The sequence below is a fragment of the Miniopterus natalensis genome, chromosome 14, assembly GCF_054644295.1.
Source record: "Miniopterus natalensis isolate mMinNat1 chromosome 14, mMinNat1.hap1, whole genome shotgun sequence".
In the NCBI taxonomy this organism is placed as follows: Eukaryota; Metazoa; Chordata; class Mammalia; order Chiroptera; family Miniopteridae; genus Miniopterus; species Miniopterus natalensis.
The window spans coordinates 21,037,660-21,574,684 of record NC_142094.1 but is presented as its reverse complement, the minus strand read 5'-3'; the positions used below and the strand labels follow the sequence as shown (position 1 = coordinate 21,574,684).

The 537,025-nt window shown below is 51.4% G+C and overlaps 5 protein-coding genes, 1 long non-coding RNA gene, 1 other non-coding gene and 1 pseudogene across 11 annotated transcripts; 3 read left to right on the top strand and 5 right to left on the bottom strand.

Annotated features, from left to right (window-relative positions):
• Positions 1–60,080: 60,080 nt before the first annotated feature.
• On the top strand, positions 60,081–398,546 carry CDH23 (cadherin related 23). Of its 4 annotated transcripts, none has more exons than XM_087824363.1 (69): positions 60,081–60,147; positions 65,444–65,521; positions 121,944–122,086; positions 122,796–122,843; positions 122,956–123,048; positions 176,619–176,813; positions 180,393–180,521; positions 187,744–187,822; positions 223,238–223,350; positions 224,849–225,037; positions 235,098–235,103; positions 249,339–249,488; positions 249,967–250,125; positions 275,355–275,419; positions 278,920–279,157; positions 280,509–280,614; positions 282,809–282,936; positions 286,180–286,252; positions 287,928–288,044; positions 291,643–291,755; positions 293,036–293,143; positions 299,443–299,632; positions 299,933–300,078; positions 302,506–302,725; positions 304,401–304,553; positions 306,623–306,736; positions 309,628–309,776; positions 317,795–317,855; positions 318,686–318,834; positions 323,320–323,455; positions 324,905–325,293; positions 326,205–326,306; positions 326,620–326,622; positions 330,644–330,793; positions 331,416–331,544; positions 332,522–332,650; positions 333,384–333,611; positions 367,617–367,838; positions 368,142–368,261; positions 368,934–369,114; positions 372,624–372,757; positions 373,372–373,581; positions 374,136–374,243; positions 375,600–375,702; positions 377,029–377,154; positions 377,885–378,088; positions 379,468–379,926; positions 382,906–383,022; positions 384,133–384,357; positions 385,056–385,225; positions 385,451–385,588; positions 386,527–386,646; positions 387,974–388,151; positions 388,266–388,477; positions 390,442–390,633; positions 390,812–390,925; positions 391,618–391,747; positions 391,843–392,094; positions 392,172–392,333; positions 394,096–394,352; positions 394,714–394,811; positions 395,232–395,352; positions 395,433–395,512; positions 395,648–395,688; positions 395,830–395,890; positions 396,384–396,513; positions 396,689–396,811; positions 397,199–397,303; positions 398,093–398,546. In XM_087824363.1, the coding sequence occupies exons 1-69, from the start codon at positions 60,081–60,083 to the stop codon at positions 398,411–398,413; spliced, it is 10,059 nt and encodes a 3,352-aa protein (XP_087680489.1). In that variant the 3' UTR covers positions 398,414–398,546. The 4 variants fall into 4 exon arrangements, with proteins under 4 accessions (XP_087680489.1, XP_087680490.1, XP_087680487.1 ...); XM_087824364.1 differs by lacking the exon at positions 235,098–235,103 and adding an exon at positions 227,447–227,452; XM_087824361.1 differs by lacking the exon at positions 235,098–235,103.
• LOC148091514 (U2 spliceosomal RNA) lies at positions 174,565–174,744 on the bottom strand (annotated as a pseudogene).
• C14H10orf105 (chromosome 14 C10orf105 homolog) lies at positions 312,840–315,438 on the bottom strand. Its single transcript, XM_016224098.2, has 2 exons — positions 315,357–315,438; positions 312,840–313,230 (listed from the first exon to the last, which is right to left on the bottom strand). Exon 2 carries the CDS (start codon positions 313,223–313,225, stop codon positions 312,866–312,868), a length of 360 nt encoding a protein of 119 aa, XP_016079584.1. The 5' UTR covers positions 313,226–313,230; positions 315,357–315,438; the 3' UTR covers positions 312,840–312,865.
• VSIR (V-set immunoregulatory receptor) lies at positions 340,334–363,422 on the bottom strand. Its single transcript, XM_016224101.2, has 7 exons — positions 363,249–363,422; positions 353,254–353,688; positions 352,475–352,531; positions 346,559–346,666; positions 343,314–343,341; positions 341,821–342,014; positions 340,334–341,656 (listed from the first exon to the last, which is right to left on the bottom strand). Exons 1-7 carry the CDS (start codon positions 363,328–363,330, stop codon positions 341,619–341,621), a joined length of 942 nt encoding a protein of 313 aa, XP_016079587.1. The 5' UTR covers positions 363,331–363,422; the 3' UTR covers positions 340,334–341,618.
• An 802-nt stretch (positions 398,547–399,348) lies between the features above and the next one.
• On the bottom strand, positions 399,349–430,264 carry PSAP (prosaposin). 2 transcript variants are annotated; one of them, XM_016224087.2, is made up of 14 exons: positions 430,157–430,264; positions 413,852–413,985; positions 411,829–411,903; positions 411,139–411,264; positions 409,896–410,096; positions 409,332–409,475; positions 407,761–407,817; positions 403,904–404,035; positions 403,125–403,220; positions 402,751–402,937; positions 402,509–402,666; positions 402,082–402,162; positions 401,672–401,779; positions 399,349–400,490 (listed from the first exon to the last, which is right to left on the bottom strand). In XM_016224087.2, the coding sequence occupies exons 1-14, from the start codon at positions 430,194–430,196 to the stop codon at positions 400,455–400,457; spliced, it is 1,575 nt and encodes a 524-aa protein (XP_016079573.2). In that variant the 5' UTR covers positions 430,197–430,264; the 3' UTR covers positions 399,349–400,454. The 2 variants fall into 2 exon arrangements, with proteins under 2 accessions (XP_016079573.2, XP_087680486.1); XM_087824360.1 differs by having other exon boundaries at positions 430,163–430,259.
• A 31,410-nt stretch (positions 430,265–461,674) lies between these two features.
• On the top strand, positions 461,675–461,778 carry LOC148091513 (small nucleolar RNA U13). Its single transcript, XR_015715676.1, has one exon. It is a non-coding gene; the product is annotated as a small nucleolar RNA U13 (small nucleolar RNA).
• A 4,775-nt stretch (positions 461,779–466,553) lies between these two features.
• LOC107545851 (uncharacterized) lies at positions 466,554–475,605 on the bottom strand. Its single transcript, XR_001604071.2, has 3 exons — positions 475,366–475,605; positions 472,341–472,435; positions 466,554–466,695 (listed from the first exon to the last, which is right to left on the bottom strand). It is a non-coding gene; the product is annotated as an uncharacterized LOC107545851 (long non-coding RNA).
• A 1,377-nt stretch (positions 475,606–476,982) lies between these two features.
• On the top strand, positions 476,983–514,416 carry CHST3 (carbohydrate sulfotransferase 3). The gene is made up of 3 exons (XM_087824359.1): positions 476,983–477,071; positions 506,937–507,161; positions 508,348–514,416. Exons 2-3 carry the CDS (start codon positions 507,022–507,024, stop codon positions 509,663–509,665), a joined length of 1,458 nt encoding a protein of 485 aa, XP_087680485.1. The 5' UTR covers positions 476,983–477,071; positions 506,937–507,021; the 3' UTR covers positions 509,666–514,416.
• Positions 514,417–537,025: the final 22,609 nt, after the last annotated feature.

The following is a 537,025-nucleotide window of genomic DNA, read 5'->3' as shown; positions in this document are numbered from 1 at the left end:
TTCTGTGCCCCTCCCCCCCCGCACATTTGCCATCACCTGACATGAGTAGTGATTTATATTTTCTTTAGGTTCCTTGAAGGCTTCTGCAAGTCTGTTCCTTGGGGAAGGAGGCTGGCTTGGGAATCAGAGAAAGGAACTAGATCAGACCAGGAGTTCTTTCTCAAGAGTCCTACAGAAAGAACAGAGAGCTTGCCCCCAAGAAGCGGCAACCCTAGAGCCATGAATCAGCCCGCTGCTCTGGAGTGCACTGGCTCTGTGATGTCCTGCAGACGGCTGATTACACTGGGATGCAGGCAGTAATCCACCCAGTGGCAGCAGTTTACGTTCCCTGCCGTCTCAAGCTGCTACACACTCCCTCTTCTTGGGCCAGAGAATTAAAGAGAACACCCTTGAAAGGTTTCTTGAAACTTGATACCTAAAAAAATACATTAAAAAACATTTTAAAATAAATTCTTCCCTCTCCCCCTTGCAGGAGCCTAAACCGCCCCCCCCCCTTGGTTTTTTCACCAACTTGAGTGCTGTTGATTATTTAGGGCATCCATCTGGCCCGTGACTCATTTCAACTTCAGGTGTTTTACAAATGGGTAGTATGTCTGCTTCCAAATAAAACAGCAGTCTCTGAACTCAGACATGGGGACCACCCTGGTGCTAAGGAGTAGTGGGGGCCTCCCATGCTCCGTTAAGGGAACAGCTTTCAGAAGTAGAGGAGCTGTCCTTGTTAAGGAAGCGATTTGAAATTAGCATGGAGGGCAGGGGCAGAGGATGGCCAGCATGATAATGCGGTGGTGGGGGGAGGTGAGATGACCCGACAATGGCAGCACCAGCTTTCCGGGGGGGGGGGGGGGGGGGGGGCGGTGGGCTGTTCTGAGTTGGGAGGGGCCAGCTGCTTGGCTGGTGGGGGATTCTCCAGGTTTCTTTGCCCACTGTTCTTTGTTGCTCACTTAAGGAGGCTTTCACAAAGGATCCTTCCTTCCCAGGGAGGGGGGAAAGAAAATAAAAATAGATCTTCAGGCAGAGGGCAGGTAGAGTTCAGGCGTTCTTGTTCCCCAGTCACTGTCATAATAGCTCATGGGGCTTGGCTGCTGTGTGTCTCAAGTCTCGTGACCCAGGCAAGCTTGTGGAACTGGCTCACGTTTTGGGGAGTGAACAAAATTTGCTAAAGAGGAGGGAGGGGATTTTCCATCGAGAGAGGTGGGCGGGGCGGGGGGCGTCCCTGCAAAGTTCCCTTTGTCTGTTAGTTTTGGGCTTTAACCCCAGTGGCAGTTTTTAGTGCCCACCCTTGTCTATTTCCAGGCCATCCACATTTTCATTTTCCTCCATTTACTCAACAGAGAAAGTCAGAGGCAGCCAAATTAGCTGGCTTTTCAACTAGTGGGTGACAGGCACTTCTGAAAAAAACGCTTGTTCCTATGTGCACGGGCATATGCGGGGACTTGGCCCCAGGGTGGGGGTGGTAGTAAACACCATTCTGCTGCCTTCAACCCAGTGCTCCCCAGAGAAGGTTCGGGGCCTCCTAATCAGCTTGGATGTGATGCAGGAGGAGTTCACCACGGGACCCCGGTTTCTGAGGCCGTGTGATGCTTTTATAGAGAACTCCAAGTAGAAGAGAGATTTTATGACTGGCACATTAATTGAAAGCTCAGTGCTTATCGCAACTTTGTGGGCTTTCTGAGTGAAAGCGTCTAGTATCCATTTTACCATCACCAGTTCCTTGGTGGCAGTTTTGCCCATGGCACTGGCTGAGGTCAGTCCTCCACCAACTGACTGAGGTTGGTCCAGTTCCCAGTCCAGCTCTGACCCTGGCAGGATCCCAGAAGGAATTTCAGCCCTACCAGCAGGTAGAGGCAGGGACAAGTCATGTGGCCACAGACCCAGTGTCCAGGGCAGCCTCTCCACCAGTTGTCCGGACTCCTGCCCAGTGTTACCCTATGACGAGTGCTTTATCTGCATGATTTCCCCATGAAGATGAGCACAGTGAGGCTCATCTTTATCTTACATCTTGTCTGTAAGTTAACTTACAGGCAAGAATAAAACCTGATCTTAAACTTAAAACTTCTCACCCCTCTGCTCTCTTGCTCCCCTGGTTGAGCACCGACTCTCTTCCTGGTTCTTGACATCTTTCTAACTCCATGGCCTGCCTGGAGTCTTGTGCTTAGTATATGTCTTGCCCAGAACCCTGGCACTGGCTCTGGTCTGAGCTGAGCTGATTAGTGCAACTGGCCAGACCCCCTGCTGGACTGAGCCCCTGTGGGTCCTGATCCTGGGCCCACATCAGACCCACTTTCACCACTTCTCGGGCGTAGGATCTTGGGCTGCTTCCAGGCGCTGCCTTCCTGGTCCCACATCCCCCGCTCCCCCACACCAGTCCCTCCTGCTGAGGTTGCCCCAGCATGGCTGCTGCTGCTGGACTTATCTTAGGGCCTGGGGTTGTAGGACACAGAACAGTTTGGGGTTTGGGGGTAAGGAAGCCTCGCTCCCAGCCCCACCAGGCACTGGCTGTGTGAGTCACATCACCTTCCTGAGCTTATTCCCTCATCCGTGAAGGGGATGACAGTAAGTTCTGAAGTTGTGACTACTGTGCCAGTGAGCCATCCTGCCACACCGTCAGGCCCACTCCGCAGCCCACATAGGCAGAGCTGCACCAGGGCTCACAGCCTTTGTGGCAGGGTGACTCAAGGGCACAGTGCACACCCTCTCCTCCCATCCACTTGGGAGGTGTGAAGGCAGCATCAGCCTGACAGGATGACCTCGACTTCAGGCTGTAGTGGACTTGACTCCAAAGAGCAGCAATGAAGACGGCCATGCTTTACGCCCCCCTAAGACTCCAGCCAGCTGACCCACTGGCCCAGTGTACTCCACTGAAACGTGCCCCTGATGGGAAATGAAAGCGAACTCTAGACGTACAGCATGGGGTTGAGAAGTAGACAGTCATAGGCTTCAGGTGCCCGGACCAAGGTTGGAATTCTGGTTCTACCACCTCTTAGCTGGGTCACTTTGGCCCAGTCTTGCTAATGCTTTCTCATTTCTAAAATGAGGAACCTCTTAGGCCTGTTGTAAGGATTAAATGAGCCCCGATATTGTGTACACAGTACCTGGCATGAAGCAGATCCTCAACAAATGTGTTTTCCTCCCACTTTTTGCTGCTGCCTGGACAGTCTATTGCAATGCCCAAGTCCTTCCCTATGGCAGGTTGTACCCTGCACCCAGCATTTAGTACTCACCTCTTTCCTGATCCCCAGCCCAATGCCTGGGCTGGCACCTCCAAGTCTGATGCCTGATCTTGGATGCCCAGGCCCTTGCCTGGGTCCTGCCCAGATACACCTGATCTAGGACAGAGTGCATGGGGCAGAAAGCTGGAAATCCGAGACCCCAGACCAAGCTCTGCCCCTAACCTTGACCTCTGGGCAAGCCACTTCACTTTTTCCCTAAGCCTCAGCTGGAAACATGGACACCCAACACCTACCCTACCTTCATCATGAACATGTGGCCAGGTACACAGATACCCTCATGTCCCGTAATGGTTCCTAGAGTCTGCCCTCTGGAGCCACACTGCCTAGGTTTGAATCCTCACCACTTCTGGCTGCATGACCATGGGCAAGTTCAACCTGCCTCTGTTTTCTCATCTGACAATGGGGGCAATTGTAGAACTGGTCTCGGATCTGGTTGCGTACTTTAAATGGTATAGTGGGGATGCATATAAAACATTTAGAATTGAGCCTGGTGTGTAATGAGTGCTTATCACCAGCTCTTAGGAGGCTATAAGCTCAGACCCCACTTGGAAAACCACTGTGCTAGACCACCAAAGACCAATGAGGGCTTGTCAGCTCACATATGGCCCAGGCTGAGAAACAAGGGCTCCGGCTGCTCTGTTCCAGTTGAGGGCTCAGGACTGTGAAATCTTCAAAGTAGTTAATGCATTGTGGACACTCACTCATCATTCTTAAAAATGTTCGCAGATTCAGCCCTGCCGGCGTGGCTCAGCAGTTGAGCATCAACCTAGGATCCAGGAGATCGCGGTTCGAGCCCTGGTCTGGGCACATGTCTGGGCTGCGGGCTCGATCCCCGGTAGGGGGCGTGCAGGAGGCAGCTGATCAATGAATCTCTCATCATTGATGTTTCTATCTCTCTCTCCCTCTCCCTCTCTCTGAAGTCATTAAAGATATATTTAAAAGAAAAAAAATGTTCACAGGTTCAGGGTAGAACCTTTGCATTTTAAGTGCCGAACTCATCATCTCCACCAGCCCCCAAGGTTGGCACCCAGTGGCTTTATTCCTCAGTTGCATTTTTCCCACCTGCTCCTTTCACCATAAATATTCAGAGAGAGATGGGAGGCGGGGCAGGTGGGGGTGGTGCATTGAGTGAGAAAGGGTAAGGCTTGAGGGGCAAGTTAGCCCCAGCGCACAGCTTGGAATTGACAAGTTGGAAATTGTGGTCTCACTACTCCCAGGCATTCCTGTTACTGGGGAGCAGCAGGGTGGGGGTGCAGGGTCGCCTTCTGCTAGGGGCCGGGTCTCACCTTCTACCTATTCTCTGGAGCTAATGAGCTGCTGAGGTGATAATAACTGTTTTCCATGTTGCTGAGTCTTTGCTGAGATTCAAAAAGGGAAACGAGCCATTACCAAACAGCAACTGAAACCGCCTGCATTTTCTAAGCACATTTTGAGAGCTAAGGAGGAGGAAGTCTGGCCTTACTCTGTCAAGGTTGCCCTTCAGAAGACGGGTGTCTGTGCCCTGCTTCTGCTCACAAAGCTATGTGGGAAGGGACCAGGAGGAGTCAAATGTCAAAATGTGCCAGGCCTGTTAGTGCCACCCCAGCTGGTATTTATGGCAAGCTTGTGGTCTCTTGTGAGGATGTCAGGAAATTTCCCTTTCCTTGTTTTTTTTGCTGCTCAGAACCCTTAGGCTCTGCCTGTTGGGTAAGGACTAGTCACCTCAACTCTTGAAATAGGATGTGAGTCATAGTATAGGGCTTACAATTAGGGGACTTTGGGCAAATCACTAACCTCTCTAAGCCTCAGTTTCCTCACCTGTAAACTGCAAGAGGCATACAAGGTATTAGCTCTTATTATTATTATTATTGTCATTATTATTATTAATGTAAAGAATAGTTTATTGATTTTTAAAGAGAGAGGGAGAAGACAGAAACATCGATGTGGGAGCGCAACATCGATCGGCTGCCTCCTGCACACCCCCTACCAGGGATCAAGCCCACAACCCGCGCATGTGCCCTGGCCTGGCATTGAACCAGCAACCTTTTGGTGCATGGTGCAACCCCCATCTAACTGAGCACACCAGCCAGGGCAACTCATGTTATTATTAAGCCACCCATAGATCCACCTGTACCCCCATCCCATGGGGCAAGGAGTCTATAGGACAAAGGGGACATGACAGCCTGGAGCTCACACCCCCTGCCCCTTCTGGACCATGCTCTGGGTACTTGGGACCCCTGAATCTCCTGCCTAAATGGGCTCAAACCTGCACCCAGGACCTGGGCAGGCTCTTTCCTAGGTCCATCCTCCAAGGGCAGACTGCTCAGGGCACTTCCAGACTCATGTTTGCAAGTGGTGCTGAGTTGGGACATACGAGATGGGGTACCCATATTTGTACATAGGGACCCTCTCCAGATGTGGACCTGAGCCATCACGTTCCAGAGCAGGACTCTTAAGTCAGAAGATTCCAGATTCAAACCCGACCTGCCAGGTTGTTATAAAGGTATTATGTGTCCAGTTAGAAGGAAGAATATATTTTATTTAAGTTTGTTTTATAATTTATATATGGAAACGTGGTATATGGGCCTCCATTTATACTCTTTCCCCGGGCCTGCAAATGCTCCTTATATTACTAGAAGTTTGAATTCCACTTCCTCTGAGTTGCAGATCTCTTATTTTCCTCTTTATCTGTGCCTCTTCCATCTCTATTCAAAGCTGTGCCTTATTTGGGAATGTAGCTAGGATTGGCAGATCAGGGGCTCTCTTTCTTCCAACCCTTAAGCCATTTCTCATCCACTAGAGACACACAGGGCAGACCACGGGCAGGGACTCTGGTCAATAGCTGGCTTTCTTTTTGCCTCCTAAGCTGTTTCCAGACAAAGGGTGCCTGTGCCACTTTAGGGTAAGAAGATAAGAGCTCCATGCTGCTGCCACCATGGAAACCTCTAAGCATGTGGACTAGATGATACTAAGAAAAGCCATGGGCTTCATTCTGGGGAGTAGGGAAAGCCCTAGAAGCCTCGGGTTTTGTGCAGGGAGCAACTATAGGAAGAGTGGTGCTTCCTGGTCCTCCATCCTGGAAGGAACCAAGGTCCTTAACTGGCAGAGGGGAAAGTGGGTTGGTGAGAGGTAGCAGCCAACTTCAAGCATGAGTCGAGGCCCTTTTGGGTTCTGCTAACTCTCCCTGGGCTTGCTGTTGATGGGTGTTGTCATCCGCGTTTTGCTCCATATAAAACTGTTTCCCGATGTCCCCTTCCTATTCAGATGCCCTTTGGCAGTGCAGAGACTCTGAACGGGAAGTGGGGGTGCTTGCCTCCGTGAGTTAAGTCTCCCCTGCCCCAGAAGTAAGACAGGAATAGTTGCCCTCTCCCGCTTGCCTCTTGTGGTCCTGGGATGATGCGACGGCAGAGGCCGAGTAGCCTTTGGGCACAGTTGTTCATCTCACCCGTGCCTGGGGTAGCTATATACAGAGAAGGAAGGGGTGGGGGGAAAGGTGGGCCCACTAGGAGGGATCTCCTGCTCCCCACCTGCCCCATAGCCCCTAAGAGAATCAGAGCAGATACTGGATATGAGACAACAACCCTGACTGTCTTGGCCACTGTTTCTCTAAGTGTTGAAAGTGAACTACTGGTACTGTGCTGGGTGATTAGGTCCATCCTCCAAGGTCAGATTGCTCAAGGCACTTCCAGGCCCATGTGCTACTGGCCTGGGCACTAAAGAACACAGAATCTCAGCATGCAGAAGTTCTCCCCTTTCAGCTCTTTCAATCCTGAGTACCCACAGGAGAAATTTTCAATTTAGTGCTTGAATGTCTTCAATGCTTTGTTAAAAGGTGCTACTCTCCCTTTTTAACAAAATGAGAACAGGCCTCGGTTCAAGGTCTTGCCTGCTAGAATTGAGAATAATGTTTTATTTTTATTTCTTTTTATGTTTTTTTGCCTTCTACTTATGACAGGTGATATTGGTTTTCCATTAATGATATACAGTTCGCCTTTTAAAGTAAATGTAAGTAAAGCAACCAAGTTAAAGAAAATTAAATTTAAAAGATACAGCTGGCACTTGACTATGGCAAATATCATTCAGGTTTATCATTTTAAAGACAGGGAAACAGGCCCAGGCAGGGGACCCCAGGTCCCAGAATGAGTAAGTGTCTCTGACACTTAGGAAGAACACAGATATCTATTTGCGCTGAAAACCATAAGCTGCTCCGCTTGAGGGTTGTGTGCTATGTAAAGCTCCCTTTTAACTTTAGGTCCCACTAACACTCCTTTCATGGCTGGAGTTTACACTATTTTTATTTTAGCCAATAAAAGTGAGAACTTCTGAAGTTACTGATTGTCCCCCTTAGACTTGGGGCACAAACCAGGCCATTATCAGAGGCAAAGGGCTTCAGCCGTGGAACTAGCAGAGAGAAGAGGAAGGGGTAAAATAGAAGTAAAGAGAAGTAGGAAGTAGAAGACACACACAGCAGCTTCAACATTTTTAAGGACCTGAAACTCTGGAGTGGGCAGTTAGGTCCCTGATTGTCCCTGTGCAAAGTGGACAAAGCAATCTGTCTCTGGCGAAGTCCCTCTTTAACATGGATATTATTCTTACTTGCTACCACGACTCTGATGATCTGTTCACTAATCTTGCCTGAGCACTGAGTAGGTGTTGGCCCTTGACTAAAGCTTGACATTGTCTCATCAATCCTCACAAGTCTTTAAGATAAAATATTGGGCTCTGGAGTTGTACAGCCTGGGGTTGGAAATCTGGACCTGTGGAGCCGTGTGACTTAAGGTCAATTAAATCCCTCCCTGAGCCTCAGTTTACCCATCTTTCCAAAATGGGTAGAATCTCTTAGGATCAGAAAGCTTCTATAATAGAATGCTTATCAAGGGTGAAAGTAAACAGTCAATAATAATAATGTCACTTAGTATTGATCACTATTGATATTATCAGGAAGAAGAGAAGCTTCTGGAGGTCATTCTACCCAAAGTTACAGAGCTGAACCATGTTGGCTAGACTGGTGGCAAAGATGCAGAAGTATTTGGACCTCTGGGCCTTGGAGGCCCAGAGCTCGGGAGCTGTGGCAGGGGCTCCTGGAGAGAGGCCCAGGCCTCCCGGCTGCTCCAGGCTCCCTCTGGGACTCAGCCACGTCTTCCTGTGGCTCCGAATGGCCGGAGACTCACACCGCTGTGCCCAGCCTGGCGGGATGAGGCGGATCCTCAGCCCTGCGAGGCCGGCCCGCTGACACGCGGCGATGCGGGACTCGCGGCGCTCAACTCGGTCAACCCCTCCAGGCACCGCGCCCTGGTTGCCCGCAGGGCGTCTCCGGAGCTGCAGCGCCCACCCACCGAGAAACAGGTGGCCAAGCGGCGCTTCCGGCAGCCCCGGGCATGCTGAGAGACGGGCCTCACAGCCAATCCCCGCGCGGAGGCGGGCAGTGGTTGCCCAGCAACGGGGCGGCGGCTGGGCGAGGGGTGAGCAGGTGAGGGAGCAGAGCAGGAGGTGACCCTCCAGTCCCCGAGAAAGCTGCCTTCCTCGCCTCCAGTCCCTCACGCCTGCCTGGACTTGGGGGAAGGAGAGGATCTAAGGCACATGCTAGGAAACAAGAGTAAGCCGTGGGAACTAATACTAAACAAGATACACGTATTATTAGCGCCTCCTGCGGGCCTGGCCCTTCACAGGGATTATGTCGTTTGACCCTCTTCTGTCCCGATTTTGTAAAATAGTAAACAGAGGTTTAGGTAGATGAGACACCTTGCCCAAAGTAACGCGGCTAGGGAGCCGCAGAGCCGGAATGTGAAGCCAGGTGGTCTTAAACCCAGGCGGTCTGCGTTCTTAAGGAGTCAGGCAGTGGACACTCATTCCGGGTCAGCAGAGTGCGGCTGTCCTCCTAGACCTCCCCGCGCGGCCCACCCAGCCTTCTAGAAAAAAGAAAAATAACGAATTGCAAATATAAAATTAGGCACAAAAAGAATACTTGTGTAGAATATAAAAAGAAATAACAAAATACTTTTGCTAATTTTACAAAATATATGACTATCTGAACACATTGCTAGGGCCCAGTACAAAGGTATCCTTGAATCTTAGTTCCCACTAAAGTACTTCAATCAGACACCAAACTACCCTGCAGGCTTCTCTGCTGTTCCCCTCCCCACCCTGCATTCCAACCACAGGCCCTCCCCTAGGAGGGCTCTCCAATGGGTTTAGTGGTGGTTTATGGTGCAAAGTTGGGCTGTCAAGTAAGCGAACTGAAGTGCCAGAGAGTTAATGTCCTGGGAAGCAGTCCTCAACATTAATGGGCAAAGAGCTTGTGGCCGTACACCTGGTCCCCCTCTGATCCAGGAATGATAGCTGTGCCAACAGGTGGGGGGAGGGGCACTGACAAGAGCACAAGCCTCAGTCTTTGGTTCTGCTGCTGACTTTGGGGTCCGTCTTTCTGTTTGTTGCTGTTTTTTAATTGCTCAGAGCCTTGTTTTTCTCATGTGTAAAGTACGGAGGCCTACTCCACTTCTCTGGGGTTGTTCTAATGATGTAGTGCTCATGGCAGACAAGCAATATGTACACATGACACAGGCATGAGCAGTGATGGGTGCAAGTGTGCAAATGGGACCTCCCTCTCTTCCATCCATCCATCACAATGATGAGGGAACATGGGGCTGGCCTTGGTTCTCCAGGACCCTGGTCTGCCAGAAGACTGCTGGTGATGCCCAAGAGGTAGTGCCCTCTCTCTAGGACACTGCCAGCCTACCCTGCAAGGTGGGAAAAGGTAGAATTACTTTGGAGATCACTAGATTTATGAACGCCCCAGTGCCTTGCCCTGCCAAAAACTGACCCCCTGACACCCCAGTTGAAATCTAGGTGGTTTTGAACCCTGATTGGTGGTCTGTGTGTTCTCAACGAGCAGTGGAAACTCACTTTAATAATTTCTTACCACATTATTTGCTTTTCCTTCCTGGCACTCATTATGAGTTGTAATTATTTATCTGTGTGCTTTTAAAACACTTCTAAATAGAAAATTGTAAACATTTACAAACGAAAACAGTACATGGCCCTCATGTACCTATCACCCAGCTTCAACTATTACCAACTCAGGGCCAATCTTTTTCACCTCTACCCGCCTATCACCCCCTCCCCTCCCTGTATTAGTTTCAGGCATTATTATATTAGTTTCAGATATTATTTAATCTATAAATAATTTTTGGCATGTATCTCTAAATAATTAGGGCTCTTTAATAAGATATAACCACATTACCATTATTACACTTAAAGAGATGAACAACAATTCCTTGATATGTGATTATTGTTAAATGTTGGGCTCCCTCTACTAGGCTGAGAGCTTCACGAGAGCTTTCTCTTGTTCTTTGCTTTATCCACGGTGCCCGAGACCTAGCAGATGGTTAGCAAGGATTTGTTGATGGATGAATGCATGGGAGAAAGGCAAAGGATGCTGGGACCCACCCTGCTTTCTGTGGATGCTGCCCACGCCTGTCCCTTGGACCCTGGGGTGTGATCGTTGCCTTGCAGGGGGGAGCAGCACCGTGGAGCCATAAACTTCTCAGTCGCTTCCTCTCCCAGCCTGCCTTGGGCTTAATCGGGCAGTAAGTCACTAATCCTTTCCTGATGACTGCAGCCTGCTCCCCCGTGCAGCTAATTCCCCCTTCCGACTTAATCATCATACTTAGCACTTTCAATAAGGGCTTTTCATCTTCAGAGCCCTGCTCAGGCATTAGCTGATTACTGTAATCCGTCCGACTCCCAAGGCATCAATCAGGATAGTGGGAGAAGAACCGGGGCTGCCCTCATTCTCTTGGAGCCTCAGTTTCCTCATCTGTAAAATTAGGCGAATATACCTACATGTTAAGGTTGGTGTAGGGATTAAGTAAAATGAAGTACAAAGTGCTTGTCCCGTGACAATAAGAGTCACTCAGTATAAATTATCTTTTCCCAGTGTAATCCAAAGGCTAATTATCATCAGAGAGCCAAACAGATCTCAATTTGAATCCAGCTTTCTCCACTTAAAGTGAAAAGTTCTGAGCCTCAATTTCCTCATCTCTAAAATGGAGATAATGGTGGCTCCCTCTCAGTTTGCCGAAAGGATTAAACCACCTGATATATGTATTGGTCGCGCTGAGCAGAATGCAGGGCACCTAGTAAGTGCTAAATAAGCACCTGTGGTTATTGCTGTTCCCAGGAGGAGATGGAGGTGGGGAAAGGAGGCGGCTCCGGTGCCTTCTGGAAGGTGCCAGTTACATCTTGACTCCTCAAGGTGTACAAGTCGTGGAGGATACCTATTGTGCCACCATTGAACTCCCCAGACCTTTGCCTAGCTGTGTGCTCAATAAATGAGCGAATGAATCTGGCGAGATGGGGACGAGAACAAGGCACAGGAACACCTCACTTTATTGTGCTTTGCTTTATTGCACTTCACAGAGATTGCGGTGTTGTTGTTTTTTTACAAATGGAAGGTAAGACACCCCCCCAAGCAATAAGATTACCACTCACTTTATTGCAGTACTCACTTGATTGTCTGGAACAGAGTCCGCCCGCAATATCTCCAAAGTATCCCTGTATCTGAACAGGACTAGACAGTTTATAGAGGACTTTCAAGATCTTTATCTCACAAGCAGAGAAAGTAAACAAGCCAAGGATTATACCCCACGTGTTACAGATAAGCAAACTGAGGCTGGGGATAGAAACCTTAGGCCCGTGTTCCCAGCTGGAGCCACTCCCACCCCAATTTGGATGTGTCAGGAGGAGTGTGTTTGGCATTCAAAAGAGTTGGGCCTCTGTCTCAGCCAGAGTTACAGGTCTTCCTGAGACCTTCGAAAGCGGCATGAATTCTGCCTGCTACTCCTGCCTCCCACTGTGCCTGGTATGGGGCTGCATCCTGGTGCTTGTTTTTAATTACTGAGATTTCAACATGGGGCCATGAACAGTGTTATGCAAAGTGCTAAGGTCCCAGAAAACCTCAGTGTATTGTTCTTGGGTTCTCAAAGAAATAACCCGGAGGACCGGCTGTGAAAGACGTAGGTTTATTAGGACTTACATGCACACCGGTGGCGGCAGCCGGTGAAGTTGAATGGCCAAGTCCCATCCGGCCAGTGGACTGGCCGCACCAGGGGCAGCTGCTGGTGCTATTGTTTCACTGCCACCCAGACTTTCCCAGCACCAGGTTTTTCAGAGTACAGAAAACAGAAAAACAGGGCACGCAGAGGGTGGGGGATGAGTCTGTGTAAGATCAAATCTGTTAGCTGTTTTCTTGACTGAGGAGCTGGCCAGGGTCCCAAGGTCTCACAGTCCGCTTACTGATGGCCTTCATTGTCTTCCCACAGTGTGGGAAGGGGAGCTGGAGCATGGGAAGGGGCCCATGTTTCCATTTACCATACAAACAGCCACTGAGGTTGTACACTGTGCAACTCCGGGGGACAGACACCATTCACCAGGACAGCAATGAATCACCAAAAGGTAAGTCACACTGTACCTTGGAGGTGGCTGTGGGAGAGGTGGGGCCCTCCCCATGCTCCAGCTGGACATGGGGCAGGAGCACTGATCCAGGGACCAGGGCTCCTGTGCACTCCTTGGTCTGGTGCGAGTGGGCAGCCTCCATGTTCAGGGTGAGGACATCGGAAGCTGATCACCTTTCTTAGGGAGAAGGGTAGGGAAACTTTGGGAACTGAACTCTAGTTTTAAAACTTGAGAACGTTGAGGAGAGGAGCAAGACTCTGAGACAGGTACTTTATATAACATATGACATATCTAAGTGATAATTTAATCTTGATAGTAAAGCTCTTTGGAGAGGCATAATTACCCCACTTTACAGATGAATTAACTGGGGCTCACAGAAGTTAATGAACTTGCCCAAAGGGTCACACAGCAAGGAAGTGGCACAGTTGGGATTCATACTCAGGCCTGTACAACTCCAGGCCCTACTATGTTATCTCTAGTTGTAACCTGCATTTTATGAGGGAAGTAGCTAAGGCTCAGAGAGGGGCAGTACCTTGCCCAGGGTCACACAGCCAGTTAGTGGCAGAGCATATCATGAACCATAAATCTAATTTCCCAGTCCCAAAGCGAACCCATAAGGGTACCTGGCCCATCAATTAATATTTGTTATAGAAATAAGTCTAGGAAGGGAGACCTAGGGTGGCTGGGAATAGGGGACCTAGGGGAGGTGGAGCAGGTGGTGAAGGGCAGGCACCAATCTTCCACATTTTGGCCCCCGGATCTCTGTAAGAGGAGCCCGGTTACCTTCATAGAGAGCTTGAGGGGAAGAGGGGTCAGTCCAGGAAGGGTGAAAGGTGCCGCACAGCTCTCGGCCTCTAGGTGGCACCCGCACTGCAGATCTGGACTCCCTCAGGAAGCCAAGCCAGAGGGAACTGATCTGTCCCCAGGTGCTGGTCTGTCCCTAGAGTTTTTGGGATGCTTCAGGACAACAGCTCCCCCCCCCCCCCCGACACTGCCTCGCTTTATGGCAGTAAAGGGTTGGCAGGGCCCATACTGGGAGCTCACGGCACAAACCCCAGCCTCCCTTGCAAGCCCTCTGCAGGCCCCTGGGTAAGACCCTACTGAGGTATTTGGGGGGTCATCCAGCTGCTTCCCATCTGCTTGACCTTGAGCAGTTTGCTCAGCCTCTTTGAGCCTCACTCACTCAATCTGCAGAGTGGAAGTGGGTTTTATTTCCAGAATACTGAGAGGATCAGATGGACCATTTTATGGCCTGTTGCAGGTGCTCAGCAGATGGGAGCACTCACTTAACATCCTCCATAAGTTCCGAAACTTTAAGTGAAACAACAAATAACAAAACCAACTTAACATAACTGATAACAACAAGAGTTAAGTGCCTACAGAATCTCATCAATGAAACATTATTGGAGGACCTGCTGTTATTAATTAGGATTGTTCCCGTGGGCAGTGCCTATTTTTGCTTAGTCTTTCGCGCTGCACTATGCTAGCCCATCGCAACACGCCTTCCCCACACCACCGGCCTCTATTGCCCACCCCCTTGGCCTGGTACAATATGGGATAGTGGTTAAGCAGAAGGCTCTGAAGTCTCACTATCTGGGCTCAGATCCTCACCTCTACCACTCCCTGTGTGGCCTCGGTCAAGTTCCTTAGCTTCTGCACTGCAGATTCTTAGTGCTCACCACTATATTCCCATCCCCTGCTCCCATAGTTAGGCGGGAGCCATGTGACTAACTAGTTCTGGCCAGGGAAATGGGAGCAGAGTGATGTGTGTGTGTCATTCCAGACCAAGGCAGTTAAGAGCCTAGGGACCTCATCCATCCCTTGCTTGCCCTCCCTTGTGGCCATAGGGACGTGTGTTTCAGAAGTACATCTCTAAGATGGAAGCACCCTGAGTCCCCAAGTCACCGTTCGGAGGAAAGCCAAGCCACCAGCATTGCACTGTGTATGAGCAAGAGACAACTTCACCGATACAGCTTCCTGTGCCTCAATTTTGTCATCAGTGAACTAGGGTCAATAATGGTACCACTCTCACAGAATTGTTGTGAAGATTAAATGAGATCATAAATGCCACCATCTTAAGATGTAAAATCTTAGTTTTTATTACTTTTATAGGAAGATATGGAAAGGCATGACATAACCTTAGACTCACAGAGCAGGAGGGATCCTGAGAGGACCTTCAACTCACTCTTCGTGGTTAGATGAGAAGACAGAGGCTCAGAGGGAGAAATGCCTTGCTCAAGGTCATTCAGGCAGAGAAGGGCAGCCTCAGGGCTGACCTCCATCTGAAGCTTATCCTATAGGAGCTTATGATTTGATTGGAAATAAGACAGACAGAAGTAATATAAAAGATCACTAGAAATTGCACGCTATGTACACTTGTGGGGAGTTGTCCAGATAGTGAGTATTCTGAGGGTCAGAGGAGGACCTGGGGCTCTGGGAGGTAGGCAGGAAAGGCTTCCTGGAGGCGGTGGGACTTGAAGCACGGGTTTCAGCAGAGAGCAGGAAAGGGCAGCAGGCAGTGACAGGAAACAGGGCAGAATAAGCCTAGGCCAGGGGATAGGGAGATCCAAAGAGCAGAGTGGCTCATAGAACAGATGAGTCAAGGCATGGTCTCTTTAGCTAGTCCCCTACTGAATGACATGGAGGCCTCCCCACACCCATTATAAAGAGCACTGCCCTGAACCTCCTTGTACTGACCTGGTATCTGGGTATTTTGCCAGCTGAGACAGAGGCTTTATAGGGAAGAGAGTTTGGGGTGAGTCTTGAAAGGTGTGCTGGGCCTGATTTGTTAGGGGAAGAGGGCTGGGAACTTGAAATGCTCTGCTAATGCTTCCGCTTGACTCTTTAGGTCAGGGCCTTCAGTTTCAGCCATTTGCTCAACACAGTTAGCAGTTGGGTCCATCCATGTGCCAACTTTACTGTTATTGACTCAATTTAAAATTTAAACCCTCACTTTTCAACTCTTATTTGTTTTTTAAAAAACGTATCACCACTATAAAGGAAAATACTCTACTAATTGCAATACATGCAAGAAAACTATAAAATTAAATATGATAATAACACCATGCTATTAAATATAGCCAAAGTTGCCTGCAAGAGGCTGAGAGAAGGCCTGGTCCCTTCTGGTTTAAGAAAGAGGGATTGCCACATGTTAAAGACATAATCACACAAACTGAGATGTTCCTCTTTGCACGGTTGTATAGACTACAACGGAATTGAAAATGGAATAGCTTTCTCACCACTGTATGTGATTCAAAGGGATGAGCTGAAGAAGCTTTGTGTCTAGCAGGAGGTAACTTGTAGACTAAATTAAATGGGAGGCCCCACCCTCTGAAGACTGTTACCAAAACGGGAACGGCTCTTTTCTGTGGTGGTTTGATTGCAGTAGGGTCCAGAGATGGGAGAGCGGATCAGCTGATCACAAGCCTGCTTCTCTCTTTACTGGACATTAGGTTTTCTGGTGTTTGGCTAATGGGATCAGGGTGGGGCTCGGAGCCTGAAGAGAGAAGGTCTTGCATCCTGCCTCCTGGTCCAGGCTTCAGACACACCCAGTGGGCATCAGCTTCCGTCTGCACTGTCCTGAGCAGTCAGGGCTATCTCTGTAGGCGTGTGGCCTGTCCAGTCACACAGGGCCCTGTGTTTGGAAGGGTCCAATGCTCAGTTTCTGCTCTGTTGTCACCATCATTCTGTGAAATGCATGCTGGTAAATTAAAAAGAGGAGGCAGGCCCTCTGTGTACCAATGTGGAAAGAGCTCCAAGGACTTATTTTAAGAGAAAAAGTCAAGTTATAAAACAATATGAGAAGTATGATTCTATTTATAAACGACGAATAATTTTTTAAATACATACACACAACTCCATTATGCCATTTTCCCCTCTATTGGCTGGTTAGTCATACATCCATTTACCATTCTTCTAGGGTTAGCCTAGAGATAAAGCAGGCATCCTTGATTTATGAATGTTTACCATAATTCACATTTTTACCCACCTCCAGGACGATACAAGGACTTTAGAATATTCTAACTCCATTTACCCCCTTCCTGACTTGTGCTATTGTGTCGTGAATTTTAATTCTCTCTATATTTTAAACATTAGTTTCATTGTTTTATGCAACCAAGATTCATTTGTATTTACCCGTATTTCCCTTTCTATTTCTCTTCTTTCCTTCCTGAAATCCAAGCCTCCATCTGGGACCACTTTCCTTCTGCCTGAAGCGTACCCTTTATATTTATTTTTATATTTGGGCCATTCATATGGTTCAAAATGCGAAAGTGCAGAAGTGTGCCATAAGAGATGTCTCTCCCACCCCTGCCCCCAGCCAAAGCCGATATATTTCCATATGTACATAGAACATTACTTGGAAGGATACACACCAAATTGAGAACAGTGGTTTGTCTATTTGGTCTAAAGTGTTTGAGATGGTAATGTATTCCTGCCTCCTGTGTGTAAAGAAAAGGAGTCAGGGCCCAGGACAGGCAGCCAGGAGGCCCAGTCTTTTCTGAATGACCGTCTCTCACTGTGTCCCACGTGCACACAGCTTCTCTATTATCCTGTCCTCATCTGATCCTGGCCACAGCCCTGTAGGCCATCAACTCATTCAATACTTACAACAAATGTACTAGTACTGTCACCATTTTACAGATGAGCAAACTGAGGCAAAGAGAAGTTAAAGAACCTGGCCAAGAGGCAGAGCCAAGATTTAAACCAAATTCAACAGCCCAACTTCAAAGCCCAAGGTTTTACTAACCTCATTTTACAGATAAGGTAACTGAGGCCCAAAAAGGTTAGCCGTACATTCAAACTCATACAGTCGGTCGTGGCACAGCAAGAACTCACATCTGTGACTTTTGGAGTCCAAATCTGCTCCTATCCCTGTCCCTAGACCAGTGGTTTTGCTCTGCACATTAGAATCATACAGGGAGCTTTTAAAAATGTTGTGTAGAGGTATCAGCCCTGCCAAATCAAATCGGAATCTCTGATCCTATTTTCACACCCCACCCCCACCTTCCAGGAGCTTGAGAACCACTGAACACAGGTGGCAGGGCTCGGAGTCTGACTGCCTGCTTCAGTTTAATTCAGGCTTTGCCCCAGTGACCTTGGGCAAACTGCCTTTACATTTCTGTGCTGCCTCAGTTTCCTCATCTGTCAGCTTGGATCATTGCAGTGTCTTCCTCAGATGGGGACTGAGTGAGATAACCCATGCAAAGCCCTTGGAAGAGTGTCTGGCACAAAATCAGTTTTAAATAAATGCCAGACGTATTACTATTATTATTCTTTGCTGTGTAGCTCTGTAGAGAGTCCGTCCCTCTGTGGGCCCAGCTTCTCCATCTGTGAAGACACGGTGCGGAGTGGGCTGCATGGTCCTGAAAGGTGTCGCCCAGCTCTGCCGTGCTCATGGCAGTGACAGGCTGGCTGCATCTCAGGCCTTCTCTGCCCGCGCCCTTCCAGAGGCCCAGCTCTGCCCATTGTGTGCAGAGGCCGCGGCAGGCACGAGCTTGGAGGAGGAGAGACGGGCTTCTGTGGGATGAGTCCAGCCTCTGATTACGATGTCGCCGCCTCTCCCAGCTGCATGTGCCGAGCTGTGCAGAGAGAAATTTCTCATTGTAAGGTGGTGGCTGACGAGGCTCCAGTTGCCCCCAGAGAAAGACAGAAGGCCCTGGGTAGAGGGCCTCTTGGAGAGGCAGGGTGGGGGGAGGCCCTGGCAGAGCTGGGGGCCTCATGCCGGCTTCCTACCAGTGCGCAGGGCACTTAGTGCCAGTCCTTGCCACCAAGCGCCATTCTGCACCGATGCATAATTCATGCCCCCGTGTGCCAATCTGTGCCAGCTTTAATTAGCTTCTAACTTTTTGTCATTCATTTTGCTATGAACACCTTATAAATAAATAATGCGAGGGGAGCAGGGAGCGGGGCAGGAACGTGAGGGAAGGAGCCTGGCTCCCCTGGCCGTGTGGGGGAGGGGTAAACTTCCAAGGCTGGGGTCCAGGGAAGCCATGCCCCTCAGGGTTCCTGGGGGCCCTTCACTCTGCGGCCAGGTGGCCCCCGCCCACTTCGTCTCCTTCCAGCTTTGTTCCATCACGAGCAGCGTCGAGCCGCCACAGCTGTGCCAGGCTCCAAGGGCCCACAAACCAAACTCAGGAGCACACACGTTTGGTTTATGGTGGCAGGCTCTGCCCCGGGAGAGGGCCAGCGGGCTGGGGACACCGGCAGGAAGCAGCAAACAGCTTTCACCAGCTCAGGGATGGGAATAAGCGGGGAGCAGGAAACTGCTTCACTGTGGGGCGGGAAAGGGAAGCTGTCAGGAGGACACCCAGAGGAGAGGCGTGTATGTGCTTTGAAAATAATAATCGACCCTCGTGGGGAGGAGAGACCTGTATGGGAGTGTTGTTTTGTTTTCACAGTTTATAAAGCACTGAATTTGTGTGTTTTCTCCTTCACCCTGAACACAACCTTGGGAGGTGTTCAGGGAAGCTGGGCTCTGTCATGCCCGCACACAGCTCAGGAAAAAGGCTCGGGCAAGTCAGCTAAGGCCAGGCCCGTGGCGCTCGGGGCTCGGGAGCTCTGCATTCCACGCACTGCCTCGCCACGCTCGCCTCTGTTCCCGGGGAGAAAGCAGGGGCAGGAAGCTCCCCGTGGGGGCTGGGGTGGGATCCAGCCCAATTCTGGGTGTTTAATAGGCTGGACCAGTTTAAAATAGTTTTGGGTTGCCTCCCTATTTTCTTCCTTCCCTCCCTCCCTCCTTTTTCCCCTCCCTCCCTCCCTCCCTCCCTCCCTCCCTCCCTCCCTCCCTCCCTCCCTTCCTTCCTCAATCAGTCACTGAGAGTGCCAGTGAGCCAGCTGGTCACTTGCTGCTGGGGGGCGGGGGGGGGGCGGACACAAAGATAGTGAACAGGAGATGTCCCTTCCTCCAAGATGCCAGCCTCAGGGCCACCCTGGGACCATGCACCGTCTCTCCTCTCCATCCTTTAGCTCATCTTGCTTTCCCACTATTGTGCATCTTTACCTCCAAGCCACTCAACCCCCTCCACCCTCAGTGTCGCTTGCTGAGTGGCCCCAAGGCCCCAGGCCCCAGCATGGCATACAAGGTCCTTAATGGCCCAGCCTCACTCATCTGCTGAGAGGCAGTCCTCACCTGTGCCCAGTGTGCCTTGGTGCATCCCAACCACCGCACTACCTGGTCGAGGCCCCTGTGACTTTGCACACACCCAGCCCCCTGGACCTCAGATACTCTTGCTGGCCTTATCTTGCCAGGTGCACTCATCTTTCAAGGCTCTGCTTAAGCGGTTCCTCCTGCTGGAAGTTGTCCCCAGACTCCTTGGTTGGGGTAGACTGTACCCTTCTTGGGGTCCCTCTGTCACTGCTGAATCTGGTCCTGGCCTCAAGAATGGGATCATCTTGCTTCTGGACTATTTGTTTCTGTCTCTCTAACTGGACTGTAGCTTCTCTGAGGACCAGCATGACATCATATGCTTCTCTGTGTCTTTAGCACCCAGCCCAGAGTCTGGCACATGGTGGGCCCTCCAGGGATAATTGTTAGATGAATGAACAAAGACACAATCCCTGCCTTTGAGGCTCCTAAAGTGGAATGTGTCTGAGCTGAAGATGAGCTTGAACCACCGCACAGATATGGCTGGTTCTAGAGATACCTGGACAACATGTTTTGATATGGAAAGAGCCACTGTATCAATTTTCCTTCCTTCCCTGCCTCCCTCCCTGCCTCCCTCCCTGCCTCCCTCCCTGCCTCCCTCCCTGCCTCCCTCCCTTCCCTCTCTCTTGTTTTAGATTTTGGAAAAGGGGAGAGGGGAGGTGGAGGTACTCTCTTTAGTGCTAACCCCATGTCATATTGTGACCCCCTACAATCACTAGCAGATTCAGCATATGGTCCATACTAGGCAGTATTCTCATGGCTGCAGCTTCCCCAAGCAGGAGAGGGGTTTGCATGAAGCTGAGCCCCGGGCAGTTAACATCTTTATGGTTCTTTGAGGTTGTCGAAGTGTTTTCACACTCCACCCTAGGTTCATGATCTCAATTAGAGAGTGAAGACCAAAGTTCAGAGAGGTTAGCAATTTGTCCAAAACCCATACAAGGTGGTAAGAGGCACCTCTTTATCACACTGGTCCACCTTCCTCCATGCCCCAGGTGCTTGGGGTGGGGGTAAATGTTTTCTAAGGAAAGGGAGCTGGGGAGAACTCTGAGAGCTGTTGGTGGACAGCCCTGAAATGCTTGGAGGGATGGAAACCCCAACCAGGGAGAAAGGCTAAAATTCCAGGGATTAATCACCTGGGAATGAGAAAGGCGCTGGTTCAGAGGATAGAAGCTAAGTTCTTTCCCCAGCTCGGAGTCTCCTGCAAATGCCATCTTACTGCCTTTCGCTGCTTCATGGGTGGGACAGCAGGACTGCCATTCACTTCCAGGAGCGACAAACTGCCTTGGCTCCCACAGGAAGAGCCTGCATGCATGCTTCCAGCCCTGCTCATGCTGTTCCCTCCACCTGGGATGCCTTCTGCTTCTGCTGCCTGTGGAACCCCTGATCATCTCAGCAAAACCCAGCTCCGAGGTCCCCACATCCAGGCAGCCTTTCCGGGTTCAACTTTCTTGAGAATCCATCACCTACTCTCCTTTGGGCTACCTCTTGCTTTGCCACACTTACCTTAGATTATAACTGATTTGTACGTCTGCCTCCCTCTTGGACTGGGCCTCAAGGACAGAGGCTGGGAGTTACTCACACCTGCGTGCTCAGTGTGCGCTGCAGACTCCTCCCTCTCAGACCCAGGCCTCACTCCCCTCTGCAGTGCTCTGTACGCATCACAGCAGGGCCCTGCAGGCTGTAATCCCCAGGCTCCGCGGCTGCTGGCTTCTGGCTGGAGTCAGCCAAAGGGAGGCCCTAGTGGGAGACCAGAGGGCTGGGGACAGGGGGACCCAGGGTTCTCTCTTCTGCAGGCTCGTCCTTAAGCAGTGTCTCTGACCATAGCATCTCTGGTGTTTCCAGTTCCCATCAGAAGGTTCACTCTGGTTCCATCACCCAGTGCATGACCCAGCCTGGTAACTCTGCTTCCCCTTTTTCCCTCCAGCCTGGGGGAAGTACAGAAGCTTCTTGCTGTTGCTGAACTCTGGGTTACCTCGCCATCCTCTGTTTGAATTCTCGGCTTTTTCATCACTGTGACCAAATTCACCTTGAACTCCATGTCTGTTCCACACTCAGAGTGGTCCTGTGGGCTGGTTGCATCCTGAGAGACACGCCACTTCCTATCATGGTGCTCAGCACAGAGTAGGCACTTGACAAATGCTTGTGGAATAAAAGTGGCTGCTAAAGAGGTCCTGTGAACAGAAGCATGGTGCCCACATCAGAGGAGGTGATGGGCTCTCTGAACTCAGTGCTGTTTTGTTCACATGGAAAATGATTGCAGACAGTTTGGGGCATCATGGTTTAAGAGAGATAGATGGTGGCAAACCAGAAAGAAAAAAGATTTTAGGATTTGGGAAACTTTAAAGAACCCTTCATCTAGCACTTTCATTTTGTGAATGAAGAACATGGGGCCAAGAGAGGTCCTGTGTCCAGCCCAAAGCCACCCAGCTAGAGAGTGTCTTTTATTCAGAACCCAGAACCCCCACCCCTGGCTCCACTGCCCTGTCTAAAAACATGACTACCTGAGACCTGTCCCATCATATCTCTACCCTGCCCTTTCCCCTTAAGCTCAACTCACGTGTCCAATGGGCTACTTAGCATCTGTGTTCAGTCACTGCACAGGCCTCTCACACTCAACATGTCCCACGGGAACTCTTGCTCATCTTGCCATGGTGGCCCTCCTCCAGAGATCCCATCTCAGGTGACAGCACCCTGTCCATCTACTTCCACAAGCCAGAAACCTGGGGGGTCTCCTCGATTCTTATCTCTGTCTCACCCCAGAATCACCCCCTCTCCTAGTTTTGTAGATTTTTGTCTCCTGAATGTCACTTCTCTCCACTCTGTCTCTACTGCCCCAGCCCAGGCCTCTGTCACCTGGAAAGTTCAACAACCTACAAAATGTGAGCACCCAGAGGGCAGGGGTTTGTGTGCCTTCACATGTGTGTGTGTGTGTGTATGAGTTTTGTTCACTGATATATCCTAAGTGTCCAGATTCGCAGGTGTCAGTCACCTTTTTCTCTAAAGAGCCAGACAGGAAATATTTTGGGTTTTGTAGGCCATACTGTCTCTGCTGCAACTTTTTAACTCTGCAGTTGTAGCATGAAAAGAGCCATCATTGGATGGAATGTTGGTGTTCTACCAAAACTTTATTTACAAAAATGGGTGGCAGGATGGATTTGACGAGAAGGCTGCAATTTGCTGACCCCTGATCTAGAAAAGTTGCTGGCACATAGATGAAAAGTAAATATTTGTAATTGAATTGGTCTCCTCTTATCATCTATTACCTCTAAATTAATTCCTTCTTTTTCCAGCCATAAATTAGATCATGACATTCCCACTTCTCAATCTCCACCCCAACTACCTGCTTCAAGGCCTCAACTCTTAAGATAAAGAGCAAACCCACATTAAAGTCAACATACCCTAAACAGTCTTGCCCCTGTTCCCATTCCAGCTCTACACTCACTCTTCCCCACCCTCTCAGCATTCCAGCTGTTCTGTCTTCCCTTATACATGCCAGCTCCTTCCCACCACAGGGCCTTTGCACATGCTGTTTCTCCTCCCTAAAACTCCACTCTCTCTTACCATTGCTCATCTTTCAGGTCTCAGATCTTACCTCCTCCAAGAAGTCTTCCCTGATCCCCTTGGCCAAATACCATTAAAACACTCTTCTTCCTAGCACTGATCTGGCTGTAATTTTACCTGTTTATATGTTTCATTGACTAACATCTGGTTCCATTAGAGGAGGTCCATGAAGCACAAGGACCAAGCCTGTTTTGTCCCCATGTTCTCAGAACCTATTTTAGTTAGCACACAGTAGCAACTAAGAATGAATGCATGAGTGAATGAATGAATGGCAGAGAACTGGAGCTTTAAAGTTGGACAGTTTCTTGGTTCAGTACCTGACTCCACCATGCAGCCAAGTCACTCACCTCCCTAGAGCCTGTTTTCTTACTATGAAACCAGGATGACAGAACCTACCAGAGAAACTGGTGAGGACAGGTGAGTTGAGGTGGGAGAAGTCTCAGCCCAGAGCCTGGCTCCAGGCAGCTTGTCAATATGCTGATTGCAATAGCAACAGGTCCAGAAATCCTGTCATATGAGAAATATTTAAAATAACTCAGAATGTTTAGCCTGGGGAAGCAAGGATCAAGGTGGGGAAACGACCCTCTTCAACTCCCTGAATACATTCCTTCTGAATCCAGAGGTCTGGAAAAGTCATGAAGTTTCCATCACTATAGGGGTGCAAAGAGAAGCTGAGAGACTATTATTCCAGGTGCTGCAGAAGGGTTTCCTGTATGGGTGAGAGTGCTCAGTTGACCTCAAGGATCTCTTTGAATCCGGGATCCTTCACTGAAAGCACCTGGGGGCATTTTGAGCTCCACTGAGGGAGCGGGCGCAGATGGGAGCGCACGGTTGGGGCGGGCGAAGGCAGCTGTGCGAGGGGAGCGCGGCCAAGCTGCCCCAGGGACTAGAGGGACCTAGCCCGGCTCCAAGCTCAGCGGCTCTGAGAGCAGAGAGGGGGCGCTTAAAGCCAACAGATGGCGCAGGCTCACCTAGACCCTGCTTCGGCTCGCGGGCCCCTTTCCCGGGAGCGTTTCCCCGATCCGCCCGAGGCGCGGAGCGGGCGGGGGGTCGCCGGGCCTCCACCCCTCTGCGCGCTCCTCTCCGCGACCGCGGGCGGCCCTGCGGGGCACGGCTCCCGCACGCACCTGGAGCCACTTCCGCGGGCTCCCTCCTAGTCCCTTTGGGGGATTCGTCGAGTTACCACAGCAGCCGGTGCCATGACATCGGCAGAGGGCAGCTTCGCCAGCACTGAAATATTCATGCCCTGAGCGCCCGGCCAGGCCCCGCGCCGCTCCCGGGGGTCCGCACGGGTCCCCGGCCGGGGGCTCAGGGATCCTGGCGGCCAGTCGTGTAGGGTGGGGGGCGGCCGGCTAAGGCGCGGCCGGGCGGGCGGCGGCTGGAGAGACGCGAGGTGAGGGAAGGAGCGTCAGGAGGCGGGGTCTGGGCGGCGGGGGCCGCGCGGGGCGGAGGAAGCGAGGGAAAGTTGATCGCGCACTTGAGCGGCGGCGGCGGCTCAGGAGAACCGGGCGCGGGCTGCGGGCGCGATGCGCTGCGAGGAAACGCGTCCGACGGCGGCCGGGCGCTGAGCCGGGCGGGGCGGGGCGAGCCGGCCCCGGGCATGGAGCGCGGGGGTGCCGAGCCTCGGGACTTTTGGAGCGCGCCTCGCGTGCCTGAAGTTGCAGCCAGCGAGCGGTCAGCGGCGAGTGGACGGCCCGAGGGGACCCCGGAGCGGCTGGCGCGCCGCTGATGAGCCTTCGCACCGGTAGCGAGACGCGGCGGTGGCCAGCACCCGAGCAGTCGGCCCGTGGGGGCCGATCCGGCGCAGAGCAGAGCCCGAGGCACGGCGCGGCGCCTCTCCGCACACGCACACGGTACCCACAGCCGCGCACTGCCCTTCCCCTCCCCGCTTCCCTCGCCTTCAACGCGCCGTTCGCCCGCCACGCGGCGGGAAAGTTGGAGCCGTGGGGTCGCGACCGCAGCCGCCGAACCACTTGTTCCCGGCGCGGCCATCGCCTGAGGCAAGCGCCCGAGGCCTCTCCTTCCCCCGCGGGCCCCTGGTCCGGGTCCCGAGCGCGGCTCAGAGCCCGCGGCTAGACGCGCGGCAACTTTGATTCCTGGGAACTCGAATTCCCTCCGCGCTGGCCTTGGGAGGACGGGCACGCACTCCATTCCCCACCCTGGGTCCTGGACCCGCTAACACGCGCTCTCCCCGCCTCGCAGAGGATTTGGGTGTAGGAAGGGGAGAATTTCGGGGATAAAGAAGGCGTCGGGATCCAGTGCCGTCCCCTTCTGCGCTCTGGGTCCCCGTTCGGACAGTGGAATGGGGTGGGCTGCACCCTCAGCCGCGGATGGGCTGTGTCGTTTGAGGGACCTAAAGTCGCGTAGCTCTCCCCTACCCTCATCACCCCTCAGTGCCCGCAAGAGACCGACCCCAGAGGACTCCTGCAACCTTCCCAATCCGGACAGGCTATGGGAGGACGCTCCCCTCGCCAAGCGGGGAGCCTTGTGCGGCTCGCGCTCCGCCTTCCCAGCCCCCTGGCAGGCCCGCCACGGCTGCGCGGCCCGTCCCCGGGGCCCTGCGCGCCCGTCTCCCCCGCAGGTCAGCCCCGGACGGGTGCAGAGCCCGAGCGCTCCACGGAGGTGGCGGCACCAGCCGGCGGGCACTTGGTCCCTCGCTTTGCCAGAGCGGGCGCCCAGAGCCTCCGCGCCGCAAGCGGAGATCCTGTGCCCGCGCGGCTGGCCGCCGCCCCACCGCGACCCCAGCGCCCAGCCCTGGTGCTGTCAGCAGCCCGCTAGGGGGAAATCAGCCTTTCCCGCGTAGTAACACCCCCCCTCCCCCACCGTCCCCAGTAATTCAGAAAGCAGCGCCTGCCTCTTCTATATACTTTGCCCTCTCAGACCAGAACAGGCACTGACCCTTGCCTTTATAGACGCTTTGCAAGCGCCCCCACCCTAATTTGGATTTCGAAATAAGCTGAAGAGGCTTACTTGAGGATTATGCACTTGAGGGGTGTGTGTGTGTGTATTGGGTGGAGTCAGACCCTTGCATAGGGAAGAATTAGTCTGGGCTTAAAGAGCCTGGTTGGGACCAGGTGCGAGGTACTGATGAGTCAGCCCATGGGGGGGGAGAGCTGGCTTGGAGTTAACCTTTGGTTCATGGTGTAGGGGTAGGCACACTGTGGTCAGCACCCATGGGGGTGGAGGACCAGATGGCCCAGGCAGGTCTGGGAGGGGGCCTCTTAGCTGGGGGAATAGGAATGCTTGGTGGGATTTCTCCAGGGCTGGGGAGGGTCAGAAGGCAGAATGCCTGCATGGCAGGAAGCAAGAGTACCCTGTGGCCTGGAAAGGTGGCACTGCGGAAGGGATTGGTGTGAACCCAGAGGCTCTGCTGTGGGTGGTGGAGAAGAGCAGTGAATAGGTGGGAGGCCCAGAACTGGCATCCTGGCCTTATCTGGGCTGGGCCCTCATACATATTAGTCTTGGCCTTCCTGACCCCAAAATAGCTGGCCTTCCTGACCCAGCTCACATCTGCTTAACAAAGGGCTTAATTTGAGGGTTATGTGGGCAGATGGTTGCCTCCCAAATAGCTCCTCCACCCAACAAACTACCTTATCTGCAATTTCACCATTTGAGATTCATTTCTTTGAGCTTAATATTTTAAAGGACACCTTTCTGAAGTCCTAATTTAAAATGCCCATACTTCTGGAAGGTGAAGGTTGAGTGGAGCCTGCTGCTCTGAGTGTGGCCTGTGGCCATGCAGCATTAGTAGCACATGGGAGCTGGTTGGAAAGGCAGTCTTGTGCCACACCCCAGATCTCTTGAACCAGAATCTGTATTTCAATATCCTTGAGTGATTTATCTGCTCAGTAAAGTTTGGGAAGCCCTGGTCCACAGTATGTTCTAGGGCATGACCATTTCACATCCTCTTGGTGCGGAAAGTGTCGAATAGGGCAGTAGATACGAATGGAGGGATGAGACTGGAGCTGCTTTTTCTGGGTGGTTATGCTAGAGTTGGGTTAACAGTCCACTGCAGTAAACCCTTGGCTATCCCCTGCTAATGCCCAGAGGTGTCTGTGTTTTGGGGACCTTTAAACAGATTCAAGTAGCAGCTCAGCTTTCTGTGCAGTTAAAACATTGTGGTGTGTGTTGCACATGGGCTGGTAGGAAGTGAGCAGAGAGGGCAAGGTCTCCGGGAAGCTCTATATGCTGCTCTGCCTTGAGGAGGCTGGGGCTGGGCAGATACTGTCCCTCAAGGGGAAGCAACTGAGTAACTGTCCTTCACTTCACCCTCCCCTCCCAGGTGGCTGGGATGACCCACTGATAACACCTCTCAGCAGCCACAGGACTTATGCAAGGGGAGCTGCATAAATGCTAATTCGAGAGAGCCCACATATGAGAGGATACTGACCAAGCCCCACTGTGACATCCCAGCTGGCTGGATGTCTCACTTCTGCTGCCCTGGGCCCATGGGACGCCCCAGCCCCAACACACGAGGATGATGCGAAGGCATGGTGACAAGTCACCTGCCTGGTCCTCTGGAGGACTAATGGCAACCATGAAGCCATCAAGGCTGGCCTGAGAGTGGGGACCTGAAAGACTTTAGAGGGATTTGGATCAGAGGCCTGGTGGGACCAGTGGTGTCATAGCATGCCTCATACCTCCCAGTCTTGCCAAAAGAGGCCTGTTCTTTTCCTGGGCTGGCATCTTTGCCAGGAAGAGGGTAAAACCATCAGAGTGCGGGGTGGCAAGGATGAGCTGTGTCAGGCCATGGATTAGCATGGTCATGGGCCTCATGAACAGTGATGCTAATGTGACAGCATTCCTTCACCAACGAGTTAAGAATAACTACGTTAATAAGTATCTTACTATTTTCTTTTTTTCTCTCGCTCTTTTTAAAAATGTATCTTTATTGATTTCAGAGAGAGGAAGGGAGAGGGAGAGAGAGAGATACATCAATGATGAGAGAGTCATTGATCGGCTGCCTCCTGCACACCCCCTGCTGGGGACCGAGCCCATAACCTGGGCATGTGCCCTGACTGGGAATCGAACCACGATCTCCTGGGATCGCCTGGATTCTAGGTCAATGCTCAACTGCTAAGCCACGCCGGCCGGGCTGTCTTACTATTTTCTTGATCCTGGTTTTTTTTTAAAATTCAGTGTTTGGAAACGTAAAGATGGTTTTTAATATTAACTTAATTGCTTTTGAACTCATTGGTTTCAAAGTCAGTTATAGTGTTGTTTTTTAAAAAAAATTCATTTCTTTTTATTTTGAGCCTTGGTTTGAGATTTTCCTGGCACTAGGGCAGTCCTGTCTGTCTGTTACTATGTGAGCAAGGTCATTCACAATTTGGACCCTTCTCTCTGTGGGTTATTTCAGGATGGGAGTGCTCAGCCTCACGCACGTATGTGAGCAGTACTGACGCTGCTCAGGGTCACCAACTCCGGGAAGCCTTCACTGCCACCTGGGGTGTGGCTGCCGTGGTCGCCTCTCCAGCCCGTGCCTACCCCCCACTGTCCGTCCATGGTGCTTTTTACTACTCTGTCGTGGTCTGGCTCCTCACCTAGACAGTGAGCTTCTTTAGCATGAGCTGTATCTTACTTCCTCTTGTGTCCTCAGGGCCCCCCAGCCTGGCGAAGGGGGTGCTCGATATGTGTTGATCGGCTAACTGGGCTACTGCCAGGTGATAGTTCCACTACCTGCTCTAGCCCGTCATTCCCTGGGCACTAATACCAGGGCGTTTGCTGTGCCTGTAGCTGGTGTGAACCGTTCATGTTGGTTCCTTTCAACACTGAGCAGTTGATGTCCATCTTGCCATTCTCTGGGCTTTTGGAATACACTCTCTGGGAGTAGAGGTCTCAACCTCACATGCCTAGAGGGGCCAGGAGGCAGAGCAAAGAGCTGAGCAGGGCCAAATAGAAAACAATAGGGAGTGGTGGGGACTGCGGAGAGCTGTAGAGTGCAGGGCCCATATAAAAGGAGCAACTGTAGGTAAACCCATCTATGTGACAGAAGTCAGAAGAATGGTTACTCCAGGGTGTAATGACTGGGGCACAAGGGGTGCTTCTGGAGTGCTGGAAATTTCTATATTGTGGTCTGAATATCTACACCAATGGTGAGTGAGTGAGTGATCATTTGTGCAGAAGAGAATCCAGAAAATTTAAAGCATTTATGGACCATATTTATTTTGGTTCAATATGAAAATAGCTTTATTGAGTCCCATAGGGCAGAAAATGCATATTCTTATCAACTTTATTGGCCAGAACGGTATCAGTGAGAAGCTTGGCGTATTTAAGAAGTAGCCACATGGAGACAGCTTTCTAGTCTTTCACTGTGAAATTTAATCTGGCTCTGTCCTGGGGAGTGGGGTGGGCTGCGGCTGCTGCTCCTTGCTGGGCTGTATATTTGGGTCTTGGGATAAGGCTTTGGAGGCTCCATCTGATTCTGGCAGTTAAAATCTTTGTGGCTCAGTGTATTGCCGAGGGGAATGGGAATATCAGAGATCTGTCCTCAGCTTCAGGGGCCTCAGGCTGTGTCAGTGAGGATGGCACAGTGGCTCAGATTTAGCATTCATATTTTTAACATTTCCTTTGCATAGTCTAAAGCCCATTGCAAATGCTGATTATTATTATGATCATAAGCCCATTCCCTTTGTGATTTCTGTAAGGTGGCTTGGAGGCAGACTGTGCTGGGACTCAATACCAGTTCTTCCACTCTTGAGCTCTGAAGCCTTGGTCTGGCCCATAACCTTGCCCAGGCCTTAGTTTTCTCATCTGTTAAGTGGGGATAATTTTCAATTACATCATAGACTAGCTATGAGCACGAATAAGAGGAAAACTGCATAGAAAGCCCTCTGTGTTGTACTGGCACACAGGACACCTGCAGAACGTAATAGCTTTTAGTATTATCATTTTGATTGAGTCATGTGTTAGGTACATTGTATTCTAGCAAAGAGGCGAAACTCCCTATTTTGAGAGCTTGACAATCTAGAAGTTTATAAATTGAATTCTATCTGAAGATTTGTGTGTGTGTGTATGTGTGACTGTGTGCGGGGTTATGGTTGTGGTTTTTCATTTTGAATTAGTTACTAAGACCATTTTAAAATATATAATTTTTGCATAGAAATCTAGATTTCTGGCATCTGACTAGAACTGGCAACATTGGGTCTGTTCCCAATCAGCAGTTGTTTTGGGCTGCATTGTAGTCACCTCTTTTATTTATTTGTATTTTTATTTTAAAAATTCTTTGATTGGGGATTACATTAATACAGTAAGTTCAGCGGATCTTAAATGAGAGTGGTGAATTTTCATGTATGTATAAACCTGTGTACCGACCCCCTGAGGCGAGATGCATTCCCAGCGCCTGGCAGGCCCCCTCTGCCCCCTCCCAGGCATTGTTATCCCACATCCAGAATAACCACTATTCTGACTTCACTCAGACTTCTGTCACACGTAGGAATCTTGCCCGCAGTTCTTCTTTCAGATTTAGGTGCACCTGTAGCCTTCAGTTCTCCATAGTCCCCACTATTCCCTGTTGCCTCACATTTGACCTTGCTTTACTTATTCGCACCACATCCTGGCCCCTGTAGTCATTTCAGTTTGTGATCTCTATTCTGGGCTGGAAGGGTCCTTAGAGACTAGCTAGACCTACCATGTTACAGGTGGGGTGACTGAGACCCGGAGGCAGGGAGTGGGCTTGTTCTAGGCCCTGTCGCTGGGTGGGCCTGGGTGGTGGCCAGTCAAGGGCAGAGCTCTGCCCTTCCTGCCCCAGCATGAGGTGTAGTAAGGAGGCCAGGCAGGCATTTGTCTCCTGGACCGCAGCAGCCGGGGGCTGGCCCCGCAATCACAGTCACCCAGAGCCCCCCGCGTGTACAGCTAAGAGGGATGGGGTCTTTTCTGGGCTCTGCCTTCCTGGAGACGCATCTTCCCCAAGGCAGGCTGTTAGCAGCACGGCTTTCCTCTTGAAAGGCCATTTTCTATTTGGAGAGGACCTGAGATGCCATTTGTGACAAGGGCCCCCTGCACACCACCTTGATTGTGTCTGTTTCTGAAAGAAGGCTGTAATTTGGGAGCCAGTGAAAGCTAGAGAGGGAAGGAGGGAGAGGGGAGAGCAGGAGGGAGAGAGGGAAGAAAGGGAGAGAAAACAAAAGGGGTGGCTGGGACCACGTCTGGGCATCCATTTGTATCACTGGTCCTGTCCACCAGATATGCTGGCCTTTCCTGCCTCCCCAGGGCTGTGGTCAGGGTGGGCTGTGTCCCCCCAAAGGCCTCTGTCCTGCTTCTCTTCTGTCCTTTTCCTACAGAAGTAGGAGCTCGTCTCCCTGCCTCAGGCTTGCCCACGGCTCCCTTCTCCTCCAGCCCTCCGCACCCCTTCTGCTCCCATCTGCCCTCACCCTGCAAGGAGGCTCATCTTGACCTTTTCTTCGGAGGCCAGAGAGCTGATACCATCTCCAGGGAACCAGTGGCTACAGAACCCCAAGCCAGGCCTGTCTCTGCCCCTCTGCGGAGGTCTGAGGCTTTGTCTTAGAGGGAGATGCAGGGATGGGCTGCCGCTGGAAACCAGCACGTACTGGCCACTGGGGCAGAGGTCCTTCCAAACTCATCCTCTTTAATGTCTTAGGGTCCTGTGTCCGGTGTTGGGGAGGCTTTTCATTCAGCCTTCAGTCTATGATATTGAGCATCACCTACGAACCAGGTTCTATCTAGTTGCTAGTGATTCATGCTGAGTTACAGCCGTGCTGTCCGATAGAAATATAATGCAAGCCCCATGTGTAGAATTAAACTTTCTATAGCCACTTTAAAAAAGTTAAAAGAAATAGGTGAAATTTTATTTTTGATAATCTATTTTATTTACCCCAGTATATCCAAAATATTATCATTTTAACATAACAGATTATTAATGAGATATTTTACATTTATTTTTTGGCATTCATTCTTCAGAATCTGGTGTGTATTATGCATTTATAGCATATCTCAGTTTGGACTCAGCAAATTTCAAATACCCAATGGCCACATGCGATTGGTGGCTACTGTATTGAGTTGGGGGAATAGATAATAAATAGACACGGCAATTACAGGTGGTCGTGGGAGCTACCCCAGAATATGGGGGGGTAGTGGACATGGTAAAGGCAGGAGATAGGGCGGTTGGTAGAGGCCTCATGCAGGATAGGAAGGTGGCCCTTCGCCATGGACCTGAGCCCTGGCAAGGCTGGGAAGGGGAGTGATGAGGGGAGGGGCCCATGTACCCACAGGCAGCCTCTCCCAGATACCATGCCTACCCAGCATTGGACACCATGCCCCCTCTCCATAGGAGACCCAAGCGGGGCTTGGAATGGATACAGTATTTTAGAAAAGCACTTTTTCTCTGGGGTGCATGCATATGTGTGTGTTTTCCCATCTTCTCTGCACACTTTCCATGAGAAAGCTAAGGGTTAAGTTCATCTTGTATTGCTTTTTAGACTTGGGAGTTTTCCAGGCCAGGAAAGCTGAGGAAGTTGCAGCAACGTCGGCGTTTAGGGTCATGTCCCCTGGGGAAGAGAGTCTGGCCTGTCCAAAGTAGAGGGGCTTGGATGCCAAGGGGTCTCGGGGTGCTTAGCAGACGTGAGGTGGGAGGAGGACTGGGAGGGGTTCCTGGGGCTGGGAAAAAGTGCCCGTGGCAGATTGCTCTGAGGCTGGGTAAATGCCCACCTTCTGTGCTGTGTGTCTGGACTTCGCCTGTGACTCACCGGGGCCAGGGCCAACATCAGGTGCCTACAACATCCGGTCAGCTGATGGAAGAGAGTGAGGCTGGCCGGGCAGGCACGGTGACAAGCTGCACATCTAAAGGGGGCGCCACTGCTACCATGCTTGCCTGTGGCTGTTAAGCAGGCATGTCGGATGCATGTGGCCAGACCCTGATTTTTCAAAATTATCAAGAAATCCAGATTTTAAAAAATACAAAATTTTTTTACTTTAAATGTTAGCAACTAATTCAAATATTTAAAAACAATAAAAATAAAAAATAAAAACACCACGAGGCCATTCATTTATTTGTCAAATATTTATTGAGCCCTTACTGTGTGCAGGCACTGTGGGAGGGCCCTGGGGTCGGTCCATTAGTGGCGCCTCCCCTCGTGGAACCTGTATTGTAGGGAAAACCCTTCAGCAAGCTGCAGTAGGCCACCGATGACCAGTTTAAGCATGACCTCTGTCACAGACTTAGAGTGCCAGGGCTGGCAATAACAATGGGAAACATTTATTAAGCACTTACTGTGTGCCAGGCCCTGGGGTTAACACATCCCATAAAGCCTCTCACATCGTCCTGACAACAACCCTATGAGATAGGGACTCCTGTCGCTTATATTTTACAGATGTGAAATCAGACACAGAGAGGTTAAGCAGTTTACTCAAAGTCACATAGCTGGGAGGTGGTGGCTAGAATCTTCACGTGGTTCTTCACCCTGTACTGCATGTAGAGAAAGCCAGAGCCACATCCCTGACTATCAGATGGAAACTGTTCCCGGAAAGGACAAGTGGCCCACCTCAGGTCTATACAGAGGCAGTGACAGGGCTGGACTTTCAGTCCAGGCCTGTCAAGTGTGTTAGTGCTGTCTGGACTCATCTGTGATTGACCCTGGCTGGGGCTGGTCATTCAGGTGCCTGTTATGCCCAGGCATTTAAGAGAAGAGGCTGGGCAGTGATTTAAATATTCACAGGAATGAGCAAGGGGAACATCTCATTAGCTTAGAAACTGCAGGTTGTCTGCCAGACCAGGCTGCCCCCACCTGGGAAAGCCATGTTCTCTAGTGCTCTCTGTATTTGCTTGGACTTGAAGCAAAGACCTTCAGCTCTTACTATCAGTAAAACCAGGGTGTCAAATGCAGTGACTCCAATGATTTAATGTCAGCCCGTACCTTTCCCCTGCTGTTGGCCAGGCTGGCCCATGAGCTACCCTCAGTATTTCTGGCCAGGTGACCTCAGCCTGGACTCTGGGTTCTGGCCTGAAAAACCTCACTGGAGGACCCCAGATTCATCTTGCAGTTTTCTCATGTTGGTGTGTGCCTGGAAACCTTGAGGCCAGGGTGTGTGTGAATGGTGAGGAGATACCCTTGACAGCATGTGAAGACTTCAGTTACAGCCCTTGTGTTGACTCAAGTGCTTTTATTTTCTGAGCCACAGTTTTCTCACCTGTGAAGTAGAGGGCAAAAGCCTTCTGGCCAACCCAGTTGATTCAGGGAGCAGGGGGACTCTCTTGAGATATATGACAGTGCTTCGCAAAATGAACTGTTATATATAGAAATCACAATAAATAAGTAAATAGATAATGTATTAGTTGTTACTGTGTGTTGTAGGGAAGTATCACTATGACTTGACCTATGCAAGGTTTCTAAGATGTATGCAGATAGGTGTTTAAATAACATGGAAATCTCTAAACCCAACAGCAGTGTCTTTGAATGGCTTAATGACTATGCCCACTCTATCAACTTGACGCCCATCTTTTGGGGAAAGTCTACAAATCAACAAATATTTATTAAGCACCTACTGTTTGCACCATGCAAGTCTCACTAAGGTACAGAGATAGACAAACCATGGCCCTTGTTTTCCATGAGCGCTCACACTTATTAAGAGGACCATATTTCGTAGATCCAATTCAGAATGTGTGTGTGGGGGGTGGGGTGGGGGGGAGAACGGGGGCCCTGTAGCTCCATTTGGAAATTTCAGCATCTCGTGCCTGGTTCAGCCAAGATTTTCCTTCTTTGCTCTTCCTCATTGACCCCAAAGCTCTCCCCACCCCCCTCCAAGTGCTGTGTGACAGCGGGGGGTGAGTTAGCACAGGGATGGCTTCATCCTAGGAAGGGGACAAGAAGGGTTGTAAAGAGTGGGGGTTGCCATAGGCTAGACCTGCCGGCCTAGCTGACCTGCCAAGCTGAGCCTGAGGGCTGTTGGAAACTGGAGCTCAGGCCTGAAGAAGGGAGCCCATGAATAATACAGCAGGAGGGAGGCTGTTAACTCGGTGGCCTCACGGCACCTGCGTGTTTCACAGCTTCCCGAGGAGCCGCAGTGGAGAGCCTGGGTGCCAGTCGAGGGCAGAGGGGAGTGGGACGGCCAGGTGGAGACGCGGTGTCTCTGTTTTCTCCTTGCTTCCCTTTCAGCTGCCCGGCTCAGGAGTTCTTTGTCCTGACAGCTCCCTCTCCTTCTGGCTTTGACCCAGATGGCCTTGGCCGTGTGTGCGTGTGCGTGTGTGCGTGTGCATGCGCGTGCGCGCTCACACAGGTGCGCTGAAGCCCATGCACCTGCTGCTCTTTAGCCGTGGCTGAGTGCGGGAGCGGGCCTCTCGGGCTGTGCTCTGCCCCGTAGGCCTGGTCGCCAGGTCTGTTTGCTGAACTGGGAGTCAAGCCTGCCTTGGTCTCTGGCACAGATGTGCTGTCACCTTTGCCAAGGTGGCCCCCTCTCTGTGCTACTTCAGGCCACCATGGAAAATGCAGGTTCCTGGGCAGGCCTCCCAAGGCTTTGGCCTCTGACAAGGGGAACACCGTTTGATGTAAGTGGGGAGCAGGTAACCCTGACTTTTTCTTCTTATGCTGTGGTTTCTGTCATTTTAACTGTTTGTCACTGGATCCAGGCTACAACAGTCCAGACCTGGCACAGAGGAGCCTCCGTACCCCCCAAACACCCCAGAAAAGCAAACAAAGTCTCTGGGAAGAGATGAGGGCTTCGTTAGGTCAGAGCAAAGGGAGATGAGCTTAATCTGCAGCAGCAGAGCTTGAAGGCAGGAGCAAGGAGAAACTGGTTAGACGCTGTGTCGGATGAGGGAGGGAGGTGGTGGGATGCTAGAGTCCCTACCCAGGGGAAGCTGGCTTTACCTTCCGAGGAGCTGTTTCCAGACTCCTGGCCTGGGATGGGAAACAGAAAGGCCCTGGCCAGTGCCTGGAACAGGAACAGGGGCCCTGCCTCTACTTCCTCCCTTGTCCTGAGTGCTGTTAGCAGGGGCTTCACCCCTGAGGAGGTCTCAGGCCCTTTCCCTAGGATTGGGAAGGGATTTCTCCCCAAACCATGCGGCAGCCTCAGCCTGCTTCCCCGGGCTTAGGAGCCCAGGCCCAGCGGTCTGGACCTGCCTGCTGCCCTCTAGTCTTGGAACTAGGCCTTCACGAGGTTATTGACCTCCATGTACACCTCATCTCTGCCCACGAACACACAGGCACATCCCTTGCCTGGAAGAGATGGGAGGCATCTCTTGATTTGTGCCTGGTCTGGGTGGGTGTGGCCAGAGAGTCAGGCACCAGACCATCCAGGATCAAATCCCAGCTCCTAATTATAGCTGCAGGGCAACTTAATTAATCATTCTGTTCAGTTTTCTCACCTGGAAAATAAGGATGGTACCAGTACCTACTTCAAGGGGCTATTGGGAGGGTTAACTGAGTTTCTGCATGTAAAATGCTTAGAAAAAGCACCTGCCACATAGTGAATGCTCAATAAATGCTGTTATTTGTTGTTAGTCTGCTACTGTTGTTCTCAGCTGATAGTTACTATTATGCCCCCGTTACCCTCAGGGCCTGCATTCGTGAGGCTGGCTTGCAGGCTGTCTGAGGGTGGTGGTGGTGGTTAGGGGTAACCACGAGAAAGGCTGTGCGGGTTCAAAGGAGCTGGTGTGTGTTGTGGGGGGATTGGGCACTCTTGGAAATCTTCACGGAGGAAGAGGACCCTTTGCCCAGAGGCTGTGCCCACTGTGGCAGAAGGGCAGGAAGAGATTCAGGGCAGTAAATGGTTAGTAACACTGACGGTGCCAATCCAACTGCGACTTTTTAGTCAGCTTTTTAATTGAAGTGTAACAGACAAAAGTGTGAAAATCATACATGTACAGCTTGAAATATCACAAAATGACCACTTCCACATAATCACTACCCAAACCAAGAAAAAAGAAATTGTCAGAAGCCATCTCCCTGTCATTAGTCCCAAAGGTAACCCCTGTCCTGACTTCTAATATCATACATTCATTTTGTCTGTTTTGAACTTTATAGAAATTGAATCATACAGTATGTTCTCTGTGTGATATTTTCTTCCACTCAGATTATTTGTGAGATTCATCCTGTTGAGTATAGTTACATTTGTTCATTCTTGTTACTGTGCAGTGTCCCATTGTGGGACTATACCACAATTCGCCCATTCTACCGCGAATGGACAATTGGGTTTTCTCCAGTTTTTGACTATTATGAAAGAGGCTGTTATGAACATTATGTGTTTTTTGGAGTACCTATGTATATATGCAATTCTATTGGATATATTTGACGGTCCTTGTACCAATACAAGCTTTATAGTGTAATTACTACAGCTTTATATGTGTACTTTTGCCATCCAGTAGTATAAATCCTCCAGGTTCGTGTTTCTTCAACATTTTGTTTACTTTTGGCACTTTGCTTCTCCATATAAATTTTAGAATCAGCTTTTGAAATTCCACAAAAACCCTGCTGAGATTTGATTTCGACTGCATCAGAACTATGTAGGTTCATTTGAGGAAAATTGACATCTTTACAATATTGAGTTTCTGATTCATGAATGATATATATACTCCTCTATTTTCCTAGGTCTTATAAATTTCAAAAATGCCTTTTAGTTGTCTTTGTAGAGGTCTTGCACTTCTCTTATTAGGCTGATTTCTATGTGTTTTATGTTTGTTGATACTATTATAAATGATATTTAACTTCTTTTCCATTTCTAGTTATTTTTACTACACAATCACGTTTTCTAGAAATAATAACAATTTTATGTCTTCCTTTCCAATGCTTATATCTTTATTCTTGCCTTATTGTAATGACTGGGACTTCCAGCATAATATTGCATAGAAGCGGTGATGGTGGCCATCCTTATTTTTATTCTGGTATTAAGGAGAAAGCTTTCAATATCTCACCACTAAGTATGATGCTTGCTGTACATTTTCAGATGTCATTTACCAAATTAAGGATATTTTCTTACTTTTTTTTCAAAATCATGGTAAAATATACATAACATGAAATTTACTATTTTAACCACTTTTAAGTGTACCGTTCAGTGGCATTAAGTACATTCATAGTGTCGTACAACCATCACCATAACCACTGTCCATTTCCAAACGTTTAATCATCCCAAACTGAAATTCTGTAACCTCTGTACCTATTAAACAATAACTCCCCCTTCCCTCTCCCCTCAGCCCCTGGTAACCTCTATCCTATTTTCTGTCTCTATGAATTTGCCTATTTTAGGTATCTTGTATAAGTGGAATCATACAATATTTATCCTTTTGTGTTTGGCTTATCTCACTTAGCATGCTTTCATGGCCCATCTATGTTTATCATGTACCAGAATTTCATTTATTTTTAAGACTGAATAATATTCAGATTTACGTATATACCATACTTTGTTTTATCCATTTATCTGTTGCTGGATATTTGGATTATTTCCCCCCCTTTTGGCCATTGTGAATAATGCTGCTCTGAACATTGGTCTACAAGTATCTGAGTCCCTGCTATCAGTTCTTTTGAGTATATTCCTAGGACTGAAATTCCTGGATCATATGGTATTTCTACATTTAGTTTTTTGGGGAGCCGTCATACTGTTTTCTGTAGTAGCTGCTTGATTATTTAGTCCTACCATCAATGCACAAGGGTTTCAATTTCTCCTTGTCTTTACCAACACTTGTTATTTTTTGTTTTTTTAATAATAGCTATTCTAATGTGTATGAAGAGATTTTCCATTGGGATTTTGATACGTATTTCCCCAATGGCTAGTGATGTTGGGTACCTTTCCTGTGGTTATTGAACATTATACCTCTTTGATGGAAAAATGTCTATTCAAGTCCTTTGCCTATTTTTGAGTTGAATTGTTTAATTTTGTTGTTGCATTATAAGAATTTTTTATATGTTCTGGATATTAGTCTCTTATCAGGTATATATGATTTATAAATATTTTATCTCATTCCATAGGTTGCCATTTCGCTCCTTTGATAGTGTCCTTTGATGCATATAAGTTTTTAATGATGAAATCTAAATCTTTTTATTATTATTGTTGCCTGTGCTTTTGTTTTCATAGCCAATAATCACTGCCAAATCCAACATCATGAATATTCTCCCCTAAGAAGTTTATAGTTTTAGTTCTTACATTTAGGCTTTGATCCATGTTTAGTTAATTTTTATATATGGTGAAGGTAAGAGTCTAACTTAATTTTTTTCCATGTGGATATCTAGTTTTCCTAGCACCATTTGTTGAAAAGACTATCCTTCCCCTATTGAATGGTCTTGGCACCTTTGTCAAATACATATTAACCACATACATGATGGTTTATTTCTGTGCTTTCTATTTTATTCCATTGATCTATGTTCCTGTCTTTACGTGTCAGTACCACACTGTTTTGATTACTATAACTTTGTAATAATTTTTGAAAGCAGGAAGTGTGAGTCTTCCAACTTTGTTCTTCTTTTTCAAGATTGTGTTGGCTATTTGAGGTTCCTTAAAATTCCATATAAATCTTATGATGGGTTTTTCTACTTCTACAAAAGACACCATTCGCCTTTTGATAGGGATTATGTTAAATCTGTAGATTGCCTTTGGTAGTGTTGTATCTTGACAATATCAAGTATTCCAATCCATGAACATGGATGGCTTTCCACTTATTTATGTCTTTTAAAATTGTCTTTCAGCAATATTTTGTAGTTTTCAATGTATATGTCATTTGCCTCCTTGGTTAAATTTATTCCTGAGTACTTTATTCATTTTGATGCTATTGTAAAAGGAATTGTTTTTTTAATATTATCTTCAGGTTATTCATTGTTATAGAAATGCCACTTATTTGGTGGTGGGAGGGGGGGTTGTTGCTTCATATCCTGCAACTTTGCTGAATTTACTTATTAGCTCCAACAATTTTTTAATGGACTCTTTGTAGGTTTCTGCATGTAAGATTCTGTCATCAGTGAGTGAAGATAATTTTACTTCTTCCTTTGCAATTTGGAATTGGAAATTTATTGCCTTATTACTCTGGCTAGAACTTTCAGTATTATGTAGAATGGAAGTAGTAACAGTGGGCATCCTTGTTCTGTTCCTGACCTTAAGGAAGTTTTGGCCCTTGAATATGGTGGTAGCTGTGGGTTTTTCATATGTGGCCTCTTCTATTTATTTTTGCTAAAAGTTATTATCATAAATGTGTGTGGAATTTATTAAATGCATTTTTGCATCTATTGAAATGATCATGTAATTTTTCTTCCTTTTTGTTGTTAATGTAGTGAATTACACTGATTGATTTTCAAAGGTTAACCAACCTTGCATTCCTGGAATAAATCTAACTTTGTCATGATGTATTATTCTTTTCACAGTTCCTTGTCTGCTATTGGAATAGCTACATCAGCTTTCTTTCAACTATATTTTGCATGGTGTATGTGAATTATTAATGTTACTTAAGATTTTTTTCATCTGTGTTCATGAAAGAGATGGACCTGTGATTTGCCTTTCTTGTGATATTCTTGTCAGATTATACCATCAAGTTATGCTGACCTCATAATACAAATTGGATACTGCTTCTTCCTTTTCTGTTTCTCTGCAGGAGTTTAGATAAGATTTGTGTTATTTTTTTTCCTTAAATGTTTAAGAGAGTTCAATTAAGTCATGTGAGTTTATATTTTCTTAATAGGAAGGTTTTTGAGTATAATTTCAATTTCTTTAGTAGAAATAGGACTATTTATAATTCTGTGTTTTTTGTGTGTCAGTTTTGGTAAGTGGTATTTTTGAGGACCTTATCTATTTTATATAAATCTTTAAATGAACTGACATAAAGATATTCATACTATCTTCTTTATTGTCCTCTTATAATCTTTATGCTCTATAGACTCTACAGTGTTGCTTTCTTTTACAATCATGATATTGGTAATATGTGTCTTCTTATGTGATTCATTGTCTTGATGGTCAATGAACTTATCAATTTTTGTTAGTATTTTCAAAGAACCATCTTTTAGTTGACCGATTTTTGTCTATTTCATGTTGTTTTCTAATTTGTTAATTTCTGCTCTTATTAGGAATTTAAAATTTTCCTTCTCTTTGTTTGGGTTTAATTTATGTCTTAAAATACTTTTTGAGATAAGGGCATAGATTGTTTTTTATATTTTCTTCTTTTCTAAAATCTAAATTCAAGACTATAAAATTTCCTCTAAGCACAAAATTTATAGTATGTCACAAATTTTGATGTCATATTTTCATTATTGTGTAGTTCAAAATATTTTCTAATTTCTGTTGTAGCTTTTTCTTGGATTTATGGCATTTTTTTAAAGAAGTACATTGCTTCATTTCCAAACATTTGGGGATTTCCTAATTTTTCCATGGTGGTTTTTTGAGCATAATCTGCTGTGATCAAAGAGTATCCTTTGAATGATTTCAGTTCTTTGAAGTGTTTTGAAAGTTACTTTATGGCTCAGCGTGGTGGGTTTTTATGAATTATCCATTGCCTCACCAGGATGTTTATTCTTTTATTGTACTGTACATAGTGTCTGGCTGCTCTCTTGACATCTTCCTCTACTCCTTTCAGTGTTTCTTGGAACCAGCTCTATCAACAGGTCCTTCTGGTGGCCTGGCAGTAAAGAACTTAGTGCACCAGCCAGGCTGATGAGGTTGTGAGTTCCCCATCCCTAGAGGGCATTCAACCAAATGACCTCCCCCTCCCCTAAAGGCTTCTCCACAAATAGCTGTTTGTTTTCCCTCAGTTTTGGTTCCTGCTGCTCTCCTGCCTGTGGGTCTTTCAGTCTTCTTTCCTGTCTGTAGGGGTCTCAGGTGCTTCTCCTGCTCCCTTGAACCCTGAAACAGGAGCCTTTTTTGCATCTTATAAGGAAGGATGAGGTCTGTCCTCCCCTCCCTGTTTGCAGGAAGCAGTGTGAGGCACAGACTGGGCAATGGCTGCTGCTCAGCTGCAAGGCAAGGCTTTATGTGTCAGGAATGGTCCTTCGTGCTTCTTTCCTGGTCCCTGACTGCCCCCATGTTCACCTGACCTGTCTCTTCCTCTCACCCCCACCCCAGGCCTGGCATGAGGAGAACCTGTGTGCCTGGAGAGGTGGGTGGGAGCATATGGGAAAAAGCCAAGTAAAATTCTTCACTAGGAACAAATCTCATTTTCAAGAAAGTCTTGACAAAATGAGGCATTAAATTACAATTTTTCGGAGAGCATCGTAATTCTATTGCAGACAGCCCTTCATCATGGAATCTGAAAGCCGGGAAAATACAAAACTCATTAGATTAAAATAAGCCACCTACTGCTCTGGAGAAAAGCTTATTTATCAATATCAATTTACTTATGATTACTCTGACCTGCAATTTGTTATTTTTAAGAATTATGATTTGTGTACTGCTCATACAGATGTGAAATATTTTTTCTTAAATTGAGTATTTTTTTAAAAAGATATCTTGTTCCTCAGTAAAGGTTAGAAAGTGGCTCTTGGGGAGGGGAGAAAGGAAGTGTCAGAAAATAAATCAAAAGAGGCTGGGATGGGGGATGGTGAGGAGTGTGTGTGTGAGGCGCTGAATGGAAGCAGATGTGGACAGAGTGAACCTGAAATAATATGAAGCTTTTGTGTCTTTAAAAGAGATTTTTTATTCGTTAAGAGGAAGGCCATCCTAATTAACCAAACTGTCCAAAAGACGGAATGCATCCTGTGTAGGTAGTGAGCTTTCCATTGCTGGAGGTATGCAAGTTCAGGTTGAAGATCGGGGAGGAAGGATGCTGTAGAATTAGCAGTCTGATGAGGAACCAGCTATTATCCTTTCAGTCTTGGTGCCCAGTGGTTCTCTGAATGGCAACCGCCGAGTGTGGAAGGTAGGACAGTGTGGGCAGCCCTGCAGCATGTAGAAGAGCGAGCACTGGACTGGGCATGAAAGAACCTCCATTTTGAATTCATTGGCTCTGGTGCCCCTGGCTCCAGGTCAGTCCTTGATATGTAGTGCCAGAGAAAGCACGTTGGTCCTGGCAGCCGTCCCTCTTGGGTTCGAATCCTGCTGCCATTGCTTTCTGCTATGAGACCCCAGTCAAGTTGCAGACTCTCTCTGAGCCCGTGTTTTCATCTGCAGAATGGGTCAGCAAGGCCCCTCGCAGGCAGTGGTGAGGATTTATAAAGTTATAGAGAAAGTCTAGCACATAGTAGGCACAGTTAACACATTAACACCCTCCCACCTCCCTCCTGGGCCTCAGGTTCCCTGCTGCAAAATGGACAACCTGCCGAAGATCTCCAGGTTTCTTCTGGCTCAAGGTTTCTGCCCAGGTTTTCAGTGTCCCTTGTGTGTGGAAAGAAGATGGTTGGAGTATGGAGCTAGATACCTGGGGTCTTCCGGACACTACAGGCCTGTCCAGTAGCGTCAGTACATCCATCATGGGCCTCTGCCCTGATGTGAGTGGTTTTCCTGGTCAAAGGATCCACTGTACGTTCTCCATGTGCTTATTCTGCCTTTGAGAAACTATACCCATTTCACAGATGGGAAAATGGAGGCCCAGAGGGGAGAGGGAGAGTAAGCCCATCTGCCTCCTCCCACTGCCTCATGTCCCCTACTCTTGACCCATTTCCTGGGAGGCTCCGTGCGCAGGGTGAGGGGAGCAGAGGGGAAAGCCTCGGAGTTCCTGGGAGGGTTTGGCCTGGGAGCACCTTGCTGTAGTCTCTCTTTAGTGGAAGCAGTTGTGCTCTGGTTTCCCTCCTCCCCTCCCTCCTTCCTCCTCTTCCATTGATTCTTTTACACTTTCTACTCCTAATTTTGAATACCTCCTGTGCTGTAACAACTCCCGAGTTAGGCTCCAGAACACCCAGAGTGAGTAACTCAGGGCCCTAATCCAGGGGATTTCAGAGCCCAGTGAAGGAGAGACACGCATAGACACGAGTGCACAGTACACACGCAGCATGTGGAGTGCTCGAGCGAGGGAGTCCGTTTGTCTGGGGCACATGGAGTGGAGGAGTCGGGCAGGAGCCTAGCTGGTGAGATCAGGGGTTTCCTGGAGGTGATGGCCACCCTACCTGTGGAAGCAGGAGGGACTCGCTGTGGGCTTTGCTCCCCTACAGAGCTGGGGCTCAGTGACAACCGGTGGTCAACTGTGCATTGCAGCTGGGGCCCCGCTTGGTACACACCCACTCCCTGCCCCAGGATCCGGTCAAGTCCTTTGCCTCCGGAGAAGGAAGGCCTCCTTGGGTGGGCCCCGGTGTCTTCACAGCTGGGCAGAGGTTAGCAGTGGACAGGCAGAGAGAACCAGCCGACAGCCCCAGGAGGGCCCTCCGGCCTCTGTAGGTGGCCTGTGTGCTGGGGAGTGGGATCGGGCAGGCAGGGAGGGCTGTGGCAGCTTCAGGGCTAAACTTCAGATCCCTAATTCAGTAACTACCGAGGTCCAAGCACTTCAGGATTTGGGGGTTATGAATTATCCTCTCTGAGATTGCTTCACTGTCTGAAAAGGAGGTGGCGGCCCCTCCTCCAAGGCGCTGTGAGAGCCAAATAACCTGATAGGTGGGCAGCACTAAGCTGGACAGGGCGGGTGGATGGAGCGCTCTGCTTGCTCTGGGACCACCAGGTGCAGTGTGGTCTGGGGTTTCCCCTTCGCCTCCCTGCCCCCCCACCCTGACGGGGTTCGGGGAGCACGTGGAGGGTCGGGCTGTGAGGAGTGTGACAACAGGGACACGCTGAACATGTGTAACAGAGCGTTATTGTTGCTACCACTGTTGTTAGTGTTTTGTGAACTGGGCAGAAGAGAGGATCTGAGAATGGGACAGGTAAGAGGACATGTGACTCAATTGGGTGCTCACCACGTGCTAGCTGAGCTTGTGGGCAATCTCCTTTAATCCTCATAACACCCCTGCCAAGTAGGTGCTATTCTCTCAGTTTTCACAGAGGGGAGACTGAGGCTGGGCAGGGATCTGAACCTCCTGATGGTTCCCGTGTGGAACTCTCCCTTTGTCCCACCCCCACGATGAGAGAGCCTGGTGGGAACCATGCTCCTCACTGAGTTCTTAGTTGAGGGTCCAAAGCTCCTTGCCCACCTAGACCCTGCTGGGTCCCTCTTTCTCACCTAAGAGCTGTGATGTTAGTAAGTATAAAAACAATTGAACAGCATCTCACACAATTATGTGGGGAGGAAGCTGCTGTCACAGGCAATCTGGAAAAGATTTATCACTTAACTTATAGGGAGAAGTATCAGTTTACTGTTTCGTTTTGTTTTAATATGTCGTTATTGATTTCAGAGAGAGGAAGAGAGAGAGAAACATCAATAAGGGAGTCATTGATTGGCTGCCTCCTGCACGCCCCCTGCTGGGGGTCGAGCCCACATCCCGGGCATGTGCCCTGACCAGGAATCGAACTGTGATCTCCTGGGTCAATGCTCAGTTGCTGAGCCGCACGGGCCAGGCTCATTCCTGGGGTGGGGACCCAGCCTCCCACCATGGGGACCTTATTCCCCTACGTGCCCTAGAACATCTTTCCTGCTGGCTGGTGGGACTCCAGCGCTATTCAAGCTAGAAGGGGCCTCATCTGTTTATTTGTTCAATCATTTATTCATCGACTGTTGACTGTGCACCTGCTATGTGCAGGCTCTGGGCTGGCTGGAGAGGAGCTCTCAGCAGCCAGTAAAACTGTCACAAAAACCAGAGCTCACACTGCCCCATATCAAGTGCTTTAAAACAGCATGAGTCACATATTAGGGACCTCAGACAGGAGAGAGGGACTGGTTTGGCCTGGAAGGTTAGGAGGGGCTCCGGGGGACTACTCGGGGAAGGTGACATTTGAGTTTCTTCCTAACAAGTATGCCCCATATGGCCAGGTGGGGAGAAAGGCCTTTGGCCTTAGGGCCCTGCCCAGGTAAAGGCAGGAGCTGCTATGTCCTAAGTGGCATTTTGCAGACAAGGACACTGAGACCTGGAGAGAGCGGATGCCTTCACGGCTGGGGTGGGGTGAGGACTCCATGTGAACCTAAGGATCAGGAGGAGAGCCTGGGTGCTGAAGGGCTGCTCCGGAGCCTGGAGAATGTCATGGAGGCCTGGAGGGGCTGAGGGTAGAAGGCGAGGGAACCAGCTTGGCTAAACTCACGTGGAAGAGAGAGAGACACAGAGTGGGCGAGGGGAGAGAGAATAAATGAGGAAGAGAATGAGTGGGTCCCTGGGTCACTGAATTTCAGGCATGGCAAGAGGAGCCTGGCAGGGGCCTTTGCCCAGGAATATGGCTGGCCTGGAGCCCCCTCCCCCACCTCACTTCCCACCCCCACCCACCTGCCGGGACAGTGCCTGCCCTGGGCTTTCGGGTTCCTGTGTGGGTGAGACCGCAGCAGGAAGTGGACACCAGCATGATCTTTCTCTCGCTTTCACACCTGCTCCAAGGAGGTGGCTCTCTGTTCAGGTGATAGGCCCAGACTCTGCTGCAGAGCCCTGGCTGATCTTTAGCATCAAATTGGTCCTCTAATGCTCAGTTCCCTCATCTGTGAATCTGTGAAATGGGCATAACACCAGCCGTCTAGATTTGCAGTCATGTTTACAGAAAGCCTTTGCAGAGTTAAAGTCAGCGGATAGATTTCTGGCAGCTGCCTGGAGTCAGGGCTTTTGCCTCAGGATGCAGACAGGAAACCCCATCTCGATGGAGAATGAAAGCTGCCCAGCAATCTGGACCCATAGGCAGGTTTTGGGGTGCAGGGAGTGAGTGGAGAGGGCAGAAGGAGAAGGAGATGGAGACTTGGAACAGGTGTGAACCCTTACATCTGTCTGGTGAGAGAGGGGAAATAAGAAAGGGTATCCTGGCCTCTCCTCCACCGCTCTGTCTTGTGGAGGTCAGTGAATTTGCCAGTGGAAATTCAACAGGTGGCACTTGGAGCAGTCTCAGCCTCACCTCAAGTTCCCTTAACCACCTGCATGCCCCTGAGCAAGTGGTCTGGACTTGGGTTGAGGGTCAGCATCTGAGAAGCAGAGGAGAGGAGAGCTGGGAATGTCTGGGAAAACCAAGTCTACCTTGTACTTGACCGAGGAGGCCAGGACTTTCAGAAGGGCTACCCGGCAAGTGAATGGGGGACAGGCTCAGGGCCTGGGGTCTTCATTTCCATCGCTGACGCGGGCCGAAGGTCTCAAGATGGGGAGGCAGCCTCTGTGCACTGTTTCCTTGTCTGTACAGTGAGCTGCCTGGCCCAGCTTGGCTCGCCGTGGGGAGTGGACTTCAGGTGTGAGATGGGCTGGTGAGGCTGAGCTGCCTCCAGGTAGGAGGTGGGAGGCAGGGCCCAGGGAGGCTAGCAGAAGGCTCTGCACCATGATTGAACTTGGCAGGTTAACTAGAGTAATTTTGAGACGTTTCAGTTTCTACACTAGCTTCATTTATTTATTTATAAATTTACTTTTATTTGAAAAAGCAGCTTTATTGAAATTTAATTCAACTATACAATCTACCTATTTAAAGTGTACAATTCAACGGTTATGTGTTATCCTCAGTATCTGAGGGGGATTGGTTACAGGACTTCTGAGGATACCCAGATCCTCCGATGTTCTAGTCCTTTATGTAAAATGACATAGTATTTGCAGATAACCTATGCACACCCTCCTGTATATTTTAAATCATCTCTAGATTACTTGTAATACAGTGTAAGTGCTCTATAAACAGTTGTTCTGTATTGTTTAGGGAATGGCAAGAAAAAAAGCCTATTTATGTTCAGTGCAGATGCAACCATCATAGGCCTGAGTACATGGTCCATGTCGGCAACAGTGTAACATTGCTTTCAGCTGTTTCCTCTCACTGGTTAGCTGAACCTGAGTTTGTGGAAACCATGGATATGGAGACTGACCACAATCACAGAAAAATGCGACCACTGCCACCACAGCGTATTCTGGAACCCCATACTCTCTGTATCCCCCAGTCTTAAGCAGCCCCGAATCTACTTTCTGTCTCTATAGGTTTCCCTATTCTGAACATTTCATATAAATGGACTCATATAATATATTGTCTTTTGTGGCAGGCTTCTTTGACTTAGCATGACGTTTCTGAGGTTCATCCATGTTGTAGCACATACCAGTACTTCATTTGTATGCCTGAATAATATCCCACTGTATGGATATAAAGTAGATCCTTGAATAACGTCATTTTGTTCAATGTCATTTTGTTATAATGCTGATGAGATGCAGTAGGAACCTAGCTCTTGTTTATATCAATTAGCCTATGGTAAAAGTGTTTTTGTTACATGTTTTGCTGACAGTCATAGAGTCTCTTGTCGATGTTAAACGAGAACTTCCTGTACCACACTTCGTTTATCCAGTTGTCCACTGATGCACACCTGGGTTGTTTCCACCTTTTGGCTATTCTGATTAATGCTGCTATGAACATTAATGTGCAGGTTTCTGTGAGGAATTTCTCTTAGGTATATACCTAGAAGAGGAACTGCTGGGTTATATGGTAACTACGTAATTGTTTGAGGCACAGCCAGGCTATTTTAAAGTAGCTGCACCACTTTGCATTCCCAGCAGCAATGAAGAAAGGAGGGTTTCATTTTTCCACATTCTCTCCAACACTGTTATTATCTGTCTCTTTGATTATAACTGTACTACGGAGTGTGAAGTGGTATCTCATTGTGTTTTTGATTTGCATTTCCCTGATGAGTAATGATGTTGAACATTTTTTTCATGTGCTTATTGGCCATTTGTGCATGTTTCTTGGAGAAATGTCTATTCAGATCTTTTGTCCATTTTTCAAGTGAGTTGTCTTTTTACTGTTGAGTTGTAAGAGGTCTTTATGTAGTCTGGATATAAGTCACTTATCGGGTGTATCATTTGCAAATATTTAGTCCCTTTACCATGGGTTGTCTTTTTACTTTCTTGATAGGATCCTTTGAGGCACAAAAGTTTTACATTTTGAAGTCCAGTTTATCTGTTTTTTCTTTTGTTGCTTGTGCTTTGGTGTCATCTAAGAAAACACTGCCAAATCTAAAATCATAAAGATTCACACCTATTTTTCTTCTGAGAGTTTTATAGTTTTAGCTCTCCCATTTGGGTCTTTGATCCATTTTGAGTTAATTTTTGTATATGGAGTGAGGGAGGGTCCAACTTCATTCTTTTGCATGTGGTTGTCCAGTTGTCCCAGTACCACTTGGTAAAAAGATTGCTTTTTCCCAGTTAAATGGTCTTGGCATCCTTGTTGAAAATCAGTTGGCTATAGTTTGATTTCTGGGCTCTCAATTCTATTTCATTGATCTCTTTCTATCTGTAGAAAGAGATCGTGCTGTCTTGATGACTAGTTTGTTTTTAAATGAGATACTTGCTACTTTATTTCAATGTTATTAGTAACCCAATGCCATTAGCTTAGAAAATACAGACAAACAGTAAGGATAAAAGATCTGTTATTTCTCTATTCAAACATATAACAAAGATACAAATGTGTTGCTATATGGTTTCTATACAGATATATACATATAGAATTTCTTTTTCCCAACATGAGAACACACTGCATAGCCTTGTAGCTTGCATTTTCTATCTAACAATTTGTCATGAACATTTTTCCTCATCAATAAATGTTCTCTGAAAAATGCTGTTTTCTGTGTCTGCTGCATAGTCTGCTATATGAATGCACTGTAATTTACTCATGTAAATTGATTATCAAGTTGCTTGCTTTTACTGGTGTAAACAGAGCTGCTGCGAACATCCTCAAGATAGTATTTGTGCCATCATGGTTCTGATGGTCTCTTTAGGGAAAATTTCTATCAGTGAAATTGCTAAGTCAAGGGTATGAATGTTTTTAAAGCTATAGTTTTATTGTGCCAAATGGCCTGCAGAAGTTGTACCATTTATGCTTGAGGAGATTTTCACAAATAAATTACTACATGGCAAGGTCTGATTCAGAAGCAGGACGATTGACTGTTTGACTTTTTAGGGTCTCTTTCTGTTGCCATGTTCCAGTTCTTGCATTGGAGGAGTCAGTGGGGGGGGGGGAGGGGGAGGAATCTTGAGAGATGTGCACAGGAGGTCTTCAGAGGGAGCCCACCCTGCCACAACCTCTCCCCTTGGTCAGCACCTGCCTAGGAGTCTGGGTTCCCCCAGCCCCCTTTAACTTAAGCTAATGGCATGGGGAGACAGGAAACCAAGATTATGGTGCACCTGCCCAATGTGTTGGGAGCCATGGAAGGCAAGAGCAGGGTATAGAGAGAACAAAATACGGATGGCCAGCCAGCGCCGAATGACTGGGGCGACCTCCCTGAGGGGGCACGGCTAAGCGGAGACGTGTCAAAATAGCACTTATGGTGTGGTGTCTGAGGGACCTGCGTGCGCGATGGCCGGGCTGATTTTCAGTTGCCGGTCCCGTTCCGATTGGATGGCCCTTGCTGTTATCTGTATGCCCAGCTTTATGTACAGCTTAGTCATTTTTTTTTTTTTTTGAGTAGTAACATGAGATAACGGTGACCTTTTATTTTACTTATTTTCTGTATTAGTTTAAATTTATGTATATAGTGGCAAAACTTACAAAATGTAAAATTGACCATTTTAATAATTTTTTAGCATCTTTATTGCAGTAAAATAGACCACAAAACTTACCATTTTCACCATTTTAAGTTCAGTGGCATTAAGCACATTCGCATTGCTGTGCAGCCATCACCACCACCCATCTCCAGAACCTTCTCATCTTCCCAGACTGACACTCTGTCCCCATTAAACACTAACTCCCCATTTCCCCCTTCCCCAGCCCCTGGTAACCACTGTTTTATGGTCTGTCTCTATGAATTTACTACTCTAGGTAATTCATAGAAATGGAACCGTGCAGTATTTGTCCTTTCATGACTGGCTTATTTCGCTTAGCACGGTGTCATCAAGGTTCACTCATGTTGCAGCATGTGAGTCGGGGATGGGGAAAGCTGGCCTGGATCAACTCCACTTTCCTCCGTGGCCTGATGGGACCGGGGCTCGAGGGTCAGGAGCCTTAGCTGCCTTTCCTGGAACTTAAAAAAAAGACTGAGTGCCCAGTGCTGGCAAAGACGTGGGGAAACCAGCCCTGCCGAATTGTTGGGGGGAGTGTGACTTGATGTGCCCTCTTCGGAGTTTGTCAACAGCTAGAAAAATACGAAAATTTCCTCTTTCCAGATGCAGTCGCACTTGTATGTAGACATCGTAACAAAGGATTTCCACTGTGACTTTATTTATCAAAGAAAAGCTTAAAAACAACCCAAATGTCCATCAGCAGAGGACTTGTTACGTGAACGTTGGCCTCCCCACGTAGTAGAACCTCTGCAGCTGCTAAAAAGAGCAAGGCTGCTCTGTGTGTATGGTAACAGAACATTCTTCAGGATATATTGTCGCGTGAAAAGGCCAGGAGTAGGATAGAATGAATAACATTTGGATTTCTTTTAAAGAGAGGGGGAGCCCTATATGCTATATCCTTGTGTGTACATACAGTGCTTCAGGGTGATGTCTCGGGGGTTGCCTCTGGGAAGGAGATGTGGGCTTGTATAGAGGGGAGACTCACTTCCTGCTGCATACTTTTCTGTATAGCTATTTTCCATGCCCAGTATTACTTCCAAAAAGAATAGATTCAAGAAAAATATATCTTCTGCTCAATGATGTTTTAAAAAAATTATAGGTTGAGGGGATTCAGAGACACCAGGCCTCATTTGGAGGATTCGGGACCACTGTGACATCCCTCCTGGGGTCTCAGGTTGTGCTCCTCCCAGCCCTGCCTGGCTCCCCTGCCTACCCCCGGCATCACTCAGTGGGAGCTTCAGGGAGGGACACAGAGGAGGTCATAAGAACAGAATGGCCATAAGGTGGTCTTTTTCCACCTTCCAGATTGGTTTCTTCCTAGTGACCTTGTATCACAGCAGCCTCCCCAGCCAGCCGCCTGCATAGTGTGTATGGGCTTTGAAGCATGGCCATTGGTGGCTCACAGTGGCTTGTCCATTAGTGGCCCTAATGGTATCGTCTGCAGGTGCCTCCTTGCATGCATGAACCTCTCCGTGTGTAGAGGTGGTGAAAAATCCCCAAATTGTATTTGATTTCTGCAGTGTATTTTTGTATTTCTATTCAAAGTTGAGTGCATCTGATTTTATGGGAATTTATAATAGTTCAAACTAAATTGTGGCACCCTGCTGTGAAAATCTCTCACTCCTGAGGAACTGAAATGCTGCTCAGCTGTCCCCTCCTGCCCTTTCCCTCCCTCCAGCTCTGTTCCTTCCTGCCCCTTGCTTGCAGGGACAGAAGGCACTTCCTGTCACCAGGCAGGGTGAACCCTCTGCCCCTGTGCCTCCTGGCTGCGTTGCAGGGAGAGGTGGGACACAGTGACTGTGAGGGTTGTACCCTGGGAGTTGAGCCCAGAATGGGCATGTTTCCCAGAAGAGGGGAATGTGCTTTGCTCTGGAAGCAACAAGGAGCACGCTTTCCAGTCCCTGTCCAAGAAACGAGTCTGCGAAGGGCTTCATCTTGGGTTTGGTCCAGAAGCGTTTGGTCAAACACTGGAGATCAGGAAGAGCTTTGCAAGGGGCCTGGCTTCCTCTTTCCTGGGAAAAGGAAGGAGGCGCCCTCCAAGGTTGGGCTGGGGACCCAGCTGGGCAGTGGGCATCTTGTGGACACATCACCTGCAGGGGTTCATAGAGCCCAGATTCGTATGTAACCATTTGAGCACACTGCTCTTTTAAACTGTTAGTCCTACCAGGGAAGGAGAGCCCTCGGTGCAGGGCCGAACTCAGACCTGGGCCTCATCTCCAAGGCCTTGGCTCTAGCCCATTCTGCTGCTCATGGGTCCCCAAGGGTGGAACACAGGGAATTTCTCCCGGTGATGGGCACAGTCAGACCTCCTGCTCCCAGTGTGGGAAGGTAGCCTGACTGGGCTGACAGTGCAGAGGGGCAGGACCTCTGGCAGGGGACCCACTACCTGGGAGGGAGGGAGCTCCCTGTCCTTAGAAGGGTCTGAGTAACAGCATAGGTGTGCGGTGAGGTGAGCCAGGGGCCATTGAGGACCTTCCCAGTTCCTCCAGTATTCAGACCTGGAGCTGTGGCTTCAGGGAGGCTCAGCAGAGAACAGGAAGGAACTTTCTGATCAGAGTCTGTCCACAGACTGCTGGCAGTGTTTTGGTAGGGTGAACGTAAGCTAGGCCTCTGCTTGTAAAATTGGCTGCTGATTGTAGAACGTTTGGGAAGCGCAGAGAGTATGCAGAGTTTGGAATCAGCTGTAACCTCACCACTCAGCACAGCCCTGTAGGTGCCCCTTCCCCCGCTGTTTCACACACGAGCACATCCGTGTAGGAGCCTCTGTTTGCTTCCTGTGGCTGGCCCAGAATGGACTAGCTCCTGTTGGGTGTCTGGGCTGCTCCACTGTCATAAATAACGCAGCAATGAGCATTTCTGTGGCTGAGTCTGTGCACCGACATGACCTCTGTAGTTAACCTTCTGGAAGTGGAATGGATGGGCCACAGAGTGTACACATTTTGAGGCTGGTCATATAGTTTTCAAGTACTGATTGGTTCTCAGCCAAGTTGCCTCTACTTCAGGTGTGGGCACCTTGGGACTCTCGTCCCTCTGGCAGCTTAAGTATCCCTTACATGCTGATGACCACCGCATTTGCATCTCCAGCCCCACCTCAGGCCTGAACTCTAGTTGAGGGTGCTTTGTCAACAGCCAGGGCAAAGTCACCGTGTCCCAGGGCAAAGTCAAACTGAACTTCTGATCTGGCCCCTCGGCTAGTTCCCCCCCGCAGTCTTCTCCCATCTTGGTTAATGACAACTCCATTCTTCTAGGTACTAGGGCCAAAATCCTCAGGCTTGGTTCTTTCTAGCACAGCCACACCCTCTTCAACAGGAAACTCTCTCAGCTCTACCTTGACATATGCCCAGAATCTGCCAGGTCCCACACCCCATACCCATGTCCCGGGCTACAGCCCCCAGCCATCTCTGGCCCACGTCACTGCAGTAGCCTCCGCACCTGCCTGCCTGCCTCTGCCCTTGCCCCCTGCAGTGAGTCCCCAACACAGCAGCCAGCAAGCTCCTTTAAACTTGGTTCATTCGTGTCACTCTTGGCTGTCTGAAGACCACGGCTCCCAGTTTACTCACATTAGGGGTTTACAGTGGCTGTCATGGGCCTGTTGTCTCTCTGCCCTCGCTTCCTGCAACTCTCCCCACCGTGCGCCCTGTCCCAAGTATACTGGCCTCCTCACTGTTCCTCAAGCACGCCAGCACACTCTTGCCTCGGGGCCTTTGCACGGGCTGTCCTCTCTGCTTGGAAGGCGTTTCTCCCGGAGATCCACATGGCTCACTTTCCGGATTCCTCAAGGGTTTGTTCATATGTCACATTCAGTGACACTCAGACCATCTTCACCCTGCTCCTTTCCCCTTTCCTTAGCACTCATTGTCCCGAACACTGTAGAGCTTGCTCACCTACACTGTCTGTGCTGATCTTTCCCAGAGTGTCAGCTTCCACATGGCAAGTCTTCAGTTTGCTTTCTTCTATACTCAGGTGTGTGTGCTAAAATGTCAGGGCAGATGTGTGCAGTGTGGCTAGGCCTGGCTCAGAAGCCTCTCCCTGCAGCTCACCAGCTCTCTGGGGTATAAGTGGAGGGTTTGCTTTGCTTTGGGAGGTGACACCCTGGGTGCTGTAACTCTGCCACTTGCCAGAGCCTCCCCTGCCAGCCCGCAGCCCAGGCCTCCCTGAGGAGCAGGTCTTTGTGGTTGATGACAGGAGAAAGTGGAGGCCATTGTGAGTAGGGTGGCTGCCCTGAGTCTGGGTCCTTTTGTAGTGACTCCCACCAGGGACAAAGGTGTTGACCTCTTGGGGATGGTGCTGGAGGGAGGCATAGAGGGTGAGGAGGTGGGGGACTTGGTCACCCCTGGCACTGCATGCATTGTCTTATTGGCACTGGTACCAGAGCTGATGCCTGTGAGATAACAATAGCCTGGGAGGGCAGACCACGCAGGAACCCTCCATCCCCAGCCTCATGCCTTCTTCCTGGCACGTGCGGCTTGGCCTCTCCACTGGCCCCGGCACATGGTGCCTCTGAGGCAAGTTGGGATCCTCACCTAGCTCTGCTCACTGGCCCCTGAGTAGCAGCAGGGTCTTGCCAAGCCCTTGGGCCTGGGCCCTGCCCTGGGGCAGGTATGTGAGCTCAGCAAGGGTTAGGGCTAAGGCTGGGAGACTGGCCTTTGACAGCCATCAGAAGGGGGTTCAAATCCAGACTTGACCACTCACTAGCTGTATGACCTTGGACAAGTTATTTAACCTCTCTGAATCTCAGCATGTAGAGCACGTAGTGCATCACAGTGCCTCGCCTATACTGTGTGCTCAGTAAAGGTCAGCATTATGAGTCCTTGAAACCTATGCAGCTCACATCTCACATCCTCTTGAAGGCCTTGGACTTCTCTCTCCTGATGGCCTGAGCAGTGACAGTCTATATCACTTACTTGACCCCTAGCACATTCTAATGGCCCTGTACCCTCTAACAGTGCCTGGCACAGGGCATGGCATGAAGGACATTGGAATTGGCAGCCTGAGGGCTTTGGGGCCTGGCTCTGTCTTCTGGGCGGTGGGCATGTTTGAGAGATTTCTGGAGGGCTCCTAGGCTAGGCCCTGAAAGATTTGGGGGCAGCTGGCTATGACCCTGCTCAGACCTCTGGGACAGGTATTTGCCACTTTCCCCAGGCCCAGGCAGGAAGCTCAGCACGGAAGGGTGTGTGTCTGTGTTTTCTGGCCCAGTGGGGACAGGTGAGGGTTGGTGGCTCAGGCCTCATCCTGAGGGTGGCGCAGTCTTACACGGTGAATGAGGCCATGCAGGTCTGCTGGGCAGGAAGTCAGGTGGCCAGGAGGCGAAGCGAATAGCTGTTGCACAGGACAGAGCGAGGTCAGGCTCTCCTTGGGGGACTCATGTCACTCGCTTCAGTCCCTCTGCCAAGGGAAAGCCAGCAGCAACAGGCAGCATCTATCACAATGCCTGGCTGGAGGTGGGGCCCAGGGTCCTCTCACCACTGTGTTTAGCTTCTGCTGTCTCTGGGCCTCACTTTCTATTTTGCTTTACCCTTTGAAGCCTGTGCCACCTCATCTTAGTGTCTGTGTCTCCTTGCCCCAAGGTGAGGACGGGGAGTTGGGATGGAGTGAAGATTGTCCCTGCCTCTGGATGCTCCAGGTGGCCCGTGCTAATCCTGCAAAGTTAGGAATGTGTTTGGCAGCCCTTGAATGACAGGTTGTAGAGGGAGGCATCGAAGCAGTGTGATCACCTATGAAGGGGAAAGGAGATGAGCGGACATTTAAGAAGAGAGGTTGCGCCCAGCCGGGCGTGGTTCAGCGGTTAAGCGTCGACCTAGGATCCAGGTGATCAGGGTTCGATTTCCGGTCAGGGCACATGCCGGGGTTGCGGGCTGCAGCCGATCAATGACTCTCTCATCATTGATGTTTCTATCTCTCTCTCCCTCTCCTTTCCTCTCTCTGAAATCAATAAAGATATATTTAAAAAAAAAAAAAAAAAAAAAAGAAGAGAGGTTGGGGGTCAGTGTGCCTGGAGGTGTCAGAGCCAGAGCGAGCATTGTGGAAAAGAGATGCACTATGCGTGTGTATGTGTTGTGTACACGTGCTCACTCTTTGCAGACATTTATCCCATGTGTGTTGTGTTGGGTATGTGCATCGAGCTCCTTGGGGAAGGGGCTGTGCCTTGTTCTTCATAGATTAGAAAGCAGGTGACAGGGTGGGGGAACAGCAGAATTGTGTGATGGAAATAGTGCGGGACTTGGTTCTAATCCTAAAGTGACCCCTCTGAGTCTTAATTTCCTCATCTGTAAAATGGGGACAATAGAATCTATGTCATAGAAAGATTTTGGAGGATTAAATAAAAATAATGCCCTGTGACAGCCCCTGGCCTGTGGGAATTTTCTAATAAATTCCCTTCCTTCCTCCTTCCTTCCCTTTCTTCCTTCCACTGCGAACTTCCTGCAATACCCAGCAGAACCGTGTGCTCTCCCCAGCTATTCCTGGATGATGTTCTTAGCAGATGTTGTTTAATTCTCATAACATCTGGTTTGGAAAGGCAGAGGGCTGGAGAATTTTTTTAAAAACACTCACTCACTAGGTGATGTCAGATTGTCACTTAATTGCTCTGTGCCTTGGTTTCTCCACTTGTAAATCAGGGATAATGCTAGCAAGGCCTGCTAGCTTCTTTGCAGGATGTAGTAGGATAACGTAAGATAGCAGATGGAAAGCGATTTGCACATTTAAAAAAGGCATCATGCTAAACCTCACTAGTAGTTAAGGAAATGCAAATTAAAGTCACAACGCTGTGCCATTTTTCATGCATCTCATTGGCAGCCATTTAAAAGAGGAATCACTTCCAGGTGGGCACAGAGGCCCTCTCATACTCCGCTGGAGGGAGTGGGAACTGCTGCAGGCTGTCCAGAAGGTAATACGGCAGCGTCAAGTAGAAGTTTACATGCACGCTCTGTGCTGTACTTAACTGACCCTGTAATCCTGCTGTTAAAGAGCCAAGTTTGAGCGCCGTCAAAGTCCCTGGGTACTGCATGTATCAGGATGATCACTTTGTAAGTTAGATAAGTGTCCAGTCACTGTGCTGTACACCTGACACTAATATAATACTGTATGTCAACTCTAAATGAAAAATAAAGATTATTTAAAAAATAAAAATAAAAACAAAAGCCCCCTTCCAATAAAAAAGTTAGGAGGGAAGAAAGAACCATCAAAGTCGCAACACAGTTATATGCAGGGATGCCCACTGTGGCGTTGCCTGTGGTGGCAGGAACCTGGCAACACCCAGATGCCCAATAGTAGGGGATATTTCCAATATGATACATCATACTATGAACTGTTATTTAGCTCTTAAAAAGAAGGCGGTAGATACAGCAATGTCGACCTGGGGAGTTTTCTGTGAAATTTATGGCATGAGAAAAGCAAGCTGCTTTTGTGCATGGTGAGCCCATTATTCTAAAGCTGACCGGCAGCCGCACTGCTCGATACACGTGTGTAATTGAACATCCCTGCCTGGGTGCACAGAAAGGCCTGGGAGGAAGCGTGCCAGCCCCAACCTGCCATGCTGGCCCTCAAACCAGTCATGCTTGGCTCACAAAAACGGAATTATTTGCCAACATTTTAAAATTGAATTTATATAAAAAGCTGAATTTGAAGCTTTTCATTGAGAAAAATCAGAACCTCTGACCACGCGGGCCCAGATTCCGTCTTGGCTGGAACACATCAGCAGCTGCCACTTCTGGACAGAGCGTGTGGCCTCAGAATGGCCACTGTCCCCAGCCACCCGGCGTCTCCCTCATTTATAGCCCCTGCCTGGCCCCTGTAGACACTGCAGTTTGCACCCTGGGATAGGCTGTTGACATTTGGAAACTCAAGGGGGGCAGGAATGCAAAGATGGGGACATTTGTCTTTATCTAAATACATCTTAGAATCTTTAATTCTTCAATTGACTGCTTCTTAGCTAGTAATTAGGACATTTTAAGTATAGTATTAGAAGTAAAACAAAAGGGTGCCGGGGGCCATTGTTTGTTCTGTGGGTCATGAACCACCTGGGGTCACTGAACTGTCCGTTCTGGCATGGTCGGGGCTGGGAGAGAGAGACCACTCCTGGGATGGAGTAAGGGATCTGCGTTCCTGGCCTTTTCTGAATCTCTCGCCCCTTGATCTTGCAGAGATGTGGAAGAATCTCCAAAAAACCAACAACAATCCTTTCCTTCAGTTCCCTTCACCTCCCCATGTCTCTTCTGATCACTCATTGATGAGGGAGATGGCATGTCAACTTGGACCAGATGCTGAACCTCATTCACTAGTTGGGGGGTCTCTGAGCAAATTGTTTAATGGCTCTCAGCCTTCAGACCTTACCTGTGGACCAGGGAGGGTAATTCCACCCAGGCAGGGCGCCCAGTATGTGCTCACTGCAGGATGCTGTGTGGGCCCGTGGTTAGGCCCCGTGGGGGATACGAGGCGAGTGGGCCAGGTTCCTGCACTAACAGGACTAACAGTTCAGTGGGAGGCAGGGAGTACCAGCTGGGGAGTGTGGGTCCCTCCCGATGTCACTGCTGGTTTCCAGGGAGGCCTGCCCCTGAGCCACTGCAAGGGTAAGAAGGAGAAGCCCACCCTCCCCACCACTCTTAGAGATGGGATCTTGCCTTGCTGAGCCTCTGGTAGGTGGGCCCCAGGTCTCTCTGGAGCTTAGCTCTGAGCCCCCACGATTTCAGCTCCAGCTTTCCAGAGACTTGCTCTGTGAGGCCCTGGGCGGGTCATCTCTCCTCTCTGTGCCTTTTTGGACCCCGTAACTTGCTGCCCCCCCTTTCATAGCAAATGTTTTAGGATAATATGGTGAATGTTTAAAAAAAAAAACCACACAGGAAAAAACTTGCTTGTCAGGCATTTAGACTGGAGGGAGGCGGGGATAGTGGGCCTGCGAAGCCCACTCAGACCCCTGTCTTCCGGCTCAGCACCATCTCCTATCCCTGTCCCCAAACTAACCAGGCTCCATCACTCTCCCGGAGTGCTGTTCTGGAGCAAGGAGGCAGCAGCTCCTCCTTCCACCCGCTGAGCTTCGCCCATGGCTGAGCAGCCAGCCCCACAGTGGCAACGAGCACATGTTGCCCCTGTCCCCAGCCCAGTCACTCTCAGGGTTGAATGATGACAAAATCAATGATATAGACCCTCTCCTTTCCCACGCCCCGCCCCCCATTTGAGCTGATCCCTTCTTCTCCCTTCTCCCTGGAGCTGCAGGGGTGGGGCGGTGCTCGAGGGCCGTGAAGAACAGGCCCCTCCAATAGGGGGCTTCTCATGTTCTCCTTCTTTGTGTCCCCAGGAGCCATGAGGTGCCACATTGCCAGCAGCTGCCACGTGGTGTGGCTTTTTGTGCTGATCCCTGGATGCTGGGGTGAGTTGAACCCTTTTCCCCACAGCCAGCATGGGGGGCCGGGCTGGAGGGGTGTGCGCTGGCTGTGGGGTTGGTGCCCTGGGACAGGAATTGGGAGTGGGCTGCTCTGGGACTCGAGATCCTGCCGTGCTGTGTGACTGGGCACACACTTCCCTCTCTGGGCCTGGGTTGCTTCTGCAGCACATTCAGGGCTGAAAATACCCATCCCCAGGGCCTGGGACACTGGAAGGGTGGGAAGAGCTTGAGAAATACTTGAGCTCTAAGGGAAGGAGGCTTCTGTGACCATGAACTGTCCTTCTGGGACACAGGACTGGCCACAGTCTGTTCAGTTTCCCAGCTGTCTTTTGAACACCTATTGTGTGTGTCTTTGGTGCCCAACTCTGGGGCGTGGAAGAAATGACTCATTCTCAGGGGGCTCAGAGTCGAGCAGGTGAGACACAGCTAGGATTTACTCTGATGTGTGGTGAAGAGAGTGGCAATAAAGGATGTTCGTGGCTCCAGAGGAGCCCGTCAGAAGGAAAGATTTATCGGGCCTGTGGGGATAGGAGACACCCAGCCAGAGGGAGACGTTTAATTTGGGCTTTAAAGACTGAGAGGTAGTTTTAAAATAGGGGAGCTGGAAGAAGGGAATCCTGCAGGAGGGAACAGCCTCAGCAAAGATGTGGAGGCAAGGGGCCTTTTCTCTCTGCAGGGGACCAGCCCTCCTTCCCCTGGTTCTTGTGGCAGCCAGGTCAGGGCCAGCTCTAGTGCCCCCCGAGGATGCCAGGAAAGGCCTAGGCATTTGCCTCCTCTGGACCACAGGATCAAACAGCTCTGGTCTTATCTGAAGGAAGGTGGGACAGCAGGCACAGCTGGCACCATGTCTCTGGGGGCCAGGGTATCCCTGGGGAAGAGTTGTGGGCACGGTGTGCCTGGCGACAGGCAAACACGTTCCTGAGGGAGGCCAGCTCCTTCTCCCACTCCAGGGAGCTGGAGCCTCTGGAGGAAGCCACAGCCTCAAGCTTGTTGGAGTGATGTTGGCATCCTGCTGCCTAGAAGTCCCTTGACTGTCCCCTCTCCTGGCCCCCATGCTTGGAAGGATCTCTGCTGGAATGCTGCTGTGATGGGGAGCTCACTCCCATCCAGGCAGGCCAGGATTACAGCAGTCACAAAGACCCTCGGGCAGAGCCAGAAGGGGTCTCAGACCCTCTCTCAACTCCGGGCCTACTTTCCAGAGGAGAAACATGCCTTGAGAAGCTGGTGGCCCAAGGCCATTCAAAGCAGGGCTCATCTGGGCCTCAATCCAGGTTTCTGATCCTCCACAGGGACTTTTGTCGTCACACCACACCCCCACCTACTTCTCCTGGGGGAGGCTTTACTGGGGGGCACCTGGGACCAACTCTGACCCTCTGGGTTTACTGGATGGTGGCAGCCAGGACACTTTCCTCAGCCTTCTCCAGGACCCTGTGACCTTGGGTACTCACCCCCCCCCCCAAATATATATGTAAAAACAAAACAGGGGTTATGTGCTCAGCTGCCTTCCTCAGTAGGGTGATCATGTCCCCTTGAGCACCCGATGCATCCAAAGTGGGCTCAAGGGAACAGCACAAAGCTGGGACCCTGTGCTCCCACCCCACTTCTCCCAGGGTTCCCGTGGGCAAGTTTCTTAGCTTCTCTGTGCTTTGCCTTCCTTCTCTGTAAAATAGGAAGGACAGTAGGACTTTGCTCCTTGGTCGTCAGAATGATCAGATGAGTTGACATGTGTCAAGCACTTAGAGTAATGCCTGGCCCGTATTCCATGCCAAGTAAGTGTTAGCTCTTTTGCTACCAGCTGTGTCTTTCTCTAAGGGGTGCAGAAGTTAAGTAAGTGGCCTGGGGCCACCCAGCAACTCTGGCAAAACCAGCCTGCCTGTGTCCTAGCCTGCCTGGCGTGTTGGGCACAACCCCTCGCCCTGGTCCCTATCTGAAACAGCAGTGTTGTCCCTTCGGCATTCTGGGGTGGTGGCTGACCTTAGGGACTGAAGGGCACCATCTCCCCCCCGTGCCCTTTCCACACCTGTCCGCAACCCAGAGCACTTGCCTTGTCCCCCAGACCACACCACACCACCTCCTTCCTTTGTTTCCAGCTGACCCCACGGCCCCTGCTGATTTCTCCTGTCCCTGGCAGTCAGAGATGGTCAGGCTCAGGGACAAATGCCCTCTAGATGTCAAACCCCCTTATCAGCGTGTCATTTTCCCACCCTTCCCTCCTCTGGCTTCAATGCGCTCCCAGGTCCTTCTTACTTATCTGTGGGCTTGTTGGGAAGGCCAGAGGCCAAGGCCTTGCACCTCCTTGTCTGGCTGGGCCAGTGAGCAGTGCTGGGTCCCCGAGACCGTCTCCAGGCCCTGGGTGTGAGGGCCCCTGATGTGAGGCTGTCCAGCCTCTCACCTGACATCAGCATGCATGTCCACTCACATTCCCACGTCGCGGAGGCCTCAGAGCTCCCGAGGCAGTGGTTTTGCCTCTTGAGGACACAGCCTTCGTGCCTTAAAAGTGGTTTTTAAAAGAACAAGTGACCTGTCAGCATGCCCCTTTCCCCACCCCCTCCTGTCACTCCCCTCCCAGTCCCCAGGTGCCACACTGGCAGCTCAGGGCCACCCACCAGGACTCCCAGGGTGGTGGCCTATTCCAAGAACACGGACCCTGCTTGGTATGTGGCAGGCGATGCATGTCCCCTGCACTGCCCAGCTGCCCGTGCAGAGCTCTCAGCAGCTGATTATCAGCAGGTCCTGTAAAATAAAATTTAAAAATGAATGATGCGGCTGCAGGCGAATTTTTCCTTGCTGCTTTCCCCCCCCTCCCAGCCCGAACCTGCCGCTGAATTCCCTGGGCACCCCTGAGCCTTCTACCTTTGCTCAGTCTGAGGCCCCCAGCAGGGATCAAAAGCATCCCCCTCTGGCTGAGCAGGCAGCTCTGTTATCAATACCAATATTAATAATAGCTACCACTTATCAAGTTCTTGCTGTGTTCCAGAGCATGGTGCTAAGTGCTTTATGTATGTAATCTCATTTAATCCGCAGGACGGCCATGATGTAAGTCCTATTATTATCGCTCTTTTACACATGAGTAAACTGAGGCATGGGAAAGAGGCACAGGGAGGGAGGTTCCAAAAGAGGCAAAGCCCTTGACCACCGGGCTCTTTCTGAGGCTATGGTGTGTGAGAGGAGCTGCAGTTCCTGATATGAGAGGGTGGATGGGGTATGTGGGGATGCATATGCGTAGTTGAGGTGGTCAGAGAGGGCTTTTTGGAAGAAGGGGCATCTAAGATGAAACTTGATGAATGAGTAGGAAGTTAGCACGTGAAGGCAGAAGGACCAGTAGTCCTGGCTAGTAAGTGGGAGGCCAGAATGTTTGAGGAACCAGAAATGGCATCACCTGGCTGCCTGAGCAGATTGAGGAGAGGCGGAAAAGATGCCACTACTTCTGCCCAGTCCCCACTAGGAGGCATTTCAGGCAGGAGGGGGGAGTTCCCGCCCTGCCCCCCTTCACTCGCCTTCTCTGAGGCCCCCTCAGTGTTCTTGATCCGGGCCCAAGCTCTGAGGGAGCCCCAGGCCAACAGAGGTGAGGGAAGGGGGGGCTACCCTCCTGCCTGTATTCAGGTCCCCTGGATGACCCAGGAGGAGCTGCTATGGCAGGTGCTGCACAATGGGGGCCCCACTGGAGAAGGGTCAGCTCCCCTGATTGGCAGAGGCCGAGGGGAAGTGCCCTCACCTCCCTCCTTCTGGGCATTTCCCAACACCGGCAACCAGTTCTCTGGACGCCAACTGAGTATTCAATCATTTAATTCTGACGCTAACTATCTGAAGTTAGTATCAGACTTTCCAGACTTAAGGGTGTAGGCCCCCATTTCAGAGGCCTGTCATAAGTCCAGGCCACCTGTACTTTTGACCAACTGGCTCTAAATCAGAGGTTCCCATGACCCTTCCTCAGGTTCTATTATCTAGAACAGCTCACAGAACTCAGAGAAACACTCCACTTACATTTATTGGTTTAATATAAAGGGTACAACTCAGGAATCCCAGATGGAAGAGATGCATAGGACAAGGTTCAGAGCTCCCGTGCCCTCTCCAGGTGTACCACCTTCTTGGCACATGCATGTGTCTACCCAGTCTTTCTGGTGACCAGCCCCATCCTGAGGCTATAGAGAGGTTCCACCCTAAGTCACCTCACTGGTACGAACTCAGGTGTGGTCAAAAGGGACTCCTTTTTACTAACAAAAGACATTTCTATCACTCCAGAAGTCCCAAGGGCTTTGGGAGCTCTGTGCCAGAAACTGGGGACAGACACCAAATACGTTTCTTATTGTGCCCCGCTATGGAAGCCATTAGAAGGGGCTAAGGGGACCGGTGACGCCAGCCTCAGGAGGTTTTTGTGGGGGGGACTGGTGGTATGGGGGGCTCTCTGTGGATGTGAAATTCCTCAGCCCATGCAGGTATCACCCTGACCCCTTCCCGTACCAGCCCCCATTCCATGGTGTCGCAGAATGGTACAGGCTTAACTGCCCAGAGTTCCCACACTGCCTGCTACTTACTAACTGCATGACTCTGGGCAAGTTCTTACTAATTCCCTCTAAGCCTCGTTTCCTCAACAGTAAAATGGGGCTGTGATAGCACCCACCATATCATGAGGATTGCTGGAGATGATATAAGTGGCTGGTACAGAAGAGGTCCATAGATGGCAGCCATTAGTATTATTATTGTTGTTGTTGTTATTATTATTATTATTATTACTTATGGATGGCCTTCTAGATGCCAAACCCTTTTCTGGGCACCAGGGTGTGGCAGTCCACAAAGAAAACAGCCCTTGTCCTTGCCACGCTCACATCCCATCCAGAGCCGGGCTTCCCAGTAGAAATACAATGCAAGTTACATGAGTGATTTAAAATTTTCTAGGAGCTGCATTAAAAAAGAAATAGGTGAAATTCATTTTAATAATATATTTTACTTAACCCAGTATATCCCCAGTATTATCAATTTAACATGTAATCAATATAAAAGATGAATGAGCCCTTTGAAGTCCTGGGTGTATTTTACACTTCAGCATGTCTCAGTGTGGACCAGGGGTCAATAGCCACAGGTGGCTGGTGGCCTCGCTGACCATTTCACCTGACAGCTGTCTGCCTGTCTCCTGGCACTATTCCATTTGCCTTGGGGAAGGTGGCCATGGCACTGGACAGATCAGTGCCCACTGCAGCCCCAACCACTCTGTGTCTCCTTGGAGAATGCACGAAGCTGGCATAAGGGTACTTGACTGATGCTCTTGTCCTCTGACTTCTAGGCCAGGTGAACCGACTGCCCTTCTTTATCAACCACTTCTTTGACACATACCTGCTGATCAGCGAGGACACTCCTGTGGGTGAGTTGACAGAGGGCTGGTGGGCATGGTGGGTGGCATGGGGTGGGCTCCTTTCCCACAAGTTAATGTGATCTTAGAGACTGAAACCATCTTCTACCCATTGTTGGGACCTCTTCCGTGGCATCCCTAATGGGTGTTCATATGGCTTCTGCTTGGCTGCCTCCAGGAATGGGGCACTCAGTACTCCCTGTGGTGGCTCATTCAAACAGAGGGGAATTCTAAGTATCAAAGAGTTTATCACACTGAGCCCAGTTGCTTGAACTTCACTTCTGCATGTGTTTTGTCCTACAAAATGGTTTTTTCCCTCTTCCGTGCGAAAATTTGAAGATGGAAGCTGTTGTAGACTTTGTTTTCTATCCTTTTATACTTTTCTGTGATTACTGCATTTTCTGAACTGAGTATGCCTCTTTTTGTCATTAGAAAAAAAAAATGAACTATTTAGGAGGTGATCATGAGCATTCTGGTGTTCACCTCACCCCCCGCCCCCAGCTTATCACCCCCTCCCCCAGGTCTGTCCTCATGAGCCCCCTCCCGAGGGCCTGGCTCCTATGCCTGTAGCTGGAGATCTGCATGCATAGTCCCATGGCCTGAGTTCAGCTCTAGGGACCCAGAAGTCTCTCAGGAAATGGGAGTTGAATTGAATGAACTGTCTTGCAGCTGTGCTGATGGGCAGGAACTCTTTCCTGTGAGCGTGTGTGCAAACAACAGTGCCTGGAAAGGCCCTGCCTGCCTCCATAACACCCTCCCCTCTGGCCTCTCAGTCTCATAGGTGTCATTTCAGGGAAAGTGCCTGTAGTCTGGGGCTTCTTAAGCTTTGGTCCGCCTGCTGTATGGGTACGAGGGCGGGGCTATGTATGTACTCAGGGGGCAGCATGGTCCATATTTCCAGAGCATCATTTGTACTTAGAAATGAAGCAGGTGGCTTTGAGAGAGGAAAGCTGTTAAGATATTTACCAAATGGGTAATTTAAAACACTCTTTTATATAAAACCAAATGTAGGTTCATGGTAGAGTAGATACAAACTTATTTAAAGAAAACTTGTGCTTGAAAAGGGGAGCCTTAGGGGGCCCCAGACTTTCCCCTGCTGTTTGTGGGGCCCTGCACACAGCCCCTGAAGAGGTCTTTCCTTCTACTCTTCCTGATGGAGCTTTTTGCAAGTGGGTGCTGGGCACAGGAGGTATGTTTCTGGCTGCTGTGGGAATTATCCCATGGCCCAGTAACAGTTCATTTCTAGGGACTGTGGGGGAGCCTCTGGCAGTCACTCCTTTGGTGACCTAGCAGCCCCCATGGACCAGCATTGTGAGGCTGAATTTGGGGACTAGGGCGTGGGGATCTGGGTTTTTGAAGAGCCATCTAGGAAAGTGGTTGCCTGCCTCTCTGGAATGTTCTTCCAGAGGCTTTGCTCACTTTCTTGGGACTGAAGAAGATACCTGCAAGTCTCTTGGGGACCCTGCTGAGCTGTTTCCTCTCCTCTGGCGTGGGTTGGGGGATGTCTCTGGGCTCCTGGATTCATCTGTGGCTCCTCCCCACACTCAGGCCTGGCATGGGGCTGGCATGGAGCCAGCAGAGTAGGCGCCGAGCACACATATGTAGGTAACCAAATGAATGTTAGCAGCATTTGTCATTGTTAGGAGCTCTCCTTTTTTCAGGTCATTCATCAGTTCACCAGATAAATGGGGTGCCTGCCCTGAGCCTGGCCTGGGTGCTGTGGACCCAGAGAGGAATTCAACAGAGGACTAAAGAACTCGGCATCGTGGGCAATAGGGGCTGAGCTGGATGTCTGGTTAAGTCCCAGTAGGGGACCGAAGGAGGAGGGGTCATCTCTCTGCGGGGAGGCAGAGGTAGGAGGCTGCAGAAGAGGTTTTTGGGAGGTGGTGACAGGTGAGCAGAGTTCTGAGAGAGTCCCCTCCCATTCCTTTACACAGTTTCTTGTGGCCGGTTTCCTAAGTGTCTGTTTTAACCTCATCGCCCTGGAGAGCCCATTGCTGTGGAGGGAATATACTTGGGACACATGGGCCATTGAGGCAGAGGTGTGGCTAACCACTGACTGACCAGGAGCTGCTGGCCAGGGCAGGTGAAGGCCCCTCTTAGGTGAGTGGTGCCAACTTCATCACCTCATCTGTGATACCACATTCCTCTGCTCTGCCTGTGGCTCAGGGAAGGTGATGGGTGGAGATTGCTTAGCCAGTGCTGACAGTGACAAGCTCTGGGCTGGAAGCCCCGCAGCAAGCTCTCCAGCCGCCCTGATCTAGCTTCCTTTGACTCTGGCTCTTGGTCATCTGCAGATGCCAGCATCGATCGGCTTCCAGGAGCAACTCTCAGGACTCAGCCCATTCAGGCTACACTTGGTAGTCACAGTGGTGGTGTCCATCTGTGCAGTGGGATTGATCGTGGCTCTAGGGGGCTGTAGGAGTAGGGGAGGACTCAGTGAGCTGGAAGATAGCTCTGCTTATCTCTCTGGGCAGGGGCTGGGTCCTGAGCTGGCCTAGCACTCTCCTGACTTCCTCCCTTCTTTTTGCATCAGGAGGGGGCAGCGCAGCTCTGACCTGAAAGTTATGAGCCTGGTTTCTGTTCCTTGCTGTGTGACCTTGGGCACAGCACCACCCCTCTCTGGGCCTCTACCTCCCCATATCACCAATGAGAGGGCATTGAAAAGATGGGCCCATTGGTCTTTGTCTTGGGCAGCCCGGGTAGCCCCAGATGTCTCCAGGTCCTCAGATGAGACAGGCCTGGAGAACTCCACTGAGTACTGTCACCTACATGGATGGCCCTGGGCCATTTAGAGGGTGGATGTGGACTCACATGGATGTGGCAGTGTGCGGGCCTTTGACCAGCAGTGGCCAGGATGAGAGTGAAGGTTGAAACAGCTTGTCCAGGGAACTGGCCCTTTGCCTGCCATGTGGAATGGGGTGGCATAGAGACAGGACTTCGAGATTTCGCTCTCACCCTTTGCTTTCTGAATCTCAGTGTTCCAATCTGCAAAATGGGGATGGTGGAGCCCCATCTCTGGATTGATGGTGTATTTACATATGAAACCGTTAACTCCAATGCCTCCATACCCGGAATGTTTTGTTGTTACTGAAAGGATAGGCTGTGTGTGGCCAGGGATGGCTGGATAGTTTGTCCTGCCAGCCACGGGCTTGCAGGGGGGACAGACAAGCTCATGGATGAGCTGGGTTCAATAGGGTGGTCAATACCCATGTCCAGAGGCATAGCCCAAGCCAGTCAGATAATGTCAGCTCAGGGGAGGAGGTCAGTGCTGTGGGCACATCAGACTTCCTACCCGGGGGCTGGTCATCGCCTTCTGCTTGGACACCCAGTGATTGGGAGTTGTCATCTTACAAGGCAGCCCGTGGTTGTGCTGTAGGTTATTTCTGGGAATGAAAAGTTCTTCCTAATACTAATATGAAATCTGTCTCCCTTGCACTCCTACCCATGGATTGGCCATTGGAGCCTTAAAGAATAATAATAATGGAACGTATGATATACAATATATGTGTGTAATGTATGTTATAATAATGTTTATTGAGTGCTCAAGGCAGTGTCCTAAGTGTTTTAATTATTTCATTTTAAGATTCCTTTTAAGAATCGGAGGTAAAGTTTGGCTACAGGCTCCACCCGCATGTAGTTTCTGTGGATGTGCTCTCCTGGGTTAAAGAACAGGACATTCACCCTGACAGCGGGCCAGGGGCCCTGTGCCCAGGAGCAGGATGGGAGGGCAGAGCGCGGCCATCTGAAACGCCTTGCAGAGGCTGCATGTTCTGTTACTATCTCCTCACCTATCTCAGGTTACAATTCCCTCTGCATGATGTTCCTTTTGAAGACCATCTCCCAGCCGGAGAAGACAGCAGCAAAATGAAGTCATTAAACAGCTCTTTCCTCCCACCCTACCCTGGTCTTTTAACACTCAGGACCCCCTTGTTCTTGTGTGTCTTGCTCTAGACATGTCCATCAGTCGTTGGCAGCAGAGCCTGGCATGGGCAGGGCAGAGCAAGGGCAGATCAAGGACTCAGTGTCTGGTCTGGCTAGTTGGCATTGCCTACACCTTGACCCTGGCTGTCAGAAGTGGATGGCCACATGGCACCTTTAGGATGAGAGAGGTGCTACAAGTGTGTTGCCTCTAGGTCTTCTCCTGATTCTACTCCTTGACACTCCACCAGTATTGCTCATGTCAAGATCACCAATGACCCATGAGTCTAAATCCGATGGTTAGTTCTCAGGCCTTGTGACCTTTCAGCAGCTGATCTCTCTCTCTCCTTCAGGACGTCACCTCTGTGGCTGTTCCTTCTCAGTCTCCTTGGCTGCTTGCTCCACATCTCCTTTGCATTGGAAGGCCCGGGCCCAGCTCCTGTATCTTTCTCATGTTCTCACTCCCATGTGATCTCCTCTAGTCTCAAGGCTTTAGATACTGTCTATATGCTGGTGACTCTGGGATGTCTGCCCTCTGCCTGGGCCTCCTCGCAGAGGAGATTCCAGACTCACCATTTCTACCTGGATGTCTAAGGGGCTCTCCACCTCGGTGTGTCTAAAGCGGAACCCCTGATCTTCCCCCCGAAAGCTGCCACCCCTGCAGACTGTTCCATCTCAGTTGCATCTCTCTCCTTCAAGTTGCTCAGGCAGAAGCTTGGGGTCATCCCTGACTCTCTCCTTTCTCCCTTACCTCTTATCTGGATGTCCTGTTGGCTCTAGTTTCAGAATATTTCCAGAGTCTTCTCACTTCCCACCCCTTCCGCTCCTACCCCCAGGGTCCAAGTGTGGGTTATCGCACTGACTTCCTAATGATCTCCACGGTCTCCCTGTGGCACCCTGTTCTCGTCATAGCTGCTGAGTGATTGAGTGGTTCTTTTCAGCCTGGACCGAGCCTGTCATGAGGTCTGCTCAAGTCCCCCCACCCCTTTTGGGACAAAAGCCAGCGTTCTTAGATGGCATGGGGGCTGTGTGCAGTCCGGGCCCTGCTACATCTCACACCCCATCCCTCCTTCCTCCCCTAGAGCCATCCGCTCCAGCCATGCTGGTCTCCTTGCAGTTGCTTGAGCAGGAAAAGTGGGTCCTGACCTCCCAGCTGTTGCAGGTGCTGCTCCTGCCACCTGAGCCTGCGTTGGGTGGTTCAGCCAGGTTGCAGGCTGCTCCCTTTGCTTCCTTCCCTCTCTCTAGCCCCAGCTGGGGCACTGCTGTTAGGTTACTCTGTTGCTCATCTCTCTCCCCTGTTGCTCTGTGAGTGCTTCCACGTGGCCAGAGCCATATATATGTCCCCAGGGCTCAACCCTGTGCCCGGCTTGCACCTGGGGCTTGGGGCGCCTTGAGGAAGGAATGGAGTCTGGAATTTGTGAGCATGTAGGGGAATCTTTGAGGCAGGGGTTGGGGATGGCACCCTGTCTGTTCACCATCCTTCCTGGAGTCTCAGGCCAGGCACTCCCCTCCCAAGGATGTGTCAGGAGTGAAGTGCTGGTGACAACAGGGATGTGGATCCGAGAGAACTTGTCCCCCAAAGTCACAGACACTATATGTGCCTGTGCTTATGAATGGCAACGCCGCACTGTGCCAGGGTCGTGTTTTTATCACCCCAGCTGCCTGCCGGATTTGTGTGTGGCATTTGCTGGGGACCCTTGAGGCGCTGAGCCCTGTATGGCTTCCAGGGAGGGACATGGAAGCAGCATAAAGTCCAGCTTGGAGGCACCATGCTGACCAAGGAGCCCTGAGGGGGGTGGAGGACATCTGGTTCATCCACCAATTCTCACACCTTAGGTCCTGGAGGGGTGGGGCTGGTCACTGAGGTCACTCCTCCTACCCCTATTCTGAGTACCCCAGCCAGTTGTCTCCCTGTCACCCACCACTCCCCAAAGGCACCCTGCTTCCTGGCCATGGCGACTCAGCATCCTGACACCTCATGCTGTTGCAGCACTGCGCCTTCGCCCATGCTGTTCCCTTGGCCAGGCATGCCTGGTGAATTCCTGCTCTTCTTTCAGGCCGTAGCTCAGATGTCATCTGCTCTGTGAGGGCCCGCAGCCTCCTCTGCCCCCCACCTCCCGTCTGCTTTGTACTCGCCTCTGTGAAAGCTCTTAGCGAGTTCTACCTTGCTATTTGCGCAGACCTCCCCCATGGCTGTTCATTTTTACCTATTACTTTTATTAATATTGACATTACAATTAATTATAATTTTCACATTTATGTATAATGTAGGATTGTGAGTGATAATATTAGCGAGTGCTTATTGACTGCCAGCCTCCTGCTGGGGCCTCAGTTAAGTATTTTCAATGCACGGCCTCCCGTAGACCCCACGGTGACTCTCAGAGACAGGTGTCATCATCTCCATTTGACAGCCGAGCAAGCTGAGCCCACATGTCCTCTGTACCAAGCACAGTGGGGATACAAAGGAAAGAGGGCTCAACAGATGCCGGTCGAATGAGTGGAGGGATGAGCGCAGCAATGAAAGGCTGCATGGATAGTGAACGTCTTGCCGCTTCCCCTCCCCTTGTTTCCCTGTCCCTCTGTATGCCACCGAGATTGGTGCCCATGGTGCCGACTTGCCCACACAGACCCCCCAGGACTCATCTTGAGCCACAATTCATATGATAATGCCCACGCTAATCACCTACGCAACTAAATTAGTCTTGTCAGGAGCCATTAAGGCGGGAGCTGGGATTCATTAGGATGGATCGGGCCCAGGTAGCGGCTGGCACCGCTGCCAGTCGGCGCTGATTAATCTCTCTGAAAACTCCATCAATGCCCAGCTGTTTCATCTGGACCCAGGGAGAGCAGTTTTCGGGTGGGCTGCCCCCGCGTCAGTGGTCTCAGCAGATGGAGGAGCTGTGCCCCTGCGCACACGCGGACAGCTCCCCGCAGGGGCGGCCCCACGGAGCAGAGTGGGAGGCTGACGTGAGGGGCGGGCTGTGTGGGCAGCGGACACTTGGGGATGGCGAGATGTCTGGGCATAGGATTCTGGAGCAGACGAGCAGGGGGTGGGTGAGAAGGGAGTCTGGGAGGTCTCGGTACCTGGTGTCCTAGAAGGGGCTGTCCCTCCTTCCCTGTGCCTTCCTCCCATTGCATCTTTAAAGGGAAGAACACATCTCTCAGACAAGGATGGAGGGTGAGAATGATTTTTCTTTTAACTGGAGAGTTCCTTGGGACTGACACAGAGGACAGGGGCCTATGGAACCCCAGAGCAGTTCCTCTGCAAGGAATTGTAGGGACATGGATGCATGTGAGGAGTCCAGTGGATCCCAACATCGGCTGGGTGTGTGCTCGGAGCATGGCTTGGGCCTTTCTGTGAACCACCTGTACAGAGGCAGTAGAGCCCGATAGCTAATAACAACACGAAAAAATAGAGTATGTTAGCTAATAATAAGTGTGAAGGGGAAATTATCATCTTTGGTTGAAGTTAAGGTCAGTGGGAGACAGTGGGGCTGTAACAGCCTGTATTCCTCACCTCACTTTGACCCCCGAAGAATCTTCAGAGAGCCTATGATGAACCCTTACAGCCTCCTGTAGGACACTTTGATGACCACCATCTTAGTGAAACACTCCCACTTTACAGATGGAGAAATGGAGGCCTGAGAGGCGGAGCCTGCCCAGGGGCCCCAGGGAATTACTGTTGGATTCCGGAATGGAGCTCGCCCTGAATTCACACACCAGCTACAAATGACTTCAAGGGGGCTCTGCCCATGCAGGAATGTGCTGCCTCGGGGCCTAGAGGAGTGTTGAGTTGGTGGGATGAGAGTTTAGGATTTCCAGTTTGAAGAGAGGGCTCCAGGTGCCTCACAGCTTTCGCAGTCTGGGGGTAGAGTACTTAAGGAGGGGACGTAAGGTTAGGCCAGAGGCTCCCTGGGCTGTGGACATTGGGGCCAGAGGGCATGGCTTTAGAGGAAGGAGGTGTTCTAGTATCTGTCCAGATGGTCAGATGCTGGGACCTAGGGGCTGTCACCCTGGGTTCTTAATGCCTTTACAGAGCAGGGACTTTATGCTTCCTTCTGGGAGGTGGGGGGATGACTCGCAGGACCCCCAGAAGGGCCTGGGTGCTTCTGTGGCCTTGCCTCCTCCGCCTTTCTCCAGGGCAGCATTGTCCCTCAAAGAGGGTGACAGGATAGATTAGTGCCCTCTTACCCTCTTGAGAGATCTTATGGGCTGTAGCCAGCTCCAAGAGGCCCCTGTCTGGGCACATGTACAGCCCAGCTGTGGACTTCCCCTTAACACACGGGGGTGGGGTGGGTGTTTTGGATGCAGCCATAATAACACTAATGATAACGATGATGTGCCACCTGTCATGCCGGCAGCCTGTTAATGGCCTGCACTGCACACCTGTGCCAGGCCATGCTGGGGAGTGGGGTAGGGACGCGCACATTAAAGATACCCGGGAAAGGGGCGTCTGTCTTTCATTATGGACCTACTGTGTCTAGCTAAGCTCTTCCTACGCGCTGCTTCACTGAATCCTTATAGCAGACCGAGAGACTGGGCCCCGTCACCTCCGTTATACACACACGGGGCAGAAGCTCCGAAAGGAAAGCTTGCACAAGCTCACACGCCTTGTATAGGATGGAAATTGGACTCAAACCTAGTGACACCTGCCCCCAAATCCTGTGCCCTCAACCACAACCTGGCGATTCTGTATGTAGGTCATTGCTTTCAAGGAGCCCCAGTCTGGTGCGGAGAAGAGGACCACTGGTAAATGCCCAGTGAACCCCAGGCAAGTGGGAGCATGAGCTACAGAGGGCTGCTCATGCTCAGAGGAAGAAGGGGTTTGTTCTGGTCACGGGGGTGGAGAAGGCTTCATAGTGGAGGTGCCACCAAGTGGCTGGGTTTTAACAGGCTGAAACCACACGAGAGGCATTTCAGAAGGCGACCAGTAGTGGGGGCAAGCAATTTGCGCTGTGTTTTGGATGGCAGAAATAGGTTGTTGTGGTTAAAAATAATAGCAGTAATTATTTAGTACTTGTGTTTTACTAGTTAGATGACCTGCATGATCTCGTTGAATCCTTAACAGCTGTGCTGAGAGTCTGTTCTATTATGATCCCCATATTACAGGTTCAGAGAGACCAAGCGAGCTGCCCAGGCTTCCACAGCTAAGTCAGGACTTGAATTCCAAGAGTTCGAACTCCAATGCCCACAAACTTACTACCCCACTGTGCTGCTCCTCAGGATTGTGTGGGTCTTTCCTCAGTCACCCGGGAAAGGGCCTCAGTGACCAAGCGTCCACACTGGAGAGGTGCTGGATCAAGGGGCAGCTTCTCACAGGTTGGGGAGATTGGCCAGCGCAGCTTGGTCTGGGAGCACAAGCCTCGGACTGGGCCGGGTGCCTGGGTCCCAGGCCTGGCTCTGTTCCCACACAGCTGGGTGAGCTAGGTCAGGTCGGTTTCCCTGTCCTGGCCTCGCTTCCCTGCATTACTCAGAAGATGCTAGTCCTTGATGACGTACTACACACAGTTGGAATTACTGCTGAAAAATGATTGGGGGGAAAGAGATGAGAGTGTGAGATTAACCAAATTACTTGCTCTTGGGCTTGCTGGGCCTTTTCCAGTGAAGGAGGCGGGGGCCTTGGCCAGCTGTGCTGTGGCCAGGCAGCAGGACCTGCCTTTGGGGGGTTGGGGGGCTGGCAGATGAGCCTGGCTCAGCCGTGTCCATGGGTGAGGATGTGCTGAGCTTGCAGCCAACTGGGAACACTTGGGCTCCCTGGGAACCAGCTGAAGGTATAATTTATAAGAGCTGAAAACCCTCCAGCTGCTTGGGGAGATGGTGACAGGCAGAGCCGACTTTGAACTTGTCATCACTCTCCTGCCCCAACTGTTCTTTACATGGCTCAGGGGACCTGTGAGACTGACTCTCCGACTATGGTTTAGCCTGGAATAGGAGGTCAAGTCCTTTTGTCAGCACTTGGCCAAGAAAGGATTTGGACACCCAGGAAAGCTATCCATTGGTACAAGGATCACCTCGAAGGTCCTGCACCTGGGCGCCTTCCTCTTCCTCCTCTTTCCCATCTGTGTGGAATACATCAAGCACCGGGAGGGGAAGCGCAAGGCGTGGGCCTAGTCCCAGCTCTACTGCTTAAGAGCTGTGTAACCACTGGCCAGTCCCTGAGCCTCTCTGAGCCTCCTTTACTTCCCCTGGAAATGGGGATGATCATACTTGCCCAGCTGACTTCACAGTGAGCTTTATGAAAGAGCTTTGAAAACGAAATTGCTCTACAAATAGCGGACATTGTTTTAATTGAGCCATTTGTCTTTAAGTGCCTTCTCTTCCAAGAAGCCCTCCATTGCATCTTAAGCAAGAGTGAACTATCACCAATGACGTATCCTCTCTCTGCTTCAGTTTACTCATTTGGAAAATGGGCATGATGATCACACTGTGTTTACTCATAGGCTTGTGGTGCTGATTAAATAAGTTAGTTAATTTGGGGCATTTAGAACCATGCTTGGCAATAATCGATGTTACCTATTGTGTATTATTGACTAATGCTTTCCAGCGGGCTGAGAAGCACCTTGGGACATGAATGATGCCCCAAGTGGCCAAAGCCCACTGGGACCAACACACAGATATTTGGTATGTTTTATGCATTGCTCCTTCAAGGGGCATTTTTACCTTTTAGAAGAGACTGACAGGTCCCAGATCCACCTCCCAGCCTGACCAGGAATCCACTGGGCACAGCTGTCTGCCAACAAGTGGTGTAGGCACTGGGTGGGAAACTTGCTATCTCACCACACAGTGAATGCCACCTGCCTAGCAACGGGCTGTCTGCCTCCTGCGGCTGCCCCCCATTCATCCTGGTCTGCCTAGAGCTCCCTGGAGGCAGCCTGCCCCTCTTCACATGATGGCTGTCAGGGTCTGAAGACAGAGGCCAGCCCCTTAATCTGCTCGGCTCTGCTCTGGAGGCCCCTAGCTCCTGTAGCTAGTCCTCAGACTCAGGACAGACTTTGCTCACCTTCTGCCTCCTGGTCACCTCCACTGTGCCAGGCACTACACTAAGGCATGCTTGTGTTGCTCATCTCATCCTCATGGCCCCCTATGAAGGAGGTGGTTACTAAGCCCAGTTACTGATGAGAAAACGGAGGCTTAGTGAGGATATCACCTGCCAGAGGGCTCCTAGTCATTAAGTCGTAGGGCTAGATTCAAGCCCAGCCTTTCTTCCTCCATAGCCAATACTTCACTCCCTTTGTAGGTGAGTAGATCAGAGGAGGCGGAGAGAGAACCTTCCAGCCCCAGTCCCGGTATGGGGTCCTCACTCACCACTCCAGGCCTCTCTTCTGATGCCTTAATCTGCCTTAATACTACAGTGGATGTAGGGAACAGGAGCCTCAAACTCTGGTCCCTCTGCCCCCTTGCCCTTGGGCAAGGGACAGGATGTGCCTCAGCTGCCCCTCTGTCCCCACACTCAGGGGTCAGGGGCTGCCCATGGACCCTCCTTTCCCAGGCTCTCTTGGCAGCAGGACTGTGTGTGTGTGTGTTCGTGTGTGTGTGTGCGTGCATGTGTGCATGCGTGTGTGAGTGGCCTGGCACTTCCTAGGACTGATTTGGCCTTTGAAGAGGGTAATTCAAGATGCATATGCTGGTGTCAGGCTGGAGTGAGACGGAGGGATTACTGAGTGTTGAACCTGCTTCGCCGCATCAGCTGCTTTATGAGCTCTCTAGAGAAACCCTCTGTTGCAGATAACTCAGCCCTGACAGGCAGGGAGGTGGCGTGTGTCTCCCACATTCCTGAGCAAGCAGTGCTTACCGGGCCTAGGCACCTCGCTAACCCCATTTGGGTGTCCAGAAGCAGCTCTGGCCTCATTGCAAGGAAGGTCATTGTCCCACCCCATCTTGTTCATCCTGTGCTGCCCCAGACACGGGGTAAGGGGAGCGGTGCTCACCTGGTGGGTCCTTGTGCTGGCCTCTGACCCCAGGCTGCCTTGGACAGTCCAGGTAGCATGGAGGTAAGGGGACCAGAGCCTGTGGACAAATCTCTTTGACCTCTGGCAGCCTGTTATCCCTGGAGGCAGCCCAGCCCCATCGGTAGGGACACTGCCTCTGCAGGTTGACAGGTTCCTCAGCAGGTCAGAGTGAACCTGTGGTTCAGGGACTCCATACACTGTGAGAGGGTTGTCCTCGTGGAGCCAGCCTTGCCTGATGCTGACATACAAGGGCACAAGGTCAGGGGAGTAAAGCCCCTCGTGGGGCTCTGGCAGCTCAGCCAACTCCAGTTCCTCAGGTGTTTGTCCTAATCGGCCCCCCCTGCAGCCCCACAGTATTCCAGGGGCCATCCCGGCTGGGGCCAGGCAACAGACCAAGTTGTAAAGCCTCTGAGGGCAGGGACTGTGTCTTAAAGCCTTGTTATGCGGGGCCACCTGGAATGTGCAGTAGACCAACAATGAGCAGCAATGTCCTTCCTTCCTCAATGTCCCCTGTGGCGCCTGGTTTTGGGAGTGTAACACAGGTGACATGCATGCTATATGTAATGACTTACATGTCCCAGCCCAAGAGCACATTTATCCCTGGGCTGTGACACCTTAGGTCATGAAAGCCTTTCTGAGGGAAATGCACCCAGAAGGGAAATGACAGGGAGGCACGCTACATGAGGAACAGGAGAGCTTAGGTTGCAGGGACTTCCCCGAGGTAGGGGTCCAGAATGATAACCAATGGTTGGTGCCTAGGGGGGTGGGTAATCTGCTATTGGCACCAGCTTTCTATATTTTAAACACAGTCCACGTCTCCTACCCCATCCTCACTCTTCTCTGTGTCCTATCACATCATGGGACTCAGAGTATGGCAGTGACTTGTGATGAAAGCAACTTACAAACCCTGTGCCAGGTTCCCGAGCAGCTCATCCTCACGGTAACCCATAAGGGCCATTGCTGGCCCCGCTCTATAGATGAAGAAGAGTTGGTGACCTGTCCATAGTCAGAGGACCCAGTCAATGTCAGCACCAAGGTCTGAGCCTGACCATCCGACCCTCAGGGCATGCCTGGCTCCATTCCACCGTGTGCCCTTGAGGAAACTACCTCAGTTTCCCCATATTATAAACTAAGGATAGCAGGCCTCTCACAATGTGTTTTTTTCCTCCCGCCAGCTGTACAGAACCCCTGGGGGGTTGTCACAGCACAGCTGGCTGCCCACATCCCCTGAGTTCCCAAGTCAGTCGGTCTGGCCGGGCCTGAGAATCTGAATTTCTGCCAAGTTCTTAGGTGCTGCTGCTGCTGGCCTGGGGACCCCACTTTCAGAGCACTGCCCTCACCATGCTGCTTCCCAGCATCTGGCATTGGCTTCTGAGCCTTTGTGTGGCCTCCCTCATCCAGGCTGCTGGGTTCACAGCCGTGGTGTGGCTGCCCTGTGGGCACTGGGCTGGGTTCCCCGGACCTGCCTGACCATCTTGCAGGTCCCATGCCTGAGACATCTCCTGTGCTCTCTACACCTTCACTGGGCTCATCCTTGGGGAACAGTTGTGTGCATTAAGAGGGAGCCCGAGGAGTACTGGAGACACAGGAGAGCCCAGATGCCCAGATGCCCAGCATGTCTTGCCCCCAGCCCCACCTTTTGTGTTTACAGAGTGGCTGTGCAGCAGGGGACATAATTACTCTTGACTCCCAAAGGCCTTCATTAAAAGCTCTGGAGAAGTTTACAGTCAATTAAGGAGAAGGGAGCTGCTTCCCTCCTCAGGCGACCCCCCCAACCTGCTTCCAGGGAGTCCTGTCCTAGGAGATGAGGGTCTGGTGGAGGAGTGGGTGTTTCAGGGCCTGAGCAGGGAAGAGGGGGATGGGGAGAAGAAGAAGGAAGAGGAGAGTGTGGCTTCTAGAGCCAGTGAACCCACTGTCATTACAGCCAACAGCCAAGCTGTGGGTCACCAGCTCGCGGCTGAGCTCTCCCAGTGTGGTGTGCCAGGCCCAGAGCCATGGAGGAAGGAGCTCTGAGCGCTGGCCCTGCCCCCACCATGCTGAAGCCTCCACCAGATCCTTCACCTCTGGGATCCGTTTTCTCATCTGTAAAATGGGCCTGGTCCCGTGTGCTTTGCAGAGCTGTCGTGATTGTTGGGTGAAATAATGAATGTGGTGAACACAGGGCCTGGATCCCATCAGCTGCTCAGTGGCAGGAATGGTAATTCCAGTTCCACCTGGGAAACCGCAACTGCCCCTGCCTGCACAGGTGCTTTCTAAAAGCAAAGGTTGTTCAGATGTTGGCAGCCTGGTGTCCCCCTGAGTCTGGCCCAGGCCCTGCCTCATTCTTTGGACACAGGAAACTAGAAGAGACTCATGGGGAGTGCCCTGTGGCGGCTGGAGCTCTGATCTCTGAGAGCTTTGGATCCCAGGGTGAACAACCTCTTCTTATGCCTAGAGGCCAATTTAGGGAAACTAAGATGTTTAGCAGCTGCATTTCCCTCCACCTAAAATGAAATAGCTTCGTGTGCTGTAGTGAGGCACACCATCCTAAAGGCAATGGGAAATCACTCAAAGTGAAGCGCATCTCCCCTTTCCCTTCTCAAATTTATTTTTCATCTCACTCCTGATCCCGTATAAAACAAATAAAATGCTTCACACTTTCACTCTAAAAATAAAGTAAAATGAAAATAGCTTCATCGAGTGTCATGGGAGCCAGGGATGGGGAAAAATGCATATTTTTACAACTTGGATTATCTACTTTAGTGACTAGAAACATGTCCATTAGGAAATCGGCACTGTTTTTAGTTCCAAAAACATAAATATGTGAGCCTACTTGACAAGTGGCAATAAGGAGGCCGCATCGAGATGACAGGCTGCTGGTGAACTGCAGGGCTATCCCTGCTCCAGCCTGATGCCCTCATTTGGTGAGATGACATAGGGGCTGTGACACCTGACATGTGACATATGCCCAGCTGAGAGCCTGGAGCACCGTCAAGGCTGGCTCCTCCCAGCCTGCCCTCACCCCACTGGCAACAAGTGTTTCCTCTTCTTTGCTAGTTATTGTCCATCCATCCAATGGGTGGTCTGGCCTCTGCCATTAAAAGAATAATGAGGAATGAAGACAAGGTCACCCTCCCTCCCTCCCCACCCCCATTCCTCATCCTCAGAAGGTTCCCGTTCTCAGTCCCCCGTCTGGCTCTGGGAGAGGTGGGTGAGTGGCAGGGACAGGAGGACGGGAGGTAGAGGAAATTAGCATTCTCTTACCAGTCAGCTCTCCTGCCAGAGTTTTCTTGTCCATAAATCAGGATGTTGATTCTCTTATGACCAAGCATCAGTGGATGTAAAGTCCCCAGGGTGTCCAAGAGCCAGCACCCTTCAGGTCAAATGTGTCTTCATGTCAGAACTACTCTGTTTTGCCTGAAGTTTTTCTTCTGTGTTCCTCATTTTCTGTTCCTTTGCTTTGGCCAGAGCAGTGTCCTGGCCAACGCAAAGGAACAGATCAAAACCCAGACCTACTGGGGTTTCTTACATTGTCACTTCTTTATGGGGCATTTGTAGACATATCTACCCACCACCCTATCTTGGAGGCCTCATTAAAATGTTTTAATTTAACCAACATATATAGCACTTGCTGTCTCAATAACTACTATATGCTCTTTTCATCGTATAACAGCCCCCTGACGGAGGTGCTATCATTATCATTTCTACTTTATAGATGGGGAAACTGAGGCAATTACAGCCACTTGCCTAAGGTCATACAGCTGGTGAGTGGGTTTGGAGCTGGGACTTGAACTTGGGTGGTCTGGCATCAGCAGCTAGCCTCTCAACCAGTATGTGCTACTACTTCCGAATAATAGTAATGACAATAGTAATCGCGGCTTCTATTTATTGAGCACCTGTGAGGTGCCAGGTACTTTGTACACATTATTACATCAAATCTTTATGATAGACCACCAGCTAGGTATTTATGTCTACATGTAGCAAATGAGGAAACTGAGGCTCAGGGAGAATAGTTAACTTGCCCATGGTCACAGAAGTAGTAGACAGTGGAGGAAAGACTGAAATCCAGGGCATCTTGTCAGTGAGCCCCTGCTCATCCTGCTGTGTCTTCTACATGCTCCCATCTCCAGAGAAGATGCATCTTCTGAGACCCACCAATTATCTGTGATGAGGACTTGTCTCATCCAGAAGCAATTCCGCTCAGCCCCACTGTGCCAGAGCCTGGGCAAAGGACTTGCCTTTATAGTTCTAGAGGATGCCAAGAGTGTGAGCAATGGGAGCTAGGGAGGAGGGTGGTAGAGTAGAGGAGGAAGGCAATGAGAGTGCAGTTCAGCAGGACCTCTTGTGGCCAGTTAATTATTGGCCTTTGCCTTGTGTCCTATGTGCCCCTCACTGGTGGCAGCTAGATCTCCTTCCAGTTAAACTGATAACTAATGACAGGGAAGTAAGTTAAAGTGCCTTTTGACCCTGACACTCCTAGATTCAAATCACCTTCCCTCTTGTCCTTCTAACTATGCCCCATAGAGCTAATAAGAGTGGTCATTGATGGAGGGCCAACTAGGTACCAGGACTGTCTGCATTATCTCATTCAGTCCTCATAACCACCCTGGATGAGGGCACTATAATCATATCTCCATTCTCTTCAGTGTGAGATACTCCAAGCACGTGGAAAAGTATAATGCTGCATTGTCGAAAACAATAGCCTCTAGCGACATGTGGCTATTTAAATGTACATTAATTACAATTAGATAAAAATATAAAACTCAGTTTCTTACCCACACTGGTCACATTTCAAATGTTCGGTAGCTGCCTGTGTGGAATGGCTACTGTAATGGACAGCACAGAGAATATTTCCGTGATTGCTACAAATTTGGTTGGATGGTGCTGGTATAGTTTCTCAGTTTTCAAATGAGCCACTCAGCAGCCTGCCCATAGTCACTCAGCTGGGCACAAGCAGCCCCCTGGGAACCACTGATTTGCGTGCCTGGCCATTTCCCCCTGGCCCTGATGGCAAAGAACATTCTCTCCAGGTAGCAGCTTAAGGTACAAAGAGGCAGCATGACCTACTCAAGGTTGAGAGGCTGGAGTCGATGGGGTAATGGAAACCAAGGGCCCTGAGTCACTGAGTGCCACCCAGCTCTCTGGACCCTGGCCAGGCCAGCTCAGAGCTGGGGGCCTGGGGGTGATGTGCCCCCACCAGGCCAGAGGCAGCTGTGCCGGTTATGAATTTTTACAGCTGTTTACCCAACGTTGTTCTATCCAGCAATGAAATAACTCTCCCCACGGCCACTATGAATTCTTTGCTTCCCTGGGAAAAAAACTAGCCCCTGTGATTGGAACATTGTCTGCAGTCCTGTCAGGTAGCCGGTGGTGAATGACAGGTGAGAGAAAGCAAACGGCTGAAAGCCATTACCCTCTTACTTCAGTGGACTTGGAAAAATAGTCATAAATTAGTACCGTGTGCCGAACAAGCAGAGAGGAAAAAGCACAAAAAAATAAAAAAACCCTCCTCCCTGAGAAAGTCATAATTTTCCTTCCAAAGGTGGGAGGAGTAGGATGTTCAGAAGGTAACGTCTCAGAAGAGCCTGCACGTCAGTCACTCTACCTTTGCCACAACCCGCAGAGGAGCCCAAGCCCTGCAGGACCCTTCGGTAAAGCAGGGGGGTAGCGTCCCCTCCCCCTCCAGGGTCACCTCCTGCAGTGTGTGAGGGTGTGTGGACTGATGTGTCTTTGTTGGGTGGTGCCCTGCTTGTGAATATACCTTTGCCTTGTGTGTGTGTGTTCACCTTGATTTCATACTTTGCCTTTTCTATACATTTGTAGCAACATACGTGGAGTATCTCAGCCCATGACGAGGCAGAGTAAGGCGTGTGTGTGTGTGTGTGTGTGCGTGTGTGTGTGACATGAGGTCACAGGCCAGCTCGGAGGCTGGAACCTAGGGAAGAGCAAAAGGACAGCTTGTGAGCCCTGTAGGGTGCGTGTGCTCTGGGTTACTATTACTTAAGGGACATTGGCTCTTTTTTCTTTGTGGCTCCAAAGGTCTTGCTTTGTGGAGGGTGGAGAAGGAGGTATGAGAAGGGACTGGCTCGGGGCATGGCTCAGCAGCCCCCTTGGGGACCCCGGAGCGGCAGACACGGATACCCAGGATTTGGGCTGCTGGGAGCAGTCATCTAATTCCAGCAAGTTCAGCTTACAAACCTCAAGGTGTGAGCTTGAATAAGAACATTCTGTGGGTGGATAATGTATACCAGGGGTCCTCAGACGTTCGTGTGCATCCGAAGCCTCTGGAAGGTTCTGTGAAACAGATGGCTGGCCCCGTCCCCAGAGTTTCTGATTCAGCAGCTCCAGGGTGGGGCCTGAGGACTTGCATTACTCACCAGCTTCCAGGGGATGTTGGTGCTGCTGGTCTGAGGACCACACTTTGAGAACCACTGATATATGCCTTCAACAAAGCCCTTTAACGAATCCCCAGTACCGCCACCCTGTGCAGTTCGGCGAGGAGGTAGTTTAGTGAGTGGTTAGGAGCATGGAGCAGGCTGCTGGGGTCAAAGCCTGACTCTGGCACCTGGCACCTATGTGTGGGCCCTTGGGCAAGCGGCTTAAGCTTTCTGTGCTTGGGCATCCTAATCCATGAGGTGGGGATGATGTCTACACACAGGCCCGGTGTGTGGAAACTGCTTGTACATTAATCGCTTAGAATAGTGCCCGGAACCTAGACTGCGCTATGTGGACTGGCTAACATTTTCTCCCCACTTTATAGACGAGCAGACTGAGGGTAGGTGGCATTCCAAGGTCACACTGCAAGTAAAGGCAAAACTGGAATGAGAACCCAGTTCTCCTGACCCCTGGCCAGTGTCCCCACATCCCTTTCCCCCACCACCTCATGCTAATCTTTACTGGGGACCCTTGCTTCCAGCAGGTTTGTTTCCTGACCCTCCCTTCAGTGTGGGGGGAGGCAGACCCTTACTCCATCCCTCCCAGGAAATGGGGGTGAAACAGACCCTGCCGGCCAGCTCTGACTTCTGCCCCAGCCCACCTACTCCCTGATGCCCACCTGTGACCTGGTCCCCAGCTCTGCCAACACGGCTGCCATCCTGCCTGCCCTGCAGCTGCATGACAGCTTTGGACTCACCTAGAAATTGGGTCAGGGAAATGGAGGCATTTCTGGTTGAGAAGAGTGTGGGGATGGGAATGTTTATACTCATGTGTACACATGAATGTGTACCCACACGCGCACATGCATGAGCATGCACCATCATGGGTCAGAAATCTAAGTCACGGGGCAGAAGAGGAAGCTGGTTAAGGAGTGCTCTGTAGTGAGCTGTCGGCACTGTGGACCAGAGGCTGGTCCTTGTCGCTCTGCCGCAGTGTCTGGAACCCACCTTACTCCCCATGGCAACTTCTGGGGAACACTGGGTCCCTTCTGTGGGGCAGGATCTTTTTGGCAGGGGAGCAGGGAGGACAGACAGCTAAGTGAGAAGGGTGGATCCCTGAGATTTCCATTCACCCTGCCTGGGATGGTCCTGAACGTGGGAATTTGGAGCCAGTTTTCCAGCAGTGCTGACGGGCACTGGGGCAGAGAAACCTGCATTAGAAAGGCAGTCATTGCCCTGGGAAATGAGAATCTTGGGGCATGCTGGAATCAGGGTCCTCTTTGGTCTTTCCTAAGGATTAAAGGAGCCAGTGTGTGTGTGGGCGGCTCAGTGCCCAGACAGGCACTTGGATGAGCACCGTTGGGGGCAGAGCCTCAGATAGCAATGCAGAGGAATGGCAAAGACTCAGAGGCAGGGCCTGGCCCAGGGTCCTCTCACTACCTGCCCCCTTGCGGACGTTCCATCTGGGGCTGTCACCGAGACTGGCAGGCAGCAGGGCCACTCCTTGGGCTTCCGAACTCATTTCTGCCTCATGTTTCACGTTTAGCATTGTTCAGCCATTAGCTCCATACCCATCCTCCCCCGTCCCCAGAAGGGACTGTCCTCAAGAGAGGAATTGGGACTCCGTCATCCTAGTCCCCTGCTGTCAGCTCAGAGATGGACCCAGAAGTTAAACTCTGCTGTACTCTAACATGCATCCCTTTTTCTTTGCCTTTTTCTCTCCTCCCTGCCCAGTTCCCTCTCTCCCTCTCCTGTCACTGCTCCTGTTTCTTCCCCAGATGTCCTCACCTTCCCCTGGACCTTGTCTCCCCAGGCCCCAAGGCCTCTGGGCAACCCTTTGGGTGGTGCCAGAGAAGAGGGGGCTGTTGTCGCCCAGCTGGGTGCTCCCCTGTAAGAACAATGTCCTCTGCCCCAGAGGCGCATGTCCTGCCCCTGCTGGGCAGCCCAGACCCGATGCAGACGCCTCCCTTGCTGCCCCCTCCATCCCCTAGCCTCCTCCCTTCATCCAGCAGATGTCGTGACCAGAGCTCTGTGCTTGGCACTGAGGGAGTTTTCACTTTATAGTTAGTATTAAAAGGAGTTTTCAGGCTTTTGGGAGCCAAGGCCAACCACCTGCATGGAAGATTTCAATAGCCCCAGAGTTCTGTAACAAGAGAATCAGTCATGGGAGTTTCTGATGGGTCCAAAATAAGTGGTAGGCACAATGAAGACATTCAGAGAGGACTCATCACCGGCACAGAGGAATAAGGGTAATGACAACAAACAGTTGCTGAGCCCCTACTGTGAGATGGCATTCTTCCGAGACGTTATGCGTGTTAACCCATTTCTCCTCACCACCTTCAGCGTACAAGCCAGGAGACTGACACGCAGTGATGTATATCCCAGCCTCGTGTCACCCAGGTGAGAAGTGGGACCGCACAGGGCTGGCCCATGCCAAGTACTCACTGAGTGTCGCCTTCATGAACCATGAGGAGGCACTTAGGACAGGTTCCTCCAGGAGAGGGGAGAAAGGTCAGCCTTGCTGCCCCCCACCCCCACACCACTGCCACACAGCATTCATTCTAAAACATAGAGTACTGTGACCCTTCCCAGCATACAACCCTTTGGGCTTTCCCACCTAATTAGACTAAGCCCATACTGGCCCCTTGGCCTGCAAACTCCATGTACCAGCCCCTGCCTGCCTCTGACGTCCTTTCCTGTCACCCTCCTCCCTACTCATTCAGCTCCAGCCACTCAACTTTCCTTTAGTCTTTGAAAAAGCCTAGCATATTCCCACCTCAGGGCCTTTGCATTTGCTGTTCTCTCTACCTAGAACGCTCTTCCCCTGGGCCTTTGCAGAGAGTGTGCAATCACTGGGACCTCTTCATTGCTTATTTCTCCAGGAAGCCTTCCTGAGCATCCTCCCTAATGTAGCCACCCTTTCTTCAGTTTACCTTGCTTGGTTTTCTTCTTAATACTTCACAGCTAAAATACTCATTGTTTATGTTTGTTGTCTGTCTCCCACTCCCCTCACCCCCACCTCTAGTTCCATGAGGGCATGGATTTTGTCTTTCAAGGCTGTGTCCCTGGTGCCTAGCTGAGGGCTTGATACATAATAAGCCTCAATGGATATTTATTGGATGGATGGATGGATGGATGGATGGATGGATGGATGGATGGATGTCAGAGTGCATAGATCTTTAGCTTGGAGGAGAACAGCATTTGGGTGGGGGGATACTGTAAGCAGAGCCTAAGAATGGTATTATGTGCCCAGGGAAGAATGGGTCAGCTGGTCTGGAAGGGGAGGATTTGAAGTTGGAGCAATGGCAGGAAAGGTGTTATGAAAAGACAGGGTCCCAATGTGGGGGGTGCTGAAGCCAAATCCTCATTACCTGGACTTGAGCCTAGGTAACGGTGAGCCATGGCTGATGCTTGAGCATGATAAACTCAGGGTCTTTGAAGGGTTGATCTCATGGTGTCACTCCTTAGCTCAATAGCCTTCATTGACTCCCACTGCCCACACATCAATCCCAGGCTCCTTGGTCTACCAGACCAGGCCATTTGTAATTGGCTTCACCATGCTTCTAAGCCCACATGGACACTTGGTTCCCCTAAAAACATCCCTCACATTTTCTCAGGACTACTGTATTACATAACTCCAGGGGGCGTCATTTCTGTAGTATGGCTCGATTGCACTTGTCCTGCACTTTTCGGCTCTGCCTTCTGCCCGTGTCGTCCCTGCCAAGTTCTCCACAAGATCCTCCCTGATCTACAACTGAAAGTGGCCTGTGGCTTCCGGGAAACCTCGTGTGTGATTCCACACTCTTACTTATCTGTGGTCATTTTTGCCCCTCTTACCTGGAACACCGGTTCCATAATGAACAAGCTGCTCTACACGGGTTGCTCCTTGCTTCTGTAGGAGCCGGTGGGAGGGTGGGGTGAGGAAGGTAGCTCAGCACTCACCCTCAGCTCCTCGCCTCTCCCAGAACATTCTCCTCCCATACAGCCTTCGCTGAGGTCCCCTCTGCCTTCAGGGTGTTGTCTCCCCTCATTCTGGCTCTCAGAGGTTGTCTTTCTCCTGGGCTCCTTCCTTGTGGCCGAGGAAGGTTCAGCAGCTCCCGTACCCCACAAGAGCCCCAAACAGGCTCATGTCCTTCCCATCCTAAAACACTACCCTCTTGGACCCGTATCTCCCTCTACCAACTTCCCTTCCTTTTCCATTCAAGCTCCTCTCCAGTGTTGTTGAGGTATAATTGACATATGAAAACCAACACCATTGCGAGTGTGTAATTGGTCATTTCGAGGTATGTATATATCCTTGAAACTATCACCACAATCAAGATAACACACATACCCATGAACCCCAGAGTTTCCTCGCACCCCTTAATAATCCTTCTTTCCACCCTCCCTCGTTCCTTCCCCAGGTGACCACCGATCTACCTTCTGTCTCTGTAGCTCGGTTTGCGTCTTTGGGAACTTGCAGTAAGTGGAATCATGCTCTGTGCCCTCTTTCTGCCTGCTTTCCCTCAGCGTAATTATTTTGAGATCTGTTCATACTGTTGCAGACATCCACAGTTCATCGTGAAGACACACCACAGTTATCCATTCGCCTGCCGATGGACATTGAGCTTTCAGTTTGTGGCTATTCCAAAAAAGGACTTTTGTGTACTTTATATGGACATAATGCTTTCGTTTCTCTGGGGACTGTATCTAGGAGTGGGACTGTGGAATCGTACGTGTGTGTTGAACTTCTTAAGAAACTGCCAAACTGTTTCTCAAAGTGGTTGTCCCATTTCACGTTCCCGTAGGCTACGTATGGGAGTTTGAGTTGCCCCACTCCCCTTGTGCATGTGCAATGGGAGATCTTTGTTTTTTTAAAGCTGTGGTGAATTACACATAACATAATTTACCATTTTAAGCATTTTTAAGTGTGCAATTCAGTGGCATTAAGTATATTCACAATGTCACGCAACCATCACCACTATCTATTTTCAGAACATTTTCATCACAGGAAAGAGAAACCCTGTACCCATTAAACAATAACTCTCCATTCTCCCCTCCCCCAGCCCCTGACAACCTCTATTATGGGAGGTGTTTTAAATTTTAGTCATCCTAATAGGTGTGTGGGGGTAGCTCATTGTGGTGTAATTAGCAATGACTAATGATGTTGAGCATCTTTTCATGTATTTATTTGCCAGCTGTATATCTACTCTGGAGCAGTGGCTATTCAAATCTTTGACCATTTTTGAAAAACAAGTTGTTTGTTTTCTTATTATTGAGTTTTGAGAGCTCTTTTATGTTCTGGATAGGAGTCCTTTATCATATGTATGATTTGCACATATTTTCTCCTAGCCTGTGGCGTGTCTTCATTCTCTTAGCAGTGTCTTTTGAAGAGCAGATGGTTTAAGTTTATGGATTGTGTAGCCAGGCTTCTTGATGGTGTGGCCTTGACCTCAGTCCCCTGTTTCTCACTCCCCGACCCTTTGCAGCCCGGCTCCTGCTCCCACACTCCGCTGACAGCGCTCACACTAAGGCCAGCCAGTGGCCTTCCCCTTGCTCAGTCCAGTGGGCTGTGTTCAGACCTTTCCTCCGAGGCCCCCTGCTGCTTGCCCTTGCGGATACTCATTACCTAACTCGCTGCTCTCAGGCCCCTGCTTTTCTCCCACCTCTGTGACCATTCCTTCTCCCACTCAGCAGAGGTACTGCCCAGGAAAGTGCCCTCTGCCGCCTTTACATGCTCTCCGTGGTGGGATCTTGCCCTCTGCTCATGCCATGATCACCCCCAAGCCAGCGAAGCCCAGGTTGCCATCTGCAGCCCAGCCACCTCTGCAGGCTCTGGATGCAGGGACCCAGCTGTGCCCTGGCAACTGCATGAGGAGGGCCAGAGGCACCTCCACTCCTCACATCCCTTGGTACCTCCATGAACCTGCCCACGCCCTGCTATTTTCTGCCTCAGCACCTTGTTCGTAGGGTCCCTGCACCCGGTGTGCCCTCCCCAGTTTTCCTTTCCTCCTTCCTTTCCTTCATCCATCTCATGGTGTCTCTCTTCCAGGAAGCCCTCCTGGAGCTCCTTCTTGGTGGTCTGCCCTCTGGCTTCTCAGCCTGTGACATAGCCTAGCACCCACCACATTACATGGAAATGATCTATTTACCCTTTACCAGGCAGTAATTGCTTTGAGGGTTGATGTGACGTCCAGTTTGTGTTCATATCCCCCACATCCATCCACAGGTGTGCCTAGAAATGGATCCAGTGCTCAGTAAATGGTGGGCAATTCAGTTTCAGGGCTGGATCCATTTTTTACCTCAGATCCATTCTTGGCCTTCTCTAGCTCTGCTCTGAACCTCAGGGAGATGCCCGTGGGGGCTGCCTTACTCAGACTCCTGGGACATTAGCTTCTATCAGGATTTAGCCAACAGTACAGGCCCCAGGACACTGGACAGTGAGAAGAGAGAAGCCAGGGTACTGTGCCCCCTCACTCTTACTTGGGTGGTGGATCCAGCTCCCACCAGGTACTACGGCCCCTAGACTTTGGAAACAACACTTCCTCCCTTGTCCTTCTAGTGCAGAGCTGGCAGTGGTGACTTCCTGCTGTTCCTGATCCCTGGGTCACTGCATCACCCCGTTTGGACTCTCAGGTCCTCCGTCACCCATGTGACTGACTACCTGGGCTGGATTCCCTCTCTGCTCCACACTAGCAGTGCTCTCTCTCCTGGCTGGATCCTCTTAGACTGTCAGGGTCTTGAGGGTCGGTGTCCCTCTGCTTGTACTGAGGACGAGCCCAGGAGTCATTCATCCAGGGAAGGCTTGGATGAATGGCAGACACACAGGCCCAGGCCAGCTTGCTCTGTCCCCATTCTTTGGCTCTGCTGGGTCCTCCACAGCTAAGCGGGGCCTGTGTCCTTGTGCTGGGCCCACTGAGGGCGTGGCCAGGGGTAGGCTTGGCAGGCAGGCAGCGCCACTGCTCCAGTGCACTTGGCGTGCCCCTTTATCTATTAAGCCTGCTGAGTGGTAAAAGCCAAAGTGGCCCAGGTGGTAGGATAATAGCATCTTTAATTGTGCTCGAATGAGATTAACTTCTTATCTGACAGTTTGACATCTTTATTGTTATTAATGCCCGAATAATGCATTGTTATTTTTATAAACTCCATGGTGGCAAACATTTTCCCTTTATTTGGATTAAAAATAGATGTATCTGTTACTTCCCCCATTACCTGGGGCAGGACTCTGGTCCCTAGCTGAGGAGCAGGGACTGGGGTGAAGGGCGGCACCTGAAGGAGGAGGCACCAGAGCCGATCACTTGGCAATGACATAACTGGAGCCTAGAGGCCTCCAGTCACTTCCTGGGAAGCCAGGATGCCCCTGTGCATCGTGTGTTCTTGTGCCCCCCCCTTCTCCCCCCCTTCCCCCGCTGCAGCGTTCTAGGGTATAGAGTCTAGAGACTGCTCTAGGAATTTTTAGGAGAAATGTCTTAGTGTGCCCAAATTGAAATTTAGGTTCTCCATAGTGCTAAGTAAACTGAGAAAGAAGATGTAAAAAGTAAATAACTATAAACACTCTGCTATTCATCTGCTCATTCATAAGTATGTGTTGATCACCCATTGTGTTAAATAAATGCTGAGTGTCCTTCTCTGGCCTCCAGGTCGCTCGTTGCCTCTTCTGAGGATGGGGGGAGGGGGAGGGGCAGGATAATACAGAGGTCATGTGCATGGCTCAGGAGTCAGATTGCCTGGGTTTAAATCCTGCTACCTGTATATCCCAGGGCAAGTTTCTCAACCACCCCAAGCCTCAGTTTCCTCTTCTGTACAGTGGAGATAATGGAAGTATTTGCTTTCTGGAATTTGGGAGGCATTAAATACATGTGAAAGCGTTTAATACACTGCCTGGGGCACATAATAGTCAAACAATATTAAAGGTGGTTATAGTCAATGTCTCATTGGCCCTTGTCAGCTGTCATGAGGACTGGTCTGCCTGGGGGTCCCGGTGGTGTCTCTGGTGTGGGGATAGGCCACTGCAGAATGATAGCTGGAGGCTCAGGTGCGCCCTGGGAGGGAATGCTCATGACCCTGCCTCCAGGGCTGAGAGCTGCAGAGGGACAGTGCCAAGTATCCAGAGCCTGTGTCCCCTCCCCAGTGACCCTTTGCCCACTCCCAGGCCTCCTGTCGCCTCAACTTACCCAGCCATTAGCCCTGCTGACAAGGTCGATAATGCCTCCACATTGGAGAACTGGCGCCAACGTCTTTATCAAAGCCAATATTAATTTTCACTAATTAGGAGCTGCCGCTAATGAGCGTCACAGCTAATTTAGCTCATCTGTAACCCGGGAATGGTGCCGCTCCCGTGCCAGGCTTTCAAGTCCAGGATGCTGGCGCCCAATGCCTCCCCTGCCCCCTCGACGCAGTGCAGGGGCACCAGCTGCCAGTGCAGCCTGCACTGCCAAGCCCCTGGCCCACTTGTTTTCTCCAGGGCCCAACCCCCCCCCCCCGCCCACTCCAGGGAGTCCCCCAGGTGGACTCCTCAGGGCAAGTCCTCAGGGATGGGTCAGAGTGTGTGCCTGCCAGCCTTGAATCTGGGAGGCCTCCTATTAGGAAGGTTCTGGCTGCCTCCCCCAGGAAGCCTTCAGAGAATACCTCAGCCCAAGGAGCCCTTCCTCCTCTCAGTGAGCGTAGCCCTCACTGGCCAAACACTGGCAGCTAATCAAGGCCTGTCTGTGATAGTGTTTGTTAGGTTGCCTTTTTCTGGGAGACAGTAGAGCATGGTGGTCAGATGGCCGGCCCTGAATTCTGACAACTAGCGGCCCTTAGACCTATGCCTCCCTTTCCTCTTTGCTAAAATGGGGAAAATAAGATCATAATCCCATGGTCATTGTGACGTTAGCAGAGACCATTGCTCTTCCCTGCTGTGGTTCAAGGGGCCACAAGTAAGTCTTACCTGTTCTTTATGCATCCTTGTTTCCCACTCATGCCTAGTGCAGGGCCCTCCTCAGAGCAAGCGGGTCAAGAGCCTCCCTGACAGGCTAAGCCTCAGTGTGGTGCCAGCAATTGTCCAAGGAATGAATGAACTTGGACTCAGACCTCCTCTCTAAGCCTTGGTTTCCGCATCGGCCTGGTCAGCCTCTCAGGGCCCTCTCGGCGATTCTATTCTGAGATCCTCTAGCTCTGGGGAAGTTTTAGGTGAGTGGATAGACATTGATCTCTGCCCCTCACTGGGAAGACTGGAGTGGTGACTTATTTCCCCTCCAGACCCCTCGGGACAGCTTCTAGCTCTCAGGTGGGTCCTGAGACCAGACTCTGGTCTGAGCTGTGCCACCTTAGAGCAAGGGTCACTCTGCCTGGGTCAGGCACAGCTCTCCTCCCCTCATCCCCAAGCCATTGCTTCCAGGGACCCAGAAAGGTGGTTCATGTGGCTTGGCCCTTGGCACACAGTGATACCCCCACAGCTGCCCAGGGCATACCTTGCCCTCTGTGCTCCCTGGCACCTCCTTGCCTTGTGGGAGCACATTTGAGGATCCTGGCATGGAGGGAGGGTGGGAAGGGAGGGAGTGTGTGGGTGAGGGGCTAAGACTCTCACTTGGGGAAGTTCCATCCCTGCCTCCTCTCTGATTCCCTCTGTGAAGCCTGAGCTCTTGCTCCAGATGGAGGGCCCCGGAGGGCGGGTGAGGACATCTCGTTTGCACTTATCACCTCCAAAAAGCGACCTTCAGACCAAGCCAACTTTAGGGGAAGTGCCTTCAGCCGTGACAGATTTGACTATAAATCTTTGCTATTAATGCCTGGCTCCCAAGGTCTGTCATTCTGTATGTGTGCATGACAAGTGAAAACAGTGCATGGTCCATCTGTCACCCAGGGGGTCCGCGCCCCCAGCCGGCTTCACCTGAGGAGGGGTGGTGCACTGGGGGCAGGGGTGTAAAGGAGGAAAAGGGGGAAAAAGCTGCCCAGTGATAAAAGGTGAAGATTGCTGCTGGTGCAGCTGGGGTCTAGAGTGCAGGACCTGGGGCAGAGGCTGGAGTCTCAGGGTGAGCAGGCCCTGGCTCCCTGCCAGGTTCCAGAAGCCGGGAGGTGGGTGGGAGGAACAGGCCTGTGAGTCGGGCCTGGATTTAGCTCTGGCTCCATTTTCAGTCTCCTGTGGAGCCTGGGCAGGTTGGCTGTCCTCCCCGGAGTCAGCTTCTGCTCTTCAGAGTGAGAGGGCAGTTGAGATGACTTCTGATGCCCTTCCCCTTCTGGTTGTGTATATGGAGCCCCCCACCCCCCCGGGGGCTTTCATACCTTAGGTGATTTGTGTAATGGGAACCGAGTATAGCTGTGCACAGGCAGCAGGTGACTGTGTGAGAAGCCACGAAGGGGGGAAGATGTGTCCCCAACTCCTATGTGCTCCTCAGGGTTCTTGGGAAAGATTTGGGGCTGAAACAGTCACTTCATGGCCAAATGGAAAACCACTGACTTGGCTGAGAGGACAGAAGTGGCATCGGGAAGAGACACTTAAAAATGGCTAGTTAACTCGGTAAAATTTTTATTATGTTTATTTTACTGCAATTAAAAAATTGAAGAAAAAAATGAAACTCTGACACATGCTACAACGTGGGTGAAGCTTGAGGACATTGTGCTAAGTAGAATAAGCCAGGCACAAAAGGACAAACGTTGTGCGATTCCACTACTTACATGAGGCACTTAGAATAGTCAGTTTCATCGAGACAGAAGGCAGGTGTTGCCAGGATCCGGGGCCGGGGGGATGCGGAGTTACTGTTCAGTGGGTACAGAGTGTCAGTTCAGGATGGTGGCGCAGTTATGGGGATGCTGAGTGGTGACGGTTGCAGAGCACTGTGGAGGTGCTTCCTGCCACTGAACTGTCCACCGAAACACGGCTAAAGTGGCAAGTTTTATGTTATATGTATTTTACCACAACCGAAAAAATATTGCATGTTATTATATATAATATTGTTTATATATTATTATGTAAAATATATAAAGACATATAATATATAAAAGTTCTTCTATAGCGCTGCATTGTCAACAGGATAACAAAATCCCCTTGCCTGGCATACGGGCCCTTCATGACCCAGGCCCTGCCCACCCCTCTCAGCCTCTCAGCCTCATCCCCACCCACCGCTTCATCGCCCCTCCCCCCAGCTCCTGCCAGGCCTGGGGGTTTGTGGGCCTATTGCAACCTCCTGCCTCTGGGCCTTTGAACCTGCATTTCTCTTTGCCAGGAACCCCTCCCTCCCCTGCGTCCTGCTACTTCCTTTTTATCCTCGTGGCCACCTTGACCCACCACAGGGAGCTGCCCCCTCTGTTCCCCTGGAGTATCCTGAACACCCTTGCTTGATGGAGCTTGTCACCAGGGTCCGTTTGCAGCTTGGACTGTTTCTGACTCGTAACATCTCCAGGACCCAGTGCTGTGCTGGGCACAACTGGTCCCCAGGTGTCTCTTGGATGCTGTTGGAGCAGAGGTTTGGATGCCATGCCTTCCCCTCCCCCATGTTTCTCACTGGCCTCTGATGCTCTCTGTGGCTGAGGGTCAGTGGTTATTAGTAACCCCACTGGCTGGGGAGAAATCTAAGAGCCTATCTCAAAAGCCTGAAATATATATGTGTGTAAGGGAGGTAGTGCAATGAAGGCTGGTCTCCCGGTTCTGGCTTTCAGAGCTGGACAGTTAGTGATGCCTTCTAGGGACCCTCCCAGGGGACATGTCAAGATGAAAATCTGTAGCCTCACAGCCCAGGAACCTTGGGTTGGGGTTGAGGTTGGGGAGGGGACTTTGAGACCCTTAGGGAGTCCCATCTCCCCGCCTTGTAAGTGTCCACTTGTGGCCCTGGTGGCAGCTTTACTTTCCCAGTCAGAGAGGCTGGGACCTTGACTCTACTGTGAGTGCCCTGGCTTTGCCTGGGCATCTGCAGGGCCCAAGCACAGTCTGGGCCGTGGTGCAAAGCAGGGCTTAGATAAACAGATACTGGAAAAAGGAGAAAGTTCTCTGCCCTGAGAGGGTGCAGAGCAGCCAGACAAGTGAACGAGTGAGGGTTTGAACCTGGGGGCCTACCTAGAATAGGTCTGTGGCAGGCAGCCAGCTGCCCACTTGCAGCAACCCTTGGGAGTCAGAAAACAGGGAAGGGGCATGTGTTTGGGGGGCAGAAGGCCCCCCAGCCCCAGGGAAGGGAGCAGGGCTTGCAAGAGTGTCTGAATGGCACCTCTTCTTGGAACTCACATTAGATAAACTGGGTTGTTGGTTCCCCAGGTGCCCTGGGCCAGGCCCTGACCTGCCACATCCTTCTGCATGGATGCCAGTCAGCAAATAGTTTGGTCAGTGCCAGCCTCTGTCTAAACAATAGACAATTAGGGCCAGGGAGGAAAGCTCTTTAAAACGGAAAGCTGGGAAATCACTGTAGAGGGCAGATAGGAGGAAAGGACTTCTTGGATCAGTTTCTCCTCTGCAGTTCCATCCTGAGCCAAGCACCAGTGACCAAGGGTTTCCTCTCACTGTCCAACTCTGGGAAGGTGGCTGTGGCGGAGACCTCTGGGGCAGTGCTGTGTCTGGCTCTGCACAGGATCCTCTTGCCTGCAGCAGAGAGGGATGCTCTCCCAGGCAGGGAGGAGCGGGGTGGTGGGACCTGGGGTGCATCTTAATTGTTTCAGGTCAGCTCAGATGCTAAGTGGTGCCCAGAGAGCCTGGGCCACTCCTGTCTGCAAGCGATAGGGAAGTCAGGGGCTGGCTTGAGTGCCCCTCCAATTCACCCTCCCTAGAAGGGCGGGAGCTTGATTTGAGGCCTTTGGAAGGGGATCCAGCTGAGACATGGCTGCCCCCATTCTATGTATTCCCACCCCTGAGGCAGGAGGGCCCCTCCCTTCCCTCTCCTCCCTCCTCTCCTCTTCTTTCCCATTGCATTTCTTTATTTCCTCTAGTACTGAACCCCCCAAAGTCCAGTTCCCTGACATCAAGGGCCTCAGATCCCAGAATCCATTACAGGTCCACCCCCTCCGCAGTCACCACATCCCTGACCCCAGGAGAGAAACCTCTCTGTCTTCTCTTAGCCACGGGACTGCTCTGAAGTTGATGCCAGAAGTTTCTGGCCCCTTGAAAAGCTTCCTCTCCTCTAAGCTGGGTGGACAGCTGAAGCAGGGGAGGGGACAGACCCTGCAGGCAAGGGAGAGGCTGCCTGTCCCACCCAGGAGGACATGGCTGGGGTGGGGGCTCCAGTGCTCAGGGCTCAGGCTGGGCCACGCTGTGGGCAGTGGAGGATCAGAGTATTGTCCATGCTGCTGGGCTGCTTGTTTACTTCAGATTTCTTATTTCCAAAAGGACCGGGGGAAAAGCCCAGTGCAACTGGAGATACGAAGAATAAAACATCCCAGTGTATCCGGGAAGCTGAGGAATTAGGTAGTTTCAGGTACCTGGTTGAGAAGATTACGACATTTGGGGGCATTGCATTTGGCCCTAACCAATCTGATGGTTGAATCCAAAAGGGAGCTGAACTGAGGTGTTTCCAGGCAACAGAGAGCGTGCCCATTAATCTATGGAGGCAGTTTTTCTCCCTGGGAGGAAATCTCAAGCAGGAATTGATTATGTGGGTCTTAGTACAAAGGACATTGAGGGGCACAGTCCACAGAAGATCTAAATGCTGCCCAGCACTGCTCTCACAGGTTCTGGCGTTGACCGTGGCAAAGGCAGAGGTCTGAAGATAAATCACAACACTGCCCGGATTCCACGAGGGGCTGCGGCCTGGCTTTCTGGGAAGCCCCTTGATGCTTGGTGGTCCTCAGGACTTAGCAACTCACCCTGGCACAACTGCACACTGCTCAGGCTCTGCAATCACACCCTCACACCTGCCACCGGTGACGGTCAAGATGCTTCCTAACTCCACACAGGATATACCACATTGAACAGACGCTGGCCTTCCACGGGGCTGGAGCGGGTCCCACGGACCCTCTGGTGGCAGGTTTGAGCTCTCTGGGGAGGGACAAGGTGGCGGGGTAGGGAGCATGTGCGGCAACAGCTCTTTATCCATTGGCATGTGAAGTTTCAATGTTTTAACAACCAGGGTGGCTGTACAGGTGCATCCCAGCTGGGTCCCAGCCCCGTCCCTCTTTTGTCCCTCTCTGTGCTCGGTTCCCAGCATCCCTCACGAACCCAGGGACATACCATCTCTCTCCTTCCACTCCGGTGCTTTCTTTTAGGCACTTGCTCCCATAGCAGTTTGCCTTAATAATTACAACATTCAGAAGAAGGAGACCCTCCCCACCTTTTCCTGGGGCTTCATCCTAGGGGCCAGTCCCCGGGCTCAGCCCTTTGTGTCAGGTAGGGAATGTCCGGCCCGTGAAACCATTTGGTCTGGCCCTGCGAAGGCCTCACCAAAGAGAATCAGTTCCAGCCATCACCTTAGGGGTGAGTTCATTAAATGTTTGACCTAATAAAGCAGGCTAATTTTTAAGTTGATAATTTTGTAAGGCCTGCAAATGATATTCTAAATATCCAAATGGCCCTCGACAGAAAAAAGGCTCCCCACCCCTGGTGGATGATCTGATTTAATCTTCCCAGCAGTTTCTGCGGTGGATGTGATTATCTCACCCATTCTGCAGGGGAGGACACTGAGGCTTAAATTCCAACCTGAGAGCAGGTGAAGCAAAAATCACGCTGTTAGCGTATGTGCTCAGTTACGCACATTACCTTTGTCCCCATGTTCATGCTCCTGCGCACAGCATGTGCACACTTAAGTGCGTGCATACATGCGCAAACACACACATGCAAACACGCTCGCTCTCTCACATGCAGTTTCACACCCTCACTGCCTGAGCTCCCAGAGGAGGCTCCTGAGCATTCCTGTGGAAGTCATGGTTCTGGGATCCTCTGCTCTCCCACATCTCCCAGGGCCTGTGCCTGGGCTGGCTGTGGGGGCCAAGGGCCTGTGGCACAGCAGCCCATTACTCACAGGTGGGAGGATATGAGAACAGTCAGGCCACTCGTAAACGTCTCTCCACGTCGGCCTCATTAATAACTGTAATGCCAGCATCACTCGCTCTTAAATAGCCTCATTTATCAACAAGCAATTTGCCGTGGCGAGGTGGCAGGGACGCAGATAAGCAGACGGGGCCGAGGTGCTTGCAAGACACCTGCCAAGTATCTTCCTCTCTCCTCCTCCATCCCCAGGGCAGTGGAAGAAAAAGGAGACTGTGGGCAGGAAACTCGGCAGGAGGCATCATCCAGCCTGGAGAGAGGCTGTCAGAGCCACCCCTTTTCCACACCCAGAGGAGAGGGCCAGTGTGGGGCAGGGGTGGCTGCTGGCAAGGCCCTGCCCTTTCTGGGCCCCAGGCTTATGTTGCCTTCATAGGAAGTCCTCAGTGCTGGAGACACATGCCTGTCTGGCTGAGGGCTCCTTCAGCTGAGAGCTGGGCCCTGCTCTGCCACCTCCTGGCAATGACCTTGGGGATGCAGTTTGACCACCCAGTGTGTCGTCTATAAACATTAGCCACAGTGGTGGGCAATCTTATATTCTGTCTGATCTTAAAGGCCCCATGTTGAAACTTTTTTTCTGTTCAGTGTAATGCCTGCTGTAGGTTTTTGGTATATAGATTCCATGGAGTTAAGGAAGTCCCTTTCTATTCCTAGTTTGCTGAGTTTTTATTACAAACAGGTGTTGGTCCTACATGCATTGATACTCTTCATCTGTAAAAACGGACACCTTGCAGGCATTGTGAGACCTGCATGAATAATTTACACAAAAGTTCCTGTACACTGTGAAGAACTGTATTGTTGAGGTGTGTACCTGGCTGCAAGTTACAGAAAATTGGCCCGTGGTGGTGTAAACAATAGCGGCTGGTGTTTTCCGAAAAAAGAGGCTAAAGGTTGGCAGCTGCTGGCGTTGGCTGGTTAGTGGGTGAATGACACCATCGGAGACCCAGGCTCTTTCTTTCACCTTCCCTCCCGCAGTGACCGTTTGTCCGCAGGCTGCCCCAGCTGCAGCTGCCACCTCAGCCTCTTCATTCCGGAAGGAGCAAGGGAGAAGCTAAAGGCTTTTGCTTTGACTTGTCTTTGAGAAGACAACCCCCCTTGCTCTCAAGCAGACCTCCCCTGTATCTCATTGGCCAGAATCAGCTAATGGGGTGGGACCATTGGACTGCTTTAGCTTAGTCCTGATTCTGAGGCTGGCGGGGTCAAGGGTCCTCCACTGGCTGCTTGGACAGACTGAAGTTGTGTGGGCAGAGAAGCAGTAGTTGGTTGCTGGGCTTGTTGCTCGAGTGGTGAGAACTGGTTTGGAACCCATTGTTCTAGGCTGATCTCCTGGCAACCCTGTGTCCTGCTTGCCCCCAACATGCTCAGGCTACGTGACAAAGCCATGTAAACAAGAGTTGTCGTCTGGGTTTTCACGCTGGGATACATGGGCCCAGCTGGCGCACAAGAAGCCACAGATAAATCTAATCTTCCCGGAGTGCTGATTGTATTTGGCAGTGGAATGGAGAAAGAAAAATTTTATATTAAAATAAATATGAACATATTATGGAGTAGAATGCAGAATTTACACAGATATTCCAGACAGGCCACTGAACTCTAAGCTCCTTGAAGACATGAGTGTGTCTGCCCTGTTCAGTTTTACGTAGGCACTCAATGTATATTTAATGAATGAATAAATGGGGGAATATGATGTAAACAAGTAAAATATTAAACATAAGACTTTGAATTAATTTCAACTTTGGAGTTTGCTGCTTTAGGCTAAACATCTCCAGGGTTTCCCAGCATACAAGTTCCCTTTTCTTCTGCACCTAGGAATATTTTGCTGTGAAGCACTAAATTAGCAGATTATTTGGTGGAGACTCTGAGTACTCTCCGAGTACAGAGGAGAGGGAAGCAGAGAGTATGGGAATATCAGGGAAGACTTCCTGGAGGAGATGGGCCTCAAGCTGGAGAAGGTGGGATGAGAGGAGGGAAAGAGCAGGCATGATGACCCAGAAGACAGGCGGAGCACTGTGCTTTTGTATCCTGGGCCAGCAGAGGGTGGGAGGGGAGGGCTGAGATGGGATAAATGGCAGGGGCTCAGCTGTTTAAAGTAGCAACACTGTCCACCAATATTTAACCGTGTATCATTTCACACCAGCTCTCCAACAGAGTGGGACAAGTATCACATTCCTGGTTTTATAGATAGAAAATGGAGGCTCAGTACATATCCACAGTTACCTCGTCAGTAAGGGGGCTGCTGAACTTGAACCTGGCATAGTAATCTCCAACTCTCCTACTCTTGGACCACTTCTCATGTCTTAGGCCAGTTCCCTAGAAACAGACTCTGAGATGGAGATTTGTATGCAGGAGGTTTACCGGGTTGTGCTAGAGAGGTGGGCAGGAGTGGGCAGACAGAGAAGCAGGGCTGTGCCTCAGCTGATCCTCAGGAGAGCTCTGGGGCTGGGATGATCCACATTGAGGCAGGGAGCCAGGCCTTTGTACACGCTATCAATCACTCACTGGGCACAGATTGTCCTGGGAGGGGGCATAACCTTGGGCAAGGCATGTGCTCTGTGCCCTCCCCTTGTTGGCAGGAGCAGCTTCCCTCCCTTACCTCCCCAAGGTGTATCTAGAACACATTGTCCCCTCTGCCTAGAATGGTCCTCTCTCCTTCTCACCGACAGAACTCCAGCTTACAAGTCCAAGTTCACATGTCATTTCCTCTAGCTCTAGAATCTACTGTCAGATATATAGCAAAGTACAGGACAGTAGATTACCACTTATATTAAAAAAAGGAATAAAACATGTATAAATGCATATGTATATGTATATATGTATACACATATTTGCTTGGGTATGTATAATATATATCTCTGGAAAGACACATAAGAAACTGCCACACAGTGATTGCAAGGTAAGGACTGTGTGGGTGGGGGCTTTTTGTGCCTTTTGAATTTTGAATGATGTTAATTAAATTATCTAATAAAGATCAATAAAATAATTATTTAAAATACAAAGAAGGAAAAGAACAGTTAAATCATTTGGTAGCGTAGGGCCTACCTGCTCACTTTTCTCCATATGGCCCTATCACCACTGTAATTCATGGTACAATTATTTATTTCTAAACTGTCCTCACCCCCAGAGTGTAAGCTCAGTGAAGACCATCTTGTCCACCAAGGTAACCCGGTGCCTAGCACACCTTAATGGGCATTTGAGGACACTGAGTCTTAAGCCTCAGGCTGGTTGCTAATTCTCTCCCCTTCCCCCACCCTATGCATAAAAACAGCCTGCTTTCTTCCCATTTTTTGCTAATTAATGCTCTTTATGATCACTTATGCAACAGGCCTAGAGATTCTTTGCATAATATATTCACCCTGTGAGTGGGGTGGAGTGTTTGCACACACAATGTGCAGGAGTCTGCATTCTTCAGACCATGGTCCCTGCCCTTTCTGTACCTTTTTTGAACCTCAACTACTGTCCGCTGGGTGCCTATCCCATGCCTTGCAAGAGAGCCAGGGTCAGGCTCTTGAGGGAGTAGGGAAATGGACCACAGACACCTTGTTTAGCTAAGAGCATGGTCTGATAGCAGTGAGCACAAGCATCTTTGGGGTAGGTCAGGGAAGGTTCCCCACTGCCCTCACTCGAGGAGATGTCTGGGCTGAAGCGTAGAGGAGAAGGCATTTACAAGGAGAAAGGAAGTGAAGGGTCTTCCAGACAGAGGAGTTTTGGCCTGGCACCTTCTCCTGAGTACAGGAGGCTGAGTTTGGGGACAAGGCTCAGACCGAAAGATGGGACCTCTTCCCCCTAGGAATAGGGGCTGTCCGCCAGTCGTGCGCCTCTGGGGATGCTGGCTTTGTCTGCAGAGCCTTTAGCTAGCTCTGTCCTTGCTGCTTGGACATTTCTTCCCCTGTCATTTGATTAGTCATTTGTCTTCCCTGCTAATAGTATGCACCAGTGACCCACTTGCTGCATTTAGTTCCCACACTTGCTTTATTTGCCCACACAGTGTTTCCTTAAACATCTGATTGGTTGTCAACATTTAAACATTGGGAAATTTTGCATCAAAACATGGATTCCCAGTTTTTGTTGACTGGATCTTCATTTCACTCTTGTTTTTGAAAGATATTTTTGCTTAATGGACAATTCTAGGTTGGCATTTACTTTCTCTAAGCACATTGAAGATATCAGTCTGTTGCCTTTGGCATCTGTTGTTCTCAGATGCTGAGAAATCAGCTCCCAGTTTAAAATGTTGGTTCTTTGATGGTAGTTCTGTTTTTCTTCTCTGTTGATTTTAAGATATTCTGTTTTTCTTTGATGTTTTGCAGTTTTGCTATGACTTATCTGGTGTGAATTTCTATTTATTTTTCCTGCTTGGGTTTCATTGGGTTTCTTGAATCTATAGGTTGGAGTCTTTGATCAGTTCTGGAACATTCTCAGCCATCTCTTCAAATATTTCTTCTGTCCATTCTTTGCTTCTGGAACCTCAGCTAAATATAGGTTAGACCTTTTAATTTTATCCTCTGTGTTTCTTAGCCCCTCTTCCGTATTTTCCATTTCTGACTCTCTGTGCTGCATTCTGGACAATTTCTTCAATTTTATCTTTCAATTCACCAATTCTTTTTTCAGCCATGTCTAATCTTCAGTAAAACCAACACATATTAGATTTTAATGATTATATTTTGATTTCTAGGTACTCTCTTTGATCCCTTCTTTAAATCTCCTTGCCCTTTGTTCATATTGGCAAGCTTCTCTTTTGGTTCTTGAAGCACATTTTAGTAAACACATTTTATATTCTATGCCTGATAATTCCGATAATTCCAATATCTGAAGTGTTTGAGGGTCTGATTATGCTGTCTGTTTTTCTTCAGGTTTTCAGTCATGATATTTACTGTCTGTTAATTTTTAAAAATATATATTTTTATGGATTTCAGAGAGAGGAAGGGAGAGGAAGGGAAAGGGAGTGATAGAAACATCAATGATGAAAAAGAGTCATTGATTGGCTGCCTCCTGCACACCCCCGACTGGGGATCCAGCCCAAAACCCAGGCATGTGTCCTGACCCCTAACCAGGAATCGAACTGTGACCTCTTAGTGACTTCCTGGTTCATAGGTCAACACTCAATCACTGAGCCATGCAGGCAGGTTACTGTGTGTTAATTTTCACTGTGAGCTCCTCATTTGGCTGGAAGGCGGGGGGGGGAGGGGGGGGGGATTCTTTAGTGGGTTACTCTAGAGAGAATTTGTGTTTGTTTTTATCAAGCACTTAGGCTTACTTCTTTTCTGGGACCACTTTAAATTATACTTTTTGCTTAAGGATTTTTAAACACCCAGGCAATGTGAACTTGGACTGCAAATGCTTATGTGAGCCTTCTTGTGGTTATGAATCCTTAAGGCCCATGTTCCCCTTTCTATTCAGCACCACAATTTCAGAGGAACATTTTTTTAAGGTTCCTGGTTCACATAGGAGTAAAAATTTCTTTCTAGTTCACACTTGTACTTGGGGTCCTTGCTTTAGTGGGGATGGTTTTCTATTAGACTCCCTATGCTGAGTGGGGCACAGTGGGCCCTGGGATTCTCCTCTTCTTTGAGCCCTGGGGGCTGTGACCATGAAAATTCAGGTTTACTTGGTTCAGTAACTGATCCTGGGGCATGAGCCAGGGTTTCCTATTTCACTTAGTAGTTGGCCTGAGTATTTCTTATTTTCTTAACAACTTATTTGTCCATTAATAAGTTTTAGAACATTTTATCTGGTATTTTTAGTTGTTTTCAATTTTCACCTTTACCCAAGTATCTACACCTTATTGCCAGAATTGAAAACCAAGACCATTTAAACTATAGCCTGTTAGAGGCTAAGATTTTTTTTTAAATATTATGACTTCATTGATTCTCACGATCTAATTTTATGTCTGGCACACACTGAGGCCACATGATAGATCCTCCATAAATGTTAATTGAGTAACAAATAACTGAGTAGGTGAGTGAATAATGGGTAGATTAGAATGGAAGATCATATTACAGACAAGGAAACTGAGACCAAGTGACTTTCCAACACAACAGCTGATAGCTGAACCAAGGCTACTTGAATGAATCTTATTAAGAACAGCCAAGTATACAATACAGTAATGTTAACTATAGTCACCATGGCTAACTATAGTCACCAGACTAACTCTAGTCACATTAGATTCCCAGAACTTACTCATTTTGCATAACTTAGATTTTATACCCTTTGACTAACATCCACCAACCAAGACTTCGGTGCCATTCAGAAACCCCAGGGGACCAGAGGTCCCAAATGCATGGATCAGGTGCTTGAGAGGGAGGCTGCCAGACTCATGCACCTGGTCATGTGGTCACAGCTGGGTTAAGAGCAGTTGAAGGAGGTCTTCCCAGAGGGCTCCCTCGGCTGGCCCTGTGGTGGGGATGTAAAGAAGACTTTGATTCCTCTCTGGCAGCCCCACAAACTCACTCACCTTAGACAGGGACTCCTTAGACAGTAAGCATTCTGGAATTGTTTCTCTACCCTTCATCTCTGCCTGCTGTGAGGCTACTGGGTGGAGGGGAAATGGGGGCTTTGGAGAGGAGCCCAGCCCCCTTCCTGGGTCAAGAAGTCTCATGGAAACAAGGCTTGCTTTGTGGTCTAGGCTGGGCTTCTGAGAGGACCCTGAGGTCCAGCTGGATGTGGTTCTCTTGGGCATTTTTAGACTTCTCCCCCAGCACTGCCTTCCATCCAGCACCACTAACTCACTAGCTCCCTGCCCCTGGCACACCCCTAGGAAACATCAGTCATCTTGAGAAGATCTTGAGGTCCCCAATCAAGTAAACAGACTTGCACAGTCTTCAGCACATAGCTGAAGTCCAACAAAACGTCACCCTCCAAACTTGACTTCAGCCTTAGCACTCAATTACCATATAAGACTGTTATATGGTCTTATCCACTGGATCCACTGTGGTGGTGGCTGATTTGACTGAGTTGCTCTCAGAGGAGCTGACTTGTTTTTCTAATAACCTAAACCAGGGTCACGGTCTATGGCCTTCACTTGTGATACAATTAGAAATATCACATTTTGTTCTCTAACATTGTCTCGATATATTCTGTATAATCTGTGGGAGGAAGGGGTACAGCAAAGTTGATGACTAGGGGAAAATACATTTTGGAAGAGATGAGATTTTTTAAAAATCACTTAATTGTGACAGAAGAAAACAGGATTTTAGTCCTGACTCTGTCACTGTATATGGAACCTCAACCAGCCCACACCCATTCCTGGGCCTCAGTGTTGCAGTAAGTAACCTGAGGGCACTTTATGGTTTCTGAGGCCCCATCCAGCTATGACATTCTTTGGTTCCCACTGGAGCCAAAGGACCCCCTTTTCCACTGGAGCGAGGTCAGGTCGTGGCACAGCAGCTCTGGGAGGCCACTTTTAAGGGCTCTTTGCCACTCTGTGCACAGGCCCACGTGGTGCCACATCAGCCCTTGGTGAGATTGGATGGGAAGGCAGCACTTGCCTGGCAGTGGTGTGAGGTCACTGGCATCCTCTGACATGCTTTGGTTGGGAAATGGCCCTCTGGGCACTGGTTGCTCAGCCCCAGGTCCTGTCTGCAGTAAAGGATAGAACGGACCTAGTGAGGATGAAGCACATATCTCACCTCCCATTGTAGGCCTCCTGGAGCACCAGCAGATTTCAGAAAACAGTTCAAGAGAGAAGCTCCAGCCAGAGAGAGAGAACAGAAAGAGCCCAGAGTCTTGCCCACAAGTTCCTAGAAGTGAATCACACCCATAATGTTCAGAGATGAGGGTCCTTAAAACCATGGGGTGACACGTATAGGTGCAAAGGTATGTAGGTAGCCAATCCCTGGGCAGTTCTTGGCTAAATGGCAAGAGGACACTCCCCCCGCCCCCTGCAGCCCACCCTCAGCTTTTCAGGATTTGACCTGAAAGAAAAGCAGCCCATGTGCCACCCAGCTAAGGAGGCCCATGTTCCTCACTCATGAAGCAGACTTACAGCCTGGCAGGGAGATGGGCTGACTCATCTGGAGGAAGGATCTCAGGCTCTGGACTCATGTATCCCCCCTTCATCTCAGAGGTTCTGATATAAGAGATTCTTACATGCTCCTGGGATGAGAACAGCTTATTCAGTTATTTGTTCCTTTACTTTTTTGTTCATTTGCTCATTTATCCATCCACCCACCCACCCACCTACCTACCCTCTCATCCATCCATCCACCCACCTTCCCACCCTCTTTTCCATCCATGCATCCACCCACCCACCCATCCATCTATCCATCTTTCCACCCACCCCAAGAAAAGATATGCCTGAAGTAAAAACATCCAGAAAAGTTCCTGGCCCAGTGTTCCCCCAGTTATTTCCTGAACCACCAATGTCCTTTGAGATGGTCCTGGAAGGAAAGGTTTCTTGGCCAAATAAATTTGGGGAAAAGCTGTGTCTTCTCTACCGCCTTGTAGGGCTTCACAATACACGTTAGTGTAATAAAGGCTCCGAGAGGTCCTGCAGGAAAGAAACCTGCTTAAATTTTTTTTAAATGCAATGTTCCCTAGACCTTTTTGACCAAAGAACACTTTTTCATGGAGTACCGTTAGCCTCCAAGGGAATTAATGATTCGTGAAATACACTTTGGGAAGCATTTCTTTAAGCACAAAATCTTTTTTTAATTATAATGACTTGCATGGAATATTCTTCAGCTCTATTATATAGTACCTGCCTGCTTACGCGGAGATGACTCATCATTTAGCACCTTCTCGGCACATCATTGAACACGTCACCTTGACTAGCTCTCCATGGTGATGCATTGTCATTGACAGGAGCTAGCGAAGGGACTCGGGTTATTTCAAGTTCTTAGTTTTCAGAGTTTTGATCTTTCCCCTTCGTGAGCAGAAAAAGCTGTTGTTTATTGCTTCCTATTATTGTTCATGTACCTCCGTGATATGTCTGTGAATTGAAAAAACACACACAAACCAATATAATTATAATTGTATGTAAAGGAAGAGTAAACAGGCTCTGAGTGAGCACCTGACCACATCTTTGTTATAATGAGCTTGAAATTTAGTGCATAGATTGTGTATCATGACTTGTAGTTGCTCAGAGCTCTTTGGGGCTAGTTTCCTGCTTTTCATCAGTATTCTGGGAACTGAGGATGTAGGATGTGCCCCTCAGAAACGTGCAGTGTTACCAAACCCCCAGAAAAGAGAAGGCCTCCTCTGACTCCTTTGGGGTCGGTACTGAGTAAGACATTATCTTTAGGGTCAGATGGTCCTGATTTGAATCCGGTTCTATTTCTTCCAGGCTGTGTGATCTTGGGCAAGTTGCTAACCCTGCCTGAGACTTAACCTCCTTATTTGAGTGGGAGGAGACCTTCCTCACAGATTTGTGGTAAATATTAAGTGAGATTGTGTATGTGAAGGGTTAACAGAGTGCCTACCGTACAGTAGGTGCTCAATAAATGGTAGTAGTGGCAAGGCTGGGACTAGGGTGGGGCAAGTGAGGTACCCAGGGCACAATATTTTAGGGGACATTCTGAGACTTGTGCAAGTACAGAGTGAGCACCTGAGAGTGAGTGCCACTTTATGTGTCACCTCCTAGGTGCCTCTTATATCCTGGATAGTGGGATGCTATCACCCACAGTTGTCCTCAGAGACAGGGCCTGGAAGGCCCCTGATTAGTTAAGAGACCCATGCTCACCTAGGGAACCAGCCCCACCACCTCTAACTGCCTTTCCCCCTGAGGCTGCAGGTGAGCCCCCTGAGAGGGACCGCTCAAATGCATAAGGGTGTACCTGGGGAAAGATGGGACTGGGGGAGCCAAGTATTTCCCACTTGGGAAGGGGGCTTGCTCACCTGGGCATCTAAGTTCAGGAATCGCCACTCAACCCCTGAGTGGGGACAGGGCCTCTGCCAGCTGGGCTGGACCCCCACTTCCCTGTCAAAACTTTTAAAAACACAAACAGTGGCAAGAGCGGCATTTGCATAAATCTCATTAGAAAAAGTGCAGGTTTCATAAATCTTGTGATAAATTAGTGCGATATCATTCTCAACGTGATGTATTAATTTTAGGGCAAAATGAATGGTGCCGTGATCATTGTGGGTAATTATGAGCCTCCTCAAAGAGGAGGAGATTTCCAGAGGGACTTTTCTGGCCCTTCACAGAGGGAGGTGGGAGAGCAGGGGTGAGGGAAGGGTGTCTTCTCACCTGCTTTTCTGGTTTCATCTCTTAGTTCCTCAGCTTCCTTTCCCGCTGTAGAGGTGGAAAGAGGTGCCTGGCTCTGGCAAAGGGATGGAAGGCAGGGTGGGGGGGTGGGGGGATGAGGGGTGGCACAGGAGGGGATGGGATTCTGAAGTCAGGCATTAAGGTCCAAATTACCATTGAAAAGAACTTGAAGTGGCTCAGACCTGGGCCCATGGAAGCTCTAACCCTGTGGTTCTCAAAGTTGTGGCCTCAGCTCAGTAGCCTTAGCATCACCTGGAAGCTTGTTAGAAATGCAGATTCTGAACCAGAATCTCTGGGCGGGGCCCATGAAGCTGCCTTTTTAACAAGCCCTGCTGGTGATTCTGTTGAGGCCTCAATCCTGAGACCCAGGGAATCTCACCTCGGCTGCACTCTTCCCACTTCATTGTGTCGCTTTGTTATAACGCTAATGAGATGCCATAGGAACTCACCTCTTGTTTGTGTCAGTTAGCCTGTGGTAAAATTGGTTTCATTATAGTTCGTTTCAGTTAAAGTCACAGAACCTATCAACGACATTAGGTGAAGACTTATATAACAAAACGCTGATGTCTGGGCCTGTACTGGACCTACTAATTTAAACAATTCTTAGGAGGGAGGGCCTGCGCATTTTTAGTTTTTGAAGCTCCCCAGGTGATACTTATATGAAATCAGGTTGAGATTCACTGCTTCAAAGCCATGAATTAATTAACTTTTTAAAATATAGGTATTTGGAAAATTTTGAACACAGGAAGAGGCAACAGAGCAAATATTTTTTTTTCTTTTCTGACCCACCTGTGGTATTGGCCTTAGCCGAATGAGCCGCATGTTTGAGGGTGTGGGATCTTCTGAAGGAAGATCGTCGGGGAGCTGCCTTCCCTGTTGGACATGTGAAAATGTCGCCTAGAGCCCTCATCCCCAGTCTTGCCTGCACGTTAGAATCACCTGGGCATTTAGAACTTTCTAGTGCCCAGCTGTACCCTAGACCAATTCATCACAGCCTTGGGGTGTGGGACGTGGGCACAGGTGTTTGAAAGCTCCAGGTGATTCCAAGGTGCTAACAAGTTTGGGAACCGTTGACCTATGGGTTTTCCTATATCACCGTTTCTTGGATTAGTCCTGAAGATTGAAGGGACTTCTGGGATTATCTAGATCTTCGTGATCAATTTGGGCTGCCCTTGGGGAATCTTCTGGGATTCCTGTTTTTTTGTTTTTTGTTTTTAAAAACCCTGATGTTTGCATCCCTCCTCAGAGACTCCAATGTACTTGGTCTGGGGGTACAGATGGGCATTTGGAGTTGCAAACATGCCACAGGTGAATCCAACGTGCAGCCAGGCCTGAGACCCGCTAGACTAAAGGACCCCATTGTGTGCAGCAGAAGGAAAGGACATCTTGAAGATGGCAGCCTGTTAGCAGAAGCTGGCCTCCTGTGCTGCTCTCGCCCTTCCCACAAATTCACGATCACACTGGGGGGGCCGTGGTGGTGGGTCACGTTGGCATGGCCTCTTTAGGAGCTGGGGGGGTATAACTGGTGACAGGCAGGGCCTGCGAGCTCCGAGCAGGAGGGAAGTGCCAGGGTCCCTCTGAGCTGGAAGGAGTCAGCAAGTGCCTGCGAGTGTTTGGATAATCTCTTTGTGAGCCTTTAATGGCCTGCAGTGCTCTGTTTATTTTAATGATAATGTCAAGTTCAATTTGCCGTCATTTTTTCACATTTCCTTTTGTAAAGTTAATTGAACAGTTCAATGAATTGAAAAGTTTCAGGAGAATGGAAAAAAATATCCACCCCTCTGTTATCACTGTTATTAAATCTGGTAACTACCGTTTGGCTGTCCTGGCCCCTGTCACAGGACTTCAGCCCCCGTAGGCCTGGGAGCTGCAGCGAGGACTCAGGAAGGTCAAATAGAGCATTCCAGAGCCTCTTTGTTCACGGCCATTTCGTGCTCAGGCTGCTGTGCTTGGGCAGGAGCATGCAGCCTACCCCGGCCCCCGGCTGTTGGCTTCCGGAGCGTCTCCACCAGACTAAAGCTGGGCCAGGCAGGCTGAGGCGGCTGTGCCCTTCTCTCCTCCATGGCACTTTGAACACTGTGTGGCAAACCAATTATAATCTTATATACAGTTTAACTGGATGGGACCTTAATGTGGTGTAGTAGGAAGGATACTGGGGAGCCAGGGACCAGTCTGAGTCTCGGCTCTCCCACCTGTAGCTGTTAGCTGGGCGACGGTGGACGAGTCACTGAGCTGCCCAGCCCTGCTTTCGCCTTTGTAGAATGAGCTTGTCGGCCTCATAAGAATGCGCGTGTGTGGCACAGATACAGCCCCTGCCCCTCCTCCCATCAGGTGCCTCCGTGGATCCTAGCAGTCTCCCCTCCTGAACCCGGATGCGGCCTTGGCATCCTTCACACATTGCCCCGAAACCATGACCCAGGACAGGCAGGGTATATGACTTGCTACCTGTTTGTCACACTTAGATTCGATTCTCCCCAAGGACCTCTGTGCGTTTACCACTGACATCAGTCCCTCATGACGTCAGAGAGGTGAATGACTTGCCCAGAGTCACCAGGAAGTCGTGGCTGAGTGCCAGCCAGTGCCAGCCACGTTAGTTCTATGCCTGAGGGCTTCTCTCTGTCTAGGTAGAGGCATTTCACTGAGGCTGCCTTCCTCTCGAAGCTTTTTCGGTGTCTTTTGATCCTGTGTCCCAAGTCCCCACCTTCCTGCCAGGATGAGGATCCTTGGGGGGCGGTGAGGGGCGGTGGATCACAGCCTATGAACCAGGTGAACAGTAGGAACACATATTTCGTCCACCTGGTTGTGACTAGACTCCAAACTCATACTCTTGCTTCCCAGAAAGGCCAGGAAGAGCATGTGGCATATGGAAATGAAGGTCTGTTTGCTGAATGTGCGCTCCAGGAGGGCAGGGACTTCTATCTGTTTTGTTCATTGTGGTGTCACCAGTGTCTAGAGCAGAGCCCGGGACAGAGGAGGCGGTCAGGCAGTGCTTGCTAAGTGAATGAAGGACTGTAATAGTGGCATGGGACTAGAAGGATCCTCAAACAGTCTCTGCTCTGCCACGTGCTAGCTGTGTGACTTCAGGCAAGTAACTTAACCTCTCCGACTCATTAGGTTATAGGGGCTTGAAGCACATTGGTGCCTGTTCCCAGGCTCGGCAGCCCTTGGCAATGATGGCTCTTACTTGCTATGTTGTGCTAAAAGCAGGACAGCTTCAGGTTCTGAGACTCAGGGCCAGGCCCCTCAAAAATTGGTATTTAATGTCTGATCTTTCCTCTTGTGCTTTATTAATTTAAAGCAACAACCTGGAGCGTCTGCTATTCCTCACCACCAGAGCCTCTGCGTTTGTAGCATCCTGCTGTTCAGTCTCTCCTTCTTCTCTGACAAATTAGCATGTCCCCTTGGCCATCTGACACCTGTGTGTCCAGGTGAGCCAACCACTTCCCTTCCCTGACTCTCAAGAGGAAATCACCATGTTGGTGATCATCAGGTAATCACCAGGTGATGTGTGGGCTGTGGAAACCCAGGGTGATGGAGGGGACCCCCCCAGTCCTGCCTCAGGAGTACTCACCTTCAGGCAAGCCAAGTAACCCAGGGTTCAGAGCAACCTAAAACATGGGGGAACTGGGGCTTCATGGGGGTCAGTCTCTGTGGGGCTAGCAGAAGACAGAGTTTAGCTGCTCAGACTGGGGCCAGATAAGGGGCTTTGTGATCAGGGATGTGAGGGTTGTGGAAGGAACATGAGTTCTGAGTCAGACAGAAGGGATCAAATCCTTGCTCTGCCACCTCCTAGCTGTGTGACCTTGGGTAGGTCACTTTACCCCTCTGAGCCTCAGTTTTCTCAATGTGTAGTGGGGACACTTGCCCCTCTCTGGAGGGCCATTGTGGGAAACAGATGATAGAGAATGAAAACCATAGAGTACGTGCCTGGTGTGCGGGTGGAACAAACTTTCCTTACCCTCAAGGTTCAGATACACATGAAACAGATCAGCAAGAGAAAATAACCACATTTAATACATGCATATGTATGGGAACCCTGCATACATGAGAGAATCAGAGACCCCAGGTGCAGGAGAGGTTTGAGATAGAAAGAGGGATCTAGGTACACAGGGTGTCCCAAAAAATGTACACGCACTTTGAACGATTATAAAGTCAGTGTTTATTAACATACAGTTCATTTTCAAAATTTAAAAGAATCTACAGAAATGAATAATTTTTTTGTCAGTGCCTGTTTTCAAACTGATGACCATTCTGGTCCAGGCACTACTGGTAACACGAAGCAATGGAATCGCAAACATCAAGAATCTTTTCATTTGGTATTTGTGAGCCCTCGATTCGTTGACTATTGCTGGTTTTGTACCATAAACTTTATCTTTTATTTATTGCCAAAAGAAATGTCTAGTGGCACTTTAGGATAAATTTTCTTTGTTCAAAGCTTAGTCTGGTTTTACCCATTATTTCAAATCCGTTAAACCTGAAAAGGAGTGAAAATTAAGTGAGTTATCAGCTGTTAAAATGTGTGTACATTTTGGGGGGACACCCTATATAATTCATCCTAAGCTAGGGATGAGGGAAGGTGCCTTGGGGGCTTCAAAGGGTCAGAGCAAATGTTTAATAAATAAAAGTTTTCCCTGCCATAGAGGTGGGTCAGAAAGGTTATCTGATAATCTTTTATGAGCAAGGCCCCTAATTCAAGTTCTTCTAGATAGTTCTTCAAGCTCTCTTGAGCCTGAAGCTAAAATTGCCTCTACCTGAGAACAGTCCGCACACCACAGAAGCACATCCTTGGTTGGCTTGTTCTGAACGCCGCCCACAGGTGCTTAGCCAAGACTAGTTTCCTTTCCCTTAGATGGTTTATGTGTCTACTCGAGTGGACTGAGCTGCAGGAGAGGGTGTGCAGGTGGCCTTTGGGTTCTGAGACAGAGACAGCTCCCTTTATCCAGGGCAAGGGTTTCCTAATGAGAGTGAGGACATTGACCAGTGCAGGGCAGGCTTGAGGTCACCTGCATTTCAGGAGAGAGGGGCCAGGGTTAGAGCTTCCTCTGGCTTCCTCTAGGTGCATGGAGGCAGGGGTTGGGGACAACAGGAAAAAAAATTGGCTTCCTTGAGGTCAAACCAAGTTCAAGATCCAGGGTAACTAGAGGGAAGGAGCCTGACTGAAGGCAGGAGAGCGAGAGGGGGAACCTAAGACAAATGAGATTATTCCCAGGAATCAAGGCACTTAACTGGCCTGTCTTATCCCAGAGGAGAGACAAATGAGATGCAGCCTCCAAGGCCAGTCCAGGCTCTCCGGGGGCTCATCCCCAGGGAGAGGAGAGCACAAGAGCCCCTGGCAATGGCAGAGATCAGGGTCAGAGCAGCCAGGCCCCTCTGGACCAGGAGGAGGAGGGTAGGTTTCCCTCCTGATAGGGGTAGGGGACATTCAGCAGGCCTAATGCCATGGGGAGGGGGGAGTGGTTAGTCTCAGAAAGACCTGGTCATAACCACTGGCCTGTAACCTGGGACGGGTTGGGGCCTGCCATCGGCTACACCTTGGCTCAACTACTCAACCAGTGAGCAGCCCCATCCCAGGCAGCCATCTCCCAGCCAGAACCCCGATCCTCCCTCTGTAAAATGAGAAGAAGCTTTATCTTTTTGTGCCTCTCTTTACCCATAACTAGTCCCTGTTTTTGAGCTTGCCTGTAGACTTCAAGCCTGATTCTCCCTCCAAAATGTCCTGAGCCTGATAGGGGCAAAGCTTGGCCTAGATCCTTGGCCCCTGGATAGAAAGGGACAGCAAATCAGGGCTGATGTGAAGTTCTTTTAGGTCACAGATTGCAAAAGGCTTGTTCTCACATGCCTATTAGGATTGGTTAGTAGTGACTGCGTGGAACCATTGTTGTGAGGGATTCTGAAGTTGGATATAGACTCAACAAAAAAGGGAGCTGTGATTGATTAGTAATGTCTGCATGGGCAAGGGAATGAAGTACTAGCTGCTTGGCCCCAAGAGAAGAGTGATAGTTAATTGTGGAGGGGTGGGGAGATTTGCCAAGCAAGTCCCAGAACATCAGTCTCCACCTTCAAGTGGTGATGATCTCTCCCTGCTGTGCAGAGGTACAAACAACAGGTCAGGGAGCACAGAGAAGAAGGAACTTTGTGACAGAGGTGGTGGCGTTTGAGGTGTGCGTTTAAGGATGACTGGGATTTGAGAGGCAGTGAGGGGAGGAAGGGTCTTTCAGGCTGAAGGACCAGCAGCTGCACAGGTGTGGAAGCTGTGGTCCTCTGGGGGGATGATAGCAGCCTGGCTGGCTGAGCCTAGGGCTGCTGTGAGAAAGTGACTGGCCAGGGAGCCGAGGCAGGACAGGTAAGAGGCGCACTGGCCATCATGGTAAGGAATTCAGTTTTAATTCTGCAGGACTGAGGGGAGGGCCTGAGGGGGTATAGCACAATCAAAGGTCCGCTTTAAGAAGATGCTGCTGCAAAGAGGAGGCATGGTGGATTCTCCTTACCCTTTTTCATTCTGTAGCACCCTCTTTGTGTTTTGGGAACAAACCCCCCCACCCAGAATAAATAATAAGCCTTGCAGCCCGCCACTCCCCTGCCTAAGTTTCTGGCCCTGAGTCTAGCAGGCAGTGACTCACAGCTCTCCAGGAGCACATGATGCAGCAATCCCAGCAAATAACAACAATAATAGTAATAACAGTCATCTTGGCGATCAGCATGGGCCCAGCGGGGCTGCAGGGGAAGCTGTGATTGTCCACCCCTTGCCTGGAAGATGGATGTAGCCTGCCGCTCCAGGACTGAGGCCACCGTGGGGGAACTTGTGCCAATGCTGTACTTCCCAGGAGCATTTGCAGCCCACTGAGCAGGTCCCCATTCCAACCTGGGCCCCTCGACTCCAGGACAGGGTATACTGTCCCAGGATGGGCTATTGGGTCTCTTAATGGGGTGCAGGGCCAGTTCCTGGGAGACTGGAGCCCAGCCAGTGCCCAACTATTATTCCGCCTGCATCCAAAGCCAAGTGCTACTGGCTTGGGCATTATTAGGTTTTGATTAGCCAGGCTTTTTCCTGTCCATTAGTGTACATAATTAAGAATTAACTTGCTATACTCTCTCTTCTCGTCGCGGCTCAGAGATTTTCATGACTTTTGGAGGCTATCTTCTTCTAACACCTCCAGGCAGTTGGCAGGATTCATTTATTTACCCACTGACTCTTTATTGAGTGCCTCAGGGATGCCAGCCCCTATGTTAGCTTAGCGATACAACAGGGAACATGAAGGGGCCAGGCCGCTGCCCTGGGGTCTCCGGACAGCAAGTCAGCAAGTCAAGTGCATAAACAGGATCAGCTCAGAGAAGGGAGGGCTGTGAAGACAGTAACTCAGGGTGCAGGGACACAGAGTGACCGCTGCCTCTTTAGATAGAGTCTGTGTGATCAAGGATCTGAGGAAGGCCTCTCTGAGAAGGTAATTCTTGACCTGAGAGGTGGATAATGAGCAGCTTGTAGTGACCTTGGGTCTTCTAGCAGAAGGCACAGCCAGGGCAAAGACCCTGAGGCTGCCACAAACTGTTCAGGAAGAGAAGAAAGGCCATGGGGCCAAAGTAGGTGAGCCTGGGGAGCCTGGATGAGAGCCAGTGGGAGGTGTTGTCTTGGGCTGGGTCGCTAGGAACTTGGACATGATTTAAGTTTTGATTTTAAAGTTCTTAATTGGCAGATACATATAACATAAAATTTACCATCATAATCATTTGTAGGTGTGCAGTTCAGTAGTGTTAAGTATATTCACATTGTTGTGCGACCAGTCTCCAAACGCCTTTCATCTTGCAAAAGTGAAACTCTGCACCCATTAAACAACTTTCTGTTACCTACTTTCTCCAGCCCCTGGCAACCGCCCTTCTATTTCCTGTCTCTCTGAATTCCACAGAGCTGGAATCATAGAGTGTTTGTCCTTTTGTGACTAGCTGGTTTCACTTAGCACCATGTTCAAGGTTCACCCATGTTGGAGCATGTGTCAGAATTTCCTTCCTTTTTAAGGCTGAATAACATTCCATTGTGTGTATATATCACATTTCAATTATTCACTCTTTCATTGAGGGACACTTGGGTTGCTTCCCCCTTTTGGCTATTGTGAGTAACGCTGCTGTGAACATGGGTGTACAGGGATTTCCCTTCTTAAAAGTTCCACTTTCCACCCATGAGGTTAGGCTGCGCCCCAGCCTGGGCTGGGTTGGCACAGAGTGGAGGGCTAGCTGGCCTTACTGGGTTGCCCTTCCCTGTGAGGGCAGGGAGGCAGAAGGCAGAGAGTCTTCCAGCAGCACTGATTGAGCCAAGAGCCCTAAGACAGCTTTTAAATCATCCCGAGGCCTGAGGAGCTTTCTTTGCATCTAAAATGTGAGCCATAAACCAGGCTGACTTACAGGCAGCACTCACAGGTCTGCTTGTTTATGGCCAGCATCCTTTCTGATTGGTTGATGCCTGTACTGTGCCCATTGTTAAATATTTGAATGTCCTCCTGCTATAAACCAGTCTCAGGACTTCCCCACCTCGCTGTGCGTCAGTCTCTTGCAGGGAGAGTGAGGGCGACTATTTAAAAGTTAACACCCTGGGCTCCCCTCCACCAGCCCACTGAGTCAGTGGGGCCTGGGAATCCGTATTATAACAAGCTCCCTGGGTGATTCAGATGCCACAGTCCTGGGGAGTGTCTTATATGGGTTCCCCAGAAGCAGACCTTGTGATGAGGACTGAGATACATATAGCTTATTGTGGGGGGGGATTCCAGGAATGGACATGAGACAAGGAAGGGACAGACGCCATAAAGGTGCATCATCAACCAAGCTACCAGTATGGGAAACTGGAGCTGATTCCCGACAGGGGACTAAGAGCCAGCGTCCAACACGCCTCCGAGCCAGCCCCTGAGCGGCGAGGGAGCCAGGGTGCTTATCCATCATCTTGGTCTGTCCTGTGCGTGCGTGGAGCAGTCACCGATGGTGAGACCCCTCGGCAGGAGTCCCGGGCTGGCAGTGGGAAGCTGGGCAGGCGTATGAGATCATGGTATATGCTAAGGCACGGTGGGCCTGGTGCCAATAGCATCTGCTATGCAGTGCTGCCCAGCTCCCATCCTTCCACCATGCAGGGGGCACCTAGCCCCTGGTAGAAATGTAAATGGTACAACTGTTGTGGAAAACAATTGGGTGGTTCCTCAATAAGTTAAACGTAGAATTACCATAAACCCCTACAATTCTACCCCCAGGTTGATACCCAAAAGAATCGAAAACAAGTGTTCCAACAAAACCTTGTCCACCAATGATTATAGCAGCACTATGCACCATGCCCCAAAGGTGGAAACACCCCAAATGTCCATCAGCTGGCGAATGGATAAACAAAATGTGATATATCCATACAGTGGGATATTAGTCATAAAAAGGGATTAAGTATTCATACGTGCTACAACATGAATGAGCCTTGAAAACATTATGCTGAGTGGAAGAAGCCTGATACAAAGACCACATAGGATTCTATTCATGTGAAATATCCAGACCAGGCAAATTCATAGACAGACAGATTAGTGGTTACCAGGGGCTAAGAGAGGGGGAATGGGGAATGTCTGCTTAATGGGTATGGGATTTCCTTTTGGGGTGATGGAAATGTTCTGGAAATAAACAGTGATGAATTATACAGTTTAAAATGGCTTAAATGATGCATTTTATATATCTTTTGCCACAATAAGAAAGAAAGAAAGGAACAAACGAATTCTAGGTGTTGCACAGCGTGGGTTGCAGGTTACGCTGTCTGTTTCTCAGGTGGGAAACAATCCCCGAGTGTGGCATGCGTACTCCAGGTCACACAATCAGGGATGGTTCTCCTGAGTGGCTGCTTCTGTGGGCATTGTGCTGGATTTGGGCCCCTCATCTTGGCCTCATTTCGACATGAATGGTACAAACAGAGGTTGCTGGAACCTGCCCTGGTGGAAACAAGGCCTGTGTCCTGGAGAAGCCAGAGCTCTGCCCAGCTTCTGCAGAGCGGCAGAACAGCGCCGGGCAGGGGAGTATGTGCCCAGCTGGAAAATTGCAGGGCATCTTGTCTTAAATATAATATTAAATCGGTACCTTTAATTAGTACACTTAGAAAAGGTCACTAGCAATTACCTGGGACACAAAGAAGGCGTGAGCAGGCAAGAGCCCATGAAGAAGCCGAAAAGGACCATTTTGAACAGCACATAATTGAGGGGAAAATGGATAAAGTCCAGGAAATTACAGGGTGGGTGACAGCAGCTGATGGCCCCATCCCTGTCCTGCACAGTGCCCCCCTTCTTGGGAGGGCCTGAGCTTTGGGCCTCAGCAAGCCATTTGGGATATTGGGCCCAGTAGTGCAGCCTTGGCTAGAGGGCCAGTGTGGCTTTCCCAGAATCCCACTGGCCGGCTGGGAGCTTGGCCCCATACACCCCAGCTGGGCTGGGCCCTGAAGGAGGTTGGCAGGTGAGGTGTTCGGTCTGGGCAGTTACCATGGACTCATTGTGTACTTTGGATAGGCAGGGCCCCTATGGGCCTCAGTTTCCTCATGTGAATTTCCCCAAGGCATTGAGAAATAGCTCGGTGCTCCTCAAACGTTGCCACTGAAGGACCCTTGAGGATAACGAAAAGGAAATGTGTATCCTGGAAATCTGGGAGAGACTGGAAATTCTTTTACAGTTTTAGGTTGTGTCTTTAAAAATATGTTAAATGTTACCCTGTGTTCCCAATACATTCCCATTTGCTTTAGTATAAATTAACTGCTTGTCATTAAGCAACACAGATGCCTTGGGAAGATGTGCTTGGTTTCTCTATGGCTTCACATACCCTCTCCTTCCTCATCTAGAAGGAGCACTGTACCGGGGGTCAGAGTCTGGAAACTTGGGTTTGGGTCCTGACTCTTGCTCAACTAAAGTAACTCTGTTACTTTAGGAAAATTACTAAATACATTTAGCTTCTCCATCTTTAAAATGGGAAGATTGGACTCCCCAGACGGTCTCCCAGATTATTTCAACTCTGTTGCCTGATTTCATCCCTCCTCCTCCCAGTTCTCACTTTCTCCCATCACTTTGGATGCTGCCATGTCCCACTCTGCTGTGTGAACATGGAGAGGCTATTTTGCCTCTCTGAGCCTCAACTTCCTAATCTGTAGAATGGGTATAATGATGACTACTAAACAGAACTGCTGGGAGGATATGTGAATGGGCCTGGCACCCTTTTGGCATATCATGAGAGTCTAGTGATTGCCTCATATCTTCCCTTTCCAAGTGTTGGGCTTCCAGTTAGGGTCTGATAAGGTCACTCCCATGGGAGTCCTGAATCTTGAGTTCACAGATCAAGGGTTGAGTAGTATAAAGTTGTGGTAATAAGCGTGGACTCTGGGTCCAGAGTGCCTGGGCTTTGAATTCCAGCTCTGCCATTTGTAACTGTGTGGCTCTTGTAAATTACTTAATCACTCTTTGTTACCTTATCAGTCAAATGGGGAGCATAACACTAAGGATTCAATTATATTGTACACTAGTACATGGAAATCCTTTAGCCCAGTGTCTGGAGTGTGGTTAGTGCTCAGAAATGTTATCTATCATTGTCATGTTAGAAGTGTCCTTTTAAAAATGTGCCTAGAAAAGCTCATTGGTGTTCTTTCCTAGATAATATTCCCCCTGTTTGGAATCCCTCCTTACTTAGCTTGCCCACTGAGAGCTAGTCAGTGATCAAGAGACTCAGTATTTGCGGAAGTGTTCATCCCATTTTATAGGGTAAACTGAGGCTTTGAAAGAAGTGATTTGCCCAAGGCCATTGTTCTAATTTAACCAGTCCTTCGAGAATCAGATGAAGATTATAGACCTTCTCTGCAGAAAATGACACACTGTATACTTCTGACATTTTGCCCAGTTCCTGGCGGGGATAAGGACCACCTGAAGCTAAGATGATCAGCTGATCCAATTGCTTGGGACCTCCTGGTTTTAGTATGTGTTCTGCCTCCGTCCTAGACAAACCAGGGTGGTTGGTCACTCTATCTGAAGGCTGCCTAGAGAGGGCTGTGTCTCCTGGGAGATGGTACACTACACTGGGACTTCTTAGGCAGGGCTGTAGGCCAGGCATCCTGGTGCCCAGGGTAAACTCTGGCCAGGGCTTTGTTTCCTGGTGCAGGGTGACACCTCAATCTTTTTCTTGTGAACGAGGTTGACACGTTGTCACCCAGTGCTAGACTGGAGTTCTCGGAGGTGGCCACATCTTCCTAATCTCTGCGTTCTCCAGTGCTTACCACAAGGACAGCACCTAGTCACTGTTGAATGCCAGGTGTTGCAAAATATTCTGAATTAGAAAGGGTGCTTCCATTTGCAAAGACTGAAATCCAACTCAACTGACTCAGGCAGAAAAAAGGGTGTGTGTTTATTAGTTCATGTGGCTGAGAAGTCCAGAGGATGGAGCTCATATCAGGCACAGCTGGCTGCAGACCCTCACACCATCAGGAATCGCTCTCCATGCACAATTTGCCTGTTTTCTTCCTTGTTGGCCTGATTCTCAAGTAGGCTCTTCCTGTGTGGTGCCAAAGACTGCTGCCAGCAGTGCCAATTTAGCAACCCCAGTGGCAGAAGAGCTCCTCCTTCCCAGGAGTTCCAGCACAAGTCCCAGGGTTAGCTTTGATTGGCTAGCTTGGGTCACATACTGGTCCCTGAGCCAATCATTGTGACCAGAAAGATGAAATGCACTGATTGGCTAGGGCTGAGTTATATGCCCATCTTGGAAGGTAAGAATTGGAAGGTTGGGGGCCTGTTCTCATCTGAGCCACTTGGAAAAAGGGGTCTCCAAATTAAAATCAGAAAAGGGAAGGGGGCAGGCAGAAGTCACAGCTGTCCATTACATACCCAGAACATGGTGAATGATGGTTTCCTGTTATAGGCATGTACACACTGTGACATGTGGCCAGGATAGAGGTGGAGAGCCTGAGTCAGAACCCAGAATGCAGGAGGTCTTGCAGTAGTCAGTGACCTGCTGGGGATCTCTTGGTGGCTGCTCCCCAGGCTGGGATTCAGCAACCTGAGCAAGGTGCTGAGGAATGGACTGACCTCCCATTTGTGCCTTTTGCTCTCTCCCTTGGATACTCCAGGTTCCTCTGTGACCCAGTTGCTGGCCCGAGACATGGACAATGACCCCCTGGTGTTTGGCGTGTCTGGTGAGGAGGCCTCCCGCTTCTTCGCTGTGGAGCCTGACACAGGTGTGGTGTGGCTCCGGCAGCCACTGGACAGAGAGGTACGACCTTCCCATACTCCTGCCTCAGTCCTTTCCTGGGGGGTGGGAGCAGACCCAGGGGGGACAGGTCATCATCTTTTGGTGGTCTTCCTCTGAGGCCCCATTCTGACCCTGAAGCAGCATCTTCCTGCCTGAATGGGGTCCCTCTTCAACAGCCAGTCTGATGTCTAGACTTGAGGTTGGAATGGAGTGGTTGGGAGTGTCTCCATGCAAGGGACAACATTGGATGGGAAAGAGGAATAATGATCCTGGGTTCATCCCCTGTAGAATGGGGCCTCCATGGGGTATATGAGTCTACCCTGCCCCAAACAAATGTCCCCCCAAAGGACATTTGCCAGAGACACCGAAATTGATGACTCTGTAGCTCTTAGCAAATTAAGGTAAGAGCTTGAACAAAACCCCCACCCCTGCTTTCTCCTTACATTTGAGGAAGTGGCCACAGAGGTGTCTAGCGACTTATTTAAGATAACACAGCAATTTAAACGCAGAATCCACATTACAGCCCTACTCTTGACTTCCAATCTGTTGCTCTTTTATGGGAAGAATCCCTATTCTGAACCTGCTTCCCCAACCCAAGGGGCAATGCTTGTTTTTTAGGGAAGCCTTTGGGTACCCAGTCCCAGACCAGCTCCACGCAGGGCTCAGAACTCAGGGCTCAGCACATCAGCACCTCTCTCTGACTCTACCCTCCTCCTTCCCTTTCTTTTAGACCAAGTCTGAGTTCACCGTGGAGTTCTCTGTCAGTGACCACCAGGGGGTGAGTATCCCCTGAAGCCCCTGCTGCCCTGGGAGGATTGTTCCTGGGCCCCTTGGGTGGAAAGAAGTTAGAGGTCTATTCTGACACTGACTCCCTGCCCCTCTCTTGTCAGGTGATCACGCGGAAGGTGAACATTCAGGTCGGGGACGTGAATGACAATGCGCCCACGTTTCACAATCAGCCCTACAGTGTCCGCATCCCTGAGGTAGGAGCCGCTGGGTCACACTTGGGGGACATTGGGGACCTGCTGCTGGGAGTGGGGTGAAGAGTCAGCTGGGGCAAGGGCATGTCACCTTTTTTCTTCTGCCCATACCTCCTCTCAGCACCTGCTCTGGGCAGGCTGAGCATGCTGGCCCTCAAGGGTATGGGCCCATCTGCTGGTGAAGGGAGAGGGGGTTGTGGGAGTACCAGGCCTGAGAGAGGCCTGCCTTGGGTGAGCCCACAGCTCCAGCTGGAATCAGGGACAAGACAGAGGTCAGGAGGGACAGGTGGTATGCCCTCTTTTCTTCTATCCATAGCCAGTGTGGGCCTTGGGCAGGTGGATTGGCAGCCCCAGGCCTTCCTGCTTTGGCCAGAGCAGCACTCCCACCCCACCCCAGGGTGGAAGGAGCATGCAGTTCTAGGAAGGGACTTTCTTTCCCTGGTCCTGTGCTCGCCCGCTGTCCCCTTGGCCCTTGGCTCCTTTGGGTTGTCTGTATATTCTGAGCGTGTTTGCATGAGTGCATGCATGTAAAACCAAGCCATTCTGGTAATTGAGAAGTACAAATTATTGCATTACAAATGGTTCGTTAATAAACTGGCTGCTGGCTCACCACAGCACTGGGATTCTCATTGCTTGCCATCCCTCTCCCCGGTGGCTGATAGCAGTTTTCTGGGCTGGCAGTAGGTGATTCAAAGACCTGGAAGGTGGTGGGTAAAGAGCTTCCAACTGGACATCCATCAGGCCTGTCTTCGGGGCTCTGGATGGGGCAGCAGTGAAGGGTTGAGATAGGGACGGTGGGAAATGGAATCTACTGGAGAGAAGTGGGTTGGCACCAGGGCATTTGAGTCCTAGCCCCTTTGTGTTATAGGTCATTGGATCAGGAAAACTGGAAGAGTCTTTAGAAAATATCTGTTCAGTTTGTAGATGAGAAAGCTGAGGCTCAGAGTGGTAGAGTGACTTGCCCAAGGTCACACATCTTTGACTTTGTGCCTCCTGACTCCCAGCACAGCCTCAGATTCCCTCAAGGATGAAGAGACCTTGATTCTTGCCCCTCGAGTTTCTGTTCCTGGCCCTCCTTGCTCAGCTGTGAGCCAAGGGTCCTATGCTTATGCCAGACCGAGGGAAGTCAGGACAAGTGTGCAGATAGGGACATAGTAGAGGCTCCCAGGCCCATCCCCTGGCAGAGCAGGATATAATCAGGGAGAGCCCACAGCCCAAGCATGGGGTATGGTGCCCTGAGCTGTAGCCGGTGTGCCTGGGACTGCAGCTTGGCTCTGGGCCCCCTCTCATTTGGAAGCCTCCCTAATTTAATTAAGGGTCTCTACGTGCCAGCCTGCACTACGGGCCCGGGCTCAGAAACCAAGGGCACGGCTCGGAGTTAATGAGCCTTAGACCCATTGCTCAGCTGCCATCCTGACAGGCATGGCTGCCCTCTGCCTTCCCTCACAGGGCAGCAGGCAGCAGCGATGGCAAGGGGACAAGAGGTCACAGTGCTCCTCCCCAGCTCTTGGGCTGGGGCCAGCCTTCTCCTCTCTCCCTTGCCAGGGGATATGACCTCCAACACCACCCTGTTGGAATCTCCTGGGATTCTCCGAAGGCCTCTGCCTCCAAGGAGAGAGCCTCTTCCATCATTCATTTATTTAACAAATATTTATTGAGTGTCTGCTGTGGGCTTGGCGCTGTGCCAGGCTCTCACTGCACGGAAACATGGGAGGCCAGAGGAATGTACAATGACAGGAGCCAAACTAGCAGCAAGAGACCTTAGGCTCAGCCCGTGCTCTGCTCCCAGATTGCTGGGTCCATTTGGGCATGTCACTTAACCTCTCTGGCCATAGCCCGTCTTATCTAATAAAAATAGAAGACAGGCAGGGTAAAGTGCACTGCCTCCTGCCCATCTGATGCATGGAAAGGGTGCACTGAGAGGGGCCATCTGCAAGGACACACAGTCCTTGGAGGAAGGCCCACAGGGTTTACTTGCTAATGTGTAAACATCGCTGGGTCACTTTGCTGGCCTGATACTTGATCGAGGATGCTCAGCGTGGCAAGTGGGGATATGGTGTCAGCTGGATGGAGGCCGGGCCACTAATGACCTAAGATGGCTTGGCACTGACCAGCCCTTGCCTGGTGTGGTCACCTGAGCTAGAACTTAGCTGCCTGGCTCAGTCCCCAACTGGGGTACCAGCAGAGGATCTGCTGGCCCCTGGCCTAGAGTTGAGGCTGGGGCCTCCTGTTTGCATTGAGGTTACCCTGGCAACCCTAGGCCCTTGCCCTTGAGAAGCATGATTTGTGGCAGAGGCCTTGCAGTTTTGAACAGAGTGAGAATGCAAACCAGAGAAACAGGGGATCCTGTGATGCATCAGTGCTGAGGGGTGCCAGTGATCAGGAAAATCTCAGCAGGCTTCCTGGAGGAGGTGGGTTTCAACAGAATCTTGCCAAGGGGAGCAGTAGAGCTCCTGTGTTGTATCATGGGAAGAGGGAAACTAGAGGTCAAGACACCTGGGTTCTAGTCCTGACTATGCCAACAGCTGGCTGCTGAGACTTAAACTGTCACTGTCCCTCTGCTGACTTCAGTTCCAATGGCTGTTAAACTAGGGAGTTTGACCCAGCCGCCTTCTAGGGCTAACACCCATGTTCTGAGAGTGAAGCCGGTAGGAGAAGCTCATTTTTTGCCCTTGGGACTTCATTATTCCTTGAGTGACGGCAGGAAGCTCCAGTAGCTGCCCCCCTGCACTCAGCTTCTCTCTTGGCCGCCCCAGCTGCTTGTACCTTCTCCCTTACCTACTCACCCTCCACCTTCCCCAGCCCTAGGGGCCCTGATATATTTGGGTCTGTTCTGCTCAAAACCTAGGGGTAGGCATAGGAAAGGTTACCAGGAGGCAAATTTTGTCTGCATAAGGAAGAACTTTCTAGATAAGACCTGCTGCACATTCTGCTCCCCTGGCCTGCTGAGGATGTACTGAGCTCCCCAGCCCTGGAGTTATGCAAGCAGAAGTAGAAGAAGCACGTGCTTCAGAAGCCATTCAGTACTGAGTGTTCGAGAAGTGAGGAATCAGAGGGTCCCAAACACACCACATCAGACTTTCCAGGGACTAGTTAGGTGCACACAGGGTAGGGCAAAAGTAGGTTTACAGTTGTGAGTCCTCGAAGCACAGATTTTGTCTAGTATTATTATTTATGAATTATTTATTATTTTCCATGCAAACAACTGTAAACCTACTTTTGCTCCCCCCCATATTCCTGGGTCACTGCAATTCTGAATCAGTAGTTTGGGGAGAGCTGCATTTTTCACCAATTCCCCTGGTGACAGTGAGCCCTGGAGGGTGCCCTCGGTAGCCCTCCCCACCAGAGGCTTTCTGTGAGGTCCTGGGGCAGCCAGTCTTTGAGAACTTTCAGCCTGTCCATAGTTGCCTGGGGACATGACCCACAGGGACCCATGTCCTCAGGCCTGGAAAAGGAGAGAGTGGGAGGCAGATCGAGGCCAGGCACTGCCCTTTTCCTGGGAGAAGCTCGCCTGCCCCAGCCCACCCAAGCCTGCCCCCTCTTCCTCTGGAAGCCCCTGCCCTGGCCTGGGGAGAAGCCAGGCAGATGTGTTTGGGTTTGTTTGTTCTCAGTTCCCCTCCTGCCCACCCCTCTCCCCTCACTAAGCTGTTCTCCGTGTAATTATCCATTTTATCAGGGTGAAAGGCCCTGCAATTCACTTGTCGAAGCCCTAACGAGGCAGCGTGGATGCTTTCAAGTCCGTAAAGAAAAGGGAAATCCTGCTAGAATTGGCAACTTAATTCACCAAGCCAGCCTCGACAGACCTCATTAAGTCCCCATGTATTCATTTCAGGCTAATGGCTGTCATGCTGACTGCTGTTTGATTTGCTGTAATAGACTTTTATGTCGTTCCAATTTGCTCAAACGTGTTTGCCTGTGTCTGTGCCCAGCAGTGCTGCTCCAGTACCTCCATTCGGGGTGCGTGCCCGCCTTGCTGACCTTCAGCGCTGCCCCATCCCGCCCTGTCCCCCTCCTCCTGGGGCCACACATTCAGCCCCACAGGTGTGCCCTGGGGAGCTGACCCTGAAGCCAGGGTGTTTGGGCCGGAGGATGGGTATGAGGTTAGAAGTCAGATGATGCCAGGTAGCTCCTTGAATCAGGGAGTTAAGGAGGGCCTTTGGCGTCTCAGGGACAGCCATGTCCTTGAAGTTCTGACAAGTTCAGCCACCTTAGCTAGGTAGTGGAGGCTTTTATCCATCTGGCCTCAACCTACATTTCCCAGCTTACCTCCTGGTAGTCCTCCACCTGAGTGCTCCTGTCAGCTGGGGATCAACTCACTGTCTCTGAGCGTGTGTCTGTCTGTCTCTGTTTTCTCACACTGACACACACTGTACTATTCTAACAAGTCCTGGAGTGCTTTTCTTCTCTCAGCCTAACTCAGTTCTGCCTGTCCTTCAAGGCACAGATTGATCCCTTGTGCCCTGATCCATTCAGTTTTTTTTAAATGAACAAACAAACATCTGTTCAACAGCTATGGAGCAGGGCCCAGGGATTCTAAGCTGACTTGGACATGCAGGGTGGAGAAAAAGGACTCTACCTTTTGCCAGGTGTACCACTTTGGATGGTGACTTAACCTCTCTGGGCCTCAGCTTTCTTATCAATAAGATGGGCAACAGTATTTGCTTTGTGGGGCCTTTGTGGGAGCTGTACTAATGCAGGCAGCAAAGGCCCTTAGCCCAGTTTGTGGCTCATAGTCTATGCAGTAAAATGCTGGTGATTAAGATTACCACCCTCGGAGAAGGTAATTTCACAGAGAGAAAGACAAGTAAGTGGATGTCTAACTACATCTAAATGTATTAAGAACCGTGATAGCTTAGGGTGTGCAAAGCAGATGGAAGTTCTGTGGAAGGAGTGACCTGGTCTATACACAGGGGCTATTTATTTGGGACCTTACAGGATGAATGGGAATTTTTTAGAGAAGAGTATGGTGTCTCTGAATATCATTTACTTGCTGAGTTCCTTTAGCCTCTTTTCATATATTGAAATTTCCCAAAGGGGGAAGTGAACTCTAACCCCTGACAAGAGATGCTGCTGAGGAGGGACAGTGGCTACGTGGGTATGTGAGTCTCTTGCAGTTACCCACTGTTACCTCATGGAAATAAAGCTGGGCTGAAAGTAGGCTCCCTGGATCCCTACTCAGTTCTCTGTGACAGACAGGTCCTGCATAGATCTTTGTCACTGGTGGCTTCAGGTGACTAGCTATGAAGTAGGGATGAGGCTGGAGGAGGGGAGAGGTGGAGCTGGGATGATATGACAGTGGCCTTAGAGATTGAGAGGCCTTGCCTGAACCTCAAAGCTGGCTGGGGGTAGGGTCAGACCCAGAACTCAGGCCTCCTGACACTGGGTCCCACTAGGCCACACCATCACTCCACATCACTTATTAGGGACAGATGAAAGTTACTTACTCTCTCTACCTCCTCACTAGTGGTGGGAAAGCAGGGAGAAGAGTATTCTAGGTGATCATTTGTCAATGAAACAAAATAGATAATTTATTTCTAAGATAATAATAAGTTGATGTTGTTATTGTTATTATTGAGAGTTCCCATCCTATAGAGGTAGACATAGTAGAGGGGTTTCTCGCCCAAAGCTAGTCAAGAATGGAGGCAGGATTAGGGGACAGGTCTGTTACGTGAACTTTAGGCAGGTAGCTTCAATTCTATGGACATAATTACACCTGCCTCACAGAATGTTTGTGAGGGTTAAAGCAAATGGGACAGTGTATGGTATGTATTCAGCACAGGGCCCAGTAGGAGTAAATGCCCAATAAATGGTCATGGCCATAGTTGTGTGTGTATGTCTGTCTCTCCTGCCAGGTTGAGCAGGGACTGAGCTTGGTCATCTATGTGACCTCAGCATCTATCCAGGGGCCTGGCCTATGGACATGACCTTCACAAATGGGCAGAGCACTGCTGCTCCCTCCACCCCTTGGGAAGCTAGGACAGCAGGAGCACTTATGCAAAGTATTTTGCCCTGGACAGCTTGTTTCGCCCAGGCAAGGAGTCCTTTATTGCTCATAATCCAGGGTGGCGGTAAGGAGTAGCCAGGCCTGGCCCTAAGCTGAAGGGGTGCTCACGCACGCCCCACACCCCACCCCCGCCATCTCCATACTGCACTTTCCTCCCAGGACACCCTAGAGCTTGTTGCTGGTGCTCACTGGTGCCCTCTGTTGCCCACCATTCCTGAATCTCAGCCATGCTGTCTCCTGTTCTGTGGGCATGCGGGGAGCCCTGGAGTGGTGGCCAGGCGAGGCCTAGAGCATGCAGAGATAGACTTGGCCAAACTTATTAGCACCTGCTGGGCTCAACAGCAGTGCCCACAGCTGCCCTCTTCAAAGTGCGCCCATCAGACATGGAATGACTTATAAACTGCATCCTTGGGTTGCTGCAAGACGTGGGAGGCTATGTGGGGCTCCCACTGACTTGTACCTGCCATTCCCCCAAGGTGTCAGCTCTGCTCATGAGAGGGTTGGCTCCCTTGCCAGCAGCGGCAAACCCCTTGACAGGCCATATTAATTCATTCCTCAGGCCCATGGTGCCCAATGCCCCCCTCTGCATCTATAACCACCCTCCTATTGATCTGGGAGAGGAAGACCAATAAATCATCTCAGGGGCTCTGGATCCTGCTGGCCAGAGCCAGAGCAGTTTGTTCTAGCAAGGCGGCAGCCCCGGGCCATGTCTCTGTGCCCCTTGTGAGCACCCAGAGGTGCTCACACCTCCTCTGGTCTCCTCCCGCTGTAAGCAAGTGACAAACACCTCTTCCCCCCAGCAGGCAGGTGCCATAGCCTGCAGCTGCCCAGACTTCGAGCTTTGAGCTTGTAGCAGTGGAGTGACATGCAAATGGGCAAAGCAACAGGGCCACCTGTTTGTGCATAGTCTTGTGGTGCTGTGCACATGTGTAGTAGTATGTGCATGTATGTGTATATGTGTGGTGATGTGTGCATACATGTGTGTAGTGTGGTGGTGTGTGTGTTTTTCTGTGTGCATGTGTACTTATTGAAGTGGTAGCATCTTCTTTATATCCAAGTGTTTTCTCTGTCTTTCACTTGTCCTTATGACAGTTCTTTAAGTTAGGGAAGAACTAGTCTTCCCATTTTAGAGATAAGGAACATTGAGGCCAAGACAAGTCCACTGATGTCTCCAATTATCCCAAAATCAGATATGCTTACAACTAGAGCCATAATCTTGTTCTTTCTCATTTTTCAGCAGTTTTACATGTGTCTTTTTGCAACTTTGCTGTGGCCTGCTTGGAATCGGCCAAAAGTTGCAGGGATGGGGCTTTGATATGGCCAGCATGGGGGACCCTGGGCCTTGTACACAGACTTAAGGACTGTCACACACACCCATACACAGACTATGGGGGTCAGGTGGAGAAACTTCACTCAGAGTCCACTGCCTACTCTCTGGACTGAGGACCTTCCCAGTGGTCAGGACCCAGCCATGGTCATTGTGACGCCCTTTCCTTGTGACCTTCAGGGTTGGATCACTCCCAGAGTCAGCCTCCAAGATTTCGATCCCCAGATGTACATACAACATTGTTCATGAAAAATAGGAGACCCACCCCCACAGGTAAATGTCATCCTGCTCCCCCTGCCTGCAGGAAAGATTCAACGTCTTTCTGCCACCTCCTCCTGGGTTTTAGGTGCTCAGGGGAGAATGAATGGAGTCCCACAAAACCAGGACCAAAGACCTCAGCTCAGTCAATGCTCCGATGCTCCTGGCTCCCTCCTCCACCCTGTGGGATGAAGCCAAGTCCCCCAGGCCCCCATGACCCCTGCAACACCTCATTCCATGCCCATGGGGACATGATCAGGGCTGGAGGTACCCTCCTCCACCCTCACCATGAGGATAGAAGACAGTGCAGGAGCAGGAGACTGAAGGAGCCCAGATGTAATGAAAATGATTATTATGTTTGAACAGCAACAGTACTCTTAATTATGTCGGTTTCCTCACCGATTCTGGCGGGGAGTCTTTGGGGACCCATATAATTCCATTGCAATGACTGCAGGAGCCTCTGCCATGAATGTGAAGCAGGGCACTGTGTGTGGAGCCTGGTTCCCCTGCATTAGCGATTCCCTGGCACATGAAGGGACACCTTTTATTGTGCCCCCGCCCTTTAAATAAATAAGCTCTAAATGGAAGGAGATGATAACTGCCAGCTAGATGCTCCTGCTGCATTGTTGGGCTGTCGGCCTCAAGTTCATCTGTCGTTTTTCATCTCTCTTTCTCTTAAATGTTCTCTTCTCTGTGTGGTAGGGCCTCTTGAAGGAAGGATGCAGGTTTCCTGCCTGCACCCTTTTTCCTCCAGGCAGGGGAGTCTCCTCAGACACGGGGTGGGGGACAGGCTTAGGAACTGATGGTTGAAGAAGGTTCCACATGCAACCAGGACCAGCTTTGGTTTCACTTCATTAGGATTCGTGTCACGTCTGTGATGGGCCTCCTGCCGCATGGTGTGATGGAGCCATGCACACAGGTTCCAACTTCAAACTGGGAGGCTGTGAGCAAGGTGTTTAGTCTCTCAGAGCCTCAGTTTCTTCATCAGTAAAATGGGGAGACATCGAGGTTGTAAAAGTTTTACTGTAAAGCACCGCACACAGGGTAGCTGATTGGTATTCCTGTGATTACAAGAAGTTTTTGGAGGACTTTGAGAAAGTTGATTGAAGTCCACACAACTTGACAGGTAGGCTCTCTTGCTCCCAAGTGGTTGGTTGATATTGGTGTATTAGTGATCAAGAAGCTTATAGTTCAGTAGGAGACAGGAAATGTGTGGAAAACATGACAAAGAAAAAAAAAAGGAACCAGAGTCCCCTAGAAATAATTAGTAACAGGCTGAGAGCATTCCTAATAGACTCCTTAAAACCAGCACCAGAGGGGCCAACAAGGTGACTTAATCCAGCCACATATTCTTCTGTAGAGGTCAACAAAACCTGAGGGGGTAAAAGATTTGCCCAACATCCCTAGTAAATCAGTGGCAAACCAGTGAAGATGGAAGGTAATCTGGAAGGTTCTCAAGGAAATAGTTTGTGGAGCCCTAAGGCTGGACCCATCCCTGGACTGGAGGCACAAGCTGTTTCTCCAGGTGAAGCCTGGGTGTCTGGAACTGGGGTGAAAGTGGGAGGTGCTGCTTCCTGAGCTCCTGCAGCCCCTCAGCCCAAGAGCAGTGGCCTGGTGTGATGCCCCCTCAGTGCAGGGCACAGGGACCCGCGTGAGCATGTCAGAGGGCCATCAGCCTGCCGCTGCTGTTTCTCCTGTTTGCAGGGGCTCTGGGCTTTTGTCTCAACCCCTCTACTTACCCGAACAAGTTCAAATATTATCAAAACAGCTTGGGGACAGGCCTGGCAGCCCCCAGGACATTGATGCCCCCACACAATTGCCTTGTTTTGATGTGTCTGCAGGCTACCTGACCCACCTTGTTTTCAACCAGGAGGGGGAAACTAGAGAGAGACAGAGCTCTTGGTCGATGGAATTATTATAATTTCTCTGATTCCTAAGCAGCCTTTAATTACTTTGCAACTTCGTGGCGCTGGCTAGAAGCTGGGAGGGGCTGGGCTCTCCCTCTTTATAATAACCTTAAGTGGAAGCCTCCTGTTCATCTATTAAAAAGCCCACTCTTCTCTCCAGATGCGATAATGCAGCCGAGAGATTTCACTAGGCCATAATCACTAGGTACAATGTAATCGTCCCCGCTCACTGTCTTCATCAATCGGCCAGCCCACCTCCCAGGCATGGGGACCGCCAGCCACAAAGAGTTGAACGCCCAGTCACGTCCTTGTCCAGGAGGGTCACAGGCTCAGGCTGGTCCCTCTCCCAATCCTGCCCCTGAGAGGGAAATGGCACTGACCCCTCCCCCTCGAGGTGCCTTTCCCCATTCCCAGCACAAACCCTGCAAGATAGAAATTCATCCATTCACATGCGGCTTTAAGCTCCAGGCTTTCTGTCCCTCAGTCCTCACTATAGGTGGTCGCTTTCCTACCACTGGCCTTTGTTCATGCCGTGCCCTCCCCCAGTTGTTCTCACCCAACTCACTATACCGTCTGCCTTCCTATCATTTAGCCAAACACTAGTCTTCCTTCCCCAGAAGGAAGGAAGTGGGAGAGGGCCAGGGCTGGTTGGTCCTCTCTGTTTCCATTTTACAGACAAGCACATCAAGTGTTAAAGAAGTCAGAGGACTCGCCAAGCTGTTCCCTTTGGAAGTAACCGGCTGGGATCTAATCCCAGGCCCTTCATTTGGTCTTCCCTCTGCTGGACCTAAAGGCACAGGCCTCGTGTAATCCCTGCCTTTGGCATTGCTCCTTATACCAACTCCATTCACCCTGGCTACTAAACCTCACTCCCAGGCCACCCTCTGCCTCTTGACCTTAGCCTGGCCTTTCCTTCCTGGAGTGGCCCCAGGACCCCGCTGTGGGCAGGAGATGCCAACGGGACCCAGGTCTTGGATGCTGAACCCCCTTGGGCTGGCTCAGCCAGTGGCAGCCTCTCCCGTCTTGCTCACCTCTCTGTACAGCTCAGCGAGTTAGAGTGGGGTGAGCTCTAACCTGGACAGGGCCAGAACCCCACCATCTGGGGCTGGGAGACAGGTGAGTCGCTTCCCCCTTCCAGGGCTCAGTTTGCCCCGCTGTTACATTGAACTGATAGTCCTAGGCCTGTCCACCCCACTGTGGGGATCAAGGATATGATAGACAGGAAGGCCTTGAGCTTAAAGCCTCATGCAAGTGGGACAGATGAACCCCTGGAGTATCTTCTCCAGTGCCCTTACTCTGGCTTCAGGTGTTTTCTTGCCTTTTGGGGGGGAGGTCTGTGCCTTACAGAGGAGTGAGCAATCACCAGTTCAAGTCTGAGCTATTGCAACGTGAACACATTGGTGCCTCCACACCTGCTTCAAGAAACAGAGCCTCTCCAGCACCTAGACACCTCCTGGTGACCTCCCAGCCCCTCTCCCTACCCCCAGAGGGGAACCACTATCCTGGCTTCTAACCCATGGATTACTTTTGCCCATTTTTATTTTATTATATACATTCTGTTTGGTTTTTATTATCACCTAAGTCCCTGGGACAGGCAGCCAGTTTCCTCTTGGAGGTGACTTCCCATAGTGGTTAGGTTAGTGGTTTAAATCTTGGTCTCACTGCTCATATCTTGTAGTCCCTGGGAAAGTTCCTGTCTCTGAGAAAATGGGTGGTACTGACATAGGGTTGCCACCATGCAGGTGACATGAGACAATGCATGTGCAATGCTCAGTCTACAGCCTACATATGGTGAGACTGGAGGGACTGTCCCCTGTGGGCATTACCTCCACACAGCCTCTGTCTGGTCGGGGACCTCTCTGTAGCTGAATATAGAGCTGCCCAGGTGCAGGGACAGGAGGCTGCTTGGGGGAAAGGGAGTCATGGGAAGCTAAGTGGAGCTGGTAAAAAGGATTGAGAGGAAGGGGAAAGGAAAAAAGAGGGTCTCTTTCCCCATACCGTCTCCTTTGAGTCTCACAGGAGTCTTTCATGTTGGTAAGAAAGGTATGATTGCTCTCATATTATGGCTGGAGAAATGGGCCCAGGGAGGTTAAATGACTTGCCCAAGGTCACACAGCTAGCCCCAGATTTTGACCTCTTTGTACTGCACCCAAAGCAAGTCCAAATGCATGTTATCCCCAGCATATGCACTCAGGCTTTGGATTTACTGTAAGTCTGCTGCCTGCGGAGGAGCAGCCCTGAGTCTGGCGTAGGCAGAAGGGGATGGTGTTTGGTAAGGACAAGGAGTCTTCTGAAGTGACCCTTATTGTACTCTAGCACCTCCAGCCTCCCACAAAGCTGTGGCTCAAATCAGCAACGCCATCTCAGGCCTGCACAGGGAAGCGCAAAAATCTTTGCAGGTTTCTGAGCAGCTTGAAGTGATTGGTTTGTGGGGTTTTTCTTTTTCTTTTCTGGTCGGGGTTGGGGTAAGGCCAGGGCAGTGGAGAAGCATAATAAATTCCTTCAAGGCCTTGTTCTCCTTTCCACCTCCCCAAACCATCAGATTCCCAAAACTCAGGGCCACCAGACCTTAAAAAAATCCACCCCACACAGCCCAAAAGATAGAGGTGGAAGGAAATGCAACAGCAGCCATTGGGGCGGAAAGCCCTAAATGGTGTGGAAGTAATGCCTAAAGTGTGCTGGCGATTACAGACATTTCCACGGAGCCACGCTCCTCGGGCTACATGGGTCGGTGCCAGCAGCCATGGGGAAATAAATAAGTGAGCAAGCCTCAGAGATCCCGTTAACTGTTGCTGTGCAGACAGAGGGATGGGGCAGGCCACCGGTGAGGGGCAGAAGGAGGGTAGACAGGCTCATTCATTCATTCTTCCCTCCATCCATTCATTCAACTGGATTGAGTCCCTGTGAGGTGCAAGGGATGCTGCTAAAATTCTTCTGTGGTGTTCTGAGGCTGGTTGCCAGAGTCCCACCGTGCTGGCAGGGCCTGACCCCAGCCCCCTCCCCAGACTCCCCCTTGACTCTGCTTCCTGTGCCACAGGGCCTTTGCTCAGCCGTCCGCTCCCCCTTCATGAACTCCTACATCCCCTGGCCTTCCATCCCTGGTTGATCCCTCCTCCCAGTGCAGAACAGATTCTTGTGTTCTGGGCCTTCGGATCACCACAGCTATGATCTTGGCAGGTAAATTACTTATCTGCAAGACTGTCTCATCGCTGTCGGCCTCCCACAGGAAATGGTGGACTATGTGAGAGAGGGGCATGACCATGTGTCCGTCTTTCCACCACTGGACCCTCAGGACCTGGTGCCCAGTGGCGACTCAGTAAAGATTTGTTGCACAATGCACTTTATACCAATTGTCTTCAGGGAGTCACTTCTCCTGTCTTCTGCAGCCTACCTCCTTTCAGAGGGAAATTGCGTGCAGCAGTCCTTGGTGTGCTCTGGTCCCAAGGTCCGCTATTGAAGGCATCTCAAAAGGACTGGTGAGCCCCCCCCCAAGGCCTTCAGAGAAGCGCCAAGCCTGTCTCAGCAGAGTTGACAGGCAGCCAGCCTCACTCAGGGCTGCTGGAGGAAAGGGCGTCATCCAATGGGGCTGGGGAATGGTAGGCAGAGGACTAGCCCCAAAGATGCCACGTCCTAATCCTGGGAACCCATGACCATGCTTCCTCACGTGGCAAAAGGGACTTTGCAGTTGTGATTAAGTACATTCATGGGGAGATATCCTAGTTTATCTCAGTGTAATCAGAGGGCTTCTTACCAAAGGCAGGTAGGAGTCAGAGATGTGACAATGGAAGCGGAGGTCAGGGGGAGATTCGCAGGTGTTACGCTGCTGGTCCTACCATGAAAGATGAAGCCTTGAGCCAAGGATTGTGGTCAGCCTCTGGAAGCTGGAAGAGGGGTGGAAGCAGATTCTCCTCTAGAGACTCCAAAAGGCACGCGGGCCAGCTGACCCCTTGACTTTAATGCAACAAGACCCATTTTGGACGTCTGGCCGCCAGAATTGTAAGACGATAAACTTGTGTTGTTGTAAGCCACTGAGTTTGTGGTAACTGGTTACAGCAGCAAAGGAAACTGATTCCAGAGGTACTTTGAAGGCAGAGCTATAGGGGCATCCTACAGTGCACCCCTCAACACCCCCGAACTCTAGCTCACTCACTCCTTTGGGGCCCTTCAGGCAGGAGAATTGGTGCACACAGAGGTGGGTTGCTGGATATAGGTGTGAGGCTAGTGGCTGTTGGGGATGATCCATGAAGGCCAGCCGTGAGTCAAGGGACCCAGAGCTGGGGAGGGCAGTTGGCTGGGAAGGGGTCCTGCAGAACCAAGAGGGGTGAGGTGGGGGACCCTGAAAGCCCATGCAATGGGTGTAGAGAGAGGGCGAGCTTGCAGATGAGGGGATGGAGAGTGCTGCTGAAAGGTGCTGCCTTCAGGAACGGGCCACCATGCTGCTGGGATCCCAAGAACACCCCCTCATTGAACAAAGCGGGCTTATCACGTGCCTCATTTCTGGAGACCCTGCTGGAAAGCTTTGCCTTAGCACCAACCAGCCCAGAGACCAGAGAGAGGAATCTGCTTTGCCTGCCACCAGAGTGGTAATAGGATGCAGGAGTGCTGGTTCCATGTTCCTCACCCCACCCTCCTTTCTTCCTTTATTCATTCACTCAGTCATTCATCACACATCCCCTGGGTGCCTGCTGGATTGCCAAGCGCATTCTGGGTGCTGGAAGGAATGAGACATGGTCCCTGGCCCCCAAGAGATCCTGGCTGGGCCCTGCTCACCCCCAGTGGCACCCTTTAAAATAGGATGGGAGGCCAGTGCTTGAGGACCCAGGCAACCATCACCCAAAGCTTGGCCCCCTCTGGGTTGCTGAGAGGTGGAGCATGGTGGTTCACCCATCGCAGCGTTAGTGCTACAGGAAAGTTGGGCCCTGCCCACCCCCCACCCCCCTCAGGCTCCCAAGCCCCTTGTCCTCCTGTGGCAAGTATCAATATAAAGTACGTCTCCCTCCAGGCAGCAGAATTGGACAAACGAGCTGTAAATGAGCTTGGCAAATTGGTTCTCTCTGCTCTGTCCCCCTCCCCCCCTCCCCACAGCAGGCTGGATTCACCTACAGGCCTGCTGTCATCCTGGGTTGGGGAAGGAGGGAGCAGAGACTGATGTAGGTCTGGGGCAAGCAGAGAGGCCGTCCCCATGTCTGGGCTTTCTGTCTGCTTTATATCTGAGGTTGGTGGAGGCCCCACAAGATAGAAAAAGCCCTCCTGGAGAGTTCACTGCCATTGCCCAGGAAGAGACAGGGCACAAGGCCTGTAGAAGGCCTGGAAGGGCTCAGTGACCACACCCTCCCTTGACCACCTGTCTCAGCTTCTGTTTATACCATTTCTCTGGTACCTGGGTCTTCCTGGTCCTACATCCCAGGATTTATGACCTGATTCAAGATGGGGACTGGATCTTACAATTCCTTGAACCCATAAGGTCTCATGGTACTAGGCACAGGGAAACACTGAGTAACAACAACGATAGCAGTAACAGGGACTGTACACATACTCACTGTGTACTTTTTATAACCAGTCTCTAGTGTAGGCACTGGGATTATCCCTGTTTTTAAAATAGGGAGCCTGTAGCTCAGAGAGGTTAAGTCAGTTGCAGAGCTAAACCCAGCTGGTGCACCTTCAGTGCCCCTCTGTGCAGCACCTCTGTTGACAGTGGGTCGAGGGGCTGAGCCATGGAGGTCTGCACATCGAGTGAGCATGCCCTGGGTATTCAGAGAACCCCGCAGACCATTGTGAGAGGGCTGCTAGGCCCCCAGGGCCGGACTTCTGGGCTGTGGCTCCTTGCAGCCCTCCCTAGGTTTCCCCTCATCCTCTGCCCTCCAGCAGAGTGCCCAGTTCCATGGCCAGCATGGGACAGAGAGAGGGTGGGGATGCCAGTGACCACTCCCAGTCCTAGAGAGCCAGGCTGGGCAGCGTGTTCCTGGAGAGATGGTCCTCCCACCCCTGCACCAGTGCACACAGGCATGCACACCCCTCAGCCATGACGGAGCCCTGCCTCCTTCTGTCCCCTGTGTCTCCCTCACAGGTCAGCGCCCTGGAGTGGTAAATCATGAACAAATCGGCGAAAGCCAGCAGGAAGCCAGGAGGACACAGGGAGGGGAGGCTGCCATCAAGGCCATTAGCACCAAGCTGGCCAGGCAGACGAAAGCACAGCTGATTGGGAGAGAGTGGGCCAGCCTTCCCTGGCACTGCTCTGTGTGAAATGGGATGGGGCACACACATGGGACATGTGTGCTCACTGAGAACTCACTGAACATGCAGGATTCCTGGCATGGACACTGGTTATGCCCCATCCTCCAAGGAGAACAGTTTTCAGATGGGGACAGTCACTTCACGTGTAGGAGAGTAGAGAGCAGTTTGTTTCTGCCTGGATCCTTCGGACTGGAGCAGACCTTGGCCCCCTGTCCCCATGGCAGCGTGTATCTTAAAAGAACACTAGACTGGGATAATTCCATATGTCTTTGGGCCTCTCCTTTCTTCTCCCTGGGCCTCAGTTTACCCACCTGTGCAGTGGGGTTAGTAACCTCAGCTCTAGCCAGCTTCCTGGCTGGTCAGTGTTGTTATAAGAAACAGATGAGCCAATGAAGAAATGACATGTGAACTAAAACAGTTCCCCAGGATGTGGCTAAATTCTGCCATTGGCCATGGCCCTAAGAGAGGTCTGGTTGGCATTCTGGCCCTAGGAGGAGAAGACAGTGCTGGTATTGTGACAGAAAAGTTCACCCTGGAATATGTCGATCCATGGCCCCTCTCTGGACTTGGGTCTGAGTGTGCTCTCCCCAAGGTCGAGGGTCAGTCAGTCCCAACAGTTGATGAGCAGAGGTGGGATGTGTGTTGGTAAACCGAGGCCTAGGACCCCAGTGCCCTCTCTGCAGCGGTATCTTGGGACAGGTCCCTTCCTATACCCTCACCTGGAGGGCTATCAGGCGAGCAGGCTGTCCCTTCTGCACGGCTGGCCTTGCAGCTGGCCTGCGGCAGACACGGCTTTTTTGTTTTTGGTTAAAAAGCCTCATTGGAGCGTTATGATATTGGAATGTGAAGGGTAATTGAGCTGAAAGCTATTCTCTTCCTGCGACCAGCCCGATAGGAGTGATTGAGGCACCCAGGCCTGCACACCAGCCTGGGAATCCTGATGAAAGGTCTGTGCAGAGACAGGGATAGATGGACAGAGTGAAGCCAGGCCCCCAGAACCCTATTCCCCATCCCTGTCCCCAGGCCTGCCCCTCAGTGTGCTCCCCTGGCATTCAGAGCTGCCAGGCCAGGCCTCTGCCCACCCGGAGCAGATAACCAAGGCCCCTGGTACACTGGGGAGAGGTGGAGGGTCTCTAGTGCAGGCACATGAAGAGGTGCCTAGGGGCTGGGCTCAAGCAGAACAGGCTATTGCCTGCATCCTACCCCTCCTCACTGCTCCATCTTCTGCTAGGACTCATCTCCTGCCCCTGTTCTGCCCCTTTCTCTGCTTTCTGCGTCTCTTTCTCTTCATGTTCTACCGTACCTCTGCCAGTGTTTGGACAGCCCCAGTGTTTTCTAAGCCATTTTAATGCACATGTGAATCACCCAAGGCTCTTGTGAAAGTGGGCCTGGGTGGGCCCAAGACTCTGTTTCTACCAAGCTCCCAGGTGATGCCTGTGCTGCTGGTCCTCCCACCTCACTTTGAGGAGGAAGGTTCTAGGAAGCTGTCAGGGCCATGGGCCAACCAAGAGTTTCCCAGATCCTCAGTAATGCCCAGCTGTGAGGAGGCACTCGGGGACAACAGCCAGTTTCTGAGCAGGGCTGTCCTGGTTACGCAGGTGGCGCACTGAACGAGGAGGGTGCTGGTGAAATCCAGCCCGAGGGTTGCCTGTGAAACCGCGCACCCTGGAGATGAGTGACATTGCCTGGAGAAAGGAGCGTGATTTTCTTTACACAGAGGGATAATTGCTCACCAGGTTGTGTGATCACAGGGCAGGATCCACTCTGATGGGGCATATTTTTCTGATTTTGCACGAAGGCATCATACAGCCTTGCCCCCAAACTTAAAGCTATTCCTTCGGGCCTGCCTCTGCATACTCTCATCCCTCCTCCATCACACTTCCCAGTCTCACAACGTCTCCTGGCAGCCCATGGAAGTCCAGGGACAAAGGAGACTGCACTGCACTCATACTTCAAGACTCAATTTCTCCTTTCAGTCACTCCAGCCCCATCTGGGTGGGAGAGTGGGCTCAGGCCTTCCTGAACCCAGAACCTAAGAAACAGGTCCTTTCCTGCCTCCTGCCCCCTCCTGGCCCATAGAGTTAAGATGGAGGGGTTAGGCTAGGACAGGTCCCTCTCTCCTAACCTGGGGTGGGGACCAGGTCTGGTGCAGGGAGGGGGTATCCTTAAGAAAGATACTCTGGCCCACCCCAACCAGTCCGTGTCCTCCCCTGCAGCATGTACACACATGAATACACACATACACATATACCAAACTCAGTCTCTCTGCCTGGCCCGTTATTAATTGCCCTGCAGGCTGAGCTGAATGGGTCCCATTAATATAAGCTCTCACAGCTCCAAGGAGCCGGGGCTTGTGCTGGGACATTGCATCTTATCTCTCTCAGCCAGGCTGTCCCTGCACAGGACTCCATTGGCATATAACGAGCCCTCCTTGGGGGCTCTAGGCCCGTGTGCAAGGCCCAGCAAGGAGAGAGAGGCACACCCCTTCCCTGGCTCTGCCCTGCCAGCTCCCAGCCGAGCACAGGCCTTCCTCTCACCCCATTAGTTCCTGAAGGCTGGGCTGGGGGCCTCTCAGCAGTGGAGACATGGTCACAGGACAGGCTCTGCAGGCGGCCCACCCATTCCCCACCCCTACCACCCACCAGGACTGAAGTGCCCCCTTTCTACTTCAGACCTGAATTTCCTCGTCCTACAGTGTTGCTATGCCAAGGGCTGCAGTGTTGTCATCTGTCTTGCCTGGTTGGCATGTCATCGGTGGGCAGATGTACAAGGCTGGGTCTCTTGTGGTCTTGCAGGTAGGCAGAACCATTACATCTTCTTTCTCCCTCTTTCCCAAATACCTACCTTCCTGACAGCCTTTCATCTCATACACCCCTGCCTAGGGGTGGCATTCATAGCTATGACCATTGGAAGAGGGAGGAGTCTGAATGGTCATTTTCCCACCTCTCTGGCCCACCACTGAATAGAGTACTGTGTGTGGTGAGTGCTTATCGAGCAGTTACTGCTGATCCGGCACATCCCATGTGCCAGGAACTGTGCTCAGCACCTTCTATGCATCATTTCATTCTTAGACCACTTCTGAGAAAGGTGTGTTCATGCTTCTCATGCAGGTGGAGAAGCAGAGGCCCAGAGATGTTCAATGACTGCCCAGGGTCACACAGCTGGCTAGCAGACACCACAATATACATAAACAAACCTGTGCCTCTGGACCCTTTCCTGTGATAAGGACCGCTCGGTTCCCACTTGTCTGGGATAATCCAGGACAAGTTCAGTCATCTCTAAGTTGTAAGGAAATTCTTCCTGTTTTGAGCTGCAATGTGCTTGCCTGCCACTTGCACCCATGATCCAGGCTTGCTGGCTGGGATCATAGCCAGTCTTTGGTAGTGCAGAAGTAGGAGGCTGCCATGGGTTGAACCCACTCCTTGGGTCCATTAGCACCAGCATGTTGAGCCTCTGACCAGCTTGTGACCGACTTATAAGGGCTTGTGAGGAGCAAGGGGACCTCAGAGAAATCCCTTCTTCTCTAGGACTCCCCCAGCTGCAGACCCTCTAGCTGTTTGTCAGGGCAAATAGTGAGGCCCTGAGGTCATAAGCCCAGTGTCCCCTGTTCAGGATTCTGAACCCCTATTTGTTGGGGGTCCCCAAACTGCATTGGCGCTAACACACCTCCAGAAATATTGTATTCCTTCCATTCTGAGATGCCCATTTGCCCCTCATTTTAAAGTATATAATATTGACATTCATCTGAATTAGTCAGTTACAGTCTTTGCTCACACAAATAGTGACGACACTCACCTCACCCGAGTGTGACTACTCTGTGCTCCCCAGCTCTGCTGTCTAGGAAATGGCCCAGGGCCCCTGCCCTGAGGGACCTCTCCCCAGTCCAGGGGTGAAGCCAGGCTGAGTGGGATTAGGGAGCTGAGCCGGTGGCGGAGGACCAGGGAGCCTCCAAAGGCCATCACTGCCCCAATCCTTTTAGCCATAGGCAGCACCCCCATTTGGCGCTTCCGTGCGGGCAGGAAGCGCTGACTTTTCCAACCCCTCCGCCTGGCCTGCTCCAGCATTGGCATGGGAGGCGCCTCAGCACCCGCCCTCCAGACCGAGACTGTCCGCATTCCCTGGACTCTGAACGTGCAGGCCAGAGCCAAAGGGGAGCAGCAGTGTTGTTCTGCATTCGCTCACTGGTTGGCTTTCTAAGGAGTTGGAGTTTTGGACTAGACGGAATGGTTCTCGCTGTTGTTCAGAAGCGCCTTAGTCCTCAGGGAAACTGCTAGGCAGCCCCTCCCAGAAAGGGAGTCCCTCTGAGAGACCCCTGGTGTCCACAGTAAAAGACAGAAGAAGCTGCCTGGGAGTCAGGTTGAGACCCCTTCAGGGCTGAGACTGGGGAACTGAGTAGCTGGAGGCATCAGGACCTTTTGGAGGGAGTCAGCCCCGCCCTTGACCACCTCAGCCCCTCCCAGAAGTCCTCAGGCAGGAGGGCTCCAATTGATGAACTTGTCCCTCTGAAGCCTCCACAAGCCACAGTTCATTGCAGCCCCATCTGCCTCTCCCTGTGGCTGCACTCTTGCCAGCCTCGCGGCTGCATCTGCAGCTGCAGGAGGGAGTACATGCAACGGAGCAGCTGGGATCTGGAAACCTCACGATTATCTTGAAGAGTCCAATCAGGATAATGGCAGGTCTTTCTTTAGGGAACTGAGTGTCAGGACTGGGCTGGCGAGGGGATGGAACTTGAGGAGGCGGGTTAACCCTTAGCCTCCCAAATCTAGAGGCTGGGGCCACAGCCAGGCACCCCCCACTAGTGCAGCCCTGCAATGGGCTGTCCCTCAGGTCCACTTGGAAGACCCTGGGGGGCGGGCCTGAGATTCAGACAGCTGAGATCCCCAATCCTTAGCTTTTCTTACACTAAACACTGAAGTTTTCAGATGAATAGTATTAGGTTTGATGGCTGGCCAAGTATTTTGAATTGTCTCTTTGTGCCCAGCACCGAATGTAGCACTGAGGGTGTGACACTCCCTGAGGTTCTGGTATCTCTTGGGTGGGCTCTGACTCTTTGCAGAGCATGGGATGTATTGCCTGACTCAAGATGACACTCAGTGAGGCTGTGAATGAATGAATGGCCCGAAGAGTGGCATGTGGTGCTCCAGTCACAAGACCCCCCTGATTCTAGTCCCATCCCTGCCACCAGTCGGGTGACTTTGAGTGTCATTTACTATGGAAATAATGCTTCCTCATTTTTACAATGAGGATATTACTACCTCCCTGCCCACCTCAGAGGGTTAGGCCCCAGTGTGCTGTATTTAGCCTTGGGTTTTATGTGTAATATTCAACAAATACTTATTGGCTCCTGGGATGTGGAAGACATACAAATGTAACACAGCCCTGCCCTCCAGGAAACTCTGTCTATGAGGGAGATGCGTGAGCCCAGGCTGGCTGGACAGGACGTATGCAAACACTCACTGGGGGCTCCAGAGGCTGAAAGGCATTTGATGGGGAGGCAGCCTTTGCATGCTGCTAAATGGGCTGAGAGTGAGGGGAAGGGCGGCTCAGGTGGGAGTCAGACGGGGGAGAGGCCTGGGAGCTGAAAAGGGCCAGGTGTGCTTGGGGGGGGGGGGGGGGAGGCAGTAGGAAGAAGGTGCTGAAACAGGGTCAGTGGACATAAGGTAAGAACAGGTTGATTGGAACCGTGATATAAAGGACTCAAAAGACCCCCTTTAGTGGTTTGGACTTTCTCCTCTCAGGTCTGGGGAGGGGTAGAGGGCTTTGGAGCCGGGGGGGGGGGGGGTAGTCATGGCTGAGCCTTTGGGAAGGGTCTCTGGTGGCTGCGGAAGGATGGACAGGTGGCAGAAGAAGGCTTGCAGATATTCTCTGCCCTGACCCCACCATCGTCATAGGCTGTCTAAATCTATAACTCCGTTTTAAAAAAGGCATCTTGTCCCATTTCCCACTGCCCTGCGTTATGCATTATTTTTTCCTGAGGTTTCAGAAAGCATCTCCTTTGAGGCTCCCACTGTCCCCCTCATTCTCAGTCAGGCTCTGAATTTTAACCTTTCTATTTTCTTGACTGATTTTATGATAAACAGCCCAATGTTTTCCGATGCCTTTCCTAAGTGTGTCAGGCCATCCCTGGAGGCACTGACGCAGCCCTTCACTCAGAGATGCCCACTCTCATCCCCACCCAGACATGTGATTGTCCCCAGATCCCACTGGTTCCTTCTGAGTGGCCGGCACATCTCCAGCCCACCCCAGATCCATACAATTTGGGGGCGAGTGTCCATCATCTCAGGCTGAATCTGGGTCACGTTGCCTAATAAACTAGCCCACAGAGCAAGCCCCCTCAACTCAACTAAGGGACATCTGTCCTGATTTTTTACATTTTCCTGTCACTTCCACATCTGGAAGGACTGGCTGCCTCTAGCAACCACTAAAGCACCGTCACTCTGCTGAGCAAGACTTTCCATCTCTGTGGAGCCCCAGCCCTGGTTCGGCTGCTGCCCAGTCCCAAGTCAGTCTTTCATTGCTGATACAGAAATGAAATACGTTTAGTTAAACCTCTCTGAGCTGGTACTTTCCTTAATTGCTTTTATTCCTAGTTTTCAGAATTATCTTGCCAGCTTGACAAGCATGCCCATCTTTATTTCCCTGAAACCCTGTCACCACCAGCAGCTATGTCAGAAGCAACAGTTAAACTCATAGGATAGTCAGACCAGATTACCCAAAATGGTAGACCCTGGTGAAATTTTAAGGTTAATTTCACATCTACTGTCTCTGTTCTGAGGGTGCTAATCTCCACCTATGCTGGATGTCCAGATAAGGACAGGTATAACCACTGTCACAGGCTTTGCTTGGGACCAAGGAGTGAGACTTGGGGTCTGTGGAATTTGCTTTTACTCTAAACTTGAGGATCCTGGAGGCCTCCCATTCCCCAGCTTAACAGGCAGAGGGAAGAGGTCCATTCAGCCAAGAAAGCCAGTAGTTCCTGGCCTGATGCCTAAAGAGCCCCCATCTTTCCCTCCCTGCACAGGTGGCCAGGAGAGGGCCCCTTGGGCTGGGCTCACTGTGCTGCTGTTCTGTGTCCTCTGAGGCTCTTCAGGGAACTATGGCCGACTGCCTGCACCATGCCCAGTCTCTTCCATCCAGACTGCTCATTGCACTTTTTATGGCTTAGAGCCGGGGTTTATGGAGCAGGAGAAAGACAGCAGTAGAACTGAAGGAAGGGCAGACCGGCTGGAGGCGGGGTGGATGGTGCTCATAACCTCTGGTTAAGCCCAAAGACACTGCGTAAATTATGGCCTGTGCCTTCCTTCATCCCCACTTTGCATTCCTGATCAAATCATGGCTATCTGCTGGGAGAGGAGTGAGCTCTGATCCCCTCACACAGGGCCTGGGCCCCTCTCACCGTCCTGGGGCTTGTGCCTGGTGGTGAGGAGTCTTCAAAACTATAGGCACCAAGAGTCCACTTAGTTCTCAAGTTGTCCCAGACTCATAAACGTGTCAGGGTTCATGGCATCCTAGGAAGCTCTATTCCACGTCCTGATAGCCCAAGAAAACTGCCTCCTATTGAGGCCATTCAGTGGGTCTTAAGAAACAGAAAAAAAGGTATGTTGATGGGCAGATACCCTTCCTAATGGGGTTTATTTTGGGAGCTTTGTGGGGTAGAATTTGACCTACGTTCTGCCCAGTAGCATTGTTTTTGTGTTCCCCACGCCCAGTGGCATTTGCCCTGGGGCTGGCAAGCTGGAGGACCCCGTCCCTGATATGACTCCCTCAGGGCAGGGACTTGGTTAATCAGGCCAGGGCACAGCTGGGGCCCACCCTCACCCATGTGCCCTGGGGACAAGATGATTTATGCCAGGCAAATGAAATCACATCTCCACTCATTATCACCAGAAGTGCTGACCAGGCAGCGCTCTGCACGTGGCATTGAGTTTGGACGCTGCAGAAAGTGCCCGTAACCAAAACAGACATTGTCAGCCCCAGACACCAGGGAAAGGGGACACACGCTCTCAGCTGAAGTTATCAGTCTGCAGGTTGAGGGTCGGACTGCCACAGTCCACACTTGCTGAATGTCAGAGGGGAGGCTAGTCCCCTTGGCCTTTGCATGGTCCCTGCCCTCAGGCAGCCCATATTCCCATCACAGGAAAGCGAACCTGGCACAGAAAGACTTCACAGGGGGACAGGGAGATGGGGGGAATGATTACTCTGTGGGGTACAGGCTATGGATGCTGAGGGAGAGACAGAGAGTAGGGAGACCTTTGAGAGCCTGTGGGGGAAGAAGGGCCTCTGTAGAAGGAGGACTTGAGGTGCCCTTGAACATGGGGTGAGGTCCGGACAGATGCCAAGGTGATAGGAGGCATGTTCTAGGAATGGGCAGAGGGCTAGCGAGAAGGAAGCTGGTGCGACAGCATCAGCGAAGGCATTGGGGAGGATGGAGAGGCGGGCCGGAGCTAATGGGAAGGACGCCTTGGAGGGCTTTGAAAGACATGTGGAGCATTCACTTTGGGGGCAGTGGAAATAGTGAGCCTCTGAAGGTTCTGGAGTGAGGGCATGGCGCAGTGAGAGTGGGACGGAAGATTCACGAGACAGGAAATGAGTGGGCAAGGCTGCAGGGACTTGGGTTGCAGCTTGAGTCTGGAGTGGGGCTGGAGACTCACTTTTGGGTGGGGCAGAGTTGAAGACAGTGAATCATGGAAATCCACCAACAATAATCAATCTGTAGCCCTTCTGCTCCATCCAGACCCAAAAGGGGTTAGTGGGCTAAGCTGGGGTATGTGATGTGGCAAAGGGAAAGGTTTTGAGGAGAGTGTCACAGCAAGGCAGAGACACTGGGAACCCATGTATCTCGGATGGTGAAAGGGACCCATCAGAGTGTGATGGAGTCATAGGGGTGGAGTGGGACCACGGAACATAAAAAGGTGAACATCTCAGCCATGCTCCTCCTGCCACAGGAGGCCTCACGATCCTGGAAGGTGGAGTCTGGCCTATAAAATTGGGACACGAGTTGGGACTATTTGTATATTTGTTTGCATGACTGCTCTTGAAGGTTCCTTTGACAGAACCACTGCGGGAGCTGGTGTTGACCACCCAAGTGCTCCCCACCCTCCATCCCCATCTTCCCAGTTCCCACTAGGTCCACAGTGGAGGGCTTTGGGGTGGGAGCAAGTGGCCACTCTTTGGGGCCGACAGCCCCCATTCCCCAAGTAGAAGAGAGGTTCAGTTCTCTAACTGAATAATATGTGGAAATAATGGGATTTCTCTAGAACCATCGGTTATGTTTCAGAGCCAAATCATAATGAGAAAGTCATTAGTAGTAATAAACACAGCAGAGAGGATCAGTCAGGGGCCTGACAGAGGGTGCAGTGAGGAGGGGAGTCGTCCTATTTGCATTTTCGTTAGCTAGCAGAATGTCACCAACACCCCCTCTCTCCCCCCAAAAGAAGTCCAGATTCACAAAAGCACATTAATCTGAAGGATTTTTTTTCTTGTGATGCCAAGGACAATGCAGACAGTAATAGCTTTGCCTCTTCCAAGTGGCTCTTTATATTTCCTTAAAAACTGAGTGTTATCAAGGTAATTTCCACATCCCATGCCTTCTTACTTTGCATGCCCCCAAGGGACCCAATAATGAATGAACTCCGTGTGTGCCTCAGGCTTGTCTCTGCTTCCTGCCCAGGCCATCAGTCTTGCTTTCCATCTCCCCAGCCCACCCCCAAAAGATCCAGCTGACTGCCATCTCAGCCACTGATCCAGTTTCATCCTAGGGCCCCAGACTGTCAGCAACCAAATAAGGAACTTTTATGGCGGGCCAGCGCTGTGACTGATTTCAAACAGCATTTCTTCCTTCTGACTCTTTTGAGATGATGGTGTTACTCTTATTTCACAAATGAAGAGACTGAGACCAAGGAAAACTGAAATCAACGACTCGAATTCACTCAGCTGGTGTAGGGCAGAGCTGGGATTCCAACCTGTGGTTTTCCCACCTCCCTCTCTACAAAGTAGGTGTCCAGTAAGTGTTGGTAATTTCTCCCGCAGCCCCCTCGAATATGATCTGGCAGCCGTCATGGTCCTTATCACTGGGTCCTATTTAAAGGCAGATGTAACTGAGGCCCGTGTTGGGGCCGACATCATATAGCAGGCAGGTGAAAAGGTGAACAAGCCTGTATTCCTCCTGCCAGCCCCCACCCCCGTGTTGCTCCGTGGGGAGTAGCTGATAAAGTGGTAAGTGAGTTAATTTTCAAATACACTAAGGGTTACCCCAAAGCTGTGAGCTCCTCACACCCTCCAGCATGCAGCTATAACTTGCCGCCAGGTCCCCCACGGAAACTGACAGTGTGCCTATGCCAGTCTGGTGCCGCACTGTTTTTCTAGCTTGTGGTATGATCACCTTCAGCCTCCCAGAATTCGGGGGCCTGGTCCATCAGAGTTTGAGGGACCTATCTGGCCCACCCCTCACTTGACATTTGGGGAAACTGATGCCCAGAAAAGAGAAATGACTTGTTCTTGGGCACATGATTGTCAGAGCCATTGGCTTCCCCATCAGAAGGGATTTCTGCTCCCCTGTCACATTCAACATGTATTTTTTCTGATCCTCACATTAATCTGATTTTAGCAAAACAAATAGAAGTCAAGTGCATCAAGGTTCTCTGATGCTCAGGGAAATATATTCTGGCAAATGACAGGCAGCTACAAGAACTGCCTTCTTGGTGGGTACAGCATGCAATAAACTCCCAGGGGTTGGCAATCAATCATAACTGTTGATCTTTTCTTTATATGAGCACATTGGGGTTCTGAAAGTGTACCAAGGGCTTTTGCAGGCCCCATTCTATTAAATCCTCACCAGAACCTTGTGAGGTTGGAAGGGTAGGAGTTCTTATTGCTACTGTACAAATGAGGAAACTGAGGCTGGAGGCAGCAATTTGCTGAGTTCCCATGGTAAAGGGAAAGGATCAGAAATCGGGAGACACATGGTAGTCAGAAAGCAAGTGTCCTGCGCCCTGTCACCACTGTCCTCATGTGATTTCCACCATAGGAGACTCTGCCTGTTTCATGGTAACCTGGAGAGTTCTCAGGGCCTCCCATGTTAAGTCCAGACATGAGCCCCTGAGAGTGGTGGGGAGACTTCCCCACCCTGCAGTCCCTGCCCGCTCTCCACAACTTATTTTTGCCTTCCCACCTGGCAGGTCAAGCAGGTGACAGTGTCCTTTGGAGGGCAGAGGCCTGGACCCATCCTCCCCATACCCCCTGGACCCTTCTACTGGGCACCCCAGCCAAGAACCCAAAACAAGCACTTTGGTGTATAGTGCTCTGCAGGCCAGGACTGACTCCCCTCATCCTGTCCCACCTGTAGCCTGGCACTCCACAGCTCCTGGCTCCTTTGAGCAGGAAGTCAACTCAGAATAAAAATCAGGAATGTCATCTCCATGCTCAGAGCCAGGGGAGGGCCACTGTCCCAGGCCCCCTCCATTTCTTTGCCTCACTCTTTTCAGTGTCTTTCTTTCCCTGCTGGTGGCTTTGTTTGTTAGACACATGTCAAGCCTGATGTACTAAATGATGCAAAGCTGGAGATATAACAGCTCCTTTTATCTCTCATTTCAAAACCCAATTTGTTCCTGCTGTCTCCTGAGGGCCGACACACCCAGCCTCTCTCCTGCTCCAGAAGCCTGCATACTCAAGTCCCCTCTGCTCCCAGCCTTCTCTCTCCCCCTCCTGACATCCCCTCTCTCTCTCCTCTCCCTGTGTCTTTCTTGGTCTCTCTCTCCCTTTCTGTCTCTTTTCCTTCTTTTCCCCATTTATTCTTTTTCCTGACTCTTTTGCTCTCTCGCTCTCTCTCCATCTCCCTGTTCCTTTCCCTCTCCCTCCTCCTCCTGCTTGACCCCCAGTCATCTTACCTTTTCTCTCCTTGGGGACAGGCTGTATGTGTTCCCTTCTTCCTGCTAAATGTAGAAGAGTAAGTATGCTCGCTGGTGACACGGATGGCAGGGAGCAGTTTGGCTTCAAAGCCCTTTCTTTGCTGCCTGGATCCTGACTGGGGAGTCAGGGCCTCTCTTTCAACAGGAACCCCCTGGGTTCTGATGAGGGGGCCCCCTCCCCCAGGGCAGACCAGAACTTTCTGCTCCTTAGGGATTGGAGCACCCACCTGGCCCTCTCAGATGTTAAGTGTTCAGGTGGCGTGATCTTCCTCCAGTCTCCCACCCCCAAAGCCCCAGGTGGTGTGCTGGGGCTGGAGAGGACCGAAGCTGCCTGGCAGGCCAGAGTCTGTGACCCTGCTGGGCTTATACTGGAACGCCCCCTTCATCAGATCAGACCCTGGGGCAGAAAGCATCTCCCTGTCCTCCCCTTCCCCACACCTCACTTGGCAAGCCTAGCCTGACTGGGTTATTCAGTGCACGGTGCTGAGCAGCCTGGAGCCTGTGGGCAGTGCCTGTAATGGGCCAGTTACTTAACCGTGGTCATAGAATGTTCTGCCCACCCCAGCCTCCCAGGTTCATAGCTGCAGGCCCTCAGGGACTGACAGAGAAGTGGGGACAGCTCTGATCCCCCTGCTCTAACCGCACACGTGCTGTTGGTGATGATTTGAGATGGTTTCCATTACCCCAAGAGGATCCCCTGCATATACCCCCAAGAGACTGGGGGCAGGATTGCTCCATTTCACCCCTTCTGTGCAACTCCTTTGAACAGAGAAAGGAGAAGAAGACCCTGAGCTGGAGCTGGGAAAGGCCCTTTCAGGAAGGACTGTCTCTCCTACCTTCGCCAAGCTGCGCTGACTGGGGCCCCAGCCCAGGAATTTCCAGCCTCCAGGCTCTGTGCTAATCTCAAGTGCCCAGGTGACTTCCCATGACCTTGGGCGTCACTGGGGCTGAGTGATGGCAGGCCCAAGGTCATGGGAAGTCACCTGGGCACTGGGGCTGAGTGATGGGAAGGGCTTGCCCAGGATGACCACAGAGCAGGCTGCTCCTGGGCCTGGGACAAGCTGGTCTCCTTGCCGTCCCTGGACCAGGTGCATACTTGGATGGATGGTCTCCCTCATGTACCCCAATTTCCATCCCAAGTCTTGGCTCCTGGGACCTCAGGAGACCCCACCAGCCCCATCCCTCCGGTGGTCAGGAGAAGGAGAAGGAAGGATCAGCCAGGCCCTGCCGCCAAGCCCAGCCTTGCCTTGCGTGGGAAGCCAGAGTGCTGCTCCTCTCGCACACAATTCTCATGCAGCTGATGGTCTGCTTGGAAACAGACAGTCATCAGACTCATATGGATCTTTCAAACCCCCTTTTCTCCCTAATAATCCCTCCTCCGGGGCGGTATTGATTCCTAGCCGCCGGCAGCCTCTTGGTATGCCGGGGCCCAGTTTGGGGTGGATAAATTGCTGTGCTGTCATTTTCACACAGCAATTACCCGCTCTGATTCCTCTCCTCCCGGCCCCCACACCAGCCACAGGGCCACCTGCTTACTGACAACACACTCAAGGCCGGGCCAGCTGGGCAGGGAGCCCGACGACCCCTGAGCCATGGGAAGTTGGCAGGAGAGGGAACTTTGGGAAAGCAGGCCTGGGGCCCGGCTGTGGGTTCGAGGAAAGGTGGGAAGCAGGTCCCCAGAGCTTGGGCTGCAGGAAGGAAACCTCTGCACTGCAGTCTTGAAGGAGGCCTGAGACTGTGCTGGTGGTGTGGCCTAGCATGTATGTGACTCGCTCTCACCTGTGAAGAGAGCTCCCAGCAGGAGCTGCTCTACCCAGTTTCCTCCCTGAGCTCTGCCACCCCTGGCTACTCCGTGGGTTCAGAGCCCAGACCCAGCTCAGCTTTGTACATCAGAGCTCGCCAGACATGCTCCATGAAGGGCCTTAGTAAACATTCTGGCTTTGCAGACTAGATGGTCTTGGTGGCAACCACTTGGCTTTGCTGTGGCACAAAAGTCACCATGAGAGATGTATAAATGGGTGAGCATGGCTATGTTCCACCACAACTTTATGGACACTGAAATCTGAATTTTATGTAATTTATACATGTCACGAAATATTATTATTCTTTCGATTTTTTCCCCCAAATACTAAGAACTGTAAAAACCATTCTTAGCTGCTGGGCTGTAAAAGAACAGGCAGCTGGCCACATTTGGCCCGTAGGCCATAGTTTGCTGACTTCTGATTTAGATCTAAAAAGGGCTGTATGGGGTTTTTACTTGCCTTTCCTCCTCTTATCATTTTCCAGATGAGGAAAACGAGGCTCTGAGGGGAAGCGTCTTGGCCACATGGAGGAGGAAGGTTCTTTGTAACTGGGGATCTCTCAGTATATGAAGACCCTCTCAGGAGCTTCCATGTAACTTTCTTGTGAATAGAGAGGTGGCATAGCTTAGTGATTCGCAGTGGGGGATCTGGGCATCACAGCCTGGGGTTGGATCTCAGCTCCATCAGCAATGTGTGACCTTGGGCAAGTTATTTCACTTCTCCAGGGTCTCAGTTTTCCCATATGAAAAATGGGGATGAGTGGGATAGAGGATGACATAGTTCCCAAGGTTCTTCCTGCTCTAAGAATAAAGATTAATTTGTGACTGTGGTTTTCAGCCCTTGATCCTGTTTTCAGGGTCTTACTGTGCTTAGTGATTCTTAATCTTAACACATACACCCCTCCCCCCTGCTTACAGTGGGACTCGCGGTCCAGCCTCCCTGCCTGCCCAGAAGATGTCAGCTCTCCAGGGCCCTCTCCGCCCACAAATCTTACCCCTGGAACAGCCTTTCTCTGGGCTTTGCAAGGAGGCTGAGCTCAGCAGGCGCCCACCTGGGCAGGAGGCCGAGGAGATAAGGGCAGCTAAGACTGGGCCACTGACACCTGGCGTGAAATTGAAAAGCACCAGACTCCTGCCTCCACAGCCTGGTGCCCTGAGCGAGAGAAGGCTGGATGGTGAATGAAACCAAAATACCCCCTGTCTGGCCGCCAGGCTGGGCTCCAAGCAGCAACACTTCAGCTCCCCTTACCTCTCCTCCAAGCAAAAGTGCAGCAAGAGCAGATACTTATATGTTCAGCTCCTTTGAGGATGCCAATGGCTCTGCACAGGTAGCCCCTTTCCAATGTGGCTTGGAGAGGCTGTCATGGGCCTGGGGGCTGTCATGACCCCTTGGTTTTGGAAGGCAGGGAAAGTCATTGGAAAAGGGGGTTGGTGAGTATGTAGACTTTGCCCTTGTGAATTGCCCCACCCAGAACATCTCAGGGCAGCTTGGATACACTGAGTCATGAAATACCCCTCCAGCAGTCCCATTCAACAGGCAAGGGTACCAAGGCCCCGAGTGCATAGGGAATCGGCTGGGGGCCCAGGCCTCTGATTCTTGGGGCAGGGCTCTCACCTCTACAGTCCAGCATGATCTAGAACCTGTCACCCTCCAGGCCTCCTGCCCTGCAGAATTCTGTCATCCAAAGAGCCCTGGAAGAAACATTGCTACGGGGGACTTGAGGATAGGGCCTAGAGGGCAACACCTCTAGAGGGTAGGACAAATGTTGGCAATGACCTCTTCAGGGTCTAGCTCCTGGGGGCAACTGGCCAACTGCATGCTTATTAGGGTCCATACACAACAGCTGCTGCCCCTGCTGAGTGAATACATGCTGGAGGATTTCCTGCAGAAACACCCAGTTCCTCGTAGATGATCCCGATATAATGATGTGAGCAAACAGGAAGGAAGACCACCATTCTTTCAACCAGTAACCTGAATTTTACCACAAATCCTGGCACCAGTTCTGACCACTCTAGCCAGGGAAAAGATTCTCTCATCCCATTTGACAGATGGGAAAATAGAGGTTCAGAGCAGTACTCTGATTACCCTCAGGTCCCACAGGAGCTTAGGGGCCAGGGTGGAATTGAACCCTCCAGCAGCCTATTCTCAGCCACCTCCCGTTCTGGGGCAGGGGAGGGTCCCAAGGCTGCTGGGAGCTATTGCTTCTGAGGAGCTTGGTTCTCCCAAAGTTGCTGAGTACAGGAGGACTGAGTGAAGACCAGCAGATGTGGTACCTGAGCCCCTTAGAGAGCTGAGAAAAAGAAAAGAAGGTGAGAAAACGTAAACTGGAGGCGAGAGCAGGATGCATTTTTGTTCATACAACCAACCTGTGCTTTAAAGGGCCAGCCTTGCCCTTGCGGGTGGGGGCCGTACCAGGAGGCAGGTCTCAGCTTTTAATCAAAGCTACGCTAGATGAGGCTTTTATTATTCACCTGGCTTTATTATAGCTATTTTTACTCTAAGGTTACAAGTTAATTTTCCTGGATTTTATTGAACTCTGGTCTGCGTGGCTGCCACAGACACAGGCAGGGTGGATGAGAGTAGAGGGGAAAAGGGGGGGGGGAGAAATCAAGTTGGATAGACCCACCTTATCCAGCGGACCAAGAGAGTGGACGGAAAACAACTTTAATAACAGAGGAAGGTGTTAGAGGTAGAGCAGGCTGGTGAAATCAGGCCTAATCAGCCCTGGCAGGGGGGGTTTCAATCACCCAGCTCCACCAAGGGAGGGCAGAGTGGAGAGGCTCAGAGGAGTGGGCAATCAGGCCCTGAGCAGAGCCGCCCTGCGCCCAGCCCCTCCTCTGTGTTCTGGCTGCTGGGGTAGGAGCACCGGCACAGAGGTTAACCGGTTAGTGACAAGGCGAAGGAGAGGAATGACATACCCACTCCAGGCCCGAGGGCCTGGGCGCAAGGGCAGTGTGGCCTGCAACCCCCAACACCCTTCAGCGTTCCGGCATGAAGTCACGGTCACCCATGCCACAGACAAGCCCCTGAGGCAAAGAACATCGGCCACAGCTGTCTGGGGAAAGAAGATATGCTGCCTTTTCTAGCTCTCGCCACCTTCAAAGGGAGTCATAGTATTTTAAGTTGACTTCTCGGCCAGCCTATCAAATGATGTTCCACTTTCTTCATAGTCTCCGAGTCATTTTATGGCTAGATTGGGGGATTACGGGGTAGCCTGGTGGCTAGGGTCTGGTATCCATCCATGACTGGTGCAGTGTGTGACCGGTGGTCAGCCAGGGGCCAGGCTACCCCCTTTTGCCACAGCAGTGGCCGAGAACAGCCACATCTGCCCTATAAGCTACTGTAGCAGGAAGGACTCAGGCCACTGAACAAAGCCGTTAGCCCCGAAGCACCAGATACGATAGCTTGAGACAGCACTTTTCACCCCAGCCTTTCCTGGCGATTGATCATTTAATCTTTTCAGTTCCTACTAAACGGAGGAAAGAGGGCTGCAGAGAGCAGAGGTAGGACTGAAGAGGGAGGCAAAGGTGCTCCTGGCCGGCCGGCTGCATTTTCATGTCCAGAAAAAACAGCTGCCAGCAGAGGAAGGAGGAGTGACAGGGAGGGGGGTGATGGAGCAGCTGTCCCTGACAGGGAGGTCAGCGGCCTGGAGAGAAACCCATTAGGCTGTTCTTATCTAACCTCCTGTTTCATTAGAAGTGCCTTTGAGGCAGTTCATACCTTCTGCTCTCCCAGGTGGTCATCAGTGAGCACTCGTTGTGACTCCTGGGGGGAGGGTGCGGCTGCAGGTGGGTGATTTCTGTTTGCACCACAAACAAGTCCACAGGGGAGATCTGGTGTTTATTCTCAAGGAGTCTTTGCACTTTTAGCCTAGTAAGAGTTAGATGCCATATATCTTCCTATTTGTTCATTCATTCATTCATTCATTCATTCATTCATTCATTCAAGAAATAGTTCTTGAGGACCTACTGTGTGTCAGGTTCTGTTCCCAGAGCTGGGGACTCAGCTGAACAAATCTGATAAAAGTCCCAGCTATTGGCAGCTTCCGTCTAGTAGAGGAGATATGGGTCGTGAAGAAAAATAAAGGCAGCATCTGTGTCCAGGGAAGGCCTCCCTGAGGATGTTAAGAGAGAGACCATGAGGGAGTGAAACGCACACTCTCTCAGGGATGGCAGCTCTCCAGACAGGACACAGTGATGGCTGAGGCCACCCCACACTGCAGGAGGACATCTGGGGAGGTATAAACACCAGAGGGAAGCTCCAGAGCCAAAAAGCAGAGGGATTTGGAGCCCTGAATAAGTGGGGTATCTGAGCTGGCCTGTCTGAGGACTTCTGGTCCTGCAGCGTCATTTCCCCTCTGACCTGGTGGCTGTGGTGCTCCCGGATGCAGGTCAGGGAAATCCCAGGTTTCCAACTTATATCCCCTCTCGTGCTCTTATCTCAAAGTCATCTCCTCCTTGTCATCATTGCCATGGCCTTCTCACAAACACCCTTTCTCCATGTTTATTTCAGCCAACAGCACCTTAGTTCAAAGTGCTTCCAAAGCTCCTGTACCTGTAGAGCTTGTGGAGATGCAAGTAGAAGAAACAGAGGAATTTGTTCATGCAGAAAATAGATCTTGGTGGCTGCTGTGTGCTAGGCAGAGAGGTGCAGTCGTACTGAGGGTACCAGGGTGCGCAAGATAGTCATGGGATTTTAATGCAATGTCATAAAGGGAGGAGGTTCTGACAGCCCATAGGATGGGCGCCCACCCAGGTTCAGGAATTAGGGAAGACTTCCTGGAGGAGGGGATAACGGAGTCAAGACTGAATATGCGTAGGAGTTTGCCATTGTGACCCTTGCACCTAGAACACTGTTTGATACATGTTAGGTGCTCACAGTTGTTTGTTGGATGAATGAGTGAATGAGAAAGAATGATGCAGGCAGGAGAACAGCCTGAGCGAAGATCAGCAGGTGCAGATCCGAATGGGGGTGGAGCCGGGAGCCAGAACTCAGGTTCAGCACCTGCCATCTGTAACTGATGCCCTCAGACTCCCTAGACGGTGTGCCCCAGAGGGTACCTTCACCACCTAGCAGAATCTAGGACATAGAAGATGCTCAGTTCATGTTTGTTGAATGAACAAAAGGGAGAAACTTTGGAGCTAGCATTTCCCAGCCATCTCACCAGGTTGGAGAATGAGGGAAGTGTCAAGAGAAGGGTGCTCAGAATATCATTGATCAAACAGCTATTTATCCAGTACCAGCCACATGCCAGGTCCTGGGGGCACAGTGAGCGGAAGCAGATGTGGCCCCTGCCCTCACAGGGTTTACAGTCTAGTAGAGGGGGATGGGTGGTCATCAAAAAGCCACATAATTACATAGTGAGATCGGAGCTCCCAGGAAAATCTCAGGGGACTCTGAGAAAATACTGCCAAAGATGTGACCCAGACTAGGGGTCAGCAGAAATTCTGGAGGAAATGGGACTTGGTTGAGATGTGAAGGCCAAGTGGGCATTAATTGGGGTGAAGATGAGAAAAGAACTCCAGTGGATGGACAGCACGGGCAAAGGCTTAGAGGCAGAGAGCATCTAGTTCATTGAAGTGAAAAAAGCCAGAGTGGCTGAAGTGCCAACAGGAGGAGCTGGCGAAGGGAGGGGAGCTGGAGAGCCTGGCAGGGCCAGGCTGCGCAGGAGTTCTCTGCATATTTACCTTAAGCCACTTAAGCAGGAAGCCACTAGGCAGTTACTGGAGCTCAGGGGACAGGGTAGAGAGCTCACAGCAGCTGCTGGGGAGTCTACAGTACAGGGGCCAAGTTAGGAGGCCACTGCAGGGGTGCAGGTGAGAGCTGGTGGTGGGCAGGGAGAGAGGAACAGAATGATGTTTGGAGAAGGAATTGCAAAGACTCTGGTTTTTGGCTTAGCAGCTGGATGCAGAGGGAATGTATTGCCGTTCACAGAGCCAGGGATGCAGTTTCCAGGGGAGATTGAGACTTTGTTCTTGGAGAGTTGAGTCTAAAGCATCTTTGCAACATTCGTGTGGAGATTTCAAGTGGGCGGTGCCTGTTCAGAACCAGAGGGGCCTCCATGGAAGTTGGGGGTCTCTCAGCTGCTGCGACCAGGGTTAAGCAGCAGCTTGCCTGTCTGACCCCTGCCGGTAATAGGAGCCAAAGGAGAGGCCCGGTAGGGTGGGGTTGGTCAGAGGCTGGCCACGGTGCTCCAGCCCGCTTGGAGCCTGTCAGCTGCATAGTGACAGAGTGCATTTCTCTGCACTGGAATAGATTTGGGCTCAGCAGTTGGCTCTAAGTGCTTTTTGCCCTGACGTTTGGAAACAAGCATGGTGGGCAGCAGGAGGGCTGGGATGCAGAGGGAGCCCCGGGGACGGGAGCCACAGCCTGCTGGGGCCTGCTGCTTGCCTGAATAAATACATGTTTACCCGACAGCCACACATGGGCCTCACATTACACACTGTTACCCTGGTGGGGTGGGGTGGAGTGGGAGACTGTTGCTGGACAGAGCAGGGAGAGTGTATCTGTGTGTGTGTTGGGGCGGGGGGTGATGGCCTCTGGGTTTGTGCTCCAAAGCCCAGTGGCCTCAGAGGTCAGGGATATCTCAAGGTCCAGGTGGGATGGAGAGAGGCTGACAGCTTCTTCCACCTTCCTTTCCTTCCTTCATTTAGCAAAGATCTTGGGCCGAGGCACCAGGGCGTTAGGTAGGGGTATTAGGAAGCAGAGGAAAACAATCTGGGACAGGCATTGTGGTGGGCTGAGAAGATGCAGTTTAGAGCCCCTGACTTGGGGAACTAGAGGGAAATACAGTCTAATGTGCATTTGCAGCCTCCTCGTAGATCTCTGGGGGGGGGGGGGGGGGGGTGGCAGGGGCGGGGGTAATGCCAAGTCTGGCCAAGAAGGACACTCTACAAACGCAGAGACACAAAGAAGGAAGTAGTACAGTGCTCTGGGAAGTACTTAGTGGTTGTCATTTCATCTATAGGGGAAGAAGGAAACAACTTTTGTATAATGAAGACTTCATTTAAGATCAGTGTTGAGCTGCTCCTGATTAGATTGCAAAGCCTGTCCCCATGAAGAGGCCACTGCCTGGGCCACATCTGTTGGGTGTAGCCTAAGCTCAGGCGAAGCCCTCTGAGAGTTCTCCCAGGAAAACTGGCTCTGAGCCTGGCTAGGCCTCCTCTGTCTTGGCTTGGTAGAAGTGACAGCCTGCCTGCAATCACCATAATTGATAGCTTGTGAGGCAGAGACAGTAAATAATTGTTCCACAAGTTCAAGAGCGAGCGTAATTAGTACAGTTAACAATCTTAGGTGATTAATTGGTTCATTCAATACCAGTGTGAATGGGGGAGAACGTGAGAAGAAGAGGGGGCTGGAGCACCCCCAATAATACCGCTGCTAGTCTGCCAGGGTCTGGCCTCTGAAACTGCATCTGATAGACAGGGGCCTTAATTTCTGAGAGCTAGGACTCCCGGGGACAGGGAGGAGGGCAGGTCATAGGGCAGGGTCAATAGAGTTTGGCCACATTAGCAAAGTCTCAAGGGTGGAAAGAGCTGGATTTGGCTTCCATTTGTTTCACATGTTAGCCAAAGGTCAGAAAGCTGTTGGACACACAGATAAGACTGGTTGGTTCAGGGAGGAGGGAAGAAGGGTTCCGGGTCGGAGGGACCCTGAGAGGCCATTTAACCCGTCTCTTAGCTACTGAGCTGAATTGCTCTTGAGCATCCCTATCAGAGGAGACTGGATCCTATTTTAAAGTCCTCCAGGGAACGATGCCCTAAAACAGGGATAGCAAAACTCTTTCAAATCATGTGCCAACTTCAGTCCATTGACAGAAGCTGCTCGGAGCACCAGGTTGGGAATCCTGAGGCTGAGCCTGGGGAAGAGGCTGGTCACTTAGCACTGCTGCCCGTGAGTGCAGAAGGGAGGACAGGCAGCCCGCCTGCCAAGGACTGGCAGATCCAAAACGCGCCTGCGACACCCAGGCCAGGTGACAGTTTCCTCCAGTGAGCTTTCCCGGGGCCCCGCTTATTGCCCTTTAGAATCAAAATGGCCCTGACCTCAACTTCGGGAACAAGAGGGTGTGAGAAACAACGAGGGTGATAGCTGCAGACGCACCTGATTGGGGTGCCCTTCTTACCTTTGTGAGATTATGGCATGAAGCTCTGAGCAGGGGGTAGAGTCGGGACAGACCTGTCTGGTTCACCCAGGCTAGATCTGTCTCCACCCAGAAACTAACCCATCCTGGGCAAGTGGCAGCTCCTCCTGGGATGAGCAGGTGGATTGGGGCTCTGGGGCAAGGCAGACTGTGTCCAAGCTTGGCCCCTCCTCGCACAAGCTGTGGATAAATTTGTGCTCTCTAAGCCCACTTCCTGCTCTTCACAACGGGATGAAGCCTCCAGGACCATGGTGAGGACTGAAGTGAAGGAAATGGAAAAACTCCTAGCACAGTGCCGGTCACTGGACATCTGAGTTTTGCCCCCAAGACCTTTTGAGGCTTGGGGTAAAACATGGAGACCAATCCGATGTGGGGAACCTCCCAAGAACAAATGGCCAAGCTCCACCCCAGGGTCCCTACTCTCTCATTGCTTCCCCCACTGCCCCATCCTCAGGGACAGACAGTGCACACCGGAGGTGCTGGATTTGGGGGGGCCAACCCAATCATGCTCCTGACATGGGGTCGCTAAGCCTGGGGCAGGGCTCTGGGGAGAGGAGTTCTTTGGGGGTTGAGGTGGGAGGAAGAAAGGGAGGAAAAGCAGATCAGAAAAGTCTAGAAGAGGCTTTCCCTTCCACCACTGCAGAGCCAGGCCCCACTGGCTGCCTCTCCCCCCACCCCCCAGCCAAAAGGCAAAGACACTCTCGCAGCAGAAAACATATACACATATTTGCAGCTACAGTACAAACGAGCCGCAAACCTAATGATTCGTGATTATTATTTGAAGGGTCCCACTGTTACAGATTTATTTGTCATTTCTTGTAATAACACCGACGGTAATGAATTCATTTGTATTAATGTGAGTGTCACGCGGACTTCCGTTGAAATTCTGCATTAATTAATGTACCATTAAAACAAAGTGTCGCCCAATTAATATCAAACAGAGGTAAGGCTGCCAGGGTCCTCTTCATCTGGGTTTCATTTGTAATTCATGGTGTTAGCACCCTGCTTAATGAAAGTCATTTGCAATTCCTACCCATGGTCTCTCCTGCTTCCTGGGGGAAGGCCAGTGTGCCCTATGAGTCTCCAAGCCCTTCACTGGGCACTCTGGGCCCAGCAGGAGGAGGGGTGGGAGGACTCTGTTTCTTGGTAGAAATTGGTCTCCACATACATAATTCCAGGAAGGGCTTAAGGAGGCCCTTGGAACTTCCTGACTGGTTGGTCATCACCTCAAACCACCCAGGAGGTGCATGGAGGTGCTTTCTCTGGGTTCCATTAGGGAAGGGAGGCTGGTTTGTTTCTTGGCCAAGTCTGGTCTTAACAGATGAGTTTGTGGCTGCCCTAGGACAGCCTTCGAGCAAGGTGCATCTGGGATTCTGGGTCTCTGTCTTTCCTTGGGGTCAGTCTGGTGGTCTTCTCATGGTCTTTGTGTGCCAGGACTTCTGGCTCTCTCTAAAGCCAGTGATGGAGCCTGTGGGCCTTTGTTTTCCAGGCACAGCAGATGAAAGAATTGGACCTCCAGCCTGTTTCCTCTACAACTCCCTCTTCTGGTCCCCCTCCCCGAGCCTTGGGAATAGGTGCTCTATCTCACCACAGACTTAGAGCCCTCATGACCCCTATCATGGGACAGTTCTTGAGGACAACATAGCAGGGTACCTTCCCTCCCAGGTATGTTCCTTGGGTGACTGGATCTCCCTAGGCCACCCCCACCCAAGCAGGTAAATGTGAGGCTGCCATTACCTGGTAATAATGAGGTTTATCACAATGCTGGCACTTGCTGCCAACATTACTGTGGACCAGGCACTAGGCTAGTGTTTCATAATCATTACTTCATCTGGAACCTACAAATACAGGAGGTTGGTGGTTTTCTCCCCATTTTACAGATGAGAAAACTGAGGCTCAAAGAGCTTCTGTCCTTGCCCAAGGTAAAACCCAAGTGGAAGAGGGGAGCAGGACAGGCATCTGATGTCCTTCCATCCTTTCAAGACCATTTGAGAGCTGGTGAGGCAGAGCCTCAGGGGCACAAGGCCCCTGGCTTCCAGGCTTAAGGTGCCCTTTGTTCTCAGAATGCTCTTCCTCGGCTCGTCACCCCACTCAGGCTGTGCTCTGAGGTGCTAGTTCAGGGAGAGCACCTGTGGCCCGCAGTGGAGCACTTTAACCTGTGTCCTGTCCACATGAGAGTGTCATGTATCTCAACAGTGAGCAAGACATTTAAAAAAGGGAAAGAGAAATGCCTTTATTAACATTTACTTCAGAACATGCTGCCTTTATATCTTCTGAAGACAGTGCCAACTGAAGGGGCTGGCTTTGTAGCAAGAGAGCCTTGGAATAGATTTCAGGAGGACTTACAGTCATACCCTTCTATAACAGGGAGGGAATGTGGAGATAATGTCATTCAGCTCCCTCATTTGACAGATGAAGACCTGAAGGCCAAAGAGGTTTGTGACTTGTCCAGGATCACCCGGAGATCACATTGATCCAGGTCTTCTGTCCCCAGCCCCATGCTCCTTGCACCTCCCCATGATGTTGTGTGTTCAGGGAGTCACCTTCCATCCTTGTTAGGACAAAGGAGGGGGGAGGTCAGGGAGTGAGCATGGAGGTGAGCAGCTGCCACCACTGACCCTGTGTTTGGCCTCAGTCACATCCTCTCCACAGTCTGGGTCTCAGCTTTCTCATCTATGCAGTACGGCGACTGGGTGGGGCAGCTCTTCTCTGCCCTGGCTGTATGTGAGAATTCCTCTGGGGATTTCAGAAACACAGAGGCTGGGTGGCCCAGGCATTGCCATTGTTTAAAAGCTCCCTGGATATTCTCTCATGTGCAGCCAGGGAAGTGAAGCACCTGACGGGGTGATTTCTAAAGTCCTCTGTAGCCATGACAATTCCAGTCTCTCTGCCTATTGATGCTGAAAGCATTTCCCAAGGCCCCTGGGCCCAGTGAGCTCCTGCAGCTCTCCTCTCTCTGCCTGGGTCCTGGGCCGGCCAGCCCCCTCTCTCAGCCCTCACCAGCCCTCAGCTCCCCTGCAGACAGGTGTAGAGCCTGTTCGTCCTTAAGCCTCTGGACTCTGAGTGACAGGTTCCACTTACCACATCATACCCCCTGAGGGGCCAGCAGCAATAGCCATGGGGATCGGGGATCTGAAAGGAAAAACCCACACCAGCCTAACCCCCTACTCCTGCCCGCCCAGGCCCCTGCTGCCTCCTTCCTCCACTCCTTCAGATTGCACACCCGGGCTGGGAACAGAGGTGCACGTGGCTGGATGGAGCCCAAGGGGCGGAGGAGGAGAGAGGAGCAGAAGTTGCCTTGCTCAAGCTGTACCCTCGTTCAGAACCCATTTATTAGCCTCAGCTCCGGTGGCTGTAAGGCCCGCCCTAAGGAGATTTGCATACTCATTTTGTTTAACGTGATTCATCATCATGTGGGGGAATGAATTTGGGGGTTGGGAGGTGGAGCCCCACTTATGAGCCATGGAGCTGTGCACAGAGAGCTCAAGGCAGCTTCAGGGATGCTGCCTACCCAGAGTGGGCTCCAGTGGGACAGAGATGGGGTACATGCCACAGAGTTCCCCTGCCCAACCTGCCCTGGCCTCCTACCCAGGCCTTTTATCTCTGCTGAGAGCAGAGCAAGGGCCTCAGCCTTCAGAGGCATCCCCTCCCTTCCAGACCACCCCACCAGAGTGACATTTGCAAAGTACTTTACAGTTTATAGACCCTTACACCCACTCTGGGAGGTAATACAACGAGGCAGGTGTCGTTACGCCCATCCCACCATAAGGAAACAGGCTGAGAGAGGCTGCCTGACTTCCCTAAAGTCACACAGCAAATAGGGGTGGAGCTGAGACGCAAACTGCAAACTCCCTCAGGCCTTTGCTCCCTCAAAGCTTCCCTTTATTGTGTCTATTTTTCCCCCCATAAATAATTTGTAATTGCTTGTTACCATTTCTTCTGTTGGAAAGATAAGGAGTGTGCATGTGGTCAGCACAGTCTCATACTGTGTTGCTCCATGAACATGTTTGGGATGGATGGATGGATGGATGGATGGATGGATGGATGGATGGATGGATGGATGGATGGAAGAACCTGACAGCTCTCATACCTGACTCTTCCACTCCCAGCACCATCCTGGTGATGCCTGATACCTGTCACCTTCTGAACTGGGAAACTCTGGATGACCTAAGTCATTCTGTGGCAACCCCCTTAAATGTCGTTAGTAGGATCTGTCACTTAGCCAGAATGACAGGATCCCAATTTCTTAAGGCCATTTGAGTCACCCCTGCCTCCTGGACCTGGTAGGCTTTGCTCACTCATCACTCGAACAGTATAGCAGATGGTTAAGAGCTTGGGCCCTGGAGCAGCCTGCCTGGTACAAATCCCAGTGTTCCTGCATCTTACCACGTGGCCTTGGACACCCAGAAAATGGGGAGAGTAACAATGCCTGCTTCAGGCTGCCATAAGAATGATACAGGATCTTGCATGGAAGGTGCTTAAAACAGGGCCTGACACATAGGAAGTCCTCAGTAGATGTAAGTTATTACCCCAGATCCAGAAGTCCTTTTCTTTGTGAAAAAATTCCAGAAGACCCAGTGCATCTATTGGTCATCACTTTCCAGAATCTATCATGTCTCAAGACCTCATGCGTCAACTGAACCCTGTTTCTGGACTGGACTCGGGGACAGTGTCCTGGAACCCAGATGACCAGATTCTGGGCTCTAGGGCAGCTTTTTAGAGAGAACCCTTCTATAGGTCACACCATACCTTTTCCTAGTATTTTCTCATGGAACATTCGGCCTCTGCAGAAGGTGGTGTTTTTGTTTTAGGTTTGAGTTCTTAAAGTGCTTTTCCACCGTCAACTCATTTTACCTCCTCGCTAGCTCCATGTGGAAGGCAGTGCAGGAGTTGCTATATTCGTTTCCTAGATGGGGAAACTGAGGCGCCAGACATTTGCATTGATGCTTTGTAGCAACAGAGGAGGAAGTCATGCAGATTGATATTGAAGAATCAGAATGTGACCCAGCATTTCAGGACAGTTGTTTCTGATTTTTTTCCTATCAGGCCAGTGTGCATGGTGGGTAATCACCACCAAATGGATCCTTCCAGAGGCTGGTCTCCAAGTCCCTGCTGGGGGAGGGAGGTGGGAGGCTCCCAGGAGCCAATCAGACTAACTTCAGGTAGGGGAAGGGTGAGAGGGTAAGACTGAACAGCTGAGGTCTGGATTCACACCTCCACTCTGGTTACTCCTCCCACTCCGTACAGAGGGGCGTGGAAGGCCAGCCCCTGAAGGAGGGGTGGGACTGCCTGATGTTGAATGCATCATGTCATGGGGACTGGGACCAGCCTGGTCACCAGGGCTGCTCCACCATCACTGCCCTTCCTGTCCCCTTCTCTCTGTACATGACCTTCAGCCAGCTGCTGGGCTATGCTCCCAGCTGTGCACTATCAGTGATGCATAACACCCTGTGCTGCCCTGTGGGCTCCCTCAGCTCCTGTACATCAGCAAGTGAGAGGGTGCAGAGGGTGCCTGGAGGAGGGCAGGTGCTTGACAGCCTGGGATGTGGGTGCTAATGGAAGGTGGCACTGGCAGGGGGGACCTTAAAACTCATTCTGCAGGAAGGTCACCGGGCTGGGTTGGGGAGTGTTACAGTTGGGGTGGGGTGAGAAAAATTGCCTAGGATCTCCTTAATCCCCCAATAAGAAGGAGCTGGGCCATTTCATATTGGGTATCACACTCAACTTTGAAAATCAAGCTTCTGAGAAGAAGGGATGGAGTCCTAAGATGTAACTTCAGTGAGGCTCCTCCCAGCCCCGCATGCCCAGCATCATCCTGTATAAAGGCCAGAGCCCTTGTGCGTGGGGCAGGGAGAAGGTGTCTCAACACAAGTCTGGACATATGTGCCTGGGGGAGCCAACAGACTCTTCTAGGGAGGGACGGAGTGTCAGTCCTTTATCCGGGTGATGACACCTGTTGTCCAGGGAAAATGGCAGAAGAAATTAAATAGAGAAGACAGAAGCACCATGAAAAAGGCCCATAGGTGCGCCCACACTCTGGAGGCTCTATGTAGAACAATCCAACAGAAGCAGAGGGGCTCAGTGGGGCAAAATGGAAAGATGAATTTGGAGAGGAAAACTTTGATCAGGCTATGGTAATGTTCAAAAGTCCAGGAGATACTGCCTTAGAGGTAAAAGAGGAGCCCGTGATAGTGTTTGAGGAGAAGAATAAGATGGTAGATCAGTGCTATAGGGCAGTGACTTTCTGGGATCAATTACAGGGTCAGGGTGAAAGAAGGAGGCCACTTCAATTTTTTTTTCAATTTTTGTATTAATTTTATCAAAGTCATATGTGCCTGAGCTTAAAAGTCAAAAAGTAAAGTTAGACTTATAATAAAAACAGCAGTATCCTGCCTCATTCTTTCCCACTCCTGATTCCCATGCTGAGAGGACCTTGTTCAATTTCTGATAGTTACCTTTTTATTTCCACATCACACACTTATAAATTTTTCAGTTTTGGACATCTATTGTCTTGTAGCTATGAAGGATGAGAATTGCACTTTAACACCACCCTCTACCTCATCTTCGCTATACACACACACACACACACACATACACACACCACTCATAATGTGCTTCACCCATTCTCCCAACATAATTACATCCTTTTAGCTCAAATAGCATTTACCATATGTATCTTTTATGACTATGTAAATATTCACAGGTGAACCTCATAGTGTACTGTAACTGTATTTCCTTTTTTGTTTTCTCTAGAATTAATAATTCTGTTTTGTTTGCTTATTGTTGTATGAACCTGTCACTTACTCATTTCCAAATATTCTCACATAATTAAATACGTCCTCTCAGTATATTAAAAGTATATTGATTTTAAAATTCAGTTTGTATTTTCCTTGGCAACATCTGCCCTGGAGCATCCATCCTTCTGCTCCAATCCAAGTGGGCTGTGCCCTGGCTTGCTTGCTGTTCTGGAGGTTGAATGGCTAAAGAGGCCTGATGTGGGTGGGCATGGAGGAGAGGGAGAGAATGACCCTGAGAGTTTCTTTGTCTCCTGTGTTAGAGCCCCTGTTACATGAGTCCCATATTTTCCTCTTTCTTAGTTTACACCCTCATTTTGGTGGAATATAACCTTCAGTAATTTCCTGAAAAAGGATTAATGAAAACTTTTTTAAACTTTGTTTTAAAAAATGTGCTTATTCTACATGCATATTTGTTGATAGTTTGGCTGGGTATAGAATTCTAGACTGAAAATAGTTGTCCTTATAATGTGAATTTCTCTGTTGTGTTCTAACCTATAATGTAACAGTTAAGAGCTTTGATGCCATTTTGATTCCTGATCCTTTAAACGTAATTTTTTGTTTTCTCTCTGAAGGTGTCTGGGATTTAAACGAAGTACTTAGTGTTTTGAAACTTCATAGTTTTGCATTATGGGTCTCTCTTCTGAACAAATAGTGGTCTCTTTTGATCTGGAAACATGTCCTTCAGATCTGGGAGATTTTCTTATCTTACTTCTTGGCTTACTTCCTCCCTTCATTTGCTCTGTTTCCTCCCTCTGGAATCTTTATTAGTTGGGCACTGGATTTTCTGAACTGTCTCTCTACTTTTCTTACACCTCCTCACCCCCACCTCATTTGAGGTTTTCCTACTTTTTAGAGAAATGTTTTAAACTTTATCTTCTAACTCTTCTGTTGAGTTTTTATTTCTAATAGCTCTTTTTTTCTCTTGTAACATTCTTATTTCAAAGATACTATGTCTTATGTCTCTAAGAATACTTATTGTTGAAATTCCTTTTTATTCCCTTCCCCCACCATCTTTCACATTAGAGGCTCTTCTGAAATGTTTCATGACCCTTAGTTGTCTATTCATATTTAAGAATGAGTCCACGTTTGGCTGCCTGGAAGTTTGCTGTGTGTATGCGGGCAGGGTAAGGTGGGAAGTTTCACTGTGGGATGATTAGTTGAGGAATTGGCTATTTCTTTGTGGGAATTCCAACATGTTAACATTTGTATTTTCTCTTGGGCCAGTTTCCCTGTCTCCTGGCTGGTTTTCAGTCTTCAGGAGGCTGACTAGCTAAAGAGGACTGCTCAGAGATAGGAGTAAAGGGAGATGCAGATTTCCACTTAACTTCCCACTCTTTGTACCTTGTTCACTTTCCATTCTGAGTCCAGAGTCTGATTAACTCAGCCCCTCCAGAAGGTAAACTTCCTGTCTCCTGTAAGAGTTGGGGAAGGAATCTGGGAGTCTAACCACTCTTCTTAAAGCTTTGCAGCCAGTCTTCAGTTTTCAGCATCACCTGGTGCCTCCAGTTCCTGAGATTTTCTGGGGTTTTGAGACACCAGCCTATTGGCTTTCCTCTCTCTCCTAAGGCATTTTTCAGTTCCATCTGTTTCGTTTCCAGGATTTTGTTGACATTTCTCATCTACTGTCATCTTTTCTCCTGTTCTGTTTGCTCTTGTGAATTTATGCATTTTTAATTCCCATATTGTTGTTTGGTGAGGGGCTGGGAGAAAAACAGAAGTGAATGGATGTGTTCAGTGTGCCATGTTTAACAGGAAGTCCTGATTCTGTTATAACATTCACTGAATGCCTTCTATGTACAAGTGGCAACGCTAGAACTATAGAGGTGGCCAAAATAAATGACAAAGAGAAAGGAAATGACTTGGGGAATATTGACGGAAGAACTGACAGGCCCTGGTAACTGATGGAGAGTGGGAGGCAAGAGAGAGGGCAAGTCTGAGATCACTCCAGCAGGTAAAGACACTGGTAGTCATTGGGAAGTCATGAGGGGCATTAGATAAGCACTTTAATGGATGTCTTCCTGGGATTCAGCATGGGAAGTACACAGCTGGAGGCCGAGAAGGAGGAGGGACTCGGGATTGGGAGAGTGCTGAGCTGGCTCCAAGGAGATGTGGAACAGCTGGGGAGGCCAACCCAACCCACAGAAGGTGCTCAAGCCATGTCAGGGGCCCCTTCTGCCCACCGAGCTGGCACCTCCACTTGGCAGCCTGCCTCAGCTCTCAGAGCAGACCCAGCACCATTTAGAGTTCAGCACACATTATCTGAGAGAGCAGACTCTGGTCAAAAGAAGGGATGTTGTGATATCTCTTCCTTACTCCTCCACAGAGAGAGATGCTGAAGCACATGTGTATATGTGTGGGTATGTGCACACGTGGCTGTGCCCGCTTCCCAACCAGAATGGGGCCACCTGAGACGTCCATCGAGGCCCTGTGGGCAGCTGCCTCTCCTGGTTCTCTTTCCTGTACTGTTTCTCACTTTGGACCCTGCTCTCAGCTGGTGCCCACATACACCTTGCCACCTAGTTAGGAAAGAAATACAGCCCACTTCTCCATAGACTCCGTTTCTCCTCCCCTGTGAGCAGAATGCCACAAAACTTCTAAGAACCTCCTGTGTGGAGGTGACACCCTCCCCAGGCACCCCAGTAGGTCCCTGCCTCCAGGGTCTCCCGTGAAGAGGCGTCTGCTTTGGCACTCAGCGGAAACCAAAGGCATCTCCCATTTGCCCCAGGAGCCCCCTTGTCAGAAAGGCCTTTACCTCTGACTTTAAGTCTTCTTGTTACGAAAGGAGCGTATTTCCTGATCCCCAGTGAAAGGGTCCAAATTTTGAGATAACCTCTTTCTTCTGAAACTTTTTGGGAGCTGAAGCTCCCCGTCAACCCTTTCTTCTATAGTCCAGGCAGCCCGTAGCCCCCAGCCCTTTTGAAGAGGGACGTGAGTGGTCAGCCCTGCTTGAGTAGGGACCCCGAGCCCCCTCTCCACCCTCATCTCTGGGATCCCCAGAGGTGAGCTGAATTTGGATCCTGATTCCACCACTTACAAGCTGTGTGACTTTGGACAAGTTGCTTAATTTCTCTGAGCTTCCATTTCCCCTATCTGGGAAAAGGAGGTAGTGAGATACTGACGTATAAAAATACTGAGGATGGAGGGCTGAGTCCCCCCCACACACACCCCAGAGCCCAGCAGCGTGCAGCCCAGGAGGGTCTGTTCCCAGCTTGGATTCACAGAGGCGCCCACAGCCTGTCAGAACTCTGTCTGTTGGGAATTTATTACTAACGCATTTCGTAACAGGCTTTATAATAAGATACTAAAGACTGTCGCGGCATCCAGCAGCATTCCATAAATATTAATATTGCCTTCAGAGATGGCACCTACGGTGGAAAGGGTGGGGCTTGTTGCTGAGGTTTGGTGGAAAGTACAGAACACCTAATGGGGGCACCCCTCGGAGATGAGGGGTGCAGCTGCCTTTCTCCTATCTACCTTTCTCTTGCACAGTCACCTTTTTACACTTCTTTCCCTTCTTTTACAACTTCACCTCTGGAGTTTCTTTTTCCCTTTCAGTTTGTTACTTTTTCTTCAACTTTCCTTCCCTTTTCTCTTACAACCTCTCCCCCCTCATTCCCGTTTTCCCTTTGACCCCCCAGTTCTGCCCCCTCACCATCCCATCCTATTTTTCTTTGTCCCCTGTTGCCTTCCCTTCTTTCACCTCCTCTCCCCACCCCCTTTCTTTACACCCTGTCCATCTCTGTCTTCGCCATCCTCTCCCTCTGCCTCTCTCTGTCCGGCCCTCTTTCCCCCTCAGCGTGTGACGCACCCCCCACGTGTTCCAGTCAGCACCCCGAGCCACCTCTGTAGAAGCCTGGAGTGGAATGTAACTCACACTGCATGTGAGAAGTGAGCAATTTATCATTATTATTAACGAACAAGATCCCTTGCACGGCAGAACTTTCCCAGAGTCTATTCCCTTGTCACCCCAGGAGTAGCGAAAAGATTTATTTGTCTGTGAATTGCACAGGGTGGCCCATTTACAGCAGGTCCATCAGAAGTGACATGGAGCTTAAATGGGAACTGGAAGAGGCAGGGGCCTGCCCTGTCTGCCACCTGCCTGCACGGGCCCCTTGCTGAGGGGGACACCGGACAGATATAAGGGTTTTGCAGGGGATCATGCCTGAACACACTCCCTGGCTCCCAAGAGGCATGAGTGGTGCATTTTGGGAAATTTCCATTGAAGTGGCCCAGAAGCCATGAGGGACTGGGCAGGGAGTGCCATGGGAAGGAGCACAGGAAGCAGAGCTGGGGCAGAGCAGTGGGCCAAGGGGCCTGCCTCAGAAGCAGGAGTAATCATGCCCCATGGGGTCTTTTCTCCAAAGACCAGCTGTTCCTTTCCAACAAGCAGGTGGATCGAGAGCCAGTTTCCACAATGACTATGTAAAGAGAAGTGCCCCAGCTCAAATGTGCCTTTGACCCCACTTCTTTGGCCCAAGCCCACCCTGGCAATGGTTGTATAGACCCTGAACCCCAGGCCCAGACACCATAGGGGCCCCTTCTCCCCAGTCTCATTGTCTCCAGGTGGGCAGAGCCTGACTCTGTGGGCACCTCTCCTCCAGGCCTGTGGTGGCTGATTGTGTCAAGCCCATGATCAAACTGCCCCTGCCCACCCCTGCCCACCCCCACGGGTGCATGCTGTCATTGCAGTCACCTGAGTGGATTTAAGAGACAGGAGTCAGCATTCACTCATCCAGGCCGCATTGCTCTTCTCCGCATTATTGTCTCAGATGCCCTCAGTAGTCCATGCTCGGTGGCTTTGCTTTCTGTGGCCCAGCCGTGGGCATGAAAGGGGTGGAATCCCAGTAGGCGAGGATGAGGGAGAGCCTAGGGCAGGCTGCAGGAATGAGGAGGCCTTGCCTGGGGCTGGGTGCATTCTGGGAGCCAGTGTGAGCAAAGGGGGCACCCACACAGGAAGGGACAGCATAGATCAGGTGTCAGTACCACAGGCCGGCACAGGAAAGGAAGCTCAGCAGGGCCTATGAAGACCAGGGCAGGGGCTCCTAGAGCCCCTTGTCCCCGTCTTTCTCCCTCACTATGCTCCATTCTTTCCAAGATGGGTTTCCTCTGCCTGCCCATGGCTTCTCTGCCACCCTGCAACTTGTGGCTTCTGTGTGGCTTCAGCCTGTCATGGTGTCCACACCAGCCCTAACCAGATAGCAAGAATCTTCTTTTCCAGGTCCCCACAGAAAATTGATTTAACTTCCAATGCTTCATCTATTTGGGCTATTAGAATCAGGTGGTCACCCCTGGGCCAATCAGTTGTGGCCTGGGTCTGAAGTCACTTGGTACACACATGACTGCCTAGACCCTTCCCCTTGAGCAGAGAGACCTGTGGGTATAAAGAGCACCTTTACTTGGAAGGAGGGTGAATAGGGAAGCAGTGGCTGGCATCTCTGGGTTGGGTGACAGAAACACTATATGTGAGTCAAAGCACCTGATTTCCAGTCACAGGTCTGCTGTTAACCACTTGTGAGACTTAGAGCAAGGCACATGCCCTCTCTTTTCCCATCAATAAAATGGGGAGGTTGGACTGGATGATCCCAAGGTTCCTTCCAGCTCTCACATTCAAGCCTTCCCTGCGTGGGGCATGGTCAGGCTTGGCCTCTGTGTTCAGGAGCTTCCTTGGCCACCAGGCACCCCTCCCACACCTGCATCAGACCCCCAAATCCACGCTGGAGGATCTGCAGAGGGTCTTCCACAGTAACCCCCTCTGCACAACCATGAACCAATCAACAGAGATGTTCTCTTTCTGAATTTTAAAATGCCCATCTAAGTTCATGATGAAGAGGTTGACTGTTTACACTGTTTCTAACCCTCCCCTTTAAATAGGCTCATTGAGGGCTGCCTGTGATTGTATTTTATTACCATAATAATAATTGCAATGATGCTTTATTGAATATTGCTCAGTATTGCTGTGTGCCTGGCTCAGCAAGCTTTCTTTTTTCACACCTTATCTCATGTCATCTTTCTCACAGCCCTAGGAGGTAGGTGCTGGTATCAGCTCCATTTTTGCATCTTCTTTTACATGAGGAACCTGAGGCCACAAGAGTAACTTTAACAGCATATGTCTGAGGTCTCCAGCCAATAAGTGGAAAGGTTGGGACTCAAATTTGGGTCCACGCTCTGCGCCACCACATTTTATTGCCTGCGGTGTACTTGGAAACCCAGACGCACCTGGCGCCACGGAGGAAATCTGCTTGCGTAGACCTGTGAGCACATCTGCACATTTCCATGGAACAGCAGCCGGGTGCTCGGAGGAGCCCCCAGTGCACCTGCTGATTGATGACTGTCCCCTCACACCTCATTTCCCTAACAGAGCATGGCGCCCGGGACCCGAAATGCAGGAAGTCAGCATTCTCTTCTCTCCAATGGCTTGTCCCTTCTAAGAACATGAATGGCTCTTTGCCAGGCCTATTTCAAACCTTTTCTAAGTTGTGCAGAAATTAAATGGGTTTCCACTGCAGGGCATGAAACATAAAAGCCAAGAAGGTCAGACACAGGACCATCCCTTCTTTTTTTCTTCATTCTCTGTCTTCTTGGATCTGGCTCTTAAATCTTCTGATCAGATGCTCAGAGACCCTTCGCAGAGACCACGCAGCACAGATGAGTGAAATGTCCTGTCCTCCCCGAGGCAGGGGCTGGGAAGCTGACATTCTCCCAGGAGCCGGAGTCGCTCCTCGACTCAGGGCACTGGCCCCGTGTGAGGTGCTGTCTGGCCGCCTCACAGGGGGCTGGCTGCTGTGAAGTCGGAGTGTCCATCCCTCTCGTGGCAGGAACCTCAGGCCCTGATGGCGTGTTTTGTTCTGGAGCGGGGGGCCTACTCTGGCACTCATGTGTCGTGTGTGTTGGATTTGGGGTGGGGGCAGGAAAGAGAGAGAACTGTAGATTAGCTGAGAACATCATAAAGGTCTCCTCAAGACCAGTGCCACCGTTGTGGCATATCAGGGCAGAGGCTGGCTTTACTGCGCCTGGCACCAGGGGAGTTCAGTCACACAGCAAGGCTGGGGCTCCAGCCGAGGTCTGTGATCCCTGAAATCCTAGCACTTGTCTGCCCTGCCTCCTTGCACGCTTGCTTCTCTTTTGGAGGGAAAGAGAGCATCTGTTTTCCAGGCCACAGAGCTGGGGAGGGCAGACCTAGCAAAGGCAAAGCAGGTTCAGACACCCGGGGGTGTGAGGGAGCCTGCTCGGTTTGAGAAGGACAAATAGCTGTACCTGCCAGGAAATATTAAACTGATAAGAACAGGTACTACACATGATCTTAGTGAAAAGGCCAAGAAGCCATACCTGCCAGGAAATAAAGTGTGAAGGAGGAGACAGGGCCAGACCATGAGGGCCTGCATTCTATGCACAGGGCACTGGGGAGTCATGGGTGTTGTGGAGGAGACGGGCCTCCCTGTCTGCCTCCTGTCCTCAGTGCTGGGCGGAGGACAGGTCCTAAGCCTGACCATTGAGAGAATCGGCACACTCAGAAACAGGGGCAATGCCATGGATTTTCCCCTGGGGGCCCTTTCCAGCCTGATTAGGGACCTTATTAAGGACACCCTTGCCTCAAGCATATAGTCCAGAAAGAAGCTGCTCAGGCCAGTGATGCAGGGCCCAGGCCATGGCCCTCAGCGTGGAGAGGAGCAGCAGTGTGGACGCCCTTCTTGAAAAGAGCCCTGCGGGTGTCAGAAGGGGCCGTCATTGTCCCAGTGTAAAATGAGCACAGAGGACCAGAAATATTGTGTCTGCCCTCGGAGCTTACAGGCCAGTCCCACACTCCTGGCTGGAAGGTGCCATCCCTGCTGCCAGGTGATCGTAGTACCATACAGAAGAGTTAGGGAGGAACTGCCATCAGTATTTTAGGGGAGTGTTTCGTATAGGGCTTGAGATCACGGCTAGACCTGAATCCAAGGTCTCCCACTGCCTAGCTCTTGTGATCTGGGCAAGTTACATAACCTCTTGGAACCTCAGCTTTCTTTTCAAAAACAGGATACCAGCTACCCCCTGGAAAGCTACGTGTCACAGAGCTGACAGATGCAGCCCCAAGCACAGGACCTGGCACATAGCAATCAGTCAGTGGGAGCAGAGATTTTTACCTTTCTGTCTCTGTGAAAGGCCTCATTAGATTGCCTGTCCCCGGATGTGTCCAGAGCTCACTAAATTATGAATAAATTAACTCACCCAACAGTTAGCAGGCACGGCTTACCCACCACGCACTGTGGCGGGTACTGCAGTGATGAGTGCTGACTGTTGGGCAGGGGATGCAAACAGACTCAGAATATAAGGCGCTAAGTGCTCTCAGAGAGATTCCTTCATGTCTTCTTAAGGGATGTTTACTGAACATCTGGCACGTGCCCAGCACTGTGCTAGGCCAGGCAGACAGAGCCCCATGGCTTCCGTGTCGCATAGGGGCTGTGAGGGAAAACAGGCACTGACAGTGGAATGACAGAGAATTCCAGGGTGCTGTGGGACCCTGAATATAAACAGGGGCATGGGTCAGGGCCCAGTGGGGGCTGTCCTCCCCTAGGGGTTTAGAAGGACTCCATGAGGAAATGCATTTAACCAGAGACCCCAAGACTGAAAGGGGCAGGTGTCTCTACACACTGTATGACAGAGGGAATCACAGACGCCTCCCAGGATGTGGTGACATTTGAGCAGGCCTTGTGGGCTCCTTTGATTGCAGGCTGCCATATCCCAGGGATGGCGTATGTGTGCCCCACCCCAGGGCAAGCCAGGTAACCTCTGTGGTGCCAGGCAAAGCCCTCAGAGCCTGCCACATGCCCATAGCACACACCTCCCCGCTCTCTGCCCTTGAAACCTCCCCGCATGCAGACTCCGGACCTGAGGCCTGGGCAGCCAGGGTGCACTCAACAGAGGAAGCAAAACTGCCAAGAAACGGGGGTTTGGGGACTGAAAGGCTCTCATCCAGAACTCCAGGATAAGTAGATCATCTTTGGAACTGGTGCTGTTACAGCCACCAGGAGGCCATCAAAAAAAGAAAAAAAAATAGATACTGCATTTTAAATTCCTCTGAACCCTCTTAGAATAAAAATGACAAGGCCAAGGGTCTGGTTGGCTGGAGGGACGTGGTTAATGGGCTTTGGGGGAATAGTCACTGGCGAAGGCAGCTGCTCCAAGCTCTGCTCACCTTTTATGTGCTTTGCTCCACCCCAGGACACACCAGTGGGGACGCCCATCTTCATCGTGAACGCCACAGACCCCGACCTGGGTGCCGGAGGCAGCGTCCTCTACTCCTTCCAGCCCCCCTCCCAGTTCTTCGCCATTGATAGTGCCCGCGGCATTGTCACAGTGATCCAGGAGCTGGACTACGAGACCACGCAGGCCTACCAGCTCACTGTCAACGCCACGGTGAGTGCCACGCCCGGGGCCCCGCAACCAGGTGTGGCCTCCTGCCACCCTGAAGGGAGTGACAGAGCATCCACCTGGAGACCTGCTGCTCAAGGCTCTGTAATAATGATGCTGGCGATAGTGATAATAATAGTGACAGCTGATGTTACTGAGGGTTTGTGCTGTGTCCCTGGTCCTGTGCTGAGCACTCAAACTGGTTGTCTTCATTAAACATCACAAGAGGCCTGTGTCATAAGTGTTATAAAGGTACCTGGTTTACAGATGAGGAAACCGAGGTACAGAAGCCATTCAGTGACTTGTCCACAGTCACCCAGCAGCTGCGCTCCAGTGCCTGCACTGGTAACCCCATAGGTCATTTATGGTGCAAGGTGACCTCTCACTCTCTAGGACACAAGACAGAGGTGTGACCCCAGCTGTGTCCTGACACCACCCAACATTCCAGAGGCAGAGGGGTCCTGGCCACTGCTCTGGAGTGGCGACACTTCCACAATAGGGAGCACTGGTCTGTGCCAAGCACCATGCTGGGCCCTGGATGAGTCCCAGGATGAGCTGGTCAGGAGAAGAAGGCAGGAGAAAAATAATTATCCCATGTTATGGTTCACACTGTTGAGACTCACAGCCCAGGAGTAGTGGGAGCGAAAACCCCAAACCGGGTTGTCTGATACCCAGTCCAGTGCCTAAGACCAAGAGTCTCTGAGTCTCCAGAACATCACAGCCTTTTTCCTTTGTCGCCGGCTGTTTGCCAGGGCCTGGGGGACAGGCAAGCCATACCCCAAATCTGATCCTTCCCCTATACTCCCTTCTCTCCCTCTCCAGCCACTGACTCTGGGCACAGCTGGAGCCTTCACCTGGTAACAAGGAGAGTAGGTTTATTTACAAAGCTCAGGCAAGAGTGAAACAAACTACTGGAGTCCCTCTTGACCCTTCAGGGCCCATCTGCCTGACACACAGCATCTACCCCTGGGATCTATGTCACTGCAGTGGGAGCTGCCGGTAACGCTAGGAGCTTCACTTGGCAGTTCACAGAGCCCAGATCTCTGGGAAAGACACACTGGATGGGCCAAGGGCCTGGTTTTGAAAGATGGGGTTCCCGTATGCTTGGTCAAGATGCAGTAGCCCCTGGAGAGGCCACTGCAGACAACACCCTTGTCCTTTCGTTCTCCCTGGTTAAGTGTTAGTTGTCTGGGAGGAGGTATGTGCTGATATTTGCAAAGCTGACTTCTGGGATCGGGGACACTCACAAAGGCCAGAAGCCGCTTTTGTACCCTTCCTCACTCCCTGTACCCACACATGGGTGGTGCCCTCCTACCACCCTCCATTTGTCCACACCTGGGCCCAGAATACACAGATGCTGGCTCTCTTTCTCTCTATGACCCTATTCTTATGCAGTCATTTCCATCCACCATAAAAATGGCTTTGGGCAGGTGGGGAGGAGACCAGAGCTGGGCACAGGCATGAATCTGGGTGGCGGGCCAGTCAAGAGGCCTGGGCTCAAGCTGGGATGGTGAATACAGTTAAATTGCTGTTAATCTCCCAGCAATCAGGCCTTGAAGTGAGAGAACAGGAGGGGCACAGAACTCCCTTCATATTGATGGCTCCCCCTACCCTACCCCTCCACCCCCTATTCACAAGTCCCTCTCAGGGCTGGTGCTGTGCCCTTGGCTGCTGGGCATTTGCCCCAAGGAGAATCTCCTGTGTGGCATTGCAGGGAGCAGTGTGGGTTCCAGCCACCCCTGGGTGGGTACCAGGGTGGGGAAACATGAGGACTCCCCTGGTAACAGCTGCTGAGAGCCGAAGGCCCCAGAGTGACATCTGGAAGCTAGGAAGGTGCTTGCCCTGCCAGATATGCCCACTGCCATTCCCTTTCTCCAGCCATGGAGTCCAGTGTGGGCTGGACTTGGGCATCTGTAACAGGAGCAGGACTGAAACCACAGGGTGGAATGGGGAGGGCAGGTGCCAGGCTAGAAAAAGGCAGCTACCAACAAAAGCCTGGTAATTGCAAACCAGAGCCCTGGCAGCTCCTGCCCAAGAGGTCAAGGGATTCCCCCTCTGGCCCTTTATGCTAGCCCCTGGCTGAGAGCTCTCATCATAGGCAGTCCCCAAGCCTAGGCTGTGGACACCATGGTCTTGGAGCCTGAGAGGCTGTCTCCTCTGTGGTCCCTCTGCCCAGCTCCTCCTGCCTCCAGATCTCCCCTCCATTGCTGCACCCACACTTAATCCCCAAAATTCCCTCTGCTCTCTCCTTAGCTGCCCCTGAGGACTCTTAAAACAATCAGCCCTTCCTTCTCGAAGGCTCTGCAGTTCTATCAGTGGAGGGCAGGAGCAGGCACTAGGTTTGTAATGTGGGAATGCCTTGCATGTTCAGGTCACCCCAGACAAACCAAGGCAAGTCTAAGCCAAAGACAGTTGCTCCTCAAATCCCAAACCAGAGAATTTATAAGCTCAAGAATCCATAGAAGCCATTTCATTGAGCCCTTTCATCTCACAGAGAAGGAAATTGAGACTCCAAGAGAAAAAAGTACTTATTGAAGGTGACCCAGCAAGTCAGGGATTGATCTTATGTTAGGAGCCCAAATCAAGAGAATTAAGGGCAGATTTTTATGTCAAAAGGACCTGAGTTTGAGTCCTGGCTACACAATTACCAGCTGTGTGACTCTGGACAAGTTCCATAACCTTCCTCAGTCTTTGTAAACTCATCTGACCAATGCACACATATACCTACAAAAGCAAACGAGGTGTCTCACACAGGGCCTGGTATATAGTCTGTATTCATCATGCAGTTGCTATTCTTGTTAACTATTATTGTTCAACAGTAGTGGGTTATTTAAGTGGACTGTGTATTTTAGGGTAATAATATGTGGGTTTCAGGTTTCCTTTCTTGGTGAGCTTTCACAAGACTAAATTTCTAACTAACTAGGAGGGTGTAAACATTGCCTGCCTGGCCACAGGGGGATGGCCTGTGACCTCTCAGGATTCCTTCCTGGAGTCCCCCCAATGTCACAGGCCCTGGAGCTCCCCCTACTGGTTCTGCTGGAAATGTTGCTTGATCAGTAAACCCAGAATGCAGAGCAGGGACGCTGGTCCCAGAGTAGCCCCCTCTGGGGTCCAGGGGCGTGTCTTCTAAGGAACCCCCCATCCTAGTCATTCCCTTGATGCCTGGGGATGAAAGGGGGCAGGAAGTGGGCAGCGGGCCTTTGACTGAACCCAGAGAAAGAACTAAGGACAGCACCATCTTTTCCCAAGCCAGTCACCCCACCCACCAGATATCCAGGGTGGTCAGGCCTAGGCTGGGCTGAGGGCAGGAGACTCAGCCCTGATTGTGACGTTGGATAAACCGCCTTTCACTGGGCCTTGGAGACCCTGTTTGTGTTTTCCTGCACAAGTCAGAGATCACTGTGGGTTTCTGAGTTCTTGAATGTCCACATACTAATGCCCTTCCGTGCAGGAGTGCGGGAGCACGTGTCCATGTGTGCACGTGTTTTAGCACATGAATGTCATGCGTGTGCAGGCATGTGTGTTGTGTCCATGTGTGCGTGTCCACATCACTTAACCTAAGGCTGTGTACTTTTGTCCTCTAAGGATCAAGACAAGACCAGGCCTCTGTCTACCCTGGCCAACTTGGCCATCATCATCACAGATGTCCAGGACATGGACCCCATCTTCATTAACCTGCCCTACAGCACCAACATCTATGAGCACTCTCCTCCGGTAAGACCCCCCTCGGCCCTGTGGGACAGGCCCCGACTTGACATGTCCTGTGCATGACAGCGATGGGTGTCCTGGTACAAGGAAAACCCGACTCCTTTACACAAAACCCCACCTCACTTCATCCCCAGAGGGACCTGAGCGGCAAAAAACAAAGACTTGCTAGGGCAAGTGAAGGGGAGCAATGCAGAAAGGTTTATGTAGGGTGACAGGGCTGGAGAGTAGATCTGGACTCAGCCAGGCTCACCGAAACATCAGTGAGCTCAGCCAATAGGTCAGTCCACTTCTCTTGCCAACCAGCCCTGCAGGAGCGCTCACTGCCCCAGCTGCCCCTCTCAGCTGCTCAGGCTATAGGTTTCTCAAGCCCAGGTTATCAAGAGAGACACCTGATTAGCTGCGCTCATGATTTTGTGTCATCTCACAAGGTCATAGATCACCAGCCAGCCTGTAGATTGGCTGCCCTTGAGCCAAGTGTCCTCCTGTGGTTCAATCAGTTGTGACTGGGTGTCTTCAAGAACAAAACACATGCCTCTGCCCACTCAGCTGTGGGCCAGGCGAGCAATGACAGGCATCTCTTGCCTGGTAGCCATCTGTGCTTTTGTGCAAACTGGGATAAGACACCCGCTCTGGGCTGATAAATTAGAAAAAGGCAGCTTCTCTGGGCAGATGAAACCATGGACATGCAGCTTGGGGAGCAGCTCTTGTGGAAAGAAAAATGTGCCCTTCCTTTTGAGGGGACTCAGTAAGCTTAGAGGAAGGGTATGCGGCTTTGAGAGCAAAGTGGGACAGCCACCTGAATAAGTGTGTTCAGGGGCCCACCTGCACATCTGCACAGACTTGCAGAATTGGGCACAAGCAAGAGATCGGCTTCCCTTGACCAGGCTGCAGACTGTGCCCCTGGGCGACCACAGGCTGGGGAAGCCAGACCTCCAGTTTGGAGACTCGGTCTGTCCTGACTGTCGCACTGTGCTTCAGGCTCCAGGTGTGCAGGGGTAGCCACTTCCTTCTTGGGCCTAATATGGACTGAAGAATCTAACAAGCAAGACACTTTCTGGCCTCCTATGGCAAGTGTCTGAAGCTACTTTAAGGGTAGAGGGGGAATCACAGTGCCTCCTGTCACAGCCTTCTCTTTCTTGGTGGTCCATGGACAGCAGAACTCCAGCTTTTGAGACTGAAGACTGTTTCCTCTAAAACATCCTTGCTAAGCTCATGTCTTCTCAGCCCAGGAAGGCTTTCTCTGGCCTTTCAGGAGGCAAGCCCTCCCATCTGGCATCTGCCCCTGGACAACCCCACCCTAATTCTCAGTCCTCCTAAACAGCCTGCTCAACCTCTGCTTCTCTGATGGACCTAAAGTGAATCTTGGCAAAGTTGGGGTCTGCTGTGGGCATAGCACAACATGGGTGTTCAGAAAGTGTTTATGGAATGAATGAATGAATGAATGAATGAATGAATGAATGAATGCACACTCTGGTCATACCAGCCCTCTCACCCTGGTCATCACACCTCGTGCCTACTCACCAATCCAAAGACCATACATCTGTTGGTTTTCGGCCACCTTTGTCAGAATTATTTTTCCTGGCTTCATCCTCACTGGCCCACAGACATGGGCATCCCTCTCCCCTCATTATGGTAAAATTGACTCCCTGTGCTGCATAATTTACCACTAAATTATAGCCACACCTATTATGTTCACTGATGTGTAAGTGGGTTACATTAGAGCCCCCAGTAATCAAAATGCCTGAGTCTCTGGAGCTTATCACAGGCTTCCTGTGGGTCTCCCAGGACATCATGCCCAGGACCAAATGCAGAGAAGATGGGTAAAGCCAACCTGTTGATTGACGTGAGGATGTGATGGTGGCTCCCTTGGAGAAGGTCCCTGCACAGCCAGGCACTCACCTTGGCCAAATCACCATCTCCAGACTGCTTCCTCATGATGTCTACAGTAGTGCCTCTCTCGCCTGGGGGTACTTAGCACTCTCGAGTAGAGTACCCAGCAATACCGGCATTGCAGGCGTTCAGTCCAGGTGGCTATGCCCTGGGGGTTCCCATCTTCAGCTTCATCGCAGAGTCCCAGTAGTCAGCAAGAGGGGTGCTGACAATGTGAGTGACCTCTGAGACCCTTCATTTATTTTTCTCTGTCGTGCCTGTATCGTAGCAGAGTAATATTAATTGTTTCAGATCTGCAGATTTGCAAGTTTATCCATTCATTCAGTGTTCCATTCTTTTATTAAAAAACTAGATGTTTATTAAGCCCTTCCTGTGTACAGGGCCCTGTGCTAGGCCATCCCCTCTCCTCTCCAGGTAATTGCCCAGGCTCCTGCTAGGGCGGCCCCTCAGGCCAGGCAAACAGGGACGTTTGCTCCCCTCGGCTCCTGCTCTCCTGATGCTCAGTTTCGTCACATCTGATATGTTCTCTCTCAGGCTCAGGGATCTTGATATCTCTCTGCCTTGGCAGGGGGTTGTCTCTTTGGCCCCATGAGGACACTGAAGCCTTCCTTCCTTACTAAGGTGGGGGCTGGGGGCTCTCCCGGGCACTGCCTGGCTCCCCGAATGCCACAGAATCATCTCTGTGTCCACATACCTCTGCCTGTCCCCCTGTCCTCATGCCTGGAAGGAGCTTGCTCTCCAGTGTCCATCCCTCCTGCACAGCCGTTCTCCTCAGGCCAATTCCTGAGCACCCTATGCCTGATCTTTCCAGGCTTCTGGTTTCTGTGCCTTGATCCAGGCACTTTGTGTCCCTTTACAGTGTGGAATGTGGATTGAACGCAGTACTCCCCAGGCTGCGCCCGGGCTGAGGAACACCACAGGCTGCTCAGCCTCCCGGGCCGGAGGACCTGGGTCCCCATTCCCAGTCTCCCCTCTGCTGGCCCAGGGCCTCCATTCGGACCCTTGCCCACTCTCCCTCGCTCCCTTCTTTATCTGCAGCTCCCAGCATGTATGCCTCTCTGTATCAGAGCATCAGGCCAGCGTGCCTCATCTAAAGTGTATATATTACCTAATAAAATCCTTCTTATTTGGGATTATTGCATCAAATTTTAATTTCCTCACTCGAGCAGCAGCATGTCATCCTGCCCGTCAGTGAAGGGCCGATAGAAGGTGAAAAGAGCGGATAAACTGCACAAATTACTGCCAGCCGATGCCTATCAGCCCTTTGACTGGAATTGACTGGAATTAAGAACTGAGAAATAGGATTTTCTGCCTCGGAATCTGCTGTGGCAGCTCCTGTCGGAAGTCCCCTCAGCCCCCTCAGGCCTCCCCCCAAAGACACCTCCCCCTCCTGACACAGACTGCACGTCCACCTTGCAGGTCCTTAATCCTGTCATGGAAATAGGGGCGGAGTGGCCCCAGCCGAGCGGGGAGGGCAGGAGGTGGGCCTGGACGCCGAGGCAGGCAGAGCCCATCGGTTCCGGCTTCAGCTGCTCTTCTGGTCAGTGCCTTTGGACAGAGGCAGGCCTCAGAAAGCAGGAGAGATGCACATTCCTTCTAGAGAAGTCCCAGCTCCTCTGGACTTTGCCCCAATGTCCCACTGGTAGTAAGCCTCATAGGTGAGGCTGCCTCTCACACCTCACCCACCCCTCGCCCACCCCTGGCACACCCACCTGGGCCTACCCCAACATTGCCCTCCATGCCCCAGGCACCTCAGCTTCTGTCAGATGCTCACTGCAATTCCAGGCCCCGGTGAATAGCAGCAGGCACCTGTATAGCATTTGCTGGGTACAAGGTGCTCTTCCAAGTGCTTTATGTGTGTCAGTTGCTGAGGGGTGGGAACTGTTATTATACCCATTTTACAGATAAGGAGAACAAGGCAGGCAGAAGTTAAGTAACTCAAAGGATTCAAACGCAGGCAGTCTGGCAATAGAGTCAAAACCCTAACCCTCTTGCTGTATTGCTCTTCCCACCGCAAGGAGCCGGGACCCCCCAGACCCAGTACCTTTAGCCTTTCTGGGGGTAGCCTATTTCCCACCGGGACTCCTTGCAATGTGAGTTCCTGTGAAGGGAAGAAGCCCATGTCAGGGTGAGCCCTGTCTCTAGCACTCCTGAGCCTGCCCACCTGCTCTCTCTGCCATGCCCTGGTACACCCCCAGCTGGGGTCCCTCTCTGGAGAGGCAGAGCCCCAGTGAGGAGCCCAGCTCCAGGACAGGCAGAGGCCTCACTTCCCATCTCCTCGTCTTTGGAAATAAGTTTCAGTATATTGAAAATATAATCTGAAACAAGATCCGTGGGTTCCCAAGAGTCCCCATTCCTCCCTGTTAATTCCTTCTCATAACATTGTCAGTCTTCATGGCTGCACCTGTATTAAAAGCTCAGAGTTTTATTAAAAATGGATTTATTTACCCAAAGAGAGATGAAATCGCAAACTTTGTCAGGGACCTTTTAGATCTGACTTTGTGGAAGCTCAGGTGTGGCTTTTCCTGTGGAGAACCAGCCTCCTTGTTGCCTGGTCCTGGATTGCCTGCTAGACCCCTCCGAGCTCTGCTCATCCAGGACTCCAGGCAGCCAGGGCAGGAGTGCCCACAGGAAAGGTACACAAAGGGCTATGAGGACTGAGGGTTCTTTGGCTACCAAGTCCCCTCTTTGCACAGGCCAGCAATGCCCATTTCCCCCAACCCCACAATCCCTCAGCAGACCAGGGCCTTCCTAGGGACCCTCATGCCAGAACATGTGTGGGTCCCAGGACAGATGGGTCTGGAAAAAGGGAGTTGTCCCCAAGTCCAGAAAGCCTGTCCTGGCAGCTGGAGCTACTGGCTAGAGTCCTACACCCTCAGGACCTCCTCCTGGGGACAAATCCAGGCCTCTCCTAAGTGAGGAGGGATCCCAGGAAGAGCTCTCTGTAGGGTGATGTTGGGAAGCTATTAGTGTATACCCTTCAGGTCTAACTCAGTGCTTCCCAAATGACCTCCCACTGCTCCCTTGGTCTGGGCTGTTGACAAACATTACTTGAAAGAGCCTGTCTTCAGATTAGCAAGTCTGGGGACAAAGGTTAGCAGGTTTCTTCACCACTTTACTACTTCCTGGAGCCTTACCCACAATAATGCCCGTTGCGCATCTCCAAGGGAGGTGTGGGATACCGACGCTTTCCCAAATTTGACATGAGTTCGTGCTTGTAAAGTGCTTAAGCTGTAAGCACTGCAGCAACACTTTCACAAGTAGCCGTTACCATTCCTGAAACAGACCTGCGGCAGAGGCCTGCAGCATGGCCTGGCAGGCAAGAGCCTTTGGGAACCGAAGTACTTGAATTTGAATCCTGGCTCCATCACTCACTTGGAAAGGCTACTTAACTCGTTCCTCAGTGTCCGCTTCTGTAAAATGGGGCTGTCTGGTAGCTGTGATGGGGAAATGAGCCAGTACATAGAAAGCATTTGCAGCAGTGACAGGCACAGTGTGGGTGCTCCATACAGGACAGCTCCTGCTGCAGCTGGTACTTCACAGGCTCAGGCACAACTCAGGTCCTCAGCACCCACTTCGTGAGATGCTCATCTAACGGCGCCTTTCTCTGGCTTCTTCAGAACAGTCTCTTTCTCCCAGGGGATCTGACCAGAGCTGCTCTCCCTGCAGATAGAAGGGGGCCTGACCTGTTTTCTGCGCAGCCTTGGCCTTTGGACTGTGTCCCTCTCTCTGTGCACGTCATTTCTCCTGGAACATCCTCACCTCTCAGCCGAACCTAGAGGTGTTCTGGATTGCTGCACCCCTGCGCTCCAGGAGAGGGTGGAGAGACAGCCGTGCAGGGCTGCATTGGCTGGGGAGGAGGAGGGGGTGGACCAGCAGGAGTTGGAGGGGAGGCATCTTGCACCCCAGGGCCCCACCCTCCAGATCAGAGGGCTCGTATCTGGGAACAAGCCTCTCGCCACAGGAAAAGGTGCTCAGATGGGGATGCTGGGTGCAGCGTGCAGGATTGATGAATGGGTGAAAGGCACCAAGGCCAGGAGGCCCTTCATTATGCAAGCAGATGTCAGGGTTGATATTTCTCTAGGGGACAGGGACAGGGCTATCCTGCTCTCCACCATGCAGGGAAAACTGCAGCCTGGGTCGGGCCTGAGGCAGGTATGGTGGGCAGGCATGACCGGCTGGACAGTGATGTGATAGGGCCTGAAGAGCAAAGTGAAGGCTGCTCTGAGCAAGGGGCAACTCAGCAAGTGGTGGTGATATTAGGATCCTCTCATTCATTCATTCATTCATTCATTCACTTATTTAACCAATCAACTGATACTTGAATGTGCCCATTCAGATGGATTTCTTCTTAGAGAGTTCAGTGTTTCCACACCCCTGCCTGTGCTGTCTTTTACCTGGAGCACCTTCCTCTTTGTTTTCTCTCTCTGGCAAGCTCCTACTCATCCTCTGTGACCTCACTCTCAATGTCACCACACGTACAATCTTTTGCCAGCTCCTCCAAGTGGACTTCTGCACTTTGGGATTCAATTCTATATCTAAGCACCCCATATGTGTGCAGCATGTCTATGCATGTGTCCTTGACCCTTTGCCACAGACTCTGTGCTCCCAAGAGTAGGGACCCCTGAATCCCCATCGTGGTAGTTGTAGCTCCTGACCCCGGCTCCTCCAGTGCTGCAAGGAGAATAAATGGGGTGGGGGACAGAGCCATCTGAGGTAGGAACTACTGGTTGCAGTGCTGGATGGGGCCTGGTTCATAGGGCCCTGGTGGCCTCCAAGGTTGCCACAGTCATCCCTGCAGATACTCACCTTCTGGATTTATGTTGCTTTCATTCACAGAGTAATTGGTCAGTGACATTCTCCTTTACTTAGGTTCTAGTGAAAACAAGGCCCAAGAGGTTTTGCTGTTACTCATATTAAGGTGGGGCAAACTGAGACCAGAGAGGTTCAGCAACCTTTCCAAGGTCACACAGCAATTTGATGGGTGATTGAGATAGGAACTAGATCTCTTGTACCCTGACTGGCTGCCCCTCCATCAGCTCTCCTTTCCTGGGTGGTCCAACCAAATGATGGGAGATGGGAAGGTGAAGGGGGAATGAGAGTATCAGCAAGATTTTGCCTTTCCAAAGGACACAGGTGTTTGCCTGGGGGCCTCATTGTATGTCCCAGGGACAATGGGGGCAGCTGAGGCCTGAACACAGCACCCACTTCCTTGACTGGCCTTGCCTCAGGGCATGCAGCTGGGAGAGAAGCTGTGGGTGTAGAGAGCTAAAAAGGCAGAGGGCAGCAGCCTGGGGGCTGTGCAACCAAACTCAAGTCTCTCCTCTCTCCCTCCCAGGGCACGACTGTGCGAGTTATCACAGCCATTGACCAGGATAAAGGACGTCCCAGGGGGATTGGCTACACCATCGTCTCAGGTAAGGCCTAGGCTTTCCCTGGTCCCTCACCGCCATCCAGGAAGAGCCACTGCAGGAGTGTCAGGCTCGGGGGGTGCTGAGGAGAGGTCCATGGGTGTGTGGGACAGTGATATGGGGGGACCTGCCCCCAGGGACAACTCTGGCCAAAGGACCTGGCAAGGGGACTGACTGCATTAAGGAGGAAGGAGCAGGGGAAAAGGAGAGGAGCATGGGATGAGGCTAAGGTGTCTGGGGCTGCTTGGGTGATGCTGGGGGGCAGGAGCGTGTGCCAGTGTCCAAGGTCTGAGGCATCTGGGCACCGAGGGTTCCTGAACCTAGATCATTGGTGACTCCCATCCAAACTCCTGTAGCCCTCTGGGTTTTCTTCGTTTTCCTTTTCTTACTTGATGAAAATGTAGCAGTTTTGACATTATTTTAGAACAAATACAACTGCAGCTTTGGCTGGCTTCATGTTGCTTTCACATTTCTGACCACTAGCAATTTATGTGTCGTCTGGACAATAGCGGGACAGGCCCATAAGCCCTCCTCTCCCACCCTGATTTCTGGTTGAGCAGAGTAATGACCAACTACAGAGAAGGTTCTGGGTGATGGATTCCCTCACCCATGTTTCCACCCAAAGACTGACTGAAGTAGCAGCTCCGCTTGACTGTCCCAGCGCTAGGTGGCTTTGTAGTACAGAGCTTGTGAGACCTCCATGAGAAGCTGCTCACTCACTCACAGATGCTGGTTCTGTTCCTATCCTCCTGTCCCTGTCCACACATGGCTTTCCTGCTCTACCCATGAGGCAGTGAAGGGTCAGCTTGGCACACGTGGGAATGCCAGACCGATAGCCAAGAAGATGGCAGGCCACCAGACCAGTGGCCACCGCATCCCCCCTCTCTACCATACCCCCAAGGATAGGGAATGGCATTTGGGGGACATTTTCTTCCTTAAGTTCAAAGACACCAAGGTGTAGTGATCAAGAACATAGAGGACGGATTCTTGAGCATATTGTCTTGGGTGTGTCTCTATATCTCAGTTTCTCATCCATAAAATGGAAGCAATAAGAGTACCTACCTCGGTGGTTCAAAGGTCAGAAGACAGTATATGTAAAGAGCTTAATTAACATATGTGTGGTATTTTGTGTTAGCTGTTATTATTACTGCTTGCAGCTAATAATACCCTTGGGAAGCTGGGGGTTTGCTGGTGGGAAGGAGACCCCTCACATCTTTGTAAATGCAGGAAATCAGGGGTATTATGGGCTCCCTGTGACCTGTAGCTGCCAGCATGACTACTATTGTGCCTCTAAGCCCAGGGGACCCAGGACCCAGAGCAAATGCCAGACCAGCTCATGTGCAGAGCAGCAGCAGCGTGGGTTTGGGCTGCTGCTCCCTCCACCCTGCTTCCCCATTCTGATACCAGCAGAGAGTAAACCCCAACATGTACTTGTAGAATGAATGAATGTTACTCTAGGACAGTGGGTTTTCAAAGACTAGTGAGAATTGTCAGGGGCTCCTACCAAAAATGCAGAGTCCTTGGCACTGACAGAGACTCTCGTTCTGTAGGACGGGTGGTGATCAGGCATGGTCCTTATTCGCAGTGCCCCAGGTGGTTCAGATGCAGGTGTTCCTTAGGCCAGGATGTAGGCATGTTGGTCCTAGGAAGGAAGCAGCTCGACAGGAGGCAGAGTCCCCTGGGAACTGGGGTCCTCTTCTGGTGGGCAGAGGAGGAGGGTGGCCCTGGGTGCTGCTGGCCTCCATGAATTTTTCAAACTGGAAAGTAAAGCAAGTGCCTCCTGGTGACAAGGAACTTGCTCTGGAGATCAGAGAGAACACCCTTGAGCCCCAGGTTGATGGAGTCAGGGGGCCAGAATAAGGTAGCAGCGGTGACAGGGACACCTGGCTGAGTGAGGTATTTATTGTCCCCTCATCTCATTGCCTCTGGGCTGAGGAGCAGGGAACCAGACCTGCAGTGACTCTGGGAGGCCATTCTGCAGGGAATTGGTCCATTCCAGGTCAATGCTGGGTGCCAGGCTGACTGTCCCTGACCCCAGGTCTTCTCCAACTTTTAAAGATGGCCCCAGCCATCTCTACCTCCTGCCCCTTCCCTTGGAGCAGGAGGCTAGAGGGTGGAGCTGCTGAGCCTCTGGTGTCTGAGCTGGGCTTGGAGCTTAGGATCTGGGGACAGCTGCCTGGGGCAGCATCCTATGAGTGTCCAGCAACATACTCTCCTGGGCGAAGTCCAAAGTGCAAACAACAGAATGAGAAGGGAGACTCAGGATGTGAAACTGCAGGTAGGGGATGTGTCCAGGGGTGGGGTAGGGGGTGCAAGAGGTAGAAACTTCTAGAAGTCCTGGAGCACTTAGCATTGCTTTATAGGATTCCCACTGCCAGCACAGATGTCCCTTGGGGGCTTTTAGAAAGGATGACAAATGGGCTTCCTCTCACATGCCAGCTTTGATTGATTGGTAGTGGCTGCCTGAAGAGGACCATGAAGCCAAACAGGCTGAGTGCTGTGTTCAGTTGGTAGAACCCGCTGTGGGTGTGGAAAGAAAAAGAACCATACTGACACATGTTTGCCATCCTTGGTAAGACGGCACTTGGACAACAATCACAGGGTAGCCTCTGTGGTCCTGTGTTTGTCACTGCTCGATCCCACCCAAATCCTTTCTGACAGCTTCGGGAAAGGGCAGGCAGCCCTTCTCTTTTCTTCCCTCCCCACCCTTAGCGCCTGGTTCACCTGCTTGCCACCCACCTGTGCCTGCCCGCCCTTCTCCTCTGGCCCTGGACTGGCATAATCTCCCTGCAAGCCAGCCTCAGTATGAGCCTATAGCAGGCAGATGGGCAGGAGGGCAGAGTCCCCAGGGGAGCAGGTGACAGAAGGCTAGGACTTGGCCTTGTCTCTATTTCCCTTGGCCAGTGTAGACACTGCTGCAAAGAATACTGTCTGCCAAGGATCTGGCCTCACACACCTGCTTCTCTTGGGAGACGCAGCCCTTTCCTGAGAGGCTTGGCCAGTTCCCGTTTGGCATGAAGCAGGAGGAAGGGATGCCCACAGGGGTACCTTCATGCTGACTGTCCCAAACTGGGCCTGAGTGCCTGGCAGGGCCTGCTCCAGCCCTAGGTGCTCTGGAACCATTTTCATTTGAAAGAGAGAACAAAGAGCCTCTGGGGCTCTCAGAACCAGGTGGGAGTCCTTAGGGCCAATGTGGGTGCCCAGGTCTCCAGCTGCCTCCAGAGCCTGGGCAGGGGGTGGCTCAGTCTGCACATGGATGAACACGGGCCTGAGCCCATAGTGACCCAGGGCACGTGGTTAACCTGCCTGGCTCCCCTGGGCCTCGTCCCCTCCACGCTGTTTATCAGCCCTGCAGCTGGGGGATTTATGTCTGCACACCCATGCTTTCCCCATTACTAATGACCCCTCTGTTTTGCCAAGAACAAAGAGGCCTTCAGAGGTAAGTTATGGCTTTATTGCCATCAATTTGTTCTCAGCCTCTCGTGGCCAAACTGAGGCTGAAGAATGACAGAGTTCTTTCCCATAGAGAACCTGGCATGGGCCCCATCATCTCCCTGGGCCTGTGCCTGTCCTGCCACTCTCCAAGGGCACCACTTCCTCTGGGGCCCAGCCAAAATAGGTCTCTGCAGCCTCCATCCCCAACAGCCAGCCCAGCCTGTGGTCTGAACAGACATCTCCTCTGCCACACAGTGACAGTCCTGCTTTGAGGGACAACCATGTCCCACTTCCCTGCAGAGCACTGGACTTGGAGTCCAGAGTTGTGGGTTTGACGCCCAGCTCTGCTGCCTGCAGCAGTGTGTACAAGCAAGATGCTTTGCCCCTCTTAACACCATAATTCTCATCCAGCGAACAGGGTTAATAATCTCCATGGTAGATAAGATGGTGCCAGAGAGACTCTAAAGGGCCATAAAATATTAAGTATTATTAATTATCAAGGAAATATCAAGGCCAGGGGTCCCTGGGAGTCCTATTCACTCATTTTCTCCTTCACTCATTTAAAGAGAAATGATTGAAAGTGCAGGCTTTAAGGCCACTGTCCAGGGAGGTGGCCATAGCTGTGCTGGCCAGTACAGTTGCTATTGATTATTGAGTACTTGACACGTGGCTGGTTGGAATTAAGGCGTGCTGCAAATATAACCCACAGCAGTATGCAAAGACTTAGTATGCAAAACAGATTGTAAAATATCTCAGTAATAATGTCTTATATTCATGACATGTTGAAATGATATTTTAGATACACTGGGCTAAATACAACATATTAAAATTAATTCACCTTTATAGTGGCTAAAAGAGAATTTAAAATTACACCTGTGGCTCACACTCTATTTCTATGGGTAGCTCCATCCCTGAATTAGACCGTCTTGCTTGCCTTCCACCACTGACCGGCTGTGTAACCTGAGCATCAGTTTCCCAGTCTATAAATGGAGGTAATAGTAGCCTGGGCCTCACAGGGATGCTATCAGGACTCAGTAAACTGGGACATGTTAGTGCTCAGGAGAATGCCTGAACATAAAGTAAATGCTCAACAAACGGGGATCTTGATATCTACTCACAGTGGTTTGAAGGTCTTCTAACCTCATGCTAATGAGGGCTGAGACCTATGCTAATGTCCTGAGGGCTGGGGCAGGGGGAGAGGGGAGGTGGGAGAACTGTATTGGCCTCAGGAACTTGCAGTGTGGCAGGGAGACAGACTGTGATGCCCTGGTGGGTGGGACACTGTGAAGAGAAGCCTGGACTGTGTTGGTAATTGTTGACATGGAGTGATGGCTCTCAGGGGGATCCATTAGACTATTTTCTCTACTTTTGTGTGTGTTTGAAAATATCCATAATTAGAAGTGAGAAAGAATTTATGGGAGGGGGTGCCTCCCCCAGCCATCACTGGGGTGAGTAGACTCACAGAGTATCTGAGCCACCCACTGACTGGTGAGCTGGAGTTAGCCGGGAATGGTAGAGGGAGGGTTGTTGCAGGCAGAAGGAGCAGATCCAAGAGTAGGAGAGAGCGTGGCATGTTCATGGAACTGCAGTAATTCAGCGTGGCTGAGCGCAGCACACAGGGGAGGCCACAAAGAGAGGGCGGCCCCAGCCATGCAGGGTGCGGAATGCCCGGCTCAGAACAATGCCCGACCTTGGCCCCGAGGACAGCAGGGAGCCAGTTCAGCAGGAAAGGGATGTGTTCAGAGGAGTGTTGGAGGAGGGCAGGAGGGAGCAAGCAGACCATCAGGGAGGTTGCCCTTAGTGTCCCGTCCCCAGCTAGCATCACAGTGAGGGACCCGAGACAGAGCCTACGGAGGCCATGCTGACAGGACGTTGCTGGTGGGACAGGAGATGTAGGTGCAGCAGGAGTCCAGAACAGGCCCTTGGCCTGAGGTGCCTTTAAAGCCCCCTTGGTCAGGGAAGTTGCTTAATTTAACTCCCAACTACGGTTTGTTTCAGAGAGGCGTCCTGTCTTCTCAGCATAGTGACCTCAAGTGAGTGATTGAAACTCTTGAAGCATCAGTTTCTCTATCTCTTAACTGGGGCCGAAGGTATCTTTCTCACAGAGCTGTGAAAATAAAAGTAATTGAAACCATTATATAAAGTGAGTGGCGTTGGGTGAATGGGTACCACAGGCCAGCGCATAGTAAGCCCTCGACAGATGTCAGCCTTTTCCCTCCTGCCTACCACCCATCAGGTATGGGGAAAACTAGCATATGTCATGCCATCAGAAATCCGAATTGCTTGCTGTGGCCACTCTTACCTGTCGCCAAGCCAGGCTCACCCAGGTGGCCAGGAGCCCTGGTTGCAGGCTCTCTCAGTCACCGCAGAAGCCCCACAGCCCAGGATTCGGTCCTGCCATCATCTTCCCATAAGCACTGGATTTTTCGTCTTTCCTCAGTCACCTGGCATAGGGAACCTTCTACCAGAGGCTGTGGAGCAGTGGTTCTCAAAGTGGGGGCCACGGACCACCAGCAGCAACACCTGGGCACCTATTAGACATGCCAATCCTCAGGCCCCACCCCAAACTACCGAGTCAGGGAGCAGGACCTAGGGACTCATTTGAACGAGCCCTCTGGGGGTTCTGACTCTGAGTCCTTTGTCCTGGGCTGGAAGCGCTTTCATTTTCCACAAATACGAGACAGATGAGTTCTGTCGCTTGCTTCTCTCCTTCTCTTAATTGATGCCACGGACTTCTGTCTGGTGCCAGGAGAGCCCTTGCCACCTGGGGTAGGAGGATTTGGTGAGAGAGCCCAGGCAGCACTTTCCACTTTGTCTGGTGTGACACCCCCCTCAGCCCTGCCACCACTCCACTGTCCTCTCTGCAGGCTGAAGAGGCCTAACCTGTCCCGTCATCCAGGCCTTGCAGCCCACATCCCTTTCCCCATCTGACCCCGCTTCCTTGGCCCTCTGCAGCTCTGCAGCATCCCCCAGGGTGAGTGGGGGAACCCCATTTATTGGGTGCCCACCATGTGCCAGGCACTGGCTGAACATGTTTGTTCCCACAATAGTGCATGAGGGAGACAATTACTCCACTTGGAGGCAAGGATACAAGGCTCAGAGGGTCTACAGAGATTGGCCAAGAGTCCCAGCTACTAAGCAGAAGAGCAGGGACTTGAACCCAAGTCTCTTCAGCTCCAAAATATACCAATTTCCTTGACAACAGTGGTACAAAGTATGGTCCCTGGACCAGCAGCAGCAGTGTCACCTGGGAATTATCAGAAATGCAAAATTTTGCACCCTACCCTAAACCTACTGTGGGGTCCAGGCGATGCTGACACTGCTGGTCTGGGGACCACACTCTGAGAAGCGCTGATCTAGAACACTATGTGTTGTCAGTAGGGGAGATACTTCCCCCGAGGGGGTGGCCATTTGTCCTGAGGGGTGAAAGATACCTATCTTACTCTTTTTATGTATAAAGCATAGATATATGTTGTATCCGTGGTTTTGAAATGTCAGGCGGGTGGTGGGGAAGTGCTTAGGAAGTGTCTCAAATGGGGGGGGGGGGCATAATGAAAACCGGGTTGAGAAACACTGGCCTAGAATAAAGAACCTGTGACAGGATCAGCCGAAACCCCCGACTCCCCCTTGAAAGGCAGAGGTTTCGCCACCTGTCTCATGAGGACCTGCCCAGGTACATTGGTGAAGGACAGAGCCCTCACTCCACTCTCCAGATTTTACTTTTAATGCTGCCGAGTGAGGCAGTTCCTTGAAAATACTCTGAGTGCTTTGAAGTGAAGGCTGCATTTGTGTGTGTGTGTGTGTGTGTGTGTGTGTGTGTGTGTGTGTGTGTGTGTGTGTGTGAAGAGAGGGCGAATAATCAGATACAGTCAGATTTGCACAAACCCACACCCCCCACATAAGCCAGTAACTGAACCGGGCCCTCAGCCACGGCCTGGTGGGGGGCAGCTATCACCGGAGACCATCATCTGAAGCACATCAAAGCCCTCGTGATTAAGCTGCGTGGCATTTTCCTCCCCCCAGAGAAGTGAAAACTCAGGAAAAAGCAGATATGCTTTGGATATCTGAGTTGCATGCCAGAGCTCCTGTGGGGTAGCACAGTGGGTGCCTGGAAGCCCCAGAAGCTTCAGGACATCTGGCCGGGCACAGGGGAAACGGCCCACCTGGCTGAAGCCCAGAGGGGGCCTAGGAGAGGTGAAGGGCGCATCAGTCAGGTGGAGGGGCCAGTTGGTGGAAGGCAAGAGAAGTGGGTTCCCGAGCGGAGCTGGGGGGGGTGAGCACGGGGTCATCAGAAGAGTCATCCCCGGGAGTTCTGCGTGATGGGAACAGGAAGCACTGGCACGAGGGCAGTCAGCTTACGGGCTGCTGCACAGTCTAGGGGAGGAGCAGTGCGGTTGATGTGGAAACGTACAGGACGAGTCAGCAGGCTCTGCTGACACACTGAAAATAGATGGTGCAAGAAAAGGAGGAGACAAAGAAGCTTCTAACGTCTGAGTCTAGGTTTCTGGGGTCCTGGTGGTGGCCTAGGCAGAAAGGGACATATTCATAAAGAAAGCTGATCTATTGGACCCATGTCTGCACATGTGCCAGAACCCCCCAAGCCCACACCAATTCAGACATCACTAACTGATCCCCGCACACTTTCCCACTGAGCCTGGATGGGCCACCAAGCCTTTTGTACCCAGTCCCCTGCTGCCACTAGCAGTTGCTAGGCTTTCTCTTTAGAGCTGGAATGAAGTACCCAAGGTTTATCCCTTTGTACCTCCAGGCTTTCTTCTTTCCAAAATATCAAGGGACAGTGCTTCTGGAGAGTTTTTTATATTTAATTATATGAATACACTGGCATATTATCTAGAGTTGTCTCCCACCCCCATACCTAAACAACAATGAAATAAACCACCAACACTACAGTCCTCCTGATGAAGCACAGGAGAGCCTGCCCTTCTTTCTCCCTGATATCTCTGCCTCTGCTCAGCTTCTCTCCAGCTCCAGCACTCGTCTGTGCACACCTTGTGATGAGCCAGAGAGTCCTGCTCTGTGTTCTTCCTCCCTCCTTTAATGACGCCCTGTCTGCTCTTTGTTGGTGGCTTCCTTTTTCTTTCCCATGAATAACAGTGGTCGGTGGACTTTTAAAAGGTTTCACTGCCACAGAGTCTGAGGCCCTCCGTTTCTGCATCTCCTCTGTCCCACACGGGCAGGAGTCTCTGTCCCTTGCTTGTGACACTATATAGCTTCCTGGGTACCCCATGTACCCCAAGACCTCCCCCTTAGGCCCAACCAGAACCTCTTCTGCTGTACCTTTCATCCACATGCCCAGGTGGGCAGGGAATGGACCTCAGCTCCACTCAGGGAACCAGTCCTCTTCAGGTGTGCCTGGGGGCCCCTAGACAGTCATGGCTGGGGGTGATTCTAGTTCATGGTCAGAAGTTACTTGGGGGGACCTTCTAGGCTGGTTTCTCTATGTCAGCGTGTATTTGTCTTATTTTAAAAGTTGGCTTTTTTCTTTTCTCTTCTCTAATATAACTGTTTTGTATTGGATTTCCCAGGGCTTTGAGATCTATGGAGAATTATGAAATTGGCTGACATCTATTTTGTATTTTCTCTTTCTCTCTTAATTTGACATACCCTAGGCACACAACTGATTTCAACCTTGGTTCATGTGTGGCCCTCTTTAGTTTCATTATTAATTTTTAGTAATATTGTGGACACCTGTGAACTCACCAGCCAACCCAAGAGCTAGACCGTCACTCATACCTTACATCTGCCTTGGTCCCTCCTCCAGCCCAGCCCATCTCCCTGTCCACATACCCATATCTTTTAATCTTGCATTTTTTCATTCCCTTGCTTTAAAAAATATTTTGTCATATATATGTGAATGACATATTGCTTAGATTTAGTTGTCTCTGAACTTTATTTTAAAATTACCATGTTATGCACAGTCTCCTAGGACTTGTTTTCTACTGAATATTATATATCGAAGATTCATCCATGTTTTTTGGTATCATTTGTTCATTTTTGTTACTACATATTATTCCATTATGTGAAAATACAACAGGTAACCCATTTTCCCTTCGATGGGTGTATGGATTGACTTTTGCTATTACCAACTGTGCTGTGAACATCTTGTATGTCTTTTTCTGAACACATGTGAGAGTTTGCCCTGAGCTACATACATCGTCTCTCCCCCCCCCCCCCCCCCAACCCCAGAATGTGGCTGGCCAGAGTCATTTCACAGATGAGGAAGCTACAACTCACAAAGCTCATGAAATGTGCTTAGGGTCGCCAGCACATAAGTGGTGGGCCCAGGATTCAAATCCAGATATTCAGTCCAAGAAACCAAACGATTTGTGTCAACCGTGATCTGCATGCCAGACTGGAACCCTAGGATATGTTCATTCATTCATTCAGTTAACCAACAAATGTTAATTGAGTGCCTACTGTGTGCCAAGGCTGCATGCTGGACCCTGGGGACCAGCTGTGAAGGGAAAGCCGCTCTCACTGCCCTCATGGAGCTTGCATTCTAGTGGGGAAGAGAGAGAAGTCAGCAAAGTCAGTGTTTGCAGACTGTTAAGCATCAGGAAGGAAATACCAAGGCAAGGAGCAGGTAACTGGGGTGAGGAGCATTAGGAAGGGGGATAAGGAAGGCTGGCTGGGCTAGGGAGACTTCAGTCACCTGCCTCAGTCTCCCTAGGCTGTGGATATGGGAGGAGATTTTGTCCCTCCCACCTCAGAAAAGGTCTCAGATATTTAGGAGGCTTTGAACCTGAGATGAGCCCCTCTAAGCAGCTCAGATTCCTAGCTCCCTTTTTCATCTAGCGCCCTGGTTGACTGCTCAGCTTTCAAGGCAGCCCCCAGCCGGGGCTAATCTGAAATAAAAGTTTTTATTTATCTAGCTTGATACCCGGTGCAAGGTTAAATCATACAAGAGCAAAAGCAATAAAAGAGAAAGATTAAGCGTAAGGCGCCGTCTTAGGCATGCCCTTTTGCAATATGGTAACAAAGATATTAAGCCTGAAGTCACCCACAACCCCACACTGCTGTTTCCTGTCTCTCTGAGCTCAGCCCAGCTGGAGCAGGAAGGAGGAGGAGAGGATGGGGGGGGGGGGGGGGGACACAGGAGGGAGACACCCTGGCGTGCCCTGCAGAGAGGGTGAGGAAGCAGATGGAGTTCTACTAGCTCAGCCCATTGGCCACCTCCTGCCCCCATGCAGCTCTGATTCATGACTTCCCAGGGGGGACAAAAAATTGTCGACATCTGCACCTACATTTTTGTTAGTGTTTCCTTGTCATCGGTATTTATTGTGTGCCTGCTATGGGCAAGGCACCCTGGGGAGAGAGACTGTAGAAGAAGCCTTAGTCACACTCCCTGCTTATGGCCAACCTGGCTCAAGTCCAGGTGATCGGAGCAGGTTATTTCTCCTGTCTGTGCCTCAGTCTCCTTATCTGTAAAATGGGAATATTAATGGGTTTATCTAAAAGAATTATGGTCTGGTTGATGACCAGTACATATAAGATACTAGGGTTCCTCAGCGTGTAGGTGGTAATGGAGCCTCTAAAAATACAAATGTCCCCAGCTCGTGCCTGTCCTCCCTGCCCCCCAAACCCAAGACTTCCACTCTCTGTAAAATCTCCAAGTGTTTCAGAGCCTCCTTGGGGTTGGAAGGAGGCTATTCCCATGTTTTGTTTAACTGACCTGGGCTTTTGCCCCTGACCCCTTGTGGGTGTCCCTATGTCAAGCCACTGGAGGAGGGTAACTCATCCTGGCCCCTCCAACATCCCCTGGACACTCCATGACCCTGGAGCATAGTGGATCGTGGGCAGACAGGGACGACTCCTCTCCCCTCTGGCTCCAGCCTATAGCCCTTCTCTCTGTAGGGCCCATAGGGCCACAGGGACACCATGCCACCCTCCGCACCCCCATCTCTTTTACAGGAGCAATTTAAACCAAGAAAGGGAGGGACCTTTCTTTTAGCCAAAATGTCAGCCCACCCACCAGTTCACCACACATGTCCAGTGTAGGTCCCAGGAAGAACCCAGCTGTACAAGTAATTCAGCACAAAGCCTAAGCATGGAGGAAATAGCAAATACTTCAGATCAGGAAAGGAAAGGCGGTCTCAAGGGATGACTGGAAAGACCGTGAGGAAGGGAGGAGCCCCCAGCCACAGGGCCGGGGGTGAGCACACACTCAGGGGGCCTCCAGCGCAGCATAAGACTCACTGGGAAAGCTTCAACCACCAGGCTGAGGAGTAACAATAACAGCAATAGGAGCGAATACGTCTGGGCTTAGGCACAGATCAGAATGCTTCCACCCGCATCAACTCTTTAGTCCTCCCAATAAACCCTATGAGCTCAGTGCTACTATCATTATCCCATTTTCCAAATGAGGAAACTGAGTCCCGCCTCCCCAGGGCCACATGGCTGGTGGGAGGTGAGCAGGTTGGCTCCAGAACCCGCACTCATCCAGCACCTCTGGCCTCTCCCCTCCCCCTGCCCTGCGCACTGGATGGTACCGCCCAGGTTTGGGAGTCACCCGACCCAGCTCTGGGCTCTGCCGTCTTTCTGCGCCCCTGCAGCTTCTCCCTCTGCCTCTCTGTCAAGTGCTCTGCCTGAGTCAATTAACTGGCTGTCCCATTCAAATATTTGACCAATATCCTGGAAACAGAGATTTCAGGGCAGATATTTTCAGACATTGATTGAAGTGAACAAACATTCTGGCACAGAATAATTTATTGCTCATAGTCTTACCCTGCTGGGCTCTGCTCCATCCGACCCCCCTCCCCAAGGAGTTTCTGTTGTGGGGAAGTGGGGTGGAAGCAGGCTGCCTGTGTTTCCCAGCTCGCTGCCCCTCCCGACCCTCCCGCTGCCAGGGCAGGAGGGCCCCGCTCTGAAGGACCACATCAGTGCAATGCTTTTGAATCAGTGCAAGTAGAGGCTGAAGGGCACTTCACAACAACGTCCAGCAGAGCAAGGGTTATTTTAAAGGAGCCAGTGACTGGTCTTTCCTCACAAGGACAGTGGGAATCTTAAATGTCCACAAGAACAATTTAGTTGAGGCTTAGGGAGCATTTTGCAAATGGGAACTTGAGTCCTGGGATGCTGTTGGTCCTCTCAGACATCTGTAGGGACAGGAGAATCGCCTGTCCATGATAGCAGATGCTTATCAAGGTCTCGATAAGCCAGCTTCCACACTCGGTGGTCTTGGGGAGACAGCCTCTAGAATGAAAATTGAAAATGGAAAACCGTTCCACTGAGAAGCTGGAGGACTTGCTGGGAGGTAAGCGTGTGAAGAGTTGCTCAAGCATCCACATGGCGTTTGCTAACCAGCCGCGCTTTCAGTAAGTCCTCGGAGATCAGGGGAGACCGGGAGTACAGGCGGCTGGGATGGGGCCAGGACAGCATTTCACCCAGACACGATTCCCCAGAGAGATGACTTTAAGTGACTCACGGGTGGGGCATGACATAGCTCTGAATCCCACAGCGAGACAGTTCCTGTCTTCTCAGTTCTCTTTCAGTTCTGCCCAGGAGAAAGTCCAGTTGGCCGCTCACCCCTTTAACACCTCTCTACCCCTGGGCTCCTCTCCCCCTTTAACAAAAAGAGAGATCACCAGAGCCTTCGAATGTGAAGCTGGTGCAGCTAGAATCTAACCACATGGGCTCATTTTCTCTATTTACAGTCACCTTCTATTTATGGCCAATGAACTGGTTTTCCATTTGATTCATCCTCTCTTAAATTCTTTTAGAATAATGTTTAGAAGAAAAAAATGAATCAAATTAAAGGAAAATAGTAAATAATAATAATCCAAGTTGCATGAAAATATGGCAAAAAATTGGGAGGATGGCATTCAAATGACCGAAGATTGAGCACAACTGACACAGGAGAAACCCGAGCCTTTCCTTATCTGTAGAATGAGAGGGATGACAGCTCATAGGGGTTCAATAGTCACATCGAAACACGTAAAGTGCTCAGAACAGGCCTGGCACCAGGCAAGAGCTCAGGAAATAGCAGCCCTCTGTTGAATAGGAGCGCGTTAATGCAGCCACTTTGGAAATGGGCAGCGCCATACCCAATAACACCCACAAGGCGGTATTATTGGGACTGCCACTGGGATGAAGGATGGGTGGGTTAGCGGGGAGGGCATTTGAGACAGGAGGGACCAACAGGAGCGAAGGCCTAGAGGGAGGACTATTCATGAGAGGTCTAAGGGGCAGCGGGTAAACCAACTAGGCTGCAGAAGAGAAAAAGTGAAAGATGATTTGAAGGGTGTTGAGGGTCAAGCTAAGGAGTATGAATTGTTCTTTTCAGGGCATCTGTTGTCCCAAGAGCACTAGGAAGCTCAGAGAAAGGGGCTTTCTGTGAGGCTGTGGGGTTCCCGCAGGAATCCGGGGCAGACTCTCCTCAGATCCAGGTCTCCTGGCATAAGGAACTGGGACAGCAAGCTCAAGCACACTCCTTTCTTATAGCATCTGTCATTTGGTTTAAAAAAATCACAAACTCAGTGGCTTCAAACCACAGAAATTTATTCTCTTACTATTCAGGAGGCCAGAAGTCAAAAATGAGCCTTGAGAGCTAAACTCAAGGTGTCAGCCGGGCTGGTTCCTTCTGGAGGCTCCAGGGGAGAATCCATTTCTTGCCTTTTCCAGCAGCAGTGGCTGCCAGCATTCAGTGGCTTGTGGTTGCATCACTCCAATCTCTTTTTCCTGGTCACACTACCTTCTCCTTTTCTGTAGGCAAATCCCCCTCTGCCTCCCTCTTAAGGTCCTTGTGATTGCGTTTAGGGAGCAGGTAATCTCCCCATTTCAGGGTGTTTAATGAATCACATCTACAAAGTTCCTTTTGCCATGTAAGGTAACCTGCAGAGGTTCTAGAGATTAGGACGTGGACGTCTTTGATGGCCATTATCCAGTCTATCACGGCATCTTTGCTCCTCTTTGAGCATTTGTCCCCCTCATCTCTTTCTACCCCACTGGCTCCCTCATGTACTCTCCTGGTCCATGATGACCATACTGCCCCTTCTCCATCACAGCTCGCCTTGAAAGGGCCTTCTGTCAACTGTCAACCATCTCCATATGCTAGCTTTCCAATTCCAAGTTTCCTAGAGGGGGTCAGATTGGCCAGCTTATCATTGCAAGTAGTATCCACAAGCTGTAGGTCGCTTGCAACCTGAGATGGTGTCACCCCAGGCAACTAGTGCACAAAAGGGAGCAGGGCCTTGAATGGGACAGGCCCCAGACAGGCCCCAAATCCATCTAGCACACTTTTAAAGATAGATAGGCCAGTGGGACAGAAAAGAGCTTTTAGAACCAGAGCCGTGTATATATGGGAACTTGATATATGATAAAGGTAGCACCGCAAATCAATGGGGGGAAAATGACTTGTTTAGTAGCTGGTGTTGGGAAAACTAGTGCACCATAGAGAGGAAAATAAGGCAAGACCCCTACTATATACCATACACTAAGGTGGACTCCAGATGGATTAAAGGCCTCGATGTGAAAGGTAAACTGTAAAGCTGGTAAAAGGCAATGTGGGGTATATCCTTGTGACCTTGTGGTAGGAAAGAACTTCTTAGCACCCAGAGAGCACAGACCATAGCTGGAAAATTATCTACATCAAAGGATTTCCAATTCAATAGCAATATATAGACAAGGTTAACAACAGATGACATGTGGGGAGATTTTGGCAACATTTAAAACCAATAAGGGACTAATGCTTAGAATAATTAAGGATTTCCTATAAGTTAATAGAAAAAAATTGGAAATTTCGGTGGAAAAATAGGCAAAAGATATTTACAGAATGGGAAACCTAATGGCTAGTGGACATATGCAGAAGAACTGAAACCGACTAGAAACCAGAGAAATGCAAATGGCAACTACAGTGACCAGCCTCTTCACGCCCCTCATGGACATGTGGGCCAGATCCCCCAGCTGCCTGTTTTTATGTGATCTATGAGCGGAGAATGGATTTTAAAGATGAGTATCTTTGCAACTGATTTGATGGTAGTAAGCACTATCTTTGAACACGTAGGTGAAAGATTATTCCTTCCACCAAAGTTCCATTCTTCCCCCAAGTAGACCTGTATTTCAAAAAATGGTGTTCAATAATTATTATATTTCTAATTTCATCAACAAGTTCAGTGGAAGTTAATTTTCTCTCTTGTTAAATAAGTGCCAACACAGTGTCCTCTAATTTTGCCTCTTGGAGTCTAAATATTTACTGGGGCCTTTTGCAAAAAGGTTTGCCCACCCCAACACTAAAGAATACGCTGCATCAGTTAGAAGCCACATACTATTAGGTTAAATCACATGAAATCACCATTTTTGTAGGTCAAAAATGGTTGAGTGTCAGCAATTTCATTTTATACAACTTAATAGAGGTACATACAGCAAAATAGATCAATCTTTAAAACCTAGTATTGAGTGATAGAAGAAATAGAATGGGAAAGCATAACACCATGTCTGCAGGTAAAAAATATCAAAGCAACTGTAGGCATTTAACAACAATACAGGCACGTACAGGAACTGATACTTCCTTGGGAGAAGAGGGGGTAAGGTGGGGCTGTAAAAAGGAAAACCCAACTGCAATACCACCTCCTAACATTTACTGGGTCATCACCACGTGCCTCGCACTGCTTTAAGCAGCTCACGTGTATTAACTCATTTACCCCTCACAGCACCCCAAGGAGGAAGGCACTATTATTGTTCCCACTTTACAGATGAAGAAACTGAGCTCAGAGAGGTTAAGTAACTTTCCCAAGGCCGCTCAGCTTGTAAACGTTGGAGCTAGGGTTTGAACCCAGGTAGTTTGGGCTCCAGTTTTGGAGATCCAGTCTGAAGTCCAGTGAGATGAGTGTTGTTCAAAGGGGTATGGGTGGACCCAAGAGATCTGAACAAGCAAACTCCCCTTTTACCTAACCCTTTGCAGTCGTTTGTCTACTCTCAGCCACCAAAGCTTTTTTACCATTCCGGTCGTATGTCTGCTCTCAGCCACCACAGCAAGGAACTGTATGAATCTTAACTCTATTCATTCATGTATCAGTTCATAATTTCTCTTGTTTATCCTTCATAATCTTGCATGTTATGTATCACTGCTCTTTCAATGGAAATTAATTCCGACCAGTACGACACCCATGTCCAAATTTAATACGACCACAAAGAGCTAAATCCTACCCCTACTCCATGCCCAGGAAATCCCTGCTGTTTCTTTCTCATCTTCTCCAGAATTCAGAGCCCCTGCCTCAGCCTCTGGTCATCCTACAGGCACAGTAGCCAAAGAGTTAGGAGCTATGAACCCTGTCCCTACATTGACTCAACCTGGAGTGACGGCATGTGCCACCCACAGGACAAAATGACCTACTAGATGCCCCTTGGGAAATGACTCCTGCATTGGTCTGCTGAGGTAGCAGCTACGAGCTTTGGATCAGATAGGTCTGAATTTAATCCTGGCTTCAAGTTCAACTGCCTGTGAGACCTTGACAGATCACCTCTGTGAACAGAGGCAAAAACACCTGCCTCAAATAGGGGCCTGGCATATAGTAAGAGCTCAGTAAACTACTGTTGTTCCCAGGTCATTGACATCACCTAAGGGGCATGACTGCTTTTCATTGTGCCTTTTTTTTTTCCTTTGGCTGTTGTCATTTTTTTATTTAACAGCCTAAGGGAAAAGAGGTCAATGCCCCTGACTAAAGAGTAAATTATTGCTTTATTTATTTATTTATTTATTTATTTATTTATTTATTTATTTATTTATTTATTTTTGTTTAAAATATTACAGATGTCCCTTTTTCTCCCCAATGACCCATTCCAACCCGGTCCCATCCTCCTCCCCAGTCCCTCTCCCACCATTGTCCGTGTCCTTGGGTTGTGCATATACGCATATAAATTCTTTGGTTACTCTCTCCCCCTCCACCCACCCGCCCTCCTCCATCCCTCTGACATTTGTCAGTCTCATCTGTGCTTCCGTGTCACTGAATCTATTCTGTTCATCAGTTTATTAAGTTCTTTAGATTCCACATATAAGCGAGATCATGTGATGTTTTTCTTTCTCTGCCTGGCTTATTTCACTTAGCATAATATTCTCCATTCATACTGTCCCAAAGGGTATGAGATTCTTCTTCTTTACAGCTGCGTAGTATTCCATGGTGTGAATGTCCCACAGCTTTTTTATCCACTCATCTCCTGATGGGCACTTGGGCTGTTTCCAGATCTTGGCTATTGTAAACGGTGCTGCTGTGAACATAGGGGTGCACATATTCTTTCTGATTAGTGTTTCAGGATTCCTAGGATACATTCCTAGAAGTGGAATCACTGGGTCAAAAGGTGGCTCCATTTTTAATTTTTTGAGGAACCTCCACACTGTTTTCCATAGTGGTTGCTCAGTGTCCCTCCTTGAAAGAGGGGCACTCGGGAAGGGCAGGGCGGAGCCTGCATCATGCTATTTACCTGCCTGCTTCCCCTCTATCCATCTTCCTATCCCCTCCCCTCCTTTAAGCCTTGTCTCCCTGCTCACCGCCTCCTTAAGCCTTTCCTGGCCACCCAGCTTGCGTCGTCTGCATAGCTGACTGGAGCAGATTGGTTGCCCCCATTCTGTTTCTTATGGGGAGGTTCATGCTCCCCAGCCAGCTCAGCTTCCATTTTCCCTCTGACCTGCCATCCCCACCCCATGCCCAGGACTGTGTCACCTCTGGGCTTTGGCTGCCTGGTTGGCTCAGGAGTTCACAACCATCTGCCTCCTTTGCCTCAGGCTGTCCCTCCCCATCATGGTGATCACTGAATCCCCTGGGACCCACATGTCCTCAGGTCCCTGAGACGTGAGCCACTGAACCCTAAAGGCCTACTCGGGCCCCATGTCACCATCAGAACCTAGAAAGAAGCCATCCTTTCCTGCGGGGCTCATGTAGCCTGAGCAGCTGCAGGACCCTTCACTAAGTTATTCATCATCAGAACGATGCTGCACGGGAGGGGCGGCCTCCCCATTTTACCCACCAGAACGTGGAGGCCGACCTGGTGTGGCCTGCCCGGCATTGCCCAGGTCACAGGTGGCACCAAGCCACCCATATCCCATATCCAGGACCTTTCCGTCACACCCTGCCACCTCTTCCCAGAGGTGACCACCTAACGTCCACATTTTGACCATGAAATCCATCCCCCGCTCCTTATTTTTCCAGGAATCTAAGCCCACACCAGCCATCTTTCCTCCATGGCCCTGTGACTCGGAAGAGCTCATTGGGGCTTGGCTGTCGTGGAGCCTGGCTCTGGGCAGCCCTCCTGTGATCAGCACTGATTTTCTCTGGCTCCAAGAGTGTTGCCTTCTGCCTGGCACAGTGTGGACTCAGCAGGGAGAAGGGACTGGCCTAGGGTGAGAGCAGAAGGCAGGAAGCCACTATGACCCCACTTCTTGTGCAGCCGTAATAGGATGTCAGTGGAACCCCACCCTAGGTGTCATGCAAGGCCTTCTCCAGAAGTGGCATCTTATGCTTACAACAGGCACTGTCGGTGTCCCCATTTCACAGATGAGGAGACAGACTCACTAAGGGTATGTAACAGGAAGGGTCATGCTAGGCCAGGAAGTGGCAGGTCTGTGTGAGTCTGAGGTCCTCGCTTTCCACGGGGCACCCTGCCTCACTGGATTGTCATGACAAGTCTGTCATGTACAGACCCTGCCTATGCTGTTCTCTTTATAGGTGGGTAAACTGAGGCTTAGAGAGGTCAAGAAACTCAAGGTCATATGGTTGGTTAAGTGGTAGATGCTAAACTGGCTCCTGGTCTAGTCTTTATCTGTCCACTGTGCGTGAACTCTCCCACCCGTATCAGGACCCGCACCCCGAGGCTGGGCAGTAGAAGGGTAACTAGGAGAGGACATGAGGTAGGGATGCTCCAGGTTGGAGTGAGAAACAGATGGGAGGCCTGGTTGTTGGAGGGGTCAAGAAGGGTCAAGTTGCAGGAAGTGGGGGGAGATAGGCAGACGTGGAGTGCTGAGCAGGAGGGAGCCATGCGGGGTCTTCCAGGAGCAGCGGAGTGCTGAGCAGGAGGGAGCCATGCGGGGTCTTCCAGGAGCAGTGGAGTGCTGAGCAGGAGGGAGCCATGCGGGGTCTTCCAGGAGCAGCGGAGTGCTGAGCTGGTGTCTCACAATGCTGGCCCCGCGGCCTGCCTCCCAGCCCGGCCCACCTCCCTCCCTCGCAGGTTGGGGACATTCGGTTGCTGAGGTCAGGTCTTTGTTTGAAGGACAGATAATTAATCCCGCAAAGTAATCCCCAGCACACTCTGGCAGATTTATGGAGATCACCTCTGTCCCAGGAACTCTGCCTTATCATCTTTCATTTCCCAGGCAAAGCGAATGACTTGTTATATCGCAGGCCCCACGCCAACAGGAATTTCATTTAGGGGCGTTCTCCAGGTGGAGGGAGATTGATCACGGGCCTGGGCAGGAACCCATGGCGGTCCTGGGGCCAGGGAGGGAGGGGACGGGACAGGTACCATCACACCTCCTTTCTCCTTGCCCACCTTCACCTCTCTCCATTGGAGCCCAGTTTCATGAAGTTCACCTGCCACAGGCTGCAGCGACCCAGATATTGTCGGGCTCAAACCTCCCAAGTCATAGATGAGAAAACTGAGGCCCGGATCAGCAGGGAAGGTACCTGTTTCTCAGGCGGGCCCTTTCGGCTACTCTGCCCCAGTTCTCTCTCCCCCACCATCACTTCTCCTCTCTCCCCATCTGCCCGGAAGCTACCTCAGGTGCAGGAGGCTGTTAAGGTCTGTCACTGGTAGGGGCTCCTCAGAGTCCCCCGCGGTTGTCCTTGGAACCTGCCTCCCAAGGGAGCTTTTGTGGTTGAACATTGGCAGGGCCTGGTAACTCACTCACCGTGCAGGGAGGGGGGAGAGCAAGGGAGGGGGCAGTCCTGGAGGCCACAGTAGTCTCTTCTGGTCTGTTGCTCTGCCTCTCACTTGCTGGGCGGTTTGGGGGCTCTCCTTGTCCCTCTTTGTAACACAAAGAGTTTGAGCTAATTTGATTATTTATAAATATTTATCAGCCACCTCTCATGTACCAGCTTCTGGGGATATAGCCGTGAACAAGACAGGCAAAGTTGTTGCCCTCACAGAATTTATAGTTTAGGGAGGAAGAATGACAAGTGTTTGCAAGAAAATAAAACGTGTATGGGGGGGGGGGGGGGAGAAAGAGATGGCAAATGACAACTGCAGCTACTTAGCTGAGAGGTTGGAGAAGGCCTCTTTGATATGGCCACATTTGAGAGGCGCCTGAGCAGCCATGTGGAGCTATGGAGAAAACGGATTCCAGGCAGAGGAAACAGCATGTGCAAAGGCCCTGAGGTAAGAATGAGCTGGGTATATTTAAGGAACAGAAAATTAGAAAAGAGTTCAATGACACTAGAGTGTGGTGGGCAGCAGAGGGTTAGGTGTAAGCAGTGAGTTCAGAGAGCTGGACAGGGACTGATCATTGAAGGTCTTACAGACCGGGAAGAGGAATTGGGATTATTCCATTTGCGCTGGGAAGACATGAATAATGGAGCAACTTGATTTGCATCCGGCTTTTAAAAGATCACAGAAAGATGTACTGGGTGGAAAATGGGCTGGAGAGAGGGCTAGAGGAGAAGCAGGGAGACCCGCAGGAAGGCCACTGGGCGAGCAGGCGAGAGAGAATCCAGGATGCTTATCATGCGAACCATCTCAGGCTCTGTCCATCTGTCTGCCAGCTGCCCAAAACTCACCACCCCAGCTTCTTCGGCCGCCACCCTTTCTCCCTTAAGGAGACTCGGTTATGTTCTGAGCCCCAGGTCCTCCCTCCTGTGTCTCTCCCACGGCTCTCAAGGTAAAGCTATCTTATGGGCTGGCCGCAGAGCTGCTCTTAGCACACACCCACCACATCCACACTCCTGCTCCACCCCACCCTGGAGAGCAGGGGGCAGGCCGTGGGCACCCCAGAAGCGAAGGGAGGTCCTGGTCACCGCCCAGAAGCGAGGGACAGCGTGGCAGCATGCAGCACTGCCCTTGCCAACTTGGCAGCCCTTGTCAACAGGAACTGAGCCCGGTGGGGCGGCGCCTTCCCGAGGCTCACACCCAGCCGTTGGTAATTAAAGCCATAAGTCATCTTCCAACGGGGGAGCTGCAGGCTCTGGCTGCTACAGCTGGCGTTGCTTGGGGCTCTGTGCTGGGAGGGAGAGTGGGCACATCTGGGCAGAGGTGGGTGGGGGCTGAAGATCAAAGACTGCCCTGCATCCTGATTTCCGCTGAGGTGGCGTTTGGGCGCTGAGGTGGCGTTTGGGCTCTGATGCTGGGGGCAGTGCCAGGAGCTTCTGCCACAGACAAAGGGCTCACTTCCTCTTTTCCATGGATACTGAGAGTCTCAAGCAAAACACCCCCAAAAGATGGCGTCTGTCTCCAGTGGGATTCTTTGCTCCCCTTCCAGAAGTATCTATTCACAGAGCGAGGCGTGGGGGTGCCATAGGGTGCCCACCCTTTGGCTATGCTGGGGAGTTTCCCAGAGAAAGTGCCCTCCTGCTGAGAGAGTAGGGTCTGTCGCCCAGCCCAGCCCCGCAGTGGAGAAGGGCTGGCCTCAGAGCTGCTCTCAGCACAACGCACCACATCCACCTAACTGAGGTGGCCGGTGGGAAGGACCCTGGACTCTGGCCTGTGGCCTCTCTGTTTCAAAGAATAGTCGGGGGCTTTACAAGATTTGGGCTGCTGATTCTCCTCCCAGACCAAACAGGCGGAAACATCCCTCTTTCTCCTGCTTCTCGCTTACTCAGCAGAAGTTCCTGCCTGTGTAGGCCAAGGGGACAGGAACATCTCGGGACACCCCTCCCTGTCTGGCTGGGCTCACTCATCACGAGTTCTGAACGGCCACTTGGTTTGGGGCGCTGGGCCAGGGCCTCGGGATGTCATGTGACATCTGGGACTGATGCTCGAGCTGGGAGGATGGGGACATTCTGGAGGCCAGGCTACCAGGATGAAATGGCCACCCATTCCACCCACCCGACACCACACACACACATACACACACATACTCCCTACCTACCTGTCCAGGACCCCCGCCTTTGTCAGAGAAGCAGGGCCAGGATCACTGGCAAATGTGAAATATCACATATTTAGAAAAGTAGAGAAACTAATATAACACCCCCTATGTGTTCACTCTCCCAGTAACATTTGTTGACATTTTACCATACTTGTTTCTGATCTTTTCTGCTCGTCTTTTCATTCTTCTTGAAGAAATGAAACTACAAATATTGTTAAAGGCAATTTTTTTCTTTCATTTTCAGTGATCTCAGATGCTTGGTCTCTGAGGCCCGAGTAGAAGGGGCTAAAGCCTCTAATCCTGACGCAGCTTCGAAACAGGGTCCCGACTTAAATACAGTCTGTGGTGTCTTTGGTGGCATTAGGAAAGCGTTCATTTTGGTTAGTGTGATAATGGCATGTTTGAGGGTCTCAGAAGTCCTTATAAGAGATGTAGACAGTATTTAAGAATGAGCTGAGATTTGCTTTAACAACTCCAGAAAAAACTTGGAGGGGTGAGTTTAAAAGAAAAAGACTGGCAATATGTTGATGACTGTTGAATCTGGGTACCTGGGACTTAATTGTACTCTTATCTCTACGTTTGTGTATGTGTGGAATTTTCCATAGTGAAATATTAGTTTAAGTGCAGTCCCCAAATTTGCCAGGGGACTCGCCTCTACTCTGGGATCCACACTGACTGTGGCTCGGGTGGGCACCCAGACTTGACGTCGACCTGTCCGGCGCTAGCTCTGCCTCTAACTTGCTGTGTGACGTTGGCCAAGTTACTCCCCATCCCTGACCAGTTCTCCACGGGGAGAAGTTTGAGCCTGATGGGCCCTAAGCATCCTTTCATTTTCCATCTCTGACAGCGGACACATCTAACTTACACACTCAGAGACCCCACTAAAGGGTAACTGTGGGAGCAGCACAGTCCCCCTGGCAAATTTGGGGACTGCCCTTCTTATGCCTTCAGTTTCCTCTGTGGGTTTCTCGCACCACCCTCTGAGGGAGCCTTTGCAAAAAGGGTTCTGTGCCAAATATGTTGGAGAGACACTGCATCACAACATCCTTGTCTTTGTGCCAGTCAAATACACAATAGCTTATTAAAGGCTCTGACAAATCCTGCAGTTAAGAGACCTGTTCAGTGTTTCCTAAGTTTATTTGACCGCAGAAGTTTTTTAAGTTGGCCTTTTTCATACCCCATGCATTGAAGTTCTGGGGACACCCTCCAGGAAACTCTGACATTCCTGTTTTTAGTTTGGTGGCTCCTACCCCATAGGACAAATTTGCCATCTTGTGAGCATGGTGATTCTGACTCATTTTCAGTAGAACACAAGATTTGTTATGTTTTCCGTGGGTTTTGTACTTAACTAAATCTGTAGTTTTTTCCCTGTCATTCCCTGATCAGAAACATCTGCTTTGATGTTACAATCTGAGTCACTGACCAGATGCCAGAAAACCCTCCAACAGCAGGAAACTGGGCTTGGCACAATCTGAGACCTTCCTGGTGGGGCTGTCAAGAAGCAATGTTTCTAGGGAGGGGTAGGAGAAAGAACATAGGCTTTGACAGCAAAGGCTGTGGGTTCAAATCTTAGCTGAGCTGCTTGCCAGTCATGTGACTTAGGACAAATTCTTTTGCCTCACCTTAGCTGACTCACCAACAAGGTTACTGTAAGGATTAAGCAGCATAGTATGTGTCGAGTGCTGAGTTTCCCTCCTTCTCCAAAAGAATGTGTAGTAACTAATATTTATTGAGCACCTACTATGTGCTGAACTAAAAAGATGCATTGCCTGCTTTCACCTTCACATCAGCTCTATGAGATAAGTATTATCCCTCCCCTTTTACAGCTGAGGAAATTAAAGCCCAGAGAGGATAGGTAACTTACCCACAGTCACACAGCTTGTAGGAGTGATGCTGAGATTTTAGCCCTGGTTCTAGCCACTACAACATCTGCCTCTTTCAAAAAGATCAGATCCAGATGAAGACATGTTGATTCGCTGAACCTCAGGACTCTCACCTGCCTGGTCAGTGTTTCTTGGTCCTAGGGTGTGACCCAGACGGCCTGATATAAGGCCCTGTGCATCCTTGGCTGAGTGCTCAGAGACAACTGTGGAATCCATAGAGACTTTCAGGTTCCCTGAAGTCCCAAGCCCCCAGTTCCACCCCTCGGGAGCCCCTCTGAGGTGTGAGCACACACACACCCCAGCTGCTTTAGCCAAGGCAACTAGCTCTGATTTGAGCTGTATTATATACTGGGGTTTTGTGCAAGATTTTATCTGTTAAGAGGATTTTCTACTAAAACAAAGACATTTGAAAAACCACTGCCATAGAAAAGTCCCCTCTTTTTTTAAACGGGGAAGGACCCTGAGGCCTGGAGAGGTTAAGTAACTTGCCCAGTTGTCTTCCTGGTCCCCAGGCAGATCTCTCTCCTCTCTTCAGGAGCAGGGGCCAAGCTGAGGGTGGCATTGCAGCCCTCAGGGAGCCCTTCAAGGTCAGTCATCTGGCCAGTACTGCTCGCTGGTGGCCAGTTCTATGAAGATAACTGTGTCTGAGGCTGGCTCCCTGAACCTCGTCCGACCACATCTATTTCTGGGCTGCGGAGCCCTGACGGAGCACAATTTGATTCATAAATTACCCAGCTCAAGGTGTGTGTGATGGGCTCTCCTTCACAGATTTGAAAGTCATTCACTCTGGAATTTGCAGCCCTTGGGTCCAGAGGGGGTGGGCAGCTGTGGGACTGCTGGGACCAGCACGCCAGGAGGGAGAGTGCAGGGGAGATGGGGAAGACTTGGAATCAGGGAGCCCGGCTCTGTGCCAGTTCTGTGCTCATTTTCTTGCTGAGCCCTTCCAGCAACCCAGGAGGCATCTTCTATTATGATCCCTATTTGGCTGGCGAGGAAACTGAGGCCCAGAGAGGTGAAGCCACTTGCCCAAAGTCACATGGCTGCCAGTAGTGAAGCTAGGATTCGAACTTAGGGCTCTCCCAAGCCACAGTTTCTCCCACATGATCATGGTGATGTCAAAACAAGGGACTGAAAAGCGGCCTTTATGGGAACAGTTGGACTCTGGGAAATAGGATTGGACAGGAAGGCACAGGGGCAACAAGCCTTCTCTTCCCACAACTTTCAGTGTGTGACTGAACTGACGCCCCACCCCCCCGCCCCACTGCGCCACAGACTTTTCTAACGTTACCCAGTACCAGGCACTGCTTAGTTCCACCCGCCTCAGGCACCTGGTTCACCATCCTTGGCGCACACCTGACATAGCTCAGCACTTTACAGTGTGTAAAGCATTTTCAGATCCCTTATTTCATTGAACCTCCAAATAGCCCTGTGAGCAGGACAGGCATTCTCACCCACAGTGAGAAAGCTGAGGTTCAGAGGCCCACAAGCTCACAAGTGTGAATCCAGTCTAACTTCTTGTCAGGGGCTTACGAGTTCTTCAGTCATCTTCTTTACACATGTCCTTTGTCCTTTCCCTGGGGGTGACCAGTCTTCCCTGGTAGATGGCGGGCTCCCTGGGGGCATTACTGATGCACCCCCATCTATGCCTGGTAAAGAGAGGCCCAGTTTGTGGTAGATGGTTGCTGTGCCCCCACTCCCCAAGAAGCCCCATCCCCCGGCCTCTCTTTGCTGTGTCCCACTGCTGGATCAGCGCAGAGGTGCAAGAGGAGGGGTGACTCCCCGCCGGGATGACAGAGCACACCCCCACTTCGCAGTTCCTTCCCCTTGGGCATCTGATCACTGTCCTCTGTTTTCTTAAGTGTCTCCCCTCCTCCATCCCCCCTCGCACTCTCCCTCCAGGACAAGGCCTTTCAGATCATCAAATATCAAACGCTTCTTATTCGAGGATTGAGATGGCTTTATCGGAGCCCATAAATCTCCCAGAGCCCTGACACTCTCTTAAGTGCCAAGCCTCAGGTGAGTTATGTGGGCCAGGCCCAGCAGCGGGCAGGGCAGGCAGCCCTCTAGGGAACACGGCAAACCTCGGCTCCCGCTCTTGGCCCCAGATGGGGCCCCAGTTGAGGATGGGCATGGGTGTTCTGAGCCCACCTGCCCAGACCCTAGAGGTAACCAGGCTCCAGGCAGGTGAGCAGGTGGGTCCCTGAGGGATCCAGAGCCCTCTGCTTGTCTTCTCCTTAACCTCCTCATCTCCACTCATCCCCTGGCCAGTCTCCAGCCCCCAGGGCCTAGGGAACATCGGCCCCACACAGGAAAGGCCATGGCAGCCAGCAGGGACATTTGAGACCTGAAAGACCCAGATTCACATCCTAGCATGGTCACTGAATAACCACATGTCTTTGGATGTGTGTGTCATTTCCCTGACTGAGCCTCAGTTTCCTCATCTGATAAATGGGGTACCATGCTGGCATCACAGACAGCATCAGCTCTCAGAGATAGTCTTTAACATGGTGTTAACATTTCATCCCTAGTTCTGTGCTTGCACAGGGTGGGACAAAGGTAGGTTTACAGTTGTGAGTCTGCGAAACAGAGTTTATTCTGGTATTATTATTTATTAATTATTATATTATTTTCCATATGAACAACTGTAAACCTACTTTTGCCTACCCTGTATTTTTAAACAAAAAAATGTGTCTTATAGAACTCTGGTATTTTGTGACTCCTTTAAAAAATGTCTTAAATGTTGTCTTTTCCAGTCACAAACTTCTCTTCTGCAGCATTATTTCTAGTGGCTGACCAAATTTAATATTATGCCTTATTTAACGAATCCCCCATTGTTGGGCATTTAGCTTGTTCCCTATTTTCTATATTAAACAGCGCTGTGGTGAGCATCCTGGTAGCTATATTTGGGAGCACATTCATGCTTATTGCCTTTGGAGAAATTCCTCCAGTTGCAGAGTAAAGGTTTCTCAGGATTTGGGGAGATTCTCACCTGAGCCGTAGTCCCTGGCGATGCCTCGCTGATCCCATTGCAGTGTCCTTAGAGGACCAGAGCCACCTGCCCGAGGCTCCCCATTTGCAGGGAGTCAGGCACTGCTATATGTGAAAGGGGCTTGGCTTGACCCTGAGCAACCCTGACAAAATAGGCTTTACTATACTTGGCTACTCAGGTTAATGCTTCATAAATTGGAGCCTGTTATTAGCAAATTAATCAGAGTCCAGTTTGTGGTCTTATTAGGAGAGGTAATCATTTGTTGGTTTAAGTGAGCTTGATGAAAACCGTCCTTCTGTGAAACGCCTGTAAGACAAGCTACTGCAATTTCCACCTACTTGAGGGACTCGAAGGTTGTCTTTCCCCGACTGGACAGTAATAACTGTAATTAACTGAGCTGCGCGGAGCTCAAACAAACATATTGCCATGGTGCATCGGGAGGGTCTGATACAACTGGAATTGCTAACTCGCTGATCCCTTCTCGTGGCCCTGGTTCAGTGTGACATCACAAATCACCCCAGTACCATTCCACCCTATAGCCTTTTACACTAGCCTCAGAGTGGCCCCCGTACATCCCTGCTTCAGTCCATTCATTCATTCAAAAAGCATCTATTGAGCACCTACCTGGGGGAACCAGTCCCCACCCTTCTGGAACTTACATTCCTGTGGTGGGAGACAATAAACAGGCACATGAACAGATGAAAGAGAGGTTCAGAAACTAAAGTGCTTTGAAAGAAATAAAATAATAATGGAGTAGAGAGTAACAGGGGTGAGAGTGGGACTGTGGGATGGTTAGGGAGGGCTCCTCTGTGGAGGTGACATTTGAGCTGAGACCTGAATGCAGGCGAGGCACCCAGCAAAGATCTGCAGGGAGGAGACTCCAGGTGGTTTCAGGATAAGCTTTGAGGAGGGGATGGGCCTAACCCCCACCTCAAGGGTCCAACAGGGGTGGGGGGGAGACATCAGCTCTCAGCCTGTCTCCCCTCCATTGAAAGCAGAGGTAACCCACACCACTGGTTGCCATATGTTGATCACAAAGCCATTGAATGCAGCCCAGCCCAGGTGCCACTCAGGATGCTGGCCCCTTTTGTTAGCAGGCAGCTAAGTGACAATTTTTAATTCATAAGGTATCTTCCAAAGCCATGTCTCAGACAGACTCCCAATTTTCATTACACAGTGATACAATTCTCTACCAGACACAATTATATGGCTCCACTGGACAGTGATCAGCGGCTTAGGCTGCACACGCATAGCTGTTTAATTGGCTCCCCCTGGCAGTGGGGAGAGGAACATCCCGGGCCTCTGGCAGGACATGAACTCTTTAGCTTGTTAGAGTTGAGTTTGAAGTCTTTGCTCCACCCCTCACTGCCTGGAAGACCTAGTGCCAGTCATTCTCTGTGCCTTAGTTTCCTCATCTGGAAAATGGGGATAATAGGACCTATCTCATGGGAGTTTTGTGAAAATTGAAAAAGATATGCACGCAAAACATGTCTCCAGGTGCAATACATGTCGGCTAGTGTGGGAGAGCCCCACGACTCGTTCTGGATGTAACAGGCCACAGTTGGGACTAACCTGTCTGATTCTTCTACTCAGAAAGCAGGCGTAGCAGAGAAAGGAGCAGGGACCAAAACAGGCCCCGACTCTGTCTGGCACCAAGATAGGTGCGATGCAAACATGACCACCCCTGGTCCTCGCACAGCCCCTGGAGGTGCGGGCTGTTACCCGCAGATGAGGAACATGGCCCAAAGGAATTAGAGGCTCACAGGGGGTCTCACAGCTCATAGGTGGCAGAGCTGTTATTGGCACCTGGGTCTATTTTCAATGTGTGAGTTTGTGCACAGGCGGTGGTCTTCACTTTGGTGTTGATGTGACAGGTAGACTCCAAGCAGAGACTATGACTGAAAGAGAGACCACTGGAGAGAAGGGGTGCAAATCCCCATTCTTCTTACTTCCCTGGGCTGGGGAGAGTCCCTGACTCTAGGCCTGGGGAGGGCCAGGGGAGGGATCAGGGTCCTGCAGGTCATCTCTTCCAGCCTCCTGCCTCCATTCAGGGACTTGCATTTGCGTGGATGAAGTTTTGGACCTAGAAGTCCAAATAGATCATGAGCTCTTTATATACACTGCTTTCTTCTTGTTTTCCCCATGGCCCCAGCACAAGGCCAGGCCCAAAGGATGTGCCAGCCTACTGTGTGCTCATTGACCCTTCCTCATTGCTGTAGAAGGGGAGCAAGACTTCAGGCCACCCAACAAATATATACTGAGCATTGTGGCAGGTGCCACGGGAGAGAATATGAGACCCCAGCCCTTCTCCTCAAGGCCATGCTGGCTCTCTCAGCATGAGAACCAGGGAAGCCCCAGAGCACAGGGCAGTTCTGAGGGCACCGGCCCATTGCTGGGCTCAGAGAAATGAGATTGGCTTCCTGAGACCAGCGGCATTGGAAGTAGATCGTAAGAACAGGAAGGACCGAGGTGGGAGCCCATGGTTTTCCTTTAACTCCGAGGACAGAGAGAGCGATCGCTGGGAGCCCAGCCGAGCAGACAAAGCAATTGAAAGTCATCAGCCTGTGTTCCCACACGCACCATCAGCCACTCACTAAACTGCTTTTCGCTGAGACCCAGCTCCGCTGTGGGTCAAGATGCTGCCGGCGAGATAACAAGGGGACGAGATGTAGAACTGATGAGATTTGGCAGGGGCCGGGAGGAGGGGAGCCTGGGGAGGGAGAGCCTGCCAGCCTCAAGGAATGAGGAGGTGGGAGAGTGAGCCCCTCCATGGTCCAAAGAGTAAGCTGCCTCCCTGCTCCCCAAGTCTGACCATCTACCCACCTGCACCCCAATCCAGGGTCCCTCTCCCACTTTCTCTCCGCCTTGGACCATCTATCTACATAGCAACAGACGCCCTTTGCTTGACTCTGCTGCGCCCTCTAGCTGCCACTCCTCCTCTCCTTGCTTTCGCACCAAACTGGTCAGCAGCACCTGCACCCACTGTCCCCACTTCTGTTCCCCACTGGCGCTCATATCTCACAGTATGACCCAGCCACTAATTTTAATAAATAGGGGAAAGAAGGCTGTGACTCCCCTCAGCTGCCTTTCATGCTTTTGCAGACTCGAGACACCCTCTTTCCTGCAAATCTGAAGAGGGCTGGCTGCCTAAGGCTTCTAGAGGAGGTGGCTCCCCCAAGAGAACCAGCAGGGCCTGTCATGACCTGCTTCTTCTCTTGTGTGGCTGCCTTAAGTCACCAGTTCCCAGAAGCCTTGGGCCACTCCAGGTGCAGCCCCGCTCTACCCCAGAGCCCCTCCCCTGCCAGGCGTATCCACACACACCTAGGGCAGCACCTGTCGGCCCAAGGGAAGCAGCTGCGCTTCTGCTCAGCAATGGGGCTGAACAGGTGAAAGGCGTCCCTGGTGAGCCTCCCCCAGCCCCCACCAGTCCCCACGGGACTTGGATAAAGAATGTCAGGAGACCAGAGGGCTGGCATGGTGGTATCAGTTTCTAGGATAACAGAGAAACCTGTGTGCGTGGCTGCCAAGCTCGCAGCCCCCAGGGAAGAGAGAATGGTAAGAGGGCTGGGATAAGGAAAGGGGGCAGGGAAGTGGCGACCACCCTGGGGGTGAGTGACGCAGGAAGCAGAGGCAAAGCCCCCGGTGTGATGTCCTGTGGGCCTTAAGGGTTTGTACTCATCCTTGGCCTCAGGGCTGCCAACTTGTACACATGGGCCCTTGGTTGTAAGGCTGTCCTGTCAAGAAGATGGGCTTGACTCAGTGTTCCCGCTGAGCAGACAGCTGTAGGCACAGGCTTCTTGGGTGGGGTGGGGTGGGGTAGGGTGGGGGTGAGGGTTGGTAGAGGAGATGGCCACAGTGTTGAGAGCTTTCTATGTGTGAGGCACTCTATTAACTCATTTAATCCTCACAGCAACACGGTAACTATTAGTAACTATAGTTACCCCATTTTACAGACCAGGAAACTGAGGCCCAGATGTGTTAGGTAACTTGACCGAGGTCACTCAGCTAGCAAGTAGCAGCTGTGATCTGAACCCATGCAGTCTGCCTCCAGAGGGCATACTCTTAACTCCCTCTCTACTCCATTCCGTGCTGCTTTTCTTCAAAGGCCTTAGTTCAGCAAGTACTTATGTTCAATAATGCAATTATTATCATGAATGGTGATCTTAGACTGAAGGCATGAACCTTGCCAGGTTTTCTCTGCTGATTCTTCAGCACCTTGTACACAGTAGGTGCTTAGTATGAACTCAAATGAAGGAGTGAGCTAATCAGTCAGTCTTTGAATAAGACCTGCCCTTGGCCCTCCCTGTTTGGGGAGCAGGACTCACCTCCTGCCCCTGCCCCAGCCAGCATCCCAGTGAGTGCTAATGTTGCCATGGTGACAATAGGATCCTCAGAGCCTGTGCCTCACTCAGGTGGCCTTGTCAGCTCCCTGGGTGTAACCCCTTCTGGCTGTTGGTCCGGGAAGTGATTCTTACTTGGCAGGAGGTTGGGAGGTGAGCTCCACGCAGAAAGATGTGTGAAAAAGAAGTGTGTGTGTGTGTGTGTGTGTGTGTGTGTGTGTGTATTGGGGGTTCTCAAGTTTGAGAACAGGGGGAGGTACTTGCCTGCAGATTTGTTGGAGAAGGTGCCGAGGTCAGAGGAGAGGTATTTTATGTTCTGGGGACAGACTCTGGGTTGGGGATGGGCAGTGCGTTCATCGGTGGGCGAAGGTGCTGGATGGAGAGTCCCAGTTGAGGGCGACAGGGTAGGCAACCTTATTTTCCAAACAGAAAACCAAGCACATTGTTCAGCAAAGGCCCTCTGGCTTGTGAGTGATTTGTAGGGAAAATCTTGCAGAGATAAAAATTGAATCACATTCAGTTAAACGTTTGATAGGTTCCTTTATTGGGAAGACTAAATTTACATGAAAATCTGGACCGATGGGATGCTGGAGGTAGGAGCTGGGGGTGGGGATGTCCCTGCCTGTGTGTGGTGGGGGAGGGGGAGGCACAGCAGGAGGCTCTGAGGTCTTACCTCTGCACAGCCCTTCAGCTCAGCATTTAGGGGCTCAGAGGAGCCAGCCCCCAAAAGGCCCTGCTTCACCCACCTCAGCACTGATCACCTGTAATGTGAATTCTGATCGAGGGCTGCAGCCCCCATTAGATTGTGTCCCTGGTACATTGCTACAGAAACTTCTTATATTGATGAACATATAAACCTCCTTGCATCCCTGTCCTCAGTACACAAACATAATAGGAGGTACCCAAATCTCTCCATGGCCACAGGAGGAAGCTGTAGACAAGGGACGGGCTGGAGTGATGTCCCCTCCCTGGCCTGGCCCCACGTCAGAGTCCCCAAAGTCCATAGTCTGAAAGTGACATGAGACCTGAATGGGCTCCGCCGTCATCAGCAGCCTCTCCCCTGCTTGGGCCAACCTCTGCAGGGGACTGGGAGGACAGGGGAGGGAGCAGAATTCTAGCCACCAAACAGGGGAAAGTGGGCCGCCTTGCTGGCCAGCACAGGGTTTGGCCAAGATCAGCCCCTGTCCCAAAGCCTGAAGTGAGAAGAGGAAATTGTCTCCCCCTGCTTTTCCCCTATTCAGTCCCAGAGATGACATGATCTCCTACTGTGTGCAGATCCCTTTAGAGCTGGGGAAAGGGAGGAGCAGGGAGATAGCACAGCTTCCATGGGGGATCCTGGTGTCCACCCGTGTGTGTGTTGAAGGCCTGGTATCAGTTCCCTCCTATGGAATCAATATCTATCCACCCCTTTCCCCAGCCCTGCCTGTCCTCCAGGGCCCAGCTCAAACAGCACGTAACTGAGTACTTACTTTGTGCCATGAGCTGTTCTAAGCTGACATATATATATTTTTTTCACACTCATTTAATTCTAATAACTCTATGAGGGAGACCCATTGTTATCCCCATTTTACAGATAAGGAAACCAAGACACAGAGGGGTTAGGTAAGTTACCCAAGGCCACACAATTAGACAGCAGTGTAGGGAATCAACGCCACCTCTTCCATGAAGCTTTCCTTCTTTGAGCTTTCCCATGTGTGAACAGCCTCATTCTGCTATGAACTCAGAAATGCTGATTCTAATTGGTGTCAAAGCTCCCTTACAAGGCTGCAAGTGCTTTAGAGTCAGAATCCCTGGCCCCCCGCAGTGCAAAGCACAGGGCCTGGCCATGCGCAGCCTGCCCAGGGGATGACTGACTATGCGAATGAATGGCAGTAAGTGAGTTAGTGTGTGTGTGGATGAGCCGACGCACTGGTTAATGAGGAAGAGCGGAGAGTGGAATTGAGATCTTCCCAGGTAAACAGGTGAACTCCCAGCCTGGTGGGAAGGGTTCAAGGTCAAGTACAGGGGCCCAGGTGGGCTGGGAGCAGCCATTCCTCAGGAACATGCTTGCTACTGGGTGTCCAACACTGGCCAGGGACCCTGAGGGATAGGTGTCAAGGGCCCCCATCTTCAGGGGGCTTTTAGGTTGGGTGGGAAGATCACATGAACATACAAGAAGTCAGGGAAGAGCAAAGAGAACAGTGGCTACTGCGGGGGGGGGGGGGGGGCTGGTTCAGCAGGAGAGGCAGGACCCCCTTCCAGGAGGGGGGCTGGCACTGAGTGGGAGGAGGGGAGGGGAGGGGAGGCCAAGAGCTCTAGGAAGGGGGACACTGAAAGACAGGGAGGCCAGAATGAACATGGTAATTTAGGGAACCTGAGGAAGCCACCATGAGGACACGGGGTGCCTGTAGGGCAGGGATGGGAGCGTCCAGCCCACAGGCCGAAATCATTTAGTCTGGCCCTGCCAAGTCCTCACCAAAGAGAAGCAGTTCCAGCCATCACACTAGGCGTGAGTTAATTAAATGTTTGACCTAATATAGCAGGCTAATTTTTAAGTTGATAATTTTGTGTGGCTCTTGAATGATGTTTATAAACATCCAAAGAGCCCTTGGCAGAAAAAAGGTTCCCCACTCCTGCTATAGGGGAACCATAAAATGAAGGTGGTGGGGAAGAGAGGGGTGGGATACAGAGGCCTCCACCTGAGCCAGTGTCATTTGTGTATGATTTTTGCTTGTACTTTAAACATATATTTTAAATTTTAATAAGTACTTAGATACTTAAAATTTAATTATGACCCTGCCGGGCGTGGCTCAGTGGTTGAGCGTCGACCTAGGATCCAGGCGATCGGGGTTCAATTCCCGGTCAGGGCACATGCCTGGGTTGCAGGCTCGATCAATGACTCTCTCATCATTGATGTTTCTGTCTCTCCCTCTCCTTTCCTCTCTCTGAAATCAATAAAGATATATATATTTTTTAAATTGAATTATGTTTTAACTTACATAAAAGGAAACTTTGCATCACTGCCATAAATAGAAAATTAAAGTGGAATAGAATAGAGTAGAATAGGACCGTAAAAATAAGCACAAAGGAAACCAAACAAGGCTACTGCCTCAGTCCATTGGGGCTACTATGACAAAATAACACCAACTGGGTGGCTTATAAACAATAGAAATTTCTTTCTCACACTTCTAGGACTGGGAAGTCCGAGATCCAAGTGCCAGCACGGAGCTCTGGGTTCTCTTTGATGAGACTAATCCCATTCTGAAAGCTTCCCCCTCACCACCTCACCTTCCCATCAGAGGTTAGGCTTTCACCATATGGGTTCTGGGGGGACACAAACATTCAGGCCGTCAAAGTTACTGAGCCCTAGCTGGGCGCTGCTTCCTTTGGGGGCTCTGAGCCTGAAGCCCACTCTGTCTTTGTTAAACAGGCAAACAAGCAAGTGTTAAGAGGTGTTACCGACATGTTAGCACCAAACCAAGACTTTCTCCTGGACTCAGAGGGACCATAGAAGACTGAATGGGCATAATGTCCTCATTCTGTGATTCAGCGCTGTCCCCTGCCCGGGCCGTGTGCTCCCATGTACTCCCGTGTAGGCCTGTGTACTTGCATTTACTCCCGTGCACTCCAGAGCTCTTTCCATTCCTCATAAAGCCAGTCCCATTTAAAGTTACCGACTGGTCCTTAACATCAGAGAGGAGCTGTGGTCCGGGCCCAGGTCCACCCGCCCTGGGCCCCAGTGACACCCAGAATGCTTCTGTCCCTTTGCAGGGAATACCAACAGCATCTTTGCCCTGGACTACATCAGCGGTGCGCTGACCTTGAATGGCCTGCTGGACCGGGAGAACCCCCTGTACAGCCACGGCTTCATCCTGACAGTGAAGGTGAGAGGGGGCAACCTCCATCCGGGTAGAGGGGCTGCCCACGCCGTGGGGCCAGCCTCCAGCAGTGTCTAAAGTAGAGGCTCACAGGAGGCCTGTTGCTTCTGCTCTCCCACCTGTGCTGATTCCTGGGGCTCATGCCAACACATATCAGGTACAGGCCATGTCAGGGGCCTTGTTGGGCACATAGTAGGTTTTCATCTCATGGTCCTTACTGTTATCCATAATTCCAAGTTCTCTGTTGTAGCCACCTTGGATTCTTAAGTTTACCCCATTTCTAGATCTTTGTCCCATTTCTAATTCTCATGGGTCCCTGGGGCTATTATCTTGTTAGGAAATAGCAGTGCAGTGGGGAGGGGTGGCAGCTGCAGCAGTCCCCACCCGGAAGGTGTGGTGGTGCCAACAGCCCTGCCCTGCCGCCCCCAGCCCCTGTAGCCACCTGCCACTCATGGCCAGTTTTAGTTAAAATCAGTGACTTGCTGAGCCATTCCCTGGGAAACCCATTTAGGGCATGGATCCTGCCTGGGCCACAGGGGTCGTCCCCAGACCCAGCCATCGACTGAGAGGAGGGGGTGGCTCCAAACCTGAGGAGAGGGGCTCTGGGAAGGAGGCCCTTCCGCTGGTATGGGGAGATTGCTTCAGCCCAGCCTGGCTCCTATCTGCTCTCCTTGACCTTGAGAGGGCCTGGGGCAGCGATGGGTTAAGTAGACCCTTTCACCACTGACTCCTCCACCTGATGTGCGTGGGGGGGCCAACTGGGAGAGGGCGTGCTAACACTGCCTTTCCACCACCCAGCACCAAGCCTGTGGGCCCCTAGTCCCATTGCAGCCACCCAACTCACTGTGGGACCCTGAACTCAGTTGTCCATTTTTAAATAAAATATTAGGGTGATTTCCCAAACTCACCTATGAATCCAAATCCCCTGGGGAGCTGATAAAATGTACCTATTCCTGGGCCTCTTGCCCAGAGATGCTGGTTCACAGGTTGAGGTGGGAACTGGGAACAGGTATTTTGGGGCCTGGGGCTCTGGTCCATCTATTCCTGAGTCACATCCAGACCCTCACAGTACCTGGCACAGTGTTCAGCATAGTAGATGCTGAATTAAGTCTTAATTACCTACTAGCACAAAAATTCTTAGCCTCAGTTTCATCATCTGCCAAATTGCATAAAGGCTCTCCCTTCGCCCCTTGATGAGCCCCCCAATCTGTCTTATCCCCTCCACCCCACCTCATCCCCTTGGTCCTGGAATCCTACTGCCTACTCTGGCTATGTGACCTTGTACAAGTTACTTAACCTCTCTGAGCCTCAGTTTTCTCATTGGTAAATGGGGATCAGTAAAATGGGAATGCTAATGAGAGACTCCTTCTCCTGGGGGTGTGGTGAGGAGGAGACGGGATAATTCACATGAAGCGCTGTCCAACCTTGAGAGAGCCTGGGAAATGATCACTGTTATAGCGATCCCTGCTGCCTTCACCCTGAAGCATTTGTCCTCTGTGTGCAGGGAACAGAGCTGAATGATGACCGCACCCCATCCGATGCCACAGTCACCACAACCTTCAACATCCTGGTTATTGACATCAATGACAACGCCCCAGAGTTCAACAGCTCCGAGTACAGCGTGGCCATCACCGAGCTGGCCCAGGTTGGCTTTGCCCTCCCGCTCTTCATCCAGGTGGTGGACAGAGACGAGGTGAGTCCCTGGAACTCCAGCCCATCCAAACCCTGCCCCTGCCTGGGCTGCACAACCCTGAGAAAGTCACCAGGCACCTCTGTGCGTCCAGGTCCCCATCTCTAAAACAGAAACAAACACGGCTACATCCCCTCCCTGCTGTGCTCTGAGGATAAATAAGGCTGCAAAAACCAGTAGTCTCTGACTCTTGGGCTGCCCCCTACCCCTGCAAAGAATGTTCGAGTATACACTTCCAATATGTAGTTATTTACAGTGGTACCTCAGCTTTCGAACGTCTCTGTTGACGACCGTTTCGGTTTATGAACTCCGTAAACCCGGAGGTAAATGCTTCGGTTTTCGAACACGCCTCGGAAGTCGACCGTGCCACACGGCTTCCGCTGAGGGCAGGATCCTGAGGCCCAGCTGTTGGCTGTGGAGCCCTCGGTTTTCTAACGTTTCAGAGCTCGAACGGTCTTCAGGAATGTATTATATTCAAAAACCGAGGTGCCACTGTATTTAGAAGCTATATACATGATCGTTCTACTAATCTAGTATGTGCACTATAAAACATACACCAAAACAGAAATGTTAAAAGGTAGAGGCTCCGTATAAATGATGACCTTGGCAGAAAGTCTTATTCCTGCTTTCAGTGTAATAATGTCCTCTCCTTTTCCATGCAAGGGAGGGAAACTCCAGAGGGGTCTGGGATGCCTGTACCCCTTCCCCAGGGGCCTGCCTGGCTGAGGCCAGTCTTAAAAAGAAGGAACATGGGCCTCAAGTGAGGGAGAGGTCAAGAGGGACAGGAGGGAGGAGGCTCCGGGGCCGGGCTGCAGCCCCATGAGCCCTGGCACACCTTGTGTCATGGGCCACGGACCCGGCCTGGATGACACAGGCTCCTGTATATCTGGATGGGACCCTCTCAGCCTGCCTCCTCCCTGGACCCCTCCTCGTGCCCCATCTGTCCTGCCCGTCATAGCCACGATCGTCAACAGGATTTCTATTACCGCCGCTCCCCAGCCCACTCTGTTCAGGAATTCCATTAGGTTTCCCAGCCCAAGGTCCTTCTCTGCAGTTACTCCTCACTTGGGGCTCCTGCACTGCCCTTGCTCCAGGCCCAGCCCTCCCCTTGCACCTCCTGCCCCTCTCCACTCTGACTGCTCTGCAAACTGCCCAGCATGCCCTCCTAGAAGCCCTTCCTCCCACATCCCTCTCATCTCCTGCCAGCTTCTCTCAACTGGACATGGTCCCCTACAAGGACTCAGGGCTGCGAGGGCAGGCCAGTCGCTGCGTGTGCGTGGGTGCACGTGCCTCCATCTCCTGCTGAGTCATTTCAGACCCATCTGTCTGAGATAGCTGAAGTATGTACTAAGCACTTACTGTTTACCAGAATCTGTGTTTGGTCCCTTGAAGGAGTCCAGGAAATATAACCCATGGTCTCTGGCCCAAGGACCCAAGTGTGTTTACACAAAGGTAGTATGAACCTTTGAAAACATATACAAAAATGTAGAGTTTAGAAGGTGGAGATAAATGGGTATAACAACAGCCCAGGAGAATAGAGGCACTGATACCGGCATGTGAGTCCAGGATCCAGGGATGCATGCAGTGAGGGCTCCAGGGCTCAGCTGAGGAAGGGGATGTGGAAGCTGAGAGGATCAGGAAAGGCTCTCTGACGAGAGGTGGACTGGGGCGGAGCCTTGGGGCATAAATCAGATCGCGAACAGGGTTGCAGGAGGGCTGGTGGACCAGGCAGTGGCCCACAGAGGCCCAGAGGAGAAGCTTGCAAGTGGATCGAGGGAACAGATGGTAGCTCATGCGACTGATGCAGGGTCTGTATAGTGGTCTGGTGGGAAGGTAGTCTGGGACACAGCCTTGGAGGACCTTGAAGGGCCTTGAATGCCAAGTCAAGGAATTTGGGTTTGGTTTTGGAGGCAACCCAGAGGGAAGGCAGCTTGTGTAGTGATTCACTGCCCAAGCTCTGGAATCCTACAGGACCTGTATTCAAATCGTGCCATGCCATTTGCTAGTTCTGTGACCTTGGGTGAGTCACTGACCCTTTCTAAGCCTCACTTCACTTATCTGTGTAAAAAAGACAAAAAAGGAAAGTGTTTCTATTGCAGTAACAAATTAGCACTGAAACAAGTTTATTTCTCACTCAGACTGCTGGTCTGGCTGGGGGTAGGGAGACCTTCCTTGTAGTCAGTCAGTTGCACGCTACAGTTCCGTTGGACCCTGCAGCAGCGGGGAGACAGCTGCAGGGTTAGGCACCAGCTCCTCTATGCTTCCGTCCAGAGAGGGCCCCTTGGCCAGAACTAGTTATGTGCCTCACCTCGCTACCAGAGGCTGCAGAATGCGGGAAAGCAGCTATCTCTCTGTGCCACAGGGGGTTCCAACAAGGATATGGAGGGGAGGAGACCCATGATTTGTACATAGGACCTAGTGCAGTACCTGCCGCACACAGGTGTCAAACAGAGGGGTCCAGGGAGCACTGCCACCAGCAGGGCCTGAACTCCCAGGGCCCTGCTCACTGTGACTGGCTGGGGGATTCCAAGGTCACCCTGAGCCCTTGGGTTTTGTCTCAGGCTCTCTTTGCTGGAACCCCTGTCTGCCGTCCACAGGAATGCCAAAGGGGCCTGGGTACAGCCCCCCTTAGTGACTGCTCCCCACCCAGGCACAGGCATGCCTGCCGTAGCCACGGGGTCCAGCACTGCTAGGGATCGTCCGCTGTTTTCTCCAGGGAGTGGCCAGTGTCTCTGACAGTAGAGGACTCGCCTCCTCCCCACAGGGTTCCATTTCTCCCGGGCACAGTGAAGTGCAGAAAGCGAACTACCCACGAGGAGCCTCGGCCCCACGGCCCAGAATGCCCCACCCTAAGGTTTTCTGGCTCACCCTCCAGGCTCCCGACAGAACTGCACCCACACCACCCCAGATGTGGCCCTGGGCTGCTTCCTAATGAAGAGGGAGGGATAAATTGCTTTCCAAACTGCCCTGATCCTTTTATCTCCGATGTCTTCTCCACTCTCTGAAACTCCAGAGGAATTGAGATCTGGACAGGTACCTGCCCCTAAGGCCCAGTCTGGGGTGCAGAGGGTCAGGCCCCAGGGTGCCAGGCTGGAGTGTTCAGCCACGTTGCCAACAGGAACAGCAAAGACAGCCCCTGAAAACTCAAAGAGAAATCAGGCAACTTTTGTGAAAGAGCTCTTTTTTATTTGTCGTTTTTTCCTATTTCCTTTCTGGTGGTTGAATATGTCTGTTGGAATTTGTGTCTGGGTTGACAGTGACAATGGGTTTGCTAAGTGTAGCAGGAAAATGTGTTCATTGAGAGCAAACTCGGAAGAAGAAAGGCAGCGTGAGGAGAGGCAGAACCCCATTGTCGCAGATTCTATGGAACCACGCGATTCCCCCCATGACTGTGAGGTTGCGTTATTAGTGTGATGATCTAATAATGTCTGTCTCCTGATTAGACGGAATGAGCCACAGGCAGGGGCAGGTCTACTTTTGCTCACCAGGGTAGCCCAGTGCCTCATACTCTGCCTGGCTCTTGGCCGTACTACAGAAATGCGTATTAGTGGGGTTAAAGCCTGATTAAATGGTACAGGACCCAAACTGATCGTCAGTCAGTGCTCTTGTGCTGAAGCCCAGTCCCCGTCGAGTCTGCATAGGAAGATGACCCCAAACGTCCACTGTGGGGCAGTAACGGGTGCTGATGGAAAACGGGAAGGGAAGGAGGAAGCAGTTTAACCCTCAGTCAGCACTTTGTAGCCACCATCCCTAATAAGGATGCTAATCTAATTCACAAAGACTAGATGGTGCCTGCCATCCTCTCCACCTCTAGGATTCTACTCAGTTTCTTACTGAATCTCAGGCTCTGCCAGACCATTCAAGATGACAAAGGTGCTTGAAAGAGGCCCTTTCTGTCTCCCAAGGACTCCATCCTCATTGTTAAGTCTCTAGGAGTAATTTCTTCTCATTTGCCCAGCTATAGAAAACTCAAAGAAGCCAGAGAAGGAAGGGACGGGTGGGCTGAAACCAACAACAACCCATTTGTACTGTGTGACAGTTGAGATGCAAATAAATGGTTGTAATGCAAATCACACACAAAAAAAATCTCAAGGCAAAGGCCCCAGGAGTCAGCCTTGGTGTGGGAGCTCATCTCTGAGTTTCAAATTAAAGGCTGTGGCAGCTTCGCTCCTGTGCCTGGCTGCTGGGCGGTCTCTTGTCTCTTCCTCGGAGCTCTGGAAAGCCACGGGAAGCAAGCAGCACACTCTTTCACTCTGATTCCATCATATCCTTACCCACCCCCTGCCTGCAACACATTCTTTGCATTTGCTCCACTTACTTAACTTTTCCTCTCCTGATCACCTTGCCTGTGGGCCCCCTAGCCCTACCTACAGCTGAGCCAGCCGCAGGCTGTCCTGTTTTCCCATCTGCACCAGTGGGGTTATTGGGATGGTTGGAATTTTCTGTTCATTTGTTCTCAAAAACTTCTTCTTAGAAGCGAGTGGATTATCTGTGTTCCGCATCCTTCCTCTGAAGGGTTGGGGGAGGGAGGCAGGGAGTGTGGGAGACCATTCATGCCTCCGGCTGCTTTACAGATGCCAGCAACAGGGTTTGTTTTTAAATAAAGCTTTTGCATTATGCACGACCCCTCCCAATGGACTCAGATAGCTAAAAATGGACCGTTCTTCTCACCTGCCTGCCAGTAAGGAGAAATACCCTTCGCGTACATCACATCTTTCTTCTCAGGAGTTGGGAGCATTTGGTCCACTTTATTTCTGCCTCACTTCTGACCCACAGCTTCTCAGGACATATTTGCTCTTGCCCTTGAGAACATTTTTGCAGAGGAACAAGGTTAGAGTGGGGAGTGGGGTGCCAGAATTCCCCAACAGGGTGTCTACTGCGTGGTCCTGGCTGCTTCTAGAAATTGGAATAGTTTCAGAATGGCCTTCGGACCTCATTGATTTGCCCCCCCCTTCCCCACTGTCTTTCTGAGGGACTATAGTGACATTTGTACAGGTGCAGGGGATTATGCATTCATTCACTCAACAAACATTATTGTGCACCTCCACTGGGGAGACAGTGCTGAAGATGTGGTCCCTGACCCCCTCATCCAGTGGGGAAGCCAGAGCAATAGCCCCAGGATCATTGCAGGTGGAAATGAAAGTCAAGAAGTCAATAGACAGGGTGGGTGATGGGCTAGGGCAAGGGGCTATTTTTGACTCAGTGGTACAAGAACACCTTCCGAGGCAAGGTGTGGCTAGAGCAGGGGCTACATGGTGAGCAGAGGCAGCCATGCAGAGCCAGAGAGAACATGCTCTCCCCTGCAAGGGCAGGGGTCCCCAGAAATGGCCTGGCCTTTTCAGGGAGCAGAAAAGAGGCTCATGTGGCTGGCTGGGGAACCCTGAGAGAGCAGGAGGAGGTGAGGCAGCAGTTACCGGCCAATGCCAGGCCAGGCGTTGCCAGCCACAGGGAGGCCTTTTTCTGTCACTCTGAGCCCAGTGGGGATGAGGAGGTTGACACATTCTGAATCATCTTCCTTAAGAAGCCATCTGATTGCTGTGTTGAAAATGGACTGTCAGGGGCCAAGGGTGAAAGCAGGTAAAGGCAGTCAAGTCTCCCGTAGGGAAAACTCCCACCTCCCCGACCCCTTGTTCCAGCCAGCAGGTGCTGTCTAGCGTCTAACTTAAGGCTCTCTTGCAGTTCAGCCATTTTCCTCTTAAGGTGTTTGCAAGAAGTCAAGAACTCCAGTCCCCTTATAACGAAACCCGAACAGTTCAGTAGAAACTCCCTTCAGAGCGCTTCCCAGGAGGACACTGCGTGGCTACCTTGAGTCTGTGACAGGGACTCTTCCAAGTTCAAATTGGCCCAGGATTCCGAGCTCTGACCACAGTATTCTGCGGCTAGACCCAACCCGACTACCTATTGGAGGTAGACAAAACACAGAAGCCAGGCAGACAAAACACAGAAACCAGGCAGACAAAACACCGAAGCCAGGCCCACCTCACTTTTGCTCACTTGCAGAGTGACTCCAGGCAAGTCATGTCCCCACTCTGTGCCTCAGTGTCCCCCTCTGTAAAACCATGGGTTGGGCCTGTCATGCTTAGTTAAGACCTCTACACATGCTGACATTCTTTTGGTCCAGGAGGACCTGGGTGCGGAGGGGAGGGTGCCATCTGAGCTTCCCTCTTCCCTCCGGCGCTCACATCGGCTCACCCCTCCTTCCCTGAGCTTGCTCCAGCTGCCTCTGCTCCCCACCTTGGGCGAGGAGCCTGGCACGTCTGCGGGCCTCATCCCGCGCCAACCTCTCCCAGCCCACCCATGTGCTTGTTTATTTGGTACCACAGGCGAGGGAGAGAGAGGCAGCTGGAGTGGTTGGCTACAAACAAGGGCTTTGAAAGCAGACGGCCCCGGATCAAATCCTGGCTCTGCCACTTTTGATCTGGGTGGCTTTAGGGAACTTATTTACCCTCTGATTCAGTTTTCTTATCTGCAAAAGGGAGACATTAACAGTACCTGCCTCACAAGGCCCTTACGAGGATGAAATAAGTTAATACATGTGTTTAGGACAGAGCCTAGCCTATGAAAAGCATTCTTTAATGTTTAACAGGTTTTATTACCCCAGCCCTGACAGCTATGTGTGTCATTGTGTCCTTTTTAAAATGGAGGGGGTCGAGGCTCAGAGGCTAAGGGGCTCCCCGTTTGCAGCCACAGCTCCCCATTCCCCTCAAAGGTTTGGCCCCACCCATCAGGTGGCTCTGCCACCTCCAGTGTGGCTGGTGGGAGGGAGGGGGGGAAGGGAAGGCAAGGAGGGGGCTTCTGCACAGAGGTGAGCAGGGACACATCTGTCAGGAGCTAATTCCTATTTCAGGCAGGAGATGACACGATTCATTTGTTTGAGGGGCAAAGCAAAAAACAGAAAATTATCCACCTCCCCAAGGAGAAAACATCACCAAATAAATAAATGAAAGAAAGCAAAGGAGGGGAGAAGAGTACTGGGTGTATTCGTAGGCCCGGGGGAGCGGGGCAGGAGCAGGACAGTGAGAAGGGAGATGGTCCTCGCTCGGCTCATCGTGGCCCTGATTTTATCCATCACCCTCATTTTGCATTCCACACGTGTCCCGGGCCTGTCAGAGAGCCCAGCCCGCAACCTTGTATTTATTTAAATTTAATCTCTCATTTGTTCCTGTTAGGCTGGCCGGCCTGCAGTTTCTCTGACCGCTCTGCTCACCCGGCCCTCAAGGTTGTCTGGCTGCGGGCCCCACGGGCCCCTCCCAGGCTTCCTTTCAGTCCAGGCCTTCTTGACCTGGGTGTGGGTCCACTGAGCCTGTGACCCTGGTTGGAGAAAACGCATCTTTATTGTCACTGACCTCTAACTGAACTTGAACATTCCCTTTAAATATGACAAATGAAACAAACCACAGTGGCATTAGTGGTACCTGTGACTTTGACCCCAAGAGAAATCTCAGATATTGTCACATCATATTACAGGTGTCTCAGGGATCTCAAAATTCATTTATATTCATCACTACTTTGAAATTATAGCATATATCAGACCCATTCCCAAATCTCATTGTTTAATGCATTAAAAAGCACATAATTCTACTATCATACCTTTTAAAATACTTTGATGACTGTATTTCAAAATAATTAATTGACTTTGTGGTCCCACCTATTTTATTTGATTCAGTTAAAAATGTGATTCCCCATACTGTCAGAGGGGTCCATGGCACAAAAATAGATGCAGCCCCCCTTTAATCCCTCAGCCCAGCTCTCTCCTCAGGCTTTTTCCCTAAGGCTGACAGGTCACTGGTTCTGAGTTGGGGTCCTGGGCCACACGTCGGTGTGGAGTGGGGTAGGGTGGGTGCAGGGAGGCTGTTTGCTCCATGTCTCACATGCAGCTGAGGGTCCATTTTCCAGTTCCGGATCCTCCAGGCCACTGTTCACCTGGGCCCCATAAATCTGTCCCCAGCATCTACTTTTCAGTAGAGACATAGGAGATATTCCTCCCTTCCACCCTGGGAGCCATTCCAGCTGCCTCAAACTCTTCAAACCTGCTGATGTGCCCCAGGGCATGGACCTCCTGCTTTCCTACTTTCTAAAGCAATTTGAACTAGAAACCAAGCTCTAAAAGCAGTGAAGAGAGGTGGGGGCGAGAGGGAAGGGCTGGCTGCCAGCTTCCATAAGACTGATGGAGGCTCCTGCACTCTGTGGATGTATGATTACTCTGGTATCCAGACCCTTCTTTCCCCTCTGTTAGGGAGGTAACTGGGATTGGCAGGAAATCACACACCTCCCACTGAATCCCCAGGAGGTATAAGAGAAGTGACCGAAATTCCTCTAAGATGCTGCACCTCTCACCAGTGAAGTAAAGCTGAGAGGAGGTAGGGGGTGAGGGCTCTGGTTCAGGAAGCAACCAAGACAAGGCACGTGGAGAAATAGAGGTCGGCATTGCCTTATCCTCATCCTCCCAGCCACAGTGCCCATCCTGGCTGCTCCTGTTTCTAAAAGATTATCTGCTGGTTCTGTTGCATAGAAGGGGTTAAGTGCCCACCCAAAGCAATTTCAGCACAGCTGGTACCTGGAATCCTGGGGCCTTGCTGAGCACCTTTGTCCCCACCCCCTTCTGCCCTAAGGCTGACAGTTCACTGGGCAGGGGTCCATTTGCAAGACCTCTGTTGTCTCACAGCTTTGGCTCACATTTCTAGGGTTTCTCCCCCAAGATTAGGCTCTCCAGGAAAATGTCTGTGGACTTCAAAGCCAAGCCGCTCTGAAAGGGAAGCCAAGGGGAGCAGGGCAGCCCTGTCTCTGCTCTTTCCCATTAATTTCTCCCCAGTTGCCTTCACCGAGGCTCTTATTATGACGATGATGATCATGAGGATTTTTCTGTGCGTGGCTGCATCCTGTGGTGTGATTCCTCTCATCGTGCTGAGCTCCAGCCTCCCCGAGGACCGGAGGGTGTCCTTGGCATGATTCAGACACCTCCTAATTTAGTCTCATCCATAATCTATTTAGCATGCTGTTTTCACCAGGCCCCATCCCTGGCGGGGTGTGAAGCAGGCAGGGCCTGTTTGGCAGGCATAGTGCCAGGACCCATTCCTCACACGCTTCCTGCCCCAGTGCCTGTGGCTCCAGCCCCCACCCCCCAGTGACTGGAGGTCATCTCTTATGCAATTTGGGGCATCAGTCCCCTTTCACCCACCTCTCTGGTGGTGGTCTTCTTCCCCATGCCCACCACTACCCATGCTTATGAGCAGGACTAGCATGGATGGGAGATAGTGGGAATCGTTTTATCGTGGGGATCACACTCCCTAAAAGCAGTGGCTGGTCTTCCTGAAGACCCCCACTGGGAGCAGAGCAGAACCAACAGCCCTCATTCTCCGTTCCTCTTCCTCTCCATCGCCGCTTGGCTGGTTCATGCCTACTATGGTGCCCTTTCACTGGGGGAACTGGTGAGTCCAATCTCACCCGAGAACATGGTTTCTTCCTCCCACACTCCCCCTACAGCAGTAGATGGTGTGTCTTGTTTGTCCCTGTCTCAAAAGGTAAAGCTTCTTGCAGCTCAACTGGGAGTTTTGCCTAAGGTTCTCACCCCATCACCGTAACCGTGGACTGTGAAACATCCTAGCAACGGGGACTGAAGAGTCCCACTGTGGCAAGGATGGGCCACCAAGGAGGGCACAGAGCCTCCTCCCCAGGGCCAGCGCCCAGTCGTTCCCCCCTGGGCTCCTGCTCACTCTGTGCCCTGGGAGGGGAGGCCAGTGTGGGGACCCAGCAGGAGAGGGCAAGAGACACCTCGTGGTGAAGCAAGGTTTCATAGGCGATGTTGTTACTCTGTCAGTGAAGGCATAGGGCAGACCTTCCCTTCTCCTTCTCCTTCTCCAGGCCTCAGTTTCTCCATCTGTTACCCACTTCATTTGAAAAAGGAATCAAAAGTAAGAAGGAATTTTTAAAATCAAAGTCATCATATGTTTACCTTGGGTTAGCCAGCGTTTTCCTCTCCTTCATCCTGACATGCACCCTGAGTCTAGTGTCAACAGGCAGGTGTCGCTGCTCTTCCCTCATGTGCAAAGCTATGCTCAGAGAGAACCTTGTACATAAAGTCACAGGGCAGAGCGAGAGGTACAGGTTGGCGAGTGAAGCACACAGGGCCTGGGGCGGGAAACAGTAAGGGATGCCTCAGGGGGCTCTAGCGTTGAGTGGGAGGTGGGAATTCATCCATTAGTTCATTTATTAGGTAACTATTTGCTGAGAAACCACTGTGTTGTGCATGTGATTGTAGGCACTGTTCCTAAGTGAACACAGCCCGCGTCCAGCCCCTGGGCAGCTTGTTGCAGTGGTGGAGGGCGAAAGAAACCAACAGGGAACAAATGTATACTGTCAGGTGGGGATGTGAGCCGCGAAGGAAAACAAAGCGGGGCAAGGGGTTTAAGGCAGTACTGGGAGCGGGCGGTCAGAGGAGGCCTCTCCGATAAGAGGACACTTGAGAGACCTCAGTGAAATGGGGTGAACCATGTGGATATTTGGTGGCAGAGCATTCTAGGCAGGTGACAGCAGCAACTCCAGGGAGCAGCGAGCACAGCGGCTCCGAGGCAGGAGTGCGCCTGCACGTAGGTAGGTCGGGGAGGAGGGGAGGCACATGGCCTACAGGAGGTCAGCCGGGCTGGGCCTTGTCAGGGCTCGCAGTCACAGACGTGAGGCAAGAGGCTACTGAGGGGACCGACGGAGCAGGGAGCAAGTGACTTGACCCGATCGAAGTTTCAAAAGGATACTCTGTAAATAACCCAGATGTCCATCAGCTGATGAGTGGATAGAGCAAAATGCTGTGTCTCCGCACAGGGGGATATTGTTCAGCTGCGAGGTAGTGAAGCTCTGGCAGATACATGCTGCCACGGGGCTGAACCCTGAATGGCCACACAAGGTGTTTGACCTGAGCAGTTAGAAAAGCGGAGGTCTTGCTTCCTGAGGAGGTGAAGCAGGAGCTTTGGCGAGGGGGAGGCAGAATTCATAGGTTAGCTTTCGGCATATTATGTGTGACATGCTTGTTAGACATGCAAATGGAAGTGCGGGTAAGTGTTCAACAGGCAACTCGGGGTGGCGGAGGGGTTCCGCATTTGCAGCGTTTGCTGATTTCTGTGATGCTGCTCCTACCATGGCCAAACTCCAGCTGTGGAGGTGACCTCACTGGCTCTCCAAGATCCTGGAAATCTAACCAGAGCCTCGAGCCAAGGAGGCTCCAGCCATCACTCTGTGGCTCTGGCTGGGGGTGGAAATGGAAGCATTGCCAGACCAGTGTCTGGATTGTATTTAAAGCCACAGGTCCAGCTGGACTCACCTGCAAATGGGGTGCAGGTAGAGCAGAGAGCAGGGATGGGGCTGAGCAGCCCCCGGGCTCCCCAGTGTTAGGGGAGATGAGAATGAGCCAGTAAAGACACTAAGAAGGAACTGCCCCTGGGGTAGGAAAGGACTAAGAGGGAGCTTTGGGGACAGGAGAATGAGGCAGTGAGAGGACGGGGCTCTTAACAGAGAGAGGGGCAGGACTCAGGGGAGGGAGGGGCAGTCCTCCCTAACTTCCAGCAACAGTCCTCAGCATTTGAATCCGTGTTTACTCTTCTGTTTTCAGCATGACTCTTAATTGCCCTCATTAGGGAATGTCTTAATATGCTACCTTGTACAGAGAAGCCTACTAGGCTTTTTTTTTTTTTTTTAAACCCACTTCACCCTCTTCTTCCACCTGTTTTAAAGCCGTCCCCTGGCACACCCGTGGCTCAGCCCTAGGGGGATGCAGGATTCCCCCCAGCTCTGCGGTCTGTGCAGATGCGCTAATTCTGTCCCATACCCATAGGGAGAGGATTGCGCTTAGGTAAGCAGGCCAGTAGGGTGAAGTGAGAATCAGGGGATCTGAAAGGTACTATGCCAGTGAAGCAGCCAGGCTCAAAGGCTGCATCCTGCGTGATTCCATGACACTCTCAAAAAGACAAAGCTATAGTGATGGAGGACCGACCAGTGGTGAGCAGGGGTTAGGGTGGCAGAAGGCTGATTGTAGAGGGACAGCACAGGGAGTTCTTGGGGTTATGGGACTGTTCTGTATCCTGGCTGTGATTTAACACATGAATCTACCCATGTGTTAAAATTCATAGAACTGAATACCCTAAAATGTCTGTTTTATTGCATGTTAATCATAAAAATTATAAATTATTGACGACCTCTCCACTAAACCAACCCTCCACCCACCCATTCCCAAAAAAGGTGAAGTGAAAGGTTCCAGCATAAATAGCACCACTAGTGGCCTTTTAGACTCAGCAATATCCTTCCCTTGCTGTCATTTAACTCCTCCAGTATGTAATACGCACCCTCATGTAATATGCAGCCTCCAGAGGGAGGCTGGAGGGCCTTGAATGCCACGATGAGTTTGAACCTAATTCAGCAGGCAATTGGGAGCCATTGATGGTTCTTGAGAATGAGTGATATCCTCAGAGCTGCGCTTTAGGTTGATTAATCTGGACACCAGGAGAATGAAGACAGTGACCGAGGGTAATAGCAGATAGGATGAATGGGCAGGGGCTGCGTGTGGGATCTGCAGGAAAGGCAGCGGTTGGACTGAGGGTAGAATTTGGAATCCCAGAGATGAGACAGGAGTGGCAGGCTAGGAGGAGGGAAAGAAGATGGGAGCTGCCACATTCTGCCATTACTCTGCTGGGCAGTGGCCATGCCTTGTTGGTATCATCTTTACCTCATTTTAGTTCCTCATCTGAGTGCCCTGCACCCATCCTTGCCTGCTCTCTCTCGCTCTCTCTCTCTCTCCCTCTCTCTCTCTCTCTCTCTCTCTCTCTCTCAGGCTCTCTGTTTCTGTCTCTATTAGTTTCTCTTTGAATCTGATTATCTCTCTTTCCCCATTTCTGCACTTCCTCCAACCTCTGTCTTCTGATTTTTTCTCACACCCTCACATTCGCAGATACACACATGTAGCTCATTCATTTATGCACTTATTCCTTTGTCCACTTAACCATAGTTATTGTGTGGCCAACACATGTGCCTTGGGAGATGTGGAGTGTGTCAATATGAGGGGCTTTGCAGGCCTGGGCAGCTGTGCCTGGGTTTGACTCTGGGATACTCAGTGGCTGCTCAGTGGCATGTGGGGCTGTCGCGAGGCATAGTCATCCATCTGCCGGGAGCTCAGCATCCTGTCTCAGCCCAGGACCCATTTCTCGGGGTATTTGTGATGTCTTTGTTCATGGGGAAGGGGACCCAGATCTGGGCAGCTTCACCTGGCAGAGGGCTGGGAAGGGACAGGAAATCACCCACTTTCTTTTGGCTCCCAGGACTCCTAGATTCATGGCCTCTAAATAGTTGTGAGCTCTGTCCTCCAGGCCTCCTGAAGGCAATGGGATCCCTCATTTTAAAAGGCAGCCCAGAGAAGGCAGACAGTTTACCTGAGGTCACAAAAGCACACCAGCTCCAGGGTCCTCTCCTTGCCTCCCACCCTACTAGCCCTCCCAGCCCCTTCCCTGCCACACTGAGGCACAGGGAAGACAGACTGCTGTTGGAGAGGGACAGGAATACAAAGTGGTGGGATTAGCAGCAGGCAGTGTCCCCTCCTGATTTCCATAAAGCGGTTAGATTTCTCTTCCTGGCCACACATTTCTCTCTCTGTGGGAACGGGGAAATAGTTTTAGCATGGTAAGTAGACAGAGCCTGGCAGCTGCAGCGTGCAAGGCCCAGCTCCTAGTTCTGCACCCATCCCCTCCCTGCTCCTCTGTCAGAGGCCCCTAGAGGTCCTGGACAGAAAGCACAGGGCTGCATGCCCTCTTGGTGAACCATCGAGACCTGTCCTCCTCCTGCAGGGGCCCTGTCTTTCAGGTCACATGGCCCTCCCCAGACAGAAGGGGCCCCAGAGAGAGGGAGGGACAATTCTGGGCTTGGGGCAGACTGGGATGCACACCCTTCTCCCCTGCATTTTGGACTGTCCTCCATGCACTGCTGAGAACACATACACCCCACTTTAGTCCCCTGCCCCAACCCCAGCCCAAACTCCAGTGTAGAGTTTGATGGTAGAGTGAAGGAGGGGTTTGAAGCTAGGTATGAGGGTGAGGTCCAAGTTGGCATATGCTGGTCAGAATGGCAGACCTTCAAGTTAGAAAAGTGGCCACCTGGGTTGGGAGGTGTGCCTGGGATACCAAGCAGGTCCCTGAGGAAGGAATTGTTAAGCTTTCCACTTGGGGTAGGTGCCTTTCAAATAGGGGCACATGCAGGAGGAAGGGAAGGCAGAAGAGGGCATGGCCTCACTCCCTTGGGATTTTGGGGGTGAGGGGAGTGGAACAGGTTGTCCTGGAATTAAGAGCTCAAGCCTCGTAAATCCTACATGGCACCTTCTGTCCTTTGTGTGAATTACCAGTCCAGGTGGCCTGAGACAGCAGCCTTGTATGTGCGGGCCTGGAAAGGTCGCTGTAACCACAGACATTCCACTAAAGCTTGCCCTCTCACCATGCCCACAGGCACTATTAAGGGGAGCCTAGCCCTCCTGGCCAGTCCCCCTAAAGCCACTGTTTCAGTAAGTGCCCACTGGGCTGATTGCTCTAGAGGTCCAGGGCAGCCCAAGATGGAGTCCTACCAGAAATGGCTATTTGCTTGGGGCAGAGAAATGGGGTCAGAGTGGAGGGTTCCAACTCTGGGGGTGGATATTATAAGCTTTGCTGTATCCAGTGGACAAAGGTGGCACCTACGACCCTGCCCCAGACAGGACCCACCCACCCAGAGCAATGGCCACCAAGGCCGAGTAAGAGCCGCTCGTCAGCTGTGCACCTGTCCTCACTGGTCAGGACCAGCTCCTGTGTGTGAGTTACATGGGGGCTTGAGCCTCTGAGGTCACCTCAGCCTTTGGGGAGCACCTATAGGACCTGGGCTAGCATAGCTGGAACTAGATGCTTAGAACCCCTTGTTTACCACACCAGGTGCATGACCTCCATGCCTGGGCAGTGGTGCCAATTGACCCCTCAGACAGCTGGTAGAGCTGGGGACAAACTCTCAGGGTTTACCCGAGACTGCCCAAGTTTTAACACTAAGTTCTAGGTCCTGGGAACCCTCTCAGTCCCAGGCAAACTGGGACAGCTGGTGCCCCATCATCTCTGATTCAGGCCTGAGAGGTGGCCCACTCCCAAAGCAGAAAAAAATGAAGCCTCTGAGCCAAACAAGCCTAGAATGTGGAAAAGAGATAGCAGGGCTGATCTATTACCGTTGACTTGGGCTTTGCTGGGTCCCTGGAGTTGGGACTCTGCCCGGAAAATAGGGGAAGGAGCAAGGAGAGAGGCAGGTCAGGTGTAGCTGAGTTTTGGAAGTGGGAGATTCCCATAATGCACTGCAGTGGTGGGCTGCAAACTGAGAAAACAGAATGTGAAAGCACCTGACCCTCATTTACCTTAATGCAAGCGCCCAATGCACCTTGTAATCCATTTCCCAGGAGATCTGGGGCTGGCTGGCGGCACAATGGACAAGAGCCTTTCTGAGGGCGGGGGGGGGGGGGGGGGGGCATGCATGTGCAGGTGAAGAGCACCTGCCCACCCTGCACCCCCTCTATAGACACGTCTTCTATACACACGTCCGTGCGATGAAATTGACAGCTCTCTAGTAGTCTTTCCCCAAAGTGCCAGATGCCAATCGGATTGAATTAGATTTCACAAGGGTTTTTGCAATACGTGGAATTCACCAGCAAATTACTCTTAAAGAGGGAAAATCAATCATTTGGAGCAGAGATAAGCTGACGGCAAGGCAGCCTGGGATTGATCCCGTCTGTGCAGGCGTGTGTGGAATCCGCCAGATAACCTGGGGGGGGGGGGGGGCGGGGTCTGGCAGGGAGAGACGGGCTGGGCGGGTGGGGGGGCAGAAAGGGGGAACCAGGAAGGGCAGCAGGAGGAGGAGACAGGAAAAGAGATGGAGACAAGGAGAAGCAGAATAGAGGGAGGGGAGGGGGAGGAGAGGGGAGGGGGAAAGCAAGAAGAGAGACAGAAGGAGAGGGGGAAGGTCGGAAAGGGAATGAGGAAAAGATAAAGGAGGAAAGACAAAGACAGGAGAGGAGTGGGAGAAGGCCCGGAGAGGGAGGGGCCTTGAGCTGGAGGAGTGGACAGCAGCGGCGAAGAACGCAGCAGGTATCAGTGGGTTCTCAGAGAATCACCCAGTCCAGACTTCCCATTTTGTAGATCAGGAAACTGAGGCCCAGAGAGCACAGGGTTTGCCTCAGTCACACAGGGATGAATGGCAGGCCCGTGCTGCTCAAGGGTCCAAACCACAGAGGGGTTTGGGAAGGGGCTTCAGATGGGCGAGAGCCTGAAATGAGGGCTGTTCCCTTCACCCTGATGCAGGCCGAGAGGTGGCCCACTCAGGGTGGAGAAACCCAGGCTTTGAGGGCTAGACAAGCCTGGAGTGCACAAGAGAAAGAGCAGGGCTGAGCTACCACCCTGTGACATGGGCTTTGCTGGGTCCCCGGGTTGGAATTCTGTGCCTCAGATCAGGAGGAGATGGGAGGGACAGGAGGAGGCAGAAGGTGGTCCCTCACCCAGGAATTGCCAGGGAAGTGCCAGCATCCATTGTCCTGGACTCTGAAACTTGGAAGGTCCTTGGGGTTGAGGCAGGGGTAGGGGACAGTGACCGCCACAGGGCTCCTTCCCATCGTCCCCTGGACTCCATCTTCATAGTGGGCTGCCTGGTGCACTGAGCATGGGACAGCTGCCCTGGGGAGGCCAGGCCAGAGAAACGTGGCACCCCCCTTAGGTGTGGGGGCCTGGAGGGAGAAGCTGCAAGCTCTGAGGTGAAGGGGTGAGGAGAGTGGGCCTCCTGCCAGGGTTCACTTCGGCACATCTGATTGGGGTTAATTGAGTGAAAGGATAGACAGCAGAGTGATAAGGAATCCAGTGGGCTTTGATTTTCTGCCGCTCAATAGCATGGATTAGACCAACAGAGCCCTGGAGGAGGGAGGCAGAACTAGGGCCCCTGCCCCGGGCTGGGGCGTCCCCTCACCCCTGCACACGGCCAAGCCTTCGTGCCTTCTTTGCCTGCCCCTCATTCCTGGCCAAGGTCTAGAAATCAGCCTCTCCCTATTCCCTCCCTTCTAGAACAATAACGAGTCTCTTTTATTGAGCACTTACTCTGTCCCAGGCACTTTACCAAGACTTTGCAGTTCACTCACAATAGCCCTATCAGGTAGCCTTTATTCTGCCTATTTTGCAGATGAGGAAATTGAGGCTCAAGGAGGTAAAATCCTTTGGGCAAAACCACACAGCTGCAAAGGGCAGTGCCCCAACCTGGAGTCAGGCCTAACTCCAAAGGCTGTGTGCTTTTAGCCACCACTGAAACTCAGGGCTTCCCTCCCTGACATCACTGGTCGCGGGGCTCTTCCCTAGAGGTGTGACTTCTGGACAGGGCTTCTGTGACAGTGGCACTACGGAATGGGGGGGCATCTCTGCACTCCAGGTCCCCAGCCCTGTTCCCAGCTTGGGCTGAGGGTGTCCCACCTGTCTATAGCATTCCTTGGGCGCTTCACAAGTTCCCTGGCCCGTCTCTATCTTGATTCACAACACTGCACCCCCACCCCTGCCAATGTAAAGGCCACCTTGGTCCTTGCTGCCCTTCCCTAGTCCACCCTGCATTTGCATGACCCTAGTCTTTCCTCTTCAGTTAAAAGGAATTAAGGCCCCTCCAGGGCACATTGTAGTTCACAGGGTGGGATGAGGTTCCCTAGCATTTGGGGTACAAAGGAAAAATGCGTTCAAGGCTCCTGCCATTGGGGAGCCTACTGTCTAAGGTAAGAAAACATAACTCAGGTGTCACCCACCAAAACATGGTGGGGCAAAGAGATGACAGTGCTTCTTAACTCTGTGAGCATGCCTTATTCTGCCTACTTCCCAGATGAAGAAACTGAGGCTCCAGGAGTGGAAGCGAGCTGCCCAAGATAACACAGCTAGGAAGTGACAGCCTGTCCCCACACCCTGAACTTTACTCTCTCCACCGCATCACACCACTGGGTCACCAACCCAGCTACTACCCTGCCCCAAAGTGAGGAGAGATGAGCACTGCCTTGGGGTTAACTGGTGCCACCATCAGAAGGGAGGTGCCTCAGGGTGGGGAGAACCAGGCAAGAGCCAGAGGGGTGGAGGAGGTATCTGCACACATCACATCCAGGGAGGGAGTCTGGGGGTGGGCCAGGCCTCCCCTCCTTTGGGGACTAGGTCACCTGCAGAGGGAAGTACCAGTGTCCAGAGCCCACAGGTGATGACTGAGAGCCATACTCAGAGAAAACCCAGCACCCCCATGCCGGTCCACCTGCAGTGGCCAGCCTGAATCTACAACTCTAAGAGGAGGGGAAGTCCCAGGTGTGGCTGTCCTTAGTGTAAATCTCATTCTAGGCCCCCTCGGGGTGGGTGTGAGCATTCAGTGAGCAGATGCTCATAGCAGACCCAGCCCAGAATAACCTCTCAATAAAGAGTTGGAAAAAACACTGGGCCAATTCACGGAGCCACTGAGCTGGTCACTGCAGAGAGACAAGGAGTATCTGGGCAGCGAGTGCCTGCTCTGACTGCTCTCAAAGTCACCCCTCCACTTCCAGCAGGGGGGACAAGGTTTGGGGGAGTTGAGGGACCCAGCCCCGTCTGGCAGCAGTTGATAACGGAGGGACTGTCGAGCTGCCCTCCACGGGGGGTGGCAAGACTTCAGTCACCAGAAGCAAAGAACGGCTTGCTACACTGGGTGGGGATCTGCAGAAGCAGGATGTCTTTTCCCCTCCCAGTAAATAAAAAGGCCGAACCGTCACAGCCCCACGGCAGCCACTGGCTCCCCAGCCTGGTGAGGGGAGGGCGGGCGCTGCTGCTGGGCTCCAGGACCCGCAGCTGCCAGCTATCAGCCTTCTCATCACCTCTCCCAGCTGGAGGAGAATTTAATCCACCCGGTTCCTCTCCACGCACCCTGGGACTCCTTTTGATGTTCCTCTTTATCTCCCTTCCCAATAAAATTGCCCCTCAACAGCTCCAAAAGGGCCTCCTGCCTCTCCCCTCCTCCCTCCCTCTATTTTCACCCCACAAGCAGCCCCGTGGCGGCCTGGCAGTGAGCAGTGAGGGGTGGGGAGAGGCCCAGCCAGGCTGGGGACCAATAGAGCTGCGCCCACCACCAGCCCCGGCTTCCCTAACCTGGGCCTTGCTCTTTGACCTTGAGAGAGGTGTCACGTGGAGAGTGGGGAGGAGTCCACAGTGCTCTTCTGGCTGCATTTGGAGCAGCGTTTTGCAGTGGGAGGGGCACTCAGGAGGCCCGGGGAGGGGCGATTAAGAGCTTAGACTCTGCAGGAGTCAGACTCCAGGTGGACTCCTTTGATGGCAGCTGTGCGGCTTAAACAAGTTACCATCTCTGGACTCAGTTTCCTTCTTCATAAAGGGGGTGGCCCGATGCTGTTGTCACTTGACTGGTGGGAAGCTTCTGGGTAAGTTATGTGAGCACATCGTTGGTGTATGATAAATGGGAGTGGTTGTTATATGAAGCTCCCACCCAGGGGTGCAGTTAATAGGGGTTGTGCACCAACTTAGTGAATTGGATAGGTGAATATCACGCCCACACATCCTAAGGGGCTGTCACCAGCCAAGTCCCAGAAGGAACTGGGCCTCTGGGCAGGTTCTGAAAGGGACAGGCTGAGCATTTGAGGGGACTGAGCCAGAAGGTAGCCCTGGGGTCTCAGGACAGCCATGTGAGGGGTCCTGACAGCTGCAGTGTCAGGCCTGGTGAACCTCCGACCACTGCTGGCAGGTCAAGGAAAGGGAGGGACCTCATCTCATGAGACTCAGAGACCCAACAGGGTGCCCTGAGGAGCAGGAAACCCACCCTGGCCAGGTCCACAAGCTGAACCTACACGGAACCCAGCACCACCTTCCAGGCACCTCTCCAGCCCCTCCCTCTCTGCCTGTTCACGTGATCACAGCTCCAGCACCCCCTACCCTGAGATTTTTAACTCCGCTTTCTCTCTCCAGCTGCTCATCCACCATATCCGACTGATTTTCTTCACTGTCTTGGACTTGCTCCTTCCCTTGCCTTGCTCCATGCGGGAGATTCTCAAATTTGAGCGTGTATCAGAACACCTTGGAGGGCTTGTTTAAACAGAGCTGGGCCCAGTCCCTAGAGTTTCTAATTTGATTGAACTGGGTGTGGCCAAGAATTTGCATTACTAACAAGTTTCTAGGTGGTGCTGATGCCAGTGGTCCCTGTACCACACTCAGAGCACCACTGATCTACCCTGATAGCTCTCATCTTTCCTCAGATGCACATTTAAATGAACAATCTGGAGAGCATTACGAAACCCTGATATCTGGTCGCATCTGTCCCTCCCACCCCGCAGGTCTGGTTTCCTTGGTTTGGGCGCCTAGGCATAGGGATATTTTTCAGTTCCCCAGGTGATTTTTGTGTGTGGCCAGTGGAGAACTGCCACTCTGCCTCTCACCTGCTCACACCTCTGCATCCCTGTGTCTGATGTCTTCCCAACCTGTGCAATGTGGTGCCTTTGAGAGCATCGGAAAAAGTGCAGCTGTCTGGGCTCCACCCCGAAGGATTCTGACGCAGTGGCCCTGGACGCCTGCGTGTCTTTGCAGATCCCACTGGGAATTCCGATGTGCAGTCAGATGAGAAGGACTGCACTGCTGTGACTAGCCCATGGCTGCCAAGTTCACCTTCCTCTTTTGAACTCTGCTCCAGAGAGCATGGAGTGGCTCCCCCGAAGCTAAAGTCCTCAAGAGGGTACCTGAGGTGGGACTTCGGGAGGCCCACAAAGCCTCCCATTATCCCAGCAATCAGACCAGCTGCCCTGAATAGACCTTTTGCAAACCAGCTCACCCGTGGTCTCATCATTAATTATTCATTCCCAGCTCCAAGCCTTTGCTTAGGCCAGTGGTCTTCAAACCGTGGTCTCAGACCACTAGCACATCGGCATCACCTGGAACTTGTTAGAAAGGCAAACTTGCAGGCCCCAACCCAGACCCACTGAAGCAGAATTCCTGGGGGAGGGCAGCAATCTAGTTTAACAAAGCCTCCAGGTGGTTCTGATATACCCTAAGGACTAAGAACATGCTCAAAGCCACTTCCTCCACCTGGCATCCCTTCTCTGTGAGTCTCTTTTCTTTCCCTTCAGCCCTAAAGCCAGCTCAGAGCTCCCCTCTCAGGGCAGCCTCCCCTGCTTGGGCTCCCCCGCTGGTGTTCTAGATTCGGCCCTGAGTGCTCAGCGTTACTGTCTCAGTTTGTTCTGCTAACTCATATTGCCCTGGAGCTGCGTCTGGGGGACACCCATATCAAGCCCTGACTCCACTTCCTTTGGCCTGAGGCCACCCCAGCCAGGGAGCTTATCCTCGCTTTGCCACCAGCCACCTGTGCAGGGGGCATTCAACCTCTCTGAGCCTCATCTCCTCTGGAGGGGTTTCCAACCTTCAGCCTTCTTTCATCTCCACCCTGTGGCCAGTGGGAAGAGAAGGCACAGAGTAATAGGTGAGGAAAAGCTGCTGAAGCCCATCACTCTCTGAGCACCTACTGTGTGCCTGCTGCCACGTGAGTGGCCTCAGGGGGTTCCTGCCATTCCACAGTAACCACAGAACAGTGCCTGGCAAAGAACAGGTGGCCAGTAAATGTGTGCTGTGCTGTTATTGTTATTATCCTCATCTATTTGTACAGTTATGGAACAATCTCGAAGACATAGCTTTAAGTTAAAAAAACAATCTGACATAGAGCAATGTGTATAGCGTGCTTCTGTTTGTGTCAAAAAGGGGAGGCGTAGGTACACACGCTCGGATATGTGTGGTTCCTGGGAAAGAGGCCCAGGGCTGGGGTGTGGTGAGAAGCCTCTTAAGAAGGCTGGGGCAGTGGAGCAAGCAAGATGGTTCTGTGCTCTTGACACTTTTGAATTAAGTGAATATTCTCCATGTCTGTGTTTATCATGTCTTTAACATTTTCTGTGTTAGGAAATTTGAAACATGGCAACCCTTGGGGTCACTGCCTGTAGGGGTTTTGGCCAGGCTCCTGGGAGTAGGACATGGGGACATGGCCCTTCCTCTCCCAGCCTCCTTCACCCCCCTTCCACCTCCTCTGGGTAGGGACTCAGCTCAGGGAGACAGGAGCCCAGTCCTGCCTCCCACTGTGTGGCCTTGTACCTCTTCCTCTGCGTCCCTCCCCCTCCTCTGGGTGTGGGGCTGCATAGCCCTCCCCAGCACCTATGAACGTGCACCCACCCCCTCCTCGGCACCTCTAGAGGCTGTGGCCCATCAGAGGCAGAGGGGGCTGTTCTTCTGGAGCGGGGTGTGTTCCTGGGGTCCCTCTTGGCCCCTGTTTCTTACCCTGACCTTGGATCTCACCATCTTTTCTCTCTGGTTCCTTCTTCCTCTCCATACCTCTCCGGCTCCTTCTCTGTCTCCATATCCTTTGACTGACCAACTCCCACTGATAGAACTTGGTAAGTGAGCCTGGGAAGGGCTGGGGCGGGGGCGGCATGGTGGGTGCCGAGGGAAGGGGGCTTCACGGGCTGTTGCTCAGCCTGCCCCCACCCTCTCAGGCGGCCAGGTTTTGGGGGAGGGGCCCAGGTCTAGGGGAGGGAGAAGTGTTGGTGTCACCTGCTCAGAGCTGTCACACTCCGTCAGCTTTGACTATTAGTGCCCCTTCGGGCATTTAATTGATCCCCTCCATCTGACTGATGGATTCCACGCCAGGGACAACTGGAAACTGCACAGCCCGACAGGGCCAGAGGAGCATTGCCTTCACAATCATGGGAGCCACTCTGAGCTGGGGGCTCTGGAGGCCCCAGTGCTTGCCAGGACCCCAAGGTTGGCAGGAGAAGCTAAAAGAGCTCCTTTCCCATCTCTCTCTCAAACCCACTGAGCTGATAACAGGGCACGGGACTGCTTCCAGGCTCTCAGAAAGGGCTCAATATAGGAAGTGTCCTTGTTTTGCCAATTTGTGGTTCTAAATGGAAACAGCTCAAGAGACTGATGGGTAAATGTTAACATGCATTCATTCCACAAATGTGCTTGAGCATCTGTGGGACAGCTCCAGGCATAAGAACCTTGTGGCTTCTCAGGCTTTGTGGAGGATGTCATTCCTGGCTGAACTCCTGGGCGTCATTTTCAGGCTCCCGGGTTGCCTGACTGCCCCCTTCTCAGCAGGAACAGGGTCCAAAAGGGCCTTAACATCCCTAGGCAACTCAGAAGAGAGGTGTGCTTCCCTTTCCAGCCTCCAGTCCCACACAAACGTGTACAGGTGGGCTGTGCTGGTACTGGGCCTGGGGCAGGTGATGTAGGACAAGCAGGGGGCCTGAGAGCCCAGGTCAGTGACTTACTGGGCATCTGCAGCAGGGGTCAGGAGAGGCTTCTGACTGGTTGGTTACAAACCACATGCCACCTGCCTAGGTTAAAGGGAGGTTGTTGGGGGGTAATTCCCCCTTTTGTGCAGGAGGTTGAAGAGGTTGAATCACTTTCTGAGCAGGCCAGACTCAGGCCGTGTCTCCCACCTTCAGCGGTGGTCCCCCTCCTGATCTGGGAACTTGGCCAACATGGAGACGTCACACGCTTTGTGTGATGAGATGAGCAACGTCTGAGGGCTCCTCATTAGGATGATCAAAAACACCTAACTTAGATTGAGCAACCCCCCATGTGAAACTATCGACTGAAACTAAGCAACTGGGCCTTACAGAACCTGCCAAGGGTGTGGCAGCTCTGACTGTCTGAGACTAAGTGTCCTCCAGGCTGCCAAGGGCTGGCCACAGTGTGGGGGACTCGGGGGTTCACTTTGCCACTCGGCCTATGGAATTATTCCTGTTCCATGTGTGTAAGCAGGCCAGTGTTCTCCCTGATCAACACGTTCCAGAAAGAGGACAGGACCAGCAGTGCTCTGCTCTGTGTCGCGCCCCCCCCTGCCCAGGCCGACTGTAGACACTTGCTTCCCTCCCCTCCCTCCTGATCTCTTTCCTCCTCCCTGCTGCGTTTTCCAGCTGGAAGAGCCCTCTCCACTTGGGGTCACTGGGACAGAGTAAAAGGAGCAGGAGTTGGAAAATGAACCAACCCACCTGCAAAGGATGTAGGCAGCTGATGGGTGATGAAGGGAGGAGCTGGAGGAGATTCTCAGAGTGCTAGACACGGGCAGGAGGGGGTCAGGGAGCTGGGTCAGGATCATTCAGCAGAGGCCGGGCACTGGGGGTGAGGGCCAGGCCAGCCCTGCCCCTGCCCCTGATCCACCTCCTGCACCAAAGCAGCTCTGTGCCTCCCGCCACACTCCAGGCCTTGGCCTCCTGCACCCTCCTGACTGGCTTCTCCCCCATTCTTAACCCCAGGGCCTGAACAGCATGTTCGAGGTGTACCTGGTGGGGAACAACTCCCACCACTTCATCATCTCCCCCACGTCTGTCCAGGGGAAAGCAGACATTCGCATCCGGGTGGCCATCCCCCTGGACTACGAGACCGTGGACCGCTACGACTTCGACGTAAGGCCCCTCTCACTACCTTCTTGGCCGGGTGGGAGGATTTCAGGTGAGGTGGGGCCAGGGGGTTGACACTATCCCCTTAAATTCCACCTCTTCCCACCCTTCCCTGGGGATCTGACTCACTGAGCTGTGGCAGGGTCTGGGCTGAGCCTCCCCTTTTCAGGGGCGACAAGGAAATGTCCAGGAATTGAGTGGAATGTTACCAGGCACTGCCAAAGCCTCAGAAACCCCCAGCTGGAGCTCTGCTGTCCAGACACTGCCAGCCCAACCCTCATCGGCTGCTCCCTTCCAGCAGAATCAGTGGACACTCTAGCCTATGACCACTGATGGAAGGACTCAGAGTAGCACACACCTGGGATGGGCAGTGACTCTGACAGGTGTTCTGGGTTGGGACCAGCAACAGCCCCAGGGGGACCTATAGGGACAAACACTCCAGAAACATGTGGGAACTTACCTGAGCCCTGTTCTACACACCCAGCTCTTTGCCAATGAGAGTGTGCCCGACCACGTGGGCTATGCCAAGGTGAAGATCACCCTCATTAACGAGAATGACAACCGACCCATCTTCAGCCAGCCACTGTACAACGTCAGCTTGTATGAGAATGTCACCGTGGGGACCTCTGTGCTGACAGTCCTGGTGAGTCCGACTGTCCTCCGGTGCCACTGTGTCCTGGGACCAACCATGGGGAAGCAGCTAGAGGGATTTTGCCCAAGGAGTCTGGGCAGTCAGGGAAGGGGTGCGCCAGCCTCTCGAGGTGGTGGTGGTGTATTAAAGCATCTGGGCTCTCCTTGTTGGAGCTCCCTTGGCCAGGGCACAGTGTGGAAAAGGGATTGGCCTGAGGGAGGATGAGATTGGGCCAAGGATATGGTGGTTTTCTGCCTTGTCTGTGAGAGGGACAGCACCTGGGTGGGCAGGAGCCCTGGCAGTGTCCTCTAATGGGAAAAGGAGCCAGCCACCTCTGAGGAGGGTGGCCTTCCCTATCTGAGCACAGGCACCAGGAAAGAATGGGCTATGACTTAAGGGCAGTTGGCATCCCCAGCTGCCCTTAGTTTGGACTTTGATAAGGGGCCCCTCCCGGTGTCAATTTGTATCAGTCAGTACTTTTGGTTTCAAGGGACAGAAAGTTGTGTTTCAAACAAAAAAGGATTGGCTCCTATAATTCAAAAGTATAAGTGATTTCAGGGATGGCTGCATCCAGGCACTCGGCTGAGCAGGAATTTGACTTCAGCACCAGGCTCTGTTTTTATATTGGCAAAAAGGGACACCAGCACCCCTAAGCTTACTTCTTACCAATTTATCAACCCTAGTCGAGGGAAAATTATTTTTCAGTAGTTCCAGCAAAAGTTCCAGAGCTGATTTTCATTGACCCAGCTTGTTAGGCCATCCTGGAGAGACTCATCATGGTTTGGATATACTAGAGATGTGTCATAATCCCCAGGGGTTGGGGTCACCCCATGAAGATTATATGGCCAGAAAATGGGGAGAGGGCTGTTTCAAAGGAGGTTCTGTTATAAGAAGAAAGAAGATTGATTTATGAGCAGATCAAAGTAGCAGTTGTGTGTTACCCAAGCTCTGGGTCTTGCCCATAGTAGGTGCTCAATAAACATTTTGTAGTTTTACTCCCTGCTGTCCCTCCCCACCCACTCTGAGGCCCCCAGAGTCCTCACTTCTATTTTTTGCTCTATCATCACGCCAAGCAGAGGCATTGCCTGCTGATCCCAGGCCCCCTACTCCAAAGTGTGTTTACTCTACAGACAGATGGTATGAAACTGTATTGAGCCCCCAGGCCCTTCCCATCTGACAGTTATTAATATTTCAAGCAGATGTTTAGCTAGGCAGGCCGTCAGATGTAAACAACAAGTCTGCTGGGGCTGCTCTCTTCCCCCTGCTTCCCCAGCCCTGGGCTTCGCCGGCTTTTGCAAGGTGCTCCTTGCAATCAGTCACCTGGTGCTCAAGGCCCCACAGACCCTCCTGCAGCCCCTAGGGGCTGGGCCTTCTGGACCCAAAGAAAGCATCTTCAGGCCTCCAGCCACCTTTGAATGTCAGGGTGAAGGACACCCAAGCAGCTTGTGCTTCGGGGATCTCACAAGGGGGGACCCCCACCCCCACAGGCCTGGGACCATGTGGCAAAGAATTCAAGTGTCAGGTCCAGGCTTGGAGGGGGTCTAGGGATTCCTTCCTGGCATTCTTGCTGGGGACAGAGGGTCTCAAGAAACTGGATTTCCTCAAGCACTGAAGCAGTTTCTGGGCCTGCATGGACCCCTGCTGGGGGCCCAGGACTCCTTCTCCAGTTCCTGTCCCAGGCCCCTCAGGATGTGTAGAAGGTGAGTTCAGCTCCTCTGTGGCTGCCTGAGGGTCTCTGTCCAGAGCTGGCTCATTTGGCCAGCCTCCAGTGCTGAGTGTGTCTGTGAGAGCCATGCCCACCTCCTTCTCAGCCCTCCAGCCCCCGTGTCTGTGGAATTGTGCAGACACGAGGGAGCTGTTCCACCCAATGATAAGCTCTAACACCAGGGTCATGCACCTAAAGGGGCTCAAGACCTAAAGTGCACAGTGTTGTGGGCCTGGTCTCCCTGCCTTTGCTGTGTGCTAATTCATCCAGGTCACCTGTAAGAGCCTTTATTTCCTCATGCAAAATGGTCATGAAACCCCCCAAGGCTGCTGCCAAGATGTGTGAACTGTAGATGTGAAGGCATCTTCCAGGTTACTCCCACCCATCATAACCTCAGCTCCGCAAGGTGCTTCCAGATCTCCTAGCAGTAGCAAGCTTTGTGGCCACACCACCCACACCCACCATGCTGCTCTCCCCTCCCTACTCTGCCAGTCTCTACTCAGCCCCTGGGCCAGCCCATCTCTCCATCTCCTTTGCTGCAGGTTATAGCTGCCTGCTCAGGGACTGTGAAATTCCTTCTCCCTGACCTTTACTAGGATGTTATTAAAATGTTTCATGGGCAGTTGTGTCAGGAAAAAATTATGAAGAAAAGGAAAATGTTTTAATTTGCACTGAAGGCTGAGCAGAGCCTGCTTCGAGGGGCCTCTGCATCCACTCCCTGACATGGCCCTGTTTCTGTGGCTCATTGCTTATTTGGGGGGATGGCAGCAGTTTCAGAGTGACGTCAGGGAGCCAGAATATGAGGAGCTGTCTCCCCTAGTTGGTGGAAGGGCTGGACCTTTCCACCTCCCTGCTCCCTGGACCTCCCCCAGCCCAGGCTTTGAGGTCCTTACAGCCCCCGGTTATAACGAAATGAGTTTCCACTGGTGGAGGGGAAGTGTGGGGACCTAGAGTTCAAAGTCTTGACCTTCAGAACTGACTCCTTGGATGTCTCGGGCAGAAGCTATCTCCCTTAGCACCTCATCTGTAAAATGAATCAGATGGATTAAAATGTGTCCGTGGTCCTTTCTAGATCTAGTGCCTTGAGCTAGTCATGCCCAGAGGCAGGGGGATGACTGAGATGACCTCTGAGGACTGTTGCTTCTATTGCTGCTGCTGCTGTAACAATCATTTCAACAGCTGTCGTTATTGAGGACTAGCCGTAAACCACATACTTGAACGTGTTATTTCCAGCCTAAGTAGATGCTGTCATTCCCATTGTACAGGTGAGGAAACTAAGGTTTAGGGAGATTAAGTAACTGTCTGAGTCCCAGGGCTAGTAGGCAATTGAACTGGATTCACAAAAAGACTGCCTGACCTCAAGCCACAGGCTCTTAACCACCAGGTTGCCGTCCGAAAGGCTCTGTGTTGGACCACTGAGCCTGCCTTTTCAGTAATGTTCAGAGCAGAGGGCCAAGAGAGGAAAGTGCTCTCTGCAGGACCCAGGTGGACAGGCCGCAGGGTCGCTTTAGGCATTTTGTCTCTGGGCGACACTCTGGGCCCTCAAGAGTCTCTGGTACCATCGGGTGAGTCTCCAGCTCTCGAGGTCCCTAGCTGCTCAGGGGTGGAAGCTAGGTGAGAATCTGCATTGATGGGAAGACCAGGTCAGGGAGCCTGGAGCACTTTGCCCAGTGAAGCAGGAATCCCAAAGCAGCCCAGAGCTGGCTTCATTAGGAAAGGCTTCCTGGAAGAAGGGGGTGCAGGAGGAATGTCAGTGGAAGCTGGTCCTCTGACGGGTGACCACACAGGGGAGAGATGTGCAAGGGTGTATATACCCACACGTGGGGTGGGTGGGCATGTGCAGTATGTTTGGGGGGGGGGCTGTGTGTACACACACATGCACATGCACACTATTGTGTCTGTGTATGTACTTGTGTGTGCAACTGCATGCACTCGGTATGTGTATATAATACACACATTTGCGTGCATGCAGGTTCCTGTATGATGTTAGTGGCTCCCTGTCCTTGAGGTTATGTGGTTTGTTCCCCTCTCATATCTCCAGGCTGCTCTGATTCTCCCCTTCCAATCCTGCCTCCTGACCTGACAACAGGAGTCAGGTGGGAAGATCATGGCCTGTCTTCCTAGGATTCTGCTGGGCTTGGGGCAGCCCCCCAGCCTGACCAGTTGGCACATGGGGCCTAGCAGGGTTCATGGGTGCCATTAGACATAGAGCAATCCAACCACTCATTGATTCAACAAAATTTTTTTAATACCTGCTATGTGTCAGGCACATGACCCTGAGGAGGCAATGGTGATGTGAGTCTTGCCCTCATGAAGTTACAGACTCCTGAGAAAGCCTGATGTTCATATTAAAAAGTGAATTTTTACATTAAGTATTACTTGCTGTGATGGACAGATCGGGGAGCTATGAATATCTACAAGAGCACCTGACCTTGACAGAGGTAAGGGAGGGCTTCCCTGGGGAAGTGGCAGTTGAGTAGGCATTAACAGGGGAGCGAGGGGAGAGAAGCACATTGGAGAAAGGGAATAGCATGTGCAGAGGCCCTGTGGCTGGAATGCAGTAAGGGGGATGTGCTGTACAGGAGGTGGAGGCCTGCTCTTCCGAGGCAGACTGGGCTCAACTATCTGTCTTCTTCCTGAATTGCCACCTACCCCAAACATAACCACTGGGCTGCTATTTGGATAGGGGAGAAGTCCTGTATCAAATCATCCACATTCTCTTACCTATTCCATGCTGGCAGCCCATGGCAGGCACTTGGGAAACAGCTGGCACAGGTTGTACTAGGGATGTGCAAGGAGCCAGCTTGGCCTCTTGCAGTATAGAGCTCATGTCCCTCATCCACCCCCAGCAAATGCCACTGACACCAAAAGGGAAAGATGTGTTGTGATGTCACTGCCCCGGCTCAGTCCTGGTGGATGTGAAATGTAGTGAGCCTCTTCCTCAGCTCTGTGGTCTCCAGGGCTCCCTCACCCTGCAGGCCCAAGGAAACACCCACACAACTCCCCTCCCCCTCCCCCGGCCCTGCCATGTTGCTGAATGCAGGCAATCTAACATGGGTGTCTCCTGGATTCTGAGAACCTGATGGCCCAGCCAGGTGGTCAGGATAGGCCTCAGGTGTTGCTCCCTGGTCCCTCCAGCCCCTTGCAGAAGGGCATGCTGCCCTGCAGTGTGAGGGAACACCTCTCAGCTGCATCAACCCCTGTAGGAGGAAACCTTGGCTGGGAACAAGACTTTGAAACCAGGGAGACCCAGGTTCAAATCCTGCTCTGTGAGCCTGGGCCAGTGCTTGTCTGTGTCTAACTCTGAGGAGGAGGGGCGAGGTGATCTGGGAAAGGGCTGCCCCAGGCTGAGGGATCTGCAGGCAAAAGGCAGTGGATACGCAGAGAGGAGGAGAGAAAGGTGACCCATTAGGACAGGGAGTCCATCGTAGGTGACTGCTGAAGAGAAACTTGAAGGATCACTGTGACTGCCAGGTGGAGAACTGGGGGGGCAGCAGGGTAGAAGCTGGGAGAGCAGGTGAGAGATGCTGGCTCCAGCCACGCAGGTGGCAGTGGAGAGGGAGAGGTGGAAGATTCAGGAGCATACCCTCTGCGCCTCTCCTCTCCGAGCTCACGCACAGGTCTGGGCACCAGCTTCACCAGTCTCCTCCCCGGGCACAGCAAGGTATGCCCATCCCATCTCCACCTGACTGCCAGGTGGGTCCTGTGCCTTTGCAAACACTGAAGTGGGTTGGAGTCCTGCCTCAGCCTCTTACCACAGGGTGGCCTTAAGCAGGCTCCTAGCTGTCCCTGGGTTCAGTCGCCCTCTGTAAAATGGGGAGAATAGTCCCTGTCTCAGCAGAGCTGTGGATTCCTGTGTGGAAAGGTCGTAGTCCCCAGCCCTCACGCAGCAATGCTGATAGTGGTACCAGCACCTGCTGCGTGCCACACATCTGTCCAGTGGCCTCTCCCTCTTCTGAGAGCATTGGTTCAACTTGAAGCTATAATCGTATACCGCTGATAGCAGAAATTGCCAACATGAATTATTAGTAAGTCTAGGGATGATAACCCAAGGAGTAGGACCCATCCAGAGACCTTTAGCAAAACCCAACAGAGACAATCTGGCGAATGCAGGGAAGAGTGGCAGCTAGACTTGGGGACAGGCTTGGGCCCTCCCCTTCCTGACAACAGCCCCCGCGGCCCCCCTGCCCTGCGCCCTCTCTCCCCCCACTCCTCCTGACACCCCTCACCCCGGCATCTTAATTGATCTCATTGTTCTCGAATCCCTGGAGACCTGAGACTCCAGCTGTGCTTAAACAGAACAAAATCTCCTCCAATTTCCCCACCGTTTAAAAGAAAATTGAATTCTTTATCTGCAGCCTGGGGAGGGGAAGAGGGAGGCTGGAGGAGAGAGAGGCGCTAGTAAATAGTGTGTGTGTCACCCCAGCCCTGCTCCCAAGCTGGCCTGGAAGGCCTTTATAAACACACCCTCCCCCAATTTGGGGGTGTTCAGGCTGTACTTGTGGGCCCCTTTAATCTGCTCTTGGGTTCATCCTCAATCCAGGGGCCAGCAAGGTGCTGTCCAGGAGCTGGGAGGACGCTGAGCCGGCTGCTGATTGACGGTCTGAGTTCCTCTGGCTGTCAGGCCTCAGTGCTCCTGGACTGTGTTTATCTCTTTAATCTAAATATCAATCCGTAAAACCGAAATAGGATGGAATGAGAGGTAGGACAGGCGCTAAGGACAGAGGGAGAGAGAGGAGGAGAGTGAACACAACCGGTTGCCGCCTGCCCGCCACCACCCTGGGCTTCTAGAAGGAGCCAAGGCAGGGCAACAGGGCATGTGGGTTGGGAGGCCGCCCAGGGCTACCCTCAATGGACTCAGGCCTGGGTCAGGATGAAGAACTGTGGCTCCCCACCCCTGCCCCTGCAGTGGATTTTACAGGACTTTAAGGTCTGACAGTTTCCAGCCATTTAGTCACTAAACTAATTGATTTTTGACAAATTGATCTAAAGCTCCATTGCCTGTCGAGCCTCTGAAGCCTCCCTCACTGGTGCCTACAGAATCCCCCATTCTTGGCAGAAGCAGCTCTGTCTGCCACTGACCTTTGCCCCCTTTCCAACCCCTCCCCCTCAAGAGGTCAGTGTTGTTTATCACCACAGCCCTGGTGAAGGGGGTTTTGTGAGCTTAGTAAGTGCCAAGCATTTCTCAGCATGTTATTTGTCTCCTCTGTGCCCAGTATACAGAAGAAAGAAACGGAGGCCCAGAGAGGTTAAGTAACCTGCTCAGGGTCAGCCAGATAGTAAATGGCTAAACTGAGATTCAAACCTGGGTCTATCTGACTCGAGAGCCCCTAGACCTCCCTCCTGTTCGCTGCCCACCATCGGTGCCCACTCCCGCGCTGGGTTCCAGCCTGTTGGAATCAACCATCTCCAGAGTCCGAGGAGACGGGCTGAGCGCTGGCCTGGGAGGCGGGAGCCGTTCAGTCACCGGGTGACCTTGAGCTCCCGGGGCCTCTGTGTCCTCATCTGTAAAATAAAGGTGTTCTGCTGGACACTCTCTATGGCCGCTTGTGGCGACATGTGTGACCAGCTGCCCCCACATTCCCCTTCAGAGCCGCGAGCCTGTGACTCCTGCACTGTGCCTGTCAGTCACCCTTCAGTTGGTTAGCCGCTGATTGTTCCTGCTCAGGCAGCTGCTCAGAGGACACCAGAGCGAAGAAAATGGACCCCTCGAGTGAGGGGACAATGGGTAGCTGTAAGAGTGGCCGAGGCCAGAATGAGTTCATAAATGCTGCAAACGAAATGCCTGTAGAAAGTCCACCTGGGCCATGCACTGGGAAGGCATGAGCCCCGGGATGGGATGACAGGGCAGGGATGGGCCATAGCAGTCACCAGGGCCCAGGCCTGAGGGTTCGTCCTGGGAGCTGTTGGGAGAAAGACTGAGAGAGCAGAGAGGGGTTCTGGGCAGGGGTTGGCATAGAATTTATGGAGAAAATGAGCTGGGCCTGTGGGTTTGGGGTGGCTTCATCTTGCACAGTCCCCGTAGGAGGGATGACAGCTGTGGTTCCTGCCAGTTTAATTCTGGAGTGGCTGAAAGCCCCGTATGCCCATTGGTTTATGTAGCACTTTAAAAAAAAAAAAAAAATTTAACCATGATCCATAATAAAAATTACATTTAACTTCATAACCAGGACACACACACATATTTGTATCTAGAACAAAACAATGCTTCCTTGCTGCATTCAATGCACTCTTGTATTTTCTATTTTATTCTAGAATTTATTTTTGATGAGAACTTTTAAGATTGCTCTTAACAACTTTCAAATATGCAATACAGTATTATTAACTAGAGTCACCATGCTGTACATGACATCTTCGTGACATATTTATTTTATAACTAGAAGTTTGTAGCTTTTATCCACCTTCAGCCATTTTACCCGTCCCCACACTCACCTCTGATAACCACTAATCTGCTCTCTATGAGCTAGTTTTGTTTTTAGATTCTATATGTAAGTGAGATCATATTTGTCTTTCTCTCTTTTCATTTAGCATAATGCCCTCAAAGTCCATCCATGTTGTCACAAATGGCAGGATTTCCTTCCTTTTTAATGGATGAATAATAATCTATTGTGTATATAGATACATCATCTTTATCCATTCATCCATTGATGGGCACTTAGGTTCTTTCCTTATCTCAGCTATTGTAAATAATGCTGCAATGAACATGGGGGTGCAGATATCTTCCTGAGTTAGTGTTTTCATTTTCTCCAGATAAATACCCAGAGGTGGAATCGCTGGGTCATATGGCAGTTCTATTTTTAACTTTTTGAGGAACCTCCATCCTATTTTCCATAGTGGTTGCACCAATTTACATTTCCATCAGCAGTGCACAAGAGTTCCCTCTTCTCCACACCCTCACCAACATTCATTCTGTCTTGTGTTTTTTATAATAGTCATTCTAATAGTGTGAAGTGATATCTTGTGGTTTTGACTTGCATTTCTCTGATTATTAGTGATGTTGAGCACCTTTTCATGTACCTGTTGGCTCTCTGTATGTCTTCTTTGGAAAAAGTCTATCAGGTCCTCTGCCCATTTTTTATTGGATTGTTTGGTGGGTTTTTTTTGCTATTGAGTTGTATGAGTTCTTTATATGTTTCAGATATTAACCCCATATCAGATATATAATTTGCAAACATTTTCTCTCATTCAGAGGTTGCCTTTTCATTTTGTTGGTTTTCTTTGCTTTGCAGAAGCTTTAACTTTGATGTAGTTCCACCTGTTTATTTTTGCCTTTGCTTTTGGTGGCAAATTCAACGAACACCACTGAGACCAATGTCAAGGGACTTAGCACTTATGTTTTCTTCCAGGAGTTTTATGTTTCCAGGTCTTACATTCAAGTCTTTAATACATTTTGACTTTATTCTTGTATATTGTGTAAGATAGTGGTCCTGTTTCATTCTTTTGCGTGTGGCTGCCCAGTTTTCTGAACACTGTTTATTGAAGAGACTCCTTTCCCCACTGTATATTCTTGGCTCCTTCGTCATAAATTAATTGATCATATATGCATAGGTTTATTTCTGGACTCTCTATTCTGTTCCATTGGTCTGTGTGTCTGTTTTTATGCCAACATCATACTGTTTTCATTTGTGATATAATTTGAAATCAGGGAGCATGATGCCTTCATCTTTGTTCTTCTCTCTCAAGATTGCTGTGGCTATTTGGGGTGTTTGTGGGTCCATACAAATTTTAGGATTGTTTGTTCTATTTCTGTGGAAAACACCATTGGAATTTTGATAGGTTTACTGAATCTGTAGATTGCATTTGGCAGTATGGTCATTTTAACAATGTACTTCCAAGGCCTGAGCATGGAATGTCTTTCCGTTTGTGTCTCCCTCCATTTCTTTCATGAATGTCTTATGGTTTTTTACCCTACTATTTTCTATTTTATTCCACTAGATTTTATTTTTTTTTAATGCTAGTCATGACCCATTAAGTTGATTTCATGACCAACTAATGCGTGGTTACCTAAGTTTGGACATCTCTAGAAGGAGCCTTCTCTGCTTACTATGTAATGATGATGATGATGATATCTACTCATGTTCCTCAAGTCCTTACTACTGGGGGAAGAGTAGCAAAGACCCAAGATTCCAGACTTAAAGCACTGAGGCTTATCCTGACCTAGCCATTTCTGAGCTACATGACCTTGTATCAGCAATGACCCAATACAGTTACCAGTGATAGAAACCTCCAAACAAGGTCAAAATGTATTTCTCTTCCATGTAAAAGCAGTTGAGAGGGAAAAAGCTGTGGGTGGCTCCTTCAAGCTCTCTTCTCCACCATTTCTGAGTGTGGCCCTCATCGTCATTGTCTGAGATGGTGGCCAGCCTTCACCCCCATACTCCAGGCTGCAGGGTGGAGGAAGTGAAGACGGGCACACTCTCCCTTTTCAGGAGACTTCCTAGAAATGCCTTGCAGACTTCTGTCATTTCATTGGCCAGAACTTAGTAATGGCTATACTTATCTGCGAAGGAAGCTGGGAAGTGTAATATTTTAGCCAGATAGTGTTGTGCCACCAAAAAGTCATGGTTTCTGTTCATTTGAGAAAGGGAGTGTGTATGTTTAGTCTCTGCCAAATAACCTCTGTGTGCCTTAGTTTCTCCCTTCTGGAATATGATGATGAAGATAGTTCCTTATAGATTTGATGTGGGGATTCAGTGAGATAATACATGTGAAGAATTTAGCACACTACCTGACAGAGTAAATGCTAAACAAATACTAGGTACTAATACCAAGTGTCTGTCACCAAACGAAGCCCCTTACCATGTGTTATCTTATTGAATCCCCACAGCAACCTGATGAAGTAGAAATTAACCTCCCCATTTTATAGATGAGAACACTGAGACTCAGAGAACTTGGGTGTTTGCTAGAGTTTACACCTGTGGAAGGGGCAGAGCTTACGCATGAACCTTATCTCTAGGATGCCAAAGTCCTTTCCCTTAACTGTGAGGCAATGCAGCCTCCTCATGGAGACTAAGCTCCTCCCTGAGACGTGATGAAACTTGGGACCAAGAGATATGAGGAGGTGCAAACTGAACCCAAGGCCAGAGCTCCCTCTGCCTCCCCAGCCACCTACAGAGGGTACTCCCTACCCAAGGAGAAACAAGACCAGGACCAAAGACCCCTTTAGGCATTTATTATAACAAGACCTACAAACTTGGGGTTGGAAGAACAAGGTCTTTGATTCACTGAATGACCCTGGCCAAGCCCCTTTTCCTTGCGAGCCTCAATTTCTCCATCAGCAAAATGGAGAGAATACCACTGAACTCTCTCCCCTTTCTGGGATCATTTTTAGAACAGTGTAGCCAACGTGTTTTGAACTCCTTGGGTACAAGTTTTTGTAAATGAGATATGCCGCTCTCCTCTCAATGCGTTTCTCAGTCTGTTAGAACATTCTGACTACTGGGAGTGGGACGGGCAGAGGAATGAAGGAATGCAAATGTCTGTGGACAGGGGTAGTTCTCAGGCACGAGTTTCCCAGCATGCCCTCCCCATGCTGCGCTCACAGGCAGCATCGGACTTTCTTGCCATCAAACCCTGGGCTGGACTGGCCCAGGTAGGTGAGGGGCTGGGGCTGCAGTCCTCTGCTGCTCTCAGACATCATGAGTGATTAATAGTTTTTACGTCGGACTTTGACCTTAATTTCTTCTGTCGTTGTGGGGCTGTAAAATTCATTAGGGACCCTCAGGCGGAGTGATGGAGATGTCAGGTGGGCAATCATGTGGGTATTTAATCTATCAGATGTGTGGCTTGCCATTTAGGGAGTCAACAAGAGAATGTGGAATCAGTGTGGTTCATTAGTGAGGAGCACATGCCAGGCCAATCAGTGCCCACCAATGGCAGCAAGCACGGGGGGCGCTGCCACCCACGCTCCAAGTAACCTTGGAGTGAGGACATGTCCTGGCTAATAGGTGGGACAAGCCCACACCCAGGGACCTCTCCTACCTTCCGGCTAGACCTGGAGTTCCCTGCTACACCCCACAGGGAGAGGGGAGAAGAGCGAGAGCTGCAGGCTCAGGGTGGGATACAGTGGTGAGACCCAGCAGCGGGGGAGGCAGTCCCAGCCATGGTGTGGCTGCACCCCCAGGGGGTTGATTGGACTGTCTGTTCCTCCTCCTTCCATCTCCTCCACACATAAGGTCCCACTTAACTGAGCCTCGGCCACGGTGTCTGTCCCCACGCCTCTCTGCCACCCTCCCCTTCTCATCTGCTACCACATAATCCCAGCTTGATAACTGGCTCCCAAGAGGCCCCAGGACCCTCCTGATTGTGAATGTCTCATTCACAGCCAGCCAGCCAGCCAGCCACCCCCCTCCTCCTCCTGCATCCTGGGAGAATGGCTTTCTGCATCCCAGTTTTCTTTGTTTGATGGTCAGATGTGATTTTTAAAGTCACTCAATTGAGTCTTCCTCAAACCCAAGAACATGAGAGAATGGACAGTGTTGCGAAAGGGTTGGGAGTGGGATTGTTTTTTTTTCTTCTCTTTGTGTGTGTGAATGTCAGGCTGACTGTGGGACCCTGAGCTGTGCAACGGTGAGGGCAGGGAACATTCTGCCTGGCTCAGCGTGCGTGCATGGTGTCTGGCAGGGAACATACTGCCTGGCTCAGCGTGTGTGCCCGGTGTCTAGCCTGAGGCCTGTGTCCGTGGTCTGACTCCCTGGCAAGCAGACCCTGAGACAAAGATTCTGGGGCAGGTGGTTTACTTGGAAAGTGACTTCAAGAAACTCAGGTGGGAGTGGGGAGGGAGGCAGGGTCACTGAAGGGACATTGCAAAGCCAGTTACCAGGAGGTGGGACTACTGGAGCTCCGTGCACTGGAAACCTGGGAGGAGAGGCTGTGCCTGAGTCATCCCACCTCAGGGCAAGCGATGCATCCACTCCCAGCCCCCACTGAGTGAGGGCGGCTCTCAGGGACACAGACACCTCATCGAGCCAACTCCTTTCTTGAGGAAAAAGCCCGCAGGCTGAGAGAGGCGTGGGCAGCCCCTGGCAGGGCAGGTGAGCACAAGGCTTCCTCCAGTCGGGCACTTTCCACATCCGTGAGAGGAGGTAGTATTAGTACTTATCTCCCAGAGTGGGAATGGAAGTGAAATGTTTTAATCCACATAGATGTCTCAGAGTAATGCCCGGAATGCCCGGGCTAAGCAAGGGTGAACTGTCGTTACGATTTTGCATTTATTATCAGCTGGCGTGGCTGCGTCTGTAAGACGGGATCGTGAACCCTGTCTTGATGGTTGTCTTAGGACAAATGAGGGACAAATCATGTCAGGTTTCTCGCACAGTGCCAGGCCCACAGAGCCGCTCAGCAAGGCGGTGATCTCAGCTCTCCCAGTTATCTGAGGGGCCCCACACTGGTCCTCTAGGTGGATTTCCTGCATCTCCCAGCAGGGGGACGGGAGACTACTAGGCAGCTGCAGCAGCGGCGGCCACCTGACAGCCTTTGACATCCCTGTAATTGCTTTCCCAGGAGGACTTCTTTAAGCACAGAGCTGTTGGCCAGAGCAATTTGCTCCCCATCAATTTTTATTTCCAGGTTTTAAAATAAAATAAAGAGAAATAAAAGGAGGTGTTGGAACCCAAGAACAACCCCCATGGCTGCAATAACCAACGAGCTGGGACCCCACACCTTGAGAGCACCTGTCAGCCCAGTTCGCATCCCTCCTCTGCCCATCGCAGGACCGACACGTTAATACATGGGCTCAGGCCTGGCTCCTGCCAGAGCGCCCCCTCCTGCAGGGCTCAGTTCCGTGCCCCCTTTCCTCCACCTGGCCAGTTGCTGGGGGTCGGCTGCTGGGGATGGGCAGCTAGAAATAGAGAGCAGTTACAATTGGGGGTGGGAATACTAATACTAGCTTCACTTAGGAATGTGGACCCTGTGCCAGGCTTTGGTCTAAAGCACCTTGCATGTAGTACTCCTTCAGTCCTCACAACCATCCCAGTGAGGCAGGTAGTATTGTTAGCCCCATTTTACAGAGGAGGAAACTGAGGCTTACAGTGGCTGTTACTATGGTTATTCCTTCTCTTCTGCTTCCTGTCTCCTTTACCTCTTCCTGCCACTTCCCTCCCCACTCTGTTCTCTCTCTCCCTTCCCACTTTCTCCCATGGTTCTGTCTCCCTTCCCCCACCATCATCCTTCTGGCATCCTTCCCTTCCTAGAAGTCCATCGACTCAGGATTTGCATTTGGCTTGTCATGGTGGACAGGACCTCATAAGTCATCATATATAATCTTGTTCATTCATTCGTTCAGCCCCTGTCTGTCGAAGGCCTCCAGCCCTGGGGACCCAGTTCCTGCCCTCATAAAGCTTATGGTCTAGTGGAAGGAGACAGCCAGTAACATTCCCCCAGATGCTCCTGCCAAAACCATGCCTTTCTCCCTACTGCCTTCGTCCAGCAGCATGACCTCTCAGCTCCAGCTGAGTCCAGCCGCTTCCCCAGCACGTCCCTGACCACCCAGCCCGAGCTCCTTTCGCCTCTCACCACTGCCTCTGCCTCTGCAACGACCACCTCAGCTGGCTCCTGTTCGGTCCCAGGAGTCTGTTATCCCAGCAGCAGAGCAGGCTTTTAGAAATGCAAATACATTTGCAAATGTAAAGGAATTCCTGCTTGCTGAGACTCCAGGGGTGGCTGGGTGCCAGTCTCAAGAGATGGGAAGAGCATTCCTGGCAGAGGGAACCGCTAGTGCAAAGGCTGTGAGGCAGCAGGAACAAGCTTGGCCTGGAAGCAGCCTAAAGACTAAAGGAGGAAGCAGAGTAATGGAGCAGTGGGTTAGCAGAGAAGGTCAGAGGCTGCCGAGGCCAGCCCACGCCAGACCTCAATTTTGTCTTAAATGCCCTGGGAGCCTTCTAAGCTGGTGAATGGTGTATTGTCAGATTCTCCCTCTGGCCCTGGTGGAGGATGGGCTGTTGGTGCTAGACCCAGACCAGTCGGAAGGCTGTGCAACCCGCAGGCCCCAAGCCCAGTATCACTCGAAGTCCCACAGCTGGATGGTAGGGCAGATGCTGGATCAGAACCCAGATCTTCTCGTCCCGTTTGGGTGGTATTTTGGCTATTCTGCACTTAGCCACAAATCCTTGTTGAGGCCCTTCTGGTACTGTCCTCTCCCCCCCTCCCCTGGAGAATCATATTTCTGACCCTCTGGGGGCAGAGAGTACAGCAGGGATAGTAAAGAAGCATTTTTTTAAAGATGCTCTGGTCATTTTGTTTTTATTGAAGTATAGCTGACATAGAATGTTATATTAGTTTCAGGTGTACAACATAGTGATTCTACATTTATATTCCTTATTATGTGATCACCATGGTAAGTGCAGTAGCCATCTGTCACCATACCTAGTTATGATGATGTTATTGACTATTTTCCCTGTGCTGTACATTACATCCCGGTGACTTTGTTTGTTTGTTAACTGGAAGTTTGTACCTCTGATTCCCCTTCACCTTTTTCACCCAGCCCCCCACACCCCTCCTCTCTGGCAACCATGAATTTAATCTCTGCATCTATAAGTCTGTTTTTGTCTTATTTGTTCATTTGTTTTGTTTTTTAGATTTCACATATATAAGTGAAATCATATGGCATTTGTCTTTCTCTGTCTGAGTGACTTACTTAGCATAATACCTTCTAGGTCCTTCCATGTTGTTACAAATGGCAAGATTTCCTTTCTTTCTTCTGGCTGAGTAATATTCCACTGCACGTATGTTCCACTTCTTTATCCACTCATCTACTGATGGATGCTTCAGTATGGAAGCAGCCTAGGTTGCTTCCATACCTTGGCTATTGTAAATGATGCTGCAGTGAGCTAGGGGTATATCTATATATCTTTTTGAATTAGTGTTTTTGTTTTCTTTAGATAAATACCCAGAAGTGGAATTACTGGTTTGTATAGTAGTTCTGTTTTGAAGAACCTCCCTACTGTTCTCCATAGTGGCTACACCAATTTACATTCCCACCAACAGTGCACAAGGGTTCCCTTTCCTCCACATCCTCGCCAGCACTTGTTATTTTTGTTGACTTTGTGAGCATAGCCATTTTGATAGGTGTGAGGGGATATCTGATCGTGGTTTTGATTTGCAGTTCCCTGATGATTAGGGGCGTTGAGCATCTTCTCCATATGTCTGTTGAACATCTGTATGTCATATTTGTAGAAATGTCTGTTCAGATCCTCTGCCTATTTTTTTCATTGTCATGTATAGCAAAGAGGCTTTGACACAAGTTCCATGTGGTTGGTTGTTGGTTGTAGAGAAGACAAGCTTGAGAGAGATCCTGAGGCCTTCTCTGGACTCAGTACCATAATTGATTACTAATGTCTGCCATGAGCATGGGTGTCCATCTGGTTCCAGAATGGAACATGAGGGAGGAAAGGCCCTCTTCTCTTTCTCTACAGCTCCAGTTGGGTCCCCACCCTTTCCTAGCTGCCCTCCTACTCAGCTGCTCTACCCTATCACGTGCTCTGAACCTCTGTCCTTGGCCTCCAGCCCCAGTGTCCCCAGTAGCACCCTCTGTCCTAAGGCCTTCTGTAGGCCCAGAAGACCAAAGCAGGACCCAGGGGCTCTCCTGAATGCCTTTCTTCCTGTGCTCCACAGTCTCCCCATGATCTCTCCTGCACCCTATTGTTCACTCCCTGGTACCACTGCCCCCCTGGAACACTCACCCTCTTATCTCCTACAAAGGGTACCCACCATCATTTTCTCTCCTCCTAGGAGTGTGACTATTCCCCCAGGCCCAGGGACCCACAAGCAGCAGCTTCCAGCCGAACTTACCTCTGCCCCCTAATACCCGCCACGCCCTCACCCATCATCCCTGGCTTCCTTCTCAGGTTAGCTAGCTTCCTTCTGAGATGACAGGGGAAACCGAGGCACCAAGCATTTCCCCAGAAGTGCAGGGCAGACAAGATATTTCCTGACCATTAGCTTTTACCTCTTATCCCAGAGAAAAGCTGAAATCCTCACCCACAGCACATGGGAGGGAATATGCGAACAGGGGAGAGGACCAGGCCTCGTGGGTCTAATCAGGACAAGTGGACGGCACCCCAGCCTCTGGGCCTCCGAGTTCCTCCAGCAGAGTCCCTCTCGCCTCCCGCCAGCCACCTCAGTCCCCAGAGCTTGCAAGAGTGCACTTATTCTCTCGTAGTTGAAGGAGTTACTCAGAAGGGCTCGGCGAATGATGAATGTGGAAAGCATTACCAGCGAAGCACGGGGCTCCGTGGAGCTGTTTAAAAATGCATTCTCCCATGTAAATTTCTGCTCCATCAATCCTTATGACATGTCAAACATTGCTATTGTTTCCTGAACAAATTGTACGGCGTGCCCTTCTCTGCGGATTTGTGCATGGGAGCAGAACTGCTCGCCGGCACCCGCAGCCTGCCTCAGTTGCTGGGACCCAGGGCTGCTGGGGAGGCAGCTGGGCCCGCCTTGCTTCAGAGCGGAGCCTCAGGCGGGGTGTCCGGGCGAGCGTGCGTGACGAGGGTGGGGAGTGATTGAGTGTGTGCCGCCGGTTGCCAGCCTGCAGGGACAGGCACGCAGGTAGCTGGGGAGGGGATGTGGAAGGGCCACCAGGGCTGAGGTGGGGGTTTGGGGCTGCTTGAGATTGAGGGTGGGTGTGAGCATGTGTCTGTGTGTGATGTGTAGCAGGATGGGGTCCTCCTGAGCTAGACACAGAGGAAAGGAGAGGTTTCTATGAGAATATGTGGGGACAGGAGGTATTGGGGGCTGCCTGAAACAGAGAGAGGAAGTGGTGTGTGTTTGTGTTTGGAGAGGGGGGAGGGAGGGAAGGAGGGAAGGAGGGAGGGAGAAGTGTGAGGACATGGGAAGAAAGAAAGAGGACTTTCAAGCTATAAAGAAGGGTAGAGGGTGTTTAAAACCGTGAGAGGGGAAGGTGTCTGTCCCCAGGGAGGGGTCAGCGATAACAGAGTACAGCAGTGCCAATGCCCCATAGTTTGGAGGGAGATCTTGGAAAAGGCCAGAGCAGGCGGGAGTCAGGTGGGAGCATAAGACCCAGCATCAGCAGGTGAGCATCTGCAAGGCCACAATGAGGGACAGCCATGGGGGCAGAGAGACATGGGGGCAGTGTGTGGGCAAGGCACGCACCCTGTAGGGGGCCCTCTGTCCAGGGCAAATGAATAGAAGAGGGTGATAGAGTGACTGTTGATTGTGAAAACAGGCTCGGTCAGAGGGAGCCCTTGGGAAGGAACAAGGAGACCAGAGGACCTGACCCCTGTTGAAATGATGGGTCCCCTGGGAGTGGGCATGAGCTATCAGGATGAGCATCAGAGGGCAGGGAGCTGGGCATAGAGCCCTGGCATACCAGTTAAAGAGACAGCTACATCCAGAGGGTGCTGGGTGAATAGCCCTGGCTGTTTTGGGAGGGCACTCACAACCATCCACGCTGTCCTAGCCTTCAATAGGTGACAGCCTCCCCAGTCTAGGCCCTGAGCCACCTGCACACACCAAGTCCCAGTTTGGGACAGGAATTGGGAGCCTTCTTTGAGGACCAAGGGTCTTGGCCAAGGGCCTGCCTCCTGAGTAACCACAGCCAGAGATCCCTTCCTCCTCTGCTGATGGGCACAACCAGGGTTGCTGGAGCCCACCCTCTCTGAGCAGGGGCTGGGAGAAGAGCCACTGTGGCAAGGAGAAGACTGCCTGTGGGGCCCATCTGGCTTCTATAGGGTGAGGACAGTGACCTGGTTGGAGCACCCTGCGTCCCATGGCTGAGCTCTCATACTGGAGGAAGATGCCTCTGCCCCACCCCACCAACAGGGGAGCAGGAGAAGGAATGGTTAAGAGCACCCTCTTGCAGTCAGTGTGCTGAGTTCACATCCCAGCACTGTGGCTGTTTGACCTTGGGCAGGTTCATTGACCTCTCTGAGCCTCATTTCTCTCTATCTGTAAAATGGGGATAATATTAGTACAGAAGGTCCTTGGGAAGATGGATGAAATAAAGCATGAGAAATGCTGGACACAGCACATGGCACATAGTATGTGCTCAAAGGGAAATGGCGGGGGCACCATTGTACCCCTTCCCACCTGGAAGCCAGGAGAATGAAGGGCATTTATGACTCGGGCCTGACCATTCTGGGGATTTGACTATTCCCCCACTACAGGTTCACCTTGTCTTAACCTTTGGAATTTCCCCCCCGTGTGTATTTATTTTTTTCCTTTTTGTCAGCAGAAGAAAATTACAGTTCTGCCGGCATTGTCCATCACGGAAATAAGCACTTGCCGATGCAATTATAAAGGCCCAAATGAGGGAATTAGTTTTGCTGGTAATGCCAGTGTTGGGAAGAATCAGAGAAGATGCCTTATAAATCACGCACTGGGCAGCAGCCAGTCCTGGCCCCCTCTCCCAGATACTGACCATGGGGATAGATGCTGACCTGCTGGCCCTTCTTCCTGGGCTGCAGGTGCTTCCACCAGGGCAGGCTGATTGGGAGGAGACGTTCTCAGCCCCCTCCAGGCCTTGGTACCTGCAGGAGGCCAGTTCTTCCCAAAAGCTACCTGGGCATCTCAACATCTCGGTGTCCGGCCAGTGACTGGACAATAGACCCAGATACACGTGGCAAGGAGAACACTTCTCCAGGACTAATCCCAACCCAGTCACCTGCTAGCCCATTTTCTGCTTTACTTTTCTCACAGTTCCTACCACTGTTGATCTGAAATTGTTATTTAGTTAGTTCTCTCCTCCATGTCCATCTCCCCTTTCCAATTGTAAGTGACATTCCAGCAAGAGCATTGCCATGCTTATGGCTGCAACTTCAGTGGCTGATGCAGTAGCTGGTACATTGGAAAAGCTCAGAAAATATTTACTGAATACGTGACTGATTGAGAGTCTGGTCCCTGTCTCCATGAAAGTTTTTTCCATGGTGTTCCAAGCGTCCTTCATCTGCCCCTCCAGGCCCACCCTGCCCTTCTCTCCCACTCTGCTTGTGCCCTGATTCAGGACTGCATGGGCCATTCAGTGAGTCCCCGCCCTTCGTCTGCCTCTAGGGTTTGGCCAGTAGGAGCTTGGATGGGAGCTCAGTGCTTGGGAGACTTGTTGGAGATGCTTTGTAAACCCCAGCCATGTACCCTGGGCAACCAGAGCAGCCTCACTCTGGCTGCTCACTGCCCACCATGGTGTCTGCTGATAGGGGTTCAGCCTCCCAGGAGGAAGATCAGGTTGGCACTCAGTGGCCAACAATGGAAATTCCAGATTTTACTAAATTTGGCAATGATTTTGAGTCCTGTGCTGGGCACAACAGAGGATACAAAAAGGAGTTAGGTACAGGCTTCTCTGGCAAGGGGGAAATGGAGCACACACAGGTAGTTTTCAGTAATGGCAGATTATGCTGCGTGTTCCAGAAAAGGTACAGCAAGAGGCTCTCAGGTCAAGAACAGTGAGCGGTCAGGAGCTCCCTGAGGGGGGGCATTTGGGATGCGCCAGAGTTGGACAGCAGTTACAGAATGAAGGGATGGCCAACCAGGCAATGAAAGAACAGTCTGGCCTGGCTGGTGTTGTGCAGTGGTTGAGTGTTGACCCATGAACCAGGAGGCCCTGGTTCAATTCCCTGTCAGGGCACATGCCCGGGTTTTGGGTTTGTTCCCCAGTAGGGGGGCACACACGAGGCAGTCAATCGATGATTCTCTCATCATTGATGTTTCTATCTCTTTCTCTCCCGTCCTCTCTCTGAAATCAATAAAAAAAAAAAAAAAGAAAGAGAGAGAGAGGAGAGAGAAACAGCCTGGGTGCATCAGGGAGAAGTGGGTACAAGACCACCAAGGCTAGCTGGGCTGTGCAGAGCCTGGACACCAAGTGCTGGTCTGGGATTTGTCCAGCAGCAGCGGGGCACTGAGGGTTTGGGAGCAGAGGAAGATCATTTTAGCCGTTGGGTTTGACTTCTTGCCTTGGGCCTCTTACAAGAGTCTTGACCAATAGTGAGATGTGCCAGCCAGTGTGTCCCTGTGGGTGAGATCCCAGCCCCTGCGAGGATAGTAGTGGGCACAGAGGAACCAGAGGGAGGGCTTGCAGCACAGGTGCGGTGCTCACCTGAACTTGGTTTGGCATTTCTTAGCATCTCCAGGTACAAGATGAGAGTCACCCAGCCTGGCCAGCTGGCCATTCCCATCCCCATCTCTGTAGCCATCTGACCTGTGGGAGCCTGAAGTCACCCTGCAAGGAGATGGATTGCTCACTGTAAAACATGGTGGGAGGGAAAAGGTATTCATGAGAAGGACATTTGTCCTCTATCCACAAGCTCCTGCCCACTCCTCAAACCCTACTTCCTAAAGTGGGCACGGCGGCCACTGTCTGATACTTGGTCGGTCTGTTGGCCTTTCAGTTGCTCAGGCATATAGCAAGCCTTGGGAAGGAGGTTGTTTTAAAAGTGCCACGATGCCGCGTGTGGGGCTGGGGTGGAACCCGTCACTGTCCTGGACAGTGCCCTCTACTGGGCTGGCTGGCATTGCAGAGCTGCTGAGGCCTCAGTGCCACAGGACTGCCCCGGGGCTGTCTATCCTACAAAGTGCTGAATGGTTCGAAACAGGGATTTGGAGGCCAGCTCTGCCACTTACCAGTCGTGAGACCTTGGGCACGTTACTTAACATCATCATTCGTCTGTCTGTTAAAGGCAGAGAGCAGGGGTTACAACAGTCCCCTCCCCATAGGGGTGTGGCCAGAACTGAACAGTGTATCCATTAATACTGTCATGTAGGTGTGGATGCCCATGTAGCTATAGATGACAGCTATCAGGAGCTTGCCGGAGCTGCCTTTATGTCCAGGCCCCATGACCCCACCCGCCCTCAGGGAGCCACAGCTTCAGCTCCCAAGTGCAGTCAGGGCTGGGAATATTGCAGAGCATGAACCCAACCTTGGGGAGTCATGGGAGACAGGAGTGGGTGAGCCAGGCAGAGGGAGGAAGCCGTCTACGCAGATGGGGCAGACAGGCAGGTGCCAGAGCCAGTCAGGTCCAGCCTGGGTCAGAGACGAGGCTGGAGCCCGCTGCAGAAGCTGGAGTACAGGGCTGGGAAGGCACGCAGAAGAGGAGGGACTGTCCCCTGAGGGCACCAGGGAGCCCTGGAGGGCCTTCAGCAGGACCCCCCAGTGGTTGGGTCTGCTGCCTTCTCCCGGGCACAGGGCCCCTCCCCGGCCCCAACGCAGCCCAGCACTGGCCTAGGGACGCCCTGTGTGTCGGCTGCAGCCCCCCCCCCTCCCCCCCCCGCAGGGGCACATGCAGCTTTCATGCTCCTATTCTGCTTCATGCATTTGAGAAATGGAAGTTCTCCCTCTCCCCTTCACCAGCATACATATTTCATACGGTCATTAGACAGTGGCACTAAAGGACTCACAAATCTTCCCTGGTCAGCATCTGCGGCCTGGGCGGGCACGACGCCCCCAGGGAAAAGGGGTCAGTGTGGGAACCATGGCTGTGCCCAGCCCACCTGGGGAGGATATGGGGGTGGGGGTGGGGGAAGGAAAATGGCAGCCACCTCTGCCTGGAAAGAGAGGGCAGTTCTATCTCCTCCCTGGGGGCTCAACACTAAATGTCACTTGGCCTCAGCTTCTCCAGGCCCCGGGGTGAAGGGTACTGTACAAGGGGACCTTAGGGGTCCTTCCCTCCCTGACAATCCAAGTGCAGTTCTGAAGGGCACCCAGGGTCCGATGTGACTTTCAGGGGCAGGGCCCCCCTTACAGCATGCCCCAGGCTCTCACTTCCTGCACGGGCCCAGCCCTCTCTATCTCCCCCGATGCCCTCCATATTCCCAGCCACTCTCCCCCCTTTTCCTGGTCCCCTTCTTTCCCCCCTCCCGCTCCATTCCCTCTCTTCCCTTTGAAGCCTCTCTCCTCCGTGTCTTTGCCCCATCCCTCCACCGTCCCCTTCTTACCAGTATTACTCTCCAAGCATTTGGGGAGCACTGCTATGTGCCAGGCATTGGCCACGCTCGGGGGCGAGCCTGGCAGCTGCGGCCCCGACCTCATGGCTTCCCCAGACGCATGAGGGTGCTGAGGCCCCAGGGGTCACTGTTTGGTCATACTGTGACCTGGGCTGTTGACAGTGGCCTGGAACTGGGCTCTCTACAGCACACTGACCCCTCGCCAGGGGCTCGATGGCATCTGGGCAGCTCTTCCTCAGACCAAGCTGCAGTTATTATGGTCTAATAATACCACACATGCTGAGGGTTATGTGTCAGCGGAACGAAAGGGAACTTCGGGGCCCCTCCCCTCCCCTTCTCCTCTAGTCCCTGGAAGGGGAGAAGGGGAGGAGAGGGGCGAGCTTATCATGAGGAGCTTTGGTCTCCTCTCCCCTGGGATAATCAGGTACCTTTGCTTCTGAGGCCAAGCTCTCTTCTTGGTTTAGAGCAATAACACGTGGAGACTAAGAGCATGGCAGTGGGGCCTGGGTTCAAATTCTGGCTCTGCCCCCTTTTTAGCTGTGAAGCCTTGGGTGAGCGATTCGATTTACCCTCTCTGTGTCTCAGTTTCCCTGTCTGTAATAGGGTTGCTATGAAGATAAAATATATAACAAGTGCTAGGTGCTCAATAAGCAGCAGTGTCGAGAGGCATGACCTAGGGCGTCAGGGAGGGTCTATCAGGAATCAGTCCTGGGTTGGAAGGTGGGTTACATGGCTCAGCATCTTCCTTTTCACTCACTTGACGTGCATCCCCTGAGGACCTATGATGTCCTCAGAGCCAGGATGGGGCAGTGGAGGGGACAGAGATCTGCACACAGTCTCCTGGAGCACAAACAGTGGGGACGCTGAGTGTAAATTGGGCACGAGGCAGTCCTTCCACAGGTATGCACGTATCAGATCATCACGCCATACACCTTAAATATCTTGTCACTTATATACCTCAGCAAAGCTAAAAAATTATAAAGTAAACAGGTAAAGGTATTGAAACCTATTTTTAGCAGCTGAATTCTACCCAATTACGATCCTACAGAGAAACCTTGAGTGTAAAACATGTAAGTGGACCCCAAGGTCAGCCCAAGACCGTTCCCTCCTGGCGTCTGGTGGCAGGCAGCTGTTTGCCCAGCTGCAGGGCAGTGGCCTGGGAGGGGAACAAGTCACAGTGCCTGGCACAGGGTGTATGCTTCATAAGTAACTATCGAGTGAATGAGTGAATTGTGTTATTCAGCCTGCACTGTGGACTGTCCCATGCCAGGGACAATGGAGAAGGCAAGAGGTCCCAGCCACAAAAACCAAACTGCTCCAGAACGGCCCTCATCCTAGAGAGGAGGGGCGATGAGGAGGAGCCTCACTCAGATGGCATGAAGGAAGGAACCCCAGGATGGAAGTGGGGATTCCAGCTTCTGCCCCACTCTGCTTGTAACCTGCTCATGACCTGGAGTGGTGACAGGGCTACCCTGGGCCTCACTGGGGTCTGGGCCTCAGTTTTCTGATCTGTGAGATGGGTGGAAATATCTGTCGTCTTCATCATGTTTGGACAGTTGTGAGGATAAAGTCAGGTCGTGATAAACATGGCTGGTCTCTGAAAATGTAAAAGGTCTGATCGCACAGGCCAGCGATGGTCACCATTATCGCCGTTGTCATCAGCATCTGGCACGCCTCTCCGCCTCCAGTCTCTTTTGACTACAAGTGACAGAAAGCTAACTTGGATCAGCCTGGGTGAAACGGGTCTTGTAGGACTCACAGACCAAACCGAGGTGGGAAGGGGTGTCAGCTCCAGGACTCCAGAACTACCAGGACTCAGCTCCTGCCTTTTAGCTCTCCTTTGAGAGCGCCTTCATTCTCCCCGCCCATCCGGGGGAGAGCAGCTCCCAGTACACTCTGTCTCAGCCTCACTGTTTCCAGCGAAAACTTTTACCCCCAGCAACCATTCAGAGAACCCCAGAGAAGGATTCTGATTGCCCAGCTGCCATCAAGGGCCACTCCCAGCCCAGTCCTTGTGGTCATGGGCAGCAGGCTTTTTGCCTGGGGCATTGTCATCTGACTGCAAACAGCCTGCTGCCCACTCCACCCATCTTCTCTGGCACCTCTCTGCCCAAACAAGTGGTCTGAATGGGAACTGCCTGGCATGAGGCCATGAGGGGGTAGTTTCACAAAGTTAGAGATTTAGGTAAAAGATCAAGTTTCTAGCCCTTGCTGGTATGACTCTGTTGTTGGGTGTGGTCTCATGCACCAAGAGGTTGCTGGTTTGAATCCAGGTCAGAGCATATGCCTGGGTTTCAGACTCGATCCCTGGTAGGGAGCATGCAGGAGGCAGCCAATCAATGTTGCACTCTCGCATCAATGTTTCTTTCTTCCTCCCTCTCTAATAATCAGTAAAAATGTATATTTTAAAATAACAGTGCTTAAAAAAAAAGAAAAATCAAGCTTTTAGAACTGTGCTCTCCCATATAAATTTAAATAGCTGTTGGTGGCTGGTGGCAAGCCTATTGAACTTAGTGGCTCTAGAAAACCTGGCCTGGACCAGAGGAGTTGTGCCGGAGAACCATGGGCTTGCTGCAGACAGCTGGTGGGGTCAGGAGCCTCAGCGAGGTCTGACAGGGCTGACTTCTTGTTTTCACCTTTGCAGGCAACAGACAATGATGTGGGCACCTTCGGGGAAGTCAACTACTTCTTCAGCGATGACCCTGACCGGTGAGACCCTGACACAACTCCTTCGCAGTGGCCCTCTGCCACACCTGTGATGGGGAAATTTCTCAGCACCTGGGAGGACCTACACCCCCAAGGCTAGAGCACTGGGCTGAGAGAGGGGACCCAAGGGCGCCGCTGCTGGTTTGGCCCTGATTGTGGTATAGTCTTGTTCAAGTCCTCTAATGTCTCCGGGACACAGTTTCTCTGGCCCTCAAAAGATGGCATTTTGAAGCTTTGAAAGCAGCTTTGAAGCTGATGATAGTCCAGCAGCAGCTGGCATTTTTGAAGCCCTTACCATGTGTCAGGCATTTTGCCAAGTGCTTTATATGCATTTTCTGATGTAATTCTCAAAACTCAATGCTGGAGGAACTCGGTGCTAGACACTATTAGCATCCCCACTTTACAGATGAGGAAGCTGTAGCCCAGGGAGGCTCAGTCTTTTGCTCAGAGGCCTGTCGCTGGTGAGGCGCACACACCTAGGGCCAGGCCTCTGTGTGTGGTCTTCACCACAGGACTCACAGCCTCCAGCAGGGGCTTGTCGTGTGCTGCAGCGATTAGGCAGGTGGCATGCCTCACTGCCTGATCTTTGTTAGCCTTGCCCTGTCACCCACCTGTGTTCTGGGGCACCTCTTTCCCTTGTCTTCAGTTAAACATGTTCGAAAGCGAAGTTGAATTCAGAGGGCTCGTCTGCTTCTAAAACTGAATTGTCTGATACATCTGGAAGCCCAAGAGGATACATACGGTGCTGGCTGGCTGTAAATGACCAGGGAGAGACAGATTATTGGGTGCATCCAGCCATTCTCTGCCACTCTGAGATGGGGCCTCAAAATGGGAGGAAGGAACCAGCAGCGGGACAGACACACAAGGCACCCCAGTCCCTCAGGGGATCTGTGTTCATGAGGCCTTGTCCTTGTCATCTTGGGTTTCCTCACCTCTTCCCGTCTTCTGGGCCAGGGCTTTCCTGGTCTCAGAGCCAGGATCTTCCAGGCCTGGTGACTGGAAGCCATGGAACAGGTCAGGGCACACAGATGTCAGCTGACAACTCACGGGGGCACCTGAGGGGATGTTGAGAGGAGACAGGTAGAGGGACAGTTTCTGTGGGCCTTGCTCCCCACCAGGAGACATTTGTAAGATGTAGTCCCTTGAGCAGAAGATGAGAGGTAACTCCTGAGAGAGGACCAACCACACCTCCCCTTGCTGGATGCTCTGCTGCGTGTTTAAAACATTTTGGTGCAAAATCATCTGGATGGCAGAATTGGTTTTATTGCCCGGTTATGTGTGTGTATTTTATTGAGGTATAAATGACATAAACATTATATTCGTTTCAAGTGCACAGCATAATGATTTGATACCTGTGTATGTTGTGAAATGATCACAATAGGTCTAGTTCACATTTGCCAACATACATAGTTACAAATTTTTTTCTTGTGGTGAGAGCTTTTAAGATCTACTCTCTTAGCAACTTTTGAATATGCCATACAGTATTATTCACTCTAGTCACCACACTGTACATTGCATCCCCAGGACTTATTTATTTTATAACTGGAAGTTTGTGCCTTTTGCTAGTGGGCCAGTTTTCCCAACACCATTAATTGAAGAGACTGCCCTTTCTTCATTGTATATTCTTGGCCCCTTTGTCATAAATTAGTTGACCACATATGTGTGGATTTATTTCTGGACTCTATTCTGTTCCATTGATCTACGTGTCTGTTTTTATGCCATTACTATACTATATTGATTACTGTAGCTTGGTAATATAGTTTGAACTCAGGGAGCATGATGCCTCCAGCTTCGTTGTTCTTTCTCAAGACTGCTTTGGTTATTTGGGGTCTTTTGTGCTTCCATACAAATTTTAGGATTATTTGTTCTATTTCTGTGAAACATGCTATGGGAATTTTTATAGGGATTGCATTGAATCTGTAGGTTGCTTTGGGTAGTATGGACATTTTAACAATATTAATTCTTCCAATCCATGAGCACAGAATATCTTTCCATTTCTTTGAGTCACCTTCAGTGTCCTTCATCAGTATCTTATAGTTTTCAGTGTATAGATCTTTCACTTCCTTGGTTAAATTTATTCCTAGGTATCCTTTTTTATGCAGTTGTAAATGGGACTGTTTTCTTAATTTCTCTTTTTGACAGTTCATTATTAATATATAGAAATACAAAATATTTTATATTTTGATTTATTAGTTCTAATAGTTTTTTGGTGGAGTCTTTAGTGTTTTCTATATATAGTCTCACATTCTCTGCAAATAGTGACAGTTTTACCTCTTCCTTTCTGATTTGGATGCCTTTTTTTTTCTTGCCTAGTTACTGTGGCTAGGGCTTCCAATACTAACTTGAATAAAAGTGATGAGAGTAGGCATCTTTGTCTTGTTCCCGATCTTAGAGGAAACGCTTTCAGCTTTTCACCATTGAGTGTGATATTAGCTGTGCATTTGTCATATAGGGCTTTTATCATATTGAGATACATTCCCTCTATTCCCAGTCTGTTGAGAGTTTTTATGAGAAAAAGATGTTGAATTTTATCAAATGCTTTTTCTGCATCTATTGAGATGATCATATGATTTTTACCCTTTAATGTTTTATCCTATTAATGTGTATCACATTGATTTGTGGGTGTTGAAGCATTCTTGCATCTCTGAAATAAATCTCACGTGATCATGGTGTAATGTCCTTTTAATGCATTGTTGAATTCGGTTGGCTAATATTTTGTTGAGGATTTTTGCATCTACGTTCATTAAGAATATTGTCCTGTAATTTTTTTCTTGTAATGTGCTTGTCTGGTTTTGGTATCACAGTAATGCTGCCTCATAAAATGAGTTTGCAAGTGTTCCCTCCTGTTCTAATTTTGGAAGAGTTTAAGAAGGATTGGTATTAATTCGTCTTTGAGTGTTTGGGAGAATTTACCAGTGAAGCTGTCTGGTCTTGCACTTTTGTTTACTGGGAGGTTTGCAATTACTGATTTGATTTCATTAGTAGTTATTTGTTCAGATTTTCTGTTTCTTCTTGATTCAATCTTGGTAGGTTGTATGTGTCTAGGAATTTATCCATTTCTTCTAGATTGTCCAATTTGTTGGCATATAATTGTTCATACTAGTCTCCTATGACCCTTTGTATTTGTGTGGTATCAGTTACAAGAATCTCTGACCATTACAGTTCTCCAACATCTAACTGTCCAGTAGGTAGAAACTCCTGTTCACAGCAAAGGAGGGTCATTCTTCCTGAGTTTCCTCTTTGAGTAAATCAACCTACTCCTGCCCTTTCAGTACCTGACCACTTTACGTCCCATGTGGTCCTGATTCCTGCCCTCCACTTCCCACCCAACCCCCCACTAGAAAGAGATGTCCTTCTTATTTAGGGCAAATGGAAAAGAAGGCAGGTTTCGGACTCCATTTCTTTGTGTCTATCACTTTGGGCAAGGATAGGCTGGTAAACGCAGACCCTGTCTATCAGTTGCTTTACACCAGGGTATCCTCTCTCCCCCTCGCCTGACACAGGTTCTCCCTGGACAAGGACACGGGGCTGATCATGCTGATTGCGAAGCTGGACTATGAGCTCATCCAGCGCTTCACCTTGACGGTCATCGCCCGGGATGGGGGCGGGGAGGAGACCACCGGCCGGGTCAGGATCAACGTGTTGGATGTCAACGACAATGTGCCCACCTTCCAGAAGGACGCCTACGTGGGTGCCCTGAGGGAAAACGAGCCTTCGGTCACACAGCTGGTGCGGCTCCGGGTAAGATGCCAGGCTTTCCTGCATCCAGCCTTGTCCCCCTCTCAGTACCTTCTGCTTGACAATTCCCTTGGAAAGCCACTGCAAGAGCTGCTAACCTCCCATCCACAAAGAAGTCAACCCAGATTTGGGGCTCACATTCTTGGTCTGCATGAGGCTTCTTCTGAGCACCATCTCATGTCCTTGGTTACCAAGTACAGCTAGTGTGTGTTGCAGCCTAAATTTCAGGTCACCATTCAGCAAAAGGATGCCCTCCTCACCTGCCTTGGCAAGTGCTGAGCAGTTTCTTGTGTGAGGACCCCCGTCCAAGCCCTTTAGAGGCTCCTGAGAATCGGGAACTGCTGTAGCTGGCAGCAGCCAGAGACCACGGGCGCAACCCACCTCTCAGGAAGGGAAGAGGCAGGCCCAGAGGCACAGCGAATTAGCAGAGTAGTAGAAGCAGGACTAGAACTCAGGACTCTACACTCCAGGTCCTCCTGCAGTGCGTCCCCAACATGCTTCAGTGACCTCTGACCAAGAGACTGCTCAGTGTCCTCATGCCCCTTCCTCACTCTGCCCACCCAGAGTGACAGGACCAGAGCCTCCATTTAGAACTTGTTTCTGAAGCAAGGTGGAGGAGGTGGGCAAGGGAGAAGGCAGGACCATGTGCCCACCCAACGTTGGCCATGGCTCCCCGTAGGACCCTGCTCCTGTTATACTCAGAGTGCTGGGCCACCCCTAGGCTCTCTACAGTCAGACATCTGGAAAGAAGCTACTTAACGCAGCCACCCAGGAGACAGTCAAGGGAAGAAGGATCTGACCCCATTCCAAGTGCCTCTTCCTTCCTTGCATTCATGTAACATGCATTTATTAGATACCTACTGTGTGCCAAACACCTTGCTGGACTCTAGGTCTGTAGCTGCAATCAAGAAGCACAAGGTTCCTGCTTGCATGGAGCTAAGAGTCTGAGCGAGGCAGGCAGAAATTAAACAAGAAATCACTGGAATTGATGGGGTTCACAGCACGGGCCCTAACCCAGTCTAGAGGTCGGGGAAGGCCTCTGTGTGTGGGATATGCCAGCTGAGACTAAAGGGGGTGGGGAATGGTCATGCCAGGTATGGTAGAGAGCTCTCCATCCCCTAGGTAAAGCCTGGCCTTCCCCTATTCCCTCTAGGCCTCCAGCCTGCCCTCCGACACCCCAGGGTAGCTCCACACCCCAACATGAGCTGTGTCTGCTGGGAGCCAGACAGTGGCCTCCTGCTGAAAGGCAAGGAGAATCTGGATCACCCAAAAAGGGGGATCTGAGAAGAACCAGCCCTCGCCCCCAGCCACCCTCCTTTGGTTCTCAGGGCCCTGTCTGTCTTCTTCCCTCCAGGCAACAGATGAAGACTCGCCTCCCAACAACCAGATTACCTACAGCATTGTCAACGCCTCCTGCTTCGGCAGCTACTTTGACATCAGCGTATATGAGGGCTATGCAGGTACATGGCGGGCAGGCCTGAGCGCCCAGCCAGGAGGAGGGCTGGCGGGCGGGAGCTGGGGTGCACGCTCACACCTCTCTCAGGAGGGAGCCCTCTGTCTCCCAGGTACCCTGGATCCCTCATGAAACTTCCTCACACCTCTCTCAGGAGGGAGCCCTCTGTCTCCCAGGTACCCTGGATCCCTCATGAAGCTTCGCCACAGTTCCTGTTGGCTGGAGCAGCACATGGCCTGGGGTCACCCTTCCATGGGTTCAAGATCTATGTCTCAGATCAGCCAGATCTTTCTCTGGCTCTTAGGCCCATGGCCACCCAGGCATCTGATGTTCCCACAATCTGAGGGGCCCCTATTTCTTACGAAGGCTGCCTGGGCAGATCTGTGGGGTAGAGACTTGTTTGCCAAGCTGCCCCTCCTCTGGGCATGCTGCGGCCGCCCCCCAGCCCTCCCAGGATGAGGCCTTTCCCTGCTTGGCCCAGGCATAGTTCCACACTTCGGGCCCTGCTTGCCCTGTTGTGAGTCCTGATCCCTAGTGCCTGTGAATGGAATAGCAGCAGCAACTTCAAGCTCCAAGATCCCAAGAGACCACCTTTTTTTTTTCCAGACGAGGCAACTGGGGTCCAGAGACAGGGAGCAACTTGCCCAAAGTCACACAGCAAAGCTGTCCAGGGAGGCCCTTGGGATCTGGCTCTTGGTTGCCTCTCTAGCCTTGTGTTTCAACACTTCCCACCCACCACCAGAATCCGGCATCTTTGAACCCTTCGCAACTCTTTCCTTTTACGGTGGTCACTTCCATGTCTTTGCAAGGTCTGCTCCCTTTGCCCTGCCTCCCTTTAACCTCTGACTAGCTCTAAGGGCTCATATGGACACCTCTTCTTCTGGGAAGCTTCCCTAATACTTGAAGATGTGTTAGGTGCCCCCAAGGCAGAAGGGACATGCTTTGGATGACTCTGGGTCCAGTGCTCACTCCTCCTAGCACGTCACAGTTGTGTCAGAAATGCAGAAACTACAGTCCTGGCTCCAGATGTTGCAGCCTGACATTCTCTATGAATTCTGTCCCCCTTTAAGAAACTAACAGTTCCCTGCCTCTGCCCACCCTCACATCTCACACCTCACACCTCACCTTCCTCTCAGCTGGAAGGCCTCCCTTAGGTTTTATATTACTAAAGTAATAATTTGATTTCTCTTTCCCAAATAGGAAGTGGCAGTTTAATATTTTCGTAGGGCCTTTGCAGACTCCATGCCCCAACTCCCGAGTCAATATGCCTTCCCGTCCAAAACTGAGAGTCAGTGGCTTAGCACAAAAGAGAACTCGTGGTGAGAGTTCAGGCTGTGGAGGGTGGGGCATGTTTGAGGGCCAAGGCAGCTGTCTTAGCTCCCGCAGATCCTGCCTCTCCACCTCTGGCTGATATCTCAGCCTGCCTTTGGTGTTACGGGTCTTCAGCCACCTTCCAGCAGAGTTCTGACGGGAAAATCTGCACCACCATACCCTGAGTGTCCCCCAAGGGGTCTACACAGTGCCCAGAGTGGCCACTGGACAGGCATGAAGAGCCTGTAGGGTAAAGGGAGGAGTGGGGGAGAGAAGAGAAATGGGGAGAAAGGCAATGAGGGGAAAAGGCAGGACCAAAGGAGACTGAGGAGGGAGCTGCCCCCTGTGCCCCACTGTCTGCCCTGGCAACCCTGACACTGGGCAGTAAATGGGCGAGCTGTTTATTTGGAGGGTATCCAGTAACAGAGATAGGACTAGAGAGCCTGGGGCATGACCCTGTCCTCCAGATGAGTGCCAGATGAGTGGGGGAGACAGACAAGTAGGAGTAACACCTACTGGGGAAGAGCCTGGGCTCCAGATTCAGACAAATCTGGGCTCAAATTCTGGCTCTGTTAAGTTCCTAGCTGTGTGTCTTGGGCAAGTTACTAAACCTCTCTGAGCTTGGTTTCTTCATCTGTAAAGTGGGGCTTACATTACCACCAGAGCAGTTACCATCCTGTGGACTTGCACGGGCCTGGCACATACGAGGCAGGGAGTAAATCTCAGTCAAGGCCATTAGCCTCTAGGAGTTCAGAGGCAGGAGGGAAGAAAAAGGCAGAGCTGGCCCGGTCACGTCATCTGTCCTCTCTCTGCCCCAAGGGAAGCCCCAGCTGGACGGCTATCTGAGGTCTGCTTACAGAGGCCCTGGGGCCCTGTTCTTGTCATTTCAGTGATCAGTGTGAGTCGCCCCCTGGATTACGAACAGATACCCAACGGACTGATTTATCTGACTGTCATGGCCAAGGATGCTGGCAACCCCCCTCTGAACAGCACTGTCCCTGTCACCATCGAGGTGTTTGTAAGTATTGAGAGGTTCTGGCCTTGCCCTTCCCTGTGGTGAGTGCTTCCCAGGGTGCCAGGGGCCCTGCCTGAACCCTGTGTCCTCAGATCCTTAACTGTCCCCACAGCTCAGGGACTTACCTGGCAGACTGTCCCGAAGGCTGTCCTAGCAAACCCTGCCAGCCTGGCCAAGGGAGATCCAGGGGCCTCGGATGCATTAAGAACCTGACTTTCCTGCTCTAAATTCATTCGAGGGCCTCAGGACACCCCCTCGGGGAACAGGAGCTGGGAGGAAATGAAGGGGCTCCTTCATCTAGAACTACGTTCTGTGAAGTTCAGGGGATGTTCCAGAAGGCCATCTTCTCTCCTGTCTCTCTCTCCCTTTCCTTTTCACTTCCTTTTTCCGCTCCTCTGAAGACCTAAAGGGGCCTGAAACTGAACCACAGCTTGTCTGACATGAATGTCACGCACACCTTAGTGCTTTCCTCGTCTGGAATGATCAGTCTCTGAATCTGTCTCCACACTGGTTCATTGGCCTGTGCAGCCCCCCCAGAGATCCCAGGGATGAGATGGTGGTGACAGTAGGCCTGTCCCCCCAGAGACCCTCCAACACTGCATGCACACAAGCCTACCCGTGCCCCCCATCTCATAGAGGCTGCTGCCTGCAGGAGAGGGAGAACAGGCTGGTGGAAGAGTTAGCACATTACCGATTCCAGGGGAATTAGACCAGGTTGTCAAGTTAAGAGATACTCTGTGATTTGACATGTGCTCAGAAAAACGTCTCGCAGGCTTGCTGGATGACCTTCCTGTCCCCGCTCGCTTTGCCAACAGCCCCTGGCACTGTCCTACCCCTCGCCTTAACAAGCCTCGTCCTTACCACCTGAGGCTAAGGCTCCAGGGCCAGCTCCCAGGTGGGAAGGGCCTCGTCTGGGCAGAGGACCCTGCTTGCTTGCAGAAGACGATGGAGCTGGCAGTGATGGAAAAGTCGAGAGGGCGCGTGGAGCAGGATTTAGGGCTGGTGTGGGAGGGCGAGGCGGTGCAGAACCAGGCACAGCAGAGGGGAGGCCAGAGAGTATGGGCCGTGTCTCAGGCTTCAGGGAGCGGCAGGGAAGACGGGGAAGAGGAGACCCACAGAAGCCTAAACACCTGCCTGCCTTTCACCTGCAACCTCCCACCTGAATGCAGGGGCTCATACCAGAGAACTAGAATGATTCCCTGCCAGTCATAACCATGTCCTGGTATTCATTTTTACATTTATTTTTCAATTATAGTTGACATACAAGTTTTAGGTGTACGACATGGTGATTAGACATTTATATAACTTATGAAGTGATCACCCCGACAAGCCTAGTACCCACCTGACGCCACCCGTAGTCATTACAATGTTATTGACCACATTCCCTCAAAGCTGTCATGAGGGCAGAAGGGGCTGCACTCTCCTTCCCTGGCCCCCTGGCAGGAGAAGGGTCTGGCAACAGATGGGCCACCTGAGCTGTAAGTGAACATCGTCTCTCGAGCAGGACTTTTGGATGGTGTAGTCGCTTGTGTCTAAGGACCATACTTGAAAAGGTCACCGCCTTTGGGTTAATTTTGCACGTGGGTGATTTTTAAGTAGCTGTCACTTGTCTAAGCTGCCTCCTCCCTCCATCAAGCAGTTGACGGCAGCACACTTACCATGCAGGGTGGAGGCGGGGAGAGACAGAGCACAGCGACGGGGCTCTGGAAGGAGGAGGGGTGAGTGAGAGGGGCCAGGTGACTCCTTTTCATCCACTGCTTGTTGGTTTTTAATAAAGAAGTCAAACTCGGTTTGTAGATTTCCCATTAGGGGACAATAAGCTTTTGTAGAGGGAGCCGCTGAATTAGAACTAATAGCGAATGCAGAGCCAGGATCCGGGGAAATATCACCGCTAATAAGTTTCTGCCTCATGCTCTGTCACTGACATTCTCGGCGCCGTTTCGTGCAACCAAGCAGAAGGCTTAAATAGACACACATATGGGGTACACTGCCGCGCCAGGGGGATGCCCAGGCATGCTGTTGGGCCATTGGATGCATGGCGAGTGCTCCCGCAGCCAGTTCACTGAAACTGGGGGGAGGGACAGGTCAGCATCAGCCAGTGTGCAGCCCAGAGTCAGGGGCCAGATTGCAAAAGAAGAGCATTCCTTTCCAGGTACTCAGTCCCGGTAGGATGGGATTCTCTAAAGTCCCGAGGAGTGGGCAGCCAGTTAGCATGCCCCCCTCGCTTTCATGGTTGCTCAGCCAGAAGTGACTCCAGCAAAAGGGGTTTACTGCAGGAGTCTTCCTCTCAGGAGCTCGCAGGTCCAGGGTGAATGAGGCCCTTGGAGCCTGCATTCGCGCTGGGTTCATGGGGAAAGGGAGAAGGCTCTGAGTCGGGGGAGCCAGTGAGACTCCTCCAACAGGGGAACAGGGACCAATTCTTGTTGAGCGATTGCAAAAGGCAGTGGGTGAGGATGGGAGTCTTAAAGGGTAGCAAAGTCTCCCCTGAGAGTGGAGGGAGATGGCGTGTGGAGGAGCAGGAGACAAAGGCTGCACCCAGGCCCCACCCTGTTGGTTCAGCCCCTCAGCCCAGCACCAGCCCCTGGCCCACTGTCCCTCTCACCTAGTCACTGGTGGAGGCTGGGCCAGAGGAGGGATTGTTTCAGAACTGAAGGCGGTGGATCTGGGCCAGGATGTGCCAGGGGGTGGATGAGCCATTTTCTTGTGCATGTGCAGTGGGGACTGGAATTCAGGTCTGGAGACCACCTGACCCTGCCTGAATACTTCAGTATCTTCTGGGTGGGTCTCCTCCTTTCTCCCTTCATTTCTAGGAGGGTTTCTAGAACCTTCTACCATCATCTTGGCCAAGCTGAGAAAGAAGGTCATGGTGGGCATCCCCATCATGGGGCTGATGAGCTGAAAGTGAGAGAACTAGAGTAAGCTTACAGCTCAGCTGGAAGACCCATGGGAGAGCCAGGGGAGCTGGGAGCTGTAGGCAGTTCCAGCTACTGGCTCCTTTACCCATTTCCCCAGTCCTCACCTCCCCTTCCTGACTCCCACATATTTCCCTAAGGCCTGTAGCACCTCTTTGAACTATAGCTTAGCCAGAGGGCACCTGGCCCCTACGTGACACCTCACCTGGCTCTGGTTGTACATCAGGGCTAGAGTGTCTCCGTGTCAGCCATTCCCAGCCTCCATCTGATGCCAGTGCAGGATAGCTGACCAGCCCAACGCCTCCCTGACTTCTGCAACCTGTCTTTCCTCCAGGATGAGAATGACAACCCTCCCACTTTCAGCAAGCCTGCCTACTTCGTGTCTGTGGTGGAGAGCATCATGGCAGGTACAGGCCTGGCAGGGGAGGGTGTGAAGGCAGGAAATCAGCAGGCTCAGCACCAGCAGTGGGCTGGCCTGACTTTGCACACCAATTTGGGCAGCCCATGGCCATCCCTGTCTGTTGCTCATGACCAGTGAGGGGAGCCTTTGGAGATGTTCAGTTATATGCCAGCCAACAGTTGCTTACAGAGCACCTACTATGTGCAGCCGCTCCGCAAGGCATTGGTCTCTGCTCTCCTGCAGCTACAGTCTAGCAGGGAAGACAATGATGACTGATGATTAACTCAACAACTTTGGTTAGATAAGAGGATGCAGAGAGTTCTGAGATTACGAGGCTATGAGCCAGGTCCCATGGGCCATGATGGCTGAAGGGGTGGCCTTGGAGGGTGGCGTGTGTTCCAGTGTGAGGACAAGAATGGGAGGCTCATCCTTCAGTCATGTCTCAGGTGCCAGGGCTCAGCTTGCAGACCCAGGGCCATAAGCTCCACACTCAGGATCCAGAGGACCTGTTCTGTCCTCAGAACAGACTGCTAGCTTCACCGTTACACCTAGAGTAGGAAAATGGCAGGAATTACTGTAGCAGCTAGAGGAGTCATGGACAGCTGGAGGAATCAGAACAGCTGGAGGTGTCAGGGACACCTGGAGTCAGGGATGACTTTCCTTGGCACCACGGAACCTTCTACAGAGAACCTCCTGGTTCCTCCCTGGTGTCTGATGATTTGCTGGGTGGGTGCCAGGCTGTGCCCAGCCCACCCTTCCCCATCTCAACCTCAGGCATCCCCTGGAGAATGTCACTGCTAAAGCAGCCCCCTGCATCTGCACCATCCCCAGAGACCCTGCCAAGGAGAAGCCTCCATCAGGGCACTTAATCCTCTTCGGAGTTGAATACACTTGGATAAAGTGGTGTGTTAGGACCCATGTATCTGTCCTTCTTGGGGCAGGACTGAGAGTAAAATCAGAGGCCCCACAGCTACCTGGAAGGGACCAAAATCAGAGGTCCCACAGCACACTGCCTGGCCCCTTACACCGCCAGGGACTGTTGATTCATCAGCACAGTAGTAACCACGGCCTGCAGGTCAGTGAGAGCTAACTGGCTAGGCCTGTACCCTGCATGCTTTATTCGTGGGATCCTCACCAACAGCCCCACAATGGGCTTCATGGTTAGACCCATCTTACTGAGGGAGAAGCTGAGGCTCAGACAAATTAAGGCACTTGCCAGAAGTCCCACCAGATTCTAGCCTGGGTGTAGTTACTCTAGAGATCCACACACTGAACCTGCTCACCACTCTGCCAGAGCTTTCATTTGGGTGGCAGGAGGGCATAGAAAGCCCTGGCTGGCTCAGCTACAGGACAAGCTGCTCTCAGGGTCTGCCCAGGGCAGCTGGAAAGGCCCATACCCTGCCCAGGATTCCACAGAGAAAGAAATGAAGGTGAGGGCCTTAACTGGACATTAAATAGAAAATTAAAACCCTAATAAATTTCCCCATGTGAACAAGATAAAACAAGACCGAAATTGAATATAATAAAGGTAGAATAATTTAATATGGAGCTTCATTTCTTTTTTACTCAAAGTCAAAGTTTGTCAATCTGAGTGTATTAATGTGGTGGCCAGTCAGGGAAGGGTGGGGGAGAGGCAGTGGTGGGCAGCATGTACGCACACACGCCCCCTTGTCCCCTGGAAGGAGCCACGGTGCTGTTCCTGAATGCCACAGACCTGGACCAGTCCCGGGAGTACGGCCAGGAGTCCATCATCTACTCCCTGGAAGGCTCCTCCCAGTTCCGGATCGGCGCCCGCTCAGGTGAGCCCCATGCCCTTGCCTTCTGCACCTCAGGCTGATTCTCATTCCTAGGCCTCTGGGTCAGGGCCTCCTCCCTCTCATAGGAAACCCATGTTTTTGAGCTGCCAGCTTTGAGCACCTGGTTTCATCCCTGAAATACTGATTTGAGTGACATTACTGTTCTTACAAGAAGATCACAACGTGAATTTATCCACTGAACAATATCTTTCAGCGGTGAAGGGTGCTGTTATGTTTCAAATGTGCTCCATTTTGCGTGCCGTTCTTTAGGGACACCTTTCTTTGAGCCTAAGTGTCCCCTTCCATCAGCCACCGACCTGATTCTTGAGTCCTGACTCCTCTTCCTAACAGTGTGTGTGCCTCAGATTCCCCACCTAAAAACGATGATGATCATATGAGGGCTGTTGTGTGAACTCAATGTGTCATTATACACTCTTGAAGTAGTCCCTTACATAGTGAGTGCTAGCAAAGTTAGGTTATTATCGTTAATCTTTTGTTCTTTTCATCGAGGGGCCCACATCCCTGGCTCTCTGCTCAGCCCATGTAACTCTCCTTTCCTCTTCATTTCTCTCCTCCTTGAAGCTAGGAGGAAAGGGGAGCAGAAAAAAGCAATGAGACCCCAAGCATTTCATCCAGAAGCTAGGAAGGAATATGAGGCCCCTGAATGTTCATTCATATATTCAGATATCAATGGATATCTGCCAGTGCTGTGCTAGGTGCTGGGGTACAGGATGGAATAAAACATGACCCTGCCCTCACAGATTTCTCATTCAACCTGGTGGGTATTCAGGGCATTCTACTTCTGAGTACCCATTTCTGTATTAGTTAAGGGAACTGTAGATGCTAAACAAGCAAACCCTGAAATCTCAGTGGCTCAACATAATAGAAATTCTAAGCCCACAGCAGTCCAGTGCCATGTTCAGTGGACAGCTTTCCACATGGTGATTCTGGGACCTAGGCCCCTTCCATGTTGTGGCTCCAAGGTCACTGCAGAAAGGAAAATAGAGCATGGAGCATTGTGTAAGGAGATGTTTATGGGCCAAACCTGGAGGTGACATACATTACTTGTGCCCACATCCTATTGGCCAGAACTAGGCAATGACCCTGCCTAGATGCAAGGAAGGCTGGGAAATGCAGTTCCTGGCCTTGCAGCCACTTTGTAGCAATCATTCTAGCCTGGGAAGGGAGCAGGATTCTTTAGTGAACACTGGCCATCCTGCCAGAAGTGTTCAGGGGCCAGTGGGGCACTAAGTCTTCCTGTCACCCATGCCTTCTCAGTTGAAGTCTGCCTTTAATTTCTTTGGTCCCCCTTTCCTGGAGCTTGGGGAGCAGATGGCTGGTGCTGATGTGTACAAAGGCTGAACACATTCAAGGCCATCCTGAGCCTTTCCACCTCTGACAAAACAGGGGACTTCTTCCCTCCTCTCAGTGGCATCTGCCCTCAGCGAGCCCACATTTCCAGGGGGCTCAGAAAGTATCGCTAATTAATTAACAAGTGCTCAGCTCTGTTGTCCACACTCTGACTGCCATCATCCCATTTCACTTCACCACTCTATGAGGCAGATACTAGTATTAGCCCCATTTTCCAGATGAGGAAACTGAGGCACAGGAGAGGTTAAGTAACTTGACTGAGGACCTGCTGAGCCTGAACTTCTGACTCCAGAGCCCAGACTTTAACTGCTTCATTATAGAAAGTCACGTTAGATCTTCATGCTCCCACCCAGATGCCATGGCGGACACACTGACCTTTCAGCGCCCCGCCCTGCCTCCACCGTCGGGGCCCCAGCTCCACCCCCGGGCTTTTAGTAATGACACGGACATTTTCTTGCTGCCTTAACACGGCTCCTTTAGCTCCAAAGGTGTAAACGTTTTCTTCTTAGCTCTTTGGTCAAATTAGCCAAGCCTGCTCCACAAAGGTGGCCTTAATTGGATCTAATTTCCCAGACAGGAAGAGCCATCTATCATGGCGACAAGTTCATGTTTAAAACTTTTTAGAGATTAATTTCTTCCTCGCCCTGCCAATTAATCGACACCACCCCACCAAGGATCATGTCTTGGCGGGCAGACCTTGGCCAGTCTTTCATTCCAGGCCTTAGGACCCTCGCTGCCCTGTCCCCGACCCCCAGCTTTCTCTCAGCCCTGCACAGGCCAAAGGACAAGCCAGCATGGATGGGAAGGAAGTGTGACAGTGGCAGGGGTCCCAGCGACCATCTGGCCCAGCTCCCTTGTTTCAGGATAGAATAAAACAAGCAAAGAGGAGTTAAGTAACTTGCCTCAAGTCCCACCACTCAGGCAATGGGGATAGCACACAGTCTCTACTCTCGGAGAACTCTCACAGTCCATTAAAGAAAACGAGCATTTTCTGAGTGTTGGGGGCTTTCCCTATAGTGATTCAATCCTCACAACAGCTCTGATTCAAAGGCATACTAATCTCCATCTTACAGATGAGAAAACTGAGGCACAGAGAAATTAAGTAACTTTCCCAAGACCAAGCATCTGGAAAGGGCCATAATCAGAATTCAAATCTGGGTCTCACTGTCCTCAATGCATAGACTCCTTTCCATGGCCCTTGAGATGACAAGTGGCCAGGCTGCCATCCTGTGCTGAAGCCGGCTGGTACTGACTGTCACCTGCCCTGTTAGCCAATTGTATGCTCTTCCCAACTCCATGTTCAATGCCGTCAGGTTGGTAGTTTACAGTGGGCCCTGGTGGGAATTTTTACACCATGGAAATTGGCAAATGCCATTTATTTTCTTTGGGGAGCTGGGTGTCAATAGTTACCAGCACACCACTACCAGGGTGACTGCCATATTTTTGTTAGACCAAAATACAAAGAAAAGGCAAAAACAAGCTGACAAAAGTTATGGTCTATTTTAAATGTTTATCTTTAATAGAATAACTAGTTTATGTGCTAAAAAATTTCAAAGCAGTATAATTACAGGTAATTAGGAAATTATTTTATAGCTATGAATTCTCAGTGCACTATAGGTTGAACTGCCTGGTGAGCCACAGTTGGAACATGCATGAAACACTTGGTGTGTTTCAGTCCTGTTGCTGTAGTTCTGTGACTATGTGAATACATAGTGCTAGGTGCTGGTCTAAGCTTCCCATGAACTAGCTGCCAGATGAGATAGGTCCTATCATTGCTCCTTTTTGACTAGATGAGGAAACCGAGGCACACGGACTTTAAGTATAGTTTCAAGCAATAAAGCCAGTAAGATAACGTCAGAAGTCTATGTGAGAGGTCCTTGGTGTCTGAGCTCGAAGCCAAAGGGCCCTTGTGCTTTGTTTCCCAGCCACCAACCCCATAATTGGCTTCGATTTTCTCACACTTGAAAAGACCTTTTCATCATGGAGTTCTGTTGCCCAGCTCTGAGTTCCAGTTCCCGAGGCATGGGTGCTCTCCCCTCTTCCCTCTCCCTCCGTGAGCACTGTCTCACTACTTCCAGCACACGTGCACACACAAGCACACTGCCAGCTCACTTGATCTTCCGAGCATCCCTCTCTCATGTTCTCCCTCTCTCTAGTCTTCCCTTCCCTCCCTCCCTCCCTGATCTCTCCCTGGCCCACCCGAACCCTGTCTGTGCCCTCTCTCCTACAGGTGAAATCACCACCACCTCCCTGCTCGACCGTGAGACCAAGTCCGAGTACATCCTCATTGTCCGGGCCGTGGATGGGGGCGTGGGCCACAACCAGAAAACTGGCATCGCCACTGTGAGTGCCCACCCCTCCCGTGCCCCGCAGCTCCTCGCTTGCCGTCCAGGCTGCTGCTCTCCAGCTCACCTTCAGGCTGCTCTCTAGGCCTCTAGGCACTTTGTCCTGAGACAGTGTGAGGCATCGTGGGAGTGGACTGAGGGTGGCAGCTACCAACTCACTGTCAGCCAAGGTCAGCCCTGGGGCCACAGCAGCTATGGGAAGAGAGGCATTCCCACCTGGGACATGGGGGCACTTGGAGGAGCAGATATTCTCTCCTCTGCCCCCAAAGATCAGCTGGTCAGGTAGGAGAAGGTAGGAGACCCACAGGCCCCTCCCTATAGGGGCAGGTATTTCTGTCAGGAAGAGTGGTTTAGAGCAGAAGCAGGGCCCTTAGACGGTCCCTGGGGCCTGTCACCACCCCACCCCTAATCCTTATGGTGCTGAGAAATGATGCCTGGGTTTCCCTCCCATGAGCAAGTAGGACCCCTGAAGGCCCAGAGCCCACATCCAAGGCCTTGTCACCCCACCAGGGTGCCACAGGGTACAAAGCTGGAGGAAGGACGGTTGAGGGCCTGACTGAGCTCTGGCTGCCAAAGAGAATGGGGGCGTGAGAAGCAATAAGCTCCTCTCTGGGGAAGGAAGCAGGAAGGCTGGCTGCCAGCTCTTTCCAGTCACCTGCCCTCCGTGATCTTTATTTGCTTTCTGTGGCTCTCCCTGGGGATCCCTCTCCTGACCTCTCCCCATTGCCCTCACCCTACCCACAGCAGCTGCCCCAGCCACTGCCCCCAGCCTTACCCAGCCAGAGAGGCTGGGGTTAGTATTGCTTGGCCAGGGACCTGGCAGAAAAGTCCCCAGTGCCTTATCTAGTCGCGGGTGGCCCCCACTAATAGGATTCAGAGCTCAATAAATAATTTACCTGGTGACAGGTGAGCAGGGAAATTGCTTGGTTTATAGCGGAGACTGACTGGGAAGCTCAAGGGATTCTATTAGACCCCCCCACCCTAAGCCTCCCCCGCCCTGTCAATCACCTTTAGTTGAGACTAAGGGTGGGTGGGACGAGCCCCAGGTCACAGGAAAACTTTCAGGGATCATCTCATCTGTTCCTCTGCCTCCTGATGGGACAGCACCTGATCCCTCTGAAGGGCCCTGGCTTCCTCCTGTCCTTGAAAGCCCAGGGCCTGACCTGGTGGAATTAATGCCAAGATGCTCCATTGGCATCTGAATGTGTCCCCCATGTGGGCACTGTCCTCATGCAGCCCAGCTAGGTGCATCCCACAGCGCCCCTTGTGGCTTCACAGGTCAACATCACCCTCCTGGACATCAATGACAACCACCCCACCTGGAAGGACGCTCCCTACTACATCAACCTGGTGGAGATGACCCCTCCAGACTCTGATGTGACCACGGTAAGTGGTGGTTGGACAGCAGAACTCCTGGTCTGCCCTTTCAAGGGGTGTCTACCATTCCCACATGAGCTCTGTAGGCCTGCCCATGGGGGGCTGATGGACTTAATGTTTCCCTCTGAGCCAACTCTTGGAGCAAACTTCCCAAAGCTCTCTTGCATGGTGAAAGGTAGTCAGAGGTCAGGGGACAGCCCTCACCCAGTCCTCAGGGACATTGGACTTTGTCCAAGGGAATGCAGGCATCCCAGGGACAGTTCTGGGGGAACTAGGGCTGGTTCAGCTTGTAGTCACACTTGCCCTGAGAGCCTAGGACTCTGGTGACACCCTCAGGAGAGCCCCCACCTCCCCTGGCAAGACACGGATCACTCTCTCAAATTGCACAAGCTTGAGCTCTGCCCTCAGCACCTTTCCTTCCCCTCTTCTGTCATCGCAGCCACCTGGGCCATCTGATGACAGGGCTACCCTAGCAGGGGGTTTGAAGTTCACCCAGGGATTTTCTGGCATGGGATGTTTCGGGTTTACCCCTGTGTGGGCTGCATGTGTATACATGGGATATGTCAGGTTTGCACAGACCCCTGTGTGTGCCGCATGTATGTACATGGGATATGTCAGGTTTGCACAGACCCCTGTGTGTGCTGCGTGTGTGTACATGGGATGTCTCAGGTTTGCACAGACCTATGTGTGTGCTTACATCCAAGTGCTATGAGCAGGGCTGTGACTCGGGGTGGAGAGGGGGATACATGGCCAAAGCCTCAGGACATCCAGAATGGAGACCAGTGTCCTTGGGAAGCTGAGGAAAGTCAGGGATGAGCACCCCACTTTTGTGAGGCCTTTTTCTACCCCCCATACTCGTGCCCCGTTTCGTCTCATTTGGAGAGGCTTGTTCCCAATGTCCAGCCGCATAGCCACCCAGCCAGCCCTGTGATGGACATGGGCCTAACAGCTCCTGGCAACCCCATTTATTAAGTGTCTGGAGTGTGCCAGGCACTGTGCTGGGGTTTTCTCATGAATCTCTCTTATCCTCATGATAATTTCACGTGGCAAATGGACTCATTGCTCCCACTGTACTATGGAGGACACTGAGACTTAGAGTGTGAGGGGTTTGCCCAAGGTCCCAGAGCCAGGACTCAAACCCAGGTCTATCTGATTTTGAACTACCTAGCCCAGCAGCCCTTAGCCCTCTGCTGGCTCAGGGGTGCCCTGGCGGGTGGTCCAGGTCCTGAGAACCTGGAGAGCTCAGATGAGACGGGGGAAGGGATGGTAGCTTTCACATCCAGCTCTCCGGCAAGGCTGCCCTACCCTGAGCTCAAGCAGTCTTGGGCTGGAGATGCCCAGCCTCTCTGCCCCCACTCTTCATCAGCCACAGCCATAGTGACAGGTCCACCTGGGTCTCAGTGGGAGAGGATGTCAACCTAGAAGGAAGGAGAGAGGGAGAGGGAGAGAGGGAGAGAATGAATGAATGCGCCAGCCATCACACCTTCTTACCCTTTTTCCTACGTGTTCAAATCTGAATGGTTCTCAGCTGATAGGCAAGTCTCCTCCCAGAGATGCCAGTAGGGCGGGGGCCAAGAATCTAGAATATGTGGCTTTTTCAAAGCTCTGGTGGGAGAGGGAATTCCTTTCAGCCTGGGGCCAGGTTAAGAAACCAGTCCCCTGGGCCATTTCCAGGCACTCTCTAGGACTCAGATCTGATGGGCGCTCTCTGCTGCCACCTCGTGGGCACTTTGGCTGTAGCCCTGGACAAGCCCAGCCAGGGCCCCCAAGAGCTGGGGTTGGATGCCCACCTCTGAACACCTATATCGTCAACTCTTAACTTTGCTTTATATTTCTTGGAAATTTCTCCCAAAAGGAATTGAGGGGTGTCCTGGGAGAAAGTGGCTGTATGAGTCACCAGCCAGGGGTGCCATTATTGAAGAGTCCGCCTGCTGGACAAAGCTAGTAGTTCTGCTGGGTTGGGACTGCACTTGGCCTTGGACTTTTCCCGGATCTGGTCCCCAATGGCCTCTCTGGGTCTCCAGCCTCCCCTCACATCCTTCTGAGCAATGAGAAGCTATGGACAATGGGACAATGGCCTGCTGCCCAGCACCTCCTCACTCTCCAGGAAACCTCACCAAGTGCTCAGTGAGCACTTGCTGTGTGCCAGGCTCCATGCTCGGCAGGCTCGGGCACAGGAAGCAGCAACACTTCTCCTCTGCCTTCTGGGAGTTTCAAGACACTCAAGTCCACCACTGGGCCTCATCTCACCCTATGGAAGAGCCAGAGCCCCTACCAGACCTACCCCTACCTCTGGGGAGGCGGATGTGTGAGCCCACCCCTCCGTATAGAACAGAGATGCCCGTTGCTCCCCCAGCTCAGACCACCACAGGGTGGGGGCACTCCAACTTTTCGGTCACCCACAGTAGTGCCTGTCACCTGAAAAAGAGTCAGTGACTCAGAAGTTCCCTCCAAAAAGTGCAAAATCAGGATTAAAACTTGTGTTAAACAGCTACCAAATATATCATGGCAACTTCAGTAATTATGAAATGTAGTATTTGTAAAACTTTCATTACATTTGAGGGCAAATTATAGGTTAGATTGTCTAGAATTCTTGAGAATTTTCCAGAACTCTCTGGAATATCCAGTTATGTGTAATGATTGCCAGGAAACTGGAAGTCAAGGAGCCCATACATTAAACAAGTTTGTCATAGCAAAATAATTTCAAAAGGAATAAAATCCTTTCAAATTATATAGCCATGAGTTACATAGATGCATATATGTATGGGTATGTTTTAATACCTTTGAGAGGTCCCCGCTAAGGCCTCACAGTGGCCCTGGGTGGGGTAGGGACTGTTCCTGAGATGTGAAAAGAGAAAGCTGCAGTTCGGGGAACAGCTAACCCAGAGGTGACATCAAGGAAGAGGTGATATTTGAAGGGAGGCTCACCCACCTTCTGACTCATCTCGGATCACCCTTCTCACACCCACCACATCCCTCACCCCAGCACACACACGGACCTCTCAGTTTCTGAACCCACCTTGGAGCCTCTGCACAAGCTCTTCCTCTCCCTTAGAATGCTCTTCCTCTACTCCCCCTGCCCTGCTCTTTCCATGGCTGGCTCATTCTCCTCCGGTCTCCCAGATTAAAATGCCACCTCCACAGAGAAGCCCGCCCTGACTACCCTGCCTAATGCGGCCCTGCCTCTCTCCGTACGGTTCCTTTCAGAGCTGGTCCCAGAACCTGTGTGTGTGTTAGGTTCCTTGCTTATTAACAGGCAGTGTAGCTTAGTGATGCAATGGGCAGTAAAACGTTCTGGTACCAAAACGTCCAGATCCTTATCTTAGCCATACCACTTACCAGCTGTGACCTTAGACCTCTCTGAGCACCAATCTTATCTAGAAAATGGGAGTAGTTCAGATCTCCGCCTGAAAGAGTGGTGGTGCAAACTTAACGAGCCAAAACACACAAGTTACTGGGACACACGGCGAGTGGTCAATAAGTGGTAGCTACTGTCGCCGTCATCGGCCTCCCTTGCTGGACCCGTATCCGTCTTGTTCACTGTTGAGCCCCTGTGCCCAGCACAGTGCCAGGCACATTGTAAGTGTTCACAGTATCTGTGGATGAAAGTTGTTGAAGGACTTATTCACCTTTCTTCCCCTGGTGCTGCCGGGTCGGGTTGGGTCTGTCTTGTCAGAGGGAGACTAGGACACGAGCTGGGGCTCTCCCAAGGGCCCCCCTAAAGGGAGCACCGGCCCTGGCCCCTGGAGTCTGAGGCAGGGGCATGCGCAGTGATCTTTCAGCGCATGTGTGCAGACGAGTGTGTGCCCGCGCTCCGTGCACTCAGAGTTGGCCAGGCGTGTGCCCAACGGGATCCGCCGCGGGCAGGAGCTCGTGGAGTGGCTGCTCGCCGCGCGCAAGTGAGATTGGGCCCTGCTCTCCACCCTGGCTCCGCAGTCCGCTTCAAGGACCTGGCTGATGGGCATTGATTTAGAGCCTTTCAAACCCTCCAGCAAAATAAAGGAGAGGGGAGAGGGAGAGAATTAGTCCCGTCAGGCCAGGAGAAAAATGACGAGCGTGAAATAGGAAATAAATGAAGGGAAAGCAGTGAGAGGCCACACAATCGCCCCGCAGGGAACCCGGGGGTCACACCTGCCGCCCTCTCCTGTGCCCCCACCCGCCCGGTGACCAGGGAGTGGGCTAAGAGGCTGGATATCAGTGCCCACCCCGACTAGTATCCCTGAAAAGCAGCTCCCCCAGGTGCCCTCAGGCACTTGGAAGTGGGGGAGGGGAGAGGAAAGAAGCACCCTCCCCCCATGTGAACTTATCAGTGCATTCGGCAGCAGGCTGCTGGTCTGGAACAGGTTGTTTAACTGTCCCGTGCCTTAGTTTCCCCATCCGGAACAGTGGGGATGAGGCCTCCCTCCCTCCTGTAATTGCAGAGAGCGTATAGAAATGCGGGGCTCGCTGGGCTCCTTCATCTATCCCCAGGCTGCCTGCCTGACTGAAACGACGCCCGCAGTGCCCGAGAGCCCTGTCTCTTATTGTCAGTTACAGGAGTGACAGGGTCCCTGTTATAGAGGCCGGGCAAACTGAGGCAGCGTGCCGAGCACACCGAGGGCTCCGAGGGCCTGGAAGGCTGCCCCCCACCCCCGGCCCTTTGGTGCGGCAAGGCTGGGAAGGGAGAGGTTGGGTTGAGCAGTCTGGAGGGGGAGCCGGATTGCACCCCCGTCTGAAGCAGAGGGCCTGGAGTGGCTCAGGGTTCCATGCCAGCATCGCCTCTCTCCCTGGCCTCCTAGGGCTCGGGCAGATGGGAGCCCTTGGCCAGAGTGGCCCATCTGTTCTGGTCTGGTGGCCCCAGAGACACCTCGGCTGGGGATTAAGCCAGAGGAGGGATAGATTCTGCTGCCAAAGCACAAAAGGCCCCACATCAAGTAAGATAAAGGAGCTGACGAGGCGGGGCTGTCATCACCAAGTGTCCTGGAATGAAAAATGACACTGTCCTGATGCGGCCCCGGGGACTGCAGTCACCCCCTGCCCCCATTGATCTTGTCCACCTCGGGTATCACACTGGCCCCTGTAGCACAGGGCGGGGGTGAGCTGAGCAGTGCGGGCCACTGCTTTCCTGAGACCCCGAGGCCTGCTGGATGGACCCCAAGGCTGGTGCTGTGTGACCTTGAGTCTGGCCTGTGCCTCTCTGTGTTCTGCTTTCCACTCATGGAAGATAGATGGCTAGAGAAGTTCCCTACAGAGCAGGGGACGGGCATGTGGAACTGGGAGAGAACAGGCTGTGTGTGGGGCTTGTGGCCGTGGGTTAGGGCAGCACTGAGGGCAGCACTTTGTGGGGTGGGGATACAAGTGGGGAGCCAAGGGGGGCTGGAAATTTAAAGGGATCAGAGTGTCCGGGACCCCTCTCCCAAGACCCTTCCCCACTGGGCCTGGCATTCTTTACCTCCAGGGAGACTTAGCCCACTCCCTCCCCCAGCCCCAGTACTGTCCCAACTTGCTGAGACCCACCCTCCAAATTGGGTGGCTTGCCCATGGCTCCCTTCCTGTGCTCTGTCATCCTTGGAGTCACAGAGGCCTCATTCTTTTCAAATCACCTCACAATCAAAAGCTTCAAAGGAAGGGAGAGAGGCTTTCATGAGGAACCCAGATCCCAAAATCCAGGCTTACAAATCCTTCCAAAAACTCAGCCAAGGGATTCCAGCCCTTCTCAGCCTCACCCTGAAGAACTCCATAGTCATGGACCTACCAGGGCCCCCTGTCTCCCCAAAGGCCACAAACCTCTAAGGCGACATGTCTGGAAAGGAAGGAGTCTAAGACTTTCTGGCAGTGAGGGACCCAGAGTCACTTCCTGGCCAGGAAACTTTGGGAGCCTTGCTGGGCCTCATCTGTGAAATGGGCATAGTTATAGGTACCCACCTCAGTTATAGGTACCGTGTCACAAGGCTGTTGACACAGTATGTGGAGAGAGTCTGGTGGTGGTTATGAGATATGGGGAGCCTCTGTAAGCTGGCGTGTGCTGGGTGTTGCTTTTAAGATCAGAAGACCAAGGCTTAAGTGGGGAAAGGGACTTACCTAAGGCCAGCACTGAGGTAAAGAAGCCAAGGAGCCCAGGACTTCCACTGCTGAGTCATCCTCTGGCCTTCTACCTCCCAACCCCCATGAGCCTCCCTGCTCGAGCGAGGAGGGAGCCCCACTGCCTGGGTCTGAGGGGTGCCCAGGACTGGCCTGTGAGCTCAGATGACTAGGGCAGGCAGCCCAAGTGCAGAAACACCCTCCCTGGGTAGGGCTCAGTGGAAGTTGGTTCCCTCCCTCCTGGGCAGGTGGTGGCCGTGGACCCCGACCTGGGGGAGAATGGCACCCTGGTGTACAGTATCCAGCCACCTAACAAGTTCTACAGCATCAACAGCAGCACCGGCAAGATCCGCACCACCCACGTCATGCTGGACCGGGAGAACCCGGACCCCCATGAGGCGGAGCTCATGCGCAAGATCATCGTCTCCGTCACCGACTGTACGTGCCCCTCCTGCCCTTCAAGCCCCAACACTTGGGGTGGGGCCCTTGACACCACACTATTGTCTGGGGCTCCTGGACCTCCTTAGGAGGGCTGTGTCCTGATGACTAGCTTGTGACCCCCCCAGAGCACCCTCAGGGGGTGGAGGAGGTTGGGGGTGCAAGGCCCAGGATGCTCCCTGGAGGGTCCTGGGATAAAGGGTCACTGAGCCTTCCCTTCTCTCCACTCATCTTCTCCTTGGCCCTTTTTCTCCTACACCCCTCTTTCCCTCTCCTTGCCCCCCTACCTGGTCCCCCCAGGTGGCAGGCCCCCTCTGAGAGCTACCAGCAGTGCCACAGTGTTTGTGAACCTCTTGGACCTCAATGACAATGACCCCATCTTCCAAAACCTGCCTTTTGTGGCTGAGGTACTTGAAGGTACCCCTGCGGGGGTCTCCGTCTACCAGGTGAGCTTCTCTTTCCTGACCTGAGATCCTGCTGTCCCCTCAGCTCATCCTGACCAGCCAGCGATGGGCAGCAGGGGCCTAGCCTCATGCTGAGCACTTTGCAGGGGCAAGTCAGGGGAGGCTAGCCGGGACCAGCAGACAGGACACAATCTGTGCCAGGCTTAGAGAACCAATGTTCTGAGAGATGGTGATGGAAGGCTTCCTGGGGGAGGAGCTTGAGCTGGGTCTTGAAGGACAAGTGGATTTGGAGAGGTGGAGGGAAAGCACCACAGGAGATAGATAAATTCAGAGATAGACTGAGGAGGGGGGGGGGGGGGAGGAAGAGAATTCTAGGAAGCCAAATCAGAGAGTTTTACAGGGCCTGATTATAGAGCTCTGGCCCCAAACCCTCAATACCCTAAGCCTATAGGTGGTTCTAGAACACAGAGAAGGTTGGACATGTATAGCCTATGTGCCCTGCCTCCATGGGGCAGCCCCTCTCCTGTGCTTGTCTATAAACCCAAAGTAGCTTCACACAGTGGGTAGTATTCTCCCCATTTTGCAGGAAACTTAAGAAATTTGCCCAAGTCCCTGTGGCCAAGAAGGGGTAGTGCTTAATGTTGAACCCAGCCCCTCTGCCTCCTGCTCCATTACCCTGCTGGTCAGGGAGGCCCTGAAGGCACTGGTTCAGAGGAGATGATGGCCTTTTAGAAACACTGAAAGGTCATTTGCTTTGGAATCTGACCAATATGGGTGTAAATCCCAACTCCACCCTCTGTGTGCTGGGTGACTTGGAGCAAATGACTTAACCTCTCTGAGCCTCTGTTTTCTCACCTGTGAAATAGGGATCATAATAGTACCTGCCTGGCTGTGCTGTAGGGATTCAATCAGACACAAATGGAAAGCAACCTGGCACTTAGACTGCAGGGAAACATGGTAGCTGATGTGCTCATTCTGTCTCTACCGTGAGAGTTTATACCCAAGAGGCAGGATCCAGTGGCAATGGATTAGCCTGATTCCATTCAGAGAAGACAAGGTGTTCATCAGGATGCTAGAGTGGTAACCTTGGCCATGCCACTGTGCCTCAGTTTCTTCATCTATAAAAGGAGATTAATAGTGTTCTTTGACGGGTTCCAGGGAGCAGTAAGTCTCTCCAGCAGAATATTCTCTCCCCAAACTCCCAGCAGGGGGAGCCTCCATCCAGGGAACAGCAGCCAGTCCCTGAGGAGGAGTACCCAAAGGGAGATGGGGGTGAGAGAGGGAGGGAGCCCTAGACCTGGTTCTCCAGGGACTCACAGACAGCAAAGGAAGGAGATGCCCATCAGTATAACTTCTGAGTTCACAGAGGAACAGGCTCAGAATCATGCAAAGATGGTTGAAGGAGCTGGGAGTGTTTAATTTGGAAACTGTCTTCAGATACAGGGAGAGGGTTCTGGCTTGAGGTGTGTGGTTCCCCAGGTTCACTGTATGACCTCAACCAATAATAATTTCTTTTGGATATGCAGAACAACTTTCTCCAGGGTCTAGAGCTGTGTGCAGAAAAATTAGAAGTAGTGAGACCCCCATCCAAGAATGCATTCAAGCTGAGCCTGGACACCCTCTTGTCCAGCTTGCTGGTGTGAATTAGGCCAGATGACTTTGACATTGCCTTTCAATCCTGAGAGCCTTGGCTTGATGCAAAACTCTTACTTTAATTATTACTACACATTTATTTCCAACGTCTTGAATTCTCTTCCATAAAATTTTCATCCTATCAGGGAGGGTCTTGAATCAGGATCTCTCTCATCAGGACTGGAGGTGCAGCTGGGAAGAGTGTAGGGATTTGGGAGGAGGCTTGCTTACACGTGGCCTCAATGGCTTTTTTAAAAATAATCAAATCCTCAAGTGACTTTTAAAAATGGATCCTTGATATCATCTTATTTTCATTGTTGTCTTACAAATCAAAGCAAAGCAGAGGAGGGAGCCCTGGTGGTTGAGCTTCTCTGTAGTTGAGCTCCACGTGATCCAGGGAGTCTGAGTTGTAACAACTGCTTCAAGCCAGCGTAAGGGCTGGAGAGTGAGGGGCGGCTGCTGCAACGCTGCAGAGTTTGCAGGGCCCGAGCCAGCTGGGGTGAATCCGGGAGGGCTTCCTAACTAGGAAAGCAGGGTTCTGAAGGGGGGAAAGTTGTGGGGACCTGGACTCTTGCTCAAACGTCCCTTCCCCACCCCACCCCTGGCCCCACTTGGTGCATCTGGCACCTCTCAGCTCTGACTTGCTGCCCCCTTAGAGAGCATCTGTCAGGGTGCTTAGGGGGCAGTAGCCAGCATTGTAAGGGCTGAGGCTCCGAGGGGAGCAGGTGTGTCTGGCCGGAGCTGAGCATAAGTCAGTGGGAAGGAGGGGGCACTTCTCAGGGGACAAGTGTCAGTCCTGATGTCCCCACTCCTCATGGAGCTTCTCCTCTCTCTCAGGTGGTGGCCATCGACCTGGATGAGGGCCTGAACGGGCTGGTGTCCTACCGCATGCAGGTGGGCATGCCCCGCATGGACTTCGTCATCAACAGCAGCACTGGCGTGGTGGTCACCACCACGGAGCTGGACCGCGAGCGCATCGCCCAGTACCAGCTGCGGGTGGTGGCCACTGATGCGGGCACGCCCACCAAGAGCTCCACCAGCACGCTCACCATCCGAGGTGAGCAGGGCAGGGGTGAATACACGGGCAGGGTGGGGAGCCCACGTGTACCCCTGATGACCACTGTCCAAGTGGGCACAGGCCACCTTGCTAATTGGGGCACCCTCCTCAACTGGAACTGCTCAACACAGCAGAGCCTTCCCTGTCTCCACCAAGTTGAAAATGCCAGCGAGCCCTCTCCCCACCTGGCCACTGGCATCAGTGCCCTAGAGCCCGGGGGCAGTGGCCTGGACCCACTGCCAAGATCCCCTTCTCTAATCCTGGCAGCAGCAGAGAGGGCCTGAGCAGGGGTGGGGCCTTCAGGGTCGTGAACAGTATGGGGAGGTTGCAGAGCCCTTTGTCCCCTTTGAAGGTCAGGGTTTTTATTTGGAGATGCCAAAGGAAGCTTCCCCTACCGCGTGCCTGGAATCTCGGTGGAAAGGTGTTGCCCTGGGAGGAGGGCAGCTGGAAGTCCCAGACTCCCTGAGATTCCTCATCCCCTTGCCCCCCCCCCAATTCCCACTGTCTCCACCCTCTATGGGGTGGGGCCAGTGGGGGCTACGATTCCTCATCCACTCTGGCTATATCTTTAATTTTCGGAAACAAACTTGTTCATTGACATGCACTGTTGCCACAGGGCCAGGAATAAGTCCCTGGAACTAAGAGCAGAGTGTAATGGGCAAGGTGTGGCCTGTTCTCTAGGAGGCCGGGTCCCTTCCCGACTCCTGCCAGCCTTCATGGCTGGGGGCGGTTAGCTAAATACTGGCACAAACATTCACCCTCCTTACCCAGAGCCCGAGATGCTGAAGACGAGAGCGCCGAGCATTCGCGCTCCTGCGGGTCCAGGCTTGCCTTGTTGGACCCTGGTGCCAGTTTGAGGACCCGCTTCTGTGCCAGTGATCGACAGGGAGGATGTCCGGTCCTCTCAGATAGCACCCCCAGAGGAGTTTTCTCCAGGGCTAAACAGAAGCCATGTCACCAGATGAGCCCATCACTTCTGGTGAATTCACGAAGAGCAGACAAAGCGGGGTGGGGTCATTTCACTGCGAAGGTCCTCCCAAGCCCCATCTGCTGAAGGAATGGGGGGCTCCAGACAGCTGAAAAAACTAATCTTTAAGGGAAATTGGAATTTTTGAGGGGAAGGGTCCTCTCAAAGGCAATTACTTTCCCCGGGACCTCATCACAAACTGGGGACAGACCTCCCCAGGACCCCAACCCCACCACTCTCTTGCTGTGTGACTTGAAACAAGTCACTCAGTTGCTCTGAGCTTCTGCCTCCTTGTCTGTACAGTGTGTGTAACGATGGCTGCCTCATGAGGACGTGACAAGGGGCATGTGTGGTCCTCTATAGGAAGCATTTAGCGTGGGCTTGGCACATGGGAAAAACTGAGGAATGGTCACTGTCATCGTCGTATCCTTGTTGTCAGGCAGCCACTGGAAAAAGGCTCTAGGGTATTTTCCCCCCATAGACAGCATGAGCAGCAACAAGTCCCCCGGGGAAGGGACAGCGGGAGGGTGTGGAGTTCTGGCCAGCTCTGTCCTGGCCCCGGCCAGCAGGGGTGCCCTCGGCTCACGACTGGGAAGCATCGCCTCCTAGGAAATGCATTTCCATCAGCCTGTGGTGTGAGCCACTGCTTTGGAGCTGGGTGGCCTGGTGCAGAAGCCAGGCCCAGCCCCGTGTGCCCGCTCCCCGCAGTGCTGGACGTGAACGACGAGACGCCCACCTTCTTCCCGGCTGTGTACAATGTCTCCGTGTCCGAGGACGTGCCGCGGGATTTCCGCGTGGTCTGGCTGAACTGCACCGACAACGACGTGGGCCTCAACGCCGAGCTCAGCTACTTTATCACAGGTGTGACCCCACCTCCACCTCCTCCAGATGTGCAGCCTGCCTGGGTGGGGTCAGGATGCCCAAGCTGGCCATCAGGATTTAGCCTCTGCTAGAGCCTCCCTGAGGTTTTGCTCTTGGCTTTGCCCAAGGGCTTTGGAACTGGGTCTCTGTGGTCTGGCTCCCTAGGGGCCTCCTGAATCAGGTAGGGGTGAGGGGACTTATCAAGGTTCAGTCTAGAGGGAGATGGAGACAGTGACTCCTGAGAGGAGCCCTGCCCCCCACTCTACCCCATGTTAGGGTGATGAAGCAGACTGGAGGGATGTAGCCTTGTCCCTCCCTGGGGACCCTTCACTTAGGAAGAGAATTCCCATCTGTTTAGAGGCAGATGGTTTAGATCTCGCTAAATGAAATAGTTTTAGCTCAAAATGTCAAGTAGTTACCATCTGAAGAACAATGTGGAAATATTATAAGGCCATGTCCTGGCTCAACAGGTGAAAGGGAGCCGTGATGGATTAGTGATGTCTGCCATGCAGTAGGCTTGGTAGGTAGAGACAAACATGCCATGTGTTAGTCATTCCTGGATTGGAACAGTGTCCCAGCATTCTTCAGTCTGTGGCATACCAGAGAAGTGCTGGGATGCATGGGGTGGGGGATAGGTCTTACACATTCCTGAGCCTTCCCTTGGCCATTCTATGGGCTCAGTCTTCCCCCTGTCCCTGGCCAGCCCTCAGCCACATCACACACATGTTCATATGCACATGTGTATGTGCACACGTCTGCAGTGCACACACCAATGTCCCTAATACCTCTACCTTGGAGCAAGGAATCAGGGCTCACAGCCCATCTATAACTTCTGCAGCCAAGGTGGCCTCCCAGCCCTCAGCCTCTATCTTTCAGATTCTTTCCCTTCTTCCCCTCCATAAAGAGGTCCAGCACCCTCAGGCCAGCTCCTCCCAGTCTAGTCCTCAGGACTGCCCTGGGAAAGGCTCAGTTATCAGGACTCCCACATGGTACCAGCCATGATTCAGCCCCAGCACTGCTTGTGTCTTAGTTCCTCCCCTGCCCCCTAGGAACCATGTCGTCCCTTCTAGATGGTGCTTTAGACACTAGGGAGCCGATACTGGAGGCTTGAGGACAGGGGACTTTCCCCAGGGGCAAACCATGTCTGAACAAGGGAGCATGTGGCAGTGGCCCCCAGGATGACTTCCCTGAGGTGGCAAGTTCCTGCTCACCTGAGAACCCTTTCAGCCCTGGGATTCTCAGATTCTCATTTTTCCCATTCTGCTAGGAGCTGTGCAGTTTCCTGTTCCCAGGGAGCCCAGACCCAGTGCAGTGGCGCCATCTGCTGCCCAGAGTACCCCACTGCCTGCCAACTCACAGGGGAGGGGTCTCCGCACTGTTTTGATGGAGCCCTTTCCTGGCTCCTGTGTACTTCAAAAAGGAGACCCTCACACTTCTCGCCTGTCCCAGAACTCAGGAAGACTCAGTAGCATCTGTCTTCTGTCCACCTGCCTGTGCTTTTCACTCTGTAGAGCCTCTGGGAGTCCCCACTCAGAGAACCCGAGATAAGGAACCTGGAGAATGCCCAGCCAACCCCAGAGACCCCGGCCACATGTAAAAGCCCCAGCCCAGGTTTACTGCTCAGACACTCCTACTGGACAGGCAGGGAGCAGAATGGTGAAGGACATGGGCTGGGGAGCAGACTGCTGTGCTGGAGTCTACACCCCAAACAGGTGACTGTAACACAGGGCACCACAAGTAGCCTCACTAAAGGACCGTTTCCTTGTCTGTGCAATGGAGACCATGATAATGCCCATGAAATAAAATGGTCCACGGTAGGTGCTCAATGCATGCTAGGTAGACCCTTATGATTTCAGGCATTCGGCACCCCCCACCTAAGCCCACTCAGGCCACACCCTCATCAGAGCCCCCAGAAGCCTGTTCTCAGGCACTGGTGAGTGGCAGCACAGCCTTTCATCCTGGACCACCTCTAGAGTGTCCAGGCTCAGAAGCAGCCTTGGGGTGCCACCTCCCTTTCCCTAGCCAGGAGTCCCGCTTCCTGACGAAGCTTCGTTCTCTCTTGCCCACAGGTGGAAACGTGGATGGGAAGTTCAGTGTTGGCTACCGCGATGCCGTTGTGAGAACAGTGGTGAACCTGGACCGGGAGACCACGGCCGCGTACACACTCGTCCTGGAGGCCATTGGTACGCACCAGCCCTCCCTACATGCCACTACATACTACATGGCTGCTCTAGGCAGGGTTCACATGAGGCGCCCACCCAGAAGCCAGCTGGCTCTAACCCCAGCAGCCAGGGTTGAGCCAGAGGCTCTGCCCTGATGCTAGTGGAGAAAGGGCGACCAGACATCCGACATACTACTGAGTACTTTCCAGGCATGCAGCTCAGTGCCAGTGCTGTATGCACGACACTAAGATGGCGTGGTGGGAGTTAAATGGGAGCCAAATGAAAGACGAACGTGTCGACAAATTACTGCAGAATCAGACAAAACAAAGCAGAAAGGGAGAAGGGATGACCTAAGAGTAGCTGCACAAAGGTCTGTGGAAATGTGGTGGGGTGGAGGTGACCAGAGAAGGCTTCTTGGAGGAGGTGGCATCAGGGACTGCTGTTGGATCAGTTAGGATTCTTGGCTGCAAGTTTTAAAATAAAATAAACTGACTTCAGGAATATGGGCTCACAGAACTAGTCCACTGGGAGGTAGATGGAGCTTCAGGTATGATTATTTTGGGGCTCAGGGGGTGCCACCAGACCTCAGTGTCTCTGCGTGGCTGGCTCTGCCTCCTGTGTGTTGGCTTCATCCTCTGCCTCACATGGAGACAAATGGCTGCTGCAGCCCTGACCTTAATCCTCTTGGGTTCAAGTGTAGCAGCAGGGAGATAGCGCTTGTCTCATTCCCGGTCTCCCCAGCTGAAACCTGAGACGAGCTTCGATTCATTCCATCTGCCCCTTTGCCTGCACCTGAACCCCAACCCCTGGTCATGGTCAAGGGGGGTGAGATGTGCTGGTGGCTTAGGCCTAAATCACCTGCCTGATCCTGGAGCTGGGGGCAGTCAGACCCACCTGGAACCCCAGGCCTCAGAATCAGAAAGGGTGGGTTCTTGGAGCAACTCTCAGAGCATGGACTTGCCTGAGAGCAGGATGGTGCTTGTGGGCAGAAATGAAGCAGGCCCACCACCACTTTGAGGGCCAAGTAAGGTTTTAATACAACGAGAATCTGGGAAGGCATTTCAGGCAGAGGAACCAGCCCTGGAGGTGGGAAAGAGCCGTGTGTGTGTGTGCTGGCGCATGTGTCCCCCTCTACTGCCCCATAGTGTGGCATATATTGGGAAAGGGAGTCTGCGATCAGGTAGGCACAGCTTATGGAGGCCTAAATGTCAGGCTGGCAGTTTGATCTTCGGTTTCCAGGAAGCAGGAGCCCTGGAGGGCTCTGGATAGGAGGAAGGGTGTGATGATACTTTTGCCTCCCAGATGGCCCTGCCCTCCCAGCTTACTGCAGTGAGCTCTGGGTGGAAAGGGAATTTGCTGTCTTTACCTCACTCTTTCCAGCCGCAGTTCCTCTCCAGCCTCCTCCCTAGCCTGCCCACGCCCCCAAACATCTTCCCTCTGCCCAGCTCTCCTCCCATCCAGGGGCAGCCACACCACCCTCTGGGGACCCATCATCCCCACTGAGTCCATCTTCATGACAAGCACTGGCTAGCAGAGCAACAGGGTTCAGGCTCCGGCCTTTCGTGGGCCTGCCAGCTCACACTGTCCCCAGCCGGAGCAAGTAAGCAGGACCCCATAGCAGTGGGAGACTGGTCCTGGAGAGGAGCATAGGAGGGCAGGATGACTCAGGATAGCCCACTACCCCAGCATGTGGTCAGCTGGCCTGGGGAAGATGGGACAAGTCACCACTGGTCCTCAGCCAACTCTCACTGCCTGTATCCTCCCTGGGGTGACTGTCCTTGCCTAGACATACAGCTCTCATCACAGCTCCTTCCTCCAGAGAGATGACCCAACAGCTGCCCCTGGGGCTGAGCCACCGCCCCCGTTCTGGGAGGGTCCTGCAGGGAGCTCAAGGGGCAGAACCCCTGGCTACCTGGGGCTTAGAAATCAAGCTGGGCCCACATCCCTGAATGCAGTGGGCCCACAAGCCACATCTGTCCCAAAGCATGTTTGTTTGACCCATCTCATGTTTCATAATGAATGATAGTTGTGAACATTTAAAAGCCAAGAGATTTTATTTATAAAGCTCATGTTAAGTTTCTCTGGAGAAATCAGATCTAGTGTCACTGGGGCCACACTCTGCCTGTCCACTGTGGAGCGAAGCGGAGGAGAGCGGCCCTTGAGGTGGGCCTGCCCAATGGGCACCCATGGATCTTACCTACCTGGCCCTGACAGTAGCTGGGTTTGTGATCTGTCCCTGAATCTGTTTCCTAGGCCTGCTGTATCAAATCACCACAAAGTTGGTGGCTTCAAAGAACAGAAATGTATCCCCTCGTGGCTCTGGTGGCCAGAAGTTAAATTAAGGTGTTAGCAGGGCCACATTCACCCCTAAGGCTCCAGAGGAGAACCCTTCTTCAACTCTTCTGGTTCTTGCTGCCTCTAAGTGTTTTTGGCTTGTGGCCACAGGACTCCAATCTCTGCCTCTGACTTAATGTGACCTTCTCCTCTGTCAGCTCTCCCTCTGCCTTTCTCTTAGAAGGACCCTTGTCATTGGATTTATGCCTCACCTGGATGATCCAGGATATGTCATCTCAAGATCCTTAATTTATCTTCAAAGCCCCTTTTTCCCCAATAAGTTTGCATTCACAAGTTCCCAGGGATTTGGCATGAGTGTACCTTTGGAGGCCACCGTTCAACCCACTTCATGCCTCAGCTTCCTCCTTCATAAAATGGGGGTAAATAATAGCGCCTGCTTCACAGGCTTCTGGAGAGACTGAGTGATTCGGCTATTAGATGTGTTAGTGTTATTACTAATCTAGAAAGGAAAAGAGCCACCCTGCATGGGCCACAGTGGCTGGGTGAACAGGGCATGTGCCCAGGAAATTTGCCCCTCGGGCAGCTGCTAACAGCCCATCCTCCATCAACTCCCACAGACAATGGCCCTGTAGGCAAGCGGCGTACTGGCACTGCCACCGTGTTCGTCACCGTCCTGGACGTGAATGACAACCGGCCCATCTTTCTGCAGAGCAGCTACGAGGCCAGTGTCCCCGAGGACATCCCCGAGGGCCACAGCATCGTGCAGGTAGGTGGGGTGGCTGGTGGGCTGGGGGCAGGCAGTGCCAGGCTCAGGTCTGAGCGCACATGCTCGGTGGCATCGCTGCAGGGAGGGATGGACACAGGAGCCGGCCCAGCTGCTGCTCCGGGAGTAGCCAATGCTGTGGGGAAAGGGGGACCCAGGCCTGCTCCTCCCTCCTGGGGAGAGCAGGACCCCAGATTATATGTAGTCAAGGACAGGGCCCTGGCTCCCCCCCCAAAACAGGAAGAAGGCTTTGGCCCCTCTTCTCCCTTCCTCCCCAGAGCTCTCCTTGCCCCCACCCCACCCAGATGGGCCTTTCAGAGCGGGGAGGAGACTGCCTTGTCGCATTTTCCCGGAAAGGAGCTGAGCAGAGAGCCAGGGCCCAGCAAGGCCCGGAACAGAGCGGCTTTCATGGGGCCCTTGGCCGAAGCTCCTATCCTGGGAAATAAACAGGCACAAGAAGAAAGGGAGCAGACGCAGAGGGAGAGTGAGGACCTGAAATGAGGCCCGCGTGCCCTCCCCCAGCACCCGGGCCTCAGTTGCTGGGTGGGGAGGGAAGCCAGAAATGAATTACCCTCTTCATTAGCTGCGAGGGTTTCTGACTTAGAGGCTGAGCCAAATACAGCAAATCTGGGCCTGTCCACTGGGCCACACTCTGGGCTTGGGAGGCTGGGATTACGCCCGCCACCCTGCATCAGGACCAGGAGGGAGGCAGGAAAGGACGGAGCAGGGTGCTGATTCCCAGAGTCACCAAGAGTCCAGAAAACCATGGGGATTTGCAAGGGCCTGGGGCTGGTTCCAGAGGGAAGAGGGAGGAGGTTCTCTCCCTCTGGATCTCCACTCCTGGGGGCTTGGGGAGCCCCCTCCCCTAGCTAATACCTGCCATCCTGGCTCACTGACAGGTCTTCAGGACCAGCCTGGGAACATAGCTAGGGGTGTGGCCAGGCCTTTGGGGGCCGCCTCCCACCCCCACCCCCAGCCTTTCCTTCTCCTTCAGGCCTCAGAGTAGCCTCACCCTGCACCCTGGGTCTCCAGGAAGAAAACTAGTGCCAAGCAGGGCACCAGGCCAGGGCATGACATGGGAGACTGACTAGGAAGAATTCATCCCAGATGTCTCAGGGAGGCCCGAGAGGGGGCAGGAAGAGGTTAACAAGCTGGAAGGGAGGGGAGTAACAGCCTGTTGGGAGGCCTGCCCCACTTTCTAAACTGAAGAACTGGTTTCTATTACCCAACACTACTCACACTGAATCCTAGACCCCACCAGTCATGTAGGCAGCCCTGACCTCCCCATTTCTCAGGGAGAAATCTAGGCACTAGTGATTTCTCCTGAAAGTAAGTTTCTGGCCAAGCAGGACTCACTCTTTGACATAATATTAACCTGGAAGAAAGGCACAGCGAGCCTCTTCAGCAAGGAATGCTTGGAGAGAGAGGAGCTCTCCAGGGGCATTTGAGGGAAGGAGAGGGCTGCTTAAGCTTGGGGGGGGGGGGGGGGGCGTACCTTCACTCAGTAACCAGCCTCACATTTCTGTGCCCCAACTGGTGGGGCAGAGTCAGGAGCTGGACACAGTCTCACCCTCTGCAAGCTCCCAGGCTCATAGGAGGGAGAAGACATAGACAAGGATGACCCATACTGCCAAGAGCACGTGGTCACCATCCTCCCTCCCAGGGATGCACAGAGGAGGGGCAGTTGCAGGCAGGAGGTGGCTTTCAGCTGGAGAGCAGAGGGCTTCACCGAGGGGGTGCATTGTGAAGCATAAGGCACAGCCCCGGAAGGACAGGTAGCTCAGGTTGCCTGGTGTCCCGGGTCAAGATAAGGCTGGAAAGATAGTTCAGAGCCAGTTCCCAGAGGGCACTGAACACCAGACTGAGGACCTCTGGCTCTAGCCAGCCAGCATTAGGGAGCAGTGATGGTTTGGGAGCTGGGAGTAGGGAAACAAGCGCTCATTCTTTGAGAAGACCTGGCCAGCTGTACTGTGGGTCATAGCACGGTGAGGTGGGCAGCCCCATGGCCGAGCACAAGATGACCCTGGCCATCAGCTCAGATCCCCTCTACCCACTCTCCAAGTGTGGGAGCCATCCAAAGTATAGAGCCCTGGCTTTGTGGGGAGAGGTGAAGAGTTAGGGACTCTGAGAAGCCCACCTCCAGTGTGACTGCTTTGACAGGTAGCCAGTCACCAAAAAGATAGAACCCCTAGTGTGGCCCAGGCTTGAAGCCTCACTAGCTGTCCTGGAGAAATCTGGACCCTCCCACCTAAGGGAGGCCACCCCCTTCACGGGGTGAGGTGTGGAGCCACTCTGACATGTCCTCAGAGCCCAGGTTGCATCACCTTGGGCTGCTGACAGAGCCTTCTGCTGCTATGACACAGAGCTGGGCCTGGCCTCCGCAGGGAGATCCTAACCCATTCGCAGCCCCTTCCTCGTCCATCATGATGTGGGTGCATTGAAGAGGGGGCAGCCAAGATCGCAATTGGCTAGTCAGTATTGGGAGTCTCACTTGAGCCTCCTCCCAGCAGGCACCCAGGCATCGGATCCACCAGAGGGTGCTGGCTGCTCCCAGGGATTACTAGGTCAAGGCTGACAGGGCCCAGGAAACCCCAGAGGAGTCTCTAGGTTCCCTTTTGCCTTGGGCCCTTTGTTGGCCCCGAGGGAAGACAGTACCTTGTCCTCAGTGTGGGCTGAATTTTCGCTTGGCTGGAGGGAACCCTTGGTCATTTGGCAGCTAGCACTGAAATGCAGGCTGGGTTTGGCACTGAGGGGTAGGCATGGCTTCTGTTAGGAAGCAGGGGCCCTGCTCCCTGGATGTGGTCAGTGCCTGGTTACCAGAGAGGAAACCGGGGCTGCCAGGCTGTACTCTCCAGAGCTCAGTCAAGGGTCCAGATAGCTGCTGCTTCTCCACGCCTGGCCAGTAGTCTCTCCAAAGGCAGCAGCGAGAGGGTCTACAGAGAGGAGCTGTACTTCCAGCAGCTTCTCTGGGAAAGGCCAGGGGCCTGGGCACACTAAGTGTTTGGGCTGCTGTCTTCCTGCAGCCTGTGGTGCCAGCCTGTGTCCGAGGGAGGAGGGTGCGAGGGTAGATCCTGGGTGGCGGGAACAGTCTGTCACATCTTGGTAGATTCTGTAGAGTCCCAGTCACGGTTGGCATCGTGGTCCCGCAGGGAGCGGCGAGGTACAGGCCGACCACAACGGGAGCTGTGCAGGGAGCCGCGCAGGGAGCCCAGGCGCTTCCAGAGCCGGAGCCGGGGCTCGCTGGGGCTCCCGGGGTGGTGGGGCATGCACTCGCGAGCCTGGCTGCAGGGGTCCAGCGCGGTTGGTTTGCAGATGGTCATGAACAGCAGACAGGAGGCCAGCAGGAGGAAGATGCAGGCCAAGGCAATGAGCATGGGCAGGAGGTCCACTGCCTCCACAGGGCTCCCCAGAGTGCCAGGAGTTGTGAGGGGGCTGGGGCCCTCTGTGCTCATGGCTTCTGCAACAGGAATGGGACAGAAGCTCAGAGACAAATCAGCTGGACCCAAGGACTGCTAAACCAGCAGCATATGTCATCGCAGCCATTTTACAGGTTAGAACAGTGAGGCTTACAGGGGTGCCAAGGCTAAGGTCACACAGCAGAAAAGCGATGGAGCTGGGCCTGAACTCAGGTCCTCTTCCTGCTGTGTCTCCCTGCCCATCTGCAGTGGAGGAGCTGGGAATTTTATAATCAGTTCTCATGAATTACAATAGAGTCTTAGCCCTGAAAACCTGGGATCTAAGACCAACTCTATCAATAACTTGCTCTGTCAGCAGGGATGAGACCTGGATTATGGGATGCTGGAGCTGGCAAGGACCCTAGCAATTATCTGATGCCAAGGCTGCAAACTAAGGGCCCACCAGTGTGTTTCGTTTGGTTCTTGCAGTATTTTTATAAATTTAAATTGTGGTTAAAAACCACAAACAAACAAAAACACAAGAGATGTCACATAAATATCTGAACGTCTGTCATCTCGAAATTTTCAAATTTCAACACTGGCAACATGAGGCCAATTGTGCCTGGCACCCAGTTGCTGGGGCTGAGCAGCAGCTGCCTCCTTTAGACAGGGTGCTGGCCCCCAGCTCACCGCGCTTCCACAGGCCTTCGCATACCTTATACCACCTGCCTGGCCCCACAGGCATCCTGATGGTGCTTCCCCAGACAGTCCAAGCTGTTCCCATGACAAGTGATGAATTGAGGCCCAATAATGGTAGACTAAGCCCAAGGATACACTGTGAGCCAGTGACTAAGTAAAGGCCAGAACCAGGTTTCCTGACTCCCGCAGCCTTGCCAACCCTCTGGCTCTCACCCTCTCCTAGGGTTCACTGAGCTGCTCCGAGAACAGGTGTAAAATAACCCACAGAGAACAACAGAGTTGACAAGATGGGGCTCAAACCCCACACCAACACCAGTCACCTGTTATCACTTAAGATCATCCCACTAGAGGGAGCACAGCAGATGGCCCTTGTAGATGAGGCTCAGCTTTTGGTTACAAATAAAAATGCTCACAGAGCCAAGCTGGTGGATAACATGTGGCCAAAAAAGACAGGTGGGCAGGTCTACCTGGAGGACGCTCTCTAGGAGGTGCAGGGGCCTGGGCCAGGCTGATGGGAGGCCAGAGACAGGCCCAGTGCAGTTGGCCCTTCCAACTTCCCAAAAGAAGCTAGAAATCTGTTCTTTAAGGCAAACTTTCCTGATGTTTAAATGTTGGCAACTAATTCAAATTTGGTTAACATGAGATTGAGAGAGAGGGAAGAAGGGAGAAAACACTGCAAAGACCAAACAAATTCGATTCCAGAATCTTTGGAATGAATTTTCAAATATTTTAAACAGTACAGCGAGCCAAACAAAACACACAGGTGGCTACATCCAGCCTTGTGAGCCAGCATTTGTGATCTTTGATTTCTACAAACATAGGACAGGAAACCCCAAGGATGGGCCAATAATAATCATTTATTTCTCTTTGCCTTGGAGACTTCTGTGAGCCTAGAAATAGCAGATTTCCCTTCTTTCCCCAACTTACAGCTAGTCTAACTCACAGTCATGTTCCTGCACCTACACCCAGCAGGAGGTGCTGCAGGTGGCTGCAGAGTCCATGTCAGCAGGCAGCGGAGAGGGCCAGCCCTCTCCAGCCTCCCAACCCCCACCGCCAGCGCCCACCCCAGGCACTCACCGGCAGCCTTGGGACCTAACTCCAGGCTCTTTGTGCCCAGCCTCCTTCCTGCCTGCAGCCTTGCCCTGTGCCCGGCCAAATAAGGGTATCCAGTGCACACCCCACCCCCACCCACTCCCTACCATCACTCCTTCCAGCATTTCCAGGAAGAATAAGCCCCCTCCCAGCTCCCAGCTGGAAACTCTGATGCCCGTCTAGCTGCCCAGGGCCTCCGCCTTACAGGCATCGCCTGGAGAGTGCTCTGGCCAGGCAGCCACACATGGGTTGGCCCTTCCTTGAATCTGAGCAGGGAGGAGTGCCCACTGCCATCTCCCATGGGAAAAAAACTGGCTGTCCCTCTATTCCACCCTGGGCTATGCTTGGCTGAGAGTAAGAAAAGTGCAGTCAGAAGCAGGAGAAGTCTCGCTCCTACCAATCCTACTGTTATTCCGAGGCCTTCACGTGGACCTGGAGACCTTATCAGGTCAGCAAAGCAGGTCCTGGCTTCAGTCCTTGGGAAGCACTTTAATAAAAGGATACATGAGGTTATAATTAGTGTCAGAGTAATCTTGGAATCTCTTGCTTCCAACGTGCTTGAGAACATGAAGCCACCCTCCCTGGAACACACACTAGGCCAATTGCCAGGCCCCTTGACGCCCCCTCTGACAACAGCCCAGCTGGCTTTCCAGAAAAAGGAGGCCTCCGCCAGACCAAGGCTAGGAATCTTCCTGAGGGCAGGTGAAGTCTCTCCCATACTCCTGGAGTCCAGGGCACCCTGACAGGCCCTGCTCTGGACATAGCTCTGTAAGCTTAGTCTAGAACCTTCTTTCCTAGATCTAAGGGACTGACCTCAGAGCACTTGTTGCTATGTGGTCTCTGGCTAGCCGCTGCCCCTTATTAGGCCTTCCACTCTCCACAAAAGCAGAGGGGGTCCCCAGGGCTGAGTACACCTTCACCTCCCCCAGAGTACCCCACTTGCCTCACCAGGCCTCCTCCTGCAGTCCCCCAGGCACTGACCTCAGAGCCAGCCCTTAGCAGTCCCAATCTGGGTGGATGGTCTTCTCAGCTGCCCAAAGGAGACCCAAGGAGACCCCAGCGCCACCTGCGACTCCAACCTGCCCTGGGCTCTGCAGTGCCCTGGGTTCCTCAGTCAGCCAGGCTGGGCAGAATAGGCCCTCTCCCTTCACTCTCCTGCTAGACCTGGCTTTGTCTGGAAGAGTTTGGGCCCTGCCTTGGGGGAGGGGACATCCAAGAGGGTCGGGATGGCAACTGGGTTGGGAGAGGGAAAGGGAGAGGGGAGCTCTGTTCCTGAGCGTTCCCAGGGCTTCACTCCAGCCGTCTCCTTAGAGCCCTCTGGAGGGGCAGAGGCGCTGGGGGGGACACGGGGAAGGTTTCAATGACTCTTCCGCCCTGTGGCTCTCACCTTCCCCCACTGGATGTTTGAATGGTATGATCTGCAGCAGCTAGCGGGTCCCTATTCAGTGCCTGCCAGCTTCCAGGTTACCAGGGAGAGGGGCTCGCAGAGGGCAGGGAACAGGCAGTGAGGTGGGCCCTGGTAGCCCCTGAGGCCCCTTCACCCCTCCTGCGTCCCTGTGCCTCTCACCTTCCAGGCTTCTCCCTCAAATTCCCAGAAAAGTACTTTCCCTTTGATGGTGTAAGTGAGGGGTAAGAGGCATTTTCAAAGGTCAAAGAAATCACAGAGCAGAAAGCCTAAGATGGAGGGACAGCCAAAGCTGTGCTCCTGGTGGTATGGGTGGGCCTTTGGAGACCCTCCAGGCAGTGGCTCTCCCCTCACCCCCCACATACCCCCACACACCTACACACCCACACTCCTCCCCACACAAACATCCCACACCCCCCCCACCACCCTCCCACGTACACGCACACCTCCACACATACCTCCCACCCCCCACACTCCACACACCCTCCCACACACACACACATCTCCCACCCCCCCCACTCCTCCCACCCCCACACTCCCCATACTCCCCCCACACCCACATCCACCCCCCACACTCCCCCACACACCCTCCCACATACACATATCCACACACACACCCGCACAGAGACGCTCCTCCCCCTACCTTCTTTCTTCCCGGAAGCCAGAGCTTCCCTGGCAACAAGCTGTCTCCTTAAGAGCCTAGTCTTAAGCAGCTTCTCCACAAGGACCCCCAAGCTCACAGAAACAACACAGAGGGGAAGTTGTGGTTCTGCCTAAGACCTGAGCCTGGGCCCAACCCTTTTTTGGAGCCCCAGTTTTGGGTATTTAGCTTCTTCCTCCTGCCCTAGCCCTTGATGACGAAAAAAGCATTCTCTGCACAGCCCCAAATGGTGGGGGTCTTCCGTGGGCTATCAAAGTCCATCAGATGACTGAGGAGTCATCGCATCCAGCCCCTCCCCCCCTTTTCAGATGATAACACTGAGGTCCAGAGAGGTGTGGCCTGGCCACGGCCACCCAGTCAAGAAGCAGCCACACAATCCACCACCCTAGGTGAGGTTTCTGGGAGCTCAGAAGGCTGAAGGAGGGAACTGGAGGTAGAAGGCTGACCTAGCCAAGCCTGGATCCATCACCCACCTTCTCCCTCTCCTCCCCAAGAGCCAGGAGGGGGTCAGAGAACAGAGCCGCCAGGTCCCCTGCCATGGACAGGGCAGCATGGAGGCATCAGCAGTCAGGTGTCCTCGTGGGGAATGAGAAAGACAGACATGTACATGTCCCTCTCCTATTTCACACCCCAGCCTCTGTGGGAAACCACAGGTTTGGGCATGACAGGCTGGGCTGGGCTGGGGTGGGGTGGAGGGAGGGAGAGGGACTCCACAAACATCTTTCCCTGTGGGCTGGAATTCAAGGACTGACCTATCATTCTTCCTCAGCTGATGGCCACAGATGCTGACGAGGGCGAGTTTGGGCTTGTATGGTACCGCATCCTTAATGGTGAGTGGGTTGTCCTAGGATTGCTGGGGCTGGCCCTTCCACCCTTGGCAGAGCTTCTCTAGGCTACCAGGGGCCTGGGAGGTGAGGCCAAGGAAGCCCTAAGTACTGTACACATGGGCAGGCCAGAGTGAGGACCAGGGACATTGTCCAGCCATTTGCACCAAGTTGGATGTGAGGGTGCTGCGTTTGACTGCTTTGCTCCTAAAGCTCCAGGGGGGGTCTTGAGGACCAGGACAGCCTTCAGCAGCAAGCACCCCAGAGATTGAGTGTCATTGAGTCAACACATATCATGTGTCCATCCTTTAACCAATTGCTATTGCATTGGACACTAGGGCAATGCCCTCAGCTCCTCAGAATGAGTCACAAAGCACATGGACTGAGAGTGAGGGAGGGCGGATCCCCGGAGGAAAATTGGTGCTGTTACCACAAGACATGGGAATGGGCACTGGACCAGCCCGGATATGTCCACCAAGTCCTGGCTTCAACCACCCACAGAGAATTCTGTTTTGGTTCCTCTTTCTGTGGTGCCCAGATCCCTCTGAAATATTGAATCCACTGACACTTCTGGGTATGGGGGTCTCAGGGGTCCCCAGGCTTCCCATAAGGAAGGTACAGAGTAAACTTCTACCCCTCCCTCCAATCCTGCCAGGCCAGGGCAGCATGAGACAGAGGCCTGCTTGCCATTGTAGGCTTCAGCCAAGCTCCTGAGACCTGTGGGGAGGATCAGCATTCGGCAAGGGGGGGCTGGGGCCCCCTTCTTTACCCTTACAATCCCATGAGGATCCTGCTCTAGGACAGAGCTCACGCATCTCATCTGTCTCTCCACACAGGTAACGACGGCAAGAACTTCCATATCCATGTCAGCGATGGGCTCCTGATGCGAGGGCCCAAGCCCCTGGACCGGGAGCAGGCCTCGTCCCACGTGCTGATAGTGGAGGCCTATAACCACGACCTGGGCCCCATGCGGAGCTCCGTCAGGGTGAGGCTGGGGGGCTCTCAGATAGCCAGTGAGCAGGTCTCAAAGCCCCACGTCTCCTTCCACACTGACCTCAGGGCTGGGCCAAGGCCATAGCTGGGCTGGAGATGGCCACTAGTTGGGGCCTGGCAGGGCAAGGCTGCTAATGATTTAGGGTCTGAATGACACCTGGTGCTAGGGGTACCCAGCCTGGGATCTTGGATGTGGCATTTTGCTCTGAGCCTCAGTTTCTCCAGATGTGGAAGGGGGTCAGTGATGGGATGAAAGAGGTGTCCTTACCATACTAACTCCCTATGTCCATGCAGCGCTCTAGCGTGAGCCAAGGAAACCTCACATGTTTGACCTTAGAGATGTAGATGCTGCCAGCTTCATTTTAGAAACAAAAGAACTGAGGCACAGAAAAGCATTAGTGATGGACCTCAGAGCCCATATCCTTTGAGTCCAAGTTCAGTGCTCTTTCCACTGAGAGTGTCCCCAAATACCCCAGTGACTACTTCCATTCTTTTCTGCCCACCCTCACTCACCTCAGGCCTCTCCCTTAGGCAGCTAAAATCAAATCACCTTCATCTTCCTGAATAGTCAAAAATAAACACACAGATATTCCCACTGGCTGGGCCAATTTATGCCCTCTCCTGCCCCTCCCTCCAGTCCTGCCAGGCCGGGGCAGCATGAGACAGAGGTCTGCTTGCCATTGTGGGCTTCAGTCAAGCTCCTGAGACCTTGGGCAGGATCAGCATTCAGGAAGGGGGTGCAGGAGATGACTGACAGGACCTCTCAGGGTCACCCTACCCTCCCCCCTCTGCACACTCAGCAGCTCACAGCCCTTCCCCTGAGCCAAGTGGAAAGTGAGTCAGACCCCAGAGGTGAAGAGTAGGAGGGAGATGGGAAAAGTCAGGTGGAGGGACTTTTACCCAGAACTGAGCGGAGCAGAATGGCTCTCCTTATCAGCCCATCTCCAGCGCTATTTCCCCAGGCTGGAAACAATGAGCAGAGGCCTGCGTGGGGTCACGTCACTCCCTCGGCAGTGCTGGAAAGCAGGTGACTCAGCCTCGGCCTGTCTCCTGCCTTGGAAACTCAGCCCCTGGAAGAGATGGAAGGGAAACCTGGGTCCCTATGGCTGCCCCTCCCAGTGAGATCTGTCCGGGGGAGAGGGGGGAGATGGCTGAGTTGGGCAGACCCCTTGCGTTGTTACACCTTGGGGCTTCTTGGAACAGTCCCTGAGCCCTGGTGACTGAAGGTGAAACACAGTTACCTTGATATGCTCTCGGGCAATCCCACATGGCCACATACTCACCTGCATGACTGTGAATTGCCTGTTCACATGATCAACACACGTCAGAGCCTGCCCTTTGTGAGGCCCACTTCAGGCCACAGAGTGACGTCAGCATAGCTTGGGTTGGCTCCCTGGACTTTAAGCTGCCTAACCATAGCCCTCCTTGTGGCTCCCTCGCCCCCTACCCTCCCAGGAGCAGCTGAGCGCCTCCCTCCGAGGCTTGTTCCTGCCAGTGCCTCAGCACTGTGACTGCAAACCCTTTTTAGCTACAATCTCTTTCAACAGAATGGCATGCAGCGCCCCGAGGTGCCCTGTAAACTCAGAGCCAGGCTGTGCAGATGGGTGCAGGAGCGGGACACTCAGAGCCGCACCCGCTTGGCCACCCTCCTTTTGTTCCTCTCCCCAGGAACTCTGAGGAATAATAAACTCTCACGTAGTACTTAGTAAGTGCTTCATGTACTTGAGCTCATTTGGTCCTCATAACAGCCCTATGAAGTAGGCACTGTTATTATACCCATTTTATAGATGAGGAGATTGAGGCCAAAAGGGACTAGCCATTGTGTTTAGGGTCACACAGCAGTGAAGGTAGAGCTGGGCCTCGTGGCAGGCAGGCAGCCCAGGTCTGTTTCCCTAACCACTGCCCTATGCTGCCTTACACAAGGTCTTCAGAGCCCAGACCACTGCTGCCTTACCCCCTTGGTGACCTTTGTAGTACCCAGCCCCTACACAATGAGCCCCAGGAAAGCCAGGACCTTTCTGAAGACAATGCAGGGGCTTCAGCTTTGCCCGGGATTCATTTTCCCAGCAGCAGCAGATGGTTTGCAAGGACCATCCATATTGTCCATGTCCTGCTTCAGGGACCAGGGACAGCCCTGATGGAAGGGCCAGGGAGCACGGAGCGAAACAGTCCTTGTGGAAACTAGGGACTCCCGTGCACATTGCAGGCAAGCGTGCACGTGTGTGCATACACATGCACGTACACGTACATTTCCTGCCCTGTCCCTGTCAGAGGGCACAGCGCTGGACGGAAAATGAGACTGGTTCTCCAGGGGGCACGGTAGCTCAGTAGCTGAGCCCTCCTGCTCAGCAAGAGCTCGGCAGACCTGTGTGTTTCCTGTACAGCTGTCTCTCTCAGGTTTGTAAACCACACACCATTTTGCCCCCTGTCTCCGCTGCTAAAAACAAGGCTGAAACCAACAAGAGGAGAGTGGCATGCAGCCAGCCAGAGGAGGATGGGCCACACCCAGGCTCTAGGCCACCTCCCTCCTCGTTTATCATACTATCGGACTGGCCCAGTTTTCCCCCTCAGCCCTTGGACTCGAGGCCATTTGGATAAGCAGACTCGGGAAGGGGAAGGCTCACAGTTTTGAAAGATGAATGATTAGTTTCTGTTTATGGAAAGAGAGTTCCCGAAATCCATCCACGCAAATTCCCCCCAAAACCCACCCCACCCACAAATCTCCCCAGCCAAATTCTTGGGGAAGCCAAACTTAGAAGGTTCCGGCTGTGAACAGCTGTGCTCTGGGGTGGGCACTTTAGTTTGCATAGTGGGTTCTGGGTGTCTGGACATGAAATTGTAATGACACAGCAGGACTGCAGGAACCCCAGGAGCAGAGAAATAGAGAAACCTTTATCCCATATGCCTCTCCTCCCCCTCCCTCTGTCCCACCCCCCAGAGTTCTCTACTATTTCTGCTTATGACAACAGAAGCCCCTTCACTTCTCCAGCTTATTCCCAGCTAAACCCAGAATAGAAGCCAGGGCTGGTCCCAGCGGCTGTGGTCAATCAGAAACCAAGTATTCACGCTCTCAGGTCATCTGTGCCTCAGCCCTGCCATTAGCACGGTGACCATGCGTGAAGTCTGTTGCGCATCACTGCCCTGCCTCATTTGCTCCCTCCGCCCTGTTGGCAAGTGTGCTGACCCTGGCTCTGTTAAGCTAGAAGGAGGGTGTCTCTCTCCTGTTCTGGGGTGGCTTATCCCCAACATAGTGTGAAGAGCAGTAGTGTTGGGAGATTGGGAGCCAGAAGGACCCACCCTCTCTTTCCAGCCACCTCAGTTACTATGAGGCCTTAGGCAAGTCCCTCCCCATCTCTGGGCCTCTGTTTCCCCATCTGGAAAAGCAGGAGCCCTGAGCCTCCCTACAGCTCCTTGAGTACCAATAGCAGCGTACTCTGTGGCTATAACTCCCCTCCCCACCACACTGGTCCTGAGCACAGCCCATGCTCCTGTGTGTGTGAGGGGCAGGGGCAGGTGGGATGGCAAAAAGAAGGGGAAGGGGTGCTGATCTCTAACTGTAAACATCTCTCCATAAACATCTTTTTAATTATTTTATTTTTGTTATGCAAGATGTATAGGTTCATTAAAGGGAAATTAGAAAGTGCGGATAAGCAACAATGAAAATTATGCATATTCCCACAGTTCAGAAATAGCCACTGTCCTGGGCCAGGTCCCCAGAAGCAAATCCTGACACAAGAATTGGTGTGAATGATTAATAGGAAGTGTCCCCAGAAAAAGCCGGAAGGGTCATGGGACCAGCAAGGAGAGGGCTCAGGAAACCCGAGAAGCTATACTGCTCGCCTGTCAGTCAGTCTGGCTGAGGGCTGTCCCAGGGGTCTTAATTCCCAGGCACTCTGGCTCTCCAGGTATGTGGGGTCCAACAGTCTGGGTAGGTGCTGTGCTGGCAGTCAGAGCACTCAGAGAAGGTGCCTGAGGATCTACCGGGGTCTAAGCTATAACACCCTCTGCTCCAGCCATAATTAACACTTTTATGTCTGTTCTCCCAGACACATTCTGGTATTTGAATAGGGTCACTTTAAACCTTTGCAAGCATTTTTGCAGGGCCTGGCTCATTTTGTCTTCATAACAATCCTAAGAGTGACATGGGTTTGAATTATTATATCAATCTTACTGTTTCATAACTAAGACACTTGACAGCCCAGAAGATACACAGATTAGTCACAGGTTCCCACAGGGCTAGTAGGAGAGCCAAGAGTAAGATAAGGCTCATTTCTTAAATGATGCTTGAGCACCTGCCATGTGCCGGGTACTGTGCAAGGTAGAGGGACACCATAACCACGCAGACATCCCCAGGTCCTCTCCTCCCAGATCCCAGGTCGCCCAGGAGAGCAGTGACCATACATCAGGCACGTGGGAGCCAGCTCTGGGCTTCCCAGTCTCCCCCATCCTGACCGTCACCTCTGGGCTGTTCCTACAGGTGATAGTGTACGTGGAGGACGTCAACGACGAGGCCCCAGTGTTCACGCAGCAGCAGTACAGCCGCCTGGCCCTCCGAGAGACTGCGGGCATTGGCACTTCAGTCATCGTTGTTAAAGCCACAGACCGAGACACTGGTGAGGCCCGCAAGGGACAGCAAGGAGTTCCATTCCCCAGAGTGACCCTCCCCAGAGAAATCCCTCTATTCCTGCAGGGCCTGTCATCCTCAGGACCCTTTAGGCTCCCCCATTCAGCGGCTCCCAGGCCAGGGAGGGGCTCCTGGGACAGTCTTGGTGGCATCCTTACCAGATGCCCAAGACTAGGAAGGCTGGAGTCGGAGGGAGTTGTCTCAGCCTCTGGATGGAAAGAGGAGAGCTCCCAAGTTTGAGGCTCCTCCAGCCACCTCTGCTCTGCTCTGCTCTGGGCCTGGAACACACAGGCTCTCAAGGGGCAGTGTGTCCTGTTCTACAGCATAGTGGTCTGCCCTGAAGGTGCCAAGATCTTGCTGAGGGCTCAGAGGTGGCCACAGTTAGCAGTGCAAAAGGAAGAACGTGGCAGGTCACTGTGGCCTTCTTCCTGGGGCCTGGCTGTCTGGACCAGGGAGGAGCTCTTTCCTGGGGATCTGCTGCCCCCCAGAGAGGCTCCCTGAGCTGCCCCTGGTTTCCCAGTTCCAGCGCTTCCTTCATGTCAGCTGTTCTGCTAGCTCCCAGCCCAGCCCAGCCCAACCCCTGTCAGCATCCCCAGCTAACCTGGGGCACAGGATGAAGTAGAGGGAGAAATAAGTCTGAACACTCTCAGGTGGACTGCTGTCCCATTTATACAGTACAGGTCACACACATCACTGTGGCCCAGTGGTTCATGACCTTTTCTGAGTTGGGAATCCCTTTGAGAAACAAGTAAAAACTGTGAGTCCCTCCCCCCCAAAATGCACATCCATTCAGAGTTTTGCAAATAATTTCAAGGAAGGCTGGGATTTCCTGCATGGTTTTATGGCCATTCCCCTGTAAGTCTGTGGACTTCAGCTAAGGAATTCCATCTCTTCTGGTTGAAGGATATATTCCAAGACCCAGGGATTTGGGGTGAAGGAGTTGGGGTAACAGGAGAAGGTGTCCCTGGCACTGGAACCCTTTGGCTCGGGGGACCAAATGGAGACTTGGTCACCTCCTGTTCGATCAACAGGATGATACCCTGTTGATTGAACACTTTTTAGATCAATACCCTTACTACAAGAGATCACTAATTTTCCCACCCTCTTTGTCCAAATACCCAAGGTTGGTGCTTGAGCTTAAATTTTGAAGCTCCAGAAGCAAAACCCCTCTGGCATATCTCTCATGCCCAGACCAGGCCCCAGAGGGGGTCAACAGTATGTGCTGGGCCTTGCCGCCCACATAGACCTTGACTGTCCTCTGCTGCACCCCTCCGGATGATTCAGCCTACAGGAGGGAGCAGTGCACCCTGGGTAGGCCAGCCGCAGCTCCTCACCCTGTCCCTCGGGGACAGCATCGGGTGTGCTGTAGGCAGCTGGGAAGCCACAGGGAAGCCCCAGCCCCATCTGGGATTGCACAGCCTCTCGCATCCTCCTGCAGGGGATGGTGGCCTGGTGAGCTACCGCATCCTGTCGGGTGCAGAGGGGAAGTTCGAGATTGACGAGAGCACAGGGCTTATCATCACTGTGGATTACCTGGACTACGAGACCAAGACTAGCTACCTGATGAATGTGTCCGCCACCGATCAGGCACCCCCCTTCAACCAGGGCTTCTGCAGCGTCTATATCACTCTACTCAACGAGCTGGATGAGGACGTGCAGTTCTCCAATGCTTCCTATGAGGCTGCCATCATGGAGAACCTGGCCCTGGGCACCGAGATTGTGCGGGTCCAGGCCTACTCCATCGACAACATCAACCAGATCACCTATCGCTTTGACGCCTACACCAGCGCCCAGGCCAAAGCTCTCTTCAAGATAGACGCCTACACGGTGAGGGAGGCTGGGGCAGGCACAGCAAGTGCTCTCCTAGGAGCAGGGCGCTCAACCCCTCTAAAGTTAACCAACATTTCTTAAGCTCCTTCTATATGCATGGCATTCTCCTCCTTGTTGTAAAATATCTTCGAGATAAACATCCCTGTAATACATCCGTTTTAATATTTAGGGTTAAGATAAAGTTTATACCTAGGCAACCTGGTGTCCTTATTACTAGACACTGAAAAGCTATTCAGGTCATTGTGTTTCCCTTTTTACCTTGGCTGTTAGGAAGCTCCAAATAAGTTTTGTGCTTCGTTGCAATAGCTAGTTTTAGTTAGGTGTCTGGTGCAGCTCTGTCTTATTTACTGCCTGGTTCTTACTCTCTTATCTTCACTTTAGTGTGTGCGTGCATGTGTGTGTGTTTTATAAGAATCCTTTCTTTGAAAATAGGCATGGTAAGAATCGCTGCAACATATCAGACCTTTTCCTGGGCAGATTGGGAATGCAAAGATGAACAAAACCCTTCCCAGCCCTCAGAGAGTTCTCAGGCTAGGGGCAGAAGTAGGAATAACCAAGGATACGAATCAGGGCACACAAGGGAAGATGTGGACAAAGCTACAGTAGAGATTTAATGGGGCATCTCGAGGGCCCAGTAAGAGTGATCATACCTGGCTGGGGAAGCGGGAAGCCTACATGGAAGAGCTGGTGTCTGAGTGGGACTGAGAGCAGCAGGATTTCAACCTACCGAGCCTCACAGAAAAGTTATGTCAGGCAGAGGGAGGGATGTGGAGGTGGCATGGTGGGCAGAACATTCAGGATTAGTGAGGCGTCTGCTTTGGCCAGAGCATGGGACTGCTTGGGGGTGGGACAGGCTCTGCTTGGTGGGTACAATGTTGTCACTTTCCCATCTGGACCCCTCCCTGCAGGGTGTGATTACAGTCAAGGGCCTGGTGGACCGGGAGAAAGGTGACTTCTATACTTTGACGGTGATAGCAGACGACGGCGGCCCCAAAGTAGACTCTACTGTGGTGAGTGGGTCCCCGGGTGAGAACCCCAGAGTGCAGCTCATCACCACCCCAAAGCACCCCAAAACCCACATCTTCACCAGCCACCCAGCATGTAGGCCAAGGCAGAAGGCGAGGGTTTTGATAGCCCAGGGGCAGCATTGTGGCCAGTCATGCCACACCTTCTGGGGAAGCCTGGCCAGGTTGAGACCTCAGATGGGGAGGGGGGGATCCTCAACATACCACTGCTTAAAAAGGGGTTGGAAGAACTGACTGCTAACCACCTGCATCTTTGCCTTTTCTCTCCCTTGCCTCCTCCTGCCGTTTCTGCCTACAGAAGGTGAGTAGCCTATGGACTGGGACTCTCCCCTGTGCTATTGGATGTGGCCAGTGCTGCCTCGGGTCCTAAGTGGTGCGTTCCCCTGGAGAGAGGACACGTACAGTGGGTCCCTGCTCAGACCCTTTACAGCCGTCCCAATTCATCTACTCTCACTTGAGTCCAGGTCCTTCTTGGGCAGGGCATGTACCTGTGTCCAGCTCTTCCCTGTCTGCCCTCCATGTCCTGCTGAGCCTCCATGGGACCCCGGGGTAAAGGGTGCACTGACAAGGAGTAGGTGGAGCACACAATGAAAGGCACACTGAGGCCTCAGCCCAGCTCTGCCCCTTACCGGCTGTGTGATATAGTCAAGTGGTTCAACCTCTCTGTGCTTCCTTTCCTTGGGTCTAAAATGAGGATCAGGCAGCAGCCCTGCCTTCTTTAGGGGATGTGAGGAAGATAGTAGAGGAGACAGTGGATAGGAAGCTCTTCATAAACTACTCTTGGGGAGCAGTGTGATGGGACTGGCATCTTGGGGGCTGGTGTAAGAGGCGGGTTTTACTACAGTGCATGTGAGGTGGAGCAGCCAGTGCCAGGGCCTGGGGAGTGCTGGGCAAGGACAGCAATGGTCATGGTGTGAGTCACTGCCCTCAGGACTCTCAATAAAGGCAGGGAAGACCATGTGCTGAGAGCACTTCGGGGAGGGTGACCCCTGAGGCCAGAGGTTCCTAGGAGGATGGGAGAGGTGGGAAAGGCAGGCTGGGGATGAAATGGAAGTGGGTCCCCAAGGAGGAGTCCACTGACAGGGCATCCTGCAGTGAGAATGAGAACATGTAGCCATCAGTTTGGCTTGGGCATCAGCCAGTCTGGTCTGAGGCCATCTGTAGGCCACAGAAGGTGTCCCGCTCAGCATCAGCCTTGGTTACAGCCACATTTTCACTCCTCACCAAGTCCCTGTTACATCAGCCTAAAGGGATAAGAGCCAACCGAGTACCCAGGCTAAGAGCCCAGTGCAGCTGCTTGGGGTCTTCTACCCCATGGCTCCCTGGAGGGGCCCGGTGCCAGTGACCCTGGTTGTGGCTTGGCTGCACCCCAAAGCCCCCTCCATCCATGGGCCCAGCCTGGGAATGAGTGAGGCCACAAGCAGCACTACACCTACTCAGTTCTCCTCAACCCCCTCAGGGGTCCCAGAGGGCAGCCAGTGAGCAGAGCCCTCAGTGGTGGGCAGTGGGCAGGTGCCCTGTGTCCTGCAGCTCCTAGCCCTCCCAGCCACAGGAGCCAAGACTCAGAAAGGTCTCGTGGGCCCTTTCTCTGGGCCTCGGCAGCTTCATCTGTAAAATGGGTCAGCTGTTCCTCACCCTTGCTGTCATGAGAGGTCCGGGAGCGGAGGACAGGTGGAGACTGGTAAGAGCTGGCATGAGGCTGCCGAAGCCCCTTCCTGGGCTAGCCACCCGCTTCCTGTGCACAGGCTGGCAAGGGCCTTTTGGAGCACGCATTTCTGTGCACGCCGCTGTATTTCCACAGCCACATCACCCTCTTCCAGGCAGAACCTCCACCCCTTTGCCCACCCCTGGCTCCTTCTCAGAGGCTCCCTGGGCCACTGCCTCAGATACTCCAGCCCTGTTAGCCCCAGTCTTGTTGGAGATGCGAGGGTGGAGGCAGGCTGAGGGGCTTTTAGTAGTGCTACCATTTCCTCTGTGAGGCCGGAACCCCAAACCACAGCTTACCTATACCTGACTCCTCCCTGGCACCAGGAGCCCCTGTAGGCCCCAGGAGGAGTGGGGAGGCAGCAGGAAGGGGCAGACTGGGGGCAGGGGCTCTGCTGTAAGAGTTCTTGAGTATAATACCCTTAGGCCTCCAGGGGTAGGGTAGGGAGATTTGGACCAAGAGGTCCTGGATGGGAACACAGACCCATGTCTCATTCCCATAGACCTTGCAACTGTCTTTCCTCATCTACCGAGGCCGATTCCCTGATACTGGGAGAACCTCACAAATACCATCATGATCATCAGAGCAGTAATCATAGAGGGAGCACTTACTGTGGGCCAGGCTCTGGGCTGGGCTCAGGGTACAACCAAAATCAGACACAGCCTCTGCCTTCACAAGCATTAGAAGAAAGGACACTGGTCAAATTATCACACCAACAAACGTATGCCATGAGAGAGAGCCGATAATAGTATGTCAGGGAAATCAAGAAGGGCTTCCCTGAGGAAGTGACTCAAGTGGAGATCCCCAGCAAGCATAGGAGTTTACGTAGCCAAGAAACAAGAGCATTGCAGGCAGAGGAAACAGCAAGTGCAAAGGTCTTGTAGTGGGAGGAAGCGTGGGGAGCACAAACAAGACCTTAACCCGAGTGGGAGAGTTTGGGAAGGGTCAGAGCACTGGGGCCTTGCTTGTTTTTGCCCTGAGAAGAGTGTAGTGGGCATTGTTATGCCCATTTCACAGGTGAGCACACTGGGGCTCCAGGACCTCATGGAACTTCCTAACCAAAATTCATGATGGATGAGCAGAGTCTTGGAGAGTGAGATCATGCCTCTCTGCCAGGCAGGAAGCAGGACAGGAACTACCCCTTAACTTTTTGCCTGCTCATTTATTCCCCCCAGCATCCTGGTGCTGTAGGTGTTCTCGTTCCTATTTTCAGCTGAGAAAATGGAAAATCAGAGAGGTTAAATAACTTTTTCCAAAATCGCACAGCCAGTAACTGGAAGTGGTTGTGTTGGTCCTGCTGCGAAGCCTGGGCTTGTTGCTTTGTGGTTTTGGTTGGGGTGGGGTTTTTTCGGTGGTTTTTTTATTAAGATTTTTTTATTATTTTGAGAGAGAAAGGAAGGGAGAGGGAGGGAGAGAGAAACATTGTGAAACATCAATCAGCTGCCTCCTACACACCCCCTACCAGGATCGAACCCACAGCCTGGGCATGTGCCTTGACCTGGAATTGAACCGGCAACCTTTCTGTGCATGGGACGACACCCAACCAACTGAACCACACCGGCCAGGGCGCCCTGTGGTTTTTAAAGCTGCCTAAAGATAGGGGAGCACGGCTAGGACCGAGAAGAAGAGGAAAACTTCCTTATGAGGAAGGATGAAATAAATCTCCTCAGCAGGGTGTGAGGTTCTACAGGCTCCCTGTGGGGTCCCAAGGGTGGCAAGGCAGCAGGCAGGCCTAGGAGCCCCAGAGCCCCAGGTCCAAGGAAGGAGATGGGGTCTGACCTGGGGAGGAAGCCTGGACTGGGATTCCTAAAATCTAAGCTGCCTCCTGCCCTACCTCGACCCCCTCATCAGTGAATCTAAGGGGCACCTGCCATTCTGGCCTCATGGCCAGTGGCCGTTGGCCACCATGAGCTGGAGGCTACACCCACAGCAGGGCCTTCTCTCCAGCTCGCTATCCAGACCCTGCAGAGAAGCGTGAACTCTAGACACTGAACAACATGCTCTTTGCATGCAGTGTGCATGTTCCTAGTTTTTATTTGGTAGTTGGAAATTCCTCTCTCTTCCCCATCTGCCCCCTCCCCACAGAGACCACCTGCGGCTTCCCTCTTCCTGTGCCCTGTTTCCTTCCCGCTAATCCAGATGTGCTAACGAAGAGGCTTTTGGGCACTGTCTGGCTGCCAGATGTGCTGTAGCCAGCCTGCACATAATTTTTATTAATTACCACCTAATTCCACACACACACAAATCTGTATTCCTAGTTCCTCTTGAAAAGCAGGAAGCTAGCCAGAGCCAGTCTGGCACTCCCTCGTGGACTTGGAGCTGAGTAGCCTCCATCCCCTTCAGTCAGGGCCCCTACCTTCCAGTTCTCCCAGGCCCCTTCCCTGCTGTCCCAGCGCCAGCATTTGAGTGTGAGCAGCCTTCCCCCACCAGACTCCTAGAAAAAATGTGCTCAGGGCCTTCATGGGACGTAAGGAGTGGCCTAGGGGGGCTCTGAAAGGTAGCTGATATTCCAGACCAAGTGGAGGTCTGGTCCCCAGTGGACCCACGGTGGGACCCTGGTGTTTGGGGCTGGGGAGAAGGAGGGGAAGGGAGGTCTCTAGTAACATTCACCCCCTAGGTCTACATCACTGTGCTGGATGAGAATGACAACAGCCCCCGGTTTGACTTCACCTCCGACTCGGCTGTCAGCGTGCCGGAGGACTGCCCCGTGGGCCAGCGTGTGGCCACTGTCAAGGCCCGGGACCCTGACGCTGGCAGCAATGGGCAGGTGGGCATCAAGTGAAATAGCCAGGAGCAGCTCTCTCAGTAGGGGATTCCTATGGACCCTCAGTTGGAGGGGACCATCTAAGCTACCCCATCACTGAGCAGGAAGCAGGGGTCACCCAGGCTCTGCCCAGTCCCAAGCAGGACTACCCGCCCTCATCCCAGTCCATGGTCAGGAGAAGGAGGCAGAGCTGTGCAGGTGGTCGGTCCTGCCTGAGTTGGATGAACATGGACCCCAATGGCCAGCCAGGGCTCAGCTCCTTGTGACAGGGCTGTTGTGAGAGCCAGAGTCCATGTTGCACTAGGGCATGTGCCCGCTCCTCACAGGGTCTCCAGAAGTGTCAGTACTTCCCTCCCAGTCCCCACCCTGGGAAAGTCCATGCTGTGGAACTCACAGCTGCCTCCTGGCCCCCTGGCCAGTGTGCTCACACACCGCCCAGGAACCTGTACAGGCGGTGGGCCTGCCACCCCCATTTCAATGGACATAACTGCTTCTACAAAACACACTCTCTTCTCAAACACCCTTGCTGAGCAGAGACCCAGCTGGTCAGGGGAGTGCCCTTGGCCTGACCTGGAAGCCTGTCCTCCCCGCTTCCTTGCCACTCACACTCTCTTCTCCCTGACAGGTGGTCTTCTCCCTGGCCTCAGGCAACATCGCTGGGGCCTTCGAGATTGTCACCACCAATGACTCCATTGGCGAAGTGTTTGTGGCCAGGCCCCTGGACAGAGAAGAGCTGGACCACTATATCCTCAAGGTGGGGATCAGCCCTGTAAGGGTCACTGTTGACCATCCAGGAGAGCGATCAGCCCATCAGAATATCCTAGTAGGCAGCTTCCCTGCTGTCACCAAGTACCATGGGGCAGGTAGCACCTCAGAGCCAAGAGCATGAGTGAGGCCAGTCCGGGAGAGGGGATCCTGGGAGGGGACTTGAGCCAGAGCAAGAAGCAGCAGAGGAGTCCGTTCCTGCTGTGAGAGCAAGGAGAGAAAGCCTGAAAGAGCCCCAACTCTTCCACAAACACAGTGTGAAACTTGGGCAAGTTGTTCACTCTGGGCCTCAGTTTCCCCTCTTGTGCAGTGGGCAGGAAAACCCCTGCCTGGCCTGCCTCTGCTGAGGTGAGGAGCCATGAAGGCCACTGTTATTGCTGTATTGCTGTGGCTCGCATGTTTCCTGAGGGGTCTCCAGAGACCCCAGGGATATGCTTCTGCAGGAGCCTGTGCCCCTGGAGCACTTCTGCCCTGCAGGCTCCTGGGAAGCATCACAGCTCCCAGGGGCAGGCTCAGTCTGTGTTAGGACTGCTTCAGAGATTATCTGAGGCTCTTTCTCTGTTTACCAGAGTTCAAATTTAAGTGCAAGGAACAGGGGCCTTTGAAGCTAAAGGCAGGAGCCCTGGATCTGGTTTCAGGCCCGGGGTCATGGTCAGGGGCTGGCACAGCCCAGAATACATTCGGGTAGATTGGGAGGTGAAGACTGGGCACACCCGAGTCAGATTGCAAATGAGGGTCCCAGGTCGGACAAGAACTGGGCAAAAATTGTTTGCAGCATGGGGCACAATGCAAAAGCCTTAGGAAGAGTCCAGAGCAGATGGGCCCCTGCTCTGGGGTCAAGGGTGGACCAGTGAGTCCGTCTGCCCTCCCAGCCCTCCCCACTGAGTAGACAGTCCTTTTGGACTCCATATTCCTGATCCTATCTCCACCCTTTAGCCCTGACTTCAGTCATCCCCTTCCTCGTAGGTTGTGGCATCTGACCGTGGCACCCCTCCACGGAAGAAGGACCACATCCTGCAGGTGACCATCCTGGACGTCAATGACAACCCCCCAGTGATCGAGAGCCCCTTTGGATATAATGTCAGCGTGAATGAGGTGAGGGCAGCTTCAGCACCCGTACAGACAGACATCCAGGGTAGGTAGTGAGCATGAGCCGACTACGAAGCACCTGTTTACGTGGCTGCCTGGCCCACGGGTCTCTCAGATCTCAGGGATGGGAATAGTGGCTTATTCATAATTCTAGTACTAACCCCTGGGCTAGGGCCTGGGGTGCAATATCTTTTTGTGGTAGCAGTGAGGAGGAGAGGAGAGGGTAGGGAAAGAAGAAAGTGGCCTTCCACCACCAATAGCAAACAGGTTTACCCTGGCAGAGCTGTTTTTAAATAAATCAACTCATTAATTATTCAGTCCTACAATTGAGCCCCTCCCAGAGAACTTTTGCCCCGGTATTGCTGGGTATCATGCCAGGTTGAAAGTTTAAGAAGGCAGGGTGGCACGGGGTTTAGAGGCCAGCCTCCCGCAGTTCAGACCCTGGCTCTGCCACTGACTGGCTGTGTGACTTGCGCACATTCCTTACCTGCACCTCAGTTTTCTCATCTGTAAATGGGATGACACCAGGACCTGACACGTAGGGTTGTAGAGGGAAGTCATTGACCCAGCATACAGTAGGTGTCCACAGAATGCTCACCGCCATCCTCCTCCTCGTGGCCCCAGCGTAGACAGCAAAGCTTTCTGGAGGTCTGGGTGAGGCCCTTGCGCTTCCAGGAGCCAGGTGCTAGATTTTGCCCCCATTGAATCCAGAGTGACCACTTTCCTGCTCTCCTCCCAGAACGTGGGCGGGGGCACTGCTGTGGTCCAGGTGAGAGCTACCGACCGTGACATCGGGATCAACAGCGTTTTGTCCTACTACATCACTGAGGGCAATGACGACGTGACGTTCCGCATGGACCGCATCAGCGGTGAGATCTCCACGCGGCCCGCGCCGCCCGACCGCGAGCGCCAGAGCTTCTACCACCTGGTGGTCACCGTGGAGGATGAGGGCACCCCCCCGCTGTCGGTGAGTGGTGGGGCAGGGAGGGGGGGCGAGGGGCAGCTGTGCCTTCTGCATCGGGGGACATGATGGAGGGAGCGGGCACCGTGCAGCGGGTGAATCTTGACAGCCCCTTCACCGTGCCTTCTTCAGTCCTTCGGCTCATGAGTATGTGTGGGAGCCTGGAAAAGGTGGGGTCTCTGTTTAGTCTCCTTCGCTCACACAACTCTATGGGATGGTACAGACTGAGCCTGTACCTCGGGGCATGGCCGGCCTCCGCACCACTTGCCAAGCTGTGTGCCTGCGGGGCCGCACTAACCCATATGGTGGCGCCTCTGTGCCCTCTGGCCTGTTTCCCCTGGTCGTGTTGGTGTGATACGATGTCTGTCGCAGCATGTCGGGGTGGGAAGCGGCTAATGTCATAGTCTAGTCTAATGCTTGAACGGGCAGGGCCACTGCCCGAGGCAATGGGCAAGGTTTGCAAGGTTGGAGAAGGAGTGGGGGCCTGCGGGGCAGGATGGTGAGACTGTCTGGGGGCCATGGGCTGGGACTGGAGTAATTTGCAAATTGAAAGTGGAGAACTGTGAGCTGGTTGCTTGATGGAGAGCAAGTCGGAACCTCTCAGAATATTGGTTTTGTCATCTGCAAAAGGGAGATGCTATCTCTTTCATAGGTGATGTTGGGAATTGAATTAGCTCATGTCTGTGAAAGTGCTTGGTAAACCATGAGGAGGAGGAGGATTGTATCAGCTGTTTATCATCTCAATAAAGGTGCCTTACAAACGCAACCAAACCAAACCGAGAGATGGAAAACAACCGCTGAGCTCGCTCCAATTCTGCAGGCTGGCAGTTTAGACCTGGCTTAGCTGGGCAGTTCTGCTCTCAGCTGTGCTCCCACATGTATGGGGGCGCAGCTGTGTGTGGGTTGGATGGCTATGCTTCTGGGGGTCGGTTGCCTATCAGCTGGAGTGACAGGGCAACTGGCCTACCTCTCTGGCCTCTTCCAGGACGCTAGCCCCTGCTTGTTCACATGGAGCTAGACAGAGTCCAGGAGAGACAGCAGAGCATGCAGGGGTTTTTGAGGCCCAAGCTTGGAGCTGGAACAAGGTTACCTCTGCCACGTTCTGTTGACCAAAGCAAGTTACAAGGCCAGCCCAGAATCAAGATGTGGGAAAATAAACTGTCTTTTGAAAGAATGAGCTATAAGTCACATTGCAAAGAGTATGGATACGGGGACATTTTGTAATCTGTCCACCCTAGGGACCCTGATTATAAATGAGACCTCAGCTCTGACCCTCTTCCCTCAACAGGTGACTCTGTTAGACCTTCCCCTTTATGTTGGCACTTGGACTGTGCGGTCAGAGCAGGTCCTGGCTGGGCTCTTTATCTGAAATGTCTCTTTAAACCTACTTTTGTCAAACCCTGTATATATGGCTCTTGGGCTATAATACCATAATACAGACAAATAGCATCAAGTACCAGCTGGAAAAGACTTACAGGAGGAAAATTTTAAGTCAAAAGCCATCTATGCTTTCAATTTTTTTGTTCTGCTCCTTCAGGTTAGGAAAGATCTCTTTGATTTGATTTTTGCAGGGGACACCAGTGAAGAACTGCAGTGACCATCCTGGGAGCATAGTTCATTTATTTATAGTTCATCCGTACATTCATTCATTCATTCAGTCAGTCATTCAGCTAATGTTCTCTGAATGCTCACTATGTGCCAGGCACTAGAGAGACAGAAATCAAGGCAACACGATCCCTGCCACAATGAAATGCAGCTGAGTAAGGGAGGCGACAAGGGCATCCACGGGTGGGGGCCAAGGTACAGATGGGGCACTGAGGAGCACTGACAAGGGTTTGGGGAAGGCTTCCTGGAGGAGGTTATACCTGGGCTGTCTTGTTAGTCAATCATAGTTAGCACAGCAAAGGGCAAAGCATATACTGGCTCCAGGGATCAGCCCAAACAAAGGCCTAAGAGCAAGTGATAATCAGGGGTGGGTTTGGGGGCTCACGGCAGCATTCAGAGCCGAGAGCAGGGCTCTTTCTCTACACATCCTCCCTATAACATTCTGTCTGGGGCATGCCCCAAGGGTTGGTCCCACTAATTTCTCAAGCACCCCCTCCACTCTCCTGGCCCTGCTAAGCTAGGGCGAGGGTGGCGCAGAGCTGGCAAGCAAGGGCCCTGTAGCCAGTGCCCAGTTAGGATTGGCATTTGCCTCTAAGGAATGCTGGACTCTTGAAGATTTGTTTCTATTGACCAGACTCTAACCTCTGGACAATCAACCCACCCCCACCCCCAGGGTCATAAGTGTGAGAGGTGACCAGAGGGGGGCTCTTTTCTGCTAGTGGGCAGACTCGCTGGATGGGTATTCAAGGAAGTAGATCGTCCCATCCCTCCTGGACCAGCCAGAGCCAGTGCAGCATCAGACCAGCCATCCTGAGGGTCCAGGAAAGGTCACCATGGTCTAATGGGGGTGAAGAGAGTGGTTGCAACCCTGCACGTATCTGTCCAGGGACACCCAGCAGACCCACACACCATCCTCCTGTTCCCAACTGCAATTATCTGCCTGGTTCACGCCAGCCCTCACTGGCACAGGACCAAGCTTCCTGTAGGACAGGGGCAAGTAAGAGTCATTTATTCACTCATTCATTCAACACCCAATACATGCCAGGCCTGTGTTCAAGGCTAGGAAGTCAGAGATGAGTTGGGCATGGTTCTGCCCTCAAGGAGCCTACAGTCTAGTGGAGGAAATGGACATGTAACAGAGGGTTGACACTCTGTGATGTGACTTAGTGCTAGAAGCTCATAGCCAGGAGCCGGGGAAGGCTTTTATGAACGAGGCATCATTTGTATCCATGTTTTAAAGGAGAAGGATCTCTAAGCAGGGGACCTGGGATTCGGCTGCCAGAAGCCTTCGCAAAACCAAGAGAAATCCTGTATCTGAGCCTTCACATCTCCTTTCCTCCCTGGGCCCTCCACCCCTGGTTTCCTGAGAGCCGGACATTCCTGTGAACAGCCTAGGCTGTCCCCACCCAGTTCTCAGCCCCATATCACCCAGAGCTTGGAACAGCTGTGCTGCAAGGGGCATCCGGGCCAGCCCCAGCCGACCACACGGTGATATGCCACCCAGCCTGGAGAAGTCCTTGTGCAGCCTCAGTCCTCTGGCTAGCTGTAGGCCACAGGCAGAGGGGCCAGGCTTGGGGGCGGGGTCTAAGTGGCCATCAGGGAGGAGCCTGCAAGAGGAAGGGCTGGGCCCAGGGAGGAAGGACGGAAGGCAACTGGGAGGTGAGAAGCTGAGCCCCAGCCACTGAGGCATCTTGGCGGGGAATGGGAGAGGGAGGGCCTGACCAGACCTTTCCACCGTGCAAATCACAGCTAGCAGGTTAGACAATCCCAGATAACCAGCCCTAGCTTCCCTGACTGGTGGGGATCTGCAGAAGTCACCTATCCGGGCAGGACTAGGAAAAAAATCTACCTACTTCTGGTTCAGAATCATCAGTAATAGCCCCATGAAAGTCTGCGAGCTGGGGACAGTGATGTCAGCAGCTCACCTATCTTGAGAGCCAAGGGCTCTTCTCTTTATTAAACCTGGATCCTGCTGCTGTTTGGGAAGCCTGCTTCCCCTGGCTCAAGCTCAGGAAACCCCAACCTGGGCCCTTCCTGTGCTGCACACCAAATTAGGCTGGCCTTCTCTGTCCCAGCATGAATAATTTCAGACCCTTTCCTGAGCCCTGCTCCTTGGGGGATATTCTGCAGCTGCACAAATGCTGCACATGTAACTGGCTCAGTTCCTCCAAGTAACATGGGCTGTGCAGTTAGCTGAGAGTTTCTCCCTTCCCCATCCCCATTCCCCACTGCAAGCAAGTGGGCGCATGGGCCACCACGCCTACTAGGAGTCTGCGGTTTCAGGGTTGCCAGGCAGAAAAGGGAATGGCAAGAACTGACATGGAAGGAATGGAGCCATGGGCATGTGGGCATGTGGGCACAGGCCCCACTCCCAGGGCCCTGGTATGTACTGTAGGCAAGTCCAAGTCCTTCCCTATAATGCCATTCAATTCGGTGAAGAGGAAGGAAAGTAAACCTGGGAAGCAGGAAACCCAGGTTTTAGTCCCGGTTCCTCATTCACTTGTGACAAGACACAAACCTTGGAAACTTCAGTTTCCCGATGCGTTAAATGGGGACAAGAAAGCCTCTCAGGGTTTTCTGCTGGATGAGGGGGGAATCAAAGAAGTATTAACACATGTGAACTTGTTTTTGGAAACACAGAGTATTAAAACAAAAGCAAAGATATGGCACACATACTGCCATCTCTCTAGCCTGTGCCCAAGGCAGACGTTGCGAACCAGTGTCAGCACTTTCTCATTAAGCTATATTGATAACATCAGAATCCCTCTCACATATATTCTAGGAAGCCATACCCACAGATCAGAATTGCAAAACTAAATGAAACCCCTTCCCCCGGGGCTGCACAAGTTCAGGGAATGGTTGCTGTTGAGGAGATTCCACCAAGCCCACCCAGAGCTGCTGGGAACTAGAGCTGGTGGAAAGTCAGAGGTCCCTGTCGATTGTGAGTGGTCCAGAGAATGGAACTCGGTCATACTGGTCCAACCCATCATTCAGGGGCTATGCTTCAATTATCAGCCCTGCAACCTAATTCAAAGGGCAGGCTGTTATTGGATACCCACACTCCTGGAACTCACACCCTAACCCTAACCCTAACCCTAACCCTAACCCTAACCCTAACCCTAACCCTAACCCTAACCTACAGCAGCCATGCAGGAAAGAAAGGCAACCATGCAAAGCAGGGACAGTGAAGGGGCTAGACAGCCAGTGCTCTCCGTGGGCCAGGACAGATGCACAGCTGGTCTGTGGGTGTCTGCTTCTCAAGAGGCCTTTGTACCCAGCATCCTGGCCAACAACCCCAGTTCTTTCTGCCCATTGTTGTTGTTCGTGTTCCCTGAGCAAATCATAGCCCAGCCTAAGCACATTCAGGCCAGCCCTGGAGCTTGAGCTGACACCCAGTAAGGCTTCATCCAGAAGACAGGACTACTGTGCCCATGCTGGGATGGAGGGTGACAGGACGTCTGCAACCCCACCCTCACTGTGTCCTTCAGAGTCCCCCCACCGCATGCTACTCCCTAAAGGAGGCAGTGCCACCCCTCTGCCCCAGGCTGCTGCATGTAGAAGGCGCTCTGGCCAGGCAGGAATGAGGGCAGCCCCAAAGCTTGTCCTGTGAGAAGCAGACCCTGTGGTTCACCCCAGTGCCTGTCACCACAGACCCCCTGGCTGGGCCAGCCTGACCCAACAGCAGCATTTGCAGTGGCCTCCATGGTATATTCTCAAGGAGTGTCAATTCCACTCCCTTGGAGAAAACAGAGGCAGAAGGTCTTCATGAAATGTAAACATTGGGAGATGGGCTCAGGCCTGTGAATTCCTGATACATCTCTTAACAATGACTTATTGCCTAAAAGCACAGGTTTCCCTCCCAGGGTCTCAGATATTGTCATGGTTTATGAGCCTCTTGCCACAGTCCCACCCTGCAGCCAACTTCCTGGAGGCCCCAGGCTCCTCCCCAGGCTCTTCCTGCCTCTCTTGGAGGCAGGCTCTGTGTTCCCATTGCCCTGCTCTGTCCTGTGCTCGCTAGCTCACATGTACTGAGCCAGGGGGGACCAGCCACCAGGGCTGTACACAGGAGTGTATGGTCTTTTTTGCAACGGAGAGTGAGTGTTAGGGCCACTGGGGGTGGGCGTGTGGTAATGGATGAAGATGGAGCCTGGAGCTCAGAGTAAATTTCACTGAAAACAGGAAACCACGAAGCTGAGATGCTTACTTGTAAGGGTCCAGAAAAGAAGGGCTCGAGGCCGTGCAGGAGGAAGCTAGAGAGGAAGTGGGGTGGCTTTCTGCTCTGGGGCCTCCTCCCTCCCTCCACACAGCAGCAGACAGACCTAGGGTCTGGCAGCCAAGTTCTTAGAAGTTTTCTCTGCCTCCAGGTCAGAAGCTGAGGGCTGGGCCAGGCCAGCCTCCCCTAGGGCAGGAGCACTCTTTCTGAGTGGGGAGAGTAGGAGTCTGCTCTATGGGCTTTTCCAACTCTAGGGGTAGCCCTGCCCTGCCTCAGGCAGCTGTCACCCTGCTCATTCCTGCCCCATGGGCCCCCACAAGGTGTGAAAACAGCACCCTCTTTCTGTGGCAACTGGCACTGAGTGTTCATGGCAGCAGATGGAGAAGAAGGGACCCCCTAGGAACAAAAGAGGAGCCTGGGCTTTGGTGTTCTGGCCACTGGAGGTGTCAGTGCCATCTCAAGGCCCATGCTCACCCTTTCCTTAGGGCCCCAGGCATAGCAGGGCACTCACATTGGCCCATGCCCTTGGGCCGCCCAGGGAGCTTTAGACGCAATGCCTTGCATCCAGGGGCTCTCTGGCTCCAGCTGCAGGCCTGCAGCTCACTGTAGCTGGAGAGCCTGGAGTTGCTCCTTTCTTCCACCCCCCAATCTCATCCTCCCCTCCCCGCCAGCTGATCAGGTGGGCTTCTCCCTGCCCGCTGGTCCCTCATCCTGGCCTGAAGTCCTGGCTCTCCACATCCAGGCCCAGCTCAGAAGAGTCAGCGTAGGCTGCTGGCAGACGAATGCCCAATTGAAGCTGGCCCTCTGCAGTCAGTGCCCAGGGCTCTCACCCAGCTCAAACTCACCCATCCCTGTTCCCAGAGTGTACAGAGACCTCCCCACCACACACACACACACACACACACACACACACGCCTCTCCATGCTTTACAATCCTTGTATCAGAAGTCCACAAAGGACTTCCCTTGCATATGTGCATAAAAACACACTTGAGGTGTGCCCTGAAGCTGGAGCTGGGAACAAAGGGTGCCTAGCAGAGTGGACATGAACCCTGCGGTGGACATGTCCTGCTCCTCCCACCTGGCAGGGTCTCTCTGCAGTGAGCAGTCAGCAGATTGAACGGAACAGAACAGTGGGGGGGGGGGGAGGGGGAGTACAGGGGGCAGGTAGGCTCCCTAGGCCTCAACTAGGTCTCAGGCACCTCAGAAGCAGAGTAGAAATTTAAACCTAGCTCTTAGGGTCTGTCCACAGGGTTTGCACCTGTTACCGTGTAGTTTTAATAGCACCCCGTCTTCACTGTCAAAAGTGTCACAGTTTGGACAATACATTATCTGGTCACCCTCTCTATTAGCCAAACTGAGCAGAGGAGGAGAGCAATGGGGAAGACGGATTAGTGGAGCCCTCTCCACTCAGCTTCCCAGCAGGCCCTGGGTTCTCCCTCACCCCCATCTGTGGTGGGTGTGCAACCTCTGTCCCGGCCTCCATTGCCCAAGATACCAGTTGGCTCACAATGGCCACCATGCCCCAATGTGTACTTCCTGTTTTGGGGCCTCTGGCCAGTGAACTCTGGAGACCAGAGTGCAGACAGTGGGAGCCCCAGATTTGTTTAAGCTGTTGAGAGCTCCTAGGAGACGTTACTGGTAGGAGGCAGTTGGGAAGGCTCCCATGGCCCTGGAGGCAGGCAGGCCCAGCCCCGAGCCCCAAGGTTACAGAGAGTGAGCCTGACAGTTAAGCAGCCTCAGGCGAGATGGGGGAGCCAGTCCAACACAGTGGGAGGAGTCTCTCCACATCTAGTCCTGTGTCTCATTCCTGGGAGAGTCGCATTGCAGGATCTGCTCAGTGTCCATCTTGTCACATCTGTCAAGTCCCAAGGCTCATGTTCCAGAGAGGCTGCCACAGAGCTGGAAATTCTGGGGTGTAGATCATTTGGCACCTGTAGCTGGTGAATTTCAGGTCTTGGATGGGATCCCAGCACCCCACCATTCTTGAGATAGGAGCTGAGTGATCCAACACCTTCTCATTTCTGCCATGTAGCATCCAGAGGGGTTAAGAATCTGGCCATCAGGATATCTCAAAGCATCTGGAGCTGGAGGGAGGAAACCAGGGTCGAGGCCAAGGGACCACTCAGAGGGCCAGACTGGCCCACATACACCTGCCCGAGGCCCAGCCACAGTTGCCCACTGGCCCCTAGCTGGTCTAGATGGCCTCAGAGTTTGGGGAGTCAGGAACAGGGTCTGCAAAAAAAAAGGAGAAGCAGAGTGAATGGGGGGCTACTCTGTTCTTCACCCCCCCAGCGCCACACCAGGAGACTGTGAGGACTCCAGGGAAGTGGGGAGTGAGGCTGATAACTCTGCAGGTTGAGGGGAGGTCATGACCTTGCAGGCCATCATGCACTCACCCAGGGATGGGAAGAAGACATCCCCAGGGCCTGCTGGAGTCAGAGGAGTGCTGGGCTCAGAAAGCAGGTGGCGCCCAGACTCAGAAGGCTGCCGCTGGGCCATGTAGGACAATGGGGGCCTGGACTTCGCCTCCGGCATCCCCTGGGCAGGTAGAGAGACCTCAAAGCCTGGGTTTTCAATTCCTTGAGCGTTGCTGTCAGAGAATCAGAACCAAAAGTCATCTGTGCTGCCTGGGGTTTTGCACCTCTGCCCACCCCACCTGCCCTACTTCTCTGCTCCCTTCCCATCACCTGCCTTCCCACTCCAGGCCTCAGAGTGAGGATCCAGGGCCAGAGAGAAAAGGCCACGGTTGCACTCTCCCCCCTACCCTGAGCTGAAGACACCTGACTCCAGCTGCGTCCTATGGTCCGACCATCTGCCCTGGGCCCTGCCAGGAAGCCCAGGGTCAAAAGCACTTCCACAACACTGGCCTCAGGAATCTGGGAACAAGTTTCTCTTTGGTCAGTAGAGTCAATGGCATTAGGATTGAATGTCCCCACAGCTGGTCTGGAGCTGAGGGGAGAGGTTCTTTTCTTACCCTCTTCGGCATGGGACAACCTCTGAAGACCCCTCCAACTCTGAGACTCTAGTAGGATCACTAGCAGGACTTTCTGCAGCCTGTCTTGAAAATCATCCCTTTCAAACACCCAGAGGAGCTCTGGGTTTGGTGTTGCAGGTACCAGGGCCAGTTCCTGAGTGTGGCTCATTCCTGAGCATGCCCACAATGCCAGCTTCTGCCCAGGGCACACCAGCACACACTCCCCTATCCACTCCATCCCCGACCTCCTGCCCCCTCTGAGCCCAGTCAGCCTCTGCCATGTGGGCCGGTGCCTGACTCACAGCTTTGTCTTTGGAGTGCCCTGTAGGGAGGGGCTCCAGCTCCAGGTGTGCTGGCCTCTTTGCATGTTTCAGTGTTGGTGCCAGCTCAGCTGCTTCCTCCCCCTCCGCCACCCCAGCCCACTGACCACTAAGACCCAAAGGTGAGAGCACGGTTTATCCTACAGTAGAGGAGCTCAGCCTGCTGGGTGAGGGGTGGCAGGGAGAACAGCCAACCCTCACAGATATGTAGGCCTCAGTGGCAGGTGGCAGATGCTCTTCTAAGCAGCTGTGCTAGGCAGCTGAACAGGGCCCCTACTGCCCAGAAATATCTCTTTCCTGACATCTGGCCTAGGGCACAGGGAGGACCAGGGAGGCCATGTCTGTATTCTGACCCCTGTCCTGGTACCAGAGACCAGGGAAGAAAGGGGAAAGGATCCTGGTGAAGGGGGGAGAGTCAATCTGTCCTGGCTGAAAGTTACCCCACCCCTTCTGCATTAACTTCCCCCACAGTTTGGATATAGACACTGCCCCACAGGGCCACAAGCCTTCGGAGGCAAAAGAAAGCCTGTCAAGCTTTGAGTCGGGGCAGGAGCAAGCTGTAGGAGGTTTTTGAGAAGGTCTCCATGGTCCTTACCTGTCCATCCGCACCAGCTCCTGGGCACCTAGGGACAGACAGACAGAAAAGCTGGTCAAAAAAGGAAGGCTTCCCCAGATAACATAACATCCCTGCGCCTGCCTGCTGGCAGGTGTCCTCTGGGGAAGGGAAGTAAGCCCAGGCAGGGCTGTGCCTGGCCCTAGATCCCACACCTGTTATCTCAGGAGGCCCACACAGTGGCACTCTGTGTGTTTACCAGTGAGCGGCATGTCTGACCAGTGACAAGTGAAACTCCGGCTGCATTTTTCAAGTGTGTAGGACCAGGAGACCAAAGGCACCAATGCTTTCTCCTATAGCTTGACTTAGGCGGTATTAGACCTTCAGGATTTAAGCATCAACAAAGGCATGGCTCTTGAATTTGCTATTTCCTCTTTGGACAGTTGCCACAGTCTGGTCTTTATCCGTGATTTACTGGGTGGGAGTGTGGCCAGGTCAATTCCTGTTCAAGGGCCTCTCTGTCCCATCCTCAGTGTTGCATAACAGGGTGGCTTCAGAGTTGACATCTCTTAGAGCCTGAGACCCCATCACTTCTCAGCCATTCCATCACTTTCTGCTCATCCAAGCTGCTGCCACCCTACCTCACTGTTGGTGTTCCCCACCCCCAAACTGGACACCAGCCAAACGCCGTGGCTCCAGCTTCCCTCTTTCTTGCAGCTCCCCATGTACTCCCACAGATCCTTCTCGTTTTTAAGAGCGCTTTACTGGTGATAACTATGGGGAAACAGAGGATGGGGGAGGAGTGCAACAACAAAACACACGGAAGTTGCACAAAACTTCCCGAAATCTCTGCAGTGTTGGAAACATGGCTACTGTTTACGGGGACTCCTGTGCTTCAGGTTTCATGTGGGTTCCCTACGGTCCCTCAGTTCATCCTCTCCATTCTTTGTGGTGAGGATTGGCAGTTCCACCTTAGAGCTGGGGAAACCAGCCTCCCTCTCATGCAGGATCGGTTTCCACACCCATTGGCCTCTGCAGCAGACTGCCCCCCACGGTGATCGCAGCCCTCTTTCTTTTTTCCTGAGTGGGGCTCATTCCTGAACTCACCCTTCACACCAGGCCCCGGGCCATTCAGCCTTTGCCCTGTGGCCCGTCTCCTGGCATTTCCCAGGTGACTTCGGTTCCCTTAATTCCAGCAGCTGCTTCTCTTGAGTCTAGATCAAGGAAAATGACCCAAACCTCCACTCCCTCTCCAGTTTGCGCCTGCTTTCTCTAGATCGTCCCCTCTGGCATCTCTCATGTCTGTCTCTAAAGACTTCAGTCATGCAACTCATTACTTCTTTTTGGAAAGGGTCGGGGGACTGGCTTCAAATATGCTTTTATTAGAGATAAGTTATTAACACCTTTCTGTTACTGCATATATTAAATTGAGGGATAAGATGCCATGAAGGGGGTGCCCATCACAGAAACAGGGTTCGTTTGGCATTTCAGAGGATGTGCTCAACATTGGTGATAGCGCAGCCCTGGTTGGCTCAATGTACCCACTTGCTCCCTCTTTCAGGCCAGTTCTGCAGCATCCAGCTCATCTGTCCCTTCCTGGTCCCTTCATCTGGGAAGCCCTGAGAGGCGTCCCAGTGCATGGAGTAGGAGATACTGGAGGCTGACCCCGTTTCCCTGTGTCCTCAGCACACTCGCACAGTGCTCTGGCCTGGGGATGTCCCTCTCTGATTTTCCTTCCTCCTGATTTTCTTTCCTGGAACATGGGCAAGAGTCTTAGACGACCTCTGGGGACCCTGTGAGGAAGGCTGTGAGGCAACAAAAGCAGGAACAGCAGCACCTCCCCCACCCAACATCCTCTGCCTGGAATCTGTTTTCCAGTTCCTGTTCCCCGCTGGAGACAGCACCGTAGTCTGGAGTAAGGGGGCAGGACCGGCCTCTTTATCTGGAGCCGAGCCTAGCAGAGCAGGTCTCTCTCCTGCCCCTCACCCACCATCGTAGAAATGCTACGCAGATGAGCAGGAGCTGCTGGCTCCTTCCTGGTTGAGCCCCTGGGTTCCTCTTTCTGCTCCAACCACTTAACTGCCCCACCCCCAACCTCAGGGTATTGTATAGGTAGGCTGTGGTGGGTTTTGTGAGATACGAATGTCCTGAAAGTAAGGGAGAGGGGCCTCAGCCCCTGAGTGACCCTCCGTGGAACTCCATGTTGGGCCCCCAGGAGAGAGGGGTGCGAGTTGTTACAGTCCGGCCAAAAGAAATCAGGTGTGAGCCAAAAGCCACCTGGTGACAAAGCAGTTCTCCCTCGGTTACCTTCTGCAACCAAGCAGAGGGAAAGGGGGGGAGGGGCAATGCAAGGGTCAAGGGCAGAGGAATCCCCACTGTCTTGCCCCTGGAGGACTCAGACTGGCCAAGGCTATGGGTAAGGTCAAAAGAAAGCAAAGGGCACTGTCACCTGCAGAGGAGTGTGCAAAGGTGTCTGTTGCCTTGACTTGAAGCCTGGCTCCACCACTTGCTTGCTGTGCAGTTCCTTAAGCACATTACTTAACCTCTCTGTGCCTCAGTGTGCTCAGTTGTAAAATGGGACAATGGAAAGACCAAATCCTAAGAGTCATTATGCGAAATAAGTGAGAGAATGTATATAACAAGCTTTGCAGGGTACCGGGCACAGCATCTTGCCAGTTAGGGGTTGTTGGCTACGACATTCATGCTAATGAGCATTTTTTATTATATGGTGAGATTATACTCTCTAGAAAAAGCATGAGACGAAAGCTCTGAGTTTGAGTCCCAGCTCAGCTACTTACTAAGATAGGTAACATTTGGTTAATTATTTAATGCTGCAGATTTTAGGTTTCTCAGCTATAAAAGTAATTTATCCCCAAGATCCTTCCCAGTTATAATCCAAAGATCATTTTTGCCCCAAATATTGCTATGCTAATAGCAAAACAAACCCATCTATACATTAAAGCAGGTCCCCAAAGGATCTCTGAGCAGCAGCATGTTTATAAACCAATTTGAACTGCTCCACATGATGACTCACTCACCAACAGATATTTATTGAGTGACAAAGCCAGCACTGCTTGGGGCTGGTGGGCACTCAAGCCCTGGAAATGGCATGTCTGAGTCCCCTCCTCTCTGCCATTGAGCTCAGCTCCCTGCTGGGCCTACAGTAGCTCCCATCTCTGGAACAGAGAGAACTTGCCCTGCCTCTTGCCTTTGCTAATCCCAGGGGCTAAACTGGCAGCTGGAGCAGGTCACTCACACCCCACACCCAGGAGGGCAGGGATACTCACGGCGGTTGGAGGCCACTTGTCTTTGCTTGTAGACCAGGAGCAGGATGAGGGGAAGGCAGAGGATGCCCACAATGCAGGCACCCGTAGCCAGGGCAGCAGCTGTGATGCCTGAAAGAGCAGAGAGGCAGCCAAGGTGAGGCCCCATTCCCACTATTCCTCCTGAGAAGGAAGCCCAGAGAGGGGAGGCCAGCCAGCAGAGGGGCCCACCTTCACCCAGGCCTCAGAGGGAGACTCTCAGTGACCTGCAGAGGCATGGAAGCTTCACGGACCCCCTTTCAAAGAGAGTCCCATGCCTTCTCCCCAAGTGGGCCCAGAGGACACAGAAGTGAGGCCAGGTGCTTATAGCTGAGGCAGCTCCAGGGAAGAGAGAGAAAGGGTCTTCAGCCAGCCACTGGGGCAGCTCAGCTGCCCTGGGCCACAGGTTGTTACCTGAGAAGGTAGAGCAGGGCTTCACAGGCCCCATGCCACAGAGTTCAAGGTCAAATGGAGTCCAAGTGATGAAAAACTTTTGGAAAAAGGTAATGGCAATAGTTGCACAAGCTATGAACATAATTAATGTCACTGGATAATACACTTAAAAATGGTTAAAATGGCCAATTTTATGTTTTGCCACAAAAAAAAATAAACGAATGAAGTACCACACGTATCTCCTTAGCTCCAGGGTGGAGCCTCTGGAAGTGATCTCATACTTCCAGTCATGGGGCAAGAACTAGAGAAACGGGAATCCTTATCTGATTTTTTTTTAACATTAAGTTTTTATTGATTTTAGAGAAAGGAAGGCGGGGAGAGAGAGAGAGAGAGACATCGATGTGCGAGAGAAACATCGATCAGTTGCCTCCCACACATGCCCAGACAAGAGATCAAACCCGCCACATGGGCATGTGCCCTGACCGGGAATCGAACCTGCCACCTTTTGGTGTCGGGGATGATGCTCCAACCAGCTGAGCCACCCGGCCAGGGCCTTGGCTGACATTTTTAAATTTTAAACTTTCTAAATTACAAAAGTTTACTTTTTAAAAAATATTTTTAAGTTTCTTCCTCCGAAGAAGTAATCAGTGTCTACCTTTTTCTTGTGTATGGTTTAGATGTGTTTTCTGCATATACAGCATATATATGATGTGCCTTTCATGTGACAATTGCTTTTCCCGCTTAGCATAGCTTGGACATCTCTCTGTGTTGGCACAGAGATCTACTTCACTCTGCCTCCGGCTTTATCACGTGGCTCACCCAGAATGTACTGAAAGTTCCCTATGGTGGATGTGCAGGTTGCCTGCATTTTTCAACAAGCCAATAATGTAGCAGTGAACTCCTGTGTGCACCTTCGCTCACTCAGGCAGGCGCCTCTGTACATGATACCTAGCAATGAAAGTGCTGAGCCAGAGAGTATGTGCATTTTCTTTTCATCTGTTGCTAAACTGCCCTCTGAAAAGGTTGTATTGCTTTGCGGTCCCACCAATAGCCTGAGAGGCTTGCTTTATTTTAGTCTGTGCTGACTCCAGGGGTTAAGCTGGGAAAAGACATGCCCTCAGAACCACAACCAGCGTAAACGCATTTCCTTCCCGATTTTAGCCTTTCCCAAAAGATGGGCCAGGGTAGCTTGTCACAGTGTCAGCTTGGCCCCAGGGAGCTTTGGGAAGGTGCGTGTGGGCTGCGGTCGCCACATTGCCTTTGCACTGTTTATTTGGAATGAGGGCTGTTTCTGTCTCATATTACTAAACAACCCAATGGTGTAAACAAGCTTTCAGGGTTGGTTCACACCCACCGCAGAAGAGAACAAACTGTTTTCAGGCACTTTAGAAGTACCCACTGGTGCAGGAACAGTGGCTATGCTCATTACAAAGCAAGTTCCACTTCACATTAAAGCAGGCTCCCCCACAGATCTTAGCGAGGCTGCATTTTGACGTAGAATACTGAAAGTAAAAACATTCTGTGATTCAAGATGTTTGAGTACTTCTAAACCCCATCACAGGACCTTGTTGTGGCTCTATCAGAGAAGTGGGCTGCAAAGCACTCTTTTCTAGCCATCAAAGCAGGTCTCCTCGGAATGATACTAATTAACTTTTGATGAGGTTAGTCAGCTACTCCTAATTCCTGCTCCGTTGGCCCAACCCCCCTGCCTGACTCCTGTCCCCAGACAAAGGTATCCCATCTGCAGCCCCTCTAGGGAATCAGGGCTTGGTTTGCTTACAACCTGGTCTGAGAGTTAAGGCTGCCACTAGGCAGGATGGGGCGGGGGGGGGGGGGGGGGGGGGGGGCTTAAGGCAGGAGTTTGGTGACAGCTCTGTTGACCCAACTGCGCTCTGAGTCCGCAGGCTCCTCTGCAGAGCCTAGCCTCACTGCAGCTCCCCGCCCCTCCCCACAGCATAGCCAGTATTTGGGGGAGGGGAGGCTCCTGCTTAGTAGCCATCTAGAGCCAGGCTCATCCTGGGAAGCTGATCAGGCATTGGCAGAGGCAGCTGGCAGGCCAGCACCGAGGACTGTGCCAGGCCCTTACAGAGCAGGATGGGATGGGAGGGGCCTGCCAGTACCTGATGGGTGTTATAGAGGAGGGAGTTGGGCTGGGCTGCCAGGTTCCCCAGGGAGGGTGCTGGATAAAAGCAAACCAAAGCATTCTCCTATGTTGAAGGGTAGGGAGGTTGCTTCTAGAGGAGGGGAGATGGGCTGCCCAGCCCCCTTCCCTGGGGTCGGTGAGAAACCACAACCTCCTAGCAATCTGGGGCTCCTGGGGCACCAACTTCCTCAGTCTCTTTTCTTGTTACCTCCCCTGACCTCAAGCTGACTTGGGCTTTCAGATGATTTCATAGACTAGCCACCCTCCTACTTCCCAAAGACAACATTAGGAGACTGGGGTCACAGTTAGAGGAGGAAAACTCAAAGAGCTTCTTGGCTGGAAGCATTAGTAGCTGACCAGGTACCAAAGCTGCTGTGGGGCACCTATCTTAGAACAGGGACTGGGACCTTTCCAAAGGTAAGTGACAGCGGAGGGCAGCACCCAGTGGCTAGCCCTGAGGCCCACTGAGTACCTGGATCACAAGGCAAATGTTTCTAAACCGTTAGAAAACAGGATGTGCCCACTGTCGGCTACCACCACTTGCCATCCTGCCTTGGCACAGGGCAATGGAGGAGTGGACTTCGGAAGCCAGGCCTAGAATTCCGCACTAGAAATATTACTAGCCAGCACTAAAAAGCACTTACTCTGTGCCAGGCATGGTGCTTAGTGCTTTACATATAGAACTTCATGTCAGCCCCGTAACAACCTGGAAAGTGAGTACAATTATAATCATCTGTTTTACAGATGAGACAACTAAGGCACAGAGGTTAAGCAGCTTGGCTGATTTCAGGGTCTGTGCTCGTAAGCACTTCACCATACTGCCCGTCACTAGAATGAACTCCACATTTTAAATTGAGTTCACGTAACATCTAGACCTCTCACTTTGCTTGAAATCCTAATGGCTCTAGCAGCCCTGGGCCCCCCTCCTGTTGTGCAGCAGTTGAAACTACACTTACAGATTGGCAGCTGGGTGCTAGCCACAGTCTCTACCCTTCCCTACCCTACTAAATTATTCACCAGCTCCCTGGCCCTGTGGGCATTTGAACTCCGAATCACCTCCTTAGATAACATTGATTTGCACCCCTGTTAGTAGGAAAGGGACACACTTGCTCCCATTTCTCAGTGCACAAGTGGTCCCCAGAGAATGGAGATGCTGTCCAAACCCCCACACCCCACCCAAAAGTATAGCTGGGTTTCTTCTTATCTGAGACAACACCCACCATAGGGCCAAGATTCCGCCACAGCTGTAGTCTCCAGATCTCCAGAACCAAGAGTCTGGAAGAGGACTGGAAGGGGATTCCAGAGGTTGTCGAAGCCATCCTCCTGCTCTCAACAACTGGGAGAAGCAAGCATGTCCCTTTGGCCCTCAGGGAGCCAATTAACTGTGGACAGAGACTCAGGGAAACAGGGGTCAGGGTGAGGCTGCACATGGCCATGAATTAGAGAGGAAGGCAATGTTCAAACCTGAGAGCAGGGGTGCCCAGCAAAGGAAGCCTAACCCACTTTTGGCAGTCAAGTTCAAGGTTGTACCTTACCCTCTGGCTCTATCAGCTGGACTCCTAAGATTTCCCAAGTAACTCTGATCCCTTAATTCTAGTAGCTGCTTCTCTAGAGTCTAGATCAAGAAAAATGAACCCAATTTCAGCTCTCTCTCCATTCCGTACCTGCTTTCTCTAGCATCATCCCCTCTGGTATTTCTTGTCTCTGTCCCCAAGACTTAACTCATACAACTCACTTCAGAAAATTGGTGTTGACAGATGGGAGGGCAGCCCAGTGCTCAGGCAGGGTTTGCACACTGAGAAGCAGGCGCTCTTGCATCTTTTTTGGCTCTGGGTCTGAGAGACTAGGAGCATGTCCCTTCACCTGCCTGAACTGTTTCCCCATCGGTGAAATGGGGAAAGTGGTGGAAGTGATTGTCTCTAAGGGCGTTCTGCAGGAGCTTCTGCAGGAAGAAGTGGGACTGGGAGGTTGCTCAGAGTGGAAGGAGCAATGGGGAAGTAAACGCTCATGCACCCCACCAGGTGCAGCTCACCCATCCTGTACACAGGCACGCGTGTCTGCACAGTATTGAGACTGCTGCATGGGAAGGAAGGAGCCAGTCAGAGGCCCCTCTCCACCCTCACCAGAGAGTTTGCTGGTGGAGGAAGTAAGAACGGTAGTGGCTTGGTGCCGAATGACATGTGAGGTCTGCAGTGCGCAAGGAGACGGGCTTGAATTGAAGAGTTTCTTAACTCCATATGGGTCTGGCTCAAACCAAAACATGTGTTCTAATTTTGTTCCTGGCTTTTTTTTGGCTTAAAAAAAAAGTAGTTTGAGTAGAAAATCACGGCAGCCTTTGGGTTGGGACTTGGCTGAGGCTGTAGTGGAGCAGCTCCCATTCCTGGCTTGGTCTTTGTACCCGTGCTCCTGGAGGGCAGAAAGAAGGTCTGTACTTTTGTATCTCGAGGGGCCTGGGCATGGGCTGGTCCACATGGATGCCCAAAAAATACTGATGGATAGAAGGCTGTGGAAGCCAAGACCCTCTCCTCTCAGAAGAGTGGGGCACTCCAAAGATGACTCCCCTTGGCCTGCTGTCTCCAGGCTGCTGGGCATTCTCACCTGGCCTCTGAGTGCCCAGGTGCCCCTTAGAGCAGTGTCCCCATACCCCATAGGGCACCTCTCTGGGCAAACAGCAGGGGGCTGTTACCCAGTGCGCTGCGCATCCCCCTGAGCGGGAAGAAGGTGAAGTGACCGCAGTCGCAGTTGCACTACCCTTGTCGGCTGTGTGCACTTGGGCAAATCTGGGCCTCCCTTTCCATGTATATGAAGTGAAGATGGTGATGCCTGCTTCACTGTGTTCTCATGAGAATCCACTGAGATATCAGTACTTCGAAGGATTTAGCACAGGGCCTGGCACATAGTAGGAGCTCCGGGAAGGTAGTTCCGTCCCCTTCCTGAGCCCCTCTCTCCTCCTTCCCCCAGGCACAGAACAAGGAAATTTTAAGTAGTTGACTGCCCCCAGCCCTCCAACCTTCCCATGTGGCAGAGGGCAGGTGGGGAGGAGGGGAGCCCACTAAAATCAAGCTCAGCAGCCTGTGGCACCCAGTACCTGTCACGGGGGCACCTGGCCAAAGGTCATTGCCAGGGTACAGGCTACCCAGGGAGTCAGGAGCAGGCGCTCTGGGAGCCTGCTTTCTCGGGTTTGGGGCCTTCAAAGGAGAGTGAGCAGCCCAATGGTCAGGCGAAGGAGGAAGCAAAAGGGAGGGCAGCGGCCGAGGAGGAGGAATGGGGGTTCCATGGGCTTGGGGTGATGAAGTCAGAGTTTAAGACAGGGTGTGGGTCCAGGAGAACAGAAAACCCAGAAGGGCAAGAGGATGGTCCCTTACTTTCACTCTCCCTGGGGGAGGATGGGTATGCAATGCACTTGGACGGGGCTTCGTTGCCTGTGGGAGCAAAGAGAAGGGTTGTTAGGTGGGTGTGAGGCCAGGGAGGCCAGGGAGGCTTGTCTAGGCTGGCATGCCCCTCTCCTGTCACAGCTACTCATGCTACTGTCCACTCAGTAGCACTGGCCTAGGTGGAACCTGCACACACGCACGCACACACGCACACAGGCATATTCTCCCTGCACAGCCAGGCATGCCCTGCCCATTCTCATGCCACCCCAGGAGCATGTGGACACCTGCCCATGCCCACACCTCTGTCCAGTCCAGTTGCACCCTTACCTGGAGAGACACTCACATATACATATTCCCCCACAGCCACCTGACCATTCACAAACTCTCACCCCAGGTCACATATCATGGTCATGGTACCGTCGCGAGCAGTCACATTCCTAGCCCAGGTTCATGCACACTCTCCCATTAAAAAGCCTCACTGTCACAAACAGAGCCACATGCACCCTTCCTCTCCATCACACCCGGCTGACCAGAGGTAAACACAGCTCCACACGTGTGGCCACCCCATCTCACACACACCCAGAGTGCCACTGCCACCCATATAGAATCATACACCCTTCAGCACAATATCACACACAGCACCCCATCGGATACATGGCACCATACCCCCGCAGTCACACTGTCCTCTCTGCTTACCCTTGCACATGGGCACACATGCCATCCCCACAGGGACACCACCCCCTAGGCTGTCCCGTGTCGGAAGTCCTCACCTCTCTGCACCTGCAGCTCCATGGCACCGTGGACCCTCTGCTCTGAGTGGTGGTGCCTGATCTCCACCACGAGGCAGCAGTAGAGGCCGTCGTCCTGTGGGGTCAGGTGGAGCATGGTGATGGAGAAGTTGCCGTGGTGGTCAGAGATTGACTCTAGCCCATGGTGCCGGGCCAGATCCTGGCTGGTGTTGGCGGCCTGGTGGCCACTGTGGTGCAGGTGCAGATCCTGGAACGTGAGGTTGCGGATAGGCCGGCGATCGGAGCAGGCCTGCACCTCTCCCCGTGAACTGCGGTACCATGTCTTGTAGAAGGACACGTCGTGTCCTTTGGCCGCGGAGCCCAAGCCCACAATTCTGCAGGTGAGGGTGACGTTCTGCCCCTCAGGACACACGTACAAGGAATATGGTGTGGCGATCTTGAAGGCTGTCACCAGACCTGCTCAGAGAGATGAGAGCCTGTCACCTGCCTGAGCCAGTGCTACTCTCAGTGCCTACAGAGTGCAGAAGAACCTTGGCCTGGGCTCCAAAGATGCACGTTCCCCAGCCGCAGGTCCCGGGCAGGTCAGCTGACCTCCCTGAGCCTTCATTTATTCATGAACCCAGCTCCATCCCAGGCTTTGTGGAGGAGCCATGGGCGCTTCCCCAGCTGGGGGACCCCCCTACCCCAGGGATGCTGAGTGAGGAGTAGGAGAGACACCAGGCAGGTGGTTGTGAAAGGGCTGAAGGAGGGAAAGTTTGCGAACACAAGATGTGAGCTCTAATGCCATCTACAGACATAGGGAGGGCAGCTATTATTATTAGATGTTAGTGATATTTTCATTTTACTGGCATCTCGGGCATTTGTAGATCAGGAGACAAGGAAGGAGAGACTGGAAATCTGTACCAAATCCAAACAGGTATGACCTCTTCATTGCCATTGCCTGAACCCAAGGAAGCACCATTTCCTTCAGACACTCCTCCCCTGCCTTTAGAGCCTGGGACCCGCCTGCTGATCTGAAAACCTTGCCCAGTCGGGAGGGAGGCAGCCTGGTGTAGCTTTGCAATTGGACCAGCCTGCCTTGGAGTCCCGTAACTGTAAGTTACTTAAACTCAGAGCCTTGGACTCCTCATTTTAAAACAAAAATGAAAACATCTACCTGCTGGAGCTGAGGCAAGAATTAAAAATAATTTACAAGAAGTGCTCTGAAATGCCTGGCTGGGAGTTGGTGCTTGACGCATGGGAGCTAGGGGGGTCTCTGATTCATTTCAGCAATTGAAGAAAAGTAGTTCTGCACAATAGAATGGATAAGCAAGCTTCCTAGTCTTTTTCACTAAGCTGTGAATGACTGCTAACAGCTTGTGATTCAGTCTTGGAACCCTGCATATTGAGAGTGTGAGGAGGTAGCAAAGCCACGGCCCCAAAGAATGTGGCTGCAAGGGCAGAGTTTTAGGCCCCAGAGGTAAGGAAGACAGAGCACACTAGAGCCTCCCAGACACTACCCACAAGTAAGAGGGAGCCGTGTCTGGGAGCCCCAGATTTAAAGAAAGTCACTGCCAAGGTGAACAGAGATTTCAGAACTTCTGTGGCAAAATGATGGTCTCCTTTTCAGGTAGAAATATAGAGGCCCAGAAAGAGAAAGTTGTTTGCCTGAAGTTTCAGAGGATATGAGCTCAGGACCTGGAGCATGGGGGCTTCAGGTAAAGCGGGGCCTAGTTAGAACTAGGAGAAGAAATAAACTGTATTGTGTGCCCTGCTAAGTGCTTTATGGGCATGTCTAACATCCCTATAAGATGGGTGTTGAGGTTTTTTCCTGTTTCACTGATAAGGAAACTCTGGCACAGAGATGTTAAGTAACTTACTGAAGATCACACAGCCAGTAACTGCAAGAGCCAGAATTAAGTTCAGGCAGTGCGACACTATACTGGGGGGGGGGGGGGGGGGGGGGGGGGGAATTTCAGAAATTGGCATTCTATGGGACACATCTAGTCTGTAGATATGTTTTATTTGACCCTCAATGTATTTTACATTTGTTTGAGATTGCCATCATTTAAAAACCAGGAATTTAATATGAAAATTCTGACTCTTACCTTCTTTGAAAATCAGAAAATTAACACAAAACCAGCTTTCCTACAAGGCTATCATCAGCTAGAGCTGAGTAGTAGCCTCCCATTTAGATGGTCCATTGATATCCCAGTTTGCCACAGTCCTCACTACTCCCTAATATTTGTCCCTCACCTGCTTCACTCACCATATTTGCTTGGCCCCATGAACATTTGAGTTTGTGACCCATGAGTGTAGCTCCTTGGGCTAGCCAGTGAGGGACTCCACTGCCTAAGCCTATCACCCTACAGATGTGACCCTCAAGCTCAAAGAGGAGATGATCTACCCAAGGTCCCCAGCAGAAGTCTGGCAGAGTAGGCACTAACCAAGCCTCCTCCAACTGCAACCCATTGCTCTTACCTCCTCAGCAGACCTGATAGAAGAGGAGCTCCGTCAGGCTGTGCCCCTGACTGTATCCCTGCCAGCCTCAACTCCCCCTCATAGGCCTGTGCAGGGGAAGGGGGGGGGGGGGGTGACCTCAGAACTGGCTGTGCCAATAAATGGAGGTAGGGAGTGGTTAGGGAAAAGACCCTCCCAGGTGCTCCCAGGAAGAACAAAAACCTACTCACAGAGTGAGGGGTGGGGCTGAAATGTAGGCAAGGTGGAGCTAGCTTGGGGTGGGGTGGGATGGGCAAGGTGGGAGCAAGCAGCAGGCCCTCCAATGGGGGCATCAGGCCCAGAGCCCTTAGGGTCCAAGCAGAGGTGCAAATGATAACAGAATTACCCAGACAACAGTGGGTGGGGCTTTTCAGCCCTAGAGACAATGTCCTTGAAAACCCACAGGGGGACACAGAGAGAACTGGGGTTCAGAGGCAGTGGGAGGAGGGGCATTGCTCAATCCCCAAACCCTCACACACCCCAGAAGAAGCTCTTCCCCTTTTAGAAAAAAGGAGAAGCTAGAATTCTGGTTTGGGGGGCAGCAGAGTGCTGTTTCAACAAGTCAGATAAGAGTGGGCTTGAGGTCCATAGGGTTTTGCCCCTAGGGGAGAGAAAGCATCCTACTTATTGTGTGGGAGACTCAAGCCAGATCAAGGTCCAGGGCAGCCTGTCCTTGGGAGGACACACAAGGGCACAGTGTTGGAAAGACAGTGCATGTGCCCCACCCCATCCAGAGCTGCGCATGCGCATGTGTTATCAGGGGATATATGTATTTATATAGCCCAGCTGGAATTATAATTATTTGGTGGGAGGATGTTGCTTATTGTCGTAAGCAGATCCTTTTGGACACCTGGGTCATTGTCAGAGACTTGGGAGAGTGGGTGGGGAGGAAGGCCCCTGGCTCCAGGGCGGCGGAGTTCATATAGGACAGGAAAATGGCCTGGGGCCTGAGCCTGTGCCCAAGGGGGAACCATCCAGTCATTGTGCTGCCCTTTGGCCCAGGCCCCTACCCACCACTGGGTAAGAAGGCAAAAGCTCCTGGGGGAAGAATGCTGGGAACCTGGAAAATTCCAAGTCTCAGGATTAAAACCTTGGTCTGGGCAGTCAGATCCTTGGGCCCCATCCCCACTTAGCCATGTCCCTACTGCATGTCCTTGGACAGGTGCAATTCTTCTCTGGACCTGCCTTTCTTCATCTTGAGAAGATTCCCCAAGTTCCTGGCACCCCTAGCTCTGAAACCCTGTAGCAGGAGGAAAGGGCTATCTCTCTTCAGGGCAGAGGAACAGGGCAAGAAATGGGCCGCAGAGGTGATCACAGGTGTTTACCCTTGTGTTAGGATTTGCTGAACACTTTATACTCATCTCATTTAATTCTCATAACACCCCCTGATGTAGGTACTATTATCCCCATTTTAAAGATAAGGAAATGGACTCAGAGGAGTCAAGCAATTTGCCCAAGGCCACACAGCCCCATGTGGCTGAGCTGAGACCCACACCTTGGACACACCAGACTGCAGACAGGAAGAGACCCCATGCCTCCATGGGACAGGACTGACATCTCATCCTCTAGCCTCTAAGAGTGAATTGGCCTTGAACTGACTCTGCTTTCCACACAACCATCCTTTCTCTGCCTCAGGCCAAATCTGAAAAAATATTTAGCCACGCCCAGGACAGAAAGGCCATGGAGTACAGGGTTCCATAAGGGACATCTGCTCAGAATTTTGTTATGCTTCTGCCGCCTTCTAGCTGTGGGACCCTCAGCCACAGGTGTGCTCAGCCTCTGGTAAGAGGTTCTGTTTTAGTACAGGGGAAAGGACCTCTTATCTGACTTCATCTCTTTGTGACCTTCACCTCTTTCTACCCAGCTGGGGCCTCATGGAACTCTGTGAGTGTGCACGGGATGGGGGTGTATGGGTGTGGACAGGCTTGTGTATTTTCCCTGATAGAGCATAAATTCAGCTCACAGTTGCTAAGGCAACGCCCCAGCCTTTGGAGGTGGGTCCCTATCTTAACTGGTTGTGTTGGAGGCCCCACCCAAAGGGCTGAACTCTGTCCAGCTGCTAGGGCTCCTAAGTAAACAGCTACTGATCGCCTGCTATCCTTGCCCTCAAAGGGGACCCAGACATACATGGACCTGGTCTCCAGCTCCCTGCCAGGCCCTTTCCCCCAGGATAGTTCATGAAGGGTATAGGGAAAACCTAGGCTACTTCTTTATCAAGATACAGAGCACAGAGGGAAACAGAGGCAAGGACCAATCAGGACTGAGACTGCCAGAGCTAAGCTCCAGGATATGCCCCTGGGAGAGGGGCTGAGGGCCTGAAGTCGGCAGGTCCGCCCCTGGGGCTCTGTGACCAGCGAGGACAAAGGGCACCTCAGATGTGTTTATTGATACCTGCCCCCGCAGGAAGTGTCCATTCACATTGGACCAAGGAGTCCGGGAAGGGGAAGCCAGACTCTATTGGAGGAAGCCGCACTTCCAGCACCTTGGGAAAGCATCCATGCATCCGGGGCTGGAGGCTGGAGGCCACCTCGCCTCCCTGGGGAGGGCCTGGGCTGCTGGCCTGAGACCCTGCCAGTGGATGCTTCTCTGGATGACTCCTTCCCAGCTCCCCCAGGCCCTCCCTGAGTATGACTGCATGCAGCCCAGACTACCAGCTCCAGTCAGCTACCCTCAAGATCCTGTGCTGTGAAGACTTCCTAAGGTCCAGGTTCAAGTCTTTCTGCGCCCTACCCTCGGTGCAGGAGGCTAGGTGGGGTAGTAGCAGCTGGCGCTTACTCTGTGCTGGGCGTCATTCTAATCACTTTCACAGAGATTCACTTATTCAGCCCTCCTCCATTTTACAGATGACGAAGCTGAAGCACAGAGAGGTTAAGTAACTTGCACAGAATCTCTTGAAAAGTAAGTGGTGGTACTAGGATTTGAACCCAGTAGTCTGGCTCTGGAAGTCTGTTGTCATGGACTACCCTCTAGAGCAGGGGTGGGGAACATTCAGCCCGAGGGCTGGCCTTATACGGCCACAAAATCATTTAGTCTGGCCCTGCCAAGGCAACCCCAGGCGGGACTTGAAATTCAATAAATCTAGGAGCTTTTTTTCATAGCTCATTTTTAAGTTGATTTTTGTATGGCCTGGGAATGATGTTATAAATATACAAATGGTCCTTGGCAGAAAAATGGTTCCCCACCCCTGCTCTAGAATGTAGAGGTAGCCAGGGACTGACAGGAGGTCCACCTCCTTGCTGTAGATGGACAACTTAGTGCCAGTGAGGCTGTGAGCTCCTTCCCCTGTCCCCCTGTGGTAATTGGGGTGGCTACTTGGCCCTAGCATAGGAGAGGACCCGGCCGGAGCACTGTATTTATTTGGGGAAGGCAACAGAGCCTAAGAGAATTTGGGGCTGGAAAAAGCCGAGCAAGGCCCTCTGAATGCACTGGCCTCTTTCCCTTCCTCCTGGAGAGCTGACCTGTCCTCTACCACCAGCTAATGCTCCTTACAGAGGTGAGACTGCTCCTGTGCTGATGGAGAGGAGCTGACAACACGAACAGCACAGGTAGTTTTCATTTTACCACATTAAGTACATTGAATCACACAGAGAGAAGGTTATTCCCTTTTCAGTTCTCCTTCAGTCCCGATTACATCGAAGTGAAAGTCCCAGTTCGATGCCAATATGTCTCCAAAACATCTGTCATTTGCTAAGCTCCTTTAGTTTTGTTTGGCTTTGGGGTTGTTTTTGTTTTGCTTTCTGCAAAGGATAGCAGGTTTCGGGCTCCCCAGGCTACAGTTTCTAATTAGAATTTAATACCCTTATTTGATCTTCCTATTATATACTTTTATGATTTTGTTCTATTTATGGCAAGTAATACTGGCTTCCCATTTATGGCAGTGATATAAAGTTTCCTTTTAAAATCTATTTACTTAAGTAAGAGAATGAGTGGATTTCAAGAAAAAATAAGTATAATCATGTTGGGCAGACTCTGCCGAAATCCCAAAGGTGATGCACCAATGACAGAAGCTCGGAAAACGCTATTCTAGAACTACATCCTCACTGAGACCGTGTCACCGGCCTGCCCATGGCTTGCATCAAGGGGAAATGTGTGTTCATGGTCCCACAGTGATGAGCAGCAGAGGCAGGACTTGACCTCATGTCCCCATGGGAAATGAGATCCTTTGTAGGAAGGTTAAAGGAGCTGGGCTTGCTTGATCAGTAATTGCTGAATTACTCATGGGCATGAGTGGCCAGTCTTTCTCTCTGGGGATGGTCAGTCGAAACAAATCGGATGAGATAAAGATCAGTTGCAAGAAAGACCCCTCTGAGTCAAGCAAACCCTGAGTCCAACTTGCCTTGAAGTTGAAAAGTCGCCATTTCTGGGGAATTTTAGGAGGAGAATCCATAGGCACCTCCATGGACATTTCAGACTCTAAGTGCCTATGGGTGCTACAGGTGGCTAGACCCAGCCTGTGTATCCTTCAGAACTCCAGGATTCTAGAGAGTCCAGTCCTAGTGAAATGAGTCAGTGTCTTCCCATGCCCTGGCCACTCTACGGGGCCCTGTAGGCAGCAAGGAGCTCAGATACAAAGCCATTGCCATGTGGCCTCCAGAAGCCAAGAAACAGCATAAACTACACAGCATTCACCAGGTGCCAAGCACTATGTTCAGTGTTTGTGCACTGACTTGGCACAGTAGCTCTCTGAGGGAGGTACTATCATCACCCCCATTTTGCAAGATGAGGGAACTTGCTCAGAAATGTTGAGTAAACTTGTCGAAAGTCACAGAGCAGTAAATGGCATCTTGGGATTCAAACCTAGGTCTAACTGACTCCCAAAGCCAAACTGTTAAGTAGCAGAGCCGTACAGGAAGCCCTGGCATGCAGGGTAGGTACACACTCCAGGTCCCTTGCTTTGCTCCTACACAGGGTGCCAGTGGGTGTGCCTGTGCAGCTCAGGAGATCCCAGGTCCACCAGCAGCTGCATTGCCGATCCCCAGCTCACCTTCCCCTGGTGAGGTTAGACTGATCCTGGACGCATAGTTGGCCTAAAACCTGGGGCCTCAAGCTCAGTATGTATGGCCCAGTCAGTGCTGGTTGAAGGGGTCACTGCCAGGGGGCCCCATGTGTGTATGGGAGCCAGAGAGGTCAGGCCCCATCAGGGAACCTTTGCCCTATAAGAGGAGAAACAGGAGCAGCCAGCCCAGCTCAGAGAAGGGCTCCCCAGAATTGTGGGATGCCCCTGGCATTGGGTAGATGTTCCCTCTTGCCAATGAGTCGGTCTGAACGCTGTTTCTCACTACCCCATGGCCTCTGGGAAGAGGGTCATGGATTTCCTAAGTGTTGACCATTGCTGCATCAGAGGCTTGCGCCATGGGGGTTACTCAACAGGGCCCTGCAGCTCTGTTTACCTTGAAGGGGAAGGTGGGTCTCTCCTCCCTGGCCCCAGTGCACTACCATGTGCTAGTCCCAGAGTCTGGGACTCCTAGGTCAGCCAATGAGGACATGGCAAGGGCAATGGGTCCTAGGAATGCCTATAGGGCAAGGAGAGGCTCAGCCACCCTGTGAGTCTGCTGGGTCCTGGTTCCCCAGGTGCCTCCTCCAGTCATGTCCCCATGAGCCAGACTCAGGAAAGGGGTATCTTCAAGTTTCCCTGGGTTCCTGAGCACCATACTCACCACCACCATTCTCCTGGGTGATGGCACAACCACAAAGCTAGTGAACAGGCCTGCACCAGCCACCTTCATCTGGCCTTCCCAAACATAAAGACTGACTTGAGCAATTCTGCCCAGGGCAACCTAGCACCTTAGCTCACTGGTAAGCAGGTCTTTCCAACTCACAGGCGCTCCTGACCACACCTACAACCAGGCCTCCCATCTGGCATCTATCTCCCTTGTACACTGTACCAGGCAGGAAGGTGAATATTCAGTAGTATGCCCATATTGCAGTTAAGAATGCTGAGTCTCGGAGCTGTTCAAAACTTAGAGACTGCTTTCTGTGGAAAGCTGCTTCACGTCCTGATTGTCTCCCTGAGCTGGGCCCAGGAAGAGCTGGAGTACCAAGCTGTTTGAGTAGCCAAGACCCCTGGCGGTAAAGGCTCCTGGCTATGTAGACAATATGGAGTGAGGGGCTCTGAGTCTCTGCCCCTGGCTGCTCTGCAAGCTGGGTCTCTAAACCCTAGTTCTCTAGAACTCAGTTTCCCAAATTGGGGCTGCTGAACAGAGAACAGCCCAGCCAGGGAGTGAAGGAGATGGGTAAGAAAACTGAAGGGCCTCTCGGGGTCACTTGGAGAGGATAGGGCAGGGCAGGTGGCGCAAGGAGCTCCTTCCTGCCTGCCACCATCCCCTGCCCCTTTTGGAAGCCATGTCCTGACATGAGCTATGGCTCTGGTGCCAAGACTGCCCTCCAACCCCCAATCCCCGTCTCTCCAGGGTTGAGTATCCAGGCTGGAATTTAGGCAGCACTGTCTGTGGGTTCCCTCCTCCTTGCCAGAGGCCCAGACCAGTGTCCAAGTACTGAGATACCATGCTGCCTATTTTCCATGTCTCCCCCTGTCTCTTACCCTGTCCTTCCCCTCCTCTTTCCTTCTTCTCTAACCCACCCATTGGGTGTCTGTGCCAAGCTTCCAGCTTCCCTCCTGCCTCCCTCTGACTCCTTGCGTGACTCACACTTTCCCAGGGCCCTCCCCATAAAGTTTCGTTCCACAGGCTGCCTGCCGGCCTGCTCTTCCCTGGAAATCCAGCCTCTTCAGTTCTGGGCAGGCAAGAACTGGAGGCCAGGCTGTGGGTACTATGACCCCCACCACCACCACCACCACCAGGAGTTCCTGTGGTGTGGCCAGAATATCACCTGGAGCTGTCATAGTTTTCCTCTTGTCCAAAGAGGAAAGTGGCACCTCCTTGTGTAGGGCTTCTGTGTTTGAGCTGAGGAAACTGAGGCCAGAAAGATGCCATAAGTTGCCCAAGGACACAGAGTGCACTCACAGCTGAGCTGGGAAAGTACCCCACGTGGGTCCCTGAGCTCAGCTTCTCAAGGATGCCAGGAACCAGCTGACCACTCAACTTTCAGCCATCAGTCCCTCAGGATAAAGACAAGACGGGCACCCATGTCTGGGAGTGGACCAGTGCCCACACTGTCCAGTGCCCAGCCAGGCTGAAGCAGGAGTGTCACCAGAGGACAGGGCACAGGCTGAGAGGACCACACCCCCTGCACCCTGTGGGATCCTGGAACCCCGAGGCGGGAGGGGCAGGGAGATGCCACAGGTGTCAGAAGCCAGTGCATTCACTAGAACACATTGGGGCTGTCCTCACAATGCTCATCTCCTGTTCTGCGGAAGCTGCTCTCACCCTGGGCTCTCCGGGCAAGGAAGTTGGATAGGCAGCTGCTTGGGCAGCTGTCAGAGCATAGAGAGGTGCCCACCTCGCAGCCAGGGCACTTGGCAGAGACCCTGCCCCCTGCTAAGCTGTCCCAGCAGCCTCCCTGAGGGAGCGGGGCACCCCATCCAGACTGCGACCCCCTTACCCAACCCACTCTGTTCCCCCCGGGCTCTGTCACCTTACCTCGGGAGGCAGCCAGGAAGAGAGCGAGGAGCACAGGCCCCCAGCGCCGGCAGCCAGCCTCCGGGGCAGCGGGGAAGCCCATGTCACCGGCGGGCCTGGCCGAGCGGCTGGGTGGCCGGCCGAGCAGCGGCTGGAGCAGCCTAGCAGAAGCAGGGCTGTGGACACGCGGGGAGAACTCTTGGTGTGCACAGGGCAGGCTGAGCAGGCTAGGAAACTCCCCGCGAGTGAGCGAGAGCCAGCAAGTGAAAGCAGCGCCAGACAGCCGCCTGCTCAGCACCCGCCCCCACGCAGCGCCCCCAGGAGGCTGTGGCGGGCACTGCTTCCAAGTGCCCTGTGGGCGGGGCTTCCCGCTGACTGGCACCGTAGCGGAGCCAGCTGGTGTCCCAGCGAGCCAGCTCCACTTGATCTCCAGTTTAAAGCCTTTTCTACTCTTCCCCCATTCCTCTTGGGAAAGTGTTAGATATACAGAAACTCACCAGGGCAGGAAGCCCCGGGTGCCTAGCAAGGGGCAAAACTGGGAAAACAAGAACCTTGTCCCCAAGGTAACCTGTCCTCCCCCAGCATATCCCTAGTCCTGTGGTTTAGACCCCCTGAGAGTTTCCTCCCTAAAGATAACATCTAGGCCTCAACTGTATTTGAGCTCCAGGCCCAGATAAGCAGCAAAACCAGACAGGTGGGATCCATGGCTGACTCAAGACCAGATACATTGACTTATGACCCCCCCTGGCACTAACCAATCAGTGGAGACCACGACCCTGAAAGAGCATCCCTGGGAAGCTGATGCATATTCTATTGAGACACTCCCCTGAGACCTCCCGCAAGATCCCTACCTACAAGAAAGGGAAACACAAAGGGCTCCACCCTCACCAGGGGAGCTCACCTGTGCCATCTCCATTCCTCTGAGGGGACCCCAGGAGATTGGCAATGGGCAGCAGAATCTGTCCTGGGCTTACCCCCTGAACCTATCTCCAAGGTCCTGTTTCAGAGAGGATTAGTATTGTTGCACAGCCTGAGAAGTGTATCTATGTGTAACTTAGTCACCATGGGTTGTGTCTGCCCTTAGCCACCAGCCTTTGAGTTGTCTGGGGGCAGGGGCTTGTACCCTATATCCACCAACCCAGCCCAGCCCGAGGCCTGGTATGTGATAGGCACTCCCAGTTGTGGAATGAATGAATGAAAAAAATCTAACTTTGGAGCAGACTTGACTGTAGATTCCAGAGCCTGGTGCACATGCACACTGCACACAGACGTGGCACAGGGGCAGTAATACACAACAGGCTTGGCACATCCCTGCACTAGGACACACGTATTTGCGTGCGCAGCATCTGGTCGTGTGTCCCATAGAAAATCATCAGTGCTCCTCTCCCTGCAGGCCCCAACTTCCCTTCCCACTTTGCACCATCTCACTCCCTGTGCCTGGGCATCCTCAGGACACTCGCACGGACACACCCCCACTACCAGTGCCCTGCTCTTGCACCACACTCAGCACACTGGCATCACTGGCATGTCTCTCTCCTCCAGATTCTTCTCATCCCTCAGGGCTCAACTCAAGTCCTTCACAAAATGCTCTGAACTTCTCCTGAGGGTCCCCCCTCCAGGCCTTATATCCACACTCCTTCAGCCATCACACCAGTCCTGGGGTTACCAACCAGTTGATCTCATCTGGGCTCATCTGCCCTTCTGAGTTAGACCATGAGCTTTTGGAGATGAGGGCCTCTCCTTGGTGTTCCTGAGTCCTTGGCACAGGACTGGGCATTGAGGTATTTAATGCACTCTTGTCTTAATGGGCAAACCGGTGAATAAGTTAGTGATTTCCTAAATGGAAGAGTGGAGGTGACAGTGGCTAGGACCAGGGATTGGAAGAGAGGGAGGGCACAGCCATTGTACCAGTTTACCCCAGCTTGGCTGAAGCTTCAGGAGTTTTGCTGGCACATTAGGGATCTTGAGCTCACAGGCAGCTCCCAGGCTGGGCAGAGGACACAGCCAGAGTCCATCTGGGTCAGGAATCGTGGAAGTGGGACTCAAGAGTAGTCAGGAATTCTGGGTGCCCTAATCCAAGTCAGAGGCTCTCTGAGAGATCTCAGCCCTCACTCCTGGAGCAGGAAAGACTACAACAGAGAAAGGGTGGTTGCTGTGCTGTTACTAGATGACCTTGTGCAGGCCCAGTCCTCCTGGAGCCAGGGAATCTCCTTGGGATGGGAGGCCCAGAGACCACCAGGACATAACCAGGTCCTTGATCCTGATCCTGATCCTGATCTTATAGCCCCACTTCAGAGACAGCCCAGGGCCCTTCCTGCTGTCAGAGTGTGAGCTCTTCCACCCTGAGAAGGTACAAAGCCAATTGAAGTGAGGTGGGTACTGATCCCTCTTTCCACCTTGGCCATTCTCTGGTAGAGGTGGGGTCCTTCAAGGCTTAGAACCTGGAGCACCTGCTCTCACCACCCTCCATTTCTTCCTGGCCTGACCTTGCCCAAACCACCCTTGAAACCAGACTCCCTCTGCCCCAAGGCCTAGAAGGTAGGTGCAGAGAGCCTGGGATTAGAGGGAGGGGAGCAACTTCCCTGCCAAGCCCTCCCCCAGAGGGCTAGAACACCTGAGCCTACCCATGATGCTCTCCTCCACTTCCTTCCTCCCCTCCACACTTCCCACCAGCTGAGCTTGCTGAGTTTGCGGCAGGGGGAGACGTGCAAGAATTGCTCAAGGTGTGAACATGGTCCAGAGTCTCAAGCACTGTTTTTGCAATGCTAGGTCAGAAAGGGCATTTTGGGGCACTAACTTCCTCCTTACTCAAGAGACCAGAGGGAGTCAGACCCACCCCCCTCCCAAGCTTAGGCCTGATCTCAGAAGAGGCTCTATTAGAACCTCCCAGCCCCAGCCCCTGCAGCCTGCAGGCTGCAGAATTGTTAGACCCACTTCCCGGAGTCTGGGAAAGTGGGGAAATGTCAGCATTGCCACCCCCATTGGAGAGGCTGGAATTTGTTCCCTTTCCTGCAAGGCGGTGCCCTTGTGCTGACAGAATGGTTCCTGTTAGTCAGGGTCCTAGCAGTAAAGAGATGACACACTCTGGGCTCAGGGCCTGTTACAGAGAGCTGGTGCAGCCCCTCAGACTAGCAACTGCAGGGAGCCGTTACCACTCACGTAGCCAAGAGGACAAGAAGAGGAAGTGAGGTAACTGGAGCCCCGAGAGAGCTGAGAGCTGGAGCTGTCACAGGGGCCACTCAGCAGGAGAAACACAGCCACTGGCAGGACTACAGTGAGGAAAGGAGGGAGTGGGGAAGAGAAGCCCGCCTCACCCTCCTCCCTCCATGGCCCAACCCATCTGGAAGTTCGCAGAGGGACATCCTTCCAGATGGAGAAGCAGAAAATGGAGGGGGATGGGACGAGGCGCAGAGAATATCAGTACGTGGCTAACCCCGGTCTTCCGTGCTTGAGAAGTGCCTTACTGACCGTTTCTCCATGGTGCTGATGCTGAGTTCCAGTGGTCTAAATATTGCATGTGGTCCAGGGACCAAGCATCAGCCAGAAATGGCCAATCACAGGAGAGCCTGTTGCAGAAACTGTTCGTGCAGCAAAGCATGTTCCAGGAGCTTCCTTTTTCTCGGCTCAACAAATTCTGCCCATGGAATCGCCTGAAATCATCCTCCCTAAAAATGCTGGAAGTGGATATTTCTTGCGTCTATGTGAACATGGGTGAGGCGTAAATAGTGTGTTGGGTTAAATACTTCACATTCTTGCCTTTTGCAATCTGGATGGAGGCCCAGGGTGAGTAAGGCCCTGGCCCAGGCAAAGCGATGGCCTTGAGGTGGTTACTAGGGTCCATCTTACATGCCAATTTTATTCATTTATTATTATTTTTTTTAATATATCTTTATTGATTTCAGAGAGAGGAAAGGAGAGGGAGAGATAGAAACATCAATGATGAGAGAGTCATTGATCGGCCGCCTCCTGCATGCCCCTGACTGGGGATCGAGCCTGCCACCCGGGCATGTGCCCTGACCAGGAATCGAACCCCTATCACCTGGATCCTAGGTTGATGTTCAACCGCTGAGCCACGCCCAGCCGGGCTACATGCCAATTTCAATCACTTGGTCTCTGGGCTGGTAAGGATCCTGAAGTTACATCTGGCCTTGGCAGTGCCATGATTGATTAGTGATGTCTGCCATGGGCATGGACAGGGAAGTGGTGGCGCAATGCAGTTACCTAGGTGGCTTTGGTGGCGCCCCCGTGATTGCTCCCTCTACCAGCCTGTGACTTCTCTCCCTCGCCAGGGTGAACCACGCAGAGTGAGGTCAGCCTGGAAGAACGTCCAGCTGGCTCCGCCTCCGCCTCTCTAGCCAGGTGACCCAGGACCCATCTTCTCTTCCACAGGCCACCACTCACGTATACGTGACCATCGTGGACGAGAATGATAACGCCCCCGCGTTCCAGCAGCCCCACTATGAGATCTTACTGGATGAGGGCCCAGACACGGTCAATGCCAGCCTCGTCACCGTCCAGGCGCAGGACCCGGACGAGGGGCCTAATGGCACCGTCACCTACGCCATCATTGCAGGCAACATCATCGACACTTTCCATATTGACAGACACACGGTCAGCAGCTGGTGACTGGGGCCTAAGAAGAGGGTCGGGTCAGCTAACAGGATTGGAGGGGAGCGCAGTGACACCATGGGGGTGGGGACAGAGCAAAGATGGGGTCTGAGAGGAAGCTGTGGGGGCAGCACTGCTGGATAGTGAAAACCTTGGGTGGGTGGCAACAAGGGTTTCCCATCATGGACAGGATGTCAGGGCCTACCTGCTGGGGTGGTCAGAGTGTCCCATGAAGGAGCTGGTCCCCAGGGTGACCTAGGCCCACTACCCATTGATCTACCCTTGTTCCTTCTGTGTATCCCCCAGGGTGTCATCAGTGCTGCCAAGGAGCTGGACTACGAGATCAGCCATGGCCGCTACACCCTGATCGTCACAGCCACAGACCAGTGCCCCATCTTGTCCCGCCGCCTCACCTCCACCACCACGGTGGGTGGGTGGGAGGGACACAGTCCCAACATGCGGGTGGGAGGTGGATGGAGCCCAGAATGCTCAAAAGGGGAAAAGTGGCAGGGAAAGATTGTCCAGGAGAAACACTTAAATCCAAGAGCCCCGTCCTGGTCTCAGCAACTCACCCAAACTTGCTGTGTGACCTTGAGGAAGTTGATGAACTTCTCTGTGTGGTCGCAGCTATCAGATAGATGACAACACCTGCCTTACTCCCCTTCATGGGAGGAGCACAAACTCTAGTCAAACCAGCAGAAGTTCATATCCCTGATCTTTCATTTCCTAGCTGTGTGGCTTTGGACAAGTCACTTAACCAACCTGAGCTTCACTTCCCTTCTCTATGAAAATGGGAAAATAAAAACCATTGCAGGGTGTGGGAGGAGCAAATGAGACCATGTCAAATGACCATAATATAGCAATAAATAGAAACTCAGAGCATCATTGTCAAAAATCTGAGTACGCCTATCAGACGGCTTCGGCAGTAACAATAACTCATCCATGCATAGCTTCAAAGGCCCCCACATCCATATCTCATCTGATTCTTGCATCAGCCCCATGAGGCAGGCTTATTGGGTCCAGTTTCCAGATGAGGAATCTGGGCCCAACACAAGGCTGGCTGAGGTGCGGCCCAGCTAAGCTTGTGCACCATCTCAGGTGCTTGTGAACATGAATGACATCAACGACAACGTGCCCACCTTCCCCCGAGACTATGAGGGACCGTTTGATGTCACCGAGGGCCAGCCGGGGCCTAGAGTGTGGACCTTCCTGGCCTATGACCGGGACTCGGGCCCCAACGGGCAGGTGGAGTACAGCATCGTGGATGGAGACCCTCTGGGTGAGTGGGGCCTGAGCTGGGCAGTGGGGGCAGCTCAACCTGCGGGCCTTGTCACCACCACCCCCCTCCCACTCAGGAGCAGAATGAGAAAGGAGGCCCCAAGGCAGTGAGCCTCACCGCTGTGTGATTCTGCCCTCTCTCTGGGCCTCAGTTTCCCCATCTAAAAGATGGTGAAAATAATCTCCCATAGATACGGTGAGAGCATTCTGAAATCGGTACAGAGGCTAGTAGCCACGGAGGGCCACAGACCCTTTGAGAATCAAATAGAAAATGCCCCTGTGTCGTACCCAGAGAAGAGGTTCCAGGGTAGAAGAAGGACAGGCTTCCTTGCTCCAAACCTTCAGGACCCCCAAATACACACAGTACCGGATTTCTCTGCGTATCTCATCACCACCTGTCCATGGCCTCACAGCGGACAGTCAGAGCCCGATGGTAACCTCAGGATCACCAAGCACTACCCATGTGAGAATAAATATGCCGTGGCCTAATGGTGTGCTGGAGCGGCTCACATGGTCATGATCTCTACTCCCCACATCTCTTCCCACCTCCTGCTTCAGTGACACCATGTTGGTAACTTGAAAAATTGGCAAGTGCTACAAATCAGAGCTGTTTTCTGGGAGAACTGGTTTAGCCACACACCACAGGTGAAGGGACAAGCTCCAGGCTACTCAGCTTCAAGGTCACCTTCCCACCATTGCAGCCTGAGTCTGGAAGGGCAGCATCAGTGATGACAGGCTCATGTAAGCCCCACTAAGGTGTAGGAAGGAAAACAGCTGGGAAACAGGCCATGTCTACTTGAGCTTCCTGCCAACCCCAGCCTTCTCAGCTGCCTCTTCTGGTCAGACCCACTCCTTGGACACCCCTCCTTTCTTACATCTCATTCTCCCTGAAAGCCCCCCAGCTCCTTGAGGAGGCTGCCTAGGCTCCCTTTCAGAATGTCCCTAATGATACCAAGGGCTGCCATGGATCTAGCACACACAAGGTGGAACAGGCCTTGTCCAGCACCAGCACAACCCTGCAGTGGCACCTCTTTATTAGCCCATTTCTCAGATGAGGACATCAAGGCAGGACTCATTAACATGACCAAGAGCCCAAAGGAGTGAAATCAGGATGCAGACCTGTATATGACTGGATGGAAGCCTCTGCATTTAACCCCCTATCTCTGGAAGGAGTGGAGTGGAGTGGAGTGGAGTGGAGTGGAGTGGAGTGGAGTGGAGTGGAGTCGAGTGGAGTCGAGTGGAGTCGAGTGGAGTCGAGTGGAGTCGAGTGGAGTGGTAGGGAGTTCAGGCCCCGGGTCAAGCTAAGGAGGATAACTTACTTCATGGGGGCCTTTAGCCTACTCACTTCCCCCATTAAGCTGACTTCTTAGGACTCTAGCCTGGCCCCCGCTCCCAGAGCCTCAGGCCTTGCTCCCCTGAGCCTTCAGAACCTCTTCCTTGCCTTCTTTTAAGGGTGTGGCTGGCTTTGGAGAGGGCAGGAGGCCATCTGCTTGCACATGGCCAGGGGCTGAGACAGGGCTGGGAAACTCCTAGAAGGGAATCCTCAGTTCTTTAGAGACCTTGAAGTATCAGGCTCAGGAAATCCTGCTTTAAGCTGTCTGCGGGGCTGCTGGGAGCAGAAGAACTGGTGGGAAACCCCAGCTGCAGGTGAGCCTTGAAGGGGAAGTTTTTTTAAATCAGAGCAGTAAGAACTGGGGGCCGGGAATGGTGAGGTAGGATGTGAAGGGGCAGGCAGAGAAAATTGTTGGAGAGCTTGGGCCTCTGTCCTTGCTGTGCCCTCATGTGTTATGTGTTCCTGAGCAGTCAGTGCCCCACTCTGGGCCTTTCCTCCCAGGTGTCGAAAGGGAAAGTGAGGGAAGTACCTTTCTCCCTGTTCCCCGTTCCTGGGGGAGTACATACAGGTAACCCCTTCTTCTTCACCCTCTCCCTACCTTCCTGACCCACCTTTCCTCCCCTTCTATCCAACTGGGCTCCCACTTACTCCCCTGGCTTCTTGCCGCTCTGCTCTTCTCCTCTACCCCCTCCCTGTTCTCACCCTCCTTCCTGAACCTCCCACCCTGCTCAGCTCTGAGTGGTGGTGTCTGGAAAGACCACCAGTCCCATGGGATGCAGTAGGCTGAGTCCCAGAGCGCTGGGTTGGAATCCTGGTCTGTTAACTTGCTGGGAGAGCTTAGACAAGTCATCCCATTTCATTTTCTGGTTTTGGCTCTTGTGTTGTATAAGTCCTTTATATATTTTGGATATTAACCCCTTATCAGATATATTATCTGCATATACTCTCATTCAGTAGGTTGCCTTTTCATTTTCTTGGATTCCTTTGCTGTGCAGAAGCCTTTTAGTTCGATGTGGTCCCACTTGTCTATTTTTGCTGTTGTTGCCTTTTGGTGTCAAATCCAAAAATTCATTGCCAAGACCAATGCCAAGGAGCTTACTGCCTATGTTTACTTCTAGGAGTTTTATGGTTTCAGATCTTACACTCAAGTCCTTAATCCGTTTTGAGTTCATTTTTGTGTGTGGTGCGAGACAGTGGTTTCATTTCGTCCTTGTGCCTGTGGCTGTCCTGTTTTCCCAGCACCATTTATTGTTCTTTCTTCATTGAATATTCTTGCTCCCTTGTCATAAATGACCGTATATGTGTGAGTTTATTTCTGGGCTCTCTCTTCAGTTCCGTTGACCTATGTCTGTTTTTATGCCAAAACCATATTGTTTTGATTACCGTAGTTTTGTCATATAGTTTGAAATTAGGGACCATGATGCCTGCAGCCCTATTCTTTCTCAAGGTTGCTTTGGCTATTTGGGGTCTTTTGTTGTTCCATACAAATTTTAGAATTGTCTATTCTATTTCTATAAAATGCCATTGGAATTTTGATAGGGATTGCATTGAACCTGTAGATGGATTGGGGTAGTATGGATTTTAACAATAAGAATTCTTCTCATCTATGAGCACAGAATATCTTCCATTCATTTGTGTCTTCAGTGTCTTTCTTATATCTTATGGTTTTCAATGTGCAGGTCTTTCACCTCCTTGGTTAATTCATTCCTAGGTATTTTATTCTTTTTGATGCAGTTGTAAATGTGATTGTTTTCTTACTTTCTCTTTTTGATAGCTCATCATTAGTGTAAAGAAATGCAACAGATTTTTGTATATTGATTGTGTATCCTGCAAGTTTACTGAATCCCACTGTTTCAGTGTGACCATCTCCCCCAGAGTCCATCCCTAGCCTGCCCATGAGCCAGGGACGGAAACTGGCCTGGCATCTCAGGCACATCAGGGCGCGAGCAGGCCCAGGCCCACCTGCGCCCAGCAGTTATCTGTTCCCCTTCCTCCCACACTTCCCAGACCTTGGCAGGTCCCATGAGAATCTGAAGCTGGGGGCACTGGAGGACCCACACCCCAGGTGCCTCCCCTCCTGGCGAGTAAGATTTGCTAGAGCAAGTGGGAGAGGCCTGAGCTCTCCACTACCGTTGGCCATTCCCAGCTAACTCTGGCCTCTCCTGGGCTGCACCCAGGGGAGTTTTTGATCTCTCCTGTGGAGGGTGTGCTGCGGGTCCGGAAGGATGTGGAGCTGGACCGAGAAACCATTGCCTTCTATAACCTGACCATCTGCGCTCGTGACAGAGGGGTGCCCCCTCTCAGTTCCACGGTGAGTCTGGGGGCCCCATTCTACTGGCTTTATCTTGCTGCCCCTTGAACTCTCCACAGAGACTCCTGTAAATGCTGCCACCCCCGAGCCCAGAGTGGCCACGTGCTGCTCTGGAGCCAGTCCAGGCCCTCGGGGCCCCTAACAGACTCTTGAGTGCATCTTGGGGCTCACCCGTGGAGGCTGGCCCTGGGGCGTGGCAGCCATGGCCACCCAGAGATGTCCACCCACAGCAGCTCTCTGGGGAGGGAGGGAGGGAGGCTGCCCCGTGAACGGGACCCTGCCCGTCACCGGTCTTTTCAGCTGGCTCTGCGCCACCTCTGCCTTGTTACCTGTCCCGCTTCCCTCTTATCCTCATTTTCATCTCCTGCCTTTTGCATGATCACTTTCGCCTTCCCCTTCCTCTGTCTCCTCCGGGATCACCAGGATCACCGCCTGCACCTTCCTGCCTCAGTCACCGCCCCTTCGCTACCGGCCCTCTCACCCGAGGGCTCCCCTGACTGCCGTGTCCACCTAACCCTCTCCCTCTCCCTCTCCCTCTCCCTCTCCCTCCTCCTCCTCTCGGCCCCCCATGCCCCCTTTTCTCCTTCACCTCTCCGTCCCCTGGCATGCCCTAGATGCTGGTAGGGATTCGGGTGCTGGACATCAACGACAACGACCCCGTGCTGCTGAACCTCCCCATGAACGTCACCATCAGCGAGAACAGCCCCGTCTCCAGCTTCGTCGCCCACATCCTGGCCAGTGATGCCGACAGCGGGTGCAACGCACTCCTCACCTTTAACATCACCGCAGGCAACCGGGAGCGGGCCTTCTCCATCAATGCCACGGTAGGGTCTGAACTGACCCTGGGGTTCCTCGGGGGTTTTCCTAAAAGAAGACCCTGCCCTCGAGGCTTTTCTATTTCGCTCTCTAGTCCCCTTCTGGTTCCATTTCCTCCTCAAGCCTCCTTTCTACACTGGGACTCGGAGTCTCTATGGGAGTATGGACTTTTAGGTTCCCAGCTAAGCCATCTCTGGGGTCCCTGTCACCCCCCAGGCTTGTCATGTGCAAATATGGGGCCAGAGCCTCAGTACCACTTGGTTTGTACTAAGATGCCCCAGGAAGTCTTCATTTGACATCTTGGAGTGTTACCAGCTGCTGGCACCATGGGGTCCTCAGAGGACCCATCCCCTTGAGACAGCAACACCTGAGCACGGGGGGGTCACTCTTGCCCTGGCGACACCTTGCTGGTCCATTTAAGCCTTAGAGACCATCCCTTCCATGATTTAGGGAGGGATTCACAGTCACTGGCGAAGCACAGGCAGAGCAGGTGGGCAACTGTGGGCCAAGCTCAAAGTGGGGAACAGGTCGCTACTCAGCTCAACAGCCGTCCTCATCCCAGTCAGGGGTCGTCACTGTGAACCGGCCACTGGACCGCGAGCGGATCCCAGAGTATAAGCTGACCATTTCTGTGAAGGACAACCCGGAGAACCCACGCATAGCCCGGAGGGTGAGGCTGGAGGGCACGGCATGGGGATGGGGGAAGCAGGGCCGGGTGCTTAAGACACACAGGCGGCCTGGCAGGAGGGTTGGATGCACAGGCCTTGGAGTGAGCAAGTGCTGGGTTCAAATCCCAGTTCTGCCTGTCAGTGGGTGTGTGACTCTGGCCAGTCAATTTCTCTCAGCCTCCATTCTCTTTTTCTTCTGCAAATTGAAAACCACACCTACCCCAAGGTTGCAGAGAGGACTTGAAGGAGCGAATATCTGTAAAGTTCTCAGCACAGTACCTGGCACATGGCCAACACTCAGGGAACTATCACCTTCTGCCCTCAAACCGCTGGCATTTGGGCGCACACCACAGTTGTGTGTGCATGTCACCCACATGCCGAAAGGGTTGCATTTTCCCTTAGAGGATGACTTTTCCCTCAAAAGTCAAAGAAATTGTTTCTCTTTACCAAGAAGAGGTGGATATTGCAAGCAAACTGTCCCTTTTGGGGATGGGCTTCAGCCCTCCCAGCCCATGAGGTCTGGGACAGGATCATTGGGTCTGGCTTGTGTCAGCAATGCTTCTGACTAGTTGCATGGCTCAGTCAAGGCGCTACCCTTTCTGGGCCTCAGTTTCCCCATCTGTATAGGCCAAGGAGACTTCAGGCTGGAGGTGCTTGTAAGCCATTGGCCTCTCTCATTCTGTGCTCCTCTCTTTCCTTCTCTCACTCCTCTCCCCTTCTTTTCTCTCCTGCTCTCGTGCCCTTCCTCTGCCTGTGCTGTGGGAGGGACTGGGCCACCCTGGGAAGCAGCAGCATTGAGTGATGGGAGTCAGGAGGCTTGGGAGCCAGCCCCACTCTGCTGCTAACTTGCTGTGCTGCTGAACAGTCACCTCTGGGCCTCGGTTTCCTTGACTCTCCAGTGGAGGTTCCAAGAGGTCAGAACTATGACTGGTTTTTGAAAAGCATGAAGTGCAGCCCTGGGTGAGAGTTTGGATGAATTCTAACGGGGCATCAGGCAGGCCTGGAAGGTCTGAAAACCAACACTCATCTTCCTGCCTGCAGTCCTTTCTTACCATGAAAAAGACCTGATTAAATGCGGTTCACATCCATCCTTCTGTGAACTTCATAACAGCTCTGTGAAGGAGTTAAGATCCCATTTGCCAGACTGGAAAACTGAGGCCCAGCTAGGGGAAATTATTTGCTTAAGGCCACCTAGTGACCTGCTAGCACAGCAGGAACTTGAACCCAGGTCTCTGGACCCCTAATGTGGGCTTTTTAATCCCCCATCTCTGAGCTCTGACCCCCCTCTCAGCCTTCCTCCACTGGAGCGCTTTGCTAGAATATGGCCTACAGCCTGCCTCCCACCATGCCTCCCACAGGATTTTGACTTGCTGCTGATCTTTCTTGCGGACGAGAATGACAACCACCCCCTCTTCACTGAGAGCACCTACCAGGCAGAGGTGATGGAGAACTCGCCCGCTGGTAGGTGCTGGGCCCACCTGGGAACTCCTGCTGCTACCAGGCACCACCTGGGCCCCAGATGCCTGTGGACCCACCTTGTGCCTGAGGTGGGCCCCACTGAGGCCCGGCTAGGGAGGCAGCCTCACCACATAGCTGAACACAGCTGGCAGGTGCAAAGGGCTGTGGACGGAAGGGAGGGGAACAGCTCCAAGGGGCTGGCAGGCCTGGGCTTCCAGGCCTCTTAGGGACCACCAAAGAGGCCACAAGTCTGGTTGGAAGTGGTCATTTGTCCTCAAAGTGGCCTGAGAGCAGCCCCAGTGCTCCCCAAGAGGAGCAGTTAAGTGTGAGGACTACCCAGGATGGGAGCAAGCCCACCCTCCCTCTTCCCTCCACCCCAGTAGCACAGGGCATCCTGGAGGCTTCTGGAAGCTTCAGGAGCATCTCTAATCATAGATGGGGGCCAGGGGGCCCTGTGTAGGCCAGCGTAGCTCTTTTCCCAAAACACATGCACTGAACACAAAACACCAGTCAGTCTCACCTCCCTTCAGAGGGACAAATCTCCTTTTTACTGTCCCCCAAGCAGGTCCCCTCACTCTTCCTCCAGCCCCCAAGATTGGATTCTAACTCAGAAAGAGATGACCTGAGAAACTCCTTGTCTCTGGCTGCATATCCCCCTATATGACTTTGTTTCTTAATCCTTCCTGTGTATATGCTCACACATGTGCCAGTACATGTTCATGTCAAGGCATATGTGTGGACTTACATGCTTACACAGACACACATAGGCATGTGGGTACCTACGCAGTGCATTTCATGTGCAAATATGCCCACACCCGCAGAGACAGGTGCACAACCAGGGGACACCCAGCCTGCGAGTGCTCCCATGTGCGTGCTCATGACCACAGGAACACAGCCCTGCACACACACGTGGATTGCTAATCATGTACAGCCAGACACCTGTATAAAGCATTGTGTACACACATGTGGACAGACTGGGAGGAGTGTGCGTACCTCGATAGGGCCCACACGCAGGGAGGGGATGTCAGGGAACTCCCAGACCCTCCCTCGGAGTGGCCAGCCTCAAAGGCTGCTGGGAAGGCAGGCGTGCTCCGGGCGGGCCGGAGGGGCTTGCTCACCACTGTTGTGTTTTCTCCCCAGCAGGGCTTTGAGGCCGCTCCCCAGGCATCTGCGTCAGTCTGCCAAGGCTGCCGCAGCCCGGCCCAGGGCCTCCCCACCCCGTCCGCCTCACCTCCCTCTCATCCATTGTCAGCCATGGCTCACCGGGAAGCGGGGGGCGGGGGCGGGGGCCGGGTTGGCCCTGCAGTGACCCCTCTTCCCCTGGTCCAGGGACCCCCCTTACGGTGCTCAACGGGCCCATCCTGGCCCTGGATGCAGACCTGGACGTCTATGCTGTGGTGACCTACCAGCTGCTGGGTGCCGAGAGTGGCCTCTTCGACATCGACAACAGCACGGGTGAGGCCTCTGCGCACCCCCCGCACCCCCAGCTTGGCTCCATGTCTCCCAGCTGGGGTGGGAGTGAGCCCACTGCTGGATCTAGGGCCTCCCTGCTCAGTGCCGGATTAGGACTCTGGATTTCCCATTCCTCAGAGCTGGATTAGGGCACCTGGGGGCCAGGTGAGAAGACCTAGGAGGAGGCTTGGGGACAATACAAGGGACCTGCTAGTGCATAAATTCCCAGCCAAGGCAGAGAGCCCCCAACCCACTCCCTCCACATCCCCAAGCCCAGGCCGGAGACTCAGGCCCCTAGTCAGCCAGAAACAGCCAAAGGTCTGTACTCAGAGCAGACCCAAAGCTCCCCAGAGGCCATGTCACATCAGTCTGGTCATAGACAATAGGCCAATTTGGTGACAGGTGACACCAAGGAGGGACATACTAGCACCTCCCTCGATAGAGCAGGTCAATCCTTCACCTTGGGTCACTCATCCCAGGCAGGACTCTGTAGAACTGCAGAGGGTACCTGGGGAGGGGACAACCCCAGGAAACTGGCACCTAGGGGATGTCCCTAAGCTTCGGTTGTTGACCTCTGGGGAAGAAAGTCATTTGTTGCTTTCTCTGCCCCTCTTTCATCTCTTCCCCACACTGTGCTGGGTCTTTCAATGTACCTCCCGGTTGGCTCTCATCCCCTTTCCCCACTGCACCCCTTTTCCTTTGCATCTCTCTGGCTGGTCGCACTGGATGTCAGGCGTGGTGACAGTGAGGTCAGGTGTTGTCATTGACCGGGAGGCCTTCTCACCTCCCGTCTTGGAGCTGCTGCTGCTAGCTGAGGACATTGGGCTGCTCAACGGCACTGCTGACCTGATTGTCACCATCCTGGATGACAATGACAACTGGCCCACCTTTAGCCCTGCTGCCCTCACCATCCACCTGCTGGAGAACTGCCCGCCAGGTAAGCAGGGTGCAGGGCACAGGCCCCGCCCCAGGCGGGAGCTGGCTGGTGGTCCTTGGGGATTAGAGCCTCCCAGGTTGGAGCAGAATTCACCTCCAGGGGGAGGACAGGCAGTGGGGTGGGTGGAGAGAGCCCCAGAGAGGGAGTCAGGAGACCCAGGTCCCCCTCGCTTCCCGTCTCTGATCCACAGTGTCTTGTCTGCAAAACAAGACTATTAAGAAACGTTCCTGGGTGAAGAGACTATTTTAAAGTCAAAATAGTATTAATGTGATTCCCATCAAAATCAAATAAGATTTTGGGGGTAAATTTGATTCAGAAAGTTATCTGGAAGAATGAGAACATTTTGAAAAATAAGTATAATAAAGCCAGATTTGCCCTACCTGATACTAAAACATATTACAGAACTACAGTATTTAAAACCATGAGACATGAGCAAAGCAGTCTGGGGCAAAGTAGCCCAGAAACAGACACCAGTAAGTTAAAGAATGTAATATTAATGTGATAAAGGACACAATGAGGCCAGTAGTGAAAACTAATTATTTAGTGTGCAAAACATCTATTAACATTTAGTGTAGATTCTTGCCCCATATAATACACCAAAATGAAAGCCAAAGACATTCTAAAGAAAAGATTAAAAAGTAGGAAACAGCCTGACCGGTGTCGCTCAGCGGCTGAGCATCGGCCTAGGATCTAGGAGATCGTGGTTCGATTCCCGGCCAGGGCACATGCCCAGGGTTGCAGGTTCGATCCCCAGCAGGGGGTGTGCAGGAGGCAGCCCATCAGTGACTCCCTGTCATTGATGTTTCTCTCTCTCTCTCTCTCTCCCCCTCTCTCTGAAATCAATAAAGACACTTTTTAAAAAAGTAGAAAACATTAAAAAGTAAAAGAAAAGCATTAGGTGAATATTTATCTGACTTCAGGATAAGAAGGTTCTAAGCATACAAGAAACAGAAGAACTTAAAAAAGGAAAAATATTAAATTTCAGTGCCTGTACATTTAAACTTCTTTACTTCAAGTAATTATAACCAATATTGAAAGGCAAACAACAAACAGAAAAAAGATATTTGTCACAAGTTATAATGATGTAATTTGTATAAATTGACAGAAAAATGGGCAGATTCACAGAAAGGATACAATTCACAGAAGATACAACTAATCATTAAATTATTAAAAAGTGTTCAATGCCACAAATAATCGAAGAATGTAAAATAAAATAACATACTGTTTTGCACAAAATTGCAAACATGAAAAGTATATAAAGGTATATGCTGGCAAGGCAGTGGTGAGAAGGGGTCCTTGTGGACCACCAACAAATGTATGTTATTGTGATGTTTTTAGAAGAAGCCACTGTGCTCAGCTACTCCCCATTTTCCCCTCAGGATTCTCAGTCCTTCAGGTCACAGCCACAGATGAGGACAGTGGCCTCAATGGGGAGCTAGTCTACCGAATAGAAGCCGGGGCCCAGGACCGCTTCCTCATCCACCCGGTCACGGGGGTCATCCGCGTGGGCAATGTCACCATTGACAGGGAGGAGCAGGAATCCTACAGGCTGACAGTGGTGGCCTCCGACCGGGGCACTGTTCCTCTCTCTGGCACGGCCATCATCACTATCCTTATCGATGATGTGAATGACTGTCGCCCCGAGTTCCTCAACCCCATCCAGACGGTGAGCGTGCTGGAATCAGCCGAGCCGGGCACTGTCATTGCCAATGTCACGGCCATCGACCGTGACCTCAACCCAAAGCTGGAATACCACATCATCAGCATTGTGGCCAAGGACGACACCGACCGCCTGGTGCCCGACCAGGAGGACGCCTTTGCCGTGAATGTCAACACAGGTACAAGGGCCTGTTCCCCACTCCCCCCTCCCCCTCCTCCCTGCCCCAGTCTCTGCTCTCTGCTCTCCCCTATGACAGCACATCCTTCCCTCTTTTCTCTCTCTCCCTTTGCCCTTCCCACTCTCCTTTCTCTTCTTCCTGGACCAGTTCCCTCTCAGTCTATCGGTGTTATATGAGAGTGCCCATCTCACCACCTCTTGCCAACATCAAATATTATAAAGTTTTTATGTTTATAATTTTCAAGGAAAGTGGTGCCTTGTTTTAATCGGCATTTCTTTAATAACTAGTTAGTTGAATACTTTCTTCATATGTATATTGGCCATTTAAACCACCTGTAAGATACGTATATATATATATACACATATATATGTGTGTATCTTTAATGATATATAAAGATCTTTAATGACTTTCTTACACTATCACAAAATAAAAAGAAATGTGGCTTATCTTTTATTGTTTATGCAGTTTTTACAATTTTGATGTTTTACCATTTTCCCCAAAGTTCAGTTTTTTTGCTCCTCCGGGAGTTAGGGAAGGAATATGGGACTTCCCCACGTATGCTTCCTGGAAGGCTCAGAGGAGTGACAGAAAAACTAACATGGCTAATGCAAAATGCTACAAATTGCTACTTAGAGAAATGCATAGTAAAACGGCAATGAGATACCAGTTTTCCAAATGTGATTAGCAGATATTAGGATGCTGGACAATATTGAGTATTGGCGATTATGTGGGGACATCGGACCCCTCATACACTACTTTAGGAGTTCAGACCAGTTCCACCAACTAGATAGCAATTTAGCACAAAGTACACTTACACCTTATGACCCAGCAACTCTGCTCCTGGGTAGAATTTCCCAAGGAAACTCTCAGGTCAATAATGGTACTATCTGAGGATGTTCACTGCAGTGTTGGTGGCGGGAGTTGCAGGCCACCCATCCTTGGGAAATTGGAGACTAAAACATTGCGGGTGCGCACCATGTGATACCAGGCATCAGTTAGAAGCAACGGGTTAGACTCGCACAGAGTACCGTGGGTGGGCCTTAAAAATAAGTACTGAAAAGAGCGAGAAATAGGATGGGATATATATATACCTCAACCCATTTGCATTAAGGTAAAAGACATACAGACAAAACAATATGTGGTTTTCAATCCAGTGGTCGCCCTAGAGGAGAAGGGAAGGGGCAGGGGTATTGGAATAAAAGGGAATAGGTGCATACATAAAACAAGAGGCGTGCCAGTGACCATAGTGTGCCATGAACCGAAGAGTGTGATTAACTCAGTCTGCATCAGAGGCCTGAAGAAAAAAAGCCAGGAAAACCATGAGCACTAGAAGTCACACAGGTTAATAAACCGTGTCCCAGGTTAGCCAAGTCCCGCGGCCGTGGCCGGTCAGGACCACGGAGAGCTGCTCCGGTCCCCTGCCCGCCTGGACGCTGTGCACACAGTCCCAGTGCCTCTGCCACTTTTCTCTTTTCTGTTCTTCCCTCTGACTGACACTCTCCTCTCTACTTTTCTTTCCAGTGTCTTCTCCGCCCCCTCTTGCTCTCCCCACCTGCCTTGCCCACCTTCCCTCCCCCTTCCTCTCCTGCCAAACGGGCTCCCTCTTCCTCCCTGGCTTCCTTCCCGGCTTCCTTCCCTTCTGCCTCTTCCCCTCACAACCTCCCTCCCAAGCTTCCCTCCCTGGTCAGCTCTGAATCCCATCGCACCCCACTCCCCCCCCCATGCCCTGCAGAGCTCCACCCCCTCTGCACCCCGAACTAACTGACGTTAACCCTCTTCTCTCTTCCTCACGGCTGGCAGGCCCGCAGGTTTGAGCTCTGTTTCTCTGTCACTGTCACTTCCCACCTCATCTCCTCTCTGCTTCGCCCCATTGCCATCCTCCATACCCCCTCCCCACCCTCCCCGTCCTGTGGGGCCAGGCCAAGGCCGTGCGTGGCCCAGCCTTTGCAGACTGAATGCAGCCACCCTCTCCCCATCCTCGCTCCCCAGCCTCGGGGACCGGGGAGCGAGAGTAGGAAGAGGAGGAGGAGGCGGCAGCGGCCCCGGGTAAGTGACCTCCCCGTGACTGGGGACCCGAAGAGGACAGAAGCCCAGCAGGGGGATCTGCCAAGGGCCAAGGGAATCCCAGAGACCTCCCAGTGCCTGAGAAGGAGACAGGAGGCTGGAGCCTAGGATGGGGCAGACGGGGGGTGGAGCCACCAGGTTCTCCGGAGGCAGGAGCCGAGAGGTCCCAGTGGGGCAGCCAGCGACTGGGGTAGGCAGGGCCTCGGGAGGCAGTGGGCAGGAGAGAAGGAGAGGACGCCCTGCCAGTTCTAACAGGGGCCGCGCTCCTTTCCCACCGTCAGTCCGTGTCACGCCCTGTGTAATGGAGACAGATGTAGTCCAGACCCTCCAGCCTGTTCCACCACTGTCGCCCCCAGAGAACCCCCTCAGTGGTTTAGCGGCCTTGAACTTCCTTTACACTTGATCTCTGAAGAATACAAGCATTCTTTAAATAGTGACAAAATACACATAACAAAGTTCACCGTCTCAACCATCTTCAAGTGTACAGTAGTGGTCAGTGTACTCACATTGTTGTGGAATACAAAGCATTTTTAAACAAGCAATTACATGCCATTCTCTATGTGCCAAGCCCTGTCCTAAGCCCTTTACTTTACACTCATTGAAATTGTTACCATCCCCAAAATAGCCCTAGGTGGTAGGTACTGTACTTATCCTGATTTTGCAGATGAGGAAACAGAGATGCAGAGAGGTTAAATAAGTTGCCCAAGGTCACTGTCTAGAAAGCAGTGAGTGATTTGCCCCAACTCACAGGTGGCTGTGGTCTCATACCAACCAAAAATGAGACCAGCAAGTCCCACGTCCACTGGGGACCATTGCCCTCGGTGGGGATTGGGCGGGTTGGCCAAGAGGACCCCTGGGAGGCACAGATTTTAGAGGGTTCCCCTCGGGTTGAGCCTGACCTGATCTGGTCTACAGGGTCTGTAATGGTGAAGTCCCCCCTGAACCGGGAGCTGGTTGCCACCTATGAGGTCACTCTCTCGGTGATTGACAATGCCAGCGACCTACCAGAGCGCTCTGTCAGCGTGCCAAATGGTAAGGTTCCCCACAGGCATCTCCCATTGGTTATTCAGACTGATGAGGGCAGGAGGGGCAGGCTGAGAAGAGCAAAGGTGTCGCCCCAGGAAGGAAGCAGCAGACCCAGAGGGATGTGAAAGGTGGCAGCTACAGTGAGGCCTAGAGTGGCTGTGTGTCCCATTTGTTAGGTAGAGCTCAGCAGTGGGGGGTCCAGAAGCCCAGAATTGTGTGTGTTCATGAACCCCAAGGCCCAGAGTGGGAAGGAGGCTTGGTGGAGGCTGGACAGGAACTGAGAAAAGATAGGTTAAAGAGACTTAGGTTGGAATCCATTGTCAGAACTGGTAATGAGGTTGTGGCTGGGATGTGAGACAGAAACCTCAGATCTGATAGGAAGCCACAAGGTCATCCCAGAAGAAGAAAAGCACAAGGAAAGGTGATGGGAAGCCACAGATACCACATTGGGGTGCACAGGCACTACGGCAGAGGAGAGAGGGGAATGGGTGCTGCCTTCCACAGGCCGGCACAGGCCTCTTGCCTGCAGCCTGAGGCGTGAGCTGGAAGGGGCTGCTAGAGTCATGGATTTTGTTGGGGGGAAGTGGAGAGCAGAAGGGGGATGTAGGAATAGGATAGCCTCAAGTGGCCTCTGCCATGAGACAGGATAGCTGCTGGGGTGGGGAAATAGGCCTGGCAGATATTGTCTGCTTGTCTTTACAGCCCAGAGGACCAAGTTTTCAGGAAGGAAGGTCAGACTTGTTCATCTCCTACATGTCCTACACTCAGAGGGCAGAGGGCTGGTTATATAGAGGGAATGACTCAGGAGACAGAAGGCTGGATCATGGAAAGGGCCTCCCTGGACAGGTTAGGAAACTAAGGCACAGTAGGGCCAGGGGCTCCACCAAGGTTACTCAGCCAGCTGGTAGAACCCAAGCCCCTTTTTTCTATGGAAGAATGAGACCATACTCAAGGAAAGTGTCATGTGCCATCACCCAAGGGTGGATTAAGCTTCAGGGATCCGAGGAGGTCTGTGGGATGCTGCCATCCTCTCCAGGCATAGCTGAGACTTAGGAAGGCCTGGCCCAGCCACATTGGTGCCCCTCACATCACCCTTACCCCCTGCCTTCACCCCAGCCAAGCTGACAGTCAACATCTTGGATGTCAATGACAACACGCCACGGTTCAAGCCCTTTGGGATCACCTACTACACAGAGAAGGTCCTGGAGGGGGCCACCCCAGGCACCACGCTCATCGCTGTAGCAGCCGTGGACCCTGACAAGGGCCTCAATGGGCTGATCACCTACAGCCTACTGGACCTGATGCCCCCAGGCTACGTTCAGCTGGAAGACTCCTCAGCGGGTATGTGGGACATCTGCCAGAGGACGGTTGGGGGCATGTGTGTGACCGTTTAACATCCAAGAGGGACCATAGCCCACTTCTTACCCTCCAGGTGTGGCCACACCATGGCCCCTCAGTGGACTGGGTCAGAGCCAATATGGCCAATGTTCCAGTCACTCCCAGATACTAGAGGAAAGGACAGAATGCTTTGTTCCCGGTTGAGATGGCCACTTTAAGGCCCTCTGGAAACCTGGGACACTCCGCCACCATCTCCACCACCCAAGCTTTCACTACAGTAGTCCCTTGGTATCAAAGGGGGATTGGTCTCAGGATCCCCCACAGATACCAAAATTCATAGATGCTCAAGTTCCAATAGTCAGCCCTCCATCTATATCCACAGTTCCACATCCATAGGTTCAACCAACAGCAGATACAGCAGATTGAAACCTGAGGATATGGAGGGCTGACAATATCAGTATCACTTAGGAAGCAAGAAGGCCAAGAGGGAGTATCTCAGAGGAGGTCCTGGACATGTTGATGTTCATCTTTTGCCAGTTGCTCTCAGCCCCCTGACCTGCCACTGGGCAGTGCTGCCTGGCCACCCTCCTTCAGGGGACCACACCTGCCCCTCAGAGTTCTAGATCCTTCTCTTCATACTTTAGAGAGCTTTATAAGTGAGGAATGGCCAAAATGGCACTGGGTGTGCCTCTGTGTCTTAGGGAAGGTCATTGCCAACCGGACGGTGGACTATGAGGAAGTGCACTGGCTCAACTTTACTGTGAGGGCTGCAGACAATGGGTCCCCACCCCGGGCAGCTGAGATCCCTGTCTACCTGGAGATTGTGGACATCAATGACAACAACCCCATATTTGACGAGCCTTCCTACCAGGTGGGTGGCCAGGCCAATAAGTTGGGTCCAGGATCTGTGCCCATTCCTTGGGGCCTTTGGTCAACTTTCACTGCCACCCTTGCAGCCTCTAAGCCTCATGGGAGTGACTGCCCCATGAGCAGCTTGATGCCCTGGATTGTCTATATCAGTGAGTTCCTAGAGCAGGAGCATGGACCAGAGGACTGACATTGGCCTACTCTCTTCCCCCTGCCCATTGGGTCCCAGGAAGCCGTCTTTGAGGATGCGCCCGTGGGCACAGTCATCCTCACGGTCACTGCCACTGACGCTGACTCAGGCAACTTTGCCGTCATTGAGTACGGCCTCGTAGATGGAGAGGGCAAGTTTGCCATCAACCCCACTACGGTAAGTGGGCAATGAAGGGCGTGGGTTTGGGAGTGGGAAGTGGAAATGGCCCAGGGTCACAGGCCAAGAAGCCACCAAAAGTATTGCAGTTAATCCCCCTGTTTCTGGGCCCTGCCACCTGGAGATCTGTAGCCTCAAAGGTTTTTTTAGCCAAGTCAGCAAGCCCTGTTCTCAGAGTCCCAGACATCCTGTAGACTGAGCACACATGGAAGGAAGTGGCCAAAGTCTTTTGGAACTAGCTCTCTGTGGGACAAAAACTTCTCATATGTGTCCCTAGCAGACTAGGAAACTTGATTCAAGCCCATGTGACCACCTTTTGAAACTGTCAAAAGAGAGGCATAGGCGGCTCTGCAGAAAGTGAACACAGGGTTTGAGCACCTCCTGTATATGTGGTCCTATCCTCAGTGTACCCCTCATGTTCCCATGAGCCTCAGACTTGTGGGAGAGCAGAAACTCAAGAGAAAAGAGGGGTGATGGTTTCAGATGTATGTAAATGGGCTCAAAGCTGCTGTTTCTGCACAGAAAGATTCCTGTGGTCTGGGGGCGGTTGGTCAGACTGGGTCTTCCCCAGTTGCCGGGATGGAACTGGACTTTCCTTCCCACCATCCTCCTCTGCCCACATCCCCCTGCGTTCTGCCCTCTCAGCAGCGTTCTGTTCTTCCTGCTCCGTGTGAACGATCAGACATGCCCCTGGCCTGGCACTATGAGCAACGAATGTTTATCTGGCCAGGCAGTAAGCTCCAGCCAGAGCTGTTATTCCATCTCCAGGTGGAGTGGGGTGGTGAGGGCAAGATTGAGAGCTCCATGGGGGCAGGGGCTGTTGTCGTTTCTGTTCAGTGCTGCATCTCCAGAGTCCACAGTGGTGCCTGGCACGTGGTAGATGCTCAGTAAATACCTGTTAAATTGATGAAGGACCTGACTGCGCCCTCCTCCTATAGGGCGACATCTATGTGCTGTCCTCTCTGGACCGGGAGAAGAAGGACCACTATATCCTGACTGCCTTGGCCAAAGACAACCCTGGGGATATCGCCAGCAACCGTCGAGAAAATTCGGTGCAGGTGAGGGGTTCCAGGCTAGGCCAGGGACACCAGGGACTGGGGCTGTGGAGGCATCAAGAAAAGCCTCTAGAGATTGACCACTGGAGAGCCACCTGGTCCCCTCAGAGATGTGGCAGGAAGGAAAAGGCAAGAGCTTAGCCAGGTGGGTCACAATGGCTGTGGCTGAGGGAGATGGGGACTGTAGCAGAAATCCCTGTGCCAAACCCCTGCTAAGGCAGCTACACATACCGGGGTGTAACCCAAATAAGCCTGGAGCTCCACGTGTCCCAGAGTCCCCACGGTGTCCCATTGAAAGAAACACAGTCCAGCAACCGAACATAATTATAAAGCAATTATCTTTATTTATGTTTATTAAAGAGCATTAATAAGGGATCAGACGCGCAACCCCAGGTCTAGCGTCCACACCGTTGCTCTGAGACCAGTGACCCCTCTTCCCCATTTCTACCCCAAATCCTACTCCTTGAGGCTTTGCTTTTTCTCTCTCCCCCCTTCTTTCTGCCTTGTCCGGTCATGTCTTTCTGCTTTCAGTTCTCCCCACAATAACCTAATCATCCAAAAAACCTCTCCTGGGTGAAGAGGTGAGAAGCTGGGTGGGTACAGTCTCTCTAGCAGACGGGGGAGGGCTGGGGGCGCACACTCGCATCAGAATCCTGTCCTAGTCACAGAGCCAAGTGCTGCATGGGGAAGTGGGGGAAAGCACAGGATTCGGCCTCCCACAGTGAGGGGATGGGGTTGGAAAGTGCTTTGTGCACTGGAAGGGGCTCTTAAAATCACTGCTAGGAAAAGCTGTGGTGAGGATGCAGCCAGGCAGGGCCACAGCAGGGAGGGGAGAGGAGGGGCTCCTGGCCTGGCGTGTCCATACGATCCGCCCTAGGCTGCGGGGTCAGCAGAGAGAGCCAAGTCCCAGGCAAGAGGGGGCCTTCCAGGGATGGAGGAATCACCATCCAGCGCTGCAGTCCAGAGGTTAGAGTGAGACGCCGCTGAGGAAATGAGCAGAGAGCAGAGGAGGAGGGCGGGAGGGCTAGGACGCCGAGTACCTGGTAACCACCGTTTTAGCTGCCAGGCGTTTCCTCAGGCTGGGCGCTGCGCACATACCACCGCAACCTAGAACACGCCGTCATGGTGAGCCCCACAAGCCCCCAAGAGAGAAGATAGATTGTCCCCGAAGTACAACTAAGGAAACTGAGGGTCACGGGTTAAATAAATGGTTTGAGGTCAGACTCCAAGAGTACCTCGGGTGCTGTCCACCTCTGCTTACTCCTTTGTGACTGGCTCGCCTGAAGTAGCCCCCAGTATGCCCCTGACCTTTGACCTCAACCTCCCCCAGGTGGTGATTCAGGTGCTAGACGTCAATGACTGCCGGCCACAGTTCTCCAAGTCCCAGTACAGCACGAGTGTTTATGAGAACGAGCCAGCGGGTACCTCGGTCATCACCATGATGGCCACCGACCAGGATGAGGGCTCCAACGGGGAGCTGACCTACTCGCTTGAGGGCCCCGGCGAGGGTACGTAGCCTGCCCCCCACCCGTGGTGCCGTGGGGCATGGAGATGGGAGGGGCGGTTGCCGTGGGAAGGATGTCTCAGCCAGAGACGTGCTCTGCTCTCCACCCCACCTGCAGAGGCCTTCCACGTGGACCTGGACTCGGGCCTGGTGACCACAAAGCGGCCATTGCATTCCTACGAGAGGTTCAACCTGACCGTGGTGGCCACAGATGGTGGAGAGCCCCCACTCTGGGGCACAACCATGCTCCTGGTGGAGGTCATTGACGTCAATGACAACCGCCCTGTCTTTGTGCGCCCCCCCAACGGCACCATCCTCCACATCAAAGAGGTACGGCTGTCTCCCGGGGCGTCCTGCCTACCAACGTGCCTCTTCCAATGTCCAGCCCGCTTCACCCTACAAGCAGCTGTGCCCGGGAGAGTGAAAGGGCAGGCCCCCAATGTGAAGGTGGGGAAACTGAGGCCAGAGACGGGAACAGACTTACTCAGTGGTGCACAGGGCAGTACTGAACAATGGCCAGTAATATGGGCTGTGTCAGCAAAAGGTCTTGGGTTCAAGTTTAATTCTTATCACTTACCAGCCAAATTACCTTGAGCAAGTGACTTCTCTGAGTTTGTTTTTTCTCTGCAGTATGGGACTAATAATAGTACATGCTCCATCTCTTGCTCTTAGATGTCTGCCAAGAAGGACAGTCTCCCCAGAACCCACTTCCCCCATACTTGTCTCAAAATAAACATACAGGCCCCTCCCATCTGTCTGTTTTTCCTGCTGATACCAAAGCGGAGACAGTCTGAGAGTTGAGGATGGGCATCAAAATAAGAAGCAAGCGGAGTGGCTGAGTGAGCTCCTGGAAACTCTCCAGCCCTTTCATTCCTAGCCCTAAATTGCCTTGTAAAGATAGAGAAGCCTTCCTCTGTCTCCTACCCTTCTCCTCCTTCCTCTCAGCACCCAGGCCCAAAATGCTCCTTGGTGGTACACTTGGGGTGTCTCCCACTTGTTCTTTGCTCCCCAAACTTCAGCATGCCTCTGCGTCTCAGAAGGTCAGCATTACGTTCTTGTTGTCACTCTGTCTCCTTTTTGAGGTGCCCTGTAAGAAATTTCTGCCAGGGCTGAGCCCGAGGAAACACTGTACTTTTATATTGTGATTTGCTTTAACCTGTGTCTATTGTAATGATTGAGTGGTCCTCTTTGCTTTGCCCACTAGGGGGCTCAGAGTGTTTAGCCCACCGTGAATGGCCCTGCAGGGTCTTGGCACTCACACCCTGCCTCCCATCCCTCCCATCCCTCAGTTCCCATCTTCCTACCAGCCATTTATTTTCTCTACCCTGATTTTTAAAGCTTTTTTTTCACTCTTACTATAATTTATGCTTTTCTGTAAACTGCCTTAGGAATGAGGCAGGGTATAAATTTATAATAATCTAGTTATTTTTCACACCAAAGGCCCTGTTTACTAACCTTTTCCCTTCAAGGGTCCCATATTTTGAAAGATTCATGTCTCCCAAACAACCAGCATTTGTTAATTACCTGTTTGTCATCCCGCTTTCTATTAATTAGCTGTAACTACCATTCAGTTTTCGATTGTCATGATCAATGAGATAAACAGTGAAACCATGCTAAGCTAGTAATTTTTCAACTCAAATCAAAGAAACTTGTTCTTTTGTTTGTGCCCTGAGCAGCTTTATCCTTCGTGGGCCAATGTATGACATCAGTTAGGTTTTTTGATATCTTAGACTTAAGGGATTCAGGAGACTCAGAGAGGCGAAGTGGTATGTCCAGGTCACATGGTATTAGTAACAGACTAGAACCCAAGTGTCCAGTGGGCTTCCACCGTGTCACCCTACCTGCCTGTCCCTGATTTTCAGGTACCCCATTGAGTACCTGGGGACACCTAGAGCTTCTGTGATTGGGGTAGCTGAGAGCAAGGCAGACCCAGGAACAGAGGGTGGCTGTGGCCTCGGCTTTTGGATCCCTCTTGTAAACCTTAGCATGCAATGGGGTGGGAGGGATGAGGGTAGCCCCTGGAAGGGCTCTCACCCTAAGAGAGTTTGGAGCATGGCGGATCCCAGGCTGAACCATCAATGGGCGGTGGCCTTGGCTAGGGTTGGGGTGAGGGGATGTTGTAGCAGATGCTTAGACTACAGGAAAGTCCAGCCAAGCAGGCAGCCATTTCCTATGGATGCTGAAAGGTGGCAGGGACATTGTGCTACAGGAGGAGAAAGAATGAGAGCTCTGTGGGGGCCTGGGAGCTAGGTTCTCCCAGATGCCCCGGAGCCTCTCTCCCATGCCCTCTGCAGGAGATCCCTCTGCGCTCCAACGTGTATGAGGTCTACGCCACAGACCAGGATGAGGGCCTCAACGGGGCCGTGCGCTACAGCTTCCTGAAGACCACGGGCAACCGGGACTGGGAGTACTTCACCATCGACGCGGTCAGCGGCCTCATCCAGACGGCGCAGCGCCTGGACCGGGAGAAGCAGGCCCTGTACAGCGTAAGGGGCGGCGCCCAGCTCAAGGGCGAGGGTCGAGGGTCGAGGGAGGGGCCTTCCTCCGGATGCAGGGCCACCACCCACCCCCCCACCCCCCGCCTAGAATGTCTTCCAGGGTGGTGACCTGGTCCACCGGAGTGCCCTCCTGGGGCTTCCTCTGACTGTGTGCCTCTACCTCCAGCTCATCCTAGTGGCGAGCGACCTGGGCCAGCCAGTGCCATATGAGACCATGCAGCCGCTACAGGTGGTCCTGGATGACATCGATGACAACGAGCCCCTCTTCCTAAGGCCTCCAGTGAGCTCTCACCTATCCCCTTGCACGGGTCTCGCCCACACAGGAACTCCCTGCCTGCAAGCACACACGTGCATGTACTCCCCTGTGCACCCTTTACCATATACACACGTGGTTGCAGTTGGAAACCTGCATATACTTCATAGAACAAATATTGAGCAACTGCTATTTCAAAGCACTACCTAGCTGTCAAAAAAGCAGACAAAAATGCCTGGCTCCTGGAGCTGACATTCTCCTGATTGCGCACACTGTACACAGGAAGCCTGAAAGTCAGTTCTGCTTTACTGAGTTGGGGCTGAGCCCCTCCTGTGGACTCAAGACACCTTGACGTGGTGGGCTTTCCTTCTCATGTGCACATGGGATATGCTGTTCCCTGGAGACTCTATATGAGTGTGCACACTCATGCATATGAGACAGCATGACCCCGTTTAAACATCCATTAAGGTGCTGGGATACTTTAGAGTACATGCCAAGTCCAACCCTGCCCTCACAGAGGATGTCACTAGGTGACATCAGGGCAGAACTGGGACCGGCCTTTCCTCCCTTGAGGTTATAGCCATTCTGCTCATCCCATAAGGTGTGGACAGTAAACTACCTCAGCACCCACAGAGGTCCTGCCTAGGGCGCTCTGGCAGGAGCTGGAAGCTCGGGCCTTCCCTTGACCTCCTGTAATGAGATTCCCCTATCCCCTGCAGAAAGGCAGCCCTCAGTACCAGTTGCTGACAGTGCCCGAGCACTCACCACGTGGCACCCTCGTAGGCAATGTGACAGGCGCTGTGGACGCAGATGAGGGCTCCAACGCCATCGTGTACTACTTCATCGCAGGTAGGGCCTGATGGGACTGGTGGCCGCTGAAGATGACCCCAATATGCCCTGCTCTGGCCCTGCCCCCTCACCCTGTGCCATGGTCCCACCTTCAGCTGGGAACGAAGAGAAGAACTTCCATCTTCAGCCTGATGGGCGTCTGCTGGTGCTGAAGGACCTGGATCGGGAGCGAGAAGCTCTCTTCTCCTTCATTGTCAAGGCCTCAAGCAATCGCAGCTGGACACCTCCCCGTGGTCCCACACCCGACCTGGACCTGCTCACTGACCTCACCCTGCAGGAGGTGCGCGTTGTGCTAGAGGACATCAACGACCAGCCACCGCGCTTCACCAAGGCTGAGTACACTGCAGGTGCAGCGACGAGCCTGGGCACGGGGTGTGGGGCGGCCCCTGCCCTACCACTTACACATTCCTGCCCGTTCTTGCAGGAGTGGCCACTGACGCCAAGATGGGCTCGGAGCTGATCCAGGTGCTGGCCCTGGATGCAGACATTGGCAACAACAGCCTGGTCTTCTACAGCATCCTGGCCATTCACTACTTCCGGGCCTTTGCCAATGACTCTGAGGATGTGGGCCAGGTCTTCACCATGGGTAAGGGGCCTGGTCACACATGGGTGGCCTCCAGCCAAGACCTCTGTCACTGCATGGAATGTAGTCTGGAAGAGATGGGGTGGTCTGTTTGGGCACCACAGAGTATGGCTGCCAGCCAGCCATGGCAGTCCTTCCATTCATTCACCTGTCCATTTATCACTCGTCTGATCAGACAGTCAGCTATCATTCATTAATCCTTTTATTTAATCACCTATCTATATCTATCCACCCACTTCCTTTTTTTCTTTCTCTTCCCATTTCTTGCTGCATCCTTTATTTATGTGTCCATCCATCTGTTCATCCACCCACCCACCTACCTTCCCATTCTCCTTTCCATATATCCACCCTACTGTCCATTTAGGCACCTCCCCCCCCCCCCCCCCCCCCCATGTTAGGCACTGTGGGAGGCTCTGGGGAGCCAGAAGCCAAAGAGCATACTTGTGCCTACAAGTGTGCATGTCTGTCTGTGTACTTCCCTGTGTGGGTGGCTGAGCCTCTCTGGGTAAGGTTCTAGAAGGTGTCCCAGTGGATGTCCCATTTACCTTCCTTCCAGCCCCAACCCCTTCCCTGCTCTTCCCTGCCTGTATGGAGTCATTCCAGACTTCTCAGCCTGCATTCAAGGCTCACCGGGTCTGCCTCCTAATCCCACTTTCTGGCCTCCATCTCCCTACTGCCCGTAAAGGCCCTGTGCCCGTCAGCTGACCTGCTCTCTGTTCCTTCAGCCTGCTCTGCACCGCCCTCTCCTGGGCCTTTGGTCGGTTTTTCACTTCCTGGATAACCATCCTGACCTTCACCTCTGCCTTCAGATATGCTTCCCCCAACTGTCCTTCACTGTCTAATTCAGCCCTGGCCAGGTGGCTCAGTTGGTTGGAGTGTCATTCCATACACCGAAAGGTTGTGGGTTCAATTCCTGGTCAGGGCACATACCTAGGTTGTGGGTCTGATTCCCAGTTGAGGTGCATACGGGAGGCTACCGATAGATGTTTCTCTCTTACATTGGCATTTCTCGCTCCCTCCCTCCCTTCCTCGCTCTAAAATCAAATATGTGTGTGTGTGTGTGTGTGTGTGTGTAGATAGATAGATAGATAATAATAATAATAATAATAATATATGTGTGTGTGTATTCTCAGGTGAGGATTTAAAAAAATCTAGTTCATATGCCACCTTCTCCAATCACACTACCAGACACCACCCCTTTGTCCTCTGAGCTCCAACTGCTCTTATTTTAATAAACAAATGCAGAGGGGCTAAGTAGCAAAAGGTCACACAGCTAGGAAGTAGCAAATTTAAACCCATATCTATTGTCTTCTAAGAGAAGACTGGGCTGTACCTCCTGTGGTCATCTCTCTACTGTCAAATTCTGAAGTGTGTATGTGAGAGAGACAGACACTAAGGAGACTCAGAAGGACCCCAGCAGGGGACACCAGATGCCTAAACTCATCCTTAGGCCAGCATACCCCACAGTTGTTTTGTTTAATGTGCAGAATGTTTTAATAAAAACTTAGGTCAATAGTTAGAAATCAGGAGAGTTCACTAGAAATCTATAGAAGAGGTGTAGGTCTAGCAGCACAGGCTGCCCCCCCGGCCACACACACGCAGTAGCCAAGCTGAGGCGGGTGCTGGGCTCTGCAGTCATCTGGGTCCCCAGTTGCTGCCTCCCCGGAAGTGTGTCACCTGCCCCTGGACGTCGCCCCTGCCCCCGGGGATTCTGGGGCACTGGGCAGCCCCTGAGCTGTTTCCCACCCGTGGCCTCTTCCTGCAGGGAGTGTAGACGGCATCCTGCGCACCTTTGACCTCTTCATGGCCTACAGCCCCGGCTACTTTGTAGTGGACATTGTGGCCCGGGACCTGGCAGGCCACAATGACACAGCTATCATCGGCATCTACATCCTGAGGGACGACCAGCGCGTCAAGATCGTCATTAATGAGATCCCCGACCGTGTGCGTGGCTTTGAGGAGGAGTTCATCCGCCTGCTCTCCAACATCACCGGTGCCATTGTCAACACCGACGACGTGCAGGTGCCCACAGAACCCACCCTGGGGCTGAGGGCAGTGGAGGGAGAAGGGGGACTAGGCCACAAGGAGGGACAGGGCATTGCGGAGAGGTCGGGGGCATGAAAAGGGTATATGCCCCCTCAGTCATTTTCTACCTGCATGGCCCTGAGAAAGCCCTTACAGCTCTCTGGGCCTGTTTCCTAATCTGTAAAACGGCAAATGATAGTACCCTAAGCAGTGCCGTGAAGTGATGGGTATCATGCTTGGTCCTCAGCAAGTACTCGGCAGTGATGGATTTATTTCTAAGGCAGGGCAGGAGGGGTCCTAGGAGAGGCCCTCCCATCCCTTGCACCTGTCACACTCTGCAATGCCCCTTCTTGCCTAGTTCCATGTGGATAAGAAGGGTCGAGTGAACTTCGCCCAGACAGAGCTGCTCATCCATGTGGTGAACCGAGATACCAACCGCATCCTGGACGTGGACCGGTGGGTGGGGGTCTGCGTTCAGAATGTCGGTCTGCCTCCCTGCCCTGGAGTTGGGGAGGGGAGCCACCAACAGAGGCATAGACGACACCATCATGCTCGCTGTGTGGCGCTCTCCCCGGGAGGTGGGGCAGGGCTAGTAGAAAGAACAGAGTTTGTGGGTGTGAGCAAAGCTCTGCGCGTCTGAGCCTTACTCTCTCCATCTGTAAAATGGGAGTATTATACTGTTTTTGAGAATCAAACAGCATCCTGTGTGCAGGAATGGCGAACCCCATAAAATACAAAGCTATCCTAGCTGGGTGGGCTTTAATTTTTCAAGGCTTGCGGAGGGAGAGGGTGAACTTGAGGGCAGACTGGCCTGAGTGAGGCAAGCTCTTGGGGGATGGCTGAGGATGGGAGCTGAGGCCCCTGCCCCTTGCCCAGGGTGATCCAGATGATCGACGAGAACAAGGAACAGCTGCGGAATCTTTTCCGGAACTACAATGTCATGGACGTGCAGCCCGCCATCTCTGTCCAGCTGCCTGACGACATGTCTGCCCTGCAGGTACCCTGGTGGCACCTGCCCCCAGCCCTCTTTCCACCCTGGGTGCTCCCGCCCGCTCACGCCTAGTCCTGTTTCCCTAGATGGCGATCATTGTCCTGGCCATCCTCCTCTTCCTGGCTGCCATGCTCTTCATCCTCATGAACTGGTACTACAGGACCGTGTGAGTGACCCCTGCCCTCTGCCCTGAGACTGGCTGACCAGCCCTGCTTCCGGGATAGATACGGAGGCAGGCAGTGCCCTGAGATGCCAGCCCAGCCCCAGCCTCCCTTACCAGCACTTCTCTGCTTCTCTCCAGACACAAGAGGAAACTCAAAGCCATAGTGGCTGGCTCTGCAGGTGAGCGAGGGCTGTGATGGGTGGGGAGGTTAGAGGGCAGGAGGGGCTCCTGGGGAACTCACAAGGCCCTGGACTGGGCCCAGGCTCCCCGGCCCCAGCAGAGCAGCCCCCTCCCCTCCATGCCCCAACCGCTCCCTGCAGGGAATCGTGGCTTCATCGACATCATGGACATGCCCAACACCAACAAGTATTCCTTTGACGGGTGAGTGGGGTCCCCGAGCCCTGCCTGGTGCACTGTGGGAAGGCCTGCCACGAACCCAGGTGGGGTGGAGACTTCCCTGATGCCTCCCATGCAGTGAGGGAACACGACCAGCTAAAACCTGGGGTGTGAGCGCCCCCTGGTGGGTCAGCCAACCCCTCTCTCCCTCACTGAGCTGGGTTCCCCACCCTTGATGGGCCCCAAGTTCGAGGGAGGGGGAATTGATTTTGGCTAGTGGGTGCAGAGGGAGGCTTCCAAACCAAAGTTCATCCAGATTGACGTCTCGTCCCGGTTCTCGTGGGATCCTAGGGGCACGATACACCCATAGGCACCATGCGCAAGGGACCTACTTATGGCCCCTCACCCCGCCCGACCCCTGTTCTGTGAAAGTCACTACAGCTGACCAGGGAAACAGGAAGGTGTGAGGGTCGAGGCTGGTGGGGCATCTGTCCACTCTAGCCTTCCATCCTCACCCCACCCCACTCCCCACCTGCAGGGCCAACCCGGTATGGCTGGATCCTTTCTGCCGGAACCTGGAACTGGCCGCCCAGGCCGAGCACGAGGACGACCTGCCAGAGAACCTGAGTGAGATCGCTGACCTGTGGAACAGCCCCACCCGCACCCACGTGAGCCTGGGCCAGAGCCAGGGCAGGGGTGGACAATCATGAGGGACGGGGTAGAAGTAGGGAAGGTCTTCGCCAGCACTGGCCAAGGAGCTGGGTTTTCTAGGAGGTGGTCCCTTACCCTGTACATGTGTGCCTGTGCCCTACCTCTGGCCCAGCTAACATCCTTTCTCCCCAGGGAACTTTTGGACGTGAACCAGCAGCAGTGAAACCCGACGAAGACCGGTACTTGCGGGCAGCCATCCAGGAGTATGACAACATTGCCAAGCTGGGCCAGATCATTCGGGAGGGGCCCATCAAGGTGAGCCCTCCCTACAGACTCCTGCACCCCTGCCCCTAGACCCTTGGCTAAGGGTGGACCTGCTCCAGAGGATGCAGGGAGGCGGTAACAGCTTTCACCACCTCCAGGCTCAGCTAGACCTGCCCTCTACTGGGGCAAGAACACCAGGGCAAAGACAGGGTCCTGGGCACTGGGGGTGATCAGGAGCTGCTTCAGCCTGTGGTGCCCTTAGGACCAGGGCGCCACCATGAACTGTCCCCAGGCTCTGCTCCTGATCCCCTACAATAGAATTAGAGGCCTGTGCCTCCTAGACACCCACTCACCTTCTATTAGAGTTAATGGGAGTGAACGAGGGGTAGGGGGGCTGGGAAGGGCCATGGTGGGGGGTTAACCCTCTCCCTCCCCCAGGGCTCGCTGCTGAAGGTGGTCCTGGAGGATTACCTGCGGCTCAAAAAGCTCTTTGCACAGCGGATGGTGCAAAAAGCCTCCTCCTGCCACTCCTCCATCTCCGAGGTAGCCGGGAAGGCAGGGGAGCTGTGTGCCGTGCCCCAGCCCTGGGGGTGCTTTCTCTCTCTCTGGCTCTCCTGCTACCCTCATCCTTCAGTCACTGGAGTTCAGCATCCAGGACCAAAGAGAGCAATGGGTGGAGGTACAGGAAGTCAGACAGTGGGCTCTGCTTTCTGGGTCCTGCAGTGGGCTTTCCAGGGATGGAGGAGGCACAAGGAAGTGTTTCTCAGATTTGAGGAACCCCAAGAAGATAACTTGAAGGGGTGAAGTCATTTAAAGAAACTGGCTGTAGGTTGAAATAGGTCTACATGTTTGCCTGTGGTGATATATCAATACTTTAAAATCAGACCTTAATTTAAAAACCCAGCTGGGCCACCATTGGGCTAAAGCTGAGTTCCACACACAACAAAAGCTCCATTAGTCCCCTCCAATTTCACTGGTGGATACTTTCCACCTGGCCACTAACGTTGACCTTGCTCGAGGCCAACTTGGTAACAAACCCAGATACTACAGTTGCATCACAGGATTTTATACAGCACAGTGAATACACAGAATTCAAGACTCGTAGGAAGCCCATATCCCCGAGCACATCTGTAGCACTATCCACGGTTCCCCTTTGTACCCAGCTTGAGAAGCTGTCAGAGGCTGCACAGGGCCACTGCCACGAGCCCAGGGTTGCCTGTGTGCAGCGGGGAGGAAACAGGCACGTGGCAGGTAGGACTCTGGGGCCATCCACCTACCTGCTCACCCCTTGGGCATGGTCCTGAGCTTGTGGGGGATCCTGGACTTTTGCAGTTGATCCAGACGGAGCTGGAGGAGCCAGGGGAGTGTAGCCCGGGCCAGGGCAGCCTGCGCTTCTGCAAGCCGCCTCCGGAGCTCAAGGGGCCCGATGGAATCCACATGGTGCATGGCAGCACGGGCACACTCCTGGCCACTGACCTCAACAGCCTGCCCGAAGATGACCAGAAGGGTCTGGGCCGCTCGCTGGAGACATTGACAGCTGCTGAAGCCAGTGCCTTTGAGCGCAACGCCCGCACCGAGTCCGCCAAATCCACGCCTCTGCACAAGCTTCGAGATGTGATCATGGAGAGCCCCCTAGAGATCACGGAGCTATGACCGGATGGGGAAGCCTCGCTGGTGTGAGCAGCACCAGGACTGCAGGGTGTGGGCCCCCCCAGGCCAACCCTGGCTCACAACCTTGGGTTGGTCCAGTGGCAGCAACCTGCCCATGTGCAGCTCAGATTCCACTTCTGCCAGGCGCTCATTCAGCATTTGATCTCTACCTTCATAAAATTTGTTATTTTTTTAAGAAAACCAAACAAAAATGTTGTGTCTAAGGATGAGGTAAGGAGTGTCACTGGGGGACCAAGAGTTTAAGGACCAACTCAGCCCAGGCTGAGCTGAAAGAGGCCAAGCAGGCCCTCTTGCCCGCCCCACCTCTCCCAGTCCCCATCCCCTGCCTGGCCTTGACTGACCGGTTCAGGTCTCACTGCATTTCTGCCGCACAGCTAACTGGCCCTCCAGGCAGAGGCAGCGCGTGCTCCCTGCCTCCCTCCATGGACAAGGTTATTACCCATGAACCACGTTCTCTCCATTGCACTGGCTTCCCAGACGCACCTGGCTCATAAAGGGAAGTGACTGATGTTCCCCCCTGGGTTTTGAATGTAGAGTGTTCATGTGTATTTCTTTTTAAATTAAGTGATTCCCTCAATATGTTCCCCTTGATTTGTTTCACTGGTACTCATAGAACGTTTCTGGAATGGTCTGAATTTTAAAAAGAAAAACTCATGAGAACTGGCAATCCGCTCTGGTAAACTACCCGCCTGGCTAGCCTTGGGAGGGAGGAGAGAGGGAGTGGGGGTGAAGGGCACAGCAGCCTTGGGCCCAACCCGGCCCTGGGTATCTCAGGGAGCACCAGGTGGGACTTTCTTTACCCACTGCCTTCTTTGACCAAGAGGTGCCACAGGACAGCTGAGCACTTACAGGTCCACAGCCTTAGAGAGCTAATCAGAATCCGAACTTCTGGCTGAAGTATCAGAGAAACGCTCAGATCTGATTGACAGACTTTATTGTTAAATCACAGAAACTTTAGTGCAAAACAAAAAAATCATTAAGTCCATTTAGTGGCAACTGCAGGTCTTGCTGTCCCCTGACAACCAGAAATGTGACAGAAGAGTCAGCCAAACAAGAGAGGAGGCAGGGCAGCAGCCAAGGCCCCCTGAACAGCGCACCCAGCAGGCCCTCTACCCAGAAGCCAGAGGCTTAGGAGCTGGTCATCCACATTTATTTCAAGGTCAAAAGCAATATCCAAGAAATGGGTCAGGTGAGGGGCTGACAGCCCAGAGCAGTAGTGGGCCCGGGCAGGACAGAGGCACACAGCAGGCATGAGGTGGTCACCGCTGTCCACATGTTCACACAAGCCAGGCCCACAGAACCTCCACATTGAGTTATGCAGGTTGCACCCAGGCAGACATCCCACCACCCCACCTCCCGCAAACCCACAGAACCCTAAACAAGGCATCACCAGGGAAGACACAGGAAAGGTGGATCAAAGGTTGACCCAGGAGCAGCAAACCCAAACCCCACCCAGGTCTCCTGAACAGCCACTTCCAAAATCTATTTCAGTGCAAACTATACTGTGTAAAAGCCTAATTATTTTGAGCCTCTAATCTTTCATATAAAGCTGCCTTTCTTTGCTTCTTTGTCTAGCAGCCAAGAGGCCCAGGAAGGGGGAGGTGTCCCTCAGGGTAGGCAGAGGCCTCAGACGCCCAAGCCCACGAGCGCCCATGCACCCACCGGTCAGGGCTCAGAGCAAAGCCCCAACCAAGAGGACAGATGGCCTTCTGTGGAGAAGCCCTGGCTGCTGCCAGCAGTGAGCCCCTTCCTCTTCCAGGTAACCACATGCAAGGGCAAGTGAACGGCCTCCAGGGTGCAGGACATCACTATCCAGGTGGCAGAAAGAAAAGGATACTGAAGCAGTATGTCAATGGCGGCCTAGGCACCTCCTGCACTGACAGTAAAGCTACAACAAGGGAGATAAATGGCGTGAGGGGAAGGGGGGCCTATTTTTATAACAAAGTCAGTAGATCTGTGTTCATTCCCCCAGACATACAAATAGGAAAAGATGCCGTGGTTTCTCCAAGATGGAGCTTCCTCTCTAGTTCCACACGTGACGTTTGCAATGCTCGACAGCCTGATAAGAGAGAGAAAACTGGGTTACTCTTCAGATAACAAACTCCATCCCTGGCCATTCACATATCAGACATCACCCCCAAATGGAAACTTAATCTTGTCCTAGGTCAGCTGGACAGCACCAGACACTGAAGACCCAGGACAGCAGCTCATTTAAAACTGGGGTGCACGTGCTCATCAATTCTGGGGACTCCAAAGGCAAGCGTCCAGAACAGCAGGTGCAAAGCACGGTGATGTTCTGCAGATAAGCACCATGCAGGTAGGGCAAGGACCCCTTTGTCTAGTCACACACGAGGCCCAGCATCAGCTGACGGGCTGCACTGGAAGCCCCAAGGCAGAACTCCTCACCCGAGAGTCAGAGGTACACACCAGCTCAGACCTTAGAAATGGACCCACAGGCCCACTGACCCAGGACAGCAGCAGAAACCTGCTCCACCACAGGCATGCTATGGGTTAGGGCCCGGCTGGAGGAAGGAGGTGGACACGGCCAGGATGGGCCTCGCCACCCCTCCCTGCAGTGGCCCAAAATGATACCACCTCTCCCAAATCAGCAGTCAGCCCCTCCTCCCCGACTAGAGAAACTCACGAGGTAGAAAAAGTTGCGCAAATGAGCATTAAGTAACAGAGTCTGGTCCGAACATCCCCACCCAGGAAAACAGCATGGAGAGGTCACCCAACAACTGGTGGCTATCCAGCCAGGATGGTGCCACAGCACCCTGGGGCTGTTGGGCAGGTGCTACCTTTCAGGGCCTTTCTAAAACAGCTCTGCTTGGCTGTGGGTGAAGATTCAGGCCAGGCTCCAACCAGGGCAAAAGTGACACCCGAGGAACATGAGGTCTTATGTAAGAATTGGGACAATGAACCCAATAGGCCTTGTGCAATCCCTGGAGGGACCTCATGCAAATTTGACCCTCTCAGAGGAAACTGGAGGTGAAAGCGAGAAAGCAGAAACAAGAAAACATTAAAGACTACCCATCCCTACCCTTCACTCCTCAAGAACACAGCTAGCCCTGCCTTTGCTGGGCAGCCATGAGAAAGCCTAGTTGCCTCTCTTCACCAGTGTTTACACTAACATAAAGACAGAGTAGAGCATCGGTCAACAAGGCTCCTGTTAAAGCAGGAATGTCAATCAAGCTGCCTCCTGGCAAGGCAGGCCTGCAGAGCAGTTGCTGAGCTACTCACGTTGCACAAGGTTGCTGCCTCCATGTTCTGGCACCAGTAGCTTGGGCCCCAGACACACTTCTCCGCTCCCAAAAGAGGCTTATGGGCCTTGGGGCAGGCTCCAATTTTCTATATGGTGAAAAGGGCAAACAAAGGGAGGATTAGATCTGACCAACTAAGCCTTCCCAGAAATGAGGTTATCGGCTTCCAGAAGCATGGAGAAGTGGAGCTCTGGCATGCACTTCCAAAAACCATGGGGGCTGCCAAGTAAGTAGTGGAGCCTAGAACTGGTTGGTTATCTTCCGGGCTCCTCATGCCCCATTTCCAGGGACTCTGGCCCATGGCCAAAACCCTCAGAAGAACCTTCCAGGGTCCACACAGCACCTCCCAGGTCACATGCCCAGGAACCCACGCTGCTCAGCAGAACTCACCGAACACACGTAGGATGGCTCCATCACCTCCACCAGGATTTCTAACAGCACGGGCTCGTACTCGGTCACAAACTGGTCACACTATGAAGTACACAGGGACACGGGTTCAGGTCTACGTGTGCCCAAGCAGAGTGGGAGGGTAAAGAGGGGAGCTGGGCATGGTCTTCTATAAGAACTCCTGACTTTGCCAGCCCAGTGGTCCCAGGGCCTCTTTCACAGATGCCCCACCCACACTCGACTCGCTTGTTATTTTCCCCCAGTGGCTCCATTTGAGCCAACAGATCGCCTCTGAGAAAAATGTCACTGGACTCGATGCCTACAGGCAGAAATGGCTTCAAAACTTCAGTCAAGGGTACAATCAGTGAACCCAGCCTTTGTATCCTCAGGCAGGTTCGGATTTGGGCAGAAAACAGCCCAGGGCATATACCTGCTTCTTATATGGGTCAGGCAGGAAGTTGCAGCCTTTCTCAAGAGCAGCCAAGATCTCTTCCTTTGTGCTGTTTTTCTCCAGGTTGTTGTCCAAATAGCCAACCAGCTTTTTGCACACCTCACAGAAGCCACCATCCTTCTGCCGAGTCACATGTGCTATAAAAAAGAGCACAGGCTCAGTGGCGGCAGAGCCCCTCCCAAACCTGAGGGGCCAGCCAGCCTCACTCCCACTGGGCTCACCGGTCAGCGCGGGCAGTCCCTGGGAGGTGCAGAGTTGGAGCATGCTGCACACCAACTCAGGGCTCGCCTCCTGCAGGAGGATCGACAGGATGGAGCGGCCATAAGTGTCCACCACTTCTTGGCACTCTTCAGACAAGGATGTGGGCAATTTTGAGCACACTTTATCCAAAGCGTGAATTATTTCTTCCTGCAACACAAGAGGATTATGTGGGAAGATGGCAGGCTGGGTAAAGATGGGAGAGATTTGTGTCCAGCACCAGCAATGACTAAGCCCACCTCTTCTGCTGGGTTCCCCCGCTAGGCCACTCTGGCTCAAGGGATACCCGAGAGCTCCTCCCTCTGCCAGGAGGGCAGTATTCTGGAAACCCACATACCTCAGTCTTGTTGCTGTCAATCATCCCGACCAACTCCTTCACCACGTACTCACAGAGCTCACAGTAAATATCAGCCTTCGCCTGGACCAGGTCCTTCTGTTGAGGGGGTAAAAGGAGAATACCTGAATGCTGAAGCCCTCACCTCACCCCTTAGTCCTGCTCCTCTAAAGGAGAGGGACACAGAGGCCAAGGACAGATTAACATCACAAAGGGCCACTTCCTACTGAATTCAAAATGACATATGGCTTCCTCCCAGGGTCTAAGCTCCAGTCCCTCTTGTTTTCTGCACATGCTGAGAGAGGACAGTGGAGGGGAACAAGACAGCTAAAGGAGACGAAAAGTGCATGCATGTGCCATATGGTGCACTATCACACCATATGGCACACAAGGACAATTTAGTTTACTACTGTAGGTGGGCTATTCTAGACCTCAACTCTAAAACACTGCCTGACCTGTAAGACGTGAATATAAACTGATTATGGAATAAAGGAGGCTCTTCAAGTGAAACACAACAGACACCCGTGTGCACAGAAAGCACACCGAGAGAGACGTCTAGGAATACGAAGTTTGTACTATGGTTCCGAAGTGTGGGGGAGGGTGTGGGGCGGCCACAGAGAGCACACCATAAGAGGTTAGGTTGGAGTTAGGCACTGAAAAATGATCTCAAATGACGTGCTAAATAAATGTAGACTTGACCCCATGAGCTCTAGGGCTTATAACCAAGGAAATAAATGTACTCAATATGACACTGGCCAGTACAAAACAATGACACCAGGTACCTTAACAGGCTCCACCAGTTTCAGAGCAGGGATGACGTCCTCCGGGCCCACTTTGGCAGGGCTCAGAGGCTGCATGGGGATCTCCTTCACCTCATCACAGAACCCAACCAGTCCACAAATATCCTTGGGTTGCTGAAGAGAGCACAGAAAAAGCAGTCAGATGGCAGTGCAGGCCTACACCCACCACCCCCACCTCCCACTCTCTATACCCAAAGGCCAGAGGGCCAGAGGAGCAACCTGGTCCCAATGCCAAGGGCTGACATTGTAAAGACGCCACATTAAATCTAAAGGAGCTCATTAAATCTAAAGGAGCTCGTGCAAATGCAGATGGACCAGTTTCAAGTAGGGAAGGAGGCCACACAAAGCTCTGGGGGGAGATCAAACAGAACCCACTCTGCTCTAACCAGGGAGCACCCCAGGGAAGCCAGACTCCCACACCTTTAATGGGTGATCAACCATCTCCAAGGACACCGGTCTGCTCTAGAACCTGCTTTTCAGTTGAGCTCAGTGGGAAGTAAGCTCTATGTTATTTCTAGAGAAGGAACTACTATGCTTATAAATTAATAGAAGCAAACGTGTTAGAAGTAAAACCACACTGGATCATTTAATGGCAAGACCATTTAAAATGATGCATTAAGGGAAAATGTTAGCTTTTTAAAAAACCACATTCCATGTTCACAACTGCACACACACAGTTCACACAAAAACCCAGTCCCCCAAATTCATGAAGCCTTCAAGTCACCAGATTGATCCCCTTTCCCAATCAGACACCAAACCACAAAGAACTAGATAGTTTGGACAGTTTAACCATTTCACTATAAAAGTATACACATTCTGTATACTTTGTAAACCAAATGCAACCAGCAACTAGCTCTGGGCCTGATGGCACCTGCTTCCCATCACCAAACCATAAAGCAGCAGGAACAGGATTGCTAAAATGAGACCTGTTAAGAGAGCTAGACCATGGCTATGGTTCACCTTGTTTTAATACCAAGAAGGCTAAAATTAAGGTTGGGGGAGTCTGAAAGTGTACCTGACGCATCTTATCTGTGGCACACTTAAAGAATAGGGGAAAAACAGAACAGGGCCAGACACAGCAGCTTTCTAGAGAAAGACCAAGACTCAGGAGGTGTGTGGCTGCTTTCTCAGATTGGCTTTGTTCTACTAACTCCATGAGGTGGCCTAAGTGAAAATTCAGATATTTCAGCCAAAGTTCCCTCCCATTAGTCTCCAAAAATCCTCAGTTCCACTGCTCAGAAGGAAGCAATGCTCGGTACAGCCCCAAAAGGGCACCTGGCTCCATAAGTCTGGTCTGATGGCTCAGAGGCCCCCTTTATGCCACGCAGCATAGCTCTCAAGCTGTCTGATGTGGCTCCAGGACCCGCAGGACCCCATCACCCAGAGGGACAAAGCTGCAATCAAGAGATCATTTCCAATGCTCTGGATCCAGCAGACAGGTACAGTCTGCTCTCTATTTGCAAGTGATCTGCTCATGCAGCAGAAGCAGTTCTGGGTTACAGAAAACAGGACTAAAGACATGCAGTGCTCTCAAGTCATGACAGAAACAAGGTCCCACCAGAAGTCAGGCCTACAGTGCAGGAAGCTGAGGCATCTCTGGGACCACCCATGGTTCCCCATCATCACACTGGTGGTCTGGCATTTGGCCCACTGGGCACTGATTTGGCCCAGAGTGTGAGGCTCTGCTGGCTTCATTTTCTGGCCCCCTGAAGGGGAGATGGAACCCCCAACACTTCTAGTGTTGAATCACAGAAGAGATGCAGAAGCTCCCCTGCCAGCCTATAAACACAGAGAGGGACCCAGCCTTTCACAATCTTTCCTTGTATCTGTCAGAGGGGACCATGCCATACAAAAAGATAAGCAAAGAGCTACAAGCAGCAGAAGACCACTACTACAAGCAAATCCCCCATCACATACCTGATCCTGCTGTTGAACAAAAAAACCAGGAAATCGGAGATAAAAATAAGAGAAAGGAAAGGACACAACAGTTAAGAAACATTAAAATAACAAGTAGTTAACCAGGTGTAGGGTATCACCAGAAGTTTAGGGGAACCTTCCTTGCAATCACAAATCAGCCACCTACCTTGTTCCTACTATTGGGTGCGCACGAGGTCCTACAAACTGCTCTTACCCTCCTTAATGGACAGGTCACACTCCCCAGCTTGTGTGTGCACCATCCCGATGTCCCCGATACACCAAATCATGTTCAAAACACTGGGCAGCAGGTCCCCAGAAACTGCCATATTGTGACGGGCTCTCCATCCCCGAAGCCCAACCCCACCACACCTGCAAGGCCCTGCCCTCAGGTTGGTTATGAGCAGCAAAATGGAACAAGACACAGAGCTGCCCAAATTAGGTGTGTTATAAAATATAGCTGGAGGGTTAGAGACCCTGAGCCACACTCTCTTCTGCCCAGGTCTCCTGGCAATCTACCCCCAGGTGGCCAAAGCCATCTGGAAGGCTGGTTTGACACTATCAAAAGCTTTGCCCTTTGGTTCAGCAATTCCAGTTTTAATTACCTACACTAAGGGGAAAAATAGGGATTTGGCTATAAGAATGTTCATCGTGCTTTTTATCCCAAGGGCAAACCTGAAAACAACCCAAACATCCAGCCACTGGGGATTGGTTACATAAATTATGTTCTAGTCAGAGTGAAATATTATGCAGACACTTAAATCATTTGTACAAAATATTTAATGACCAATGTAATTTTAGGTAAAAAATGCAAACTATAAAATTTGCAGAAGTATATAAAATATGACCTCATGGTGTTTTTTAAAACCCCATATTTTTTATTTGATTTTTTACTTGGGAAGTATTATCTGCATTTTCAAAGAACTTATATGCAGTCTAATTTTTACAGTGAGACAAATATTTTTTAGTTATCTATGAGGAGCATAACTAGATCAGTCACATAAAAGGCTTATTTTTTTCCTACTCACTGCATGTCTTTGTAAGCTGCCTTAGACCTTGGTGAAGCATGAGTAATAATACCAAATAACCTCAACTGACTGGGTGGAGTGCTCAGTTGTTAGAGTAGGGCAGCAAGCAAATCTTTTAGGCCTTGCAAGGCATTAAGATCTCAACTACTCAACTCTGCTGCTGTATCGCAAAATGGGCACTGCTACATTCCAATGAAACTACCAAAACATTCCTGGTTAGAGACCTCAAGGACTGTAGGCCAATCAACATAATCAGAAGCAAGCATGACAGAAAGCAAAAAGTGCAACCCACCCTCCAACCCTGCAGATTGGGTCTAAAGGAGGCCAGAGCCATGTCCCCAATGGAATGATGCTCCAGACCACTCTGTTCTGTACAGCAGTTTTCTGCATGGAACTGGCTGGCTAGCTGATGATACTTTTCATCTCTAATAACGAAGGGATGCCCCTACCCCCTGAATACATCAGAGGCAAGTGCGAGGGTTATGGACTCATGCAGCACGGACAGCTAACACTGCTACAGAGCACGGGATCAGCTCTAAGAGGAGAGATTCTCCCCTCCTTGGAATTTGGGCTGCAACACAGTAATTCTCAGGCCTGGCCTAGCTACAGAGCAGACTATTCCCATGGGGCCCAGGTGACAGCCAGCTCACATATGCACAGGCAAATGAACCACCAGAATGCACCAGGGCAGTGGTGAGGGTGAGGCTAGGAAAGGTAAGGGAGCGGTAGGTAGTGAGCTGCAGGTAGTGTCAGCTGGTCAAAAAGGGCTCATTTTGGCCTAATTTAGTACTCAAAGGTAAATTAGGGAAACTAAGCCATATACTTTTCAAAATTCCTGGAAATCACAGAGTTTGAGATAAAGAAAAATGCTAAAAAGGAACCTCCCCTGCCACCTACCATATGCATCATCCACTGGACAGCAATGTCAGAATACTGGTTGACGTAGTTCTTGCACTGGGGACAGAGGAACAAATTGTTAGTGAAATTAACTGCTACAACACACACAAAAAATAAGCATTTCCAACACCAGAGTACATTCTTGTAAATGTCTGCCCTGGGCAAGTTTTTTTAAGACAAAAATGGCAATTTGGTTATTCTCTACCTTATAGAAAACCGTATGCAAAAGGTGTTTTGAAAATGTTTACCAAAGGCCCTGAAAGATAAGGTTCTCCAATCTCCTCTTTGCTCTAACCTTGCTCCAAGGTGACAGAGTTACTATTCAGTAGCAATTTACAGTGAGTGTGGCTGTGAGATATACTATTGGGAATCAGAGATTACTTTTTATATCCATTCACACATTCTTGGACAGAATGATTAAGTTGAAATCCAGTAGAATCAAGTTATAATGATTTGCAACCTGCCAATTTTTATACACACCTAGGTATTGCCTGTGGACCCTCAGAGAATAGGCCCTAACTGGAGAGCCTCCACAGTGAGAAAACCAAGGGTAATATGACAGCCCTCCATATTGGAGGAGCCCATATGAAAAGATACTTGAATGAGGCCAAAAGATTCCCAGGCTTTCAAGAGAGTAAGTCATCAGAAAGGAACCCTCACCTCCCAGAGCCAGCCACTGCCACCCAGAAAGGCTGCTCTAGCTCCCAGACCCATGGAGTCATTATAACCAGCTTCCCTACATCCAGTCTAGCAGAGGCTATTTGATTGTCAGGTACTAACTAAACTGGCATTTTGGTTTTACACACCAACCTTTTGAGCGTCGTTAATGTGAACAGGGTCCAAGACATAAAGTCCCCTAAGGGAGTTTCTGAGCCCACAGGACTAACATTCACCAAGGTAAGGAAGACATCTGGGGGAACCTCCTGCAAGCCAGTTGGCAGCTTACCACAGACAGCAACCCTGCTGGCTGTGGGAAGAGCACACTTAGAATCATGAACATAGAACAGCCAGGCTTTTAAAAACAGGGTTATGCCCAGCCAGCATGGCTCAGTGGTTGAGCATAAACCCATGATCCAGGAAAACCCAGCTGGATTCCTGGTCAGGGCACAAGCCCGTGTTGCAGGCTCAATCCCCAGCAGGGGGGTACAGGAGGCAGTTGATCAATGAATCTCTTATCATTGATGTTTCTCTCTCTCTCTCCCTCCCTCTCCCTTCCTCTCTATGAAATCAGTAAAAATATACTTTAAAAAACAAACGAAAAAAACAGGGTTATAAGTGGTTCTAGTATTGTTTCTTATATATATGGTTACAGGGAGAAAAAAATCTTCACCAAAGTGGTCATCCTCCACTATTTTGTCCCAAGAGTTTTGTTACACGTACAAATGCAATTAACCAACAAAGTATGTTAGTATCCACCACCTATTCCTGCTGCTTTCTGGAAGAGAAATTGGGAGCTGAACAATTTCTTCCTCAAAGCCCCTAAGATGGAACTTTAAATGGTAGCCCAGGAAGTGGAGTGTTCTTGGTTCCCCCACTCCTGTCTCTGGAGCCCATGAAGAGGTAAGGCTCACCATGCTAGCCATGCCAGGCCCCAAGCGGTCACACTCCTCCCTGGCATGTTCCACCAAAGCCTGGACAAAGGTGGAGTTGGTCCTTATGGCATTCTGGACGTCAGTCACCAGCTGGATGCAGTCCTGGCAAACATCCCCACCAGCCTACAGAGACAGAGGTGGTTAGGCTGTCAACATGGCACACTCCTACAGTAACCAAGAAGATTCGAATTCCTAGGGAAAAGTCCTCACATGCTCGCAACCACAGCACTGGGTGTGACTCCCTGAACAGTTCACAATGTGTTTTTACAGGCTCTAAAATTGTTGAGTTTTAAAATCAATTGGGCATTGATTTTAGTAAAACTTCATAGGAAGGGGGGGAAATCTTTGCATATTTTTTAAATCCCAGTTTTTAAATTGAATTTAACTTAACGTAAATGTCTGGGTTCTTCAGCAACTCCATGGCACAACCATTTGAAGGCTGGCTGGTGTGAGTCCCCAGTTCAGCACACATACACTGCCACTTTCAGGTGTCATCTCTAATCCAAACAAAAGTGGAGCCCAGGGGCAAGGCCCACTGCTTACCTTTGGCTGGGGCTCTCTGTGGGGGCCGTCCTGAGGGTAGAGGAGGAGGGGGACGTTGGCCATGAAGGGAGCCACCACCTCAGCCATGTCCAGTTCTGGGATCTTGTTGGACTCAAGCTGTTTCTGGTGATTGAGCTCTGCCAGGTGCTTCTGAAGAGACTCGCAGAGATTGAGAGCAGAGCATACCTCGCCGGGATGGCTCTGATGGGGAAAGAAGTCCAGCTGGAAATCCTCTCCCCAGAGGAAAACGAAAGAGGCCACCTGGTGCCTCGGAATTAGTCCGCTTCCTTCTCTCTTGGCTGAACTCACACGTGCACATCCAGTTCACAGACACCTCAAACTAAACTACCCAGCCTGCTACAACTCCATCTCCATTTTAGCTATGGCCTAAGCACTCATCTCCCTGTAGTTCAAACCAGAAACCTGGAAGACATCCCCTCCATCAATAAGTGTAGTCCACTTATCCTCTAAAAAACATGCATCTGTCCATCTCCACTGCCCCCAGCACATCTGACACCTGACTGTCCGGCCAGCCTCCCCTCTTTCAACTCCCTATCAGTGGGACCTAGACCAAACCCTCTCAAAAAGGTACCTATCATCACAGCATTCCTCTCCTTGAAACCCAGGAACTTCCTGCTGCACCTGAAATCCTTAAACATGGCCTAAAAGGCCTTGCATGATGTAAGGCCACAGTCCTTACCAAAACCTTGGTCCCATCTTGGGACAGTGGCCCTCTCAGTTTTTTAAGCACCTCTTCTTTCTTAGGGTCTTTCCAAATCTCACAGACCTGGCTCCTTGCTCATTGCCAAAAACTCAACCTCTGGCATATGGTTTACACACACCAGATACTTACTGAATGAAAGGTGAGTTTCCTTCTAGCTGAACCCACAATACATTCCCTGACTTCTTAGGATAAAAATCATAGAAATGAAATGAACTGCTTGCTCAAACGAACATAAAGATCCCATAGGAGTTATCAAATCAGCACCTAGAAATGCTATGCCTGCTTATATCCCTTCAGTGATCACGTAAGTTTCTATTTCTTGTACCCTCCCCAACCCTGAAAGTTACAGGCAGAGTTTCTGCCATGCCAGAGCCATCCTGGATGTTTGAACTGTATTGTAAAGAGCTACTGAGAAAACCCACATGTATGAGCGGACTTCTCATTTTATCCACTCTATTCTGGTCTGGTGCTTCCCTGGACCGCAGAGCCTTGAAGGAAGACCTATTCTCCAGCACGTACCATTTGTCCCTTAATCATGTCCAGGATGACTGGGAGGTAGGAGTCCACGATCTCCTTGCATGAGGCGGACATGTCCGGCTTAGGAAGCCAATCACAGGTCTTCTCCAAGTACACGAGTATCTCTTGCTAGAGAGGACACAGGCAAGGGGCAGGTCAGGGTGCACTTCTCTACAAATGGGCTGAGAGCAGGAGGCCCTCCACAGCTCCCAGAAAAGTGAAGGCTGGAAAACAGCAACCCTCAGGCAGAGGACCTGGGAGAAGGCAGGTTGTAGCCATGGCTGTCACACTAATGGGGCAAGAAGCAGATCCTCCAACCTGTGATCTCACAGGCACAGGGAATTCTGAGGGAGCAGAGATAGCTAAACAGACCCAAAGGTTAACAGCATACAATACAAATCACAATCGACCTCAGGCATTGAACACCTGGGGGCAGAGAGAGCAAACTAGGGCCCACAGCCTGTTTTTGCACAGCTTCTGAGTAAGAATGGTCTTTACATTTTTAAAAGATGGGAGGAGGAGGGGACTATATGACAAAAACAGTATGTGGCCCAGATAACCTAATTATATCCTACCCGGGCCTAGACCATTCCTTGTTAGACTTCCCCCCTGCCCCAAGTCACAGCTTTTTAAGCAACCGATGCATGTAGCCACAAGGCCACCATTCAGTCACACACACTCGTGGCAGCTTACCTCAGTGGCATTGTCTTTCAACATGTTGTTAGCTGCAATGATGACATCTTTGCATACATCGCAGGGGAGAGATTTCTAAAAGGAAAGAACACAAGGGAGAGATCTATATTTGCAGGATATAACTCGCCACACACAGCTGAAACCCCCAGGGACATGATCATGGCCACATCTGACACACAGGCACATTCTGGTTCCCCAACCTAAACAGGAAGCACTCCTGCACGTGCTACCCCTCAGCACCTTACTCAGTGCACACAGTATAAGCCGAACTTCCTATTAATGCTCACAACAACCCTGCAAGGAAACAGGCTCAGGAAAGTGAGAATCAGAGCAGTGGAAACCAGAGAAAATCGGTAAGGCAATGCAATATCACCACGACCAATGTCACCACCACAGAGCTACAGGGGCAGGCAGGGAAACAAGCCCCAGCTCAATACTGGTGCTTCTGCACACTCACAGGGCACTGCTATCTGCACTCCATCTACCTTCCATTTCGGGTCAGCGCTGTGCTCAGGTGGAGGTGGTCGCCACTCCTTGTCTTAGGGACATGACCAGTCTTTGACAAGCCTACACATCCAGGACCCCACATGGCCTAGGACCATGGGAAATCTGGTTGGTTCTCATAGCTCTTGGGGAGCTCCGTTCTTGATATCAACTGATTTCAAACCATGAAGAAGGAACTAAGGTGTCTGGGTAAGATTAAGGGACACCTGTGAACTTGGCTGCATTCAGAGAAACCTACTTGAACCTTTGGACCTAGTCAGGCTAATAATGTGCATGGAGCCAACCAAGAGAGTCCAGCATCATTCATGACGCTGTCTTATCAAAAGAGAAAAATTTAATACCCAAGCTTGACACACATTAACCCTGAAAAGAGGAAGCAGTATTAAAGATAAGATCAGCAGTAAATCAGAGACCAAATCTGAAAGTCACTGTGACCACAGTCCAGTGAATTCAGAAAATATTTCTTAAAGAGCAATGTTATTTAATTATTATTCTCTTACTGAGCCACTAAGTTTTAGTTATTTTTAATCCTCGCCCAAGGATATTTTTTTCCATTGCTGTTTCAAAGAGAGAATGGAAGGGGCGGGGGAGAGAAACATCAATGTTACAGACACATCAACTGGTTGCTTCCCATACGTGTCCCGACAGGGACAGAGCCTGCAACCAAGGTGCGTGCCCTTGTTCCGACTCGAACCCGGGACCCTTCAATCCACGGGCCGACACTCTAACTGCTGAGCCAAACCAGCCAGGGCCCATCGAGTTGTTTAAGAACTTGAACTCCACTCAGTCAAACCCAGTCTGCACCACAGGAAGTATGCATCCCAGAGTGAGCAGAGAGTGAGCCAAGCAAAGCCCGGCGTCTCCTGAGAGGGCTTGGGTCACGGGCAGAACACACTTGAGGTTTGTGATCTTGCAGTATTTCCCTGCAAGTGCTAAGTGCACCACATGAATATGCTATATTTAACACTGTTTGGATGGAAAAAAAATTAGTAGCATCTTTTCCAGTTTGATTATAACTGGAAAGAAATCTACTAAAGCTCTAGGATCTGAATTATTGACCCAAACAGGCAGCTGTCTGAGAGAGGCAGAGAAAAAACCATCAAAAAGGAAGAAAGGATCTGAAAAGCTTAACATCTAGATTTTGAGTGAGTGACCAAGGATGAGAGTTATCCCCGTGTGCCCAGTTCTGGGAATGGAAGCTGTGACCCTGCTGGTCCCTGATCTGGGGTAGAGGTGGGACCTGCACAGAGGCCTGGAGGAGCAGGGAGCACAGCGCGAGGGCGTGGGAGGACCTCAGCCTCTTGCTGTCACCAAGAGGCTGGGTGACCATGGGGGGCCGGAACCTCAACCTCTCCAGCCTCCGTTCCCTCTGTGGTAAAATGGGGCGCCCACCAACGGTCCTGCCTCCTCACAGGGTCCCGAAGAGGAGCAAACAAAACGAGGCCAGAAAAAGTGCTTTGTGAACGGCAGTCCTCAGAGATGGCGCGAAGGGATGGAGCACAGAGCTACGGGCACTCACCACTGTGGGCTTGCTCCAGACAGTCTGCAGGCAGTGCTTCACGGCCCCGCAGTCAGTGGCTGTCTTCACATTCTGGCACCACACTGCTGAGCCCCTGGTGCATTCTTTCAGGCCCAGGACAGGGCTGGCTACAGCTGAAAGGAGAACCACTATGAGAAGGTGGCTCATTTCCCACCCCAGGGCCACCGCACTTGTTTACCCAGGGTTAAGGGCCAGCCCTGGCATTTAGCTTGGACCCTCACCCGGCTACATGAAATGCAAACCAGAGGTACCGCATCCAGACAAGAAGCTGTGTTGTCATATAAGTTACAGGGCTGGAAGGGACTAATTTATCTGGTTCACTTTTTTCCTCTCAAACTATTTAGAAACCATATTAGGGAGTATCAGACCTCTGAATCTTTATAACCTTAAAAAAACATTACACGATGTAATGAAACAAATCACAAGAGACTGACATTTAAATATAGATTTTAACTTCTGTAGAATGGAAATTAGCCAGTTTTTGTTTGTTTTTTTAATCTGTAGGGATAAACACCAAGATTCATATCCTTATTACACAGAAAAATGAGTCTTAATGTCCTAATAGAAAAACTCTTTACAAACCTAATTTTGTGAGTTTTTACACATAAACAAGTTTACTAGCAAAATAGCAAGACCACATATCACAAAGCAAACATGTCCACTCAAAACCAGGTGCACAGTGTTTCACCTATTGTGGTAATGAGATCAGAAATCACATGCATAGAAGGGGATTAGGAAAAAAGAGAAAGGTTCAACATCACTTGAGACTAAGGAAAAGCAGATTAAAAAGGTGCCATATTTTTGCATTCTTATAATACTGATAGCAGTATGATTGGTTTTCTTTTTTTTGTTTTAGTTTTTATTGATTTGAGAGAAAAAGGGGGAAGGAAGGGAGGGAGGGAAGCAGGGAGGGAGGGAGAAACATTGATTTGTTGCTCCACTTATTTATGTATTCATTGGTTGTGCCCTGACCGGGGATCAAATCCACAACTTTGATGTATTGGGACAACACTCTAACCAACTGAGCTAACCAGACAGGGCCTGATATTTCTTAATATACTAATTTATTTCAAGAAATGAAAAAATATCCCTCTTCAAAAAGTAATCCATTTCTGCTGGATAGAGGGGGGTAAAGGGTGGGAAAATGGGGAGCATCTGTAATACTGTCAATAATAAAAAATAAATTTTTAAAAAAGTAATCCACTTCTAGAAATACATTTTAAGGAAACTGAGCAATTCAAAAGGTAAAATATGATAAGCATAAATATATTAAGTATAATTCACAATACTAAAAAAGTAGATGCAACTTGAATAGAAAAAATAAACTATGTTATTAAAATATTATGTAGCTTTTAAATATAATGTATAATAGAAAAAATTCAAGAATACGACATTATATGAGTTATACAAAAATAAGAAAAGAATAACAAAGCAGGGTGGTTAGCTGAATTATTATTTAGTCCCTAATATTACATTGTGTATAATTGTTAAAAAATATTTTATAAACTGCCGTAAGAGTTCCTATTGTTTCTTAAAAGAGGTCTATGGTTATCCTTGAATTTGAAACAACAGATCACATCAAGCTACATGTAGATGGATGACTGTGCAGGTGGTACACTCCAGCAGACAGTGATATGAAGGGAGCCAGAAAGAAGATGGACATCAACAGACAGAAGCAGGGCCAGTGAGCAGTCCTCTCTGCATAAGGCCTGACCAGCATTCTCCAGTTTTACAAATACTCAGTCCAGTAGATCTCTGACCCAAGGAAAAACCCTCACTAGGAAACAACAGATCGCATCGAGCTACACGTAGATTGAGGACTGTGCAGGGGGCAAACTCCAGCAGACAGCACAGTGGTGGTTTCCTATTGTCTGAGAAGAAAACCCCACAGCCACCTGAGAAAGAGTTACAACCTCAGAAATCATGCTGCATGTTGCTTCCACTTGTAAGCCGAGAGGGCTCAGTAATTTTACAGACGTTTAACATGCATGTGCACACGCAGGCACAGTATACAACATAGGTTAGGTCAGTAGGTCCTCTCCTTTCAATGGAGGGAAGGAAATGAAATGCTATTATTACTAGCTGTCCAACCAAAGCTAAAGTTCCACAAACTACCCACACAAAGACTGAGTCACAGGTCCCCAAAAGAGCTCAAACCAGATTATCTGCACCCTTTCAGAGACCAGCAAATGTATTATTTTATCTGCTGCCCAGGTTTCAGCCTTCTCTGCCCCTTGGGAGCTAAAATCACCACAACTGGTTCATGAAGTCAACTGAATTAGCCACATTCTAAAAGCTGTTGGTGTGAAATTTGGTTTCCATGGGAAAACGTGCCAAATTCAAACAGTACTAAGCTCCCCAGCCAGCCCAGGAAAATTTAACTAGTAATGCAACCAAGCTAGGCTGGGGATGGCCCTCAGCTATAGGTCTGGGGAGGTACAGGGAGCAGAAATTCAGTCCTAAGAATGAGTGCTCTAGGGAGTGCTGGTCACAACATGAATGGCAGCCCCAGACCTGGCAGCTCCCACCAGCACCTGCCATGCTCCTCTGAGTCACTGGGCCCCAGGACTTCCGAAAAGCACCTACTAGGCTACACTGCCTGGTTCTACCTCCAAATCAGGAGGAAGGAGCGAGCCCAAATAATGGAGCCCAAATAATGAACAGGGAGCTACAAAATGAGTCTCTAGGCAAAGGAACACACAAAGATACGAGGGGAGCCAGGCAGAGGATGGACATCAACAGACAGAAGCAGGGCCAGTGAGCAGTCCTCTGCACAAGGCCTGACTAGCATTATCCAACCTTACAAATACTCAGCCCAGTAGATCTCTGATCCAAGGATTTTCTCCAACCATCCCAGCCAGGAACTGGCTACAAATGACCAAAATCTATCAGGTTCAGGGAACAAAATGCACCACTATAGGCCCAAGCAGCAAAAACACTTTGTAGCTTATTTCTTCTAGGAACTTGAAACAGTAATCATTTGCAATAATGACTTTATTATTTATCTTGGCCAGGCTATTCTGGACTAAAATTCCTTTGGGTAACCCCTTTTATCTGAGAATGGCACAGCTAACAAACCGAAGGTCGTTTCCTAGTCCCAACAGTGTCTGTTAATGAAGCAAGGCAAGCCCCAGCCCCCACGTCAGAACCAGAGATAAAAGGCATGCATGGTAGCCAATCTGGTTGATCTATGGAGTCATCAAAGTCAAGCCTAAAACTGATTTCATGGACACTAAGAAATGAAACTAAAGTCCCAGCTCCTGTAAATTCAGTTTTCAGCAAAACATCCCCATCTACCTCCAACCTGAAGCCAAATTCATAAAGGTGATTATTACAAAAAACAGTCTGTGGTATACAGCAGATGTGATTTCCTAAGGTGACCCAATGTATACTGACAGAAATAAGTGTGTGTCCTCAGGTTTGGTAATGCAAGGCTGTAACACAAGCCTCAGTGACACCAGTGAGCTACCTGCTGAGAGGTTCAGATGCTTGTTTTGGGAGCAGATCTCCTGAGAGGGAAGCAAACAATGGGTCAGACTATGGGGGGACATGAATCCTGTCCTCAGAAAATGTATTCATACACAAAATCCTCACACCAATTCAGGGGCTCTCAGGCACCACACCACCTGTCCAGGGACCCAAGTTGTGCACGGAAAGCTCTGGTGGCAAGCATGGGTTTTCTCCACAGAAGTGAGGAAACTACTAAGACAAAGGCAGGATTGTTAACTTCCGCTGACTGTGCCAAGCTCAGGCCCTCAGGCAGGAGACCAAAGTGAACAGACGCAGATCTTTGATGCCACAGTGGGAGGGACAGGCCCTACAGTAAACAGAAAAGCTGGGGCCCACATAAACAGAGCAGCAAAGAAAATGACTAACTGCCTAGGGGGAGCTAGAGGTGGCTTCTTCAAAATGAATTTGAACTGCGAAATCAAAGACTGGCTAAGTGGAGAGGGCATAGGGGAAACTGCTGAGCACTCCAAGGCATAGCAGTTCTCTTTTGTCAAAGGGGAAGAATTCTCCTTTGTCTTTTCAGGGAGTGGGGCAAAGAGAAGTGGCAGAGACCAGACTACAAAGACAGACCTCAGTCACACGGGAAAGACATCATCTGGCATGCTCATCCCCATATGAGTCCATCCTCTGGGCAATAGCTTAAGTAAGTGTCTTCAAAGCCGGAGCATGATGGGGCAGAAGACTGAAAAGGAGGTGGGAGGATTCAGATGACAGGACTCCTAACTGGAACGAGAACTCATTCCAAAATGTCCAGGCAAGAAGCGGTTGGCAGCAAGGGCTGACAGAGGCTGACAGAAAGATTCCAAAAGAACAGGATAGCTGGCAAAATGAAACTCACAGGGTTGAATGGAAATGAAATATGAAGTCTCTTTGGTCAGTGATTTTTCAGTGTGTTGCAAGAATTTTTAAAACATGCAATACCTGACTAACTAGTCAGGGGCACTGAACTCTTTTCCCTTAGATTGTCAAATAAAAAAATGACAGCAGCCAACACAAGAGCCGTCCAGTGTGAGTGTCCTGTCTTGAACCATAAATATAAATAAGGTTGCATCTGAGTGGTTAATTCTTGGTATCAGAAATCCTTATATACAAGTATGAGCTCCTGATTTTTTAAAAAGTCACTGTGAAGCAAAAAGGGTATTATTTTTTTTGTAAATCAATCAAAATTGTATGTGCCCTGAGATGAAAAAGGTTGAAAGTCACTATCTAAAGCTAAAAGAGAAGATAAAACAAAAACAGCAAGAGCCAACAAAACAAGGATGGAGGTGGTGGTCAGAAGCCGAGCTGCCCAAGCCAACAGGAGGGGAGGGCAGGGCACAGGCCACAGGAAGCACAGAACGCGCCTGTGCACTCTGCTTCCCGAGAAACGGCAACAAGTACAGCAGGCCGGAAGGTGAAGGCACATGACACCATTCTGGAGTTCCCTAGAAGACTGGGAGCGTCTGGCTGGGAGAATGTTTTGGAGATACACACTCGTCTTCAGAGGCGAAGGACACCTTCTACTTATCACATGAGAGCAGATCTGTTCTGTGTGGTCTCAGACCCCAGACCTCAGAGCAATGAGCAGAGGTTAAGGGAAGCAGACCACTGCTTAAGGTAAGGAATACATTTAACATCCTCAGGAATATAAAAAGGGAATGGCTTCTCTCATTAAGTGATGAGCTCTCCAACAGCAGAAGCAACCAAGCAAAACAAAATGCCTAACCTACGAAAAATTCTGTGTAAAAGAGATCCTGAGTGGTAAGCGGGGCCAGAAGACCTCTTAGGTGATACAAGTCTTAATTCTTATAGTAGTGAGGCAAAGGACATTTTCAGGATCAATACATAACCAATATATAAAAATTACCCGAAACCACTTTCTGAGGAGTTATTTCTCAAAAAGGCCCCACCAAAGCTTTCACCTCTATTCTCACCCTCCCACATTCTGCCCCCAAATACCAACTTCCTTCTCTGAGGTAATATGCTGAACTCAAAGAAATATCTTAGAATGTCTGCCAGACCCCCTGGAGGTTTCTGATTAAATGTGTCATATTAAGACACGAACACTGAACCAAGCACTACACTTCTTAGTTGAAGGGCCTGTCATTCAAGCCCTCACATGACAAAACTCTGGTGGGCTGAAATTAGAGAACCTGGCATTTCAGAGACCCTGAAACCCTTCAGGCAAGTTTCAGGTTATTAAGACAGGCTTTTAAAAGAAAAAAAAAAATTGTATTTCTCTAGGGAAGGGGTGGGTGCTCTGTCCCGTTTTTACTCTCCAGGCCTTAAAAAAAAAAATTAACAGACATGTTCTAAATCATTCCACAGGTAGGTTGCTTATCAAAAACATGTTATGATGGAATGTTCCTGTATTGAGAATGGCGGCCACACCTGGACCAGCCATATAGCCATGGGCTCTATGGCAGCTCCGGTCAAACACCTCAGTAAGTCTGCGAGGGAGGGAGAGTTCATTACAGTAGAGTGTGTTTTTAGGTGCTCTTATGATGACTTCTTGTGAAAAGGAACCAAACCTTGAGTCCAGCGTGAGACTTCTAAATTAAATGCTTCTCAAACATGGTATACTGAAAAGGAAATGTGATCTGGCTCCAAGTCCTGTCCAAGCAACCTTAAGCAATTCACTGTGCTGAGCTTTTCTTCTGTGAAATGAAGATAAAGCCCCTGATGACAGTGCACTGTGAGATCCAAGATGCCAATTAGGCATTTTCAAGTGCCAGAATACTACATCACTCCACCATGATGCCCCTACCATCATCTCTCTGGTATTTTAAAGTGCCATTATCATTGTCATCATCATTGTCTCTACATCTCCACCTGTAGTAGCAAGAGGACCTCTCTCTGACCCATTATCTTGCCCACAATAGGTGCTCCACAAACAGCTGAATCAGGGTTTTCTACTTGTTTACATTTAATCAAGTAATTAACTGGCAGCTCAAAGACCTAGAGCACTGCACTGTGTCCCAACCACCTCAGAAGTTGCTGGTTACTAAATTCAAGACCCAGGAGTCACAGGCCACACTGTAATGAGCCCAGGAGTGGGTACTGTGCACCTAGGTGCTTAACAGGAAGTACTGTGTGAGCAAGAATGAGAGGTGCCCAGCGAGGCACCCACAGTTCCACAGGTGAATGCTTTCAGTAGTTCATGAAACTGGAGGTACAGGCTGATTTTCCTCCAATCCCAATAAAGCTGTCGTAATTCACATTAGTTTTGGAACCCACCTTTTACAAGAGCCCCCTCAAAACCCCTCCTTTACTGGAATTAAATGGAAAGGTGAGGAGGCAACGAGACTGCTGCCCTGAGTGTTGGGGGTAGACAACCTGCCTGAAACCCCTGCTCTGCTGTCTGCTAAAGCCAAGACCCGGGCAACTTATTCACACCACAATTACCTGCAAAATATGGAAACTAAGAGTGCCCTCTCTCAGGAGTTCTGTGAAGATTGAGAAAGTAGAGAAAGCACTGCAACTGCCCAGCACCTACAAAGCTGAGTTACTTGTACCTACTTGTTAACGGTGAGCTTGAGGGGAAGGATGGCCAAGGAGAGGCATTCACATTCCCATTTTTATACTTTGGCATATTTTAATTTTTCCCTTGTTACCTTTAGAATCAGAAAAAAAATAGTTAAACTTTGCAATCTGTCAGGGAACAATTATTGCCCGACGTGGCAGAGACGACAAGTTGCTCCCTATATCTATTCTTCAGTCCTTTCAAAGGAACTATAGACTCTTAGCTATGCACATGGCTGCCAAGATTAAAAACTACATTTGCCAGTCTCTTTCACAGCATGCTCTGGCCATGAAACCACGTGCTGACTGATGGGATGTTAGTGGAGGTTACCACACCTTTAAAGACAAGTGTGATGGCTGGACCTTGAGCAACCCTGATGGACCACGAAGAAAGGGGCGAGACCTCAAGGATGCAGAGCATCGAGCTAGAAGAGGCTCCAAGTTCTTCTGGGAGCAGAACCACCAGACCAGCCCTGGACTGCCTGGCTCCTAACCACTCCTAACAGATAGGAGCAGTCCTATCCTATTTAAGTCACTACTATTCTAGGTATCTGTGGTCTTCAGGCAAACCTAAGCCTAACTAAATAACAGCATGATCACCTACCTCATTCACCAGAAGAGTCCCCAAATGACAAGTCTTTACTAAGGCTTGCCTCCATTGAGGATATTTAAAAGCCCATGTATACGATGTAATTACCAAAGATTTTGAAAAGCAACCTCAAGGGGACCTTTCTTACAAGGTACATCTTATGCTCTATTTCTTAGAAGCAATCAGTCTTATTTTAGTCATACAACATATTTCCTTTTAAATATTTTAGGTAACATATACTAAATACTGTTCAAGTCTAGCTGCCAATGAAAGGATAACAGAAAATGCAAGCAGCCTCCCAGCACCCAAGAAGGAGCAGAGAGCATTCCAAAGGCAGTGGATCTGCCCTCTGGATAATGTATCACCATGGCAACAGGCAGGTTGCTAGGAAACCAAGAGGCTAACCCCAGGAGGGGCAGCAGCTACCTCAGATCCCCTGCAGTCCTCCGACATTTCAGATCTCCTAAGAGCAGAAGATAACGCAACACTGGCTCCCTGATCAGAGCTGGTGTCACAAGTACCTTCTACAGCAAAGACACTGGTCTCTTCTTTACAGCCTCCTGCTTTTGGAAAACATTCTGCAGAGGAGAACAGAAACACTGCCCATTTAATCATTCAGAACAGCATACCCTAAGAGGCAACCCGCCTTGAACTGGAGAAAAGTTCCAAATATTCCTCTTATCACAAAAGAAGTCATGGCAATAAAGCTCACTAGGTTCACATTCCATCACCTCTGGCTCAGATAAGCTATTATTTCTATTATTTAAGACAAAGGTTCTTTCTTCCCTGCTTCTCCTTTCCTACTATCGCCTTGCTTTTTAATTTTCCGCACAAGCCAGATCATTTTAAGACAAAAAGTCTATCTACATGGTGAAGGCAAGAGTCCTCAGAAAAATTACCTTGTGCAATAATTGAGACACTGAGGGACAGAATGCAATCCTCTTAGATTGTACAAGAGTGGTATCATGTGGCATAATTAATTTGGGGAAGAGAAATTCCTATCTAGCTCATTCAAGAGTACTTCAGTCCAATATAAACTCCTGCTAGCAAAGCTCTTCTTTCAAAGTGGCAACCTATCAGGTGATGATCAGGGGTGAACTTAAATCACTTTAGATAAGATGATGCCACAAGTAAACTACAAAGAAGTGAGCCCCTGGCAGTATTGACCAGGGTCAAGTCAGGTGAAGAAGTACAGTCAGGAGTCAAAGATACATCTACATGGTTCTAGACCCAGCCCAGGGTGCTGCTCAGGAGTCAATGCAGTGAGCCAGAAACTGGCACAGGCCCTAGCCCACCCCTACTAAATGGGTGGGTGGTCTCTAAACACTTGTAGAAGAATATAACATGCTAAAAAAAGATTTCATGCAAATCCCACTCAAGAAATTCAGTGTTCTGGACATGTCCCACATGACTGTTTATTAATTAAAGTTTCAGATACTATACACATCACTTTTGACTTGTTTTAGTTAATATTTAATAGTACTGCCTTCATATGAAATGCCAAAATCAAAAATTCAGACACAGCATAAATTAGAATGCCTCCAGGTTCTGGTGTAGTTGCTCGTACCTCAAGAGGGCTATTGTGAGGATTAAATCAATGTTAAGCAAAAAGCACTTAGAACAGTGCTGGGTACACAGTAACTCTCAGTGATGCCTGTAGCGCCCACAAATCAGCTACATCAGTGGTTCTAAGTGTGGTGCAGAGAACCCTGAGGGTCCCAGGGATCCTTTCGAGGGTCCATGAGGTCACAAATCCTCATAATACCACCAAGAAGTCAGTTCTTTTTCACTCATTTACTCATGAACGTGCAGTAGGGTTTTTCCTGACAGACTGATACAGAAGCAGCTGAGAACCTAGCCAGGTGTTAACAAGATTGCAAAAATGTAAAACAAGCCAGTCGTCTCTCTAAATGTTTGTGTTTTAGGGAAAAAGTTATTTTTCATAAAAATTATGTTAAATGTAATGGGTTCACCATTATTTCTACAGGATTTTATAAAATTCTGTCAGCTTAATTCATAAGATGGTAAATATCGATGGATGTAGCCCACACAACAAAAGCTCTTTGGAGTCCCTCAATAACTTGTAAGTATATAGGGATCCCGAGAATGAAACATGTGAGAACCGAGTTAAACATTTACAAACCAACTTCTGGAACAAAAGGGAGGGGAAATAGCTTCCTCAATTTATAGCTGGTTCCCCTTTCAGATTTATCTCAAATCAAAGCCACCAGGGGTATCTGTCTAAGTCATGTTATACCCGTGTCCCTACCACCCACTAAAATCCTCCCACCGTTCTGGGGGGGTCCCTCTAACCTGGACACGAACTATTATAAAGATCAAAGCTTCCCTTGAGCCCAAAGTCACCTTTGATTTGTCAACTCCTAAACACAATTTCTTAAAATTCATGTCGGTAAATAAAAGAAAATGCTTTACTTAATCGAGATAAAAACTTGGCACTATTAACATTTGAGTGTTGTGCACACCAACCTACCAGCACTTCCTGAGTAGACATGTACTTGGCTATACCTCACACCACTGTTCAGCAATGCTGAGCTCCTACTGTGCCAAGCACTGCTGTTCATGCTGCAGATACAGCAAGGGATCAAGACAGCAATAAATACACCACATAATGTCAGGTAGTGGCGAGTGCTATGAAGAAAAATGAAGCAAAGCCAGGGGAGAGCCAAGACTAAGGGCCACTGCAGACAGAGCAGGGGGCAATTCTGATAAGGCAACATCTGAGCACAGACCTGAATGGAAGGAGTAAACTACATGGGATACCTCAGACAGGCAGAACACGAAACACAAAGGTTCTGAGCAACAATAAGGTGCCAAGGGCCTGGACAGCAGCCCTGACCTGGTGGGAGGAAAGGGAGAAGAGCTCTGAAAGGCAGCCATGGGCCAGATGTCGTGTGACCTTGCTGGGCAAATTCTGTGAAGTTTTTAACTAGTAAGACAGGAAGCTACGTGACCCTACACAGAACAGAGTGCCATCACAGCTCCTATTTTTTTTTTTTTTTTTACTATAATAAGTGATATCACTAAGACTGGCCAAAAGAACTTTCTATTGTATCTCCTCCAATCTTATTTGTGAAGTTTCCGCTTACAATACAAATTATTTCTTTTCAAAAGCAGTATCTATCCAAACATGGCCCGAACTCAATTTTAAAATTTAAAAGTGTCGTTAGAATTCAGCTCATTTTTTCTGAAACACAGGTGTCCATCAACCGGACTGGCTAAACTGACACATCCACACAATGAACTACTCTGCAGCTGTTTTAAACAGCTGGAGGGAGGAGGAGATTAAGAAGATATGACATGTGGTAATCTGGATTGGATCCTGGAGCAGAAATATGAAATTAGTGGGAAAATTGGTAATCTCCAAGTAAAGCTTGCTGTCCAGTTAACAGTAATGGTGTGATGCTAATTTCTTCTGACAAATGTACAGTGTAGTTATATAAGACGTGAACTCTAGGGGAAGCTGGGCGAAGGGTATATAGGAACTCACTGTATTATCTGTACCTTTTCTGTAAATCTAAAATTATTCCAAGATTTGAAGTTCTTTTAAAAAAGGTAATAATATGATCTATCTGGATTAGCATGAAATGAACTCTCAGTATAAATAAAAGCAGAAATGCAAGTGAAAACCACTTCAGCATTTCACTCTTACCAAGTTGGAAAAATTTTAAGTTTGACATCAAATGTTCATGATTCAAGTAAAAAATGCATATTCTGTGGGAATATAAATTGCCAAAATCATTTTGGAGAGTAATTCAGCAATTTCTAGTTAAGGTGAAATATGTACACTCCACAGCTCAGCAATTCTGAACCTAGGTATATCCTCCAAAGAAATGCCTGTCCATACGCACAAGAATATTTATAGAAGCAGTTTGTAGAAGAACAAAACAAATGGTAATAATCCAAACATCTATCAATAGAATAGAGAATAAGTATGACATAAATGGAATACTATACAGTAGTGAAAATGAAACAGCTACACATTATCAACGTGGATGAACCTCACTAGCCAAAAAAATACTAAACCAAGAATATACACAATACTTGTAAAATGTTTTAAATATCCAAAGCAATACTACATACACTGATTAAAGTTACATTCTATCTATAAAAGTATAAAGACCTACAGCAGGGGGATGATAAACACCAAGTCCAGGAAGGTGGTTATCTATAGAGGGAGGTGGGGCAAAGGGAGAGGTGTGGCTAAACACTTACCCTAGGAACCACAGTAACAAGAGGCCTAGAATCTGAGAATTCAGCTTACCTGGAACCAGCCCTGATCTGCTGGGCTGCTCCAGTAAAAACTGAGTTTGGCTGCCTACAGTACAGACTCCCAGCTCCCTCCTGCTACCTACTCTGGTTTGTTTTCCTGGCCCGGTAATTATGCCCAGCACACATATGTATAAGTCAATTTAATTTTGTTTCATTAAACTTACAACATCCTTTGAAATGAAAGACTCTGGGAGATAATACAAAATCAAGAGCAGAGAAGGGTACTGTGCTGGTAGGGCATGGACACTCACAAACACAATACTGTTTTTATTCATGGTATAGCAGCAAACCTTAACAGTACTCACTACCTAAGCCCTGCTATACAGCAATTTATTAAAGCCTCACTGCAACCCAATTAGATAGGAATGATTATTAATCCCATTTTGGAGATGGGGAAGCTGTTTAAGTAACTTGCCCAAGGGTGTACAGCTACTGTCAGCGATGTGATAAAGTTAAACTTCTATTCCACAGTATCATCTCAGTCCCATCATAAGGAATTACAAATTCCACAAGAAACATGGAATTTGAATAGATTATTTTTCAGTGCCACAGGCCATTATGCAAGGCATAATTCAGATTATTTTCTATAACTTCATGGAACAAAAAAAGTAAAGCAGTTAGTACTTCACCAAATTCCTCACCCTAACCACTATACTTATCATTGTTTTAAAAGGTTAAAAAAAAACACACACACAAAAACAGGCAATGTAATTAGCATTCTCTTCTGTGGATTTAAAGAAAATACAGAACTTCCTTTGTGGTGGCAGAACCACATAGGGTCCAGAGATCAAGGCTTAGAGCCTGGGCGCCCGTAATCTAGAATGCCCATGGTAGAAGACTGCCTCCAAAAGCCATGGCACACCAGTGGCCTGGTTTTGGCCTTGAGAGCTTCCCATGCTTTTTTTTTTCTTTTCTTTTTTTAAAGTATGTTTTTATTGATTTGAGAGAGAGAGAGAGAGAGAGAGAGGAAAGGAAAGGGAGACAGATAGAAACATCCATGATGAGAGAGGCATCACTGATCGGCTGCCTCTTGACTGGGGATCGAGCCCGCACCGCTGGGCATGTGCCCTGACCGGGACTCGAACCACGATCTCCTGGATCCTAGGTCGATGTTCAACCGCTGCTCCAGGCCCGGCCAGGCAAGAACTTCCCAGGCTTTAATAGGTGGTTTCCCCAGCCAACACCCTGTCCACCCTTGCTCTTCCCCAATGTCAAGTCCCAGCCTGGCCATTCCACAGCTTCAAACACCAAGAAAATGGAGCAGCAAGTTCAAGTTCTCCTTCCCCTAATCTAGAAAAACCCACACCACTCAATCTAATACCTTTTAATTCTCATAGGAGGTACTGGATACAACTTGTCAAATGTAATTAAAGCACTTGCCAAATCCTTGACTGGTTAATACAAAGAAATCCTTCATAAATTACATTATTTTCAGAGTAAAACAGATTACTGATTGAAAATACATAAGCGGAATTTATCCAAAATTCCTCACAGGTGAGAAATGGAATTCTGTCGATATTCAGCAGACAATAACATAAATTCATGTATTGCATCATAAACAGCAGTAGCTATTGAATGAATATATATTTGTTCATAATACATTCTAGCATCCTTATTAGAGAGCCTCCCTGCTGCGTTGGGCAAACACCATTCAGCTGGTTAGCCACTATTCAAGTGACAGTAAAGGGCACCTTGGCTTCAGAGAGCTCGCACCACATCCCTGGCACCACACCACATGCTTTACACGTATCACCTCGTTAACACTGAACTAGGCTTTTCCACTCGAGGAACCACCCAACAGTATGGCCTTACTGTATGATTCCTTTATAAGAAGTTCAAAAACAGCAGTTAAGTTTTTATATCTACGGTACAAAAGGCTCACAAAGTTGTTTGGGGCAAGTGAAACAGGCTAGTGAATGGAAAGGCATAGAGGATTCTGGATGCTGCTCATGCTCCTTGACCCTGGGGGCTGCTTATGGTAGGTATATTCACCCTGCGGTAATTCATCAGGTTGTACAGTTAAAATGTTTGTTTTCTATGGGTAAATTATAACCCAGTAAGTTATAACAAGTTAAAAGGCTAGTGTCAATTGAAGGATATGGAAAGAGCAGGCACTATCAGGAGTCCTGGGTTCTCATCCTGACTTCTCTGATAAATGGCCTACGATTTGGGAGTCACTTCTAAGGGTCTCGGTGTCTTCATTCCTTACAAAGGGGTGAGATTAGATGCTCTAATTCTCTCAGTATACCAACACTTCCCTTTATTTTTCAGGTAGGGAAAAGGCAAGGGACAACTGGAGGGGTAGAAAAACAACTCAAAAGCAAGTTGTCTCTACCAAGAGGACATCATTAAAACACAAACCATAAAGCGTCTCCAGTTTCAAAATGACATTGTACTATTCAGCAGCGCCATGTTGGAACAGCAAGTTCTAAGCACCTCTCGCGGACCAGATGATGGCTGCAGTCACGATGCACCTTCATTAACAGTATCAATAGGATTAGAAATTTTGGAAATACATTTCCAAAAAGTCACAGTGGGGCTAGAGCTGTCAAGGCAAGTCAGCATCCATACACTGTTAGCAGCACGACCTTGGCACAACCCTAAAGGCGTGGCAGCAAGGTTAGAGCAAGGCCATTATAACACACTCCCATTTACCCAAGTATTCAGGGAAGCGGGCCTCTTGGCTTAGTTAATATTCTGGTTGAACATCTTCCCAGACATACCAGGGGAGAATTTCACATTTCCAAAGAATCAGTTAAGTCCCTTTTGGGTGATCTGAGTGATTCAGAACTCTTAAAGATCTTGTGAGGACTGACTCATCGCCAACGAGCCATTGTTCTATACTGGAAAAAAAATTGTTCTCAATCAGTATAGAAAATTTAGAGACTAGCACTAGTTTATCACACGGACCATGACATAAGCAGTATCAACCCCAGCAAGAAATAAATTTTCTCCAGTGACTGACTATAAAGTGAAAAATCTTTCCTTATAAGTAGATCGCCTTTCATCGTCTACAAGCAAAACAAGTTTAAGAGCTTGGTTTAAGGTTAAGTACACATTCTTAAGAGTTGCTGAAAACTAACATGAGGGAAAACACCTTAAACCTACTTCATTTACTAAGCATCCTCTTAATTCTTTGGTTTTTCCATCAGCTCTCATGCATTTTGTCACCGTTTATTAAAAATCTGGATGGCTACATGATAGATAGAATGGAGGCTAGACCCTAAATCACATATAGTTAATAAAAAGAAACTGAGGTTGGCCCTAAAGATCAGGTTTATTTCCTTCAGCGGACTATTATCTGAAAATACCCAAACCTGTTTACAAATTAAAATCACTTTTATATAAATTAAAATCTGGCTCCTTGACTTTCAGCTTATAAACTGAAACCTGGTTCTGTCACTACCCAACTACAGAATCTGGATTAAGCACTCAACCTCACAGCTTCCCTTTACCACCACGACTTAAAAGAGGTTAAGACCTGAAGGCAAGAGGGAGGGGGAAGGGCACTAGGACCCCTTCTAATTGCAGGAAGAGCGTGCCAGCTGGTTCCCACGTGTTGCCCTCATTGCCTTCACAGCGCCTGTAACAACCAGTTAAGTACGATTTCAGGGCAATAAACAGGTGTAAGAATACGCTTGCGCACAACTGCTTCGCACATACTTACATTTCCCCCCAAATGTAGGCCACTGCGAAAACCGACCAGCGGCTGTGCAGAGACATTTTTAAAGCAGGTGAAATGAGGGCTCCATTGCAAAATCACCCGGATCACAAAAACCCCGCATCACCTTCCAGACACAGGACCAAGAGTAAATATATATTTGTGTGTGTGTGTGTGTGTGTGTGTGTGTGTGAGCGCGTGTAAAGATAAACATCAACACAAAATGGTGTACTGTACTTTTATGTTCCCTGCAACTTCAATTCTCTTAAAATATGGGGCACCTGAGGCGAAGGCCCAAAGTGCGTCCAGCTGGAAGGGGCTCCGTTCCACCTCCATCACGTGCGCCCGGCGCGAGCACCACACAGCTGCGGGAGGGCTCACCCTTCAGGCTCACCCCCTCGGCTGGAAGGGCAGCCTGCGGGGAAGGCCCGGGCGGCCCCCCGCCACCAACTCGAGCCCAGACGGAGACGCCGCCCGCCTCGCCCACTCGCCCGGACCCCGGGCCCTACGCGGCCGGCCCGGGGGCCCCTCCGCCGCCTGTCTCCCAGGCAACTCCCGCAGCCCCTCCGCCGCGCTGCAGGTACCGGCGCCGAGCACACGCCTGCGCAGTGCGCGTCCCCTCAACAAACCCAAAGGCGAGCGGCGGGGCGAGGCCCGGTCCAGCCCGCTCCGGGACGCGAGGGCCGCGTTCTGCTGGGGACACCCTCCCCAGGACGGAGGTCCCGGGGCTTACCCGCACCCAGGAGGCCGGCTAAAAGGAAGAGCGTGTACATGGCGCCTCCTCACTCCGCAGTCTGCAATGCAGAGCGTCAGCTGACCCTCCGCGGATATAAACCGGCCCTGCCCCGAAGCCGCCTACGGCGCAGGCGCAAGCTCCGCCCCGGCCTGACCCCTCTCTCCCCGCAGCCTGACTCAGCGCCGCACAGGGCGCCTGCGCGAGGGGAAGGCGGGGCGGAGGGAACGGGGCCGGGGGGGGGAGGGGGAGGGGGGAGGGGCCGGGGGAGGGGGGAGGGGCCTTTAGCGGGGCGGGAAGAATCCGCAAAGAGAGAAGGGAGAGGCGGCGGCGAAGGAAGTAATTGAGTAAATCAGCGTTTGGGATTGTGTATTTAATATCTTTTAAGCCTCACATTTTTGCCTATGCGCCACCATCTTCTATTATTAATGCCACTTTTCAGATGATAATCCATACTCAGAAAGGTTAACCGACTTGTGTGTTCTCACAGTCAGAATTCAAACTCACGGCTCAGCCCACACTGCCTCCTAGGTGGTGTCTGCAGCGTGTGTTTGGCGGTTCGGTGTGTGGCTTCATTCCGGGCCTGTTTGCCCTGTTAATATTTCCTGCCCGCAATCCCTTTCCTTCCCCATCGCTCCCAGGCAGGCCTTTTCCTACCAAATACACTCCCTCCCAAGGCCCTACCGTGGCTTGTCCTCGGACTTGGAGGGAGTGGAGGAAAGGGATTCAAGAGTAAGATGGAGAATAGGAAGCGCCTCAGCCATTGGAAAACGCAACAAGAAGTGAACCCTGAATTTGAGAACCCGCCTAAAAATCGGCCAGGGGCCTTGCAGAAGAAGGGAAAGGTCTCACCCTGTCCAGCCCTCAACCCTCATCTTATTCCAGAATAGGAAAGACCTGGGTCACCTACACACAACCACTCACCTACTACCTAGGGCTGACCCTCTCTGGTTCTGAGCAGGGGGATGACACCCCCCCAACCCACTCCCCCACCTCCACCCCCACCCACCCCCACCATCACCCCCACCACCCCACCACCCCCACACCACTACCCCACCATCACCCCCACCACACCACCACCCCACCACCCACCACCACCTGTTATGTCCGAGAATCAGATCCCCTATGCGGCGGAAAGACAATCACTCCAGAGCTGATAATGTAACAGCAAAAGGGACTTTTATTCCAGCTAGCTGGGGTTCGGTCGTATCCAACGCAGTGGAGTTCTGACTCGAACCCTGATCTAAATTTACAACAAGCTTATATAGGGCTACAGTGAGCAAGCAATCATTGTCCTTACAAGGCTTATAAATTCTTTAGGAAGGGTGGGCTCAGGATGTTTCTCAACCACAGGCGCCTGAAGCTTGAATGCACCTGGTATTTGTCAAACCCACCGATTTAAGTTAATTCCTGGAACTGCCTCCACCCTCTGCAGTTTACTGAGTCACTCGTATGCCTTTTGTGCTGCCCCAGGGCCTAGGGGCCTGCCTCTGTCTTGGTGGGTCCTCACACACCCACACCACCACTCCCCCACCCCACCACACCACCACCACCACACCACCACCACACCACACCACCACCACACCACCATCACACCCCACCACCACCACCACCCACACCCCACCACACCACCACCACCACCACACCACCACCACACCACCATCACACCCCACCACCACCACCACCCCACCACCACCACCACCACCACCCACACCCCACCACCGTACCATCACCCCCACCACTCGCACACCACCACCACCACCACCACACCACCATCACACCACCACCCCACCACCACCACCACACCATCACACCCCACCACCCCACACCACCACCACCACCACCACACCACCCCAACCACCACCCCCCACCCCAGGGAAAATTACCTACCAGCTGGAGGGGAGGAAAGGAGGGAAATATCACCTATTAGTCAAGCCCTTAAAGGTCAATTAGTCCCACTCCATCATTGTGCCAAAGGGCAAACAGGCCAGAGAGGGAAAGACATTTATGGCTGATAAGGTCACAGCTGACCTGGTCAGGGCAAACCCAAGGGATTCATCCACCTCCCACAACCTGTAACCTCTCTTAGGAACAGCTCACAGACTGAAGTCTCAGCGCTTTTGGTTCCCTTCCTCCACCCCCACATTGCGGCTCTTACTTCCCACTGGGGAGCTGGATGAAGAAGTGTGCACCACAGTGGGCGATATAAAAGGACTGAGTAAAGTTGGGGCAAGATTTAGTCTAGACTGGATACCGCACTGGTTTGCCTCAGAGGTCAGACGGAGACTGCATGGCTGCCCCATCCGCAGGCTCCATAAGTCATGAGGCAGACCACCCCAACAGCCAGATAAATGCGAAGGGCGGTGGGGCTCTAGGATATAGCCCATCCCTCAGCTCCTTGCTGAAGGAGCAGGCAAAGCATCCCCGAGTTACAAGACTCCAAGTCAGACGGGGGCTTAGAGGCCTTCAGGACTCATGCTCTTACTTTGGTGGAGTACTGAGCTCTGAGAGCTACTTAATGACAGAACCTGAACCAACTATGACTCTTTTTAATACTCCCCCTCCTAACCAGAGGGGTGTGTCAGTGTTTCTGAGATGAACTCTTACTGCCTTTCATTTGCACACCTGGAACACAGCAATAATATGTTCCTTCATTCACCTCCTTCCCTGTAAGAATTTTAGTAAAGAGTATAAAAGTGAAAAAGAATGTATAAAAGAGGATTATTATAACTTTTTACCAAGTCAGTAGGTGCTTAAAAATCTTCTTACAACACCTTTCTAACCACCTGTGTGGAGGCAACAAGAGCCTTGAAGCTATTTGGACCCTTCGATCCTATCATACCATTCCTAGTTATATATCCCCAAGGAAATAACCCAGAGCTAAGATGTATGTCATCCAAAGGGTTCGCAGAAGGGCCCTTTATAGCAGTGGAAACTGGAAAGATCCCAAATGCTGAAAAATGATGGACTAAGAAAACCATTCTGGACAGAACAATGGTACTCAAAGCAGCTTTGGAGCGTGAGGCCGAAGCAGCAGGCACCGGTGTGCAACAGGCCTGTGAGGGAAGTGTGTTCCAAGAAGTATGGGCAGAGCATGGCCCAAGGCCCATCTTCTAGTTCAGGCCCTGCCACTGACTCCCCAGAGGGGCCACAGAGCTGGTGAGGGAGCTGCAGGATCCTCTGGTCCAAGCAGGTGCCGAGGGGGCTGTGGCCCTCCTGCCTCGTCTTTCAGAGGGTGTTGGATTTTCAGTGAGGGAGGAACAGAGAGTTGGAGGTAGGGAGAGTCTGCTGAGTCAACTCGTCTTTGCATTATTCCACTCATCACAATGTCCACACATTACTTTGTACTTTTTAAAGAAAAGATTATAGGAAAATTTACAAAAGAAAAGAAAATCCCCTTTTTCTCCTTCTGTGAGCTCATGTTTTCAGGGAACTGAAAAGATAATTTTTCCTCAGAAATGTGAACCATGCTGGAGATCCTGGCAGAGTTCCTGATGGCTTTCCAGTTCTGGGTCCCAGTTCCTCATAAGGCCCCAATTCTAGTGCCTGACATCTCTGGAAACCTCCACCCGCCAGCTCCTCTTAATAATCCCCCTGCTGGCATGCCCTCCTTGGGGCATGCCCACTTGAATCTCCTTTTTGAATGCATTTTCTTTCTCCTAAACTCTAACCAACCCCAGGAGACTTGCAACCAGGGGAACAGTGGGCAGCGACAACTCGGCCCAGGCTAACCCCCTGAACCCATCTCCAAGGCACTCTTTTCTCTGACTTTACAGTAAGCCAAAGCAGCCCTGCCTAGGCTCTCTCCTGTTGCTTCTAGGCCCTTCCTTGTGTCACTGTCCCCAGCTTTAATAAACGTACTCTCAAAATCAAAATAATAATAATTAATAATAATAATAATAATTCCCCTGTTGACTCCAGAGCTTCCATCTGTCACTATTTCTGCAACTGAAAGAGTCCTTGACTAAGACAGCTGATATAACAGAGGCCTCCACTGTGAAAGCACAAAGCTCCATTCTAGCTCCTCAAACTCTGGCTACTCCACCCTGGAACTTCAACCTTTCCCAGAAGGGCAACCCCCCACCCCCACTATATCTCAAACAACAATCTCAGACTCCTCTCCCTAACAGCTTCTCCCGCATCAAGACCTCTGGCCTCTAGGCTCTCCTGCTTGCATTTGCCTTTCTGTCTGGGCTGGGCCCCTCAAGCAACCACTCAAGTAAGTCTCCGCCCCTCTCAAGAACCCCCTCCCCATCAAACTTCAGTCACGCAAACCGCCAGTTCCCAGCCTCTGATTCCTTCTTCTCTGTCTCCACCTGCCCTGGGCTGATGGAGAATCAGCCATCCCAGCCAGCCTCACCAAGCCCTCTGTGCTACTCAGCACGGTTTTAGCCCTCTCATGTGGCTACGTCTGCTATTGTCTCCTAATATCCTTCACCTCTTTTTCCCTGATCTTGATAGTAATCAAACCCCCTATTTCTGGCTGGGCACATGGCCACCCAGAATAAAGACTTCATTTCCCAACCTCCCCTGCAGCCACAGAACTTCATTCTGGCCAATGCAATAAAAGAACAAGTTCCCATTTTGTGCTCTAGGTAATATTTTGAAAAATAAATAAAGAGTAAATTTTTAAAAAGTAAAAAGAAGAGACACATCCAGTGCAACTATTTCACAACTGGTACTGCCAGGACACTGGTTTTAGTGCTGGAGGAATGTCCTGGAAGGTCCCAGCTGAGCTAGGTTGTTGGTTGTTGTCTTGGAGGGATGGGTGGTCCAGGGAATGAGCATGCACGGGGGTGGGCATCTGAGTCAGCCGCTATTTACCAGCTGGTATAGAAGTATTTCAGTTATTTTACTACTGATACAACTCTACTGATCTGTACCAGTTAACTGTCAGTCCTGACTACAAACTTTTTTCTTCTTTATGCTGCTTGGATTGCAGACATAATGGCAGGAGCTGAAGCATTCATCCTGGACCATGAGTAAAGAAGTCTTGGTAAGAATGACAGTGCAGCCCAGCCAGGCGTGGCTCAGCAGTTGAGCGTTGGCCTAGGATCCAGGCGATCGGGGTTCGATTCCCGGTCAGGGCACATGCCTGGGTTGCGGGCTCGATCAATGACTCTCTCATCATTGATGTTTCTATCTCTCTCCCTCTCCTTTCCTCTCGCTGAAATCAATAAAGGTGTATTTTTTTTAAAAAGATGAGCTAAAAAAAAAAAAAAAAAAAGAATGACTGTAACAAGAGAACCTGGATCCCTGATGATTATGTCTGCTCTAGACCGTACACCTCCAGGCTTTATGTGAACACACCCGTATCTTATTTAAGCTCTTATTATCTTGAGGTTTTGTTACATTTCAGATCTTCTCAACCATGCTCAAACCCTGACCTCATCTTTGTCTACATCAGGCTCATTTTCTGTTTTACCGCTTCCCTTCTGTCCCTGAGGAGGAAATGCCTTTTCTTCTCTTGCTGAGGCTAAATTTTAGCTGCTAAGTCCACCTATGCATTTGCTGATCAGTGCCTGTGATCTCCAGGACTGAACTGATATTCTGTCCGTTCTTTTTGTTCACTGCCCATGCCTTACCAATTGTTAAGTATTTTTAATATCATCCCTCTAGCCCTTTGCTCCATCAGTTGTCCAATGGTGGCTGTATTTGGACATGGGACCTCTAAGGGAGTAGTTAAGGTTAAGTGAGGTCACACAGGTGGGGCCCTGATCCTGTGGGAGTAATATCTTTATAAGAAAAGATACCAGAGAGCTTGCTCTCTCCCCACTGCCCTCCTCCTGACCTGCACACACTGAGGAAAGGCCATGTGAAGATACATTGAGAAAGCAGCTGTCAGCAAGCCAGGAAGGAACCTTCAGAAACCAAATCATCAGAAACCTGCAGAACTGTGGGAGAGTGAACGTGGTTTCAGCCTCCGAGTCTGTGACATTTTGTCAAGGCCAAATGGCAGAGGCTAAGACAGGCACAGGACTGTGAGCCCTCAGCAGGCAGCCCTCCAGGCAGCAGGGAAATGAGCTCCTTCGTGCTGAAAGGGAGCTCTGGCGGGGCACTGCACACTCTACTGTCCCTCTACTTCTCTGACACTTCTTTTCAGAATGGAAGGCCTGGGCCCTAGCCCAACTCTGCCATCTCTGTCCCCTCAAACTCCCAGCTTTGCCCTCCGCCCCATGATTCCAGCCACTCTGCCCCACACCGTCCACTGTTCCCTACATAAGCTATGCAGTTTCACATCTGTGTGCCCTGTAAATGCCTCTCTTTCCTACCTCAAATTCCCTTTTCTACTTCTCTCCCTGGTGAACTTTTATTCAACCTTCAAAACCCAGTTAAAATGACTGGGAAGCCTTTTCTCTGCTTTAGAAGATGTCAGAGGCTCCCTCCTCACTGCCTCACTGTTCCCTGTTTGCTACTTTACTTTAGTAAGCCCAAAGAGGGGAAGTGATTTAACCAGTCACACGGCCAGTAACTAACAGAACCAAGACCAGAAGTGGTTCTCAGAAATTCCAGTCCTCTCAATTTATTAGCTTAATCTCTCTGTCCCAAATACCTGCTTCTCAAGTAGCAGTCTTGTTAATGTTTTAGCCATACATTTATTGAGCACCTGGTATATACCAAGCACTGTACTAGGGGCCGAGGACACTAAATTGAAAGACACAGGCTGGTTGGGAAGGCTATACAAGGGGCCTGATGTTACCCTGCCCCTCTGGGGAAGCCAGAGTGCCCACCAGGCCCACAGCTCCCTCCGAGTTCCTTGACTACTGGCCCCATTTAGAACCTTGAGGCCCTGCCCGCCTCTGGGCTAGGTATGAGCACATTCCTGGCAGCCAGCCTACTCTGGAGGCTGGCTGGCTCCCAGGATGTGGCCAGGCCTCAGAGCTCTACCCACAGGGGCAGTCATAGTGGAAGTGAGTGGATTGTGCCTGGCTGGGCCAATCGGATGCCCTGCTGGAGCTCCAACAGGAGCTGCTTGGAGAGCATGTAGTTGAGTCAGCAGAGCCCGTATGGTGGGGGTGAGGGGGGTACTGCTGAGTCACTGGGAGAAAGTCTGCAAGCCTCGAGGCCAGAGCCCTTTTGAGAATCTGCTGAAAGCTATGAACACTCTGCCAAAAAATGCTCAGAGAAAACATTTTTCACTGGTTTCAGGAGGCTCTCAGACCTCCACCATCCATCCTTGAATGTCAGAAGCAGAACTTCAATAAGCCCAAAGAGGGGAAGTGAATCAACCAGCCACATGGCCAGTAAATAACAGAACTGGAAACAGAACCGGCTCTTGGGAATTCTAGTCCTCTCAATTTGTCAGCTTAGTCTCTCTGTCCCAGGCACCCAGCATAAATGAAATCATGAGGCTTCAGCTAGGAAAAAGAAAAATGATAAAGATGTATTCAAGGGCCTAGGGCTCGCAAACCAGAAATATAGCTAGGCAAAACCCAGAGTGTTTCAAAGAAGAAAGACAAGCTGAGGGTTCATGTAGTAAAAAGTACATTTTTGAGAAGAATTCATCCTGTATTCTTAGTCAGAGATGGTAATCCTCTAGGTGACCGGTGGTCTAGATAATGGATGTCAGGTGGTCTGGGTACATGAACATTCTTTCTCTAATCCTTCAGGGGTCAAGAGAAGGTTATCTGGAGATTAGATGTATAGCCAGGTATTGACAGTGACTGGAAAGCTCAAAAGTTTAAATTCTGAGGCAAGATAAAATAAGAATAGGATTGTTTCCTCAGGCCTCAACTTGCTCGATTTTATAATTTTGCAACTTGACTATAGTGACTCCATTTCATTTCTTCACTTTGTCCCTTACACCTATCAACCCCCTCCCCCCATTTCAAGGTTCAGCTGCATTTCACCTACTGGGAAGCCTCCCTGCTCCCTCTAGCTTCTGGCATCTTTTTGTTCCTCCATCTTCTACAACACCCTCAAGCCCTTGGCCAAGCTTGGAGGGTGAACATTAGCAAAGATGAGATTGCACCAAACATTTCCTGAGCCTGAAAGGAAAGCAAGAACTGGGTAATAAGCAAATTAACCACATTAGCATCTCTCTAAAAAGCAAAGCTTCCTTAGGAGCTTGAAGTTTAGGGGAGGGACAGACAGACGAATCAAAACGACACATTGGCATTATATAATAATACTAATAACAACAATAACAACAACAACCGGCATTAACAGGCTCTCTACTGTTCACTCTACATACATGATCTCAAATCTTTAAATCCAGGATTGATTATGCCCATTTTACAGAAAAAGAAACTGAGTCTCAGGGAGGCTGACTTGCTAGGCAGAATCTGATCCTTGCAGAACCAGGTTTAAAGCCCCAGACAGCTTGGGGCTGATGTCTATGCCACACAGCCTCCATTGAGAACGCCCAGAATTACCCAGGGGTGCCCTGACTGGGACACTCACCTTGATGCCCTAGGCGGGCAGGTGCCAACTACGAAGATGCACCAGGACCTTCACAGCCAGATGCCATCAAACAGCCACAGTCTACGTTTAGGTTCTACGGGCCCTGATCTCAGAGGGAGCATGCACTCTCCGCTGGGCATGGTTCTGTCCATGTGACAGGGCTTTCCGCACAGTAGAGACTGTTGCTCTGGGGCTTCCGGCCAAGGTGGTGGAGTAGATTCTAGGTGTTAATATCCACCTGCTCTCTGAGGATCGCCCAGACTCCATGTTCACAAGGACCTTATCTTGTCTCTTGTCCACCCTCATCTCCTCCTCTACGCCCAACCCAGTTAGCTGTTGTGTACACAAGCTGTTGTGTGTCTACAAGGGCTCTTGAGAGCAGTGCCTGCGTTCAGACCACAGGCGCAGCTCTTTGTGATCAACTGTTTCCTCAAGAAGAGTGCTAGGTGGAAAGAGTCTGTTCCCAACAATTTTGATTTCAGGTCTTATCATGAATCCAAACTACACTGTTATTGGTTAAAAGACTTCAAACAAGTGGCTTAATTTCTCCATATCTCACATTCACCGTGTGTCAAACCAGGGAGTGCAACAAATAGCTCCAGTGTTGTCATGGACATGAAGGGAGGGTTAGGCACAGGCTCTGATGTGAGGTTCAGGAAAACATACAAAAGATAAACATCATTGATGGTTACTGTTAGGAGTGTCCTCAGAATAAGACTATTAGTTAAGTATTTGCTTGTGTTGTTTATAAATCTTAGTTTGGCATTCTTTAACTTTCCTCTAGAATCCAAAAATTTTTTTACTTTGATTTGTATTATTTGTATGGGATAACCATTTTTTAAATGTATGCCCTACATTAATTAAAGCCATTAAAAGCATGTATATATAATTTGGAAAAAACAGACTGTTGCTGGGGTTTACGTACTGGACTGGTGAGTTAGTTCAGGAGTCTCCTCGACTCTAGGCACTGAAAACATTCAACTTCTTACTCGGCCAAGTGGACTAAGACCCCTGGACTCCGCAATGTCATCCAGATTGTGACACTCTATGAAGCCAACTGGAAAGAGCTGTGCCCACAGAAGGACTCACTGTGACCCTGGGAGGCACACGCCTGTTGCAGGGTCAAATTTGCCCATGCAACCACAGGTCAGTTAAACCACATTCATGGCTAGCCCTGAGCCAGGCTTTGGGTATATGATGGCCCAGCCTGTGTCCCCAGGAGGTCACAGACTGGGTGGCGATTGAGATGGGTGAATGCTCTTTTTCTCTGAAAGGAGTCAATGACTGACCATTTCTGAGCAGTCTCTTCTCCTCTCCGTGGAGGATTATGAAGGTCTGCTCCTCATGACACTTAGATTTGAGACCCAGATTTTCACCAAGGGGACCCATGTAGTACTTGACACCTTCAGGGCCCTCCAAGGGCACAACAAGGTCGGTTCAGATGTTTATTCTCGTATGTATGGGGAGGGACCCACAAAACAGAGGCAGCCCCGGCAGCCCCACCCATGTCACAAATCTAAGCCTAAATCAGCCTGCACTTATGGGGACACCTGTCAAGGAAGCCTAACATCCACCAACCACGGCCTCCGAGCTCAGCTTTAGCTTGCGTACCTTACCCTGGAACACAGGACCCCCTAGCCTCATAAGGCAACCCCGACCCCCTGGGCAATCATGTCCTGCTTTCGTATTGCCTCTTCTAATGTTTCATAAAACTCGCCCTTGCCCAAAATCCCTCAAGAAGAGTACGCCACTGCTTGTGAGACCTCGTATTTCCCCAATCCAGGGACGTATCCCTGGATTAAAGGGTATCAAACACATCACTAAATGGTATTAGTTTTGACATTTGACAGCTCTCAAGAAGGAGGACTCCTGCCGCCTAGCCTTTGAGGGGGCTCCAGCCTCTCCCTGGAGCTGGGAGCATGGGGTGAACATGGCAGGCTTTCCCTTCAAAAGCCTGTCACACAAAAGGGGAGAAACAGTGAAAAGGTCAGGGGTAGCCGGGGTGGGGGAGGGGAAGAGGACTGCATAGCACAGGGGTTTTAGGGCAGTGAAACACTGTGTGATACCGTAATGGTGTGGATGTGACCTTGAAGGGGTTCAAAACAGGCCTCCCCTGTTCCAAAGTAGCACAAGATGTGCCTCTGTGGCAGGTGGATTATTTTGAGCTGAAGGCAATGGAGACCCTGCAGGCTCATGAGAAACTTTTAACTCTCCTTCAAAGACTTTAAATTGGGGGCCTTACCCACAAGAAGAGTTATCACCGGAAATAACTTTCTATGGCCTGTCCATAGGGCAGGGCAACATCTAATTACTGAACGTCTGCTTTTTGTCCATCCTTAATGGCCTTCCTCCCAAGGTGCCTCGTCCTTAACTCAGTGTCACATATACCTCCTTTAACTTTCGGTCTCTGACCTGCTCATGTATATGGGGTCTCTGATCTGCTCCTGTATGCAGTTCCCATGCTTACATGTGTAATTAAGTTTTGTCATTTTTCTCTTGCTAATCAGTCTCACATCTGTTTGATTGTTAGACCAGCCAAAAGAACCTTGAGGGTAAAGGAAAGTGTCTTCCTCCCCACAACATTATGCCTTTGTCAAACTACAATGCAAAGAGTAAATCCTAATGTAAACTAAGGACTTTAGCTAAGAATAGTGTATCAATACTAGGTCATTGATTGTAACAAAGGTACCACACTAATGCAAAAACGGTAATCACAAGGGAGACTGGAGAGGGGAGGGGAGGGGCGTATGGGAACTCTATCACCTGCTCAATTTTCTGTAAAACTACAGCTGCTCTAAAAAATAAAGTCTATTAATTAAACAAACAAGCAAACAAACAAAACCCTGCCCCAGAGATCAGACCTTAAAAGGGCCCCAGGATTCTGGTCCCAGAAGTAAATTAAAGGGTTGCGACCCTGCAGACCCGCTGGGGCCTCCAGTGGCTTTCATAGCACTAAAGCAATGTTGAGATATATGTAACAATATAAAGTGGAAAGTCAAAGTACAGAGAAGTTGTTTAATATGTTCCATTCATGTTGAAAGAAAAAGAACATCTGTACATATTTTATCATATTTGCATAGAATATCTCTGGAAGGATTTAGGGCAGGTAGAAGGTAAACTTTTTACTAAACCTCCTTTAGAATTCATTTAGAAACCACATAAAGGCATTTCCCATTTTAAAAAATAAAGAAGATTAAACCTATTATAAAGTAGCCAATATCATTAATTGTCAGAAGAGAGACTCAACATCACTCGTCATCAGAGGAATGGAAATTAAAACCTCAATGGGGGAAAAAAAAGGAGACATCTGTAATACATTCAACAATAAAGATAAATTTTAAAAAAAAACAACATGCCCAGTCAGCATGGCTCAGCGGTTGAGCACTGACCTAGGATCCAGAAGACCGCTGTTCGATTCCCGGTCAGGGCACATGCCCTGGTTGTGGGCTCCATCCCCAGTCCAGGGCGTGCAGGAGGCAGCCATTCTCATCATTGATGTTTCCATCTCTCTCTTTCCCTCTCCCTTCCTCTCTCTGAAATCAATGAAAACATAGTTTTTAAAGACACACAATGAGAGACCCCTTCCCACTCACTAGAATGGCAGTTACTAAAAAGACACATAATAAGTGTTGGTGAAGATGTGAGAAACTGGAGCCCTCATGCATTGCTGAGGGGAATATAAAATGGTGCAGCTACTGTGGAAAACAGGCTGGCAGTTCCTCAAAACATTAAACATAGAGTGATCATATGATCCTTGGTATATGCCCATGGGAACTGAAAACACTTCCGCACAAAAACCTGTACATGAGTAGTCAAAACATTATTCATAGTAGCCCACAAGTAGAAACAATTCAAATGTCCACTGCCTGATGAATGAATGAAAAAAGAATGCGGTATATTCATACATTACAATATCATTCATCAATAAAAAGGAATGAAATACAGACACGTGTTACAACATGGGTAAACTTTCAAAAAAGCAGTCAGTTTTAAAAGGCCATTTATTGCATGCTTCCATTTATATGAAATGTCCAGAATAGGCAAATCCATAGAGATTAGTGGTTGCCAGAGGCTGAAGGGGATAGAGGATTGGGGGGTGGGATAGAGGATTGGGGGTGACAACGAGGAAGTGCAGGATCTCTTTGGGGGGATGTTCTACAACTGTTCTAAAATTGGTTGTGGTGATTGCTGCAGAATTCTGTGAATGTACTAAAAGCCAGTGAATTATACTCTGTAAGTGTGTAAGTTGTATGGTATGTGCAATAAAGCTATTTTATTTTTTTAAAATATTTTAAGAAAATATTTTCTTAAAAAAATTTTTTTTTAAAGAAAAGAAAAAAAAGCTCTGGTTGGGTGGCTCAGTTGGGTGGAGCATCGTCCAACACACCAAACGGTTTCAGGTTTGATTCCTGGTCAGGGTGTGTACGGGAGGAAACCCATCGATGTTTCTCTCTCTCTCTCTCTCTCTCTCTCCACCTCAAAAAAAATTTTTTAAAAATCAATTGAAACATATCCTCAGGTGAGGATTAAAAAAGAGAAAGAAAAAAGAAATGCCTAAATAATCTAGGCCCTGAAACATCCAGAGAAAAACATACCAGAGTCCAAATCCCAGGTGTCCCACTTGCTGTACCAGCTGTGAGATCCTGACCAATCCTCAGTGTCCTCCTCCAGAAAATGGGGAGTCAACTGGACCTTTGTGGTAGGTCCGTCATGAAAATCAGATGAGGCTGGGCATGTGAGGTGCCCAGCACAGGCCCCGAGTTGTTAGCACGACAGAAGCCATCAGCAGGAGGATGTCACAGGTGACAGATGGTGTGCGGGTTTTGCTTACCCCCTTTTAAAATATATCTTTATTGATTTCAGAGAGAGGAAGGGAGAGGGAGCTATAGAAACATCAATGATGAGCGAGGGTCATTGATCGGCTGCCTCCTGCCCGCCCCCGACTAGGGGCTGAGCCCACAGCCTGAGCATGTGCCCTGACAGGGAATCAAACCGGGATCTCCTGGATCCTAGGTCGATGCTCAATTGCTGAGCCACGCCCGGCTGGGCTTTCCTCTTATTTATTAAGAACAGAAGGAGAAGTTTTCCTTAAGTGGGCAAAGAAAATGGGGAAACTGCCCCACAGCCTGTGTGTCCCTGGGGCTCCCCCTCCCCCACTGGGTCTATATCTGCTCCACAGTTTTAGATTTTCCCAGTATCTAAAGCCATAATCCCCCATCACCCATGGTCACGTCACCCCCATGCTGGTGGCCTACAGGGCTGGGGGCCCTGCACTGGCTGTAGCAGCAGTGACGTCAATGCTGGGGAAGGAGAGATCCCAGCCCGCCGCCACCAGCTGCTGGGTGTGTGCTCTGCTGGCTGTGGGCTGGGGCTCTTTCTTCTTGTGATCTGCCCACAACTCGCAGGTGCTCCCGCAGCCCCCAGCCCAGCCAGCAGGTGCTAAGAGTGTCTGACAACAGCCAGAGTCGAGCACCTGCCCCTGCTTCCCCAAGAGGCTTTCCCTGGCCTACCAGGCGGTGGCCCACAGTCTCAATAGGAGCCAAGGCCTGGTTCTCGCTTCCTGCTCATCACAGCTGGGCAGCAGGACCTTGGGCAAGGCCCTGCTCCTCTCCGGCTGCGCTGGCCCCTTCACCAACGGACAGTGAGAGGCCGGGCCGCAGGCTGTCCAGGCTCCACCCAGCTCTCAGTCGCCGTGGTGACACGGTGGCTCAGAAGCCCAGGGTTCCTTGGGTAGCCCGTGTTCCCAGGTCACTGGGCATTTACCTGGGCTACCTTGATCCTACTATGTGCCAGGCTCTGAGCCCTCTGCACACTCCATTTCATTGAAACTTCCCTGGTCTAGGAACTAAATATGGACAGGAGAGAAGGTTCATCCGGGCCTTGAGGCTGGACACTGAGCTGGGCTCATGCCCCAACTCTGCCGTGGACTAGCTGTATGACCTGAGCAAGACATTTAAGCTCTCTGAGCCTTAATTCCTCATTTGTAAAATGGGACTAATAATAATACCTTCGTTATAGAGTCATTATGAGAATTAATTAGTCAATACATGTAATATGATTAGAGCAGTGACTGGCACATGTTAAATGCACAGTAAGATTGACTTATTATTTTCATTTTTATAAGGAACCCTGGGCTCAGAGAAGCTAGGTAACTTGGCCAAGGACACACAGCTCGGAAATGGTGGGGCCAGGCTTTCAGCACAGGTCTGTTTGACTCTGAAGCCAATGTTCTTTCCACCTCCCAGAAATGGGCTCCTGGGAAAAACCCTGAGATGAGCAGAGCAGTGGATGCTGATGGCTTCAGGAATGGCATTAAAAAATAATCACAGGCTTCCCACCCATTACCCAAGCAGTATATATGTTCACTGTCAACAATTGAGAGTGGAATGTGAAAAAGCACAAAAGGGGGTAAAAAATCCTTTTGCCTCTAGTCTAGGGCTTTATGCAAGTCTCCTGAGAACTATAAAAAAGGGGACTTTCAGTGACCTTAAACAAGGCCTCACTTAAAGGGGCCCGAAGGAGATATTGTCATGCCCACCCTCCTCAGGACAAATATAACCTTTCCGAGGCCCTCTGCCACTCCCACCCAGGGCCTCCAGGCCCCACTTGGAGTCACCGCCATGAGGAAGTACACTGCAGGTCAGAGCCTGCAGCTGGCAGTCACACGCTCCCTTTCTAGAAGTCAGATGGCTGACGAGGCCTGGAGTTGGTCATGTGCTTGGACACAGATATGAGCCAATGTCTCCAAGCCAAATGTCACTTTCAGAAAATGAGTGACAATCAAAACTACCCGCCCCTTAGTTCCTGGCCTCGGGCCATTAGCAAAGGCCTCTCTGGGGCCCTGGCTGGGGCCCTGGTGTGGCAAGCACGGGGCTGAGGAGACCCTGACCCTGAAACACCAACACCAGCTAAGGTAGAATTTACAGCCCCTTAAAGAGCCCCATAGGCCAGTGGTCTTCTTATACAGAAAGGGAAACTGAGGCCCAGAGGAGAAGGGATTCCTTTAAAGTCACCCAGCAAGGGGCTAGAGCCAGACAGAGCACAACCCACGTTTCCTGGCTCCCTGGATGCTTTTTCCACTGCTTTGGCCTTTTGCCCTAGAGATAATCTGCTAAAAAATTTAATTTGGGACTTCATTTAATCTCTGAGGCCTAAGGAAACTTGTCCAAGGAAAGAGGAGGACTGATGATCGAGCTTGGTTCTAAAGTTACAAGGACTGGGCTTCAGAGCAGGGCTGGAAGTCGACATGTGCCAGCAGCAGCTGGCATTTCTGCAAAAGGCTTAATTTTCACCGGCAGGTTGGGGCCCCACAGGCATGTCGGGGCCCACAGGCGTGTTGGGGGATAGCTGCCTTATGAATTAGCTGATCTGACATTACTCCCTCAAATTCCCTTCCCCATTCAGTATGATGCTGGATTCTAGGCTCCCGTGGGTCTTCACAGGTAAGGTGTAGGTGGGTCCTACAACCTGAAGTGGAAACATCGTCTAATTCATCATTCTGATCAGGACACTTTTGAGAGTGATCACAGACGTCTGGTCACCCCACTCACCTAGAATCCTGAGCTTCATGTTGGGACAGGGTAGGGAACCTTTTTTCGGCCAAGGGCCATTTGGATATTTATAACATCATTCGTGGGCCATACAAAATTATCAATTTAAAAATTAACTGTGAAGAAGCATGGAACAGACTGACAAATCTCAGAGGAAAGGGAGGGGTGGATGGGTGAGTGGGGAGAGATTAACCTAAAAACTTATATGCATATATGCATAACCAATGGACAGAGACAATAGTGTGGTGAAGGCCTGAGGAGAGGGGTGCAGGGGGGAGGGGACCATGGGGGGAAAGGGGGACATTTGTAATACTTCCAACAATAAAGATAAATTAAAAATAAAAAGTAAAAGGAAGAAAGTCTCATACTAGGAAAAAAATTAGCTATGAAAAAGCTCCTAGATTTATTGAATTGGAGTCTGGCCTGCGGTTGCCTTGGCAGGGCCAGACCAAATGATTTTGAGGGCCTTATACACCCCTCTAACCCCTGGGTTAGAGGGTCAGTCAACATGGGGGTTAAGAACGCCCTAGCATGGGGTATACACATGATGGGATATGGAAGCTGAAGTCCCTGCCCTGAGCAATCTCAGTCCCAGGGGAGAGTAGCACACCTCCACTGAAAAAGCCTAAGGAAGTAGAACTGAAAGCATCAAAGCTGAGAGGGCCCTTCAAGATCGATCTTGAGACTGGTCTAGATTATCATCTTTATTTACCAATGGGAAACCAGAAGCTCAAAGAGGACAAGGACCCTGACCAGGGTCGCTCCCCAGAAGATCAGGGATTCAAACCCCAATTCCCAACTCTCAGTCCCTTGTGCGCTATGCCACCTAGGTCCCTGCACCTGAAACCCCCTCCTTCCCCCACCACATTCCTATTTGGAAGCCATGTGCACAGCATGGATGCTTGCTGGCACTGGTTCTTAAAAATTCTTTCTTAACCCGGACTGGTGTGTGCCTGTATGTGTGTGTAGCTTCCCAGACCTGCAGCCCCTGTGGGCAGGCAGGCTCTGCACACAGTAGGGCCTTGGGTACCTAGTAGGTCTAAGCTCTCCCCATTAAAACATTAGCACCATGACTTCAGAGGTCAGCCTAGCACACAGCAAGATGTCAAGAGGGGAAACTGAGGCCAGAGGTACTACTGTGAGGGAGAAACAGGCAGAGCAGGGCTGTGCCGGGTCTCTTGGTGCCTGTTGCTTTTGTTTCCTGCCTCTCCTCTGATCTACAAATTGGGCTGTTCGGATCATAATTGAGCAACATTACAAACTAAGGAAATGGCCTTAAGAGGCATGCGTGGGAAAAGGGAAGCTCAGAAGTGCCAGGAGTAACAGGCACTCAAGCTGGGTTCCTGAGTCCCTAATCCTGAACACAGAAATGTCCGTGCATCTGAAGGCCACCCCTCCTGTCCTTCTCCCACCACACGCAGAAAAGGCACGCCTTCCACCCACCCAAATCTGCTGGGGCATCGCCCCATGAAACAGCCCTGTGCCCAATGAAGGGGAAGTTTGGGGGGACACTCTGAGTCAGAGCCAGGGTACCTCAGCACCTCGGTGAGGGCAGAAATGAGGGCTGGCTCACTGGGCCCCAAAGGCTCCCTTTTCTGAGATCTAAAAGTGCTTAGAGCTGAGGAATGAAAAGGTTGTCATGGGGACGCAGGCTTCTGTGAATTTAAGAAGCGAGGTCAGGTGTTTTCTGACAAAAAGCCAGTCTGCCTTGGCTGACTTCGAGAGGTGTGGCTGACATTCTTTTTAAATCAAAGAAATTAAATCTGCAGCTCAAGCTCAGGTAGGATGGCCTCCACCTCCCTCCTCTCTCCACTGCTGTTGCGTGGAGTTCTCGCATATGTTTACTTACCATCTAGTGTACCGAATGCCAGTGTGAGGAAGGCATAGGCCATGTTGTTGTATCTCCAGCCACTAGGTCAGGGCCTGGCACATAGTAGGTGCTCCGGAAACATTCTCCAGAAACACGGGCGGAGTGGGGACATTTGGATCCAGTTGGAGCCACAGATGAGCATTATTTGAGGAATATCTGAGTGAAGGAAGGAAGGAGCAAAGGAACGTGGATCTGAAGCCTGGAATGCCTGCACGCTTTTCCCTGTCTGACAAACTCCTTACCATCCTTTGCAACCCAGCTCCAGTATCACCCCCACTTTATGAAATCTTCCTCTATCCCACAGGTGAGCATATCCCCCACGATGCAACAAACAACCTCAGGGGGTGGGGGGGCTCCCAATGACATAGCATTGCCAGTGCCTGTACCTGATGCCTCCCCTCCAGCCTGGAGCCCAGTCATCCTGCATCCCAGGCTCCTAGAGCATGGTAGGTCCTCAATTAATGCTTCATGGACAAATAAGTGGTAGTGAAGACGGAGAGACCCATTACCCTGCCCTGACACTCACTCCAACACTTTGAGCACCTACTATGTGCCAGGTACCTCGCCCCAAATCTCAGCCTCCATTATGTGGAAACAATGTGTACCATTTATATTTTAATTTTTAATCAATTTATTTATATATCTTGTCAATTTAAAAATGTATATGTTAAATGATTCTCAATAGCATACTCATTGGGAAAAATCTGAAAAATTCCCCTGTGATTCTGTGATCCGTAGGCTTCCCATCTGCTTGGACAGCTCTACATCTCACCTTCCCTCAGCCCCTGAGGACCACCCTCACCTCCGGATTCGTAACAGGGTGGAACAAGGACCTTTGGGGAACAGGGCTCTAGAAGACAGAGTGATGGAGACAGCTTGCAGCTAGTTTGGGCCACAGATAAGCTTGTCAGTTCCTGAAAGCACCCTGGTTGGTTGACTCCCTGAGAAACCAGGTAGGCCTCACCCGCTAAAGTTATGGCAGGAACTCAGGGTGGGACCTAAGGAGAGAAAGAAGCCGCCCTTGCCTGGGGCTGTGCTTCAGTGCAGAGAATCCTCACTGTATCAGAGCCACAGGAGCCATTGGCAGAGCTGGGCCTCGCCCCCAGGACCTGTGGGCTGATGCTGACGATGCAGATAGTTATTTCCTCAGCCCTGTCGCTGAGGGTCCGTCCCAGAGCCCACTGTGAGCGGGTGCTGGGTACTGAGCAGAGAGTACAGAGCTCCAGCCCTCAAGAGATCCTCAAGAGGTCACTGAGGTCCCATGTAGACCAAGAGACGACCTTCCTGTATGTTCTCCCTGCCCTGTTCCCCCCCCACACCATCTCAGGGACTTCCTAAGTCTCAGACACCACTGTCACCCTCATGTCACCTCCACAGCCACTACAGGCGGCTTCACACAGGCCATCCCCTCTGATACTCACAGAGACCACACAACCTACATTTGTCATCAGCTTTTAAAAACAGACAGGTAACAATTTTCTTAGTCACCACCCATGTTCACAGCACAGCCTTCGTCATAGGTTTGTGGCTGTGACAAACAGAAGGATCTGTGAGAGCAGAGCCTGTGTCCCCGGGATGGTCACTGAACTCCCAGGGCTCAGGCAGGATCTGGCATGAAGGAGCTCAACAGCTTTTTGTTTTATAAATGAGACTTGGAGAGGTTAGAAAGATTTGCCCGGCCCAGCTGGCATGACTCAGCGGTTGAGCATTGACTAGGATCCAGGAGATCGCAGTTCGATTCCAGGTCAGGGCACATGCCCGGGTTGTGGGCTCGATCCCCAGTCAGGGGCGTGCAGGAGGCAGGCGATCAATGACTCTCTCATCATTGCTGTTTCTCTCTCTCTTTCCCTCTCCCTTCCTCTCTCTGAAATCAATAAAGACATATTTTAAAAAGAAAAATATAAGATTTGCCTGGCCAGAAAGTTGTAGGAAGAGGATCTGAGCCCATGTCTCTGGCTGGTTGCACGGAGCTGGTTCCACTGCACTTCACACCCCCATGGTTCTTCACACCAGCATGCTCCGTTGCCCTTTTATTGCTCAGCGATTTTCACTGGCTCTCGACTGCCCCTAGGACGAAGGCCAAATTCATCTCCCGGGCAGTCTACGCTGGACCCTCCTCCCCTCATCTCTCACTGTTCTCCAGCATGTCCCCTCCACTCTCTGTCCTGTGCCCACGACCTGCAATGCCCATCTATCCCGGTGACCTCCCTGTTCAAGCCCTCCATCCAGCTGAGCGCATCTGCTCACACATATCACGCTGGCCACTCTCCTCTCTGCTCATCTATCTCTCAATGGATACCTCTCCTCCCTCTGCTCACCTGACTCCTGCTTGCAAAAGCCAATTCCCACCCAACTTCTTGCAGGAAATCTCCTCTCCTCCGCCAGCCCCTCCGGACTCCTACAGCATGCGTGAGGTCTGCACCTTCCGGAGGCTTACACTTCACGCTGTCCGATGCTCTTACACCCTCCACCTCTTCCCCAGAATATTTACTGAGCACCTGTTATATGCTGAGCATTGCTCTAGATGAGATGGATTCAAGGCTCTGAAAGACAGACACCATCTCTCCCCTCAAGAGGCTACAAGTCTGATGGGGCAACTTACAGAGAAGCGACAAAGACCATGGAGCATGTGATTAGATGTAAAGGGAGAGGTTGCCTCAGAAACACATGGGGTTACCCAATCCAGAATTGGACAATCTGGAAGGTTTCTGGGAGGTGGGTCCAAACTGGGACCCAAGGATAAGTAAAAGTTAGCCTGGAGGACAGAGCCTGGAAGGCTTCCAAGCAGAGGTTCCAGGGACACCAGGTGTCTGGTGAAAGGCCAGGGAGGCTCGAGGTGGAGGTGGCTGGGTCACGCAGAGCTCCATAAGCTGAAGCCATTGGACTTGAATGAAAGGGCCATGAGAAGCCTGGGATAGTCCTGCCCAGCCTCCCTCAACATGGGACTCCAAGGGGCCGAAACTGGGTCCGAGGCTCCTCCGCTCCTTGGTATTTCTCAGGCTGCACAAGGCCAAGCACCCAGTGAGGGGCAGGAGGCCTGTCACCCCCCGCTGAATATCTAACTAATGAGTGATCTAGATGCCCAATGTCTGGAAAGCATGGTCGGGTACTTTATCTTTTGAGCCATGTGGGAAGGAAGGCAGGAACTGCCGAAGGAAAGTGGGGGCCCAGGGAAGTCAGGCGATCTGATGAATGAACGCATGCGTGCAGGAATGAGTGAACGAATCCAGGGGTTCTAGAGCTGTTTCCCTGAGCCTACATTAGGAATCTCTTTGGTCTCTGGGCAGGCGAAGGTCATTTGCAGCTTCTCTGTACTGCTTTGCAAGAAAGGGAAAAACAGAACTGAGCCAGCAAAGCCCCTGCTCTCTCTACCAGCAGAGGCGCACCAAGGAGTGGGAGATAAGGCACCTTCCTCTCAGTATTTTGCAATTGCTGCGGTGGTGGGAAAGACACCACCCTTTGTAAGGGCACTTCCCTTACAGAGCAAGAAGGCATGTCCTGCCAGATCCCTCAGGAAGCTTGGAGGAAAGGTTTGGTACTGTCCTAGAGAAGAAATAGAATAACACCTAACCACACGTGATGTCTGGAAAGCATGGTCAGGTACTTTATCTTTAAGCTATGCAGGAAAGAAGGCAGCAACTAGAGAAGGAAAACAGAGGCCCAGAGAGGTCAAGTGACTTTCCCCAAGTCACACAGCCAGTCCCAGAGCCAGTTATGATTTAAATCAACAGTACCCTGCTCAGTCCACGAAAGCATGGGAGGGAAGAAAGTGGAAACAACTGAGTCTGTTTTCAGGGAGAAGATTCAGAAAAAGAACTGGCCTTACTAGAAATGAATGGAAAATTTACCTTTTGAGGGCAGCTCCTGCATGGCAGGTGGTAGTGGAGACGGGCTCCACCCTTCCAGGGAGTAATTTGTCAGGGAGTGCCAAGGACCTAAAAGTGGGCCTTCCCTTTAGCCCAGTAATTCAATCACTACTGGGAATGGATCCTAAGGCCAAGGACAAGAAAGCATTGCTGACAAAGATGCTTATCAGGGCATTAGTCATAATGTAGAAGGTTGGAGAGGTTCCAAATGTCTGACAATAAGAAATAATTAAGAAAATCAAGACGGCGGCAGACCATTACACAGTCGATAACAGTGCTGCTTGGGAAGGCTTTTCACAGGGGACAATGCTCACAATGAAACGTAAGGTGGAGAAAGAGACAATGTGAAATTATTTATGCCAGGGGACCCCGGCTACATAAACAGGCCTGGGGGGAAAACCGGAAGCCAGGAGCCAAAGCGGCAGGTGCTGCAGGGGCCTTCACGGGACAGAACACGGGGATGTGGTTCTTTACCCTGCTTTTCTGAATTTCCCATAATAAATATACACTACTTGTAATTTTTTCTTTGAAAAAAAAAGGAAAATATTTTAAAGTGTTTTCCCATTATAAAATTAATACATTCTGATATAGTAAAAAGAATTTTTAGCAATATAGATATGTGTGAAAGTAAAAAGTGATTAAAGATAGAGAACAAACTGATGGTTGCCAGGTGGCAGGGAGATGGGAGGATGGGTGGAAAAGGTGAAGGGATTAAGCACAAATTGGTAGTTACGGAATAGTCCGGGGGATGTGAAGTATGACACAGGGAATACAGTCAGTGATGTTGTAACAACCACGCACCATATCAGGCGGGTGCTAGGCTTATCGAGGTGATCACTTCATGAGCTCTGTAAATGTCCAATCACTATGTGGCACACCTGAAACCAGTATAACATTCTATGGCAACTGTAATCAAAAATACAATTTTAAAACCTTTGAAAAGAAAGTAAAAAGTGAAAGAACCTCTATAATCTCACTGCCCAGAGATAATCAGTGTTAATGGTTAATATCCTCGCCCGGCCAGGCGTGGCTCAGCGGCTGAGCATTGCCCTAGGATCCAGGAGATCGGGGTTCGATTCCCGCGCAGGGCATGAGGCCCAGGTTCTGGGCTCGATCCCCAGTTGGGGGCGTGCAGGAGGCAGCCGATCAATGACAACTCTCTCATCATTGATGTTTCTGTCTCTCTCTCCCTTCCTCTCTCTGAAATCAATAAAGATATATTTTTTTAAAATAGTTAATATCCTCTTCGTCATAAGCACACATACATCTACAAGCATACACATATACACACATATACATATTAACAGACACACGCATACACATGTGTACACACATGCACATGTGTACATATACACACCTATATACACACATATATATACATGCAAGTGCACATGAATACATATACACATAAACACATTTGTTTACTTTTATGCAAAAATGGGACCCTATCCAGTTGGGGAGAGCTCAACACAAGAAAGTTGGCACCTGTCAGTCATGCAGAAGGATGGGTCAACGCAGGGACAACGGTCCCTCCTACCCTCACCCTGAAGCCACATGACTCAGTTTCTCCCTGTGTGTCTCTGGAACCCCACGAGCCACTGTCCCTCCGCCGGAGTCACATAACTCAGGTTCATTGGAAAAGAAAAGAAATGCACATGAGCAAAACAGAAGAGGAGGAGGGAGAATGAGAGAAGAGGGGAGGAGAGGAAAGGGGGAGAGGAGCAGAGATGCATTCATAATCCAAAGAAAACCTCTGTTCATACTATGGCATCTTATGTTTTTCCTGTGAATATGCAATAAAGGCCTACAAGAGTGGACTCAGGAAAAAATGGGACCATACCCAGACACTGTTTTAAAACTTGCTTTTTTCATGGAGCAAAAAGCACCCATTTCTCCATATCAATGCACTTATATCAGCCCCGTCCTTTTTTATGGCTGCTTAACATTCCACTGTGGGATGCCAGATGATTTATTTTTGTAACAGATTCTTCATTTCTGGATCTTTATGTTGTTTCCAATTATTTTAATCACAACAAATGGCTGTAATGGACACATTGTACATATATCTTGGCACATGCACTTTTCCTAGAAGTGGATTTGCTGAGGCAAACAAAACACATTTTTTTAATGCTTTTGACCTGTATTATCAAATTCCTTCTAGAAGATTATATAAGTACCTATTTAAAAGGACTACCCCATTTCCCCATATTTTTGTGGCATTAAGCATTTAATTTTTGTTGGTTTAATTTGTGTCTCTAAATCTTGGTGAGAATCCTTTACACATTTGCCCATCTATTGGATTTTTTCTTTTGTGAATTGCCTATTCTTATATGTCTTTTGATTTGTATTTATTTATCAGAAGTGTATGGCCTTAATAATTGGAAAACAGTATAAATCTTAACTTTAAAAAAAGAAAACATATCTATCTGTATCCCATGATCTTCATATTTGAAGGCAGAGAACCTTGCAAAAAGGTGTACACTCCAAGGGTGGCGTGAGGGGCAGAGCCCGGGAGTGGGCAGCAAGAGTCCCCCCGTTCTTGCAGCTTTGCTCCTCGCCTACTACGGGCGCTGGTGGGGGCACCCACTTAGGGCCCGGGGGCCCCCTGTCCTCCCTTAAGGGAGGTGGCTTTCAAAATATTAAAGTGGGTCTCCTCTCCCCTGCACCCCACGATCACACAGTGCTTCTCAATCCTGGCTGTGCTTTAGAAAAATCTGAGGAACTTTTTTTTTTAAATCCTTACACGAGGATATTTTTTCCATTGCTTTTGAGAGTGGAAGGAGGACAGAGAGAAACATCCATGTGAGAGGGACACATCCACTGGTTGCCTCCTGCATGCACCCCGACTGGGATCAGGCCTGCCCTCGGCTGGAATCAAACCCAGGACCCTTCAATCTGAGGGCCAACATCTAACTGTTCTGGCCACCATGGCCAGAAGAATATACCTAAGGAACCAACAGTAAAGGTAGAACAAGATCCCTACTGTACAGGACAAGGCCCGACAAGCCAGCCCAATAATCACGGCCCCCCTGAGTTCCCACAGAAAGAACAAACCAGTCACACTCCGGCCAAGCATAACCCCATTACTCCTTGTAAGACGTTGTGTTTAAATCGTTCCTTTTGTGTTGCTAAAGGACCCTCCTTGTTTCCTGTACCAAAAGCTGACAGCCCGACAAATTCTTGGAAACCCCTTTACTGCAGCGCCTTTGTGGTTCCTGAGCATAAAGTGAGAGAAGAACTGAGGGTCGGGGCTGCAGTTCGGCTCTTACGTGGGTGAGACGCCGCAACTGTACCGCTGGCCAGCTAACGAAGCTCCAAAATTCAAACACAAACTCTGCTGGTCACCTGTCGCGGGTCCCCTAGAACACTAACCACTGAGCCAAACTGGCCAGGATGAAAGCTGAGGAACTTTTGAAAAGTATACAGGTTCCTAGTGCCCACTGTAAAGGTCCCGATTCAATGTTTTAAAAAGCTGCCAGGTGACCCTTATGTGCAGCCAGGGTTGAGAACCCACATCAAAGCAGATCTGCTCTCCCTAAACCGAGGCAGAGCCACAGACTTCGCTCAGTCCCCTCCCCAACAGCCCCTAAGGCCGCTCCTGAGACCACAGGGGCTCCAAGAAGCTGTGGAGAGCCTTTGAGGCGGCAACTTCACGGCTGCAGAATGGAATACTACGCTGCCCTAAAAACAACGAGGTAGCCTGCATGTGCCCACGGGGAAAATTCCCCACCGTGCATTTTTAAGCGAGAAAGACAAGTTAAGGAACAGCATGTACCACGTGTGCTCCTTGTGTTTTAAAAAGCCTGCATACACAAAACTATGCGCGTTCGTGCATGCCTGTAAAAATCCCGGCGCCCATCAAACCTGCAGAACCCTCATCAGAATTTCACGCATTTATTTGTTTCCCCAGCTATTTGTCAACCTCCCTCCACTCACTAGACAGGGAGCCCTCGGGAAGCGGGGACCCATCTGCTCATTAATAGGGTTCTAGAGCCCAGGACACCCCCTAGCGCAGGGTGGGCCCGCAGTTAATATGCGCTCAGAGAAAGACGGGAGAGAGAAAGACAAACTGGAAGGGAGGGAGGGGGGGAGGGGACAATGAGAGTTGGAATGTAACTTTTACAACTTTAATTTGTTGACTATTTTTAAAAATACTTTTATTGTAAAATAGAGCACAGAGACAGGCTACTGATAGCTAATCACTACAAGGTGCCGCGCCTAAGCCAAGAAGAGAGCCCTGCGCGGCCCCGCGCCGCGCCGCCCCGCGCCCGCAGCCCTCCCTCCCCCTGACGCACCGGCGCGGTGCTCGCCCCTCCCACTGCATCTGCGGGGCGCGGGGCCGCGCGGGGGGCGCGGGGCCGCGCGGGGGGCGCGGGGCCGCGCGGGGGGCGCGGGGCCGCGCGGGGGGCGCGGGGCCGCGCGGGGGGCGCGGGGCCGCGCGGGGGGCGCGGGGCCGCCTCTCCCGCCCTCGGGCCCAGCTCCCTCCGCCCACACGGCCTCGCCCCGCCGCTTGCGCCAGACCCCGCGGCCCCCGCGGCCCCCGTGGCCGGATCCGGTCCGTTTCGAAAGGCAATTTTGCGCAACCCGGGCGGAGGGTCCTCGAAGCCGCCTGGGAGAAGCGAAAGAGGATCCGAAACCCCGCGCTGCGATTTCAGGTTCCGGGGCGACGGGGCCGTCGCAGCTGCGGGAGCTCGGGAAGCACCCCGGGCGCGGAGAGCCTGGAGCCGGGACCCCACCCCGGCCCCTCCTCGCCCCCCGCGGGCCCGCACCAGCCTGCTGATTCCCGAGGCGGGTCCCCCTCACCGCGTCTCCTTCCCCAGCTCTAAAGCTCAGCCCTGAAACGGGTGCAGAAGCGGAGGGCTGTGGTGCCCACGATGTGAACGGCGGGGAGGAGGCCTGCCCCGCGCTCTGGCCGCATTGGAAGGAACAGCTTTGCCTGCGAGCCCCAGCTCCCCCTCTGCCCCGTGCGCCCCCCGCCCCTCCAGTCCTGACCCGCGGATCCCCCAGCGCAGTGCGGCTGGGCTGGGCCTGGAGGACCCAGGGGGAGTCCAAACCAGCCCTGCCGCCCTTGAGTCTGTCCCCTAAAGGATGTGCCTGACCTGCGTTATGTTTGGTTTTAAAAAATAGTTTCAATTAGTTGCCAATATTTAAAATAAATTACGCATAGCCCGGCTGGCGTGGCTCAGCGGTTGCACATGGACCTGTGATCCAGGAGACCTCGGTTCCATTCAGGGTCAGGGCACATGCGGGGTTGTGGGCTGGATCCCCAGTGGGCCACGTGCAGGAGGCAGCCGATCAATGACTCATCATTGGTGTCTCCATCTCCCTCTCCCATCCTCTCTCTGAAATCAATAAAGATACATTTTTTGAAAAAAGAAATGACACATAGGATTTTGGCTGATTTCCTGCGGGGGTCATAGTCACTCAGCTGAGCCCTTAGGTGTGTCCACACTCAGCCCCCCTCCCCCCAGGAGTCCCTGTTGGCCTTTGAACCTGAGATTTCAACTTGAAGCTAAAGACAGCGCAGCAGTGGAGCTGGGGGAGCACAGTAGGGGAAGGATTTTGGAGTCCAGAACCCTGAGATTCTACAGACAAGGACTTTTACAAAGCCAAGGGCTGGCCTTGCCCAGAAAACGGCACCCTGGGCTCTGGTCTCCGTTTCTCCCTCAGTACAGTGGTCAAGCAGGCTTTCTTGGGGATCCCTGTGGACCCAGCACTTCGGATGTTTCAGGGCCTGTGCACTTCACGTGTGATGGCTCCTTGTTTTTTGTGTGTTTGTGTGTGATTTTAATCCTTGCCCAGGATATTTTTTCCATTGCTTTTTCAGAGGGAGTGGGAAGGGGAGAGAGAGAAACATCGATGTGAGAGAGACACATCGCTTGGTTGCCTCCCCTTCACGCACCAATCGGGCTGGGGATGGAGCCTGCAACCAAGGAACATGCCCTTGGCCAGAATCGAACCCCGTACCCTTCAGTCCATGGGCCGACGCTCTAACCACTGAGCCGAACCAGCCAGGCCGATGGTTCCTTGTTTTGTCCTCGAATGGAGGGTGCATTCCTCAGATGGGTGGTTGGGACCCGTTGTCCTAGAGTCCTTGGGGCCTTGCCCTGCGTCCCGCCCCCCTCCCTTCAGCCCTCTTCTCTCCTCCTGACGCTGTCCCTACCTCTGCAACCCATTCCTCCCTCCACCAGTGCTCCTCCTCTTGCCCTGGCACCCCCAGCCCCTGAACCCCCACCTCCCATGCCCAGGGACCCCACTTCCTTCAGGGGAAGCTTTTCACGGCTCCCCTTTCTTCACACTGGCAGGGTGCCAGGCGTGGGAAGGCTGCTCCAGTCCCTCCCTGGGGGGAGGGTCTGTGTTCCACCATCCAAGCCTCCCACAGCCCCTTGAACCAGTACGACCTTGTTCTCTGAGCTGCCCCTGCCACTTCCCACAGCTCATCTCCCCAAAGAAACTTCCCCCCAGCTCCATCGGGATTACTCACAGCCTACTCCCTTCATTGGCCTCATCCAACAGTCCCCAAATATTACTAACCACAGTCATAGGCCTGTGGGGACTCGCTGTCCTGCCCTCCATGAACCCACAGCTCTGTTGGAATGTAAAATGGTGCAGCCACAATGGAAACAAGTCTGGCAGTTTCTCAAATTGTTAAATACAGAGTTAAGCAGCTTCACTCCTAAGTAATATATATACCCAAGAGAAATGAAGGCATACATCCAACATAAAAATCTGTACACAAATGTTCACAGCAGCATTATTCATAATAGCCAAAAGTAGAAACAGCCCAAATGTCCATCAACTCATGGGTGCATAAATAATACGTGGCATATCCATACGATGGGTATGATTTTGCCATAAAAAGGAATGAAGTACCGATACATGTGGCAACATGGATGAACCTTGAAGCACTGTGCTTCTGTCTTTAGAAAGAAGCCAATCACTAACGACCATTTATTGTATGACTCCTTTACATGGAATGTCCAGAACTAACAAATCTATAAAGACAAATATCAGATTAGTGGTTGCCCAGGGTTGGAGGGTGGGAAATGGTGGGTGGTGAATGGGGTGGGAGTTTCTTTTTGGGGTGGTAAAAGTGTTCTAAAATTGGATTGTGGTGATGGTTGCATAACTCAATAAATATACTCAAAAAAGTATTGAATGGTACGCTTTGAACGCATGAAGTGTACAGGATATGAGTTATAGCTCAATAAAGCTGTTTTTAAAAAATCTACAATACTTTTTAAAAAGCTGAGGTTGGATGTGGGGAAGTATTGCATTGGGTGGGATAGCGTTGAGAACCCTGCCCTCTGGTGGTCAGTTATAGCATTAGCATCAGGGAAACGAGGAAACTGGCACTTGCTATCCTGAGACAGACCGCAAGAGGGCAGAAGAACACAGCATTTGCCATGCTAACTCTGGGGAAGGCGCCCTGCTCCTACACACTCAGCCAGGTGCCCAGGGACTGCGGCAGGGAGCAAGGAAGGGCCAGGCTGGGGCTGGACTAACCTTATAGTTTCCCACAGTAATGATGCCCTAAGTACCCGTATTAGCAGGCAAAACTGTCTTTTCTGGTTTCTATATAAGTCCCACAGCTGGCCTAGGGAGGGGTACCCCAGCCCCCTAAACCTGGAAGAGCTGAGGAAGATGCAGAATTTGGCAGCAATGACCCAGAAGGTTACTGATTGCCAACTCTGGCCATTAATTTGCTTGGCTTTTGGAAAACTTGATGTATATAAAATGTTTAGTCCCTAGTAGGTGCTTAATAAAACCATTCACTCATTCATTTAATTGAGAAAAGATATCTGAGCACTTACAAAGTGCCAGGTACTGTGCTAGTCACTGAGGACACAGTGGTGAGCAGGAGGAGCCCAGGCCCTCCACGTGGGGCTTCTAATTTAGAGGGAAAGACAAACCTAGAACAAAACTTCACACACGCACGCACACAAAGCCAGTGTTTTTTTAGGGCTATGAAGGAGGGTGGGGGACTCGAAGGGCATGTGAGAGAGGGGTCCTGTTTACCTTGGGAATCAGGAAAAAAACATAGGAAGGTGCAGGAGCTTGTCCGGGATAGCGGGAGAAGAGTTTCAGGCAGCAGGCCCGGCCAGTGCAACAGCCTGGAGGTGGCAGGAGGCTCAGTGCTCACCAGGAACTGAAGGAGACCAGTTTGGTAGGAATATTATTCAATAAAGAAGAATGAAGCACTCACACATGCCACATGTGATGAACCTCAAAAAATTGTGCTGAGTGAAAGAAGACAGCACAAAAAGTCACATGCTGTATAAAAATGTCCAGGACAGGCAAAACCTTAGAGACAGAAAACAGATTAGCAGTTGTCAGGAGCTGGGGAGGGAGACCTTATATAAGTCAGAATCGAGTCCCCTTTGGGTCCTCCACATCCTTGAATACCTCCTAGTCCTGTTATTGCTTCTTATCTGACGTATGACGTCACTTTGTCCCCATGGACATGCTCCTGTTAATGTGTCTCTTAAGGACTGGTGTATGGCACTGAACCCAGCCCTCCTGGTGTGGCTTGAGATGAGCACCAGAGGGCATCTGCCACCTCCTTTGTTCTGCACACCATGCTCCTATTAATGCTACCACTCACCCATCTGCAAGCCACATCACACTGCTGACTGACCAGAGTTGACACCAATTCAAACCCTTAACCTTTTTATTCTCATGTTCTCAATCAAACCAAATCACCCCTGTCCTGTGGCTCTGTGCTAATTTTGTGGCAGTTTTGGACCAAATACATTCATCTGGCTGGGCCTGGGCCAGTGCAAGTGAGGAGAAGACGGTCTGGTTCTGGACTGGATCTCACCCTCAACCCTAGTATCTTGGGCAAATCATTGACCCTCTCTCTGGGATAGCCAAATAGCCACCAAGCCAGAGGATCTGGGATAGAATCTGCCTCAGCAGCTCACTTGCTATGTGATTTTGGGCAAATGACTTTAATCTTTCTGAGCCTCAGTTTCCCCATCTGTAAAATAGATTATAATAGTGCTCACCCCACTAGTATCAAGACTGAATGAAATACTGTGTATAAGTCCAGCACACATGCCTATAAGGACCTGGATTCTCGTTCCATCCCTGGCTGTGATTTTGAATGAACTTGGGTAAGTTGAGTCACCCCTCAGAGATAGGTGACGGCTAAGGATCATGCATTCATTCAACAAACACTTCTTGGGGGCCCACTGTCGCCCAGGCCTGAGCAGGTGTGTCAAGAGCAGGACTTGGGCCCTGTCCTCAGGTTTCCAGTTGCACAGTGAATCTGGACATGGGCATGAACAGGTGGTCACACCACCACCACCTGAGGGACCTGGGAAGGCTCAGAAACCAACTCCTGAGGACCCAGCTCCAACCCCTTGGCTGCCAGCCCTGTCTCCAGACCACGACCTGCTTGCTGTAGCTGCTGAGTCTGGGCAGGTGGACGGGAGTGGCCGGCCAGCCTGGGGAGGGAGGACACTGCACAGAGACCCTCCACTCTTGGCAATCCCTGGAAGTGGCTCTGGGGACAAATCTGCCTAATATCTTTGAGATTTTGTCATTTGCTCTTTTTTCTTGAATGTGACCACAGGGAGGAACCATGTGGTGGTTGCAGTTTGGCTGGCTTCCCCTCCACCCTCCCTTCCTCCCTCTCTCTTCCTTCCTGCCTCCCACTTGCAGATCTCCTTACACATTTCTTCCCAAGCAGCAACCTGTGAATGAGCTTGGGTCAGGCAGGTGACAAACCAACGCTCATTGTCAGAAACAAAAACAGAAGGGAAGGAATGTCACCCTAGTCCTGCTCCTCAGAGAACACAGGATATTTTCGAAAATATCCTTCTAGATCCTTTTATAGCTCATAAGCATGATGACTGGGTGTTCGCGCCCCTGTGTGGGGTGTGCCTTCCTCAGACCTCGTTATAGCATCGGCACATTATCCGGCTGACTAAAAAGAAAGAAAGAAAAAGAGAAAATATCCTTCTAGTTTTGTTTCTTTCTGCGCATCTCATATTTAAAATTGATACATATTTTTATGCACTGGGGTCATATTGTATATACTGTTCTTTAATATCATCTTTTTGCAAGCAATGCGATTCCCATTTAAAGATAGGGAAACTGAGGCAGAGAGCGTCCAGTGACTGTAAAGAAGAGTCGGGGACCCAGAACCCCTATTCCTGTCTAGGACTTTTGTCCCTAAGGACCACATGGGCCACCCTGAATGGGGGCCTTGGAGCTATCCTGGGGCCCACTTGTAGCCCAGAGGGCAGAGGCCTGACTGCGTCTTGGGCGGGCTCCCAAGCCACTCTCCAGAGTATGCAGGACCAGAGTAACCCAGATCCAACCCCGTCGGGTGCACCTCCTGGGCCCACACACTCCCCTCACCCTCTCAGAGCTGCTCTTGGACACAAAGTGTCCCAAATACTTTCCTTAATGCTTAAAAACAGGGGGGAAAAGAGCCTCAGTTTCCCCATCTGTAATATATAGGTTACAGTAGTGCTCACCCCCCTAGTGTCAGGACTACTGGGTATATTCCATTTCTTAAGTCAGTAGTTATTGGTTACCTTACCCTTTTCTTTTTATTTTTCTTTTTATTTAAAATGTTTTTATTTATTTTAGAGAGAGAGGAAGGGAGAGGGAGAGAGAGATAAAAATATTGATGAGAGAGAAACATCAACATCGATTGGCTGCCTTCTGCACGGCCCCTGCTAGGGATCGAGCCCGCAACCCGGGCACTTGCCCTGACTGGGAATCGAACCGGTGACCTCTTGGTTCACGGTCGATGCTCAACCACTGAGCCACACTGGCCTGGGCTACTTTACCCTTTTAAATCACAGCATAGAATTCCATTATATATGTGCTATTTTCAGATTTTCTGTATTACAATATTGCAACAGACATTTGCATCTAGAACTATCTATTTGCATTGCCCCCTAGCTGATGTCCTCAGGCGTGCTTTATCTCCGTATGATTCATTTTTGAAAGTAGGACGGCTGATTCTGCTGAGCGGGTATGTGGATGTGCAGCTTTAGTACTGCCGTCAAACGGCTTTCCTAAGAGGTTCTGCCAGTTTCCAGCGGCACTCAGAGAATGGGGTGCCCGTCCTCACATGCTCCCTGCAACAGGCATGATCAGGCTCCAGAAGGTCTGCTCCCCTTTCTCCTCCCAACGCCTGAGGCTGGTGGGAATGGGGGGAAGCTGTGAGGTTGGCTGGGTAACACCCTGTCCAGGGCGCCCATGTCCTGATCCCCAGGCCCGGTGGGTGTGCCCTCCCGGGCAGCGGGCTTTGCAGAGCTGATTAAGATGACAGACCTGGAGATGGGAGACACCACCCTGCGTTGTCTGGGGAGGGGACCCACCTCATCGTATGAGTTCTTAAAAGCGAGAAAGCTGTGGTCAGAGGAAGACATGATTTTGGAGGGAGGGTTGGAGACAGTGTGAAGTTGCTGGCTTTGAGGTGGGACAAAGAGGCCGTGAGCCATGGACGTGTGTGGCTCCTAGAAGCTGGAAGTGGCTTCTCCCCGGGGCCTCCCGAAGAGAATGCATCTCCATCAAGGCCTTGATTTCAGCCCAGGGAGACCCTTGTCGGACATCTGGCTTAAAGAACTGTAGGATGATACATTTGCATTGTTTTAAGCCACCAAGTTGGTGATAATTTGTATGGCAGCACTAGGAATGAATGCAGCGGGCAAGCACAGAGCTCCGAGACCCTCTCCCTGGGGAGACCCTTTCGACGCTCTTGTCTCCTCACCGCACCCAGAACATACAGGGTTCCCTCCTGCTTCTGTGCGATTCACCCACCAAAAGGCCCTGCTCCCCCTTGAACTGAGCACCTCCCTCTCCACCTGCTCTGCTCACACTCCTTCACTCCAAGCCTTCTGGAGCCCAGACACACAGCAGAGGTCCTTCCCCCTTTCACGCAGTTCACTTGGGCTCACCTGGATCAGCTGGATGGATGGAGGAGACACGTGTGCGACCATCTCTGCTCTGTGACATCCGGACCCAGCTGGGGAGCGCAGACCTGGGGAACCAGCAGCCCTGAGTATGCCGTGGGCTTCACTGGCCTCGAAGGGCAAGGCTGGATCGTTCCTCTGCCTCAAGAGCTTTCACTTGATTAGGGCAACAAGGTACCCCTTGCTTGCTGGGTCCCTAGGCAGGGCAGCCTGGAAGGGTGGGGAAGCCAGTGCCTCTGAAGCAACCCTCAGCCTAGTTGGGGAGGGGCCAGTGGCTGCCGGCTCCAGCTCCCGCTGTGACGGACCATCCTGGGGTGGCTTCTGCAGGGGACAAGCCCCTGCTGCCCACAGCAGTGACCTCAGCAATGCACCTGTTATCAGCTTTCCCTGCTTTCCCATTGCTCTCCTCTCCATCCCAATAAACTCCTGCACCTGGGCCCCTGCCCCAGGCTCTGCTTTCAGAGGAGCCCAAACACGGGAATGGCTGTGAGTAAAGACCCAGGGTGACATACCGAAGGAAGGCAAAGGAAAGGCACTGTGACACAACAAACAAAGCTGCCATGACAAACAAGGTTGGGGGACTAGTGCAGATTAAAGGAGACCAGAGAGACATGACTGGGTAATTTAAAAAACAACAGGAACTTTTTTGCTCACAGTTCCAGAGGCTGGAAAGGCCAAAGCCAAGGCACAGGACACAGCTCCAACCAACTGAGCCACGCTGGCCAGGGGCACTCTTTTTTTTTTTTTAATATCTCTTTATTGATTTCAGAGAGAGGAAGGGAGAGGGAGAGAGAGAGAAACATCAATGATGAGAGTCATTGATCAGCTGCCTCCTGCACGCCCCTGACTGGGGATCGAGCCCACAACCCGGGCATGTGCCCTGACCGGGAATCGAACCTCAATCTCCTGGATCATAAGGTCGATGCTCAACCGCTGAGCCACGCCGGCTGGGCTCACTCTTAACTTTTGGGTGATCACCTTCCCAGATACCTGCCCGTGTGATTCGTATACCCATGTGCACCTGATTCAGTGTCCGGCGAGAGCCTGACTCCTGGTTCATAGATGCTGTCCTCTCACTGTGTCCTCACATGACAGAAGGGGCAAAAGAGCTCTCTGGGGTCTCTTTTAGAAGGACACTAAGCCCATTCATGAGGGCTCCACCCTCATGACCTAATCCCCTCCCAAATGCCCTACCTCTAAATACCATTAGGCTGGGAATTCGGTTTCAACATACAAATTTTGGGGGACTCAGAAATTCAGTCTATAGCACCCACTCATCACACATTTGAGTCCCCTTCTCCTTGACTCTCTAGCCTATAGAACCTTAGAAAACTAAAATGTCACCTTCTTTCATCCCTTGCATCTAGCAGTGGCCACATGACACAGTTCTGCCAAGAAGGTATAAGCAGACACCTGCTGCGAAGTCCTAGGAGCGTCTCCTCCCCTCCTGGAACTTCTACTTTCCCCCTTAATTGAAATTCGGACTTAATTGGAATTTATAGAACACGACGCTCGCCAACTATGAAGGACATAGTCTCTCCAAACACTCAAGGAATGCTGATCCAGATAAACCGCACGTTAGGCCACAAAACAAGTCTCAATAAATTTAAAAGCCTTGAAACAACACAATGCAATGGCATTACATCAGTTATATTAGAAATCAGTAACATTATGATATCCATAAAATTCCCAAAGATTTAAAAATTAAGCAACACTTCTAAATATTCAGGAGTCAAGGAAGAAATCCCAAGGGAAATTAGAAAATATTTCTAGGTGAATAATGAGAGCACAATGGATTAAGATAGATGGGAGATAGGTGGGGATGCTATTAATGTTCTTGGTAAAAAAAAGTTTTCAGATGTTGTCTTTTTCTGTTCTAGGATTTCCCCTGGCCTCCTCAGAGTGTGACCCCCACACATTCAGTTCAGGAATCTGAGAATCTGAGGGGCGTTCAGGCAGATTTTGGGGCCCCCTTCTCTGGTTCTGACCTTGCTGAGATTTCCTCCCTCAATATCTGGCTGCTGAACCAGCCCTGAATTCCAACCTCTGACTCCTCAGGCGCATGGTCTCTGCTTGAGTTTGTCTGGAACACAGCAAGGCCTGGGAATAGCCCTCTGGGGGAAGCTGGAGAACTGAGCGTGAACCCACCCCATGAAGACCTTTCCCTCAAGAGTCATCTCCCCTCCATCTTCTAGTGCCTTCAAATAGTTGTTTTTTATGTTTCATCCAGACATAACTGTCATTGGCAGATGTGTTCATCGATAACAATGACTCTGCCGTTCCTGGGAGCCTGAAGTCATTCTTAACCTTTGGATGATCACCATCCCAGACACCTGCCCATGTGATGCATGTACCCATGTGCACCCAATTTCACATAAACATACAGTCCACGCTGTTTTATATCATACCTTTTCCCTCAACATGAATGTCTTTCTGCGTTATTGTTTATAGATCTATACTGTCCTTTTAAGAGCTACGTAGTTTTCCCCAGATACATATAATTTATTTTCCTCACCCCAGTTCAGTACACAAACAATACTGTATACAATCCTTGTGCAGACATCTCATGCATGTCACCAATTCTCTACTAGGACAGATTCCTAGCAATGGAATTGTTGGGTCCAAGACATGCCTCCATGCCCCTCCTCTGTTTTATATTTTGCATCTTCTGAGCCTCTCTACGGTAAACAAAAGCAAAAGTAAAAGTCTCCACCACCTCTGGCCCCAGCCACCCAGTTCCCCTTCCTGGAGGCAACTACTGTTATAGGTTTCTAGGGAACTAGAAACCTATAGGTTTCTGCTGGGGCAATCATGCTTCTGTGTAGAAACAGGAATTCCTTGCCAATTTGTCACACAAGTGGCAGCCTACTATGCACACTGTTCTGCCCTTCCAGCACATTTCACAAGCCAGGACCTTTAAGAAAAAGAAAACAAAATAACACACTATGAGCTCCATAAATGGACCTCAATATACTGTATTGTCCCAAGAACTTTTTTAAAAAATCAGCCCCCAAAGATGGAACGAAAGTGAAATAACTAGCATTAGAATTTTAAATTCTCTTTCTTGCTGAAATTGTCTTGGACAAGCGGTTCTCAGCCAGCTGGGCTGTAGTGACCAGCAGCTGCTGCCGGACTGGGGTGCAGAGGCCACCTGGGCAGGGCCAGGCCTCTGGCTGACTCGGGGCAGAGGGGTGGCCTCCTGGCAGCCTGTTCGTCAGCAGAGCTACATGCAGAAGGGAATGTGGCCCCCTCGAGGCCACGTCGGTAGCCACCCCAGGTCTCCAGGGCAAGCTGCCTCTCCTTACCTCCCGACTTCAGCCATGGTTATTTTTACCCATTCTAATCACCAGTTGGCCCGGCGGCCCTGTAATTTGGGAGCCTGGCCGCCGCTGTACTATAATTCCCGGTAGACAGTCAGACCTCGGGATGGCCCCTTCGGCTTGCATTTTGGTGATGCTTTGTGGCCGGGAGTCTCTTCTGCAAATTAGGGTCAGAATGTGGTGCAATGAAGTCAAAACTGGCTCAGGGGAGGAAGTGGGGTGTTTGGATTTCCTGTGACCGCCTCACCTCCACCATCAGGTTGGGATCGGCCATCTGGGAAATGTGCGTGTGCCGTCCCTTCTCAGAGGAGAGGGGTCGGTGCTGAGCGTGAGGCTGGAGGAGCAGCAGGCTGGGTGGCTCAGGTGCGGGGCCGCCTTTGGTAAATGCACCCCCTTTTCTCCCGGCCTGGTGCAGGGCAGCCTGCAGACGCGCTGACTTTCTTGGCCATCAGTGACAGGTTGCCTCAAGGAAGGCTCGAGGGGCCCTCTGTGTGCTGCCACATAATTCACTAGAACTCAGCTTCCATCTTGCCATTTCTCTAGGTCCACAGAATTACCCAGCTCCTCGGGGACAGGGAGCCAGCATGTTACTGAGAACTTAACAGAGTGCCTGACATGGGAAAGGTGTTTGGTTTGGGCATTTTGGGGGCAGGTTTTCATTTATTTAGTGAGTGTGAATATACCAGTTTACACTGGAACCTTAACAAAAGGAAAGAAAAAGAAGCCTGCATGCCCAGCCAGCGTGGCTCAGTGGTTGAGCATCGAACTATGATCCAGGAGACCGAGTTTCTGTTCCCAGTCAGGGCACATGCCTGGGTTTCAGGCTTGATCCCAGTGGGGGGGGGGGGGGGGGCGGGGCAGGAGGCACACAATCAATGACTCTCTCATCATTGATGTTTCTACCTCTCTCTCTTCCTCTCCCTTACTCTCTCTGAAATCAATAAAAACATTTTTTTTTTAAAAAAGAAGCCTTTATAACAAAATAAAAGCAGAAACTAAATGAACTCACTTGCTACACTGTCCTTCCTGGACACACTTCACTCGTAGTGAGTCCTCAGCTAGAAACTAGGTCATTTTTCAGGCGTAATTTACTCAGGATCTTTAAGGTTTTTGTGGTGTTATCTGATCCTCACAGCATCCTTGGGAAGTGGGCATGCTTCACTCCGGGTCACAGATGAGGAAACTGAGGCTTAAATCTGGGCCAGTGCTCCTTCTGCGAGCACATTACCTAAAGCAGGGTGGGGAACATCTGGCTCTGCCAAGGCCTCACCAAAGAGAAGCCGTTCCAGCCATCACCTTAGGAGTGAGTTAATTAAAAGTTTGACCAAATATAGCAGTCTAATTTTTAAGTTGTTAGTTTTGTATGGCCCGTGAATGATGTTGTAAATATCCAAATGGCCCTTGGCAAAAAAAAGTTTCCCCACCCCTGGGTAATCTCCCACATGAATCCCTCCCTGTCCCTTGCTCTAGATTGTCCCTTCGCAGCACTAGCTCTAGCTGAGAGCCTCCCTGGCACAGCATACCCCCCTCCAGGGCATTCCACTACTGGTTGATTGTCTGTGGGCCGCGTCTCTCACTGCACTAAAGCCCCTTGAGAACGGGAATTGGTCGGCTGTGATCACAGCACCTAGAGCAGGATGGCCCACTGGGGGCACTCAACAAGTGTTGTTGAATAAATTCAGGGGTAAAGCCTAGATTCAGACCCAGGTCTGCCCGATTCCAAAGCGATGCGGTCAGTGGAGGCCCACCACCTGGGGCACAGAGCAGGCTGAGAAGGGCAGAGAATGGGTGGGGTGGCAAAGGGGGCAAACGAAATCACCACAAAACTCATGCTAAGCCTCTTTCCCCTGCAAGGCCTTTGTGACAACCCCGAGCACAGAGGGCTGCTCCCTTTTCATCTCTCTCACCTCACGACAGTAGGGTTAAGTGCCACCTCACTGTCCCGGGCGCTATGCCTCAGAGTCATCTCACAGATGAGGAAACAGGCTCAGAAAGTTCGCACAGCCCTCAGGTGACACACCGGGCTTCTGGGCCGTCCTGCCTCACCCTGCTTATTGTGCTCTGGAACACTCACCGCCCGTCTGTCTCACCACCTGTGTGCCAGGGCCCTGGGGACAGTGCATCAGTTTTACCTCTGTTTCCCCAGCACCAAGCTCAGGCTGGGCATGTGACGGGAGCCTGGCAAATATTGGTTGAATGAATGAAAGAATGGATAACTGCCAATTGCAAGGCCATTTTTCAACAGAGGATTATTATTTCTTCTCTCTCCTTTTTTCCCTACCCTTGACTTCTCCCTAATAATTAAGCCTATCCTGGTGGCTCTGTTTCCCCCACATCCTGAAAGGCTTTGGAATCCCGAGGCCCACTAAGGGTGGAAGTTCAGGGCCCCCCCCCCCCCCCCAGGAGGCAGCTTAGTATGAGGCCTAAGAATGTGCTCTTCCCAGACTACATGGGTGGGGACTTCTGTGAGTGTCAGTCTTCTCACCTGTAAAATGGGGATAATGGCAGTGGCGGTGATATTAATGATGATCCTGTATCAGACACCCCTTAGGCACCACATCAGAGGCTCTTGGACTCTGCTATTACTCATTCTAACCGCTGTGGTGGCAGCTAGCTCTGCATGGACTATGACCAGCTTCTCGGACAGCAGCTGGCCTCATGTCCATACTGCGTGCCTCTGGCCTCCTGTCCCGGGCTTCTTTGAGACCATCAAAGCATGGGATGCTGCAGGGCCCTGCTTGATGTCTACTCCTGCATAACCAAGAAGGTGGGGCTATTAAGGCCCCTTGGGGTAGACATTGGCCAATGTGAAACAAAGTCTGATAGATAAATTCTTCTCCTTTGCCCCCCTGGCCCAACAATCCCCAGGTGCATTTTATTTATCTCGATTCCGTATCGCCAGGGGATAGAGCATTCATTCAACTGCACCCAGTGGCAGCCAGTTGGATCACATGCTCTCTTTGTTTGCCCTAGTGTGCCTCTCTGCTCTGATCAGTTGGGTTTCCACTCTCAAAGTCCCAGTCTGGGACTTTTTCGTGAAAGGGAACTTCAGTATATTAGCTTCAAGAGTTTATAGGGGAAGCAAAAGTGAGTTTATAGGGCCCAGATGGCTCCAGCACCATCAGACCTCGTCGTACAGTGGTCTTTGGCACTCACATGCAAATAGGATTCTGCAGAATTATTTTCCAGTTTCAGCTGCTATTGTGTTGGCCTGCCATAGTTTTGAGTACTAGCTGGTGAGCTGGGGTGTGACCTGTTCTCAGAACCATCAGAAACTCTTCCTTCAGCTTCCTTCCACAGATACTGATGTCACATGAGTCTAGTAACTGCCTGTGGTTTGTCCCCACCCCACCTGTATTTTGGGCTTGTGGGTTTAACTTGTTACCCAGTTTTGCTGTAGATGTTGTCTGTGGACCTTCTGATATTTTTAATCCTGGTTGTTTTGGGGGTGTTGTATTAGTCTGTTAGGGCTGTCATAACAAAATACCACTGAATGGTGGCTTAAAACAGAAATTTATTTTCTCACAGTTCTGGAGGCTGGAAGTCCAAGATCAAGGCGCTATCAGGGTTGGTTTCTGGTGAGACCTTTGTTTTTTTTCACTTTAGTTTTCAATTACAGTTTACATTCGATATTATTTTGTATTAGTTTCAGCATAGTGGTTTAAAAAACATGCTTTATAACGTGGTCCCCCAGTATTTCAAGTATCCACCTGGCACCATACATAGTTACTACAATATTATTGACTATATTCCCTAAGCTGTGCTTACATCCGTGACTATTTTGTAACTACCAATTTGTGCTTCTCAATCCCTTCACCTTTTTCACCCAGCCCCCAACCCACCTCCCCCCTGGTGAGATCTTTCTTCCTGGCTTGTAGACAGCCACCTTCTCACCACATCCTCACCTGGCGCGCGCGCGCACACACACACACACACAGACCCCGTATCTCTTCCTCTTCCTCTTCTTCTAAAGACACCTGTCTTGTCTGATTAGCACCCCGCCCTTGTGACCTCATTTAATGTAAATTACACTCTTAAGGCCTTACCTCCAAATACAGTCACTTTGGGGGTTACGGCTTCAACATATGCATTTGGGAGGATGGGAAGAGGCAGAAGCTACATTGTGCCATCTTCCTGGAATGAGGGGCTTTGGCTGCGGTTCACACAGGCCCGTCACCCGGAGCAGGGAGCAATGGAAACGGGTGGGGAGAGCTCTGGGTGAGAGACGGATGTTTAGCACATGACTGCAGGCCCTCGGCGGTTGGGCTCCTGCCTACTTCCCCCTCTCACCACCTCCTGACACCTGTTGCCTTCCCCGTCAGGCTCTGGGGACAGCAGACGGTTTCTTGATTCCCCTGAACACACCATGCTGCTTCTGTCTCCTCGCCTTTTCTCACACAGTCGTGACTGCCTGTAAAGCCCTCCCTCGCTTCCCTACCCTCTTCTCTCTGTTTCAACGCAGAGTGCCTGTTCATTCTATCCTTTCGCATTCATCTCAGCCACCTCCTTCTCTAGAAAGTCTAGGTGGCCACAGGGACCACCTCGGTGCTCCTGTAGTGAGCACGCATACGCATGCACACTCCATGCCCCACCTATGCCTCCTCATTGCACTTACTTCACTGTATTGTAATTGTGTCATTATGAGCCTCCCCCCATCCCCCCCCCCAGTAGACCAGGAGCTCCCCGAGGGCAAGGCATGCGCTTTGTGCCCTCTGGCAGATTGGATCCCTGCTCTCAATTCTTCATTGCCCTTGTCACAGAATTCATTATTTCTGCCATCATCAGGGCACAGGTACACTTAGCGTAGGCTTCTCTGCCTTAATGACTTCAGGTTTGGGCATGGGATTCGCTTTGGCCAGTGACGTCAGCAGAGGCTCTGAATGTGCTGGGTGGTTTGACTTGTCTCTCGTACCCCCTTGAGAAGGATGTGTCCTGGGTAGCCACTAGTCCAAACAGAATGTGGGGCTGTGAAGAATAGACCCGAACCCAACCCAGAGGCTGGATGCAAGCCCAGCCAACCTGTGGCTGAAACAGAATCCCTGCTGACCCACCGACCTATGAATTTGGAAAACAAACACTGGTTGTTGTAGGCTGCTGAGATTTGGAGGATGTTTGTTTTGTAGCATTATTGCAGCAATAGCTGACTATGACATCATTTATCTTTGTGTTCCCAGGCCCAGCACAGTCCTGGGCCAAAAAATGTTTGTTAAAGAAACAAATAAATTCTTTGATTCCGTACCTTTGCGGTATGAATCTGCTCAAGTCACCGCACCTCCTGAGACTTCGGCTGCCTCCTCTTTCCGAAGGAGTAATAATGGTTCCTTTGCAGGGTTGCTGTGAGGACAAAGTAAAACAAGGTGGGCAAAGCTCCTAGCACTTTGTGCTAAGTAAGTGGCATTTTTCTTCCTCCCCCTCTACCCCTTGACATCTTTAAGTGAGCTCTTAGGTTAAAATGATCAGGGGGCAGAGGAAGCTGAGATGGAGCGGGGCAGTGGGGAGAGGGAGGCGCTTACTCTGCACTCTTCAGTCCCTGGGCCCTTTAACTCCAGCTGAGGGAATCTCTTTATGATCTTTCTCTTCCCCTCCTCCTTTGCCCTCAGGATTCTTCCCTGAGTCACTGCCAAGTAGGTCCTCCTGGACCAGAGAAGCAGATTTGCCCCAAATCCCAAGAATTGCTCAGCAATTCCCTGGTCTAGCAGGCAGCTGGGGCTGCCTTGAAACAGGGAGCTCACACTTCTTCTCTCTCGGAAGCTATGTATGAAGTTGGTTTCCTCTGAAACTACCATGCTGTGGGGAAGCCCAAGCTAGCTACAAGGGGAGACAGGAGATATGTGAGGAGCACGAAGGTGCCAGATGTGGGAGTGAATCCCTCTTGGACTTTCCAGCCCAGCTTAACTGCCAGCTGAACGCAGCGGAGTGGCCTCAGCTGATGCCATAAGGAGCAGAGGAGCCCTCAAGGTCAACCCAGTCTGTCCACAAAATTATAAGAAGTGATACATTTTTGTTGTTTTAAGTCATTAAGTTTTGTAGTGGTTTGTTACACAACAAGTAAATGAAACTCCCTTTCCCTATAATATATATGTCATATATAATATGTATAATAAATGCTATTATTATTTCTGAACCATTTGAAAGGAAGTGGCAGAAATCATGACCCTACACAGCTTAGTGTGGACCCGTAATAAACCAAACATCACCTTACAAAACAGTACAGTTATCAAATTCAGGAAATTTAACATTGACACAATATTACTATTCATTTGGTCCCTGTTGATATTTTGTCAATCATCTAAATAATGTCTTTCATAGTAATCTTTTATTTTTCATTTCCAGGATCCCGGTCAGGATTATTCACTGCATGTAGTGGTTGCATTAGTTAGATGTGGCTGCATAACAAGTCACCCCAAAACTTAGTGGTTTAAAACAGCAACCTTTATCATCTCACAGTTTCTGTGGGTCAGGAATCCAGATGTGGCTGAGCTGGGCTCTTTGATTCAGGGTCCCCCAAGGCTGCACTTGAGATGTCAGCCAGGGCAACAGCGATCTCAAGGTGCAACTAGGACAGAATCTGCATCCAGGCTCACTTGGTGATTGTTGGCAGGATTCAGGTCATTGCAGACTGTTGGCCTGAAACCCTCAGTTTTTTGCTGGCTGTTGGCCGGAGTTCTCCCTCCCTCAGTTCCTTGAAACACGGGCTCTTCCATAGGGAAGCTCATAATTTGAAAACTTGCTTCATCCCATCAAGAGAGTTGAGAAGAACCAGAGAAACTGCTAGCAAGTCAGAAGTCACAGTCTTTTGTAACCCATTAGTCTTGTGTAATCCAGAAGAGGCATCCCATCACCTTTGCTATATTCTATTCATTTAACAGCAGGTCAAATTTAATCAAGTATTATTAAAAAAAAAAGAAGAAGAAGCAGGTCAGTGGGTCCAGGCACCCTAAAGGGGAGGAGATTGTACAGGATGTGAACACCAGGAAAGGGGGTGTCATTGGGGACCATCTTAGAATCTGTCTACCACAGCACTCCCTTCTCTAGTTTCTTCTCATCTAAAATGGTTTTTTAAGCCTTTGTCTTTCACGTGGGTGACATTTTAGATATTCCAGGCCAATTGTTTTGTAAAGGTCCCCTAGTTTGGGCTTGTCTGATGTTTCCTCAAGATTAGATCCAGGCGATGCATTTTTGGCCAGGAATACTTCACACTCAGCCTCGTGTTCTCCTCAGCTCATCACATCAGGAGGCACGTAATACCCATGTGTCCTCTCCTTGGTGACTTTACCTTGGATTGCTTGGTTAAAATGGTGCTTGGCTTCCACATTCTTCACCACACTGCAATTCTGCCTCCGGCCTGGAAAGTTTTTTCAATTTTTCAAGCAGGGTGAAAACAAAACAAAAGAAAACTCAGACCAATTCTCTTGGCAGAGCAACTTTGGGAAGAAGTTGGACCTCGAAACTATTTTAGGATGAAAATTCCCCATGTCTTGGATCATACCTCTCTTTTGCACCAAGATACTCTCACTGGAGGCGCAGGTTCTGGCTGTCATGCCAGTGTGAGGTGGGGAGAACCAAGGCCTGGCCACGCTCCCGCTTCTTTCTATTACTCGTCCCTTCACCTAGGAAGCCTCGTCCCACCTCTGCCTTCTTTTTCCTTTCCACCTGCAGAACTCGGTTCATCTTTTAAGCTCCATCCTGGGGTCTTCAGCTCCAGGAATAAGGCTTCAGCATCACACAATTCTGGGGCCAATGGTCACATCACATTCCATGTGTCTGGTGCCCCCTGGAGTTGGGCAAGCCTGTGGTCTTGTTCTAGAGAAACCGCCCAGCCCCAGCCCCCAGCCACACCTCACATAGCACATTGATCACTAGTATTTATTTAGACATAGGTTTGTCTTCTCTTGACAGAAGATGGGACTAAGGCTTGTTTACATATATGGGCCCTAGTATTCAATATGTGCTCAGCAAGCACTGGATGAACACAGGAATTTCTCAGGGACCACTAGTGCGCCCCCTCCCCACCCCTACCTCAGTAGCACAGAGTCCCAGTCTCTATAATCTGGTGGTGACACAGTTCTGGCCTTTGTAACCCCCAAAGTGTGTCACAAAGTTCTGGTCATAAAATCCAAGACTCCCTATGTTCCACAGGAAGGCCTCCCTTATAAGGCCAGCAGGTGCAGTTAAATGTAGTTTCGTGACAGATTTGTGAGGCTGAAATGGAGACCTTCCCTTCTGAGAAGATGGAGGCAGGAGAAACCTATGTGTCAAGATACCTGCTCTGAAAACCAGTTGGAAAGCATGCAGGCTGACTCCAGGGCAGAGGCTGGCCCCCTTTGCTACGGCCTGAGTGTCGCCAGGAGATGTGGAGAGAGGGGTCCTGGGAGCTTATCCAGGAGGTGAGCAGATGTCTGAATTCTCACCAAGTCTCTTGGTCCCCTATGGCAAATCACAGAACTCTTAATAATAGAATTGAAGTACACAGTCAGGTTTTTCTGCTAAAGGAGGTGCCAAGGTCTTACCTCAGTCTGGAGCACTTGGCCTATGTGCCCTCCAGCCCACAGCCTGGTGGGTGCTTGGGCTGGGCTGGATCCAGATCATGAACAGGGACCTCTGACTTTGCCCACATGTGAGGACCTGCTCCTGGGAAGGCTGGCGTCATGCTCAATTCTATTTGGGATTCTCATCAACAACCGTTGAGAATGACAGAGGGAGGCCAAGTACAGACGTTGAGGTTTTTGCTTTTTTGGATTTTCCTATTTCTCCTTTACAGGAAATGACTTATTGTGCCTAAAGCCTATTAAATGCCAGGACCACTGGTCTTAGAGAGGCCTGAATTATTAGCTCATGCCCTAAATGCTGGTAAGACTCAGGAGAAAAGCCTCAGCAGCCGGAATCCAAACCTGGGAGGCGCAGGCATCGCCAGGATTCAGACAAATAAGAGGCAGGCTCGGGGTGTGTTCCAATCCCAAGCCCTCTACCTTGTACCCCAGAGCGGGCGCTGCGCAGCTGGGCACTGGCCGTGGGAAGCACCTGGGTCTTCAGCCCTCCAGCAGCCCCTGGCCCGAGGCGCCAGCTGCCAGGGAGGGTCTGAGGATAGCAGGAAGCTGCTCCATCTGGCCCGCGAGGACCCTACTTCCTTCTCACTTTCCGGGTGGCAGAGAGGGGGTGTTATGGTCTTTGGAAGCTGGGGGGGGGGGCATCCTTTGACCCTCCCGCGCCCCCCTCTCCTCCCAGGGCAGAGAGAGTGGAAAACCCGCGCAGAGGGGTGTCTCCGAGGAGCGAAGCCACGAAGACCTCCCCACCGCCTCCCCCCACCGACCCACCCGGGGCCCAGGAGCTCCTCCCAGCCTCTCGGGGAGGGGGTGGGGATCCGAGCGGCCCCAAGCGAGTCCCCCGGGAGGGGCGGGCCGAGGGGCAGCGCCCGGAACAAAGGCCCATAGAGGGGTCCCGGCGAGCGAGATTCCCCGGGGGCGGGGGCCCCCTCCCCGCTCAGCTCCTCCCTCTCCTGCCCTTCTCCACCCCGAGGCCCGGCCGGCACGCACCCGAGCCGAGCCAAGTTCGCCAACGGTTCCCAAGTTGTCGGCGCGCAGGGGTGGGAGCTGGGTGGGGTGAGGAAGAGGAGGAGGGCTCCCCAGGCGCCTTGGCCGCGGTTCAGGAATCCGCCGCCGCCGCTCGCCGCTCGCCGCTCCGGCCCGAGCGGGACGCCAGCAGCGCCGAGCTCTCGCTCGCTCCCCGGGCAGGACGGCGCCCGCCCGGCGCCTCCTCTCGCCCCGCGTGCGAACCGGCGGGGCCGCGCTGCTCCGCCCGCCCCCCTTCCCTCGCTCCCCGCCGCCTGCCCCCGGGGAGGGTGCCGAGCCCGCGCCCCGAGGGAGCTGGTTCCGCCGAGACGGGGGCAAAGCTGGGAGCGGATGCCGCCGGCGCCGGACCCCGGCCGCGGAGAGTCGGACGCGCCCCCGCCGGAGGAGGCTCGGCGGCTGCGGTAAGTGGGGGACCGGAGTCCCAGAGCCGCCTCCGGGGCGCCGGGAGGCCGTCCAGCCGTGCGCCCCCTACCTTCCCTCCCGGTCCCGGCGCGCGCGCCAAACTTTGGAGGAAGAGGGGGCGAAACGCAGGGTCCCGGCTCGGGGAAAACTCCACGCAGGCGCCCGCAGCCTCCACACCCACTGCGCCCCGGTTCGCGGCGGCCGGGTCCACGCCGCTCGGCGTCGCTCAGCCCGCGGCGCCGCGCACACGCTCCGAGCAGGCGCCCCCGGCCGGGCGCACGGGGGACCCGAATGTACCGCCCCGGAGCGCCGCGGCCCCGAGCCTCAGACCTAGCCTGTCCCCCTGCCCTTAGATAAACTCACGGTCTTTGTCTGCTGCCCCTGCTGCCCCCCCCCGAAGAAGCCCCCCCCCCCAAAAAAAAAAGCGATGGGCTTGGGAGGGGCTGTCTTGTCTTTGAAAAGTCGTGGCCAGGACCCCGAGGCCGAGAAGTGGGGAGGGGAAAGCAGACATTGCGGTGCCTTCTCGGGGTTCACCAGGAGCGAGTTTGGTGTGGAAACTCGGTGTCTGGGTGATGTGTCGGGGTGCGCAGCCCTTCCGGAGGCGAGGCCCGGAGAAAGGAGGGAGTGATTCATCAGCTCAGACCTGGCCGCTGGGGTCTGGGAGCCGAGAGGCAAAGGCTGGCGGCCGGTGCTGAGCTGGACAGCTGGGTGGTGGCCCCGACGGGGCCTGCGAGGGAAGCACAAGCCCTTCTTACCCCTGCGGGTGCGCCTCCTCGGAGGGACTTTCCTGGGGCGGGGGGCGGGGGCAGCTGAGAAGATTCCAGGCTTAGGTGTGGCCGTGCAAAACCGAGCCCAAGGTCAGGGAGAAACCAGGGTGGTCCTGAAGCCTTATTTGTTTTCATTGTACCTCAAGTTGTGTTTGTTTTCGGGTGTCCTGAGGCCCCAGGATGCTTCAAGGGTTGTCCTGGACCTAGCACAGTGCCTGGTACTCAGTAAATAGTTGTTTGGCCAATAATGACAGCAGTAATTAATATCTGTTAAGCACTCACTGTGAGCCAAGCCCGGCGGCCTGAGCTGGGTGGGAATTGGTCCTTCTGCAGAAGAAGGGTCCTCAGTGTTTCCAGGGAGCCCTGCCTGACCTGTCTGAGGCAGTGGCTCAAGCAGCTCATTCCATGGTGCCCCGTGGGCTGGCATCGGGGACTTGAGCTTCATCACTGGCATCTGCTCCCCTAAGAGGGGGAGCAGGAAAGTCTTCATTTCTGCAGCTCGCTGAGCCTGAGCGCGTATCTTCCAGGCTTCTGCTGGCCGTGTTGGAGATGGGTCTTGTGCAGGGTCTAGGAGCAGCGTCCTCCAGCAGGGGCTCGGCTCCGTGGTGGCAGCAGGTGGAGGAGCCGTCTCAGTCCCTGTGGGTGCCTCTGGGCTAGCTGGCATGAACTTCCCAAAAGAGAGCAACAGCTCGTGTTCTTGGAACTGTGATTGCAAGCAGTCTTGGGAATGATTCCTGACTGGCACAGGATTAAGAGTGCGCGAGGATGTGGGGCTGCGTAATTGTAAAGAAGAGTGTCATTCCCACCCCTGTCCCTTTGTGACTAGGGTCAGTGTGCAATTCAAGCCTTTAAATGGTCTTAATGCTGAAATTAGCAAAGTATGTGGGCAGCACCCCAGGACTTTGGCTCCAGATGAGAGAGGGAGTGATCTGGGCTTGGCCATCCCCAATTTTAGGTGGGATGCTGCATCCAGTCCCTTCCCAATATCACCTTTCCACCTTAATTATGTCTTCTGTGAATCAAGTACTCCTAATACATTTTCTCACTAAGTAAGCCCTTACATACACCTATGAGGTTAGCATTTTATCACTACCTTAGAGATTAGGAAGACGAGGCTCAGAAAAGTTAAGCACGGTAAGTTTTTCAAGGTCACACACCTGGTGAGGGACAAAGCCAGGATTTGAACCAAGGCAGTCTGACTCTGGACCCATGCTCTCTCCCCCATGCCAGGCTGTTTCTAAGTCCCTACTGGTTCTCCATGGCAACAAGGAAGCAACAGTGATGCAGTACTAGCATGGTCCTGGGCCTCTACTGCAGTTCTCTTTTTCCACACACTCTGCCCAGCCTGGGTTGCACCATGGGCCATGGGAATCAAAGGCTGGGCGGCACCAGGCTGCTAGAGCTTTCCATGTGGATCTGGAGTCAGGACAAAGTGGGGGCTTAGGAGTGATTTCAGAGAGATGTTGCAGTAATTCCAGTGAGAGATAATTCGTGGCTTATCTGAGATGTGGGGACAACGCTGCCACAAGTCACAAGTCACAAGTTTGGGGTTGGAAGAAATTGCCAGGTAAACATGTTCAAATGGATTACTATATTCCTTTCCCTTTTTGGCCCTGACTAGGATAGAAATCTATTACACAGGGAAACCAGCCCCCACCTGCAACATCCTGCCATCACTCACGTGGTAAATATAAAGGGACATGTCACGGCTGTCCTTCTCACCCCTGCACCAAGCACCCCAGAGAGCTGGACTCCTCTGAGGTGTCTGATCCTCAGGAGAGCCAGGGCAGTGGGGTAGGAGGTGGGGGTGACAACCACATGGCTCGCCTGGTCCCCAGCTTGTGCTTCCACACATGGACCCCAGAAAGGGACAGTGGTTACTGTCTCCACTTAACAGATGAGGCTCTGAGAGGTACAGTGGGTGTCCAGGATCCCACTGCTAGGGAACTGCAAGCCATGCTGCTTCAGGACACCCTACAGGCCTTTATGGCAGAGTGTTTTCAGTCTGGTTGGTACTCTATACCCCCGAGGGCTGAGCAGGGGGTCCTTACTGCTCTGGGACAGGGTCCTTACTGCTCTGCCTACCCCCAGCTCTGCCCCCAAAGCCTCGGATACAGGTTTCCATAGTATGGGAAGAGCTGGCAACCTTAAACAAGGAGCCCTGCCCAGTGGCCCCAGGAAGCCCACCTGGGTGTGTTCCGAGACCCTTTGCAGTGCCCAAGTCCCTCTCCCCTCTCCCCACTCCACACTCCCCTGGGGAGTGGACATGCTGTCCAGGATGGGAGTTGGAAGGCGGGGTGGGGAGACACTGCCCCACCCGAGGGACAGGGGCTCTTCATCTTTGGACCCCTGGCTCCATCCCAGTGTTGGACGCATGGAAGTACTTGGGAGCCTTGACAGACAGTAAGCGAAGGCTAGGGACAGGCTGAGTACCTCCGCTGAGAAGTCACAAAGCAAGGGAGCCAGGGGAATCTTAGTCATGGGGATTCAGAGAGAGGTCTCTGTCCTTCATGAAGTCACACAGTAGGAAAGGAGACAGCTCTCCTTTTCATTCCTTCAACAGAAATACTTGTCCTTTTTTCTTCTCTGATGCTAAACAAATGATAAATGCTGTTCGCTCTGCCCTGAGCGCGGGTTCCACAGCCAAGCGTGGGGTGGTCCCTGGCCAAGTGGACAGTTTGCTCCGTGCTTGAAGGTGGACCCCCGCCTCCACTGCCTCAAATCTAGCTGGTTGCTCCTGCACCCCTCCACCCCCACCCCACCCCCAGTGGGAAGGGAGGGGGCAGGCAGGCCCCAGGAGCCCCTGACCACCGGTAACTTCATGGCTCTACACCCCATCCCTCCCTCTCTCTGCTCCCCCCTCCTAGTCTTCCCCACAAAGCTGGCATATGCTGAGGGGTTTTTCTGGGCCCTGGGAAATTTATCACTGGGGTTCCCGAGGACTCTCTGAAAAGGATTTGGAGGAAAAGTGTGGAAAATAAATAAGCCAGTTCCCAGTTCAGCCTCTCCCGAATGCCACAAGTAAACAACCATTTCAGAACCAGCCTAGAGGCTCTGTTTTGGTCTCCCCTCCCCTGGTTACACCTGGCTCACTGGCTGCCTTTTCCAGCTCCCTCCTTCCTGCCCTTCCCAGTCCAGCCCCTCCTCCTTGACTTTGGGAGCTTTAAAAGTCAGGGAGCACACCCACCATTGGCCTGTCCTTGTGCTACAGGACACTGGCACGTTGGCCTGGCAGCTGGGGCAAGAGGAACATGTGGGAGAAAAGATCTCCGGGGGCTGCAGCTCAGCCCCGCTTCATCTGAGTAAGTCTCCCAGCCTTGCCTGCTCAGCGAGGCAGAGGGTGGTCTCTAGTTGGCAAGTTTGGCTTTGATGATGGAGAATGGTGGGGGCTTTTTCAAGTTTTGTGGCATCTGAGGAAGCTTTGGGTCTTAAATATCTGTTTAGAGTAAATGGACCCAAGCTAATTGTCCTTGTGGACCTCCAAGGTGGGGCTCGGATGTGAAGAAACCCTCGAAAACCATACATTTACGTTGTAGGGCTTCTAGACTCACTAGAATGTCAAGGTTCTTTGCTTTTGACCCAAGTCATATCAGCTTAGGGTGCTAGTGGGGTGTCTGTGCAATAGGAATCAAATTTGTGATAACTTAATAACGTCAATTAACTCAATTGACCCACTCTAGAACCCAGCACCCATCGAACCAGGGCTCTGGGGTAGGGGCAGTTTCCTGGCAGGGGTGGAAATTGAGGGCCCCCCTCAGACCCAGGGAGTGGCTGAGGGGCCTCCCCATGGTAGGTGGCTAAGCCAAGTTTGGCCAGCAACTGAAACCGCCGGGATCTGGGGAGCGGGCACTACTACAAGGTTTGGGGTGCTGCCTCTGGGTGGGGAGTCCCTTTGTCCTGCTGCTGCCAAGTTGCAAAGTGGGAATTTGGGGTGAGCGAGCCCCATAGCTTGCAGCCTTGGTGGGAGAGAGATTGCACACCCACATACTCACAGGCCATCACATACATTGTCATGGGCTGAAATACACACACACACACACACACACACACACACACGGAACACTCATTCCAAAACACAAATTATGTAATAATTTAGAGCATGTATACTAAAGCCAGAATGCCTGCAGGGCTGCTTAACAGCTCTGTAACCTTGGGTAAGTTACTTCACCTCTCTGGGCCTAGGTTTCCTAAATAGTAAGAGATGGTAGTAAGTCATAGGTCACAGGTCTGTAAGTGAATTAATATCTGGGAGAGTTTAGAAATGTGCCTATACATAGAGTTAGGCTTCCGATGAAAGTTGTTTCCTAAGCAGGCTGCACAGCTTAGCCAGCTGCAAGCCCCCTCTCCACACTGACCTGTGTTCCAGCCTCCCTGTGTGTGTGGGCATGCCTGTTCATACATGCCGTGCCATGCCTGCGCCTGCGAGCCCACACAGCTACCTGAGACATTTGGCCCTGGGCCTCACCCGCGCTTCCCTCTTCTCCCTTCCTCTCCAGCCGCCTCACCATCTGCAGGATTCTGGAAAGTGCTAAAGTGTCTGAGCCAAAGCAGCCCTATCTGAGGAAATATTTTGAAAACAAACTGAGCCACCCCCTGGCTGAGACTGCACTGATTTTCAGCAAAGAATTTCACAACTCTGATCATGTGGGCAGGCAGGGCTGTGGGGGAATGGGGTGTGGGAGGGGGTGAGGGACGCCTGCCTGTCCTCTGGAGCAGGCCCCATTGCTGCAGGTTTAAGGACAGACTTTCTCGGAAAGGCCCAAGATTAGAACCTGGAATCCATGAGTCAGTCATGAAGGGGAAGTCACCCCTGACCACAAAGGTCAGACACCTTGGCTTATTTTTATTCTGAGAGACTCTACTTTTATTTCACTCTCCCTCATCTCTCTGGTTTTTTTTAATCGTCACCTGAGGATATTTTTCCCATCTCTTTTCAGAGGGCGGGGGAGAGAGAGAAACATCGATGTGAGAGAGAAACATCGATTGGTTGCCTCCCTCACACACCCCGACTGGGGCCCAGGATCGAGCCTGCAACCGAGGTACCTGCCCTTGATCGGGAACAAACCCGAGACCCTTCAGTCCTCGGGCCGATGCTCTAATCACTGAGCCAAATCGGCCAGGGCTGTTCCTCATTCTTTGCATCTGGTACAGGTGCCTAGGGGTAGGGTGCAGAGGAACTGTTGGGGATAGCAGCTCACATGCACAGCACCATTCTTAGCGTCTTTCGGGCCTGTGCTCACTGAGTTCTCCCAGGAAGCTCCGGGAGGTAGGTACCGCTGTTTTTGCCATTTAACAGCTGGGCACACAGAACCAGACAGGCAGAGCAGGTTGCTGGCTTCCCACAGCTGGTGAGTGCAAAGGGGGGTCTGAGCCCTGCAGTCTGGCTCCAGTCAGTGCCCTCAACCTGCTATGGTACCACCTGTGTATGTGTGTGTCCTGCTGTGGCTACAGCCTGAGAGGCTGAATGGCACACAAGAACTTTTTATAGTTTATTTCATAACCGTGGCCAGGGTGTGCCACTGGTTCAGGCCAGGAAGCTCTGGGGAGGCTGCCTTCAGGGGTAGGCATGGCCCCTGTGGGCACCACAAGTGGATGTTTGAGCCTTGCCTTCCCCAGGCTGACCTGGGCAGGGCCTTTCTGATGGTACAGCAGCCTGTGTCACAAAGCTAGCTGATTGCCTCTCTCCTTGGCAATGACATGGTCTCAGGAAGTGGCATAGATAGATGGCAGCAGGAGGGATTTAAATTCATAAAGAGGAACTAGCAGATCGGGGCCTCTGTTTCCCCTATGGCCATTCCAGCAAGACAGAAACCCCACCGTGGAGTGAGCACCGAGCTGCTTGGGACACCTAATGCCCAGGCCCTGTGACCTTCCAGTGAATATTAGCCCCCAGCCTCTTCTTTCACCAGCCCTCACCTTGTACTCAGTATTCCAAGTTTCAAACTGTCTTAATTTCCCAGCCACACATGTCCTGCCCTCTGTAGCCTTTCCAGCTGCTGAGAACTCTCTCCTTCCTCCCTTTATTGTGTCCAGCTCCCATTCATTCTCAGGCCTCAGCTTGGATGTCTCCTTCTGGAAGCCCATCTAGATCAGCAGCCCTCCTTAAGGCTGCCTGCATGTCCCCTGCGTCGCACTTTCCCCTCCTGTGTGGCCACTGCTGGTTTCATGGTCTGTGCTCTCCACTGGGTATGAGCTCTGCAAGGCAGGACAGTGTCTGCCTTGTTCACTTCGTGGCCTCAGTGTTTAGCCAGCCCCGGGCATGTAGTGAGTGTGCATAACTGATTGTGGACCATGAGTGATGGATGTAGTGTGGGGCCCTGGGATGAAGGAGGCCTGGATCTGCCCCTCCAGGAGGTACTGGCTGGGCAGATGGGAAAGTGCCCTTTCTCCAGGATAGGATGCTCTGCTGGGAGTGATCTGTGTCTGGTAGAGGTGGTGGCAATCATGGTGAGTGGGAGGGGGCAACTCATGTGGAACAGAGGCCCTGTGTGGAACAAGGAAGGAATGGGAAAGTGGGACCCTGAATAGATAGCTTCTCATAGTCATTACCCTATGGGTGCTGGGCTAAGAGCCCAAGGATAGGCCTCAAACTCTCCGAGAGGCCCCTGTGAATTAGGTGGACTGGTGGGTGGTTGCACTAGGTATGGGCCCCACTACTCAACCCCACCAGCAAGTGCTTCTTACTCCTGTCCTCTTTGTGAACCGATCTCTGTTCAGCCTCTCTAGGGTTCAGCCCTGACTCCCAGGCAATGGAGGCCTTCAATGGCTGAGTCCTAGCCCCTGAGCAGAGAGAAGGAAGCCCAGCTGGCAGGCTGCCTCCCTGGGGCCCCCTGGGGGTGGTTCCAGCTGCAGCCCTCAAGCTGTCCTCACAGAAGTAGTGGGGCCCCGAGTACGTCATTCTCCCCGACACAGCCAGGGAGCACACATGAGGGTGCTGTGGCCTGGGCATTGCCTATCCAGGTACTGCATACCTACTTATGCTTGATACTATGCAAGGTGGAGCGAGGGTAACAGAAGGCACCCCTAGGCTAGGAGAGAGGACAGGCACAAAGGTGGACATGAAGGAAGACTTGGGGAAGGCTTCATGGGAAGCTGGGCACTCCAGTGCAAGAAGGGAACCTGGGCAAAAGCACAGGATGGGAAAGTTCATATCACATGCAGGGATGGTGAGGAATCTAGCTGGACTGAACAGTAATTTGTAGGATGTACAAAGGAGAGAGAGAGAGAGAGAGAGATGAGGCAGGACAGAGTTGTTGTTACATATGTAGGTTCCAGAGCCAGGCTGCCTGCATGGAAATGAAACTGGACACAATGGGCCTGGGCTGCCTATCGCCATGAGCCAATTAAGCAGAGACAGGGTTGAACGATATATGAGCGTTTATTCCAATAATGCCAGCAGTATGGGGGGAGCAGCAGGATTTGTCCAAATAAAATCTGCTCTCCTCTCCCCTTACTAGCTGGCTGATTATATAGGGATAAGGAATGAAGGTGGGGGTAGGGGGTGGCTGCAGGGTATGAGTCTTCTAGGAACTTGAAGTCTGATAACAAGATAGTTAATTTTCAATGGTGTTCAAACTCAGCTCCACCAGTTCCTGGAATCTGAGAACGGTCAGCATTCCTGAGGCAAACTCCTGGAGGGGGGGTCAGGCTCCAGGCACAGCAACCAAATCAAAGTGCATCCTGTCCTTTGTCTATTCTCAAAATTCATTTTCTTTTTTGAGCAATGGACCCAGCCCAGCCCCAAGGTGACTCTTATCTTTTTACAGCTCTACTTTTCTTCTTGTAGCACATCCTCCAGTTTCCCAGTGTCTGTAGGAAAACTTTTCAATCTTCACCCGAGGATATTTTTTCCATTGCTTTTCAGAGAGAGTAGACGGGAGAGAGAGGGAGAGAGAAACATTGATGTGACAAAGACACATCGCCTCCCGCACAAGCCCCTACTGGGACTGGGTTTCGAGCCTGCAACAGAGGTATGTGCCCTTGACTGGAATCGAACCTGGGACCCTTAGTCCTCAGGCCAACTCTCTAATCACTGAGCCAAACCGGCCAGAGCTATAGGAAAACTTCTTATCTATAGTTAGTAAGATAAATAACCATTAAACACCCGTGCTCCTATTCCTATTAGGTGCCCTCCCCCCTTTCACAATCACAGTCAACAGAGCATGATCAACATCTCTACCTCCAACAGAAACATTGCTCCTCACTTACTGGCTGTGCAACCATGACCAGGTTGCTTAACCTCTCTGTGCTTCAGTTTTCTCATCTGTAAAATTGAGGTCCTAACAGTATCCACCGCTTGGGAATGATAGGAAAATAAAGTGTGTTTCTATATAGTGTTTAGAGCAGAGCCTGGCACACAGTGAGCATCAAGAAGAGATATTATCCTTTTTTAAAAATACGGCTAGAAAAGTAATTGAGGTCAGATTGAAGAGGCCCTTGAATGTCATAGTTTCCATTTGCTAAGCATCTTCTGTGTGCCAATCACTTTACAGATGTTCTCACTAAGCCCCACACCACCTAGCAAAGCTGTTAGCAATGTCTCCATTTTACTGATGAGGAAACTGAGGCTCAGAGACGTAGAGTAGCCACCCAAGGTTGCTCAGCCTGGAGGAATCAGAGGCAGTGATGAAACCAGGTCTGTCTGGTCTTCCCTCAGTGTAAAGATTAGATGTGACCGAGCAGCATGAGGGTGTGCCCTAGGCTAGGGTTGCAGCCAAGAGCAGAGCATGGACACTGTAGCTATGCGTCCCTGGGGCAGGGGGTAACAGGGGAGATGTTGGGCAAGCCTGGAGGGCAAGGAGATGGGAGGCCCTGAGGCCACAGCACACAGCTCACCATTCAGATCCCAGGGGCAAGCACTGAGTCATTTTGGGAAAACATGACATCACTGAGTCTGTCTGCTGCCCACCTGCCAGTCTGCCCTCTGTGGTTCTCCTGGTGACCTCGTGCCCAAAGTCCTGCAAGGGGACCCTCATACCCCAGGTGGCAGGACCAGGTCAACTCCCCAGCTTCCTGTCCTGGGTTCTGCTCCCCATCGCTGTTTCCCACTTTCTCATCCCTTCCCTCCCTACCTGGGGTCTCCACCCCCACTCACAAACCCAGCTGAGGCAGGAGCTTCTGGAAGTCGTAATGGGCATGAAGAGCTTCCAAAAGGGCCTCCATGCCAGACCTCCAATTGGAATTCTGGGTGGGGAGGGCACAGCTCGGGAGACTGGTTGAGCTGTTAGAGCTACTTTTCCTTTGCTAATGATGCCTGCTATTCTCTTGGAATCACTTTTTAAAGGAAAGCCTGTTTGAACTGTGTGCCCAGCACTACGCCAGGTCCCAGCGTCCTCTGCGTTTCTGGAAGGTACCGTTGAGTATCTGGGAGCCCTTTATGTACTAAGCTTCCTCAGGTTGAGTGATTTATTTGCATCAATTGGATTGCATGAGGTAGCTCCATTTTTCAGATGCCAACACTGAGGCCCAGAGAGGTTAGGTGACTTATCCAAGGTCACACAGCCAGAATTCAAACCCTCAGCTGTCTAACTCTAGATGTGCCCGTGCTCTTAGCCACTTCACAAATGAAGCCACCAGAGCATAGCAGGAGGTGGAATGCACTGAATGTGTGCACACAGACAGGAAGTGCCAGGGCGATTTCATCTCAGTGTGTGGTCACTTACCAGAGCTCCTTGGAGAGTGTGGATCCATTCAGGAGGTGGCAGAGAGTGCTCAGCCCCTGGCCATGCAAACCCTGCTGGCATGGCCTTTTGGGGGGAGACTCTCCCTTCTGGAAGGAGCACAGGAGCTCAGGGAGCCCCTGTCCTGTTTTCGGTGGGCCAGACCCGGAAAAGGAGTTTGAGTCAAGCCAGGGGCGAGTGCCAGCTTCCTCAGCCCAGTCTGTTGGCACAGGATGTGGGGCTGCCACAGTTGCCACTACAGCTCCCTGCATTCTATGCCACCTGCCCTGCAGCACCCCAAAGGAGGGGCCTGTGACCAGCCCTGCACTGAGTCGAGGGAGGGGCATGATTATCCCCATTTTCCAGGTGAGGCTTAGAGGTTTTCTGGCTCTCTGAACTCCCTGAGCCAGAAAGGGGAGGAGCCGAGACTCACGTCTTTCTGGAGAGAGAGACAGAGACAGAGACGGAGACAGAGAGCCTGCCCTCTGCCCTTGAGCAGTGCAGGCTGGCTCTGTTCTCAGGCTTGCATTTCTGATTCATTCTGCAGTTCCCCAGTCCCTGTGTTGAGGGGCAAATGACCCTCTGGGGTGAGACAAAAGCTCTGATTTCAATTAGGCCATGAGTCACCATTTTTCCAGAAGCACTTTTAAAGCTATAGGAGCTCTCCCCAGGCTTCAGGTTGGGGGGCAGGTTTCTTCTCTGAGCCCCTGCCAAGTGCCAACCTCACCCTGGTCCTGGCAGTGCCTGTCCCCGGAAAGGCCTGGAAACAAAGGACCTCGGTGATTATCTAGCCTGTGATGGGTTGCCTTGCTCTCAATGGACAGGTGCCAGACTCCCAGAGCTCTGAGGGTCTGCAGCCTTTAGGGGTCCCTCACCCCCTTTCATGTCCAAGTCCCACGTGCTTAGCACAATTTTAGTTGCCCTTCCCAACGATATCTGGGAACTCCTCAGAACCCCACAGTCTGCAGGGCGACTCCTCCTGATACTGCCCCTCAGCCCCCAGGTACCCTCAGGCCTTGGGGTGGCCACTCCTCCCTCTACAGAAGGGAGGGGATCCAAGCCAGGCACTCCCTCCTCCTCAGTCCCAGCCCAGTCACTACAGTCATTCTGGAGAGCTGCCCCTTTTCTCGCAGAGAAAGTAGACTTCTTAGGCTGGAGGGGCGGTTTTGCTTCTCAAGGCCCCCAAGCCTTCCTCTCCAGTTTTACCTCTGCTTACACTCAGAGGCCTTTTAAAATCACTTGTCCAAAATGAGAGAATCTTGCCTCTACTTCTACAGGTAGCAAACTGGTACTTGCTTTTATTTTATTTTTTTAGTTTGATTAAATTTTATAAAATAATACATGCCCATGGTACAAAATTGGAAAGGTAAGAAAAAAGGCATATGGTAAAATCTCTTTCCCATGCCTGCCCTAGACACCCAGGCCTCTCTACAAAGGACACCAGCATTATCAGTTTCCTGTGTGGAAGCTGCTTTTAAATTGTCCAGTTTTGAAGCAATTAAGATCGTACTTATTGGGCGTTCTGTTCCACCACTAGTCAAACTGAGGCACAACCTGGAAAATAGGTGCAGAGTCTGGCCCTGTCCACAGCTGTTCGTGTGACCACTGCCTGGGATCATTGCTAAGCACCTGCTCCCTCCCAGGCTGTGCCCTCGTCTCAGCCCCCACCCTCGGTAGTCACCTTTGACTCCATCCACATGACACACAACCAAGGCCCTCACGTCCCTCATCCCCTGCTATCCCAGCAGCTTCCAAGGTGGCATTCCCAGATTCCTGGTGAACTCTGTTCCTGGCTGTTCCTTCTTCATTTTCCCTTCTTGCCTGGCTGCGCAGGGGCCTGCAGCTGGGCCTATGGGGTAGAGGCCTGGCCATGGTGCTCTGACCAGACCGTGCTGCCTCTTGGCCAGACTATGTTCAAGGTCCCCTCCGTGTGGGGCTCACACACGCAGGGCCCACCCTTCACTCCCAGCCCTGAGTGTGACCCGAGGCCTCCCTTGCTACCCTGTCTCTTTTCCTCCCGTCCCATCCTCTCTTCTCCCCTCACCACTTTGCCAAGCACCCTTTTTGCACCCTTCCCCCCTTCCTTTCTTCTTTCCTTCGTTAGTTATTTCGTGCGTGAACTCTAATGCAAAATGGAAAGTGATAAGAAGGGTCCGAGGTAGAGAAAGAAATAGCGCCAGGAGAGCAATGTACTTTAGGTTTGAATCAGCAGACCTTGCCCTTCAAACTCCTGCCTAGCACCTCTAGCTGGGTGGCCTTGGGCAGGTGGCTTAGCTTTTCGGAACCTCCCTTTCTCCTCTGGATAATGACAGAGAGGGCGGTGGTAAGGATCCAGGCTGTGCCCAGGGCCCTGGGAGAGCTGAGAGGTGCAAAGGGCTTTCTAAGGAGGAGAGCGTGACAGATTGGGGGGGGGGGGCAGTCCTCCCCTGGGGGGTTGATTATGGCTGTGAGGGCTGGATCAGGAGGGCTCTGGTCCATGTGGGGTCAGCCTTGGGTAAAATTTGGCCAGGCACAGATGGGGAAAAGGTGGCCCTTGGGACTGCCTTCCCTTTTCTGTATTTCCATATAAAGGTGGACCCTCGGTTTTGTATCTTTTTAAGTAATGACTTTATTGCTTTTATAATAATGATAGATGCTTAGTATGCAAAATTCAAGTAAAACGGACAAGTACAGAGAAGAAAGCAACAAATCACCCCTCAATCCCACCACCCAGAGGTCACGGGCATTTGCTCCACACACTTCTCTGGGCACGTGGAGAAAGCAGGAGAGGGACAGAAGTTTTATACACGTGGGGAATGCACAATTTAATCTAACTCTAGGCCAGAGCTGTAAAGAGGCCGTCCCGTCTGCCCCGAGAGCAGCCCCTCTTATCTGTTCCCTGCCTACACGAGCACGTCCTGTGGGGCAGGGAACTCATGCCACCATGATCTTTCAAACCTCTTGATCCAGACATTTAAAAGGGGATCTGGTTGACATTAGTCCAGTCCGGCTGGAGAATGGTGGCTTTCAGTCTTTTTGTTTTGTTCAGTCAAAACCTCAGACAGAGACACACAACTGAAACAAGTCTTATGAAACCCATATGTCCTCATTACACGTGATGCACTCTGATGTTTCCTGTTCTACACAATTGTGTCCTACTTTATTCAAAAGCCAAAGCTTGTCTGATCTACCAAATTGATTGCACAGCTAAAGTTGGAAAAATATCGCTCCAGAACAGCGATTTTCAAACGTTAGTGTGCATCAGACTCACCTGCCAAGTTTGTTGGAACAGCCTGCTGTGCCCAGCCCCCGAGATTCTGGCTGAGGAGGTCTGGGGGGCCCGGGAATGTGCATTTCTAACCAGGCTCCCAAGGGCTGTTGCTGGCCCAGGACCCCACTTTGAGATCCCACCTTCCTAGAATGGCCTTTGAGGTGATGTACTCCTTTGGAAGAGACTACCAGAGGATTGCTCTATTCAACAGATGAGAATTGCTAATGGCTAGCACAAGAAGTGTGGGTCTCCAATATTTTTTAGGATATTGCTCAGGCACTGCCTTTGGGATCTTAAACCCCACCCTCCTGAAATCCAGCTCCCACTATTAATATCAAGTGCTGAATGTAGGAAAGGTCTGCTAAGCAAAGGGACATTTATGCCCAGCCCTGGTTGAATTACCTGCCTCTTAAATCCCAAGCCCACAGAACATAAAACCCTCCCAGCCCCTTTGAAAACACTGTTCTTCTATAGGCAATGAAAGGTGCCATTTACCGTGTGGATTTCACCTTTCTGGGGTTTTTTTTAGAGGGAAGAAAGTGGGTCAAGCATGACCACCCCGAGGGGAAAGCTGTCCCCCCTCACCCCGGCTCTGCAGGGTCTGGTGGGCTTCACGGGCTGTTTCTGGATTTCCAGCTTTAACTGGAACCTCTTCCTAGCATTGTAGCTGAGCACCCACATCAGCACCCGGCTTTCCAGCCTGCTGACTTCTGAGACTGGCCTATGTTCTAAGCTGCCTCTGCTCTTCCAACAGCCCCCACCCCTAATCCTCCCCGCTCGTAGCCTGGGGCCCCCATGGCCCCCTCCCCAGCCTTGCCTCCTCCAGAAGCCAGGCCTCAGCTGGGAGCAGCCTCGGGAGGGAGGGAAGTGTTAAGTGGGCACAGAGCCCCTCTGTTCTGTTAACAATGGCCCGTTGATGGCTGAATTCTGCCCAGTCGGCCCCCTTGACTGGACTTTGGGGAGGAGGAAGGACTCCAGCCCCCCAGGCGGCCATTTCTGGGTGTGAGGTTGATTCAGAGGCCTCAGCCTGTCTGCCCACAGAACCTCATTCTTCAGGCCCTGGTGCAGCAGCAAGAAACCCTCTCACCCCTCCTACCCCATCCCAGGGGCAGTTGGGGCCCCAGGAGTGATTCAGTTCAGTCTAGTCCAACAGTCATCTATTGAATAGCTCCTGGGCACTGAGGCTCGGTGCTAAGTAGCTGGGGAATAAGAATAACTGCTAACATGAATTCAGTGCTTATAGTCACCCCCACCCCTGACTGCCCCACAGAGTCCATTGGGAGCTTATAAAAATTCCAGTGCACAACCCCCCCCCCCCCCCCCGCCCAATCTTCAGGAGTGAACCCAGGCACTGATAATTTGTAAAAGATTTCAAAGTGACTCTCATGCCCAGCTGAGTGAAGCATCATGGGCCTCCTGTCCGTTAGACAGTGCTAAGCATTTACCCTGTAGTATCCCACTTCATGAGGTGGGTGCCTGTGAGGGGCTGAATAATGCCCCCCCAAGATGTCCATCTATGAATCCGCCGCACCTGTAGAAACAGCACCTCACATGGAAGAAGGGACTTTGCGGTGTGATTAAGGATTTTGAGATGGGAAGATGCCCCCGGATTACCCAGTGGGCCCAATGTAATCATAAGGGTCCTTATGGGAAGGAGATTTACTGCAGAAGAGGTTAGAGTAATACATCAAGACAGAGACTCAACCAGCCAGTGCTGGCTTCAAACATGGAGGAAGGGGCCATGAGCCATGGAGAGCAGGCAGTCTCTAGATGCTAGAAAAGGCAGGAAGCCTAGAGCCTCTAGAAGAAACAGGCCTGCCGACACACCTTGATTTTAGGCCAGAGAGACTGATCTTGGACTTGGACTTCTGTGTGACAACAGCCTTAGAAGACTAATAAAGGGCTGCTAACCCTGTCTACAGCTGAGGCAGTCACCTGGGATCACACAGCTGGTGAGTGGTAGAGTTGGACCAGGAAGAACTCGGGTGTGTCTGACCCCCTAATCAGTGTTCTCTGCACCTCACCACACTGTCCCCCTTTGCAACCAGGCAGACCTGGGCTCAGATCCCAGCCCTGCCATGTTCTATCCTTGTGTCCTTTGCTAATGGTGTGGCCCATTTGGCCAGAGGGAGGCTGTGGGGCAGGGGGAAGGAGAGTGTGGAGACCAGTTGGAAAGCGAGGGCGGGCCAGGTTGTCCCCAGGTGGAATGCCGTGTGGAAGAGTTTGAAATTGATTCTGGAGAAATGGAGCCTGCAGGACGCTGTCCTGGTCTCCTCCGCTGCATTTCATGGTGTCATCTCAGGCATGCTCAGTTTTGGGGGTCTGGCCTGCACGCAGCTGCCTTGTAGAAATGCAGCTTCGGGGCCAGGAGCAGCATTCTATTCATTGTTCCCTGCTGTCAGCAACAGCTGCTTATCTGGGACGGCCAGTGGGCTCCCATTTCCTGGGAGATGAAATATGGCCTTGTGCCTCCAAAGCATGTTTCTTTCAAGGCTATCAGAACCTTGTATTTGGAGGAGCTTGAGACATTAAGAGGTCCAGAGAGTTGTCCAAAGTCGCACAGCAAGTTGGTGACAGGTCCTGGCAGATCAGCTCCTGGCCAGGACTCTGAGCTGCCCACTGCTGTACAGCTCTGATTTTTGGCTAACTGCTTGCTCAGTGATACAGCAGAGGGGTTGAATTCATGGACTCTGAGCCAGACTGCCCACGTTCAAATCCAAGCTCTCTACCTTGCCACTGAGGACAAGTTGTTTGCCTCTGCTGGTCTTAGATGGAGGCTGTGGTTATTATCTAAGAAGATGCTGCGGTACCTTCTTCACAGGTTGTTCTCAGGACTGAATACCTGTATGTGTGTGAAGTGTTCAGAACGTGCCTGGTTCATTAAGGACTCGGCAGATGAATTTAGTTATTGAATGTGAGCCTTTAGCATCTGTAGGTTCACTAGATACTTTCCCAAATGTTTGCACTTTTAAAAAGTTCCACCTGAGTTCTTCAAACCCTTCTCCTCCTCCTTGCCTGGGACCTGCAGAATTTCCATAAAGCAGCCTGAAGCTCGCTTTGCCCCTTGTTAAGTCCCACCAGCAGTTCAGAGATAACCCAGAGGTGCCCAAGTCTCACCAACCCTTGAGTGCCGGTGTTGCACAGTTAGCATGGTGCCCAGATCGCCTTCACTCCAGGCCTGTGCCTGACTGGCCTGCTGAGGTCTCCCAGGGACTCCATGCCTGCTCCCAGCTCCTCTCTAACTAGGGCTCCCACCAGGTCTTCCCGTTGATGGAGGGGTCGGATATCATGTTGTTCCCTCCAGAGTCCTGTACCCCTCTTTTTCTTTCCCCTACTGTGAGGATGGGACTTCCTTCTCAAGTACTACTTTCTCACTCGGCCTCCCCCTCAAAGAGTCCCCAAGCCTGTCCTTATGTGAATGGACCCAGGAGGGCCACCAGTCCATAATTCTACAAAACGCCAAACTCGGAGTTGTAGTTTGGATTTAACCAGTTCTCTCTTCTGCCCCAAGAAGATCATTCTGCTCAGTCTTATTACCCCCTCTAGCTCCATTTTCCGAAGATCTCTTTAAACCCTGCCTAGTGTGGTGGGAGCTAGTTTCCTTTTCCTTTCAATTAAATGTTTTAAGTTTTGAGATGATTATAGAAATAATACAGAGAGATCCCATGAGCCCATTATCCAGCTTCCCCTGATGGTAATATCTTAGAAAACTCTAGTTCAATATCACAACCAGCATACCAACACTGATACAGTCAGATACAGACCATTCCCTTCACCATAAGGACCCCTTGTGTTGCCCTTTTATAGCTCTGCCCACTTCCCTCCCACTCCAGCCCTTCCTTAACTCTTAGCCATACTAATTTGTTCTTCTCTTATAATTTTGCCATTTCAAGAATGTTATAAAAATGGAATCATGCAGCCCTGGCCGGCGGGCGCAGTGGTTAGAGCGTCAGCCTGTGGGTTCGATTCCCGTCAAGAACAGGTACCTGGGTTGCAGACTCGATCCCCGGCCCTGGGGGGGGTGCGCGGGAGGCAACCAATCGATGTGTCCCTCTCACATCGATGTTTCTCTCCCTCTCTCCCCCTCCCCTTCCCTTCCTTCCACTTTCTCTCAAAGAATCAGTGGGAAAAAATCCTCAGGTGAGGATTAACCAAAAAATGAAAATAAAAGGAATCATACAGTATGTAACCTTTGAGACTGTTTTTTTTCACTCAACTCAATACCCCTGAAATCCATCCAAGTTGCTGTGTGTAGCAACAATTTGTGCCTTTTTCCTGCTGGGTAGTGTCCATGGTGGGATCCCAGTCCCTGGCACAGAGCTTCCGAAACCTTGTGACCTCCTGAGTGATGAGAGCATTCGCGGCACCTCTCGTTCTAACGAGGCAACTCGGGTTGGGGGTGAGGGGCAGCTTTATGGGACTGAGCCGTGACCCGGGAGACTGTCCCTACATAGACAGGTGTCAGAATTTAGTCAGACTGTAGCACAACCTACACTTTGTCAGAGGCTTGCTTGGTTGTCGTAGTGGGGGGAACCCACACATTTGGTGACCAGAGTCGTGTTCTAGGTAAAAGTAAAGGAGACACACAGGGAAGAAACACGACGGGGAAGAACTGGGTTTTCCCTACACAGGAAGCAAAAAAGCCTGAGTTTTCCCCTCTACAACACGGTATAGGGGAGCAGGTTTTAAATGGACTCCACAAACACAAGCCTGGAAACTCCCCCAAGCACTTACGTCCTGAGTAAAGCAAGGACCACAGGCCTGTTCGTCCAGCGTCCAGCATCGTCCCTGGCCAGCAGGAGATGACAGCCCCCTGCCAGTTTGGCTGCTGAGCGATGCACACGCAGGCGGGTGCTCTGCTCCGAGAGGCTCAGGAAGCTGGGTGCTCTAAGACATGGCTCGCAATCTTTCTGATTCTAGGTTAGAATCACCTGGGGAGCTTTAAACGCTCATGCCCAAGCCATACCAGACCAAGTCAGTCATAACTCTTGGGGTGGCACCCAGGCCTCAGTGATTTCGGAAACTCCCAGGTGATTCTCACCTGCTGTCAGGATTCCAAAGCAGTGCTCAAGCTGACGCGGCAGAGGCACCACAGCCACACTGCCCCTCTAGCCAGGGCAGTCGTCACCAGGCAGTCCCAGCACTGTCCCTCTGGATATCCACCTGCCTTTCCAAATACAACACTCCAGGCAGCCGCTCCCAATTGATTAGCCTTGGCCGGGGCTTTTGAAATTGATTTGCCCTCCCAGCTGGGAAGCCTGAACGTGTTTGGCAAGGGCCATGTCCAGGTGTTTCCAGGCCGCGGAAAATAAGCTTGACCTCAGACTTAATCTCATCGCAGTGCTCCAGGCAGCCAGGCCCAGCCTGTTGGCTTGAACTCGTGGGATGGAAACGATTTGCTCTCCTCAGCTCAACAGCGTTCTTTGGTTCAAGATGCTGTAGCCTGGTACACTCCCCATCTTTGTCAAGCCCCTTCGCGCTTGAGCTGGGTTAAGTTCATCACAAGTTTCTTAGGCAACTTGTCATTAAAGTAAATTGTAAGCGCTAACTGTACAGTAAGTCCTCCCTTAATGTCATCAGTAGGTTTTTGGAAGCTGCGACTTGAAGTGAAACGATGTATAATGAAGCCAGTTTCACCACAGGCTAATTGATTATAAACGTGAGTTAAGTTCCTACGGCACGTTTCTGGCCACAAAAACATCACCAGACTTCTAAATAAAGACACCAAACATTTCTAATATTAAACTGAATTAAGTGTGAGCTATACATACATTTAAGAAAGATTCCTAAAAACAAATAAGATAATTATTTTCTGACCCGCTTATTCCAGTTCAGGGTCTCGGGTGGCGGAGCCTGTTCTGGCAGCTCAGGGTGCAAGGCTGGCCTCCCCCCTGGACAGGACACCCTTCCGTGGCAGGCGCGTACACACACACACACTGACACAGACCATCGAGACACGCCAGTCACCCCACGTGCACATATTTGGGACATGGGAGGAAACTGGAGGGCCAGAGAAAACCCAAGCAGACATGGGGAGAATGTGCTAACTCCACACGGACATGGCTCCAGCTGGGAATCAAATTTTTCATGACATTGTAATGAGATGACGTTGAACGAAATGACGTTATTCAAGGACTTGCTGTACAGGGCAATAGATTGGAACACAACTCCATACACTCTTTTTATTTCAGTTTATTTTATAACTACTTCCTTTTATTTGGAAAAGATAATAAATAAAAATGGTAACAAATTCAAAGGGTATAAGTGAAAAGTGGGTCCCCATTCTCACCCCTATTTCTCAGTTCCCTCAACCACTCGTGCCAATTTCTTGTTTCTCTCTCTAGAGATATTCAAAGCATGTCCCAGCATTCAGGGAAATGTCCCTGTTTTTACAGGTGGTAGTACACCACACACACTCTTGCCCCTCATTTGTATCACTCATCGCTTGAACAGCATTTCACATCAGCCCCTACCTCTTTCTTTGTAATCATTACAGAGTATTGCACGATAAATGTACTATCATTTATCTAACTAGTGTTTGGATTTTTTGGTGGGCTTTTTTGCCTATTCACAGACATTAAAGTCATTTTAGTCTTTTGCAATTATAAACAGTTTGCTGTTGTGCGTGTCCTTATAATTGTGCAAGTGTATCCACAAAATTAATTCCTGGAAGTGTAGTTCTAGGGTTTCCACAGGGCTGAAGAGAGTACATATTTAAAACTCTGATGGTTTTGCTAAATTTTCCTTCAAACAGACACTCCTATCAACATCATGAGAGAATCCTATGTGTTAGGACAGGCTAGGCTATGTTGCAGTAACAAATAGACCCTCACATCTCAGTGGCTTAGCACGGCAAAGGCTTGGTTTTCACTTGCATCACATCTGATGCAGGTTGGCTGGCTCTCTAAGCAGCAACTCAGGATCTGGGCTGCTTCCAGCTTGTGCTAAGCCAGTTGGCACATGCAGCCTCCAGTGTTGCCACAGCAAGAGAGGGAGGGCCAGGGGAAATGTGTGGGATCATTGTAAGGACCAGGACTTGAAGTGGCTTACATCACTTTAACCTGCATCCCACTAATCAGAACCTGGTCATGTGGCCTCCACCTAACTGCAAGGGAGACTGGGGAAGGCGGAGGGCATGTGGGCACTTGCTGAGCACCAGGCTGCTTCCCCAAACTTCACCCGCACAGTATTCTATAGAACAGTTTGTTCTTCAATCTAATATGTGGAAAAATGGCACCGCATGTTGTCCCAATTTGTCCTCATATGCTTTCTTAGGGCACTGGCTCAACCTTTCTCTGTTCTAATACCCATAGCAGATTGTGTTCACACTCAAGACACACTCCAGTGGACTTGCCCACATTTTCCAAAAACCCAAAAAAACATTTTGTGGGGAAGCCCGGAGACTTTTTAATTTTGGCTCTTGTTCATAAAAACATATAAAGGCATGTGAGTAATAACATAAAATTAGCCACGTAAAGGTCCGTGCCAGCTGTGGTGCGGAGTGGATTGGCACTTGTTCTGTGCAGTTTCCTAGGCTCTCTGCTGCTCCACCTCCTCTCTCGTTCAGGAAAGTGCAAGCCAAGAGAGGGGAAAGGTGGAATTATGAGAATCTTGCATCCATTGCAGCTCTTTTCAAAAAGCAGTGTCTTTGGCAAAGTTGGGTACATGAATACTGTTCTTAGTAACCTCACCATTAATTGTAACCTGTGGTATTTTGTTCAGTAAAGGGCTTTATCGGCTAAATGAAAGGCTTAAGAGGATGGCTGTACAAGATTCATGTGTTTGAATGGAGGGTTTATGTGAGAAGAGACTTGGGATTTGGGCTGGCATTGCTGGGTAGAATGCTGAACTAAGAGGTGCTGAGGAATTCTGTTTGGTAGCCACTAAGGATCCTATCAAGTTGGGAGGGCAAACTGGTTTTATCTCACATGCCAACTCTAATGGATTGGCACTGCACTGAGAAGGCTTGTGAGGCTACACCTACTCTCAGCTGAAGAGGATGGTGATTGATCAGTGATGTCTGCTCCAGGCACAGGACTGCTGAGTGTTGGAATGTGTGCCATGTATTTGCCATCCCTGTGCTGAAGGGTCTTGAGTGGGCTAAGCTATGAGAGTCAAGGTGATAAAGCTGGGCAGGGCCACCACTAACCTAGGAGACAGAGCTACTAGTAGTTCAAACATTGTTCCCATCCAGTTGTATGCCATGGCCAAGCACTTCCCCTCTCTGAGCCTGAATTTCTGTAGATAACCAATGTTAGAGCCTCTGCTAACAACATGGTTCTGTCCTGTAGGGAAAATGCACTGGTATTGAGCTTGTCCTCAGCCTGATAGCTCTGAGGCCTAAAGCCCAAGTGCATGTCCTACTCGACAGTCAGAGTAAAGAAAGCTGCACTGCAAGGGTCCATTGTCCCACCCCTACCCCATGACTCCTGTTGTTCCTGTGGTCACACTCTTTTTTTTTCTTTTTTTTTTTCTTTTTTTGTTTTTATTGATTTCAGAGAGAGGAAGGGAGAGGGAGAGAGAGAAACATCAATGATAAGAATCACTGATCAGCTGCCTCCTGCACGCCCCCTACTGGGGATCAAGCCTGCAGCTTGGGCATGTACCCTGACTGGGAATCGAACCTCGATCTCCTGGATCATAGGTCGATGTTTAGCCACTGAGCCACGCCAGCCGGGTGTGTGGCCACATTCTTAGTGTGCTCAGCCCTTCCTGACCATGTAGGGCCGTGTGGAATTTGTGAGCAGCTCTGGCCTACAGGGAGGCTGGGAAGAGAGCATTCTAGAGGGGTCTGCCTATGGTGTTTCTGGGTCTCTCTCTGTCTGCCCAGCTGCCCCAGGGCTACAGGTGGCTGCAGTGCCTGGGATGGGGAAAGTTACTGAGTTTATCTCCAGATGAAGCCAAGATGAGATGCCCAGAGCCAAATGCCATCCATAAATGAGTGGGTGGTGGCCTGAGGGGCATTTCCAGCTGGTGGTCAGGTCAGGATATCACTATTTCCTTCATTTTGCTATTTTGAGGAGACTGAGACCCCCCCCCCATTCCAATACTTGCCACCAGTGCAGAAGCCACAGAATCTGCTGCATCTGTAAAGACAGGGTGAGTGGTTCCTTACTAGTCCACTTACGTCTTCAGCTTGGGTTAAGCATTTCACTAGCATCTTATTGAATTCCTCATGACCACTGTTTACAGTAGATGCTGTAACTGTCCCCGTTTGCAGATGAAGAAACCACGCAGGTCTCCGATCCTTTCCCAAGGAAGTCAAGGGTACCCACAGCTGCAGAGAGAATCACTGTAAACTTGTTCAGACTTTTCCAGGGTGTCTGTCTCACTATCTATATATTTGTGTACACACACTTTTTTTTTTTTTAAATGGGACCCTAGTTTAGCTACTGGTGTGTCCTTTTTCAGTGCAGCATCATGATGTGAACATCTTTCTATGCAATAAATGAACTTTATGCCAATATTCTTTTATCAGTGGTGTCTTCTATGTGCCCAGTACAACTCTAGTGCTGGGGAAGAGAAGACCAACCTCCAGGAAACCACAGCTAACTCTTCAAGACAGTGTCTGGCTCCATTCACTCACTTCACAAATATTACTGAGCCCTGCATGTGCCAGGCGCTCTGCCAGCTGCCGTGCCAGGCACTGTGGGTAGCGGAGAATCAGACCACTGTCCAAGGGAAGAGCCCCTTCTTCCCACTACCGATAAGCATCACCATTTACTTATTTATTATTTACTTTTACTGTAGAAAATACACACTATAAAATTGATTATTTTAACCATTTTTAAATGTACAGTTCAGTGGCATTAAGCACATTCACACTGTTGTGCACCCATCACCACCATCCATCTCCAGACTGACACCCTGTCCCCATTATACAAACACTAACTCCCCAGCCCACCCCCGCCAGGCCCAGGCAACCACCCTCTACTTCCTCTCTATGAGTTTGACTCCTTTAGGTGCCTCATGTGAGTGGAACCCTACAATATTTGTCCTTTGTGTCTTATTTCACTTAGGGCACTATCCTCAAGGCTCATACATGTTGTGCATGTCATGGGCATCGCGTCAGCTTCCTTCATGTCTCATGTATCTACCCTCCCTCCTGGCCCCTCTGCCATCACTTACTCAGGATGCCACCTCTCTCCTGGCATTGCAGAAAGAACTAACTGGTCCCCCGGCCTCGTCCAGTGCATTTTCCACACCACTTCCACAGTGATCTTACATTTCTCTTTTTAAGTTTCAGATTAGATTTTAAAACTTATTAAAGTGATACATGTGCATGGTCATCAAAAATTCACACACCATAAAAGAGCATAAAATGGAAAGAATCATCACTTACTATTCCATTTTTGTAGCTGTGCAACATTTTTAACCCGTGTTAAAAATGCACTTAATGCAATTAGCCAGCCAGCCCCGTCTGGTGGGACACTCGAGGTGCTTCTAACATGTTGGATTTGCAGGGCTGGGTGCATCCTTGGCCATGAATCTTGGCGCACATCCAGGTTGGTTCCAAACGAGCCAGCATACTCCTCACCAGGCCGCCTGGCTGCATGGTTATGGGCGTCCTGGACGCCAGCCTCCACTGCAGCTCCTGATCAGCCAGATGCAGCAAAGCCTAAGCAGCGGGTCAGTTCCAAACTGGCCCAGGGCCCAGGGTTCAGCGTTGGAGGCATGGGAAGTGCCTTCGCTGCCTGGGAGGCCCGGGACTGTTCTCTGGGGCCCTGTATTTCGTGCAGCTGTCGGCTTTGGGGTTTGCACAGGATATGTCGCTCACACAGCTGAGCGGGCCCCGATGAAGTGACTGTGTCAAATTGGGGTAAAGAGTGTGCTCCCCCAGATCCCCACACAGCAAAACAGGGCTGAGGGGCAGCTGGGTCTTTCCCAGCCAGCGCTGGCTCCCTCAGTCCATGGCAGCCCCACCCCCACCAGGCTGGCTCTCTGCCGCATGGTCCATGTCTGGGCTCTGGCCCACAGCTTCTCATCAGTTCTTGGATGTCCACTGATACTCAGGTGACACATACCTTCACATTTGGCTGCTTCTGTTCTGTCTTGGCTAAGGTTGGACAGGTGCCCATAGAAGGTTATGGATGGGTTTGTTCTGGGAGAGGAAGCTAGAACCCTGGGGTGTGAGGTGCTTGGGGGGAATGACAGCCCCGAGCTGCCCAGGGAAGCATCAGCCAGGCATTCACTCATTCATTCATTCTTCATTCTCTCTCTTCTCCCTTCACTCATTGGTTCATCCAACAGCCGCAGGGCGTTTACTTACCTCTCAGACACTAAGCTCCAGATACTGGGAGCCGTGATCCCTCCCAAGCCACCTCTGGATGTCTCACTGTGAAACAGAACCTAGCCTGACAGGCCACTGGATGGACTTCTGTGTTCCCCAAGCAAAAACTGTCCACAACACAGGCAAGCCCCACCTCTGAGCTCCCTCTCCCTGTCCTGCCTCTCTCTCCACTCTCCAGGGCATCCAGAGACGACTCATACAAACCCTCCCAAGCTCTCCCCTCCCAGGAGCTTGGCAGCATGGCATGGTTGAGGCAGCCTTCTGGCCCCTCAGGACTGTAGCCCATGGGTTGATTCGGAGCTTACCCACCATGGGGTTCACTGCTGCCATCCCTGCCCTCAGAGCCTCCTCCCTCTCAGCTCCGGCCCTCTCTCAGGCCCTCTCCTCTGGGCTGCTCCCCTCCTGCCTGGTGGAAAGGCTGTGTGAGCAGGGCCTACAACAGCTGAGGCCCCAAGCCTTACCGTGCTCTTGGCCTGAGCACTATGACGGGTGGAATTTTGCAGCCTGATGCAATGTCTGGCAGGGCCTGTCCCTTATCAGAGCTCCATTTGCAGCAGACTCTGGGACCCTACCTTCCCCAGGAGGAGCCAGGGGTGGGCTGCAGTCCATTTGGGGCCTCAGTGGACGGCCCACTGAAGCCAAGGGCCTAGTTGGAAGCCATCCAAGTAGAAAACTGTTGTCTAGTGAGGGCCCTTTGCCAGGCCATGAGGGAGGCTTGAGCAGAAAGGCCGCCTGAGGGAGAGTGGGGAGGGATGCCTGTGCTTAGAGGTTAGGACCTCTGCTCACAGCCCACTTTCTTTCCAGAGTTCCCTCACTATAATCCGTCTGGGTGCCTTTGGCTGTTTTCTGTTCTCCCCGTTATTAGCGCATAGCTGTAGAAGCTTGAACTGAAAGCCCCAAAGTTTAGTTCCTTCATCCTCAAAACAGCATCCCAGATCCATATGATTATTCAAGAGACTAATGTGTGTGAAGCGCTAAGCATGAAGTTTTGCCTACAGTACACACTCGTAGCACAACCCATAGTATACGCCTACAGAACACACTCAGGTATATACTCATAGCACACGCACCGCACACACACGGGTCCCTCATATAGGGAACACCTGCTTTTCTTCTTATTTCCCATGAATTTAGAATGATCGAGCATCTCACACTGGGCTAAACCTTCAGGAAGGACATTCTTCCATTTACGCCCAAGTACTGTGGCACACTGGCTCTGCGCCCGACCCACAGACAGGCACTGGGATTCTGGGCATGGAACACAGGAGCAGAGCAGATATGTGACGCTGTGGTCTCCTGGGGCCGACATTCAGGTGGCCAAAATAGGCAGTAAGCACGTACATTTCCATCAGGAAGGCAACAGGCAGGAAGCTGAGAGGGAAAGTGATGAGGGAGGGGCAATGGTCAAGGTCAGGTTCGTGGTCAGGGAAGGATTCGGAGGAGGGGACATCTGAGTTGAGCACTGGGTATAAGAGGGCTAAAGGCAGCTGTCCCACCATCACTCTGCACCCAGGCAGAACTGGGCTGGCACTTGCCCCTGACCTTCACCATTGGCCCAGGTGCCCTGGAAATGTGACCTCTGCTGGCATCCCAGCAGGGGGTCGCCCCCTTTTCCTTTGGCTGTCACATCATTGCTGGGTGCTGTGGGGAGGAAAGGTATCGAGAACTCCCCTGGGAGGTGGCATCCACCAAGAGAAGGAAGAAATTTTTCATTCTTCCCATGAGCTGAGCAAAGGAGCAGGTCTGGCCTGTGCACTGGGTTGGGGAGGGAGGTAGCATGAAGGTCCGTCCTGTGTCACAGATGTCACAGACCCACTTCTAGCAGAGGGCTTCCTGTAGGGCAGGTTCTGCCTGGAGCTTCGCCTAGTGACCCCATCCTGGACCTGTCCTTCTTGCTCAGGACTCTGTGACCTCCTGGAACCTATGACCCTCTCCTACCTCCTGGGTCTAGGGACCTCCCACATGCTACTTGGGGCCTCTAAACCTCCCTCGCCTGCTGCCCATGCCCACACCCACCCACCTGCCTTTCGGGCCAACAGCCTGCCTGGTGTTTCATGTCAGAGAGTTTTCACCCGTGTGTCTCCTTTCAGGGCAATGCCATAGAGTTCTTAGGAACCCTGTATTATTTGGGGAGTGAGGCTGGATGTCAACTCAAATAAACAGTGCCTGGAAGGGAGGGGAGGAGAAGGTTCAGGAGCTTTGTCATCGGGGCAACCAAACTTCTAAATCTTATCAAAGATGTTAACTCAGAAGGGCGAAGACAGAGAGGACAACCACCCTGTCCCACCCCACCTTTCCTTCCCTCTCCAGTATTTCCTGAATGCGTACCACACACCAGATACTGTTCCTCACAGCAACCTGATGCAGTAGGTACTGCCCTTTTCATGCTACAGGTGAAGAAACTGAGGCCCAGAGAGGTTAAGTCATTTATACAGGATTACAAAGCATGGTAGATACACAGGGAGGACTGGAACCCGGGACTTCTGGTTTCAGTTCCTCTGCTTCCCTCCCACCATCAGACCCAGGCAACTTTCAGCCGAGAGCTAACAGGGCGGAAAGTCAGGATTTCAACACCTGTGCTCTGCAGACTCATTGTTGAGCCCCCGCCTCAGTAGGACAGGCAGCCTCACACCCACAATGGGCTAAACAGGGTGCATGGGAACATGGGCCTACCAGTCACTTTGCAAACTCATGCCGACAGCCTGCCAGGCAGCGAGCCAGGCAGCGAGCAGGCACAGCTCTGATAGTTTCACTCACCACTGATTTGTTGGGCAGCTGGCATATGCCGGGTGCCATTCTAGATGCTAGCCCTGACTTTAGGGAGCTTGCAGTCTGGGAGAGACAGACAGACCATCAGCAGAAAGCCCTACCATATGTGCTACAGAGGGGGTCACTGGGGAGCATTAAGAAACTTGAATGACCTGGATCTGGCAGGGGTGATCAGGTCACTGCTAGAGGAACCTTGGGCCAGTTACTTAACCTTTCTCAATCTCTGTTTCCTCATCTGTAATATAACTTTTGTGAGTATTTGATGTAGAAATGCAAATCAAGTGCTCAGCATGGCACCTGGCACCAAATAGTAAGCATTCAATAAACTTTAGCTGGTAGCATTCCAGTTGGCCCTTCCAACCAGAGTACAAGCCCCATGAGGGCATGGACTGGGTCTGCCTGTTCACTGCTGTATCCCCAGTGCCTAGACCAGAGGCTGGCACACAGTAGGTGCTCAAGAAATATTTGTTTAGAGTGCATGGGAAAAGGCCCAGAAATTTTTGGAAGAGGTAGGAATATTCCAGTTGCCCTGGAGCTATCCTTTCAGCCCTCTTCCTTCCAGGTCCCTCTCTACCCACCCACACTCAGGAAGCACCCCCAGTTCCCCATTAGGGAGAGCTGCCAGCTGCCCCACCACCACTCTGCCCTGCACAGCTGGGACCTCCATTCAGCTGCCAGGGTGCACATCTCACATGCAGAACCCCTTCCTCACTGCTTTCCCCTAAGGACAGATTTCCTGGCTGTCCCTGAAGCTATTTCCATTGTGTGACTACTTTGTAGCCCTGGGACTCACCTTCCTACTCTCCCACTCCCCCATGTCAATACTAGCTACTTCCCTAGGGAAAAATCCATCTTTTCCAGATACAGGAATGCTCCTGGGTGCCCTGCACGAGGTCACAGTAAGATTTTTCCATACTTAGAGCAGACCGTTTCCTGTGGAGAAAGGGGTAGACTTTCAGAAGGGGATGTTGTACTGGAATCTGGGGCTCATGGTGCAAAACAGGTGTGTGACAGACAGCAAGAATGAAATAAATGGTGATTCAGGCTCCATGGGGCAATGCTGCATTTGCTCCAGCTTTAAAATATATATACACCTTCTACTGAAGGCCACTTATTCCTTTATCTCTTCTATCATTTAGCAAAACGCATGAGTGTCTCCTGTGTTCCGGGCCCAATGCTAAGAGAAAAGTGAAAGACAAATTCCTTGTCCTCCGTGAAGGGATGGTCAGCACTGAACAAGTCCTTATAAGGAGGGTTGTCTCATGACAAAGTCTTTGTATAGTGGCAGGGCCAGGGAGCCCTAACTTGTCCCATGGGACAACTTGCCCCAGGAAGCTGAGACCTGAAGGCCAAGGCCATGAGAAGGATTCTGTTAGAATTCATATGCCCTTCTCTCCTGACCTCCCCAGCCCTTGGTTATGAGACCTTGTCTATCCCCGTCATCACAGTCTATTTACATTCAGCATCTATATTTTTCTCTGACTGAAAAACATTTTTGTTCAAATGGGATGATTTTGCACCTCCTTCCTGCCCAGGGGACATTTATTTGACAATGTCTGGAAACATTTTTGATTGTCACATCAGAGCAGAGAGGACGCTACTGGCATCTAATGAGTAGAGGCCAAGGATGCTGCTAAACATCCTACAATACACATGAGAGCTCCCACAAAAGAGAATTATCTGGTCCAAAATATCAATAGTGCTAAGGTTAAGAAACCCTGCTCTATATAAACACATTGTGTCTGCAGCTTGCTATATACATAAAATTACGATAGACAGTAGATTACTCCCATCAGCATCGATCCTCTCCCATCACTTTTACTTGGTGTCTGCAGTCTCTTGCTATTGCATATATTTGTACTACAAGGAGCATTCTTGTCCATATACTTGCCCTTGAGTCATGTGTGAGGTCAAAGGATAAACTGATGGAGGTGGCATGGATGAATCAGAGGGTTCATGAACATTTTAAATGACCAGATTTCAAATCTCTTTGGGGCAGAATCCATTAGGAGAGTGCTTCCGGGGTTCTGGCTGCTAAGCAGGACCAGGACCCTCAAAAGTCTGGTGGAAAAGCTCCTCTTCATTCTCATCTACAGACAAGGGTGTCCTGACAGCCCGTCTCTCCACAGGATGAGGGTGTCCCCCACCTGAAGACAAGGAGCCAGGCCCCGAGTGCTGTCCCGGAGCTGAGTGCCCACGGCCCCACACCTCCCCATGGAGAAAGGACTTGCTTTGCCCCAGGACTGCCGGGACTTTCTGCACAGTCTGAGAATGAGAAGCAAATATGCCCTTTTCCTGGCTTTTGTGGTGGTGGTTTTTGTCTTTATTGAAAAGGAAAATAAAATCATATCGAGGTGAGGGATGCAGCATAAGTCTTCCTTATCAAGGGGGGCAGGGGAGAGGTAGCTGTAGGGTACTCTGGGCCTGCGAAGGCAATCCTTCAACCAGTGGTCATCAGACCCCTCCTGTGCCCGGGCAGTGGGTCGTGCACAGGTCCTCGGTGGTGACATTTGGGTTCTGGACACAGGCAATCTGCTCTGGAATCCTAATTCTGGCCCTTTCTATCTCTGACAGCTTAGACACATTACTTCACTTTTCTGTCTTAAGTTCCTCTTCTCTGAAACTTGGCTAATGGTGGGGCCTACCTTACTGTAAAGATTAAATGAGGAAGTGTAGAAGCTTTTAGCCCAGTGCCTGGCACATAGTTGGTGTCCAGTGCTTGCTGGCTGTGGTTTGTTATTATGAGTTAACTTGCTGGCCTAGGCTGATGCCTGAAATTAACAGCACGTCCCCTCTACTCATCCAGAGTCATGGATGAGGGTGAGCGGGGATGCCATGTGCAGCTGCCCAGGTTGTGTATTGCTCAACTCCAGGGGTGTGCACTCACATAGGCTACACTGGGAACGCTTCCCCCTAGAGTTCTGTGGATGGCTGTGTGCAGTGGCCCAGCCAATAGGCCTGCTAGGCATAGAAAGATTTCTTTAGACCCGCTCTCCCAGGCACAGCCCCTGCAAGAAAGCATCAACCAAGATGGGTAGGAATTGCGCTGAGTCAGCCAGGGCACTGTGTTGCTCCCCATGGACTGTTCCAGTTCGTGTCTACGGGGCTCTACTTCAAGCCCCAGCCACTCACCCAAGAACTTCTCTCCCCTGCACACTAGTAAGGCGCAAGGACTGGGGAGGAAGTGCTCTGGGTGCAGCCCTCAGCGAAGGGGAGCAGGGAGCTTCACCCCTCGGGAGAGAGAATCCTAAGGTGTGTTCCACATTGGCGCTCAGGGCCCCAGGCAGGGCGATTTGCCCACAGGAGTAGCCTGTTCATCCTTTATAGACTTACTCTCCTCCTCACGTCACTTCCCTACCCCTCTACCAGTCTGGCCTGTAACTCTGTCCCAAATCAACTACTTACCCTCCAATCCTTGCCTCAAAGTCAGCTTCTGGGGAAACCCAGCTAAGATAGGCTTTGGGTGATCAGCCTGGGAGGCCACGCAGGGGATGGAGTCCCCAGTCAGTTACTGACCCTGGTCTCCCTTTGTCCTCACAGGGTCTCAGACAAGCTGAAGCAGATCCCCCAGTCCCTGGCGGATGCCAACAGCACTGACCCAGCCCTGGCCTTGGCCGAGAACGCATCCCTCTTGTCCCTGAGTGAGCTTGATTCCGCCTTCACGCAGCTGCAGAGCCGCCTGCGAAACTTCAGCCTGCAGCTGGGCTTGCAGCCAGCGGAAGAGGCCGCGGGGGGGGCGGGGCGCGGGCGGGGGGAGGGGCGCGGGCGGGGGGAGGGGGAGCGGGAGCCGCCGGGCTCCGCAGAGGCCCGCCCCCGGCGCCACGTGCTGCTCATGGCCACCACCCGCACCGGCTCCTCCTTCGTGGGGGAGTTCTTCAACCAGCAGGGCAACATCTTCTACCTCTTCGAGCCGCTGTGGCACATCGAGCGCAAGGTGACCTTCGAGCCGGGAGGCGCCAACGCGGCCGGCTCGGCCCTGGTCTACCGCGACGTGCTCAAGCAGCTGTTCCTGTGCGACCTGTACGTCCTGGAGCATTTCATCAGCCCGCTGCCGGAGGACCACCTGACGCACTTCATGTTCCGCCGGGGCTCCAGCCGCTCCCTGTGCGAGGACCCGGTGTGCACGCCCTTCGTCAAGAAGGTCTTCGAGAAGTACCACTGCAAGAACCGCCGCTGCGGGCCCCTCAACGTGACGCTGGCGGCCGAGGCCTGCCGCCGCAAGGAGCACATGGCCGTCAAGGCCGTGCGCATCCGGCAGCTGGAGTTCCTGCAGCCGCTGGCCGAGGACCCCCGGCTGGACCTGCGGGTCATCCAGCTGGTGCGCGACCCCCGGGCCGTGCTGGCCTCCCGCATGGTGGCCTTCGCCGGCAAGTACGAGACCTGGAAGAAGTGGCTGGCCGAGGGCCAGGACCGGCTGAGGGAGGAGGAGGTGCAGCGGCTGCGGGGCAACTGCGAGAGCATCCGCGTGTCGGCGGAGCTGGGCCTGCGGCGGCCCGCCTGGCTGCGGGGCCGCTACATGCTCGTGCGCTACGAGGACGTGGCGCGCAGGCCGCTGGAGAAGGCCCGCGAGATGTACCGCTTTGCGGGCATCCCCCTCACCCCGCAGGTGGAGGACTGGATCCAGAAGAACACCCAGGGCTCCCAGGACGGCAGCGGCATCTACTCCACGCAGAAGAACTCCTCGGAGCAGTTTGAGAAGTGGCGCTTCAGCATGCCCTTCAAGCTGGCGCAGGTGGTGCAGGCCGCCTGCGGCCCCGCCATGCGCCTCTTCGGCTACAGATTGGCGCGGGATGCCGCCTCGCTCACCAACCGCTCCGTCAGCCTGCTGGAGGAGCGCGGCACCTTCTGGGTCACGTAGGGGGCCGGGGGCCACGCGCACCCCTCCTCGTGAAAGTCCCGCCCTGCCTTCCTCGCACCCGGGCCAGCGCGAGCCGAGCCGGAGGCGCTCGCAGAGGATGGCGGGGAGCCGAGCGGTGAGCAGGCCCCCCTGCTGTAGAAGTAGCCCCCAGCCAGCTAGCTTCCCCGCAGCGGGGCGCTGGGGTGTGTTGCTGAGACCAGGACAGTGCTCTTCCTCTTTCGGGCCATCAAACCCAGACGTAAGGGGCAGGCCTCAGCCTACTGACGGTCTCTCTCTCTCTTGTTCTCTCTCTCACACATACACACACACGCGCACACACACAGAGAAACATACACGAAGCACCCATAAATGTCTGTAGACCCTGTGGGCACTGACCTCAGTCTGGATTTCTATGCAATCTGGTGTGGATTCTGGGTCCCTGGGGAGGGACTGGGACAGCCCAGGGTGTTAGAGGATGGCAGTCGAGGCTTACCAATTCAATATTTTCATAAATGGGATAGCTGTGCTGGTTACTGATGGAATCGGCTCTGTGAAGAGCTACAGAACACACACGGATAAAGACAAACACCTGCAGGCACACCACACACACTGGAAAACATCACAAGAACAGTTCCTCATACACACAGATAAACAGACAAGCTTCCCCACTACTTTATGCCCACAGGCTTTATAGGGTTCATCTGTATCACAAGCCTAAAGAGGAGCCTTTAATTTGGGAGCAGGGGAAGGAAACATGGTCATGGGCCATGGGCTGGTTTTCCGACTATGTTTGTGATGAACAGTGCGCACAGAGCTGCTGAGTCCACGGCCCCTGCCCACCTTGGAATCTCAGGGCTGCCTCCTCTGGCCCATTCACATCCTTGCTGCTGGCAGGCAGGGTGTTTGGAAATGGCATGGTTGACCCTTGGTGACTGCAGCCCAAAGTCCCCGTCCCAGTTTGACTGGTGTCCTGGAACATGTCCGTATTTGAAGGCTGCCTAAGGCCTGACTGGCAGAGCAGCTGTGGTCTCTGGAAGCAAAAGGCAACTCATGGGCCCTGCCCCTTCCAGCCAGGCCTCTGTGGGGCAGGGCCCCAGTGACAGTCCAGAGTGCTCTTGAGGGAGAATTCACATCAGGGTAGCCCGTCCCCTGAGAAGACAGGGGACAGAGGTCAGCCTCCTGGTTGGTCACCATGGTTACATGGTTAGTGTTTGAAATTTCTCCTTTAGGGCTCTGGGAACAGTGTTGCTTAACTGAGGATGGACTGGGTATTTTTTTTCTGTTTGTGTGTGTATGTGTTTTAGGGTATTTATGGTTTGATGGCTTGTTTTGTGGCTGTGTTTTCATTTTTGTTTCTGCAGAAGTGCCTTTTTGGAAGCAGCTGTGCTTGAGAGGCTGCAGGGGCTCTGGAAGGACCAGTGGGAAGCACTCTGGCTCTTGCTGGAGGGAGAGGAGGGGGAGGAAGAGCCTTCCCCCAGGAGGATTGGGGCTTAGGTGGCTGTGTGACAACCCACAGTGCCCCATGGGCTGTTTTGTTTGAACTCATGTGAAACGAATCTCAGAAACCACCAGCATTCTTTGCTGCATGTGCAGAAGCAGCATAAATTAGCAGCCCTCAACCCTGCCCTAAGAAGAGCCAGATTTAAACATCTCTCCCAGGCCCAGTCACACTCCCGGGGGTCAGGGCCTATCACCAAGCAGCAAATGTCCCCAAAGTGGAGGCCTTTCCCCACTCCCACCCCAACCTGGGGAGCAAAACTCAGTACCATCTTAGAACTTTCAGGAAGCTGTAACAGTTCGCTAAGGGCTGTTTCCAATTTCCTGGGTGACCTCTCTGTCAGATCAGTCCCATTGTCAAACCCAGAGGGCTGAGTAATACGGACATGAGGGAAATACAAGATCTGAGTCCAGCTCATGTTGCTGTGGGGAAGGAAGGGGTGTGTCCTGGCTGAAAACTGCCTTTTGAAAAGTTGAGGATAGTAGACATCTTATGGGATCCCTTATAACTGCCTTATCTGAGTTGCCAGGCATGTATCACTATGGACGTCAGCCATTCAAGCAGGTCTCCACTCTAGGTTTTCCAGTCCAAGAATAAGTTGTGCAGGGAGCTGGCTCTAATTTAGGACTCCAGCTCTGAAAACTTAACCCTGGAACAGAGTGGGGCCAGGACTTTTCTGGCAGCCCCAGAAGTGCTGGTGGTTCTTTCCCAGCCTCTGTCCTGCTCCCTGTTCTGTCCCCACCTTCGGGGGTGGGGGGGGGCAGGCTCCTCTATCCAGGGTTCTTCCTGGGCCCTCCTAGTGTGGACAGTGGACTTCTTCCTCTCTGTGTCTGGGGCCAAGGCCTCTACCCTTGAGCTCTGAGGACTGTACCGAGAGTGGACCTTTGGGACTTCTCAGGACATGGACAATTTGTACACTGCAAGTTGACTTAATTTATTTATTTTGTGAAAGAGAGAAAATACCTTATTATGTGCAGGGACTCAAAGCTGTACCCAAATCAAGAAAGACAAACTAATACTAATAGGAACTCTTCACTCATCCACACACAAGGAAGCTCCAAGACGATTCAGAATGCAAGAGGTGACTAAACCAAGTCCGCAGGAGTCATATCACCTCAGACTTTTAAGAAGATTCCTTGGTTTCCTCTTGTTGATTTGAAGATGCGACAGTAAGGCCCTTTCTGCTGTATGACTTTTGCCCAGGTGTCTGAAACAGGACCCAGCTCACATGAGTGTTGCCTCGGGAACCTGGGGGTTTGGGGAAGGACAGGGTGGGGGTGACTGCTGCCTTTATACTCCATGGGACCTAAAGTCGTGCCTTTGGGGTTCTCAGCATGGAACTTCACTGGGGAAGGTGGTCCTTGTCCTGGTTTTTCTGCTCCTGCTGATCCACTGGGAACCTTCACTCCACAGCACCACCACCACCACCACCACCCCCCGCCCGTCTCCCCCCCTCCCCCGGAGACAGAGGGAGCACTTAAGGCCTCACTCTGCAGCTACCAGCTTCCACAGAACAAGAGGCCCATTCAGCAGGGAGCATTTGCTCACTTTTTTCTTCTTGAAGAAGATCTCTGTAGCCTGGACTGTATAAATAGTTCAGAACATTCCAGGCCTTGGTGAGACAGGGCAGTGTCTAACACCCGCAAGCCATCCCTGCCACTGCCCATTCCTGGCTTCTCCTCTATGCCTGTTTGTAAACCTTGGAGTGGCTGAAGGCACAGGGGAGCAGGTGACGGGGGCAGGATCCCTGCGTCCCCACGGAGACGGAAAAAGAAACAGATGTGCAGCTCGGTCGCACGCCCCCTGCAGGTTATCACCTAGTTATTGCTGAGCTTGAGAGATGTGACTAAATTCTAGCCTTTGTCCCTTTGTGTGATGCACACACTTGAAAATAAGTAACTAAGTGAACAGGAAAAAAATGGTTTAATGAATTTACTCCCTGTCTGCCAGTGCCCTCAGCCAGAGGCTGGTGTAATGGGGCAGCTGCTGAGCAAACCCCCAAGAGCAGAGGTCACCCACTCAGCCCATTACAGTGGCATCTTTCTCTGCCACCTCTGCCATCTGTCCAATGATGGAACAAGAAGATGGATGCTTGGCCTAGACAGCAGACAGGAGATGCAAGCAGCAGATGGTCCTGACTCTGAAGGTCTCTTCCGGCCCTGGGTGACCCTCCCCCACACTAGGGTCTGTTTTAATTGACTGTAGGGCCTGTGCCTTGCTAGGCCCTGGATGGTGAAGAGCAGGAGCAGACCGGGTGGCTGCTGCCCCAGGCAGTCCCCTTCCACTGCAATCCCCAAAGGCTGAGAGCAAAGGCAGGTCTTAGGAGGATGGGTTCCTGAGTCAGGGAGAGCTAAGGGGAGAGAGAGAGTGGGGAAAACGGCTGCTGCAGAAGCCGAGTGGGTCTTGTGATCTGTGCAAACTGAAAGTAGGAGCATCTACTGCAATCCAGGGGCCTCAACTTGCTGGGTTTGCGTATGAAGATTCCCAGGATGTGGTCCAGCTGGACGGGAGGGAGGAGGCCCAGGGGTTTCCTGAATGCAGCCACGTTGCCTCTCAGCTGTCGCAGTTTCAGGAATAGGCCAAGCTGCTCTTTACCTCAAAAGAACTAAGCAGAATTGGCAACTTTGGATGTCTTAAGAGCTTCAAGATCCTTTGATCTTGTGTCCTTTGTCATTTCATGACTGTGCCCAGGGGACTAATCAGTTATGTTTCCAAGAATACAGACATACTGCCATCAGTGTGAGCCTAGCTCATATTGTAGATCGGGTATTTTATTTGGGAAATAAAATCACCCATGTACCCTGCTTCCTCCAACATTGGGCTTGATCTGGGCAACTCCTGAAGTCTCCGTCTCCATCTCATCTCTAAGTTCTAGGTCAAGTCTGCATGGCTTCCCTGCTCCCTCCCGGATCCTGAAAACTCTGTCTTTTTGACAAGACCTCTCCCTGTGTTGTATTTCGTGGCCACATGGTACAGGAAATTCCCTTCGTGGCCATGTGTGACCATGGTGTGTACATATGTGTCCACATGTGTGTATGTGTAGCTTGCAGCTCGTTCTGCTCAGCCACATTGCTCCCAGCCCCCTTGCCATCAGTGTCCCAGATGTCCTTGCCATGGCTACAATCTGCCTTATCCTGGAAACACAGGAGCTGCCCTTCAGAAAGCTGGCAGCCACTGCCAGTCAGGGTCTGCTTTGTGGAACAGAATGTGAACCCATCAGTTGATGGCTTACTTGACTTATTTAATTAAAGATGAAGACATGCAATGAGCAAAATCAGAAGTGTCTGTCTTTCTTTTGCATTTACTCTGAACAGCAATCATAAAAATTAGCAGCTGTAGGAACGAGGGACTTCTAGCATGAAGCAGGGCAGAGGGAACCCCTGCCTACTCCTGAGAAGTGAGAGGCACAAGGGAAGGATAGCCACGTGCAGGGGGCGTGATAAATGTTCTGTATGTCACCAGGACAGCAGAGCTGGTGGTGACTGCATGCAGCTGGTTGCAAGAATGAGATCAGAGATAAATACCCAGGCATCATGGGGCAGGGACAGGAGCATTGGCTAGAGGTCAGGAGACTTGGGGACAAGTCCCAGCTTTGCCATTAGCTGCCCCTCCAACCTTGGACAAGTAAGTAACTCCCCTTATCTGAGCCCCAGTTTCCTTTAGAATGAGGGGTGTAATCAGTGGTTTACAACCTTTGTTCCAAAAAGCCCTTTAGAGATTCAAAAGGCAGCCCTCTCACTCGGAGCAGCTGCATTGATTGGCTAGCACCCGAGATTTCATTGGCCTTCAACAAAATCAAAAATCCCATGAGGAGATTTCTAAGGATCTTTTCCACTAAAAATTGTAATGGAATCTTTTCGAATTGCAATTACATTGATTTATTAGTCATAACAACTTTAGTGTGAATTAGATTTCCACCCTTTTGTCTCCTCATAGCCAACTAGAGAGGATTGGCATTTCCCGGGGAGAAGGTTCATTTTGGAACATGGGAAAGCAGAGCTGGTGGGCCTTTGTGGGTTTGGGGGCATGGGCAAGCAGGACAGCAGCAACCATGAGGAGACAGAGCAGAGCTGAGCCCTGGGGACATGGTACCTAGAGTGAGGGAGCGATGACAGGGTGAGGCACGATATAAGGGAATGGGACCCCTTCCCCAAAACTCAAGCCTGTGTCTGTGCCATTTCACTCAGGCCAGGCCTTGGAAATCCAAACCATTTTCCTCCCAACCCTTAAAATACAGGAGTCAGTACAATGACATCCCTGCTTAAGTGAAGTCTCCACCGCCCGCCCCAGCCAGGTGCCATTGCTGTCTCCTCTTTCCTGGGGACTGAGTATCTTTAGTTTCATTTTTAGGTTGTGTTTCCTGCCACAAATGGCCCCCTGGAGAAACAAATTGCCCTAATCGCAGGGCAGCCCAGACACCTCCCCACCCACTCACCCCCTCAGCCACCAGCCCAGACCAAAAGCCATCTTTCCCCCAACTCCCAGACCTCTTTGGGCTCCTGAATCTTCCTCCACTACACTCCAAGTTACCCAGCCCAGGGAAGGAACCGAACACTCCACAGGGTCTCCTGGGAGTGACAGTCAACGGGACCCAAAGCGGGATGCAGTTAGGTTACCAGCAGGGGACTGGGATGTGTGCCAGTGGAGTCTGCCCCAGAGGATCTCCAAGTGTGTTTGGAAGAACTGTGGTCACTTAACCACCCTTAGGAGGCTACAGTGCACATTGGCATAGTCAGGCTCTGAAAAGTCCTGCTTTCCTCTGACCCAGTTTACCAGGATCCACTCAGAATTATTTTTGTGGGTGGAATTCTTTTGTCATAAAAACTTCTTTTTTTTTGCCAAACAACATTTTCAAGACTCTGGAATTCTACAGAACAGTTTGGAGCAGCCAGAGACCTGCAAGTATAAGCTTACAGCACTAAAAGCCAGGATATGCAGAAAGAAGGTGGAGGGTGAAGAGGCTGGGGAGGAAAAGTCCAGGGTCAAGTTTCGGAGCCCCATCCCACCTTCACCCATTGCCACCGAGCTGCGGGCCAGGAGCAAGAGTTGGCCTGTGGCAGTGGTAGCAGACTCAGGGTCACTGCGGGTCAGAGTTCACGGCCCAAGGCATCCACACTGTCGTCATAAAACCTGCTGGTCACCTGAAACCCTTGTCCTTGGCTTCCTCAACTCAACCGCACCTGCATGGCCTCAGTGACATTACCCTCAGAGAGTGAGGACCCTGGGGAACCCAGGCCAGGCATAAACACCGCAGGACACTATTGATCTGAGAAAATGGAGCTTGGGGTACTTCTTAAAGGGGCCATTTCTGAAACAGCTGGGCAAAGGTTACCAGCAGTAAACAGGTCCTCTGGAGATATAACCCTCTAGAAGCTAGTAAACTGCTTGCTACATGCTGCTGTGCGTGTTATTGGAAAAACAAGCCATCGGAAAGGCTGGCAGGGAAGGCTTGGCCAGGAAAACCAGATGAGAGGAGAACGGCAGGGAGGTGGGGAGGCAGGGGAAGTGACAGGGAGGCAGGGAAGCTGGAAGTCAGGGAGGCAGGGAGGCAGGGAAAGTGACAGGGAAGCAGAGAAAGTGACAGGGAGGCAGGGAAGCTGGAAGGCAGGGAGGCAGGGAGGCAGGGAAAGTGACAGGGAGGCAGGGAAGCAGAGAAAGTGACAGGGAGGCAGGGAAGCTGGAAGGCAGGGAGGCAGGGAGGCAGGGAAAGTGACAGGGAGGCAGGGAAGCTGGAAGTCGGGGAGGCGGGGAGGCAGGGAAAGTGACAGGGAAGCAGAGAAAGTGACAGGGAGGCAGGGAGGCAGGGAAAGTGACAGGGAGGCAGGGAGCAGTGAGGCTGGGAGACTGGGAGGCTGAAAGGCAGGGAGGCAGGGAAAGTGACAGGGAGGGGCCATTCTCATGAGATGCAGGGGAGGAAGACAGCCAATTTGCTGAAATCACTCAACACCATACTGTCCACAAATTTAGGGGACGTGCAGAGTCAGGCCAGGCCCAGGTGCACACACAGCCCTGCGCACCATGGACCAAATCTGCCCTGTGGGTGTGTGGCCCTCTCAATGTCTGGTTTTGTTTTTAACAACTGGCATGATGCCATCACTTAAAAATTAAGGCGTTTTATATAAAAACCAGGTTTCTGCTTCCTCTTGAAAATCGGGTGTCTTGGTTTGAGTTACACCAGAAGCTGATGCTGAGACAGGGTTTGAGAGCAAACAGTTTATTTGAGAGCTGCAGGCAGCCTGGCAGGGCAGGAGGGGAGGAAGCCAGCCAGCAAGCCAGCCGCCACCCCGGGCAACTGGAGCAGAAGCCCTCCATAGAAGTATAAAGCCTTCGCCCTGGAATTAGCGAGGGGCGAGGCGAGACAGCCTGAACTATGGCTACACCAACCCTTGTCAGTCTTTGGCTGAAGGCTGCTCTCGGGAAGTATTAATTCCCCAGCACTGTCCCATTGGCAGACAGCATTCCAGAATTCTGGAAAAAGTGTTAGGCCCCAGGGTGAAGATACAGGCAGTTGGAAGTTTCCAGAGCACAGTGGAAATTTCCAAAGTAAGGTGTGAGGGATGGGCAGGGGTCTTATAGCAGCTGGTCCCTGGGAACAAAAGGTGATGGGTCACATGGGACTGTCACTCCCACAGGCACAATGGGCTGCAGCTGGGACAAGGGAAGGCCTCCACGTTCCCTCTGGTCTCCCTAATATTGAAGCAGCATTTATCACAGCACCTGAACAATGTTTTACCTCCAAGAGACATCTTTTCTATGAATCCATGTCTGTCCAGAGTGAGAATGCAACAGGCCAAGAGGCCCACAGCTGCGACTCCATTCATTACAGTAGCTCCCAGGCTCTAGGAGCGGTTGAGTTTTCAAGGCCCCCACTCCCCACTCCCGACTCAACCTCTCCATCGCTATCTCTGGCTGCACCCAGCTGAATCTCTCCTACCCACCCCTCTGGGTAGGACCCCGGAGCCACTGCTGAATAAGCAGTGAGGAAGAGGACAGGTGATCTTGTCCACCCTTCAGGTGGACGGCAGGTCTGCATCTGGTCCATCGCAGAGCTGCCCTCCCTGGAAAGTTCTCGACTTCCTTCTGCTCTGATGCACACAGTAGGGGAGGCTCACTTGTGGGGCACACAGGTCCCTTGGGCATGCTCATGGTCAGTGTGGCGATCCCCAGTGCCTGAGTTCAAATGCTGCCATTTTTGCCCACCCAGGAAAGCTCAAGAGTGACCAAGGCGACATCGTGGGAGAAGGCCTGAAAGATGAAGAGACTTGGAGAGTTTGGGGACTGAGAAACGATTTACTCTGGCTGAGATGGTGATGAGACAAGGTTCTGGAGAAGAGAGCCAGGGCCCGAAGGTGCAGGAGCTTCTAAATCACACTAAGAAGAGATTGGCATTGATCCTAAGAGCTTTGGGGAACCCTTGAAAGGCAGAGTAAAGCAGGGGAGCCTGATCTGATCAATCATGTCCCTTTTTACAGAGGAGGAGAGTGAGGCACAGAGAGTTGGCATGACCAGCAGTGTTAGGATGTGAAACCACATCCTTCATCCTTACAGACCCTTCTGTCCCATCTTTGGCCTCAAGTCTCCAACTTTTATCCGTTGAGACCCCACAGGCATGTAAATGACATGGAGGCACAAACCCAGAACCGAAGGCTTCCCTGTGGGGTCATACACGACCTCTCCCCTAAATGCCAGCTTTTCAAAGTCGGCCCAAGTCTGCTCTTTTCCAGGCTTGAATAGTAGCAACGTGTCCTAGCTGTGTTACCTTGCACTAGTGACTTGCCCTCTCTGAGCCTTAGGTTGCTCATGTGTGAATTGGGAGTAACATCAATGTGAAGGACGGACATGTATTCAGTGCGCCTGGTTCAAGGTGAGACCTGAGTAAACAGTGGTTGCTCTTCCTTGAAGACGGTCAGAGGCCCTTCACTCCATGTTTGCCTTCTCCTGGGAGCCTCTCAGTTAATCAGTGAATCAACACATATTTTGAAGGCTTGAACAGAGGCCCAAATAGAACGAGCCCTTCAGCATTTGGCTCAGGCAGTCAGAGTGGTGTCAGGCCAGGTACAGATGGGCAGCACTTGGTCCCCAAGCCACAGACAGGCTCTGTTCCCTGCAGGATGAATCCTGAAAACCAGAGCTGAGCTTCCAGTGACAGTCCTGTGATGCCCCACAGAGCAACTGCTAGAATTGTATGACCGAGAGGGGGCTAATCTTCACTTCCCTTTGGGAAGTTTTCATTAATTCCACTTCTGTGTTTTAACATTCTTTCCTCTGACTTGATGTTGATTTCTTTAAGCAGTTTCCCTTCCAGGAAAAAAGTGCCCTCTGACTTCCATCTGTGTGAGTGGAGAGACTGACACTTGAGAACCAAGAAGACGCAGATTTAAATCAATTCATTCAAAACATGGCCGGATGGGTGGCGCTTCCCCTCTCCCCCTGCCCTGGCCCAGGAGGGGTCTGGCTGGCCCAAAATAGAGAGGCGTGTTCACACTTGGCCTGGAGCCCACCGCTTCCTGACTCATGTCTCACTTGACTGGAAAGCAGAGGAACAGTTGAGAAAACATGTGTCAAGACTTGCCCATGGAAGGAGGATCCAAGGAGCCCACTGCAGGGAAATGCTCCTGACATCTCCCTTCCAGCCGCCCTGCCTTTCTCTTTCTCTTTCCCAGGTGATTAGGCCTCAGTGAAAGCCCTCATTCAGTATTCACATTGTCTCACTGTGCCTGATTCCGCACCTTGTATCGGGTTGAATGAATGAATAAGTTTGAAAAGCACTTGGAATAAGCATTTTCACTTTTGATTGCAGTAGAATACTCATGACATAAAATTCACTGTTAGTGACAGTTAGTACATTCATAATGTGTACCCACAGCACCACTATCTAGTTACAGAAATTTTTCATAATCCACAAAGGAAACCCCCATGTCCTCTGGCAGCCACTCGTCTGCTTTATGTCTCTATGGCTGTACCTGTCCAGAACATTTCACGTGCATGGAATCTACATGACTTGTTCTTCTGTGTCTGGTTTCTTTCACTCAGCGTAATGTTTTCACGTTTCAGTCACGTTGCAGGATGTATCAGAATTTCATTTTTTTAAAAGTCTGAATAATATTCCATTCAGGAATATACCACATTTTGTTGCCCATTCAATTGATGGACATGGGTTGTTTTCATCTTTTGGCTGCACTGTCATTTAATAAACGTTTCTTGAGCACCTACTATGACCCAGCTACCATGCTGGACACTTGCTCACTATCTTCTATTGAACCTTCAAAACTGCTCTCAACTGGCTGGAAATTACTTCTGCACTTCACAGATAAAGGAACGGAGGCTCAGCAAGGTTTAAGGAACTTTGCCGAGATCAAAAGTAGTATAAGCAGCTCAGCCCAACAAATGCTGGCTGTGTGCCTGCAGGATGCCAGGCCCCACGCCAGGCTGCGACGTACAGAAGTGATAAGCACAGTCCCTGTCTGCAGAGTAACAGATATCCCACGTCAGACTCCAGACAGATTTGGTATTATTACTTACTTTTACACTTACCAATAAAATAAATGTATTAACAATTACAAGGTAGCTTCATTTGTAATCATCTGTACCGATAAATTCCCAATCAGGGAAAAATAAAACCCAACATCAGACCCCGTGTCTGTGTCAGTCTCTCCCTGCGTATGGCTGATGGGCTGTCCACTTTGAAGTGGTTGGGGCCTCACTGGCTCAAGTGTAACTCACCAGCTCCCTTCTGCCCTTGACAGTGCAGTCACTCAGCCCATACCTGCAGCACCAGCTCCGGGAAGGGGCTTTATCGGTCTCCTCAAGAGGCCCAGGACCTCCACTGCAGTACACTTTATCTTGGATAGAAGCAAGGTGACCAGACCCTTGTCCTGCAGCCAGATCACTGATTTCTCACCATTGACTTAGGAGAGCCCTGTGGTCGTGTGGCCATAGGAGCAGGGTCCTGAGGACATAAGCAGGAGATGGCTCACTGTAGGGCCATCTCATTTAAAGCAAGTGTATACTTGTAATATTGTTTCTCACTCAAAATATTTGTCTCACTGTAGGGTGCTGTGCAAACTTCTGGTCCTTAAACTCCCCTGGGCAGGACCCAGCAGAGAGGCACAGGGTGGCAGGGCCTGGACGCTCAGAGCCCAAGCCTCTGCATCTTTTCCCAGAGGCTGCAGGGGGTTCAGTGCCTGCCCTGGGGGCTGACAGCAGAGCCCTGGAGTGACACGTGCAACCTCTTGGAAGGTAAACTGAAGTGGAATCTAGGTGAGATGGGGCATTATTTTCTTACATATACAGAGGTGCCACCATCTTCACAAATGTCAGAATCTGTGTCTCGGGAAGGAATATGAGTGTGGAATCGGGAGCCAGCCTGCCTGTTCTCAAGTCCTGGCTCTGCCCACGTCCTCGCTGTGTGACCTTGGACAAAGTACTTAACCTGTCTGTACCTCAGTCCCCTGGTCTGTAAAATGGCGATACAAATGGTATCCATCTCATGGAGCTGTTGTAAGGATTAAGTAAACTAAGATGTGGAAGGGGCTTGGCACATAGTAAGTGCTCATAAATGTTAGCTATTTCATTAAGAGCCTGGTCAGAGGTGGGAATAAAGAGAGAAAAATGGAATTCTAACGGCTTTGCTCCCCAGAAATGACAAGATTGGTTGTGTATCCATGAACATTTTAAGCAAGCGTATATTTGTAATATTGTTTCTCATTCAAAATGCTTCTCTCAAAACACTGCAGATACAAATGATCCATAATCATAATTTACTGAGCACTTACTATCTGCTAGGCACTGTGCCCTGTGCCTTCCATATGTTAGCTCATTGGATAATCTTCCCAACCCCTTGAATTGGCCACCTGATTGTCACCCATTTTACAGATGAGGAAACTAAGGCTTGGAGAGGTGGGTGGAGCAAGGGCAGATCCGAGTTGCAAACCAGGTCTTTCTGCCTCTAGAGCTTGACCTCAGAACTGCTGCGCGACACCACTGTGGGACATCCACGTGCTCGGGGTCTCTGGCACCCCAGTCCCTCTCCTTGGTGACAGGACAAATAAAAGTCACTTATTCATCAGTCCGCTTGTCTGGGATCTTGGGCAATCCTTGCAGATTCTGTCTGCCTCTGGAGACAGTGCTCATAGGCTCCTGCCCTGACCAAGAAAGAGGCAGCAGGACCGACCCGGCTTTCAGTGCCCGCTGCGCGGCGCTTAGGCAGGGAAATGCCAGGTGCGGGGCTCCTAGAGGACAGGCCTCCTGCCCTCCAGACACAGGCCCGCAATAGGCATAGGAACAAAGGTGAAACTCAGCAGAGAGCCACGAAATGCAAACCAAAACAACAATAGCCTCTGAAATTGGAAACCTTTTTTCTTTCTTTTTTTAAATAGTAAACCCCAGTGCTGGTGAAGCTGTGGAGAAACTTCCATTCATCTGATGAGAGACTTTTGGAGGAAAGTTTGGTAGTAAGTGTCAAACCCCTTTCAACCAGTAAATCCAGTACAGGAATTTATCCTAAGGAAATAACTGTGGCCGAATGCTAAGGTTTAATGTTCTTAAACATTAAATATTATTTATAATAGCGAAAAACTGGAAAACCACTTAAGTGTTGAATAAGGGATTGGTCCAATAAATTATAGTTACACATAAGATAAGATACTCTGCGACCATTAAAATGGTCATGCAGAAAACTTTTCTGGCAGTTAAAGTAGCTTAAGATATATTAGATGACAAAAGTAGACTATAAAAAAATAAGTACTATTCGACTCCATTTATATAAAATAAAGTATTCTCTATAATGTGAATATATTTTCACAGAGAAATGATTGGAAAGACATAAACCAAATCATTGTCAGTAAATGACTTATCTGAATATTTAACAATTTTTTAAACAAACGTATTCCTTACATTCGTCGCATGGTATTTAAGAGTGTAGCCTCTGGAGTCAGGCTGCCTGAGTTCAAATTCCAATTCAATCGCTCATGAAACCCCTCTGAAGCTCAGTCTTCAAGGGCAAGCGGGGCTAATAACTCCAAAGCCCCTGCTCAAGGGGTGTTGGGAGGTTCTAAACGAGATGATGCACGTGAAGTCCTAGCACCAAACCTCGCTGTGATTTATCCCCATTACTATGATTGCTATAACTAACCACTGTGATGAGCGTTAACATAACTCTTGCAATTAGAAAGGAGGAAGCCTGAGTGTCTGCCTCCCTCCTCTGCCCACCTAGCTAGAAAGCCAGCCCTGCCAGCCCTCCCGCAACACGGCTACCGCTCACTCTGCGACTCCCTGCGGGACGCGGCTCACACTTGCCAGGGCTCCGGTGTCCTGTCTTTCTTGCCTCTGTCCACAGAGAGGACTTGGAATAAACAGCCCAGCAAACACCAGTCTGCTGGCCCCAGAGTGAGACGAGGAAGTTTACAAAAATGCACAAGCAAATGTTTGATTTGGGAGAAGAGACAGGACAGAGCCTGCACCGAGAAAGGAGACTTTCAGCGAGGCGGCCCTGCGCCGCTGGGTCTCCTTGTGCTGCCTGTTTGTTTCTTCCCTTCGCCCTGACCACCTCGCTGGCTGGGCAGCATCTGGCCCCAACAGGGGGCTGATTTTCATAAATCCAAGACATTTCCCTCAGTCCAGCGGATTTGGAAGAAGCCAAGGAGAAACCCGCAGCGTTGCTGGCAGGACCCCTGAGGGGCGGAGATGGACAGGAAAGAGGAGGGTGGTTGATAACCTCCTGAGGACCCGGATGCATTTGGATGGAAGGCTTGTCCACGTGACTGGTGTGTTCAGAAATCAAGAGAGAAACACGCCCACTGCGGCCAACAGCCAGCATCCACCTGCTGGGTGTCCCTCCGCTCCTGTGGCCCCTCACTGGGCAGGAGCTGGCTATTCGAGTCCCAGGCTTCTCCAGATGTGGGAGAAGAATGGGACTGGAGGACACGTTGTAGCTGCTTCCCCTACACAGTTGTTAAAGCCTGCTGAGTCCGCTCCGAATCCTGGTGACCCTATGAACGAGTGATGTCCACAATGTCCTGTCCTCAGCTGTCCTGCTCAGCTCCTGTGGACTCATGTCTATGGCTTCTCTTATGAAGTCAATTCGCCTTCTATTTGGTCTTTCTTTCCCTCTACCTCGTATTTTCCCAGCATTATTATCTTTTCCAAACAACCCTACCTTCTCATGATGTGCTCAAAGTAGGACAGCTTCAGTTTTGTCATTTTTGCCTCCAGCAATGTTTTAGGCTTAATTCCCTCTCAGACCTACTTGTTTCTCCTTGTGGTCATTCAGGGTTTGGTAGAGCTCACCTCCAACACTGTATTTCCCCTACACAGACACAGGCAAAAAGACACAAACAAACACACACACACTGTACACACCTTCTTCCAGGTGAGGAAAGCAAAAAGTTGTGCAGTTCCAGCCAGACTCCATCTCCCGATTGGTTTAACCCTGAAGGATGCTGCAGTCTCCTCTGGAAAAAAAAACCAACGTAGGTGTTAAATTCAGGTGACTGACAGAATTCTCGGGGGGGGGGGGGGGGCGGGTGGACATTAACCAAAGAACTTACATGCATATATGCATAACCCAAGGACACAAACAATAGTGCCATGAAGGCCGGGGGAGGGGGCAAGAGTGGGGAGGAGGGGGGTCAATGGGGGAAAAATAAGGGGACATCTGTAGTATTTTCAACAATAAAGACAAATTTTTAAAAAATTTCTGGTGACTGAAAACCAAGCAAAGGAACTGTTGCTGGGCAGAGCATCAGGAAGGGCAGACAGGAACATTAGACTAGAAGGGAAAGGGAAAGGGAAAGGGAAAACAAGCTGGATTCCTAGAAATTCCCACTCCACCCACTTCCCACAACTATTCTTTTACTCCAAAATAGGAAATCAATTCCTCCAGGATTAGAATTGTGAAGGGTGTGCCAAAATTCAAGAAAAAGGCTGTATATTTGCAGGAACTCACTAAGACACAGCTAAGAAGACTGGCCAGACTTCCGTGCATTTCAGCAGAGTCTGAAAACACAGGGCGCCCTGAGCACAACTCAGGCTGGCCTCTTCTGTTACTGGTGTTGGTTATAGAACAGAGCAGGCAGGAGTATTAATTGTTACAATAATTTTTGTCTTGTCCCTACTTGTGTATGTAGAAGATGCTCGAAGAATGGGAAGGTCACTGTCCCCTTCCCCCTGCAGGAGTAGAGCCAGCTGCCCTCATCCTGAACTCCAACTTTCATCGGGAAGAGATAAGCCACTGTTGAAGAAGCCACTAAACTCAACACTACCCCTTTTACTACTTATCTGAGAATTAAAAATTAAAAATTTCCTAAACTAACCCAATGGTTTCAACTTTGGACACATTAAAATCACCCACTGGCTCTCCAGCTGCCGCAGAACCCTCTGGAGGACTTGTTAAAACAGGTTTCTGAGCCCAACCCCAGAGTTTCTGAATCAGTAGTTGGGGGTGGGGCTGAGAATTTGTTTTTGTTTTTTTAATTAAATTTATTGGGGTGACATTGGTTAATAGGATCATATAGGTTTCAGGTGTGGGTTTCTATGTTACAAGATCTGTATATTGCACTGTGTGTCCACCACCCAAAGTCAAGTCTTCTCCCGTCACCCCCCCAACCCTCTGACAACCACCACACTGCTGTTTGTGTCCACGAGTTTCAGTTCTATATATCACGTGAGTGAAATCATATGTTTCTTAGCTTTTTCTGACTGACTTATTTGACTTAGCGTAATATTCTCAAGGTCCATCCATGTTGTTACAAATGGCAGTATTTCCTCCTTTCTTATGGCTGAGTAGTGCTCCCTTGTGTACATGGCCCACATCTTCTTTATCCAGTCCTCTATCTCAGGTCACTTGGGTTGTTTCCATGTCTTGGCCAACGTGTATAGTGCTGCAGTGAACATAGGGTCCCTATATCTTTGCAAATACACACTTTCGAGTTTTTCGGTTTGCATTTTAACAAGTGCCCTGGTGCTGCTGGAGCTGCTGGTCCCTAGGGCACACTTTGAGAGCCACTGCCCTCCTGCCAAACTCAGAGCCTGCTTCACTGGTCTGCGACGGGGTCTGGACATCGTTACTGAAAGTGCCAGGGGATCCTGGGAAAACCACTACTAACACTTCAGGGCCCATTAAGGTGAGATCTACTACAAGAGCACATTATAAAAATAAGTACAAACATCCAGTTATCAGCTAAGTACTTACGAAAATGCAGCTGTTTTCAATCATGGCCTTATCTAACTCCTATTCCTTGTTTACATCAAAGAGAAATCTTGACATCTTTGCCTAACTTGGCCCGCCTACAGCTTCCCAGAGGCCATTTCTGCAAGACCCTGCTCTGCTGCTGGCTCTGGCTGGGCTTTGGTGAGTCAGCGCTTGGTTATACCTCTTAGCTCTGTTTGCAGGTTCATGGGTGTCTCAGTGCTCCCCCCCCCCCCCCGTTTGGAGAGAAACATTCCCTCTCCTTGCACGTGATGCAGAGATCCTTTGTGTCTTGCCTTCCTTATGAACAAGAACAAGGAAAGCTGACTCCCCTTGATCTGTGCAAAAGCCGAGGGCTCTGAGCCCAGTCTTCTGCCTGGGCAGGCAGCTCTGGGAAAGGGGGTCTGCCTAACGAGGCCTGGCAGAGGGGGAGCTTTGCGCCTCCAGCCCCTCTGTGGGAAGCTTTACGAAACAAAGAGCAGATGCTTCGAAACAATGACTTCACTGCAGAATGGGGTCCAGCACATTCACATCAGAAGGGGACGGGTCAGTGGATGCTGGCCAAGTCCTGCCCAGAGAAGCCTCAAAGAGAGAGAGGCAGGGACACCGACCTGCAGTAATGAGGGGCCAAGAGGGGAGAATGAAAACACTCTGCCTCCCCACTCCACCTCCCCGGGCCAAGCATTTGTGAGCATTTTCTTATTTAATCCCTACAACTCCACAGTAGGTGTGTCATTGATTCTATTTTGAAAATGAGGAAATAGAGGCTCCAAGAGGTCAAACATCTTGCTCACAGTCACACAACCGGTAATGATTGCTAACTTCCTATATATTACTTACTTGCTAACTTATTTACCAAGTCCTTACTAATGCCAGGCATTGCTCTAGTTGCTTTACACATATTGACCTATTTAATCCCCACAACAATCCTAACGGTAATGTGTTAGTCAGCATAAGCTAGACTGTGCTGTGGTAACAAACATTCTCCAAAGTCTCAGGGCCTAACATGACAAAGGTTTATTTCCCACTGACACAAAGTCTGCTGTAGGTCCATGAGACTCTCCAGGGCAACTTTCCTTCATGCGGTGACCCAGCAAACCAGGCAGCCTTGATCTTGTGACTCAGCCACTGTGGTGCTAAGGCAGAGAGAAAGACAGCTGGAGGGTCATGTGCTGGCTCTTTTATGCTTTGCCCAAGAAGCGACTCGTGTGGCTTCAGTCCACAGGCCACTGACCAGCACTACTCACATGGCACCTACCCAATTGCAGGGTGGGCCGAGAAATGTAGAGCAACAAGTAGAATGTTTGGTGACCACTATCTCTGCCACAGGTGGACACTGTTATTGTCCCCGTTTTACAGACATGAAAACTGAGACCAAGGGGTGAGGTAACTTGCTGTTTTAGTTTGCTAGGACTGCCATAACAAAGGATCACAACTGTGTGGCTTAAACTACAGACGTTTATTGTCCCACACTCTGGGGGCCAGTAGTCTGAGATGACGGTGTCAGCGGGGCTGGTTCCTTCTGCGGGCTGTGAGGGAGACTCTATTCCAGGCCTGTCTCCTGGTTCCTGGTGGTTTGCTGCCATCCTCGCTGTTCCTTGGCCTGTAGGAGCATCAGTCCACCTCTCCCTTCATCCGTACATTGTGTTCTCCCCGTGTGCATGTGTGTCCAAGTTTCCCCTCTTTATGAGGACACCAATCATATTGGATTAGGGGCCCACCCTACTCCAACATGACCTCATCTTAATTCATTTCATCTGCAATAGCCTTATTTCCAAATAAGGTGGTGTATGAATTTGGGGGAACACAATTCAACCTGTAATGCTTGCTCAAGGTCACACATAGCCAATAAGTAAAATAACTTGAGCCCCTGTCTAACTTTTTTTTAATTTATCTTTATTGTTGAAAGTATTACAGATGTCCTCATTCCCTCTCCACCATCACCATCTAACTTTAACTCTCTCTCCACGATGACAGTTACTTCCTCTGAGAGGGAAGGTCTATCAGCTCTTCGGAGCCACACTGACAACAAGAATGAGTTGTGTTCATCTTGTCAGCTTCCCAAAGGCAGGAACCATACCCCATAAAACCACTCGTACCCTTGTCCCTACTCAATAAACACGCAAGTCCATTTAAAATCTTCGACAGGAATGGCAGCCTCTGAGAAATTAAAAATTCCCCTCCCTCCTGTTAGGATGGTTTACCTATGGCCTGTTTCACTCAATAAGCTTTATTTAACATTTTCCGACCAAGCATGTTTTTCTCCACAGTTTGGGGCCACTGACGCAAGCGAGCCCATCTGCAAGCAAAGATAGGACCTGGCCTTTCTGCATGACCAAGGCTGCACCCGCCGAACATCCTGTCACCCTCCAAGATGTCGTGTTACCCTGACAATTCTTCACGGCCCACGGATGCAACACCGGCCCTGCATTGTACCCTATCTTAAGCCCCTATGAAAGAAAGCTTAACCCCATTTTCAGGGCTGACACCTTACTGTTGGTGTCCGCCCCCTGAGAGAGGAGGCGTCAGTGACATTTCTAAAGCCTGTCACAGTGCTCCTCGGCCTGGTTCCTCTCGGCATCGACCTAGCGCCTCCCTTCTCCCCTTCCCAAGCGGCTGCAATGCTGTCCTTAGAGGGGACAGCTGCGGGGCCTCCCCTGCCTGTCCCACCCACAGGTCAGGCCTGGAAGGAAAGCATCTGTCTTTCCCGTTACCAGCCGGGATGCTGATCTGGTCCCGACGGCAGTGAGTGGGCCGCAGCCACCTTGATCTGGAACGTTTCAGAGCTGAGCTACTTCGCCTCCTTGTGTCTGATATTAAACCGTAAATGGGAAAGGATACATGTGTGTGCGTGCATGTGTGTGTGCTTGTGCTTGTGTGTGTGTGTGTGCGTGCGTGCGTGCAAGTGTGTGTGTGTTGATTCACGTGCCTTCCTGCCCTCCTCCCCACATTCCTACCCCTTACTCCTCCCGACTCCACATGCACAGAACATATCTTAATTTTCTTAAATTGTCATCTTTGGCCGTAGGCTCCCCTAGGGGTCTCCTGGTCTCCCCTTAGCCCAGATAAAAAGAAAAGAATCCAAAGGTTTTAGAGTCTGGGTGTGATTCTATAACGGGGCCCCTAGGGCTCCCCTTGCCTCTGCCCCAGTTTCACCATCTATGAGACACGCAGGCAATGAGGGGGCGGGCTTCTGCTCAAGCTTTTCGTTCATGTTTTTAGGGCCCTATGATTCCAAAAACATAGCAATAATGGACAAAATATTTTTTAAAAATTAAAAAGCTGTTCCCTCCCTTCCCCCAAAAGACAAGGTCACAATAAAAAACACGATAAACATTCCTGGGTGAAGAAACGGAATGAAAATCCCAAGCTGTGCAAGGGGCTAAGCCCTGCTCTCAAGGTCAAAGCCCCACAGCTGGTGAGAAGCTGCATATCAGGCGACAGGAAGCGCCAGGACCCAGCGCCCCCTCTCCGAGTTTCTTTACCCCAGTATGAGCTCGGAGCAGGAGCCGCAACATGCCACGTGCACCCCGATTGTGGGCTCAGGCGGCAAAGCCCGAGACAGACCTGGAGAGCGGGAGGGAGAGAAGGGAAAACAAAACCTGAATCAACCTCCTGCTTGCAACTGGCCCAGAAACTAACATTCCAAGTCAAATGAAGAAATCCAATGCTCGGAAAACGGACAAACTCAACATCCCAAGTGAATTCACTGCAGATAAATCTGGGGGGGGGAAATCCTTTAAAGAAGTATGTTTATTTAGGCTCCTCAGAGAACAATGCAGGAATCATTTTTTTTAAAAGAGCAAACATTTTGAAACAAATATAAAATAATATTGAATGTCAACTGTAACTGAAAATAAAATTAACAAAAAGGGAAAGAAAAAAAAACATTTATGAGGCCTAAGTAGGAAGAAATGAAACAAGAACAGTGAAAAATGTAAAATATTTAAAGTGAAAAATATATATCATTGAACTTAATAGAACAAATAGCTCTCCTATGGCACACGGCTGCTTAACCCAAGGGAATTCACACTGAATGAAGCAGAGATACACAATACAACATCATTTTAACAGGTGCCTAATATTCCATCTAGGTGAGTTCAGCAGGTTTGCAGGATACAAGATCAACTCACAAAAATCAATTGTATTTCTATATACTAAAAATCAACACGAAGAAACTAAATTAAAAACAATGCCATTTTCATTAACTTCAAGAAATCAAATACTTAGGTATTCACTTAACTAAATACATGTTGAAAAATTACAAAATCCTGATGAAAGAAATCAAAGAAAATCTAAATAGGTAGAGAAACATAGCGTGTTCCTGGATTGAAAGACTCAACTTAGTAAAGATGTCAATTCTCCCCAAACTGATCAATAGGTTTGCAGTTCCTACCCAAACTCCCAAACTAAAAGCACAGGTGTTGTGCTTCAAACCCTGTCCTCTGATCCAGTTTTAAAAATAATAATAACAACAATAGCTATCATTTAGTGTGCTCTGCTGGAAAGACATCAACTAAATTCAATGTTCACAGTAACCTCAGGGGTAGGGATTATTATTTTCCCCATTTCACAGATAGGAAAACTGAGTCACAGAGAAGTTTAGCCACTTGCCCAAGTGACACAGATCAGAGCGAGGATTGTGTAAAGCCCCCTCCTGACTGCTGAGGTTCCCTGTGCCCCTGTTGTCCTCAGAGATGTATATGGCCATCTTAGTGTCCATACCTTCCCTAGGAGTTTCCACTGTCAGATCTGGGCACAGGGGGCCCTGCAGCCGGCCACAGGAGGCAGTGTTCTGAGCAAAATGCCAAGCCTGACTTAGACAGTCCTGCCCAGACTGTGAGCCTGAGAATCTGCTGCTGGTCTCCTTCCTGTGTTTACTGAGGCCACCATGATGAACAAAGGCTCCTTGTCCAGTCCCCAAGGTGGCAGGTTTTTAAGGACATGGGTTTACTACCGGGGCCGTTTATTACCAGGACTGGGTTTTCTCTCTCAGAGGTGAGGCGGTTGCTGTCACAGACTGTGTGAAGATCAATGCCATCCTCACCACCTCTCCCTCTGCCCACTGGCCCAGCTCCCTGCCTGGGCACATGGTTCCACCTGACAACTTTCCATGTGCAGACACATACACATACCTGCAAACACACATATGCATACAAACACCACCTTCCAGGAAGCAGGGGGAAGCAAAAAGGGTCTTTCTTGAGACTTTGAATGGACTCATGGGATTCCCAAGCATCTAAAGTCACCTGTAAAGTTGTGTGTGTGCATGTGTGTGTGTGTGCTCGCGCACGCGTGTAAAGTGTAGGCATAGACAGGACATCATGTGCAGGGCCCAGGGCAAATTGAAAACATGGGACCCATTGTTCTAAAAGTCTTAATAATTTCATGATGGCAACAAAAGTACATTTAACCAAGCACAGGTCCCTCCTGAGCACAGGCCCCGCGAGACCGCACAGACTGAACACCCAGGAAGTAGCCTGAGCACGGGGTGGGCGAGGGTTTACACTGCAGATACTTTTCTGATTAGAAGCCTCAGGGCTTTCATTAGAATCTCAGCAGGGCCCAGGACGCTAAAGGTTAAGACCTATGTGGTGGCAGAAGGCCAGAGATAGACAGGCCTGGGTTTGAGTCTCAGATTCGTTGTTTACTAACTGTGGGACCTGGAGCAAGGTCCTGAACCTCTCTGAGCCTGTTTCCTTACCTGTAAAATGGGGGCTGTAATAACTCCCTGGCAGGGTTATTGTAAGATTAGGAGAGATGGATAGAGGGCTAGCACGGAGCCTGGCACGTTAGCACCCAGTAAGTGGTGAGTTAGTTAACTGTTAGTTAATTCTGATTTGCTTGTTATAGTTGATGTCACATCCTTCCATCAAACTGACCTCAGCAAGCTGTGTCTTCCATGGTGTCCCCAGCAGGCCCAGTACAGAGCCTGGCAGGGGCTCTTGGGGACATGAGCTGGCATTTCTATCCAAGGCCTAGAGTCCTGGCTGGCCTCACCCCCAGGTCTTGCCCCATTGCCTGACCTGACTGGTTTGGTCTGCAATGCCTGGGCTACAAGAATAGGTGACAGGAAGCAGCAACCTAGGGGACCTTAGGGCTACTGGGCAGACTCTAGGCTGAGCTTGAGGGAACTGAGCCCCTTAAGAGGACCTCATAGCTTTTGACCCAGGGTGACCCTTGACAGAGTCTCTCTCCAAAGTAGGGCACCTAGAAGAGGCTTCTTAGGAAACCTGGGGCCCTTGGCAGCCCGTATTTCCCCTCTAACGCCACATGGTGGATCCTCGGGGACCTCAGTGCAGCCTGTTGTCTGCACAGGGCCTGCCAGCATCTCTGGGAGAAAGGCTCCTGCAGCCCAGCCTGGAGTCTGACCCCTCCTCACCTCTCTCATCGGGGTGACTCTCTGTGGAGGGGAAGAGGGGCCACAGCAGGGACTGAGACTGGCCGCACCATCCCCAGTGTGAACTTAGGAGGTGTGCAGGCCCTGGGTCTCCACTTTCATATTTGTAATGTGGGGGGGGGCATCTTCATTTCTGCCCTGGAGCGGCCCTCGCCCACACACCCGAGGAGGCTGTTCAGCACGCACACCTTGCATCTCTGTACCGATGAAAAGTGGAAACAACCGGGTGTCCACCCAGAGGGGAAAGCTAGGTAGATGGTGATTAGCCACATCATGAGTGTCATCCAACAGTTCTTAAAGGCTAAGTGGGCTGCCCAGCGGGCGTGGCTCAGGGGTTGAGCATCGATCTGGGATCCAGGAGGTCACAGTTCGATTCCTGCTCAGGGCACATGCCCAGGATTCGGGCTCGATCCCCAGTAGGGGGCGTGCAGGAGGCAGCCGATCAATGACTCTCATCATTGATGTTCCTCTCTCTCCCTCTCCCTTCCTCTCTCTGAAATCAATAAAAACACATTAAAAAAAAAAAGGCTAAGTGGGTTGACACAGAAAGGTGTCTGGCTGTATCTTTAAGTGAAAATGAGCATTGCAAAATGATACATACAGCGTAAATCATTTATGTAAAAATAAACTATACAGTCTCTAAACATATTTAAGCACAGGAGAAGGTTGGGAAAGATTTTACATTGATCTTTGAGGCTGCCTCTGAGGAAGGGAGGGGATTAAAAGGGTGGTCAAAAAGGACTTAAACTGCACCCTCTGGAGCCCTTGCCCCAGTTCCTGCAATGTCCCAGCTCCCAGACCCCCCACCGGACAGGATGGAATTGCTAACCCCAGGGCCAAGGACATGCTGCACGGCTGGCCTCCTGGGGGGAGTTCTGAGTGCTCGTGAACAACCAACTTCCCATCCACTGATGGTCAAATTGTTCCAACCTCCATTTATGAATCCCCCCCCCCCCCCAAGGGCTAGGCCCAACCTGGCATCCCACCTTCCCAGCAACAGGGTGAGTATTAGAGCCAGGCCACGGCCTGCCAAGAACCGAGGGGGGTCTGAGATTTTACTCTACTCGCAAGCTAGCAGTCAGCCTGCCAGGTCCATAAATGCTGGCAGAAGACACGAGACTTCTGGAACAAAAACAAAGGACTTACTACTCCAGGCAAAAGAGGTGACATGAGCTCCATGTTCGTACTGTCTCCCCTGTCCCCTTGTCCTACAAGCCATTTGGGAGGCATTCCCAGGTGGATGTTGTGCCTCTGGTGGGCTTGGGTTACAGCTGAGGAACCCTGAGATTAGGAAACGCCCAATTTATAAGGGGCTGCTAGCAAACCTGCCCAACATTTGCCCTGGAGAGAGACATTGTTTTTATTACCCTGGAAAGGAAACAAATCTGCCTTCTGTTCTAGAGGGGAAATTATTTCTATACTCCCAGAATGCTTGCTAAACAAACCTCCTGGAAAAGATAGACGAGACCTGGCCGGTGTTGCTCAGTGGTTAGAGCATTGGCCCAGGCATCAAAGGGTCTCATGTTCGATTACCAGTCAAGGGCATGTATCCCTGGCCCTGCAACCAATCTCTCTCTCTTTCTCTCTCTCTCTCTCCCCCTCCCTCCCTCCCTTCCATTCCCTCTAAAAATCAGTGGAAAAAGTGTTCTTGGGTAAGGATTTTAAAAAAAAAAGATAAAGGAGAACAAAAGCTGTCACAAGACTTGCAGAGATTCCAGAGGCCTTGGAGAAATTATCTCCCAACATTGACAGGCTGGAGAAGTGAGGCACTGAGAAGCTGAGTCACTTCCCCAAGGTCACAAGATAGACATAGAAGAGCTGGGGTTACCCAGGTCATCTGACCCCAAAGCCCTCGCTTTTTGCTCCCTGCCTCCAGAGTGGGCTGCTGATCTAGCCTGGGACCCAAAGAACCACAGACAATATTGCTTCAGGGGGAAACCCCTCTGAGTTCCCAAGGAAGACCATAGAAGAACTGTGGGGAAGAGCCTGTCTGTAGCTTGGGGACCAAGTGTGGCCCATCCATGCCTGGCCTGACACCATCCCACCTCCACCCCCAGGATGAGAAGAGAAAATGTCTCCTGTGACCCCTGGGTGATGCCAGAGCGGAGCTGAAAATAAGGACCCAGCTTCTGAAGACGGGATAAATGCCCTTTTCTTTTGCAGAAAGGAAAAAAATGTCATGTCATTCCATATTTACTTAAATGTGAAATTTATTTATGGCGCAGAAAGAGTTGGTGTTGGCTTTCAGTGCCCGACCAGGAAATGGCCTGGACTTGTTCTTGTCTCCTGTCCCCTGGTGACCCGATCTGCTATTTCAGAGCTGGAGGCTGGATCCGGTCCCCTGGTGCTCAGGCCTCCCCTGACCCACCTCCTAGTCTCTGGAGCCCACCACTCCCTTCTGGAGAACGGGCAGAGAGGGGCCAAGTCTGTCATTGGGGATCCTCTATGGTTTAAGATCCCCATCTTAAAATGGGGACACATATGCCTGCCTCTCATCTCCCTCATTGATAAAAAGCAATTAATAGTAGTAGTAATAATAATAATAATAATAATGGCTTCTAACATAGTGAGTTGCTAATATGTGCATCTATGAGGTATTAGGATTCTTACTTTCAGATAGGGAAATTGGGGTTCAGGGACATTGTAAAAATTGTCCACTGTCACATACACACACTTGAAGAATGTCTGCCTCCTGTCACATTGCCCCTCCCGAATTCTTTCTGGCCACCAAGAAAGACCCATCTCCAACATCTGCTCCTTCGAGCTCTATTGGGTTGCACAAGGTTTATATATCCAGAGGCTTGTGCAGGGCTGGGGCTGGGGTCTCGTCCTGCAGAGAGCAAGCCCCTGCCCAGGAGCAGCTCTATCTGAGACCCTTTCGAGTTGTTTATCTCACTTTAACCTCATAGCAGCTCTGAGGGAACGGGAGTGTGATCTCAACTTTACAGATGAGGAAACTGAGTGTTGCATGTCCAGGCCTTTTGGCGGGTGGGGGTCATGGGTGGGATTAGAACACAGGTCCTGCTCTCTAGGTCTGGCCTCTTAACTCCCACCATAAAGTCTCTGAACCAGCACATGTGACAGGACCTTCCTTTCCCTATGCAGTGTGGAGACAATCCCCGGCTCCTTGACATCTGAGATTCTCAGGGTTTCTTAGTTCCCTCCAGTTGAACTCTATGCTGCTAGTCTGGAAAGGCCCAGAAAGAATCAGTGATGTGCCTGAGTCACCCAGAGAGTCACAGCAAGGCCAGGACAAGGTCGGGGGGGCCTGCCTTCGAGCCAGCGCTCTGCCACCCACACCCGGTGGCATAAGCCTGTGTGGGGAGGCGATGGTGGTGGGTGGGCGGAGGAGGCTGAGAATATGTTCTCCCCCGAGTGAGACCCGGCCTGGGTACATCCCAAATAAGCTCCCACCGCCGGCTGAAATGACAGGGTGGGGTGGTAGGGAAGCGGGGCAGGGCGGGAGGACAGGAGAGCAGGAAGAGGCAGGCCTGACGCCCACACTTTCCTGCCCTGTGCTGTTGGCAGCTGTGGAGACGGACGCTTGCAGCGAAGGGAGCCTGGGAGCTGCGGGGTGGGCTGGGCTCCCATCCGGGGAAAGCCTACCTGAGCCGAGGCTGGAGGCAGTGTCCGGGGGCAGGGTGGGGATGACCCTAGGGATGTCCTGCACCCCCCAAGGCAAGGTGATAAGCTAGACTCTTCCGGACCCTCGCCCTTCAGCTCTCAGTGTCACCTTCCCAGGAAGGCCCCCATGGCCCGGCTGTGCGGAGCAGCCCCCTCCCCACCCCCATCTGCTGGGTGCTGGTTATGCCTGGCGACTATTGGTTATCTGCTTTATTTCGGATTTATCGCCCCAGACCACCAACCTGGGAGCCCCCCAGAGTCCAGGCCTTGCTGGTCTACTTCACTTCCAGCGCAGGCCGTGTGCAGCGGGGCTTGGTCCCCATGGGCGGGGCCCACAATTTCCGCAGGACTCACTTGCTCATTCGATGGCAGGATAGCAGAATGAGAGACTTGTCCTGTGGCCCCAAAGCAGAGGGCCTCCAGGGGAGGGTGGGCCTAGGTTTTACGAGAGCCCAGTTAGGGCCAGACCCGTCCCCCCAGAGCCCACCAGGCGGCCACACCGAGCCCACCCAGCAGCTCCCACCCTCACTCAGTCACAGGCATCGGGTACAGACCAGGCCCGGGTACATCCCTTGAGGGAACAGCCACGATTTCTATTTGGCCCCTTGGAGGGAGGCTCACCCTGTCACCACCCCCAGTTAAGTGTTGGGGGGACTCGTGGGACTCTGGCGG

Bases quoted from the DNA above. Each gene is read 5' to 3' on its own strand.
- CHST3 (XM_087824359.1), top strand. From the start codon at position 507,022: ATGGAGAAAGGACTTGCTTTGCCCCAGGACTGCCGGGACTTTCTGCAC. The intron at 507,162-508,347 runs GTGAGGGATGCA...TTGTCCTCACAG, and splicing joins GAAAATAAAATCATATCGAG to GGTCTCAGACAAGCTGAAGC.
- C14H10orf105 (XM_016224098.2), bottom strand. From the start codon at position 313,225: ATGAGCACAGAGGGCCCCAGCCCCCTCACAACTCCTGGCACTCTGGGG.
- VSIR (XM_016224101.2), bottom strand. From the start codon at position 363,330: ATGGGCTTCCCCGCTGCCCCGGAGGCTGGCTGCCGGCGCTGGGGGCCT. The intron at 353,689-363,248 runs GTAAGGTGACAG...CTCTCTGAGCAG, and splicing joins CTTCCTGGCTGCCTCCCGAG to GTCTGGTGACAGCCTTCAAG. The intron at 342,015-343,313 runs GTAAGGACCATG...ATTCTCTGACAG, and splicing joins GAGCTGGTGCGGATGGACAG to CAACGCTCAAGGAATTGAAA.
- PSAP (XM_016224087.2), bottom strand. From the start codon at position 430,196: ATGTACACGCTCTTCCTTTTAGCCGGCCTCCTGGGTGCGG. The intron at 409,476-409,895 runs GTAAGCAGTGGG...CTGTCTCTGTAG, and splicing joins ACAGAGAGCCCCAGCCAAAG to GCTGGTGGGGATGTTTGCCA. The intron at 402,667-402,750 runs GTGAGCCCAGTG...TCTTTTTTATAG, and splicing joins GGGACTGCCCGCGCTGACCG to CACATGTGACTCGGCAGAAG.
- CDH23 (XM_087824363.1), top strand. From the start codon at position 60,081: ATGAGGTGCCACATTGCCAGCAGCTGCCACGTGGTGTGGCTTTTTGTG. The intron at 223,351-224,848 runs GTGAGAGGGGGC...CTCTGTGTGCAG, and splicing joins GCTTCATCCTGACAGTGAAG to GGAACAGAGCTGAATGATGA. The intron at 384,358-385,055 runs GTATGTGGGACA...TCTGTGTCTTAG, and splicing joins GCTGGAAGACTCCTCAGCGG to GGAAGGTCATTGCCAACCGG.